The sequence below is a fragment of the Gorilla gorilla genome, chromosome 7 (genome assembly GCF_029281585.2).
Source record: "Gorilla gorilla gorilla isolate KB3781 chromosome 7, NHGRI_mGorGor1-v2.1_pri, whole genome shotgun sequence".
NCBI lineage: Eukaryota > Metazoa > Chordata > Mammalia > Primates > Hominidae > Gorilla > Gorilla gorilla.
The window spans coordinates 52,638,189-53,214,904 of NC_073231.2; the positions used below are offsets into that span (position 1 = coordinate 52,638,189).

General features: G+C 39.8%; 3 protein-coding genes and 4 pseudogenes across 27 annotated transcripts in view; 3 read left to right on the top strand and 4 right to left on the bottom strand.

Annotated features, from left to right (window-relative positions):
• The first annotated feature begins 1,760 nt into the window (after nucleotides 1-1,760).
• CPA6 (carboxypeptidase A6) lies at nucleotides 1,761-322,454 on the top strand. The gene is made up of 11 exons (XM_004047127.5): nucleotides 1,761-2,149; nucleotides 123,418-123,493; nucleotides 229,547-229,671; nucleotides 235,910-236,024; nucleotides 237,946-238,047; nucleotides 240,655-240,756; nucleotides 262,712-262,822; nucleotides 263,653-263,743; nucleotides 310,239-310,441; nucleotides 316,367-316,451; nucleotides 321,829-322,454. The coding sequence occupies exons 1-11, from the start codon at nucleotides 2,034-2,036 to the stop codon at nucleotides 322,014-322,016; spliced, it is 1,314 nt and encodes a 437-aa protein (XP_004047175.2). The 5' UTR covers nucleotides 1,761-2,033; the 3' UTR covers nucleotides 322,017-322,454.
• LOC134759087 (ATP synthase subunit a-like) lies at nucleotides 128,795-159,849 on the top strand (annotated as a pseudogene).
• Nucleotides 177,541-178,206, bottom strand: LOC109027902 (nascent polypeptide-associated complex subunit alpha-like; annotated as a pseudogene).
• A 14,983-nt stretch (nucleotides 322,455-337,437) lies between the features above and the next one.
• LOC101138371 (large ribosomal subunit protein uL22-like) lies at nucleotides 337,438-337,978 on the bottom strand (annotated as a pseudogene).
• Nucleotides 337,979-400,087: 62,109 nt separating this feature from the next.
• Nucleotides 400,088-546,849, top strand: ARFGEF1 (ARF guanine nucleotide exchange factor 1). 4 transcript variants are annotated; one of them, XM_031014013.3, is made up of 40 exons: nucleotides 400,088-400,223; nucleotides 400,397-400,569; nucleotides 439,085-439,115; nucleotides 440,171-440,327; nucleotides 442,202-442,348; nucleotides 444,928-445,107; nucleotides 449,417-449,693; nucleotides 453,455-453,565; nucleotides 464,073-464,248; nucleotides 465,420-465,553; nucleotides 469,618-469,852; nucleotides 474,097-474,196; nucleotides 474,307-474,446; nucleotides 474,554-474,662; nucleotides 475,331-475,532; nucleotides 481,618-481,729; nucleotides 483,235-483,440; nucleotides 483,707-483,791; nucleotides 487,899-488,070; nucleotides 490,063-490,214; nucleotides 501,190-501,318; nucleotides 502,587-502,745; nucleotides 502,987-503,137; nucleotides 508,532-508,622; nucleotides 513,212-513,252; nucleotides 513,347-513,516; nucleotides 513,881-514,032; nucleotides 514,170-514,342; nucleotides 515,287-515,447; nucleotides 516,433-516,563; nucleotides 524,926-525,055; nucleotides 526,328-526,463; nucleotides 526,546-526,684; nucleotides 527,808-527,880; nucleotides 532,885-533,017; nucleotides 539,712-539,851; nucleotides 541,283-541,451; nucleotides 542,921-543,059; nucleotides 544,009-544,126; nucleotides 545,422-546,849. In XM_031014013.3, the coding sequence occupies exons 2-40, from the start codon at nucleotides 400,446-400,448 to the stop codon at nucleotides 545,584-545,586; spliced, it is 5,550 nt and encodes a 1,849-aa protein (XP_030869873.1). In that variant the 5' UTR covers nucleotides 400,088-400,223; nucleotides 400,397-400,445; the 3' UTR covers nucleotides 545,587-546,849. The 4 variants fall into 4 exon arrangements, with proteins under 4 accessions (XP_030869873.1, XP_055205429.1, XP_055205425.1 ...); XM_055349454.2 differs by having other exon boundaries at nucleotides 527,808-527,862; XM_055349450.2 differs by lacking the exon at nucleotides 545,422-546,849 and having other exon boundaries at nucleotides 544,009-545,406.
• Nucleotides 546,850-548,585: 1,736 nt separating this feature from the next.
• Nucleotides 548,586-576,716, bottom strand: part of CSPP1 (centrosome and spindle pole associated protein 1) — a 133,206-nt gene continuing 105,075 nt past the window's right edge. For all 22 annotated transcript variants that reach the window (XM_055349457.2, XM_031014016.3, XM_055349469.2 and 19 more), the window contains 7 exons: nucleotides 571,844-571,983; nucleotides 568,963-569,103; nucleotides 566,680-566,726; nucleotides 564,489-564,552; nucleotides 553,736-553,845; nucleotides 550,907-551,045; nucleotides 548,586-549,129 (listed from right to left, as the gene is read on the bottom strand). In XM_055349457.2, coding sequence (XP_055205432.1) covers nucleotides 548,918-549,129; nucleotides 550,907-551,045; nucleotides 553,736-553,845; nucleotides 564,489-564,552; nucleotides 566,680-566,726; nucleotides 568,963-569,103; nucleotides 571,844-571,983 — 853 coding nt within the window. In that variant the 3' untranslated portion in view covers nucleotides 548,586-548,917. The remainder of the gene's footprint in view (nucleotides 549,130-550,906; nucleotides 551,046-553,735; nucleotides 553,846-564,488; nucleotides 564,553-566,679; nucleotides 566,727-568,962; nucleotides 569,104-571,843; nucleotides 571,984-576,716) is intronic.
• Nucleotides 553,867-564,450, bottom strand: LOC129524287 (nucleophosmin-like; annotated as a pseudogene).

A 576,716-nucleotide genomic window follows, 5' to 3' on the forward strand; every position in this document is an offset into this window, starting at 1 on the left:
TATAAGGAAGTGCACAGGAAGACCAAAAGGATACAGTTCTGTATTCAAGGAGAAAGCAGCCTCATGAGGAAACCAGACAAGAAATTTGATGTGGTAATTCCTACAGTAGAGGACATGCCAGGACTTGTGAGGGACACAGAGGAGGCATTAACCAAACTGATGCTGAGAAAGTTGCAGAAAAATTCAGAGCATCATTTCAAATGAAAACCATTTCAGCTGTTTCATGAACCTGACATTGAATCTGTCAAAGGAGTTTTGGTTCAACTCCCCAGGTAGAGAAGATGGGAAAGATTGGGTGCTCTCTCTTCTAACAGGGACTCTGGCTATAGTATTAGAGGGTACAGGAGTTCTTGGCTATGACTCTCCAGGAAGCCTGAAAAGTTTTGTGAGTGTGATGAAGAAATAGTGGCTCACTCTCTCTTTTAGAGCACAACCAGGACTGGGCATGAAGGATAACAGGAGGCACCCTAGGTGCCTATGCTTATTTAATTGGGCAAGGCACATCCCCTGTAATGGGTTTTGTGGCGTATTGGAATAGGAGCAAGTGGATGCAAATAATAATTTTAAAAAGCTTTCATCATCAACATGGGAAAAAAGAGAAGGAAATGGTTTTCTCCAAGGTTTGCTTGGAAGAAAAAGCAGACCTCATTCTAAAGTGAAGTCTTGCTACTCCAAGTGTGGCTGAAGAGCCAGTGGCATCAGCATCACCTGGAAGCTTCTTTAGAAATGCAGACTCGGCCAGGCGTGGTGGCTCACGCCTGTAATCCCAGCACGTCGCAAGGCCGAGACGAGCAGATTGCCTGAGGTCAGGAGTTCAAGACCAGCCTGACCGACATGGGGAAACCTCGTCTCTACTAAAAATACAAAAATTAGCTGGGCGTGGTGGCAGGCACCTGTAATCCGAGCTACTCAGGAGGCTGAGGCAGGAGAATCGCTTGAACCTGGGAGGCGGAGGTTGCAGTGAGCCGAGATGGGGACTTGGCACTCCATCCAGCCTGGGCAACGAGAGCGAAACTCTGTCTCAAAAAAGAAAAATAAAAACTCTTAGGCCCCTGTTCCAACCTACTACGTCAGAGCTGCAGTTTAATGAGATCCCCAGGTGACTTTTGTGCATGTGGAGCTCTGAGAAGCCCTGCTCCAGACCAGCATGGTGGTTGAATATTGGAATCACCTAAGGAGCTTTTTAAACGACTGATCCCGCCACCACAGTTTCTATTTTCAAGGTCTGGCTCTCTAAATGATTCCAAATGTGCAGCCAAGGTGGCAAAGCACTCGAAGGCCTCCTATTCCCCACGAGAACCTCTGAAACAGCAGCAGGTCTGGGTGCTGCTGATGCAGAATGAGTACCAAGATCTCCCTGAAGCCCAATAAAGCCACTGACCACTCCTGTAAGTCAGGAGCAGGGAACTGAAGCCAGCTGTTCGGATCTGGGTGCTATAGGTACCCCCGTGCACGTTCTCATCATGATTGTTCACTGTGCATTTCATTAGGTGGAATCCGTTTAGGAATCTGTCATGGGAGATCAAAAAAACATTAAGCTTGGAACAATCCATGTCTGCTTGTTTAGCCCATCAGACAAATCATTTGCAATTAGGTAGGATCCTCATGCTGAAGAAGGTAGAGAAAGAAAGCTTGCACAGAAAAGCTAAAGGCCTCAAGTTGGGAAAGCAAACAAACCAAAAGCAGAGAGGAGTCACCCAAACGAAGCAGCACCCAGTGAACCCCTGCCGTGAGTCAGCACGAGGGAGGCCCAGCCCTTTCTAGGGGAGCCTGATTAAAGATCAGGCTCAGCTGCTGCTGCTGCTGCTGCTGCTTGTCCCAAGACCAAGTCGTAATAGCAACTTCCCTTCCTCAGCTGCCTAAACTTTTTTTTTCCCTTGTAGCTGGAGAGAAGTGTCACATTTTGCTCACTCTCAACCTTCCTCGCCCACCCCCTTCCCGGAGAACCTGTGCGGTGTGTAGGGGGTGTTGTGAGCCACCTCCAGCCTCGGGTGGCTGCTTAAGTAACTTTCAACTCCTCTCTTCTTAACACTATGAAGTGTCTCGGGAAGCGCAGGGGCCAGGCAGCTGCTTTCCTGCCTCTTTGCTGGCTCTTTTTGAAGATTCTGCAACCGGGGCACAGCCACCTTTATAACAACCGCTATGCTGGGTAAGTGGAGCGACATTCATGCCCTACACAGCTTTGATTTGGATCTGGGGGCTGGTTTGCTCCGGAGTGTGCCTCACTTTTTCTGATTTGTGGGTCTCTGAGTGAATCTGCACACTTTCACGGTCCTCTATATAAAATGTACTCACAGCTCTCTGCTCTTGGCTTTAGCTCACTGAGAGAATGTGGTGGGCTCCAACCTGGCTTTTTATACTTTTTATCATGTGCCAACCTCAGCTGTGGACCCAGGGTTGAATGGGATTCTGTCTTTGGAGTAGCCATGGTCAGTATTTGCAGTGTTTGCCTTGGTTGATGCTTGGGGATGCTGTTGTCCTACATGATTTATGACCTGAAAACTAAGCCTTTCCTTTACAATTGTATGTAGGAGCGGTGGGTTGAAATTCATCAGTGATTAAGAACTGAGTGTGATATTTTTTTTTGTCTGTGCTTATTAGTCTGTAGAGTGGTTATTAGATTTTTAAATCTGAGCAATGCAAATGATTCAACTCAAAATAAGCAGAATAAAAGTAGTCAACTGTAAAATTATGGATAGTTTTTCTGAAGGAAAAACATATGAGTAAAACAATCAGTTTTGTCCCCCCACCGTAGGTAAGCACGCTTTCTATATGCCTTTCTTCAGGAGGCAGAGGGCTGGAAGCTGTGTGTTACTATGCACATTCTTATTATCCTGAAGGCTTGCTGTGGTATAGACAGCACGTGATTTGCTCACATATGCAGGGGGTCGTTCTTTGAATCTGGAAATTATGGCTTGCCTGCACTTTAGAGATGGAAAAACCTTAAATAGTTCCTCTAGTTCAATTCCTTTTTACAGAGGAGTAAACTCAGTGTCTTACATATTTTTAAATAGGCTACTATCATTCAATAATCACCACCTGAGAAAAGTTTTCATGTAGATCTGGATCATGACAAGGTAGTGTACAGTGTCTTAAAACCAAGTTGTTCTTTTTAGAAATAGTGTAAAAGAGAATTTGTGAGTGTGACCCTGGAAAAGAGAATTGTATTTCTCTTTCTCTCCCAAAGAATCTTGGCACTGCCTTTAGGGTTCCTCTGAATACAGTGCTTACAGAGGAAATTTTCGAAACATGTCCTCAGTTTTAGAGGAGGCAGGATGAGATGGAGGTGCTGGCTGAGGTAGGGGCTATAGATGGCAATATGATCACGGATTTTTCCACCCCAGTATTTCTGGGAGGAACAGAAAGGAGTTAACATCCCGGGGCTGCCTTTTGGCCTGGACATACAAGATCTCAACTTTACCTCCGATAATTTGTGACCCCTTTAGAGATCTGGAAAGAAGAAGCTCATGTTTAAAGACTGATGGTGCAGGCTTGGGTTGTGGGGGACTTAATTCTGACTCTCCTGGCTGATGTCAGGTCAGATGATAAACATAGATCACAGATTTAGACACGCGTGTATGACCTAAGACCTCACTCCTCCACTCAGCTGTGGCTCTGTGCATAATTATTTCAGCGTGTGGCACTCCTCCGTGAAAAGTTACCAGGCCTGCTTCAGCTGAGCAGGTGTGCACCCTTCCCTAAGCACCACTTTGAAGAGGAAATGAGGCCAGTGGTGGCACCCTTTTCATATAGAATTTGTAGCGACTGGAACCCTTCAGGAAAAAGTTTCATTACCTTCTCTGTTTTCAGCAATGGACATGATAATTGCTATTTTCTCTTCAGTTGCTACATAAGTTAATCCCAAGTGTATAAATTACCAGATGTCTAAAAGTAGGAGGGAAGAAAAAGATGAGAGAATGAAAAGAAGGGAGTCTCACTCAACCATTGCAATAGAAGCCTAGAGCTTCTTTAAAAGCAAAAATATTTCTGAGCATATTCACTGTTAAAAATGGGGAATTCTACCTTCATTAGACATGTCATTTTCTCATCGCGAAAGACAGAAATGCTGCTCAGCTTTGGGAAAGTTTTGCTTTGTTTACTCCAAGATTACTTTCGGCAAGTTTAGCCTTCCGGTGAACAAGAATCTGATGGGAAGACATGGTAGAAGAGTATTTAGCAGTTTTTTTGGCTGGTTTCATCCATCCAAAGTTATTCTGAGCCACCTCATTTTTATTCCTTAATAATTTTTCTCATTTGTTTTTTGCTACTAATGAAGGGGCAGCCCTAATTCTTGCATTCATGTAAAAATATTTTTGTAGGTCTTTGTAGAATCTAATAATATGTGATTACCATTTACAGGACCCTGAGCATGAATAAAAAATGGAACACACAGGGCAGACCAGCATGCCTCCTGAGAGTAGCTAATGAGGGCAGTCCTCTTTAGACATAAACTAGTAACAATTGGATAGTGCCAAGTGTGTAATAGATGCTTATTAAATGGTAAAGTTAAGTGTCTCAGAAAAAAAAATTGCCTTGGGATGGGTAGTGGGAGATTGGGGGAGAAATAGGGATGATTAATGGTCATTTAAAAAGGTTAGAAAGAGTAAGACCTATTTGCTTGCACAACAGAGTAACCATAGTCAATAATAATCTAATTGTATATTTTGAAATGACTAACAGTGTAACTGAATTGTTGTAACACAGAGAATAAACGCTTAAGGGGATGGATACCCCATTCTCTACGATGTGCTTATTTCACATTGCATGCCTGTGTCAAAACATCTCAGGTACCCCATAAATATATATTGGGTATATAGTAGTATGTATATACTTCTATATACCCACAAAGATTAAAAACTTAAAAAAAAGTGTAGAAAGACTACAAGAAAAATCTGATGACAAAAGCTAGTGCCTTTTTTGATAACTATATTAAACACTTACAAGACAGATCTTTAAATGCATAGGAAAGGAATGAAGCAAAGTGGAAAATAACGACTTCAATTATATTTATTGGTACTTTATGTCAAGGGCTTCAGGGGTTACAAATGCCAAGCCAAACATTTCAGGGATCAATAAATGTCCGTCAGTAAGTGAGACAAGCAAACATCATTCTGTGTTTCTCTTTTTCTCCCTCATCTCCCTGTTTTCCCAAAAGCAGACCTGATTATTTATTATACTGTGTTATTGAAACCAAAAAAAAATCTTCTGCATCACAGAAAATTAGGGTAGATTTTTAAAATAATGGTAAAAGAGAGATCTCAGACAGTAACAATAAATTCTGGCAAAATTGTAGAACTAACATGGCCATGATTTTTGAAAACTACTTATTGAGTGCCTTCTTCATGTGTCAGCGTAGCATAAGTCTGAAGTTTAACTGCCTGGGTCTCAATTTTTGCTCTCCCACATTTAGTAGCTCTGTTATCTTAGACAAGTTATTTAACTTCTTAAACTGAGGTTTCCTTATCTTGGACAATGGAGGTAATATTAGACCTTCCTCACCAAGTTGCTGGGAGGATTCAAGAATAGCATGGTTCTTGGCACTTAGTAAGAACTTAACAGGATAGTAAAATACTTACCAAGACTTAATATAAACATTTATAAAAACATTAATTCTAAGAACAACCTTATGCATTTTTTATCCTCATTTTACAAATAGGCTAAATGAAATACAGTCCAGATAGCCCAAGTTCAGGGCTAACTAGCTCAAGGACACACTTGAGATTCTCACCCAGCTCTGCCTGACTCCACCACTGTACTTCTCACTCTGCCACTTATTCAGGCATAGAGAAGAATTGCTTTTAAGAAAAACTGGAAGATTTAGTCTTGTTTGGGGAACTGATAGTTTCAGAACAATAAAGGAAAAGAGATTATATAGGTAAAATTGGAGGTTTAATTTTGGTCACCTTCTCTAGGGTGATGATGAGTCACCGATAATGAATCATTATTAGAAAAGCATGCAGGGCCCATAAGGGATAGAAAACAGAAGAAGAAAGAACTTTCTATTGTCACACACACGCACACACACACACACACACAAAACAAAAGTAGAACAGAAAGTAGCTGTGATTTTGTGCCTTTGTTCATGCAAGTATTATTTGGATGCCCATTGTGTGCTGAGAACTTGACCAACAGAGTGAATGCCCTCTGATAGCTTGCTGTACAGTAGAGAAAATTGCCCACACATCAAATTACTATGCAATGTGTAAGTGCTGTGTGGTAGTGGTCCCCAACCTTTTTGGCAACAGGGACTGGTTTTGTGGAAGACAATTTTTCTACGGTTGTGGCGGGGGTGGTTTCAGAATGATTCAAGTGCATTACATTTATTGTGCACTTTGTTTCTATTGTTATTACGTTATAATATGTAATGAAATAATTATAGGACTCACCATAACAAAGAATCAGTGGAAGCCCTGAGCTTGTTTTCCTGCAACTAGTCAGTCCCATCTGGGGATGATGGGAAACAGTGACTATCATCAGAAATCAGATTTTTATAAGGAACATGCAACCTAGATCCCTCGCGTGGGCAGTTCACAATAGGGTTCTTGCTCCTATTGAGAATCTAATGCTACTGATGATCGACAGGAGGCAGAGCTCAGGCGGAAATGCAAGCAATGGGTAGCAGCTGCAAATACAGATGAAGCTTTGCTGGCTAGCCTGCCACTCACCTCCTGCTGTGCGGCCCGGTTTCTAACAGGCCATCAACTGGAACCGGTCTGTGGCCAGGAGTTTTGGGACCCCTGCTGTATGGGATGAACAGATTCCTGAGGGCTGACAGAAGAGCTCAATGAACCAAGAAGGAGAGGTGAACATCTTTGCTATGTCCTTGCCAATTCTGATCATCTAGCCCTGCTGCACATAGGCTGAGTGTGCAGAGAGGACTGGCTTCCCACCATCATGGCTGCTTCTTGGGACTGGAACCAAGTAATATGCTCGTATTAATCTACTTGTACTGGGTCTGCTTGCAAAGTTCCATGGACTCCTTTTTTCTCATGACAGCCCTGCATTTATTGAAGTTGCCTCTCACGTCTTGGGACAGTTTCTTCCCCCTTCTTCTTTGTGTCTCAGGGAAGCCACTTTGATGAATGGCATACCCTTTTTTCCCATGACCATAGGTATGAGCAGGGCTGGGTATCACTCACTATGCACGCAGCTGGTGTGTGCTGGTTAGCCACACCCATGCTGTGCTTATGGCCCCACTTATGGTTATTTGTCCACAAGCCAATAGTCATCCATGGAAACAGGATATGACTATTCACAGAAGTAGACTTGAAGTAAGATTTTTTTTGAAAAGTAGTTTGGGGCCAGGCACGGTGGCTCACATCTGTAATCCCAGCACTTTGGGAGGTCGAGGCAGGCGGATCACCTGAGGTCAGGAGTTCGAGACCATCCTGGCTAACATGGCAAAACCCTGTTTCTACTAAAAATACAAAAATTAGCCAGGCGTGGTAGCATGCACCTATAGTCCCCGCTACTCAGGAGGCTGAGGCAGGAGAATCACTTGAACCTGGGAGGCAGCAGTTGCAGTGAGCCAAGATCATGCCATTGCACTCCAATCTGGGCATCAGAGCAAGACTCAGTCTCAAGAAAAAAATAAAAGTAGTTTGGTCCTTGAAATCCTATTAGCAAAGAGACTACACATTGGATGTGGCATACTGAAGACAAAAGGATTGTGAGAAATAGTGACTCAGTAGAGCAGTTTCAACCCCAGAGACATAATACTCTTTTCTACCTTACCACTCTGGCTATTCCCCCATCTTTGTCTCAGGAGCAGTTTTTGTGTTCTTTTATGTCCTGATGGTGGCTTCCTTTGAATGTTCTCTGAGCTTTTGGAAACCTAGGTCTAGAGCACAAGAAATCAGAGCCAGTCATGTGAATCTGCATTGCCTTCTGCACTGGTAGTCAAGGCTCTTTTCAGATATGATGGGCAAAAGTCCCCCTTTTCCCAGGACTGGCCTGGGGTTGCCAGGGACTGTCCCAGTTTGCACCTGCTGTTCTGGTGTAGTCATCAGCAGTGCCTCCTTCCCAACTGAGAAGGGTCCTGATTTGATGGTAAATTGTTGGTTTGACCTTTTATATTCTTCACTATGTTTGCATCCTTAATGAGTTTTATTCCATATCTTCAAATATGCCTCTTGTGTCACTCCTAAGGAAGAAATGCATCTCTAGTTCCCTCTGTTCCTGTAAAAAGTATCCCATTTGTACTCTCCTCTCCCTTGTAATGACCACCAGCCACATATAAAACTTTTTGTTTTAATCTCAGTCTGGGTTAATGTAGTTCTCTCCTAACTGATCTGCCATTCTCTAGTCCTTTCTCTTATTGATGAGCTTATTAAAATAAGGCTTTTTATCATATCACTCCCTTGCTCAAAGACCTACTTTGGCTCCCTGTTGTCGACTACATCAAAGGCAGAATCCTCTGCATGACTTTCAAGGCCTCTATCATCAAAGTCTTGTTTTCCTGCCTCTTTTTCACTTATCCTACACCCTGAAACCAGATCTAGTCAGATCAGAGAAGTAGAGAGCTTCATTCAGCATTGCACACCTTGAATAAACAAAGCAAGCAGGCGCCATTCATAGTAAGAGCCTAAAGCAGAAAAGGGCCATGTCAGCTCATCAGTGACAGGTTGAAATATGTGCTCTACATTTGGGGGCGTTAGGAACTATAAAGGACATGTCCTTGGTTCTAAGATTGGTTAAGAACATTTCCCCACAAGTTAGTGTGTAGTTAATGGAATAGTTCTCCAGTGCCTTCTGGAACTTCCTTCTAGCTCTTGCCCCTTGTTAATGGTAGAATACTTTTAGTTTTCCTTATGCCCTAGCTCAAAGTACAGCCCCTAAGTGCTGATTGTTTATCAGCTCATTATACCCAAAGCTTTCTTCCTTGCAGTATGTTCTGTGTGTTGGGGCCTCCTGCTTTGCTTGTTAAAGACATGCAATGCTGCAGTCCTCTACCCCTCTGAACCAAACTCACAGGCAGACTGTATGGGGGTCAGCACTTCCTCTGCCCACTGAGCTAGTAGAAGGAGGATTGTTTCAAATGCTTCTGGGCGCCACTCTCCTTGAAGCCCAATCTGATAATGGACCCTTTATTTTATAGCACCAAGGTACTTTCTGGGTAATACCATTAAGCATAATCACTTTCAACCTCTGAAAAGCAGCAAAGGATGTTAATGTTTTATAACTTCACAGCCTATATTGTGCAAGCTACAAAAGCATTATCTTTTTGTCTTTGTAAATGGAATGACTGAACAGAAAATAGAAACGTTTTTGGTGACTTGTTTTAGAGTTTTCATTATGATCAATCAGTAGATAACTGGTTTATTGGATTATAATTTGCTTTGCTAAATTAATGGCTTCTCGATCAGCCTCTAGGCATTACCTTCTTTATGGTACAGTGGAATGCGTAATACAAAGCTTTAGGATCTTGTTCCAGGTAGTGTCGTAAATTTCCTAAAAGATTATTTTATGAAAGGTTGAAGCAAACTTCTAAGTGTTTCTCTTCAACATAATTATAGCCTTTGTTCTTTTTTTTTCCAGTGTACTTTGAAAATAGTAAAACATTTTAGTATCAGTGTTAGTAAGGATACTATTGGGTTGTTTTGTTTTGTTCTGTATTTTTTTGTTTGTTTCTTAGTTTTGCTATGACAAAGAATCCTAAACCTCCATAGCTTAAACAAATCCATTTCTCTCTCATGTAAAACTCCAGAACAGCTATGGCTGGTTAGTGGTAACAGAGAACCAGGCTGCTTTTGTCTTGTAGCTCTGCCATGCTCAACATTCAACTTCCAAAGGAGGAGTCTTCCATTTCTCACAGTCCAGCCAGCAGGAAAGTGGAAAGAAAAGTCACTCTCCTGAAGTGACTAATACCACAGACCAGAACTTCAAACATCACTTCCTGCAGGCCAGAATCAGCTAGACAGTCCTAGCTGCAAGGGAGGCTGTGAAATATAGCCTTTAGCCAGGGGGCCGGATCTGGGAGAACATGTTAGAGATAACTACAGCAGTCTCTCTCTGAGTGGTTACTCTGATATCCAATGACTACCAGCCCATTCTCCCTTTCACTTTTTTTTGAAATAACAATATCTCCAAATGGATGTTTAGAATTTTGGACTTCCAGCTAATTAAAAGTGTGCATTTTTTCTTCTATAAATGACATTTTTTAAAGTCATAGAATGTTGGGACCAGAAGGGACAAAAAATATATCATAGCCCAATCCCTTTTTATAATATAGGAGGAAGCAGAACTCCATAAAGGTAAAAGGATTGGCAGAGCTAGCACTAGAGTTAAGACTAAAACCCAGGCCACCTGAGTTCACAGCATTCTTTATAGTTGACAACACCACTTTTGGTGACTCCAGAAATCTTCTTACCCTTTCCTATTCTCTAGAGTCATTGGGGATGAAGTAAAGTGATTTGGCAAGGCTGAGAATTGTTTAACAAGGGAGGATTTCATTTCATGTCTATAAATATTTGCAGGGTGTCTGGCCCGCTGCTAGTCTAGGACTACAGAGATGAAAGAGCAGCCCATGTGCACAGCATAATGAGTAACTCAGGCAGGTAAACAAGCAGTTCCAACCCTGGGATCCTTGTGCCTCCAGAGAAAACTCTTGATATCAGATATCAAGTGAGTGCAGGAGAGGTTCACCTAACCCAGACTGAAGAATGGACAGAAGGCCAGAGAAGTCATCTTAGATGTGACGATTGCAAAGCGGGAAAAAAAAACACATTTGAGTGGTTTATTAAATATGCAAGATATTTTGACTTTTTCTTTTAAATGGCTGGTATTGAAAGGACATTGTCCTGATCTCAGTCATCAAGAACAACTAGAAATTAGGTTAAGGCTTTCCAGACACAGGGAATATATTGGTGCAAAGAACTACAGGTGAGAGAGCTTGGTCAAGTCTAGAAAATCAGGGCAATTGAGTATGGCTATAACAGAAGGCATCTTTCTCTGAGGGAGTCAGGAGGCGGGAGGGAAGGCTGCAGAGGTAGGTGAGGTCCCATAACACATGGTTCTGATTTCTCCCAAAGGCAACAGCATGCTCATGAACAACTTTAAGCAGGGAATTTAGTTGATTCAATTTTTAAAAGAAAGTTCTCTCTGCCATCATTGAAAAGGGAAGATTGGAGGGCTGAAGACTGGTGTCAAGATGACTGGGATGTTATGGTGACCTTAGTAATACAAGGTAGGGCCTGGTTAATGGCAGTGACATCGGAAGAAAAAAGAGGGAACCAACTAAATATTTAGGAGGTAGAATTTTCACAATTTTTCCACTATTTCACAGAGGGAATAGTGTAAATTGAATCTCAGAATCGGGTAAGTAGACTGCCCTTTGCAGAGAAGATAAGCACTTTTTTGGATATGTATTGTTTGAGCTGCCTATAAAGTGCCCAGTTGGATAGATGGATCTGAAGCTCAAGAGAGACCTCTAGGCTATGAAATAGATTCCAGAAACTGATGTGTCAATAGAATTTCTTGAAACCTTTGGTATAGGATGGAGTACCCTGGAAGAACCCATTACATGAAAAGAGGGCCAAAGACTCAATAGAGCAGAAGGGGAAAGGCAGAGAAGAAAGTAGCAGAAAGGTCTAGAAACAGAGTAAGAAACACAGGAGATGTCAGTTAAAGGAAAATAAGGGATCCAAGAAGGGAGAGGTTAATCATGTCAAGTGCTGCAAAGTCGTATCCACTGGGTAGGCCATTCAGGACATCATTCATGATATCATCAAAGGTGCTTTTGGTGGAGTGGTGAATGGAAACTAGAGCAGGTAGGTTGAGAAGGGAATTGGGATGTCAGAAAATTAGCAGTGAAAAGAGACCATAATTTCAAGAAGCTTGTCCATGAAGTGGGGGTGAGGGCAGTGTGGGGAGCTGATAGAGTTAAAGGAGTGTTTTGCCATTTTGCTTTTACTCCTTAAGATAGGAAAGATATGCTCATATTTTACACCAGGTGGTAGAAATAAGGAAAGGGAGAGACCAGTGATAAAGGAGAGACCACAGGAAAGTGAGATGGAGTCAGGTCTCCACAGAGACTGAAAGCTGGTCGGCCTCTCTTCTCTGCAAAGTAGGAGGTGGGTCCTGGTCCTATGAAGAGAGAGGGGAGATGACTTGGGACCTTCAGAAGGATCACCAGCATCACTGAGGGGCCAGCTGATGGTATGGATGATGGGTCCATAAAGGAACCATAAACCCAGCTCCACAGGTTTTCTCCAGAATCATTTCTGAAGAATGTTACCTGCAATGTGCCCCTGGAGGGAGAGGGGAGGGAAGGCTGCAGAGGTAGGTGAGGTCCGGTAACATATGCTTCTGATTTCTCCCAAAGGTAACAGCATGCTCATGAACAACTTTAAGCCAAGAACTTAGTTGATTCCATTTTTAAGAGAAAGTTCCCTCTGCCATCACTGAGAAAGGAAGAGCAACTTATGGAGCTCTAAAAGGAAAGAGGGCAGAAATGTAATAGCAATGGAAGAAAGAAAAAAAAAAAAAGACTGCCACTAATTTGTATTTCTCTAACATTTAATAAGATGATACAGTACTTTGTAAATCAGAATATAATACAAGGTATTATATTAGGTAAGTTATGCTATTCGTGGGAAAGTCTCTCATGTAGACACATCCTGTCACAAAATTGACAATTTTTTTCATTACCTGCTATCTTCCTAAGGAATTAAGTAAAAGACCGAAAGCATCTTAGTGTCTTCTTAGCCAAATCTATTCTCTTCCTCATTAAGTTATCGGAAAACTGGAGGTGCCATCTCCTCATCCATCTTCCCAGTTCTCTCATCCTTCCTCATTCCACAAACACTTACTGACCCAATACCAGGAGAGTAGCAATTATCACATCCTGACTGTCATTTCTTATCCCCAAGGATGGTTAAGAATCTTCAAAGTAGCTGTGCCAGGCAGTGTCTTGCAGAGGAAATGACAGTCTGTGTCTCCTGAGGGCTTATGTTTTAATCCACAGTCTAAACTGAAAAAGAGCGAGAGATTTAAAAAAATGAACAAGTATTTAAAACCAAATGAAAATGCAAGTGTATTAGGTCAACACACTCTTCCTGCTTTTTTCTACCTTTGTTTTCTTAACACACATGTCATGTATTTTTATAGCATTTCAATCTTAGCAGCTGATAAAAGATGAAAGTTCTAGGGTACCACACTCTTTATCACTAGATGAGGACCCTGGTCTATGTTTGCACTTACAGAAGCTGGAACCATTTGCACATGTGACCTCATTGGTCATATTTTCATTTCCCCTATCTCCCTTTAAGAATGTCTTTATCTTACCAGACTAATTCATGAATCACCAACATGTCAACTAGGTTCCTTTTTCTGATTGTGTGACTGTAATGAAAACACAAGATTTATAATGAGATGATTGGGGTCTTATTATAATCTCTCCATCATGTTTGGGATGATGGGATGATGTGATGGGATGTCTGATGATGTGATAGCAATATATTTGGCAGCAAAACTGCTAAACATAATGAAGGTTGGAGGCATTTGGGATGAGCCTGTATAGCAAAGTATTTGCAGCAGTTAGAAATTTGCTGCAGAAAAAAAATATTCTAAGCCCTCGACTTACAGGGCAGAAAAAAGGATACATATGGGGGAGTCCAGTTCTCCCTAAGTTTTCAGAACTCTTTGTGGAAGCAGAGGAAAATGTAAGTCATTTTAATGTAATATCTGACAGAAATCTTCTTAATGTAATATCTTACATCTTAATGTAATATCTTACATCTTAATGTAATATCTGACAGAAAAATTACTTCAATGTTTTGGAGAGAAATTTAGTCTGCTTTGTTTTTCTCTGCCTAAAATAAGGGTTTTCTTTTCTTTTTTTTTTCCATGGGGCCCTGGTTTGCTGAGGTCATGCACCTTCCACACTACTATTCTAAAAACTCTCCAATTACTTCAAGCACCCACACACACACCTGTACCCTCTCTTCCCCCGCCCCGCCCCAATGCCTGACACCACACCTTTTATATAAAAGCAAATAAATGTATCTTTCTTGATAAGAGAGAGGCTGGTGGCTCACACTTGTAATCTCAGTACTTTGAGAGGCCAAGATGGGAGGATCACTTGAGCCCAGGAGTTGGAGACCCAGCATGGCCAACATGAGAAAACCCTGAATTTACAAAAAAAAAAAATTAAGTTTGCTAGGTGTGGTGGCGCATGCCTGTACTTCCACTACTAGGGACGCTAAGGCAGGAGGATCACTTGAGCCCAGGAGAATGAAGCTGCAGTGAGCCATGATTGCACCACTGCGCTCCAGCCTGTGTGACAGAGGGCACCACTGCGCTCCAACCTGTGTGACAGAGGGCGCCACTGCACTCCAGCCTGGGCAACAGCCTGTCTCAAAAAAAAAAAAAAAAAAAAAAAGACGATACAGCATTTGACCCGAGTTATCTCAGCTTCCATCCTTCCTACCACAAACTCTACAGGTTCCTGATCCCGCCCCCACCGCCCCCCCTCATTTCCAAGGCAATACCTTGTATATTCAGTCAGCACTATTCATTGAGTGCCTACTATGTGCCCATTTTAAGGCCCAGGGATATAGCCCTGTAGGTTCTAGGAATACAGCACTTCTTTAAGTCCTAGTGAATAAAACAAAGTATCTTGTGAACTTTGCATTCTAATGAAATGACAGAAAATTAATATGCCATAGTAGTGAGTTCTGATAAGGACTCTGAGCGGAGATAAAATGTAGAAAGGTGATAGAGTGTCAGGAGAGGAGACGAGAAGAATAAAGTGAGACTCCTGATTATGTGAAGCTCTGAGGGTAGAAACTTCCACGCATGGGAAACAGGAGGTGAGGTGGAAGCCCGTGTGGCATGTCCCTGGACAGCGGGTCTCAGACCAGCAACATCAGCACCACCTGGGCGCTTGTGAGAAACTAAAAATTATCAGGCCACCTCCCCCTCCCACATCAGGAGTTCTGGGGGTGGGGCCCAGCAGTCAGGCTTAACAAGCCCTCCAGGTGATAGACGCTAATTTTTTTTTTTTTTTTTTTTTTTTTTTTTTTTTTTTTTTTGAGATGGAGTCTTGCTCTGTAGCCCAGGCTGGAGTGCAGTGGTGCAATCTCGGCTCACTGCAAGCTCCACCTCCCGGGTTCAAGCCATTCTCCTGCCTCAGCCTCCCGAGTAGCTGGGACTACAGGTGCCCGCCACCACGCCTGGCTAATTTTTTGTATTTTTAGTAGAGACGGGGTTTCACCGTGTTAGCCAGGATGGTCTCGATCTCTTGACCTCATGATCCGCCCGCCTCGGCCTCCCAAAGTGATGGGATTACAGGCGTGAGCCACCGCGCCCGGCAAGAAGCTAAACTTTGAGAACCACTGTTGAGGACAAGCAGCAGGGTGACATGGCTGGAGCCTGTGGGTCGATGGAACAGTCACTCGCCCTTGGTTCCTGCTGCTCTGGTCCAGGCTGTGTTCAATTTCCGTTTGCTTATCACTGTGAAACCTCTCAAAATCACCTACAGCTTTCGTTCTCTGTCCTTTGTCTATTCTGTGCATGTTCCTCCACATCTGCCCACCTTTCTCAAACCAGTTCAAACTCTTACCTCCTCCAGCGCGAGTTCCCAGATCCCACCAATCAGCCGTGACCGCGCCCTCCTCTGAGAGCCCGTGCCACTCTGTAGTTTGTAACACTAACCACGTGCGTCTCGGTATTACAGTTGTATGTGGATGTCCTACCTTTCAGGAAATAAGCAAGTTGAGAGTAAGATGCTGTATCTTCTTATCTATATTCTTACAGTCCCCAAATAGCGTTTGGCATGTTCAGTGAAGATTTTCAAAGGAAAAAGGAGGGAAGAGGAGGAGGAAGGGATGAGAGAGAGCGAGGAAGGAATGGGGGGGCAGGAAACTAACAAACTAGGAATCGAATTGCTGACACCTGCAGGCAGTTTTATCACACTAAATTTCATCAATGACAAGTAGTGAAAAACAGGAACCATTTGCCCTTAGGGCTTTCGGAGGAATGTGGGGATCCCACAGCTGCCACCTGTATGTGCTTAAGGACGATATTCCCACCCTCCTGCTGATTTCTCCCTGTTCAATGTGTTTTGGGTATCACTTGCACTATTATCCAAAGTTGGCCTCAGATATTTTATTTATATAGGCTCCTAAAAGTGACTGGACAGGCATTCTGCTTGGGGGAGGAGATCTCTGAGGCAAAACTGCCATTTCCTGGCTGGCCTAGAATGGGCACCAGCTGGTCAACACTTTTATTAGCCATTACCTTTTACCAAATTTAGAGAAGCGACCCTTGCCTTTTTGTCATTGCTGCTTTATCCTCTAAGGAATAGACAGGAAGTCTTCTGAAATTGTAGCTAACTCCTCATTCATTTTGAGCCTAACATCCTCTCTAGTTTTTGACTAATTTTTACAAACCAAAGAACTTCCAGTGTATCTTTCAGAACTTTGTTGGTCGTATTCTTCCTTTAACTCTTTTTCTATCTCTTTAGATGCCGTGATTCAATAAGAAGAAAGTTTGCTTGCAATTTCTGTACTTGGTTCCCCTACTCAGATGCCCATACAAATTCCAAGTACCACAGAAACAGAATAGTCCTGGAGAGTACAGTCAGGCTTCCTTTAAAATAAGGCAACAGTAAAAATTCAAACACAGAGTTGATCAAATAAAGTTGATCAAATGTGGTTTGAAGAGCCCTCAGAATGGGGGCATTTTCTGAGCCGAGCTCAGCATGCCCAGAGAGCAGTCCAGCCTGAGGGAAAGCTGGAAATATTCAGACAGAGGTGGTGTGAAATCAGTTGGTCCCTGTGAGAAAGGCTTAAAGCCTTAGCCTTGAGTTAAGGAATTGTGGAAGAAGTGAGAGGATGGGCACCAGCTGAGAAATAGCAAAAAGTAAGGGACTCTCCAAGGGTGAAACCACACTGCATAGTTTCTCAAGAAAAAGTATGGCATACCAAAGGACTTGCCACTATCTTGGCCTCTTTTTTTGTGTGTGAAAAAGAATTTGTTTTTTTCCTTCAAATGCAACTTGTATAGACAGCATTTAATTACAGTGTGAATAACTCACCATGGACCCAGCTATTGGTAGCTTGGTTCTTTCTAGGAAAGGATCTTAATAAGAAAAAAGTTAGATGAAATGGTAAAGTAGAATTATCGCCAATTCAAAGATTCAACCAACTATCCCCAAATTAGGTATTCTAAACCAACTAGTGGAAAGATGCAAAATCAGCATGGTCACCCAGTCTCATTTCTATAATAGCAGGATTGCAAATAATGATTTCTTAAGAATGGATAATTTTTATGGTGACTACTTACCAAGAATTTTGTGCCCTTGAATATACAGTATAACTTATAGTTATTATACATGGCTTCTGGTAAACACATTGTATTTTTAAGTATTGATCACTCCAAAGATTCTTCTGTTCATTGTATGGGACAATGGAAAGTCAGTTACTCATTTCACTCAATCTAAAGATATCCACTATGATATTCTTATAGTAGAAACATATATATTTGGTCTTCATCCCATTTTCTGGCAAACAGCTCCTAAAATCCTTGACTCTCCAAAGTGATGTGTCTTTTTGTATGCTAATGAGATGACAGGTGATGGGGGCTTCTGGATAGCCTTAGGATGGGAGCTGGTTGCCAGGGAAACCAACCATGTGATTAGAGGTTTGGGACTTTCAGCCCCATCCCCCAACCTCCAGGGAAGTAAAAGGGACTGCAGTTTGAGCTAATCACCAGTGGTCAATGATTTAATCAATTGTGCCCTCATAACCCTCCATAAAAACCCAAAAAGGACAGGATTCAGAGAGCTTCCAGGTTGCTGAACATATGGAAGTACTGGGAGGTTGGTATCCCCAGAGAGGGTCTGGAAGTTCTGGGACCCCTCCTATATACCTTGCCCTATGCCTCTCTTCCATCTGGCTCTGTATCTGTATCTTTTATAATAAATGGGTAAACATAAGTGTTTTCCTAAGTTCTGTGAGCCATCCTAGCAAATAACCAAACCCAAGGGAGGAGATTATGGGAACCCCTAATTTATAGCTGGTTGGTCAAAATTTCCAGACACCTGAACTTGAGATTGGCATGTGAAGTAGGAGGTAGTTATGTGGGACTGGGCCAGTAACCTATGAGATCTGGGGCAGTTCTGGTTAATGTCAGAATTGAATTATAGGACACCCAGCTGGTGTGAGAGAATTGCTCGTTGGGGCAATCCTCCCCCGCCCTACATCTGCTAGCAGAAATGTTCTGTGTTGAATGCTGAGTGTAGCAGGAGAAAACAGTTCTTTTCCAACATCACATCCACTGATTTCAAAAAACAAAAATGGCCAAATTGGGGCCCGTGAGAATAGCACACCCTAAGTCCTAAGCCGTGTAACTTTCTTTACCTGCTGTCGCCGTTAAGAACAACACAGCTGTTTTGCTTGGGCAGTTCAAGTGGTGATTTACATCTCCTATATTTTATATACCTATAAACTATTTGTTTCATCAGGCTCTGAGCGGCTTACAGGGATATTTATTTAATAATTTGACTAAGCCTTGCATACCCGTCTTTGTTGCCATTAATAGAAACTAGTAACGGTTTTCTTCCAGAAAACAGTTTTCCAGAACATCACTTAACTTCCTCCTGAGCACTCAGAATGCTCTGCAGTAGCACTTAGTATTTTGTACTTTAATTGTTTAATTGTTTATTCTTCCTGACCGAGCTGTACTCTCTTTGGCGGAAGGAACTTCATCTTATTCTTCAAGTCCGATCTCTACAGAGATTAACAGACACATGGAAGTTTTGTTATTGTTACTCCTGTAGCCACTGAAGTTGAACCACAATAAGTTGCCAGTATATGACAGTTTTTAAATCTTAAAATAACAGCAATTTCAAATGGCTAAATTTAATATAAACTTTAACTCTGAAAAATTAGGGCTTTTTTTCTTGCTATAAAAATACGAGCAGCTTATGTGCAGATTTTCCATTAACGTATCATCAAAGCTCTATCAGGTTTACAGAGAATATTGCCAGAGCTAATGAATTTTAATGTGCAAATAAAACACTAGGGGATCTTATTGACAATGCAGATTCAGCTGCAGTCCCAGGTAGAGCCTGGGACTCTGCATTTCTAATGGGCTTCCAGGTGATGCTGACACTATGGTTCAGGCACCATGCTTTCAGGAGCAAGTTACTGAATTGCAGGATAAGGAGTCAGGTGATAAGCTCTAGATCTGCTACTAGCTATCTGTGCTACTTTAATGAAGTCACTTCCTCTTTCTGGGCCTTGCTTTCTATAATGTCCAAGAATTAAATTGGGTGGTCTCTTTCTTCCAAGTCCCAGGTTTATGATCTGCTGGGGTCACCTCTACACATGTGGTTAGAGACTCTATGCAAAATAAAGGTTTGGACCACCAGCTCTATCCTCAGCCTGCCTGGGTTCATGTCCTAGTTCTTCCACTTACTAGTGATGTGATAATTGGAAGGAGTTACTTAATATGCCTGTGCCTCAATTTTCTCATATCTAAAATTGAACTAATATTGAATAAGTTCATATATGTAAAATGCTTAGGCAGAGACTAGGACAAATAAACTCAATAAATGTAAGCTATTTGCAGTATTAATATTCTCTACAGTTTCATTTCTAAAAAGCTTTCCTAAGGGGATTATCTGAAATGTAGGCAAAGATTTAGAGTTCATGGAAAGATGTTTGTTATCAATTTATTTAGTCTATCAAAACTTGGGATGCTACCTATGTGTTCAACAATGAGAAAGGCTCATTATAGTGCAAATTATAGACCCTTTTGTGCCGGCTATAAATGTCTATAAATAATTTTTAATGCTCAAGATTCTATAGAGGTAAAGGAAAATTCTCACTCCCCCTCTGAAGGTTGGCAAATGCTGAAAAAAAAGGTATACAAGTGTATTAATGTGCATAAACACAGGGAAATCACAGGAGAATGATTACCCAATTCCCCAACGAGGTTTAGAAGTTCATATACTCTTCTTCATAGAGGAGAGGTAAGTGGGGAGTATAGGAAATGTCAAGGGGTAGTAAATGACTTTTAGGGGAATTGAATGGGCCCAAAGGACAGATAATAGTTTGTTTTGTTTTGTTTTGTTTTTTGTTGTTGTTTTGTTGGTTTTTGTTTTTTGTTTTTTGTTTTTTGTTTTTTGAGACAGAGTCTCGCTCCGTCACCCAGGCTAGAGTGCTGTAGTGCTATCTCGGCTCACTGCAAGCTCTGCCTCCTGGGTTCACACCATTCTTCTGCCTCAGCCTCCCGAGTAGCTGGGACTACAGGCACTTGCCACCACACCAGGCTAATTTTTTGTGTTTTTAGTAGAGACAAGGTTTCACTGTGTTAGCCAGGATGGTCTTGATCTTCTGACCTCGTGATCCACCTGCCTCAGCCTCCCAAAGTGCTGGGATTACAGGCATGAGCCACTGCGCCTGGCCAGATAATAGTTTTTAAATGATTCTAATGGGATGAAGAACAGAGAATAGTTTGTGGACAAGTCCTGGGAAGGTGAGGGGCATAACTGCCCTGTGAACAAAAGTTGTCTTATTATGCAGATAAAGTCTCCCAGGTAATCTCTCAGAACAGACCTCAAAAGAATAAATGAAAAGTCTGTCTGGGCGTGATGAGAAAGACTTTTAGTCTTTCCTTTTCTCTGGTGATTAATCCTTCCTGGTTAGTTGAGATGCCTGAGGGAGAAGGTTTCAAGACAATTGCACTTCTTTTGGAAGAAATTTTCTGAGTCAGATAAGGGAAGTTCCAGAGGCAGCCTCTCCCTGTGGGGGTTAAGAGGGGCAGTGGGGAACTGCAGACAAGAGAAGGTTAGAAAGTTCTTGATTCTGAGGCAGCGTCTAAGGTCTTCCAATTTCCTTTAATTCAAAAGTGCTCAACATGCCAAAGCACCACACTTTGGGGTATTCTATGAGCCCCAACAATACAATAAAAAATGAGAAAATAGGATACAAAGGTATCAATAGTTTTGGTTTTGCTGTATGATATAGTTAACTATATCTGGGAGGAAAGCTCCAAAATAACAAGTGGTTGTTATGTCCAAGTGACACTGTAACATAGGGTTTTTTTTTTTCTTTCTCCCTATACTTTTTTCTGTATTTACTAATTCTTCTGCATGAAGCATGAACAGCTTTTATAATCAGATTAAAAGTAATTTTAAGCATGTGTAAATTCTCAAAAAGATTTTTTAAAAATCAACCCTATAGCAAGAATTGCAGCTTCTGTGGTGCCTTGTGCCAAAACCATTCTGAAATCATTGCAAATAAGAATCAGAAGTTAGTAAATTTAACAATACAACACTCAGTGCCAAACTAATGACTGAAAAGAAAAACAAGCATGTTCCTCCTTTATTTCTAACTGAAAATGAGATTGTTGAATATTCCAATGAAGCATTAAATGGCCAAAGTGGCTGTCTTGCTGTGTGTCACATAGATACTGGAGAGATGTGAAACAGAGGAGCAGGGCTCGAGGCCTTTCGGCTTAGAATAATGCCAGAACCTCCCTGCATCATGCTGATATATGCATTTAAGTAAATGGATTTTCAAATAGAAATTCTTCAGTGGTCTCAATATCACAGTATGATTAAATCTGTATTTAGATTTTTATTTAAAAGTTAGGAAAAAAGCATTTGAAATGACTGGAGGGAGAATTCATTACACTTTCATATGTATTCCCGTATGACATGTATTTTTCCAAGCCTGAACAAGCCCATTTTAAGAAGACTTTCCAGAAAAAATATTTGCCAGCAGTTTCTTGCACCATCAATTACTTTTTAAAACTACAATAATAGCCATCATTAGAACCTCGACCAGGTTAAACGTTGTCATTTGCCAAAGAAGGCTAGGGGCTATTTTTTCTTGCCTCTGTGAAGCATGGATTGAAAGGAAAGTTTGTCTGCATAAATTTTCTACTGCTACTCCACTGCTTGATAAAATTCCTCTTCCTCAATCTTTTCTGACTTTCCATCACTTTGAACTTCTCACTGTTTGAGTAGACATCACCAGTTATCTATATATTCTTCATTATCTCCCTAACCTGTAACCTGAACCTGAAAACTATAAGAAAAAGAGCTTCTGAATAAAAATTATTTTTCAGTCACTTACAAATCATTTTTCTTGGCCTCTGTCTTGCTCTCATGAGTTCTAGAACCTTGATTAAAGAGGCTTTTGTCTTAAAACTCAGGCTTCTGGTTAAGGAATGTTGAAAAATCTTAAATTTGCAGCTATCTTAAGTGACAGATCATAGTGCAAATCTGGGGTACCCATTGTCATCCAGAAAAAAAAATTATCTCCAAAGTAGGATGGTCCAAAGTAGCATACATATCTAAAATTTATCTCATTCTTAAGTACATTTTAATTTTTTGTGTTTTATAATGTAAATAGCCAAGCATGGTGGCTTATGCATGTTATCCCAGCACTTTGGGAGGCTGAGGCAGGAGGATTGCTGAACCAGGAGGATTGCTTGAGGCCAAGATTGCTTGAGACCAGCCTGAGTGACACAGCAATACCTTGTCTCTACAAAAACAATTTTAAAATAAAACCCAGGCACAGTAGCACAAGTCTGTGGTCCTAGCTATTCTACAGGCAGAGGTGAGAGGATCTCTTGAACCCACGAGTTCAAGGTTGCAGTGAGCTATGGTTGTGCCACTGCACTCCAGCCTGGGTGGCAGAGTGACTCCATCTCTAAAAAAATGAAATGTAAAATACTGGTACATTAAGTAACAATGTAGATGTAAAATGACTTAAAGTCTATGGAGATTGAAGTTGCTCACAATTTTCAGTCATGAAGTTTTGAAAATGGAGGTGGTGATGATTTCAAAGTTCCTTGTTCGCCAACAACAGCATATACTGAGGCCTATATTCATTTATTTGTTAAATTTGTATTGAGCACCTATATGTCCCAAATTGTTTTAGATATTAGGAATATAAAGGGCTAGCACTAAGGCAGAAAAAAAGCACCTGTTTTGTGAAGCCCATAATTTCACGAGGGAAACAAACAATGCACAAGTAAACAGTTATAAACTCTTACAACAGCTATGATAGAAATAAACAAGATACTGTGGTTTTTCTTTACTCATTCAACAAAGGTTTATTGATCATCTAATACATACCTGGAACCATGCTAAGCACTCTACACAAAATGGACATGATCCTTGTTTTCACTGAATTTCCACTCTAGCCCAGGTAGCCGACTATTCTAGCCCAGGTAACTCAGATTAATTACAACTGTGATTAAAGTTATAAAGGACTTCTCCTTTATAACTTGTTAACACAGAATGATAACAACTCAGAAGGAACTGATGACCAAAAATTGGGGGTGAGTCTAAGATGGAAGAGGCCTTCCTGAAGATGTTATCCTTAAGGCAGGGCCTTGAATGATGAGGAATTTGTTGGGCATGGCTGTGAGAGCAGATCAGAGCTGTTGAGAGTCTCCAACTTGGGAAAGGAAGTAAGGGGTACATGATTGCTCCCGTTGCTTACTGATTATTTTTAATTGTGTGGTTTTAAGGGAAACTGGGCCCAATGGCTTACTGTCAGTTGTATGTAGGACATTAGACTTTGCAAAGCACTTTCTCTTGGGTTGTCTCAGTTGTTCCTCATCTATGTGTGTGGTATGCAAGTAGTAGCTTTCAATTCTCATAGATATAAGTGCTACACAGGTGCCTCCTCAAAACTCACTTTCTAAACTCTGCAAGTAGATGTGTCCTTCCATTGTAGGGCACACCTGAAATTGGTGAAGTGGTGCTCAGTGGGGCCTTTTGCTTTGTGTACAGAGCTTTCTGAATATAAGCTTTTGGCTTCAAGAAGCAGTGAGCTGCTGTAAGTTGGCTGCAGAGTTGAAAGGGGAGAGGTGGGGGGCACACGTCAAAAGGACAACTCAGCTGTGATTAGGAGGTATATGAGGTTTACCAAAGGCAACACACCACATGAGGAAATCAGACCCTGGTGCCAAGAGGCCCTACAGCTAGAGAAAAGAGGTGAGTGTGAGAAGGCCATGTAGGAGGAGAGACACCTACTCATTGATGTATCTGATGTAAACAAGCACAGGGTCTACATTTTAAACACAGGGGGCTTCAGAAGTAGTGTGTCAGAGAGGCAAAAAAGTCAGTGAATTTGTATCCTTTGCTCATTTTTGGGTTTTTTTAAATTTTTAATTTCGCATTTACTTGTCAGCTTCTGAGAGAACCATGTATTAGAGATATTAATCCTTTGTGTATCATATCTGTAACACATGCTTCTTTACCAATCTGTCATTTGTCTTTTGACTTTTTCTGTAAGGAAAAGAGCAATAGAAACCATCTTAATGGTTATAATTCAAATCCACCATTAGTTTTTCTTTCTTTGTGGTATTTAGTTTTAGGTTGTTTAAAAATGTCAAATATTGCTCCCACTCAAAACTAAATATTCTAGGATTGTTTTCCTGCTGATTTTACACAATTTTTCTTTTTTACATTTAGATCTTTATATGGAATTATTTTTTTGTACACAGTATAAGGAAGAATATAACTTAATTTTATCCTAGAGGGCCATTTACAGAAAAGAATATGCAAAGAAAAACTAACTTACATAAAAAGGCACATTTCACTCACAAGGAAATGCAAATTAAAACAATTAAGTGTTTTAATTTTTCCCATAGATAGAAAATGCTTAGTGCTGGTGAGGATGAGGAAGCAACTGGAACTGTCATATAGTGCCAGAGAGAAGGTCAAATTGTTATAACCGCTTCGGAAAGTAATCAGCTGAATCTAATAAAAGTTAAGATCCTCCGCAGCGCACGGTGGCTCACGCCTGTAATCCCAACACTTTGGGAGGCCAAAGAGGGTTGATTCCTTGAGCCTAGGAGGTTGAGACAAGTCTAGGCAACATGGTGAGACCCTCGTCTCTATTTAAATAAAAATTTCTATATGTAAAAAAAAAAGTTTTAAGAGTTAAGATCCTCACACCCTTTTGATAAATCCTATTAGAAAATACCTGTCTAAAAATAAAATAATTAGCATGTGTGTTAAAATTGTAGCACTGTATGTGGTGATTTTTCTAAAAGCTGAAAACAAAGTCCATCAGTACGGGAACAATAGAAAAATCATGATATCTCTATAATATGGAATATTATGAGGCTATTACAAAGAATGAGTTATGGCATATATTGAACTAGAGGGGTGTGTGTGATATACTTTAAAAATGAAAATAGAGTTTGAGAGTAATATGTATGATTCTGTTTTGGAAATGTGCTGATTTTTAGAGTGTAGGGGATGTTTTAGTGTATGTTTAGGTTTTTCTTTTGGTGGGGAGGAAATGGTGGTAGTGGTAATTTGTGAGCGTAAATCAACTTCTCCCTTTAACATTAAAATGGTCTGGTATACCAACATGAGAGATTTAATTTTATTACATAGTGATGTATTTCATAAGAACTGAACTAAGTAAGAAGAAACCTGGGTTCCATTTTGATTTACATGTCTTGGACTTGTCATTGTGTTCCTGGCATCTCTTCTTCCCAACACATGATGAGGAAATAAAAAATATCAAGTGCTCCAAATGTCCCTGAAATAAGGGTATCATAGGGCAAAAGGATAATCTTTCCCCTACAGTTTGTAAGCTCTGGTTAAAGGCCAACGTTTCCAAGTTTATAAATTAGTATCTCAGTTTCAGCCCACCAGAGAAGGACCATCATTCTTTTCATTTGAGAGAAGTTCGGTACTGTGATGCTCATACTCAGCATATAGGATATGTAAGCTCAGACCAGGTCACAGCCTAGTTTACTTCACCACACACATCTAGAAGGAAATGAGTGGCTCTCAAAGCTGATTTTTTTTATTAGAATTACCTGCAGATTTAAAAAATGCAACTACAAACACCCTAGGCTTGCCCCAGAGGTACTGAATTGGAGTATCCAGAAATTGGACCCAGGAATTTATTTTTTCAGTGATTACCAGGTGGTTCTGATGCATCTCATCTATAGAATGTTGTTTGGGGACTATTGATGAAATCTAGTAAATGAAGTCAAGCTGCCTGCCGAAGGTCAAATATAGGCAGTGATAGCAATGTTAAAAGAAAAACCTTAGACAAATTTAACAGTGTTTAACTGAGCAAAGAATGATTCCAAAATCAGGCAGTTCCCAAAACAATAGATTCAGAGAGGCTCCAGTGCTACCTTGTAGTCCAAGATTTATAAGCAGAGAAAGGAATATGACATACAAAAAATGTAAGTGAGGTACAGAAACATTCAGATTGGTTACAGCTTGGCATTTGCCTTATTTTTACCCAGTTTGAACAATTGGCTTCCATTGACTGGCCGAAACTCGGTGACTGGCACAAGAGTAGGTTACAGTCCATTTACATCTCTAGTTAAGTTATGGTTCCCTATGTATGGAGAAACCTTTAAGACATGTAAAGAGGCAGCTTTAGGCTAAACATAATGGCAACAAGCATTTTGAAAGCCCTTACCATAAAAAAGTACCTTTTAGTGTTAAGCCTGCCTGTACAGCAGGCAAAATTTGTAAAATTCAAACGTGCAAAATTTCTGGGGTTTTTTTCCCACTTTTGAGAAGCCATTGATCCGTGATAGGGGTTTTTTGTTAAAGTAACATACCAGCCTTGCCATAGAAAGTATAACCCTGCACCTCTATCGTTCATCTGCACCTGACCTTCTCTGTCAGTGTCCTGATACTAGTTATATCGTGGTGTCCAGCCACAATGCATATACTTTGTTTCAAAAACTCAGTCATCTGGGTGACAAGGTACTTCAAAATCTTTGCAAAAGTAAAGCTAGTATACAAATCCTAGTTGTATATTCCCATGCTTCTTCTCTGAGTAGTGGATATGTGACTTATTTAAAAGTCAAAAGAAGATCTGTTAACACCAGACCTTCAATATCAGAAACCCTTAAAGACTATTACCACTAACAGAGAAAGACCAAGTTGAAAGGGAACATTTTAGAAAGACTGAGACAAAGCGAATGGCACGCATGGTATTTCTTTTTAGCCTCTAAGGCAGTAAAGTACCAGATGTCATACAACAAAGTCCGAGAGGACCTTGTAACCTAATGGGCGTAGCCAGAGTACTCAGCTTTAAAAAGCTCTTGGGCTTATAAAAGGAAGCAAGTTGGCACCATTAACTCCATATGTTAGACTCAGGAAATTTTTTTGCCAGCCTGCTTTGATTTATTCAAACATTTGTAATGTTGAACCTTTGTATTAAAATGGAGAGTATAAGTAAATGTTTGTTCAATCCCTAATATGGAGTTTTTCACATAGTGGGTTGCTTAGTAAATATTTGGTAACAGTATTATATGGTGCCTCCTAATTGTGCAGTTGGAAGAGGAGAGATCAACTCGGGTTGATCTTTCTTAGGCTGAATAAACTATGCAAAGTATACATTGACTGCATCTCTAGTGGAGGCAGCCAGGAAGTGATCAACAAGGTGAAGAGACTCTGGAGCAGAACTGTGTCTGAACGCACAGCCCTTCATTCAAAGAAGTTAAAAGTGAGCCATGTTTCAGCGTTCAGGGTACACAATGCGGCTTTATAAAATTACCCAAGGGCCTATCCGTTTTGACAGCTCTTTACTTTTGTTAAATTCTATTTCCTTGAAGCATGTGGACTAATGTAAATAAATGTGGCCCTCACACTTTTCTGACCACTTCTCCTTTTTCTCCGTCACTGGATCCCATCCCCTCCCGCCCATTTCTGATGCTTAGGTGACTGTTCGGAGCTCAGTGTCTGTGAGCGCTGAGTTCTCTGTCTCAGAGACATTGGTCATTTTCATGGCTTAGCTATGGCCTGTGTTCTGATAACTCTCAAACCTGCATTTCCTGCCCTGGCTTCTGTCAGGCCCCTGAGCCCAAGCCAAGCCATTGCATCCCCTGTGACTTGCACGTATCCGCCCAGATGGCCTGAAGTAACTGAAGAATCACAAAAGAAGTGAATATGCCCTGCCCCACCTTAACTGATGACATTCCACCACAAAAGAAGTGTAAATGGCCGGTCCTTGCCTTAACTGATGACATTACCTTGTGAAAGTCCTTTTCCTGGCTCATCCTGGCTCAAAAAGCACCCCCACTGAGCACCTTGCGACCCCCCCACTCCTGCCCACCAGAGAACAAATCCCCTTTGATTGTAATTTTCCTTTACCTACCCAAATCCTATAAAACGGCCCCACCCTTATCTCCCTTCGCTGACTCTCTTTTCTTTTCGGACTCAGCCCACCTGCCCCCAGGTGATTAAAAGCTTTATTGCTCACACAAAGCCTGTTTGGTGGTCTCTTCACACGGACGTGCATGAAAGCTTCTTACCCACAACTCAGTCCCATATGTCCAGTTGGTTGCTGGACACTGACGTGGATGCATGGACGCCAACTTCTCTAAAATAGTTCATCATTTTATTCCACATACAATCTTCCCTGCCCCCTTTCCTTATTCTCATTCAATTTAGAGAAACCCAGCCACGCAGAATCAAAACCTCATTTTTCTTTCTCCCCTACTTCAGTCGCTTACTAAGTCTTGTCGCTCCTGTCACAATTTCTTCCCAGGGCTTCATTTCTCTCATGCTGCCATCATTATTTTATGCCTGCATGACTGTAACAGCCCCTACCTTGCCTCTCTGCTTCCAGTTTCACCCCCTCCAATTGACTGTGCACATCAGTATCAAATTAATCTTCCGAAAGTGCCTTTTTGTTATGTTGCTCTGCTGGTCCGAAACACTTCAGTGGACCATGGCAACTCAAGAATCAAGTCCAAACTCATTTGTTTGACATCCAAGGCCCTCCACAACTTGGCCCACTGCAGCCCTTGCCTTTCCCCTTTAATTTTTTTTTTCCCCGAAATAAATTCTGTTCTGATCAGAGTGGTCCTGCCCATTTCCCCAATCCTGACCACAGCATGCCCACACCCCATTCCCTCCATCTGTATCCACTCGGGATGCTACCCCTCATTCTTTCCTCCTGAGTTGTCCCTGACCTTCAGCCACTCATTTTAAGTTTCATTTCTACAGGGACATCTCTCCCCTGGCATGCTCTTTGTTCCCCCAATTCTAAGCACCTTAAGTATAAAGTCCATGTCTTCAACTACTTTATATGCCTTTCATAGGGCTTCATAAATAGTAAATGCTCCAAAAAGATGTATTGCTTTGACTAGATTTGGAGCCTAGCTTGTTGTCTTGATCATGATTTTCAATTCAACTTGCCCAAAAGAATAAGAGAAAAAAAAATATTGGCAGCCAGACTCAGCTTTTCCCCCTACCTAAGGTTCAAACAGGAAGATAGTTCCATAAATTAAATTTAACACTTGGCCAGGTGCGGTGGCTCATGCCTGTAATCCCAGCACTTCAGGAGGCCGAGGTGGGCAGATCACAAGGTCAGGAGATTGAGACCATCCTAGCCAACATGGTGAAACCCCGTCTCTACTAAAAATACAAAAATTAGCTGGGTGTGGTGACACGTACCTGTAATCCCAGCTACTCAGGAGGCTGAGGGAGGAGAATCACTTGAACCTGGGAGTTGGAGTTTGCAGTGAGCTGAGATCACGCCACTGCACTCCAGCCTGGTGACAGAGCAACACTACGTCTCAAAAAACAAACAAACAAACCTTCAGCTGTCTATGTGCATATAACCCATATCTCCTACAATTGGGAAATCTGTACTTAGGGAAAGGTATCAGTCCAGATTAAGATGTGGAGAAGAGACTCTTGGCAGAGAAACACTTTCTGAGTCACCAAATGAAAAAAATACCTGTGTGGGGATTATCTGACCTGCACATGTACCTTTCATCACAGCCATACATAACCCATGGTCCTAGCCTAGGTGAATGAGGCAACAGGCATAGACGTGAAAGATTTTCATAATATTTTGCAAATTCTGTCCTCCTGACCCTTATCCAGAAGAGTAAGTTCTTATTTTCTCTGGCTATAATTTTCTTAACCCAAATTGGCTTTTAAAACATTAAAAAAAAATACCTCACAATTCTTAAAACCCTTGCATGAGTTTCTGGATAGTTACCTTGTTTTCTTAATTGTGACAACCAGGAGTCATTAGGACTTAAAATATTTTGTTGTGTGAGTTGGGGAGTCTTTAAGAATAAGTTAGGTATTCTAGAAAATGGTAGACCCAGAGAATGAACCAAGGTAGGCTGGCTTAGGAGAGGACAATTATAGTTCTTCTAGGAGGCAAAACATAATGAATGTCACACACACACACACACACACACACACACACACACGTCTGTGTCTTTTAGTGTTATAGACTCAGCCCCAAAGGTGTTTATCTCCCGAAAGCCTGCTTCCACTAACAGTATACCCACTAGACTAGAATCAAGGTGTCAACAGGGCCATATTCCCATTGAACTCTCTCAGGGACAATCAGGCCCTTGCCTCTTCCACCTTCTGGTAACAGCCAGTTTATGGCCAACTCCCTCCTAGCTCTTCCTCCATGGTCCTATTGCCCTCCCTTCTCTTCTGTATCAAATCTCCCTCAGCCTCTCTCTTAAAAGTACACTAGCAATTGCACTGAAGGCCCACTAGGACACTCCAGGGTCATCTCCCATTTCAAAATCCTTAACTTTATCACATCTGCAAGTGTTCTCTCTTTTGCCACATAAGGTAATATTCACAGGTCCCAGGGATATCTTTTGGGAGGCCATTCTCTAGCCTACCACAATGATGAACTATTATTATTTTGTATAGATCAAATACCACATAGTTAAGCTCTTAAATCATAAAGCAGCAAGACGTCAAAGAATATACACCATATGGGTAAGAGTGGTTATCTCTTGGGAGTGCTTAGTGGGGGATTTTCATTTTCAATGTATGTTTTTGAAGAATTTTATAGACAGCATGTGATTGATATGTCTGTATTTGGGGATAAAACAATAAGGATTAAAGCAGAGAAAAGATACTTCTGGCAATTCTAAAGGAAGCCAACAATGTCCCAGTTGGGTACCTCCACTCTGGATGTCATAGCACTTATTTCCAGCTCTCTCTTCCTTCCCTCCCCTGTGCAGCTGTGCTCCTTTCTCTCATCTATGCAATTTGGATTGAAAACACACTTCAGGCAATTACATCCAAACTCGGTGTGCTTGGCTTCAAAGTCCCGGCTATTCCCTCTGTTGCAGGCTATTTTTCCTGATTTCCTCCTTCAAAGACCAAAGAAAGAAGTTTCCAGAAGGAAGGGGATGAGGAGAATAATTAGAAGAAGTAAGAAATTCCTTTTTTTACCCATGCTGTGAGATCTCTTAATTCTGTTATTGTTTTTATTTTTTTCTTCCCTCAACAAGGGCTGCAGTATCCTACTACATAGAAACAAACATACTCCTCTCTCATTTCTAAAACCCTACCATGTGTGGAATGGTATGCTGTTAACTATATATCATTATTCATTTTCTCAACCTGCATTTGTGGAGCAGTTGGCTATTTTTCAGGTACTATGAACAGCTGGCTGAAAATACAGTGATGAATAAGATAAAGGCTGCAAAAGGAAATAAATCTGGGGGCCACAAAATCACTAAGCCAGAAGGAAAAGTCAAGCTGGGAATGGCATCAGGCAAACCTGCCTCCCATTTTATTCCTAAATAAGATAGCTACAAAGATTTAAAAATAAAAGAAGGCTGCACACCTCCCTTTCAATTTGCCTACAAGGAAATTCCTCATGGGCAAAGGACAGACAGAAATCAAAGCCATTCTTCTGTTCATGTTTGACAAATTCATATCTGATTGCTTCCTCTGCCCTATTGTTTCACTAAGACAGACTGAGGCATAAGAGATTATTCCTCTACCTTCCTCTCGCATGTAAATTGTGTATTCAGTGAAAAGCTGATCAGAGACTCAAAAGAATGTAACCATTTGTCTCTTATCTACCTTTGACCTGGAAATCCCCTTCCCTGCCTTTCCAGACCAAACCAGTGTACACCTTACATGTATTGATTGATGTCTCATCTCTCCCTAAAATGCGTAGGACCTGTATCTTATGCGACCTATCTCATTCTGTGACTTAGAACGTCTAACCTCCTGGGAATGCAACCTATTAGGTCTCAGACTCATTTTACCCAGCACTTATTCAAGATGGAGTTGCTTTGGCTCAAGCGCCTCTGACACTTCTTTTTTTTTTTTTTTTTTTTTTTGAGACGGAGGCTCACTCTCTCACCCAGGCTGGAGTACAATGGCGTGATCTCGGCTCACTGCAACCTCCGCCTCCTGGGTTCAAGTGATTCTCCTGCCTCAGCCTTTTGAGTAGCTGGGATTGCAGGTGCCTGCCACCACCCCCAGCTAATTTTTGTATTTTTAGTAGAGATGGGGGTTTCACCACGTTGGTCCAGCTGATCTCGAACTCCTGACCTTAGGTGATCCACCCGCCTCGGCCTCCCAAAGTGTTGGGATTACAGGCCTGAGCCACCACGCCCTGCCCACTGCTATTTCTTTAACATCCAGTTTCTTTACAAGTGCCTTAGAAAGTCTGAAGGATCCATATGTCTGATAACCCAAGTACATATTTTGAATTAGAAATGTTGTTTCCTTCTAAAGGAGATTTTGTTACGTTAATGGCCAAATTTGTAAACCCCATAATTAGTCTATAAATTTATTAAAGAACTATAGTCACTATTATGTTACGACCATTTGGCCATATCAAAAAGGCATTTGTACTTATGAGCAACAGAGGACATTTTCTGCTGTTTTGGAAATAACCGAGTGTTTTTCCTTGTATATGTAATCAGACTTTTAATTAAATCAACTTGGTTTATCACTAGGTGCAATCACAGAGGTAAACACAGCTGGTGTGGGCATGTGGCTGGAATACACTGGAAAATGGAAGTGGAAGATCTGTTAAAAAACTGCCAATAAATCTTCCTTTTATTCACTTCAAACATCGCAGAGAGGGGCTAGTTTTCACTAAATGAAGGCAGCAGTAAAGTGACTTCCTGAGTGGCATGAGCCATCTAGCAAATTATGGAACCTAAGAAGGGGGTCATGGGAACCCCCAGTTTATAGCCAGTTGGTCAGAAATATAGGAGGCCCAGCATTTAGAATTGGCATTGGAAGTAGAGGCAGGCTTGTGAGGCTGGCTGAGCCCTTAACCTGTGGCAGGGTCTGAGCTAACTCTGGGTAGTCAGCATCAGACTGGAATTTAATCATAGGACACCCAGTTGGTAGCAGTTGCATTAGAGAATTGGTTGGTATCGGGGGGAAAAAAAAACAAACCACGTTTGGTGTCAGGAATATTGTGGGTAAAAATGGCTAAGCTGCCAAAGAGTAGTTCTCTTATCGGTGACTTAAGGAGGATCTCATTCCAAGGGAGGTGCCTTTTCTAATACTGGAAGCCTATGATAGCTCCTTGCTTCTTTTAGTTGCTTGGTTTAGTCTGGGCTTTAAAAATGTATATATTTTTAAATTCTCAGATGACACTATAAGCTCAATGAGAGTAGAAAGGGATCCCAACAGTATTGGATGCACATCAAGTTTTTATCATACTTGTCTCTAATTGAGTGTTATGACTCCTGTTTCTACAAAGTCTATTTCCAGTAAGCCCAGTCCATGAGCTGCCACTTTGCCAATAAAACAACTGAGAGAGCTAAGGAAGGCACTTAATCCTGAGCTTTATTTATTTATTTACTCACTTTACTTACTCTGTCTCCCAGGCTGGAGTGCAGTGGTGCTATCGTGGCTGACTGCAGCCCCCGACCTCAGCCTTCCAAGTAGCTGGGACTACAGGTGCACACCACCACACCTGGCTGATTTTTTTTTAACTTTTCTAGAGACAGGGTCTCCCTATGATTGGGCTCAAGCAAACCTCCTGTCTCTGCCTCCCGAAGTGCTAGGATTGCAATTTAAGCTTTAAACATTATGCATGAAGGCAGACTTTAGCTCAGAATTAGGATACTAGGAGATACCCTAAGATCTTTGGGGAATCATCACCACCTGAACACAGTTTTCTCTATCTTCAATCACCACCCTTCTCATGTCTCCTCAGTTGGGGCAAATTCTCCTTTTTAGTCGCTTTCCACTCTGATTTTGAGTATCCCTCATACCCCAGTTTTCATCACTGGAATAATCCTCTATATCTTGAGAGTGGAGACGGGGTGAAGAAATAATGTATAACTTATGTACCCCATAATATATTTGTTTGGGTATAATAAACAGATACATTTATGATCAGAATTCAAACTTATAGATACCTGGAACATTTAAATGCAACCTTCTAAAGACCTCGTTTCCAGGCAAAAATTTTAACCTTGATATTTAAAAAAAAAATTTTAACATGGCAATTATTTTAATTTAGAGTTTACGTAAAACCAGAAGGATTAAAATTCATATATATCTGGCTTTTAACAGTCACCAGAGCACCTGAATTTCAGCTTAGTCCCTGTGCTAAGAAAGAAAAGTGGAAAGTAAATAGCAATTGAATGCAGCTATAAATCAGAAATGTATGCAACAGTTAATTTAAGGTATAAAACTAAAGCAGCACTTCCACTGGCCAGTATATTGTAAAATCTGTCTTCTCTTAGAATTAAAGAAAAACTAAATGAGGCCATTTGGAGGCTGGAAACACTTTAGAAATGCTCACTGTGTCAAATGCTATGATGGAAACTGCAATTATAATCTGAGTGACTCAGAAACAATGGATGAAATATTCCCAGGCCGCCTATAAACTACCCAGGGCATTTACTGTCTACTACTTGTTACACAAAATGTGTGTATTCCAAGTTCTACTAAGCCTAATTGCTAGAGCAGGGAGAGGTTTCTCCTCACTCTTTTTCACTAAAGCAGAGCCATGAACTGATTACATGGAATAAATGGCTTGTTAGGGCCAATGGTAAAACCCGAAACGAAGAAATGACATAGCTAAGTATCCATGCAGACACACTACTTAATCAGGTTCTCTCTATTTAGGCTTCATCCTCTACCAAAACCAAACTCCAGGTATGGTAGTCACCCCCACTTATCCACAGTTTCACTTGTTTGTTACCTGAGATCAACTGGTTTCAGTTTGTTACCTGAGATCGACTGTGGTCTGAAAATATTAAATCCTGATCATTATAATAGACAAAAGGTACAGTAGCCCTCCCTTGTTCATGGGGGATATGTTCCAGAATCCCCAGTGGATGCCTGAAACTGAGGCTAGTACTGACTGAACCCTGTTAATACTTATTTATATATATATATATGTATGTATACACACACACACAGATACACACATGCTTATAAAGTTTAATGTGTACATTAGAAAGTAAGAGATTAATAACTAATAATAAATAGAATAATTTATTATTTTAATCATGACTCTTTGCACTTTGGGGCCATTATTGAGTGAAATAAGGGTTCCTGGAACCCAAGGACTGCAATACAGTGGACCTAATAACCAAGAGGGCGGCTAAGTGACTCACAGGCGGGTCCGTGTACAGTGTGGGGATGCTGGACAAAGGGATGATTCACATCACATGTGCAACAGAGCAGGATGGCATGAAATTTCTTCACACTACTCAGAACAGCATGAAATTTAAAACTTAGGAATGGTTTGTTTCTGGAGTTTTCCATTCATAGCTATTGAAAAATTCGGTGTTCCTAGAGAAGGAGCTAGTTTTTTAAACAAATTTACTTTTATGTGAGAAGGCTTTCTGAGTGTCCCAAATCTCTGTCCCCACATGTGGGCCCCATCTCTGACCTTCTGGAAGGAATTCTCATATCCCTTATGAGGATTCATGCTCTCAGCTTAAACTTTCCCAAAACGGGTTCAGGGATTGCTCTTTGGTGGATCTTTATATTGCTGCTTGTGTGCAAATACTGTCCTACCCCGTGGCAGATCCACAGGCACTTGAAAGAGGTTCCATGTGCCTCTGTACCTTGTAGCAGCCTGGGAAGCTGTGCTGATTCATGTGATTTGCTGATTTTAGTCCCTGATAAAATTCTCTGTTACCACCCCAGTACGGCTAGCAGTTCCCTGAGGCTGCAAACATATATCCACAAATTGATCTGGTGGTTCTCCTGACAGTGCCAGACCCTCCAAGGCATAAGGTTGTAGCTCCAGTGGTCCCGATACACTATTTCTCTCTACCCAATCTGCACCAAGGCCTCCATGGGCTAGAGCTCTGTCCATGCTGTGTCCCGCTTTGGCCATGGAAGATTGCTGTTCCCTGGGGCTGAGCCATCCCTCCTGCACAGGTCGAGCTCGGTGGCACAAGCACACATATCAGTGTGGGTCACTGCAGACTTAGGCCAAATGGACTCTTGAGGGAGATAGCGGGAGGGGGCAGGTAGGAGGGGTAATTCTTCTTATGTGGATCTGGGATCCGTCCCAGTGCAGATCGGCTTGGACCTCAAAGTATTACATGGCTCTGTGGATTTGACCACAGCTCTGTTTCTCCTTGGGGCAACAGTGCCACCAGGGTATTGATTGGTGTAGAACCAGACTGTCTTCTTTCAACTACCGCCTTCCACTTGATGTTTAAAACTTACAATGCTGAATGGCTCGTGATTAGACTCCCTCTTTATCCTGAATTCTCTCACATGGGGTGTAAGGTGCCCCTCCATCTTTCAGACATACGTGTGTGTGTGTGTGTGTGTGTGTGTGTACACAGGCATACATATACCACATGCATACATATACTACACACATATACCACACACATACCACACGCATACATATACACACTGCCCTTGGGGACAGGGTTCAGATCATGCCTGTCTCCCATCCCACCCCAACCAAGAGCCTCCTCAGGCTGTCAATGAGCTCATGCAGATAGACAAGAGCAGGGCTAGTGCCCACTCCACAAACTGGATCTATCTTAATTTCATCACCAGCCCAAATAGGGCCCTGGAAATCAGTACCATGACTTAAAAACAAGCTTGTTTCAAATGCTGTGTGGAAACCCTGATAAATCTGATATTTTCTGTACTTTATACCAAAGATAGTCTGAGTTTTCTAGCAAATTAACATTTGAATTGTGCATTTGTTAAGGGTTTATTGTTTGCATGTAACAAAAACCAGTTCCAGCTACTTTAGACCAAAATAGGTAATTTGTTGTAAGGTTTCAAGCCAGGCTCTGAGGATTTCAAAGTAGGATTGTGGATCTTTCCTTGAGAACCTTGTGCTTAACTGAACTCTTTGCAGTTTATTTGTGTTACAGTTCAAGTCCTAAACTCTGAGCAGAAAGAGTTGGGTGTCTGCTTACCCATGCTCCAGTCAGCTAAGACCAAGAATGCAGTTCCAGGTAACTCAAACCAGGCACTTTGGACCTAGCCCTCTGAGCAAGATGCAAAGATGGGAATCTCTGCGGTCTGGGCTACAAAAAGTATATACTATGGAGAGCATTACTTTGTGTTTTTTTTATTACTAAGACAATGGTCATTACCAAATGACTACAACTCTATCTTATGATTTATATGCGACTATTTTACATTTTTTGAAGAGGAAAGTAATCTTGAAACTAAATCCATTTCTTCTGAACTTGAGAGACCTAAGCCCCTAAAGGTGTACACAAGGGGTTTCTTAACCAAAAATAAAATTCTAAGCCCCCCCAACAGACTAAAGAGACCCCCTTTGGGCCAATGGGACCCTAGAGAAAACTTGAAAAGTTAAATTCCCCTCCAGGACAGGAAGGGAGGTTGAACATTCTTCATTATACCCCCTCCCTTTTGAAGTTTAGGCACAGCTAATCAGCATTAATATTAAAACAGAGATCATACGACTGACAAAACAGACTCTTTTTGGCAATAAGATGCAAATTCCAACCTGACTCTGGTATAACATCACATGCCAGATAGCAGACAGAAAAAAATAAAAATATTTTACCCCAAAATATATTTCTCTGACATATTTTGAAATGGCCCTGCAAAGCCATCTTTCAGGGGGGAAATTTGCACCTGCAGAGAATCTACATTAATGCAGCTGGGGCTTTCCCAGATCTAAGAGAGATTAACTAACAGCCTGACACCTTTTATACTCTGGTAAGAAACATTTACCAATTATTCTCTCCGAAGGTGCTTACCTAGAGGCTTCATCTACATAGCAAGAACTTTGGTTTCCACAACCCCCTTTATCTTAACTTAAGCATTTCTTTCTACTGATTTCAAGTTTTTAGACAAAGCTTAATTCTTTTAACAAATTTCCAATCAGAAAATCGTTTTTTGTTTTTTTTTTTTGAAACCAAGTCTTGCTCTGTCGCCCAGGCTGGAGTGCAGTGGCACGATCTCAGCTCACTGCAACCTCTGCCTCCTGGGTTCAAGTGATTCTTCTTCCTCAGCCTCCTGAGTAGCTGGGATTACAGGCACACACCACCATGCCCAGCTAATGTTTGTATTTTTTTTAGTAGAGACGGGGTTTCACCATGTTGGCCAGGCTGGTCTCAAACTCCTGACCTCAGGTGATCCACCTGCCTCAGCCTCCCAAAGTGCTAGGATTACAGGCGTGAGCCACCACACCGAGCCAGAAAATCTTTTAATCCACCTATGACCTGTATGAGCTCCCCACCCATACTTCAAGATGTCCTGCCCTTTTGGGCTGAACCAATGTATATCTTCCACATATGGATTTATGATTTTTACTTGCAATTCCTGTTTCCCTGGAATGTCTAAAACCAAATTATGACCTGACCACTTCAGGTTCACTTTCTCAAGACATATTCAGACTGTTTCCTGGGCCATGGTCACTCACATTGGCTCAGAATCAAACTCTAAAAATTTTACAGAGTTTGATTTTTTTCATCAACAGGTTTTAAAAATTCAACTGCTCACTAATTCAGAAAGGCCCTCCTTTATTTATCATTGTTAGTAGTGACAAAACCATATGAGTATGCAGCAACTTGATTCTTGCCTCCTCAGAGGAAATAATTCATCCAAGGGACATAAGGCAGAGTGAGAGACTGAGGCAGGTTTTGGAGCAGGAGTAAAAGTTTATTAAAAAGTTTTAGAGCATGAATGAAAGGAGGTAAAGTACATTTGAGAGATCCAAGTGTGCTGTTCAGCCCTTGACTTGGAGTTTTGTACATTGACATGATTCCAGGATCTGTGTTTCTTCTCCCCTGATTCTTCCCTTGGGGTGGCCTGCCCACATGCCCAGCGGCCTGCTAGCATGTGACAAGGGCCGCATATGCAGTGTACTTACTGAGGCTGTGCACGTGCTCATTTGAGGTGTTTTTCCCTTATCAGTTGAGTGTTCCTAGAGGAAGGTTATATACCAGTTAAATGCTACCATTTTGCCTCTTAGCGTGCATGCTTGAGCACACTTTCCCAACTCCCGAGAGCTTATCAGGAAGCTGCTGATCACTAGATTCAGGTGTTTTCTAACTACTGGGAGACTGCCTTTCCCTGGAACCAGCCACAACCAGTTATTATTTTAGAGAGACATTTTAAAAACCACCTGACCATCTCCTGATGTTTCTGGTGTGGGGTTGGGGGCCCTCTCCTGCTCTGCTCATCTTCCTAGCTCCCTACTCTAATATTTCCTCCCTCAGGAGTCCAAGACCCAATTCCTTGGGAATCTGGATGAAGATTAGTCTTCCGTAACTGTTTCTTGCTGGCAGAGGGGCATTGGTGATTGTTCTGTGGGTCCTGGCCTCTTATTAGCTCTCAGGGCAGGGTGGCTCCATGGGTTGGTGAAAGTAGTATCCAGCCAGGTCTAAGGGAGACACAGGCAAGATTTCACCTCTGTTGCATTCCTCTGATGGGCAGTCTATGGGTCTTCTGTAGAAGGGTGACTCTTGAATATTGAGAGGACGGTATCCCTTACTGGGGATCATCTGGAGTTTGATGGCCCATCCCTCTTGTTTCTCCTGAGCTGCAGCCAGAGATCACTAGTTAGTTCAAAGGAATAAGTAGGGTCATTATAAATTGCAGACAGAAACTCGAAAACAACTTTAATAGATTTATTAGAATCTAATAAAAGGTATACAATTGTTCTTGAAACATAATTTTTTTCTCTCCTGCTCTCTTTTTTATTAAAAGCAAAATCATGATAGGACTCATTTGTTTGCAGAATAAACTTTAGCCTTATGAACCTTCACCTGATTATTTGCATAAAGCACAGCAAGAGTAATTATTTGCCTTATAGGCTTCTTTTTAAATTGGCTTTGATGAAACTTTGTTCTGTAAGGAATCTCACATAAGACTTTTTAAAGCCATAAGCTTAGCCATGGGTTTGTGCCATCAAAAACCTGTATGAGTTGGGTAAATTCCTCTCCTCATGAGTTCCCAAGATTAGTTGGGGCTCCTGGGCCTGTCAGAAAGTAACATTCTTTACTTGTCACAGGTCAGAAACCTTGTACAGGGACTGTGTAGACAAGGTATAAGGTCAGTTTTCCCAAGGGTCTTTTATTGGCTCTATAACTCAAATTTGATTTTTTTTTTTTTTTTTTTTTTTTTGAGATGAAGTCTTGCCCTGTAGCCTAGGCTGGAGTACAGTGGTGTGATCTCAGCTCACTGCCACTGCTTCCTCCCAGGTCCCAGTTCAAGCAATTCTCCGGCTTCAGCCACCTGAGTAGCTAGGACTACAGGAACATGCCATAATGCCCAGCTAATTTTTGTATTTTTAAGTAGAGATGGGGTTTCACCATGTTGGCCAGGCTGGTCTTGAACTCCTGACCTCGTGATCCACCTGCCTCAGCCTCCCAAAGTGCTGGGATTACAGGCTTGAGCCACCACACCCAGCCTCAAGTTTGATTTTTTAAAGGAAAGCACATCATTCTAGTCAAAGCCTTGGTAAAATAACCAGTTTCTCTAATTGCATCCTACTGCAAAGAAAACATTTTTATTGCACTTATGCAAATAACTATATTGCCATAAGTTAAGAATACTCACATATAGTTTCTAAATTTTAGAGAAATCAGGTAGAGAGGAATACGCTCAAAATTTTGTTTATAGGAGTATACTTAATTGTTAAAAGCTGTAAATAGCTTAAAAGAAAAGTTTTCTTGGCTTTGAAAAAGAATCAGCAAGGTTTTAAGCAAAAAGTCGTGAAAGGATTATGTCCGTCTTCTCTTAGTTCAGTCCATGCAGTTAACTCCTGTTCTTCTTGGTATTCATGAATGTTTCAGCTCTCCATGAGGGTCCTGAAAGTTTTTTCACCTATTCTAATGTCACAATCACTAAAGTTATCAGAAGTCTGCATTTAAGAGCACCTGTTAGAGTCCTAGATCTGAATATAAAGCCATCTTTTGAAGAGGATCAAAATAAGACAATAATTGTCTGTGGATGACAAAAAGTCTTAGGCAAGCCACAGTCAAAGAACAATTGACAAGGAAATGTGTTACCTCTGAGGCACAAAATAGTTTAACATAACAATGATAATTGTTACTGATAACATATACTAAATTATATCAGAATTGTAAGAATTTTGCATAAATTTGGAACACATACCAATAACACATTTATACAGATACAGTGCAAAGAAAACCAAACTTTACATTTGCATTAGTGTACTATTGATGTCAGACCCAATTCTTAATAAATCCTTATAGACAAATCTATGTAATCTTAATCAGTTTGACTGTAAGGTAAGATTTTCATAAACCTTTTATAACCCTTTACAATTTTTCGTTATAGAGTAGAACGTTCATATAAGAAAACTATGTTGTGCTTCTATTCCAATGTTCAATTTACAGATAAACTGTAAATACTAGGTATACTTAGTAATAATCCTTTAATTTTAGCTAATATGTTCACATAGAATTTGTTTTACAAATTAATTTTTCACAAACCTTCCACAACTTGCTCAAATCTTTAGCTTTACCCTAACTTAAAATGATCCTTTAACCCTCTAGACCAAAAAAAAATCCACATTCCCATTTCTTGTAATCTTTTACCAGAAACGCGTTCTACTTTCTTCACATGCCTTTCATGTGAAACTGTTCTTTCAGTGGTCTTATGTACAAATTACACTGTTAACTCTTAGCGACTTTTACTTTTGGTGAAAAACCTGGTAGCAGATTCTGATTATGTCCTAGATTTAGAGCCTAGGACATCAGACAGAAGTTCAGATAAGGTTTTACTTTTACCAGCACAGCTTGGGGACATGGCAAACTGTGTATGTCCACAGTCCTTACCTAGAATTTAATGGCTTTAAAGCAGGCAAGTTGTACAATTAAAAGTCATAGTAGTTGTTTATGAAGCATTTAGTAGGCCTAATAACCTTTAAAATTGTATAACGTTTTTTCATAAATTCCTTTCATGAATCTTTTTATGACTCAGACCATTACAACATGTTTGGACTTTTTTGGTCCTAAGCATTCCTCTTTGTAAACAACCAGTTATTTTACTTTAGGACAAAAATTTACCATAAAAGATCCTTTTTCATACAAAATCTCCTCTTTATAACTTTTCTTACCAAAAATACCTCTTTACCTTTATAACTTTTGAATTAGACAAAATTCATTTTCCTTCTATTAGGAAGTTATGGTTTGTACTGCATGTTGCCGTGTGAGCCCTGTGAAAGGGGAGCATATAAGGAGGTTATCCACATACTGTAGAAGTTATGCCCACCTCAAGAGATTGCTCAGTTAGATTTTTGCTAGAGCTTGTCTGAATAAATGTGGGCAATTTCTAAACCCCTGAGTTAGGACTGACCAGGTTGAAGTTAATGGATAAAGATTTAGGTAGCTTTCCCAGGAGAAACAGGGCTATTAAAGGGAAAGATGAATTCAGAGATCATGTGAATATTAAGCAGACACCCATCTTGGAAAGTATATTTTTGCACCAAAGAGGTGTGGGATATTTAGACATTCATTACCCAGGGACTGATGGGAGAATGGTAATTGGTCCCTTAAATAATATAAAGGGATGTGAATCTTTTCTTTTGGAGGGAAGTGGTGCCATTTGCCCCCATTACCTGGCAGGATTCGGAGGAGAGTTGTTTAGAAAAGATTAGCACAGAGTAGGCAGCTCTTAAACCCAAAGGGAAATTTATTATTTTACTTGCCACCTCCAGAGTTGCCCTTGGCTTTGTTCTGTTGATGGTGAGGTCTGATTTGGAAGCTGGCCAGAGCGTAGAGCTCCTTCAGCTCAAGGCCATCGGGGGTGGGGATTCTGTCCTAGGCACCCTTCAGCCCTCAAGGCAGCCCCGTTTCCAGTACCCAAGCTTGTGGCAGAGGTGGCAAGTTGTGCGGAACTTTTCCCCACTTATCCCATTGAGGCACATTGCCTTCCAATGGCCTGGCTTCCCACACCAATGGCAGTTACCTGGGAGGGTATTCTGGGGCAACCTGGAGGGGCTGGAGGGCTTGTAAAACAGCCAATAGTTGAGCCTATTTCTTATTTCTGTGTTTCTCCTTTTCTTTAGCCCTGTCCTCCTTATTCTACTCTCACCTATAAAATACTGAAGAGGCTAACTTGAGGATTTCCATCACAGGGGCACTGGTTTCTAAGGCCAACTTTTATAATTTTCTCCCACTTCTTGAGGATGCATCCAAGGAGCATGTTATGTGGTAGGGAGACACGATTACCCATCTGCAAAGAGAGAATAGAGGAGAAAACAAAGGAAAAAAAGATGTTGCCTGTTATCTCCCTATTATCCTTTCCTGAACAGGGTGACCCTCATTCATCCTTAGGGTTCTAGAATGAACCAGTCTTACCGTGTACCGTAACTTTGGTCCCATCTCATCACAATTATCCACTTGAGAACAGAGGAGATACTGGAATGAACAGAAGCTCCCTATTCATCCTTGGGGTTCCAGAATGAACCAGTCTTACCAGGTACCCCTAACCTTGCCTTCATCTCTGTTCTAATGGTAATCTGTCCTTGGACCAGCCTTCATCTCTGTCCTATGGGAACTTTTTATTCTCTTGCACCTGCAGCCTTCAGCTGGCCTATATCCTTGTCCTCATGAACTTACAGTGACTCTCATTCGAGCATTTTAGCACAAAATGATTCTCTTTTCTTATAATTCCATTTCCCATGCTTTTTAAGCAGACAAGAAGCCTGCTTTTCAGCTAACTGCTACAAGGGGCTGGACTTCCCTCCCTTCAAATGTGACATTGAAGGTCTCGACATGTATTGAGAAGGGCACGGAAGTGATTAGAGAAATGGAGGAAAATTTGTATTTGGGGTTCCTTGTCCTCACCAGGGTAACATGCAGAACAAATGCTTGAAAAGACAGGTTAATCCCTCTGCTACCAGAGGAAGTGGGAAGAAGCAAGAGGAATACTCACGGAAAGCCTTCATTTGTTTGCAAAAACAGTAGTCCCTGGATTTGAGAGGGCAATGTTTATTTGCCCACCTGACATAAAGGAGGAACCTCTGGAGGAGGATAAGGGGCCTGGGATAAGGGCTAGCAAATGGCAAGGAAAGAATTTCCCTCCCAAAGTGGGTGGTAACTCAAAACAAAACAAAAACAACAACAACAACAGCAACAAAACAGCAGCATGTAAGTGGGGTCCTTAAAGGGCCACAGAGTTAGGCCCTATGCAGGCAGACAAACTGCTTCAAAAGCAAAAAATCTTGGCCCTGGAGCATAACTGGGATGAAAATAAAAGTGTATGGAAAGTCATAAGGAGCTGGCAGAGCTGGGGTTCTGATTAGTGTTTATCCTAGCAATGAGCCAAGAGACAGGGAAAGAGTTGGAGGTCACCTGAGCTGGTAGAGTAAAAACAAGTATAAATCTCAGGGGATATCTCCAAGGAGTCCATGTCTTTGCTGCCAGACAAATGCAGCAAGAGCCATGGGTGCACAAATAGCAGGGAGTGTATTTAAGGCAGAGAAGGAAGTCATGCAGCATGCAAAGAAGAAGCAGACTTGCCCCCAAGGCAGACGATCTGGCAGGTGCACAAGGCCTTTTCAGAATACCCACAGAGAAAACGAGAGAATAAGTGGTGTGGATTTTGGGGAAAGATCCAATTTTAGTTGAAAAAGCAGAGGAAACCCCAAATATTTCATGGTCTTAGGCTTTAGCCTCACCACTCTTGCTGGCCTCCTGTCCAAGAGGGCCACTAGGGCCTCAGATCTACGCAGTGTGGACTCCAAAGTCCTTTCCACCCCAACAAGCCACCCATCAGGGTGAGCTGAGAGATCAGCTTTGGGGGAGCAGAGCCACTGAGACCAAGACAAATTGTCCTGGGGACTGGTTAATAAGCAGGAAAGTGAAAGTCAAGAAAGAAACTGAGTACAGGGATTGAACACCTCCAGCCAAAGGAGGAGAGGCGTAGAGGTATCTCACCACTGGGGAACATATCCAAGTCACATGGCACCAAAATATGTTAGCAATAGAAAATCTGCACAGATCCTCAGCAACTTGATTCTTGCCTCCTCAGAGGAAAGAATTCATCCAAGGGGCATAAGGCAGAGTGACAGACTGAGGCAGGTTTTGGAGTAGGAGTGAAAGTTTATTAAGAAGTTTTAGAGCAGGAATGAAAGGAAGTAAAGTACACTTGGAAGAGGGCCAAGCAGGCAACTTGGGAGATTCAAGTGCACTGTTCAGCCCTTGACTTGGGGTTTTATACATTGGCATGATTCTGGGATTTGTGTCTCTTCTCCCCTGATTCTTCCTTTGAGGTGGGCTGTCCACATGCACAGTGGCCTGCTAGCACTTGAGAGGGGCCGTATGTGCAGTGTGGTTACTGAAGTTGTATTCTACTCACTTGAGGCGTTTTTCCCTTACCATTCAAGTATTCTTGGAGGAAGGCCATATACCAGTTAAACACCACCATTTTGCCTTAGTGTGCCTGCTTGAGCCCACTCGTCCAACTTCTAAGATCTTATTGGGAAGCTACTGATCACCAGCTTCAAGTGTTTTCTATCTTTTGGGAGACTGCCCTTTTCTGGTGCTGGTAGCAACCAATTATTATTTTACAGAGACATTTTAACCACCACCTGACCATCTCCTGATGATCACCTGACATTCCTGGTGGGGGTGGGAGCCCTCTCCTGCACTGCTCATGTCTGCCTAGCTACCTACTCTAACGTGATAAAGCTACATGGGATCATGAGGACCTTAAGTTTCTTTGCTTTTGACTACAAGGGTATTATCTCCATATAGTAATGCTGGTTTTGTCCTCAATGAGGAATATTCATTCTATATAATTTTCTTGAGTAAATACTTGAGAAATTATTTAAATTTAGCATGGTACAGATAACAAACATGCATGCAGTGTTTTCTATGTCAGTGTGCATGTTTGAGCCCACTCACCCAAGTCCTAAGATCTTACTGGGAAGCTGCTTATCACCAAATTCAGGTGTTTTCTGTCTATTGGGAGACTGTCTTTCCCTGGAGCCAGCTGCAATCAATTATTCTTTTAGAGAGGCAGTTTAACAAACACTTGAGAGTAGGAGAGCCCCTACTCTCCTGAACACTGCACACACAATCTTCCCAAACCTAGGGTTCGTGGGGATGAATACAAAAGGGGTCCTCGGGTGGAAATGAGGATTGGGAGCCACTGAATTGTAAGCGACTGCAGTTAGAGTTCAGCCTCTGCAGTAATCCTAATGCAGAAATAAAAACATTCTGCTCTTTATAGGAAGTTACAGTTCTTCCCAGGAAAAACTTCATAAAGGAGGCTTCTCTTGTTTGCCACCCTGAGGTTGGCTCCAGCCAGTTTCACACATTCCTAAGTTGCAGTTTTGGTCTGTGCATAAAGTAATTCTTCAGTGATTTGCGTTTCTCTTGTAGGACATCTGAATACCCACACAGACCTTTCACTATAGTTCTCTGTTGTGTTGATGAAAGGGATGGCTGTCAGGTTAGATGCAGTTTAGCAAAATAAAATAATCACCAGCCTATAGAACACTTTCATTAAATCATCATGTGGGACGGTTGTGTACTTTTGTTCTCTAAAGATTTTGAAATGTGTTCTTTTATCTGTCACTCAGTTCCACAGTCACGGTGTATCTGTCCCTTCAAAACTAAGAAATAACTGTCTAGTAATAATTCAGATTTAAATATTACCTGTTTATTAGAGTGGAACCAGTCACTTTTTCATATATACTCTTCGTGACACCCTGAGAGATGAGTGATATCACCTTCTTTTACAAATAAGGCAACTGAGGCTTAACAAGATTAACTTGATTCATGAGTGCTCAGTAGCACCCTAAAATTGAAGCTACAAAGTTCCAGGCAGCAAGGATTGTATCTATCAGTTTCTTCCTGTATTCTCAGTACCTAGCCCAAAACAGGCCTATAATAAATATACAAGTAAAGATTAAGTGAATGAATCTGTCTTCAAACTCCATGCTCTTTCCACTATACCATGTTTTCTCTGAGATGGTACTGGGATGTACTTTGCCCCTAAGTGAGGAAACAATTGTATCTATCTGTAGTAATTATATATTATGTATATGATTATGTCTGTAATATTCTAAAGTCATAGAATATATTTATATTCCCAGCCATTGTCATATCTTTATGTGTTTCTGGCATAAAGAAAGTTAGTTGGAGAATATGGAAATAAATCATTAAAAATCAATGATTGAGGATTATTATTTTATGTTTGAATGCTAGCATGTTATTATTGGACTTACCAAAATAGAACTGTGAATGCTGGGATATTTTTCTTCCCTCCTAACAATATATAAAATGCAACTCCCCTGAAGCAAAATTATTTTACATTTTCTTTTGTCAATATGTTTAGTCGTTGATGTTTTAGAGCAGTAAAAATATACTTACTGCAAACTTCAACCAAAGTTGCTGGAAGGAAAGATGAAGACAGATCACCCATGCTACAAAAATTATCCTTAAGGGAAAATTGCTCCAACTTTATACATTTGTTGATTATACTACATTGTTTTAAACCTGGATTCTAGCTCAAATGATTGACTTGTCTCCCCAAAATACCAAAAGAATTACAACATCTATTGACTTACAAGTCCTTTGCAAACCCCCAAATTGCAAAAGACTTTCTTTGTCTGAGGAAATGCCACCAGTAATTACTGGAGAAAATGGCTGTATTGATTTAGAACAATGATTTACATTAGCTTAGCAAATACAGTTTGGGGTCAGTTACCAGATAGTAGTTTTTCTTTCAGAGTTTATAACTCCTTAGTATGTATAAAACTGAAAGAATGTGTGCTATTCAACTTGTAACCATGATTATTGTGTAAGCCACTTCAAGTAAATACATAAACATAAACCATAGACCAGAAGACATCAGAGCTGCAGGCCTGTACATAGTACCTCCCTATTAAAGCTGTCTATTCAAGTGTTTAAAACAGACTAAAACAATGTTGCTTAGAGAAGTATGTTTAAAAAAACACAGTTTTATAAACCTCACGATTGTATGAGGCAAAATAATAGAGTTTGATAAAATCCTTTTGAGTCGTGGATCTCTTTGTGATTCTAGTGAATATTAGGTACCTGTTTCCCCCAAGTGGAAATGCATACAGAATTTTACATACAATTGTAGAGGATTCTCTAATTTCTGAAACTCTTCCATCTCAGTTAAGAATATAAATCATGGCCGGGCGTGGTGGCTCACGCCTGTAATCCTAACGCTCTGGGAGGCTGAGGCAGGTGGATCACCTGAGGTCAGGAGTTTGAGACCAGCCTGGCCAACATGGTGAAACCTCATCTCTACTAAAAATACAAAAAATTAGCTGGGCATGGTGGTGCACACCTGTAATCCCAGCTATTTGGGAGGCTGAGGCAGGAGAATTGCTTGAACCTGGAAGGTGGAGATTGCAGTGAACCCAGATCGTGCCATTGTACTCCAGCCTGGGCAACAAGAGTGAAACTCTGTCTCAAGAAAAAAAAAAAGAAGAAAAAACATAAATCACTTCAATTTTTAGGTCACAAGTTTACTTGGACTTAAAATTGCATGTAAATGTTTGTTTCTTTGTTTATTTATTTATTTATTTATTTATTTGCCTGTTTTTTTAGGTAACATCCCCCCCTCCTGTTTTGTTTTGTTTTGTTTTGAGACAGAGTCTGGCTCTGTCACCCAGACTAGAGTGCAGTGGGGTGATCTGGGCTCACTGCAACCTCCAGCTCAGTGCAACCTCCACCTCCCAGGTTCAGGCCATCCTCCCACCTCAGCCTTCCAAGTAGCTGGGACTATAGGTACATGCCACCACACCCTGATAGTTTTTTTATTTTTGATAGACACGACTTCGCCACGTTGCCCAGGCTGGTCTCAAACTCCTGAGGTCAAGTAATCCACCCATCTCGGCCTCCCAAAGTGCTGGGATTATAGGCGTGAGCCACTGCACCTGGCCTGTAACCCATTTTTCATTATATTTGTTTGGCTCCAAGTGCCCAGAAGTCATAATAATGTAGCATTTGGGAAAGTTATTCTAGCAATGTGGCATTAGAGACCATGCCATTCTTCCAGGCCTTTTTCCTTCCAACTATGTAGTGGATTGCACTGCTTACCTTGTGCAGAGTGGCCTGCCAAGTGCTTCTGGACTTTCCAGTGTATAGTTTCCTCTGGAACCTTATTTGAAGCCACATTCAGGAAACAAGATGGAACTAGACTCAGAATAGTAATAGAACTTCTGGGCACCGTTCTTGCCTTTCTCAGTTAATTTCATTGTGATATCAGTTAGTTAAAATAGTATAGAGGTGTCATTGCCTTTCCCAAGCACTAACAGTGATCAGGTAGGCCCTATGTGACAAAAAGGGTTTAAAAAATACATAACTGTCTCGAGGATCTTATAAATCCAGTTGGGGAGAGGAGACCTCATGAAACAGTCAATAAAATAAGAAAATGCTGTATTATTCAGTATAGACACAGAATCAGAAGACATATCGACTTATATTGATTGATGCTGACAGCAAACAGAAAACTAGAAGATAATTACAGACTGAGTATTTCTTAGAATGTGTTCTCAAACTTTGTTGGTCACAAAGCCTGTTTTATAGCACACAATAATAGCACATTGGAGAATCCCAATTGGAATAATCATAGGAAATTCTCCTGGAAAAAAGAGGGCCTTGAGAAGTAGGATATAAGTTTAGTAAGGTCTAGAATCACCTTCACTAGAATCACCAGGAGTTGTTTAAAAGAAAAAACACCAATTACTGAGCCCTACCCTTGCCCTATGAAATCATCATTTATGGTGTGAGAGCCCTGGAAATCAGCATTTTTATATCAGGTTATTTTTATGCAGTCAGGTATAAGAACCCCCATCTGGACAGACATAAGAGGGAAGGCTCTTCATTACTATCTAGTCAAAGGCTCTTCATTACTACCTAGCCAAATAATTATATAATACAATGCTTTGGGCTCTTTGAGTTTAATCTCAAACCTTGATAAAATTTTTAAAAGTTGTAAGATTTCGCATTGAGTGACAGCTACCAGGTTCTCATTTCCTGGACCTAACAGAATAAACACCTGATAATTCTGATATAGTCATTTAGGATTCCATTGTATAGTTTTTAGCATTTACTTGCTGCCATACAACCATGATTCAAATAATGCAAGATTTTTGTGTGCATAAAAGTTACACACACAGACATATATACTTTTAAATATTTTTATTGACACACGTACAAATGCTCACAGTTTAATACACATATCAGTCTTCATAGAAATAAAGTAAGGGAAGGAAATAATTATAAAATTAGTTTTTTTTTTCCTGTGACTGCAACATCCTGAGTGGAATTTGAGGGCCAGGTAACTCTAATGCTTGCGAGAGTAACTGATGAAAGATTTCTATTTATTTTTCCTCAGTAAAAAACATTTTTTACAAGGCAATCTCATTCTCTCTGGTTATTAAACAGTGGATGAGACTGAGTGCCTTTTCCCTCAAGAGGTAAAGTGGAAGAGAATTTACTTTTACTAAGTATTTCCTAAGGCACAGGTCCTTTATAGCATATATTTCATTTAATACACAAAACAACTCAGTAAGAAAGGTGGTTCATCTTTGAGTCACTTTCAGAGTTTAAGAAACCCAAGCTTAAAGAAGTCAGATGGCCTCCTTAAGGTCTTATGACTATTGAGTGGGAAAGCCAGAAGTTCAACCTCTATCTGCCTTCTTTTTCACATGAGAGCACATTGCCTCTGAGAACAGCAGAAGTCTCTAGACAGCATTTGTAACCCAGGACTCACTCCAGTCTTCCTAGCAACAAACTACTTCTGTGGAGAGCAGCAGCCCCCAGTCGCTTTAGCTCAGTGGAGTCGGCCATCCCTGGAAGTTGCCACTGCCCTCGTGGTGTTCCCAGGGTCCCCCATACCCCCACAAGTACAACAGAGCAGTGATTACCAACATGGACTTGGGTTTGACAGTGGCTGTCTGCTTAACCTTAAGTATATTACCCAATCTCTCTGAGACTATTTCCTCAGGGCAAAATGGGAGTAATGTCCACCTTATAGAATGGTGTGGGAGTCTTTAACAGCTTTAATGAAATATAATTTACATATAATAAAATCACTCAAGTATGCAGTTCAATGAGCTAGACTAATGTATTTAGTTGGGCAGCTGCTTCCAAAGTCTAGTTTTAGGACATTTCCATGACCCCATAAAGTATCACAGGGCCCTTTTCCAGTCAATCCCCTGGCCTATCCTTCTTGATCCCAGTAGTCATTTAATCTTTCTAACAACAGGTTTACCTTTTCCAGGATATGGTGTAAATGGAAACATGTAGTCTTTTCTGTCTACTATCTTTCACTTAGTTTGATGGTTTGTAGTTCATATATTTGTAGCTTGTTCAATCCCTTTATTGCTGAGTGGTATTCCATTGTATGGATATACCACATTTTGTTCATCTCTTCACCGTATGATGGACATTTGTGTTGTTTACATTTTTGGCTATTACAAATAATGCTGCTTGAATATTATGCACACTTCTGTGGACATAGGCTTTCATTTCTCTTGGGTAGATACCTCGAAATAGAATTGCTGGACCATATAGTAAACGTATGTTAAACATAAGATGCCATCAAACTGTCCAAAGAAGCTATACCAGTTTGAATTCCCACAATGCTCCATGACCTTGCAACGCTTGATATTGTCAATCTTTTTAATATTTGCTATGCTAGTGCATGTACTATGGCTTCTCAGTGTGGCTGTAATTTGCATTTCCCTAATGATTAATGATTTTGAACTTCATTGTACATGTATTTATATATTCTTTATGGAGTCCCTGTTCAAATTATCTACATTATGACTGTTTATTCAAATCATACATCTTTTTTGTGGTTTGTTTTATAGCCCAGCATATGGTTATCCTGGTGATATCCCATGTGACTTCAAAAGAATGTCTATTCTTGCCTCTATTGTGGAACAGTAGTCCAATTTCCCCTTGGTGGTCAGGATCCATCACTTCAGCCAAGACTGTAACTCCCTTTTTGGCCTGTTGATTCAGAGGCACCAGGAGCCCAAAGTGGCCAGGTGGCAGTCTTAACTTCCAGTTCAATAGAGTTATTGTTATCTTCTGGTGGGAGCACTCCTCCCTCTGGAACTATCACCTCTAAGCCAGAAGAGCATAAAGCAAGGGGAAGAAGAAGCAAATATTTTAATAGTGGGTCACTAGGCGTAATAGTGAATGCTGCCCCTCCCATCTGTACCCCTTGATTCCTGGACCTGTAAATTCTGGCTATGAGAGAAACAGCACCATATATTGGACACTGATTTAAAACATGTAGAGCCTTCTGGAGAAACTTGCTAGGTATTATCACATAGCTGGCACTGTAACTGAATCTTCAAAATGCCATTTCACCATTTATCAAGACAGCTGCTTCAAGATAGTGGGGAACATGGTAAGACCAATGAATTCCATGAGCGTGAGTCAGTTGCCACACTTATTTTGCTGTGAATTCCTTGATCAGAAGTAATGCTGTGTAGAATACCATGACAGTGGATAAAGCATTCTGTAAGTCCAAGGATGGTAGTTTTGGCAGAAGCATTGTATTCACAGAAGGCGAATTTATATCCAAAGTAAATGTCTGTTTGGGTAATAACAAAATGCTGTCCCTTCCATGATGTAAGAGGTCCAGTTTAATCAACTTGCCACCAGGGAGCTGGCTGGTCATCCCAGGGAATGATGCCATATTGGGGACTCAGTGTTGGTCTCTGCTGCTGGCAGATTGGGCACTCAGTGATGGCTATAGCCAGGCCAGGCTTGGTGAGTGGAAGTCCATGTTACTGAGCCCAGGCCTAGCCTGCATCCCTGCCACTATGGCCCATTTTGTTCATGAGCTTATTGGATGATAATAGGAGTGGCTAGGGAAAGAGGCTGAGTGGCATCTAATGAATGGATGATGGCATCTAATGAATAATCAAGTGGATTCTATCCACTTGATTATTAAAATCCTCCCCTGATGAGGTCACCGTTTGGTAAGCATTCACAAGGGATACCAATATCTTCACATTTTTTTTGCCCATTCAGAGAGGTCTATCCCCATATCTCTTCTCCAAATTTTTTGTTCACCAATTTTCCAATCATGTTCCTTCCAAGCTCCTAACCATCCAGCCAAGCCACTGGGTACAGCTCATGAATCAGTATATAATCACACGTCTGGACATCTGGACATTTCTCTCCAAGCAAAGTGAATAACCAGATGCACTGCTCAAAGTTCTGCCCAGTGGGAAGATTTTCCTTCACTACTGTCTTTCAAGGATGCCCTAGACAGGGGCTGTAGCGCTGCAGCTGTCCACTTTCAGATAGTGCCTGCATATTGTACAGAATCATCTGAAACCAGGCCCTAGTCTTCTCTTCCTCTGTAAACTGATTTTAGAGAACTCCCCATGAGGCCATAGGTGCAGGCTGGGAGAGAGAAGGCAGTGTAACAGGAGTGGAGACCATGGGCATTTAAGCCACTTCTTCATGTAACTTAATTGTGCCTTCAGGGCCTGCTCAGGCCCAATGTTGTATATACCACTTCCATTTGATGATGGAGGGTTGGCTGCGCACACTAAACTTTACGGCTTGGTGGGTCAGATAACACTCAGTTCATGATGGGAAGCTCAGGCCACATGGTAACTTGGTGGCACATGGTCAACGTTCAGTGTCTACTAAGCCCCAGTAGCAGGCCAAGAGGTGTCTCTCAGAAGGAAAGTAGTTATCTGCAGAAAATGGCAAGGCCTTTCTCTAAAATCCTAAAAGCCTATGCTGTGATTTACCTATACAGGCCTGCCAAAGGCTCCAAACAGCATCCCTATCTGCCACTGACACTTCGAGCACCATTGGATCTGCTGCATCACACAGTCCAAGTGGCAGAGCAGTTTGCACAGCTGCCTGGCCTGTTACAGAGCCTTCTCTTGTTCTGGGCCCCACTCAAAACTAGCAGCTTTTTAGATCACGCAGTAAATGGGTCAGAGTAATACACCCAAATGAAGAATATGTTGCTACCAAAATCCAGAGGTCTATTAGGCATTTTGCCTCTTTCTTTGTTGTAGGAGGGGCCAAATGCAATAACTTACCCTTCACTTTAGAAGAGATACCTTGACCTGCTCCACACCACTGGATCCCTAGAAATTTCACTGAGGCAGAAGGCCCCTGAATTTTAGTTGAGTTTATTTCCCACCCTCTGACACACAAACGTCTTACCCGTAAGTCTAGAGTAGTTGCTACTTCTTGGTTCCATCTGAGTCCGTTCAGGCTGCTATAACAAACTATCTTTAAACAACAGAACTGTATCTCTCACAGTTCTGGAGGCTGGAAAGTATAAGAAAGGGCCAGCAGATTTGGGGTCTGGTGAGGACCCACCTCCTTGTTCATAGGTGGCAGTCTTTTACTCTGTCCTCACATGGCAGAAGTGAGGGAGCTCTCAAGGGCCTCTTTCATTAGGGCACTAATCCCATTCGTGGGGGCTCTGCCTTTACAACCTAATCACTTCCCCAAAAGCCCCATTTCCTAATACCATCACATGGGAGTTAGGATTTTAGCATATGAAATTTACAGGGACAAAAACATTCAGTTTATGGCACCATCCATTCCACAAATAATTTTTGATGCTTGCAATGTACCAGCCTCTTCTCCCACATTTCACTAAGTAAATTCCGACTCCAACGTGGTCAACCCGAGTATGTTCCACATCCCGTGAGTGCCCTGTTCTTCCTGGTAGTTTATACACTTAGGGGATTGAAAACAGCCCAATTAAGCTCGTTTGCCTTTCCAAAGACATTTACATGAGGAGAACCCTAGTAATAGCTCTAAGAAGGCTAGCATTTGTTTCCCAAGATAGTGCTACAGAATAAAGAAACAATGGTCCTAGGTCACACAGTCTACTAATGCTGAATGGAAAACAGAAGGAATTTCATTTCGTAGCTATTTTATTTGGAATGAGTCTTTTCACATTTGCCAGTGCTTTGATACTGTGCAGTCATCAGCCTTAATAACTAGTGATGTACAATAGCTACAGATGGCAGTGTTCTGAGTCATCGTTGGAATTTTTATTCAGGTTTCTCTTCCTGCTTTCATGAATAAGTCCCCTGCCAGTGTCCTTTGTGCCTTAGGTCTATGGGTCTATGCTAATGGGTATGACTCGTAGTGAATATATGTCTACATGTATAATTCTGTATATCATCAGCTTAAAATGTTTACACATGAGCTACCTTGGGTATTAATTTGCACTCATTATCTGTGCCCCAATTTGAAGCGAAGAGGTCAACACTTTCACAGAGACCTATGATTTAATGGTGAAGAAATAATACTAACTTCCCACTAATGGGGCCATTTTTGCCGTTGCCACTTCATAAACCCAGCAGTTAAAGGGCAGCACTTCTGTGTGATTCTAGTTGTAATGAAAAATAGTTTATCCTGCACACTTTTGAAATAATATAGCTTAGGAAGACATGATTTACACATAATAGATTATAGCAAGAAAGATAAACTTCACTGTTAAAAATCTTAATTGGGAAAAAAGCTTACTATTGATCATTAAAACATTTTACAGAGAACCTTCAATAAAATAGTAGAGTGGTGAAATGTATTATGTTAGACTCATGGAAAGAAATTATATGTTCAAGCAGCTGCCAGCACATAGTTCACACTTTAGCAAGTGAGATATGCCTTCCTCACACTCAAGTTTTACCAATCTCTTGTTCTTTTTTTTTTTTTTTTTTTTGAGACAGGGTTTCACTCTTGTTGCCCAGGCTGTAGTACAATCTCGGCTCACGGCAACCTCCGCCTCCTGGATTCAAGCGATTCTCCTGCCTCAGCCACCCAAGTAGCTGGGATTACAGGCATGTGCCACCATGCCTGGCTAATTTTGTATTTTTAGTAGAGATGAGGTTTCTCCATGTTGGTCAGGCTGGTCTCAAACTCCCAACCTCAGGTGATCCGCTGGCCTCGGCCTCCCAAAGTGCTGGGATTACAGGCTTGAACCACCGTACCCAGCCCAATCTCTTGTTCTTTAAAATTGCTTTTCATCTCTGCATGGGCAACTGCCAGGACAAAAAGATAACATATTAATTAAACAACTCCAGCATGGCTCATAAGGAACCCAGAAAAGGATCTGGGTTGGAATTAAATGTTTGGAGTTTAGTCTTAATTTATTGATTCATGTTTTGTTCTCAAACAAATAACACTTCCAAGCACTATCCCCCTTCTAAAATGAGCCTGTACTAATATAGTACTTCATTATTTTTACTAAAAGCCAATTCCCTGAAATCTACTCAGCATTTCAAAGTGCTGTGTAGATAAAACATAAGATATATTTTTAACATGTCTGTGAAGAAACTTGGTAAGGTATTTTACAGAGATATTTACATCTTGAATTAAATATCACAAATCAACATAGTCACAGAAATATATGAGGAGCATTAAAAGCATGTTTGTTGCTCCTGACAGTGTGATGGGGGCTGGGCATGCCCTGCTCCCACAGACACTCAGGGATCCAGGCTATTTTGTCTTCCCACCACCTTCTCAGGCCTCAGTCTTGCAGTGGATCCTCTGCACCCATCAGCAAATGAGGAAAGAGAAAGGCAAAAATGATTTCAAGGGCAGTTTTGGGGGCCAGGCCTGAAAGATACATAAATCACTTTCCAGCCACGTGCCAGTGACAAGACTGGTCACCGATGGCCACCTAAATTAAGGGAGCCAAAAAATACAGTCCACAGTGTACCAAGGAAGGAGAAGAACACAAAGATATTGATGGTCACCACCAACCTCGATCACAGGTGTAAAGCTGTGCGCTTACATAAATCCATAGCATGTACTCTACTTGAACAGATGTATGAAGTCAACATGAGTTATTTCTAGAAGGCTAAGAGACAAATATTTGGTTCTTGTGTGAATTTCCTCATTTTCTTTGTTTTTTAAATGTTTCCTTTTGTATTACTAAGTGAATGGGAAAAAGAAAAGTAACAAATGCTTGTAGTTACCAGAATGTAATTTTCAAGTTAATGTACAGAAATTTTTCCTTCAGGGAATGCCTTTTATTTAGGTGTTAGTCACTCATTGTTTATTATTGTGTTTATACAAAAACTGATTTGTACACTAAACTTAGTGTAGATGAATTTGTACCATGCTAACTTGGTAGAAAAGTTATATTTGTTATCTCAAGTTTGTATTCATTGGCATTTCATTGTTGCTTGAAATATATCCCACACTTGAATATGAAGTATGACATATTTCCTGCAATCTAGCCAAAAATTAAATATGTATTGAAGTTGAAAATTTAAAATCTGTTGATTCCCTCTTCCTGACTTGTATTTTTTTAGCTGATAAGACTTTCCTTCTAATGCTTCCTCTTCTAATATTCTTTTCAAATATTTCCTCTTCTAATGTGTCTTACATCAGCTTCTCTGATTGATGTAGCTGTTTATATTGCTTTTCAGAGTTTAATAGGGGTCCAAATTTCAGGAGTTCTGACTCTGAACACTAATATTGCTTCACACAGCATCTATGGTTTAAATAACATACCTTAGAACAAGCACTGATGTGCTGATTTGAATGTGTGACTGAAAATATCACACATCTCAAGTAGATTGCTAGAACCAAATTTCCCAACAAATTTATTTGATGTGCTGAGAAATAGTCATACAGATCTTTAAACTTCTAATTTGTAATAGTAATTAATATTCATTAACTCTAAATTATTTATTTCTGTTGCCATCGACATCTTAAAAATATTAACCTCTGATATATCAAAAATTAATTCTAAAAAATGAGAATTCTATGCAGACCAGTCCACTTAGCTACCAGATCAAATGTTATAGAATTTGATTAACATTAATTGAACCACCTATAAGATACAGAACTGAGTAACACACAGTTCCTCTACATGAGAAGCTTATATCTTCAGAAAAACAAATAACCCTATTAAAAAGTAGGCAAAGGACATACACAGACATTTCTCTAAAGAAGACATAAAAGCAGCCAACAAACATACAAAAAAATTCATTATCATTCATTATCAGAGAAATGTAAATCAAAACCACAATGAGGATACCATCTCACATCAGTCAGAATGGCCATTATGAAAAAGTGAAAAACCAACAGATGTTGGCAAGGCTGTAGAGAAAAGGGAATGCTTATTCACTGTTGGTGGGAATATAAATTAGTTCAGCCAATGTGGAAAGCAGTTTGGAGATTTCTTGAAGAACTTAAAACAGAACTACCATTCAACCCAGTGATCCCATTACTGGGTATATACCCAAAGGAAAAGAAATCATTCTACCAAAAAGACACATGCATTTGTATGTTCATCGCAGCACTATTATCAATAGCAAAGACATATACTCAAGCTTGGTGCCCAGTAACAGTGGATTGGATAAAGAAAATGTGGTACATATATACCATGGAATACTATGCAGCTATATAAAAGAATGAAATCATATCCTCTCCAGCAACATGGATGCAGCTGGAGGCGATTATCCTAAACAAATTAATGCAAGAACAGAAAACCAAATATCACATGTTCTCACTTATAAGTGGGAGCTAAACAATGGGTACTCATGGCCATAAAGATGGGAACAATAGACACTGGGAACCACTGGAGTGTGGAGGTAGAGGTGGGCTGAAAAGCTACCTGTTGGGCACTGTGCTCATTACCTGGGTGATAGAATCATCTATACCCCAAACCTCAGTATCACACAATATACCCATGTAACACACCTGCATGTGTACCCACTGAATCTAAAATAAAAGTGGAATTTTTTTTTGAAGAAGTTTATATCTGAAGTTCTACGTGGGTGTGTATGCTAATATGTACATGTCTATAACTAGAGAACCAGGCATAATGGTAACTTCCAAAACAAAAAGTTATGGGAGTACATTGAGTCATTTGTGGGTTTTAGTAGACTGAATTATGAAATGCTACACAGAGGAGCTGAGGCTGAGGCAGGAGAATTGCTCGAACCCAGGAGGTGGAGGTTAGAGTGAGCCGAGGTTGCTCCACTGCATTCCAGCCTAGGTGACAGAGTGAGACTCCGTCTCAAAAATAATAATAATAATAATAGGATTACAACAACAAATGGGATGGTATATTCAAATCTGAGAAAACTATACTAGTCTATGGGAGCCTTTTAAATACTAGATCTTATCTCTCTAAGTTTTATAAAAATAGAATGAGTAATTTGTTTTTGTCAATGTGCAGCATACTCCCAGAATCATAAGAGCTGCTTCTAGGGATAAGGGAATGGGTGGACAGAAAAAGAAATAAAGAAATGTTAAAATCATTTGTTCTTTTATTCAAATTATTCATTCAAACAAAACACAAACCGAAACTAGGAGAGAAGTGTACAATGTCACGAAAAATGGGGCAGAAAAGAACTTTAAGATTGGGGCATTCTCTGAAGTTGATGTCACAAAAGTGTTGTTTTTGACACAAACCTCAGCATTAATGATATAGCCTGCAATATGATTCCCTTGATAAACATATGCATAGAAAGTCCACAGTAAGGCAGCTAGGATTTTGTGAGGTTGTTTATGTTTCTAAGCTTTCGATTTTGGGTAAATGAGTCCTGTGAGTTGATTACTGAAGTAATAAGGAGCGTTCCCTTTGTATTTGCCCTAAAACTTGTCTTGTTCAAGAATCAAGGGGTGTTCCCTTTCCTTGACCTTCTCAAACATTCATTATTTCCTAAACTTGAATCATCTGGTCATCCTGCATCTCATCTGTCCCCTTGGTCATTTGGGTTAAACTTCTCTAGACTCTATTTAAATCTGTTTTGTCTTTCTTGAAGTGAAACAACCAAAACCACACACAGTATCCTAAATGATGATTTTTTTTTTTTTGGTTTTTGGTTTTTGAGACAGGTTCTCACACTGATGCCCAGGCTGGAGTTCAGTGAAGTTCAGTGATGTGATCTCAGCTCACTGCAGCCTCATGTTCCGGTGATCCTCCCACCTCAGGCTCTCAAGTAGCTGGGACTATAGGCATGTATCACCATGCTGGGCTTTTATATTCTTTGTAGGGATGGGGTTTTTCCATGTTACCCAGGCTCAAGTGATCATTTTTACTAAATGTAACTGCCATTATCTATTTCATACTAGGAGTTCCAGTTCCTTACTTAGGGCTGACTGTAGTATTAAATCTTACAAAACCTTGCATTTGAATCGTGCTTTAGTTTACATTGTTCCTTAAAACTGCATCGTCTCATTGACTATAATCCTTATCCTATAGAGACAGCTGCTATCCTTATCTTCACTTTATAGACAAGGAAACTGAGGCTTAGAGAAGTGAACTGACTTGCCCAGCATCACAACAATAAGTAATGAAAGAGCCAGAAACTGAATCGCTTACCCCGAAACCCACCGTGATGATAATGAGCATCTATTGCAGCTCATTAGATACATGCTTCCTAAATATGAGGCACAGCACTAAGTATATTCCATGTTTCTATATTTAATTCATACAACCAACAACCCCATTAGCAGAGGCTCAGAACAGTTAAATGATTTGCAAAAGGTCACAGGACTGATAAACAGCAAAAATTGCATATGAGTCCATGTCTGCCTGACCCCAAAGCTCTTGCTTTTTAATAGCCCTTCCCCCATCCTGCCCAGATCCTCTCACCACAAGTCCACTGCTTTGCTCTTGGTACATCAGATAATGACTTCACACAATTCAGAAAACAGTCCTGGGTCATATAACTTAAGGCTTATCATCCTGCAACAAGGTATCTCAAGGGAGACCAACCATCCTGGTTGGCTCAAGGCTCAGGACTGAGGCGCTTCCCTGCTCATGGGACTTTCAGTGCTAAAACTGGAAAGTCCTGAGTAAGTATCTGGGTTTTCTTCTGTGAGAGAAAAATGCTGTGAGATTCCTATTATTTATCCCAATTAATTTGCTATTTTATTTCCTGGAAATGCTAACTTATCACTGGAGTTAAGATGTTGCTTCTAAGAAGCCATCAGAAAGGAACTTGAACCCTGACAGGTGCAGGTGGCTTTGAGAAGGCCGGGAGATTCTCTTGGCCTCTGAAGACCTTGAGTAAATACTGCATGTGGGTATCCATTACCTGGCAGAATTTAGTTTAATTGAATTTCATTCTTGAGAATTCTGTTTCTGAACTCTCCCACGCTGAACATATAAAAGTCAGTTCTATGTATTTTTCCCATCCCCTAACCTCTAAAATTTTATGATTTCTTTTATCTCTTTCAGAAGCCACTCCCAACCTCTCCCCTCTTGTATTTAACTTGTGTTCATAAATCTGTTCCTTAGCTGACATGTACCCTAAGAACAACCTCAGCTTGTAAACTGTTCTTTCATACAGTTTGAAATAGCAAAATCCCAGCTTGGAGCACAACCATTAAACATGTAAACACAAAAATTGAATAATGTTCTGTTTTGTTTTACTTGAGGAACCCACATATTAAGGCAAGTAGTTTTCTTTTGCAATATAGAATGGGTTTGCGGTCATCTGGGGCAGAAGCCCTAGGCCCAGAAGTTATAATTTCTGCTATCACCACTGGCCTCCTCCCCAGTTATATGTGGGCAATTCTTACTTCCTTTTTGGCTATGTGTATATATGTACATGTAAATAAAAGAGGTTTTTGTCAATGTTTATGCGGAACCAGGTTTTATATGAAAGTTGAGTAATTTACTGACAGATGGGCAACAGCAGCCCACCAAGGGGAATATATGATGAAAAAATTAAGACCCTAATGGCTTGGTTTTCTGTCATGGTGATGTCTCTCGAACAGATAGTTGAGCTGAGCCAAGGCACTGCTTGATGACAGAGGTCAGCAATTAGGAGGGGGTTATGTAATCCTCTGCTGGCACGAAAGAGATTGTGTGTTATTCAGAACATGAGAGAATTTTGCCTAAACATAAATGACCAAGGAAAATGGGGTTCTGGTCATTCATTTATTTAATCAGTATTTTTTGAGACCTACTATATGCTATGCATTATTCTAGGCACATAGGCCCTATCTATGATGGCAGAAAAGAAGCAAATTATCAAGCGGCAGTGAGTGCTGTAAAGAAACCTAACAGGGTAAGGAGATAGAAATTGAAAGGTAGGATGGATTGCTGTCTTAGAGAATGTGGTTGGGGAAGCCCTCTCCAGTCAAATAGTGACAGATTAGAGATATGAATGAAATAAGAGAGCAAACCATGTCTATAACTGGAAGAACATTCCAGGCAGAAACAGTGGTCAAGTTAAAGACCAACACCTTTGGTGACCTCGTAATAACGTAATAATTCCGGGAGATGATGTGGTATATGCCACAAATGAAGACACATAGCTAAGAGTTGATTATGAGAATGACAACTGTGAATTTTTTACAGGCACGATGAGCTGTTATAACACCACAGTGGTTAGCAATTCTAGTTTTTTTATTTTTTATAAGTCTCACTCTGTCACCCAGGCTGGAACGCAGTGGCGCCATCTCGGCTCACTGCAAGCTCCGCCTCCCGGGCTCACGCCATTCTCCTGTCTCAGCCTCCCTAGTAGCTGGGACTACAGGCGCCCGCCACCATGCCCGGCTAATTTTTTTTGTATTTTTAGTAGAGACGGGGTTTCACCGTGTTAGCCAGGATGGTCTCAATCTCCTGACCTCGTGATCCACCTGCCTCGGCCTCCCAAAGTGCTGGGATTACAGGCATGAGCCACTGCGCCCGGCCAGCAATTCTAGTCTTTAAATGTGTGACACACATACAAAAAGTTAAGATCCACTGGGCTAGCGACATCAGGAGGATGGCTGAGAATCTCAGAAGATAGAGAAAATAATTCTCTTAGAGTTTTAGAAGCTGTTTGATATATCTGGATACTCAGCCAAAAAGCACCCAGCTTCTTGGGTGTCGATAGCTCCTAAGAATGTTAAAGAAAAAATTATTCGATGATACTTGTTGTAGGATGGTAAGAAAAACTTTATTTAGGGCCATTGATATAGAGTATAGGTATAGGGACTATTGCAATGAAGCCTTGCAATGGGGAGAGAGATTGGGCTCAACTTTGAACACAGCATGGGCAAGTTGGGAATGTATAGCCAAGGAGCAGGGCAGGGTAAGTGGGTGGAAAATTACTAAGAGGAAACATCAGAGGGAAGGGAGGATTCTGGCTAAATGGACCTAAAGGGATTCTTGCTGAAGACAGGCCCGGGTGGTCAGACCTCACCTAGGGGATGATAGAGAATAAGAAGACTGATCGGGTGTGGAAGGTGATCAGATACTAAGGATGGCAGGTTCTTTGCTAACACTGGATTTTACAAGGAAATGGACAGATGGGCCTAGGAGAAGGTTCAGGGGCCTGACTAAACTTTGGCCAAGCAGAGAATCTTTGTCAGAAGAGGGTGAGCAAGCCCCGCTTCTCTAGAGTTAAAGCTCGTCGGGGCCTGTACGGAAGCCCAGATTTCCAGGCATCCGGCCAATCTTGAGCTGGAGAGAGGCCGGGTATGCATGCTCTGTTTCATTGTCATTCCTCAGCCTGTGGTGAAACCATTCCACATGTGAGGCTCCTGGGGATTGTTTCTGATGGGGAGATGGCAAGGGAGGTGAGAACTTAAGGGAAGAGGTTCTACACCCCATCACCTCGAAGCTGTGTGGAGCTGGCAGGTTGTCAGGAATAGGAAATTTGTATTTGCATTTTTAGTAAGAGAACATGGACAGGATAGAGAATGACTATGAAATATTTATTAAGCTCCTACAAGACACATGACAGACAATAATCTGTGGCTGATGATGTGTAAGACAAGCTCCTAACATCAAGAGAAATATCATCTGGTGAGGAAAATAAGACTTGCCTAGGAAAAATTAAATTTTAAGAATAAAAAGAGGCCAGGCACAGTGGCTCCTGCCTTTAATCCCAGTACTTTGCAGGGACTGAGGCAGGAGGATCACTTGAGGCCAGGAGTTTGAGACCAGCCTGGGCAACATAGCAAAACCCCATCTCTACAAAAGAATAAATAAATAAAATAAAAATAATATATATATATATATATATATATATATATACATTTTAAAATTAGCCAGACATAACAGCATGTGCCTCTAGTCCCAGCTTCTCAAGCAGCTGAGGTGGGAGGATGGCTTAAGCCCAGAAGTCTTAGGTTACAGTGAGCCATGATGGCACCACAGCACTCCAGCCTGGGCAACAGAGCAAGACCTTGTCCCCTCCCCACAAGATGAAGAATAGAAAGAAGGAAATTGGTAGATAAAACAGTAATTTGGGTAATAAGAGCAAAAACATATAGAAGTGTCATAAACTACAGTGTTATAGGATCTGTAGAGAAAGTAGGACTTAAACTTACTGAAAATGGGGAGAATTTGAATAGGCATAAAGAAGAGGGTTTCTCTTGGGCCAAATAAATATAAGGCAAAGAGACTGCGATAGACAAATAACATTGATGAGTCCTGTTTAGTTCAGCTTAGCTGAACTAATAATGTAAGTTTGTATAGATAAATGGTGGTCAGATTGTAAAGGATCTTGTATGTCAGAGTAGGAGTTTGAATTGCATCCTGTGGCCAAAGGGGAGCCTTCACTGGTTTTGAAGAAAGCCAAGCTGTGTAAAAATTACTGTGACTAAATTAGAGAAGATGAATTGCAAATAGCAGAGCCTGAGGATAGGGAAAATAGATAGAAAAAATTCCAGTAGTTCAAATGTCAAGTGATATGATGAGGCAAATTAAGTAAGTGGTTCAAAGATTGACATAAAAGACTTAAAAAGTTATGGCAACTTCTGCTTCTGACCAAGATGGAGTAGCAGGGATTGGAGACACCCTCCTGCCTAAAACAACTAAGGAAACACATGAAACAATGGTTTCAAATATGGAACATCAGGTACGATAGGACAGTGATCCCACGGGGGGAATAAGCAAACAGCGCTATGATTGCTCCAGCTACTGCTAGAGGGACTGTCCAGGAAGCAGCAGACCGGGGAGAAGCCCGGGTGGACCCAGACATCACCCTGAGTTGAGGAAATGAAGTTGAAAGTCCAAGAACTTACAAGGCAGAGTACAAGAAGACAAAGAATATTCTGCAGATCTGCAGGGGATCACCTAGGTCTTCCGGCTAAGTATCCATCAACAAATACATGTGAAGAAAGAACCCAAACCTGCAGAAAGAATCACCAAAAAGGCTAGAAGGAATACTCTAGGAAATATCCCTTGTAGGGAAGGAGTAGTTTACGTTCCCTAAGGCCAGAGTAGAAAATCCTCATAATTCACAGGTTCTCAGGGAGAGCACTCAGAAGGATCTACCTTCTATGGAACAAAAGCAGCCGTAGAAAACAGGCTGCTCTAATAAATCCTGGAAAGCTTTTAAGCAAGCCTTAAAGAAGTCTAATTGTTTCCAAGTAACTTTTGTTCTGCAAAAAAACTCAGAAATATAAGAATACAAAACAAATGTCCAAGACCCAACAAAGTCAAATTCCCATCAAATATTAGCAGGAATGCAAAAGCGCAGGAAAATATGAGCTATAATAAGAAAGATCAATAGAAACAGTCTCACAGATACCACCAATGATAGAATAAGTAGACAAGAACATTAACCCAGTCATTATAGCAGTACACCAATGTTCAAGAAGATAGAAGAGTAAACATGTAAGTAGAGACACAGAAAATACGAAAAAGACACAAACTGAAATTAAAGAGATAATTATAGTTGTAAAAATGGAAAACTTAGTGAATGGGGTGAATAGCAGATTAGACAAGACAGAATAAAAGACTAGTGAACTTGAAGAAGTCATGGCAATAGAAACTATCTTACCCGAAATACACAGAGAAAAAGAAAGGCCAAATAATTAGGTAATGGCCAGAAACTCTACAAATTAAATCAAAACTTAAAGCCACAGATCTAACAAGTTCAATAAACCTGGAGTACAAGAAGCTTGAAAAAAAACACTAAGGTCCAACATTAGCAAATTACTTAAAACCACAAATAAAGAGAAAATCCTAAAAGAAGCTGGAGGGAAAAAAGTCACGTTATGTACAAAGAAACAAAGTAACAGGTTTTTTCCCCCTGAATTATTGATCTATAGATTCAGTGCAATTCCAGTTAAAATACCAGAAACCATTTTTTCTTTTTTTTTTTAGAAATTGACATGCTAATTTTAAAATTCATATGGAAATGAAAGAGCCTGGAAAAGCCAAACAACTCTGAAAAAAAACAAAGTTGAAGGATTTATTGATACCTGATTTTGAGACTGTTTATAAAGTTGTAGTAACGAAGATGGTGTGTTATTGGCAAAAGATAACGAATACAATAATGATATAGATAATTCAGGAATGGAAACACACGTGTATGGCCAATTGATTCTTCTCTAAGGTGCAAGGACAATGAAGTAAAAAAAGGATAGTTTTTCAACAAATGGTGCTGAATATCTGTATTCCAGGAGAAAGTCCCAAAAGCTTACATGCATACCTTGCACAATTTTGAAAAAAATAAAATAAAATGGATTGTAAGCAAAACTTAAAACTATAGGACTTCTAGACAGCATTAAAGAAAATCTTTGTGACCTTGGGTTAAGCAAAGATTTCTTAGATAGGACACCAAAAGCATGATCTATAAAGGAAAAAGGGAAGATAAATTGACTTCAGAAAATTAAAAACATCTGCTCTTGGACAGACATTGTTAAGTGAATAAAAGGACAAGCCACAAATGAAGAGAATATATTTATGATGCGTATATTTGATAAAAGACTTGTATCCAGAATATATAAAGAACTCTTGAAACTCAAGAAAACATTCAATCCAGCCAAAAAGAAAAGAAAATGAGCAAAGTATTTCAACAGACACTTCACCAAATTAGCATATGAAAGGTATTCAATATAATTAGTCATTAGAGTAATGCAAATTATAACAACAATGAGAATAAAAGGTAATTTCAAGCTTTGGACTTTGGGTAACTGGTGGATTGAGGTCATCTATGATTGCTAAAACCAGAAAGCCAGTCAGGGCTGGAGGTAAAGAACTGAGTATTAGACATGTTCCTTTTGAAGTAATAGACATTCCGAGTGGAAATATCTAGCAGACAGATGAAGATTTAAGGCTAACACTAGGAAGGCAGAGCATGTCTGAATACCTGATTGTTAAAAAGAATCTATACCCAAATGATCTATCTCCTTGATGACAGTTGTTTCTGTGTATGTATGTCTGTGTGTTTTGTGTATGTTCACATGTGTAATCATGAGAAAAGCTTTTTTTTTTTTTTTTTTAATACAGAGGGTCTCACTCCATTGCCCAAGCAGCTGGAGTGCAGTGGCACTTTCATGGCTCGTGGCAGCCTTGACCTCCCACCTCAGCCTCCTAAATAGCTAGGACTACAGACACACGCCACCACACCTGGCTAATTTCTTTATTTTTCTGTAGAAATGGGGTCTCCCAATGTTGCCCCGGCTGTTCTTGAACTCCTGGGCTCAAGCAATCCACGCACCTCAGCCTCCCAAAGTGCTGGAATTACAGACATGACCCACTGAGCCAAGCTGAAAAGCTTATACAGTTACTTCATTGCCTTGGAAGTAATAAGCACTCAATAAATGTTTGTAAATTATTACATTTAGTTTGAATAGGAAACCAATGGCGTTCTCACCTCTAATCTACTCCTCTGTTCAGAGTGACATAAAGATAGGAATCCTGGGGGAAATGCATTTTAAGACTAATCTTCAGAAAGGACAATAAATAACTTTAAGTCCAAGCTACGTACAAGTCAGTTTTTCATGTGTGCCTCATCCTCCATGGCTACCATCAAAAACAATACACAGCTCCTAATACACCATATCTCCAAGTCTATGTCATGATCACCATTAACAATTGTAGCCAGGTAACAACATGCTGCACCACTAACAGAGAAAGTGAGACAATCAAGTCCTAACATCCTTGAATCTAAACCTTAATGTTAGGTTGAACTATGGAAATGCCCTCTAAGTAGCAGACAGGCATTTCCACCAGAACAAACTAAAAGAACTCAATAGCATGCTGTTTAACTTGGTGAGGGTGTTGTGGCCAAGCAGTTCCCCTTGGTTATGGCTTCCTATGCACCTAAAGCATGACAGCTATGGATACCCCTGGGGATGATTATACAGCTTGACTACTTTATGTAGTCAAATAGATTCCCACTCTGGCATCCCAAATATCAAACTGACTAGCATAAGCATTTTGATGATATTTGAGTAGTAACAAGCATAGTAATATTTGAGTCAATTATATGAAATTGAAAACTTGTAGCTTACTACATTATCAATAAAAAGACTTTCAGATGCATTAAAATCCATTCAAAGCAGATGACTAGAAGCATTTTGCCTCAACAGTGTTTTCCAAATGTCAAGTAAGGCTTTTTAACACAAAAGCGTATGTTTTATCTGAGCAAAAATATCCTTTTTTCAAAAACCCGGGTAACACCAAGGACTGTTTAATCCATAAACTGTGATAGATAGAACATATATAAAATGCTTTTTGTTTTCAGAATGTTTGGGGCTTTTGTTTTGTAATGTGAACTTTTTATGGGTATAATATACAAAAGTGCACAAATCGTATGTGTTCTGTTAAATGACTCCTCAGAACGTATACATAACCATGTAATTGATAACCAAACCACAGAACATTACCAGTACCAAGAGGTTTCTTTGGGTCTCCTCCCAGTCATTGCCCCTTCCCCCAAGGTTAACCATATCCTGACTTTTAACACCATACCTTAATTTTAACTCTGTCGGAATTGTTATTTCAACGGAAACAAACTCTTTCTGTCTGAGTTTTTTCACTCAACATTATATTCAGGAGATGTGTCCACATATGCCTATGACTTGTAGTTCATTCATTCTCATATCGCAGTATACCTATTCTAATCTCGGTAGACATTGGGTTATATCCAGTTTGAAGCTATGGCACATATTACTGCTATAAACATTCCTGTACATGTCTACTGGTAATTATATGGATGTATTTCTGTTGGGTATATGGTATGAATTGCTGAGTCATCGGGTAGCTCTACTAGGTGTTACCACCAACAGCTTTCTAAAATGATTGTACCAATTTACACTTCCACCAGCAAGCACTCTAGTTGTTGAACAACTTAACTAATTCATGGTATTATCTGCCTTTCATTTGAGCCTTTCCTCTGAATACATGATGGTGTTGCATTGAGTATTAATTTGCATATCTCTGATAGCTAATGACATTGTGCCATTTTGTTATGTTTAGTGGCCATTTTGTTATCTCTTTTCATGAAATGCCCATTCAAGTTCTTCACTCATATTTTTATTGGGTTATTGTTTCTTGTTGGGCTATAGAAGTCCTTTATATATTTTGGATATCAGGCCTCATTGGATATTTGTTATATAATTGTAATTATAATTTATAACAAATTGTGAATATTCTCTCACTCTATAGCATCTTTTGATGATCAGAATTTCTGAATTTTAATGCAGTTTATTTTATCAGGGTTTGTGTGTGTGTGTGTGTGTGTGACAGAGTTTTACAATTATCACCCAGGCTGTAATGCAATGGTGTGATCTCTGCTTACTGCAACCTCTGCCTCCCAGGTTCAAGTGATTCTCCTCCCTCAGCCTCCCAAGTACCTGGGACTACAGGCACACGCCACCACACTCAGCTAATTTTTGTATTTTTGGTAGAGACAGGGTTTTGGCCAGGCCGGTCCTGAACCCCTAACCTCAGGTGATCTGCCTGCCTCACTCCCAAAGTGCTGGGATTACAAGCATGAGCTCATCAGGGTTTTTTATGGTTAGCTTTTTTGTTGTTCTTTTTAAGAAATCTTTGCCTACCCTGGGGAGTTGAAGATATTCTTTTTTTTTAAGCTTTATTGTTTGACTTTTCCCATTTAGACCTACAAGCTACCTGGAATTTATTTTTGTAGACTGTGTAAAAGAGAGAGTCAATATTTATTTTTCTCTGATAGCCATCCACTCTTGCCTAGATTTTTTACCACCCTAGGTATTTGAAAGATTTGATTATTTCTTTCTAGTGGAGCAAGAATAATAACTCCCAGAAAATAACATCTATATCTTTACACTTATATCTATGTCTCTTTGGATCTATATCAATATCTCATTTATATATGGCACATATCTCACATACACACATATACAGAGAGAGAGAGATGTGCAGACTGTGCTCTAAACATTCATCCAGTTTTGTTATTGATGGCTGATCCCAGGACAGTTTATAAGGGCTCCTTGATAACTACTGTTGTAAGTATACTATACCATATAGGGAAAAATGAAGTCAACTTTCAATTCTGGATCCCAGAACAATATCTTCCCCTTTTCCAGCAGCAGGATAAAAAAAAAAAAGAAGGTGTTTTGAAAATGAATAAAGAGATGGATTTTCAGCAGAAATGACTAGGCAGTGGAGTAGCTGCTGTGGAACAGATAGAAATCACTCATTGATAATTTATGGAAGTCTTCATCTCTTTCCAAATATTCTGAATTGAGAAACAGTATATAAATACCTGCTGTGACACGGCAAGAATTATATTGGCAGATTCCAGGACCTCTGGGTAAACTGCGAAGGTTGTACCCTATGCAACTCCTGAGGGAGGAGTCAGCACTAACAGATGACCTAAACGTGAATGATGTCCCTGGCGTTGTGCAGCACAGTTCGGGGCAGTAATCCTGCTAGCATGCATACACACACAGACACACATGGCATATATGCAAACACAGAGTGTGTGTATATACATATACGTACATACACATATGCACACGTTTTTTCCCAAGTTTTGAGGAAGAATTGTTGCTAGAATTGGAATGTCAAAATTGCGGATATTATATCCATATTAAATAGTTATAAGTAAAGACTTCAGCATTTAAAGGCTTTTATACTGGATACATTTTAAACAGCAGTGCACTTTTATAAATGAATGGGGTTTGTAATATACTATAACTTTTCAATTAACATAAACTTCTTCCTTTTACTATTTCTGGTGGTAAAGTTCAGTCCTCTGAAGGAATGTCCACTAGGCATGTAAAAGCCTGTCTAGAGAAAGAAAAGGAACCTATTACAGTTGGTGCCAGTTATTTCTGTGCAATTAGTCTATAAAAGTTTTATAGTGCAGCTGAGTGTCCAAGTTGAAAGCTAAATGGCAATGCAGTAACCCTCTTCCCAAAACAGAGTGGTCTGACACAAGCTACGCCTTTTGAAGTTACTGCAGAGTTACTATCATCAGCTTAAAACATAAAATAATATCTGACATGTCCAAACAGTCACAGGGAGTAATTAAAACTAAGGGGATTTAAAGAAGATGAAGACTTGCCTGAGCTTGGTACTTTAGTAAATGAGATCTGATTTCTTTTAAGCCCTATTTGAACGTGGGTTAAACCTTACAAATGCAGGCTCTGTTGGATGCCACTTGGTGGGAAGTCAACGCGAAGCTGCCTCTCCATATTTATAAACTGTCCCAAAGATCCATATCTGTGCAGATAAAATAATAAATGTTCTTCCGTCTCCCTGCCAATACTTCCTTAACCCCGCTAAAAAGCAAAAGACCAAGAAAATACTCATCTAGTGATACCATTGATATAGGTATAGTGTGTCACATCCTGACTAAAGTACTGTAATTTAGGAATGTGACTGTTAGCAGAAAAATAAGATTTTGCTGATTTAAAAACGTACAGGTTGATCATGGTAGTGTACATCTGTAATCCCAGCTACATGGGAGGCTGAGACTAGAGGATGGCTTTAGTCCAAGGTTTGGGGCTGTAGTGCACTATGATCACACCTGTGAATAGTCACAGCACTCCAGCCTGTGCTGGGCAATGTAGTGAGACTCCATCTCTTAAAAAATGTGCAGAAAGACCATGAGCTCCTCATTATCCTCCAAAGGAGTAAATGTGTTTCAGATCAACAGTGCCCTGCAGCATGAGGCCTATGAGTAGATAATGCACAGGCAGTGCGATTTGAGGGCTTGCAAAAAGCCCCCTCCACAGTCCACAAATGACTCTCACATCAAATCAGACTGGCCTTTCGTTGTGATAATGTCATTCCAGTGGGTTGAGGGAGTACCCTCTTTTAAAAGGCAAATGCCTAGGAGAAGGGTCCCATGGAAATGCTGAGTGCCTCAGGCAATAGGGGCCTCTCTACTCAAAATTAGTGGGTCACTGAGTCAGTTTTGATGGGCAAGGGGAGGGGTGGAAGGACAAGGTACCAGAGTGGTAAGAAATGAATTAGAAAAATTCAGCTAGGACATAAATTGTGGGGGATTGTGGGATGAGTAAAAAGGGAGTAAAACCATCTCAAGCAGGTGCAGATCCACCAGCACATCTTCCAGAGTTACAGGCAGGCAGCCCCTCGATTGTGAAGACAGGAGGAGAGTCACAGCAGCAACGCCAAGAGCAACCAGCCCAGCAATGGGAGAGGTCTGTGTCTGGTGGGGAAAGGTGCCAAGAGCCAGTGCTGCTATGGTTGTATCTTTGTTTAGGAGATTTTTTTAGAATTTCAACTCTTTATTTAAGATACAGGGAGTACCTGTGCAGGTTTGTTACATGAGTATATTGCATGATGCTGAAGTTTGAAGTTTGGGGTATGGATCCTATCACCCAGGTAGTGAGCATGGTACCTAATAGATACAGGTAATTTTTCAACCCATGCCCCTGCTCCCTCCCTCTAGTAATCTGCAGTGTCTGTTCTTCCCATGTTTATATTCATGTGTACCCAGGGTTTAGCTCCTACTTATAAGTGAGAACATGTGGTATTTGGTTTTCTGTTCTGGTGTAAATTCACTTAGAATTATGGCCTCCAGCTCCATCCATGTTGCTGCAAAAGACATGCTTTTGGGTTTTTTCATGGCTGTGTAGTATTCCGTGGTGTATATGTACCACATTTTCTTTATCTAATCCATCATTGATGGACACCTAGCTTGATTCCATGTCTTTGCCATTGTAAATTACATTGCGACAAACATATGAGTGCATGTGTCTTTTTGGCATAATGATCTATTTTCCTTTAGGTATATGCCCAGTAATGAAATTTCTGGGTCGAAGGATAGCTCTGTTTTGAGTTCTTCCAGAAATCTCCAAGCTGCTTTCCATAGTGACTTTACTAACTTACATTCCCACCAACAGTGTATAAATGTTCCCTTTTCTCTACAGCCTCGCCAGCATCTGTTGTTTGGGAAATTTAATTTTTCAGTAAATCCACAAAAAGAATCAGTCATACAGTTTCTATTCCTATTCAGAAGACTTTAGGTAGTCATATTCCTGCTATGGATATGAAGCTGGACAAGAGTAGTTTTTCAGCTGTGGTCCTTTGACAAATAACCAGCTTGCCTTGTTACAGCTAAGGGGCTTTAGCATTAAAGCAATCTTGGAGTCGTAACATAACTTTGCACCCAAGGCAGGCATTTTTTCTACATCATTCCTCACAAATGCTCAGGTAGTCTCTGCAGTACAGCCTGACTCCTAAGCCTGAGCCCTGAAATCAGACTTCAGTTCAAATCCTGGCTCTGCCACTCACTAGCTATATGACATTAGGCTTACCCTCTCTGTCATGTCATCACAACTGTAGAATGGAGAGAATAGTTCCAGCTATTTCACAACTGTAGAATGGAGAGAATAGTTCCAGCATCATAGGATTGTTCTATGATGGTAACACGGTACATATAAAATGACACAGAATATGGCATATAGTAAATGTTCAACAAATGGTAGCTATGATTGTCATCAACTCAAACAGCCTCCCTTTATTCACCTTTACCTCATAAAGCAACTCTTTCTAGAATGTTCTATAAATAACAATTGTATGAAAGGCTTCTTGAAGGAGAAGCCATTTGTTTGTGTCTTTGTTCAACACCAGGCTCCTGATGCTTTCAGTAGTGTCTGGCGCACAGCAGGCATTTAAAAAATATTTGTTAAATGAATTTCATAGAATTAAGTCTATCACACTCTTTTGAGTACTAAAATGCTATTATATTCTGTGGATAAAAATAATAAAACAAAGCCAGGCGCAGTGGCTCACGCCTGTAATCCCAGCACTTTGGGAGGCCGAGGTGGGTGGATCATGAGGTCAGGAGATCGAGACCATCCTGGCTAACACGGTGAAACCCCGTATCTACTAAAAATACAAAAAAAAAAAAAAAAAAAAAAATTAGCCGTGAGTGGTGGCGGGCACCTGTAGTCCCAGCTACTCGGGAGGCTGAGGCAGGAGAATGGCATGAACCCGGGAGGCGGAGCTTGCAATGAGCCCAGATTGCGCCACTGCACTCCAGCCTGGGTGACAGAGCGAGACTCAGTCTCAAAAAAAATAATAATAATAATAGTAATAATAATAAATTGAAAGAGATTATAAAATAAAAATCATGCAACACTGAATATTGAAATCCAAATTTAAAATCATTGTATATCATAGTATCCAATGTGAATATCCCTATTTTGCCCCTTCAGGATGTAGTTTGAATGAATGCTGCCAAATACAGTCAGAGAAGAGAGGTGAATGTAAGAAAAACAAGATCCAAAGAATTTAGACCTAGCGTGGGACCTCTGTCTCTTTCATTGAGCAAGGAGGTTTTGTCTCCTTTTTTCTTTTCCACAGTTCATCTTTGTATATTTCTCTCTGGGCTACATTTGATTAGCTGCCAAGTGTACCAGTCCTTTCAAATCACAAGTAGTTGCATTGTTTCTTACAGCAGAATTTGCTATTGCCCCCAAGTTTCTATCATCCGTAAGTTTTGAAACTCACATGGCTACATAAAAAACTGATTAAAAAAAAAAAAGTTAGTGAAATAATACCTTCCTCTGTAATGCCTGCATCGTCCTAGAAGCTTAAAGCTAATGAGGCAGTTAGGGCTTATTTGTTCAAGGAAGACTCTGATTTGGCATTTCATCCATTTTAAAAGCAAAACATCATTTTGTGGGACTTAGAATAAAACATCTTGATTGTGTTCCAAGCAGGACTTTAGACCGGTTTGATGCCTAGTTAATGGCATTTCAATTATACTGTTTTCAAAATGAAATATAAATTGTTCCGGGTTTTTGCCCCTGTGTGTTCATATTGGGCCTGAGCTCTCTGAGAAACCTCCTCCCAAGTATTCTGGAAGACCCTAGGGTGCTGGAGAGACATGGTTGGATTTGACTTGACATGGGAGGATGGAGTAAAAGGACTCGATGATGGATTGGCTGAGTGATGAGGAGAAGGACAGGAGGACTTGTAGGTTACTGGCTTGAGGAGTGGGATAGATAGTGGTGCCTTTTAGTGAAACAAGGGGAAAAAATGGGAAGAGGAACTGACTTAGGTTGCACAGGAATATAATGGCCATCTAGAAAGTTTGTACGCATTGGAAGAAAATTTTACACAGGGAGTGGAATGAAAATATGAGTTCAAAGACAAAACTATGATATAAAATATTCCAGTTATATTTAGACTCCTTTGGATACATTGAAAATTGTGATATATTTTTAAATGTTAATATTTACAATATACTGAAATACTTTGTTCCTGCCATTAAACTGATAATGAAAAATATTAGAGCCAACTTAAAAATGCATGAGAAGGCCGGGTGCGGTGGCTCACAGCTGTAATCCCAGCACTTTGGGAGGCTGAGACAGGTGGATCACATGAGGTCAGGAGTTCAAGACCAGCCTGGCCAATATGGTGAAACCCTGTCTCTACTAAAAATACAAAAATTAGCTTGTTGTGGTGGTGCGCACCTGTAATCCCAGCTACTCAGGAGGCTGAGGCAGGAGAATTGTTGAACCTGGGAGACAGAGGTTGCAGTGAGCCAAGATTGCACCACTGCACTCCAACCTGCGCAATAGAGTGAAATCCCTTCTAAAAAACATAAAATACAATAAAATTTAATTTAAAAAATAAAATAATGTGGTTCTCCAAAGTTATTTTGGGAGTACATAAGCAAAAGTGTTTGCAGATCACTGCAAAAGAAAACTTAGGAAACATCCTAGCCTGCACAAAGGAGTTCTAATGTCAAGTGTTTTCTTAGCAATAGGGAAATAAAAGCATTTTTCAGAAGTCTCCTGCTTCTGAAGCAAACTATACATTAGTGTGTTTCAGATTCGAGGACAGCAAGCCCTTTAGTCAAGTGGCAGAGCTGGGCACACAGGTATAGACAGTATAAGGCCAGAATCATATAGAAGCAGTATTTTATCTTGTTTCATGTATTTTTATAGCTTAGGTGTCTCAGCCTGATTCTTAACTATTTCCATTAGCATCACCAATGAACCCTACTGAACACTACAGCAAGGTGATCCTGCTGAACAGGAGCTTGGTGAAGAGCCACTCCTGCTGAGTGGGCTGCAGTGGGGATGGGGGAGGAGTACAATGATAGAAAATAAAAGGATGGCAAAGCCTAGGATAGGGGAGGTGGTACCACAGCTGCAGACAACTGAAAGACAAATGTGGCAGCAGATTTTAATTTCAGCAAATATTTAATGAGCCCCTGATCTGAGATAGACACCATTGTGGGGTATCAGCAAGATTGAGGTGATTGTTCTCAAGGCTGACGACATGACAGAGCATTTTTTAAAACAGCCCTGGGCTCCCTGTCAACTGCAGTCAACCAGCCAGAATAAGAACTCACATCAGTGGATAGAAAAATACTATTTTCCATCACCAAATGAAACTGAAGATACCTCCAGATCTATCATCTTGAATTGTCCAGAGGACAAAGATGGTAGAACATATGTGAGTTTATGTGTTTGTGTCTATAGATGAATTATTAACACTCAGAATCATGACAATGATGCAGAGGAAATGTATATACTAAAATTGGTATTTGATGTTTCATTTCTGGTATCCCCTAGTGGATTTTCTTGCAACTTCCCCTTCCTTTATTTCTGTGTCCTCTGGATTACCTTCCAGCCCGCAAAGCATTTCACATAATTGGAAGAAAATGCTGGGTGAAGACACGTACTTGATGTTGATTTGCATCTTTGTACACACCATTGCTAGTAGGCCCGACTGTTAATAGATACTATAATTTTTACTGGTTTTCTTAGTAATTGTGATAAACTGTTTTTTCTTTTATCCCCTCGGACTATCCCTATTGAGCTCCCAGGTCCTAGAAAACACTGGATATGAGGACAGTAAGGTTTGCCTACACCATTAATAAATGGCTTATCTGTGATATAATCTGTAAATAACCTTCACTTTAAGAGCATTACCTAACGATGCTGCTATGGTTTGGATCTGTGTCCCCGTCCAAATCTCATGGCAAATTGTAAGCCCCCCAGAGTTAGAGGTGATTGGATCACTGGGGCGGATTTTTCCCTCAGTGCTGCTCTCGTGATAGTAAGTGCTCACGAGATCTGGTTGTTTAAAAGTGGGTGGCACCTTCCCCCTGCCGCCTCCTGCTCTGGACAGGTAAGACCTGCCTGCTTCCCCTTCACCTTCCTCCATGATGGAAAGTATCCTGAGGCCTCCCCAGAAGCCATTATGTTTCCTGTACAGCCTGCAGAACCATGAGCCAATTAAACCTCTTTTCTTTATAAATTACACGGTCTCACGTATTTCTTTATAGCAATGTGACAATGGACAAATACGTGTGCTAATAGGCATGTATTCTACATCTTAGATGGGTAATTGGAGAGATTCTTTACACCTCTCAAAGGAGTACTATTCTATATAGACTAGTTTTCCAGAAAGTGAAAACAATATAAATACTTTAATGTTAACTTATTGTAGTAGGAAATCACCCTAAATGTAATTACATTCTAACTGAACACAAGGCTGATATTTAACCTTTTGTGACCTAGAGTGATTATAATCATCATCAGTTGTTATTTACAGATACTGAATTGCTGGGTCCTCTTGATTTTTCCATGTCCCGTGGCTCCCAGATGCTCTGTTTTTGGGGTTTTTTTTTTTTGTCTTTAGATAATTTTTCATATTTCCTTTTGCTCTTAGTTACATGACACATAAGAAGCATCAAATGTCTGTGGTGAACTCCTTACTCCCTTCTGAAGATCTGCCCTTCTAAGTTACTGTAACACAGTGATAGGAAAGTACAGACCTTCATCAGGAAGGGAAGGGGAAAGGTGAAGAAGTTGTTACCTAAGAAACTAGATTACAATACTAGTTAATAGAATGATTTCTGAGTTAAACATAAATAAATTCCCAAAGAATTTTGTTACTTCAGCTTAAATTCTGTAGCATTGCTCTTGGCAACCTGGAAATGCTTTTGTTTACCTCTTGCTGGTGGGATGGGTTATAGAAAGACTCCCCGACTATAGGTGAGCATGTATAATTTGATCAAATCAACCATCAAACCACTTTTAAAACTCACCTCTTACTCTCTTCAGTCCACATGGAAAGAAACTTCTGAAATAATAATCAGTTGCCTGGTATACTGCTCAATGATATTGCCACACATAAGAACAAGCATACAGGTAAGGGACTAGTTACAGTCTCTGGTAATAAAAGCACTCACTTAAGACTGTTGCCATGGGTAGTCAGTTTGAGATTAGCACTGGAGCAAATCAAATGGTAACTCACAGTTATCTTTCCTATGTAATTTTGACAATAGATCTTTGTCTGCCATGGAAGAAACACTAATTGATAACGGTACTGGATTTCTAGGATCTGTCCCAGTCCATCCTTTCATTGACCCGCAAGGGATTCTTCCTACATGCAAGCTGACTATGGATCCTGCCTTACTCAACATTCTCCCATGACTTCCCTCACCTGCAGCTGCCCCTTTCTTTAGCTACCTGTAGGCGAGCATCCACCTCTCATTCAAGCCTTAGCTCAAACTCTGCCTCTTTTAAGAAACTTCCTCCCAGGAAGATTTGGGTGTTCTTCTCTCCTTTGCTGTCATGGTACTCCATGTACATTTGTAATATAGTTGTGAATTTGAACGTCAGTTTCCTCTCTTCATTATGTGCTTCTTGATAGAGGCTTTCATTTTTGCATACCTAATACATAGTATAATGCTAGGGGCCCAGAAGGCATTTAAAAATGCTTTTTAATGGCTGAATATCCAGATTTATTATCATTAAAACTCCAGATGAACCTCTGAAACAAATCAATCCATCACCATCCAACAGTTATCCTTTGTTCCTACTGGAGCACATTTTTTGTGGGGTATGTGCTATATATCATTGAGATATATTAATTTTGAAATAAGTAACTGGAGAGCAGCTATTAAACTATGAAGAAAGAGCTGGCTCTGCTTTTATAAATAATTCTAACTATCATAACTTGGAAAAGTTGCTTAACTCATTCTAACTGAAGTAACTATTTCACACTAGCAAAGCAGTAGAGAACTGCCTGTGTGTGTAACTAACGGACAACAGATGAGCAACAGTGATGTAGAAGCTTTTATTGAGTGCGAATATATTTTGATTCTGACTATATGAACTGTTGAAGTGGGTATAGAAAATATAGATTTTTAATTCATTGGAAGCTATCAAAGTTACTTTGATAAAGTATATTTTACCAGTTTATTGCAACAAAAACAATTTTCTAGCCATAAAAGGAATAATTTTAAATTTCATAATTTGGAGGCAAAGCATGTTGAGCAAAGCCTTTTTAACCAGATTGATGATGTCTTCTTGTGCATATGCACATAAAGTCTTCTGTTCAAACAGGACACTTTTAGTAATATGTGAATATGGCTCTTTTTTAAAACCCATGTGTGTGACCAGCGCCAGCCCAAGTCAAATATTGACGAGCCTCCTGTACACAGAATAGATGTGTGGCCGTGGCTACTGCTGGCTAGACATGTTGGCATTTGAGAAGCTCGCTTTTGCCCAGCAGCCTGGAAGGCTAGAAGCATCCTTGTTCATCTTTCTGTCCCTGGTGCCCTGCACCCCTTGAGCTCTTCCTAAGGGTGAGCAGCCCAGTCTTGGCAGCCACTGGGGCGGGGCACACAGTAATCTCCTATTCCATACTGTGCCACATCCATTAAAGCTAAGACGTATCTTGTATTCAGTTGAGATTAAACTGATTGCAGATTCTCATACTGAAAGAAATCAGGTGGAAAGACAGTGGGTTAGAAATTGAATTTCAGTTTCACTCCTAACGATGAGGTCCCCCCTCAGATGTCACCTAACCTTGCCGATCCTCCCTTTAAATCTGCAAAATGAGAGGAAAGGAGAAGATTGGACCCAAAATCCTCTAAGCTTTAAAATTAACAGCTTTAAATTTTTTTTCTCTAACTTTTAGCGGGGAAGTTGAAAAAAGATTTGGATGATGTTGGCATGGGGGTCTTTCCTGTAGGCTGAGAGTTAGGACATCCAGGCCCTGGTTTTGGCTCTGATATTAGTTCTGTGGCACTGGCCTGCTCAGCCTGTTCTTGGGGAAACCTGGGGGCTAAAGGGCTAAACTGGTGATCTCTGAGGTCCTTTTCAGATCTAAGAGGCAAAGACCCAGTCAGCAAGCGGCCTGTGGCATCGTTAAACATAAAGCCTTCACCCCTAATCTGAAATGACATCGGGCTCCATCAACCTTTTCTTGACATGCTGAACCAATGATTTCTTTCTCAAAGGTCATCAAAGCAGCAATGACTCACCAGCAAGTTTCAATGTTTTAAAATACCTGAGTCTGTGTAGATGCCAGATGATAGGTTTTTTGGTTCCAGGTAATTAAAGAAACATTTATTGAACATCTGTGGGCCAGGTTCTACCCAACACTGCAGACTGTAATAACCACATGCCTATGTGATTTAAGGAGTCCTAACGGAAAAGGAATGCAGATATGTAAACCTTGTGCATAGCAGGTTTTTCCCCAGGCTTGCGATTCTGGACATAGCAATAACTAATATTTCTCAGGCCTAAGGCCCATCTGGTGAAATGCTTAGGGGGCACTCAAGAATGATCGAGAGTGTCAACCATTCTTGTCAACCCATAGATTCCCCCATCCTGTCACCTGGTTTTGGCCCTTCCCTTTCCCCCAATGCCCCAGAGAAGAGAGCTGCATTCTTCAGTGAGGGCCATCGTGTCATGAGCCTATATCACAGTCACACCCCCAAGCAGCCCCTGTTCCCATCAGTGCTGCACGGAGACCCTGATCGCCAGGCACCTTGCCTGGAGCTTTCCTGAGAATTCTTCCAACACCTCCCTGTCACTGGGCTGCTATTCCACATGCTTCCTCCTTCCTGTTCCCATTAGCAAAGAGGAGCCAAGGGGGACTTTCTGTTTGGGTTCCAGGGCTGTAAGTTCCCAGACCATGTCTCTCTCCTGCCCAGCTTTACTGGCTGCTACCAGGGCCCTCCGCTGGTGAGAGTGCCCCCCTCCCCACCCCTCTCTCAGTGAATCCTTGATCCTGAGATCTCCTTGCACCTGTTTTCCCAAAAGGAATGGGTAGCACTGTACACTGGAGAGCTTGCTGCAAGTCTTCTGCCCACTTCTGTGATTCTATTTACCAGGCAAGGCCTCAGGTTACCATCAATTTTGCATCCTTTACATAAGTTCCCACAGCGGGGAAGAATAGTAAAATAGGTGTGGAAGTAGCACCAAGGAGGAAGGGAAAGGGGTCATCACCTGTGTCTCAGCAAGGAGGAGAACTCTTGAAGAGGTCACGTCTCTGCTCAGTTCTTTACAGGTGAGTGAAATCTGCCATCCTACCAGAAGGAACAGTGGATCATGTTCATAAAACTCTTAAGCAGTTCCATAGTTCTGAAATGCAAATGATAAAACTGGAATAGCAAGAGATGAGCCTATAGAGATGGAAGAGAGGCGTGGACTCTAAGAGGACATGTATATTTTGTTAACTACCTATTGAAGGTTTAACATTTGTCAGGAACTGCACTAAACCTTCACCCTTAATTCATCTAATCTGCACCACAACACAGTGTGATAGGCCCATTTTACAGATGAGGAAACTACCGACTAGAGAGGTTAAGTAGCTTGTCAGTGGAAGAACTAGAACTTATTATACCCAGAGCTTTTGGATTCCAAAGCTCATGCTCAAACTTTATTGCCTGCACACTTGAGAATCATTGCCGTAGCAAACAAATCATTGCTGTCCCACTGGAAGGTCTGGGACAAAGGAAATGGTACAATTAAAGCAAAGCCATAAAAAGAAAAATTCCATACATGTGGGAGTCTAGAAAGAAGCAAGAAGATGAGAAAAATTGACATAAAGTTGGACTGCATTCTTTAGCCATGATCAACTTGAAGAGGTTTCCTACTTATTTTTAAAGAATTTTCAGAATAGTTATGCCCCAACAGAGTGTTTCATCTTTTGTTTTCAGTTCTTGTACTTGGAGTTACTTACACTGACAGTTTCCTGAGAGATGTGCTACTGTGCCATTTTCCCATTCTGTTGGTGTCATACTATTCAATTTCAGCACTGAAAATTCAGGTCAGCAAATGGGAAATTACCACTTCATGAAGAAACTCGGTCATGCAAGGTCCTAAAGATCATTGTTGCATATAGATGTACCTACTAAGGAACTCAGAAGACAAACGTAATGGAACAAAAGTTTAGCAGACTTTTAACCTGAATGCTTTTTGGATGTTGTTGGTGTTTTGTTTTGTTTTGTTTTTCCCATGAAGAAATAGAAATCTTGTAGAGCAAAGCTACAAAACAGGCATTGATAGTCTACCTGGCCTTTAAAAGTGAAAACTTTGCCGATTTTTTTTTTCCAGAAGCGTAAGCAGTTTTAACTTCAGAAGTAAGAAGAAAAGTTGCTTGGGATTTTCTGGGTTACTGTAACCATTGCTTTCTGCCTCACCCTTTCCTAGGTAGTACCTAGGTAATTTTGATCTCTTTTGGTTTAGTGTATAAGTAAACTGTCTGAGTATAAGCTTCCTTTTCTATTGCTTAATACATTAAACTTGCCTTGTAATAACATGATACACGATTGCCCAAGTACAACCAGAGTAACAGTTTTTCCTAGTATCACAGCTTAATTCCTGGGTGAGACAGACCTATGCCCTTTGTGTCATGCTCTGCCCTCCTCCACTTGAACCCCATCCTACTCAAAGTGTACCCTCTCCATTGACTGTTTGGGAAATTTGAGGCCCTGAAATCCACACCCAAACAACCTCAAACCCACTTCTAGAGCCCACATGAGCCTTGCAGTCTTAGGCCCAAATGGTTAAAAGAAAAAGAAAAAAAGGCAGGGGGCAGGAGATTTGAGGGACTGTTTCTGGAGCTTGGATATACAAAGTGGGTTATTCATGAGCCAGGTGTGGGAGAAGGCAGCAGGTGTGCAGTGCGCTAGAGGCCAGCCCTCTCTCTGTATTGCTACATTTGGGCACAGTACCCCATGGAATCCAAAAATTCTAAATTTGAACCTGGACTCCCAGGCTGTTAGGAAAGTATGCCTGTCAAAAGAATAGAACATTTTACCATCTTATTGCCTTTATTTGTAACTTTTATAATATTTACACATTTGGCATGAAAGTCTCCAATTACACTCTTGATCCAGCTCCTACAAATGTTAGGGGTAGATCTGGGTGACCCCTGACCCTGAACCATCGAATCAAAGTCTCTCACCTCGCAAGGTGAAATTTAAGAATGGCAGTCTTAGTTTCTGCTGGTCGCTTGAAGAGAAAATGTCTAAACTTAGGAGCTGAGTCCCATCATTTGTGAGACCACCACAATGAATGAATGTCTATAAACTTTAAGATGAGAACTTTAAAACTTTAAAATGAGGACCTTCATTTCTGTTCTGTCCAAGACTTAGTTGCTCAACTTTTCCTCAAATTCTCTAAGATGCCCCTGTATCCTTCCCATAAAGGCCCTCTCCTGCTTCACTATCTTGGAAGCGGTTTCCATTACTTACATCATGTAACCTATGTTTCCACCTAGATAGCAAGAATTAAGGAATTCATTGTTTAGTAGCACAAAACATTATGTTGGAGGCTTTCAATGTTGTCCATAAAATTTGTGCTTGCCTACTCACAATAGCAAAGATGTGGAATCAACCCAAATGCCCATCAATGATAGACTGGACAAAGAAAATGTGGTACATATACACCATGGAATCCTATGCAGCCGTAAAAATGGAATGAGATCATGTCCTTTGCAGGAATATTGATGGAGCTGGAAGCCATTATCCCCAGCCAACTAACGCGGGAAGAGAAAACCAAACACCTCATGTTCTCATTTATAAGTGGAAGCTGAACAATAAGAACACATGGACACAGGGAAGGGAACAACATACAATGGGGCCTGTTGGGGAGTGGGGTGGGGGAGTGAGAGCATTAGGAAAAATAGCTAATGCATGTTGGGCTTAATACCTAGGTGATGAGTTGATAGGTGCAGCAAACCATCGTGGTACATGTTTAACTATGTAACAAACCTGCACATCCTGCACATGTACCCCAGAACTTAAAAATTAAAATAAAAAAAAGTTTGTGCTTGCTACCTCAAGCAGATCAAAGAGTCTAGTTGGGTGATTCTGATAACTGGCTAACAGGCTAAAAGAACTAACCAGGCTTAACCGAATCCATAGTACCTACACATTATAAATTTTAAAAGCTCTTTACTGGTTTTCAGTTGTTATTTGATCTCTGTTTTATATTTGCCTTGAGGTTTAGAGCTGTTTTTCTCTGAGTTAGTTAATGCAGTGCATACATTTAGTTTTTATTCTTCAAGTCCTGAATAGAGAACTCTTCATAGAAAGGGCAGGTAGTAGGTAGGGAATTGCCATGACGTCTTCTGGAGGGTTGTCAGGAAATGGGCTCTGTCACCAACAGTGGCCCGCAGCCTCACTTGCCTGTTTCTTAGAGAAGAGACTTTGACTTTGGTGCACTTCTTCTTTTTCCTCTCACCTGTTTTCTCCTGCTTCTCCTCACCTCAGTGTGATTCAGCTCTAATTGAGGTTGTTAAGAAACTGCTTTGTTCAGAGGGTTAGTAGGGGAGAGGAGAGATCTGCCTCTGTATTCCTGACATCAAATAACTTTCCAAGGTGCTCCTGCAGCGCATTGTATCCTTTTGATACACACATTAAAACAACACAATAATAAAGTGCTTTATCATAAAGACCAAATAAGTGATAAATCATTAATCGCAGGAGTAGTATTCCCTACTTTAGAATATATACGTGTGTATATATTCTATATATACATATACGTGTGTATATATTCTATATATACATATACGTGTGTATGTATTCTATATATACATATACGTGTGTATGTATTCTATATATACATATACGTGTGTATGTATTCTATATATACATATACGTGTGTATGTATTCTATATATACATATATGTGTGTGTATATATGTAGTCTCATTTCTCATTTTCTAGAATAACATCACTCTTTATGACCTTGTTCCACAAAACTGGAAGAACAGGGCTGGTACTCAAGATGGAGACAGAATTGGGATGGACTGTCCTGGGAGACTGTAGGTTTCTTGTCACCTGATGCATTCTTTGTAAATTAACTTCTCCCTCCAAGAAGAAATAGAAGCCATCAGGAGATAACACTCTTGCATGCTACTCTCTCTAACTCTAACCTTATATCCAATGCCATCCATCCTGAATGCCTTCCTTCTTTCCCCTGTTTTCAACTACCTGCCTCCCCCAGAACTTGAACCAAAATCATGGTCTTAGGAGGGGGTGGTGGTGAACGGATGAAGGAACATTCAAGATGGTGTTGCTGGGCTGAAGGAGTAGATTTTCAAAGAGCTTAGGTGTATCCATGCAATGGAATATGACTCAGCCTTAAAAAGGAAGGAAATTCTTACACATGCTACAACATGGATGAACCTTAAAGACATTATGCTACGTGAAGTAAACTAGACACAGAAAGACAAAGATTATATGATTCCACTTACATGAGGTACCCAGAGTACTCAAGTTCATAGAGACAGACAGTAGAATAGTGGTTGCCAGGGCCTGGGAAGAAGGGGAATGAGGAGTTATTGTTTATTCTCTCTATCCCTGCTTGCTCTGTTTAAGATTTCTCATTTCTCAAAAAGTTCTAGAACATATGCTGTGGAACTGACTTGACTCTTCTAGCTTTTACCCCCAATTCTCTTGCACTATAATAAAGCAGTCTCTGAGTTGAGATCGCTTTACAGTGACCCACAGTTTGCATGGGATCCAAAGGGCTCATTGGATACTTGAGCTTTGAGGGAACCTGCTGTGGGGCCAGCCCTGAAGGCAGGCTGCAGAAACTACAGGAGCAAGATGCTTCCTGCTGCCTGAGAAGGCTAGCCTTCCTGAAGTTCCTTTGTTACACTCAGATCACACAGCAGCTTCCTCGGTCCCTTGGATCAAAGCCACAGTCCTTGCAACAGGCTTCCAGGCCTGTCTCCCTCCTGCCTCTGTACCACTCTACCACCCTACTCTACTCCAGCCACAATGGCCACTTCCTCAATCACCAGCTGCATTCCCATGTCTTGGCCTCTGCATTTGCTCTTCTCCCTGCCTGAAACATTCCTCCCCCAGAGGTCCATGTGGCTTTCCTCTGATACCTTCTCAATTACACCTTCCTTGACTGCCATATCTAAAATTAGAAGACCTTCACCTGGCACTCTGTGTTCTCCTCCCCTGCTTTGTTCTTCATCATCTTTCACTCTGTATATTTTACTTATTGTGTGTGAGCATTTCCTTAGAACATTCAGTAAATACTTGAATAAATGACTAAAGGGATGAACTAGTACTTTGCTTTCCAGAAAGGCCAGAAATCATATAGTTACACAAAAAGCTCTGTCCCTTTAGAATGACATTGTAAATGGAAGCCATATAGGTCAATAGTAATCCCAGAATTCTGTGACAACCAGGGGATGTTAATCCAGATTACTGGCAATAGTCCTAAGGCCAAAGTCACTAAACTTTCAAGTGAACTATAACAAAATAAACCTGTCCTTTCCAGAAAATTCACATCCTTTGGAAAACCGATGGAATCAATCACCACATCAACTGTAATTACTCAGTGATATGAATACCAAAGGCTGCTTGGCATTTTCCTTAGCAAACAGGATTAGGGGAAGGTGGAAAGCACCCTTACAATTCGTTAAAACTGTAATACAGGCCAGGCATAGAGGTTCGTGCCTGTAATCCTTCCTAGCCTTGTGGGAGCCTAAGGCAGGCACATCACTTGAGCCCAGGAGTTCAAGACCAGCCTGGGCAACACGGTGAAACCTCATCTCTACAAAAAAAAAAAAACAAAAATGAGCCAGGCATGATGCCGTGTGCCTGCAGTCTCAGCTATTCAGGAGCCTGAGGTGGGAAGATCACTTGAGCCTGGGAGGTCAAGGCTGCAGTGAGCCAAGATTGAGACACTGTGCTCCAGCTTGGGTGACAGAGTGAGACTCTGTCTCAAAAAAAAAAAAAAAAAAAAAAAAAAAAAACCTGCAATAATTAACTTTTACCATGTGCCAAATACTACATTGGTGGATAAGGTCATTTAATTCTCACCACCCTACTAGTAGATATAATAATCTCCAGAGAAACCTGGGGCACAAAAAATCTGCCCAAATTTATGCTGCCATAGTGAATCAGACTTAGGTTTTCTGAATCCAAAATCTAAAGCCTTTCCATTATGCTACACTGCCTCCCTTACATAATAAAATCAGACCACTTGGGATTTGCTTTTGCTGATTCTGAACTAGATTTGAAATTACATGCCTCTATAACTGCTTTCTACCTAGATTATTAAAACACTGACTACAGCAATGAAACTTTTCCATGGTAGAGGGAAATAATATTTTAAAGGTTGCTATCTTATCCAATTCATTTTTTGAAAATCATTTTGCCTTATCACTGGGTAAAATCTCTAAGCAATAAAAGAAATGAAATGAAGGGAATAGGCAACATTTTATAAAATGTGCTTTGCATCTTGATAACAACATGTGATTTATTTATTACTTATGATAAATGTGAAAATATATTGCATTGGTGGAATTCGTGAATAGGACACTTTGGGGAATGTAAAGTTTTGCTTCAAGCATTCAGCTGATTGACTACCTTGTTGAAATGTAGAGTAGGACCTCAGGGCAGTTTTGCAAATGTGATTAGTTTTGTGGTTATTAAAGCATAGATTTGCCTTTCTCCAACATATAATATATTTTCAATAATAATCCAAGTGCCAGGAGACTCTGAAAGAGATTGGAAGAAAGCAATAATATTTTATTGGTGTGCATCAGAGGAGAAAGACTTATCTATCTTAAAGCAGCCAATGTTATAATTAATCTCATTTTTTCCCAAGATAAATTATATCCAAAATTACTCTAGCTAATTTTAACTCAAATAAATAGGTTGGTAAATTCCTTTCCCACTTTACGTGTAGTGCTGAGTTACGCATATATAGCATTGCCTTGTCTCTTAATTAGCAATTTCTGTAGTATGCATGATGACTGGAAGCCATGGTTTAATCAAGTGAATCTCAGCATCCACTGATGACTGGTATAATCTGAATTTGAACTCTATTATGTATCTGCTTCCATTTGGAAGGGAGACTCCAGGCCCTTTATAGAGCGAAAAGAAGCCTGTCTATCTGGAGCATAAAGAGAGCAGTGGGAGGGGAACAAGAAACGCATGGAGAGGAAGGCAGGGCCAGCCAGCATAGGGCTTGCAGCCCATGCTAAGAATTTGAGAAGAGTTTTATATTTCATGAATGGAAACATACTGAAGAAATTTAATCAAAAGAGATAGGGTGCCATTTGTAATTTTTAAAAATACAATTTTCCTGCTTTGTGGAGAGTAGATTGAAAGGGGCAAGATGATATCAGAGAGACCAGTTAGGAAGCTGCTGTGTAGTCCAGACAAAAGAGAATGGGAGAGGAGCAGCAGAGGGGAGAGGAGGAAGAAAGACTCAAGTTCTGTGTGACAAGCAGAATGTCCTAGATTTGGTGATGGATGAGATGTTGGGTTGAAAAAGAAGGAACTTTCAAAGACAGGACCTCACTTTCTGGCTTAGGGGTCTGGATTTTTAGTAACAAAATGGAAAAGTGGGTTTGAGGGGAAGATTAACTTCGTTGTTGGCCATTCTGTTTGAGATGTCTGGGAGACATCAGGAAGAGATGAGCAGTTAGACATACAGTTGAATATGTGAGCAGGAACTAGGAAGAGAGGTTTGATGTGGAGATAAATGATGGGGTGTTATCAACATAAAGAGTGTTGAAGTAATGAGATTAGATCGAAACTCCCTAGGGAGAGAGTCGTGGCATAAAAAGAGAATGAGGCCCTGAGAAATGATGTTTAGAGGTGGGTACGGGGGAGGATCCACAGGGAAGCTGATTTTGTAAATTACATCTGTGCAGCTATTCGTTTAACAAATGTATATGACATACCTTATTATGTACCATTGAAGGTTCTGGGCACACCAAGGTGCATAAGAACTAACCCCTGACCTAAGAAAGTTTGTGCTGCAGCCCGGGAGACAGTCATAAAAAGAAAGCATTACAATCAGCACAATACATGTTGCAGCACTTATGATACACAAAGCAGTGGCAAACCTCAGATGGAGTTAGATAGGAAGAAAGATCAAGAAGCCTTTAAAAAAATTCTGTTAGGTGGGTGTTATAAGATGAATAGGAATTCTTCAGACCAGTAAGGTAGGGGAGAGTATTCGCTGTAGGGGGAACAAAAAAGACAAGAAAGGCTGAGTCAGCACACCACTCCAAGGAAATGAAAAGGACGCCAGTGTGGCTGAAAAACCAGCATGTGGGATGGGTGAGGAAGGCAGGAGAGGAGGTTGGTAACAGGATCTTCAGAACCTAGAGTCATGGCTGGCAGGAGGCGGGAACTCAGGAAATATTTATATAGTGAATACATGATCAAAGGTGCATCTCATAAAGCCTCTCCTGGTGGCTGCAGGGAGAGTGCACTGGCATGAGGAGAAAGTAGAGTAAGGAGCCCACTTGGCAGGTCCTGCAGAACCAGTGGAGTCATTAGAGCTTGCGTGGAGGGAGGACAGAAAGACAGGAGAAAGAGAAGACAAGGTATTGGAAAAGCATTTAGCTATCCTGAGTATCAGTATTCTACCTACAAAAAGTAGTTTAGAACCTTCTAGGTTTAAAGAAACTTTTATTCAACAGACATTTGCTGAAGGCCTATCAGGAAGCAAGAGCTGGGCTGGTTGCTAGAGATACCAGTGAACACACCACATCAGGTGTGGAGAGAGCCTACCCTTAGCAAGGAAGATAGGTTGAACAATTTATCATTGCTATTGACTTATAAAACCTCTTCTTCTGATACTTCTCATCTTTTAGAGAAAGTAAAGGATATTTTTTAAACTGCTAGGTTTATAACGCAGATATTTGTTGGTTTGTGTTTTTACTTCTTTGTCCTAGTTAAGAATTATATAGTTACATTTTCTTTATTCTCCAGCAACATCAGATTATTTTTCAGAGATATGCTATAGTTTATTCCTATTCACAATCACAAGTCTGCTGTAATCACGAAGGACTTCCTATCAAGCATTTTTTAAGTTACCTTTTTAGTATTTTTTATCACTATTTCTTTCTGGATGAAAATGGAAGAAGAGGAAAGAATTTATAATCAAATATTTCCCAGTTTGTATCTTCCTCACCCTAGTTGAGATTTGCAACCATACTCTTCTGAGCCATTGCTCCTGTTCCTGCCAGTCCTGAATCTGGAGACACCATGTGTTTAAGAAAAATAAATTGAGAGATTAAGGGTAGGGAGATGGGAGGTAGAAATAGAACATAGGATCATATTCTTCATTTTTTGATTTTACAATTTGGAGAAAATGGCATCGTACTGCCTCAGCTCCCCCAAGTGAGTCAGGCTTTGATGCCAAATTATTTGGAAATACTTTGCCTAGATCCAAAGGCCTAGCCCCAGTGACACATCCATTTGGCTCCAGCACTCTGTTCTTCTGGACCATTAAGAAACTCCACCAAACTCATAAAGGCCATCCTTAAAATCCCATGGGTTGTAGGCCCATACAGATCCTCATTTTCATATAGCGTATGACTTCTTTACAAGGAGCCTTCATTTCTATTCTCATTGAATCCTTCCAAGGCTCTTTTACAGAGGTGAGTTTACACCCTTTTATAGATAACCAGACATTGGGGAGGTTAAAGACTGAGCCAAGCCTTGAACCCTACATTGATGACATGAACTTGAGAACTCTTTCCACCTCAACATGGTCATAAGGTCAGGCTCACAACCCAGCATCACATGGGGATATCACATCACCAAGAGTCCTCTGAGTTCTTTGTCATGATCTGTGCTCCATGAGCCTTAAATTAGAAGTGACCAAGGTCTGGAGCTAACCAGTCATTGCTGTGCTCATCCATGTTTCCTGCCCTATAACATTTGTGGGAATAGTTGAAGAGAGTAGAATGGGATACTGGAAAAAGAAATGTCTCAAATGGAAACTACTTTAAATCAACGGTGTTTACAGTTATGGGTTTCATGGGAAAGTAGAATGGTTTCTGAACTCAGGGATGTGAGAAAATCAGTTGTGACTTTGGTTGATGAGATTAAATGACCCAGGCCAGGAGAGGACAACCAGCCAGCCGTTTCTTCTCCAGAATTCTTTTCTCACTCTGTTTAGAGTCTGGGCAAAGGAGGCAAAAACATAAACAAAGCAAAAGAAAAACCCCAACTTCTCCAATTGCCTGCCCTTGTTTCCTTCCCTGCTTCCACAGAGACTAGAAGAAGATTACAACACACACCAAAACTCATAAAGCCCATAAGCCTCATGGTGATAGCAACTCCAAGTATTTTATGTCCAGGTAAGGAGATGGGTAAGATGTAACCTTGGAAAAAACAGAGCCAGAGATGAATGAAGGGGAAAATTCTATACAAAGACATTTTCTTTTTAAAATCCTTTTTCAGATACTGTCTTCTATCTTTTGCCTCCTCAGTGTTATGTCTCTCTGCCTTCCAATTCACACAGTGGTGGTAGTTTTAAAATCAGGGATTGCAGAGATTGAACATTCCTTTTTAATGATGCCCTTAGAGTCACACAGGGGCCTCTTTGCTATTTCCAGCTAAGCTCACCCCTCCTCTTTTCCTGGAACTTCTGAAAGGGCCCCAGAATCAGCCTATGTGATCTGCTGCAGCATTAGATTGAGAGGAGGGTTTGCTTTTTCCATAGATCCTGATTAATGCAGGACCAAAGAATTCCACCAGAATAAAATGTTATTTTTTAGCAGTTTTGAGTAAAGACTTTAAATGGTTTTCATGACAAACCATATCAGGGGTTTAGGATTAATCTCAAGAAGGACATAGTTCCTCATCCCTTTCCATCAAAATCCTTTTCTCCTAATTCCTAAGTTTTGTACATCACAGTAGGCATTCTCTCTCCCCAGCTCATTAGAGTACATGAAATCACAGACACTGTGCTAATGGTAGCTGGATCTCTGTTATGAGATTTTACTGCTATTCTATTTATAAAATGACAGCCAAAAGACTTGCATATGCTTTTTTCCCAGTATATAAATTTGTAAAGTAGAAGCATGTTGGTACTGTCTTTTTATTAGAATGATCAAAGTGTGTCAATAAGAATTGTATCAAGGATTCAGTAAGAATCCCTGTTATAACAAAGAAACCCCAGGTGCATTCAAGGACTGCCTGGTTGAAACTCTCCAGACCATTTTACATGTCTGAGAGATTAAATAATTCTCTTTTATTGTGTAACCTTGTAACATTCAAAGAATGCCTGTATGCTAACTAATTTTATTCTACTGATTGTACTGTAATGAAGGGGCAGCATTATCTGTGTCTTATATAAAGAGTACAAAAATTAAATCATTTGCCTCAAGTTTCACAGCGAGCAATAGAAAGCTATACTAAATCCAAAGTACAGAAACAGAAAATTAGACAAATCTGGCCACCTATCATCATCGTAAGCCCTTGAGGCCTGGGGCAGTGTAGAAAAAGAGGAGACCAGTTTAAATATGTTAGAATGATTTCATGATGCCTCAGAACCACATTTTCAGCCTCACTTGGAGAAGGACATTGTCAGAGATTTTACAGATTGGCACCATCCTGTACAAAACTCTCTTCATCGGTTGCCCTAAATTCTGCCCCAACCCATGTCATGTTATAAAAGGAAATGGCAGAGAGAAGAATCAAATAGACACAATAAAAAATGATAAAGGGGATATCACCACCGATCCCACAGAAATACAAACTACCATCGGAGAATACTACAAACACCTCTATGCAAATAAGCTAGAAAATCTAGAAGAAATGGATAAATTCCTCAACACATACACCCTCCCAAGACTAAACCAGGAAGAAGTTGAATCTCTGAATAGACCAATAACAGGCTCTGAAATTGTGGCAATAATCAATAGCTTACCAACAAAAAGAGTCCAGGACCAGACGGATTCACAGCCAAATTCTACCAGAGGTACAAGGAGGAGCTGGTACCATTCCTTCTGAAACCATTCCAATCAATAGAAAAAGAGGGAATCCTCCCTAACTCATTTTATGAGGCCAGCATCATCTTGTGATACCAAAGCCTGGCAGAGACACAACCAAAAAAGAGAATTTTAGACCAGTATCCTTGATGAACATTGATGCAAAAATCCTCAATAAAATACTGGCAAACGGAATCCAGCAGCACATCAAAAAGCTTGTCCACCATGATCAAGTGGGCTTCATCCCTAGGATGCAAGGCTGGTTCAACATATGCAAATCAATAAATATAATCCAGCATATAAACAGAACCAAAGGCAAAAACCACATGATTATCTCAATAGATGCAGAAAAGGCCTTTGACAAAATTCAACAACGCTTCATGCTAAAAACTCTCAATAAATTAGGTATTGATGGGACGTATCTCAAAATAATAAGAGCTATCTATGACAAACCCACAGCCAATATCATACTGAATGGGCAAACCTGGAAGCATTCCCTTTGAAAACTGGCACAAGAAAGGATGCCCTCTCTCACCACTCCTATTCAACATAGTGTTGGAAGTTCTGGCCAGGGCAATTAGGCAGGAGAAGGAAATAAAGGGTATTCAATTAGGAAAAGAGGAAGTCAAATTGTCCATGTTTGCAGATGACATGATTATATATCTAGAAAACCCCATTGTCTCAGCCCAAAATCTCCTTAAGCTGATAAGCAACTTCAGCAAAGTCTCAGGATACAAAATCAATGTACAAAAATCACAAGCATTCTTATATACCAATAACAGACAAACAGAGAGCCAAATCATGAGTGAACTCCCATTCACAATTGCTTCAAAGAGAATAAAATACCTAGGAATCCAACTTACAAGGGACGTGAAGGACCTCTTCAAGGAGAACTACAAACCACTGCTCAATGAAATAAAAGAGGATACAAACAAATGGAAGACCATTCCATGCTCGTGGGTAGGAAGAATCAATATCGTGAAAATGGCCATACTGCCCAAGGTAATTTATAGATTCAATGCCCTCCCCATCAAGCTACCAATGACTTTCTTCACAGAATTGGAAAAAACTACTTTAAAGTTCATATGGAACCAAAAAAGAGCCCACATCGCCAAGTCAATCCTAAGCCAAAAGAACAAAGCTGGAGGCATCAGGCTACCTGACTTCAAACTATACTACAAGGCTACAGTAACCAAAACAGCATGGTACTGGTACCAAAACAGAGATATAGATCAATGGAACAGAACGGAGCCCTCAGAAATAATGCCGCATATCTACAACCATCTGATCTTTGACAAACCTGACAAAAACAAGCAATGGGGAAAGGATTCCTTATTTAATAAATGGTGCTGGGAAAACTGGCTAGCCATATGTAGAAAGCTGAAACTGGATCCCTTCCTTACACCTTATACAAAAATTAATTCAAGATGGATTAAAGACTTAAATGTTAGACCTAAAACCATAAAAACCCTAGAAGAAAACCTAGGCAATATCATTCAGGACATAGGCATGGGCAAGGACTTCATGTCTAAAACACCAAAAGCAATGGCAACAAAAGACAAAATTGACAAACAGGATCTAATTAAACTGAAGAGCTTCTGCACAGCAAAAGAAACTACCATCAGAGTGAACAGGCAGCCTACAAAATGAGAGAAAATTTTCACAACCTACTCATCTGACAAAGGGCTAATATCCAGAATCTACAATGAACTGAAACAAATTTACAAGAAAAAAACAACCCCATCAAAAAGTGGGCAAAGGATATGAACAGACACTTCTCAAAAGAAGACATTTATGCAGGCAAAAGACACGTGAAAAAATGCTCATCATCACTGGCCTTCAGAGAAATGCAAATCAAAACCACAATGAGATACCATCTCACACCAGTTAAAATGGCGATCATTAAAAAGTCAGGAAACAACAGGTGCTGGAGAGGATGTGGAGAAATAGGAACACCTTTACACTGTTGGTGGGACTGTAAACTAGTTCAACCATTGTGGAAGTCAGTGTGGTGATTCCTCAGGGATCTAGAACTAGAAATACCTTGTGACCCAGCCATCCCATTACTGGGTATATACCCAAAGGACTATAAATCATGCTGCTATAAAGACACATGCACACGTATGTTTATTGCGGCACTATTCACAATAGCAAGACTTGGAACCAACCGAAATGTCCAACAACGATAGACTGGATTAAGAAAATGTGGCACATATACACCATGGAATACTATGCAGCCATAAAAAATGATGAGTTCATGTCCTTTGCAGGGACATGGATGAAACTGGAAACCATCATTATCAGCAAACTATCGCCAAGGACAAAAAAACAAACACCACATGTTCTCACTCATAGGTGGGAATTGAACAATGAGAACACATGGACACAGGTAGGGGAACATCACACTCCAGGGACTGTTGCAGGGTGGGGGCAGGGGGGGAGGGATAGCTTTAGGAGATATACCTAATGCTAAATGACGAGTTAATGGGTGCAGCACACCAACATGGCGCATGTATACATATGTAACTAACCTGCACATTGTGCACATGTACCCTAAAACTTAAAGTATCATAATAATAAAATTTAAAAAAAAATAGAATAGCTCTCGCGCTATTCTCTACTAAATCATGGCTGCTTCTCTCAACATGTCGTTTTACAGGAAAATGTTCCTTGAATAGGAAATGTAAGGAAAACTGAAACCAAAATTATATAGCAAAGAGAATACAATGACTGTGTTTCTTGTGAATACATGATTCATGAGGCTAATACTTTGGGAATCAGTTCAAGGAAAACAAACAAAAAATCATGAAGACCTATCATATCTATATAGAAAACAACAATACAAATAAAATATTGAGCATTAAAAAATAAATAAATAAATAAAAGGAAATGGCGTGTGGTGTGAGGCAGAAGAGAAGCCAGTATAGGGGCCGAGGTTTCTGATGTTTGCCATTAGGCAATTCCATGCTGCATAATACAAATAAAGACATTTCTACTCAAAAATCTCTCACTATTCTAGACTTCCAGAATCTCAGAACATTTAAATCAGTGTTTCAGGATTTGGTACTTACACATTAAAAAGTCCTACAACACATAAATTTTATTCATCAAATGAGAAAAATTACCTAGTAAGAAAGCACTAAAAAAATGCAGCCTGAAGGAAAGAAAAGACCTTCATGTAATCACAAAGCCATTAAGTTTCATGTAAATTCCTTATGGGGAGACAAGGAAAAGAAACATATTAGTTTTTACCTTTGAACATAGCTTACAAGAATTCTTTGATTCTTTGGCTTCTCAGTGGTTAATTTTAGACTGCTACTATTAACATCCCCTCACTGATTATTCTTAAACTTACTCCTGAGCTGCTGTTAAATGCCAAAAATCTGCAGCCTCAGAATATTCTTCCAGAAGGCTTTGGCTTGTAGGAGCCTGACAAGATTATTCCCTACTCCCACTCCTGCAGCCCCTGTACATTAAAACCTACCAAGTGGTCCCCTGCTGGCAACCCATCAATCCTCTGTGCAATTTGTGAAAGACAATCGGACAACAGTATAGGCAAGTGCGTGTGGGATCAGGTCTTGATTTTTATATATGAACATCGTAGACAGTCTCCCATCCCTCTTTCCTCATCATGAAGCCGCCATGAATTTTTAAGGTGTATCCCTCCACTACCACCACCTCCCCAGCTGCAGTGCGGAAGTGAGCCTCAATAGACATGAACCAGCCAGCACATGGCATTTCTCTGGCATCATGATTTATTCATGGATGTCCGTGGCACCTTATTTGGTCCAAGTAGAGTGAAGTTCAAGGCTTTTGCTTTTAGTAGTTGGAGTAGTACCTCCTCCTCCTTGACAGTGGGGTGTATGGATGTGAGGCCTAGAACTGCTGCTGCCCTTTTGTGACAATAAGGGAAGCCTGCTTAAATGAACAGATGAACATAGAGCTAAGAGAACTGCAGAGAATGAGCTAGAGTCCTGATCGAACCCCGCTGACCTACTGCTGGCCCTTTCATTTATATACAAATAATTTTCTATTGTAATTTTGTCCAATTTGAGGTGGTTTTCTGTTAATTTGGAACCAAAAGCATGCTGGTTGATATGATTGCACAATCATATTTCTTAACCATTGAAGAAATTGTTCCAGAACTGGTTACATTTATACAGCCAGCAGTCTCACCACCAAAAAAGAAAAGTAAGTTCAATCTTTCCTCCAGGAAAGGGTCTCAAAGCCCTAAATCACATACAGCCCCCATATAAATTTAATACAGGAAATAATAAAGGAAAAAGGAAAGGGCAGATCCAGGTTTTAGAGATTTTCCATGTGGAAATGACAATCTGACTTCCTGAGTCTCAGCCTCACTCTTTAGACTTTACTAATTCTTTGTCCTCGTTTCCCTTCAACTGGTGTCGTTACTTCTCCATGGGCTGCTTGCAATGTTGTCACTTTGCCACTTTCCCTTTCCTTTTCCTTAAGTCTTCATTCACAGCATCCACCACCATTCAAGAAGCATTTTTTTTGGTCAGACTGAGCTTAAATTTCAAGATTGTTTTTGCTTCCTAGAAATTTCCAGATTCAAAAGAACAAGTCACAGGCGGTCATAGCTATACAGTTCTCATGCCAACCATGGCTTATAATGAACAATTTGGTACAAACTACTGACCACCCTTCTAAAACACTGAGTGACCCTTAAAAAAATTCAACCTTAGTTCCCAATGCTCTTGTGTATATACAAATAACCATTGCCTTCATTTACTATTTCTTCAAATCCTTAAAAGTAGAAAGAATCAAATATACTGCCAAAAAATTTAGCCAATTAAAAAAACATAAGAGGACCAAATGAGATAATACATGGAAAGTCTTTAGAAAAAGCTCAAAAATAGTAACAATGAAAAAAACTATTGGGCATCATTGTAGTTTATTATTGTTGGATATCCTGTTGTTAGGATTAAAGTAAAAACATCAAACATTACAAAGAGACAAGTTCCCTGCAGACTCTTTAGTTCAGTCAGTTGTCACTGATAATTTGGATATGCCTAATTATTCTTTACAAAAAACAGATAATTCCAGATTCACATTGCATGCAGATGTTTCCAATATCATTTGAAATAAATTCTAGACATTTTTGTCAACATGCCAAGAATTTTTAAGCAGAGAAAATGTAGGAATTTAGAGATATTAAGGTTTTGTGCAGTTATTTTCGTCTTTCCATGAAAAAAAATATCCAATGCCTTGCACTGCTCTTTTGCCTTCTGTGTGAACTGTGCATCCATCAAGAGGTAAAAAACAATCACCTCCAAAGATGTAAAGATCATTCACATATTGCAATATGTGTGTGTTTACCATTAAAAAAAAAATTCCCTCCCCAAACCAAACTAAAATCATCAAAAAAGAAAATCCCCAAACCGAGGAACACATTTGGCAAGAACATAAACAGAGCCTGGTTTGTTTTCCCGGTTTCATTGATGATATTCCCCAGTTCTATTCTAACAGTCATTTCAACCAACTCTTATTTTTGGTTAACAAATAAAAGGCTAGTTTAGAAATCTGGCTCACAGCTTCCAATGGAACTTTTCCACAGCTTTCTGTAGCTGCTTTATCCCTTTAACACACCAAAAGAAAAACAAAATTCTGCATGAAAAGTTTCAAATAAAAATTCTTAAAATCTCTGGTAGAGTTAAAACCTCATAGAAATTAGTACTCCCATTTTTCTCACCGATGTGGCTGACCCTGTATTGGCTTACTCAGAAACTATTCCAACCTCTTCCTTCTGGGCCTTTCTTGCCAGCAGAGGCTACCAAAACCCAAGCTCCCTTGCAATGAGGGTTCCAGACGTGACTTATGCTCCATTTGCTCAAGTCTTGAATTTGGAGCTGAGTAAGTCTGGAGCTGGCAGTGTGATACAGCACAGCCTTCTGTGTTGGGCCTAAAGGCTTAGCAATGCCGTTCTTTACCCCTTCTCTCTCATTCCTCAAAGGATTTTGACCGAAAATGTAAATCCTAATTTTATACACGGAATGAAGGAATAACTAAGAAAAGAGAAGGTCTAGCAAAAAAAAAAAAAAAAAAGCTATTCTAATCTAGGAAATCTGAATACTATTTCTGATCTTTCATCTATTCTCTAAACAGTCTCTGCGGTACATAGGCAGAGTATAAAACTGAAATGATGAATTATATGTTGATGACTCCTCAATTTATATCTCCAGCCCTAACTTCCTCCTAAGCCCCCTATAGGGGCCAAAGGAACTTCCCCTTTGTCCTCTGAAAGTTCTCTGAAAAAAAATCAACTGACAAAGGCAGATTAATAGGACAAAAAGCATACAAATTCATTAGCATGCACAGGGGAAGATCATAGAGTGATACCCAATATCCCAATGGGATACAGATGCTTCTATACCCTACTTCTTAGGGAAAATGGAGATAGGTGTAGATGATTTTAGGGGGGTAGTAAATGATTTTTAGGGGGATTCAGTGGGCTTGAAGAACATATAATGGCCTGGAACATACTCTGTTGGGCCTATAGAGCAGACAGTGGTTTGTGAAAAAAGTCTGTCCAGGTACATTGACAGACTTCAGCCTTTCTTCCTGTAATGTAAGATCCGTTATTGAAAATTCAGAGAAAGAACCACAGGTAATTGTTTTCTTCTTTGGTGTGTCCAGACTTTAGGCAGATAAGGGAACTTCAGAGAACAATTTCATTACATTCTTTGGGAGACAATTGAGAGACAGGAATCAGGGAAGGTCTAAGAGACCTTGAGGCTGCTTCTTCAGTTCAGCATATCAAAGCATCGTATTTTGTGGCATTGGTTTCTGAGCTGCAACACCTCAAATTAACATATCCAAGATTATCCTGTCAAATCCAGGCATGGTGTTATGCACCTGTAATCCCTGCTACTTGGGAGCCTCAGGCAAGAGAATTGCTTGAATCCAGAAGTTCAAGGCCAGCCTGGGCAACATAGTGAGGCCCTGTCTCTCAATAATTTAAAAAAAAAAAAGAAAGAAAGATTATCCTATCATTGTCTAATAGCATCTCAAACTTAACATACCCAAAAAGGAAAAGGAGCTTGATATTTGCTGTCAAACCTGGCTCCAATGTTCTCAAACTCATTTAAACATACATCCTCTGTAACTCCTCTTTTCCTCCCTCTCCTGTAGTCATGTAAATTCAGCAGTGGACCCTGTTCGTTCTCCCTCTGATAGATCCTAGATCTTGCCTTCTCTTTTACTTCTTTAGATAAGCCATTTTCCTCCTAGGCTGTGTCAATTGTCTCCTAACTGGTCATCCCTACTCTGCCCTTTCTCTTCCCTTTCCCTGTAATCCATTTTCCACATAGCAGCCAGAGTGAGCTTAAAACTATAAATTAGATATCATTCTGATTTAAACTCTCTAAGAGCTTTCATTGTGCTAAGAATAAAAGCCAAACTTCCTATAGGGCCTGCCTCCCTCCTAACACTGCCTCTTTCCAGTCTCAGCTGCAGAAACATAGACTGTCTTCCTGTCCTCAAACAGGGCAAGCCTATTCCATCTCAGGGCCTTTGCGCTTGTGTTTCCTTTGCCTGGAGCCTTCTTCCCTCAAATCTTCCCCTGCAGGCTCCTTACCATCCATGTTTTATTTCAAAAGTTGATTCATGGGATCCTTCCATGGCCACCCAATTTGAGTAAGCACATCTGCCCCACTCCACTTATGATCAAATTACCTCTTATCTTATTCATGACCCTCATCACTACCTAAAATGATGTTATAATTGTTATTCATTATCTCACCTATTAACAGTAATGTCTTTTTTCTCTCCCAAGATCTTCTCCTTGACAACTCCACAGCACCTTCAGAGAGGTTTGCTCCATTGGAGTGTTACCAACAAAGTCGTTCCCCCACCAAAAATGGGGTATTTCCCTGTTCGATCCCATGAAGCCAATAGGCAAAACCAAAAGTGAATGTCTAGCAGTGCAGGCTTTATTTGATGGCCATAGGATTGAGAAGCAGAAGCTTGGTTCAAAAATCAAATTCTCAGCCCATGAAAGCCAGGAAGCTGGAGATACAGGGCATCTTTAATGAAGGGGTTGAGCATTAAAAGGAAGGGGAGGAATCTTCATGTCTTTTCTGAGAGTTGGTAGAGAACTCCTAGAAACTGAAGTGCTGCCTGCCTTTTTGTCTTTTTATGGTTGCTTCCAGTCATTGTCATGGTGATTGTCACCTGTAGTGGTGCTGGTTGCAGTGTTACATAGCAGAGAGATCAGACTATAATGAAGTTAGAGGTTCTTCAGAGATCAAGTGGGCTGTCATCTTGGATCCCACCAGTCTTAGCCATTTTGGTCAGGAGAGAGAACTTTTTATCTCAGGCATTTTCTTTCCTAAAGATAAGCAGAGTTAAGGCCAGGTGGAAATGCACCTAGGTCATGTGGGCATCACACTGGGTAACATGAAGAATTACCATCTTCTCAAAGAAAGAACTGGAAACCAGTACAGACAGCTAAGAAAGTGGTTTCCCAACTTCTCTACTCATGTCCCTCAAGAAGAAATCTGGAAAATAATGTATCCCTGATCTACTTTTGTTTAACTTGATAAGATCAGAAGACCTGGGAAAATTAAAATATTGACATCATTATATTTGTTCCAACACAATGATATTTGACAAAAAGGTATTATGTGCTTTAAAAAATAATTTTTCTCTAAACCTTGAAGCTGCAAATATAGCTTATTTAGGAAACCATGTGCTATATCGTTTAATTGGCAAAGACAAACTTCATTATTATACTAGTCAGCCCAGTCACTTACTTTCTGTCAGGAAAATCAGCCTTCATCTTTCAATTTATACTTTTCTGTTTAATACACAGCCCCTTCACAACCCTTTTCCTTCTTAAATTGAATTCTAGGATATGCCAGTAGATAAGATACAAAGCTCTGTCCTGCATTTGTTGCCTAAATGAAATTCATGCCGTGATCTTCAACATTTTTTTACCGATTCTCTCATTCACTCTTAAGGGACTCACCTTCAGGAGCAATGCATTTTGTTGTTAATAGGTGACAGAAAAAGTGAGGTTGTTAGATATAAATTATCAAGTCCCACTCCTCTCAACATGATATATTTGAATATAGACTTTCCCATCCTATTTTTAATACCATACTTAACCTTACGATCTGATGTGATATATGATACAATATGATGTGATGGCAGAGGAAGACATGAAGTCCTACCTCAGGTTGCGGTGCCTCATTTAATTATCGCTTTTTTTGATACCCCTGAGAATTTTTCACCCTCAGAGCAAGGCACTACAGTAATATATAGGATAGAGGAAAGTTTTGCCTTTATTCTGAAAAGTATTAGGGGTGTGATTGTGAAGGATAAGGGTAGGATCGTAGAAGTAGAGTAACAAAACCTCACCTATAGGTGCATTCTGAGACACATGTGTTTTAGGCAAGAGTACATATGAATGCTAAAGAACTGGAAATTCACTGCCTTGAAAAGATCAGTTTCCTTATTCCCCTCGGAAAGTCTCCACATACCCCAAGGGGTGTGAGTACCACAGCTCAATGACAGCTGGGCCAAGAAGTCTGGTTCCTTTTGGCCCTTGCTGCTGTTAGGGCCATGTGGTATTGCTCCTGACATGTGCAAGCCAAAAAGAGTCTGTCCCCTTCTTCACTGCTCATCAATCTGGGAAAATACTACTCCCAAATCCTAAAAGTCCCCACAGTCTGCAATCCCTCTTCAAGTTCCGGTGCACAGAACTGAATGTATATCTAGCAGCGAGAACATGCTCGTAAGACCTCTGCCTGTACAAAAAGTCTGTAATTTGCCTCTATTCACACAGAACCCAGGACTTCACATGTTAGAGTTACCATACTTTTGGGGTTATGCAAGCTCACACACACCCTGCTATTTTACCCAGGGCATCCCTGCAAGCCAAGACAGCCATAATGGCCGGGCATGGTGGCTCACGCCTGTAATCCCAGCACTTTGGGAAGCCGAGGAGGGCGGATCACGAGGTCAGGAGATCGAGACCATCCTGGCTAACATGGTGAAACCCCGTCTCTACTAAAAATACAAAACATTAGCCAGGCATGGTGGCGGGCACCTGTAGTCCCAGCTGCTCGGGAGGCTGAGGCAGGAGAATGGCGTGAACCCGGGAGGCGGAGCTTGCAGTGAGCCGAAATGGCGCCACTGCACTCCAGCTTGGGTGACAGAGCGAGACTCTGTCTCAAAAAAAAAAAAAAAAGACAGCAATAATGAAATTAGTTTAGAATGGCAACCATGCGGTCTTTAAGGTACTGCCAACCCCCCTCAATCTGCATTGTGATATGAAGAGTGGAAGATGTCTCTTTTCCTCCGTTGCTCAACCAAGTCTCATTTTCTTTCTCAGGATAAGTGTTAATTCTTTCAGTGTAGTAAACCCACGTTGTTATAACAAGCCAGTGTCTATTTTTTTCTATGTGATCTATAGACATCCCTACCTCAGAATCACCTGGGATGCTTATCAGACCTACTGAATTCAAATTTATGGGATGGGGCCTGAGAATCTACATTTTCTACCAGTACTAGGTCAGTCTTTCTCTTTGATGAAATATCATATGTAAATAAGTACATATGAATATATATGCAAGTTTTAACAAATAATTATACAACAAACACCTATATGTCCACCACTCAGCTAAAAATGTGAAACATTGCCAAGGTATTTGAATCCTCCCATGTGTACTTCCTTCTTAATCACATCTCTCTTTCCCTCTCCCCTTCCTTCTGAGGTTACCAGTAGCCTTGTTTTTATTGCTCAGTTGATTTAAAAAAAACTACCGTATATACTTGTATCCCTAAATTCTTATAGTCACTTCTGAACCCCATAAAAATGTAATTACACATTATGTATTCCTCTGTGACTTATTTTAATCATCAGTTGGATGGTTACAAGATTCATCCTTGTTGATATATGATATCTGTGGTTCATCTATTTTCACTGCTATATAGTATTCCATTTTTTGGAGAGGTATAGTTTAGTTTTCTACTGTTGATAGAAGTTTGGGTTGTTTCTAGTTTAGTTTTGTGATTATGACACAAAGCTGCTATTCCTATATGACTCTCCTACCTCTTGGTGCTGTGGAAATTCCATTGAGAAACTGGTAGTGGTGAAATGATGTCTCCTGTGGTTTTAATTTGCATCTTCCTGCTTATTAAGGATGATATGCATCTATTCATATTTTTGTTCATTTGCTTCCTGTTAATTTCATGTTGATATATTTTGTACATTTTTTAGGTAGTGCATCTTTTTCATATTGATACTAATCTTCTGCTTATATGTTTTAAATATCTCCTCTCTTTGGCTTGCCTTTTGACTTTATGGAATATTTTCATGAAAAGTTCCTAATTTTAATATAATTGAATTAATCTTTATGATTTTTCCATCTTGTTTTATAAATACTACCCTATCCCAGGGTCATAAAGATAATTTATGTTTTCTTCTTAATCTTTTAAGGTTTTGCCTTTCAGTTGAATTCTTAATCCATTTTGACTTGGAGTGTGTGTGTGTGTGTGTGTGTGTGTGTGTGTGTGTGTGTGTGTGTTTGTGTGTGATAAAGGCCCAAGTTAATTATTTTCCCACATGGATAAGTAGTTGTTCCAGTTCTATTTATGAAAGAGTTCGTCCTTTCCCTGCTGATCTGCCATACTACCCCTGTCATGGATCATGTTTCTCTATACATAAGGATCTGCTTCTGATATATTGGACTACCCTCATGCCAATTCCACAGTCCTAATTACTATAACTTCATACTAAGTCTTTATATTTGGTAGGACAAGAATTGCTCATCTTCTTCACAAGTGCGTTGCCTGTTTCTTATTCTTTGTTCTTCTATTATGGTTTCGATTCAGCTTGTCCAATTCCACCAAAAAAAGTTGAAATTTTGTTTGGAATTGCATAGAATCTATAGATAAATTTGAGGAAAACTGACATCCTTACAGTATTGTTTTCTAATATGTGAATATGGTGTTTCTCTGTTTACATCCCCTTTAATGTCTTTTAATCAATTTTTTTTTTGAGATGGAGTCATGCTCTGTTGCCCAGGCTGGAGTGCAGTGGCATGATCTCAGCTCACTGCAACCTCTGCCTCCCAGGTTCACTTGATTCTCCTGCCTCAGCCTCCCAAATAGCTGGGATTACAGGCGCCCGCCACCATACCCAGCTAATTCTTGTATTTTTAGTACAGTTGGGGTTTCACCATGTTGGCCAGACTGGTCTCAAGCTCCTGACCTCAGGTGATCTGCCTGCCTCAGCCTCCCAAAGTGCTGGGATTACAGGTGTGAGCCACCATGCCCGACCTAATGTCCTTTAATCAAATTTTATAATTTCCTCCCTAAATAACTTGTATATCTTTTGTTATATGAATTGCTAGGTACCTTACATTTTAGAGAACTGTATATTTGTATGTAATCTCTGTATGTTGCTAATGTATAGAAATTCAAATGATGTAAATTTTAATTACATATTACTTTGCCATGCTAATTCTCTCACTAGTTTTATAACTGTTACTTTTTTTTTTAAGTTTGCTATGTGGTTAATTGTATCATCTATGAAAACTGGCAGTTTTGTTCCTTCTTTCCAGTTCCACTAGTTTTTATGTTTTGTTCTTACTTACACTAATTCTATTGAATACAAATGATGGTCATAGCATCCTTTTCTTATTCTTGACTTTGAAGAAAAGTGTTGAGTACTTTGCTGCTGAACATGATGTTTGCAGATTAGAAACAGAATAGACTCTCTCCAGCTTACACGACACTTCGCTCTTTTTTAGCTTATACCTTTGTTACACTCCGTACTGCACTTTCAATAATTTTTAAAGCTATACTTTCTGGTTCACTAATCCTTGTCTGGGTACATCTAATCTGCTATTTAACCTGTCCATCAAGTTTCTAGTTTTATTTATTACATAATTTAATTCTAGAAATTTAGTCTGGTCATTTTATAGTTCCTTGATTATTAGTAATATTTTGGATCCCCTCCTTCATTTCCTAAGAATATTACATGATATATTTATACTCCACCTCAGGGTGTTTGTTAGCTATGGCCCACAGGCCAAGGCCAGCCCAACCAAATCCAATCCAACCTGTTTTTCAAACAATGTTTTATTAAAACCCAGACAAAGCTGTCTGTTTAATTTTATCTTGGTAGGTTCACTCTGTAGTGGCAGAATTTAGTAGTAGTGATGGCAGCGGCAGGCTATCTGGAGCATCTGCTGCCATCATGCCGGCTGCAGCAGAAAGACATGAGTGGTGGCAGCAGGAGCAGCTGCACAAGCAGCAGTGGCAGCGGTGGGTCCCCTGTACCCCATGTCCCTGAGGCAGCCAACTGCATGACCCGCAGCCTTGCATGGCTGGGCAGGACGTGCTCCCAGGCCCAGAGCCTCTGTCGTTGCCTCAACCTCACTCCCTGCCGCATCCCGGGAGTCCATGAGCACTGTGCTGAAGGCACAGCCAGAATTCACAGGGCTGGCCCCAGGAGTGTCGGGTTCACTCGTCTGGGGTTGGCCAGGGGCTGCCACTGCTGCTGCTGGGGAAAATGCAGAGAGGAGGTAGGGCTGGGACTGCACACTCCACAGAGTGGGCAGGAGCTGGGGACAAGTGGGAGCCCAGGACAAGCTGCAGGGCCGCCCCTTTCAAGTTGGTGGGGCAGGAGCTCCCCAGGCGCAACTATAGCTGCCCAAGCTGAGGCTGAGACCCAGGCACCCCTGCGCTCTTGGGAGCCAGGAACAGGCAGGACCCCTACCCTCCCAGGCACAGCAACAGTCGCCCAACCCACAGGTGCAGACCCAGGCATCTCTACACTCCTGGGGGCCTGCTCCTGCTGTCTGACTTCTCCCCACTGTTAGTTCTTGCTCCAATCATGGAGCAAAGTTGAGGCTGAACCCAGGCAATTTTGAAACCCGGCCAGATGTGTGCACACTCGGGGCAGCGCTAACACGCCAGCTCCCTGCCACCTCGACCCCCTCTGGATTTTGGGCACCAACAAGCACTGGAGGGAGGCCAAAGGGGTACTGAAGGCAGCTGGATGCTGGCCTGCAGGCACCCCTCGGCACAAATAGCCTGGGTGCCATGAATGGCAGCAGGAGGCAGACAGGCTCCTGGGCAGAAGGGGGCAGGTCCCTGGTGAAGCCCCACCTCCAAGCTGGGGGGAGCCAAAGCCTGGGGGCCAGGCTCCCAGTCCCACAGACCAGAGTGGGAACTTGTGGTGCCTTTTCCACATCCACCCATGGCTGCCCATGGACCAACTGGCACATACTTCCTCCCCTCTGAGGCCCATAGAAGCCCCAGACTCAAGGAGATGGATGGGACGACCAGCTACAGAGAGAAGCTACCCACCCCAGGGTCTCCTCTCTGCTGAGAGCTGAAGAGACAGGATGACCGGCTGCAGAGAGTAGCTACCCTCTCTGCTGAGAGCTGAACACTTGTCAGGACACCCTGGCTATAGAAAGGAACTACCCACTATAGGTCTCCTCTGAGCTATTCTATCACTCAATAAAGCTCCTCTTCGTCTTACTCACCCTACACTTGTCTGCCTACCTCATTCTTCCTGGACACAGGACAAGAACTCAGGACCTGCCAAATGGTGGGGCTAAAAGAACTGTAACACAAATAGGGCTGAAACATACCCCTTGCCCACCACGTTGTGGGTGACAAGAAAGGAGAGAAGAGCTGCAGCCCTTCAGGGAGCCCAGACCTAGGGGCTCCCCAAGCCAGGGCTGTGATACCTTCTTTAGGGCTCTGCAGTTCCTGGCATCCCAAGCTTCCGGGCACCACACCATGTTCCCTGGTGTCAGCTGTGGAAGCTGCTTATGGTACACCTTGTCAAGCCACAGCCTTGTAGGGAGCTGGTGCCCATACCAGCATCTGCAGCTGCCTGGCCCACCGCAGTCTGTGTGCCTAGCTGTGTGCAGTAGCTGGACCCCACATTCACGCACATACCCCTTGTAGCTCCATGTCGGGCTCACCCTTGGCAGGCATGGGATCCAGGCCAGTAGCGGGAGCTGAGCACAGCCTGCCAGAGTGAGAGGACAGAAGGAGCCCAGCAGGCCAAAGCAAAACTCAGGCAAAGGCACCATTGGCCACAGAGGTTTCCAGCTGGTGAAGCAACACCCCAAGAATCCCATAACAGTAGCAATAGAGACTGTATAGCCAGCAAACCTAAAATATTTACCATGGGGCTCTTTACAGAAAAACTTTCCAATCCCTGCACTATCTGACAATTTCAACATCAGTTGGCCCTATAGGCCTAATTCTGCTCTTTGTTGTTTCTACTGGCTTTTGCTCTTGTTGGCTTATTTTCTGATGTGCTTTATAACTTTTGATAGTGAGCTCCTATTTGTTGGAACTTTATGGGAGTACTTTGAGACCTGGTTTTAAGATAGATTCCTCCAGAAATGATCTGCATTTGTTTTGGGACCCTAGGGGCAGGGCACATCACAGGCTAAGGTCCCCCAGGAAAGACTCTGAAAAAGAGGCTTGCATGGAGTCACTTTATTAGGGAGTACTCTCACAAACAACATCTGCAAGGAAATGAAAGAAGCTGAGGACAGAGGGAGATTTGAACTGAAATGTCATCTCAACAGTTTTCATGGGAAACTCTAAAGGACCATGGATTGGTCCTTCAGTAATGCCTCAAATTGAGGAAAGGGGACCAGGCCTTTGCACCTCAGCATACGCTGCCCCTAGGGGAGTGGTCTTCCTCTTAGATGAAGCACTTCCCTTCAGCCAAAAGCAATTGCTTAAGAAGAACTCAGCTGTGAGCCATCAGCAGGCAATACTTTGCAGCCAGGACAATGAAGACCTCTGTTCTGCGGGGGTGGTTTGAGCAGCACACCACAGTGAGGACTACAGGGAACTTCTAACCAGATGACTGCTTTAGCACAAATTCTTAGTTTGGAGGTTTTGGACCATATCAATTTAAATTTTACTAGGTTTATTAGGTTGATTTTTTAGGTTGAATTTCATTCCTAATCCTGCTGGAGGGCTAGCTATGGTTTTAAATTCTCACTATTGACTATAGTTTTCCTACCTAGAGCCAAGTTCAAGACAAACAAGTTTTCCTCCTTTCTCCTGTCACAAGGCATTTTTTTCTAGTCATCTTTTCACTAAGGTTTTCTCTTTAAGGCTTTACATGGGAGTCTGTGGTCTGAATTCCCACCTTGCTCAAACTCTAGGGCATCCTTGGGCTACCAAGGTGCTCCTCAGTCAGGATAACCACTGGCCCCAGTGTTAGCTTCACTCATTGTGTTGGGCATCTTAGAATTTCTCTTACTGTATTGCCACTCTTGTATATTAAGTGATATACCACATACACAAACACACATGCATGCATGCACACACACACACACACACAAAATTTCTAGCATTACTAAGGGCTTTCTTCTGGAAGGATATTTCAGGGTATTGAGCCCAACAAATTATGCTGGCAGATAAATTCCTAGGTGAATCTTACATGTGCTCTAATTTCAAAACCACTAAACTAATGTATTGCTGATGGCCATCAATCTACCGAGCCCCCAAATCTTCTTAGGTTTTAAGTATCAAATCTTTTCATATGTTTTTCTCTGATCACTGCAGCTAAACCTTTTTACTACATATTTTCTATGTAGTTTATGAAACAGTTGCCACGTTACCTTATAATAATAAGGTATTATTTGTCTCATGTACCTAACTAGATTATACATCTTTGAAAAATTTTCCCCTATGCTTTGTAACTCCTTTCCCTTTTCCTCACACCAGAAACTTGCATGGAATAATTTGCTACGTGGATAAATATTGAATAAATAGTTTGTTCTCCACTGTGGAAACATTTTTCTCAGACTGAGTCCCATCCCTAAATACAACAAGAAAGAACTAAATTGAAGTGTGATACAATGATTTCACACAATATATAGCAAGTCCTTGAGACATAGTGAAGATAATATCTTATTATAAGAAATTAATTTCATGACATTATTACATGTTATTGCTTTTTCTCCTCTCTGATTTATGCTAATGGGAGAAGAAATTCTCAAAGCATATAATGGAAGCCCATTTCAGGCATTTAAAAGATGATGTGGTTTACAAAAAGCCAATTTCAATTCAACTCAGCAAATATTTATTGATCAACCATTACATATGAGCTACGGTGAGAAAATTTCTGTTATAAAGTGAAGTCCAGCTGTGAGGTTTCTGAAGACTATGTGTTTTTCTTTTCTCTGCTGTTAAATTAACTGCAACAACCACCACCAAAAATAAAGTCATTACTTCTGCCTAACTTTAATCCAAGAGTGAAGTCTAAATCTTCATGTCCTAAGCAAACTGCCACAGGGAGATTCTTCATGTTCCAAGCCCTTTATATTGCAACTATAAACCATAACCAAAGAAGGAAGAATCCATTTAGCTCTCTAGAGCATGTTCTGCCAAGTTGTCTCTTATTTATTGCTTTTTAATGAAATTTTTCATGTGCATCAAAACATAATCTTTCAACAAAGGAAATGCAGCTCTGAGACCCAAGCACTTTATAATAGAGAATCTGCATGTGAACATTAATTTTTCTAGGCGGAATTACCTAATGGATTTCTTTGTGCTCGGGGATGACATTTTTTTTAAGTAAGTGAACATCCTATTATTAACTTTTCCACAGGATACAAGCTTTCATAAAGTTCAGCAAATATTTTAAACTGTCCTATTTTCCTTGAGAATATGAGATGAGCCTTAGTTATGGAGTACCCTAAATCTTTCCTTCTGAAAACACACGGTTTTTTAAGCTGCCATCAAAATTAAAGAGAGGTTTTAGCGAGAGGGACTTGGGGAGTAAATAAAGAGTGCCAATATGTATATTCTCACCTGTGAAGACTGATTTAACAGTGAATTTAATTATTCCATTGGTTTCTCTTATTCCTCTAAAAATATCCAAAGTAAACTTACTGTTTTACAGGGTGCTTTTGGTTACAAGCAAGAAAAAACCTGACTCAAACTGCCCTACATAATTTTAAAATGTATTATACAACAGGAAGTCCAGCAGCAGAACAAGCTTAAAAGTTGGTTGATTCAACAAGATCATTGCAGACACAGATTCATTTTGTCTCTCTACTCAAGAGTCCACAGTGAGCTTGGGGTGAATCTGCCTCATAATTATAGGCTGCCAATGGCATGCAGAATTGCATATTTGCTTGTTTACATTCAACAAGAGAGAGAATCCTTCCACCCCCTTTGAATAATCCTTCCCTTAAATCTGACTGGGCTAATTTATACCACACATCTACCCCCAAACCAACAACAGTTGCTAAGGGATATCCAAGCTCTGAGTGGCTAATCGGGACTCAGTTCTGATATGGGGATAGGGTGAATATCTGAGCAGAATCAAAGTCCTTTTAGGGTTTCAGACAGGAAAATAGATTTGGAGGAGCAGCAAAAAACATCACTGCAGTCATCTACTCTGGTCCCTTGTGAAGGGCAACATTAGAAATCCTTTACTACATCTAGGTAAGTTTGGTCTTTGGAAGTATTGACAAATTGAACATGTGTGGCTTATACCAATAGAGAAATAGAGAAAACATCTCTACAGGACTTTCTCTGACATTATTTTTTTCTTTTTCTTTTGAGTTTCACTCTTTGTTGCCCAGGCTGGAGTGCAGTGGCATGATCTTGGCTCACTGCAACCTCCACCTCCCAGGTTCAAGTGATTCTTCTGCCTCAGCCTCCCAAGTAGCTGGGATTACAGGCATGCACCACCATGCCCAGCTAATTTTGTATTTTTAGTAGAGATGGGGTTTCACCATGTTGGTCAGGCTGGTCTCAAACTCCTGACCTCAGGTGATCCCCCCTCCTTGGCCTCCCAAAGTGCTGGGATTACAGGCATGAGCCACCATGCCCAGCCCCTTTTTCTTTTATATAAAGTGTTCCGTATCCCCAGTTACCATTGTAGAAAATGAGACCATCCAATATGTGAATTTCTCAGATGCCAAAGAGCTGCCTGAGCAGAGAGAAAATAGTAAATCCCAAATTAAGGCGCTGATCAGAGATTAGGTTCAAATATCCATGCAAAGGGCAAGAAAAAATGCCAGCAGCAACAATAAAAAGGTTGAATGTATCTGGAATCAAATTGTGTCATGTTTTTTGTGGTGTTCACAGTGGAGCAAACTTGGAAAAGCATCTTATCAGTGCTTTAAGTTCTAGGCTGGGTGCAATGGCTCATGCCTGTAAACCCAACACTTTAAGAGGCCGAGGTGGAAGGATCAGTTGAGCGCAGGAGTTAGAGAACAGCCTGGGCAACAAAGGAAGACCCTGTCTACAAAATTTTTTTTAAAAAATAGCAGGGCATAGTGGTTCACACCTGTTGTTCTAGCTACCTGGGAGGCTGAGACAGGAGGATGCTTGAGCCTGAGAGGTTGAGGCTGCAGTGAGTCATGATGGTACCACTGTACTCCAGCCTGGGCAACAGAGTGAGACCATTTCTAAAAAAAGAACTAGAAGAATATTTTCCTGTAAAAGTAATGACACTAGCTACTATGTATTGACAGACTATAAATTAGGTATTTCCCAGACGATATCTCACAGGGATTGTGACTATAAACTCATCACCAGCAGGAACTGCTGTCTCCTGGCATCTACCACTGTGCCTGGAACATAATGTAACCTTCATAAATGTGCTGGATGAAATAATTTTCACAAAAAAATATGCAATGGTACATTGGTCCTTCCCCTCAATTTAAGGGTTAGGACTCATTGGCTCTAAGTGTTTAAGCATTTTGGCCAAGGGCACACACCAAGTGGTGGAGCCCAGATTGTAATCTAACCTTACTCTTTCTCCCCGCAAAGTGAAGAAGGAAGTGGATCCTACAAAATAAATCCAGTGTGGCTTACGCCTGTAATCCCAGCACTTCGGGAGGATAAGGCGGGCGGATCACAAGGTCAGGAGATGGAGACCATCCTGGCTAACACGGTGAAACCCCGTCTCCACTAAAAATACAAAAAATTAGCCGGGCGTGGTAGCGGGCGCCTGTAGTCCCAGCTACTCGGGAGGCTGAGGCAGGAGAATGGCGAGAACCCGGGAGGCGGAGCTTGTAGTGAGCCGAGATAGTGCCACTGCACTCCAGCCTGGGCGACAGAGCGAGACTCCGTCTCAAAAATAAATAAATAAATAAATAATAATAAATAATAATAATAATAATAATTAAATCCAGTGACTTGGAGAAAGGAATGAAAAAAATGAAATATCTGAAGTTTAAGTGTTTTTAACACTAGTGGATTAGGAAAAACACCCTAATGATGTCATTTTAATTCAATTCCGTCTTTGAAGACCCTATCTTCAAATGCAGTCACATTCTTGGATTGAGGGAGTTAGGACTTCGACATATGAACTTCAAGGGGAAACAATTCACGTATCCGCACTTAGACACAATATGCAACAAAAATTCCAGATGATTTTAACAAAACATGGAGCAAAGAAGAAGGAAAACATTTGGGGGGAGAAGGATAGAGAAAAAAAGATTCTTAAGGTCTTATCTTGTTCAAGGGGACAAATTACAGAGACATTCTAGACATGAAGAAAACGGTGTCTCAAAGTATGTTTGTAAAATACGAAAAAAATCACTAATACACAGAAGGTGCATAACTTGCAAACCACTAGATAAGAAAAATCTGACGAAGAAAATTGATTTTTTTTTTTTTTTTTTTTTTTTTTGAGACAGAGTCTTGCTCTGTCGCCCAGGCTGGAGTGCAATGGCGCGATCTCTGCTCACTGCAAGCTCTGCCTCCCGGGTTCTCGCCATTCTCCTGCCTCAGCCTCCCGAGTAGCTGGGACTACAGGCGCCCGCCACCACGCCCGGCTAATTTTTTGTATTTTTAATAGAGACGGGGTTTCACCATGTTAGCCATGATGGTCTCGATCTCCTGACCTCCTGATCCACCTGCCTTGGCCTCCCAAAGTGCTGGGATTACAGACGTGAGCCAACGCGCCCGGCCCAGAAAATTGATTAATCCAAGAAAGAGGAAGAAAAGGGCAATAAGAACCTACAACAAACAAAAACTAAAAATTATAAGAATAAAGTCACATATGTTATGTATTACAATTAATGTGAATAAGTGAAATTTCCAGTTAAAAATGCCAGGCAAACAAAAAGAAAGCAGGAGTGGCAATCCTATGGGGAAAAAATGGAATTTAGGATAAAGAGCATAAAATAAAACAAGAGTTTTTCTAAGGAAACTTTATAGGAGTAAAAGTTTTATTCTGTCCAGAAGATGTAGTAGTCTTGAGCTTATATACAGTTACACACATCAAAATATATGAATCAAAAGTTTTTATATTCAAAAGTAAATTGACAAATCCAAAATTATAGTACGTATATTGAGTAAAATTGGCTCAAATTGTCAAATTCAGCAGAAAAATAAGGACAGAGAAAATGAAAATCATATAATCAATATGCTTAATAGGTATATATAGACCTTTTTACATACGAAAGATACTCTTTTCAAATATCTGTGCACTATTTCTAGAACTTGAATACATATTAGGTCATAAATACCAGTGCAATGAAGTCTACAAAGTAGATATCATATGGGCCTTCTCTTACTTCAAAATAATAAAACAGTAACAAAAATAATTCTTCCCACCCAAAATACATCTCAGTGCTTGATATATTTTTTAACATTCTTCAAAATAGCTCTTTAGTAAAGAACAACTAAAAACTCAATTGTCAACTATTAGATCTGAACATCAATGAGAACAACACATATTAAAACATGAGGCTTGGTACAGTGGCTCATACCTATAAGCCCAGCACTTTGGGAAGCCAAGGTAGGAGGATTACTTGAGTCCAGGAGTTCGAGAGTAGCCTGGGCAACATATTGAGATCCCATCTCTACAAAAAAATTTTTTTTAATTAGCTGGGCCTGGTGGCACACACCTGTAGTCCCAGCTACTCAGGAGGCTGAGGTGGGAGGATCTATTGAGTCCAGGAGTTTGAGAGTAGCCTGGGCAACATAGTAAGACCCCATTTCTTTAAAAAAAGTTTTTAATTAGCTGGGCAGGGTAGCGCTCACCTGTAGTCTCAGCTACTTGGAAGGCTGAGGTAGGAGGATCACTTGAGCTCACAAGTTCGAGGTTACAGTGAGCTGTGATCATGCCACTGCACTCCAGCCTGCATGACAGAGCAAGACTGTCTCTGAGAAAACACACACACACAGCATCATTTTTTAAAGGTTTACAAAAAGTTTAAAAAAAATGCTTCCTTATGAATATAGTTATAAAACTCTGAAATAAAATATTAATGTGTCCAGAATTGGTGGGTTCTTGGTCTCACTGACTTCAAGAATGAAGCCACGGACCCTCACAGAGAGTGTTACAGTTCTTAAAGGTGGTGTGTCTGGAGTTGTTCCTTCTGATGTTCGGACATGTTCAGAGGTTCTTCCTTCTGATGGGTTCGTGGTTTCGCTGGCTTCAGGAGTAAAGCTGCAGACCTTCGCGGTGAGTGTTACAGCTCTTAAGGCGGCGCGTCTGGAGTTGTTCATTCCTCCCAGTGGGTTCATGGACTCGCTGGCCACAGGAGTGAAGCTGCAGACCTTCGCAGTGAGTGTTACAGCTCATAAAGGCAGTGGAGACCCAAAGAGTGAGCACCAGCAAGTGTTATTGCAAACAGCAAAAGAACAAAGCTTAGACATGGTGGAAGAGAACCCTAGTGGGTTGCCACTGTTGGCTCGCAGCCTGTTTTTATTCCCTTATCTGGCCCCGCCCACATCCTGCTGATTGGTCCATTTTACAGAGAGCTGATTGGTCCATTTTACAGAGAGCTGATTGGTCCATTTTGACGGTGCTGATTGGTGCATTTATGAACCTTGAGCTAGACACAAAAGTTCTCTAAGTCCCCACTAGATTAGCTAGACACAGAGCACTGATTGGTGCATTTACAAATCTTGAGCTAGACACACGGTGCTGATTGGTGCGTTTACAATCCTTGAGCTAGACACAGAGTGCTGATTGGTGCATTTACAATCCTCTAGCTAGACATAAAAGTCCTCCAAGTCCCCACCAGATTAGCTAGATACAGAGTGCTGATTGGTGCATCCAAAAACCCAGAGGTAGACACAGAGTGCTGATTGGCGCATATGCAATCCTCCAGCTAGACATAAAAGTTCTCCAAGTCCCCACCCAACTCAGGAGCCCAGCTGGCTTTGCCTAGTAGATCCCACGCCGGGGCCGTGGGCGGAGCTGCCCGCCAGTTCTGCACCATGCGCCCGCACTCCTCAGCCCTTGGGTCGTCGATGGGACCAGGCGCTGTGGAGCAGGGGGCCGCGCATGTTGGGGAGGCTTGGGCCACGCAGGAGTAGGGGAGTGGGGCTCAGTCATGGCGGGCTGCAGGTCCCAAGCCCTGCCCCTCGGGGAGGCAGCTGAGGCCTGGCAAGAATTCAAGCATGGCACCAGTGGGCCGGCACTGCTGGGGGACCCGGTGCACCCTCCGCAGCTGCTGGCCCAGGTGGTAAGCCTCTCACTGCCCTGGGCTGGCAGCGCCAGCTGGCTGCTCAAAGTGCAGGGCCGCCGAGCCTGCGGCCACCCGGAACTCGCACTGGCCCACTAGCACCATGTGCAGCCCTGGTTCCTGCCCGTGCCTCTCCCTCCACACATCCCCTCAAGCAGAGGGAGCCAGCTCCGGCCTCGGCCAGCCCAAAGAGTGGCTTCCACAGAGCAGCAGCGGGCTGAAGGGCTCCTCAAGCATGGCCAGAGTGGGTGCTGAGGCGGAGGAGGCACCGAGAGGGAGCAAGGGCTGCCAGCACACTGTCACCTCTCATTAGCATATAAAATCCAGCCATTTCTTTAAAAGGTGGTACAGCAGGTCCTAGAATAACATTGTTTTTCATTCAACATCATTTTGCTATAACTTTGACAATAAAAAAAAAATCAATTCCCACCAGGGCCACTGTCTGTGAGGAGTTGGCCTGTTCTCCCCATGTCTGTGTGGGTTTTCTTTAGGTACTCAGTTTCCCCCCACATCCCAAAGCTGCACCTGTTAGGTTCATCAGCATGTCTACGTGGTCCCAGGCTGAGTGAGCATGGGTGTGTGAGTGCACCCTGCAATGGATGGCATCCTATCCAGAGTCAGTTTCCACTTTGTGTCCTGAGCTGCAGGGACAAGCTCCGGCCACTCATGACCCTGAACTAGAATAAGTGGGTTGGAAAATGAATTAAGGAATGAACACAAATTATTATTATTATTATTATTATTATTATTTTAATTGAGACAGATTCTCACTCTGTCACCCAGACTGGAGTGCGGTGGTGCAATCTCGGCTCACTACAAGTTCTGCCTCCCAGGTTCACACCATTCTCCTGCCTCAGCCTCCCGAGTAGCTGGTGCTATAGACGTCTGCCACTACGCCCAGCTAATTTTTGTATTTTTAGTAGAGACAGAGTTTCACAGTGTTAGCCAAGATGGTCTCGATCTCCTGACCTCGTGATCCACCTGCCTTGGCCTCCCAAAGTACTGGGATTACAGGTGTGAGCCACCACGCCCAGCCAGGAACGAATAGAAAGTATTGTAAAATAAAAACTCATAGGCAAAATCATACAAAGGCATGACAATAAATCATGCAGTACAAAAGCCCTCAGCAAACCCACTATATTTGTTATTGTTTGTTTGAACTGCATGTTGGGAAGAGGTGTTCATATTTTAGCTTTGCAAACATCTATTCCTTGATTTAACCCACCACTACAACAACCACTATCCCTCACAGATTCACCAGAAATTGAGTACATAATCTTACTTGTCTTTATTAATTTTTCTTAAATGTATATATCGTTCACATTTATTTCAATGTTTAATATTAGAAGTACTTTGGGTCTTTTTTTTTTTTTTTTTTTTGAGACAGGGTCTCATTTTGTCACCCAGGCTGGACAAAATGCCTTGATCATAGCTCACTGCAGCCTCCAGCTCCTTAGCCTGAGTGATCCTCCTGCCTCAGCCTCCCAGGTAGCTGGGACTATATGTATGTGCCACAATGCCCAGCTATTTTTTTATTTATTTACTTATTTTTGCGGAGACAGGGTCTCACTATGTTGTCCAGGTTGGTCTCAAACTTCTGGCCTCAAGCTATTCTCCTACCTCAGCCTCCCAAGTCCTGGAATTGCAGGTATGAGTCACCACACCCAGCTATGGGTCTTTATTTAGAAATTTGGTGATTTTTTTGTTTGTTTTTTGGGGTTTTTTTTTTGTTGGTTTGTTTCGAGATGGAGTCTCACTCTGTCGTCAGGCTGGAGTGCAGTGGCATGATCTCGGCTCACTGCAACTTCTGCCTGCCAGGTTCAAGCGATTCTCCTGCCTTAGCCTCCAGAGTAGCTGGGACCACAGGCATGTGTCACCACACCCAGATAATTTTTGTATTTTTAGTAGAGATGGGGTTTTGCCATGTTGGCCAGGATTGTCTCAATCTCTTGATCTTGTGATCCACCTGCCTCGGCCTCCCAAAGTGCTGGTATTACAGGCATGAGCCACTGCACACGGCCTGGTGATTTTTTCATGACCAGAAATATGCCCATAGGAACTTAACTTGCTTCTATCAGTTAGTTTATGGTAAAATCGGTTTTGTTATACACTGTTTCACGTAAAGTCACAATTTCCAAGAACTTATCATTGATGTTAATCAAGAACTTACTATATTTTAAAACCAACATATGAAGTAAAAGATAAAAGCAAATTAGTGTTAATGAATGCTGTAAAACAAACACTGCGTGTATGTGTATTAATGCAGAAAAGAGTTCAGAGTGATACCCAAGAAACTGTTAACAGTGGCTACAAAGGGAAGATAGAAGGCTTGGAGTTGGAAGAGAACTTTATCATTTCATATGCTCTGTAATATTTTAATTTTTACAAGTGTAGGTTCATAAATTCTGTAACGTACAAAGAAGTTTAGGATTTCCTAATGGAATCAGTTGTGAAAGGTCATGCCAGGAGCCACAAGGAAACATCTGAAGCTTCGCATCTCTGTCTTTCAACAGGACTTTCGGGTTGCCTGGAGGACAGAGATACTCTTCCTTAGCTGCTGCACAGTCAAGGCACAGAAGAATGGCAATCAATATGGGAGGTGTCAAACCCAGGCAACACAGTCTTAGAACTTTTTTTTTTTTTTGTAAGACGGAGTCTCGCTCTGTCGCCCAGGCTGGAGTGCAGTGGCTCAATCTCGGCTCACTGCAATCTCCACCTCCCAGGTTCAAGCCATTCTCCTGCCTCAGCCTCCTAAGTAGCTGGGACTACAGGCACATGCCACCACGCCCAGCTAATTTTTGTATTTTTAGTAGAGATGGGTTTTCACCATGTTGGAAGGCAGCTGGGAGATCATCCCTCACTCCTCCAGTGAAGAAACTGAGACCCAGACATAATATAGAGTTGGAGATCGTGTTCCCTTTCTGAATTTTCTGTAGGTGCATACATGCTCAGAAGGCATTCGGTAATACTTTTTGAACTGATTACATTTATTTACTATTGTCTTATTCATGTGGTTGGTACTGTACAGCAGGATTATTAGTCAAACTCACAACCAAACTCAATGTGGGCTTTATAGCTACATAACCTCATTTGTCTTGTAGGGCAAAGGAACAAAATGTAAGCATATCATGGATTAATAAGTGTTAGTAATTCCTGGGAGACTAATCTGGGATGTCCTGCTTCCTCTATAAGACATCCTTAAGCTAAAATTAAAAATGCTTATGCTGTCTTTCTTTGGACAACTTTATATAGGCTAAGTTAGAAATATGTGTGCATACGAGCAGCTGTTTGCCCAGTAGTCTTTCTAACCTCAACCCATATTCAATTCTTTGATTCCCTCATCTTAACCCCAAAGGGTAGCCAAAGGGTCTTAAGTTGATGTTACCACCTAACAGTTAAAAAATAAAAATAAAAAAAAAAAACCTGATAAGTTATAAGGAAAAGCCTCTAAGCTCACCTCCTCTGATAGTTTTGCATGGTTAGTTTTTCTAAGTTCCAGTAGACTACCTGAAACTTCCCTGTTTCTAGCACCAAATTACTCACCACTTCAAAAAACACTAGCTATCAGATTTAGGGAGAGTAAGCTTTTTGTTTGGTGAAACAAACAGGGCATTTGGGGGTCATGTGGTTTTCACATGCTGAGTAAAGAGTTCTTGTTGGGCTTTGGTTACCCGTCATTCCATCAATATAATTTACTGGTTCACAAAAGATTATGACATTTCATGGGTCTTTCTACATTGCCTTCCTTATTCTCTGTCCTTTGATAAGTTATCAAACAGTAATAAATTCATTTCTAAAGTCACACCTGAGAATTTCTAAAGGCTGGGATGAAGTGAACTTTTTGTAACAAAAATGAGAAAACTGGATTTGAGCAATCACTTTCAGGGTTAAATAATCCCAAGGGTAGTTTCTTTGTATCCTGTACTTATTTGCAGAAGAGGAACTGATTGCCAGGTTGAATTATCCATCTTTAAAAAAAAAAAAAGTTATTCTCATGGCTGTAAAACAGCTACAGATTGCTTTTCTTGCACTCTTGAGGAGCTGACAAGGCCCCAGATGGAGGTGTTTTTCAGCAAGCTGTCAAGTGATCCATCCATCAAAAACAGCCATATCATCCAGCCGAGCTTGCTTTCTCTGCCAAGAATTGTATTGGGTCAGATGAGAAAGGCCAGAGTATGATGAATCCAGGAAAAACACAGGTCAGAGAAATGTATATCAGAAAAGAGAAGAGATGTGGTTACATTTAAATTCCAAAGGTTATATTTAGATTTGTTTTACAGTGACCTGATAATTTTTTCCCGGTACTTTCTTTTATTCTTTCCAGAAATATGAACTTTGTGACATTGATACTGAGAGGTGGTTTGTATGATTTTGAGGAAATCAAAGCTGTAAAGTTCTGTTAGAGTAGCAGTCCATAAAACACAGTAATTTATTATCAGCAAGCCAAGGGCCTTTTTATTCATAGGCCTAAAGGAGCTATTACAGGATCATTTGAAATAATAAAGCTATCATGATTGGAAATAAACACAAAGCCCTAAAAAATCATTGCCCAGCAAGTCCAGAAGTATCTCTAGGGATCTGATGCCCTCCATATTAGCCTTACTTCATCTTGGAAACTGCTATCCATCTGTATTAGCCCACTCTCACACCACTATAAAGAAATACCTGAGACTGGGTAATTTATGAAGAAAATAGATTTAATCAACTCACAGTTCCACAGGCTTAACAGAACGCATGCCTGGCAGGCCTCAGGAAACTTACAATCATAGCAGAAGGGGAAGCAGGGACCTCCACATGCTGGCAGGAGAAAGAGGGAGCAAAGAAGGAGGTGACATACACTTTTAAACCATCATATCTTGTGAGAAATCACTCACTATCACGAGAACAACAAGGGGAAAATATGTCCCCATGAACCAATCACCTTCCACCAAGCCCCTCCTCCAATTTGACATGAGATTTGGGTGGGGACACAATCCAAATCATATCATCGTCTAAGAAGTAAAATGACAGAAAATCATGCAAATTCCATTCTTATTCCTGGTGCACCTTTGGGGTTGGAGAGACAAGTTGTAGGTGAGATAGTAGAGTTTTTGTTTTCTGCTTTATATTCTATTAATAATATTCTACCTTATCTTTAATCATTGTAAAATGCCATAGAGAGTTATGAAAAATATTAATTCCTACTGTGCTTTATTTACTTAGTTTTTCCTTTATATTTCATCTGGAAGCCAATTACTCTCAGCAATCTCCTTTATGCCAATCCATTAATATTTAATAAGCATCTACTCTATGCAAAAGACATTGAATAGTTGTGATTATTATGTGCTAGAGCTGTGCTTCCCAACCTGTCGTCATCATGACACACCTAAAAATTGATACACTACTTTTCTGGCACACCTGGGAGACAAGGCCCCCAAAGAGAAACTTTCTGACAGACACAGCAACGCCTTAAGTCATCTTAGGTAATTCAGGACCTTTACAGAAAGAACCTTATATCGTGTTCAAATATAATTTCAACTGTGGTAAAACATTTGTGGTTGTGAAACTGACCCAGTAGTCCTATAGAGATTTTTTTTGATAAACACAGGTGGATTCTTCTGGTCTTAAAGATTGAAACTTATATTTGTTTTATCTGAGTTCCTTCCTCAGAAAGTGACCTTCAGGCCTATCAAAAAGTATCAAAGAACTGAAACTCACCAGATCACATCCTGACAGTGAGATGCAAGACCCCTCATTCATTATGATTGCTTTCTTGCTCCTCCCTAGTTTCTGCTTTGTACACATTGTTACATTTCTTCCCTGCTATACACACCTGTAGTTTTTGTCCATCAGGGAGATGGATTTGAGACTGAGCTCCCATCTCCCTGGCTGCAGCACCTGATTAAAGCCTTCTTTCTTGGTAATAATCATCTTCTCAGTGATTGCTTTATGTGCAGAAAGCAGCAGGACCTAGACCAAACCCCTGGTGTTTTGGTAACAGTTGTAAACATTGATTTTTAATTTGTATCACTAAAAAATTTACAGCCATCAGTGTCTAACGCTGACAGCCCTCTTGTTTGGCCCCACAAGCCAGGTGGGAAGCTCTGTACCAGAGAAATGAGATGCCCCGTAGAGATGGGCTTCTCCTTACTGTTCTCCATGTGGGAAGAATTCAAACCAGAAGCTTTCCCTAGTGTGTGGATTTCACATCCTCTCACTGAAAGTCACATTCCTTTTCAGCATTATGTTTAAAAAAAGAATGACTTTTCTTTCTTCTGTCATCAGAAATTTTCCTTCTTGGTATCTGCTCTGAGCAGCTCATGAAAGTTCCTGTCCCTCGTTGCCACTCTTCTTGTGTTTTTGGCCTTTTTCTGCATTTATAACATTAAATGTGAGTTTGTAATCTTCAAAAGCTGATGAAACACCAAATAGCTTTAAGACAAGAAGAAAAGAACAATGCAATCAGAGAATAAATTGGATAAAATACTTACTGGGCCAGTGAAAAGTTTCACTGTTTTTCTTCTTAAATGCAGAGACAGTTTTTTAAGAGGTAAGAAAGAGATGACTAATATCTTTATTTTCGAAAAGTAATTATCATCTTTCTTTTCTTATCTTGTAGTGATAAAGTGATAAGATTTATTCCCAAAACTGAAGAGGAAGCATATGCACTGAAGAAAATATCCTATCAACTTAAGGTAATAGAGCATCTACACACTTATGGTGGAATTGTGCTTGTGGAGTGTTTACAGGGATTTGCTGACTGGAGTTGAATAATTGGAATTTATTAGCCAAGAAAGTAAAGGCTAAGGAGATAACTTGAAAGAGCTTTTATTTTATTTTATTTTATTTTGTTTTATTTTATTTTATTTTATTTTATTTGAGACAAAGTCTCACTCTGTTGTCCAAGCTGAGGTGCAGTGGTGCGATCTTGGCTCACTGCAGCCTCCACCTCCCGGGTTCAAGCAATTCTCCTGCCTCTTAGTAGAGACGGGGTTTCACTATGCTGGCCAGGCTGGTCTCGAACTCCTGACCTCATGATCCACCCACCTCAGCCTCTCAAAGTGCTGGCATTACAGGCATGAGCCACCGCACCCAGCCGAAAGAGCTTTTAAAGGATATTTAAGGCTACTCAAAAATTTTCTGGCTGTGTGCAGTGGCTCATGCCTGTAGTCTCAGCACTTTGGGAGACTAAGGCAGGCAGATCACTTGAGCCCAGGAGTTCAAGGCCAGCCTGGGCAACATGGTGAAACCCCATCTCTACAAAAAAATATAAAAATTTAACCAGGTGTGGTGTCACATGCCTGTAGTCCCAGCTACTAGAGAGCCTGAGATGGGAGCGTCAGTTAAACCTGGGAAGTTGCAGTGAGGTCTAGTATCTCTTTTTTTGAGACAGGGTCTTGCTCTGTCGCCACTGCTCTCTAGCCTGGGCAAAAGAGCGAAACCCTGTCTCAAGAAAAAAAAAAAAAAGAAAATTTTCTATCTGACACATTATATATTTACTACCCATCTCCAAGGTAGAATGTAAATTTCATGAGAGAGTTTATCTATTTTTTGTTCATTGCTGTATTTCTAGTTAGTGTCTGGAATGTCCTAGAAGTTCAATACATGGTTTTGTTATTTTTCCTTAATGAAAGAATGAATTCAGTTTCCTGTTTTCTAGAGCTTCTCTTTTCCTTCTTGAATCTTCCTACTGATCATCTAGGCACTTTCCTCTTAATTAAAACTTTAAGCAGAAGTGAGTTGAGGAAAAATTAAAGCCAGAAATTCAAGTTAATTAGTTTTGCTATGTTTCAGTGGGTCTGATAAGAGAATTTTCTTGGCAAAGGTTGAAGGCTCTGATTATTCAATCTTTGATAAACTTTATGGATTTTAGAGTTAGAGCATTTCTCTAACTCCGTCAGTGCATATAATTGAGTGTTAGTTTTTACCGAAAAGTTACAATGAGAAGTGTGGTGTGATTGGTTCTTTTCCATGCCTACCAAAATACAAGCAAGCCCAAAAACTATGTGGTGGTTTAGGCTTCATTTTAATGGACAGCAAAGCAGATTACCAAACAGGCCTCATTAATCTTTAATATGAAACAGAAAAATGTTTTTTCCTCCATGACTGAAGTACAGTCCTACCTGAAGGAGTGTTAGGGAATGAGGGAGGAAGGAGACATTGTGGCTTCTGGAGATATTTGTAATTAACAAACTTTTTTTCTTTTATTTATGGTTTGATTTTTCTCTTTGGCATGTTCCCCTTCAAATATCGAATTTATTTGCAAATGATGTCTTGAACATTGAGTTTATTGGTTCCCTGTCTTCTCCTCATTCCCAGCCCCTACACAAATAGTATTGGGTTCAAGCATGGTGTCTCATTACAAGGGCCCAGGGTGAGGATGCAAGAACCCATCCCCAAATTGTGGTTGTTTTATGCAATACCAGAGAGACCATGGTCACTGGGCATTTCCTAAACCTCCTTTTCTTCTCGCAGGAATCTGCTTCTAGGAGGCTATCGTTAACCTCTTCACCCCACGACATCCTTTTCAGCAATTGTAGCTGAACACTTTCTGAATAGTCCACCAGGAACTTATTAATTGCAAAGAAGCAAAGCAAGTTTTGAGTGGAAGTTTCCATCTCCACTGAAATTGTGTTTTCATATACCACCAGAAAAATAGCCACTTTTCATTTTGAAGTCCAGTGTTTTAGGGAACAGATATTCTGAACAAAATATTGGAGCAAAATATTTCTCAAAGGATGTTTCTACCATTCGTGAATCTATTTACATGTTAGGCCTTATAAAGTAATGAACTTGCACTGTTATATTTGTGATAATCACTTACCATTATCAAAAGCAATAAAATTACATCTGTGAGGACTGTAGGGGTTACTTATAAACTCTCAGAAATCATCATAGATGGAATCAAAGCTCTAGACTGTAAATAGGGCTGCTGGCACTGATGACCACACATTTACATTGGGCCCTTTTTGGTAAGCATTTAAAGAAAATCATTCCTGCAGATTGTTTTCATTTAGTTCTCAAAGAAAGGTGACCACCTGGGGGAGGAAATGGTTTGGATGTAAAGGAGCTTAGGGGACAACTCAGAGAATGGAGGGAAAGGATCTGGTGAGAAAGAAGGGAGCAGAGTGAAGGGAAGAAAGAAGCTTAATATTAGGATATCAACTGTGCTCTACACTCCACACAGAGTCACATCCAGCTCCTCTCAGCCACAATGCTACATGCTTCTACAAATTACCTCATTTTAACAATCCTATGAAGTAAGTCTATTGTTATTGCTGTTTTACAGAAGAAGAAAGACAGAGTTAAGTAACTTGCCCAAGCCACAGTATGGGATTGGAACATGGATCTAGTCGGTGTCAAGCCCTCTAGGACCCAAATGAGGCCTGCCTCTTGCCTCTAGTCAGTTTATTCTGATATTCCTCACAATGGAGAGGATTGAAGCCAAGTTTGCAGGGCAGTGGAGCCTAGACTCAGAATGTGATCATTATCATTATCATTTACTTTAACTCTAGAGTCAGGGGTCACCAAGACCATGCCCCCATTCAATGGGTTGCATAAGGACTCACCAAACTCAGCATATAGTCCTACTCACAGCTATGATCGGTCACAGCAAAAGGATACAAAGCAAAATCAGCAAAGGGTAAAGGAGTATTGGGTGAAGTCCAGGAGAAATGAGGCACAAGCTTCTAAGAGGCCTCTCCCAATAGAGTCACACAGGATGTGCTCAATTCCATCAGTAACAACTTGTGACAACAAACATGCAGTGTTGTCTACCAGGGAAATTCATTAAAGACTCAATGCCTGGGGTTTTTATTGGGGTAAAGTTATGTAGATACCCTCTGCCTAGCACATACCCAAATTCCAGACTCCCAGAAGAAAAGTAGGTGTTCAGCATGAACTATATTATTTGCACATTCTAAGCATATTGAATCACTCTCATTAGGTAGGGTGGTGGTAACCCTCCTGATATCCAACTTTCCAAATGCCAGCCAAGGCCAATTTTACAAGCAGGCCTTTCTAAAGATAGTATTTTTCAGACCTGCTCTGTTAAATTTTTTTGTACATTTCTTCATTTCCTTTCACTAAAGAAGTAGTTTTATTGGATTGAAGTTGGAGATATTGAGTTTCGATAAATTTCTATCTAAAAGCATTGCATTACCTTGATGTAATTTTAAATTCGAATGATTTCAACCAAGCAAACCATTTGTACTATGGAAAGCAGCAGTTCTGGCCAGGCAGAGAAGGCAGCCTGCAGAGAAAAAAGAATATGACCGTGTGTCATCTTCCAGCCTGTGGAGCTAATGGGACAGAATTATGGGCATTGCTAACAGCTTCTTTGCATTCCCTGTGCATTGCCTCTAGAAGGGAAGAAGGAGGGTTTGCCAGAAGACCTTTAGTTGCCTTCCTTCCCTAAATCACACTGTGATAGACAGAATTCTAAGATAGCCCCAAGATTTCTATCCCCTCTGGTGTACATGCCCTGAATAATCACTCCCCTGAGGATGAGGAGGGGCCTGTGAATATGATGGGACAGCCATTCCTTTGATGATGCTACATTATATGGCAGAAGGGAAATGACATAGGGCAGACCTGACCTAATCAGATGAGCACTTTAAAAGCAAAAAGTTTCCTCTAGCTGTTCACAGAAGAGGTCAGAGAAGTGCTTCTGCTGGTCTCAAGATAGCAGTTCACAAACTGCTAAGTTGTGAACTATCCATGAGAGTCATGAGCTAAGGAATTCCAATGGCCCCTAGGAAGTGAGAATGGATTTCAGCTGATAGGCAGCAAGGAAATTGAGACATCAGTCCTCCAACCACAAAGAACTGGATTCTGCCACATAAGCCTGGAGGAGGCAGCCCAGCGGACACTGTTATAGGACCACTAGGTTTGATTGCCCATTGTGCAGTAACAGACCAATATACTGAAACAACAAGAGTTGCAGCAGATAAATGGTTTGATAATTGTAGGGCAGCCAAACAAGGAGATGGGAGGAAACCTCAAATCTGGCTCCCCAAGGAGGTTGGGTTGGGGTCTGAACAGGTGATGGGCTGAACAGGAGTTGGGATCACAGATTGATTGAGAAGTGAGGAGTGATGGGACAAGAAGATGAAAAAACTGCATTTCCTACACTTCTTTGCTGAGTTGGTTTATTGGTGGAGGTCTTCAGACTGGTTGGTGTCAGCTATTCTGCTGGAATTCAAGATCTGAAAAACACTTTAAGCAATTCTTGGGCAGAAAGGTCCAGTGCCAGAGATTCCATCTATAGGAACAATGTGGGGAGCAGGTGGTCCGTGCTCCCCACAATGTGGATCTCAGTTAGTTAGCAGCTGCAGGAACTTGGGTAGAAGTACACCAGCACACCCCGGTCAATGCCCAACTATAATTCTGCCTAAAGCCTGACTTGTAATTCTCATAAGGGCTGTTTTAACAGCTTGATTTTAGCCCATTGATACCTGAAGAGAGAATCTAGCCAGCCATGTCGGGACTTCTGACCTGCAGAACTGTGAGATGATAAATAGGTATTGTTTTAAGCTGCTAAGTTTGTGGTAATCTATTCTGCAGGAGGAGAAAACCCACACACACAGTGAACTAACAACCTACATCTTGGCCTTTGGCTCTCAGATTCATATATGAATCATTGTTAATTTTCCTGATTTCACTAGCTGTAACCAAGCATCTTAGGGAAAGTGGAAAGTAATTGGACTACATGCATAGGCTATAAATTCACAATGTCTTCTCTGAAACATGAACAAATGCAAAATGCATGTGCATGTTGAACGGAATCTGAGAAGAGACGGTCAAAGCATAGTTAATTAGACATAGAACTGCTGTTACAAAGCTGGTTACTTTCCTAATTAAATTTTATGGTTTTGCGGAAGAATTAAAACAAGAAAGTTAAACAGAAAACCATGCCCCTAGAGAACTGGATTGAGAAAGCACCAACCAATTAAATTGTTAATTAAGAGCATAACCATGATTTAAATAAAGTTATGATGGAATGGGAACAGTCTGCAGGTAAGTAAATTAAAGTCCCAACACCACATTCTGCCTACGTCTCTTTGCAAATTCTTCGTACTCTGAAGTAATAGAAATGGTTTTATGTAGGATCACAAATTTTCCATTATACAATTGACACACTCTTGTAGAAAGAACAATTAATGGTATTTCTGTTTCCAATTTCCTCATCAGAGAGCTGTAGGATAGGAAACTGTCCTATTTGTCCAAAAGTTTGTCATTTTTTTAAACTGAAACACAACCTCATAAATATTGGTTTGTCAGGTGTCATTAAATGACATGTCAAAAGTCATAAAATCACATGGGGAAAACTGTACTTGCTAGGAGGAAGGCTTCATCTCTCTTCCCTTGCTTTGTACATGAAATGTGCTGCTGCTGTCCCTGGTGTGGCCTCCCTCCCTCACACCCCAGTACTGTGCTGTAGTTGACTGCTGTCTTCTCTAATCCTCCTTGGTGCACTACCAAGTCATACACCAGGACCTACAAGAGCTCTAGAACACCTGTGATTGTGGGAGTTTGTAAACTCAAACATCCAACTGGACAGTTTAATCAATTGGAAAACTTATGAGGAGGAAATGGGTGGTAGAATTCATGCTGTGGAAGATATTTTTTCTCAACTTAATTAGAATCTGATAGTGTGATTGTAGGATCCCTTAATCATGGCTATGGTAGGCAGAATTCTAGGATGGCCCCCAAGACTCTTGGCCCTGGTGCACACACATCTTCTCTCCTGAAATGCTAATCTGGGCACCATTGTAAAAGGATTTTGCAGATGTAATTAGGGTCCCAATCAGTTAACCTCAAAATAGGGAGATTGCCCAGGTGGGTCTGATCTAATCAAGTGAGCCCTTTAAAATCGATGTTTCCTCCAGCTGGTTGCAGAAGAGGCACTCAGACTACTCACTCCTGCTAGCCTGCAAAAACAAACAGCCATGCTGTGAACTGCCTCATGGCAAGAAATTGTGGGTGGCCTCTAGCTGCTGAGAACTATCTAAAGCCTACTAAAAGGAAAATGGGGGCCTCAGTCCTACAGCCACAGGGAAATAAATTTTACCAGCAGTGAGAAGATAAGCCCAAATGAAACTACAGCCCAACTGACACCTTAATTTCAGCCCAGTGACACCCTGAGCAGACAATCCACACCATGTCCAGACTTCTGACCTACAGAAACAACAAAATAATAAAATTGAGCTGCTAACCTTGTGGTAATTTAGCAATAAAAATCTAATACTTTAAATACCCAGTGGCTTGGTATGCTGGCTGAAGATACACAGGAGCATTATGAATGATACTTCATAGAAGGTAAAAGTGAGGAAGAGACCAAGAATTTGGCCTGTCAGTATGTTTGGGGTAGGAAGTTACATTTCTACTTTTTTGTTAAAGGCTTTGTAAAGTAATGAAAGAACACTGACTTTTGCTTTCTGTAGCATGAATTTTGAAAGAGAGAAAAAGCTGCTTATTATCCAGGCAGATGTCCAACTGCAGTCATGGGTTAAATTTCAGGAATATAATTTTCAAGCATGGCTTGCATTTATCTCCATGTGTATATTGGTAATTAATAAACTCAATAACAAATACATATTAAGAGAAACAATACAGTATGTTTAAGAAAGAAATACATTAGAAACATTCTTTCAAAAGGAAAAAACCCTCTACCATGTTATGATGATGATGATCTACCCCAGTGATCCTTTATTTAATTTACTCAACGGAATTGACATGACCTTCGGCTTATGCGGTAGTATTTTAAGCTGATCGTGTTTCTTTTCCATTATAAGAATTTCTAAGTTTTGACATTTAAACAATCTGTTTTGAGACTAATTGTTAAACATTAAAAGGAATTGCTCTTGCCGGATGTAGTATTGGCCATTCCTGAGGACAGCTGAAGGTTGGGTCTAGCACAGTCTTTTATAGAAAGTAATCTCCACTGGGCTCTTTCATGTACCTGCCATCACCTGTCATTGCCTCCTTTGCATGTCTAGCGGTTGGCAGGCTGTAGGCTGGGATGACAGACAACTGGACCATGGGTCTCTCGTTGTCTAGGATAGGCTTATTTACTTGGGAGTCACAGGGTTCTAAGAGTGAGAGAGAACAAACTTACAAAATTCCTTGAACCCAAGCTTAGAGTACTCGGTAAATGTCACTTCTGCCACATTATCCTAGCCAAAGAAAGTCACAGCTCAGATTCAAGAAGTGGAAAAACAGACTCTCATGCTTAGTGAGAGAATGGTAAGATATGTACAAGAGAGTCTGTGGTCATTTTTGTAATCCACCACATCTTCTATTCCCCACGACCCCCACAACACACACACACACACACACACACATTCAATTTGCCACCAAATCCCAGATGGAGGATGACAGTTACCTAACTTCTCCTCTGCAGTCTTAAGGCCACTTCTATGGTTCTGGCCCTGATCATCTTTAGCCTGAACTGCACCAGCCTCCCCAGTGTCTTTTCTGCAGCCCTCACACATGGTTCCTATTTGTTCTCCATACTGTAGTCAGAGTGATCTTTCTGAAATGAAAAACTAACCAAGTCACATCTCTACTTAAAACCTTTTAAGTGTTCACCATAGTCAACAGCAGTAATTCCCAACCCAGGATACACATAGGAAGCTTTTTATAAAAGACTGACGTCTAACCCCACTGCTAGAGATTCTGACTCAGTTGCTCAGGTGAGGCTTGATGGTTAAAATTTCTTTAAGCTCCCTAGGGGATTATGGATGTAGCCAAGGGAGTAAGCCACTGGCCTAGGGTGTAGACTTCAAACTCTTTGGTGTGACCCATAGGGCCAGTCAAAATTGCACCTCCCTGCCTAACACTTCTCAGCATCTGTCACACTCCTTGGCTTAGTGCCCATCACGCGAACCATACTAAACCAGTTGTAGTTTCTCACCTAAGCGCCTTAGCTCAAGCTGTTCTTGTCTGGAATGCTCTCCTCTTCTTTGACCACCTAGTGAACAGCACTTATCTTTGAAACCTAGGCTAAAATACTGGATTCTCCTTGAGTTATTTGACCCTCACTGAATTCTATAGACTGTTAGACCCTAACATCTGTATCCCTTTGTGCTTCCTCCACTCACCCATCCCCAGCAGGCTTTCTTACAGATTTGAAATGTCATTAATTCTCTGAATTGCATATGGTGGATAGGGAGGCACTGATGGAAGAGAAAGGACTAGTGACTCTTCAGCTGGTACTAAAAGGCTTATGTGCACAGGCCACTACCTTCAGGAACACAGCCCAGCAAAGGCTTAAAAAAGACCTTTACTTTTTTGACCCACCCCTCTGATTTTTGTTTCCTTTTTTTAATGTAGGTCACCTTTTTTATTCATCCTTGCAATTTCACCTGAAAATTACAAATATTGGAGGGAATGATTTGTGCTTTGTTAAATGTGAATCTAACCATTTCCACTTTTAAAGGACGTTAACATGTGGTCAAAGATACAGGAATAGACAAAGTTCCTTTTTCAAGGGGCAAGGATGGCACTTCTTGGTGACTGAGAGGTTTTCTATCAAGTGTATAAACCATACTTTGGTGCCATTTCTTAGACCTACAGCTCCAAAGACAAAAGTTTAGTTGAAAATTCTTTTAATTAAAGTTTCCTATTTTCAATCATTTCATTTTTCTAGCTGTATAAATCTGCAGAGATTTCCCCTGCCTTGCTTGGTTTTAGAGGTCAATGTTGCTGAGAAGTGTGGAACCTGGACCCCACAACCCTTTTTAGAGAAGTGCACCGTTGTCCTGATCACTGGTATCAGGGCACAACCATATAAACGAGTATCGATAACCTAAAAGAATTCACTAACACCATTCAAATTTAATTATTAAATATTCAACCATGTGAGGTCTTGCACAGGGCGAATATGGAAAGCAGTTAGCATGGTGCTTAAAAGTAAGACCCCTGGAGACATAATGTCACTGGTCAATTGTGTTCTTTGCCTACTTCACATTGGCTGCAAAGAAAGAACATCCAATTGGGAAGTCAACCAGGTTTTTATTCAGTGGCCAAAGAATGGAGAAGGGGAGCTCATGTTCCAAAGGCACCATCTTCCTGGAGGCATGGGAGTTTTAGAGAGTTGGGCGCAAGCCTGGGGAAGTATGTAGGCATGTACTGGATGGAGTTGCAAACACAGGCATAGTACATGAACATGTTTCTACACACACTGCATGTAGACAAAATGGGGGCAATTTTCTCTTAGGGGAAAGATTTCTAGTATTATAATGATATGTTAATTACTTAAAGGTAACTGGAGGTCACCTGCTCTGGTCTGCACCAGTTTCATGTGGGTCTGAACTTCCTCAGTTATTCAGCAGCGGGTCTCAAGGGGGCTACTTGTGGCATCCAGACCATCTGGTTTCTTTAAACAGCTGTGCCTATAAACAGACTTAAAAGAACAGTTAAAGTTTTCCCACTGTCAGTAGGGGCCATCCTGGTGACAATACTTCTTGGGTTCATATCCAGACTCTTCCATGTACTGATGAAAGGGAGAGTTCCCTGATCCCCCTTGCAGAATGTGTGACAGTGGTGTGTCTCACCTGTTCAGTCACCCCACTGCTCAAACCCCATGTGGGATGGGGAGCATGCAGACAGGCAAGTGCTGAGGCTGGGGTGAGTGCTCTGGGCTCCAGCCCGTGGTAGTGTCTAGGAGTTACAAAGCTCTTTCAGCTTTGCCGTCCACAGCTCAATGGTCCCTCTGCCTTTTCACAAGGGCAGAGGGCCAGTGACAGCTTTCTGTATCTCGAGCTCTTGCCCAGCATCCCAGAAAAATCGGGTCACACACGGGCTTGAAGGATGAATGCAAGGTTTTATTGAGTGGTGGAGGTGGCTATCCCTATCCTGGGATGGATAGGGAGCTGGAATAGGCCCGACTCCTCTCCGACCACCCACCAGCCGAACTCCTCTCAGAGTTCAGATGTTCCTCCTCATCTCTCTCTCTCTGCCGCATCATCCTGCCATCTGTCTGCTGGTCTATTTCTGAAGCCTGGTGTTCAGGGTTTATATGGGTGCAGGATAGGGGGCATAGCAGGCCAAAAGGCAACTTTTTGGGCACAAAAACAGGAATGCCTGGTCTCATTTAGGGCCATGGGTATACAGGCTTGAGGGTGGGGCCTTTGCCCAGGAACTGCCCTCTTCTACGAGGATTTCCCGGTCTCCTGTCCATATCACTAGTTGTGTGAGTGTCAGCAAGTTACCTGATTTCTCAGTGCTTCTATTTCCTGATCTGTAAAGTAGGGAACCACAGAAAGAGTCAATCATTTCCACATTTGTACTAACCTGCAGCTGGCATGTACATATATATCTCTACATACACTGTAGCAATTTGTCCACATACTGTGTCTCCCTTACCAGATTGAGAACTCCCTGAGAGAAAGATGACTTACCATTCTTCTTTGGATAGGACTGATGTCTGACTCATCTTTGTTTCCCTAGTGCCTGGCAATAGTAGGCAGTCAACAAATATTGCTTGAGTGAATGAGCATATGTAGTTCATTCATCCATCTATTTGCCTATAATTATAATACAAACAACACTAACTTGGATTCTCATCAGGAACATATGCATAATTTATTTTCAATCATGATAAAAAAATGGTAGGTGTAAATAAAAACTGTTGTAAAATGATGGAGCAAGCAGGTATCATGAAATAGGCAAGGGTATGAGGTAGGGGAAATTATCCATTTCCTCTATTACTAAGGAAGTTTTATGGAGGAAGTGGGATTTCTGTAATAGCTTGATGATAAACTTCTTAGAGAACTATCTTTGAGATCTGCAATCTTCCATTAGAGCCTCACCTAACCTTAAGATTTTTGCCTTTGGGTGTTGACTAACTCAATGAATACAGCAATGCTGATTATCAGAAACATGTGAATTTGAAAGTCAGAGCTCAGGTGTTCTGCCTTGGAGTCAATTTGTGGTTTTTGTATAATCAAAAATGTCTGTATCTCTTTAAGCCTCTGGCTTACTTGATTAGCAAACCCATTCCTTTCTAATAACCTAAAAACAGCTATTAGGGATGCATATGTGGCAATACTTTGTGCCCTAAAAAAATTCAGAGCAGCTTTTGCATATTCATCAGCCATAACCACAAAGACTTTGCTTGATTAAAGAAGTTTCCTGTTTTCTACCATTTTGTTTTCCTAGTTGTATAAATGTGGAATGATTAAAATTCCCATGGTCCCACAAACACATCTCTTAGATGTTTTGCTGATAATTGGATTTGCTTTGAGGCTATCTGATCATCAGTGTTTCTTCTGCTCTCTCAAATTCCAGTTACATTTTGAATATGGACTATGATCTGGGCTAAGAATCAGCATCATATTGAGAAAGAAGAAAGGAGAAGGTACAGAGAGCATGAAGCATAAGGGAAAAGGCATTGACCCAGTACAGAGATTGTGATCTTTGGGAAGTTGCATCACAAGGCTTGTTGACTCCCTTAGAGAGGTGATATTGGGAGCACAGTCAGAAGATGCCTCTGTGTTATGGGGCCACGCTGAGGCTTTTGATAATATAGACACATAGCCTTTTGAGAATATATGGAAGAAGCAACCTTTGGGCTTTCAGACAAGGAGAGAACAGGTGGGAAGATAAACAATGGAATGGCAGGATATACTTTTCTTTCCTCCTTCCCTTCTTCCATATCCCTCTCTGCCCTAAAACTTCAGCCACCATATCCAGGGCCATACTTAGACAGTCCACTCATTTTGTCCATGAATTTGTATTGTGCAACCAAGATCAGTCAAGGTCCAGTCAGGAGACAGACACACCAATAATTTGAACAGAAAATTTTTGATATAAAGTAATATTAGCTAGTAAATGACAACTAATTACTAAAAGACATAAGATAGAAAATATAAATGCAGAGAACTACTACTCTTTGGCATTAGGAAGATTGTCCAAGGAAGGGAATAAGAACTTGATGGAGCATCTTCCCCTCTATCAGAAGGGTGAGATTCAGGCCTTCTTGGAAACCATGCACCACAAAGTGAGAAATTTGCTGTGCCGCCAGCAGGCTAGGGCTGGCCTCTTGCTTTGGTATGAGCAAAACTCGCCAGAGAGTAAGTGTCACTGGGCCTTCCGCATGGCACCAGTTTCCATGTCATAGGAAAGAAAAAAGCATATGAGAACTAGGAAAAGAATTTCCTTCATTCCCAGTGTCTTGAAAAGCCCTCTCTTGACAAAGCCTAACATTGACCAGCTATCAAAGGAGAAATATTTATGGAGTCTAGCTGGAGTTTCACAAGGCAAGACAAAAAGAGGGTAGATCTGGAATTGAGAGGCAGTCTATTGGTACCTGGAATAACACCTTTGCTGGTCCAGAGATACTGTGATTAACAAGATAAAGTAATGTTCTGGGTAATTAACAAGATAAAATAAGGTTCTCGTTGTCACTAACCTTACCATCTAAAGTGGAATATAGAGAAGTGAAAAGGCGAGGATGGGCGTGGTGTAATCCCTCACACCTATAATCCCAGCATTTTGGGAGGCTGAGGCAGGCAGATCACCTGAGGTCAAGTGTTTGAGACCAGCCTGGCCAACATGGCAAAACCCTGTCTCTACTAAAAATACAAAAAATTAGCCGGGCATGGTGGTGTGTGCTTGTAATCCCAGCTACTAGGGAAGCTGAGGCAGGAGAATCACTTGAACCTGGGAGGTGGAGGTTGCAGTGAGCCGGCATTGCACCACTGCACTCTAACCCAGGCGACAGAGCAATACTCCATCTCAAAAAAAAAGAAGTGAAAAGGCCATGGCCAAGGTAGGTGTTAAGGGATAATATAAAATCCTTCTACCTACCAAAAAAAAAAAAAAGAAGGTACTTATAATAACAATTATATACTACCATGTGCTAAATACTCTGCTAAATGGCAAATACATGTTATTTAATGTAATCCTCATAGTTTAAAGACAGGTTGGCATTATCCCAATTTATAGATTGAAAAAAATTAAACAACTCTGTTTTTCCACTCTGCAGGACACTTTTCCAATTTGAGTTCCTTTCTAACATGACTTAGCAAGAAGTCTCACCTGAAATCTTTATCAAGCTAAAAAAAAAAAGGTTTTTGTTGAGATTATTTGGTGGCCAGCTGATAGTGAGAAAGGACACTGGACATGTGCATGTGCTGAGGAAGGGAGCCTGGATGGGGAAGCTGGAACTTCGCCATAGACAAACACGGTTCCCTTCACAGTGTTATCTGAAAATGGCATGGCCCTGGGAAGTCAGTCATCTCTCCTGTCACCTCCAGCAACCTGCTTAGCTTTCTTATTTCTGCCTTGATTAATAATGTGTTTAAGTAATCTAAGCATGTTCCATCTTAGTATATTTAGATAATTGACAGCAAACATTAAAAAGTCATAGAATAATGTGAATAATTGAGGAGGTGCTGAGAGACTTGGGGGGAAATGGTAACAATGAGTATGGTAATTTTTTTCTCTCTTTTTTTTTTCTCAAAGAGAGAAAGAGTCTCGGCCTGTCACCCAAGCTGTAGTCTGGAATGCAGTGGTGCAATCACAGTTCATTGCAGCCTCTGACTCCTGGGCTCAAGCAGTCCTTCTGAATAGCTGGAACTACAGGGGCATACCACTATGCCCAGATAAATTTCTAAAAAGTTTTTTGTAGAGTCAGAGTCTTTCCATGTTGCCCAGGTTGGTCTCGAGCTTCTGGGCTCAAGCAATCCTCCTGCCTCAGCCTCCTGAAGCACTGGGATTACAGGTGTGAGCCACTGTGACTGGCCTAACTATGGTTTTTTGGTTTTTTGGGGGTTTTTGTTTTGTTTTGTTTTGTTTTGTTTTGTTTTGTTTTGTTTTGTTGAGACGGAGTCTCGCTCTGTCACCCAGGCTGGAATGCAGTGGCACAATGTTGGCTCACTGCAACCTCCACCTCCCAGGTTCAAGCGATTCTCCTGTCACAGCCTCCCAAGTAGGTGGGATTACAGGCACAAGCCACCATGCCCAGCTAAGTTTTGTATTTTTAGTAAAGAAGGGGTTTCTCCATATTGACCATGTTGGTCTCGAATGCCTGGCCTCAAGTGATCCACCTGCCTTGGCCTCCCAAAGTGCTGGGATTACAGGCATGAGCCACCGTGCCCAGCCAGTATTTCTATTTTAACAAATCTAAGACTGACTCTACATATCACAGATCTAATTGTTTATCATATGTATTTGAAAATACTGGGTAGAACAATTGATAGATTATAAATAAAACACAACATTGTTTCTGGAATAGCAAAATCTCTCAGGGTTACCTAATTTCTTTCAGGAACATAAGAGCCCTTATGAATCAGGAGACCACTTGGACAAGGTTGGTCAAGAAAAATGATATATATTCAACGTTGACTTTCACAGGACATAGGATATTGCTTAGCATAATTTATTATTTAATAACTTGTACAAATAAGGTCTATATCACACAACCATAAGTGAATTCAGTTTCAGGTCAGGAATATAAGAAACATGAGCCATAAAAGTTAATTCTCCTACCAGTAATATTTAGCCTCTTTTTCATCATCAAATCCTTGAATAATGTTCTCTACAGGAGGTCCATGAAGTGGGAAGGTGGTATCAATGGATATTAAGTGAGTAGTTATTTGAGGGTGTTGTAATCAGGATTCCAGGTAACTTTAACAAAACAGTAGAAGGTTCAGAAACACAGAAAATAAGTTTATCTCAAGGACAGATGCAAAGTGATGCTTGCAAACATTAGACTACGAGCCTCACAGAAGGGAAGAATCAAAGGACATTGTGCAATGTGAGTCTAGGGTGAACAGATACCATAGAGTGACACATGTACAAGCTGGCATACCCATTGGGATGGGAGGACTCTGGGCTTTCAGAGCTTCTTCAAATGGTCTTTGTATGGCAGACTATAAGAAACTCAACAAAATTCTGTCTTCTCTTCCACATGGGTGCTGTATTTCACAACCTTCCCTACAATTAGTTAAGAGTGGCCATACAACTGATCATGACCAATGGAACTGAGATGGGAGAATTGCCTTGGCCCCTTCATGGGACCCCTCACAAAGGGGGTGGCTCATTTACTCAGCCACCATGTGCTCAAACCGCTTACAGGAAGGAGCGAATGCAGGTGAGCTGGGGTGAGCACTGTTGGGCTCTGGCCCCATGGCAGCATCTAGGGGTATTACAGTGCTCCTTTAGCTTTGCCATCCATGGATGGCTAAGTGTTAACCAACTCAGTGGAGAGTCAGGGTGACGGCTTTTTATACCCCGCCCTCTTGGTACCTGGGTCCTTGCCCAGCATCCAGGAAGAATCAGGTCACACAGACTTGAAGGATGGTGAATGCAGGAATTGAATTGAGTGATGGAGGTGGCTCTCAGCAAGATGGATGGGGAGCTGGAAAGTGAATGGAGTGGGAAGATGATCTTCCCCTGGAGTTTGGCCATCCTGTGGCCAGTCTCCTCTATGACCATTCCCCAGTTGAACTCCTCTCAATGTTCAGATGTTCCTCTTCTTTTCTTCTCTGCCATGTGGCTCTGCTGCTCTTCTGCTCATGGAGCCTGGGGTTTGGGCTTTATATGGACACAGGATAGGGGGACATGGTGGGCCAAAAGGCAACATTTCAGCCTGAAAACAGGAATGCCTGTTCTCATTTAGGGCCGTGGGTCCAGGCTTGAGGGTAGAGCCCTTGCCGGGGACCCTACTCTCCTGCCTCCTGTCTGTATCAGAATGTACACAAAAGTGATGTGGGCTTTTTCTCAGCTGAAACTTTAAAGAATGAAAGTTCTTCCTCCATTCCTTCCTTCCTCTTCTGCAGCCTGGATAACAGTAAAAACAGGACCCAAGAGGATGAAAGAGCCAGACATGGAAAATTTCTGGATCCTCAAATCACTCCATAGAGGAAAGCTGCCCACTCACAAGAAATAACCACCTTTGTCTGTTATGTGACCAAGAAATAAATGTCTCTTATATTTCAGTCATTATATTGTTTTTGAGCATCACCACAACTAGTAGAGAAAATGGTACATTGAAATAGAGTGCTATCTTAACAAATGAAAATAGTGTATAGCCTGAGCTTAGCAATTGGGCAGTAGACAAAGGAACATAGATATCGCAATGTGGAAAGAAAGATACCAGTGTGATGTAGTGACGAAACATTTGATAAAACTATCAGTTGAACTTGGAAGATAAGGCAAGTGTCTATTGACCCTATAGCTCTAAGGAAAGTAGTTGGAAATACCTGGGATGTTAGTGTATCTTGGTCCTTCTCACTTGTAGAAAGGTATTACAATAAATAGCTGAAGTCAAGAAGAAATAGACAGGTTTACAAGCAGAAATAAAAAGGAATCTGGGGTCTGAAAGGACAGGAAAATCAGGCTGATTCTAGATCCCAAACACACACAAAAAAAGACTAAAGATGGTTTCAAGCAAAGAAGACCCGTTAAGATTTCTCAGGTTTGCAAAGTAGCTTAGATTAAGGGAGTTACTTTTCTACCTTTCCACCCTGCCTACTCTTTCAGATGCCCTCAAAGCAGCTTCCATTAAGTTGAAGAGAGGTGGAAAGGCATGGGGGCCAGGAAGCAAAATAATAACAAGAAGGAGAAAGAAGAAAGAAGAAGAAGAAGAAGAGGAGGAGGAGGAGGAGGAAAGAAGAAGAAGAGGAAGAAGAAGAAGAAGACAGATTTGAGAGTTACATCTAGGAAAGAACTTAGAGTGTGGTTACTTAATGAAACTTCCTAGGAGAAAATAAACCAGAAGCCCACATCATTTCTGCAACATGACCCACAATATCACAGACCTGACCAAAATATAAAATAAAATAAAATTTTGCAAGATAGAGCATTATACAACTATCAGGACCTCAAACCTGAACAAACCAGAAGTTGACTGCAAAAGTTGCTTGCCTCCAAGGAGTGCATACTCACCAATATCCACTTCAGATGTGGCCAGGAAGAATAATGGGCAAAGGAGAACCTCCTAGAGAAAACCAGAGAACGGGACAGTTAGTTCCAGAGATATCAGAGAGCAGATGCTGGGTCCAACCAAGGACCTTTCTCCACCGCCAAAGCAGGGAGTCTTTGTCATGCCCGCGGAGACGGGTGTCATCATGACCTAAGTCTGTGATCGCACACCTCTGCATTCCTCCTATTCCGAAAGGGAGATGTTATTGTGGATATCCTGTCTCTGCTGAGCACCATAAATGGTAAAAGGGAGGCTGCAGGGGGCAGGTAATCTGCTTTTTAGTTTGTACGTCTTAGAGCATAAAGAGCCATACCTGGACCTATTGGAGAAAACTGCTTCTGAAGAGACTTTCGGTGGTCCTCTCAGGCAGATATATAGTGAGTAAAAGAGCATAGTGACTAGTCATCAAAAATGGAATTCTTTTTTTTAATTTAATTTTTTTATTATTATACTTTTTAGGGTATATGTTTTAGGGTACATGTGCACAATGTGCAGGTTAGTTACATATGTATACATGTGCCATGCTGATGTGCTGCACCCATTAACTCGTCATTTAGCATTAGGTATATCTCTCAATGCTATCCCTCCCCCCTCCCCCCACCCCAAAACAGTCCCCAGAGTGTGATGTTCCCCTTCCTGTGTCCATGTGTTCTCATTGTTCAATTCCCGCCTATGAGTGAGAACATGCGGTGTTTGGTTTTTTGTCCTTGAAATTGGAAATCATCATTCTCAGTAAACTATCGCAAGGACAAAAATTGAATTCTTCTGGGCCCATATTCCATAGCCTTTTTACAGGTAGGAGTGACCCTGTGTATAACAGACAGCCAGTGGAGAGGAAGCAGAAGTGATGAGTGCCCCCTATGGTCCAAGGCTTTGTAACCCTCCTTCCTATCCATTGGCTGTGCATGACTATGACAAAGCCTTAGGGTATACTGGATCTGTAAACTGAACAAGGCCTGGTCTTCAAATCACCACATGGTGCAAAATCATTCACCAGCAAGGAATATTTGCCTCAGAAACGAGGGAAAACTATTGAGTTTGAGCCGATGTACATTCTGTTCTATCTGTTGCCACAGCTGGTGTTACTTTAATAGAACCAGTATCTCTAAAACTGACCGTTTCTCTTGGGCTTCTAGCCATAAGCCTTGTGGATCCACTGACTATCACAGATCAATAGGTCCCCATATCCATGGGTTCCATATTCACATATTCAAACAACCATGGATGGAAAACATGCACACACACACAAAAAAAGCAATACAATAATACAAAAATACAAATTTTTAAAATATAACAGCTATATAACATTTACATTGTATTAGGCATTATAAGTAATCTAGAGATGTTTTAAGGTATACAGGAGAATGTGTGTATTAGGAATTGTAAGTAATCTAGAGATGTTTTAAGGTATACAGGAGAATGTGTGTAGGTTATATGCAAATACTAGGGCATTTTATATCAGGAACTTGAGCATCTGCAAATTTTGGTATCCATGGGGGCCCTAGAACCAATTAATCCCCATTCAATACCAAGGGATGAATGTAGTTTATATTTTAGAAAATCTAACACAGACTGAGAACTTAACAAGCATACTCATTCCACAAACAGATCTAAATGGAATACTCTGTGTTTGGCATTGGATGAATCACACATGGTATTGTGAGGACACAACCATGAGTAGAAACTGGACTTCAGACAAGGAGCTCAGAGAGAGTTATTAGGTCATCCAGAGCAAAAAAAGAAAAAAAAAAAAAAACGTGTCTGGGCACAGTGGCTCATGGCTGTAATCCCAACAGTTTTGGAGGCCAAGGCATGTGGATCACCTGAGGTCAGGAGATCAAGAGCAGCCTGGCCAACATGGTGAAACCCCATCTCTACTAAAAATACAAAAAAAAATTAGGCATGGTGGCAGGTGCCTGTAATCCCAGCTACTTGGGAGGCTGAGGCAGGAGAATCGCTTGAACCCGGCAGGTGGAGGTTGCAGTGAGCTGAGACCGCACCATTGCACTCCAGCCTGGGCAAAAAGAATGAAACTCAATCTCAAAAAAAAAAACAAATACAAACAAACAAACAAAACGCAAAGTTGATAGAACCTCTACAGGGTTTTCTCTAATCTCCACGTGTCCTATGTTTCCCAGTCTCTGAGCGTTGTATGTACATATGTAGAAACAAATTCCACAAATGTTTATTAAGGGACTCTGTGCCAGGCACTGTTCTAGATGCTGAGGGATACAGCAGGAAACACAACCAACAATCCCTGTCCTCAAGAAACTTCATATTGTGGTGGAGAGAGATTAACAAAAAACAAATAAGTAAAAAATATAGTATATCGGATGGTCATAGTTGTAGGGAAAAGTAAAGCAGGGAAAAATGTAAGGGACACAGAATGTAATTTTAAATGGAATGAATGGTCAGGGAAGAAGACCTCATTAAAAATGTGGCATTTGAGCAAAGGTCTGAAGGAGGCGAGGGTGAGCTGTTATTGCCACATCTTTGGGAATAACCACCGCTTCCTTCTTTACCAGGCAGAAGGGCCAGTCTCGGACACTAGCTCATCAGAAAGCTTTTGCTAACTGCCACAACCAGATGTGTTCCTTCTATTTTTTCGAGTCCTTGAAGATCTTTGTTATTCTCTTACACAATCTGTTCTCAGATTCTGGTTTCCTTACTGAAACACATGTTCTCATTCACTCCAGTGTTTTGAGGAACAACAAACCAATCTGATTAGGATAACCCAAGGTTAATAAGTTGTAGCTCTATTTTACCTTAACCCCACACAACCTCCATCACCAGCTGACATATTTTGAAATTGACAATTGACATTTTCTCAACATCATTTCACCCTTTCCAATCAAATTAGTGTTCACACACCCTTTCCACATACAAATTCTGCCTTTCATGCCTCATATACAGAGGAAACCTTTTTTGAAAAAGATGTAAGCTTTTTAATCAGAAGGACAAAAAGTGTTAATGACACCATAGAGACCTATGAAAGAGAGTGGAGGCAAAAGCAAAGCAAAACCAAACTATTGCAGAACTGCAGTTTTAGTTTGATCTGGGGTTAGCAAAGAGAAGTTTTAGAAATAACCTAGCACTGAGTGATTCAGTGTTTTGGCTCAAAAGGAAGGTAGATGGGAGAAATCTAATTTGCCTGGGTACTTTTTTCAGACTATCTTACGAAATATGGACTACCACAACCCCAGGTGATTGTAAAGGAAAACTTAGTAAACACTGATTATAGATCTGAGGGTTCCCAATACTATTCAAAGAATCCACAGTTAACTGTCTTCAACTTTTTTCAACAAAAATCTATGGACATGCTTTAGGGACTATGAGTTTCACTTAGCCATTTCAAACATATAGATCCTGTCTTCCTTTTAATAACATTCTTCATTCCACTTAGAAAATCATAATCCTGAAAGAAATATAATAAAGTACAGATCTCTTTATAGAATAAATGTGTTTGTAATTTAATGAGAAGTTAAATACATTCCTAAATGTTTCACTACAAAGAATTTTGTAAAAAAAAAAAATTGTTAAAACAGTTTGGGACAAACCCTGCATCCTTCTCCACTTGGGAGGTAAAGAGTACATGTATGTTACTGAAAGCTGAAAGTAACCTCCTGTACTTAATTTGGAAACATTTCAAGAATATAATTCTTGTACTATATAGAAGGATTATTCCTAAAAACAAAATGACCTTTGGAACCAAAAGCATTTTCTTAAAGTAATAGGCCAGATTGAACCTCAAAAATAGGAACTTATTTCTTTTCAGTATAGCCACACAAAAATTATTCTTGTCACACTTAGCTTCTTGCTTATAATGAGACCATTGGCTTTTGGGTTCGTTTTTTGTTTTTTGTTTTTCTTTTTAAGGAAGATAGAGAAAGCACAGAATTATAAAACTCTTCTTATGTAACACTTTTCTATCGAGGGGTTCCAAATTATTTATAAAATGTTAGCTCATTTAATTCTCACAGCTCCCAAGCAGGTTCAGAAATGACATGCGGTATTTATGATGGGCTTTGTCTTAGTTTCTGCTGGGGAACATGAGTCACTGCTACTCTTGCAGCAGAAATGAAGCTATAATTTCCTGACATCCGGTCGAGGCGCTAACCTGACCTCATTCCAACTCTCCAAGTTCAGCAGTTGTGTTCCAATTTTGGTTTTATTTATATTTCTCTAAGATCTGGCAGTGAACTGTCATAAATCATGCCTTCATGCAGGACTTGATGAGATATGAGGGACAGGAAGGAAGGCTTTTAGTAGATATCAGCTTTTGTTTCTATTTTAAGGGAAGTAAACATTTAGAGTGCTTCATTCTCAGCACATCAGTTACTCTGCCAATGAGTAACTCCTTTGTGTCCTGACATATGTAGGGCTCAAATGGACTTATAAAAAGTTGGACATATTTATTTTTGAATAGGTAACAATGCATTGATGTTGAAAATTCAAGATGTTCAAAGGATATACAATTTTTAAGACCCCCTCCTATTCCTCTTCTCCGGTCACCCAATTCCTTTTGCAGAGGCAAGCAGTGTTACTAGCTTCTTACAGAGGTATTCTACCCAAATCCAAGAAGATAACAGATAGACACAAATATGTATCTCTGCATAAATTTGTAGGTATATACATAATACATTAATATGTTAATTATACTTATATATCCCTATATATTAATGTATATCTATAGATATATTTCTCTTCTCCTTTTTTTCATAAATTATAACAAACTATACACACAGTTTTACTACTTGCCTTCTTCACTTAAGATGTCTATGATAATCCATAACAAAATCTAAAAAGCTTCTTCCTTTTTACAACTGCATGTTCTTCTATTGCCATAGATATACCAGATTTCCTTAACCAGTCTTCTACTGATATTAGATTTCAAATCTTATGCTGTTATAAACATTGTTGCAAGGAAGAACATGATAGAAAGTTGTTTCACATATGTACAAGTAGAATAAGTTCTCAGAAATAGAATTTTTTGGCCAAAGAGGATATGTACTTTCTTTTATAGATGTGTTTCAAATTGCCCTCCATAGAGGTTTTGTCAGTTCACACTCCCACCAGAAATGTATGAAAATTCCTATTTCACTACTCCCTTGCCAACATATGGTACAATCAAGCTATTTAACTCAGAGACAAAATAGACTGAATAATGAGTTTTCCAATTCTTGAAAAAGATATGTGATGTATCAAATGATTTATATTTTCACAGATCCTCAAGTTTAAAATAATTTGTACATTATCTTCAAAAAACCCACAATTTTTAGAATGTTACTAACCTTGATTTAAAAGTGCTTAAAAGTATGGATCATTTCCCATTAGCTATGACCATTGCTTTGCCAAAACAATTCTGTGTGGCATATTTCTAAACCTCAGCCAGCTGATAGGTTGTTTCAATAAATACTTGATACTGAATGTTTCCAGTGCTGTCAAAGAACCTGAACAATACTGGAGCTTCTTAGACTGAGATTTGGTCACTATCAAGAAAGTTTGAAAATAAGTATTTTCTATGTTGTTTTTAAAAGTGTGTACCTATAGCAGGGTTAAGCATTTCAAAAGGATGTGTGGGTTGCTGTTTGTGATATTACCGTTGAGCTAGAGAGTTCTGCCAAGTGACAAATTAGCTTTTAAGAGATGTTTAAATGTACGTTGCATGTGCCAGCACAGCTATTCTACTACACATTATTTATGTAGCATTTATAAAGGCATAATCAAGACATCTGATATTACAAATGAGGATTTGTACTCAACTGTAAATTATGTCACAGATGTCTTGTGATAGTTCTTTCCATTTTCAGCAATTACAGGAAATGCTCAAGATTTTATTATATACATGCTTGTACACATATGCCCAGAGCTTTGCTGTTCTCCATAAAGAGTAGTGTTTTGACAAAGTTGTAAAGTATTAGACCTTATTCAGTTATATAAAAATATTTGATTAATATTGCGATCTTAGCTTCTGCATTTATGAAAAAGTATTCATAACCTTCTCTTGTGAACCTTTGTTCTTACAAAATGAGGTTCTTTGAGAAAACAATTTTTGTTCTATTCAACTAGAACTATTAAAAACGTATCTAAATTGGTATCAGCAGACATTCATGTGGTATAAACACTGCCTCTCACTTGTACCCTTTTAACACAAGACACCATTTGATACTATTTGACTTGGCTACTAAGAGAAAATGGCCCTTTTTAAAAATTATTTTTAATTGACAAAAAATTGTACAGAGATCATATACAACAAGATGTTTTGAGAAATGGCTCATTTAAGCTAATTAACATATGTGTTACCTTGCATGCTTATCATTTTTTGTAGTGGGAACACTTAACATCTACTCTCTAAGCAATTTTCAGGAATACAATACCTTGTTATTAACTATAGTCATCACATTGTACAATAGATCTTTTGAACTATTTCTCCTAACTAAATTTTGTATCTTTTGACCAACATCTTTCCATCCACCCACCCCAACCCACCCCCAGCTCCTAGTAACTACCATTCTACTCTGTGCTTTATGAATTCAACTTTTTTAGATTCCACATGTAAGTGAGAGCATGCAGTATTTGTCTTTTTGTGCCTGGCTTATTTCACTTAATATAACATCCTCCAGGAAAATGATTCTTGATGCTCTTAAGAAAAGCGTCCTTTTCATGTGTCTTTTGGCTGCATAAATGTCTTCTTTTGAGAAGTGTCTGCTAAAACTTAAAGTATAATAATAATAAAATTTTAAAAAAAGGAAACATACACCTTGAAAATTAAAAAAAAAGAAATGTGTCCTTAAAAGTATTGCCTTGTGCCATTACTAATTCATTTCAGTTAGGCAGGGTTTGATAACTATTGTTATCAAAATGTGGTTTCAGAAGAAATCTAGTTTCTACCATCTTTCTGAAGTCAGTTCCTTTGTTAAACCTAAGATTAAGAAATATTTTATACTCAACATACTACTGTATTTAGTATTGACTATGAATTATTATTTTCCTCTGGCAGATTTTTGCAGAGGCACTTCCCTCTAGCTGAGCATTACTCCACTATGAGAACCTCCAAAGTATCATCATGGCATTCTTCAGATTGCAGTTTGTTCCTCATGGCAATGGCATCTATTGCTAAATGCTATAAAATAAAATAACATAAACCTTTAAACACTCTTTACTTCAAATGGGACAGTTTTAGAGCTTTCAAATTCTTACCAAATCAGCATTGGCTCATACTTGTTTTGATAGGTTTTATTATTTTTCAGGTAAGGTGAGGCCAACAGATCAGGAGACAGCTGCCATTGAAACAATAGTTGATTACACTTACAGACCTCAAGAGAGGGAGTATCTATTAGGCCATAAGGGGAAGCACATGGGGAATCACCAAGACTCTGGCTAGGCGGGTTTGTATTTGGAAGGCAACCCCAGGGAGGAGGATTCTTCCAGAGGGGAGTTGGGCAACCAGGGAGGCATGAAGCAAAGCTAAGATGATTCAGGCTTTTTACATGGTTGTCCAGAACACAGAACATGTCCAGCATGTGCATGCAAGGTGGAAGTTGAAGCATCAAGTTTACAGAAGCATGGTAAAAACATCAAGTTTACAGAAAGATATAAATGGACTAACGTAGTCAGTTTTAGGTGAACACTACTAGCTCTTTGCTTTGGCTGTTTGATCATTGTGGCATTTATCAGCTACTCTTAGTGCTTTTACATACAATTATTTATGTATGTGTAATTGAAAAAATTACATTTTGACATCATGTCATTCATTCCATAATGAATCCTTAAACCAGGTAGCCTAAAGTACAATGATGTTAAAATACCATGCTAATATCAAGTATTATAATAATTCAGCAAATTCTTTTGAAGAAATTTTTTTACCAGATTTATAAATTGCTCAAATCTGGTTTTTAAATACTATATAATATTTTAAGATGGGCCTAGTATTAAAAAAAACACTTAAAGGAATTACTATGACAATATCTTCTTTTTCTTTATTGGTAATATAGTTATATACATGATAAATGTATAGAAGGGCTTATAAATAGGAGTCTGAAACCTCACTTAGCTCATTATCTAGAGAAAAATGTATTTGTTTAGACATAAAAGTTATTTTTAAGAAAGTAAATGTGTTGCTTTTTTAAGTGCAAAATTCAAGAATCCCAAACATCAAAACATGAAAGAAGTCTTTGTCTATTTTTGATGCCATAACAGGAAGACTAATTTTCATCTACATTTTAATATGCATTTGGCCCCCTAATCAAGCTCAATACAATGTTATTTTAAAACATATGTCAGCAAATTTTATTGCCCTTAAATTAAGTAGCAATTGTTACTTGCTAAATAGGAAAAGTGAAAATTTTGTTTTTCCATATTACCAAAGGCTGAATTTAAAATTAATTTTACAATATATACACTTTAATATTATGACCTAGAATAAACTATTTAACATAGAAAATACTACTTAAGTAATGCAGACTAGGTGATTTGAACCAAAACTCCCATTCAAGACAACTAAAGCTGCATTAAAAATAAATTTCTTTAAAACATCAAAAAGCAAGCAAGGTAATAAGAATTACTGGGTGAAAGTCCAAAAGATGAAAATCCAGAGAGATAAATCCAAAGTTTATAGCTACTTTTGCTCTGGAGGTGTTTGCTGACCTAAAAATGACAGCTAAAATGTGAAGTAGCCATTTCGTCAGCCTCACAGGGATTGCCAGGGTGGAGGATCAGGCCAGTCAGCCTAGGCTTTGGGTTGGGATGCTAAAAGATTGCATTCTAGGAGTGAGGGTGGACCAAAAATAAGTATCCCTGCTTTGAAACATCTCAATGGTCCAGAAAAATCTCACATCCTAAAATTAGTTTAAGGTGATTTCAGATAGCTAGTGGCCCCAGAAAACAAAAGTCTTCTCTGAAAGATACCACCATTGTAGGTCTCAAATTATTTCTACAAATAACTTTTAAAATGTGATGTCCACACATAATTAAAGAGAGCCAAATATATAAGGCAATAAGATAACATGAACAAAAGAACAACAAACCACCTGGTTCCAAAGAGTAGAGTTAGAGACATTGTACAGCATTTAAGCCTACTAAGCTACTGGAGATAAAAAGAATGGCAGCAAGAATAGTTTTCATAACCAAAAACTATACAAAGTGATATTGCGGAATTAAAAACAAAAGTAGAAAACATAGAACTGAAAAACACAATAACTGAAACTAGGAACTCAGTGGATAGGTTTAACAGCACTTTAGACACAGCTAAAGACAGAAATGGTGAAATGAAGGGCAGAAGAAAATACCCAGAGAGAAGCATAAATAAACTGAAAAATAAAAATTAAAAATGCAGGATAAAAGACACAGAGGGGCCAGGTGCAGTGGCTCACCCCTGTAATCCCAGCGCTTTAGGAGGCCGAGGCAGGCGGATCATGAGGTCAAGAGATCGAAACTCTCCTGGTCAACATGGTGAAACCCCATCTCTAAAAATACAAAAATTAGCTGGGTGTGGTTGTTTGCTCTTGTAGTCCCAGCTACTCGGGATGCTGAGGCAGGAGAATTGCTTGAACCTGGGAGGCGGAGATTGCAGTGAGCCGAGATCATGCCACTGCACTCCAGCCTGGGCAACAGAGCGAGACTCCGTCTCAAAAAAAAAAAAAAAAAAAAAAGAGAGACACAGAGGATACAATGAAAAGACATAATTGGAGTTTCAGAAAGGAAGGAAAAAAGAGAAAAAGAAGTATCTGAAGAAGTAATGCATAGTCACAAACTATGCTACCACAATACATTTATTGATTACAAAGGCCAAAATAATAAATTTTAGTGGAGAAATCAGATACCACATAAACCAAGTGATCAAAGTTAACATCACCAATAATAGGATAAGTCAGTACCATGTGCCTCCTGAAATGATGCACTGAGAAGGACATATCACTTTGTAATATTCCTGCCAAAAATGCTTAATCAGCATCTAATCATGAGGAAAATATCAGATAAACCCAAATTTTTTAAAATATTTGGCCTGTATTCTTCCACAATGTCAAGGTCATGAAACACAAAGACTAAGGCACTGTTTAAATTAAAGGAGACCAAAGAGAGATGTCCACTGAATAAAACTATGATTCTGAGTTGAATCCTGGACCAGAAAAAGAACATTAGTGGTATAACTTGCAAAATTTGAATATGATCTATAGATTAGCATGTACTATTGAATAGTTTTTATTCTGATTTTTCTGATTGTACTATCCTTGATTTTGTGAAATACAACTTAAATTATGAGATAATTGGATTTCATGTCTGCAACCTAAAATTTCAAAGTAAAGTAAAAAAAAAAAAAGAAATAAATTCATACCCAAAACTACAAAGAGGCAATGACAGAAAATGTTTAAAGCAGGAAGGGGACAATAGGAATGAAATGGGGAATATAATCTATTTTCATTCACTAAAACAAGCAGATTGACAGCTAATTTCTCAGCAGAAGCAATGGAAGCCGGAAGTCTGTGGAATGGTAGTTTTAATTGCAAAATAATAAGAACAGGTACAACAATAAATGCCAACTTTTAAGCATATATGCCCAGTAAAAATATCTTTCAAGAAGAGAGTGAAATAAAGATATGTTTAGACAAAACTGGGAGAGTTCATCAATAACAGATACTCACTAAAGGAAATGTTAAAGGGTGTTCCTCAGGAGAAGGTATAACTTCCAAACCAATGGAGCGAAAAAACAGAACATAAAAGATCAATTCCCAAAAATTAAAGATTGTTGAGAAAAAGCATCAAAGGGTAGATGATAACGTTTAAAAACACTCAACAATCAACACTGGGGAGAGAAGCCAAGATGGCCAAATAGGAACAGCTCCAGTTTACAGCCCCCAGCGTGAGCGACGCAGAAGATGGGTGATTTCTGCATTTCCATCTGAGGTACCGGGTTCATCTCGCTAGGGAGTGCCAGACAGTGGGCGCAGGACAGTGGGTGCAGCACACTGTGCGCCAGCCGAAGCAGGGCGAGGCATTGCCTCACTCGGGAAGCGCAAGGGGTCAGGGAGTTCCCTGTCCTGGTCAAGGAAAGGGGTGACAGATGGCACCTGGAAAATCGGGCCACTCCCACCCGAATACTGCACTTTTCCAATAGGCTTAGGAAACGGCGCACCAGGAGATTATATCCCACACCTGGCTCGGAGGGTCCTACACCCATGGAGTCTCGCTGATTGCTAGCACAGCAGTCTGAGATCAAACTGCAAGGTGGCAGCAAGGCTTGGGGAGGGGCGCCCGCCATTGCCCAGGCTCGCTCAGGTAAACAAAGCAGCCGGGAAGCTCGAACTGGGTGGAGCCCACCACAGCTCAAGGAGGCCTGCCTGCCTCTGTAGTCTCCACCTCTGGGGGCAGGGCACAGACAAACAAAAAGACAGCAGTAACCTCTGCAGACTTAAATGTCCCTGTCTGACAGCTTTGAGGAGAGCAGTAGTTCTCCCAGCACGCAGCTGGAGATCTGAGAACGGGCAGACTGCCTCCTCAAGTGGGTCCCTGACCCCTGACCCCCGAGCAGCCTAACTGGGAGGCACCCCCCAGTAGGGCCAGACTGACATCTCACACGGCCAGGTACTCCTCTGAGACAAAACTTCTGGAGGAACGATCAGACAGCAGCATTCATGGATCATGAAAATCCGCAGTTCTGCAGACACCACTGCTGATACCCAGGCAAACAGGGTCTGGAGTGGACCTCTAGCAAACTCCAACAGACCTGCAGCTGAGGGTCCTGTCTGTTAGAAGGAAAACTAACAAACAGAAAGGACATCCACACCAAAAACCCATCTGTACATCACCATCATCAAAGACCAAAAGTAGATAAAACCACAAAGATGGGGAAAAAACAGAGCAGAAAAACTGGAAACTCTAAAAAGCAGAGCGCCTCTCCTCCTCCAAAGGAACACAGTTCCTCACCAGCAATGGAGCAAAGCTGGACGGAGAATGACTTTGACGAGTTGAGAGAAGAAGGCTTCAGACGATCAAACTACTCCGAGCTACAGGAGGAAATTCAAACCAAAGGCAAAGAAGTTGAAAACTTTGAAAAAAATTTAGACGAATGTGTAACTAGAATAACCAATATAGAGAAGTGCTTAAAGGAGCTGATGGAGCTGAAAGCCAAGGCTCGAGAACTACATGAAGAATGCAGAAGCCTCAGGAGCCAATGCAATCAACTGGAAGAAACGGTATCAGTCATGGAAGATGAAATAAATGAAGCAAGAAGGGAAGTTTAGAGAAAAAAATAAAAAGAAACAAACAAAGACTCCAAGAAATATGGGACTATGTGAAAAGACCAAATCTGCGTCTGATTGTTGTACCTGAAAGTGATGGGGAGAATGGAACCAAGGTGGAAAACACTCTGCAGGATATTATCCAGGAGAACTTCCCCAATCTAGCAAGGCAGGCCAACATTCAGATTCAGGAAATACAGAGAACGCCACAGAGATACTCCTCGAGAAGAGCAACTCTAAGACACATAATTGTCAGATTCACCAAAGTTGAAATGAAGGAAAAAATGTTAAGGGCAGCCAGAGAGAAAGGTCGGGTTACCCACAATGGGAAGCCCATCAGACTAACAGCGGATCTCTCAGCAGAAACTCTACAAGCCAGAAGAGAGTGGGGGCCAATCTTCAACATTCTTAAAGAAAAGAATTTTCAACCTAGAATTTCATATCCAGCCAAACTAAGCTTCATAAGTGAAGGAGAAATGAAATCCTTTACAGACAAGCAAATGCTGAGAGATTTTGTCACCACCAGGCCTGCCCTACAAGAGCTCCTGAAGGAAGTGCTAAACATGGAAAGGAACAACCGGTACCAGCCACTGCAAAATCATGCCAAAATGTAAAGACCATCGAGACTAGGAAGAAACTGCATTAACTAATGAGCAAAATAACCAGCTAACGTCATAATGACAGGATCAAATTCACACATAACAATATTAACTTTAAATGTAAATGGACTAAATGCTCCAATTAAAAGACACAGATTGGCAAGTTGGATAAAGAGTCAAGACCCATCAGTGTGCTGTATTCAGGAAACCCATCTCATGTGCAGAGACACACATACGCTCAAAATAAAAGGATGGAGGAAGATCTACCAAGCAAATGGAAAACAAAAAAAAGGCAGGGGTTGCAATCCTAGTCTCTGATAAAACAGACTTTAAACCAACAAAGATCAAAAGAGACAAAGAAGGCCATTACATAATGGTAAAGGGATCAATTCAACAAGAAGAGCTAACTATCCTAAATATATATGCACCCAATACAGGAGCACCCAGATTTATAAAGTAAGTCCTGAGTGACCTACAAAGAGACTTAGACTCCCACACACTAATAATGGGAGACTTTAACACCCCACTGTCAACATTAGACAGATCAATGAGACAGAAAGTTAACAAGGATACCCAGGAATTGAACTCAGCTCTGCACCAAGCGGACCTAATAGACATCTACAGAACTCTCCACCCCAAATCAACAGAATATACATTTTTTTCAGCACCACACCACACCTATTCCAAAATTGACCACATACTGGGAAGTAAAGCTCTCCTCAGCAAATGTAAAAGAACAGAAATTATAACAAACTGTCTCTCAGACCACAGTGCAATCAAACTAGAACTCAGGATTAAGAAACTCACTCAAAACCACTCACATACATGGAAACTGAACAACCTGCTCCTGAATGACTACTGGGTACATAATGAAATGAAGGCAGAAATAAAGATGTTCTTTGAAACCAACGAGAACAAAGACACAACATACCAGAATCTCTGGGACACATTCAAAGCAGTGTGTAGAGGGAAATTTATAGCACTAAATGCCCACAAGAGAAAGCAGGAAAGATCCAAAATTGACACCCTAACATCACAATTAAAAGAACTAGAAAAGCAAGAGCAAACACATTCAAAAGCTAGCAAAAGGAAAGAAATAACTAAAATCAGAGCAGAACTGAAGGAAATAGAGACAAAAAAAAACCCTTCAAAAAATTAATGAATCCAGGAGCTAGTTTTTTGAAAGGATTGACAAAATTGATAGACCACTAGCAAGACTAACAAAGAAAAAAGAGAAGAATCAAATAGACACAATAAAAAATGATAAAGGGGATATCACCACCAATCCCACAGAAATACAAACTACCATCAGAGAATACTACAAACACCTCTACGCAAATAAACTAGAAAATCTAGAAGAAATGGATAAATTCCTCGACACATACACTCTCCCAAGACTAAACCAGGAAGAAGTTGAATCTCTGAATAGACCAATAACAGGATCTGAAATTGGGGCAATAATCAATAGCTTACCAACCAAAAAGAGTCCAGGACCAGACGGATTCACAGCCGAATTCTACCAGAGGTACAAGGAGGAACTGGTACCATTCCTTCTGAAACTATTCCAATCAATAGAAAAAGAGGGAATCCTCCCTAACTCATTTTATGAGGCCAGCATCATCCTGATACCAAAGCGTGGCAGAGACACAACCAAAAAAGAGAATTTTAGACCAATATCCTTGACGAACATTGATGCAAAAATCCTCAATAAAATACTGGCAAGCCAAATCCAGCAGCACATCAAAAAGCTTATCCACCATGATCAAGTGGGCTTCATCCCTGGGATGCAAGGCTGGTTCAATATACGCAAATCAGTAAATGTAATCCAGCATATAAACAGAACCAAAAACAAAAAACACATGATTATCTCAATAGATGCAGAAAAGGCCTTTGACAAAATTCAACAACACTTCAAGCTAAAAACTCTCAATAAATTGGGTATTGATGGGACGTATCTCAAAATAATAAGAGCTATCTATGACAAACCCACAGCCAATATCATACTGAATGGGCAAAAACTGGAAGCATTCCCCTTGAAAACTGGCACAAGACAAGGATGCCCTCTCTCACCACTCCTATTCAACATAGTGTTGGAAGTTCTGGCCAGGGCAATTAGGCAGGAGAAGGAAATAAAGGGTATTCAATTAGGAAAAGAGGAAGTCAAATTGTCCCTGTTTGCAGATGACATGATTGTATAACTAGAAAACCCCATTGTCTCAGCCCAAAGTCTCCTTAAGCTGATAAGCAACTTCAGCAAAGTCTCAGGATACAAAATCAATGTACAAAAATCACAAGCATTCTTATATACCAATAACAGACAAACAGAGAGCCAAATCATGAGTGAACTCCCATTCACAATTGCTTCAAAGAGAATAAAATACCTAAGAATCCAACTTACAAGGGATGTGAAGGACCTCTTCAAGGAGAACTACAAACCACTGCTCAATGAAATAAAAGAGGATACAAACAAATGGAAGAACATTCCACGCTCGTGGGTAGGAAGAATCAATATCATGAAAATGGCCATACTGCCCAAGGTAATTTATAGATTCAACGCCCTCCCCATCAAGCTACCAATGACTTTCTTCACAGAATTGGAAAAAACTACTTTAAAGTTCATATGGAACCAAAAAAGAGCCCACATCACCAAGTCAATCCTAAGCCAAAAGAACAAAGCTGGAGGCATCACGCTACCTGACTTCAAACTATACTACAAGGCTACAGTAACCAAAACAGCATGGTACTGGCACCAAAACAGAGATATAGATCAATGGAACAGAACAGAGCCCTCAGAAATAACGGCGCATACGTACAACTATCTGATCTTTGACAAACCTGAGAAAAACAAGCAATGGGGAAAAGATTCCCTATTTCATAAATGGTGCTGGGAAAACTGGCTAGCCATATGTAGAAAGCTGAAACTGGATCCCTTCCTTACACCTTATACAAAAATTAATTCAAGATGGATTAAAGACTTAAATTTTAGACCTAAAACCATAAAAACCCTAGAAGAAAACCTAGGCATTACCATTCAGAACATAGGCATGGGCAAGGACTTCATGTCTAAAACACCAAAAGCAATGGCAACAAAAGCCAAAATTGACAAATGGGATCTAATTAAACTAAAGAGCTTCTGCACAGGAAAAGAAACTCCCATCAGAGTGAACAGGCAGCCTACAAAATGAGAGAAAATTTTCACAACCTACTCATCTGACAAAGGGCTAATATCCAGAATCTACAATGAACTCAAACAAATTTACAAGAAAAAAACAACCCCATCAAAAAGTGGGCAAAGGATATGAACAGACACTTCTCAAAAGAAGACATTTATGCAGCCAAAAGACACGTGAAAAAATGCTCATCATCACTGGCCTTCAGAGAAATGCAAATCAAAACCACAATGAGATACCATCTCACACCAGTTAGAATGGCAATCATTAAAAAGTCAGGAAACAACAGGTGCTGGAGAGGATGTGGAGAAATAGGAACACTTTTACACTGTTGGTGTGACTGTAAACTATTTCAACCATTGTGGAAGTCAGTGTGGCGATTCCTCAGGGATCTAGAACTAGAAATACCATTTGACCCAGCCATCCCATTACTGGGTATACACCCAAAGGACTATAAATCATGCTGCTATAAAGACACATGCACACGTATGTTTATTGCGGCACTATTCACAATAGCAAAGACTTGGAACCAACCCAAATGTCCAACAATGATAGACTGGATTAAGAAAATGTGGCACATATACACCATGGAATACTATGCAGCCATAACAAATGATGAGTTCTTGTCCTTTGTAGGGACATGGATGAAATTGGAAATCATCATTCTCAGTAAACTACGGCAAGGACAAAAAACCAAACACCACATGTTCTCACTCATAGATGGGAATTGAACAATGAGAACACATGGACACAGGAAGGGGAACATCACACTCTTGGGACTGTTGTGGGGTGGGGGGAGTGGGGAGGGATAGCATTAGGAGATATACCTAATGCTAAATGATGAGTTAATGGGTGCAGCACACCAGCATGACACATGTATACATATGTAACTAACCTGCACATTGTGCACAGGTACCCTAAAACTTAAAGTATAATATAATAATAATAATAATAATAAAAACAATCAACACTACACAGAATACACACACAAAAAAGCAATTGCTGTAAAAATCAGGAGAATGATCTTCTTTAGGGATGACAAAGGAGAGTGTGCCTAGGGGGAAGGGCATAGGGAAGCTTTCTAGTGATGTTTTGCTTCTTGACCTAGGTGTGGTTACATGGTTTTTCACTTTATAATAATACTTTCAGTTGTAAACTTGATTTGATGTGATTATTTATAGCAAGGATGTTTATAAAACTTGACAATTCTATATCAGTATCTCCTTACCATACACTACATAAAAATGATGATAAGACCCCTATAACTTCTGAAGGAGCTCACAAAATTAGATATATTTGAGGTTTAGAAGTGGTCTTACCTGTCCCCCAGTAAAGAGCAACCCTGATCATCTAGGCAGCTTCTTTCAGAGGTTCATAAGATCTGATTTCCTGTAAACAAACATTTTACTCTGATATTAAATGTCTGTCTATATTTCCTTCTCCATCCCATAGCCAATAAGCCTTGGAAGATTCTTCCACAAGGTATATTTTCATTTGCCAGTGTATTATTTCATTTGCACAAAGTCCTTTTGAAGAGGGATGCTATGCTGCCTAAAACTATCAAGGTAGTTTTGGTCAAATCCTTTTTAAGAAATAAATTGATTTACAGAAAATTTGAAATAGCCCAATATTATAAAACTACCACATTCTTAGCTACCACCTGAAGGTTTTCTTTCCAAATCTCAATAATTATGGCATTTCAACATCAATCTTTTTTTTTTTTTTTTGAGTCTTGCTCTGTCACCTATGCTGGAGTGCAGTGGCGCAATCTTGGCTCACTGCAACCTCTGCCTCCTGGATTCAGGTGATCCTCCTACCTCAGCCTCTTGAGTTTTCTGGTATTACAGGCATGAACCACCATGCCCAGCTAATTTTTGTATTTTTAATAGAAACAGGGTTTCACCATATTGGCCTGGCTGGTCTCAAACCCCTGGACTCAAGTGAGTGCTGGGATTACACGCATAAGCCACCACCCCTGGCCCCAACATCAATCTTTAATGTAAACCTGGCTTCTAGTCTCCATCACTCGTGATCTTGATAAGCAAATCACACTTTGGGGCTGGGCCCAAATGAAAACAAAATGTAAGAAACACTACATTCTGACTCAGCAAAGTGCTCTCATTTTGTTTGAGAACAGTTTTCTATTACAAGGCATTTGGAGTTGCCCTTTCATTGAGCATTTCTCTTTTTAAAAAAGATATAGCTATTTTTAAAGTATAGTTTATATAAGCCATGGAAGGGCTATAGAATTTCTGCCATGCTTTCAGTGTAGTAATTAGGGATTACATTTATTTTAGCCCTCAGGTGAATTTTCCCTCTCTGTACAAATTGCCCTCTCCTATTCTGTTTGCCTCCTTCCTTCTCTATTGCAAGAGACCCAAAATAACCCAAAAATAATCAAAATGCAAAAACATAAAACCCCTTGAGAATTAAAAGAATGAAAATCTATTCACCTCTTTTATTACCCCAATAATTCTAGGCCTACCTGCAGTAGTATTAATCATTTTATTTCCCACCATACTATTTCCAACCTCCAGTCATCTAATCAGTAACCGACTGACTTCCATTCAACAGTGACTAATTCAACTTGTACTAAAACAAATAATAATAATCCATAATGTTAAACGGCAAACCTGATCCCTTATGCTGATCTCCCTATTTCTCTTCATTGCTTCAACCAATCTCCTCAGGCTTCCACCCCGTTCATTTACACCAACTACCCAGTTATCCATAAATCTAGGACTAGCAATCCCCCTATGAGGTGGCACAGTAGTTACAGGCTTCTGCTTTAAGATGAAAGCTTCCTTAGCTCACTTTTTACCGCAAGCACACCTGTACCACTTATCCCTGTGCTAGTGATCATTGAAACTATTAGCCTATTCATTCAACCAATGGCGCTAGCTATGCGATTAACAGCCAGCATTACAGCTGGACACCTACTAATGCATTTAATTGAAGGAGCCACACTAGTATTATCAACTCAGTCTTCCCACAGCTTCAATCGCTCTCATCATTCTAATCTTACAAACCATCCTCGAATTCGCCATAGCCCTTATTCAGGCCTATGTCTTTACACAATTAGTAAGCCTTTACCTACACAACAACACATAATGACCCACCAAACACATGCCAACCACATAGTTAAACCCAGCCCCAACCACTAACAGGAGCTCTCTCAGCTCTCCTCATAACATCTGGCCTGGCCATGTGATTTCACTTTATTACCCTCTTAACCCTGGGCTTGCTGACCAACACACTAACCATATACCAATGATGACGTGACATTACCTGAGAAAGTACATTTCAAGGCCACCTCACATCAATCGTCCAAAAAAAAAAGGGCCACCTTACATCAATTGTCAATCATTCCTCTGATATGGAATAATTCTATTTATTATCTCAGAGATATTCTTTTTTGCTGGTTTCTTCTGGGCATTCTACTACTCCAGTCTAGCCCCAACTCCAGAATTAGGAGGATACTGATCCCCAACGGGCATTTTTCCCCTCAACCCCTTAGAAGTCCCCCTCCTGAGTATATCTGTATTATTCGCATCAGGAGTGTCAATTACTTGGGCTCACCACAGCCTAATAGAAGGTAGTCGAAAGGAGATACTTCAAGCACTATCCATCACAATTACCTTAGGTATTTACCCTTCTACAAGCCTCAGAATATTTCGAAGCCCCCTTTACTATCTCTGATGGAATCTACAGCTCCACATTCTTTATAGCCACAGGCTTTCAAGGACTTCACATTTCGCTCTAGCAAACATAATACCCATTATCCTCCTAGAATTTGCTGCCTGCGAAGCCGCAGCGGCCCTTGCCATACTAGTTTCAATCTCCAGTACATATGGCCTAGATTACACACAAAATCTAAATTTACTTCAATGCTAAAAATTATTATTCCAACAATCATACTATTACCAATAACATAGTTCTCTAAAAATTCTATAATCTGAATCAACATGGTTACCCACAGCCTACTTATCAGCCTCATCAGCCTACTATTTTTTAACCAACTCAATGATAACTCATCCAACTTCTCATTAACTGTCTCTCCTGACCCACTGACATCACCCCTTCTAATCTTAACAACCTGACTGCTACCTCTTATAATTCTAGCAACAACATCACCTAATGAGTCACTTCCATGAAAAAAGCTCTATATTTCTATGCTGATCTCCCTACAGACTTATTTAATCATAACATTTACAGCCACAGAACTAATTATATTCTATATCCTCTTTGAAGCCATGCTAGTTCCTACCCTAATTATCATTACCCGCTGAGGTAATCAAACAGAACACCTTAACACAGGCTCATACTTCTTATTTTATACACTAGTAGGATCCCTACCTCTACTCGTAGCACTTGTTTATACTTAAAATACTTCAGGTTCACTAAACATAGTAGTAATAATACTTACTACCCAAGAGCTGTTAACCTCCTGATCCAACAATCTTCTATGACTGGCATGTATCATGGCTTTTCTAGTAAAAATACCTCTATATGGACTTCACCTGTGAGTCCCCAAAGCCCACGTAGAAGCCCCTATTGGTGGCTCAGTAGTACTTGCAGCAGAACTCCTAAAGCTAGGCAGTTACAGAATAATATGACTTACTCTCATCCTCAACCCTCTAACAGAACATATAGCCTACCCTTTCCTCACTCTATCCCTATGAGGAATAATCATGACAAGCTCTATTAGTCTACAACAAACCAATTTAAAATCACTTATTGCCTACTCCTCCATAAGCCACATAGCACTTGTTATTATGGCTATTCTCATCCAGATCCCTTGGAGCTTTACAGGTGTGGTCACCCCTATAATTGCTTATGGACTCACTTCATCCCTACTATTCTGCCTAGCAAACTCAAACTATGAGTGAGCCCATAGATGAACCATATTACTTACTGAGGCCTTCAAACACTACTCCCACTAATAGCCTCATGATGACTTCTAGCAAATCAGACTAACCTTGCCTTACCCCCTACCATTAATCTAGTAGAACTCTTTGTGACTGTGGCCTCACTCTCCTCGTCAAATATCACTATTATGCTTATAGGACTTAGTATACTAATTACAGCCCTTTACTCCCTGTGTATGCTAATCACAACGAAGGACACTTACGTATCATATCAACATATCAAACCTTCCTTTACATGAGAAAAACACATTAATACTTATATATCTAGCACCTATCTTCCTACTATCCTTAGACCCTAAAATTATTTTGGGGGTTGCATGCTGTAGCTGTAGTTTAAGCAAAACATTAGATTGTGGATGTAACAATAGAAGCCTTCAATTTCTTATCTACCGAGAATGTATGCAGGAACTGCTAACTCATGCCTCCATGTCTAACAACACGGCTTTCTCAACTTTTAAAGGACGAGAGTCATCCGTTGGCCTTAAGAACCAAAAACACTGGTGCAACTCCAAATAAAAGTAACAAGCATGTATTCTTCCACTGATGCAACAGCCCTAGTCCCCTTAATCCTGCCAATTACTGCTACCTTAACCAACACCTGCAAAAAAGGTTCATACCCAAATTATGTAAAAATATCTATCACATGTGCCTTCATCATTAGCCTCATCCCTGCAACAATGTTTATATGTGCAGACCAAGAAGTCATTATCTCAAACTGACATTGAATGATGATCCAGACCCTCAAACTCTAAGCTTCAAACTAGACTACTTCTCTACAATATTTATCCCAGTAGCACTATTCGTTACCTGATCTATTATAGAATTCTCAATATGATACATAAACTCAGACCCTAACATGAATCAGTTTTCCAAATGTTTACTTATTTTCCTTATCACAATATTCTGGTTACTGCCAACAACCTCTTTCAGCTCTTTATTGGATGAGAAGGCATAGGAACCATCCTTCTTGCTAATCGGCTGATGGTATGGCCGAGCAGATGCTAAAACAGCAGCCCTCCAAGCAGTCCTGTACAACCACATCGGAGATGTTGGCTTTATCTTAGCTATGGCATGGTTCCTCCCATCCTCTAACACATGAGAATTTCAACAAATGTTTATTCTAGATCCTACCCCCAACTCCCTTCCATTGATTAGCCTTCTCTTGGCAGCAGCAGGAAAGTCAGCTCAATTCAGCCTTCATCCCTGACTTGCATCACCATAGAAGATCCAACCCCATTCTCAGCCCTACTCCACTCCAGCACTACAGTCGGAGCAGGAGTTTTCCTGCTCATCTGCTTCTACCCTTTAATAGAAAATAATTTATCAGTCCAAACCCTTACATTATGTCTGGGGGCTGTTACTACCTTATTTCCAGGAATCTGTGCTCTAACACAAGACAATATCAAAAAAAATCATAACATTCTCTGTCAAGTCAGCTAGGCCTTATAATAGTCACAATAGGCATTAATCAGCCACACCTAGCATTCCTTCACATCTGCACCCACGCCTTTTTTAAAGCTATATTATTTATATGTTCAGGGTCCATCATCCACAGCCTCAATGATGAACAAGACATCCAAAGAATAGGAGGGCTATTCAAGACTTTGCCCCTCACTTCCTCCTCCCTTATTATCGGCACACTTGCACTTACAAGTATACCTTTCCTCACAGGTTCCTACTCTAACGACCTCATCGTTGAAACTGCAAACACATCATACACCAACCCCTGAGCCCTTTTTTTGTTTGTTTTTTTCTTTTTGTTTTGAGACCGAGTCTCGCACTGTCTCCTGGGCTAGAGTGCTGTGGTGCGACCTCAGCTCACTACAACCTCTGATTTTCTGGTTCAAGCGATTCTCCTGCCTCAGTCTCCCAAGTAGCTGGGATTACAGGCACATGCCACCATGCCCAGCTAATTTTTTTGTATTTTTAGTAGAGACGGGGTTTCACCATGTTGTCCAGGATGGTCTCGATCTCCTGACCTCATGATCCTCCTGCCTCAGCCTCCCAAAATGCTGGGATTACAGGCATAAGCCACTGTGCCTGGCCATGAGCCCTTTTTATTACCCTATTGCCACCTCCTTGACAGCTGTCTATAGTACCCGTATTATTTTCTTCGTGCACTAATAGGACAACTTCGCTTCACAACTCTAATTACTATTAACAAAAATAACCTCTTCCTAATTAACTCAAGCGCCTAACAATCGGTAGCATCTTCGCCGGATTCCTCATCACCAGCAGTACCATTCCTGTTTCATCCCCACAAACAACCATGCCACTCCACCTGAAATTCACAGCCCTTGGTGTGACCATCTTAGGTTTCTCACTAGCAATGGAACTTAATTTTATAACTAATAATCTTAAACTAAAACACCCCCTACAGACTTTCAACTTCTGCAACATACTAGGATTTTATTCAGCCACAATTCACCATACAATCCCCCACTTAGGCCTCTTCACAAGCCAAAATCCAGCCTCACTTCTACTAGACCCAATTTGACTAGAAAAATCTATACTGAAGACCATCACACAAACCCAAATTTCACCCTCCATTACGGTATCTACTCAGGCCTAATTAAACTCTACTTTGTCTTCTTTTTTATTCCATCCTTTCTAGCCCTACTCCTAATTATCTGTTACTCTAAGTAATTTCAATCGCAACATAAATACTAACAAATAATGATCAACCAGCAACTACCACTAACCAACACCCATAGTTGCACAAGGCAGCTGCACCCACAGAATCTTCACGCAACTACCCAGCCCCCTCACCCTCAAAAATCATCCAACTCTTTACACTATTGAAATCAATCGTGATCCCCACTTCATCGTGCTAAACTATTCACCAAACCAGCATCAACTCCATTAAAAATCCTAATAATAAAGCCACTCAGCTATCAATACTTGATCCTCATGTTTCAGGGTACTTCTCAGCAGCCATCACTGTAGTATAACCAAAAACAACCATCATGCCACCCAAATAAATAAAGACTATCAACCCCACAAAACCCCACCAAAATTCAACACAATACCACAACCTACAGCACCACTGATGATTAGCCCTAGACCTCCATAAATAAGAGAAGGTTTTGAAGAGAAACCTGCAAACCCTATAACCAAAAGGACACTTAATAAAAATGCAGTATATGCCATTATTCCCACATGAACTACAACCATGACTAATGACATGAAAAATCTTCATTGTATTTCAACTATAAGAATGCTAAAGACCAATCCCCGCAAAACACACCTGCTAATAAAAAGTATTAGTCACTCATTCATCGATCTTCCCACACCATCTAAAATTTCTACATGATGAAACTTCAGCTCACTTCTTGGTGCCTGCCTAACCCTCCACATCATTACGGGGCTATTCATAGCCATGCATTACACATCAGATACCTCAACTGCCTTCTCTTCAGTCACTCACATCTGCCGAGATGTAAACTACGGCTGAATAGTCTGCTATTTTCATGCTAACGGCACTTCAATATTTTTCATCTGCCTCTTCTTACACGTTGGCCAGGACTTATACTATGGATTATTTGCATTTCTAGAAACCTGAAACATCGGCATTATCCTCCTACTCACAACTATGGTGACAGCATTCATAGGCTACATGCTCCCATGAGGCCACATATCATTCTGAGGTGCAACAATAATTACAAATCTATCAGCCATCCCATATATATTGGAACTGACCTTGTGCGATGAATCTGAGGTGGGCTCTCAGTAGACAAAGCCACCCTTACATGCTTTTACGCCTTCCATTTCATCTTACCCTTCATCATTACAGTTCTAGCAGCTGTTCACCTTTTATTTCTACATGAAACAGGATCTAATAACCCTTCAGGGGTTTCATCAGACCCTGACAAAATAACTTTCCACCCCCCTACACAACCAAAGATGTTTTAGGTTTAATTTTTCTCCTGCTCCTTCTAATAACTCTAGTACTATTTTTGCTTGACCTCCTGAACAACCCAGATAACTACACTTTAGCCAACCCCCTCAACACCCCACCCCACATTAAACCAGACTGGTACTTTTTGTTTGCTTATGCAATCTTACGATCCTTCCCTAATAAACTAGGAGACATACTGGCCCTTATGTTCTCCATTCTCATTCTGGCAGTTATTCCTGTACTTCACATGTCCAAACAACAAAGCATAATATTTTGACCATTGAGTAAAGGCCTATTCTGAATCTTAGTGGCTGACCTATTTACACTCACATGAGTTGGGGGACAGCCAGTCCAATACCCTTTTATCACCATCAAACAGACAGCATCTATTGCGTACTTCTCTATCATCCTTACCCTTATGCCACTCTCTGGCCTAATTGAAAATAAACTGCTTAAATGAAGATGCTCTTGTAGTATAATTCAATACTCTGGTCTTGTAAACCAGAAATGGAGGATCCTTCCCCAGGACAACTCAGGGAAAAAATATCCTGCTTCACCGTTAACACCCAAAGCTGAAATTCTAATTAAACGATTCCCTGAATTCTTTCTCAGCATATACTTTGACTACCATGTCAGTATTAATCAACTAGCACTATTGTAATAGTGCCTTTATGTACTTTGTACATTACGGCTAGTCCCCATGAATGAATAATATATAGTATATAAATGCTTAACAGTACATAGTACATTCATGTTTAACAATACATTAAAAATCCAGTCCACGTGCATATAAGCATGTACTAATAATCCCTTAATCAACTGTCGCACATCCACTGTCATTAACCGTACATTACCTCACATGGATATTGATCAGTACTGTAAATCTTACATTACTTAATATTACTTAATATTACATAGTACATTTACTCGTTCATTGGACATAGCACATTTCAGTCAAGACATCGCTCGTCAACATGGATATCCCCTACCAATTTTTGGTCTCTTAATCTACCAACCTCCAAGAAATCATCATCCCACTCGGGAGTGCTACTCCCCTCGCTCTGGGCCCATAACACTTGGGGGTGACTATACTGAAACTATACCTGGCATCTGGTTCTTATTTCAGGGCCATAAAACTAAGACCGCCAACACATTCCCCTTAAATAAGACATCTCGATGAACTAATGGCTACCACCCTATTAACCAATCATGGGAGCACTGTCATGCATTTGGTATTTTTTAACTTTGGGGGTGCTGTGACTCAGCATGGTCAGAGCCTGATTCCTGCTAAATCCATTGCAGCTGAACTTACCTTGAATATTCCAGGCTGGCATGGTAACCACAAGGTACTAATTAATTCATGCTTGAAGGACATAACAGTCAATAGATGCCCACACATGCATGTACGTACACTCACTCAATTTCAAGAACTATTTCCAATTAAATCTGCAAGCCCCCATCTCTGACTTTATTATCAACTTAGGTAAACATATTCTTGCCAAACCCCAAAAACAAGAGACTAAAATGCAACCCAGTTTTGATTATTTTTTTCTTACTTTAAAGACATTGAGGCTTCTAAACTAGGAAAACTGGACCCTGAATAATAGTCTGGAAGCATCTCAATAATTCTTTTCATGAGGTTACTGAAAGGCAAAGCTAATGGCAATCAAAGGGTCAGAACTTTCTTCTCACCTAAATGATGCTATCTCAACTTGTGTTGGTAGACGGATTAGGGAAACCACCCTCTCGTACCACTTCCTCCTAAGCATGCTATGAGAAGCACCCCCACAGCTTAACAGCTGCCAGTAGGCTCTAAACTGCTCAGAATCAGTATCACTCGCATTGGAGAAGGGGAAGGGTAGGTGGCCATATGGTGAGAGGGGATCTCTGTTTTTACACCAAAAGAGAGTTTTTCTTCCCTTTGTATTCCCTTCTTTCCTGTCCTCAACCTCTGTTGTTAGTGCTCTGGGTAAGTGGAGGAAGGTGGACAACAAACAACCTTCTGAAAGACACTCTCTGCCTTTGGTCCCAAATTCCTTTCAGGCAAAAGTTTCTGTTGCAATGATCGTTTATTTAGGTTTCTTCTAAATAAAAAAAAGAGGGTTAACAAACTTTCTGTAAAGATACAGAGAGTAAATATTTTCGGTTTGAGGGCCATATGGTCTCTGTGTTAACCACTCAACTCTGATGTTGTAGCCCCAAAGCAGCCATAGCCAATGTGGAAGCGAATGAGCATAACTATGTTCCTATAAACCTTTATGGGTGTTGAAATCATCTTCTTTTACTTTTCTTTCTTAACTATTTAGAACGGCAGAAACCATTCTTAGCTTGAGGCCATAGAAAAACAGGCAGCAGGCCAGATATGGCAGGTCAGTTTGCTGACCCCAACTTAAAAGTCTTTCTACCCTAGAATGTTTAAAACTTAGTGAAGGTAGTTTGACCCATATGATTTGTATTTGGGGGATTAAGTTTAAGTGTAGGTTTTATAATCACTGGAACAATCTATGTGTTTGGTACTTATTATGCTTATAATGTTTAAGAGAATTTGACATGATAATCTGATGGATTAGTTGGGGGATTTCACTTTAAAATATGTGATTATAAACTTAGGTTTTTTCTTTTTTTTGGTGGGGACAGAGTCCCACTCTGTCACCCAGGCTGGAGTGCAGTGGCACAATCTCGGCTCACTGCAACCTCCAACTCCTGGGTTCGAGTGATTCTCTTGCCTCAGCCTCCCGAGCAGCTGGGATTACAGGCACCCACCACCACACCTGGCTAATTTTTTTGTATTTTTAGTAGAGATGGGGTTTGGCCATGTTGGCCAGGCTGGTGTTGAACTCCTGACCTCAGGTGATCCGCCTACTTCGACCTCCTAAAGTGCTGGGATTACAGGCGTGAGCCACCACGCCCAGCCTAAACATATGATTTTTAAGTTGAAAGTTGGAATGCTTAAAAGAACTATTGGGTTTCTATATTTATACATTTAATTTACATTGTTTAAATATATTAAAGGTTTTATTGTTTGGGTGGTAGGCTTGTCTGGTCAGGCATTTGAAGTAAAATTCGTTGAATAAATTTACAAATGTAGTATAAAATGCTTAAGGGAATTTGATAAACTACAGGCTGATTATTTAAGGATGTTTATCCTGTGTTACTTAAATTAATCAAACAGTAATCAAAGAGCAAGGAAAGGTAAAATTCTTATTTTAGATATAGATTTATAAATGGAATTAATAAGATTTATATGCTGAACTTAAGTTAATGAAAATGATGTTTTTAATTATGTAACATGTTTTTTTTCATTATGTAAATGATGTTTTTACTTATTCCTAAGTTGATGTTTCTTGAAAATGCAAGTAACTGGAACCAATCCTTTCTGTGCAAAAGCTTCTTGAACTTCAAAACTCATTATAGTAACAGGGACCCATAAGGAGCACAGTGGCAGGAAGAGGACACCGGATGCAGACAGGGTGGCCAGTCCATCTTGGTAATCAAGGTGCTGCCCACTTGGCTGCCAGGGATCTCGTGCCAAATTGGGTTGTGCCCATGGTGCTGCACTGGTACCATGTCTCTATAAGATACACTATTAATTCAAACCAATAGCCAAGACAAGCCAAATCACCAACAGCCAATCAAAAGTCATGGGTTGGGAAGGTGATTGTGTTGCATTTGAGCACTTTGAGGGAGGAGATCCGTGTCATTCATTTTAGATCTTCAGCATGGTGCCTACCAAACAGCTGATATACAGCTGATATACTGCATTATTTGTAATTTGAGAAATATCTTCTACATAGAAATGCAGAACAGAAAAGTGGTGTCCTTCTAAACCCTCTATCAGCTTAATCCCAAATCTTTTCTCTGCATATTTTAGAACAAAGGTCAGTAAACAACAGTCCGGGGCAAAATCTGACATGCCACCTGTTCTTGTACAGCCTTCAAACTAAAAAATTTTTTATATTTTTTAATAGTTAAAAACATCAAAATAAAAATATTTTGTGACACATGAAAATGTTATGCAATTCAAATTTTAGCCTTCATAAATATTTGAAATATTTACTGTGTTTGGTTCTTTATAGACAATGTTTGCTAAATCCTGCTCTAAGGGAACAATTTTATCATCTCAGGTGAGTTGATGTACTGGGTAGACAATTCGTAGACTGCAACATATTTCTTATCCCACACGACTCGAAATTACTTATCAGCAAGAGGCCTGAGGTCAGGATACAGCCCCTGGGCTGCAAACATTCAGGGTGGTTCTGCCTGACACACAGGTACTCTTCATTCATATTATTTAAATGACATTTATTTCTCCTGAGAGTGAGTTACTCTCTTATGGAATTATTTTTACTGCTTAATTTAGGCAGCAGGTTACAGTTAACTCGTGCTTTCCTTTTGCTTTCAAGAAACGTTAATATCACATCTGATACAAAAGACAATTATTACCTTTTTGGATCCTGAATATTTCTTACACCTGTCACTACTAAAAATACAAAAAATTAGCCATCTTTCTTATGCTTCGAAGAGCGTAAGAAAGATGCCTGTTCTTCAATCAGTATATGGGAGTAGTGAATCTTCCCTATTAGGAACCTCCAGATTACATGCTAGGCAAGCTTTTCAAGCCCAGATGGGGAGATGAATTTACTACAAAGCTAATGAAGCTTAAGCTTTAGGACTCCTCCCTGGACAGGCCCTTCCCATGTGTTCACATGCTCACATATAAAAGTAAAATGTTTTATCTGTTTAGACTGATGTCTCATTCCACTTAGAGTTACCATCTATCACTCATACCCTCATGTCTTTGAAATGGTCATGGTACTGAGGGGATTCAGCTAAAGTGGAATTTGGGATATAATTAGTTTGGGTTAAATGGGATTCAGTTTAAATGACTCAGGCTGGGCTGGGTGACTCACGCCTATAATCCTAGCACTTTGGGAGGCCGAGGCAGGAGGATCACTTGAGGCCAGGAGTTCGAGGTCAGCCTGGCCAACATGGTGAAACCCAGTCTCTACTAAAATTAGCCAGGTGTGGTAGCAGGCGCCTGTAATTCCAGCTACTGGGGAGGCTAAGATAGGAGAATCGCTTGAACCCCGGAGGCGGAAGTTTGCAGTGAGCTGAGATCGTGCCACCGCATTCCAGCCTGGGTAACAGAGCAAGACTGTCTCAAAAAAAAAAAAAAAAAAGTTTCTAAGACTTGAAGTCCCTTGGTCTATAGTTATACTACCTGTTCCTTCCACCCACCGTGCCAACACACAACACAGCGGCTTTATGTTGGGGGAAACATTGTAAAGTGGTAAGAATGCATCCTATAGCACTCAGTACCATAAGCAGAGTTAAAGAAGCAAGGTTTGAAATTTATGAAGCCAGAAGCTATTCTGTAGAATGTTCTTCATATCATCAGATATGTATAATTGTAAGAAAAAGATTTGTTTCTCATCACCATCTTGTCAAAATGAACATTCCCTGCTGTCAGAAATATGCTTGATAGTGGAGCACATATGATTCCAAATGCACCATATATTTTATAGAAATTATGTCAAATTAAATTTCTACATTTTTAGAGCATACACCTATAGCGCTTCTACAAGCAGTGGGATTTATGTCTATGTGAGTGGTCATATGTTTTACACATCCCAATGTATCAAATCAAATCTTAGTGTGCAGCTAGCACATCTTGACCTGATTAAGTCTGGTGGTTCCAGATAAAATTTTTTTTTAATTATATACATATAGATGAATTATAGTTGTATATATTTATGCAGTATAAAGTTATGCTAGGATTTTTTTAATACAATGGAATGGTTAAGTGAAGCTAATAAACTTATCCATCACCTCAAATATTTGAAATGTTTGTGATGAGAACATTTGACATTTATTGTCTTAAGTGATGTTAAAATGTACAGTACTCAGTTACTAGCTGTATTTACCATGCTGTGCAGTAGATCTCAAAAAAATCCAACTTATTCCTACTATGCAACTGAGGCTTTGATTATCATCTCCCCATTCCCCCAAACTTCAGCCTCTGGTAACCACCATTCTACTCTCAGTTCCCATGAATTCAATTGTTTTCAATACCAAAATCAAGTGAGAACATGTATTATTTGTCTTGTGTTATTTGTTTTTTTGTATTTGGTTTATTTCACTTCACATGATTTTTTCCAATTCCATCCATGTTGACAAAATTTCTTCCTTTTTTTTTTTTTTTGGAGACAGAGTCTCACTCTGTTGCCCAGGCTGGAGCAGCTCACTGCAACCTCCACCTCTGGGATTCAAGTGATTCTCCTGCCTCAGCCTCCCAGGTAGCTGGGATTACAGGCACCTGCCAGCATGCCTGGCTAATTTTTTGTATTTTTAGTAGTGACAGGGTTTCACCATGTTGGCCAGGCTGGTCTCGAACTCCTGGCCTCAGGTGATCCTCTCGCCTTGGCCTCCCAAACTGCTGGGATTACAGGCATGAGCCACTGCACCCAGCCCAGAATTTCTTCCTTTTTTAAAGCTGAGTAGGTTAGTATTCCATTGTGTATATATACATTTTCTTTATACATTCATCAGTGATGGACACTTAGGTTGATTCTGTAGCTTGACTATTGTGAATAGGGCTGCAATGAACATAGGAGTGTAGACATGTCTTTGACATACTGACTTTAAATATTTCAGAGAAACACCCATATGTGGCATTGCTGGATCATATGGTAGATCTGTTTTCAGATTTTAAAGGAAGCACCATACAGTTTTCCATAATGGCTGTACTAATTTACATTCCCACCAACGGTGTACAAGAATTCCGTTTTCTCCACACCCTAGCCAACACTTGTTATCTTTCCTCTTTTTGGTAATAGCCATCCTAACAGGTATGAGGTGATATCTCATTGTGGATTTAATTTGCATTTCCCTAATGATTAATAATGTCAAGCATTTTTTTTCATGTATTTGTTAGCCATTCATATGTCTTCTTTTCAGAAGTGTCTATTCAGATTCTTTGCCCATTTTTAAATTGGATTATTTGTTTTCTTTCTATATAGTTGAGGTCCTTACATATTTTAAATATTAATCCCTTATCAGATGTATGGCTTGCAAATATTTTCTCCCAATCTGTAGTCTGTGTCCTCCCTCTCTTAATTGTTTTCTTTGTTGTACAGAAGTTTTTATTTTTATGTAATTCCAGTTGTCTATTTTGGCTTTCATTGCCCATGCCTTTGGAATCAAACCTAAAAAAAAAATCGTAGCCTGGAGAAATGTCATGTAGTTTTTTCCCCTATGTTTTTTTCCAGTGGTTTTCAGGTTTTATGTTTAAATCTATAATCCATTTTTAGTTAAATTTTTGTATATGGGGTGAGATAAGGGTCCAGATTTATTCTTTTGCATATGGATATCCAGTTTTCCTATCACCACTTATTGAACAGACTGTCCTTTTCCCATTGTATATTCTTGGCACCTTTGTCAAGTTAATTGACCATAGATGAACAGATTCATTTCTATGATTTCTGTCCTGTTCCATTGGTGAATGTGTCTATTTTATGCTAGTACCATGCTCTTTTAATTACTATCACTTTGTAGTATAGTTTGAAATCAACTACAGTTGGTGTGATACCTCTAGCTTTGTTCTTTTTGTTCATCATTGCCTTGGTTATTTGGGTTTTTTGTGATTCAATTTGCTTTTTTTTTTTTTTTTTTTTTGAGACAGAGTCTCCACTCTGTTGCCCAGGCTGGAGTGCAGTGGCATGATCTCAGTTCACTGCAACCTCCACCTCCTGGATTCAAGCAATTCTCCTGCCTCAGCCTCTAGAGTAGCTGGGATTACTCTCATGTGCCACCATGCCCAGCTAATTTTTGTATTTTTAGTGGAGATGGGGTTTTACCATATTGCCTAGGCTGATTTTGAACTCCTGACATCAAGTGATCTGCCTGCCTTGGCCTCCCAAAATGCTGAGATCACAGTCATGAACCACCACACCCTGCCAAATTTGCTTTTTCTACAGCTACGAAAAGTGACATTGAGATTTTCACATGAATTGCATTAAATCTGTAGATCGCTTTGGGTAGTATAGATCTTTTAACAGTATTAATTCTTCCAGAACATGAACACACAGAACATGTTTTAATTTATTTGTGTCTTCTTCAGTTTCTTTCCTTGATTTTTTTTTTTTTTTTTTTTTTTTTTTGAGATGGAGTCTTGCTCTGTCACCCAGGCTGGAGTACAGTGGCATGATCTCGGCTCACTGCAAGCTCTGCCTCCCGGGTTCATGCCATTCTCCTGCCTCAGCCTCCCGAGTAGCTGGGACTACAGGTGCCCACCACCGTGCCTGGCTAATTTTTTGTATTTTTAGTAGAGACAGGGTTTCACCATGTTAGCCAGGATGGTCTCAATCTCCTGACCTCGTGATCCGCCCTCCTCGGCCTCCCAAAGTGCTGGGATTACAGGTGTGAACCACCGTGCCCAGCCTCTTTCCTTGATATTTTATAGTTTTTTGTGTACAGTTCTTTCACTTTCTTTGTTAAATTTATTTCTAAGTGTTTCAATTTTTGTAATTGTTGTAAATGGGATTGTTCTCTTGATTTCTCTTTCAGAAAGTTTGTTGTGAATGTAGAGAAATGCCACTGATTTTTGTGTGTTAATTTTATATTCTGCAACTATACTGAATTTGTATATCAGTTCTAACAGATTTTTGGTGGAATCTATAGGATTTTCTATGTATAAGATCATGTTGTCAGCCAACAGTAACAATTTAACTTCTTCTTTCCTGTTTGGACGCTTTTTATTTCTTTCTCTTGACCAAGTGCTCTGGCAAGGACTTTCAATACTAAATTAAATAGAGGTGGCATGAATGAACATCCTTGCCTTGTTCAGGATCTTAGAGGAAAGGTTTCTAATTTTTCACCATTGTGTATAATGTTAACTGTGGGCTTGTTATATATGGCTTTTATTGTGTTGAAGTACATTTTATCTATACCTAATTTGTTGAGTGGTTTTATCATGAAAAGATGTTGAATTTTGTCAAATGCATTTTTTTGCATTTAATGAAATAATCATGCTTTTTCCTTGATTATGTTAATATGGTGTCTCTCATTTATTGATCTGTGAATGTTGAACCATCCTTGCATCCCAGGAATAAATCCCACTTGATGGTGATTGATCCTTCTAATGCACTGTTGAGTTTGCTAGCATTTTGTTGAGGATTTCCACGTCTATATTCGTCAAAGATATTGGTCTGTAGTTTTCTTATTTTGTGATATTTTTGTCCGGCTTTGGTGTCAGGTTATTGCTGCCCTTGCAAAAATAATTTGGAAGTATTCTCTCCTCTTCAGTTTTTTTGGAAGTCTGTAGAGAATTAGTATTAGTTTTTATTTAAACGTTTGGTAGAATTCAGTCATGAAGACTTCAGGTTCTTGATTTTTCTTTAATGGGTGTCTTAGTCCATTTTGTGTCACCATAAAAGAATACCTGAGACTGGGTAATTTATATACAAAAGAGGTTATTTAGCTCACAGTTCTGCAGGCTGAGAAGTTTAAGGTCATGCATGGCCCTGGCCTCTAGAGAGGGCTTTCATGCTGCATCACAACATGGCAGAGAAGATCAAAGGAAAAGCAGACATGAGCACAGAGCCAGGAACTTGAGGGGCATTCTGGCTTTATAATAGCCTCCTCTCATAGGAACTAATCCATTCTTGTGGGAATTAGCCCAGTCTTTCAAAAGCAAGAACTTACTGCTGGGAGAACGGCACCAAGCCATTCATGAGGAATCTGCCTCCATAACCCCAGCACCTGCCACTGAGCCCACCTCCCAACACCACCACATTAGGGATCAAATTTCAGCATGAGTTTTGGTGAGAATAAACAAACCATATTCAAACTATAACAATGGGAGACTTCTTATTGCTGATTCAGTCTCCTCACTCCATTATCAGTCTGTTCAGATTTTCTCCTTCTTGTGATTCAGTCTTAGCAGGTTGTATAAGTTTAGGAATTTATCTATTTCCTCTAAGTTTCTCCATTGCTTGTCCTATAATTTTTCATGATAGTCTCTTATTTTTCTTTGTATTTCTGCGGTGTCAGTTGTAATGTTTCCACTTTCATTTCTGATTTTATCTTAGTCTTTTTTCTTTTTTCTTGGTTAGTCTAGCTAAAGGTTTGTCAATTTTGTTTATCTTTTTAAAAAACCAACTCTTAGTTTCATCAATCTTCCATATTGGTTTTCTAGTCTCTATTTAATTTATTTGTCCTGATCTTTACTCTTTACTTCTGCTAGCATTGGGCTTAGTTTGTTCTTCTTTTTTGTATTTCCTTTAGATGTGATATTAGATTGTTTATTTGCAAACATTCTTCTCTTTTGTTGTAGGCATTATTGCTACAAACTTTCCTCTTACAACTGCTTTTGCTGCATTACACAAGTTTTGGTATGCTATGTTTCCATTTTCATTGGTCTCAAGATATTTTTTAATTTCCTAATTTCTATATTGACCTTCATTGCTAAGCAGTATGTTTTTTGACATTTATTTGTGAATTTTCTGAAATTTCTCCTGTTGTTAGTTTTTAGTTTCATACCATTATGGTTGAAAAAATATTTGATATGATTTCAATCTTCTTAAATTTGCTAAGATTTGTCCTGTGGCCTAACAAATGATCTACCCTAGAGAATGTACTCTGTGTTCTTAAAATTAATGTGTATTCTGTTGCTGTTGGCTGGAATGTTCTGCATATGTCTGTTAGTTCCATATGATCTAAAGAGTTCTTCAAGTCCAATGGTTCCTCAATAACTTTCTGTCTACATGATCTGTTCTATATTGAAAGCACTGTATTGAAGTCCCCTGCTGCTACTGAATGGCAATCTCTCTCTCCCTTCAGATCCATTAATATTTGCTTTATATATTTAGGTGCTCCACTGTGGAGTGCACATGTGTTTATAATTTTTATGTCCTCTTGATGAAGTGACCTCTTTTTCATTATAGAATGTCATTCTTTCTCTCTTTGTATAATTTTCTACTTAAAATCTATTTTGTCTGATACAAGCAAGTATCGCTACCTCTCCTCTCTTTTGGTTTCCTTTTTTGTGAAATATCTTTTTTCATCCCTTCTCTTTCAGTCTATGTGTGTCCTTAAAAATGAAGTGAATCTCTTGTAGATAGCATATAGTTGTCTCTTGTTTCTTTATCCATTCATTCACTCTATGTCTTTGAATTGGGGAATTTAATACATGTACATTCAAGGTAATTAATGCTAGGTAAGAACCTACAAATACCATTTTGTTCATTGTTTTCTGGTTGTTTTATAGATACTTTGTTTCTTACTTCCTCTCTTGATGTCTTCCTTTGTGATTTGATGGTTTTCTGTAGTGGTATGTTCTGAATCTTTTTAAATTTTGTTTTTTCCATCTCTTATTTACTTTTGCTTTTTGGTTATCATGAAGTTTACACAGAATATCTTATAACAGTCTATTTCAAGCTGATAACAGCTTAACTTTTATTGCGTACAACTCTAAACTTTTACTCCCCTCCCACATTTTATGTTTTTGATGTCTGAATTTACATCATTTTGTGATATGTATCCCTTGATAATTTATTTTAGCTCTAGTTGTTATTAACAATTTTGCCCTTTAACCCTCATACTCGGAATATAATTATATATCACTATTACAGTACTAGAGTATTCTGATTATTGCTCTGTATTACCTACACCATTAGGTTTTGTGCTTTCACATGTTTAGCGTTATTATTTAGCAACCTTTTGTTTCAGTTTAAAGAACTCCCTTTAGCAATTCCTATAAAGATAAGTCTAGTGGTGATAAACTTCCTTAGCTTTTATTTGTCTGGGTAAGTTTTATTTCTTCCTCACTTCTGAAAGGCAGCTTTTCTGGATAAAATATTCCTTTTTATCTAACAAGAAACCATAACTTTATTAATGATAGAAAGAGTACAAATTTCAATTCAAGCTGCAGTTACTCTTTTGAAACACCGAAAAAAAAAAGTTCTTGTTTTCAGATGGTTAAATTGCTAATTCCATACTCACGTTAACAATATCATTACTGTTGTTCTTCAGGGCTTGAACTGCCTTTGTTCTTGATACATTTGCTTGCAACATGACCAATTCTGTGTCCTCAATTTTCACACGTTTCATCAAGTTCCTCACCTGTTTCATCAACTTCCTCTTTACTCTCCTCTTGTACAGTTGGAAGTGGCTACATGTTTCCTTGAATGTTTGAGAGAGCTTCACCTTGAAATCTGAATTTCTCAGTAGCCACTAGCTGTGCTTGCTGAGATAAACCTCAATCTCAGCTTCCCTTAAAAACCATGTTGGTATTTGAAGCTGGGATCTTACAGACATCTGGTTTTGTGATGACAGAGTATTCTTAGATTTCCAAATAGTGTCTCTAGTAACCCCTGTAACCTGCTTAAAACCCAGTTTGGATATAACCTTCTGTGCCTTCTTTTCACTCCAATTCTGTTTTGCATTATTGACTGGTCCTTCATCAATTTCAGCTGCTGCTGACAACTGGGCTTGTTGTGTGGTCGTTGCCTGTGTGGAATTTTGTTCCTCAAGCTCTGGTACTGATTCATCACTGTTAGATTCTGTTACAGACCCTGTCTTAGCCTGTGGCTCTGGCTACTTATGCTCCGTAGCAGAGACAGTTTCTGTGTCTTTACTGGGCATTTTCTGGGGGGAACATGGAACCAAGATGGTGGCAGAAAGTAATGAATAAAGTATTCCTCATTGGCAGTCTTCTTTTTCTTCAACACTTTGAATATGTTATCCTACTGTCTCCTGGCCTTCAAGACTTCTGCTGAGAATTCCATCTACAGTCATATTAAGACTTCATTGTATATGATATATTTCTTATCTCTTTCTGCTCTCAAAACTCTGTATTTAATTTTTGACAGTTTGATTATTATATATCTCGGTGAACTCCTCTTTGAGTTGAATTTAGTTGGGACTTCTGTGCTTCCTGTACCTGGATGTTACCTTCTTTCCTCAGATTAGGAAAGTTTTCATTCACTATTTTTTAAAAACACTTTTCCTGCCAGGCACAGTGGCTCACACCTGTAATCCCAGCACTTTGGGAGGCCAAGGCGGGTGGATCACCTGAGGTCAGGAGCTTGAGACCAGCCTGTCCAACATGGTGAAACCCCTTCTCTACTAAAAATACAAAAATTAGCTGGACATGGTGGTGGGTGCCTCTAATCCCAGCCACTAGGGAGGCCGAGGCAGTAGAATCACCTGAACCCGGGAGGCGGAGGTTGCAGTGAGCCGAGATCATGCCACTGCACTCCAACCTGGGCAACAAGAGCAAAACTCTGCCTCTAAATAAATAAATAATTTAAAAAACTCTTCCTGGCCCTTTTTCTCTTTCTTCTGTTTCTTGAATGCCTATTATGCATAGGTTAGGTCTCTTGATGGTGTCACGTAATTCCCATGGGCTTTCTTCATCTTTTTCATTCTTGTTTCTTTTTGCTTCCCTGATTAAGTAGTCTAAAATGTTCTGCCTCTGAGTTCACTGATTCTTCAGCTTGATTGAGCCAGCTGTTGAAGCTTCCTATTACATTTTTCAGTTCAGTCATTGTAATCTTCCTCTCTAGAATTTCTATTTGTTTCTTTGTGTATTGTCTCTATTTATTTGTCAAATTTCTGGTGTTGTTTGTGTATTTTCTGAATTTCATTTAATTTTTTATCTATATATTCTTGAAGTTTACAGAACTTTTAAAAGTAGATTATTCTCCATTTTTTCTGTCATTTCATAGATCTACCTTTCTCTAGGGTCCATTGCTGGAGCTTTCTCATTGTCTTTTTCTTTGTTTGTTTTGGAGGTATCATGATTTCCTAAATCTTTGTAATCCTTATGTCTTTGCATTGGTGTTTATGGCTTTATAGAGAAAGCCAACTTTCCTGGCTTTTACAGGAGTTCTTTCGCAGGGATAGACCTTCACTAGTTAGTCTAGCCTATGATTGTGGATGAGCCAGCTCGTACTGACCCCGGGCAGACAGAGTTTGCTTTCAGGTTATCTAGAAGCCTGAGCTGCTCACTTTGCCCTGAATTCAGGTGAGGCAGCTGGCTAGGCTCCTCTATCCAGCAGGATAGGTACATTCACAAAAATCTGTGTGCTGATCTCTGTGGGCCTCACCTCCTTGCTTTGTTTCTGCCTGACCCCAGGTGGTCTAACTGCACTGTTTCCCCTATGTTCCTCCGTCCCCGTGAGGTGAGGACAGAGTGGGCTTCCTGGGAAGCATCTCAGAATGCTAGGGAAGCTGGCTGTCCACTTCCCTGGTTCTCTTTTCTCACTGTAGTAACTATGAGCCCTGGGGAGTACCCTGTGTGGCACTGTGCCAACTTATAGAAGGCAGAGGGGTGACATAGTCAAAGTGAGACTGATTATCCTGCCCTTTCAATGTAGATTTTTATTCAATTCCATGGAACACACAAGTGGTTCAGGTTTATTCCCATGTTTGGGGTTTTCACCAAGGTGTTTGTTTTTGTCTATGAATAGTTCTAGTTGATTTTCCTGTGGAGGGGAATGAAACCCAAGACTTCCTTTTCCACCATCTTGCTGACCTCCAGGCAAAAAGCATTACAAAACTGCCACTGACCCAGTTAAATGTCCTGAAGAAAGCAATGTTTTGGCGGCAAAACTCCTATGTTTATTCATTGGTAAGTCAATGATTGCCATATAAGAATAATTTGATTACACCATTATGTAGCTCAGTACAAAGTAGCAGCAATTTTTAAATGCATTTGATTGCTTTGGTGCCTGTGTTAAATTTCTATTATTTTTTAAGAGGACATCTCAAAACTGCATGAACTTCAGGTCTCACAAGACCTAAATCTGCCCTGGCCAGGCCCATGTATCTGATATCCCATAAGAGAGAGGAGTTGCACAGGTTTGTCTGTTCTCTTGACCCTAATGTCTGAATAATCATACACATTTAAGAAGAAAGAGGTGAGTAAGGTAGAGGCTCTCCTCTACCATTACTGTAAGTCTACTACTCTCTACCTGCCTGCTCCTCTTTCAGTCTGTCCAAGTGCCAACTGATAAATTTTTTCCATTCTTATAGTCCAGATTGCTAGTGCAGGGTGTTCAACTTGCCTTTTCATGCCAGGTCACAGTTTATGTTACATACTGTGGCCTAAGGAGTGGCCACCTTTCACTCCAAACAATGGCTATTCTTATATAAAGAACAGGCTTCTACTTTCCCACCATTCCTGGGCATATCATTTGATTATCTGCAGTACATGAATATTAAGCATCCTGAAGAGGTTAGAGTTCATGCAGTGGAACCAATCTACACATTCCCTGTGCTTCTCCAGCAGCTCCTGCTCTCTGGGCATAGGGATGGAGAGGGTGAATTGGCATACTGATCTAGGGTTAGGGTTTGGTGGTGAGGGTGCAGCATGCAGCTAGACCATGAGATAGTTGTACATGTTATCAACCAAAATGTCCACTTCGGGTAGAGAAAGAATGAAGACTAACAGGGAATGGAAGTCAGGAGACAGCAGAAGTATCTAGGGACTAGATATCTAAATGATATTAAAAATCCAAAAGGTGAAAACATAGCCAGGAACTTGTGGTCCAAGAGTGAGAAATTCGAATTTAAGGTTTTAGAGGTGACACAAGATATTGTCCTTAAAGTGGATTGATAAAGTAGACTGGAGATTCACTCCATTGGCATTGAGAAGGTGGAGGCTCAGCTGTCAGATATGGACATTGACAGCTTCCTGGACATTACCTGCTGGTGGGACACTGTACACTATGAGGAGATGCCCATCCCAGTGCAAGAGGGAAGGTGACTGCAAGGTCAGAACAGGGCAGCAATGAGTCAGGACCAATAGTGTTATATCCAAACAGCATTATCTTTGGAGGAAGATGTTCTTCTGCAGGAAAACTAATGACTAATACTATTGAAACGACAATGGGAAGAGAGGAGAATGCCAAACAAGAGAACACTGGAGAATTGGCTATTATCTCCTCTGAGATTTGAGCTATTTATCCAGAGGTGAGGATTTGCTTTTGCCTTGGAAGCCCCTTCAGAAACCATTTGAGTGTCTGGCAAAGAAATGAAAATCATGAATCAGCTGTAACCATTTAGGAGTGAAATTCTCTCTGAAAATTTAATTTGGTCTTGGCAACAGAAAGGATGTTTCCCTTGTCATGGTGACCCTTGTTATCCAAGTATTTGCAGGAGGCATTCTCCAAAGTGGCATACGAGGAGCCTGATATTTTTTGAAAACTTTTTCAAAGTGAAGATGAGATCTCAGAGAGATCTCATCTTCCTGAGAGTCAAGGTGCTGAGACAAACTGACATTACAAATAAAACCACATTTCAGAGTAGAAATTGATCCATACCAACTAATGACCTGCTCATTCTATTTCCTCTTGGGAAAAAAACTAAACAGTTTGGCAAGGAACTATCCTTGACTATGCAGTCCTAAAGGTCTTTTTCAAGGTAGTTTATCCTGTAAGAAGTGAAAGAAGTGGTATTTTGTGATGGTGATTTGGCTGCATGTCCATTGCCTGCTCTGTTGTTCTGTGTCTGTAGTGACTTGTGCTAGTCATGCACCTCAGACAGTGCAAGGTGCTTCCTTTGATCTATCATGTCAGCAGTGGGAGAGGTCCTTAGCCTAACAGAGGTCTGACTAAAAGAACAGCTTTCAAAGTGAGTGTCGTTTTCAGAAATAACCATGCTCTGCCAGATCTGTATGGGGTTTTTTAATCGCATGCTGCTGACAGAACGTTTCTTGTCATTTTTGTTTTTCTGCGTCCATTATCCTCTTTTTCTTTCTCCTTTGAAGTATTTACAGAAGGTCTCAAGCTCTACATCTGGGTTTTGAGGAGGATTCTGTGGCAGTTTACAACATACCTAACGACAGAGCAAGATCCTAAAAAAACAACAACAACAACAAAAACAAAACAAAACAAAAACGCTGTGGCATAGTCCCAGTTCTTGCGCTCTCATTGCCTCCCACCTGCTCTCCATTATCCAATGTATTTGTTTTGGGGTCGTGCTGATTTAGATAGCCATCTCTAGCTTTAATTCAGATGGCGTAACTGGTCCGACCACATGTTACATACTAAATGATTTAGAAGACCACGCTGCGGTTCTCAGTTCATCTTTCAGTAAGCATGTTTTGACATTGAGTCAAATAATCCTATGAAAATCCTTTCATAAGGATGATTTGTCATAACGACAGTGTTATCTTTTGTTGTTTGCAGCTGAATGTTTTGATCATTGTTTAATTGGGATAGGCATATTGTCACATTACAGATCATTTTACATAAAAAGAAACCACAGAAATCTATCAGCAATATTAATCCCTAATTAAAATACATTGACATCATACTTAATGTATGAAAAGAGCTGAATTAAGCCTTTTTAAATTAGAAAATTCACTTTGGGCAGAAATAGTGGCTGGAAACATAGACATTTTTCTCTTCTAGTGGACAATGATGAGTATAATTTTACTGGTATGACAGCTACAAGAACATTCTGTGCCTTTGATTCAGCTCTGTACTGCTCTTCCTATGACCTTGAGAACTCACTTGTGTAAGAATTCAGTTTTGTAAAAGGATATATTCTTGAGTCACAAGTAGGAGGCCTGAATTAAATAAGCTAACACCTTAGATGTAGTTCTCTATCTCCAAAACATAAAAAAAAAAAAAAACAAGGAATACTTTTAATCGTCACTGCTCAGCTTGCATCCCAGAGAAAGAAATAGAAGCACAGGCTGCCAAAAAGAAACCCCAAACAAACAAACAAAAAAAGCTTTAGGAGCATCACAGGCAGAGACTAGAGAGAAAAATCTGGGTTTTACCACTATAGACCTCTCCAGGAAATGGCAAACTTTAATCCTAGAACCAGAGACCAGTTGCATAGTGCTTTCTGTTTCCTATTCATGGATTTTGTCTTGCCAACAAGATGATAAACTCTTCTGGGGCAGTGATGTCATTTTTGCAATGCTAAGCACCTATCATGTGGCAGGTGCCCTTCTACATCCTGGATATACAGCTGTGAACAATTTATGCAAAGTCCCTTCCCCAGGACCTCCTAACATCCATTCGTGGAAGTATATTAGGACCAGTATATAGCACTGTGAAATGTTCTTCCATATTGAAACCTTTGAAGAGGCAACTTATCAATGAGCTACACATACCCCAAAATATGGAATAGCCTTGCAGCCTAAGATGACTGCTTCAGTCATGGGAGTGAGGGAAGGTGGATAAATAATTCTAACTGTGACTCATAGAATGTGGTAGAAATCAGTAAAATGAGTATCAAGGACAGCCTTGAAGGACATGGACTAAACATGCAGATTTGCAGATTTAAAGAGAAAGCATGAGAAAAGAAGTTGGAGGGAAGTGGCCTTCCTAGGGGAAAGGAGTGAGATTTTAAGGCTATACAATCTCAGATCTTTTTGTATCAATCACTCGTCCCTGAGCCCCACAGCCTACTTTTGTGTAAAGGTAGTCAGAAGGAGCTGGATGTGAGATTCCTTCTCCCTACCCAAACTCCAGATGGGTTGTTCCAACAGCAGGTTTCCCAGCTGAGGCCTCTTAAAGAATGACCTCCCTGAAAGAATTTCAGAGCTGTGCTTTCCCATGTTCTGTCCAAGATTTTTAGAAAAAAAGGTGATATTTAGCTAACCTTCCTAAGTTGTCACAATTTGCCAGTCACTCATGTTCTTTACATATATGATCTCACTTAATACAAAAACCTCAGGCAGTGAATGATGCTGATAATCCCAGGAAGGTAGAGCTCATAAGAAGCAGAACCATCAGTCAAATGCAACCCAGGCAGCTGTCTCCAGATCTGTGTTCTTGATTAGCATGTTTAATTTACTCAGGAACAGTTACTTTCTGTTTTAGTTAACACCAAAACATACATTTTTATGGTTCCTATTTTAATTAAATAAGTAAAGCATGTTGTCACATCCTATTTGGCCCTGGTTGTGTTTTTTTTCCTCTTCATTCTAATTTTTGACTCAGTTTAGCTCTACAAACATTCATTGAGCAACTACTCCATGCTCATCACAGTGATCATTGCTATGGAGACCCATCATCTGCCCTGGAAGAGCTTATGATCCTTTGGGGGAGACAAAACGTATACAGAGAAAACAGAGGGCCATACCATTGCAATATAGTATATCAGGAAATACCAGAAGGTGTGATATCAACTATCTTAGTCCATTGGGGCTGCTCTAACAAAAATACCAAAGAGTAGGTGGCTTAAATAATAAACATTAATTTCTCACAATTCTGGATTCAGGGTAATCCAAGATCAAGGTGCCAACAGATTCAACATCTATTGAGTGAGGGCTTTTTCCAGATTGAGAGACAGCATCTTTCCACTGTGTCCTTACATGGAAGAAGTTACATGAGAGCTCATTGGGGCCTCTTTTACAAGAGCACTAATCCAATTCATGAGGGCTCCACGGTCTTGACCTAATCACCTCCCAAAAGCGTCACCTCCTAAAAGCCTCACCTCCTAATACCATCACCTTGGGGGTTAGGATTCAACATATGAAGTTGGGACGACACAGTCAGACATAGCACCAACTGTACGTAGAACCACAAAATGAATGTAGAGTAAGGAGCTGCATTGGTAATAGCATCTGCCTTACAACAGCCACCAGGAGGGCTTAGCGCTTTCAACCACCAAATACTGGCTGTGTGCTTGTGTCAGACATTCTGTCAGGGCCAGGAAGGGCGCAAATCTTAACCAAAACTGGAAAAAAATATAGGGCTATGAGTGCCCAAGTACACTGTGAAGGGAGAAAGTGACAGAGACCTAGAGAGTTGATAAAGGTACAGCAAGAGAAAAGAAGACAAAATAAGCCAAAAAGTACATGTTTATGTATTTGAGGTTGGAAAGGCCTAGATGGGGAAAATTGGACTTAAAGCTCATCTAAGGAACTAGCAGCTTCTGGTTCCCCTCATCATATTGACACTGCTCTTCTCTCTGCAGAAGACCACATCTCAGAACAGTCTGTAACTTCCCAGAGATCACCTGAGCTCTAATTTTCTGTTTTAAACCTGTAGAATTCACCATTATAAACTCTCATGGGCTCACATCCTTCCATTCCAACAGCCATTCCTCTACTATCATCTAGGCAATTGCTAATAGTGTCCTAGCTGCTCAGCCTTCTTTCATTATATAGAAGCAGAATAGTAAATGGAAAGCATACCTTTTAATAGCTTCTTATTTTGAAATAAACTTACAGAAAATTTGGAAGTGTAGTATAAAGGAATTTTGTTCTGGACCACTGAAAAGTAAGATGCCCCATCATGCTGAATTCTTTAGAGTACGTTTCCTTTAAACAAGGACATTCTCCTAATAGTCACAATAGGACCCTCAAAATCAGAAATTAACACCAATATATTACTTAATCCTCAGACCCTACTCAACCTTCACCAATTCTCCCAATAATGGCCTTTATAGTAAAAGCATCTAGTACAGAATCACACAATTGGATTAAGTTGTCATATCTCTTTAGTTTCCCTCAGTCTTTCCTTGACTTTCATGACCTTGATACTTTTGAAGATTTCATGCCAGCTCTTTCAAAGTATGTTTCTTGGTTTGGCTTTGTCTGACGTTTCCTCGTGACTAGAATCTTGTTATGCTGCTTTGGCAGGAACACAAGAAAATCATGCTATGTTTTCATCGTATCCAATCAAGTAGCATGATGATACTCACTGTGATGACTTGATTGAAAAGGTGTCTGCCAAGCCAGGGTTCTTTGCTGTTTTTCCTTTAAGTGCTTTATGGGGAGGTACTTTGAAACCATATTTTGTCCCATTCCTCATTTGTATTCTCAGCAATGCCTAGTGGAGTTCCTGGCAACCAGTTTTTTTAACTAAAGTAATGGAGAGCTTCAAATCACCAAGATTAAAATTTTGAAGTTTGTTCTATAAGCAATTTGTAGTAATTATAAATTTGGGGGGTATGGTAGAGACACTGACAGTGGTTGTAATAGAATGATTAATTGGACTGCTCCATGTAAGATGAATTAGAATAGGAATTTTAAATGGAGATTTTGTTGTCTTTATGTAGTTAACTAGATAGAATCATCCACATTTTTGTTTATAATATGATTTCAAATAATCAGGGTTGGGTAGGCCAAGCTCCATTTACTCTCCAAATGATAATTATTTGTTTTAAATGTGGGCAGGGAAAATGGCTTTGGTTATAATGTCCACATAAACAGAAATAGAGATGGGGCTAAGCAGGGGAGAGCGTAAAGATGATGAGTCACAGAACAGGTGGGAAAAGGACTACGAAAGGAAATGGGAGGTGGCCTAGCAACCCATTTCCATTTTGCTCAAGGCCCTAGTGTCAGCTGGTATCCCACAAAGGATGCACATACCCAAGTTTAAAAGGCAGGAACAGTTGAAAAGGCAGCAAATCTCAGCTTCCTCCAATTCAACCCTTTCCCCCCTTTTCCAGCCACTTCTAGAAGGAAGAGAAAAGAATGAGAATGAGCAGTGATTCTACAGCCCCTCACCCTTGTGCCTCTGCTCCCTACCTCCCTTATTTACACAGTTTATTGCATTATACAAAGGTTTTCCCTATCACGGGAACCAGTGCTCTGTGCCTCTGTGAAGATCAAAGGACTTGCAGAAGACTGGTAACTTATTTCCTACCTTTGAAAGCTTTGTATTTCTTCCTTGCTCCTATGTATACTAAAGGATAGGAAGTTTGAGAAGGTGTAGCTTTGTCCCACTGAGGAAGAGTGTATATCAGGTTAACAATGCCCTGTGTCATAAATGATGATAATGTCTAGTGAGCCCTTTGGGAGATGCAGTGTTTCCTTTGTAATTAGGGTATTCTCTCCATTTCCTTGCACTGTGGTTTGCAACCATAGCCCTGCCAAAAGTACATCTGGAATATATATATATATATATATATATATATATATATATATATATCCGGAAATACAAGAAGGTGTGATACCAACTGTCTTAGTCACTGGGGCTGCTCTAACAAAAATACCAAAGAGTAGGTGATGTAAACAATAAACATTTATTTATCACAGTTCTGGATTCAGGGTAATCCAAGATCAAGGTGCCAACAGATTTGACGTCTGTTGAGTGAGGGGTTTTTCCAGATTGAGAGATGGCATCTTCCCACTGTGTCCTTACATGGTAGAAGTTACATGAGAGCTCCTTGGGGCCTCTCTTATAAAAGCACTATATGTGTGTGTGTGTGTGTGTGTGTGTGTGTGTGTGCATACATATATATATTTTGTCCAACTTATTAGCAGTAGAAAGCCCCATTGTATAGAATCCTGTTTATGAGGCTACAGAAAAATTTCCCATCTTGTTGCCTTCTCTGAATGGCTCAGAGAATGATTCCTACAGTTGTGTGCTGTGATATGGAAAGGTTTTATACTAAGGTTCGTCAAAGCCTTAAAAGGACAAACAGAATAGAATAAATAAGAAAGAAAGTTTTCCTGTTTCTTCACACATGCAAAACTTGAGTGGGCTTGGAATATTGGCAATGGACAGTCAGGCCTCCTTTTCCTATAAAATTTTAATGAGAGAACATGGGTAAAAATCTGAAGATTGTATATTGCTAAATCTAAATCCTCTACCCTAGAAAGGAGAGATGGTAGGACATCATGGCCATGGGATAGTGCAGGGGTGTGTGGCAGGCTAGTGTCATTGTCCTGAGGCCGAATTCACAAATAAGACTTGTCTGGGTCTTTTCTTCCACCTAGTCTCCTATGTGTGTGTGTGTTTGTTGGGGAGGAGTAATTAATGCTTTCATTGGTAGAAGTATAAGACCTGGATAATCTATCCCTGGAAAATCATTCCCTGAACAGTCTAGATAAAATTTGATACTGATCTTATTAGGTCACATATATAAAATATTAAATGGTTTAGAAACAAATATTGATGGTATAGTTAAGGTAGAACAAGAGTGGGACAAAGAGAAATTTCAATGGACTCTTATGAAATACAACATCCCAAAAGTTTGAACGTTTTAAATAAGACCTCAAACACTGGTGCCCTGACACTGTAATAGTCAACCCTCTGATTCACATGGGCCCCAAGACGTATTTTGGAAAGCAACATGAGTCAACATTAGACAGGGTGGTAAAATTTGGGAGCCAATATAATTTGACAGGGCTTTGTTAAAAGAAGATTTCACCAATTTCAATGACTCATGCACTTTGCCTTAAATTTTTGCTTATTTGACAAGATTGTACCTTTTTTCTTTTGAGCTAGTACTCAGGGCTTATTTATGGGTACCCTCAGTTTCATGATGGAATGTGACCAGATGGGACGAAGAGCCATAATCCTGCAAGATTTGTGATGTGCATTTGCCTGGTTCAAACACATCAGTGAATGGTTTGCAGCAGCCTTTCTTCAGTCTGACAGACTCTTGTATTGACAGTGTCTTCCATCAAAACTATGCTTAACCCTCTTGCTGCCAAACCCTTTTCCCCAGATGACTTACTGTAATGCATGAATGGTTCATCCAATGAAAACTGTTGCCCACTTGTTCTGAGTAGGCTTAGAACAATGGAAGTTATATATTTAGGTACTCTACATTTCTGGGTTCATTTGTAGAATAAAAGTAATAAATTTACATTGACTTTCACATTTTAGATAGCACTGAAAACTAAATGTATTGTTTGTTCAATAAATACTTAAAGAGGTAGAGTAGAAAATAAGATAGATGCCCTCATGGAGTTTATATTATTCTCCTCACAGAGAAGAAAATCAGCAAATAAAAAAGTAAACAAGATAGCTACAGATGGTGATAAAGGCTACGAAAGAAATAAACGGATTATATAGAAGAAATGCATTTCTTTGGGTGTTCAGAAAAGACCTCTCTAGAAAGGTGATAATGAGCTTATTAGTTGAAGAATAAGAAAGTTAGCCATTCAAAGGTCTCAAGAGAGAACATTCCAGGCAAAAATCATAGCAAGTGCGAAGGCGAATTTGCCAAACTGAGCTTAGCCGTTTGATGGAAATAAACAAAGCTTGTCTGGCTGGAGTGAAGTGAATGGAAGGGGGAAAAGTAAGATATGCAGTCTGAGAGCTACAGCTGGGGCCCGCTCATACAGTGGCTTAGAGAACAGAAGAAAAATGTAGGGCTTTGTTCTAAGGGCAATGGGAAGCCATCAGAACTCTTGTTTTTAAGCAGAGATGTGGTGTGATCTAAACACTCTTGCCTCTAGGGACAGGGAGGGTCTCAGCCATGAAACAAAATCAGTATTGAAAATGATGTACCCCAAGGCTCAATAACTTTGGCTAGAAGCCTAGTTTCTCCTGAAAATTTAGTACAACTAGTGTTTAATGTCTATTCCTTACTTAATGCTGAACTTATGACCAAAGGCAATAGGCTAGGATTATTACAATTTAGAAGTTTGCAGGAAGACTCCTATGGAGCCAGAATTCAGACCTCTGAGGGGGACACTGGCTGATACTGGTGCCCCAGGAGCTCTGAGCAGACACCCTGCAGAACTGAGATCAGACCTCTGAAAATAGGGGGTGGGGGAGGTTTGCTGGCCAGATGGTGCTAATCTCTCTGAAGCTGTACAATGTTGCTGGTTCAGATTGGGTAAGAAAAACTGCAGATTGAATCCAACTGCTGCTACTAGAGCCAACTGATGCAATCACAGGTATGTAAGAGGCAGCAGCAAAGCAAACTTCATTTTCAAGGAGTGAAATGGAAGCTTCATGAATCACTTTCATTCATATCCTGTTGTTCTTACAGGCGTAAACACAACTAACTCTCGGTAAACATGCAACTCAATGGGTGGGAGCAGAGATGCACAGATGTTCAATAGAGAATAACCTGCAGGCTTCACCTTCCACTAGTCAGTTTCCTTTATATTGAGAACATGCAGAGTGTCCATTAGTCTGGCAAATTGATTACATGTGGTACAATTAAATCTGTTCAGGACACTCTCTAACCTCTGGTGGCACTCAAGCCTCATCACTCGGCTCTATTTCCAAAAACAAAGAATCCTATTATATAAACCAAAGATAAAATGTGGCCCACAAAGAGGTACAAAGTTAGAGGGGGTGTTCAGAACCATAAATGCAATTTACTAGGAATAAAAGCTCCTTTTTATTATTGTCTCCCCCAACCATGGCAAAGTCTGGCAGGACCAGGGCAAGAAGACATGGAAAGAGGTGGCTCAGTGAAGCTCAGCCTCAGGCCTTAGGAGGAAAGAGTCCTATTCTCCTCACGGTCCAGGTGCTAATCTCAAGGGCCAAGGTCAGGTAAATTCCTAGATAAAAAGCCTATGCAGCAAACTCTCGGCAGCGCCGCTCTTGTCTGTGTTTTTGGGCTAAAGGAAGCAAGGGGATCTTGACATTCACAAATAGTCCCTCTCAGTTCACCAAAGTCTGAGTCCAGATAGGGGTTTGGGAGCTGAGCTCTAACTGATAATAGAATAGCATTTTTTCCTGGAGTGTGCTCATAGCTGGGGTGCTTTCGTATGTGTCAGTGTAGCTAAGCTGAAAGTAGACTTCCCAGAATTCCCATCCACTTCTGAGTGAGGGTTGGCCCCAGGAGAAATTGCTGGACATTTGGAAGGCAGAGGTAAAGAGGCAGCAAGTCCTCTCTAAGGTCTGAGCTGGGGGCCAAGTACCTGCAGGTCACACACAGACCTCCCAGCTGAGTCTCCTCATTCACCTTCAAGTTCTGTGCAGGAGTGTGTATGGAAGCGCAGGATGTCAGCTTCTTCTGCAGGTAGCCACATGCTGGAGGTGGAGGCAGTGAGACAAGCAGTTCTACTCTGTCCTTCCTCTCCCCTCCTCAAGTCCAGAGGATCTGCAGGGACTCCAGCCCCAAGACCAGTGGCAACACTCTTTCCTAAACTTGTTCCTGAGCTCCTACGAATGCAGAAACCCCATCTCCCATAATAAATCCCTTATTCCATATCACCTGAACCTTAACTAATATAATCCAGGTCATGTTATGAAACCAAGTTATGCCTAGACCTTGACAACAAGGTTTGTTTCTTGCTCATGATTCATCCACGTCTCTGTTCTGCATGGTGTTCACTCTGGGGCCCAGGCTGAAGGAACAGCCTCTGTTTAGAACATTGCCAGTTACCATGGCAGATAGAAGCAAGATGGAACTACACACTGCTTCAGGCTCTGCCTCACAGGGACTCATAGTTCCTTACACACTTCTTGGCAAAAGCAATTCCAACAGAAATGCTTGGATTTCACAGAAAAATGGGTGAATGTAATATAATATGTGTATGGTTTTTCCTGACACCAAATATGTGTGATTTTTCCATGCCAGTTCTGTAATTCTCTAACACCAGCTGCTTGTCCAACAATCCAATTCAATCCTGACACTAACACCCAGAGTTAGCAGAGACCTCACAAGTTAAGGGCTCAGTCCTGCAATTCTGCCCCACTTCAGACACCAGCTACAAATGGGATGCCCAGGCTGCCCATACTTCTGCCTGGCTGACTACAAATTCAGAGGTTTCCTTGAGCCCCTCCTTAGGTTCAATAATTTGCTAGAATGACTCCTAGAACTCAGGAAAGTGCTTTACCTACAATTACCAGTTTAATTTAAAGACTACAACTCAGGAACAGCCAGATGGAGAGATGCATAGGGCAAGGTACGGGGATGAGGGGGCTTCCATGTCCTCTTTGGGTGCAACCTTCCCAGCTCCTCCATATGTTCATCAACTCTAAGCTCCCCACACACCATCATTTAGGGGTCTTTGTAAAGGTTTCATTATGCAGACGTGATTGATTAAATCATTGGCCATCGATGACTGAACTCAATCTCTGGCCCCTCTCCCTTTCTTGGAAGTTAGGGGACAAAGCTAAAAGTTCCAACCTCCAGTTACACGGTTGGTTTTTCTGGTGACCAGCCACCATATTGAAGCTATCTAGGGTCCTCCCCAACTCTAAGAGTTAGCATATATAAGATAATAAATTCCAAGGGTTTAAGGAGCTCTGTGCCAGGAACTGGGGACAAAAACCAAATATTTATTGTGGGTTGATTTGGGGTTGTCAACTTGACCAAATTAAGGGATACTACCCGGTATAGCATTGTTTATTCTCAGTGCTTCCGTAGGCACTGAGCCCAGCCCTCTTCTGCTGATAGCAAAAAACTAAGTGTTTTTGCCTGTGATTCGGACGATTGGACTGCCCCAGGTGTGTCTGTGGGGGTGTTTCTGGAGATTGGCATGTGAGTCAGTGGACTGAGTGGAGAAGATCAACCCTCCATGCAGGCAAGGGCCATCTAGCAGGCTGGGGCCAAATGGAACAAAATGGCAGAGGAAGGATGAATTTGGGCACTCTCTCCCAGAGCCAGGTCACCCCTCTTCTACCTTGGGATGGAATAACTGCAGATTCTTCAGGCTTTGACCTTTGTGACTCACACCAACAGCCCCCAGGCTCTCAGGCCTTGAGCTCAGACTGAGAATTACACCATTGGCTTCCTTGGTTCAGAGGTCTTTGGACTTGGACTGAGTCATGCTAAGGGCTTTCCTGGTTCTCCAGCTTGCAGACAGCCTATCATGGGACTTCTCAGCCTCCCTGATATAGTTTAAATATGTGTCCCAGCCAAATATTATGTTGAATTTTAATCCCCAGTATTGAAGGTGAAACCTAGTAGGAGGTGACTGGACCATGGTGGCGGATTTCTCATGAATGGTTTAGCTGTTTCCTCTTGGTGCTGCACTCATGACAGTGAGTGACTTCTCATGAAGCCTGGTTGTTTAAAAGTGTGTGGCACCTCTCTTATTCTCTCTTGCTCCCATTCTTGCCATGTAAGACACCAGCTCCCCCTTCACCTTCCACCAGAGTAAAAGCTCCCTGAGGCCTCCCTAGAAGCCCAGCAGATGCTGGTCCATGCTTCCTGTACAGCCTGCAGAATCGTGAGCCAATTAAATCTCTTTTCTTTATAAATTACCCAGTCTCAGGTATCTTTATAGCAGTGCAAGAATGACCTATTACACTCCCTAATCAAGAGTGTAATAGACACGTCCTTTTTCATGTATCTCTCTATATGCTGTATCAGTTGTGTCTCTCTGGAGAACCTTTACTAAAATATTTATTTTTCATTATACCACAATATGTCACAGTGTTAAATAGATAAGTAGACAGACACGTAAGCACATATACATATACCCTTCAGGAATAGCACATGGTTTGCAGCAAGCCAAAAATTCAGGTTTGAAAATCACCACTGTCTTTCTCTCTCCATCACAAATAACTAACTATATTGTTCCTTCAGCAATATTTTGGGGACCCAAATTAGGCATAAACATGGTATTTGGTGTTGTTTTAAGACCGGCTCATTCATGTTGTTTATTTTTATTATTTTTTAGTAGTTCTCATTTGATACTAAAGTGCCACATTTTATTTTAGCTACAAGATGAGAAAATATTGGAGAAATGCTTGAGTTAAGTATTAGGTTACTTCTGAATCTTGAGACTCAAGAGGAAAATGATTATTTTTTCCACTCTAATATCTCAAAAGTAGACAAATATTGAAGTGGCTGTGAGGAATTGATATTATAAGCCCTTGAGAAATGAAGGACTGTATGCTCATAAAACTACTTCTAGTTTATAGCTATGGTATAATCCATACCCCTTATGTAATAATATTACCAGTAGGTTTCTCTGTGTATTTCAAACAAACAGAAAGTTAGCTTTAGAACTTATAAGATCATTACTCTTTACCATAAAATTGTTTACCTGTTTTTCTCCTACTAGGCTACAAGCTTGCTGAATTGATGGGCTGCATCGTGTTCATTTCTGTATCCCCAGCAGTTATCATGGTGCTTGGTATAGAATAGATGCTCAACAAATGTTTTACCAATTTTAAGATGCACACATTTTTTATATTTTAACACCTGTCTGAAATTGGGATGCATCTTACAATTGATAGCGGCTTAAGTGACTATCAGCCAGGTGTGAAAATCTTTAATTTATAACTCCTGATAAAAATCAAGAAAGCATTAACTTCACAGCATAGTCAATTTGATAACATATGGGTAATTAATAAATGACTAAAAGGTTAACTTCCTAGAGTTGTTTATTATAATATTGATTCAAACATATTTTAAAAGGGGATGTCATGAGTATGACATTAGCGTTTTGTAATTTCACAGCTTCATAAATTATACAGTTTAAATCAAAATCTACTTATTGTCATCCTTTTCTTTTAACTAATTCAAACAAAAATACAACTGTACAAATGGAACTTACTTTAACCAAATTGATTTCCTTTATTCTTTATGTTACAATGTAATTAAGAAAGAGGCCCTTCTCTTGTTATTTTCTTTTCTTTTTTTTGAGACAGAATCTTGCTCTGTCACCCAGGCTGGAGTGCAGTGGCATGATCTTGGTTCACTGCATGCAAGCTCTGCCTCCCGGGTTCATGCCATTCTGCTGCCTCAGCCTCCCGAGTAGCTGGGACTACAGGCACGTGCCACCACGTCCAGCTAATTTTTTGTATTTTTAGTAGAGGCGGGGTTTCACTGTGTTAGCCAGGATGGTCTTGATCTCCTGATCTTGTGATCCGCCCGCCTTGGCCTCCCAAAGTGCTGGGATTACAGGCATGAGCCACCGTGCCCGGCCATCATTTTTTATAATATGCTCAAAAGTACTAAGATGTGTTTCACATTAATTTGTGTTTTGTATTAACCCCATTGATATATATTGAGCACCTATACTCAGCACATAGTCTGCTAAAAGCCATGAAGGTAAAAGTTATTTTTCTATCCCCATGACTTCTGAGACCCTTAAGCCACAGGCAGAACTTCCACTAGGCAAATAGCATTTTGTGTCCCAAGCTTTGGTAAGTAACCTGCCACTACTCCTATTCCATTTATGAATTTCAATCTACTTAGATGTGTATGCTGCCATTTCTCTGTTTCTTCACTTTTAAGCTTGGTTGTTTTAATAGGTGGGAGGCAAGGGACAGATTTTATTATAAACTCCATGACCATGTTTGTTTAATTTGGAAGGATTTGGAAGAAAGAGAACTAAGAGAATTTTTTAACAGTGTATTTACATATTGTGCATAAAGTATTGAGATAAAAAGGAGAAAAAGTCTGATTTTAAAGCAACAATCCTCTTATTACATCAGATGATCAGAAATGCCAGCTTGAATTCTTCACTGCCCATTTCATCAGCTGCCATCATTATAGGCTTTAATATAATCCCAGTAGTCTGTAAATTTACACCAAGGCAACTCCTCATATCATACATAAAAAGAATATTCAAATGTGCCCACTCTTTTCCAATATTCTAGTAAAAATCAAGAATGCAATCCCATTTCCAATAGCCACGCCAAAAAAATAAAATACCTAGAAATACATCTAACCAAGGAGGTGAAAGTTCTGTGCAAGAGGAACTACAAAACACTGCTAAAAGAAATCATAGATGATATAAACAAATGGAAAAACATTCCATGCTCAAGAATCGGAAGAATCAATATCATTAAAACAGCCACACTGCCCAAAGCAGTGTACAGGTTCCATGTGATTCCTATCAAACAGCCAACGTCATTTTTCACAGAACTAGGAAAAACTATCCTAAAATTTATATAGAACCATAAAAGAGCCTGAATAACCTAAGCAATCTGAAGCAAAAAGAACAAAGCCAGAAGCTTCACATTACCTGATTTCAAACTATACTATAAGGCTACTGTGGCCAAAACAGCATGGTACTAGTACAAAAGAGACACATAGACCAATGGAACACAATAGAGGGCCAAGAAATAAAGCAGCACACATACAGCCATCTCATTTTCAATAAAAAATAAGCAATGGAGAAAGAACTCCCTATTCAATAAATGGTGCTGGGATAGCTGGCTAGCCATGTGCAGAAGAATGAAATTGGACCCCTACTTTTCACCATATTAAAAATTAGCTCAAGATGGATTAAGGATTAAAGATTTCAATGTAAGACCTCAAACTATAAGAATTCTAGAAGAAAACCTAGGAAACACCATTCTAGACATTAGCCTTAGGAAAGAAGTTGTGACTAAGCCCTCAAAAGCAATTGCAACAAAAATAAAAATTGACAAGTGGAACCTAAATAAAGAGCTCCTGCACAGCAAAAGAAACTATCAACAAAGTAAACAGACAACTTACAGAATGGAAGAAAATATTCACAAAATATGCTTTTGACAAAGGTCTAAATATCCAGGCTCTATAAGAAACTTAATTCAACAAGCAAAAAACAAATAACCCCATTAAAAGTGGGCAAAAGACATGAACAGACATTTCTCAAAAGAAGATAAACAAGTGGCCAACAAACATGTGAAAAAATGCTCCACATCACTAATCATCAGAGAAATGCAAATCAAAACCACCAGAGATATCATCTCACACCAATCAGGATGGCTATTATTAAAAAGTCAAAAAGTAACAAGATGCTGCCAAGGCTGAGGAGAAAAAGGAATGCTTATACCCAGCTGGTGGGAATATAAATTAGTGCAGCCACTGTGGAAAGCAGTTCTGAGATTTCTCAGAGAACTCAGGACTACCATTTCACCCAGCAATCCCATTACTGGGTATATATTCAAAAGAAAACAAATTGTTTTACCAAAAAGACACATGCACTCACATATTCATTGTAGCACTATTCACAATAGCAAAGTCATGGAATCAACCTAGATGCCCGTCAGTGGTGGATTGAATAAAGAAAATGTGATACACATATACCATGGAATACTGTGCAACCATAAAAAAGAATGAAATAATGTCCTCTGCAGCAACATAGATGCAGCTGGAGGCCATTATCCTAAGCAAACTAACACAGGAACAGAAAACCAAACCACATGTTCTCACTTATAAGTGGGAGCTAAACATCAAGTACTCATGGACATAAAGATGACAACAGTGGACACTGGGGACTAACAAAAAGGGGAGAAAGGGAGGGGGGAAGGGTTGAAAAACTAACTGTTGGATACTATGCCCAGTACCTGGCTGATGGGATCATTCATACCCTAAACCTCAACATCACACCATATACCCAGGTAACAAATCTGCACATGTAGCCCCAAATCTAAAAAGTTGAAAAAGAAAAAACAATAGAACTATCAAATGATCCAGCAATTTCACTTCTGAGTATTTATCCAATACAATTGAAATCAGGATCTCAAAGAGATATTTGCACTCCTGTATTCATGGCAGCATTATTTACAATAGCCACAACATGGAAGCAACTTAAATGTCCATTGATGGAATAATGGACATAGAAAATGTGGTTTATATACGTACAAGGGAATATTATTCAGCCTTCACAAGGAAGGAAACCTGCCGTTTATGACACCATGGATGAACACTGAGGACATTATGCTAAGTGAAATAAACCAGACACAGAGGAAAAAATACTATATGATACCACTTATGTGAGGAATCTAAAATAGTCAAATTTACCGAAGCAGAGAGTAGAATGGTGGTTTCCAGGGGCTGGAGAGATGGGGGGAAATGGAGATCATTAGTCAAAAGGTACAAATCTTCAACTGTACATGATGAATAAGTCCTAGGGATCTACCATATAGCATAGGGCCTATAGTTAGTGATACTGTATTGTGTACTTAAAATTTTTCTGAGAGGGTAAATTTTATGTTCAGTGTTTTTGTCACAAAAAGAAGAGTGTGGGAGGAAACTTCAGAAGGTTATGAATATGTTTATGGCATAGATTGTGGTGATGGTTTCACAGATGTATACTGTACAGCTTTTGTATGTCAGTCATACCTCAATGTGGTTTAAAAGGAAAATAAATGATTCTACGAGTAAGATTGCCTAGGCTTCATAATCTTTCAAACACTCTTGTTACTTTAGTCTTGCTCCCTCCTCTTCTCCTTATTTTCTTTTACCTCTCAAAAAATTATCTAAATCCTTAGATAAGCAAAATCAGTATATTTCTGATTATTTTTGTAGGCATAAATATGATTGCTCTAATTTTTAAAAGCCTTCTCTTCTTAATTTTCTTATTCATAACATTTTCTTAACATTATGCTCCACTCCATCCTTTTCTTTTGCTTTTTCAAAATTAGTCTCAATATCATTATGTAGATCCTAAACACCACGCAATTTTTTAAATTAAATTTCAGACAGCTGTAAATTCTATTCTGTCTCACAAGGCACTGTGTCCTTTGGACCCCACAGGGATGCACAGTCCCTAGTCCCCTGACACGAGGGTCACAGGACCCAAACCTGCAGGTGACCCTGACTCGACTAATCTCTGGAACTGCAGTATCTGGGACCTCACCTGAGCTGGTGTTTCTGCACAGAGATGCTAACTACACAGTGGATGCAGAGGCAGTGGGAAATCCCTCAAACATTGCCTGCCACCCCTGTTCCTGAGCTGAATTTGCCTCCCCTCCCTGAAGGTAGACATGTGCAATAGCAGCATGGAATTTAATATTTTGTTTGCCCTACAGAACATTTTTCTTACATTAAAAATTCATATTCTGGATATAATTTTAATCACATACCATCTCATAGTTGTTCTTCCTTTGTTTTTTGGTTGTTATCTTTCTTATAAGAAAAAATAATATTCTACTGGGCACAGTGGCTCATGCCTGTAATCCCAGCACTTTGGGAGGCCGAGATGAGCAGATCACCTGAGGAAAAAGACCAGCTTGGCCAACATGGTGAAACCCTGTCTCTACTAAAAATACAAAAGAATATTAGCCAGGCATGGTGGCACGTGCCTGTAGTCCCAGCTGCTCAGGAGGCTGAGGCAGGAGAGGTGTTTGAACCCAGGAGTTGAAGGTTGCAGTGAGCAGAGATCATGCCTCTGTGCTCCAGGCTGGGCAATAGAGTGAGACTCTGTCTCAAGAAAAAAAGAAAAGAAAAGAGAGGAGAGGGGAGGGGAGGAGAGAAGAGGGGAAGGGAGGGGAGGGGAAGGGAGAGGAGAGGAAGGGAAAGGAGGGGAGGGGAAAGGAAGGGAGGGGAGAGGGAAGGAAGGAAAGGGAAGGAAAGGAAGGATGAGAGAGGGAGAGAGAGAGAGAGAGAGGAAGGGAGGGAGGGAAGGAAGGAAAGAGAAAGAGAGAAAGAAAAGAAAAGAAAAAAAAAGGAAAAGAAAAGTTAAGTTCCCTGGTCTAAAACAAGAATCTGGTAACTCTATTGCTAAAGGTTTTCCTGAGCATCACATAGAATATATAATACAAGGAACAGAATGAAACTTTAAAATCCTATTCCTTCCTTCCTTTTAAAACGTGGTCTAAGAGTAGAAGGACTATGTATTATTAATTTGCAAAGTAACATATGATCACCAGTAAATATTGTAAATTAACTATGAATGGAGAATTCTACTTTTAAAGACCATGTATAAGACTATAATTCGTGGGGCCAAGCGTGTTGACTCACACTAGTGATCCCAACACTTTGGGAGGCTGAGGGGGAGGATTGCATGAGCCCAGGAGTTCAAGACCACCCTAGGCAACATGAGGAGACTTTATCTCCACAAAAAATTACAAAATTAGCTGAGCATGGTGGCATTCACCTGTGGGCCCAGCTACTCCAGAGGCTGAGGTGGGAGGTTTGCTTGACCCTGGGAGGTCGCTGCAGTGAGCCATTATCGCACCACTGCACTCCAGCCTGGGGGACAGAGTGAGAACCTGTCTAAAAAAAAAAAAAAAAAAAAAAAAAGACTATAATTCATTACTTGTTAATAGTGTAGAAAGTTAAAATTTTATACTACGTTTATCTTAGTCTTTTTTCACTTTTATATATTTAAGCATCTACCATGTACCAGGAATACGCTTAGAGTGAATCAGATATAGTTCATTTAAAACTTGGCCTTCGGCCGGGCACAGTGGCTCATGCCTATAATCCCAGCACTTTGGGAGGCCGAGGCGGGCAGATCATCAGGTCAGGAGATCGAGACCATCCTGGCTAACACAGTGAAACCCTGTATCTACTAAAAATACAAAAATTTAGCCGGGCGTGGTGGCGGGCGCCTGTAGTCCCAGCTACTCGGGAGGCTGAGGCAGGAGAATGGCGTGAACCCAGGAGGCAGAGCTTACAGTGAGCTGTGATGGCACCACTGCACTCCAGCCTGGGCGACAGAGCGAGACTCCATCTCACACAAAAAAATAAATTAAATAAAAAATAAACTTGGCCTTCAGCATCACCTGGGATTTTGTTAAAAACGTAAATTCAGCTGGGTGCAGTGGCTCACACCTGTAGTTGCAGTGACTTGGAAGGCTGAGGCAGAAGAATTGCTTGTGCCCAGGAGTTGGAGGCCACCGTGAGCTGTGATATGCTACTGCACTCTAGCCTGGACAACAGAGCAAGACTCTGTCTCAGAAAAAGGATAAAGTAAATCCTCAAGCTAAGCATGGTGACACACACCTGTAGTCTCTGCTACTTGGAAGGCTGAGGTGAGAGGATTTCTTGAGCCCAAGTTTGAGGCCAGCCTGGGCAACACAGAGAGACACCCATCTCTAAAAATAAATAAATAAGTGTAAATTCCTACACTCCACCCCTGGTTTACTGAATCAAGAACTCTGGACATGGGGCCCAGCAATCAGTGGTTTAACAAGCTCTTCAAGCTAATCCTGATGTACCTTAAGGTTTAGAACCAGTGGTATACAAGAAACAAAAGCAGTTTCATGCAATGTTGAAAGTGCCATAATAAAGGTGTCTACAAAGACTATGGGAAAAGGAAGAAACAGCAAATAACTGTCTGGGAAAATTAAGGAAGGCTATATAGAAGAGGTAACATTTGAACCAACCTTGAGGGACAGTAGAGTTTTATTCTTTAACAACAAATCTTTAATGAGCACATGCTATCCTAGTCACTCGGCCAGACTGAGAAAGCTTAATAAACAATCATTTCATAAAACTCACTGAGCAATAACTCAGGGGCAGATTTACCAGGAAGCTCACCAAGCTGAAGCTTCAGGTTCCTACAATTGCCTGGGGCCCTTCCAATCCCGTTTATATTTTTGTAATTATAATTGTGTACTCTTTTTCTTACATTAGACCCCACATTGTATAAGCCTCAGGTTCCCACAAAACCTGAAACCACCTCGCTCTTGACATGTTTTGGGGTGGGAGGGATATAGTAAGGAAGCAAGCAAGACCTTCCAGCAAAGAAACCCATCCTGCCAGGGGATGGAGGCAGAGGGGGATGAGTCTGTCTGTGTGACTGGGAGAGGAGATGATGAAAAGGTGCATGACCAGAGAGCTCAGATGTGCTGTCAAGGAGTTTGGACTTTATCTTCTACTTGATGGATGACAGAGATTTTTCAGTAGGTGGCTGCATTTTAAAAAGATAACAGTAGGCCAGGCGAGGTAGTTCATGCCTGTAATCCCAGCACTTTGGGAGGCCGAGGTGGGCAGATCACCTAATGTCAGGAATTCAAGACCAGCCTAACCAACATGGAGAAACCCTGTCTCTACTAAAAATACAAAAATTAGCTGGGCGTGGTGGCACATGCCTGTTCTCCCAGCTACTTGGGAAGCTGAGGCAGAATTGCTTGAACCCAGGAGGTGGAGTGCAGTGAGCTGAGATCACGCCATTGCACTCCAGCCTGTGTAACAAGAGCAAAACTCCATCTCAAAAAAAAAAAAAAAAAGTAACAGTAGCAACTGTGGAAAGAAACAGATTAATGAAAGACTAAAGCCAGGGACATGAGTCAGCAGCATAATGTAAGAGACCAGCAAGAAAACATTCATGGTGTAGGTTCAGGCAATGGGGCTGAATGTGAGGGACATTTCAGAGAGAGAATCTACCTGAGAACCAATTGGAAGGTAGACCAGGAAGTAGCGTTAAAAGTGGCCTTTAGATTTATAGTTTGGGTGCATTATAATGTGGATAACAAATCTCTTGACTCAAAGAAAAATATGGGAGGAGCATTGGGGTTTGTGGAGAAATTAATGAGCTGTATTCTGGATAAGGTGAATTTTTCTGCATTATTCTTCTGTCATTCTGAAAATATACATAAGAAATTCTAATTTAACTACTTTTTGAAAAGAGCTGCTACACATTTGAAAGAAAAATCACTTCTACATAACCTGGTGCTTTATAATTATAAAATATCATTATTCCAAAAATCCTTATACTCTATAGTCATTAATTAAATCAAAATTTGTTTCTAAAAATATAAAATGGAATTTAAGTATATAGGCAAAAGTCTTTCTTGTTGATAAATTATGAATCAAACAGGCTTTAAAATAATTTGGCATACTCTTTGATGGCGCCCCAAAAAAATGGATCTCAAATATCTGCAAATAGCTTCTAGGATGAAAAAGGGCAGAAGACTCCCCATGTATATCATTAAGTGAAAGGCAGCTGCATGGGTAAGGAGGGGGAGTCGCAGTAAGCTCTGCTTGCGTCGTGGTGGAAGTTGGGGATTAAGGGAAGAAAGTTTAAGTTGTACGAAAGATATATATATGGCAGAAGCAGCGAATTACATCTGCAATCCACATCAAGGAACAAGAAACAGATTTGGTGCCTTGATAAAATTATATGAATTAGACATTTAGCAAAGCGTAAAGCAGCATGATGTCTCAAGAAAAAGGTCATCTAAATGTCCCTGAAGGACTGTTCGCTGAGATTATTCAGAAAGACTCAACTCCTCAAGGATATGGGACATCTGTTTTTGGTGCATGAGCTTTTACAGCGCCCATTAGACTTCATGACTTATTCATTGCCATTTAACAGGAAAACGATTGCCAGGGTGCCCCACTCCTAATTTAGTGCTCTGTTTGCTGGGTCATGACACTGCTGTACACAACAGAAAGAAGCAATGGGTGCTCCAGAGTTGCCATGAAAGTCATCAGGTCAGCTTAGCATCCATGGAAGCGTTCCTTCCTGTAACAATGAATTGGTACACCTGGGATTCTGACAGTACACCCTGACCACATTTCTGCTCTTAGGATTAGGTAGGTGTAACCCCCTTTTCCTGGATTTATCTCAAACCTGATTAAAGTTAATTCTCCTGCTTCTCTGAGTTTTTTAATAATCCTGCAAGCTAAAGGCTATTTTAGATATTCATACAGTAATCACCTGCTCAATCAAATGGTCAGGAATTTTAAAAAATAATAGTGGAGGCTGGGTGCCGTGGCTCATATCTATAATCCCAACACTTCGGGGGTCCTAGGCAGGAGGATCATTTGAGACCAGGAGTTCGAGACTAGCCTGGGCAACATGGAAAGACTCTATCTCTACAAGAAAACATTTTTTTAATCAGCCAGGCATGGTGGTGTGCACCTGTAGTCTCAGCTACTCAAGAGGCTGAGTCAGGAGGATCACTTGAGTTTAGGAGTTGGAGGCTGCAGAGAGCTATGATCACACTACTGCACTCCAGCCTGGGCAACACAGCAAGACCCTGTCTCTTAAAAATAATAATAATAATAATAATAAAAATAGTGGAGGGGGAAAAGGGAATTGTTGTTTGATGGGTATAAATGCAAAAGGTCTGGAGATGTGTTTCACAACAATGTGAATATATACATATATAGTACTGAATTCTATACTGAAAATGGTCCATGGTAAAAATAACATTAGGGCAAAAGTTCTCATTATTTATCATGAATTTTGCCACAAGAAACCCCCAGGCCCTTAATGGATGCCTCAGAACCACAAGCTCTCCCAAGGAAATCTGTCTTCCCGTTGCTATTTTTGTGTAGTTTCTGGTCTGATTGTTGAATCTTTAACTGTGTATTTGTCAAACAGAAATTGAGCAGTATGTTCAACCGACAGCATATAATCTGAAGCTATATTAAAAAGAATTATGTGTCTGCTGCTGTAAGAAGCTGTGTAATTCATAAACCAAGCCCCTTGACATCGTGCTGCAAAGCAAGGGTTAGTGATTCCAAAATCAAAGCCAAAAACTGTCTATTCTTCAGCATTCCTCATCACAGAGGAAAACAAAAACATAAGTGACTTGAAATAGCATGAAGATAGACAATCATTTCTATTTTGCTTGAGAATATAAGTGGCTTTGCTGTAATGCAGTATATGCATCCCAGAAAATCTTGTCTTCTATAACATTACACACTAAAAATAGCAGGGCTTTTGAGAAAAACTGGATTAGCCACAGACTACTCAAACCTATGACAGAATACTAACAACAACAAAAAGAAGAAATCCTAATAAAATACTAGCACAGTTTAAAAGGTGTGTCAAGTTCTTAACAAATACTACAAATACTAAATAATTAATATAGATATGGTTAATATAGGTTCTTATTCTAGTAAATAGCAGCAGTTTGATGGAAAGGGGTGATGGAGGGCTGGGGTCACTGAGCTTTGTAGAAACAAGGACAATATTCAGAAAGATCAGGGAAGACCAAGCAAAGGGGACTTCCAAGGCACAGCAGTGGCCAAGCTGAGCCTAGAGTGAGAATATGGGTTAAATAGGGATCAAGAACTGCCTGTCTTCCTCTGTGCCTTGCTTGGCTCTACTGCATCAGTACATCTTATGTTCAGCTGCTGTTATCTGGCAGTGTAAAAGATTAATGTGCTGGGTGGATCATGTATGAACCAATGCAAATTTGATATCCTTTTGATATTACCCTAAATTACCAATCATGGCAAAGCTCCTTTGAATTACAGAAATACATATTCTACCAGAACAGATTGTACCTGCATTTGAACATTTTCTGAAAAAGCATGTGTACAGATTTGACTCACGACAAATTAGGAATCGACTCGGTTCCAATCCCAATCCCTGCATGAGTACCTGTCCACAAATCCTTCTCTGCAGCCAAATAAGTGAATTTTCATCTAAAACTGGTGGAAGACTTAACCTTTCTCAAAGAGCCACTGAAACTGAGTAGCTGGTTTAGCGCTACTAAGAGCATCTGATATACAAAGTAAACAGAAAATTTCAGTGTCTTCAAAACTGTTGTAAAATTTGATGTTAATTTGTCAGTAATGACTACCGGAAAAGAGCAGTCATTAAATGCAGAGGACTTTCATAAAGTGTGGTCCTCAGGCCAATGACTGCAGAGCTGCCTAGTGGACTTGTTAAAAAGGTAGATTCCTGTGGGCCCAACCCAGGGCCCTTGACATCAGGTTAGCTGGCAGTAAGTAGGTAATAGGTGCCGAAATCTTAACTTTGTTGAGATACCCAAATGAGTCTGGTGCTCTCTAAAGTTTGAGAAGAAATATTATACTGGTTTCTTGCCAGATAATACAAATGGACATAGTGGATAATCGTTGTCTCATAAGATGTTTTTCAGATCAAACCGGGCAAGATGCCCAAATAGGAACAGCTCTCGTCCGCAGCTCCCAGTGAGACCAATGCAGAAGGCAGGTGATTTCTGCATTTCCAACTGAGGTACCTGGTTCCTCTCATTGGGACTGGTTAGACAGAGGGTGCAGCCCACAGAGGGCGAGCCAAAGCAGGGTGGGCTGTCGCCTCACCCAGGAGGCACAAGGGATTCAGGAACTCCCTCCCCTAGCCAAGGGAAGCCCTGAGGGATTGTGCCATTGTAGCAGGACAAGCCGCAGACAAAACCCCTCAGACACCGAGTTAAAGAAGGGCTTTATTCAGCCGGGAGCTTCAGCAAGACTCACATCTCCAACAACCGGGCTCCCTGAGTGAGCAATTCCTGTCCCTTCTAAGGGCTCACAACTCTAAGGGGGTCCACAAGAGAGGATCGTGATCGATTGAGCAAGCAGGGGGTATGTGACTGGGGGCTGCATGCACCAGTAATCAGAACGGAACAGAACAGGACAGGTATCTTCACAGTGCTTTTTTTATGCAAACAACCGATTAGATCAGGGGTCGATCTTTAACTACCAGGCCCAGGTTGTGGTGCTGGGCTGTCTGCTTGTGGATTTCATTTCTGCCTTTTACTTTTTACTTCTTTCTTTGGAAGCAGAAATTAGGCATAAGACAATATGAGGGGTAGTCTCCTCCCTTACCATGAGGGACTGTGCCATGAGGGATGGTGCACTCCAGCCCAGATACTGTGCTTTCCCCATGGTCTTCGCAACCCACAGACCAGGAGATTCCCTCAGGTGCCTACATCACCAGGGCCGTGGGTTTCAAGCACAAAACTGGGTGGCCTTTTGGGCAGACACCAAGCTAGCTGCAGGAGTTTTTTTTTTTTTCGTACCCAGTGGTACCTGGAATGCCAGTGAGACAGAAATGTTCCCAATGGTGCCTGGAACACCAGTGAGACAGAAACGTTCGCTCCCCAGAAAAAGGGCTGAAGCCAGGGAGCCAAGTGGTCTAGCTCAGTGGATCCCACCCCCATGGAGCCCAGCAAGCTAAGATCCACTGGCTTGAAATTCTCACTGCCAGCACAGCAGTCTGAAGTCAACCTGGGACACTGGAGCTTGGTCGAGGGAGGGGCGTCCACCATCATTGAGGCCTGAGTAGGTGGTTTTCCCTTCACAGTGTAAACAAAGCTGCCAGGAAGTTCGAACTGGGTGGAGCCCACCACAGCTCTGCAAAGCTGCTGTAGCCAGACTGCCTCTCTAGATTCCTCCTCTCTGGGCAGGTCATCTCTGAAAGAAAGGCTGCAGCCCCAGTAAGGGGCTTATAGATAAAACTCGCATCTCTCTGGGACAGAGCACCTGGAGGAAGGGGCGGCTGGCGCAGCTTGAGCAGACTTAAACGTTCCTGCCTGCCAGCTCTGAAGAGAGAAGCAGATCTCCCAGCACAGCGCTTGAGCTCTGCTAAGGGACAGACTGCTTCCTCAAGTGGGTCCCTGACCCCCGTGCCACCTGACTGGAAGACACCTCCCAGCAGGGTTTGACAGACACCTCATACAGGAGAGCTCTGGCTGGCATCTGGCAGGTGCTCCTCTGGAATGAAGCTTCCAGAGGAAGGAGCAGGTAGCAATCTTTTGCTGTTCTGCAGCCTCCACTGGTGATACCCAGACAAAAAGGGTCTGGAGTGGATCTCCAGCAAACTCCAGCAGACCTGCAGAAGAGGGACCTGACTGTTGGGGAAAAAACTAACAAACAAAAAGCAATAGCATCAACATCAAGAAAAAGGACACCCACGCAAAAAAAACCATCCAAAGGTCACCAACATCAAAGACCAAAGGTAGATAAATCCACGAAAATGAGGAAAAACCAGCACAAAAAAAGCTGAAAATTCCAAAAACCAGAATGCCTCTTCTCCTCCAAAGAATCACAACTCCTCACCAGCAAGGGAACAAAACTGGATGGAGAATGAGTCTGATGAATTGGCAGAAGTAGGCTTCAGAAGGTGGGTAATAACAAACTCCTCCAAGCTTAAGGAGCATGTTCTAACCCAATGCAAGGAAGCTAAGAACCTTGATAAAAAGTTACAGGAACTGCTAACTAGAATAAGCAGTTTAGAGCAGAACATAAATGACCTGATGGAGTTGAAAAACACAGCACAGGAACTTTGTGAAGCATGCAAAACTATCAATAGCTGAATTGATCAAGCAAAAGAAAGGATACCAGAGATTGAAGATCAACTTAATGAAATAAAGCATGAAGACACATTACAGAAAAAAGAATGAAGAAGAATGAACAAAGCCTCCAAGAAATATAGGACTATGTGAAAAGGCCAAACCTACATTTGATTGGCATACCTGAAAGTGACGGGGAGAATTGAACCAAGTTGGAAAACACTCTTCAGGATATTATCCAGGAGAACTTCCCCAACCTAGCAAGATAGGCCAACACTGAAATTCAGAGAACACCACAAAGATACTCCTTGAGAAGAGCTACCCCAAGACACATAATTATCAGATTCCCCAAGGTTGGAATGAAGGAAAAATGTTAAGGGCAGCCAGACAGAAAGATCGAGTTACCCACAAAGGGAAGCCCATCAGACTAACAGCGGATGTCTCTGCAGAAACCCTACAAGCCAAAAGAGACTGGAGGCCAATATTCAACGTTCTTAAAGAAAATAATTTTCAACCCAGGATTTCATATCCAGCCAAACTAAGCTTCATAAGTGAAGGAGAAATAAAATCCTTTGCAGACAAGTAAATTCTGGGGACTTTGTCACCACCAGGCCTACCTTACAAGAGCTCCTGAAAGAAGAACTAAATATGGAAAGGAACAACCAGTACCAGCCACTGAAAAAGCATACCAAAATGTAAAGACCATCGACACTATGAAGAAACTGCATCAACTAATGGGCAAAATAACCAGCTAGCATCATAATGACAGGATCAAATTCACACATAACATTATTAATCATAAATGTAAATGGGTTAAATGCCCCATTAAAAGACACAGACTGGGCCGGGCGTGGTGGCTCATGCCTGTAATCCCAGCACTTGGGGAGGCCAAGGCAGGCAGATCATGAGTTCAGGAGATCAAGACCATCCTGGCTAACATGGTGAAACCCTGTCTCTACTAAAAATACAAAAAATTAGCCGGGCATAGTGGCAGGCACCTGTAGTCCCAGCTACTCGGGAGGCTGAGGCAGGAGAATGGCATGAACCTGAGAGGCGGTGCTTGCAGTGAGCCGAGATCACACCACTGCACTCCAGCCTCGGCAACAGAGCAAGACTCCGTCAAAAAAAAAAAGACACAGACTGACAAATTGGATAAAGACTCAAGACCCATTGGTGTGCTGTATTCAGGCAACCCATTTCACGTGCAAAGATACACACAGGCTCCAAATAAAGGGATGCAGGAATGTTTACCAACCAAATGGAAAGAAAAAAAAAAAAAAAAAGCAGGGGTTGCAATCCTAGTCTCTGATAAAACAGACTTCACACCAATAAAGATCAAAAGAGACAAAGATGGGCATCACGTAATGATAAAGGGATCAATGCAGCAAGAAGAGCTAAATATCCTAAATATATATGCACCCAATACAGGAGCACCCAGATTCATAAAGCAAGTTCTTAGAGACCTACAAAGAAACTTAGACACCCACACATTAATAGTGGGAGACTTTAACACCCCACTGTCAGTATTAGACAGATCAACAAGACAGAAAATTAACAAGGATATTCAGGATTTGAACTCAACTCTGGACAAAGCAGACCTAATAGACATCTACAGAACTCTCCACCATGAATTGACAGAATATACACTCTTCTCAGCACCACATCACATTTATTCTAAAATTGACCACATAATTGGAAGTAAAACATTCCTCAGCAAATGCAAAAGAACAGAAATCATAACAAACAGTCTCTCAGACCACAGTGCAATCAAATTAGAACTCAGGATTAAGAAACTCACTCAAAACTACACAACTCCATGGGAACTAAACAGCCTGCTTCTGAATGACTACGGGTAAATAACGAAATTAAGCAGAAATAAATAAGTTCTTTGAAACCAATGAGAACAAAGACACAACGTACTAGAATCTTTGGGACACCGCTAAAGCAGTGTTAGAGGGAAATTTATAACACTAATGTCCATAAGAGAAAGTGGGAAAGATCTAAATTCAACACCCTAACATCACAATTAAAAGAACTAGAGAAGCAAGGGCAAACAAATTCAAAAGCTAGCAGAAGACAAGGAATAACTAAGATCAGAGCAGAATTGAAGGAGATAGAGATATGAAAAATCCTTCAAAAAATCAATGAATCCAGGAGCTGGTTTTTTGAAAAGATTAACAAAATAGACCACTAGACAGGCTAATAAGAAAAGAGAGAAGAATCAAATAGATGCAATAAAAAATGACAAAGAGGATATCACCACTGATCCCACACAAATACAAACTACCATCAGAGAATACTATAAACACCTCTACTCAAATAAGCTAGAAAATCTACAAGAAATGGATAAATTCTGGACACATACACCCTCCCAAGACTAAACCAGGAAGAAGTCAAATGCCTAAATAGACCAATAACAAGTTCTGAAATTGAGGCAGTAATTAATAGGCTACCAACCAAAGAAACCCCAGGACCAAACAGATTCATGCCAAATTCTACCAGAGGTACAAACAGGAGCTGGTACCATTCCTTCTGAAACTATTCCAAACAATAGAAAAAGAGAGACTCCTCTCTAACTCATTTTATGAGGCCAGCATCAACCTGATACCAACACCTGGCAGAGTCACAACAAAAAAAGAAAATTTCGGGTCAATATCCCTGATGAACATCGATGTGAAAATCCTCAATAAAATACAGGCAAACAGAATCCAGCAGCACATCAAAAAGCTTATGCACCATGATCAAGTCGGCTTCATCCCTGGGATGCAAGTCTGGTTTAACATACACAAATCAGCAAATGTAATCCATCACATAAACAGAAACAATGACAAAAACCACACGATTATCTCAATAAATGCAGAAAACTCCTTCAATAAAATTCAATGCCCCTTCATGCTAAAAACACTCAATAAACTAGGTATTGATGGAGCGTATCTCAAAATAATAAGAGCTATTTATGACAAATCCACAGCCAATATGATACTGAATGGGCAAAAACTGGAAGCATTCCCTTTGAAAACCGGCATGAGACAAGGATGCCCTCTCATCAATCCTATTCAACATAGTATTGGAAGTTCTAGCCAGGGCAACCAGGCAAGAGAAAGAAATAAATGGTATTCAAATAGGAAGAGAGGAAGTCAAATTGTCTCTGTTTGCAGATGACATGATTGTATATTTAGAAAATCCCATCGTCTCAGCCCAAAAACTCCTTAAGCTGATAAGCAACTTCGGCAAAGTCTCAGGACACAAAATCAATGTGCAAAAATCACAAGCATTCCTATACACCAATAATAGACCAACAGAGAGCCAAATCATGAGTGAACTCCCATTCACAATTGCTACAAAGAGAATAAAATACCTAGGAATCCAACTTACAAGGGATGTGAAGGACCTCTTCAAGGAGAACTGAAAACCAATGCTCAAGGAAATAAGAAAGAACACAAACAAATGGAAAAAGATTCCATGCTCATGGATAGGAAGAATCAATATCATGAAAATAGCCATACTTCCAGAAGTAATGTATAGATTCAATGCTATTCCCATCAAGCTACCATTGACTTTCTTCACAGAATTAGATAAAACTACTTTAAATTTCATATGGAACCAAAAATGAGCCCACACAACAAAGACAATCCTAAGCAAAAACAACAAAGCTGGAGGCATCACGCTACCTGACTTCAAACCATACTACAAGGCTACAGTAGTATGGTACTGGTACCAAAACAGATATATAGACCAATGGAACAGTACAGAGGCCTCAGAAATAACACCACACATCTACAACCATCTGATCTTTGGCAAACTGACAAAAACAAGCAATAGGGAAAGGATTCCCTATTTAATAAATGGAGTTGGGAAAACTGCCTAGCCATATGCAGAAAACTGAAACTGGACCCTTTCCTTACACTTTATACAAAAATTAACTCAGGATGGATTAAAGATTTAAATGTAAGACCTAAAACCATAAAAACCCTAGAAGAAAACCTAGGCAATACCATTCAGGACATAGGTGTGGGCAAATACTTCATGACTAAAACACCAAAATTAATTGCAACAAAAGCCAAAATTGACAAATGGGATCTAATTAAACTGAAGAGCTTCTGCACAGCAAAATAAACTATCATCAGAATGAACAGGCAACCTACAGAATGGGAGAAAATTTTTGCAATCTATCCATCTGACAGAGAGCTAATATCCAGAATCTACAAAGAACTTAAAAAAATTTACAAGAAAAAAAACAACCCCATCCAAAAGTGGGCAAAGGATATGAACAGACACTTCTCAATAGAAGACATTTATGCAGCCAACAAACATGAAAAAAGCTCAGCTCATCATCACTGGTCATCAGAGAAATGCAAATCAAAACCACAATGAGATACCATCTCACACCAGTTAGAATGGTGATCATTGAAAAGTCAAGAAACAACAGATGCTGGAGAGGATGTGGAGAAATGGGAACACTTTTACACTATTGGTGGAAGTGTAAATTAGTTCAATCATTGTGAAAGACAGTATGGTGATTCCTCAAGGATCTAGAACCAGGAATACCATTTGACCCAGCAATTCCATTACTGGGTATATACCCAAAGGATTATAAATCATTCTACTATAAAGACACATGCACACGTATGTTTATTGCGGCACTATTCCCAACAGCAACCCAACCAACCCAAATGCCCATCAGTGATAGACTGGATAAAGAAAATGTGGTACATATACACCATGGAATACTATGCAGCCATGAAAAAGAATGAGTTCATGTCCTTTGCAGGGAGATGGATTAAGCGGGAAACCATCATTCTCAGCAGTCTAATGCAGGAACAGAAAACCAAACACCGCATCTTCTCACTCATAAGTGGGAGTTGAATAATGAAAGCATATGGGCACAAGGCGGGGAACATCACACACCAGGGCCTGTCTGGGGGTGGGGGGCAAGGGGAGGGACAGCATTTAGAGAAATACCTAATGTAGATGACAGGTTGATGGGTGCAGGAAACCACCATGGCACGTGTATACCTATGTAACAAACCTGCACGTTCTGCACACGTATCTTAGAACTTACAGTATAATTTAAAAAAAAAAAGATATTTTTCAAAGCATGTGCTACTAATATCTGATACAACCTCATAACGGGCACTGGATAAGGGGAAGGCAGTGCAAGAACAGACTTAGACAAGCACTGTCTGATACTGCCAAAGGATATTACACATGAGACATTAACCTTCAGTGTGCATCTATTCTATGAGTGGACATTCAGGAACGTACAGGTTATTCACATCTTGGATATAGGTAGGTTGATAACCAATTTACAACAGTTGGGAGGTATCAGGAAAAGAACTGTATATGTACTTTAAACCTACATATACCTGTATAGCTAGAACAGTTTCATAAATATTGAACCACTTGCCTACTGGATGGTGATTAGCCACTGGCCCTGCCACCTTGATCCCTTCTCTGAGCTCTCCCACCAAGAGCTAAAAGCCCAGAACACAAGGGGCTTCCACAACTCTATTCCAGGCCATGGCCAGCATGTGCTATGATTGGACAGTATCCGTGACATATTCATTATTTTTTAAAATATCCTCCTTACTCATGAGATCCCTGAAGAATACCTATGTGCAAGGTCCTTGAGCCTGGCAGGACCTTCACTCTGTGCGCATGATGTCATTGGCAGCTTTCCATTCCAAGGGGAACATTGGGGAATCTACAAGCTTCAGCCTCCAGCAGAGAGCATGCTCTGTTCTCTTCTGGTCCCTGTAGCCATCTCTGCCCAGAGAAACCTGAATTCCTTACCATTCAAGAACTGTTTTGTCTTTACCTATTGGCACCTTTCGTCAACCACATCATTTTCCTACTGTGGCTTGCCCTACATAGGATGAGACCTACTTGATGGGGAAAAGACTGATAAACTTCTTTAAGACAGAGTAAAACCCTTCAGGCTTTGGTACCCTGGGCCAGTGCTTCAGAGTAAGAAGGGAAACATTCTACTTAGGAAGGGAGTGAGGAGTTGAGGTTCCCTGGGAAAAATCCCAGAAAGATCAAGGAGCAGAAGAGGGATTTGGGAGAAGAACACTATTGAAAGAGGTTTGTTTGCCATGAAGAATGCAACGTAAATGCCTTCTTTTCTCTTTATAAATCTTTTACTGAATAGTAAAGTCTATATTGCTCACTAATGCTTGTGCAATAAACTTAGTTCTGCAATCAGAGTAGGTACCAGTGAAAAGCAGAGGCTATCTGTGTGGATACTATAGCAACTGGGAGATGATAGGACAGCTGATATCCGAACTATAGTGCCTGAATTCATTTAGAAATTCACTCATTCATTAGTTATTTGTTTATAACTTTCTCATACTATCGGAGATAAAGTCATGCCAATCAGTCTACAGCATCAAGAATGAATGTTCTTTGTTATATAAAAATCTTAATCAGCTGAACATGTGGGAATTTTTAATCTCTTAACAGTTAACAATTATCAATCTAAAATAACTGTACTTGCCTTTGAGTGTGTGCAATCATCCTCATTCTACCCTACGGCCACAGCAATTCAGCCATTTCCTTATCCCAGGCAGATGATGATCTGACTCCAGGATATAGATATGGAGGTGAGATTGTGAGGGCAAAATGTCCCTCTGCTGTCCCATTCCAGATGTGCTAAATTCCATGATTGAGTGGTTTTTCTTCCAGTTAAACTAGAAACAAGAGTAACAAAGGACCATTTTATTACTTCCTAAAGAAAATCTTACCTATACAATGCCTGATTCCTAGTGAGCCTGGAATAAGTCATTGTTTGGCTAGAAAGAGTATTCAAGAGGGCTGGCACTTATATTTACAAGTATACATCTAAAACACCTACGACGTTTATTGTACTTAGCCTCAAAAACTTTCAAATGTCCCATGCCTTGTTCTAATCAATGCCCATCTTTCTTCACTCATGAAATTTATAAATAAAAAGAGCAATAAAAGGTGAATTTTGTGATACCCATTTGGCAACCACCAGATATTGGAAGGGGTGTAGTAAATTATTAATATAATGACAGCCAACTTTGTAGGTTATATTTTGGTAAATTATGTTTTCCTAGGAAATTATTCCTTTCATTTATATTTTTTGCCATTGTTTGTTTGTTTGTTGACACAGGGTCTTGGTCTGTTGCCCAGGCTGGAGTGCTCACTGCAGCCTTGAACTCCCAGAGACAAGCGATCCTCCCACCTCTCAGCCTCCCAAGTAGCTGGGTCTATAGATACTCGCCACCACGCCTGGCTAATTTTTGTATTTTTTGTTTTGTAGAGATAGGGTTTTGCCATGTTTCCCAGGCTGGTCTCAAACTCCTGAGCTCAAGTAGTTGCCTGCCTCAGCCTCCCAAATTGTTGGGACTACAGATGTGAGCCATTGCACCTGGTCATTTAAGTTTTCAATTACACCGGCTTAAGGTCATTTATGGTATTCTCTATTTTTTTATTTGATGAATCTACATTTATGTCACTTTTTTATTGCTAACATCGGTCATTTCAATCTTCATTCTTTTGCCCTTAAGCAGATTTGCTAACAATTTTTCTGTTTTAAATATACTTCAGAAACCAATTTTTTTGTTTGGTTGGTCCATACTAACACTTCTATTTTCTGTTTCATCAATTTATCCTCTCATCTTTATTATGACTTGCCTTCTACTTCTTTGTTTTTATTACTTTTTTGTAGTTGTTCTTTTTCTAATTTCTTGGTTTAGATATACAATTCATCAAGTTTTCATATTTACCCTTTTGCAGCATTTAAGGTCAGGAATGTCTCTCTTTGAAATGTTACATTTAATTGTGATTTGGGTCTAATTTCTCTACACTGACTTCTTTAATCTGCAAGTTATTTAAAAGTCTGTTTTTAATTTCTAAATACAGATTGTTTTGTCATTGATTTCTAAATTTAATTACATTGTAATCAGAGATCATTTGACATCAATTCTCTGACATTTGTTGAAGCTTGTTTTGTAACCTCGTATTGGGTCAATTTTTGTAAGCATTCTATGTATGCTTGGGAAGAAAGTCTGTTTAGACTTTCAGTTACTGAGATGTAATTGAATATTTATCATTTACAATCCTTATGATATTGTCCATTTTGCCATATATATTTTGATGCTGTTGTATCAATGTTGGATGCATTCAGATTATTAGTATTTACATCTTCCTGGTAAATTGAGTGGTTTGTCAGTGTATATAAATGTACAGAGGAGCATACATATGTATATATGTATACATTTATATTCATATATGTTCACTGTATATAGCGATATATACTGCTATATTATTCTTAAAAATGGTTTTGCCCTAACATTTTGCTGCTATTAATATAGCTGCACCAGCTTTTTTCTTTAGTATTTGAATGATTTATATTTTTTCATTATTTAATTTTCAACCATTCTAGTTTTATGTGTCTCTGGTAACCAGCATGTAAGAGGATATTTTTATTCAACATACATGTTATTTTACCTAGAGAATGTAATCCCTGTTTATTTACAGTGCTTACTGATATATCTCCTCATTTCTTTTTGCTGCTTTTTTCTTTTCTGCTTTCTAGATACCTTACATCCCTTTAAGTCCCATTACCCTTCCCCTGTTGATAATATAATTGTCTTCAATATTTTATCTACATACATTGAGAACCACATCAAAATATCTTCAACTATTCCAAGATTTCCTCATTTCCTTTTTGTTTTGGAAACTTCCTCTAGCCATTTTTTAAGATACCATAAAACTAGTATCTGAAAATCTCAGGTTTATAATCCTGCTATGTGTTGAATCTGTTAGCTTTCGCGTATAGTGGCTTGAATGCTCATGTGTTTTGCAATTTTTTATCACAAACTCTTCTTTTGCAAGGTTAGATATAAGAACTATGAGCACCCTGGCTTGAGGGTGTATCTTTCTCTATCTGGAGAGGTTTTGCATTTATTACTACAAAGTGCTTCCTTATCAAATTTTCCTGGTGTGTAGACTTTTTTCCCATCCCCACTCTTTAGCTGAAGCTATTGCCCTTTGAAGGTTCTAGTTTTATGCTAGAATGGCAGTTCCAACTACCAACTTTGGGCCCCAGATCTTGATCCTGTTCCTTGTGTAGTTATAACAGACATCTACAACTTTTAACCAGGACTGCCAGCGTATCACCTCACATGCTTACAGCTCTAGTTGGCGTTTTCTTTATTTCAGACTCCTGGGGGTTTCCTTGTATTTCTGGGCACACCACTCTACTGTCAAAGGGGTGTTTGCTGTATTTTATTCAGCATTTTCTAGCTATATTAGAGCGGGGAGTGTTCCAGTTATCTAGTTCTCTGTACTGCTAGAAACGTAAGTCCCAGGACTAGTTTGTCATTACTCCTCTGAAATCTTATGATGATGTAATTTGGTCTGGGTCTATTTTCATTCACTGTGAACTCAACAACCCCTTTCAATTTGGAAATTCATGTTTTTCAGTTCTGAAAATTTTTCTTGTATTAATTTTCTGATTATATCCTCCCTTCTACTTTTTCTGTTCTATCTGTATGATTTTTTTAATTTATCAGATGTGGGACTGCATGCCTTATTTTTTTTTTCCTGTCTTTTTACCATTTTGTTCTACTCTCTGGGAAATGTCCTCAACTTTGTTTTCCAATTATTGTATGGATTTTAAATTTATGCTCTTTTAAATTTTCTAATTGTTCCTTTATTAAAGCATTCTGCTCTTGTTTCTTGAATATATCCTCTCTTACCTGAGAAACATCAATTGTACTTATTAATTATAGTTTCTTTAAAAATCATCTTCTGCTCTCTGGCATGAATTATGTCTATTTCCACAAAACTCTTTTCTGTTTTCTGGTGCCTCTGTCTCTGGTTGGAAGATTTTGGGGAATATCTGGTGAGTCTTGACTGCCCATTCATAGTAAGAGTTGGGCATTAAAAAGCTGATAGGAAGACTGGCATACATGGCTGGAACTTGTCAAAGAGTGGACTTCTTGGGGTATGACTGGATCATTGGGCCACCCCTGTGACACTATTGAGTTATTTTTCTTCTTTGGGGGGAGGTGTTTTCTCCAATTTCCTACCTGGAGTGTATATCCCTGGCTTTCATGTCCTTGCTTTGGGTGAGAAAAGTAGCCAATCAGTGTGTTCGTTTTCACTTGACCTACTTATTTTCTATCCAATATATCCCAGCCTCTTCTGTGTCCTGTGTCACTACTTAAAAATCCCTCTGTTTTAATTTCTCCAGAAAACATATTTGTCTGGGGATATTGGAGGGCCCATTATCTAAGAGTGGGGTTGGAACATAGAGAATTTAGAGTCCTCACTCAGATTTTCATATTGTCTCTATGTTTTCTTATTACCTTCCATACTCCTCAGTGGTACTGGTTCCTGAGCCTGTGTAGGGCTTCTGTGAAGCTAATCAACTTGCTTTTCTTTGATATCCCACCTCTCATCTCTGCCTGGTTAGGTTTAAATTCTCTGTGATCAGCCAAGTCATTTCTAATTTCCTATTTACTTTTTATCTTTACATTTTATTGCTCAGGTCTACAGCTTGTTTAATCAAAGATAAAGTGAGCATTTCTGTTTTGAGGTCTCCTTGTTATTTTGGAAGCAAGATGGCATTCTCCTTATTCCAACATTTTTTTTTAAATAGGAAGTTCTGTCTGTAGATAAGAACATCAAGTTGGGATCCATTAAGTAGAAGTTGGTTAAAAGAACTTCTGTACTTACAACTCTCCAAATCATGAGCATGCTCTTGTAGGGTCAAATAAAAAACAAATCTGGACTTATGTAAGGTGAGTCTATTGAAAAGGATTATTGCAAGAGAGGGGAATAGTCTTTCTCCACTCTTGCAATAATCCTTTTCAATAGTCTCTCCTTAGACTTTTCAATAGTCTCTCCTGTCCTTGGCTGAACATACCAACATTAAGATCTACATATCTTAAAGATCAAGCGGAAAAGTGACTTTATTAGGGAAGAATAATAAAGCTAGAAAGTGCCAGATGTCGTGAAGTTGGATGAACAAGTGGCGGTGGTTTTGTTGGACAGTGGATCAAAAATGTTTTACCCTGAGGTCAGCTGACACTCAGGATGGGGCATTACAGAGAGGCTGAAATGCCAGCTCAGGCTGAGGATGGGTAAAAATTGAGGGATGTGGAGGAAGGAGAGAAGCTTAACTCAAGTTTGGTCAAGTCATGGTAGTGTTATCCAGACTGGTTTATGAGGCAAAGAATGGGAATCTGGAGGGTCTATGTCTAGACTGGTCATAGGAAAACAAGGCAGGAATCAGCAGTCCTATCTGAGTCCTAGGGGAAATGATGGCCCCCTGCAGAAAGCCATTTCTGGGACACAGTGGAGTAGTGGAATTTATATAACTGCCTTTGTCTTTTAGGATCACAGGGCTCAGGTAAACGCCAACACTCCCAGTCCATTCTCTCTCTCCTCTCTTCTATCCCTGACCCAACCAGCCTCTGCATGGAAGCCTCTGAATGGAGCCTCTCACTCCCACTCCCTTCACATTTGCCTGGCCAACTCCTGCTCATCATTTGGTAATATGCATAGGCAACCCCTCTCCTGGGAAGGTGTCCCAAACTACCTCTCAAATATGTCTGAACAGTAGTGTGTCCTCTCTGTAGGTTAATCACACTGCACGTCATATCTGCTTAGTCCTTGAGGACAGGGCTGTGTCTTGCTCATTGTTGTACCCTCAGCACTTAGCTCAATGGCTGAAATTCTGCAGGCTTTCGGTAAACAGTGAATAAAAGCATGTTGGGGGAGGTGGGGGAGTTACCAAAGCTGTGACTTTTGGAAGTCAGCCTGTTCTCACAGACAGCTGAGAGACAGAACCATCTCCGGATCCTCCGCACATTCACAGAGTGATGATTCAGCGGCTTGACCAACCAGCCCTCCACCCTGGGGATTCTTCACTGGCTTTTCACATCAGCTGACAATTAATGTGAAGGAAAATGGAAGAAAAAACAATGTACTGATTTCCATTTCATCTTCTTAGCTGTTATGAAAAAGTTCTTTCAGTACAGGGGTTGAAATTAACTTTTTAAAAATGGAATAGTTATCTGGTTTAATATAACTGATCACTGAATGATGATACTTGTGCTATATTATTGAGAGCCTTTTTTCTGACCTTCAAAGTAGGGAGAAAAATATGGGTGAACTTGAGAAATATTTTCCAAGGGAAATGTAAACTTTTACACTCAAAAAAGCACATTGAGTCTAGCGTGATTATAAAGTTTAAGGAGTACGTGGGAATCATGTAGTTCAGTTCAACCCCTTTATTTGTAATTAAGAAAATTAAGGCTCTGAGATGTGACATATCAACGTTTATATAGGACCAGGAAGAAACCATGTCTTTCGTTTCCCAAGTTGGGAATCTTTTTTCACTAAACCAAAGATGAGCTTTGTTTGATTTTTTTGGTTAATACACAGAAGAATTCTTAAGCTGACATCTGAAACAGGAAATGCATAACAAAATCTAAAGTAATTCAGGTTTTCATTTCATCAAATATTAGACCCCAGAAAAGGGTCAGAATTTTTAAATGTAAATGCAATATCATACTGTTGTTGAGAACACCAAATGGAATACTTCTTAATGTAGCGATCAAATATCATGGAGAGGTCATCAGTGTTAAAATTATAAGTCATCAAAAGACAGTAGAGGAAAATCTCTATTACTTGGTGAGATACAGCCCAGGGGCTCTTGTCTTCCAATGTACTTCTTAATGGGTCATGCCAGGTGCTCTCTGATTATTTCCATCCATTCTACCTCGGAGCCAGGCTGAAAATGCTAACTCGAATTTCAGCTAGAGGATTATTTTAAGCTAGCAAAACGTAGTGAAATATTTTTTCCCTTATCTAATAGGTTTCTTGGGGGGCTGCTAAGTTCTCAAAACCTCTAACGTAGGAGTCAGAAACCTTTCGTTAGTACTTATAGGTCATCTAATGTTCACTCAGAGGGCAGGAACTAAGGTGGTATTGGCTCTTTTATATGAAAAGGGTAGTGGTGTGTTGATGCTACAGAAAAATGCAGGGTGCCAAAGTCAGGAGTCACTGGGTTCATAATTTCTCCTGGGTGGACCAGCACAGGCCTGCATCTTCCTCTCATAGCCTCTAAATCACCTCCCAACCACCTGGCCTGATAGTGCTGGGAGTTCCCACCCATCCTCTGTCATACCATTAATTGTCACACAACCTCAGGAGAATGGTGGTTACCCTGAAAAAAGGAAGAGCCAGCCTGGCATTAACATCTGAACTTTGGCACTCCTAAGAGGTAGCCCAGCTCCCATAGCAAGACTATAATGTTCCTCTGTTGAACATAAACCATTTCACAGAACACCAAGATTAGACAGGTCCACCCTATGTTCACCATGAAATAAGATAAGAACAAGACCATTGTGATCATGTCTAAACACAGACCACAAAAGAAAAAAAACATGTCTACTTCAGAAAAATCACCAAGCTTATCCCTTTTCTGGCTAATGTCGGTGACCACTGCTTCTTTACCAATTACGGTTTTAGACCCATTTTGTTTCTCCCACCTTCTAGATAAAATTATTAAAATATCAAATGACAGAATTACTCTCCTTCCTCACAGCATTCAGTCCACAGAAAAACCTCAGTTCCTTAAACCCTCCACAAACGTCCTAAAGCAAATCCAAATCCCATAATAAGTCCTTTCTAAGTCTCTCTCACTGAGATTGCCTGTCATTTCCCGTGTTGTGTTGCTCCCACTTGCTGCAACAAGCTAATGGGTGAGGCGAGGGGGAAGGGGGGGTTGCATAAATTTAAGATGTACAATTACAGTTTTGTTACATGGCTATATTGCATTGTGGTGATATCTGGGCTTTCAGTGTCACCATCACCCAAATAATATGCATTGTACCCGTTAAGTAGTTTCTCATGCCTCACCCCACCACCCCTCTGCTTTTGCGGGTCTCCAATGCCTATTATTTCACACTCATGTTCTGTGTACACATTATTTAGCTCCTAGTTATAAGTGAGAACATGCAATATTTAACTTTCTGTTTGAGATGTTTCATTTAAGATAATGACCTGTCTTGACAGTCTTTGATTGATGGGCTTCAACAATCATTTCAGGTTGGTGATGTATCAATTGGTAGTTCAGGGAAATATTAAGAATCCTTTTCTTTTCCAACACATGCACTTTGTTTTGATAAATGAGAGATACTATCCCATTATGGCAATCAGCATTCAGACTTGAAGAAAATTAAGGGGAAAACTTGGACACCAAAATAGAGTTTTACCAGAACTTCTTCCTTTACTAATGCTGTAGTAATAATGCTTGACTTATAACTAGTACTCAGGCTGGTGGCATTAATTTCTATTATACTGAAATTTATATTCTTAAGCAATGCTTTCATTTGGACTGGTCTAATTTTATTTCACTGTTGGGCCCCCACCAATTTTTATTATTATGTCAATGCCTAATTAGTTGTTAGTTGATATATTTTCATTTTTCTTTAATGACAAAACAACTAGAGCTTTAGTTTGCCTAAATTTCCAGGGTCTTTTGTTGGAATTATTGGGACTATGCTTTAGGAAAGTGATAAATTGCAAATTACTTCTGTGGTTGGAAAGAAAGGATGGGCCTATGTAAAATTAGTCCCAGAATTTCAGCAACCTAACCTGAACCTTTGGTTCACAGAAGACCATAATCTTTGGCCAAGTTTCCCTGTCAGCAGCCCACCAATATTTGAAATGTTGGCAAGTCATAAGTAGAGCAAGGACAAATAATACAGTGAAAAATAAGCATTTCTTTAACTGTGTGACTACAGTGGCTGTTACAGTCATCAGAAAATAATATAGTACTGTAACCTATGAAGCAGTATAGTCTAGGATTATACCTAAATGTAATAAAACTTCAAAATTAAGGACATGTAAGTTGAGAAATGGGATGAGTGGACAAAATTCAAGTGGACTACCTTGTCAATTCCATGGTAAGGGGAAATAGGATTCAGAATCTAGAAATGCTCTAGAGAAATCTTGGAGAGAGGATATATTTAAAGAAAATATATCAGTCCCTACTGTCACAGAGAATGGGGGAAACAAATACTAACATTACAATTGTAGTAGGTTGAATGGTGTCCTCAAAAAAGGTATGTCCGAGTCCTAACCACATTCAAGACCTGTGAATGTGACCTGATTTGCAAAAAAAAAAAAAGTTTTTTCAAATGTACTTAAGAATCTGGAGATGAGGTCATCCTGGACAAGTGACAGAAGAGGAGAAGACACAGAAGAGAAGACCATGGGAAGATGGAGGCATAAACTGGAGTGATGTGGCCACATGCCAAGGAATGCCTAGAGCCACCAGAAGCTAGAAACAGCTAGCAAGAAATCTCCCTTAGAGCCTCTGGGAAAGCACAGCCTGGCCAACACCTTGATTTTGGACTTCTGGACTCTAAAACTGTGAGAGAATAGATTTCTATTGTTTTAAACCATCCCAGCTTTTGCAATTTGTTATGGCGGCCCTAGGAAACTCATAACAATTACTGATGCAAATGAGACATAATTAAAAGTTATGGACTGTGAAAAAAAATTCTATGAAAGCAGACAACAAACATACCTTGACCTAAACTTGGAGGGTAGAGAAGCTCTCCAAGAATCCATAGCAAAAGATCCTAAACGAAGATCAAAGAAAGCTAAATGGGTGCAGCCCAAAAAGAATTTTAAGAGTAAATAAGGTACTTTGCAGGATATTAAGATTTTGTGTAAACTAATATTGAATTGATATGATTGTCTAAATTAAACACTAGTCGAAGACAAACTTGATATCAAGTTTTCTTACTCAGAATCCTATGACATGGCACATAAGTGCCCTGCCTAACCCTTTTCCAAACCAACAAAAACTGAGAATAAATATAGAGCAGGAAAGTCTGCTTCTGTGCTATTTTGGGCAGCTAGGAAGCCGGCCATCTGTTACCAAGTTGACAGAGCACCTTACACATCTTCCCACATCCGTGTATAGGACTCACACTGAAGCTGCTGGAGGACACTGAGAGCCCCATCCCATGGTACCTGAACCAGGTGTGTAATTAGCCCTGGGCTAAAAGATAGGCAAGTGCTTCTCAGAAGTAGGCCAGGCCAATAAGTAAGCACAGCACAAGAACCAAGAGCCATGACATTGGTGCTCAGAGGAATTATGACTTCTTTTCATTGCAAAGAATTTTTTTTTGAATTTTGAATTATTTATCATTTAATGAATGCTCCAAGTCACCAGGACTTTTTTTATTGTTTTTGTTTTTGTTTTTTGAGATGGAATCTCGCTCTTTCCCCCAGGCTGGAGTGCAGCGGCACCATCTCAGCTCACTGCAAGCTCTACCTCCTGGGTTCACGCTATTCTCCTGCCTCAGCCTCCCAAGTAGCTGGGACTACAGGTGACCGCCACCATGCCTGGCTAATTTTTTTTGTATTTTTAGTAGAGACAGACTTTCACTGTTTTAGCCAGGATGGTCTCAATCTCCTGACCTCATGATCCGCCCGCCTCTGCCTCCCAAAGTGCTGGGATTATGGGTGTGAGCCACCGCGGCCAGCCCACCAGCACTATTTTAAGTACTTTGTGTGTATGTATTCATTTAAGCCTAACAAATATATTTAAAATATGCTATTTATAGTCCCATTTAATAAATGAGGAAACTGAAGTGCAGAGAGCTAAGTAGATTGCCTGCAGTAAAACAGCCTACAAGTGGCAGAGCTGGGATTCAAACCCAGGTTGCCTGGCTATAGAATTCACACTCCTAATCACTGCATTTTCTATAATTGCTCTAATCTCCATGATAATGGTAACAAAAATAACTACTACTATTATAGGGTTCCTTCGGTACCACTTTGTCAGCCAGAAATCTCTGCAGCCACTGTGACCTCTGCCCAAGGTCTCACTCAGGCCACCAGGCCCACTGCACCCACTCAGCCCAGTAGGTTGCGCTCAGCTTGTGCCCCAGCCTGGATCCCCCACCTGCCCACTGCATCCACCACAGCCTGTGGCTGGACCAGGCATGCTGCAACTTGGGCACCAGCATCTGGATGACAGGAATGCAGTGGCACCCAAAAACTGGGAGATGCCAGCAACAGTGAAGCCCCAGGGATGTTACAGCTCTCACCCAGGGAGTCCCAAGGTCTGAGCCCCCAAGAAGTGTTACAGCTTTCTCTTTTTCTCGCCATTGGTAGCTTGGTGAATGGGAGTGTGTCACAGCTCACTCATTCCCACCGCCTCGCAGCTCAGAGAATGGCAGCATGTCATAGCTTGTTCAGTCCTGCACCTGCAACTCGGTGAACGGGGGCATTTAACACCCAGCAGTTTTTTCTCACTCCTGTAGTTCAGTGAGCAGAAACATGTGTTACAGTTCTTTGGTGGGTTCCAGCTTCTTGTCCCATGACTAAGAGGAATGAGGTACACCGACACTGGAGAGTGAGCAAGGCAGAGAAAAATTTTATTGAGCCACAGGAAACTCTAAACACCAGAGGGGACCTGAAATGGGTAGCCTACTGTGTGAGAGGGGGCCTGAAAGTGGGTAGCCATCTGTGACGCTGAGTCCAGTGTTTTTATGGGCTCAGAATGGGGGACCAATTATGCTGATTGGTCCATGGGCGGGCCTGAAAAAAGCACCATTTAATTTAATTAGCTGAAAGGCATCAAGGAAGTTCTCACTCAGCTCGTGGACTCCACCCAGAACTGACAGCTCGGTTTTCAGGCTTCAGGCTGTATTTGGCATGAAGATCGGGTTTCACCGGGTACCTGTCCCTGTCTGCCTAGGAATTTGTCTGTCTCCTGCCGCTATCACTACTAACATTATTAAATATTGACCAATAAGGAAGATATAATTATCATCTTCAATTTACCAAAGAAGAAAGCAAGGCCCAGAAAGTTAAGGAAACTGCCCAAAATCACACAGAGACTAAATGGGAGCCTAGATCAGATTCGTAGGGAGTCAGACTCCAGGGCCCATGGAATTCACCACCACTATAGTGGCTTCTAATTCAGCCATTTGACTTTGTGCTAGGAAACGTCCCTGCAACTGTTTATATTTTTCGTTTATTTATTGCTTCCTGCCCCCATACCCTTAAAGCCATCTCTAGGTTTTAATCTCTCTGAATAGGGACACAATCTCACCATGTTCTTCATCTTAACCATATGAAGTTGAATTCTGTCCTTATTCCATCCAGCCCTTCTTTTCATATGCTTTTCAAATAGCAATAATAAGAAACAGTGATTATCTTTTGAGCTCCTACTATGTGACCCTCTGCTATTTTGCTTCTATGATTCCAATTAATCCTCCAAGAAAGCCTGTTGGGTATGTTTTTAAGATTATCTTCACAGTACACATGAGGATACTGAGGCTCAGAAATGTTAAAATGTTAACCTCCCCAAAGTCACATAGCCAATGCTGCCAGAGCTAGGATTCCAGCCCATGGCTGTCAGATTGAGCAAGACACTGAAATACCTTGGCCTCTTAAATATGTCTGTATATATGTGACTAGTAATCATGTGAGGAAAGGAACACACGGGAATAGTCACTAGGTTCCTAGGCCAGAAGGCTCTACAAAGGAGTATCCTTTCCTGTGGAGTATCAGGTGGCTGCTTGCAGCAAATACCTGGAATGGTTGGCAAACAGCCTTGGACCATCCTGATAAGGTTCTTGATACTTTTGTTATGTTGTAGCCCAGAATCACACAGCTTTGCAGTTCAGAACTACTAAATATCTCATCTAGATGTGATCAGACCCTAAGGAAACTATTGATAGGAACTTACACACAGGGGGCTGATTGGAACCTTGAAATACCTGCATATGAATTTATGGGACAAATAACCCCACAGGAAAGACCAGAATGTGAGACCTACTGACCAGACCTCCCCAAATACTAGGTCAGGAAGTTGGAAGATGCTTATTTTTCTGGCATATTCTCGGAAGATCCTGAAGACATGAACCGGGTCAGTAAATTACGGACACTGCTGTTAAGCATGTCTTGTATCAGCCATTTTGTACCTGTGCAACCTTGGGAAAGTGACTTAGCCTCTATGAACCTGAATCTTCTCCTTCATTAAATGTATCTACAATTAATTCCTCCTCAAAGTGTTATTGAAAAGATTAGAGATATCTATAAAGTAGATGAAACATTATAAATCTCAGATGGTAATTACTGTCCCGTATGTCTTCTATAGGCACCTGCCTGCCACCACCCTGACTGAAATATCCATGCTGCTTATTCAAATACCCTTTCCTTAAAATATTACTGGAGAAAAACTAATAATTCATTTTCATTTACTTTCCTAATATCACAACAAAATAGAATTCCTGATTTTGCAAATTCTTTTTTATCAGTTGTCCTTTAGACCAACAGCTTTCCGAGCACATTTCTGAGCACACTTTCTGAGAAAGTTTCCCAGGAAGCTTTCTCCAAGCCTTGCTGTAGGGTCCGTTTCATGGAACTTTCCTGTGGAGAAGCTGCTCTCTTCTGTGGGATGAAGATTCTTACTCAGCATGTACCCTAGAAAATAGCACTTATAGACTCATCTCCAGAGTGGTAATTCCTATTATTTTAGCTACCTGTGCCTCTCTATCCTCTAAATACAGCACAATTTCCTCATATCCACTGGCATTAAGGGGTGGCAGCAAACTGTTATCCTTAATATAAAAAATCTGTCTCTGTAATGGGTTTAGAGGCAAGTCCCAAAGATTCGATCTTCTAAAGGATTAGAAAATCTAATATACAAAGAAAAGTGAAAGATACCAACATGCTTTTTCTTATAAAGGCAAGAAACCAGCTATTCCTCACTGAAGAATAGAACACCAAAAAAATAAAAATAAATAAAAAAATAAAAAAAGAAACTATGCTGCAGTAGAAGGGATTAAGAAAAATGCCTGACAATCTTGTTAAATGTGAATGAGTTCATTTAGGATATTGTTGAATCTCCTCTATTTGGAGACGTAAAAGATGTGGTTTAGACACACCTATTGGGGAGAGTTTGGTGCAGTCCTAGATGTGTCCTTGCCCAAGGGCTGACAGATGGATTGAATGACCTCTCAGCATCCCTTCCAGCCTCACACTTCCGTTGTGCGCTGATTGTTGGACTGGCATGTTAGCTGAGTCAGATTTGCCCTTGCAAGCGAGTGGAGGAGTCAGCTGCATGAAAGAAAACAGGTAGACTCTTTGTCCCCAAAGTAAAAGCCTCTCTACCCTGTTCCAGGCTAAATTGTATCATTAGAGGTTTATTTTCCTGAGTCACAAAGTACTTTTGGTCTTCTAGAGTTCCTAACAGAATGCAGGCACTGATACTTAAGTGAAGATAAAGTAACTAAACCTTATCAGATAAGGGCTTAGCAGAGATCAAGGCCCTGCAGCATCCTCCAAGACTGGAGATGCAGGAAGAGGGAAGCCCAGAGCAGTCAGAGGTAGACAGAGGCAGGACTGTGAAGACAAACTGCCTAATTAGAAATGATGCTCCAAACTCCTGCAGAGATAGGGCTCTCCTCCCTTCCATCTGCGTTCCATTGTGCCTTTGATGAAGGCCAAGCTCCTACCAGGTGCAGAGCACTGGCTAAGGCACTGGGGACACTATAGTAAGGAAACAGATGTGGCTTCTGCTTTCCTGAAAAATACTGAACATGTAGTGAATTACTACAAAGGGGGAGGTCTACACTCTTGCAACAAATACTGAGTGGCTAATTTACACAAGGCACTGTTCCAGGATGGGTGGTAACCAAATGGGCAAACCCTTTGCCCTCCCAGAGCTTACATTCTGGCAAGAGGAAGCTACATCAAGAAAGAAGCACCAGGTGCTCTAAGAACTATGACAAGGAGACCTACCCTAGCAGCCAAGTCTTCCTTGAAAAGGGATGTTTATATTGACAAGTGAAGGCTGAGTAGGAATTGGAGAAAGGCATGTGTTGGAGGAAGAGCAGGCACCTAGAGAATGGTCCATCTAGGTGGGGCGCCGTGGCTCACGTATGTAATCCCAGCACTTCAGGAGGCCAAGAAGGGTGGATCAGTTGAGGTCAGGAGTTCAAGACCAGCCTGGCCAATATGGTGAAACCCTGTCTCTACTAAAAAAAAATACAAAAATTAGCTGGACCTGGTGGCATGCACCCGTAATCCCAGCTACTCAGGAAGCTGAGGCAGGAGAATTGCTTAAACCCGGGAGGCAGAGATTGCGGGGAACTGAGATCACGCCACTGCCCTCCAACCTGTGGGACAGAGAAAGACTCTGTCTCAAAAAAAAAAAAAAAGAAAAGAAAAGAAAAAGAAAAAAAAGACCAAGAATGAGAGAATGTTCCATTTGAAATTACCAAATACTCCCCAGCTACCACAGTGTTCTTATGTGGTAGGACGAAGGGTGATTTATATCTTTTTTTCTTACAATTATTCAAGTATTTGCATAGCAAATAATTTTAAAACAGTATCAAAATTATACCTAAAACTATTTTATCTCATTTTTACCTTGTAGCTTTAATATATTGGTCTTCAAACTATTATTTGCAAATTATGATCAAATTCTGTATGGATATGATATAATTTAGAAACTCAAATTCAAGATCAAATAGTTTTACCCTGATGATGCAAGCATTAAGTCTAATTCCAAAATATGTTTGGTGTTACTATATGCAAACAAAAGAATGTGTTTGACATTGTGACACAGATTTTCCCCCCCTACGTTGGATATGAATTATAGGTTGGTTCCTGCACTACAGGTGGACCTGTGGCAGCCCAGCAGTATCTCCTATGTATCAGAGGGAACAGTTACTGATGTCCATATCCCCCAAAATGGTTCCCGAGCCCTGTTAGCCTTCTTACAGGAAGCCAGCATCCAGTACAAGTAAGCATTCCTTTTCACTTGCTATAAAATTTATTGGTACTAAACTGAACCAAATGGTAGTTGTATTTAGGTTATTTATCAAGTACTTACAACAGTGTTTTGGGTACAATTTTTCATATGGGGAAAACTGACATGAATATATTCACCTTGAAGAGCTTATTAGTCCAATGGGGGATGGGAGCAACCATGTGGACCTTTCATTTCACTATTCACTGTTACCACTAAGTGATCAGTGAAAAAACAGACCTTTTTCTGTGAAGAAAGGAGAGCAGCCTAGCAAGGCCTAGAGGGTGGATGAGAAGGCAGGAGTGGAAAAGGCTTTCTGCAGGAGCTATGCCAGCCAGGCAGAGGCAGAGGAGACCACACAAGCAAAGGAAGAAGCAGCATACGAGTGCAGAGTGGTTAGTGTATGAAGTGCAAGTCAGAAGGCAGAAAGAAATGATGCTGGAGAAACAGGGAGTTCAGATTGTGGGAAATCTTATGTGCAGGGGCAGGAGCTCAGACCTAGTCTTGTGGATGGTGCTGCCCCATTGCAAAGGAGGCACATGTCAGTGAGGTGGGGTGAAGGGGATAGGAAACACTAGTCCAGGGAAGAGGGAGTGAGGCTCTGAGTAGGACCAGAATAGTAGGATCACGAGAGCATTAAAAAAATATTTCAGAGCAGACTCTCCTCATGTTGGATAGTAAGTAGTAAAGGAAGAAGTGAAAGGATGACTCCAAGTTTTCTAGCTTGGGTAACTGAGTAGACAAACTAGAACAGATTTAGATATTTTGAGGGTTGGTTTAAAAAAAAATCGTTAGAGCAGTAAGAAAAGAGCAGGTGGGGCTGGGTGCAGTGGCTGACGCCTGTAATCCCAGACTTTGGGAGGCTGAGGTGGTCAGATCACCTGAGGTCAGGAGTTCAAGTCCAGGCTGTTCCACATGGTGAAACCCTGTCTCTACTAAAAATACAAAAATTAGCTGGGTGTAGTGGTAAGTGCCTGTAATCGTAGCTACTCGGGGGGCTGAGGCAGAAGAATCACTTGAACCCCGGAGGCAGAGGTTACAGTGAGCTGAGATCGTGCCACTGCACTCCAGCCTGGGAAACAGAGTGAGACACTGTCTCAAAAAAAAGAAAATAGCAAGTGGAAGATAGTCAGAGGAGTTGAAAAAGAAAAGAAAGACTTTAAAGAAAGAGATGGGTCCAGGGTACCAAGTGCTGCAGTGATATCCAGCAATAAAAGGACCAACCAGTTTCCTTTGGATCTGGCAATAGAAAGAACATTGATGACTCTAAAGGTGGATTAGAATGTTTGCATTAGAAGACACAGATGTGAACAGGAGGTGAGAACACACAGCAGCAGAGTCCATTCCTGTTCTTAGCAGGTAGAATTAGCGAAGCAGAGAATGAGAAGTGACTGGGAGGAGATGCATCACCGATCCCTACCTGGTAGATTTGGGATTTGTTTGTATAGGGGGAAATCTTGGTGTATTTGTAGGCTGAGGGAAGAGCCTGTAGGGAGGGAGACATCGATGATGCCAGAGAGAATGTGCAGAAAGAAGAGTGTCTGAACAGTAGAAAGGATACCTCATTCTCTAAAACTGAAGAGATAAATGTGGTGGATCTACTTAAGACTGTAGAGAGGAAAGTGGACATGTCAAAAAAGATTACAGCCAATGGCTAAATTTTCTGGATGAATGAAGAAGCAAAATTATCTACTGAAAGTAAGGAAGGAGGGGTTAAAGGGTATTACCAAGAGAAAAACTGGGGTATGAACAAAGAGAAGTGGTTGTTGCAGAGAAGAGAGAGTGTGACACTGATACAGAGCTGAGTTTCTGTTGGATAGAACCATGGAAAGGTCAGGGTGGCGAGAAAGTTGAGGTCCTCAGTGAAATAATAGTTCAAGTATTCATCCCTGGGTCTAATATGGATTGGAAGGCAGGAGCATCTAGGATGGATGAGGGGGCCAAGTGGAAGAATCAGGGAAGATATTAAGGTCTTTGTATTGAAAACAATGTAGTGTTACTGAGGAAAACAAATGAGAAGGAAAGAAGTTCTGACAAAATGTGAGTAGTTGGATGCTCAGAGTCCGGGGGTAGAATGTTTATGGCTCGTGACAAGATCCACAGGGTAGCCACAGAGATCATTGAAGGGGAGTGTTGTGTGGATATCTTTGAGGCTGGTGCAGTCAAGAACAGGTGGCCTAAATCACCAGAGAATCATCTTGAATCTCCTTGGCTGATGCCAAGATTAGAGGAGGAGGGAGAAAATGTACTTCTGGGGCAGGAACATCAAGGCAGAGCCAAGAGTTCAAGGAAAGCAGCAAGAAGTGGCATGACGCTGCAGAGAGGATGAGCTTTCCCTGGAAGCGAGAAGATTCATGACATACAGGAGAATACGCTGATCTTCCTCCCTTATGCCCCACGGTAGGCAGGTGGAGAGGGAGATGGGAATAGAAAGCCACAAAAGAATGTGTATCCTTTAAAGGGTCAAATGTCTGATGTGGCAAGAATATGAGAAAAGAGAGTTCCCTGAAAAGGCTAGAGAATGTAGGAAGTTCATTTACAAAGGAAGGGAGACTCCAGTGGACACAAGGAAAAGCAGGTGGAGGAGAGAAGGGGCATCAGTGGAAAATCTAGGAGAAGTGCAGTGTGGTGACTTAATGAGATGAGATAGAGAAGGAGGGAGTGACTTACACTTTGCTGGGAATCCTAAGATTTGGGGGTTGAAAGGCATGCGTGTAAGTGACTACTCCAACTACCCAAACTTTTTAGCAGGTTGTTGTACTGTCAAAACTGGCACAGAGTTTTGGGGTCTGGGAGGGCCTGGGGCCTGGGGTGGGCTGATGGTCTGTGAGTTAATAGTGAGGGCCCAGTCTCTCTAGAGGGCTGAGCCAAGGGATGCCAAATGGCAGTGACATCCCTGGTCCACACAGAGACTGCCCTGCCAGAAGGATATCTACAGCTTTATTAACATACTGATATGCTTTTTACAGAAAGGTATTTTATCTATGCTTCTAGAACAGAATCGCAGCTGTGCATAAAACTATTGTTCCTACTGGACACATTTTAGTCATTGCTGTAGCTTTGAAGGCCTGATCTGATTCTCTGAATGCCTGACAGGAAACAGCTTGGCAATTATATCTATAGGTACTCAGTAACCACTCACATGCTTCATTAATTACTATTCAGTAGAAAAGAATATACCAGTTAGTTTAACAAGTCTCTATTTCCTGTCATTAAATATAGGTCACGTGGAACTGATATAGAATAAAATATCACACTTTATGTCACAGAGAATAAAGTCTAAAAAATGAGTGTTTTAAATCAGTTGCCTCTTCACTGGAGAACAGTCATTTAGAATTATTCATTTCATTGGTCCCAAGATAATAACATATGAGACAATTAAATTCCACGGGCCCAGTAGGTAGAGATCATTTTAATTGACTTTTAGTACTGTAGCTTGGAGTATTTTCAAAAGATTGTCATTTACTCTGTACAAGAATACATAATGTATAGCTATAGTGATTTCTAAAGTGGAGATAATGTGACCTCATGTGTCTGGCCCCTAGGTGATCAATTCCCTTCTATGAAATGATTCATTGTACCATAAAACATTTTGGTTATTCTATAAAGTAAATACCTGTAAAAGTTGGTGATGAAATTTCTATTTTTTGGTCAGGCGTGGTGGCTCACACCTGTAATCCCAGCACTTTGGGAGGCTAAGGCGGGTGGATTAGCTAAGGTCAGAAGTTTAAGATCAGCTTGGCCAACATGGTGAAACCCGGTCTCTACTAAAAATACAAAAATTAGCCAGGCATGTTGGTGCGTGGCTGTAATCCCAGCTACTCGGGAGGCTGAGACATGAGAATCGCTTGAACTTGGAAGATGGAGTTGCAGTGAGCCAAGTTCACACCACTGCACTCCAGCCTGGGTGACAGAGCAAGACTCCTCAAAAAAAAAAACAATTTCTATGCTTTGAGCGTCCCTCCCCACCCTGGAAACTTTGGGGAGGTGGTTTTGTACTGAGTAATGGCATCACTCAGAAAGTTTAGAATAGTTCTAGTCACCATTACAGGAATATACACAACTGGGGTAGGAATCATCACAGGCTGTGAAGAAGTAAGAAACTACAACAGTTTACAAAGACCATTCTGAGACTCCATTTCACAGCCTTGTCATCGATACTCTAGTTTCTAGTCAACCACTTAACAAGGAAAATGGGACTTGACCTCCAGTGTCACAATTATTTTTTAATTTAAGGTTGATCTCCTAGGGCCTGCATTTGGGTGCAATGTAAGTTACCTGGGTTAGTTTGCTGGGGCTGCCATAACAAAGTACCACAGACTTTAACAACTGGAAATTCAGAAGGAGATTCTGGTATAGATTTCTGCCTTTGGCAAATCTGTCTACATTTTTTTTTTCCTTAGTTTCTGGGGATCAAAAAAAGTAGCCAGGAGAAATAATAGATGATTTTGGTGAGGGTAATATACCTGAAGGTTCCCTGCAGTATTGGAATACGTTGACAATTTATAATTACCCCAGCCCTAGTCAAACTCATATCCCTCTTGACCATCCCAGATTCTCTCCTAACACAAGGAAGTTAGAAAATTGACATGGAGTTTCATTTGGCTCAAGACTTACTTTAGCAATATTGTAAAATTCTTTAGCCCATACAAGCCTAATCATCTGTAACTTCCTACTTTGAGGGTAAAAAAGAAAGCACTAATACAGATGGTGTTCAGACTAACAACAACCTCCCACTCACATTTTGAGCCACTGCAAGCAGCCATCGGGGACTTAACCAAGCTTTGAGCCACCTCACCTTACCTCGATTTCTAAAATGTTTTCAGTTTTAAAATCAAAAATTGAAACAAAAAAAGCAGTAAGCCAATGATCAATTCCTGATTAAGTGCTTTGTCCATAGTAGGTGCTCAATAAATAACAAATGAGTAAATGAAAAAGAATGTCCTATACCCAGTATGACCCTAAGTTAATTTACTTTCTTCATAGAATGGAAAATATTTCTTTAGGTGATTCAATATAATTTTTTAAAATAATTTTTAAACATTAATATTAAAGGCTTTAAATAACTTTCAGCCTTGAAAGTTATTTAAAGATGCCATTATATGTTCTTTTAATAGCACTTAAACCATTAAACAACAGGTTCTTTTGGAAAATAAAATATGAAAGCAAAGCTTTTTAGCTACCTGCCAGGCCCAGGAAAATCACTGGGGGGCTTTCTAACATCTTTAAATAATGCAAATGACTGAAGTGCTTTGCTACTGTGTGAAACTCTAGTTAGTGGAGGCTGGTGAGCATTGAGAAGACAGGCCTGTATTTATCTAACTCACATGTCACATCAAGAACATTAATGACTCTGCCTGGAGCTGGTTCCACAAAGCCTGGAATCCCCGCCCTGGCCTCAGCCTTTAATTTCCAAATGCATTCACTATAATTGGCTGAGCTTCTCTTCTCTTGGCATTCTTGATGCTGGCAGGCAGTGAAATCACTTTTTCCAACTCTGGGTATTTCTTCAGTTTCCTCTTGAGGACTGTAGCTTCTTTTCCCCTTTCCCTTTTCTCTCTGTCTTGGGTCAGGGGTGCTGGGTAGTGACGTGAGCATAGTCTCTTGGTGATGGAAGGGATGTGTGCAGGAAGAAGCAGCAGGAAAAAGAAAGTGGTAAGGGCATGGAAGAGAAGCCTAGGCTCAGTTTTCATGAAGTGACCCTGGACTTAGAATCTCAAGATTGGAATTTGGGTTCACCTTCCAAGTTCAAATTCTGGCTTGGCACTGACCAGTAGAGTGATATTGATGAGTTCTTAACCCTTTTGAGACTCAGTTTCCCCATACCAATAACAAGAGAATCTACCACATAGACTATAGGGCTATTAACTAAGATTATGTACATAAAAGACACAGCACAGTGCCTGGCTGCTGGTAGGTAAGTAGTACTCAGTAAATCTAAGTGCTCGTAGTCATCATTCGGTTGTTGCAGCTGCAAATCAGCAGTAGCGATTGTTACTACTACTATCACTTGAGGATATCTGCCTATAATTTTACATGTTAAATTCATTACATCACTTATTTAACAGTTTTCATTTCCTGAAAAATAACATTTTCCCAACATTTGGTATTTTTAGGAATATTGATCACCACAGTCTTTCTTTACATAGATGCATATGATTTTTTCTGGGTGTTGCCTGATTTTTGCAATATCTCAATTTACTTTTCATCATGTCTGTCATTCCAAATCCAGGGTCCTCATAGAAGATCTTCAGAAAGCACTGGAGAAGGGAAGCAGCTTGCACACCCAGAGAAACCGAAGATCCCTCTCTGGATATAATTATGAAGTTTATCACTCCTTAGAAGAAGTATGTAATCAAAAGAGCTTTTTCTGGTTTTTTATAGAGATGTCTTTATCATTTAGGTCTAAGGGAGAAAATGATGTGTTTTATGCTTCTGGGGGAGAAGCATAAAGACAGAGAAGGTACTATGTGAAGAATATATGTAGCTTTTACATGGCCCAGGCACCTTATCTCTTCTATTAAGTCTTTGATGGTATATAAGAAGTATCAAAATAATTTTAATTTCATTTGCTTTACCCATACCACTTTTACATAGGACATAGGAAGCGCAATGGAAGAGTGAGGAAATGTTGCTATAATTGTAGCTATAATGGCCTTCACTAACAAGCCAAGAAACATAAAGCTAACCAGAGTTTGAGGAAATGATGAGTAAAGTGGACCTTACTTGTACCCTCTGCAAAGTTGAGACCCCTCAAAGGCAAAGCTTCATTTGGGGCATCTCTGCACCTTTGAACATGCTTTTTCATCCTACCTGGAGAACTGACAGCCACCTCATCCACACTGTCACATCCTTTACTATTCACCTGGACAGGTTGTTGTTCTGCAAATCTCAGCTTAAGCAAAAAGGTAGCTGTTCCTATTCTCCCAGATTGGATTAAACACCTCCTCCGCCAACACCTAGTGAATTACGTGCCCCCATAGCACGAGGATGTGATACCTATCACAGTTTTTAATTATGTAATTATGTGATTATTTGATTAATGCCTTTCACCTCTAATAAGCTACAAGTTCCATGAGCGCAGGCCACTTCTTTCTTATTCACTGCTATAACTCCAGTGGCAGGCAAACAGAGACCTCCAAATACATAGTTGTTGACAGAGGAATAAATGAATGAATCATACATTTTCCATGCTTCCTCTGAATTGAACAAAGGAATGCCAGACATAAAATAAATGAGATGCTGCTCTAAAGACGGTTTTTGGTTCTCTTGATAACAACTCTCCTTTCAAAATTATCTCCACATATTTCATGTCTAAACATGTTTGGAAGCTTAAAATTAGAAGCAATAGAAAGGTTTTAGATAACTTTGCACACAGAAGTACTGTTAACATGCACTAGAAAACAGTCAAATTTTACAAATATAATATAGATATGCATAATGTATGTGTATATACACACACACACACACACACACACATATATCCTGCTCATTAGATTAAATAAGAATAGAAAGAAAAGAATATATGGGTACTTTCCTGAATATATTTAGCTATTTTTTCAGCACTGATCCTTTTATACCATAAAATGGTAGGACACTTTTGTGTTGTTTTTTTACACCTTATAAGGCTTTTAAGTCAGGAATGAAGCACCTTATTCATTCAAATGTATCTTTTCCTGATGACAGATAAGTGTATATGAATGGATCAATGCAAATGTATCACTATCACTGGAGAAATTATTCAGAGTTTGCCCTCTGATATGTAGCTCAGTAAAAGAACCTTTAAATGAAAAAAGATAATGCCTTTTTCTTAGCATTTTCTTTCAGTGGCAAATTGTAATATATGGGACTTTAAGAAACACTTTCAAGTAGTTTGGACAGTTTTCCTAAAGTCGACTTATTTCTTTACCTCTTAAATACTTGTGGAAAATAGAAATAAATTCTGATTTTCAAAAAAAACTAGAACACATCAATGTTTTATAAAAATCTGTTACCCGTATATTAATGATACATGGTAGTAGAAGGTATGCTTTAATGGAAGAATGATATAAAGACATAAGCTACTATCTGTAAAGGCAGAAAATTAAATGTAACTTTAAGTATCCCAAAGAAAATTAAAAATAGAAAGTAGGTTTTTTGTTCAATTTTATATTCCATGTGCACTCCTTGAATTCAGAGAACTACTGTTGTCTTTCTGTTTCCTTTTGTTCTCTAAAAGCTCCATTATTTTGAGAGAGTCTAACATAGTTTTTATTTATTTGCTCTTAGATTCAAAATTGGATGCATCATCTGAATAAAACTCACTCAGGCCTCATTCACATGTTCTCTATTGGAAGATCATATGAGGGAAGATCTCTTTTTATTTTAAAGGTAAAAATAAGCAATTGCTATGTAAATACATAATGTTTACCAAATATCCATCTTTTTCAACTTTAACTCATGGGGAAAACAAATGAAATGATCTTTTATAGAGTCTCATATTTAACATCATCTGATAATCTCAGAAATACTTTCCCTTAGGTTTCTGAACCATATTTCATTTTTGCCATTGGATATTCCAGAGAATACTTTTGCTAACGTTTTCAGTTATTGATGTGAAGTATTTGTGAGTTGGTGCTGCTTGAGGTGAACCAATGCAAAACTATTTAAATGTGTAAGAAGCTGCTATGGTTTGGCTCTGTGTCCCCACACAAATCTCATGTCAAATTGTAATTTCCAAAGTTGTGGGAGGAACCTGGTGGGAGGTGATTGAATCATGAAGGCAGATTTCCCCCTTGCTGTTCTTGTGATAGTGAGTTCTCATGAGATCTGGTTGTTTAAAAGTGTGTAGCACTTCCCCCTTCGCTCTCTTCCTCCTGCTCCACCATGTAAGCTGTGCCTCCTTCCTCTCCTCCTTCTGCCATGACTCTAAGTTTCCTGAGGCCTCCCCAGCCATGCTTCCTGTACAGCCTACGGAACTGTGAGCCAATTACACCTCTTTTATTTATAACTACCCAGTTTCAGGTAGTTCTTTATAGCGACATGAGAACTAACTAATGCAGAAGCTATATATTATTCTCATTCATCCCTTGACCCTGCATTCTCTTCTGTCTACTGACCTATAGCTCTCCATTCTTTCTCAGCCAAACTTCTAAAAAGACTTACCTCTAATCATCATCTCTACTTCCTCTCCTATCATTCAGACTTTGACTCACCAGCCTTTGCCCCTACAACTCTTCTAAAACTTCTTTCCAAGACCAGCAACCACTCCTAATTGATCCTCCTCCTGTCTCTCTGACCATATGGGTCTCACTCACTGGCTCCTTTCCCCTTATCCTTTCCTTAGGTTCAGGTAATCCCTGCGACTCTATCCTCAGCCTTACTTTCATACCACAGACACTCTCTAGACAGGCACATCTAGCCCATAATTTCAATAGTCATCCCAGACCTCTGTATCCATTGCAGTCCACCCTCTGGAACCTTAAATTCACCCACCATTGCCTGCTTGACACTCTTCCCTGGATATTCAGAAAAGCACCTCAGATTCAGAATGGCATCCCTCTCCTCCCAATTCAGAAACATGGCCATCATCCTAAATTCCTCTCCTTTAACCATTCACTTTAAATTACCACCAAAAGCTGACCATTTTTTCTTCTGAATATTTTAGATCTGCCCCAGTTGCTTCTCTTGTCCTCATAGCTATTGCCCTAACTTCTCTCTGTGTCTGTTCTCCCTGGACTATTGCAGTAGTGGCCTCAGTACTGAGCTTCCTTCGAGCCCCCATTCTTGACCCTGTCATGCTCTAATCCATCCTCCACACTGCTGCCAATATGAGCCCTCAAACATGAGCAAGCAAACAGACACACACACACACACACACACACACAAAGCACCACATAGAATACAGAAGGAAGCCTCATCTCTTTTATTTAGTATCCAGGGAATCCACTTTGAGCTTTATCTGCTGTTCCTTCCTCAAACTGCAGGCACAGTTCCTCCAATATGGTGCGCTCAGATTCTCTTCCAGGATTGAGATGCCTTCCTCCAACTTGTCTGCCAAACAAGCTTTATGTCTTGCTGAAGTACTCAAGTGCTCCTCTTCTGAGAAGCCACATTTTATTACTTAGGAAAATTCAACATAACACTCTTATGTTCCCACAGTAACTTATAGATATTCGCATCATAATGGTTGATTGATTGCTTACATGTTTGCCCTCTCCACTAGTGTATAAATTCCTTGTCTTTTCATGTTTGAATCTCCAGTACTGAGCACGACGTCTGACATTAAAAAGGATTTCCTGAAATATTTGTGAAGTGAATTAATGAATGAATGAAAATTAGATCCCCTGTAATTATAATGTCAGGATCTCCTATTGATTTCTCGGTTAGCAACCAGGTTAAAAGTAATATTGATATGGTAGGATTGTAAAGAAAAATCTGCCACTTGATTCTAGAAATCAAGTTGTTTTATGTTTTCATTTCGTGGTATAATAAAATTTGACTTTATCCACCTATAAAATATAGCTATTATTTAAGAAATATTCCTTGGGATGGAAAGAGAAAGGGGATGAGGGAGGACTTAGCTTTTTACTTAACAGTCACATACTATATTACAATGAAGAAGCAGGCTGAGCCAGCAGGATTGCAAGAGACCAGGAGTTCAAGACCAGCCTTGGCAACATAGCAAGAACTCAGCTCTTAAAAATTAATTAATTAATTAAAATAAAAAAATTTTAAAAATAAAGAAGCAACCTATTTAGGGATTTTCCTTTTCCTTTTGTACTTTCTAGTTCTTTTATTATAATTAGGACAATAAATGTATTGTTTCTGCATAAAGAAGCCTGGACTTTCGAGATAGATAGGAACTCCCTTTGTCCTTTTTATGCATTACCTAATGAACCACACTACAGTGAAGAATTATGCTGAAACCTTATTAAATTATGCTGGTCAGTGAATCTAAAAGCCTGAGTTGGTTACTGTGAATGCTCTTGTTTTCAGCTGGGCAGACGATCACGACTCAAAAGAGCTGTTTGGATAGACTGTGGTATTCATGCAAGAGAATGGATTGGTCCTGCCTTTTGTCAGTGGTTTGTAAAAGAAGTAAGTTAAACCCTTTACACAATGTCCGTTTCAGCTAATCAGTGCTTCCCTGTGTTTTTATTCTGCTTAACAAAGTGGGAATTTGAAACCAATGATACCTGATTGAATAACAGTAACACCTTGATTCCATGGGCTGCTTTCAGGTTTATGAAGTTCTCTTGTAACCCTGGCTCAGCTTATCCTCACCTGTGCCCTTGGAAGTGGGAATTGGCGGCTCTCATTACAGAGAAAGAACCTGAAGTTCAGAACCTTTTTAAATTTGTGACAAATTAGGAACTAACCTAGCAATGCATATATGGCACAGCTAAAAACCCAATCTGTGGTGTTCCAAAATAATTTCTTACAAGATATCCAGCTCAGAAAGTTCTACATCACTTGACTTCCTCCTCAAAATCGTTTCACATATGCTCTAACAATAAAGAGATGAACAAGGGATTGCTTGTGCCCTCCTGCTATAGGTCTGTAATTTAGATACCAGAAGACCTTTAGCATCTGTGGATTTAACATTCTTAGTTTCAGTTATTTTTCAGTAACCCTAATCGTTGATGACTCATGGTGATTTCCCATTTTCTTAATGCTTCATTTGAGTCACAAGCCCTCTGAGCTAGTGTGTTGAGTGGGTCCCTATCCCAAGAGTGGGCCAGCCTTTTGTGCCAACACTTTCGTATGTTCTGATACTTTTCTATTCATTGTCAAGAATGTAATATCTTTCATGGTTTTTTTTTTTTTAACCTTGACTTTTAGTTTTGGCAGTTGAGGGGTGGGAAACATCAAAGAAAACCAACCACTAGTACTGATAATGAAAGTGAAAGTCAAAGGATATGAAGGGTCTTAGCCACAAAATAACTCTACAAATTTGTTAGCCCTGTACTTATAGAAAACCATTAAAGACACAAAGGATATTTAAGTATATCGGTTATATTTTACTGTGTTTTATGGGGAAATTATGTGCTGCAGTGGAATTTGTAACTTTGAAAACTCTCCTAGGTCCTAGAAAACACAGCTCACAAATGTCAAGAATGTACTAAATTTACAAAATATCTCTGCCACTACCAAAACCACAAAAGTATGCTTAGTCTTGTAAGTATTGAGTAATAAAATTTTCTAAACATTCCTACTCAGTTTATTGAGTAATTTGCATTCTCTTGAAACACTATTTCATCCTGCTAGGACAAATGCAAAAGCTAATAAGAAATTAACTGTATTACGTTGCATCAAATACCCAATGTATACATATCAACACATTGTCTGCTATTTCAGGTTAAAAAAAAAGAAATAGTTAAGTACAGAACATCTGTTGTTGATAGGATGTAGTCGTGTATATTATTGAAGAACATGAGAATGTATCTCCCCAGCATTCCAGCTAAAGTTTTCCCTCACCCCCAACATACACAACCTTTTCTTTACAACATCTAAATTTACTTTGTCTATTATATTGTTATCATCTTATTCCTGTATCAACTCCAACAAGAGAAACTCTATCCATCTTGTTCACTGTTAAATCCCAACATGTAGAACAACACTTGGCACTTAATAGGTGTTCAAATAGTTGTTAATGCACTGAAATGATGAGAATTCAGTGGTAATGATGTGGAAAAATTTCTGGATGATGACTTGTCAAATCATCTCATAGGATATGAATGGTTCCATCTGGATTTTTGTAGTACACAATCTGTAGAGCTATATACAGCAGCACTGTAACGTGGGCTAAATTTCCAAGGAAGAGAAGGACAGTGTACCCACAGGTACACAGGAAAAGGAAGAGGCATATGCAATGACTGTCAGCTGAGGGCAGTTGATTTTGGAGCAAGAGCAAGAAGCAACAATTGAGATTAGGCTCCATTTCCACCGATACATCATTGGGAGGAGAGGCTTTCCTCTCCATCCTCCTCCCTCCTGCACAGGGCCATCATGTGTGCAGATGAGTGAGGCCATTCCTGTGCCTCTGCTACCCTCCCCACACCTCTTTCACTCCTCTGGATTATGGCTGCCATTTCCTCCTCCACTTTACCACTCCATTTTCTGTCTGAGCCATAGAAGCAACCAGAAATGGAACAAAGGAGGCCTAGAGGTCATTCACCCCAGTGTCACAGTCAAGGTGTCAGCTGGAGCCCTGGGCATGAGGATGTGTGGCTTCACTGGGGGATGATGTGCTTCCAAGCTCACTCACGTGGCTGTTGGTAAGCCTTAAGTCCTCACTGGCTGTGGGCCAGAGATATCAACTCCTTGCCACATAAGCTTCTTCCTAGGCCAGCTGAAAACATGGCACCTGGCTTCACTCAAAGCAGGTGAGAGAGAAAGCAAGAGAAAACAGGCCCCAGATGGAAATCACGGTTCTTTTGTAACTTAGGCTTGGAAGTGACCTCATATCACTTTTGCCATATTTTCTTCATTAGAAGTGAGTCACTTGGTCCAGCCCATACTCAAGAGGAAGGAATTATGCAGGGCACAAATACTAAGAGCAGGAATTGTTGGATCACATTAAAGTCTGCCTACCATTCCTTGATGAGATTTCCCCATAACCACTTACATCCTTATGCAAATGTGAACTGGAAGAAAACATATCAGCCTTTCTAGGATCCTGATAGAGCCTCAGATTGCATAGGTGTTATGTGCACACAGTTGGAAGTCAGGCAACCCCACACTGATGTCAGGGTAATGTCAGCTCTGCCACTTACTGTCTGTGTTATCTTAATGTCAAGTCACTTAACCTTTCTAAGCCTCAGCAAAATGAGGATAATGATAGTATGTAACACATTGGCTTATTGGGAGGATTAAATAATACAATGCATGTGTTCTCTCATAAGTGGGAGTTGAACAATGAGAACACATGGACACAGGGAGGGGAACATCACACACTGGGGCCTGTCAGGGGATGGGGGAAAAGGGGAGGGAGAGCATTAAAACAAATACTTAATGCATGCGTGGCTTAAAACCTAGATGATCTGTTGATAGGCACAGCAAACCACCGTGGCACATGTAAACCTAGGTAACAAACCTGCACGTTCAGGACATGTATCCCAGAGCTTAAAAAAATAATAATAATAATATAATGCATGCAAAAGACTTAACAGAATGTTTGGCATATAATAAACACTTAATAAAATCAATTATTATTAGTATTATATCAGCAATTTGGTATTTTTAAATAACTAATGGAAAGGAACAATTAAAAAGAAAATCAAGCTGGGCATGGTGGCTCACACCTGTAATCCCAGCACTTTGGGAGGCCGAGGCAGGAGGATCACTTGAGCCCAGGAATTCGAGATCAGCCTGGGCAACATAGTGAGACCCTGTCTCTACAAAAAAAAAAAAAAAATTTAATTAGCTGGGCATAGTGGTGCATGCCTGTAGTCCCAGCTACTCCAGAGGCTGAGGAGGGAGAACCTGTTGAACTCAGGAGGTCAAAGCTGCAGTGAGCTGTGATGATGCCACTGCACTCCAGCCTGGGCAGAACAAGACCCTGTCTCAATAAATAAATAAATAAGACTCTGGGAGGCCTAGGCAGGTGGGCCACTTGAGATCAGGAGTTCAAGACCAGCCTGGCCAACATGTTAAACCCTGTCTCTACTAAAATTACAAAAATTAGCTGGATGTGGTGGCGCATACCTGTAGTCCCAGCTACTCAGGAGGCTGAAGCAGGAGAATTCCTTGAACCAAGGGGGCAGAGGTTGCAGTGAGCCACGATCATGCCACTACACTCCAGCCTGGGCAACAGAGCGAGACTCCATCTCAAAAATAAACAAATAAATAAATAAATAGAAATTAAAAAATCAAGGATATGAAGGAACTCAACAGCACTATCAACCAACAGGATCTAATAGACTGTACCCAACAACAGCAGAACACACTTTTTTTCAAGTGCCTATAGAACATATTCTAAAATATACCATATCCTCTTCCAAAACATAGACCTCAACAAGTGTAAAATAATTGAAATCATAAGGTGTGTTCTGTAACCACAATGAAATCAAACTAGTAATTGATAGCGGAAGGATAACAGGAAAATCTCCAAACACCTGGAAATTAAACACATTTCTAAATGATCCATGGGTCAAAGATAAAATCTGAAGGGAAGTTTTGATAATACTTTGAACTGGTTAAAAGTGAAAATACAACATATCAAAATGTGTGGGGCATAGCTAAAGCAGTGCTGAGAGGGAAATGTATAGCACTAAAGGTATATGTTAGAAAAGAGGAAAAGTCTCAAAACAATAAGCTCTTCCTTCAATGACCTAGAAAAATAGAAAATAAACCCAAAGCATGCAGAAGGAAGGAAATAATAGAAATAAGAGCAAAAATAAATGAAATTGAAAACAAAGTTATTAGAGAAAATCAGTAAAACAATAAGCTGACTGGAGTGCAGTAGAATGATTATGGCTCACTGCAGCCTTGATTTCCCAGGCCCATGCAAATCTCTCACATCAGCCTCCAGAGTAGTTGGGACCACAGGTGTGTGCCACCAATTCAGGCTAATTTTTTTAAATTATTTTTTATAGAGGCAGCGTCTCCCTGTGTTGCCCAAGCTTATCTCGAACTCCTAGGCTCAACTCCCACCTCAGCCTCCCGAAGTGCTGGGATTATAGGCATGAGCCATGCACCTGGCCTGGTTATTTTAAAAGATAGATAAAATTGACAAAGCTCTAGCATGAGGGACAAAGAAAATAAGAAGATGCAAATTACCATTATCAGAAATGAAATGGACTATCACTACAAACTCTGAAGATATAAAAAAGGTTAATAAGGGAATACTGGGAATAATTCTACCCATGTAAATTTGACAACATAGACAAAATGAACCAATTAATTGAAAAACACCAACTACTACAACTTACCTATTAGAAAGTAGAGAATTTGAATATCCCTATAACTATTACAAATATTAATTTATGATTTTTAAATTCCCCAAAAAGGAAATTTCAAGGCCCAGAAGCTTTCACTGGAGAATTCTACCAAATGTTTAAAGAAGAATTAACACCAATTCGACACAGTCTTTTCAGAAAATAGAAGAGGTTGGAACACTTCCAATTCTTTTTATGAAGCCTGATACCAAAACTAGAGGCAGCACATGAAAAAGAAACTCAGACCAATATCCTTCTTGAAAATAGATACAGAAATCCTGAATAAAGTATTAATGGATAGAATTTAGCAATCAAGAAAAATAATTATATACCATAGCTAAGTGAGATTTATTTCAGGGATGCAATCCCAGTTTAATACTCAAAAGTTAATCATTGTAATCCACTGTATTAAAAGCTAAAGAAGAAAAATTATATAATTTTATCAATTGATGCAGAGAAAGCATTTGACAAAATTTAACATACATCCATGATAAAACTCTTAAAGAAAGAGACAGGAAATTTTTCAACAGGATACAAGATAAACATACAAAATCAATTTTATTTCCATATACATAATAGCAATGAACACGTGGACACTGGAATTTTTAAAATACAAGATTATATACAATTACTCAAAAAAGTGAAATACTTTTAGGTGTAAATCCAGCAAAACATGTACAGGACTTACATGCTGAAAACTACAAAATGCTGCTGAAATAAAGAAAATCGAAGTGGAGAGACATACCACATTCATGGATTGGGAGATTTCGAAATAGTAAAGATGGCAATTCTACTCAAATTGATATAGAGATTTAACACAATTCCTATCAAAATTTTAGCAAGATTTTTTTGTAGCCATGGATAAGATTATTATTAAAAGTATATGGAATGGCAAAGGAAGTAGGAGAGCTAAAACTATTTTGAAAAAGAAGAATGAAAAGGGAGGGAGGATTCATTCCATCTAATTTCAAGACATACTATATACCTACAATAATTAAGAGTGTGTGGTATTGGTGAAAGGATAGACATAGATAAATGGACCAGAATAGAAACCCAAAAATAGATCCACACAAATATTCCCAACTGACTTTTGACAAAAATGCAAAACCAATTCAAAGGAGGAAAGACAGCGTTTTCAACAAATGGTGCTGGAGCAATTGGATATTCATTGCAAAAAAAAAAATGAATCTTTTTTTGTATATGGTATGAGTCTAACTCTCATACCATATACAAAAAATTAACTCAAAATTGATCATGAATTTAAATGTAAAATGTAAAACGATAAAACTTTTAGGGGAAAAAAGCATAGAAGAAAATCTTCAGGATCTAAAAGCAAGACAAAGCGTTCTTTGATTTGACACCAAAAACATGCTCCATAAAAGGAAAAGTAGATACATTGTACATTATCAATCAAAATTTTAAACTTTTGCCTATGAAAAACTGTTAAGAGGATGAAAATGATAAGCTGCAGACTGAGAAAAGATATGCAAATCACATATCTAATAAAAGACTCATTTGGAATATATAAACTCAAAACTTGACAGTAAAAAGCAAGCAATCCAATGAGAAAATGGGCAAAAGACATGAAGAGACATTGAACCAAAGTGTATACATACAGATGGCAAATAAGCACACGCAAAAAAGATGTTGTTGGGAAAATTAAAGCCACAGTGAGCTATCACTGCACACCTATCTGAGTGGCTAAAAATAATCAGATAGGTAGATTTATATCTATAGATGTATAGGTAGATCTATACATCTACAGATATATATCACAAATATCACCAAATGCCAGGGAGGATGCAGGAAACTAGAACACTCATATGTTGCAGGTGCAAATGTAAAACGGTAGAGCTATTCTTGAAAACAGTTGGCAGTCTCTTTTCAAACTAGGCATGGAACTACCATATGACCCAGTAATTGCACTCCTGGCATTTATCCCAGAGAAATTAAAACTTATGTTTGCTCAAAAACCCATGCACAAATGTTTATAGCAGCTTTATTTTCAATAGCCCAAAACTGGAAACAACCCAGGTATCCATCAACAGGCAAATGGTTAAACAAACTGTAGTACATCCATACCATGGAAAACTATTCAACAATTAAAAGGAACAGATTATTGATAAATGCAGCAACCTGGATGAATCTCCAGAGAATTATGCTGAATGAAAAAGCCAATCTTAAACAAATGCCTATTGTATTATTTCATTTATATATTGTTCTCTAAATGACAAAATTATGGAAATGGAGAACAGATTAGTGACTGCTCAGGGTTAGGGAAGGGGTGGAGTTGGAAGGAAAGTGGATGTGGCTGTAAAAGGGCAACATGAGGAATGTGTGTGAGGATGGAAATGTTCTGTATCTTGCCCATATCGATGCCAATACCCTAATGGTAATATTATACTACAGTTTGGCAAGATATTACCAATGGGGAAAAATAGGTAAGTGGTATCTGTCTGTATTCCTATAATTACATGTGGACCCTAATTTATCTCCAAATTAGAAGTTTATTATAAAAATAATAGCCAGGCTGCATATCCCTGGTTTCCATTCTTTGGAACCAGGTGCTTCTCTTGCCTAGAGAAACAGTCAATTTCATCTCTGCTCTCTCTTCCCTACTGTGTAATCCTCATCAGCTGGCCCTGACTCTCTCTGCCACGGAAACCAGAAGTATCAAGCGGGGCTCTGGCTCTGTAAGTTCATCTCTTCTTTGGCCAGCATTACCATCCCATGCCATGCCTGGAGAGCCACTTCCACTTCTGCCTCCATTCCAATTTAGTAAAGTGATCTGTGGATGTCTATTTTGAAAACACAAAGCTCAGAAAACAGTGATACAGAAGCAAACTACCAGAATTAAATGACTGGTAAATTGGGCTTCATTATTTTATTATTTTGAAAATCGCAGAAATGAATTCATTATCTCAACAAATAATTGATAGTTCCTAGTTGACAGACATTTTTTAAATGCCAGATATACCACAAAACTTATGGGTTTTAGTCTTTTAAGTTGATAGTCATTTAATTCTCTTGGAAAATGTAGAGCCATCACCTTTCTGTTTGCAGTACATTCTACCTCTCTTTCTTTCCTAATATTCACATAGCACAAATTTTTTTAATCATGTAAGTAGAATTAAGAAAACAAATGGTTGGTACACTTAGATTGCAAAATCTTTCTCTTGTTGAATGCTTGCTTACACCAGGTTAGCAAAACCATTACCAATATCATATGATATTTATGGTGCCATGGGACTTTGAGGGGAGAGGAAAAAGATGAACACAGACATGCTGGACTTACTGTTGAAATGTATACTACAGATGCTCCTTTCATCACAAAATTAAAAAGGAGTTTTAAGAAATATTCCCTTTTGGCGTTAATTTTTTTTTCTTTTTTTTTTTTTTTTGAGATGGAGTCTCGCTCTGTCACCCAGGTTGGAGTGTAGTGGTGTGATCTTGGCTCACTGCAACCCCTGCCTTCCAGGTTCAAGCGATACTCCTGCCTCAGCCTCCTGAGTAGCTGGGATTACAGGTGCGCACCACCACACACTGCTAATTTTTCTATTTTCAGTAGAGATAGGGTTTCACCATGTTGGCCAGGCTGGTCCCGAACTCCTGCCCTCAAGTGATCCACCCGCCTCAGCCTCTCAAAGTGCTGGGATTACAGATGTGAGCCACCATGTCCAACCTAAAGTTTCTTAAATTTGTCATGGGCCAAGAGGGATGACACAGACACTAAGTTCATCAAAGAAAGAAAACTAGAATAAATACATAAGGAGAAATAAGCAGAGATACACATACAGAACTTGGAAGTTATCTTTCTGCAAATGTAAACATATATCTACAGAAGAGCAAAGAGACTTAAACCTGAGAATGGGCAAAGGCCAGGGAACAAAGAGAATAGACAGCAAGGAGATACTTGTAAAGAGGGACACTTACAAAACTTAAAAGTAATGGACTTGAAAATTAAATTTAACAATAGAGGATGGCTCACACCTGAGGCGGATGGATCACTTGAGGCCGGGAGTTCAAGACCAGCCTGGACAACATGGCAAAACCCCTTCTCTACTAAAAATACAAAAATTAGCTGGCCATGGTGGTGCATGCCTGTAATCCCAGCTATTCGAGAGGCTGAGGCAGGAGAATTGCTTGAACCCAGGAGGCAGAGGTTGTGGTGAGCCGAGATCCCACCACTGCACTCCAGCCTGGGCAACAGAGCAAGACTCCATTTCAAAAAAAAGAAAAAGTAGAGGAAACTACCAAGTTAAAATAGGGTTGAAAACAGTATGGCAGTTCTTCCAAAAGTTAAACATAGAGTTACTATGTGACCCCAAAATTCCATTCCTATGTGTGTACCCAAGAGAACTGAAAGCATATCCACACAGAAACTTGTGCATGAATGCTCACAGCAGCATTATTCATCATAGCCAAAAAGTGGCCATCAACTGATGAATAGTTTTTTTATTGGTATAACCATACAACAGGGCATTATTCAGCCATAAAAGGAAGGAAGGTATTAAGATACAGCAGTGATGGACCTTGAAGACATTATGCTAAATGAAATGAGGCAGACACAAAGACTCATATATTGTATCACTCCGTTTATATGAAATGTTCAGAGAATAGGCAAATCCATAAAAACAGGAAGCAGATTAGTAGTTGCAAGGGGATGGAGTAAGAGGGAATTGGAACTAACAACTACCAGGTTCTTTTTGGAGTGGTGGAAATGACCTAGAATTCAATAATGATGATGATTGTACAGCACTGCAAATATACTAAAAACCACTGAATTGTACACTGTAAAATGGTGAATTTTATGTTCTGTGAATCGTATCTCAATAAGAAGTCAATGAAGTGCTGATACATGCTACAACATACATAAATCTTGAAAACATGCTACATGAAAGAAGTTGATCACAAAATATTACATATTACCCGATTCTATACATATGCAATGCCCCAAATCAGCGAATTTCTGGAAAAAGAAAGTAGATTAGTGGTTGCCTATAGTGAGGGAAGAGGATAGGATTATGGGGTGGATACCTAAAGAGTAAGGGCTTCTTTTTTGGATAATGAAAGTATAAGGCCAGGCACCGTGGCTCAAGCCTGTAATCCCAGCACTTTGGGAGGCCAAGGTGGGCAGATCATGAGGTCAGGAGTTCAAAACCAACCTGGCCAACATGGTGAAACCCCATTTCTACTAAAAATACAAAAATTAGCTGGTGGCACATGCCTGTAATCCCAGCTACTGTGGAGGCTGAGGCAGGAGAATCACTTGAACCGGGGAGGCGGAGGTTGCAGTCTGCCAAGATTGTGCCACTGCACTCTAGCCTGGGCAACAGAGAGACACTCCATCTCAAAAAAAAAAAAATATATATATATATATAAAAAACTATATAGTGATGGTTGCACAACTCTGTAAATATACTAAAACACAGTAAATTGCACAATATAAAAGGATGAATTGTAAGGTGTGTGAATTATATCCCAAAAAAGCTGTTATTTTTTAAATTAGGGTTAAATAGCATTCCCTCAGAAGATATTTATATTAATCAGTTCAACAAATTATTGTTGATCACCACATTTTTAGCATTCTGCTTATATTATGGGCATCAACAGAAGTGTAAATCATGGTACCTGCACTCAAGGGGTCTGCATTCTATTTGAAGAGGAATATTTATGTGCAGGAAACAACATAAAATAGTGTGTCTTTGGAGGCCTAAGTGTACTGATTATAGTGCCTGAAGGAATTAAGGAATTAGAAAAATCCATTAAGACTTTAGAAAGACAAGGTTTGGGGAAGCTTTGTGGAGAAAATGATTCTCAAGCCTTGACTGAGAAGTTGGAATTTGATCAGGGAAATGAAAGTATTCCAAGAAAGAGAAAAGATTAATGTTGAGAATGAACATGATATGTGGGTGTTGTAGATTTAGTGAGGCAGCAACGTACAGTCTATGTGAGTAAACTCTAATGCCATATAATGCTGCTTGAAAAATTATAGTAAGCCTTGGAAGCCAGGCAGAGTTTGGTCCAATGAAGCAAAATGAGAAGACACTTGCCAGGTGCAGTGGCTGACACCTATAATTCCAGCATTTTGGGAGGCCAAGGTGGAAGGATCACTTGAGCCCAGGAGGTCAAGGCTGCAATGAGCTGTGATCACACCTCTGCACTCCAGCCTGGGTGACAGAGTGAGACCTTGTCTCAAAAAAAGAAAAAGAAAAAGAAAACACTGATAAGGAGCAAAAAACACGTCCCATTGTCAGAGAGCTTAAAGATGAAAGGCAATGATATATGGATGAAAGGAAGGAGAAAGAACCCAGAGTGAGGGCTACTAACTAGAAATTTATAGGGCAGGAATCTACACATAGACAGGAAGAGTGGATGTAGGAATGGAAAGTGAAAAAACCATATAAAAAAGTTCAAAGCAGATATTCATTCATACTATCAAATGCTTATTGAGCACTTCTTTTTATACGAAGGCAGCATGCTAAGTCCTGTAATGGCACAAGTACTGTCCTACAGTGCACAAAACATTAACCCTTTCCTCAATGCATTTGCAGTTCTACTTGGGAGAAGAGACAGACACAAAAGAAGGCAATGATAAAAAAAGTCTTTAGGAATTGATGATTGGCTTGATATGGGAATGGAAGAGAAGGATGGATCAAAGATAAGATGCCCAAGAGATTCGTGGTGTCATTGAAGTTGGGGGAGCATCAGCTGAAGCATTGGCAGGACCATTAGTCTGAAGGGAAGTACCCAACACAACACTACACTAAGCTGGTGAAATGATTAATTTATTCAGCAAGTTAATTATCAAGTGTTTACTACTATGCACCAGGCCAGGCCCTGTTAAGACACTGTGGATACTGGATAATGGGGAGGGAAAATCAAAAACTCTGCTGTTATCCAACTCATGGATTCTCATGGACCAAAAGAATGAATGCTGTTTGATAAGAGGGAAAGATCAAGCAAGCTGCCAAAATGAATGAATATCTGATTCACAGGCCTAATTTGGGCAGCAGACAACCAAGAATAAATTCCAGTGATTTTGTCTGCTGTAACAAAGTTGTGTGTAAGTACTTTTCTTGTCTGTATTACATAAGTTGATAAGAAGAGACAAGCAAAGGGATGGAAGATAGTAGAAGTACACCATTGAGGTCCTGGTACAGATTTAGGGCAAGTAATATCTATATTTAGGATTGCCTAGTAATTTTCAGAGGCAGCTCATTTTTACATCTTTTTGTTTTTTTAATTGTGGAAAGGCCACTTTAATTCTTTGTTGCCAGTGCAGATGGAATAGCATTTGCTCCATTTTTCAGAATAACCTCCAACTGAATGAGGCAATTTGGGCTTTGTTCGCTTTTGCTAGTTTGAGATTGTTGACCTCCCAGATTGAGTATCTCAAGCTATGGCTGGTGCTTGCTGGCCCAGAGTTATGCATAGCACTCCAGTTTTTTTCCTCAAATAATTCTACATCGCTGGGATGAATTTGACCAGAGTCATTATTTGTATAATATTAAGAAAGTAACTCAGGGAAATATTTGTTTGATTTCCAAGTAAAGAAGACATTTCCAAGCATAAAAGCAAAGAAAGAGGCGTAAAGGAATGACTGATAGCCCTGACTACATAAAAATATTTTAGTATAGTATTTAATGATGAAGAAAACCCTTCATGACATGTTGCTATGTTTAAAAAAAAAACCAGCATGGACAATATAATTCAATTTTGCAAAATCTGTGTCTGAGAGTTATATAGATATATACCTGAAAAAATGCCAAATGTTAAAAGAGGATAGGATCATGGGTAATTTTTGTTTTCTTCTTTATGCTTTTCTGAATTTCCCAAAATTTTCTACATAAAACATGTCAAAAATGACTATGTTTTTAAAACTAAACTCAGTTACACTTGAGTCATATATTTCTACAGGTTTTTAGAATCAGCAGTTGAATTCTATTTAATTCAGTGGCAGACCAAAGATAAAGCAAGGGCTTGTGAAAAAAATGTCTGGGACTAAAATGGCCTGAAATGGAAAGTTCTCCTAGACATTGAAGATGTGTAATATACAGGTGGATCTAATTTGATCCTGTTACAGAAAGGCAGCAGTACAAAAAAAAAGAAAGAAAGAAAAGAAAAGCAATAAAACATCCTTAGTTCTCCAAGTGAGCCACAATGTTCGTCTGCTGTCTATGTAATGTGAAACCTCACCCTTCCAGGCCCAGTTTGATTATTGGAAAACCATCTCCATTGCACATTCCCACCCATCTACACTCAGCACTGCAGTGATGGCTAATCCTAGTGCCAACATCTGGCATGAGATTCAGATGTACTATGCAGATGATTCAAATAAAAATAAGAATAGGAGACTTTCAGGGAAGCAGGTTATTTTCCAGGCAGAGCAAGTAGTAATATGTGAGGGCTACGGTGGGTTGTCTGTTTAGGACAGAGCTCTAAGAATGACTTAGAGCTGTGGTTGTAGGAGAAGTCCTCCAACTGGGAAGTCTTTCCAGAAGGGGAAGGCTCTTCTCCCAGGATCCAAAAGCTCTCCAGGGAATAGTCCTTTTGGATAATCATTTCTTTCAGTCTCGTTATCTCTTGCTGCTCATTAAAGGTAAAATATAAGCCCTCAGATATTGGCATGAAACACCAAGGTCTTGGTTAAGAAATAGATCACTAAAAATAAACATTTTTAAGAAGAGAACTTAAATTGCATGTATGTGCCAAAAAACAGGGAATAAATAATTGAGACAGCTGCTAAGCCCAGATCAAGTATCTAATGAGTTCAGCTGAGTAAGCAAACACGTCTTTGTTCTTAATTACCTAATGGAAAACAGCTCATCATATGAAAATGATCTTCACTTTTTAAATTGTCTGACTTTGGTTCACTGCCTTTCTGAGTAATTCTGATATTTTGGTTTGCTTTTTCCTGGCCTTCAGTACCGTTAGTTCCCTGTGTTCTCCCATGCTCACTCTCCCCAATCTCCTTCATTCTTCACATCCTCCAACCTATCTCTTTCTCCCTTCTATCCAATTTATAATGCCTTGAACCTATGTTCAGAGTTTTGATTCAATATTTGTTTAGTTTCAGTTTGACTAAACTGAAATCCATTGCATTAGTTGTACTCCGCTACCTAATAATAGTGAGTGTTCTGGCCATTGTGTGGACAGACAATGCTTGCTTTCCACCAGTAGCACCAGACTATAAAAGTGGCGACGCAAGCTGAAGCAGGACAGAGCAATCTTCACAATCAATGAGAGAAATTGTTTGTTCCATGATCCTAAGAGCTTTTGTCAAAATATTAAAAACTCTCTTACTTTGTTATACATGTATTGGGAAATGATTTTAAGTAGTAAAACTAATATTTAGTATGCTACATTTTAAATCATGAGAAATACTGTGAATTAAAATGTCTTATTTCTTTGTTAAAAAAAACCTTATAAAGGGTAGTTTGGATTGTGCTCATTGTCTTCTCTCTGTATAGCTTACAATATGAAATAAGCATCTTTCATAAAAAATTTGCCTTGGCAGATTGTCATACTCCTCTCTTCACTGAATCAGCTTCCAATATTTTTTTTTCCTTTGTACTTTCAATGTCACTAAATATCTTACTTTAATGTGAAGTGTTGCCAGGTCACTTCTTCTGGAATATCATCATCCTTTTCATCCCAACCACTTGCCTCATCTGTATTGGTAAGTTGGTCCTCACTGTATTCCTGTGGCTGCATATTTAGAGCTGAATGGTGCAGTGTCAACATTCCTAGTCAGCTATTTGTTCTAAGCTCCATTTATATTTGGTTCAGATCTCACCTCCAGCATTAGGACTTTTCATTTCTTTGCCACACTTTCACCTTAGTTGGACAATTTCCTCTTTCCACCATCCATTATTGTAAATTACCTTGTAGATTTATCACCGGGAAACAAGGACACAACACAACTACACACTTTGCTGTCTGTGTGTAAACTGATTATGACATGCGCAGTAGTGACCAATCAACCACTGACAGACTTTCAAAGAAATAGTAGAATCGATCACAGATCTTGATGCTCATTTTTATTTATATAGTGATTTGTAGCAGTGGTAACCAAAATTCACACTTCTGTGGGAGGACTGGTGTTATTTAACTAAAGTGCAGTAACAAATTTGTGTATATAAGAGCCATGCAAAGTGAAGACATCTGTACTTTCTTTTTTGTTGGGTAAAATATCCTTACAGATTAGATCTTCACAATACCAAAGTTGTCCTGGCTTCTTCTCATGAGCAAATACAACCAATGAATCACTGTTGTTAGGCTATCTCTGTGTGAAGTGTGAAGTGGCATTACTTAGGAAAAAGAATACACATGTATCTAGTAGTATATTCTTCCTGGTGACACAAAACATTTCAAATATTTATGTCTCTTATTAGAAAATGTAGATTAATTGACAACATTTTCTAGTCTTCACCTGCCCTGTTAGATTAGTCACTCTGGGTGGTTCTAAGTATAACTAAGTATAAAAATAACTAGAATATACAAGATGAGGAGATCATTTTCAGTTTTTCACCCTTCATTTATGAAGCCTTTTCTTCTCGTTACTTTCAAACTGTTATTTGATTGACCATTTTGTATTTAATGAGCATCTTGTAGTGTGATGTCAGCTATCTTTATAGATTAAGCTCCCCTTTGAAAAAAAAAAAAACAAAACAAAAACTTCCCTGTAAACTCTCCCCGACTCCAATTGATTCTTCTGGTATTGAATTTAAAATACCTCCTTTGTGTTGAGATGCACCCATTTTGGTGCCGCAGTGTTTACCTGTCCTAAGTGATACTCCTGTCCAGTCCAGTTGAGGCTGGTCTTCAGCTTGATGGTGACTGTGCCCCTTTCTTTGGCCTTAGCTGTAACAGGCTTCGTTCTGCCAGTGTGTCCTGCATTGGATGTGTGGTTATTTTTAGGTCCTCTGCAGTGATTCTAAAGTAAAAATAGAAGAAAGTTTTAAAGCTACCTTTTTAAAAGCCATTAACACCAATCCTCAAAAAAGTGATCTCCATATTCCATGCTGTCGTGAACTCTAAGAAAGCAACATCCAACCAAGTAAATCCGAAAGCATTGAAAAGGAGGGAAACCCTTTACCTCACTTTGTCATGCCACACAAAGGCATTAGTCATGGCAAAATTTGTCTTTGATTTTAACCAAAGTTTATTTGGTGAATTCTGATCTATAACATGTACATAAGTATGTAGAGGCCAAAATAGTCTTGGCAGATGGTGAATACCAAATAGATTCATTCTATGTCTTTCTTAATTAACTTCAGAAATGCCCCAATCAGTTCCAAACTTATCATTTGCCTGGCAGAAGATAATACTAAAAACTTTCCTTAATATCTTTTAATTGAAAAAATTGCTTTGGTGAAGCCTCTTTAAAATAAATTTAAGTGAGGTGATGCAGTACCTAGGGACCGCCACACTGAGGCGTGTGGTGCATTGTTTTGCAACTGGCTTTCAGATCCCGACTGCTTAAGTCTTCCTCATAAGCAACAATAGTAATAAAGAAATTAAACTTTGTAGGTCCAGATGCAACTTGATTATTGGGCATCTCCTTTTCAATGTGTGTGGAGGATATGTATCGATTGCTAAAAATAGTTCTACACATTAGAAGAAAAACACACCCCTGTGTTCTTCATGGTTATCATATGTTAGAATAACAGGAAATAGAAAGACACATGGTTACGTTTCTTTTAGAAACCCCTATCTAAACCATAAAAGACAAATGATCTGTGTCCTATTATTTAAGGCACTCAAGCAAGGAATTCTCCTAAATGTCCTGTTCAGTATTTAACAGTCATCACGTCGTGATGATTCTTGCTTTGTGTGACCAGATGGAGAATAGCTGAAATTCTTAGAAAGTTACAAAAATCACAAATATAGCATATGCAATACAATGACACCCTGCTTGTTTGTCGGAGGAAGAACACGTTCTGACAAGTCTTGGAAATTAAACTGTTTCCAGAATAGAATACTAGAGAACAGCTTCTTTGATTAATATATTATTTATAAATAAAAAAATTTTAAATGATGTTAATGGCCTCAAAATATATAAAACAAAAATTGACAGCATGTAAGAGAAACCAATAAGGCCAAAATAACAATATGAGGTTTTAACACAATTCTCAGTGGTTAAAATAGCAGACAAATTTTTAGTAAGAATATAGGTAATACAAACAATAATAACATAATCCAATGAACACATATAGTATATTTACCCAATAATTAGAGAATGTATATTTTTTTCAAGCACAATTGGAACATTCACAACAATTGATTATATTCTAGTCCACAAAGCAAGTATCAACAAATACCAAATAATCTGTTAAAAATATCACATTCTCTAACTGTAATACAGTGTCAGAAATCATTTATTTTTAAAAAATGATTAACACATATTTAGAAAAAAACATTTATAAGTAAAATTTAAATCAAGGAAATTCAGTATTTAGAACTGAATGGTAACAAAACTACTATGTATCATAGGTGATTTCATCTTGATAGACATATAGAATGCAACTAAGGTAGTATTAAAGGGAAATTTATAATTTTAAATCAATATATGAGAAACGAATAAAGTCTCCAAGTTAGTGAGCCAATCTTTCCACTCACAAGAAATTAGAAAAGGAAGAGAAATGTAAATGACAGGTCAGATCTGGTAGCTCATGCCTGTAATCCCAGCATTTTAGGAAGCTAAGAAGGAGGATTGCTTGAGCCCAGGAGTCTGAGACCAGCCTGGGCAACACAGGGAGACCCTGTCTCTACAAAAAAAAGAAAAAAAGAAAAAAAACACTCCTATTCAACATAGTGTTGGAAGTTCTGGCCAGGGCAATCATGCAAGAGAAAGAAATAAATGGTATTCAATTAGGAAATGAGGAAGTCAAATTGTCCCTATTTGCAGATGACATGATTGTATATTTAGAAAACCCCATCGTCTCAGCCCAAAATCTCCTTAAGCTGATAAGCAATTTCTGCGAAGTCTCAGGATACAAAATCAATGTGAAAAAATCACAAGCATTCCTATACACCAATAACAGACAAACAGAGAGCCAAATCATGAGTGAACTCCCATTCACAATTGCTACAAAGAGAATAAAATACCTAGGAATAAAACTCACAAGGGATGTGAAGGACCTCTTCAAGGAGAACTACAAACCACCGCTCAATGAAATAAAGGAGGACACAAACAAATGGAAGAACATTCCATGCTCATGGATAGGAAGAATCAATATCATGAAAATGGCCATACTGCCCAAAGTAATTTATAGATTCAATGCCCTCCCCATCAAGCTACCAATGACTTTCTTCACAGAATTGGAAAAAACTACTTTGAAGTTCATATGGAACCAAAAAAGAGCCCATTGCCAAGACAATCCTAAGCCAAAAGAACAAAGCTGGAGGCATCATGCTACCTGACTTCGAACTGTACTACAAGGCTACAGTAACCACAACAGCATGGGACTGGTACCAAAACAGAGATAGAGACCAATGGAACAGAACAGAGGCCTCAGAAATAACACCACACATCTACAACCATCTGATCTTTGACAAACCTGACAAAAACAAGCAATGGGGAAAGGATTCCCTGTTTAATAAATGGTGCTGGGAAAACTGGCTAGCCATATGTAGAAAGCTGAAACTGGATCCCCTCCTTACACCTTATACAAAAATTAATTCAAGATGGATTAAAGACTTAAATGTTAAACCTAAAACCATAAAAACCCTAGAAGAAAACCTAGGCAATACCATTCAGGACATAGGCATGGGCAAGGACTTCATGACTAAAACACCAAAAGCAAAGGCAACAAAAGCCAAAATAGACAAATGGGATCTAATTAAACTAAAGGGCTTCTGCACGGCAAAAGAAACTACCATCAGAGTGAACAGGCAACCTACAGAATGGGAGAAAAATTTTGCAATCTACCCATCTGACAAAGGGCTAATTGCCAATCTACAAAGAACTTAAACAGATTTACAAGAAAAAAACAATCCCATCAACAAGTGGGCGAAGGATATGAACAGACACTTCTCAAAAGAAGATATTTATGCAGCCAAAAGACACATGAAAAAATGCTCATCATCACTGGTCATCAGAGAAACGCAAATCAAAACCACAGTGAGATATCATCTCACACCAGTTACAATGGCGATCATTAAAAAGTCAGGAAACAACAGATGCTGGAGAGGATGTGGAGAAATAGGAACACTTTTATTTACACTGTTGGTAGGAGTGTAAACTAGTTCAACCATTGTGGAAGACAATGTGGCGATTCCTCAAGGATCTAGAACTAGAAATACCATTTGACCCAGTGATCCCATTACTGGGTATATACCCAAAGGATTATAAATCATGCTACTATAAAGACACATGCACACATTATGTTTATTGTGGCACTATTCACAATAGCAAAGACTTGGAACCAACCCAAATGTCCATCAATGATAGACTGGATTAAGAAAACATGGCACATATGCGCCATGGAATACTATGCAGCCATAAAAAAGGATGAGTTCATGTCCTTTGCAGGGACATGGATGAAGCTGGAAACCATCATTCTGAGAAAACTATCACAAGGGCAGAAAGCCAAACACCACATGTTCTCACTCATAGGTGGGAATTGAACAATGAGAGCACTTGGACACAGGGTGGGGAACATCACACACTGGGACCTTTCTTGAGGTGGGGGTCAGGGGAAGGGATAACATTAGGAGAAACACCTAATTTAAATGACGAGTTAATGGGTGCAGCAAACCAACATGGCACATGTATACCTATGTAACAAACCTGCACGTTGTGCACATGTACCCTAGAATTTAAAGTATAATTAAAAATATATATATATATTCAGAAAAAAAATTTAAATATTTAGCCAAGTGGCTCCTGCCTGAAGTCCCAGCTACTTGGGAGGCTGAGGCAGGAGGATCACTTGAGCCCAGCAGTTTGAGGCTGCAGGGAGCTATGATTGCACCACTGCACTCCAGCCTGGGTGACAAAGCAAGATGTCTCCAAAAAAAAAAAAATTGTGAAGTCAACAACAACAAAATATTAAAGAGCAGAAGTCAATAAAATAGAAAACAAGGATATATCTTTCTTAGTGTATCTTTGTTTTATATTTCATTAACTTCTGCTCTAGGCCTAAATGATCTCAGAGCTGAGTTCTACCATTCAGGGAACTAATAATTCAAATATATTAAAAAATATTCTACAAATATAATTTTTAGATACCCCCAAATCACAATAGGGTAATACAACCCTTGTAGCAAAACCAGACAAGGACAAAATACGAAAGAAAATCATACACTTAGCTCATGTGGAAATGTGGATATTAATACAGTCATGCATTGCTTGACAACGAGGCTGTGTTCTGGGAAATGTGTCATTAAGCGATTTCATCATTGTGTGAACATCATAGAGTGTATTTAGGCAGACCTAGATGGTATTTTATTTATGTATATTTTTTCATGTGGAAAACTAAATGCCCCAGCATCACTGCTGAATTTCAGCCATTTTCCCTATTGATCTGCAATGCAAATATCAAGTGTCACATAGCAGATTTCTCTACATGTTCCATTATAATCTTGTGGAACCACAGTGGCATATGCAATCCATTGTTGACCAAAACATAGTTATATAGTGTATGACTGCATTAGCAACCTGAATCCAACCAACATATTAAAAATACACATCATAACCAAATGGGCTTATCCCAGGAATACAAGGATGGTTTAACAACAGAAAATTATTTGACACATCACAACCACCAAATGATTATGACAATACAGGAAGAAAAATCATTTGCTAAAATTCAACAAACATTAGTGACAAAAACAACCTAAGTATAAAACAGAACCTCCTTAATGTGTTCAACCTTGATTTCAAAATTTATGTGAACAGGGAAGGGTCAAAAATAGTCAAGATAATTTTAAGCTCAAAAAACATGGGGAGACACATCCTACCAGACTCATCAGATTCTATATAAACCATGGTGTGAGTTTGGTGAATTGTTATAGACCAGAGTGCATTAATGCAATTCCATCCACAAATGGAAACTTGTTCTTTGGCATAGGTAGCCTGTGCACTCACTGCAGATAGGAGTGTTTACTGATTTAATAAAATATGGCAACATTTAGCATAATTAAAAACATGAAAATCCATGACCCAACAAATCCATTCCTGGCTATATGTTATAAACAAATTCTCATATGTCTAGGAGAAATGTGCAAGCAAATTTATTGCAATATTGTAACAGTGAAATACCAAACTCGATCTAACTGTCCATCAACAAAATAACTTGTGTATTTACCTATAATGGAATACCATTTAGCAGTTAAAATGAATAAATCCTCAACTTAATAAACATCAAAAATATATTGGGAAGAAAGCAGATCACAAATTAACATATCTCACTTACATATAATGTTAACGCATACACACAATATCATACATTGTTCTCATGCTACATATATATGTAGCAATACATACAATCATGCATGGAAAGGATAATGTCAAACTTAGGATAGGGATTACCTTGGTGGAGGGAAAGAAAATGGGATCAGGGAGTAATAAAAAGGGAGTTTTTGTTCATAATATCATAATATCATAAACTTTTTATAGAAAAGTAAGGAGAAAAGAATAGAGTCTCAATGCAGTAGGTTCCAAGGTTTGAGGCTGCTACTAATTAGACAATTAAGTGACATGCAGCTGGTCTGTGCTATGATCTATCGTGTAAAGCTATCAAATAGATTTAGGCAGTTATTTTGTCCACAATTGAATGGAACTAAAAACAGGTGGTTATACAAATCCTATCTATGTTGTTGCTTCCTTAATCAGCCTAAAACTGTAGCCAGATCTTAATTACGATTAAGAGGCTGCCCAATTGATCTCTTTTAACAGCTCTGCTAAAAGATTATTGATAATAAAGAGTTTAATTCAGACAGAAGTCTTAACAGAGAATTTACAATGTCGAAGAGTAAACTTCATGTTAGTTTATGACTTTTTAAACCACAGTATTTGGTATTTCTCATGGATAGAAAGGATATCTCACTCTTTTTTCCTCTTTTGGGGACCAATTTAAAAGAAAAATCTCACCTTTGTCTTTTAGGCTCTTCTAACATATAAGAGTGACCCAACCATGAGAAAAATGTTGAATCATCTATATTTCTATATCATGCCTGTGTTTAACGTCGATGGATACCATTTTAGTTGGACCAATGTAAGTCACTTTGCCTAGCCAGTTGAAAAGAGGACTAAATAAATCATAGAAAACAGAGTCACAAACTTCCAGGACAGGAAGGAAGCTGGACAGGCAGTCAGCTGAGTGATTCCAGAGATGCAAAAGAGGCCTTCACTCTTTCCCCAATCAGAGCACCAACAATTAGATTTCATTTTCACATCTAGATTTTGTAGAGATTTCACATAAATAAAGATTCCTTCTTCCAAATAAATTGTGAAAAATCACTAGTCTAGTCCAGCCCATTCAATTTTGCCTATAAAGAAATGGGGCCAAGAGAAGGCAAAAAGGCCGGGCGCGGTGGCTCACGCCTGTAATCCCAGCACTTTGGGAAGCCGAGACGGGCAGATTACAAGGTCAGGAGATCGAGACCATCCTGGCTAACACCGTGAAACCCCGTCTCTACTAAAAATACAAAAAAAAATTAGCCGGGCGCGGTGGCGGGCGCCTGTAGTCCCAGCTACTCGGGAGGTTGAGGCAGGAGAATGGCGTGAACCCGGGAGGCGGAACTTGCAGTGGGCCGAGATCGTGCCACTGCACTCCAGCCAGGGCGATAGAGCGAGACTCCGTCTCAAAAAAAAAAAAAAAAAAAGAGAGAGAAGGCAAAATACAGGAAGTTTGTAGCAGAAATTGGAGCATGAACCTGGGTCTCCACTACTAATCCAGTGCTCTTTTTCACTCCCTGGGCTTGTCTATTCACAGGAGAACTCTCCCCTCAGTGGTATGACTCGTTCATTCATTGAGCTATTAAAATGCTTGCGAATAACCTTTTAAGTATTCTTCTCAGCACCTGTTTTCTTAATTATGTCTAGGATCGATTTTGGAGAAAAACAAGGTCAAGGAACTCAAGGTTTCGCTGCCGTGGAGTGGATGCCAATAGAAACTGGAAAGTGAAGTGGTGTGGTAAGTTTGGGACCAACTGGGATCCAGATCCAAAGGTTTCTGCAGGTTTTACTCTGCAAAATATGAGTCCAGAGGACTCTCATGGGAGACTCATGTTTTTCTGTATGTGAAAACCTGGTAGAGAAAGGTACAGATACATACATGATAGCTGTAATTGGCAAAAGAAAATGAAAGGTTTCTTTTTTAATATATAAAAATCAAGGATTTTAAATATGTCAATTCGGTCCTGAAAACTGAAAATTTAAATACATATGTAAAAGCAGCAAACTGAGGAATATTTGTCATTCCCCAAATTAAAACATGAACCGTGGTGTAGTATAATTCTGGTTAAATCTTTTTATCCTTTTCATACAAGCACCACTGATGCTGCATTCGTCTGTCTGTCGTGGTCAGAGCTGTCACGACCTTGTCTATATTCTACCACTCTGCTGGTCATACGTGGATTGACCATGCACATTGGGAATGTATTTCTGCTGCATTCCATGTTTCATTAATAATCACCTTTAAAATAAAAGGAAGATGTCATTTTAAGGAAGGAAACCCTTTTACTGAAGAAAGAAGGAGGCAAGTGTCAGGGAGAAATGAGAAAATTAGTCATGGCTAGTTTACTTGCAGCAGAAAAAGGAAAGGATGGAAAATTATTATCAAAATGCAGTTGTTAGGAGCTGCCTTTGTATTGAGTCATTCTGTAGGTCCCTCAAAATATAGACCCTTGTGTAATGCAAATCCTTCCTTTAGTCCCTTAGAAATGAGGCCTATTCCACATTCACTCATTCTACAATGAGGGTTAGGTTCTATGTGAGATGCCAATCCTCCCATCCCACTAGCATCAGCTAGAATAACTGGGCGTGGGCTTTGATTCCTTCCACACATCCCTCCAAGCAAGAGGCTTCAGTCAATTAGAATTGGCAAATGAGAACATGACATAGCTAAAAGAATATGGCTCTAAAATAAGACAAATGTAGTCTGATTCTACCATTACTAGCTCAGTAATTTGGGCAATTTTATTTAATCTATGAAAGTATAATGCCAACCACCTCATGAGGTTCTTATAGGGACTAAAGGAATTTATATATGTGAAATGTCTAATTTAGTTCCTAGCTCCAAACTGGGACCTAAGTATCGGTAACCTATCCCTTGTTCCCTGACCCTCAGAAGAGTCAGTTCACCTCTAAGCCTCAGATCAGTTGGTGAAACAGCCTCTTTTCTTCACGGGAATGTTGTGATGATGAGCAATAATGTATACTTAAAAGTACTTGCATTTATGAAGGGAAAAAAACCATTGTATAAATACTATGATGTGGTATTATAGATGACTATTTCTATTTAGAAATTGTTTTCTCCAACCTATACCGAGACAACAAGCACATTAACTCCTGAAATCCACTAACTTAAAAAAAAACTTTTCACTTTCCCTTCTCTCTGATGGGGCCATTTTCCATACTCATAAACACAGGGATGTTTCGCTTGTTAGTGGAGACTCGCATCCACATATATGTCATATGCATGCCTACAGGCATCTGCATGAGTGCTCTGGATGGGTAATTGAGCTGAGTAACTCTAGCAGCAGCCAGCTCTGCCTGTGTAAACTTAGACTCCTGTTTATATCAGGTTGCGAGTAAGGTCTTGCTTCCCTTTGTTGTTCTTCCTTTACCCAGCTTGCTTCCTTCATACACACGCCTTCTTTGGTTTTTCAGTTTCAGCTGCAGACCCAACTAGAATTCCTTTGATTCTTCCCAGTTTTGAATCGTTCTGATTTTTTCTGTGAGCCAACACTCAAGATATACAAGGGATTATGTCAAATGCAGTTGCAAAATGATCTTGATAGACTGTTGGAAGTGATGGGGAAGTGCAGGCAGCCTGGCTGGTACTGTGTCAGCTGCAAGGTCTCCAGAGTGGATTCAGCTGATCCGATAGGCAGGCAGCCAAGTGTGACCTGCCTCCCTCCCAGGGTCAGGTCCATCCCCCCGCAGTTATGTGCTGCATGAAGGGGACAGGGAACTACAATGTGGGAATCACTCTGAGGTCAGGGGTATTGAGGTAAGTATGAAATTCCCTAAAGTGAACCTCCAAATAAACATCCATAGCATAAACGACATAGAAATGCCCAGACCATTGAAAACACTGTAGGGTCAGCATGGAAGTGAAAAAAACAGCTGTTTCTTTCTCTTAAGTCAGTGATTCTTGAAATTAAAGAGCAGAACATGAAACTGCTTTTTACCGTGAAGAATCTGTGGATCCCTGTGTGACAGTGGTTATGCTTTAGTGCATGCATGTGGAATAGTCCAGCATGCAAGTACAGACAGGCATACTTTTTGAATACTTCATAGATCCCCTGAGGGTGTTTCACCCATAAGATGAATATCACTGGTCTGAAAGTCCCCCAGAAGGACTCGACAAGTCAGAGTAGTGGTAGGAACCAGGAATAAATGCATAAATTTCTTTCATTCATTTGCCAAAGTTAATCGAGCACATTCTCTCTGTGAAGCACTGTGCTTTTTTCTTTCCTCTGTGCACTCTTTTTAAAATATGCTGTAAGCACTGATTTTCCAAATTGGAACAAATCAAGGAGAAAGGTAAAGGGTTTGGATAATATCCATACTTAATCTTTAACTTCTGAATAATTCAAGTGTCGCCTAAATACAAATTAATATTTAGAAAAACCTATGGAACATAAAACAATTTTGCAAATCATATATCTACTAACAGACTTCTATTGAAAACATAGAAAGAATTCTCTCAACAATAAAAACACAAGTAACCCAATTTAAAAGTGCACAAATGATTTCAACAGATACTCTCCAAAAAAGATATATAAAAGAGAATAAGCACATGAAAATACACTCAACGTCATTAGCCAACAGAGAAATGTACATCAAAACCGCAATAGGAATAGGTACCACTTCACATCTACTAAGATGGCTATAATAAAAAGACAATAACATGTGTTGGTGAGGGTGTAAAAAAACTGGGACATCCATACTTGCTGGTGAGAATGTAAAATGCTGCAGCCACTTTGGAAAACAGTTTGGCATTTCCCTAAAAAGTTAAAAACATATGACCCAGCAACTCCACTCTTAGATATATATATATATACCCAAGAGAAATGAAAACATTTATTCCCATAATGACTTGTACATGAATGTTCATAGTAGTATTATTCATAATAGCCAAAAAGTGGAAACAACCCAAATGTCTATCAACTGATGAATAGATAAAATGTGGTATATTTATAGAATGGAATATTATTTGGGCATAACAAGAATGAAGTACTGATACATTCTGCAGCATAGATACTTAAAAATATTATGCTAAGTGAAAAAAGTCAGTCACAAAAGAGCAAATGAAATGTCCAGAATAGGCAAATCTATAGAGATAGAGAGTAGATTAGTGGTTGCCAGGGGCTGAGGAGAGGGGAAAATTAGGGAGTAACTGCTGAGGGGTAAAGGGTTTCTTTTGGGGGTGATGAAAACATTCTAGAATGAGATGTGACAATTGTGAATATACTGAAAGCCATTGAATTGTACATTTTAAAAGGGTGAATTTCATAATATGTGAATTATAGCTGATTATAAAGCAATAAAGCTATTATAAAAATATTTTTGTTTCTATTTAGGAGCAAGTTAGGCACTTATTGAAACATAATTAACTCTTTAGAACACTCAGTTACCTAATATTATAAATTAGATATAATACGGAGAAAACTATACGATTTTTTTAGCAGCCCAACCACATGTGCCCCTCTCTATATATGCCCTTTTCCCACCACCACCCTCCCATTCTATCCAAAAAAAAAAAAAAAGTGGAGCCGGGGGCTGTTCTGCTTGACCAATCATTTGGGTAGATCATCTGGAGTGAAGAGAGAAACCATTACAAATTGGGGGTTTTCAGCCAATCCCTATGAAATAACAATAGATGGCCACTGGCCTGCTTTCTAAAACGATGAGTTCCTCCAGCTGAGTGGCTTTTGTTTGGAGAGAGCTATACTAGCTGGGACCTAAACTGAATTGTTCTGAAAATATAGAGAATTTCAGAGCCTAAATTTGGGGCAAAGAGAGCAATAAAAAGAGGTAATGTTGCTAGACTGTATGGAAAGAGACTTTAGTACTCAAAAATGCCTATAGCGGATTGCAATTAAACTTTGCTGTGAAGTATGCAAATTCTCCAGCATTTCACAACCACCACCACAGGTAATATTCAGTACAATCTACTTCACTAAGTGTAGGGCCAAGGGAAAACTCTCCCTTTGCCCTCTGAAGTTTTGCTGAAAATCAACTGACAAAAGGCAGATTCATAGGATGAAAGCCATACAAATTTTAACATGCATAGCATGAGGGAATCACAGAAGGATGATTACCCAATAATACAATGGGGTACAGAGGTTTATAAACCCTTCTTTATAGGGGTAGGGAGAAATGTGGCAATTTGAGGCATGGTGAAAGATTTTTAGGGGAATTCAATGGACTTGAAGAATATACAGCAGACAATAGTTGATGACAAATGCCTGTCCAGGTGTGTTGACAAACCTCAGTCTCTACCTGCGATATGAGTTAAATTAATGAAAATTCAGAGAAAGGACTACAGGTAACTGTTTTCTTCTTTGGTGGGTCTGGACTCGAGCTGGGTAAGGAAATATCAGCATAAAGCTTCTTCCAGGATCTGCTGTTCTTCAAGGGCCATTAATTGAAAATAATTAGCATGCTAGGGTGCTATATTGGGGGTGTCGATTTCTTTCTTTCTTTTCTTTTCTTTTAGACAGAGTCTTGCTCTGTCGCCCAGGCTAGAGTGCAGTGACGTGATCTCAGTTTACTGCAAACTCTGCCTCCCGGGTTCAAGCGATTGTCCTGCCTCAGCCTCCCAGACTGGGATTACAGGCACCCACCACCAAGCCTGGCTAATTTTTGTATTTTTAGTAGAGATGTTGGCCAGGCTGGTCTCGAACTCCTAACCTCAAGTGATCCACCTGCCTCGGCCTCCCAAAGTGCTGGGATTACAGGCATAAGCCACCATGCCCAGCCAGGGGTGTCAATTTCTAAGCCCCAACATAAGGATTTGTGGAATTGGATCTGCCCTCTGGGTAAGGAATGATCAGAAAAACCCAAAGTGTTTTTTACTTTTCTTAGTACAACACTTCTGACACCAGATGTTTGAGGTTTTCTTGCTAAACCCCAAGCAACTCTGCAGTGGACACCAGCTGCGTGTCTTATAATTCAATTCAATTCTGACTCTATCTACCTAAAGTGAGTGTCTGATTCCTCAGGTTAAAGGCTCAGTCCCACAAGATTGCCCCCAACCTCAAATGTCAGTTACAAATGCCAGCTTGTGACCTGTACTTCTGACTGACTGGCTATAAATCAGGGTTCCCAAGACCCCCTCTTTCAATTCGATCTGCTACAATGATTCACAGAAACACTTTATATATGTTTATCAGTTTATTATAAAGGATACAGATAAACAGCCAGATGAAAGAGATGCATATAGCAAGGTATGTGGGAAGGGCATGAAAGCTCCGTGCCCTTTCCATGGGCACCACCCTCCATGAACCTCCATGTGTCCAGCTATCCAGAACTCTCTGAATCCAGTTCTTTTGGGTTTTTACAGAGGCTTGATCATGTGGGCATGCTTGATTAAATCACTGGCCATTGGTGATTGGCTTAACCTTAAGCCTTCCCAAGAGGTTGGGGAGGTGGCACTGAAAGTCCCAACCCTCTCATCATGCCTTGGTCTTTCAGTGACCTGTCCCCATTCTGAAGCTCCCTAGGGACCCCCAGCCACCAGTCATCCTATTAGCATACAAAGACACTTATCACTCCAGAGAGTCTAAAGATTTTAGGAGCTGTATGTATTCCAGGAAACAGGATGAAGACCAAATATATATTTCACAATATCACCCTGGGGATGTGATGAAGTGCTGAGTCTGGCTTCAAGGTAAGCTCAGGGAAAGAACTAATCCACATTAAATTTCAGAGGCATGGAACTCACAGCAAGAATGCACTGCCTTAGAAGAGTGAATTTCTGTCACTGGAGATTAATAGACTAGCTCTGATCCAGGTAACTTCTGGCTGAGAATGACGTGTTGATGCGGATTAAACATCAACTAACTGGTCAAACTAGGCCCTTAAGACTCCTGCCAGCTCTGTTAGCGATGACTCTAACATACATTAATCCACTTTTATATCCAAACGAGTGTATTGAGCCCCTTCTATATTGCAAAGAGCTAGAAATTATATAAGAAAGTCTTGAAAGATTTAATGAGTTCACATCCCACTCCTAAGAAATTATTTGGGATCCTGGAGAAATACAAAGTGAAAAGATATGTTGGCTTATAGTATTCTTTGCTTAACAACCAATTTAATATGAAAAGATATAAATTACCTAATATCTAACAAAGTTGGTAGAAAATTTTAAAACTAGAAGATGAATGAGCTAAACTGTAATGCTTAGTTATGCTTTTTTTTTCTTTTTTTTTTTTTTTTTTTTTTTTTTTGAGATGGAGTCTCGCTCTGTCACCCAGGCTGGAGTGCAGTGGCGCAATCTCAGCTCACTGCAAGCTCCACCTCCCGGGTTCAGCCATTCTCCTGCCTCAGCCTCCTGAGTAGCTGGGACTACAGGCACCCACCACCACTCCCAACTAATTTTTTTGTATTTTTAGTAGAGATGGGGTTTCACCGTGTTAGCCAGGATGGTCTCGATCTCCTGACCTCATGATCCACCTGCCTCGGCCTCTCAAAGTGCTGGGATTACAGACGTGAGCCACCGCACCTGGCCTTAGTTATGCTTTTTATAAAGGAAGTTAAGGACCTAGAATCCTGGATATGTAGAAATTTAGATCATAAGGATTTGCTCACCATTGTTGATACATGGCTGGCATTTCTTAAGGATTCATTATGTGCCAAGTAAGTGCTAAATGCTCAACACGAACTTCTCATTGGTAGATGCTGCTATTATCCCTATTTGGCTGATGAAGAAACTAAGAGAGAAGTGAGGGAACTTGCTCAAGATTATGAATTGAGCTCAAATGAAAAGTCAAATCTGACTGACTTCAGTGTCTGTTTCTAACCATAGTCTGACTCCTTAGGGATCAAGTTGCCATGAATGATTACTTTTACTCATTTGATTAAAGAGTTAAACAATGTGTAACTGCAGAAGAGCAGTTTAGGTATCAGAATAACCATATGAATTGAACTGTTTTATCCAAAATGAAATAGACCAAAAAAAAAAAAAGAGAGAGAGAGAGATTGGGAATGTATGGTAAGAGGGAAGTAGCGGAAGATCCCCCAGGTACTATTTCTATTTCTGATCTTGGACCACCACATACCATGCAAATAGTTTGAATTTATAAACCCATGAGATGTCAGGCATATGGTTATGAATTCTCCAGGAAGATCTTTTTCTTTCCTAGCCAGAGTTTGGCATCTTCCCATGAAGGCAGATTTTTGTAGCCCACATTTTCATGGAAAGTGTCCTACTTTGGGGCGGGCATGTTGGCTCACACCTGTAATCCCAGCACTTTGGGAGGCCGAGGTGGGCAGATCACTTGAGGCCAGGAGTTTGAGACCAGCCTGGCTAACATGGTGAAACCCCATCTCTACTAAAAATATGAAAATTAGCCAGGTGTGGTGACACATGTCTATAATCCCAGCTACTTGGGAGGCTGAGGCACAGGAATGGCTTGAACGGTTGCCGTGAGCCGAGATTGCACCACTGCACTCCAACCTGGGCAACAGAGCAAGACTCTGTATGAAACAAAGGAAGAAAGGAAGGAAAGAAGGAAGGAAGGGGAGAGAAAGAGAGAGAGAGAAAGAGAAAGAAAGAAAGACAAAGAAAGAAAGGAAAGAAAGAAAGAAAGAAAGAAAGAAAAAAAGAAAGAAGGAAAGAAAGAAAAAAAGAGAAGGGAAGGAAGGGAAGAAAGGAAAGAAAAGAAAGAGTCCTGTTCTGAGACTGCCAGGTGTGTGTCTGGGTCTTGCTCCCTTTTCCTGCAAACTGAGAACCCAAATACTGATCCCCTGCCTCCACCACATGTGGCCATTGAAACAAGCCTCCAGGTCAGAGACCAGCAAACATCCCGAGCAAGCCTGCAGCTTTTGCTTCAGCTTCAGCTGTTATTCCAGCTCCCTCTTCACTCTTGTACCCTCAGGAACATTTTTGAGAACTGTGCCATGTATTTACATTGTTTTCTTGATCATTTTAGATGTGTTTGTAGCAGGAGCTTTTATCACAGTATGTGTCACAATTCCGTCATATTGCTAGAAAACCCAGCTATCATTTTAGACATTAACACAATTAGAATTAGTGCTGGCCTGACTTCTTGATGATGGTTTTAGGGCCTTTTATCCTCATCATAGTGTATCTAAAACAATCTTATCTGCACTTGATTCTCCAGAACTTACCAATGCCAGACAACTTACTATCTTCTTTGCTGCCTCCTGCAAGTAACAATGTCACAACAATAGTATCACAGTTTCCAAATAAAAGTGTAACTTGAAGGTATTTCTCACTCTTATTTTAAATGTTGTCTTTCAAATCCTTTATAACAGTCCTTTTGATACTTAGGGAGAGCTAACAATGAATGCTGAAACTTAGGAAAAACTGGTTTTTTGGGTTTTTTTGTTTTTGTTTTTGAGATAGGATCTAGCTCTGTTGCCCAGGTTGGAGTGCAGTGGTGTAATCATGGCTCACTGCAGCCTCTACTAAAAGCCTCAACATCTTGGGTTTAATCAATCCTTCCACCTCAGCCTTCTGAGTGTAGCTGGGATTACCAGTGTGAGCCATCATACCTGACTAATTTATTTTTTATTTTTCATAGAGATAGAGTCTCACTATATTGCCCAGGCTGGTCTCAAGTTCATGGGCTTAAACGATCCTTCCAACTCAGCCTCCCAAAGTGCTGGGATTACAGATGTGAGCCACCATGTCCGACCAGAAGAACTGGTTCTTAATTATGTTTCTGATTTTGTTGTTTTAGGTGTTCTCCTTTCAGTTTCTCTAAGAATGAAGTCAGTAGTGTGCATTATGGGCATAGGCACTCTCCATCCATTCCAAACTCTTTCTAAGTGCCTTCCTGTACTGCTGAGGCCAAAAAGATAAAAGCTGCGGCCGGCGGCTGTGGCTCACGTCTGTAATCCCAGCACTTTGGGAAGCCGAGGTGGGTGGATCACGAGGTCAGGAATTTGAGACCAGCCTGGCCAATATGGTGAAACCCCATCTCTACTAAAAATACAAAAAATTAGCCGGGCGTGGTGGCCCATTCCTGTAGTCGCAGCTATTCAGGAGGCTAAGGCAGGAGAATCGCTTGAACCCGGGAGGTGGAGGTGGCAGTGAGCCAAGATCGCACCACTGCACTCAAGTCTGGACGACAGAGCAAGACTCTGTCTCAAAAAAAATAAAAAATAAAAATAAATAAAAGCTGAATTTCTAGAACTCCTTAAGCTAGGGATCTGGGTGTGACTTAGGTTCTACCTCTTTGGTGCGCTCACCTCGGCTTTTAAAGCATGAAAGAAAGATGGAAGTTGCTTTTCTATGGCTTCCATGGTCCTACTGCCCGCTACCATTATGGAAGTGTGTGGTTCATTCAAAGTAGCTCACCTTCTTGGCTGTCCTCTGAATGTGCTCCTTCCTCGTCTTGGAAGAGACAGTAGCCTTCCTGGTCAAGTCTTCCAAGAAGGCTCTGAAAAATGTTTTATACTTTTTTTTTTTTTTATCTCCTCTGCTACCAGTCATGGTGGCTCAAGCCCGTAATCCCAGCACTTTGGGAGGCCTAGGCAGGCAGATCACTTGAGCCCGGGATTTCGAGACCAGCCTGGGCAACAACGGTGAAACCCCATCTCTACAAAAAAATACAAAAATTAGCCAGGCATGGTGGCACGTGCCTGTAATCCCAGTTATTCAGGAGGTTGAGGCAGAAGGATTGCCTGAGCCTGGGAGGCGGAGGTTGCAGTCAGCCAAGATCAAACTACTATACTCCAGCCTGGGTGACAGAATGAGACCTTGTCTCAAAAAATAAAAATAAAAATAAAATCCCCTTAAAACTAGCCATAGTGGATTCTGTGCCTTTTCATGAAACTCTGACCAGTACAGTCTTTTATAAATATTTCATTTCCTACTTTGTATCTATTACTTTGACCAAGAATTCTTTCATAAGCTTTGTCTAACATTCAGCTCAATTTTTCTTTTTCCTTGTATTCATTACTGCTACTATCTTACCTTTTCATATTTCATTGCCATCTACCATGCTAATTTGTCCTTTTAAAATAATGTATCTACTAGAAATATTAGTCAGCTATTATCTCCCTCCTTAGCACTACTCAACTGGGGACTATATTAATCCCTTTCAGCACTCCTCTCTCTCATCAACCTTAAACATATTTTTGCAAACTTCATTCTTTCTAGGATAGAAGATCACAGGCTAACTGGAAATCTTTTGTTTCTAAGATTTAAAGAAAATACAAAAAGCTTTCCTTTTCTTCTCTTCCTATTCAGAGCTATTTTCCAGCTAATACACTGCTAAAAAGAGCTATTCTATCTTTTGTTAAGTTGCTCTTAAGTTGTTCTTTTCCTAATCTAGACACTGATTATATGCAAAAATCATTTCCTCTCCCTGTTTTATATTTCATGATCCTTACGCAGAACATGCCCAGAAGCTTTTTTAAATGAATTTTTTGTAACAACAGATTATAAATAATGCTTGAGACTCATTTTGTGTGTATACACAAAACACTATATTGTTGTTTTATTTCTCTGATTATTCTTGTGAGTAAATATGTGAGAATTTGCATTTGAAGGACAATATCTAGTTTATTTATAACATCTATTGCAACATCATGAATAAATAAATATATTTGCTGAAGTTTTTGATAATGACGTTACAAACAAAGTTTAAAAACCTTTTACAAGCCAGGCGCAATGGTTCATGCCTGTACTCCCAGCATTTGGGGAGGCCAAGGCAAGTGGATCACTTGAGCTCAGGAGTTTGAGACCAGCCTGGGCAACATGACAAAACCCTGTCTGTACCAAAAAAATACAAAAATTAGTTGGGCAGGTGACGTATGCCTGTAGTCCGAGCTACTCGGAAGTCTGAGGTGGTTAGGATGTCTTGAGCCCAGGAGGCGGAGGTTACACTGAGCTCAGGCTGTGCCACTGCACTCCGGCCTGGGTGACAGAGCCAGACCCTGTCTCAATAAAATAAAACAGAATAAAATAAAATAAAATAAAATAAAAATCTTTTACAAATAACTTAGTTTTTAAAGTCAATGAGTAAGCAGCACATAAAAATGCTATTTTTGAAGTGAGACATGGGGGAGGTAGCAGAATCACTCCCTTGGCTCTTGGGACACTAAGCTACTGATTTTTTATTTGGTACTGATTTTTAAGCCCAATAATTTTATTGTCCCTGTTTCAGCAGGTAACACTCCCATGCTGCTCAGTCTTTAGGAGGCCTCCAGTCTTTCTGTCAGCATATGAGTAAGGTTTTTAAAAAGCTCTTACCTACTAATTCCTTTTCCACTATACTGGCCACTTTTCAGTGTTTTTGCATTTCTGATTTCACTGATAACAAAATACATCTCTCTGATAATTTTCCTCCAGCTGTATCATTTGCATTTGAGAAGTCATGCTATTTTTTATTTTCGTAAATTTCATGCCTATATAAGTGCTTTGATTTTTTGGGTCCTTGTTACCATTTTTATCGTCTCATAAGCATTATAGCATTATATTCCTCCTGGGTCACTAATGTTATTAAATATTTTCCTTATTTTCAGATTCCCAATTCTCTTTTAATTTATATTCTTGTTTTTAATCCAAACTCCTTATGAAGTAACTTTTCTGTTATTAAAACCATCTCTTTTGAATGCTATTCTCAAACACAGATGTAGGTAAATGATAATATTCTTTTTATCTACCACCTTTTATATTTGTTTGAAAAGCTGAGGTATGCTGAATAATGACAAGAGACAGATGGGCAGTCACCTTGCCTTTATTCTGTCTTGCAGAACAGCATTTCTCAAACTCCACAAAACCCTAGTGAACTATAGAACACAGAAGGTGCCAAAAAACAAAACAAACAAAAAAAAAACAACACTAATGTTAGGAGTGTTTTTAATATGTAAGAGAAAGGGATTTTTTTACAATTAAAAAAATACCAAATGCATTTTATATAGTTGTCACCTCAGAGGTTATCAGATGCATCCTTGAATTTAGTCATTCATGTATTCAACTAGCTGATTATTGGGGAAAACAGCAATGAAGAAAACAAAGAAAGTCAGGTTGTTACACATGCTAGACAGTGCAGCGGTGAGGGTTGGTGAGCTATTTTAGGTGGCCTGGGGAAGCCCACCCTGAAGACGCTTGGGAGGGGAGGAAGTCTAGGGAAAGACAGTGCACACAGAAGGAACAGTCATGTAAAGGCCCGCGTTGGGAGAATCTTTGGTGGGTTTCAGGAAGAGCCAGGAGAGTGTCTGGCTAGAGCTGAGGGAGGAAGAGAGAGAGGAGTAGGAGAAGAGGCAGAAGTGGTCAGAGGCAAGATAATGGAGGTTCTGTGTCGAAGGAAGGACTTTGGATTTTATTCTGCATAGGTTGGGAGAGCACTGGAGAGTTTTGAACCAAGGAACAACATGACCTTGCTTTTTAAGAGACTCCTGGCTACTGCATACTAAAAGGATCATCGAGGGCAGATATTTGGATTCTAATTATACCTTCCCATTTGAATGCATTGCTTTCAAAATATAATAAAAGCCTAATCTAAGAATATTATTATCTGCATCTTTAGAGAACCATGGCATATACCACATTGAATTGTATATATAAATATACCTTTATTATGTGAAGAATTGTTATTTTAAAAGGTACCAAAATGGAGATAAGCAACCACGTGAAAAGAAAGTATTTGCAGCAAATACAGCAGAGAATGTTTTATTATCGTTTTTATATAAACACTTCAGAATCAAACATTACATAAAAATAATGTTAATAGTCCACACAAAATGTGAAGAAAATCTCCAAGACTCTGGTAGGTTAAAGAAATTTAAAAAGCATAGAGTCTCAATTCATGAAAATAAACAAACATGAGAGAACGAGCAGCCTCCTCATAATCAAAAATAATATTAAAATAAAACAGTGTAACATTTATCTATTAGGTTATTGCCCAAAATGTTTAATGTGATCATCTAAGCTGGACGCTGTAACTGGGATGGCATATATCTCTCGGGGCGTAAGAAAGCAATTTGGTGAGGCACATCAGAAACATGATCCAAGGCCGGGGGTGGTGGCTCACACTTGTAATCCCAGCACTTCGGGAGGCTGAGGTGGGTGGATCACTTGAGGTCAGGAGTTTGAAACCAGCCTGACCAATATGGGGAAACCCTGTCTCTACTAAAAGTACAAAAATTAGCTGGGCATGATGGTGCATGCCTGTAATCCCAGCTACTTGGGAGGCTGAGGTGGGAGAATTGCTTGAACCTGTTGGGAGTGGACATTGCAGTGAGCCAAGATCATGCTCCAGCCTGGGTGACAGAGTGAGACTCTGCCTCAGAAAAAAAAAAGAAAAAAAAAAAAGGAAACATGATCCATTCCTCCATTTATTCAAAAATATGAAATGAATGCCTTCTATCTGCCACATTGTGAGCTAGGTACTTGGGAAGCAGAGACAGATGCCACAGATTCCCTGTCTTCATGGGGTTTCAAATCACTGAGATTAGAATGAGTGAAGGGAAGGGAAAAAAAAGAGAGAGAAAGAGGGAGTGGAGAAGGGAAAAGAGACAAACAGAACCAATTGGATGTATAGAGAGAGACAGTGTGTTTAAGGCATTGGTTCACACAATTACAGAGGTTGGCAAGTCCAAAATCTACAGGGTAGGCCAGCAGGCTGGAAACCCAGGGATGTGCCCATGTTGCAGTTCAAGTCTGAAGGCAGAATTCACTCTTGCTAAAGAGAAGAGCAGGAGGGGTGAGGGTGGTCATTTCTTTTTTTTCTTTTTTTTGAGACAGTCTCACTCTGTCACCCAGGCTGGAGTGCAGTGGTGCAATCTCACCTCATTGCAACCTCTGCCTCCTGGGTTCAAGTGCTTCTCCTGCCTCAGCCTCCCAAGTAGCTGGGATTACAGGCATGCACCACCACGTCCAGCTAATTTTCGTATTTTTAGTAGAGACGGGGTTTCACCATGTTGACCAGGCTGGTCTCAAACTCCTGACCTCAGGTGATCTCCCTGCCTCAGCTTCCCACAGTGCTGGGATTACAGGCATGAGCAACCATGCCCAGCCTCTTTTTGTTCTATTCAGAGCTTTAACTGATTGGATGAGGCCCACCCACTTTATGGAGGGTAATCTGCCTTACCCAAAGCCCACTGATTTAAATGTTAATCTCATCCAGAAATACCCTCACAAAACATTAAGAGTAATGTTTGACCAAATATTATATAGGTGCTGTGGCCTAGCCAAATTGACACATAAAATTAACCATCACAGAAACTATAATAGAAATAGATATATATAAATACGCACACATGTATTCACACTTGGTAAAGTCAGAAAAGTCTTCATAGAGGAGAGAAGGGCAGATTTGAAAATTAAGAATGTATTTGACACCAGGGTAGACTAAACTGTAGGGCAGAAGGTGAGTAAAGCAAAGGATGCAGGGTCAAGAGGGCATTCTAGCTAAGGGACACAGGTGGAGACCTGAGGAAAATATGTGGCCATGTCAACAGGATGGAATGTGGTGAGGACAGCAAGAGGCCCTGTATGGCTCTGATGAAGGATGACAGGAAGCAGTAGTGAGAAGTTGAGGACCCAGAGATACAGTACATGCTGAGGTTCCATGCCACGCTGAGCTGTGCAGATTTTATTCTAGAAGCTATGTTATTCAAACTGGTGTGTTTGCAAGTGGGGTTACGTCACAGAGAAAGTCATAAAAGGTTATTGCCCACTTACAGGGCACATGAATTTCTTTTTCTTCTTATTATTATTATTATTTTATTTTATTTTTGAGACAGAGTCTCGCTCTTGTCGCCCAGGTGCAATGATGCGATCTTGGCTCACTGCAACTTCCACCTCCCAGGTTCAAGCGATTCTCCTGCCTCAGCCTCCCGAGTAGCTGGGATTACAGGCCCCTGCCACCACACCCACTGGTATTTTTTAGTATTTTTAGTAGAGATAGGGTTTCTCCATATTGGCCAGGCTGGTCTCGAACTCCTGACCTCAGGTGATCTACCCACTTCAGACTCCCAAAGTGCTGGGATTACAGGTGTGCCCAGCCAGAGCACATCAATTTCACTGAAAGATTTTGGAAGCAGAATTATTTTATGTGAAGATAAACCCAAACATATAATCAAATAAACCTTACAGTTCACGTGAATTTTTAAGATAAAACAACGATTTCAAAGGTGTTCTTAACTAACAGTCTGTGTTGGCATTGCCTGTTAGGGGTATTTTAGTGGAAATGTTTGACAAACACAAGATAATTGGGAGCCCTTACAGATTGTTTTTTGGGGTTATTTGTTTGTTTGTTTGAGATGGTATCTCGTTCTGTCACCCAGGCTGGAGTGCAGTGGCATGATCTTGGCTCACTGCAACCTCCACCTCCCGGGTTCAAGCGATTCTCCTGCCTCAGCCTCCCAAGTAGCTGGGATTACAGGAGACTGCCACCACACCTGGCTAATTTTTTTTTTTTTTTTTTTTTTTTAGATGGAGTTTCGCTCTTGTCGCCCAGGCTTAATTTTTGTATTTTTAATAGAGATGGGTTTTCACCCTGTTGGCCAGGCTGGTCTCGAATTCTTGACCTCGAGTGATTTGCCCCCCTCGGCCTCCAGAAGTCCTGGTATTACAGGCATGAGCCGCCATGCCCGGTCGCCCTTACAGGTTTTAAAGCTGGAAGAAAACAACTGATCCTTGAGTATCTTGATCAACAGTGTCAACCAAAGGACTGGTTAGGAAACTACAGCAGGACCATAAGCCATGATGCAATAAAGCAGATGAAGAGAAACCGCAAGGAATGTGGAAGCAGCACTTATTAAGACACCAGCAAGACAGAGAAGCAGAGGGAAAGGGAGGTATCCAGGATGACTCTGTTTCTGGTTAGAGTACCTGGTGGATACAAGCACTACTTACCAAGATTTGGCAGCTAGTAGGAGGTCAGAATCCGGTGAAAAACATGAGTCCAATTGTGAGCAGTGGATTTGAGGTGCTTGTGGGAATGGAGGGGAAGACAGACAATGGTAAATATATATAGATCTGGAGTATTATAAAAGGTCTAGCCTAAACATATAGACTTGTGGGTCCTCAGCACAAAGGGAGTGATTGAAGCTTTGCAGGCAGATTGGATTGCCCAGGTACACGTCAACAGTGAACAGAGAAGAGACTCGAGGCAGAACCTTGAGCCTGTTTGTACCCTTTGTTCTAAACATTCTGTTTTGAAAATACATTATAAAGAAACAGAAAAAGATGCTGACCATAATGTCATTTATAGTGAGAAGAGTGACCCAAATGTTGAACAAGGCAATGTTTAAATAAATTAATATATATTCAGCTGGTAAAGTTTTAGGAAGCCACAAAAATTGATAAAAAGTTTATATTAAAATAATAAAAGAATGTATATTATTGAGCCTAATGCTGGCAATGTAATTATTTTTTCACTGGTTTTAATTCTGTAAAATACGTAATGATGAATCTATATTTATATGTGACAGATATGTGTGTATGATACATACACATTACTATAAACATAGGGAGTGAAAAGAATGAGGAAACATATACTAAAATGCCAGAATTCGAGGACTAGTGTTGTTTTTCCTTCTTTCAAATGTTTTCTCAACCACACAGTCACATGGAAATTAACCAACTTGTTCTTGAATGATTTTGGGGTAAACAACAAAATTAACACAGAAATCACAAAATTCTTTAAAATAAAACAGGAATAGAACATACAAAATCTCTGGGATGCAGCAAAGGCAGTGTTAAGAGGAAAGTTTATAGTGCTAAATGCCTACCTTAAAAAGTTAGAAAGCCCAAATTAATGATCTAACATAACACCTACAGCAACTAGAAAAACAAGACAAAACTAACTTCAAAGCTATCAGACAAAATTAAAAATCTAAAATTAGAGCAGAACTCAATGAAATTGAGACCCAAAAATTCATACAAACAACAAGCAAAACAAAAAATTGATTACTTGATAGGATAAACCATATCGATAGACTGCTAGCTAGATTAACAAAGAAGCAAACAAAAGATGATCCAAATAAGTACAATCAGAAACAACAGAAGTGACATTACAAGTGATCTCACAGAAATACAAAAGATCCTCAGAGACTATAATGAGCCCCTCTATGCACACAAACTAGAAAATCTAGAGGAAGTGGATAAAGTCCTAGAAATACACAATCTCCGAAGATTGAATCAGTAAGAAACTGAAACCCTGAACAGACCAATATGGAATTCCAAACTTGAAGCAGTAATTAAAAACCTACCAAAAAAAAAAAAAACAAGCCTCAGACCAGATGAATCCACAGCTACATTCTGCCAGAAGAAGAGCTGGTACCAATTCTACTGAAACTATTCCAAAAAATTAAGGAGGTAGGATTCCTCCCTAACTTACTCTACGAAGCCAGCATCACCCTGATACCAAATTCTGGCAGAGACACAATGAAAAAAGAAAACTACAGGCCAATATCCCTGATGAACATAGATGCAAAAATCCTTAACAAAATACTAGCAAACAAAACCCAGCCGCACATTAAAAAGTTAATTCATCATCATCAAGCAGGCTTCATTCGTGGGATGCAAGTTTGGTTCAACATATACAAATCAATAAATGTGATTCACCACATAAACAGAATTAAAACCATATGTGTATCTCAATAGACATGGGAAAAGCTTTTAATAAAATCCAGCATCCCCTCATAATAAAAATCCTCCAGAAACTAGCCATCTATGACAAACCCAGGGCCAACATCATACTGAACGGGAAAAACTAGAAGCATTCCGCTTGTGAACTGGAACAAGACAGGAATGCCCATCCCACCACTCCTATTCAACATAGTACTGGAAGTGCTAGCCAGAGCAAGCAGGCGAGAGAAAGAAATAAAAGGCATCCAAATAGAAAAAGAAGTTAAACTAGCTCTCTTTACAAATAATGTGATTCTATACCTAGAAAACTCTAAAGACTCCACCAAAAGCGTCCTGGAACTGATAAACGACTTCAGTTAAGTTTCAAGATAGAAAATTGATGCACAAAAATCGGTAGCATTTCTATACACCAATAACATTCAAGCTGAGAGCCAAATCAAGCAATTCCATTTACAATAGACAAAATAAAATAAAACTACAGAATACATCAAGAAAGTGAAAGATCTCTGCAAGGAGAACTACAAAACACTGCTAAAAGAAATCTTACATGACACAAACAAATGGAAAAATATTCCATGCTCATGGATTAGAAAAATTAATAATATTAAAATGGCCATACTGCCCAAAGCTGTCTACAGATTCCATGCTATTCCTATCAAAATACCAACATCATTTTTCACAGATTTAGAAAAAACTATTCTAAAATTCATATGGAACCCAAAAGGAGCCTGATTAGCCACAGCAATCCTAAGCAAAAAGAACAAAGCTGGAGCCTTCACATTACCTGACTTCAAACTATACTATGAGGCTACAGTAACCAAAACAGCAGGGTACTGGTACAAAAACAGATGTATCAACCAATGGAACAAAATAGAGAACCCAGAATAAAGCCACACACCTACAGCCATCTGATCTTCAACAAAGTCGACAGAAATAAGCAATGGGGATAGGATTCCGTATTCAATAAATGGTGCTGAGATAGCTGGCTAGCCATATGCAGAAGAATGAAACTGGACCTCTACCTGTCACCATATACAAAAATTAAGTTGGATTAAGTATTTAAATGTAAGGCCTCAAACTATAAAAATTCTAGAAGAAAACCTAGGAAACACCATTCTGGACACGGGCTGTGGGATGGAATTTGTGACTAAGTCCTCAAAAGCAATTGCAACAAAAACAAAAATTGACAATTGGGACCTGATTAAAGAGCTTTTGCACAGCAAAAGAAACTATCAATACAGTAAACAGACAATCTACAAAGTGAGAGAAAATATTCACAAACTATGTATCTGACAAAGGTCTAATATCTAGAATCTAAAAGGAACTTAACTCGACAAGCAAAAACCAAATAACCTCATTTAAAAATGGGCAAAAGATATGAACAGACATTTCTACATTTCTCAAAAGAAAATATATAAGCAGCCAACAAACATATGAAAAAATGCTCCATATCACTAATCATCAGAGTAATGTAAATCAAAACTACAATGAGATACGATCTCACACCAATCAAAATGGCTATTAAAAAATAATAATATAAATAACAGATGCTGGCAAGGCTGCAGTGTAAAAGGAATGCTAATACACTGGTGGTGGGAATGTAAATTAGTTCAGCCACTGTGGAAAGCAGTTCTGAGATTTCTCAAAGAACTTAGAACTAGCATTTGACCCAGCAATCCCATTATTGGATATAGAGCCAAAAGAAAACAAATGGTTTTACCCAAAAGACACATGCGCTCGCGTGTTCATTGAGGCACTATTCACGATACCAAGGAATCAACCTAGATGCCCATCAACAGTGAACTGGATTTTTAAAATGTGGTACATATATACCATGGAATATTATGCAGTCATAAAAAAGAATGAAATCATGTCCTTTGCAGCAACATGGATTAGGTTGGAGGCCATTATCCTAAGCAAATTAATGCAGGAACAGAAACTCAAATACCACATGTTCTCACTTATAAGTGGGAGCTAAATATTGCATACTCAGAGACATAAAGATTGCAACAATAAAAATTGAAACAACTAGAGGTGGGAGGGAAGGAGAGGGACAAGAGTTGAAAAACTAACTGTTGGGTCCTTTGCTCAGGGGATGGTATCATTCATACCCCAAACCTCAGAATGATGCAACATACTCAGGTAGCAAACCTGCACATATATCTCCATATTTAAAATAAAAGTTGCGGAAGAAAAGTTTTTTAAACTTAGTTTTAGAATTCTTCTTTTTTTTTTATTTTTTTGTTTTTTATTTTTTTGAGAGAGTGAGTTTCACTCTGTCACCCAGACTGGAGTGCAGTGGCGCAATCTCAGCTCACTGCAACCTCTGCCTTCTGGGTTCAAGAAATCCTCCTGCCTCAGCCTCCCAAGAAGCTAGGATTACAAGTGTGCACCACCACACCTGGCTAATGTTTTTATTTTTAGTGGAGACAGAGTTTCACCATGTTGGCCAGGCTGGTCTCGAACTCCTGACCTCGAGTGATCAGCCCGCCTCGACCTTCCAAAGTGCTGGGATTACAGGCTTGAGCCATGGTGCCTGGCCAGAATTCTTCTTTAAAGAACAAATTTGCCTTTAATAGTATGTTTTCTGCATTTATTTTTCCAATACAACCTACAAGTGGTTAGCCAAATAACGAATTAAGCTAAATAATTCTTAAAAGATGCATATATTAAAATGAATCCCAGAGATAAGTATAATTTAAATGTAAAATCTTGTTACCACTATGAGGCTTTAAGTTAGGTCATTTGACTATACCTCTCCAAGAATTTATCAAAAGTCAATAGAGCCACAGGAGTCATTCTACAAATATTTACTGAGCACCATCTATATGCAGGCACTCTGCTTGAATGCTACTTTGGAATATTTCTTCAGGCAGTATTGAGATCAAGGAAACAGATTCTAATTTTCTTCACTGTATTTTTCTCTACCTATCTATATGCAAATGATACTTAAAAACACCTTTTCTTACAAGCTAACTTGGACGTATTGATACTCTTATAGTTTTCTGATACAGCACAGCTCTACGTGTTAAAAGAGAAAGAGAGAGACAAGAGAATTGGAAAGATGTGGAAAACAGGCAATATTACACATTGCTTTTGAGTGTGAATGGGTATTTGGCAATGTCCATCCAAAAAGAAATACATGTGCCTTTTGACTAATTAAGTGATTCTTTTAGGAGTATATCCTACTACTATACTCACATATGTGGGAAATAATATATGTACAAGGATATTCATTGCAATCCTCTGCATAATAGCAAGAGATTAGAAGCATTCCAAATGCTCAACAGAGGACTAGTTAAGTAAATTAGGCTCCAATTATATAGTAAAATACTATATTTAGCCAGAATGAGACTGCTATTTTATGCACTGACATGGAAAATCTCCAGGATCGCATACACACACACAGTTGAACAAAGCAAGGTAAGATCAATAGATGTAAAAAAATACTGCTATTTGTGTAGAAAAGATTTTTTTTCACAGATGGATATAATAAAACTAGCTTTTTGCTTAAAAACACAGAATATCCCTGGATTTATACCCAAAAAAGCAGTGAACATGGTTGCTTCTGGGGAAAAAAAATAGATGGCTAGACAGACGAAGGAGAAAGCAATCTGTGTGGCATCCCATGTATGTCCATTGGCCATTCAAAAAAATATTTTAAACAGTAAAAATAAGTCAGTGTTCTTTAAAAAAAAAACCTAAAAATTTTAACTAAAGCCTCTAGAATGCACAACCACTGTTCAAAACCCTTCTCCTTGCTTATTAGCTTTTGTTATTCAGCTTAATTTGTTTGTGTTAGTAAAACAGGGAAGAAGCAAAAAGAGGCCTCATGGGCCCATAAAGAAATCGAATTATGCTCCTTCCACCACCATTCCTCACACCTCCGCTCACTAGCCCCACCAAATGGAAAAGGGGTGGGGAAGAGCAAAGCAGAGTTCCACAGAGTTATATTTAATCTAGTCTAATCAACACCACGTCACTGCTTCCCGTGGCTGTGGCCTCTCCCATCTTCTCTCCTGGTACTTCCCTAGAGATGCTGACTGTGAAACAGATTGAGAGAAAGTGAACAGTTTTACACTGATTCAAAACATTTCACAAAAATATATTCTTTTATTATATAGATAAATAGAACAAGTATATCAGCAAAAACAATTTCTTTAATGTGATATATTTTATTATAATGCAATAAATTTGTTTTATTTTACTGGAATCTATTTAAAATGAGGTTTTGGCATCTCATTCTAGCCTGCATAATTCTGAGAGAAAGATTCCAGAATGGCCTTCCAGCAAATTCCACAATTAAGAAATAAGCTAGCACTAATTCATCTCATTCACTACTCCTAGATTGGGAATGTAGATTGGTAACAACAAAAGACAAAGTAATAATATGATTCAAAACTATTGATTTCCTTTCCTTATTATTAATTCATATTTGCTGGTATCTCTACCTTTATTTGCACATATTTTCAGGTTATGCCATAATGGTAGAAAACAGCATCATTGTTCAGGCTCTTATGCAATCTCTTACCTCTTATTATAACCTTGTATTATAATAACTGACCTTAAAATGTAAAACACAAATGGAATTTTTATGTGATAGCCTAAGAGGGACCTTGCTGTGGGGCAGATTGATTCATTCAATAAACATCTATTGATCCTCTGCTATGAGCAAAGCACAATGCTGGGCCAGTACAAATAATACTTGGTTCTTGTTCTTAGGAACTAATAGTCTAGTGAGGTTGACAAGCCAGCTGCATTTCAAGGCTGAGTATTAATAAAAGCCAAGAAATAGAGGCACCCAGGTCATGCTCCCAGAGGAAGGAGAAATTCTGACTGGGTGAGAGTGGGAAAGCTGTAGACAAGTGCCTTTTTTCCCCCCAAGACTTTACTTCTTTAGAGCAGTTTTTGGTTCACAGCAAAATTAAGAGGAAGTATGGAGATTTTCCATGTACCTACTGCCCCTACACATGCATAGCCTCCCCCATTGTCAACAGCCCCCAGCAGGATGGTACGTGTATTACAATGGATAAAAACCTATACTGACACATCATTACCCAAAGTTCATAGTTTACATTGGAATTCATGCATGCAATGAATACTTTGGAATTGGACTGTATTACACTGGAATGTTGGAACATATGTAAACATGGTTTACACTGGAATTCATTCTATGGGTTTGGTCAAATGTGTAATGACATGTATCCCTCAATATAGTATCTTACAGAGTATCTTCATTGCCCTAAAAACCTTCTGTGCTCTGCCTACTCATCCCTCCCTCCACCCAACCCCATGACAACCATGAATCCTTTTACTTCCCTCACGGTTTTGCCTTTTCCAGAATGTCATCTAGTTGGAACCACAGCAGGTAACCTTTTTGGATTGGCTTCTTTCACTTAGTAACACACGTTTACATTTCCTCCATGTCTCTTTATTGCTCGATAGCTCATTCCTTTTTAGTGCTGAATAATACTCCATTCCCTGCATGTACCACAGTTCATTCATCTGTTCATCTACTAAAGGACATCTTGGTTGCTTACAAATTTTGTCAATTATAAAGAAAGCTGTTAGCTGGGCATGGTGGCACACACCTATAATCCCAGCACTTTGGGAGGCCAAAGCAGGCAAATAGCTGGAGCCCAGGAGTTTGAGACCAGCCTGAACAACGTGGCAAAACCCCATCTCTACTAAAAATACAAAAATTACCCAGTCTTATAACCGGGTATCAAAGTAAATAAATAAATAGATAAAAATTTTAAAATAATTTTTTTAAAAAAGGAAAGCTGTTGTAAACATCCATGTGTCCATGTGCATGCTTGTGTGGGTATGTTTTCAACTCCTTTAAATAAATTGCAAGGAGCATAATTGCTGGATCATATGGCAAGAGTATATTTAGTTTTGTATACAATTGCCAAACTCTCTTTCAAAGTGGCTGCACAATTTTGTATTACCACAATCAATGAATGAAAGTTCCTGTTGCTCCATGTCTTCACCACCATTTGCTGTTGTCAGTGTTCTAGATTTTGACCGCTCAAATTGGTGCGTAGTGGCATCTTGTTGTTTTAATTGGAATTTCCCTGATGACATATGATGTGGGGCATCTTTTCATTTGCTTATTTGCATCTGTGTGCTTTCTTTGGTGATCTGTCTGTTAAGGTCTTTAGCCCATTTTTAAATTGTTTTCTTATTTCTGAGTTTTAAGAGCTCTTTATATATTTTTGATACTAATGCTTTAAAAGATGTGTCTTTTGCAAATGTTCTCTCCCATTCTGTGACCTGTCTTCTCATTCTCTTGACACTGTCTTTCGCAGAACAGAAGTTTTTAATTTTAAAGTCCCACTTATCAATTATTTCTTTCATGGATTGTGCCTTTGGTGTTGTATTTTAAAAGTGATTGCTGGCCAGGCACGATGGCTCACTCCTGTAATCCCAGCGCTTTGGGAGGCCAAGGCCGGTGGATCACCTGAGCTGAGGAGTTGAAGACCAGCCTGGCCAACATGGTGAAACCCCGTCTCTACTAAAAATACAAAAAATAGCCGGGGGTGGTGGTGAGCACCTGTAATTCCAGCTACTCAGGGAGGGTGAGGCACGAGAATCACTTGAACCCGGGAGGTGGAGGTTGCAGTGAGCCGAGATTGCACCACTGCACTCCAACCTGGGCAACAGAGTGAGCCTCCATCTCAAACAAAATAAATAAATAAAAGTGATCGCCATAGCTAACAAACACTGTCTAGATTTTCTGCTATGTTATTTTCTATGAGTTTTAGAGTTTTTCTTTTTACATTTAGGTCTATGATCCATTTTGAGTTATTTTTGCGAAGGGTGTAGGCTCTGTGTCTAGATTCACTTTTTTGTATGTGGATGTTCAGTTGTTCCAGCACCATTTGTAAAAAAGACTACCTTTGCTCCATTGTATTGCCTGACAAGTAGCTTTTGAGCTGACCCGTCCCAGCATGGAAAGATTTCAATAGGTTTCAAGAGAGGAAATGAACAGCCTGAGCTGAAGGAAGAACAGGAACAAAGGCAAAGAGATGGGGAGGGAATGACAGAGCAGGAATTGGCAAGTGAGGGATGTGGCTGTGGCTGTTTGTGGGGTCTACAGAAGAGAATACGAGCCTAGAAATGTTCGATCAGTAGGGGCTTGGACACCATGCTGAGGAACTGACACTGATGTTGCCCACAAGGAGCCAATGAGCATTTTTTTTTCTGGGGTTGGGGGAATAACATGATCTATTTTGGTTATAGAAAAGTGCTCTGACAGCAAGATGAAGGATGGATTAAAGTGTGAGGGGAACCAGTTTAGAGGCCACGGTGCTATCCAGGTGAGAGGTGATGAAACCAGGACAGAGGCAGAGAGGATGGAAAGAAGAAGGCACTGGAAAGGTAGAATGATGGAACCCAGTGACTGACTGGAGGAAAGAGGAAGGGATCAGATTGCTGTGGAGCTGAAGACTCCAAGATCTTCAGCCAAAAAAATAAGTCCCCCATATATCCAGTTAAAGGGCTTTGACCAAAAACCAAAGAATCTTAATAGACAGGAAAAAAATGAGAATTTTGGAGGGCATCCTCTAGTCTGAATCACATTAATAAATTCATTCATTTACTTAATAAATTTTTAAGAGCAGTATGCTAGGCACAGGAGATACAAACATGAAAAGCACATAATTCCTGCCCTCAAGATTGACAGCTTAGTAAAAATGTTACGCTGTGCTAAATGCTGTGTAGGGGTAAATAAAGGGAGCTTGTGAAAGCTTATTTGTGCCCCATTGCTGCTGTAACAAATTACAAACTTGGTGACCTAAAACATGTCAAATGTGTTCTTTTACAGTTCTGGAGGCCAGAGTCCAAAGTGGGTTTTGCCAGGCTGAAGGCATGGCAAGGCCACACTCCCTCAGGCAGCTCTTGGGAGAATCTGTTTCCTTCCCTTTTCCAGCTCCTAGAGGCTGCTATATTCCTTGCCCTGAGAGCTCTTCCTCCACAGTCAAAGCCTATGGCGTGCCATCTTGTCTCTCTGAATCTGTCCACTCTTCTGCTGTCTCATAGCCTTCTCTTCTGCCGGTATTCAAATCTCCCTCTTATAAGGGCACCTGTAATTACATATAGGACCTATTCAGATAATCCAGAATAATCTCCTCATCTCAAGATCCTTAATGTATCACATCTACAGAGGCCCTTTTCCATTTACGATAACATTCACAGTTTCCATGGATTAGGACCTGGTGATTTTGGGGGGCCATTATTTCACCTACCACAAGGGGTATAGAGCAAAGACCCTTCATCTAGCCCCTTTATCTTGAAGGCTGTGGTGAGCCATTATAAAGTTTAAGCAAAGGAATTACATGGTAAGATTTGCATTTTAGCAAAATTAACTTGGGACTTCTGAAGATATAGACTGAAGAAGAGCCTGGGGTCATGGGACCCCTACAATAATTCAAAAAAGGTTTGACTGCTCATAGGAGTTAGGTTGAGTGTATTGAAAGGAAATTGAGACAATGTACCAACTGCTCTTTGCAAATTGTTGGACGCAGTAGATGATTTCTGGTTTGGGCAATCAGGTGCCATACACGACAATTTGTAACAAAAGAGAAGCCAATTTGAGAGGGATTTGGGAGACCTTGAGCAGGGAAGAAAGTTTTATCCAAGGAAAACTGCATTCTGAGAATTTAACGTTTGCTAACTACATTTTAGAATGCAATCCATCTTCAGATACTGCCTCTAACAACAAAACCAGAAATCAATTAAGTTACACAACTGTTATTACTAAATTTTGTCCTCAGATCTTTAGGACAGAATCTAAGCATGCTGAGGAAAATAAGTATGTAATTACATTAAAATTTTTGTTTCACCTGCACTGGAACCATAAACTATCAATGCTGTAAAGAATCTTAGGGCTGAGCACAGTCATAATGGCTCATGCTTGTAATCCTAGCACTTTGGGAAGCTGAGGCAAGAGGATCACCTGAGGCCAGGAGGTCAAGATCAACTCAGATAATATGGCAAGACCCCATCTTTACAAAAAATTCCAAAATTAGCTGAGCATTCTAGTGCATGCCTATAGTCCCAGCTACTCAAGAGACTGAGGTGGGAGGATCACCTAAGCCCAGGAGTTGGTGTCTGCAGATTACACCACTGCACTCCAGCCTGGGCAACAACATGAGACCCTATCTTTTAAAAAACAAAAAACAAACAAAAAAAACAGTCTTGGCAATCATTTTCTTTCTTTTTTTTTTTTTTTTTTTTTGCTTTTGTAGAGAAGGTGCCCCACTATGTTTTCCAGGCTGGTCTCAAACTCCTGGCCTCCTTAGCACTCATTTTCTGATCCAACAATTTTCAACCTTTTTTTTTCTATGCTACACACCCTATTGATGATGAAAGCATAGTCCTGTGGTCAATTCCAAGCACACCCATACTAATTTCACCTTTTTTATCTTCTTCTTTACAAAAGTATATTAGAGTAAAGTAAGAGTTATTTATCTGGATAACCAAACCCATTTTTTTAGTTAAGTAATTTTATAATATGTAACAAACTACTGTGAGACATCCCCCACTACTGAGAGCAACACGTTTTCCCAATACCACAATGAGAACCACGGATTTGGTTCTCAAGTCCACCCAGGACAAATGCAACCAGAGCAGTGGAATGCCTGTCACTGAGCTGATTCGTGATGCAGTTGTAACTGGAGCACAGCCTCATGATTTTTAGCCCATTGCAGCTTCTGGTACCCCTCCATTCTTCATTTCTCCTGTAAAGCCTAGTTTACATCTTATTATATCATCCAGAAAAGCTAGGGTTCACAGAATCAACAAAAGCTTTTCTTTGTTGTCCTTTATTTTTTAAGTAAAATCATATTTTTTTGAGCTCCCTCGATCTTGAGCTCCATTGCGTCTCTTTTTTGCCATTGTAGTTACCCCAGGACTCCTAATCTTCCCTGCTCTCTCCCCTCCTCTGTGCTCCATGCACTTAGAGTCTGCACTACACACTTTACGATTATATCCCGCATTGTCTTGTTCTCTAATTTTCTCATGTGTGCATGTCTTGTCCCCTTTCTAGATTTATGAGGTCCTTGTAGAGTTTTACATCTCAATACTTAAAAACTAAAAAGGTGATGTATGGTATGGAAGTTAAATCGCTGAAGTGTTCAGAACAGAGATGTATGCTGTTTCATTAGACAAGACTAAAATTTCCTCTCCACTCTGCACTGCAGAGATCTGTTATATATTCCGCAGTTGTTCTGCATGTGAAGATGAGAAAGAGAATTTTGTCTCTTTCAGAAACAATATATTGGTTCCCGTAAACTAAGGGAAAACTAATAACTTTTACATTCTCATACTCCTAAAACATTAAGAATGATGGGTTTGATGCTGCTTGCTCCTTTCCCCTAGAAGAAGTCTATTTTATCACATTTTTTGTTGTTGTTTTTTGCTTGTTCCCTTGAAATGCTGTGTCCTGATGCTGTAGCCTTCTGCTCTCTTGATCTTTCATAGTACTGCAGACATTTTCTCATCAGAATCTACATAACTAAGGCCAGATCTGGACAGGACTCTTAAAATAATGTATCCATCCAACACAGCTACATAAAATCCAGAAGGGATTTTGTATTCAACAGTATTTGTGAGCTGTTTCTTTGCATTTTAGTAAAACCTAGATAGTGCCCCAAACAGGCTATAAATAAAAATAGATGGTTTTAGTGATCTTCTTTCCACCCGAATTAATTTATTTCCATGTTAGAGACACAGCCATTCAGGATTCTGATTTTATTTTGTAAAGACAGGGTTGGTATAGAAGATGAGTAAGGCAACATTTCAGAAATAAACACTGGCAAAAAGAATTCTGGATGTGATAGCCCATTCTGCTGCTGAATCAATACTTAATCTGCAGTAAATAACACTGGCAGGATGCCAATCCATAAAATCAACCATAAAATGCTGTAGAATATTCCGGTGTCTAATGTGCTTCTCAGGCAAACAGCATCAACTCAAGGCACAGTACTTCTGAGTATTACAAGTTTAGCTCATGTATGATAATAATGAAATAAAATGCTTCCTCATTTTATTATGTCTCTAATATTAGTCAAATGCTAGGCCCAATCAAGTAGAGAAATGGGTATATACACAATTTTAATGCAGGATACTAAGTTTTTGACAAATGCAGTTAAAGGGCATTATAAGCACATATGGGAGAAGCACCTAACCCAGCCCCGGGGTGTTAGAGAAGACGCCAAATCTATTTTGTTGGTCCTCTTTTTTCCCTACACTCTTAATGTTGGACTGCCCAGAGTTCAGCCTTTGTCTTTTTCTCTTCTCTATCTACATTCATTCCCTTAGACATGTCATCATTCTCTACTGTGTGCCTATGACCCCCAAATCTCAAGATGTTAAACTCTCTCCCAAGCTCCATATATCATATCTATTAGCATCTTCACTGGGGGTATCTAATAGACATCTCAACTCAAAATATCCAGAAATGAACTCCTGACCTTCACTCTGCCAAATCGGCTCTTCCTGTAGCCATTCTCAGCTCAGTTGATGGCAACTCCATCCTTCCAGTTGCTCAGGCCTTAAACCCATGGATCAGTCTTTAACATTGCTCTTTCTCTTACACCATACATCCAACCATTTATGAAATCCCTTTGATTTTACCTTAAGAATCGCTCCAGATTCCAACCCTTTCTGACCACTTCTGTTACTACCATCCCAGTCTAAGTTACCATCATCTCTCATGTGGATTACTGCAGGAGCCTTCTAACTACTCTCACAGCTGCTACCTTTGCCCCCCTGCCGCCCACACAGACATACAAACACACACTCTATCCTCAGCCACCACGAACCTTTTAAAATATAAGTCAGACGATGTTAACTGCTGAAAATGCTGCAGTGGCTCCCCATTTTACTTGCCTAAGGGACTTAATATAGCCTATAAACTTCACATAATCTGGTCCCCCATCGATTGATCTCATCTATTTCTATCCTCATTCCCCACTTGGCTTCAGCTACATTGGCCTCAGGGTCTTTGCACTGGCTGTTTCCTCTGCTTAAAACTCTTCCCTGGATGCCATAGCCAACCCCTTGAGTTCTACAAGTCTGCTCAAAAGCCAGCATCTGGGAACAACGTCGTCACCATCTCTATCATTGCAACCCAACTCCCCAGTACTCCTGATCTTTCTCACACTGTCCTTTTTCTTGTTTCCATGGCACTTTTCTCCTACACAGTAGAATTCTCGCTTTCACTGTGTCTAGTGTCTATTGTCTCGCCACCACCACTGGAATGGAAGCTCTCTATAAGGCAAAAACCTTTGGTTCATGATGTATCCCAGTGCGTGAGGCATGGTGTGTGCATAGTAAAGACGTGTTGAATACATGAAAGTATCTACATGTAAGTAATAGTTGAGGCTGCCATGTTCAATGAAGAGAGTGACCACTGAAGAACATGGCTAAGAGCAGAACAATTGGATTCCCCTTCATTTAAGGGACTAATAGAAGAAGAAAACTCCATAAAGGGGGTTGAGAAGGAAAGAACAGAGAGACTGGAAGAAAAGTTTGAGGGAACAGTGTGTTAAAAGCCAAGGGAGGAGAATATTTCAACTAGGAGGTCAAGTCCTATGAAAAGCCAGGTAAAATAGGTCCTCTGGCCCTCTTGAAGTCATTGCCCTGTTTCCCTGCTCCATATCCCAGCCTGTCCTTTTTGTGGCCCTGCCCATCTTTCACACAATTCTGCTCCCTCTGCATGTTCCTTAAAACCTTCCTGTTGTAAATGACCCTCTCCAATTGCACATCTCCCTCCATTGATTCTTTGGAGGAAAGCTCATCGGCACACAATTACAGTTTTTATACAGTCTGGGAGGAAATTTAATGGTCCTATTTTTCTCTATGAAAATGCTTAGTCATGAAGTTATCACTCTGTATTTTCTTGATAATAAGCATTGATTTGTACCCATGTACACAAACAACTTGGGACTTATTGCCCATATACAAAGATTGTTTAAGTATCTCATTTTCTTTTGGAAACATTTTTTAAAGTACCTACAACTTAGGAAAAACTCAGCGTTTCAGATTTTAAGTTATTCAAGAAATATTTAGGTGATGATAATATTCTCATGGACCAACAGGCTTACCTGAAAATATTTTGTGGTGGTGGTGGTGGTGATATCCATGGTGTGTCCTTAGCCTTCCATAAAGATGAACTGGAGTTTAGTTGTCTAATCAAAGCCTAAATGTTAATTAAATAGTCTAAGGCAACAGTCCCCAACCTTTGTGGCACCAGGGACCAGTTTCATGGAAGACAATTTTTCCACAGACCGGAGAGTGGGGAGGGGATGGTTTCAGGATGATTCAAGCACATTACATTTATTGTGCACTTTATTTATATTATTACTACATTGCGATATATAATGAAAGAATTATACAACTCACCATAATGTAGAGTCAGTGGGAGCCCTGAGCTTGTTTCCTGAAACTAGACAGTCCCATCTGGGGTGATGGGAGACAGTGACAGATCATCAGGCATTAGATTCTCATAAGGAGCACACAACCTAGATCCCCTGCATGCGCAGTTCACAATAAGGTTCGCACTCCTATGAGAATCTAATGTTGCCACTGATCTGACAGGAGGCAGAGCTCACCTAGTAATGTGGGCAACGGGAAGCAGCTATAAATACAGATGAAGCTTTGCTTGCTCACATGCCACTCACCTTCTGCTGTGTGACCCAGTTCCTAATAAGCCATGGACTGGTACCGGTTCATGGCCCAGGGGTTAGGGACCCCTGGTCTAAGGTACAAGCACCTTCCCTGAGCAGGGTCAGCTCCACTTATTCATTTAACTAACATTTAAAGGGTAGTGAGGGTGTCTGTTTTGCTAAGTCACGGGAAACTGTAGTCCAGGACCTCTGTCCTCAAGGAGCTCACCCTCTAAAGGAGAGGAGAGTCTATATAAATAAATAGCTTCAGTGCAACATAAGTGCTATCACTTTTACAGCCTTCTGCAGCCAAACACAGCTACTTCTAAGATTAGTCTATATTCTCTACTCTGCCACTCTTCGCACATCATGTTGGGTCTGTACCGCACCACCTGAGCTAGTATGGGATGTTATAAAGACCCCAAGCTTACCTAAAGAAAGTTGGTGTTGGTTGGATCTAGCGAGGATTCTATGGATAAAGCAAGTAGCCTCAGGTCAAGAGGAGTGCTCCACTGTGGCTATACGGCCAATAGATACGAGGCAAGATTGTCACCACTCACGTCTTCACCTGTAGCCTGATTGCCTTCCACTCCAGAAAGGAACAATAGCACTGGTCCTGTTTTCAGTACAAAATAGTTACCCTTTTTCTTACTCAATCTTGAAGGAGAAAATCAATGTTTGGTTTTTCTCTCCTTAAAAAGGATAAAAGATAGCAATTCCTACCCTTCGTTCATTGGCATAAGTCTCTAGACTTCAGGAGTGGCTTAGAAATAGTTAAAAATCTACAGAGAGGATGGAAATTAGATTACTCCATCTTTGTCTTCTTCTTTGAACTTTGAACAAAGCAAGTAATTTATCTTTAGTAACTTAGAATGTTTAGTTATCTATAAGAGGGTCTGATTTTCTAAGGAAACGTCAATAGAGAGCCATTACTTGTTATTCCAAATATGAAGTAAGCATATTACCTATAAGTAAAGTTATCAGGAATTTTTGTAACTCTCAAAACACTATGTTTATGTAGTACATTGACCATAAAAATTTATTGAATGGGTTATATTTTTATTTTGATATCACATAAGCCTCCAAAATGAAATTTAAAGAGATGGCTTGGGTGGCCGGGCGCGGTGGTTCATGCCTGTAATCCCAGCACTTTGGGAGGCTGAGGTGGTTGGATCACCTGAGGTCAGGAGTTCGAGACCAGCCTGGCCAATGTGGCAAAACCCCGTCTCTACTAAAAATACAAAAATTATCTGGGCGTGGTGGTGTGCACCTGTAATCCCAACTACTAGGGAGACTGAGGCATGAGAATCGCTTGAACCCGGGAGGTGGAGGTTGCAGTGAGCTCAGATGGCGCCACTGCACTCCATCCAGCCTGGGGGATGGAGCAAGACTCTGTCTCCAAAAAAAAAAAAAAAAAAAGGAGAGATGGCTTGGGTGACTGATTCCCCAGATTGCATTTGATGGAGGTGGAGGTGGATGACAGGAAGGGAGAACATGAGAGGAAAATTGATGGCATCGTGAAGTGGCTTCTACCTCACCATTCTGAGAAGACCATCTGAAAAACGGCTGTCTATCCACAATAATGACAACAGCAACAGCAATCAAGAATCTGAACAAATGGAACGGCATAAAACTGTCGTTGGATAGGATGACTCAATGTAATAAAATCCTCCCCAAATCAGTACAAATTGAATGCAATTCCAGTTAGAATCTCAGTGAAGGTTTTTTTAATTTTGTATTCTGCTTTTAGGAATTGGATAAAATGATCATAAAGTTTATATGGAAAAATAAGTAGACAAAAAAGCTGGTAAAACTGTAAAAAGAGTAGCAAGGGAACTGTCTCTTGCCTGTATCAGAGCATACTTTAATGCTGCTGTAGATTGTTAGGGTAACAACATGAGAATAGACACACAGAACAGCAGAACAGAACAGAGAGTCCAAGAATTGATCCACACGTGCATTACACTTTTGTTTTGCTTTTTTGAGACAGTCTCGCTGTGTCACCCAGGCTGGAGTGCGGTGGCATGATCTTGGCTCATTGCAACCTCTGCCTCCCTGTTTCAAGCAATTCTCATGCCTCAGCCTCTTGAGTAGCTGGTATTACAAGCATGCACCACCACACCTGGCTAATTTTTGTATTTGTGGTAGAGATGGAGTTTTACCTTTTTGGCCAGGCTGGTCTTGAATTCCTGGCCTCAAGTGATCCTCCCTCTTCAGCCTCCCAAAGTGCTGGGATTACAAGCATAAGCCACCATCCCTGGCTGCATTACACTTTAATATATAACCAAAGTAATGTTTTAATTTGGTAGGAAAATTACAGGATATTTAATAAATTATGCTGACAGAGTTGGCTATTCCTCTAGAAAAACTGAAGGGATGATTGATAACATTATATATGTACAAAAATAAATCAAGAAGGATTAAAGACTTCCATGGAAAAAAATAAAGTGATAAAATTCTTAGAAGAAAATCTAGAAAGTACCTATAATCTTTACAGATAGGGAAAACTTTCTTTTTTTCTTTTTCTTTCTTTCTTTTTTTTCTTTTTCTTTCTTTTTTTTTTTTTTTTTTTTTTTTCCTTTTTTGAGATAGGGTCTCACTCTGTCACCCAGGCTGGAATGCAGTGGCACAATCATAGCTCACAGCAACCTCGACTTTCTGGGCTGAGGTGATACTCCCACCTCAGCCTACCAAGTAGCTGGGACCACAGGCACACACCACCACAACCAGCTAATTTTTTGTATTTTTAGCAGAGACGTGGTTTTGCCATGTTGCCCAGGCTGGTCTCAAACTCCTAAATGGAAGTGATCTGCCCACCTCGGCCTCCCAAGGGAAAACTTTCTTAACCAAGACCACAAAAACAAAAGCCATTTTTTACAAAGACATAGTGATTATATGAAATTTAAAATGTCTAAAATGATAAAGTTGCCATAAATGATTGAATAAACAAATTATAGATTTGAGGATAAAATGCAATGCAAATGACAGTCTTTACAAAGCACTTTCTACTTGGGTAAGGAAAAGATTAATAGCCCAACAAAAAACAAAATGAGCTAAGAACATGATTAAGCAATTCAAAGAGTCCGGTCTAAAGTATGAACACAAGCACACTTCCAGTAAGGAAGGCCAATTGGCCAGGCACAGTGGCTCACACCTGTAATCCCAGCACTTTGGGAGGCTGAGGCGGGTGGATCACCTGAGGTTGGGAGTTCGAGACCAGCCTGGCCAACAGGGTGAAACCCTGCCTCTACTAAAAATACCAAAATTAGCCTGGCGTGGTGGCACACGTCTATAATCCCAGCTACTCCGGAGGCTGAAGCAGGAGAATTGCTTGAACCCGGGTGGTAGTGGTTGCAGTGAGCTGAGATGGTGCCACTGCACTCCAGCCTGGGTGACAGAGCAAGACTCTGTCTCAAAAGAAAAAAGAAAAAAAAGGAAGTAAAATTAAATGTTTGCCATCAAACTGGCAAAAATCAAAAGGTGATACACTTGTAGAATATTGCTAGTAGGGATGAAGGAGAGATGGTACTCTTACACACTACTTGTGGAAATATAAATAGTAACAATCTTAGCAAGCAATCTGGCAAAAAATCTATGAAAATTAAAAATATCCTTTTATAACTTTAAATTTTTGAATCATGTGAATTTATCATCTATTTAAACTGTGTATGTGTGTGTGTGTGTGTGTGTGTATACACACATATCTCCTTCAGCCCAGGGCCCTATTCCTATAAGTCTGTCCCATAGAAATAAAAGCACTCAGATGTAAGGATACATATACTTTGATGCTTATTGCATTATTGTTTCTTTCAGGTCAGTAGTCATGTCTCCACTTTCTTTATTGTAGTATTGTTTCATCATGGTAAAGAGAGAGAAATAAGCATAATTCCCAACAATAGGCAGGCAGGAGACGAAATTATGTTACAATAGAATGAATTTAAAAGAATGAATTCAAATCTGAATGGAAGGAGTTCCACAAAATATCATTGAAGAAAAAAGCAAGAGGCAAAAAAAATTGTACGATTATGATCTTGTTTTGTGAGTAAAAATAGCTCTTTTGTGTATATATATATGTGTGTGTGTGTATATATACGTGTATATATATGTGTGTATAAATATGTGTGTATATATGTGTGTGTGTGTATATATATATATATGAATGTGTAATTTATACTTATATAGCTATATCAAGATACATATATGCATGGTGTGTGAGTACATATGTGCACACCAGTGTGTGTATTTGTAAACTATGTTAACTACGCTCAGTTTTTAACATGGGTCATTCCGGGATAATTTGACAGTGGGAGATGCAAGTAAAAAAGAAATCTTTTAAAAGATGACAATTTTTAAATTAGCATTGTGATTCCATTTATGAGAAATTTAAAAGCTATAAATGAAAAACATTGAAAGTGATAATATAACAATGAAAACACGTCACAATAACCATGATTTCCCAATACTGCTTACTAGAGGATTCAACTGCAACTGTCAAGTCAATTTCCACAGGGACCAGTTGCTGTCAAACATAAAATAAAACCAAATATTTCTGCTGCTTTTCTGTTTTTACTTATTTTCCTTTAAAAACTTTTAAATTTTTTAAAAATATATTTCAGATCTCGATTGTTCTTTTCTAATTTTTTTTACTTAAAATTGAGATAATATGACAGAAATAAAACATTGAAAAAAATAATTAGGCTAGGCATGATGACTCATACCTGTAACCCCAGTTCTTTGGAAGGCCGAGGACCAGCCTGGACGAGATATCGAGACTCTATCTCTATTAAAAAAAAAAGAAAAAGAAATAAATAATACCATATTGCCAGCCTAGCAAATGACTATTTTTTTTTTTTTTTTTTTTTTTTTTAAGATGGAGTCTCGCTCTGTCTCCCAGGCTGGAGTGCAGTGGCGCATCTCCACTCACTGCAAGCTCCGCCTCCCGGGTTCAAGCCATTCTCCTGCCTCAGCCTCCGGAGTAGCTGGGACTACAGGAGCCTGCCACCACGCCCGGCTAATTTTTTGTATTTTTTTAGTAGAGACAGGGTTTCACGGTGTTAGCCAGGATGGTCTCGATCTCCTGACCTCGTGATCCGCCCGCCCCGGCCTCCCAAAGTGCTGGGATTACAGGCGTGAGCCACCGCCCCCGGCCGCAAATGACTATTAATCTTTACTTCATTTTATCTTTTTCCTTTGTTTTTAACCATCTCATTTATACAATTGCATGTTCTTTTTTCCATTAAATATTAATTATAATTATTTTTCCATGTATTTTTTGAATTCACTCTCCAGTGTTTATTTTTAGAGAAATAAAAAGGTGTTTTGAATGTCCAGAGAGACAACAGATTGCAATACACATACTTTTCCATACAAATGTCAGTTAGGAGATCAACCAAGAACTTTATGTTCTCACATTCTTTTATATCATCATTTATATCATAAATTCATTGAAGAAAAACAACATGTAGACACTGCTAAGTTATTTAAGTTAGATTTCATCTATCTTTCTCATCCTTATTTTAAAAGAATTAATGCCTTTCTACACAATTAATTTAAAAATTAAAAATATTTTAATTATAGTTTAATTCATCTCTAAACATTCTAAATATTATTTTGGTATGTTTTATATAATATTAGCCTACAAACAAGAGACACATATATAAACTAAAAATATATATCAGGGATATGCAAAAAGTTTCTTACTGGTGGGATGAGGAATCAAAGACATTTGAAGAAAACAGGAAATCAGAAGTCCCATCTACTATTCAAGGCCTGTCACTCCACCTGGTTGCTGATTCCACCCATTCACATCTTTTCTAGAACTTTCTCATATCAAATCCCTCTTTTTCTTTTTTCATCTATACTTTTCCCCTATTCTTTCTTTAGATATGCTTGTCCTCCCTAAAAAAATCTTAAATCTGCCTCTTATCCCCAAGGTTACCTCTAGCCATCATTTTATATATTTTCTTCCCTTGTAGACCAAGCTTCCCAAAACAGATAGTCTATACTTACTATCTCCTTCTCCTTTCTTCCCATTCATTCCTCTAAGCGCATATAACATCTGGCTTTTGCCCCTACCACTCCACTAATTTTTCTAAAGCAAAAGTCCCCAGTTACTTTGTTACTATAAAATTAAATGAAATTCTTTTCTGCATTTTACAGGCTAACCACACTCTCCTTGAAACATCAAGTCCCTGGATTCTCTGACATCAGCATCTTGTGGTCCTCCTACTTTCCTGACAATTCCTTCCTAGTGTGAATGACAGAGTCCTGTTATACTCCTTGCCTCTTTTAAATACTGATATTCCCCCACAGTTTGAAGCTTTGTATTCATTTTGAGTGATTTTACTTTTTTTTTTTTTTTTTTGAGACAGAGTCTCGCTCTGTTGCCCAGAGTGGGGTGCAGTGGCTCACTGCAACCTCCGTCTCCCGGGTTCAAGTGATTCTTCTGCCTCAGCCTCCCGAGTAGCTGGGATTGCAGGCACCCGCCACAACACCCAGCTAATTTTTGTATTTTTACTAGAGACAGGGTTTTACCATGTTGGTCAGACTGATCTCGAACTCCTGATCTCAAGTGATCCGCCCACCTTGGCCTCCCACAGTGCTGGGATTACAGGCATGAGCCACTGCACTCAGCCGATTTTACTTTCACAAAATGATAATGACCCCCACATCTTTTTCTCTAGCCTAGTATTTCCTTGGAGCTTCATATTTATCTTTAGTACCCCATTCGAAATCTCTATTGGCAGCCAAACTTAACATGTCCAAAATGAAATAGACATCTTCCTTTTCTCCCTATATGTCCACATCCCTTCTCATTTATTCAATGTTTCATTCAAAACAACTACTGTCGTCCGGGCGCGGTGGCTCACGCCTGTAATCCCAGCACTTTGGGAGGCCGAGGCAGGCAGATCACGAGGTCGGAAGATCGAGACCATCCTGGCTAACACGGTGAAACCCTGTCTCTACTAAAAAATACAAAAAGCCAGGCGTGGTGGCGGGCGCCTGTAATCCCAGCTATTCCGGAGGCTGAGGCAGGAGAATGGCGTGAACCTGGGAGGCGGAGCTTGCAGTGAGCCGAGCGCCACTGCACTCCAGCCTGGGCGACAGAGCGAGACTCCATCTCAGAAAAAAAAAAAAACTACAGATGTCTAAGTTGGCCAAGCCAAAGAGGTAAGATGTTATCAAACCCCGCCTCATTGCCTTACATATTCAACCAGTCACCAAGTCCAATTAGTTAATCTTCCAAATATTTCTTTGATGCACCCCCTTGGTACCGTTCGTAATACCACTGTCCTACCTCCAGCTGTCAATATCTCTGGCCCAGATTGTTGTAATTGTGTCTTGATTTGGTCTCCCTGATTATAGACTTGCCTCTTACAAATCTATCCTATAAACTTTTACAAGATCAGTCTAACATAAAAATTTGACCATGCGTTAAAATCCTTCATGGTTAAGAGACTGAGGGGAAGAAGAAATGTGAATTGACTGCTAAAAAGTATGGGGTTTCTTTTTGGAAATGAATGTTATAAAATTAGATAATGGTGATGGTTGCACAGCTCGGTAAATACACTAAAAACTACTGAATTATCCACTTTAAAGTCGTATGTAAATTATATCTCAATAAAGTGGTGATTAAAAAAAAAACTTCACAGTTATGGTAGCTCAAGACCTCCAGGAAGCAGGCATCAACTTAGGATTAGATGACAAGAGATGTATTCGAAGGAAACACCTTTGAAGAATAAAGAAGAGGAAGCAAGAATAGGCAGGACAGGGCCCGGGAGCAGTGGCTCATGCCTGTAATCCCAGAACTTTGCGAGGCTGAGGCGGGTGGATCACTTGATGTCAGGAGTTGGAGACCAGCCTGGCCAGCATGGTGAAACTCCGTCTCTACTAAAAATACAAAATTAGCCGGGCATGGTGGTGCGCACCTAATCTCAGCTACTTGGGAGGCTGAGGCAGGAGAATCACTTGAACACAGGAGGTGGAGGTTGCAGTGAGCTAAGATCGTGCCACCACACTCCATCCTGGGTGACAAAGCAAGACTCTGTCTCAAAAAAAAAAAAAAAAAAAAAAGAATAGGCTAGGACAGCTTTTTTGCCATGATGCAGGTCAGAAACCTATGAAAAGAGAGCGAAAAGAAGGATGGGGCTGGAAGAGTCTCAGACTAATAGGCACCTCTAAGAAAGGCTTTGGCAGGTCTATGGGGATGCATCAAGCCAAAGTTGCCTTGTAAAGGATACCTGCATCTGGCAAGAATGGGCCTGCACTAGTGCCTCTACTATGATCAGTCATTGGCGAGGCGCAACTGTGGGGAAATGTGGGCTTGATGAGAATGCAGTGATGGATCCAGAGGGTAGCAAGTGGAGCTGTCAGTCAACTATGCTCACTGTACCAAGAGGTCTCAATAGTGTATTTTATGGGCACCACAGAGGTTCTTCACTGCCTAGAGAACACTGCAAGCTCCTTTGCGTCATAAATAAGATGTTCCATGAACTAGTTCCTAATTACCACTCTAGGCGCATCCACCAAAATTCTCTGACTCACGTTTTATGTTGAACCTTACTACCAAATGTCTCTTGCCTTTATGCTTTTGTTGATATTGTTCTTACTATCTGAAATTATCTTCTAACTCATATCTATCCCTCTAGATTTGTCTCTTCCAGGGGACTTTATCTCCTCTAAGAAGATTTTCCTGAACACTCATACAGGATGATTGCCTCTTTGCCCTGTCTTCTAAATATATCATAGCATTTACCACATTATATTGATTTTTTCTGTTACCTTTATGTCTTCCAGCATAATCTTTATGTTCCTCAACTCAGGGTCTGTGGCTTCTTCATATTTGATCCCCAATGCATAACATAGCATCTAGAACAGAAGTATTCAAAAATTTTTGTTAAGTTGAATTCAACATCAGCTTGTAATTTTAAAATATAAGCCCTTTATATTATTACATTATTACACATAGTCTGACTTATGTTGTCATATATATTTGTGTTTCTTTATATTTCCTTGCTCTTTTTGGTGAAATTGTGATTATAATACTAAAAACTTCTTAATTCATTCTACATTCATTATATATGACCAAACATACATAAGGTCCTTTTCCCCCACTGTTCACCCTGCATTTATTCTTGTGAAAAAATTTAGTTATTAAAGAGCAGCTCTTTTATATACCCATCCCCACGCTCTGTAAGTCCATCTAGAAGGATGATATGAGGGAAAAGGGTTAGAGAAAGCCCCTAACAACAACCAAACCCTTATATTTTTTTCTTCCTTACCATGTCTTGTTTTTGTTATCTAAATCATTAAACCATTTAGAATTCACTTTTGTATATTTATGTGCTAAGGATCCAACTCTGGTTTCTCCATATTATGTACTAGTTTCTCAACATCATTTACTAAACAATCATTTTCTTGGTGATTCTGTTCCATTGGTCTACTAGTTTATTTCTGACTTTATATCATATTGTTTCTATGATTATACCTATGTATGTTTTAATACCTGGTAGGATAAGCCCTTCTCTGCTCTTCCTTCCCAAGATTTTCTTAGCTATTTACGCTTCCGTAGAACTTTCAGAGTTCTTTAGTTGAATTTTCTCCCAAAATCCTGGGGCTGGTATTTTTGTCAAAATTGAATTGAACAAAATAACTAAATAAATAGGGAAGAATGAATATCTTTACACTACCAAGTCATCATATTCATGCACATGGTATAGTTCTCTAATTCAATTCTGAAATTACAGATCTTTTAGTAGAGTTTTAACATTTTCTTTCAAATAGTCAGGCATTCTTTCATAGCTTAATTCCTAGATATTGTGAATAATATCTTATTTTCTACTGCACATCCTTATAAGTAATATTGCCAAGAGTAGAATTACACTATTGAATTTTTTAAGTTGATCTTTTATCCAGGTGTCTTGGAGACTCCTCTACTTCTTGCAAGATAAACAGTGTCTCAGAGAAAGTATCCTATACAGGATCTAGTTTTCCCACAATAGGATAATTCCTCAAAACTGTGGTGGGATTGTGTTCCCCCCAAATTCATATCCACTGAAACCTTGGAATATGGCCTTATTTGGAAAAAGGTTATTTGTGGAAGTAATTAGTTAAATTCAGTGAGTTGTCCTTATAATAAGAAGAGAGGACACACAGAGAAACACACAGGGAAGAAAGCCATGTGAACATACAAGAAGAGACTGGAGTACAGTCATGCACCACATGACAATGTTTTAGTCAACAGTGATTGTATATATGTCAGAGGTCCCATAAGATTATAATACTGTATTTTTACTCTACCTTTTCCATGTTTAGATACACAAATATTTATCATCTTGTTATAATTACCTATAGTATTTAGTAGAATGATATACTGTATAGGTTTATAGCCTAGAGCAATGGGCTACACCATCCACATTTGCATAAGTACATTCTATGATGTTTGCTCACTGATGAAATTGTCTAATGATGTATTTCTCAGAACATGTTATTTTTTATTATTTTTTTTGAGATAGGGTCTTTCTCTGCCACCCAGGCTGGAGTACAGTGGCACGATCTTGGCTCACTTCAAACTCCACCCTCTGGGTTCAAGCGATTCTCACACCTCAGCCTCCTGAGTAGCTGGGATTACAGGTGTGTGTCACCACGCCCTGCCAATTTTTGTATTTTTAGTAGAGACAGAGTTTTACCACGTTGGCCAGGCTGGTCTCAAACTCCTGACCTCAAGTGATCCGCCCGCTTCAGCCTCCCAAAGTGTTGGGATTACAGGCGTGAGTCACCATACCTGGCCTCAGAACATATGTCTTTCTTTAAGTGATACATGGCTGGAATGCATCCACAAACCAAGAAATGCCAAGGATTGCAAAGAACTACCCAAAGCTAGGAAGAGGCAAGGAAGGATTCTTCCCTAGAGCATTCAGAAGGTGGATGGCCCTGCTGACACCTTGATTTCAGACTTTTAGCCTCAAGAACTGTAAGAGAATAAATTTCTGTTATTTTAAGTGGCTTAGTTTGTAGTAATGTGTTACGGCAGCCTTAGGAAACTAATACAAATAGCAAGGCTGCCACAATACTAAAAGTAGACATCTGGAATATCTACTTACACCACACTTTTTTCTATGGATCTTCTTTATTTTTCTATATGAAAACATCAGGCCAGGCACTATGGCTTATGCCCGTAATCTCAATATTTTGGGAATCCAAGGTGGAAGGATTGCTTGAGCTCAGGAATTCAACACCAGCCTGGGCAACATAGCAAGACCTCATCTCTATTAAAAATAATTTTTTTAATCATTTCCTGCAGGATTCAAGATAAAAAATAAATAAATAAAATAAAATCAGTCATTTGATCAATTAGTTTCACCTATTAGCATTCTTCATGATCACTGTTACTTTAAGACTTATTTCTGCCGTCTTAATTCCTGTATTCCTGTTCTCTGTTTTCCAGTGTTTCTTTTCTTTCTTTCTTTTTTTTTTTTTTTTTTTTTTTGAGACAGAGTCTTGCTCTTGTTGCCCAGGCTGGAGTGCAATGGCGTGATCTCAGCTCACTCCAACCTCTGCCTCCTGGGTTCAAGTGATTCTCCTGCCTCAGCCTCCCAAGTAGCTGGGATTAAAGGCTTGCACCACCATACCTGGCTAATTTTTTTGTATTTTTAGTAGAAACAGGGTTTCACCATGTTGGCCAGGCAGGTCTCAAACTCCTTACCTCAAGTGATCCACCTGCCTTGGCTCCCAAAGTGCTGGGATTACAGGCATGAGCCACCATGCCCAGCCTCTTTTCTTTTAAGAAAGAGGGTATTGCTCTGTCACCCAGACTAGAGTGCAATGGCACCATCACAACTCACTGTAACCTCAATCTCCCAGGCTCAGGCGATCCTGCCTCTGCCTTTCAAGTAGCTAGGACTACAGGTGTGTGCCACCATACCTGGCTAATTTTTTAAAATTTTTGTAGAGATGGGATCTCACTATGTTGGCCAGGCTGGTCTCAAACTCCTGGCCTCAAGCAATCCTCCATGCTCAGCCTCCCAAAGTGCTGGGATTATAGGTGTAAGCCACTGCAGCTGGCCCTGTTTCTTCTTTTTTCTTTTTTCCTTCTTTACTACTTTCTATTAAATGGTTCAAAGTTACTTCCATTAGTTGTGAATTTTGTGTTCTATTTTTCTTATTCTGGTGGTTATTCCTAACTTAAGACCCATACTTAAGTTTTTTTTTTCCATCAATTTCTAAATTTAATCAATATCTATATCTCCTTTTCAAAATAGACCAACAATTTAGCATGCTTTTGCCTTCCCTGCCCACCTCCCTCTTTATTTTTCCATCAATTTGTTGTCTCCTAGGGTTTGATACCTGGATCATTATAATTCACCCCCCAACTTTGGATATTGCTTATTTAGATAGCAGATGTTACTAAGTTGCTTACTAACCTGCAATTCTCATATCACTGTAGATATGAGATATGTAGAGTAGGCTCTCTGGAGTTACTCATTATTTTGTTGGAATACTTTCTTCAGGGGTGTTTGCAAAGTATGTCAGTGTATGGTATATTCTTTTGAGACCTTTTAGGTGCTAGAGAACATTGTTATTTCACTCACATTGCAATGAGAATTCAGCTAGATATAGAAGCCTAGATTCAAAATTCCTTTTTAATAAAGACATTGGATATAGTACTCATGTTGCTGTTGAAAAGTCAAATGTGAATGGAATTCTTGTTCCTTTCTAAATGACCTGCTTTTTCTCTCTAGAATTGTTTTCTTTTCTTAAATTTCACTATAATTTGTCAAAGTGTTGATATTTTCCTCTTTATCTCTTTTGTTTGGTGCACAATAAGTCTATTCGATCTTTCCTTAATTGTGGAGACATTTTTAGCCGGGCATGGTGGCCCATGCTTGTAATCCCAGCACTTTCGGAGGCCAAGGCGGGCAGATCACTTGAGGTCAGGAGTTCAAGACAAGCCTGGCAAACATGGTGAAACCCTGTCTCTACTAAAAATACAAAAACTAGCCAGGTGTGGTGGCAGGGTGCCTGTAATCTCAGGTACTCGGGAGGCTGAGGCAGGAGAATCACTTGAACCCAAGGAGGCAGAGGTTGCAGTGAGCTGAGATTGCACCACTGCACTCCAGCCTGTGAGCGACTGAGCGAGACTTCATCACCCCCACCCCCCCCAAAAAAAAGAATTGTGGAGAAATTTTAATTAGCAGTTCTTCAAATATTTAACTTTAGTTTTTTCTTTCCTTCTAGGGCTCCCATTTATCACATATTGATATTTATTTTATTTTTCATGCCCTTTCATTTTTCTGTCATTTTTCCTATTCTTTACTCTTCCCCATGCCTTCTAGGAATGTTTCAAACCACTCTCCATCTTATTAATTCATTCATCAACTGTATTCATTCAACCCTGAATTAAATTGTTTGTTTCTACTATAACTGGTTGGTCCTTTTTTATAACTCCTTGTCCCTATTTGTTTCCAGTGCCCTCCTACATGCCCTTGAGAATATTTATTAGGATTATTGTAAATTCTTGTTTTCTCTGGCTCATCAGTTCTGCTCCCTCCAGAATTAGTTGTTTAGTTTGTGATCCTGCCTTTTCAGTGCTTTAGGTCTGTATTCCACAGATCTCTCTTTATTTTTTCCATTCCCTCCAGAGTATCAGCTATAGTTTTTTTTGTTTTGTTTTATTTTGTTTTGTTTTGAGACAGAGTCTCGCTCTGTCGCCCAGGCTGGAGTGCAGTGGCGCAAGCTCCGCTCGCTACAAGCTCCGCCTCCCGGGTTCATGCCATTCTCCTGCCTCAGCTTACCGAGTAGCTGGGACTACAGGCCCCCGCCACCACACCCGGCTAATTTTTTGTATTTTTAGTAGACACGGGGTTTCACTGTGTTAGCCAGGATGGTCTCGATCTCCTGACCTCGTGATCCGCCCGCCTCGTCCTCCCAAAGTGCTGGGATTACAAGCATAAGCCACCATGCCTGGCCCAGCTATAGTTTTTATATTACATTCTGAGTTCCATCTATAGCCCACTTGCTTCTGAGGCATCTCCAGGATGAGATTCAAAGAAGGGAAACCCCAATTGCTGTAAGTTCCCCACTCGACTCTTGACTTCCCTACAGCATGAACTACACTTAACGGTCCTTAAGATTTAGCCCAATTTGACTGGGCTGTCTTTTCATGTTCAGTAGAATTAGGCTACATCACAGAACCACCAAATATTTTCTACTAGTTTATGGAGAGAATTATCATTTTCTAGAGTTAGGGAAGAGACATTAGTGGCCTCATATGGCAAATAACTATGGAAAATCTAATTATTTCCACATTTTCTTAGAACCATAATACTTTGTGATTGTTATAGTGATTCTTATTTTCCTTCCTTCCTTCCTCACACCTCTTAAATATACCGTATATAGTTTGATTTTTAATTCAAAAGTTATTAAAATTTTGTTTTGAAGATTTCATAACTAAACTCTAACCGATCCCCAAGATAACTAGAAAAGCCTCCTGGTTTTACAAAACAAGTTTGGATAGTGCTGTTCCAAAAGCATAATAGAAATTGGTAAAATTATTTCTGGCCTGCCTTTATGTTCTTGCTATATCAATATTTGTATCTTATCAGATACCTTTACATATGTCTAGCCTTTTCTTTCTATCTGACATTAACTTATTCAACAAATACTTGTTGAACACTTGCTGTACTATTGTTCAAGCTGCTAGGTGAAGCTAGAAGTGACAGCTGATAGAGCAATTTCTTTAGAGTGGTTTGTGCATGTTCAGTTGAAAAATCAGTACCTGGTTTCTATTCAGGCCCTCCTGTTGTGCATGGGAACTTCAATCACCTTGGAACTTTTGTAGTGATTTCCATAAATGAGAAGTTAGATGAATTGCTTAATAATACCATATGTTTGGAGAAATAAAAGAAAAATCACAGCTTAACAGTGCTGATTTGTGTTTCTTGTTTCTTCCCTGCCCACTTCCTTACCCCATTTTCTTTTCTGACTTGCAGATGAAGGAGCTTCTATGCACCCTTGTGATGACACATACTGTGGCCCTTTTCCAGAATCTGAGCCAGAAGTGAAGGCTGTAGCTAACTTCCTTCGAAAACACAGAAAGCACATTAGGGCTTATCTCTCCTTTCATGCATATGCTCAGATGTTACTGTATCCCTATTCTTACAAATATGCAACAATTCCCAATTTTAGCTGTGTGGTAAGTATTTGACCCCGTGCATGTATATTAGGCTTCATGCTGTTTTTCTGAAGCTAAGATGGTTCTAAGTACTAATGATAATGGCAAACACATGTTTGTGTTTATCCTAATAAGTATTTTACATGTATTAATTCATTTATTCTTCATTAACAATCATATGAGGCAGCTTTTATTATCCCCACTTTACAGGTAAAGAAGCTAGAAGCTGAGAGATTAAGTAATCAGATAGAGAACACACAACTACTAAGTCTCATAGCCAGGATTCAGCCTCAAGTCTAGTTCCCTAGCTGTTGCTTTTAACCATAGTGCTGCTTCTCAAATACAATCATTTCAAACCTATTTACATTCTTACCACAGGTTACACAGAAAAGGTTGGGGTGGATTTGATTAGTATCATAGTTTTGGTCATGTATGCAAGGCTGTAATTAATTTTATTGAGTAAATGATTGCTCATAAATTATAGATTGATTCTCATTAATTAAAAGCAGGTTTTAATTTATAAGTGCTATTTGCTTAATGCTACTAAGTCTTTGGGTATGTATCTGACAAGTTAGTACTAAGAATGAACAGACGTTCAGGCATAAGATTACTTAAAAATGAAAAAGCAGAGTTTCTTTCTCTCCTTATGTCAGAAACCCAACAAGCTATTCACTATAGGGCATCAGTCATCATGAAGTGAGTCATTTCAGAGCCTATAGCATCTAAAAGCCTATAAAGTTCAAAAACCAAGAAAAACTAACATACAGTGCTAGAAGTCAGGTGGTACTTACCTCTGGGGAAAAGGAGGGGGTGCAGTGATTGGGAGGAAATTGGGTTGCTGCTGAAGTTCTATTCCTTGACCTGGATGGTGGTTACATGAATGTATTCAATTTGTGATCATTTGTTGAGCAATCAACTCAAAAACGGTGTACTCTTCTACGTGTATATTTTAGGGCTTTTTTGGCCTCTTGACACCAAATGTGTGATGTCTTTTTCCAGTACCACCTCTCCAACACCACTTGGGTGTCCAACAATTCAATTCCATTTGGTCACTGACTACCCAGAGTTAGCATCAGACTCCACAGGTTTAAGGACTCAGTCCCACATGACTGCCCTCACTTCAGACACCAGTAGCAAGTAGGGGGTTCCCAAGTTAACCACATTCCTCTCTGACTTGGCTGCAGAGTCGCAGGTTCCTACCAGCCCACCTCTGGTTTGATAATTCACTAGAATGACTCACAGAGCTCAGGAAAGAGCTTTGCATACTATCACCTGTTTATTTAAGATACACAATTGGCTGGATACAGTGGCTTGCTCCTGTAATCCAAGTATTTTGGGAGGCCCAGACAGGTGGATCATTTGAGTCCAGACATTTGAGACCAGACTGCACAACATGGTGAGATGCCCATCTCTACAAAAAAATTAAAAATTAGCCAGGTGTGGTGGTGGCACACACCTGTGATCCCAGCTACTCAGGAGGCTGGAACAGGAGGATCACTTGAGCTCATGAGGTCAGGGCTGCAATGAGGCATGTTCATGCCACTGCCCTGCAGCCAGGAAGACAGAGTGAGACCCTGTCTTAACAATCAATCAATCAATCACACAACTCAGGAACCGCCAAATGGAAGAGAAGCATAAGGCAATGTATGGGGGAAGGGGCGCAGGGCTTCCGTGCCTTCTCTGGGTGCATCAACCTCCCAGCACATCCAGTGCTCATTAACCCAAACGCTCTCCAAACCCTGCTGTTTAGGGGTATTCATGACGATTTCATTACATAGGTCTAATTGATTAAATCATTAGCCATTGGAGTTTGGACTCAATCTCTGGCCTGTCTCTCCTCCTCAGAGGGTGAAGGATGGAGCTAAAAGTTCCAACTCTCTAATCACAAAGTTTGGTCTTTCTGGCAGCATCCTGCATCCTGAAGCTACTTAGGGGCCTCCAGCCCCAAGTCATCTCATTACCATCCAAAAGACACCCTTAGCACTCTGGAGATGCCAGGAGTTTTTAGAAACTGTGTGCTAAGAACCAGGACAAGGACCAAATATTTATTTTTTATTATACCACAATGTTATACTTGAATTTAAAAGTTTATTAAAGAGAATCATTCCCTTTCTCCCTACACCTTAAACTCCAAATCCTGCACCAATTGCTTGGGGCTTTAGGAATTTCTGATCTAGATGTCTAAGACTTGTGGAGGGCCTGGGGAAGACTTTTATTCTGTCCAAAAAGAGAATTTTGTTCTTGGCATTCCAAGAATTCTGAGCAAATTCCGCCCCTTTAGAACTATTGTAAAAGTGATAATTATATTCTATACTGCTATTCTTTAGCTGCTCTGCGGGTCAAATATACTTTGTTTTTGTTGCTGCTGCTGCTATAGCTGTTGTTTTTGTTGACCCGGCACCCTAACAATTTGTATCACAGTATTCCTTTAGGCAAATGTTCAGACTTTTTTTTACGTGGGCACTGTGTCTGTTTATATTCATACAACAGATGATGTGGACTATATAATATATAAAAATTATTGTATGAGGGCTGGGCACAGTGGCTGACGCCTGTAATCCCAGCACTTTGGGAGGCCAAGCTGACAGGAGTTCGAGAGCAGCCTGAGCAACATGGTTTAACCCCATCTCTAAAATAAAAAATACAAAAATTAGCCGGGCCTGGTGGCAGACACCTGTAGTCCCAGCTACTTGGGAGGCTGAGGCAGGAGAATCACTTGAACCTGGGAGGTGGAGGTTTGCAGTGAGCCAAGATGGCATCACTGCATTCCAGCCTGGGCAACAGAGTGAGACTGCATCTGAAAAAAAAAAAAAAAAAAATTATCATATGAGAATGTTCTTCGTATTTTATCTTCCCACCTTAAGTTAAGCCTATTTTCCTTTGTCTTGGATTGGAACATGTGGCATAAAATGGATCATTAGTGCCTATAATCCCAGCACTTTGGGAGGCCCAGGCTGGAGGATTGCTTGGGCCCAGGAGTTCAAGACCAGCCTAGGTAATATAGTGGGATCTCATCTCTACAAAATATTTTTAAAAATTAGCCAGGCATAGTGGTGCATACCTGTAGTCCCAGCAACTCAGGAGGCAGAGGTGAGAGGATTGCTTGAGTCCAGGAGGCAGAGGTTACAGTAAGCTAAGGTTATGCTACTGCACTCCGACCTGGGTGACAGAGTGAGAACCTGTCTCAAAGAAAGGAAAAAAAAAAAAAAAAGATGAATTTGCCTCCCCATGGACATCTGGCAATGTCTAGAGACATTTTTGATTGGCACAACAGGGTGAGGGGTTGCTACTGGCATCTAGCAGGTATAGGCCAAGGATGGTGCTAAACACCCTACAGTGCACAGGACAGAACCCACAGCAAAGAATTATTCCGTCTAAGATGTCAACAATGCCATTGTTGAGAAATCCTGGAGAGTGTTAATCATAAGCTTGGTCACTAAAATCATGATTATAATTCTCAGGAACTAGACAATCCCTGAATGTTAAGCAGAAACCATTAAATTTGATGAAAATTGTTTAAAAACATTCCATCAATATGTAAGATTCGGTATTTCTGGCAATGTTTTTTAAGTCATTAAGTTGCTTTAAATATGGAAATATTTAAATAAAAATATATACCATTTTGGGAGGCCAAGGCAGGCAGATCAGATCACCTGAGGTCAGGAGTTTGAGACCAGCCTGGCCAACATGGTGAAACCCCATCTCTACTAAAAATACAAAAATTAGCCAGGCGTGGTCGCGGGTGCCTGTAATCCCAGCTACTTGGGAGGCTAAGGCAGGAGAATCACTTGAACCTGGTAGGCAGAGTTTGCAGTAAGCCGAGGTCACGCCGTTGCACTCCAGCCTGGGCGACAAAAGCAAAACTCTGTCTAAAAAAATAAAAAAAAAATAAAAAAAAAATACACACACACACACACACACACACGCACACACACACACACACACACATATATATATACCATTTACTTAGCTGAACACCAATAACTGATGCCTAGGTACTTTTTGACAATTGGAGACAGGATACGGTAGAAAAAAGAGGGATCACTTAAATCAGTCCTTTCAAATAGGTGTCTAGCTGTGGCCCCCTGGAAAATAATTCTTGGAAAAAATGATGAAGTTTTTATTTTTGTGGAGAGATCACATCTAAACCCTAGTCAACACACACCAGTACGCAAGTGGCAGAGGTGCAGTGAGCTCAAAAGGCTAAAACTGTGCATCTCCTTTGTGTAAATAGGCAAAGTGATTATCTTTTTTTTCTTAGATTTTTTTGCCCTTGGGTTTAGTCAGCCTGAATAATGAGAAGCAAAGTTCCCTTACTAGCAGAATGAAATAATCTTCTAAATGTAGAAATATCTGCCCTTGCCATGGAATATTGCTGAGACCGTTGGAGAAGATGTTAAAATCTTAGAACAATCGCCATAAAGGTATTTAATTGTGGTGTTTATATTCCTTTTCTGTTGGCTCCCATGAGAAGAATGTCATGATCAGTGAGATCAATAGTAAACAGTCTGCCAGTTTCTGGAGCCTGGTCCCTGAATATCCACAAATGGTGGCATTTGCTGCAAATACTGCCTCATGCATTTCTGAGCTGAATGAGGACAGCAACCTGAAACTCAGTCCAGCACACACCACCATGTTGTCCGGAGTGCTCCAATTTAAGTATTAAATTATTCATAAGCAAGCTGAAATGGGAGAGTTGTATTCTGGTTTCAACATACTTCTTTTCCTCTCATTTGTCATATAATACTTCTCTAACTCCTTGTTGAAACCAGTGTTTTTATACCATATTTAAAGGATAGTGAGTATCATTCTAGTTCATGTTAGAATATCCATCTTTTAGTATTTCGATTGTGTTGAATATTTTTCCTAATTTTTGCCATTCTTAGGAAAAGTTCCACCTTAGACTTTCTACCTCTTAGCAGTACCTGTGTAAGATCTGTGGGAGGCATATGTAAACTTAGAAGTCATGAGCATTCTGAAGTTGTTTCCATTCCCAGTGAGGATAAGCACATAGCATTAAGAGAAGTCATTCCTACTGAATTAAGGGGTTTCTTAATTGATTCAGATGTGTTCTAAATACTTTGTACATACCCAGTGAAATATATACTTAAGAATCAATGTGATTATCTTAATACTCTTTCAGATTTATGCTTATTCAACATTCATGTAAGAAATATTGGTCAAGCATCTGTTGTATACAGGCACATTGCTAAGTACTGGTTGTGAGCTATGACTGAGACTGACATGGTCCCTGCCCGGCCAAGTATTTTGTAACTTATAGAAATAGGTATCCCTGGCCAGGTGCGGTGACTCATGTCTGTAGTACCAGCACTTTGGGAGGCCGAGGTAGGCTGATCACAAGGCCAGGAGATCGAGACCATCCTGGCTAACACGGTGAAACCCCATGTATACTAAGAATACAAAAAATTAGCCAGGCGTGGTGGCACGCGCTTGTAGTCCCAGCTACTCAGAAGGCTGAGGCAGGAGAATCGCTTGAACCCAGGAGGCGGAGGTTGCAGTGAGCTGAAATTGCGCCACTGCACTCCAGCCTGAGCGACAGAGCGAGACTCCTTCCAAAAAAAAAAGAAAGAAATTGTTGCCTTGAACTAAAGTCAAGGAACAGAACACTAAGTCAGCCTCAGAAAATATGAGTACTTAGCTCAACCACTCTGCATACCCATTTAACCTTGCTGAGCCTTCCTTCTCTCATCTATAAAAGAAAAATATTATTGATCACTGGTTTGTTGTGAGACCAATGAAATGATGTGTTCTAAAACATGTTGCAAAATGTAGCGTGTGACATAAGAGTAATATAATATTATTAATGAATATAGATCTTAACCAATGAAGCCATCTGTTGATGATCGATGAGGCTCAAACAACATAGCAGTGTATCTAAAAGTTTCAGTGCAACAATATATAAAATTTCCCCATTTTCCCTCATAGGAATCTGCAGCTTATAAAGCTGTGAATGCACTTCAGTCAGTATACGGGGTACGATACAGATATGGACCAGCCTCCACAACGTTGTGTAAGTTTCCTGCGTACATTGTGTTAGAATCCTCTCTCTTGGACCAATATCCCGTATCATGACTTCCTTTTAGAAGGGAGAAAGTGTGTTCTCCCTAAAGTGAAAATTTTGGCTATCAAATTAGCTGAGGAAAATAGAAGGAGTTTATATCTGATTCGTTTTACACAGCTTGACAGAAATCACTGTACCCATTTAAACAAATTCAAAGCAGAGAATATGCTAAGTGTGCAGTAATGACTACAAGCTCATTTAAGAGCTTATGAGAGTAGAACATACCAAAATGGGCTCCTTAAGCAATTCTAACTACTACAAGGATGGAAACGGGCTTTGGGAAGATAATGAGGTAAATGTTTCAGCCCTACAACTGCTTCCCTTTTACTCCTTTCTGCCACCGTTCTTGTTATGAAATGCTGTTTCTTATGTAGCACCTTCCATTGAATTATCCCTTAAAAGATGATGTAAAAGTATTTCTTTTTTTTACATGGAGAAAAATGTATAGCAGAGCCAGAGATCACTTCCAACCCCCCTTCACCTCCCATCTTTCACTCCAAGTAGGTTCTTCAGCTGGATCTGGAAACCACATTGACACCAGGCAGGTTAAACAAGAGAAAAGTGTACAAATTTTATTAATTCTATGTGTACAGGATCTTCATAACAGAGTGAAGTCCAAAGAAGTGGCCAAAGCAAGATGATTTTATACTTTTTGGACAAGGAACGATAAATTTGAGAATAAATAACAGGACAAAAAAATCTGGCTAAGGGCAGTAAATTTTCTAGGGGAGTCACTAGGAAATAAATAGGGGGTACGTAAAACCAATGGAAGATAAGGGTTGCTTTGTTGTTAGATCCACTGCAGCCTTGAATTCCAAGTCTGTGGTGATAAATGGCTATTTTCTCACCCTTCTTATAGTGAGAATACCTCTCCTCGAGGAATCTTTACTGTTTGCTGCATGCAGGAAGAAACAAGTCAGCTCACCCTTTCTGAAACTACAATCTCCGATGTTTTCAACAATTAACATATCAATCTGGCTTATTTGGGGATGGCATGTCCTTCCAAGTGGGTATATGGCAGGAACTTAGACAAAGAATCATAGTATGTGCATTGTAGTCCTAATTCTGCCAGGTCTGTCAACCAGGCCAAAATATTTCTTAATCCTGGGCCTCAGTTTCCACAACTGTAACAAGAATTGGATTCAGAGCCTTTTAAACTCTAAAATTTATTCACTATATGACTTGGAAAATCTAGTGAGAAATCATGTATGTATGAATGTCGGTGTGTGCAAATGAAGGTAAACACACACATGTTGTATGTATATGTGTAGGTAGTGACATCTGATTATGCTTCTGATTAAGGTAGCAAAGTTCTCCTTGACTTCTTTAATCTACCTATCATTGTATTCCTAATGTTTTACCACTCACTTTCTTCAGCCTTCAGAACAAACACTTGGTTTGTCAATTAACATTGACAAATAAGTTTATTCTAATAATGAGAATGTCAGGAGTATCAATAGTTTTGTTTATTTTTTCAAAGTCCATGATCATTGGTCTCATGTTGACCTTTTTAGAACTGTTTCTCAGTGGCCACCTTGAAAGGGAAAAAAAAAAAACTGTATCTAAAAAATCATATTACCAATTAATGCCAACATAATATATATAAACATTTTTAAACATTAACGTTTTTTAATCTTACTAACCATTTACCTTTTCAACTTCGTATAGAGTCACAGTCAGAGTATTATATTTACTGAGAACAGTCTATTACCATAGAAATGAGGCTGTTGGCCAGGTGCGGCGGCTCACGCCTGCAATCCTAGCAGTTTGCGAGGCCAAAGCGGGTGGATCATCTGAGGTCAGGAGTTCTAGACCAGCCGGGACAACATGGCAAAACCCCTTATCTACTAAAAAGACAAAAATTAGCTGGGCATAGTGGCATGCGCTTGTAATCCCAGCTACTCAGTTGGCTGAGGCAGGAGAATCGCTTGAATCAGGGACGCAGAGGTAGGGGGTGCCTGTAATCACAGCTAATCAGGAGGCTGAGGCAGGAGAATCTCTTGAACCCCAGGAGCAGAGATTGCAGTGAGCCGAGATGGTGCCATTGCACTCCAGCCTGGGTGACAGAGCGAGACTCTGTTTCAAAAAAAAAAAAAAGAAAAGAAAAAGAAAAAGAAATGAGGCTGTCACATCACCGTGATGTAACTGTTGGCACATATTGTCTCTGACTTGGCTACTATGACTACTATTTGTAGTTCCAATGTACCCTAACCAGAGGGACACTGAAGCCACAGCCTATTTTCTGTCCTTAACTGAAGCAAAGGGAATCTGAGAAACAGCAGAGTCATTTTAATTGTCATCTTTACATAATTATTCCATCTCTGGCCTGGCACGGTGGCTCACACCTATAATCCCAGCACTTTGGAAGGCCGAGGTGGGTGGATCACCTGAGCAGGAGTTCGAGACCAGCCTGGCCAACATGGTGAAACCCATCTCTACTAAAAATACAAAAAATTAGCTGGGCATGGCGGTGTGCGCCTGTAATCCCAGCTACTCATTTGACTGAGGCAGGAGAATCTCTTGAACCAGGGGGACAGAGGTTGCAGTGAGTCAAGATCGCTCCACTGCACTCCAGCCTGGGTGACAGAGGGAGACTCCATCTCAAGAAAAAATAACAATAATAATAATAATTCCATCCTAACTTGTCCTAGGAAAAATAGCATAAAAGCGTTATTTTTTGAGTAAATGACCATGCTTTGAAAATTTAATAATAATAATAATAATAATAGGATTATCTCAAGCTGGATTATATAAATTTCAGGAAAAATGTATACAAAGATTTTTCCATGAAACATTTATTCATTTAATGAATGATTATTAAAAGCCTGTTAGACTAAAAACTACATATGCACTTGAGGGTATAAAGAGGCAAAATAATAAGTCAATATATCTTGAGTACTTTCCAGTGATTTATTACTTTATTTAATTTTCCCAACAACCCTATGTTATGCAGGTACTGTATTATCGGTCTCTTTTTCAAAAAGGGAGACTGAGGCACAGAGAAGTTACCCACTATGTGGTAGGATCAGATACAGCCCAGTCTGCAGGCTACCTCTAGTTCCCAGCTTTCAACTCTGCTGAAAAGCTAGAGAGTGTGAGGTCACAGGAGCCAGAAGGAGAGAGTAGCCAGAGGGCTTGTCAGCTGTGTTAAAGGCTGTGGAGACATTGAAAGTGGGATCTGAGGGGAAAACAAAAAACAGAAAAAGAGGCTAGGCCTGAGGTCATTGGTAATCTTCAAAAAGAAGGTTTAATACACGGGTAGAGGCAATAGCCAGATTGAAAGTGGTTGAGGATGTAGACACAGCATATATAGGTTCTCCCTCAGGTTCTAAAGCAAAAGAAAGAGGAAAAAGAAGACGGTAACCAAGGGCATATGGTAGGATAATGTGAAGGAAGTGCTATAGGAAAGGGGTCCTTGAGTACTTTGGCCAATGCAGATGCATAATTAATAACACAAAGTCATGGAGAAGGGCCTTTTACTACCAGAGACAACAATAACCAACAGTATCAAGAGGTGACGCATGTAAAAGACAGGGAGCATTTCTTCCTCTGAGCTCAACGGGGGAAAGTCAGAGGGCTCTAATGTCAGTAGAGGAGGCAATGGGGCAATCATCTACAGCAGCATTCCCCAACCTTTTTGGCACCAGGGACCAGTTTCATGGAAGACAATTATTCCACGGACAGGGGTGGGGTGGGGGAGGGATGGTTTTAGGATGATTCAAATGCATTACATTCGTTGTGCACTTTATTTGCATTATTATTACACTGTAATATATAATGAAATAATTATATAATTCACCATAATGTAGAATCATTGGGAGCCCTGAGTTTGTTTTCCTGCAATTAGACAGTCCCATCTAGGGGTGATGGGAGACAGTGACGGATCATCAGGCATAAGATTCTTAGAAGGAATGCACAACCTAGATCCCTCGCATGTGCTGTTCATAATAGGGTTCATGTTCCTATGAGAATCTAATGCTGCCACTGATCTGACAGGAGGCAGAGCTCAGGCAGTAATGCAAGCGATAGCGAGTGACTGTAAATACAGGTGAAGCTTCACTGGCTCACCCACCACTCACTTCCCACTGTGCAGCCCAAGTCCTAACAGGCCTTGGACCAGTACCAGTGCATGGAACTTGTAAATCATACCAGTACCAGTCTGTGGCCTGGGGGTTGGGGACCCCTGATCTAGAGTAGTGGGGATAGTGTAACATGAAGATGAGAAGAGAATGGGAAAGTTTCAGTAAGTAGAGAACTAGAAAAGGAACCTACAGCAACATGGGGGCAGAAAAAGACTTCAGTAATGAGGTAGTGTGACTTTATAGTATCTCTACTCAGCAAAGACTTTCTCTAGCTCCCTCACCTAGTGGAAGCAGAGAAACTGGGCCAGGGGTTGAGGATGAGCCAAACAAAAGCAGGAAAAGGACAGGAATGAGGCATGTTGAGGGTCTGGAGAAAAATTCAGTGAAATAATTGGCCATGGCCAACTAGAGAATCAAATGAAACTACCAGAAAATGGAGGAATCTGGAAAATACCAATCTAAGTAAAGGCACAGAATAGGTTAAGCCGGAGTGGAAACACAGGAAGGTGGAAGAAATAAGGAGGTTTTCTGGGGCCAGGCACAGTGGCTCACGCCTGTAATCCCAGCACTTTGGGAGGCCAAGGCGGGAGGATCAGTTGAGCCCAGGAGTTCAAGGCCAATGTGGTCAACATGGTAAAACCCTGTCTCTACTACAAATACAAAAATTAGCTGGGCATGGTGGCACGGGCCTGTAATCCCAGCTACTCAGGAGGCTGAGGCAGGAGAATCACTTGAACCCAGGAGGCGGAGATTGCAGTGAGCCAAGATTGTGACACTGCACTCCAGCCTGGGTGACAGAGTGAGACTCCGTCTCAAAAAAAAAAAAAAAAAAAAAAAAAAAAAAGACGTTTCTGGGAACACAATTTCAATATTCTAGACACTGAAGTGGAGAAGAACTGAGCGATAACTAAAAACAAAAAGAGTTCTCAGTATAGGTTGTTTATAGGTGAATAAAGTGGGGATGAACATAAACGTTTTTGGAATTGAGGTTGAGAAATTTTAGTCTTCGTGCTGGTAAGGCATTCACACGTAGACTGGATCCTTAAAGATGGTTGAGGGGATGATTTATAAGTTCCATGCACCAGATGCCAAGGAACTCCTGTTAAATCATTCTTATTGAAACAGCATTTAACTGGAAGGATTTAGTAAAGCTTAATAAGCAGATACTTTATAGTATATACATTTAGAAAATTATACTGACTCTTTAGTGAGGCTGATCTCTTTTTTTTTGTTTTAACTTTTAGATGTGAGCTCTGGTAGCTCAATGGATTGGGCCTACAAAAATGGAATACCTTATGCATTTGCTTTCGAACTACGTGACACTGGATATTTTGGATTTTTACTCCCAGAGATGCTCATCAAACCCACGTGTACAGAAACTATGCTGGCTGTGAAAAATATCACAATGCACCTGCTAAAGAAATGTCCCTGAGACAGCCCAAGGCTCAGGTCAACTGCCGTAGGATTCTGAGCAAGGCCTACTTGGCCCTGGATAGAAATTGTTTTCAAAGAGAAGGGCAGCTGCTTAGAGTGAACATGTCTACGGACTTTAAAAAGACCCTACGCAATTTGACTTTGTGGCAATAGAAAACAGTAAAAAACAGGGCATAGCCTAGTTTGTTATAAGAAAAAGCATCCATTTTCTATCCTTTTAGAGTCTTATTTGATTATGGTGGGAGGGAATGTTTTCAAATTTCCCATTTCTCAAGAAATGTTCATATTAATTGAGGATTTCCTTTCAATAAATCTCATGTCCTCAATTAAGATCTAGGCTAGTAATGATGTTTAATTACTTGGTTCTCATTGGAAATGGAAAATTATGAAATGGAAAAAAAACTATGCTTCTTAATGTAATAAACATAGGCCGGGCGCGGTGGCTCACACCTGTAATTCCAGCAATTTGGGCTGAGGCGGGCAGATGATGAGGTCAAGAGTTCAAGACCATCCTGGCCAACATGGTGAAACCCTGTCTCTACTACAAATACAAAAATTAGCTGGGCGTGGTGGCGCATACCTGTAGTCCCAGCTACTCAGGAAACTGAGGCAGGAGAATCGCTTGAACCCAGGAGGCAGAGGTTGCAGTGAGCTGAGATCGCATGACAGAGCGATACTCCGTCTCACATATATATAATATAAAATTTATTAGAACGTTAGATTATTCACATCTTCACTTCCTGGTATTAGGTGTGCCGTATATGAGTAAAAATACAGCAAGATAGAGCAACATATGTTTAGACTCTGAGAATGCCATTTTTAAAAAAAATAAGTAAACATTAATTGAAGTACAGGCACAGAATTAAGAGCTTTACACTAATCATCTCACTTATTCCCCACAATACTACAATACTATGAGGTATAAACTATCCTCATTTTTCAAATGAGGAAGTTGAGGCTTAGAAATATATTTAAAATCATAGACTTCCATTTCTAAGGCAATGACAAGATAGGTATCTGGACTGCTGGAAATAACTAAAACTTCTAGACAAAATATCATATCTTAGGCCAGGCACAGTGATCCCAATCACAATTATACCTGTGATCCCAATATTTTGGGAGGCCAAGGTGGGAAGATCACTTGAGCCCAGGAGTTCAAGATCAGCCTGGGCAACATGGTGAAACCCCATCACTACATGATATAGAAGAAAAAAAATTAGTCAGGTATGCACATTCCTGCAGTCCCAGCTACCTGGGAGGCTGAGGTGGGAGGATCACTTGAGCCTGGAGAGGTTGAGGCTCCAGTGAGCCATGACTGCACCACTGCACTCCAGCCTGGGCAACAGAGTGAGACCCTGTCTCAAAAAAAAAAAAAACAGGAAGAAAAAATATATATAATTTTTAGAAAATCATCTTAAAGTTATCAGACCAAAAAAGGAAATCCAGGCCAGCCAGGTATTGATTGAAGAAATCTAGAAAGGCAAATGGACCACTGTTATACTGACAGTGTTTGTCTAACCAGCTGAGTGTGGGCATTTTGAGGAATGGGGCCAGAGAGCCAAGCCCAGGGCTACTGCAAGTTGGGAAGTCTAATAGATTCTACTTCTACCAGAATTCTGGGATTCCAAAGAATGATACCTTCAGTGTAAGGGTAAATTAGAAATAAGCCTCCATAGTACTTATAATGGGCCACAAGAAAAATTGACCATTTCAAATTTTGGCAAGAGTGGAGAAGAGAGAAATTGCCACTGAGAATTTGGAACCATGAGGCAGCCTCACACAAGTTTATGGTCCAAAATCAGACTATCTAAATGGTCTGATAACCCTCTAGCCAAGAATTTAATTCAGTTTAATCCCAGACTGGCTATACCCCCCAAGCATTTGGTACAAGCAAATACAAATCCTCTTAGAGGTTTTGCCTGACCAGAGCATATCATGAACACCAGGATAAAGAGATGAGCCTAAAAACTTCTGGGGTGTTGGAGGGTGGGGGACACTGACAACAGAATGAGGACTAGAGTAGCCTGTAGCTGCTCAACAACACCATTACAGCCAAAAGGCAATGGAGAAACGCCGTCAGAGTTTTTGAGGAAAAATTATACCAAAAAAAAAAAAATCTAAACCTAGAAAAATTGTCATTGAAATGTAAGGGTAGAATCTCAACATTTTCATAGAAGTGAGGCCCTAAATTACTTACCTTTCTCAGGAAAACCCTGGAGAATGTGCTCTACCAAAATGAGGGAGTATAGCAAGGAAAGACAAAGGATTTAGGAACACAGGGAAACCAACAAAAACATCTGAAGATCGTGGTGAACGGAAAAGTCCCAGGTAGTAGCTATATGTCAAACTTACAGAACAACTAACTTGGGGTAGGAGGAGGAGAACTGAAGACTTCAGATGAAATTCCCCAAGATAAATATGCAACAGATAGAACACTTACACATGTTCAAAAGCTATTTTTACTTACATTAGAGAACCATGGTATGAATTAGTAATAAAAGCACACAAAACCAAGCAAATAAAAAAATGTATTTATTAACTAGTGGAAACAGTTATACAAGAGAAGAAATAGAATCATGATATACTCTGTGACTTAGCTATAAATAATACTTATATATTCAAAATAATATTAGCCCTAGATACAGATTTAACCAAAAATTATGATATAAATATATCAGAAGGATAGGAGGAAGGGAAATGTATGCAAGAATGCAAGAAGAGGAGGTATAGGAGAGTAAATCCTCATCTTCCATAGAAGGAAGTCAATGGACAAAAAAAAAAAAAAGAAGGAAGTCAATGGACAAAAAGACTAAAAAATCAGGAAGTATCTATATATGTATGTTATTTAGAAATAAGAAAGAAAATACTAGAAGAAATAACTAAAAACATTAAAAATTACCAGACAATGAGAGGGAATAGGTAAGGAATAAATAATTGTAATTAGTAAGATGAGGTGAAACAAAATACTTGTTTTTAGTATTAGCCTTACCATAATATTTAACTGGTTTTATTTTTTAATATTGAAATATACATACCAAAGAGTATATTCCTTTTAAAGGAAAATAATTTTTAAAAACCAGCTCCCAACTACTCACCACTCAATCTTTCTGATGTTTATAAAATATATCAAAATTAAATTTAAAAGAAATATTAAGTGATATTATATGTGGGGTGCTTAGCACAGAAACTAGAATATTATAGTCAGTATATCTTGGTTTGTCTATGTTTTATCAATCTTAGTCATCTTTTTATTTTGTAGTCCCAGTTATATACCTGCAGGAATGGATCTCAGGCAGTTTTAAGCCTTGGTCCTGCTAAGGAGTACTACACCTGGGAATTTAAACTTCCATTCATTCCATCTGTGGAATTCATCCATCCATCTCAAATGATCTGGGGTGGGGGGTTGTATTATACTAGTTATTTCTACCAGTGTAATAGGCAAAAACCAAAACGTCCAGAAAATCCCAAGGGCTGGAGGCTTGTGAAGACCTTGAAGAATGGAAAGGTGCTGCTTCTCAATGGACCTGACAAGATGCACAGCAATCAGCTAGTGCCCGGTGGCTTTCCAGGACGCCTGATGCCAGGAGACTTTCCCCTCTGGTTGGGAGCGTGCTGCCATAGTCTCTGCTCTGAGAGCTGCCTGCGTCCAGATCCTTTGCAGGTATCCACTAATGTCTTTCCATCAAATGTCATCACTCTTGTGACAACAAAACAATAGTCAACTCGGGTATTCAGGGGAAACAAAAATCAAAGAATTTACAAATGACCCCCCCAAATTCATTTTTCTCGTTTTTGTTTTTTTGTTTGTTTGTTTGTTTTGTTTTGTTTTGTTTTGTTTTTGAGACAGTCTTGCTCTGTTGCCCAGGCTGGAATGCAGTGGCACGATCTTGGCTCACTGCGACCTCCACCTCCCGGGTTCAAGCTATTCTCCTGCCTCAGCCTCCCAAGTAGCTGTGACTACAGGCATGCGTCACCATGCCTGGCTAATTTTTGTATTTTTTTTTTAGTAGAGACAGGGTTTTGCCATGTCAGCCAGGCTGGTCTCAAACTCCTGGCCTCAAGTGATCCACCTGCCTCAGCCTCCCAAAGTGCTGGGATTACAGGCATGAGCCACTGGGCCCAGCCCCAAATTTCTTTTTCATTATATTTTTAATTTTCATCCTTACCAAATCTGTGTAATAAGGTCTGTTAGCAAGTTAATGCCAAAAACTAAAATGTATATTCTTTTATTTGGCCCTGCACATCACATAGTATTTGTCCTAAGAGTATTTTTTTCAAAGCCAAAATAAGGCAACAGAAAATATAGAATCTGAATAATCCACAAACTGCAGGGTATATAGTTTCTTTATTATTCATATATACATTCAAGATGAAATTTTGCCTTGATGAACCTCGTGCAAATTCTTTTCAATGATTACTCTCATGTTTCAGTAGTTCTGTATATCTTTTATGGCTCATATTCTATAAGAGTATTTTAATATTTATGGGCTATTTTCATTTTTAATCTTTTTAAATGAAGCCACAAAATATACTGTGGAATGATTTATGTTTAAGGTACTCTGCTAGCTGCTGTGTCTGAGGAACAAAAGTGTTATATTTATGTCAATACTTAAGAATAAAAAAGTTTACTTCAACTAAAAACAGCACATGCACTTTTAAAAATAGTTCAGCAAGATACTTTTTTCCTCACTAGTATAAAAAAGTAATTTCATAAATTCTGGTTACATTGAGTTTCAATTCTCAACTTCTTCAGTTTTAGCAAGTATTTTAGTTTCTTAGGGCCACTGTAACCAAGGACCACAAATTGGATTGCTTAAAACAACACAAATTTGGCTAAGCGTGGTGGCTCACACCTGTAATTCCAGCACTTTGAGGGGCTGAGGCAGGAGGATTGCTTGAGGCCAGGAGTTTGAGACTAGCCTGGGCAACATAGTGAGACCCTGTGTCTACAAAAACTAAAAATAAAAAAATTAGCCAGGTGTGGTGGCATGCACCTGTAGTCCTAGCTAGTCAGGAGGCTGAAGCAGAAGGATTGCTTGACACGAGGAATTCGAGGCTGCAGTGAGCTATTATTATGACACTATACTCCAGCCTGGGTAAGAGAGTGGGACCCTGTCTCTAAAACCAAACCAAACCAAACAAATACACATTTTGTCTCTCACAGTTCTGGAGTCTGGAAGTCCAAAATCAAGATGTCAGTGGGGCCGTGTTTGCTGTGAAACCTGTAGGAGAACTCCTCCCTTGCCTCTCCCTAGCTTCTGGTTGGTTACCAGAAGCCCTTAGCGTTCCTTGGCTTGCAGCTACAAAACACTGATCTCTGCCTTGGACTTACATGTCCTTCTCTTTGTGTGTTTCTGCCTTAACATTCATCTTAGAAAGACAACAGTCATATTGTTGTCCCACCTTATGGGATCATGGTCCCACCTTATTCCAATATGACCTCATTCCTAACTACATCTGCAATGACCCTGCATTCAGAGGTACTGGAAGTTAAAACTTCAACGTATCTCTTTGTGGGGAAGGGGGAGATAAAATTTAACCTATAACATTGAGAAACATCATGAGATATTGATGTTAAGAAGACTATTTACACAGCCAGAAAGCAGTGACTCTTGCTTGAGTTTAATCTTTAAAAAATAAAACAAATTTTTTAAGTTCTAACACTCCCAACGAGATTTTTTTTAATAGGCTATTAGTGGAAACGGAATGATCTACTCTTTATAGTTTACTTTTGTAAATAATAAAATTATAGTTCAAATTATGATGCGCTCTTTTCAACATAGGAAATGTGTTAGTTTTAGAGTTGTATATTACCCTAGGTCTCAATAATTATTTTGGGCTGCTGCATCATAAAAAGTATTTACAGCTAAGTTGCACTAGATCAAATCTAATTGATTAAATCAGAATTCTGTGCAGTGTTAATTAAAGTATGCTGTAGATTAAGCACAGTAATTACATGAGCGATTGTATTTAATGCAATATTTTCATGAATCAGAATCAGAATATTGCATAATAAACCTGGAAACAGCTGCACTGAATGCCTAATATATTTCACAAAACACATTGCACCAGGAACTGCTCAGACGTCTGAATAATGCACATGAAAATAAGGCAGCTTGAAGATCTTCTAAGGCAGATCCTAATTAAGTCCTCATTTTCCGCCCCCTGACTCTGTTTCTGCAGTTATGACTTCTAGGACTATTTCCTCTTTCCCCAGTGGATGCCCAATGGGAGTCTCTGCCCAGGGCATCCATCCTTGTTTTACCAGCCCAGGCTAGGCAAGGCAAGCACATCCAATTACAACTTAGGATGTTATAGCGTATACACTGAGTACTATTAACCTTATAATTTAGTTGTGAGTTAAACTAAGAGGCTAGCTTCATGATCTATCCATATGACATTGAAACAGTAAGTTCTAAGTTTCAAACTGACTCAGTAGTAAATGCTTCCCCATTTGGGAAGAATTGAAAGATAGCAGCAATACCTAGCCCTTCCATGAATGTGAGCCAGCAGTCCAGTGGATGAAATAATTTGCAATAACCAAATTACTGGTGTTCAGATTCAGTTCTTGCATTTCTATGATAGCTATCCTTTTGGCAGAGACAAAATCCCTGCTATCCTAGATGGAATTCTTCAGTAATTTGGAGCTGTATTCAGTATTCTAAGGGAAGCAATCTGATATCTGCTAAGCAGAAATGGTGTTGCTGGATGTGTTTTGATCCAGCTGTCTATCTCAAGCAATGCTGATCAGAAATATTGTGTAAAGTTTTCATTTGGTGGAGCAGTAAATGTGAGTAGACAGTTTAATAGCTTTGTGTCAGGGTCAACAAAATTTCATAAAAGAATGAATATTTGAAGTGTCATTGCGCTTGTCACAAACTATCAAGGAAGACACATGAGAATATCCTAAAGAGGTAGCACTGAGCTCACTAGGAGCATCCGAGAATCACCTAACTATCTGTGACAATAATTTATAGTAACTCTTAGTAGAATTTACTGCTAAAGAATTAGTTCTGTACTGGAAACCTGAAATCAAATTAATGTTCTTTTTAGACTCATAAATGTGAACACTAGTCTTTATCTTTCCTTTAAAATACCTGTGAGTCTGCTCCTTTTTATTTATTATCTTTAGTCAAGCTGCTTTCCTATAGAAGACACTTGGAACTACAATCAACATTTCAACCCCAGATCTGACAGCATTCTGCATCTTTTAAGACCAGTCAATTATTCCAAGTAGTGCTTAAGTATCACTAATAAAAGTGTCCATCCTATGACTAGTTACAAGCTTTTAGTGTACCAGTGCCTCTCCCTTTCCCATCCCTTCCCTTAAAGAGAATTCTAGTTTTGCTGGCCTTAATCTCTTTCCTCTGCCTCCCTCCAAGGCAGCTTCTGTCTTACTAGACCAGTTCTTGAGCTTTTGCAATGGGAAATTGAAAGGAGGGCTGAGGAAAGCAGGAGGGAAGGAAGAGGGTCTTTAGACAAGGAATGGGAGCTTTCCCAGGGGCTTTGAGGAGAGGAGGCACAGGCAGCTGCAGTTTGTAGGATACTGCATAGGAGTGTAAAGAAAAGGGAATTTTTAGGAATCATTGCTGAAGATTATATATTGCTTTTACAGTGTTCAAACCAATAATTTGAAATTTTGAAATTACTAGGCATTGTTATTTTGGGATGAACCATTTGGATTCTAGTCTTGTCAACATTAAAAACTATAGTGGACATTTGCAATAATTTCTGTGTGGCTAGCACCTTTGAATGCTTTTGTCATGTATAAGAATGTGAAGCTTTAAGAATCCTGCCTTGCCAAGATAGAACTCAAAAAATGTAGTTCTGCAATCTCTTTTACAAAATACAGGCAGATGACTTAGGCTCTCCCAGTAAGAATCTGTTCTAGAGTGATGGTTGCTACTCAATGGGTCAAATTTTCAATTATGCAAGATGAATAAGTTCTAGAGCTCCACTGTACAATATCATGCCTATAGTTAATAATACTGGATTGTGCACTTAAAAATACTTAAGAGAATAGATCTCATGTTAAATGTTCTTACCACAATAAAAAGAAATCAATATAGGATTTTAAAAAAATTAGTATAGGAAATTTCAGGGAAACAAAGTGGAGCAACTTGAGGAAGGAAATGACATACAGAATCTCTGTGATGGCAAAAATGGCCAAGTTGCTGCTGCAGAAATGGCAGTGTTGGGTGGGGACACCAGCAGTGTCCCTCAGTGCTTGTAGGACAGTTGTGGGGGCCATGGTTAAACACATCAGGCCAGTTCTGCAGCCTGTAGTTGGACGTTATTCCTAAACTCTAAGGCTTGAGCTGGTTCTCTCCTAAATATCCACATAATAAACTCCTTTTCTGCCTAATCGGCTAGCACCAACTTTTGGTACAGGTTGAGCATCCCTCATCTGAAAATTCAAAATCCAAAATGCCCCAAAATTTGAAACTTTGTGAGCACTGACATGACACCACAAGTGGAAAATTCCACATCTGACCTCATGTGACAAGTTGCAGTCAAAACACAGTCAAAACTTTGTTTCATGCATAAAAGTATTTAAAATATTGTATAGGATTAACTTCGGGATCGATATATAAGGTATGTAAGAAATACATGTAAATTTTCCATTTAGACTTTTGTCTCATCCTCCAAGATATCTTATTATATATATACAAACATCCCAAAATCCAAGAAAATCCAAAATCTGGAACACTTCTGCATCCCCAGCATTTTGGATAAGGGATACTCAACCTGTATCATTATATATATATATATATATATATATATATATATATATACACACACACACACACATACACATATATATATTTTTTTTTTTTAGATGGAGTCTCACTCTGTCACCCAGGCTAGAGTGTAGTGATGCCATCTAGGCTCACTGCAACCTCCACCTCCAGGTTCGAGCAATTCTCCTGCCTTAGCCACCTGAGTAGCTGGGATTACAGGCATGCACCACTACACCCAGCTAATTTTTAATTTTTGTATTTTTAGTAGAGATGGGTTTTCACCATGTTGGCCAGGTTGGTCTCAAAGTCCTGACCTCAAGCCATCCATCCGCCTCAGTCTTTCAAAGTGCTGAAATTACAGTCATGAGCCACCTTGTCCGGCCCCTGTATGTGTATGTGTGTGTGTGTGTGTGTGTGTGTGTGTATATGTGTATGTATATATATATATATATATATATATATTTTTTTTTTTTTTGAGACAGAGTTTTGCTCTTGTTGCCCAGGCTGCAGTGCAATGGCATGATCTCGGCTCCCTGCAGCCTCCGCCTCCCAGGTTCAAGTGATTCTCCTGCCTCAGCCTCCCGAGTAGCTGGGATTACAGGCACCTGCCACCATGCCCAGCTAATTTTTGTATTTTTAGTAGAGACGGGGTTTCACCATGTTGGCCAGGTTGGTGTCGAACTCCTGACTTTGTGATCCGCCCACCTCAGCCTCCCAAAGTGCTGAGATTACAGGTGTGAGCCACCACACCAGGCCCATTCAATATATTTTACTAAAACAGTTAGCGGTTGAATATGAACATAATGGCTCAGTTTTCCATACTATCTAATTTTAGCCCAGTCATTCTTTGCAGGATCACATAGATTTTAATCTGCCCCTTTAGTTCTAGAACACTAAGTGGAAAAAAAAAGTAAGATTTTGTTTCCAAAAGATCAATGAAAATGGCTAGAGTAAATCATGGAACAGACGTTTTCAAAATTCCAAATGTAATTCCTCGTGTAAAAGTAGAGCAGAATAAGACAAGTGTATGTTTGGCTTTTCATGTAGAAAAAAGAAAAGGTTCTGATTATCAGGCCTGGGTCTCTAACTTGCACTCCAGAGGAGGCCTCCTTTGGTTTTGATCGGCAAAATGGGGATAACAAAACCTATATCACAGATGTATTATAAGGATTAAAGGAGGTAACATGGAAAACAGCAGCAAAGAACCTGAGCTCACATTGTCCATACTATGCAAGGTTTTCTAAATTTTACAAATACGTAAGAATATAAGGTAGAGAATGCAAGAAAGCCCTGTCACTGGAGGAAAAAATATTAGTCTAGTAAAAGTATGCAGATCAGATGAGACACCACTGAGTTAGAAAATGTTTTTCTAATATGCAGAGATCTTCAGTGATTACGATCTTTATTGACGATGGGGAAATCATTAGGTTTCCAACTTGATCTACTTTTCTAACACTCAAACTACCAGACACACAAGCTACTTGGCTGATTAGGAAGTTCATTTTTTTTCTATAGCCCACTATTGACAAATTTGTCAACTTGGAGAAAAACTGTTTCAATAAATATCTCCTCTAAAAGGAGGAGAAAGTCATTTAAATACAGGCTTTCATGGGAAGAAATATCCCTATTTGGCACTCTGGAATAATAAAAGTTTTATTCTTATAAGTCTGAAATATCAAAACTAGGGCTGGGTGTGGTGGCTCATGCCTGTAATCTCAGCACTTTGGGAGGCCGAGGCAAGAGGATCACTTGAGCCCGGGAGGTAGAGACCGCAGTTAGCTATGATCACACCACTGCACTGGGCAACAGAGCAAGACCCTGTCTCAAATATAAACAAAGTAACAAAACTAAAATAGTTTATGGATATACTTACCAGTCTGAGTATGTAACAATCTGCCAGAGAAAAATTCATGTCCCAAGGGAATTTGTGTATTTATTCAATAAATGTTTATTACTCAATAAACTACAGTGTGATTGATACTGCCTCCTGTCAAGGTAATCTACAGGCAAAATTGTAAAGAAGGTAAGTTTTGCATCAATATTTAGCAACTTCTCTCTTAGCAACTTCTCTGTCACCTCTGGATAACTAGCACCCTCTCTTGCCTCCCACTGCTCAGAAAACTCCCCCACCTCCATCACCATCCCCAGCTGAAGCCCTCCCATCCTGCCTGCCATTCCAGGTAGGTCTCAAATTCTGGATTTGTCTCCACTCTTCCTTCTAAAACTAACCCTTCTAGCATGCTGTCATCTGTGGAAAGGGACAGGTAGCTCAGACATGCCACATCATAAAAGAATTTTAAGGCCGGGGCGCAGTGGCTCACACCTGTAATCCCCGCACTTTGGGAGGCCGAGGCAGGCAGATCACGAGGTCAGGAGATCGAGACCATCCTGGCTAACACGGTGAAACCTCGTCTCTACTAAAAACACAAAAAATTAGCCGGGTGTGGTGGCGGGCGCCTGTAGTCCCAGCTACTTGGGAGCTGAGGCAGGAGAATAATGTGAACCCGGGAGGCAGAACTTACAGTGAGCAGAGATCAGAGATCGCGCCACTGCACTCCAGCCTGGGCGACAGAGCGAGACTCCGTCTCAAAAAAAAAAAAAAAAAAAAAAAGAATTTTAACCCTCTGCACCGAAGGCACCTTCGAGCAGGGGATAATTGCTTAACAACCACAGGAAACAATTTCTAACTATTCAGGAGGATTAGTACACCCTACATTTATCATTTCATACCTGTGTCTAGCCCTTCTCTACTGATGTGCAAGGTATATCTCATCCTTGTTTGCAGTCGTTTTGCTTTTCCTGCTTCTTCAGCACCAGTCAGAGACATGCAGTCTACCTGTCCACTGAAGGCCAGGCATGTGATCATGCACTCATTTTCCAGGCCCTCAGGCAGCAGGTCATTTCCAGACCTAAACCATACCCATAGCTTCAAGCCTATAAATAGGAAAGGGGATGTCATGTTTCCTATTCTGGCAGTGTGCCACACAGCCATGCCTGGACTGTAGTCCAAAATTTTTAAATCATTTATGCTTGTGCGCACGTACAGCAACAGACATGCAAGCTTGCATATTTTTACCCTTTAAGTTTTTCCTTTGATATTTACCTGTCTTTTGGGGAACTGACCACAAAAAAAGTCCAAATTAAATAATATAATGTTATTTACACAGTAATATAACCATGTAGTAGATACAGATGGTGTTTAGAAATCTTAAAGGTTGCTTTGCTTTTTCCTCGGAAGCATAAAAGGAGCCAAGATGTGTAACATACTATTTTTTTTTCTGTCCTATTCTCAACGTAGGAGTCTGAGCAGCTGCTATCTCAACAAATACCTAACCTAAATAACTACTTTTAAACATGAAAAAAATGAAGCTTTCAGGAACCTTCATTTACTGATGATCTGTGCTCCAAGCATTTGTACTCAAAGAATTTCAACAATGGGTCTCGTGATAATAATACATAAATTTAATTTATTAATAAGTTTAAATTTTTTTAAGTACATTAACTTTTCAGTTATCTAACAACATGCCTGGGAATTTAGGTAGTAATATCAGAATGCTCCGTACACAGTAAGCCGAGCTCAATAACTGTGCTGATTGAATAATTGCTATACGATCATTTATAAAAATTGACACGCAGTATATCTGTGTGATTCGAGTATGGTTTCTTGTCCCATTAGTGACAGCGGTAAGAATACATGCCGAGCCTTATACTTTTTTTAACTTACTGAAATTTTCAAATATATACAAAAGTAGTATATCATAATAAACCCCATCACCCAGTTTCAACAATTATTAACATTTTGTTTTGCCAAACTTATTTCATCTTTCCTCTTTCAACTTTTTGCTTGTTTCAGTATTTTACTTTTTATTTTATTTTTTCTCTTTTCTTTTTTTTTTTTTTTTTTTTTCCAACTTCCCTACTAGCTGGGACCAGAGGCCTGTGGTACCACACCTGGCTAATTTTTTATTTTTTGTAGGAACGGGGTTTTGCCATGTTGCCCAGGCTGGCTTGTTCATTTTTTGGTATAGGGTCTTGCTCTGTTACTCAGGCTAGTCTTCAGTGACATGATCATAGCTCACTGTAACCTCCAACTCCTGGGCTCAAGGGATTCTCCCACCTCAGCCTCCTGAGTAGCCAGGATTACAGGCACGCACTACCATGTCCAGCTAATTAAAAAAAAAAAAAAAAATTTAGAGACAGAGTCTCGCTATGTTGCCCCAGCTAGTCTCAAATTCCTGGGCTTAAAGTAATCCTCCCACCTGGCCTCCCAAAGCCCTGGGATTACAGGCATGAGCCACTGTGCCCAGCTGCATGTTGCAGTATTTTAAAGCAAATCACAGATGTCTCATTTCATCCATAAATTATTCAGTATACATATATCTCTTAAAGTAGTCCTATGTGTATTTGTGGCCAATGATCTCCAAACAGTGGCCAAAGGACTCAGACACTCAGCAAAATTTCTAGTACTTTATTTTATTCTTTTCCAATATATGTCTCTCCTGTGTATCCTTCTCCCTCAAAAGAGAAAATCCAAATCAGTAGGCCAAGAAATAGAAAAGTGAAAACAAAGAAAAAATGTCCAGGCGCGGTAACCCACGCCTGTAATCCCAGCACTTTGGGAGGCCGAGGCAGGCGGATCACGAGGTCAGGAGATCCAGACCATACTGGCTAACACAGTGAAACCCGTCTCTACTAAAAATACAAAAAATTAGCTGGGCGTGGTGGCGGGCGCCTGTAGTCCCAGCTACTTGGGAGGCTGAGGCAGGAGAATTGCTTGAACCCAGGAGGCGGAGGTTGCAGTGAGCCGAGATCATACCACTGTACTCCAGCCTGGTGACAGAGTGAGATCCCGTCTCCAAAAACAAGAAAAAATAAGTGCGATGGTGGAAATAGGAAATGTCAGCTTCAAAGTTATTTAGAACACTTCAGTATTTTTCAGTTCTATGGATAGCACAAACAAATGCCTCTTATATCTTTCTCCAAGAAGACTAGGTCCCTGGAGAAGTCATGGTGTAGAAACTCCATCCTGGGTACTCCAAAAATCCTGAGGTTGTATAATCTCTCTGTGTATAAATAATATGTTGTGGAAATTGTGGTGTTTAATAAAATATAAATAAAATTCCTGAGTGTCACACCTTGTTAAATATTTATTTGGTATATAATTTAACAAAGGTTCTCTGATATTACTATTTTATGGATTTATCGAAGTTTGGGTTCTATTCTAATTTTAACATGGAATTTTAATTTCACACTCATTAAAAGGAAATCCATTCACTACAGAGGCAAATAGCTTCCCTATAGAGTGGCCATAAAGTCTGGAAACATAGGCAACTATGCATAATAAATGGTTTATTGATATTACATTACAATATATTATATGTTTGATGTGTTGTCCCTCATTAGCAATGCATAGTTTAATGTGCTAGGCCGAATCACAATGAACAGGATACATTAACATGGCATTTCTAGCAATCCCTGCACATGCATCTGTAATGCATCACCTTAGATCAGTAGTTCTCAGATATGACTCCTGGAATCAGCAGGATCAGCAATGCCTGGGAATGTTAAGAAATGCAAATTTTCAGCGCCTCACCCCAGACCTACTGAATCAGAAACTCTGACTAATAATCTGGGTTTTAACAAGCTCTGCATGTGATTCTGATGCAAGCTAAAGTTTGAAAACCACTGAGTCAGATTTTGTCTCTGATTTTCATGGTGGGTGGCGAGGAGGAACCTGCCTTTTTAGTGTACCTCATGCTTATCAGACTTCGCACGTAAAAATACAGGGGGACACTCAATTACACTTATTTTTTTTTTATTTATTTTTCTTTTCTTCTTTTTTTTTTTGGAAATAGAGTTTCGCTCTTGTTGCCCAGGCTGGAGTGCGGTGGTGTGATCTGAGCTCACTGCAGCCTCCACCTCCCAGATTCAAGAAAAGCTTCTGCCTCAGTCTCCCAAGTAGCTGGGATTACAAGCACCCGCCACCATGCCCAGCCCAGCTAATTTTTGATGTTTTTAGTAGAGACACGGTTTTGCCATGTTGGCCAGGCTGGTCTCAAACTCTAGCCTCGGGTGATCCACCCGCCTCAGCCTCCCAAAGTGCTGGGGTTACATGCATGAGCCACCGTACCCAGTCTCAATTAAATTTAAATTTCAGATAAAAACCAGATATATTTTTAGTATAATTATGTCCCTTGCAAGTATGTCCATGCATATACATCCTATATATGCAAGGGATATATAAGTATCCCTTGCATACTTATACAAAAAAATTATTTGTTGCTTATCCAGTATTCAAATACAACTTTTCATTCCATGTCCTAATTTTTTCTGGCTTACCCCATACCCAAGGGTGTTCTGGCCATCACTCAGCATACTCCACAGGGCTATGTCATCCAATCCAATTTTAGGAATGATCATCCTACCAGTTCCTCACCACCCTGGGGTCATGTGGTGGTGCTCTCCAGGTTACCTTGCCTCCTGTGTTAAGTGCAGACAGTAATTGGTGGTCACTTAACATAGTGAGACAGGGCAAAGAGCCACCTATATTTCTAAACTTAGTGGCCACTCTGTAGGTAGAAACATTGGGGGTCAGCTACTGACAAAAGCTACAGAAATGTGTACTGAATCTCATTTAGCTAACTTTTTTTTTTAACTTTGTCTTTATTTGTGCTGAATTTATTCCCGTGCCGTAAGTTTTTGCCTCTTCAGTTTATACTGGGATATCTTTTTTTTTCTGTGCAACATCCTCTTCTGGTTTAGGAACAGTGTGTTCCTTTTCAGCAAGGATCATCTCAATGTGGCAGGGAGAGTTCATGATGGGTTGATCTGACCGTGAGCTCTGTAAGTCCGATGGCGCATCTTAGGTGCTTTGTTCACCTGGCTATGCTTAATGACCAGAGAATCTACATCGGATAAAACCTTAAGTTCAGCATTACTCTCTGCATTTTTAAGCATGTGCAGCAAAAATTCAAGACTCTTTTTGGGCCACCAACTGTGTGTCCAGCCGCACTGTTTGGCCTGGGAGTACTTACCAACTCCACAATTGTAAAATCAGAATGGTACACAGTTTCTGTAAAGTGACATCTTTCACATACTTGGTGGCTTTCCGTATAGGCATACCCTTCATGGCCCTGGCAGTTTCACAAGTGTTCTTAAAGTGAACATGAAGATTTGAACCTCTTGATTTTCATGATTTCGCGGGGTTTTCTGGGTCAAGTGAATAGCAAACCGTTTTCACAGATCACCTTAGGCCACTTAGGGGAAAAGGAAGAGAGGTGACTTCTAGCTAACTTCTAAACTTATGAAATATGCAAACATTTTTCCTCTATTTAAAGAGCTTTACTTCATGCAAAGTTCTGTATTTCTAATAAGAAATAATTGCCTATGGATAAAAGTGTTGTTATATCCCTCAGCAGAGCTACATGCTGATGGTGGGCCCTTTCCTATAAATGGCCCTAATAAAGTCAGAAAATTAAAACCAAACCATTTTGAAATCTAAATGTTTGCTGAATTATTCTCACATGGACATTTCTCTTTCATTTTTGAACTATTTGTCATCCTGGTTTATCTGTTTAAATGTACATAAAATAAATGCATAGTTTAAATATATAGTTCAATAAATTTTGACAAACATATACCCCCACTCCCATCAAGAACATTTCCTTCATTCTAGAAAAGATCCTTGTGCCTCTTTCCAGTCAATACTCCCTCCAGAGGCAACCACTATTCTGATAGTTATCATCACAGAGAAATTTTGTTCGGTCTAGAACTTCATGTAAATGGAATTGCTTTCATTTTTTACATATTCAAACCATATATTGCTATATGGCAGGAAATTTAAACCACATATTGTTTTCCTCTGAAATCACCTATAAAGTGCTAAAGAGAGTGATAGTCCTTTCAATTTCAAGGAGAAAGGAGGGTATTTGACTATAATCTGGCCTGAGGGGAGGCATCAAAACCTGAGGAAGTGACTAGAGGAAGGGGAAAAGAGAGTTTTGGGTCAGGGATCCCTGGACTGCCTTCAAAGAGGAGTCCCCAAGTCGGGGTGTACTTGAGCCAGGGGACCCAGGAAAGTATGTCTGTGAGGAGCTGCACCGGATGGGGATACTTCCAGCACCTCAGCAGGGTCTGCAGAGCAACTGCTCAGTTGCCTGGGTAGCAACACCCATCACTAAGCCTCTGGTTTTCAGAAACTGGAATCACACCATCCCCCATGTCCTCCAAGATATCTGTAATAAGGACAGGTATCTATAGCATCTCAGGACCATTAGCAGGGGGAAGGAGCTTCTGTATCTGTATTTTGTGGGCAGACTGGATCATAGTAGTACACCTTATAGTAAGGACAGAAGAATATAGTTACCCTCATTCCAGCTAAGTTAAACATTCATCAAGTTATTTAATATTTTAATGCTTTATAAAGTACCCACTGGAGTAGCATCTAATTATATTTTTTAAAGTCTACTGCCCAGACAGAACATACAATTTTAAATGCCCGCAGTATGGAATCTGATATTATCCTCAATGGAAAAAGTATTTCTGTGATGTTCCCTTTTGCTCACATTCCTGGGAGATCCCATGGATAAAAGAGCACATAAATCCAAACAGCCATATTACTAATATAATTTATATAACCATATACAAATGTTATCACTTGACACAAATTTAGAAAAATACATATAAAAAATAAAACCTTTTTTTTTTTTTTTTCCGAGATGGAGTCTCACTCTGTCACCCAGCCTGGAGTGCAATGGTGCGATCTCGGCTCACTACAACTTTTGTCTCCCAGGTTCAAGCAATTATCCTGCCTCAGCCTCCGAAGTAGCTGAGATTATAGGAGCGTGCCACCACACCCAGCTAATTTAATAAAAAGCATTTTAAATATACCCCCAAAATGTTTATCCTCTTCAAAAATCCTCACTCCCCCCGAGTTCTCTGAATTCCAAAATCTCTCAACTTACATGTTGCAAACTTATGTGTAAATCCTTCAGTGAGGACTCCAAAGTTGCTCTTGCTCCCCAAAAGTATAGTCCATCCCTCTCAGGCCACAAGAGCCCTCACCTTCTTTGTGTTTTAGGAGATACTTGGTAATATTATCACCCATGATACAAAGCCTTCTTGTTTCATTGCTATGGGACGTAGGGTTCTCTGGGAGTAGGTTCCAACAGTTTGAGTCAAGATGTTTATCAAGAATCAACACCTGCAAAGGGGAGGAAGCCAAAGCAGGACTGGACTGAGGAAGTAATTGAACTGTGTTGCAGACCCAGCAAACTCAGCCGGGAGCTCTGGGTTGACTATTGCCCAGCAGAATGTCCCCCACAAGGAGAGTATTCACAAACTATGCATCCAACAAAGGACTAATAACCAGAATCTACAAGGAACTCAAAGAAATCAGCAAGAAACAAACAATCCCATCAAAAAGTGGGCAAAGGACATGAATAGGCAATTCTCAAAACAAGATATACAAATGGCCAACAAACATGAAAAAATGCTCAACATCACTAATTATCAGGGAAATACAAATCAAAACCACAATGCAATACCACCTTACTCCTGCAAGAATGGTCACAATTAAAAAATCAAAAAATAATAGATGGATGTTGGCATGCATGTGGTGAAAAGGAAACACTTTTACACTGCTGGTGGGAATGTAAACAAATACAACCACAGTGGAAAACAGTATGGAGATTCCTTAAAGAACTAAAAGTAGATTTACCATTTGATACAGCAATCTCACTACTAGGTAACTACCCAGAGGAAAAGAAGTCATTATATGAGAAGAACACTTGCACACACATGTTTATTGCAGCACATTCACAATTGCAAAATATGGAACCAGCCTAAATGACCATCAGCCAATGAGTGGATAAAGAAAATGTGGTATATATATATATATTATATGTAATATATATTATATATTGTGTAATATAATATATATTGAGTAATATTCCATGGTGTATGTAATATATATTATACATTATATAATATAATATATTATATATTGAGTAATATTCCATGGTGTATATAATATATATTATATATATGTACAAATATATATTATGTATTATATTATATATGTACATATATAATATATAATATATGTACATAATATATATTATATATTATATATGTACATATATATTATATACATATTATATATAATATGTATATATGTGTATATGTATATATACATATACATATACATGTATATATACATATACACATATATGTATATACACATATACATATACATGTATATATACATATACACATATATGTATATACACATATACATGTATATATACATATACACATATATGTATATACACATATACATGTATATATACATATACACATATATGTATATACACATATACATGTATATATACATATACACATATACATGTATATATACATATACACATATACATGTATATATACATATACACATATACATGTATATATACATATACACATATACATGTATATATACATATACGTGTATACACACATATACATATACGTGTATACACACGTATACATATATGTGTATATACACATATACATATACATATATGTGTATATACACATATATGTACATATATAATATATAATATATATGTACATAATATATATTATATATTATATATGTACATAATATATATTATATAATGTATATATGTACATAATATATATTATATATGATATATTTTATATATATTATATAATATTTTACATATTATATAATATATATTATGTACATAATATATATGTACATTATATATTATATATAATATATATGTACATAATATATATTATATATTATATATATGTGCACACTATATATTATATATTATATATATGTGCATACTCTATATTATATTATATATATGTGCATACTCTATATTATATATTATATATGTGCATAATATATATTATATGTAATATATATGTACATATATAATATAATATATGTACATAATATAGATTATATATGTACATAATATATATTATATATGTACATAATATATAATATATATGTACATAATATATATACACAATATATAATATATATGTACATAATATATATATACACCATGGAATATTACTCAACCATGAAAAGGAACAAAATAATGGCATTCGCAACAACCTGGATGGAATTGGAGACCATTATTCTAAGTGAAGTAACTCAGGAATGGAAAACCAAATATCATAGATCCTCACTTAAAAGTGGGAGCTAAGCTATGAGGTTGCAAAGGCATAAGAATGATATAATGGACTTTTGGGACTCGGGGAAAGGGCTGGGAATGGGGTGAGGGATAAAAGACTATATATTGGGTACAGCGTACACTGCTCAAGTGACAGGTGCACAAAATCTCAGAAATTACCACTAAAGGCCAGGCGCAGTGGCTCACACCTATAATCCCAGCACTTTGGGAGGTTGAGGCAGGCAGATCACCTGAGGTCAGGAGTTCGAGACCAGCCTGACCAACATGGTGAAACCCCGTCTCTACTAAAAATACAAAAATTGCCAGTGACGCACACCTGTAATCCTAGCTACTGGGGAGGCTGAGACAGGAGAATCGCTTGAACCCAGGAGGCAGAGGTTGCAGTGAGCCAAGATCGTGCCATTGCACTCCAGCCTGGGAGACAAGAGCAAAACTCCGTCTCAAAAAAAAAAAAAAAAAAAGAAAAAGAAATTACCACTAAAGAACTTATCCATGTAACCGAAAACCACCTGTTGCCCAAAAACTACTGAAAGAAAAAAATGGAAATACAGTATGTTAACCAATTTTTCTTCTTAAATGTTAGTATACTATTAAATATATTAACAGTTAAAATTTTTTAAAAAGAGCCAGGCGCAGTGGCTCACGCCTGTAATCCCAGCACTTTGGGAGGCCGAGGCAGGCGGATCACAAGGTCAGGAGATCGAGACCATCCTGGCTAACACGGTGAAACCCCGTCTCTACTAAAAATACAAAAAATTAGCTGGGCGTGGTGGCGGGCGCCTGTAGTCCCAGCTACTCGGGAGGCTGAGGCAGGAGAATGGCTGAACCCAGGAGGCGGAGCTTGCAATAAGCCGAGATCACGCCACTGCACTCCAGCCTGGGCGACAGAGCGATACTCCATCTCAAAAAAAAAAAAAATTTTTTTTTAAAAAGAATGTCCCCCACAAGGCCAGACAGCTGGGACTCCATATCCCAGTCTTGCTCTGTCACCAGATGCAGGCTGCTCCAGAAAGGGTGTGACCTTGGTCAAGGCAGCTCTCAGGAGCTGAGACTGACCTGAAAGAGCTGAGACTGACCTGAAAGAGCTGACAGCTGTAGACTGTCTGTTGACCATGCGCTCCACAGCTGGACATCAAGTCTTTCCTTGAAGGTAAAGTACCTACCTCAGCTATTTTCCTCCAACTCTTTCTGCAAGAGCCATATGGTTTTCTCACGATCCCCCCAAAGCACCACATTCACCCTTATCTTGGAGTGGGTTTGTATGCCTGGAATATTTTCTCCACCCTCTTCTCCAGGATAACTGCTTCCCATTCTTCAGGTCTCATTCTTAAGAAGGCCTTCTCTCACCCACTTCTCTGTAACACTCATCTCTCTTATAATTTGCTTAATGCCTTTATTACCTGCTTCAACGCCCTCCATGAGAACGGGAAGGATGCCTAACTTGTTTGTGCTGAATCTTCAGCATTGAACAATGTGCCAACAACAGAATAAATATTCAGTGTATATTTGATGAATGGATTAATTAGCTAGATATGCTTAGTGTTTTAGTTTGGGTTCCCCAGGAAGCAGATTCCAAAGCAAGGATTCTAGTACAAGCACTTTCTTTGAGAGGTGATCCCAGAAACACCAGCGGAAAAGCAGGGAAGTGAGGCAGGAAAGGAAGGGCAGCCAATTCATTGCCCAGTGCCACTGTGGGCAACTGGAGCTTAATCATGCTGGGGAAATCAGACAATCAGCTTGAACTTGTGTCTTGATGATATCCATCTAAGAAATGAGGAACCACATGTTGTATGATTCCATTTTTTGTGTTAGTCCGTTTGCAGTACTATGAAGGAACACCTGAGACTGGGTAGTTTATAAAGAAAAGAGGTTTGATTGGATCACTGTTCTACAGGGTGTACAGGAAACGTGGTGTTGGCATCTGCTTCTGGTGAGGGCCTCAGAAGTTTTCAATTGTGGAAACTGAAGTTTTCAGTGGTGAAAAGTGAAGGGGGAGCAGGTGCATCACATGGCAACAGCAGGAGCAAGAAAGATAGGTGGGGTGGGGAGTTGGGAAACAGACTGGTTTTGTTTTGTTTTGTTTTGTTATTTTTTGGAGACAGGGTCTCACTCTGTCATCCAGGCTGGAGTGCAGTGATGCGATCTCGACTCACTGCAACCTCCACCTCCCAGATTCAAGAGGTTCTCATGCCTCAGCCTCCGGAGTAGCTGGGATTACAGGTGCCCACCTGTAAGCTGGACCACACCTGGCTAATTTTTGTATTTTTAGTAGAGGTGGGGTTTCACTGTGTTGGCCAGGCTGAACTCCTGACCTCCAGTGATCTGCCCACCTCAGCCTCCCAAAGTGCTGGGATTACAGGCATGAGCCACCATGCCTGGCTGGGAACCAGACTTTTAAACAACTGGATTTCACATGAACTGAGCAAGAACTCACTTATCATTAAGGGGATGGTGCTAAGCCATTCATGAGGGCTCTGGCCGTGCTCTATTCACCTCCTACCAGGTGCCACCTCCAACATTGGGAATCATATTTCAACATGAGATCTGGAGGGGACAAGCATCAAAACTATATCACATTTCTATGAAGCATCCAGGATAGGCCAATTCATAGAGACAGAAAGTAGGGACAAAGGATGGTACTAACAGGTGTGGGCTTCTTTGGAGGGATAGAAACATTCTGGAAGTAGGTAGTAGTGAAGGTTGTACAACATTGTGAATATATTAAAAACCACTGAACAGTATCCTTTAATATGATGTGTTTTTGTGTTTGTTTTTTTGTTTTGAGACGGAGTCTCACTCTGTTACCCAGGCTGGAGTGCAAAGGCACAATCTCGGCTCACTGCAACCTCTGCCTCCTGGGTTCAATGATTCTCCTGCCTCAGCCTCCCAAGTAGCTGGGACTACAGGCACCCACCATCACACCTGGATAATTTTTTTTGTATTTTTAGTAGGGACAGGGTTTCACTTTTGTTGGCCAGGCTGGTCTTGAACTCCTGACCTCATGATCTGCCTACCTCGGCCTCCCAAAGTGCTGGGATTACAGGCGTGAGCCACCATGCCCAGCCTAACATGATGAGTTTTATGTTATGTGAATTATATCTCAATAAAACAAGTGGCAAAAATGAAATGAGGAGGGCTGGGATATTTCTACACTACTTCATTCATGATTGAAGGCTACTGGGGTATATGGGTATTAATTCCCATAGAATTTCCAGTCTTTTCTAAGCTCAGATGGGACAGGCTCCAGAGACTAGGGTAAACCTTGAGCAAAAAGATGCAGATACCAGCCGTTTGCAGTGTGAAGGCGTGATACACTAAAGTGAGAAGGCTGAGGCATCCAGGTAGGGCAGAGACAGGGGTTGCAAGTGAGAGATGGAGATAGTGAACCTGCCTGGCGTATTCAAGGATGAGTCATTCTGTGGGGAAGAAGGATTCCCTCAGAAGCCTACAGCTCCAAGAACTTATTATTCTAAACTTATTCTAAAACAGATCAATACATGGATGACATGTCTAGGGAGCCCAATTATCTCAGCTGTAACCCCAAATCAAGTAACGCTGTAGAAAGAAAAAAAAGCACTAATTTAAGTAGGAGGAGGAATTGTGGTAGGCTGGATAATGAAGCCCCATTGCATATGTCTTTCTTCTAATCCTCAGAACCTGTGAATGTTCCCCTCTAAGCAAAAGAGAATTTGCAGGTGTGATTAGTTAAGGGTCTTGAAGTTGGGAGATTATTCAGGATTATCTAAGTGGGCCTGTTGTAATAATATGATCTTTAGAAGAGGAGTGAAGAAAGAGCCAGAGTCAGAGAAAGAGATGCGATGAAGGAAAGAGGCTGGAATGATGCTCTTTGAAGATTGAGAAAGAGAGCTGCGTGCAGTGGCTCACATCTGTAATCTCAACACTTTGGGAGGCCAAAGCAGGTGATCACTTGAAATCAGGAGTTTGAGAACAGCCTGGCCAACATAGGGAAACCGCCCCCCTCTAAAATTACAAAAATTAGCTGGGAGTGGTGGCAGTGCCTGTAATCCCTGCTACTCAGGAGGCTGAGGCAGGAGAATCACTTGAACCCAGGAGGCAGAGGTTGCAGTGAGCTGAGATTGCACCACTGCACTCCTGCCTGGGTGACAGAGCAAGACTCCATCTCAAAAAAAAAAAAAAAGAAAAAAAGATTGAGAAAGAGGCCACAGGCTAAGGAATACAGGCAGCCACTAGCAGCTAAAAAAGGCAAGGACACAGATCCTTCCCCTCAGGGCTTCCAAAAGGAAACAGTCCTGCCAACATTTTGAATTTTGCCCAGTGAAAATGATTGCAGACTTCTGCCCTCCAAAATGTAAATGTGTGTTGTTTTCCGCCAGGCACAGTGGCTCACGCCTGTAATCTCAGCACTTTTGGAGGCTGAGGCGGGCAGATCACATGAGGTCAGGAGTTCAAGACCAGCCTGGCCAACATGGTGAAACTATATCTCTACTAAAACACAAAAATTAGCTGGGCATGGTGGCACACACCTGTAATCCCAGCTACTCAGGAGGATGAGGCAGGAGAATTGCTTGAACCTGGGAGGCAGAGGTTGCAGTGAGCCGAGATGGCGCTACTGCACTCCAGCCTGGGCTACAAGCATGAAACTCTGCCTCAAAAAAAAAAAAAAAAAAAAGAGGCCAGGCGTGGTGGCTCACGCCTGTAATCCCAGCACTTTGGGAGGCTGAGGCAGGTGGATCACGAGGTCAAGAGATGGAGACCATCCTGGCCAACATGGTGAAACCCCGTCTCTACTAAAAATACAAAAATTAGCTGGGCATGGGGGCACGCGCCTGTAATCCCAGCTACTCGGGAGGCTGAGGCAGGAGAATTGCTTGAACCAGGGAGGCAGAGGTTGCAGTCAACCAAGATCGCACGACTGCACTGCAGCCCGGTGACAGAGCAAGACTCAGTCTCAAAAAAAAAAAAAAGATTGTGTTGTTTTAAACCACTAAATGGGCTTTAAAAATCATCGCTTCTGTCCCAGAATACATTGCAAACTTTGGAAGGGTCTTGAAATCATAAAGAAAATAAATATTTTGTATTTTGACTTTGTTATGTTCAATGTAGTCAATTTCTATCTTTTAATCTCTTAAAATATCGTACTCATACTTGTCTTCATACAATTCCTTTTTAGAATAAACAAATACTATTTGGAATAGAGTGTGTGTGTGTTTATTTTAATAAATTGAGTGTTACAATTTACCTCTTAGACTTGAATTTATAAATTATATTATGCCAAGTAAAAATTCTTACTAGAATATTGGCATAAGGAAAAAAAAAGTAGATAAATTCTCAGAAAATAACATGCTTACAACTCTAAAAATACTGAGAAATTCAGTAAATTAAATAGAAATATTCCTACTCTATATCAGTTCATATCAGCATATTCAATGTGGGTTGAAGGGAGAGGGCTGCCAGGCATGAAGGTGAGTGTGTGAGGTCCTTGAAGGTGAAAATGAGACGCAGGGTAGGATAAGGTAGTGAAGTCTTAGAAAAATAGAAAAAGAATGCAAAGGGTTTAAAAAACACTTAAAAAGCAAGGTGTTCCAAGGACACTCGGTAAAAGGCCCACAGAGCTTATCTCTGATTAGCTATTATCCAGTCTCTTCTCTACACTATATCACCAGATAATAGCAAATAAAATTCAGGCCGGGCACGGTGGCTCACACCTATAATCCAAGCACTTTGGGAGGCCGAGGCAGGCAGATCATTTGAGGCCAGGAGTTCAAGAGCAGCCTGGCCAACACGGTGAAACCCCCCTCTCTACTAAAAATACAAAAATTAGCTAGGCTTGGTGGTGGGCACCTGTAATCCAGCTACTCATGAGGCTGAGGCAGGAGAATCCCGTGAACCCAGGAGGCAGAGGTTGCAGTGAGCTGAGATCACACCACTGGCTCTCCAGCCTGGGCAACAAGAACAAAACTCCATCTCAAAAAGATAAATAAAAATGATAAAAATAAAATAAAATTCAATCATGTCATTCCTCTGCTTAAAATATTCTGAAATTTGTTGGGTCAAAATAAAACAAAAAGCCATACACCATAATCTCAATGGCATGCAAAGCCCTTGATGAATGGTTGCCAGCCTGCTTGTTTAACCTTATGATTATCATCCCAATCATGCCAGACAGTCCATTGTTCCCTGAGACAGCTCAGTGTCCTTCATGCCTCAGGGCCTTTGCAAATCCTATTTCCTCTGACTGGAATGAGTCCTCCTTGCTCTCATCAAGTATCTATTCATCCCATCCTATGTGTCTTCTCAGTGATGTGTTTGCTGGAAGAAGCAATCCCTTGTGAGCTTTGAGCATCCATCCCTGCAGGTTCTTGCCAGGTATGCCAAGAACACAAGGCCCTGACTGCTCTTTACCAGGGCTGTTTTTCAGCTCCATGGGACTAGGGGGATGGGGGTGGGGAATGGGGACCTGGCACCAATGTCATGTTCATGCTGCTCACGGTGCTATCAGTCATAAAGTCATTTGTCCCTGACCTAGAGTTCTTATGTCTTCTGCCAGCATCCATTAAAAATTACCAGGTGTATTAGTCTGTTCTCACACTGCTATAAAGAAATACCCAAGTCAGGCCCAGTGGCTCATGCCTGTAATGCACTTTGGGAGGCTGAAGCAGGTGGATCCCCTGAGGTCAGGAGTTCGAGGCCAGCCTGGCCAACATGGCAAAACCTCATCTCTACCAAAACTACAAAAATTAGCCAGGTGTGGTGGCACACGCCTGTAGTCCCACCTACTGGGGAGGTGAGGCAGGAGAATCACTTGAACCCGGGAAGCGGAGGTTGCAGTGAGCCGAGACCACACCACTGCACTCCAGCCTGAGTGACAGAGTGAGACTCCGTCTCAAAAAATAAAAGAAAATACCCAAGACCAGCTAATTTATAAAGGAAAGAAGTTTAATTGATTCACAGTTCTGCATGGCTGGGGTGACCTCAGGAAACTTACAATCATGGCGGAAGGGGAAGAGGCACATCTTACATGGACGCAGGCAAGACAGAGTGGCACAAAAAGGGGGAAGAGCCCCTTATAAAACCATCAGATCTTGTGAGAACTCACTCATCATCATGAGGACAGCAAGGGTGAAACCACCCCAATGATCCAATCACCTCCCACCAGGTCTCTCCCTAGACATGTGGGGATTATGGGGATTACAATTTAAGATGAGATTTGGGTAGGGACACAAAGCCTAACCATATCACCAGGCTAGCTGGTTAGCTTGCAAGTAGGGTAAAATCCCAGATTCTTCACAGTCCTTGACAGTTCTCTATCTCTCCACACAGGATTTGTGGCCTTTTCTATCTGTGATCCCACAATATTTGCTCAAATAAAGTAAGTTATGTTATTATAATAGGGCATAGGATATGGCCCACAAGAGATTTATGGAAAAATGTTTGTCAAAGAAATAAAGAAAATATTTCCAGTTCAATAAAGGTCTCTGCTCTGTTAGCTGTGTCATTTGTCCCTAATTAAAACTCAGCCCATTTAAATGGAACAGACAAGATGAGAATACCCTTTTATTGTCAGAAGAGATCCAAAAATGACTAATGCTCTGAAGACCTTGGAGAATCTAAAAGTGACAGTATTAGGCTCTTACAGTCTCTCTTCATGTCAATTAAATTTGGCTGGCATGATCCTCTTAACAATTCCTAGACTTGTGAAAAAAACCCATTTTTAAAGCATTCTTTCTGTAGTCCAGAGAATACTATGTTTCCTGTCCTTAAGAGTTGAAGGTTATATCTACATTCTGAGATTTTTTAATGAGATTTTTTTTTCTGAATGTTGTAAACTGAGGGAGAAAAACTCTTATTAATTATTGAATTCTTTTCCCAGTGATTTTATCATATTTTTGCAGCCAGGAGGCATGGCAGTATATTAATAAGCTGAAAAAAAAGAATAAATAGAATCTCACTTGGTTATGAGATTGTGAAGAGAAATTGGGAAAATGCAAAATAACAAACAGAAGCAGCTGTTAGAAAACCCCAGAAATGAGGATATTATAAAATAACAAACATCTCTCTAGCCAAGGGCAACAGTTTGGCTTAAAAGATGGAAGCCAGAGTTACCCCACTAATGAGCTATACAAAAAACTCATACTTCCTCTTGTCCAAGTGGTAGGGAAAGAAGGAATAACATTTTACTCAATTCAAAATTAGTAAAACAGCTGTATTTAAATTAAGAACTAAACTCAAAGCCTCTGATAATTGAAATCAGATTTATATTGATGAAATGTGTATTTTGTTTTTCAGATATCTTATGGGAGGGACTGAGTTACTGCTGAAAATGGACCCTGGCTAAATGGAGGAGGCTGATCCAGCCTCTCCAACCCTGCTGGCACAGTTACCTGCAAGGACACACCAAGGTTATGGTAACTGAGGCTTATGCTCCAAGCAGTGCCATAGACTGCACATCCTGCCTCCAGGGTTGGATCTGTGCAGAAAGTTAAAAAGCCAGTTAGATGTTTTGCCAAAACCTTCCAATATTTGGAATGGCTTGAGAGAACACTGCACATTTCATTCAATCTTAATCTACTTTCCTTAATTTTATCCTACATTTGAAGGTGCGAAACTGACCCTATGGAAACATCATTAATCAAAGCAACATGGGTAGAGGAGAGATGAGTCTCCTAACATTCAGAGAAAAGGATTCTACATAGCCTCATAATTTTGTCAGCTGTGCCGAACTGCCCTTATTGTGGCTCAAGTCAGAATGCTTAGGCTGTATCTTGGGGCTCTAAGAGGAGGTTAGATAATTCCCACTAGCTTTACCCAGGCATTCAATACTTTATGAATACAACTGACACAGAAGAGGGGGAAAAGCAGAAATGATCAAGACCCAGTCCTTACTTCAGCCATTGCCAATGCACACCAATAGCCCTCACCCACCTTTTCACTGCAAAGCCAGAAAACCACAGTGCCTTCTACTTTAAAGTTCCATGTGCCAGCTATTTCTCTCTTCAGCAACACCTTCATTATCGATCAGGGGCTGGGAAAAGTGAAATTGTGTTTCACCATTATTCTTTGATAATTAAATAGTTCATTTGGAGAACTCTGGGTTCAGTAGTGGATGAAGTAGGGGGAAATGCTGTGGAAAACAAAACAGCTTGGGAAAAGGAAAGAAAATTTGCTAGTCTCAACACCCCTTCTCCTCCATTTGCCTTCCCTCTCCTGCGAGGGAGAGTCCTTTATCTCAGACTCCAAACTCCTCTCACCCTGTAGATTCCCACTGGCAGCTCCTGCAGGGAATGCAACTAAGGTTCCAGACTACCAAGGATGTGGATTTTTGTTGTTGCTTTTGTTTTTAGAGACAGGGTCTCACTCTGTCACTCAGACTGCAGTGCAGTGGTGCAGTCATAGTTCACTGAAGCGTTGACTTCCTGGGCTCAGGTGATCCTCCCACCTCAGCCTTCCTAGTAGCTAGGATGACAGGCGTATGCTACCATGCCCAGCTATTTTTTTTTCTTTTTCTTATCTGTTTTTTTAGAGGCAAGGTCTTGCTATGTTGCCCAGGCTAGTCTCAAACTCCTGACCTCAAGCAACCCTCCCGCCTCAGGCTTCCAAAACGCTGGAATTACAGGCATGAGCCACCGCACCTGGCTGAATGACGTGTGTTTCTATATGTTCTGTGTTGCAAACTGATCTAGTAATATGAATGCCAATGAAACCATCTCCTGTACCATTTTGGGTACCTGGGTAATAAGATGAGCACCAGTGACAAAGACATCATCAGGGGCACCCCAAGGAAATTTGGAGCTCCTGGTTCTGGTTTACAAATCATGAGAAAAGCCTTTTTGACCCAATCACTCAAATTTGTGCTTGGGTTCACTAAATTGTGGGTTTGGGTTACTCTGGTGGTTTTGTTTCCGTTTTTTCAAACTGGGGAAATAACTAACAAGTAAAAGTTGTTTTTCACTTCCTCATTTGTAGTAAGAGAAATAATAGAGCTCAAAATTAGAGTCGCCTAGTTACAACTCTACTTAAAGGTTGCCTACAACCTGCTAGAGGCTAGTACTTTTCTGCGTTTTTTGTACTGCAGGGATCTGCACATGCCCCAACCCCAGGGTGGAAAGGTGGGGCCCACCGAAACAGCCTACAGACATGTTTCTCCAGAGAAATGAGCTTACTGGAATCCCTGGACTGGCAAGTAGTTTAGAGCCAGTAACCTATCAGCAGCATCTCAGTTCCCAGAAGTGTAGCCCCCAGAATACTCCTTCTTCTTAAGGCCTATATCTGTTGGGAATGTTCTTATATTAACGGATTCCACAAAAATGGTAAGTAAATCAGTTTTTCAAAAACAAAATTGCATTTAAAGGCAATTATAGGCTGGGTGTGGCTCACACCTGTAATTCCAGCACGTTGAGAGGCCGAGGAGGGTGGATCACCTGAGGTCAGGAGTTCTAGAACAACCTGATCAACATGGTGAAACCCATCTCTACTAAAAATAGAAAAAATTAGCCAGGCGTGGTGGCATGTGCCTGTAATCCCAGCTACTTGGGAGGTTGAAGCATGAGGATCACTTGAACCTGGGAGGTGGAGGTTACAGTGAGCCAAGATCGTGCCACTGTACTCCAACCTGGGCAAGAAGAGTGAAACTCCATCTCAAAAAAATAAATTAATTAAATAAAGGCAATTATATATGGAACACTATAAACAAAAAGTCAAAATACACCGAACTGCTATATTGGGCAATATCCTCTTTCCCCAGCACTTTATTAGAACCGTAAGAATATTCTAAAAGACGTCACTAATCTTGGCTAATTTATAGCTACCATTTAAAACTCAATTACCCTGAGCCACATTTCTCATATAATCCCAAATAGCTGTTATTCCTGATTATCCTGTTTCTTGTAATGGCACCAGTATTTTTCCATTCAACCAGGCATAAAATGTCAGATCCATCTTTCACTCCTTTTCATGACACCCCTTCCCCATATGATCAATTGCCAAATCCCATATTTCCTTAACAAAGTGGCCCCTAATCTCCCTTTCTACTGAAACCCTAGTTCTGGTCCTCATTCTGACTTTAAATGGCCACATCAGCTCCCAGCATCTCCATTCTTCAACCCATTTTGCACATGGCATTTTGATTAATCTGCTCATATCATCGCTTTGGTTTTAGGATCCACCCATTAAAACATCTTTCAGGACTCTATTGCTTACAGCAATGGTTTTCATCTGGTAAGACACAGCACTTTGTGTCTTACCTTGTGTCATACCTTGCATACTTTGCAAACATCCTACCACCTTTTGATCAATAGGTAGAATGCATTCAAAGTTTTTTTTTTTTTTTTTTTTTGAGATGGAGTTTTGCTCTTGTTGCCCAGGCTGGATCACAATGGCGCAGTCTCGGCTCACTGCAACCTCCACCTCCAGGGTTCAAGCGATTCCCCTGCCTCAGCCTCCCGAGTAGCTGGGATTACAGGTACCTATCACCATGTCCAACTAGTATTTTTACTAGAGACAGGGTTTTGCCATGTTGGCCAGGCTGGTCTCGAACTCCTGACCTCAGTTGATCCACCTGCCTCCAAAGTACGGGGATTACAGGCGTGAGCCACCGCACTCGGCCAGCATTCAAACTTTTAAGAGCAATTTCTGTCAAACAACGATGATCTGAGAAACTTGTGGAGTATTAAACAGAGTACAACTTGCTATAAGTAAGAGGAAAGAGGCTTACAGTAATATCAAGTTTATGCCAAGGGAATGATCTGGTGCTTACTGGAACTTGTGAGAACATCGCCTCCGAGTATTCAAAAGTGCACACTGTCTGGGAATAAACAGCTCTGCTCCAAAAGAAACATAGTGCTGAAGGTCAACCAAGTGAATAGTACAGTAACTATGGATGCTTTTATAGACACTGTGAGACCATAGCTACACTATACTATGGTTTGTGCTGTAATTGCTGCTGGCTTGTTTAGTGTATCCAGAATTTTTTTTTTTTTTTTTAAGAGAGGGTCTTGCTCTGTCACCAAGGCTGGGGTGCAGTGGCACAATCATAAGTCACTGCAGCCTTGAACTCCTGGGCTCAAGCAATCCTCCTGCCTCAGCCTCCCTGGTAGCTGGGACTACAGGTACATGCCATCAAGCCTGGCTAAAGTTTCTGGACTTTTAATCCTTTCCACTATCCTGCCAAAAATTCTAGCATTTAAAATATTGAAAATCACAAGCTGAAAAGACTTAAGTCCAACACAACGTTCCTTAGCACAATGCATGAGGCCCTTCTCATTTTGACCCCGACCTCTCTTTACAGCCTTAATTCCCAATACTTTCCCCTTTGAGTCACATTGGATCACAAATTGTTCTTTGATTAAGCCAGCTCTTCCATGTCTCTGGGGCTTCGTATGCAGAAGAAACATCATGTTCTTGTTTTTTCTGCACTTATTTATCAAGACCCAATTGCAATAGCATTTCCTCTCTGATGTCTTTTCTAACTCTTCCAGCGAGAGGTAATTGCTCCCCCAGTCCTTTGTACGTATCTTCATTATAGCACGTACCCTCAGATTTTGTAATCATTGTTCTACACTTATCTCTAAGACATCAGGAAGAGTACATCTGAGTTGCCAAGGGCAGAGGCTTCATTTTATTCATCTGTGAATTCTCAACTCCTGGGCTATTATAAGCCCTCAATAAATGTTGGTAGAATTGTTTGGGGTTTTTTTCTAAGGTTCGGGCCACCTATGACCTGTTGCTAATTAATCCTTCAAAAATGATCTCCCACAACTCTGCTTTATGTTCCTTATACTCAAACCAAGTCAGAATATTTGCTGTTGCTATGCTCATATGATTCAAAGGATTCTTTTATTTGGAACATTTACCCTGTCTCCATGATAGCCACCCGCAATAAACCTACCCATTCCTGATGACCCAGTTCAAATTCATGTTTTCCAAAAAAGTCATCCCTCATACTGAAGCTAAGCATTTTCTCTAAACTCTTTCATATTTTAGTTATATAGCTCTCAGGACACTGAGTCACTTTAGCATATTTTACTTCCCTTACAAGGTTATGATCTCCTTGAGGCAGGAATGATGCTTTAATAGTCTGTTTCCTCATTGGTACCTACACAATATGGTGTGCATGAAAATTTCCAAATGCATGAACGAATAAAATGATACATGTGTCTAGTATATCATTTATTCACAGCAGTCTGTTTACACACGCTATCATACAATTAAATTAAAGAATGGCTTAATTAATAGGGTAGTTTCAGCACTTCCTTGGTACATTATGCAACTGTTATTCCATGTTGCAAATTCTTGTATCACACTCTCAATGCTATTGCAGGCCTATTTGCTTAATGAGATAAATTTTTTAAAGTGTGTATATGTGTATATATACATATATAAATTTTTAGACAGAGTCTCGCTCTGTCACCCAGGCTGGAGTGCAGTGGTGTGATCTCTCCTCATTGCAACCTCTGTCTCCCGGGTTCAAGCGATTCTCCTGCCTCAGCCTCCTGAGTAGCTGGGACTACAGGCGCTCGCCACCACACCCAGCTAATTTTTTTGTATTTTTAGTAGAGACGGGGTTTTACCATGTTAGCCAGGATGGTCTCCATCTCCTGACCTCATGATCTGCCCACCTTGGCCTCCCAAAGTGCTGGGATTACAGGCGTGAGGCAAGGTGCCCGGCCAAGATAAATTTTTAAAACCTTATATAGATGTTTCCCTCTTATATTGGAATGTGAAAATTCTAATTTATAAAATAGAGTAATAATAAGTCCTAATATAAGTGAATTCCTTTTATTTTCTTCTGGGCAAAGTTAGTTTCTCCTCTTTGCTTCAGTTCACATATCCATTATGGCAATTATTTCTATTGCTTTGTAATTATATGTTTTCACTTTTATCTCCCCTCCTAGATTTTGAACTTCTGAAGGCTAAGAATCATGTCTTATATATCTATCTATATCTATCTCCCTACTGATTGATCTATAGTAATTAGTTTACATAAGTAAATATATGTATAGATATTATATTGAATTTATACTTATACATAAACATGTATTTAATATGTTATTTAATATATTAGTTCTATTCTCCCATTGCTGTAAAGAAATACCTGAGACTGGGTAATTTATAAAGAAAAGAGGTTTAATTGGCTTATGGTTCCACAAGCTTCACAGGAAGCATGGCAGCATCTGCTTCTAGGGAGGCTTCAGGGAGCTTTTTACTCATGGCAAAAGGCAGCAAGAGCAGGTGTCTTACATGGCAGGAGCAGGAGGAGGAGGGAGGAGTGGAGGTGCCACACACTTTTTTTTTTCTTGAGATGGAGTCTCGCTCTGTCACCCAGGCTGGAGTCCAGCGGTGTGATCTCACCTCACTGCAACCTCTGCCTCCTGGGTTCAAGCGATTCTCCCGCCTCGGCCTCCCGAGTAGCTGGGGTTACAGGCGTCTGCCACCTCGCCTGGCTAATTTTTATATTTTTATTAGAGATGAGGTTTCACCATGTTGGCCAGGCTGGTCTTGAACACTGACCTCAAGTGATCTGGCCTCCCAAAGTGCTGGGATTGCAGGTTTGAGCCACCGTATCTGGCCACTTAGCACTTTTAAAAGGAGTGATAAGAGTGCAGCATTCTAGATGTGAACCTGTGTTTCTTCCACTGTGTATCGCTTCTCTCTGTTCTGTCCTCTTCCACTTCTTAACTCACCCTTTCTACTTTCTTTACCCCCTGGTTTGTCTATTCTTCTCTCTTCCACCTTTCTGATTTCTTCTCTTTTTGTCTTCTCTCTTTGAACTGGACATTAGATAAAATTGAAGTATAGTTCCAAATTATTTTAGACATGCTCTTTACTTTTGATTGATTCTGTAAGGAGTACTAACCATGAATAGGAAAAAAAAAAGAAAAAAAAAAAAGAATGCTTTCCTATCCCTGGTGGCATGATGAGATGCAAAGCATCTAACATCAAGGGTGAGTGGCTTAAGTTCTGATCCCAGTTTCCCAATTTCCACAAGTGCCAATCTGGGAAGACTGAGTTGTTTTAATTATATACGAAACAAAACCAAATCCCTTACTTCCATTTTTTCCATGCAGCAAAGTTTAGTGGAAATGGCTGAAATCTCTACTTATTTGTTACAGAACAAAATGTTTTCACTTAAGACAGGCCTGCTGTCTTCAAACCAATAGTGGTTTCTGCACTTCTACAGGTCATTTAGGCTCAGTGGCAGACAAAAAAGCTCCCTTAGACAGAGATCTGCAAATTCCCAGAAACATTGTTCCTTTCTCCATCTCTCCACAGACTACAAAGAAATGGGGGTGAGGCCGGAGTGTCTGGGCATCCTCCAAGCCCTAGTCCTCTGAAAGGAGAAATGCTTTCTGGTTGAATTGACTGGAGAGCAGTCTACTAAAAAAGCAAAGTGCGACTGCAGTGAAATAGGGTTGATTATCCTGTGATGCAAAATAGGATCTAGACGTCATTTCTAAAATATTTCGCACATCAGCCCCATCAGTGGAATGAAAACACAACTTCCTAAGCAGATATCTTTGAAAGACAATGCTGGTAATTTCTTTTTTTTTTTTTTTTTTTTGGAGACAGAGTCTCACTCTGTCGCCCAGGCTGGAGTGCAGTGGCACGACCTCGGCTCACTGCAAGCTCTGCCTCCAGGGTTTACGCCATTCTCCTGCCTCAGCCTCCCGAGTAGCTGGGACTACAGGCGCCCGCCACCACACCTGGCTAATTTTTGTATTTTTAGTAGAGACGGGGTTTCACCGCGTTAGCCAGGATGGTCTCGATCTGCTGACCTCGTGATCCACCCGCCTCGGCCTCCCAAAGTACTGGGATTACCAGCGTGAAGCCACCGAACCCAGCCAACAATGCTGGTAATTTCTTTTTTAAAAAGATTCTTCTTGATAGGACTTAGATCAAATGCCACTTCTTTTTAAAGCTTTCCTTGATCTTTCTTATCAAAATTCATTGTTCTCTCATTTTTACTTCCATAACTATACTTCTATTAAAGAATAAGCCTCTGGAAATTGGCAGTTAATTTTAATCATATTTGTATACCTGAAGTTCTGTGCTGGTGCCTACAAATAGCAGGGGTTCCATGCCTGCTTGTTGATTGGACTAAAAATCTGCTAACTTGTTTATTTTGGCCATTAACAATTACAGTACAAGGGTTGTGAGTCTATGTCACATGGTCATTAAAACTAGCTGTGTTTGCTGAAAAGTTAAGCTTTCAAAACATGATACATAACCACTTGCTTTTTTTTTTTACACATCTACCACCTAAGATTTTAGGACATCTTTGGAAACCACAGAATGTTACATAATTGCTAGTGTTACTGTCAGGCTCAGAGATGAACAGAAGATATAGTGTTTCTGTGGCTATGCAGTCTAGAAACGTATTTTTATTAAACGTGGTTATTTAAAATAAAATGTAGTGTAATAAAACTTTATTGCTATGTTTAATACATCCTCTACTAAAATCAGAATTCATCGTTAGGATTAACTGTTTGGTATGCTGAGGCGGACAGATCACTTGGGCCCAGGAGTTCAAGACTAGCCTGGGCAACATGGTGAAACCCTGCCTCTACAAAAAAAAAAAGAAAAAAAGAAAAAAAAACCTAGACGAGCATGGTGGCATGTGTCTGTGATCCTAATTACTCGGGAGGCTGAGGTGGGAGGTTTGCTTGAGCCTGGGAGGCAGAGGTTACGGTGAGCCAAGATTGTGCCACTGCATTCCAGCCTGGGTGATAGAACAAGATCCTGTCTCAAAAAAAAAAAAAAGAAAGAAAGAAAAAGAAAAAAATTATATGAACTGAAGTGTATGCTTGCTCTACCAATAGAAAATTGTTTTGCTAAAAAGAAATAAAGAAATAAAAAAGAGGAAGAAGAACAAGAAAGCCAGCTGTCTTGAAAGAATTTTATAGGTTTCAAATACAAATAATAACATAGCAATGACTGTGTTGTAAAAAACTGTGTTCCCAAAGTAGGTGTCAATGATTTTTTTTTTTTTTTTTTTTTTTTTTTTTTTGAGACAGAGTCTCGCTCTGTCACCTAGGCTGGAGTGCATTGGTGTGATCTCAGCTCACTGCAACCTCCATCTCCCGGGTTCAAGCAATTCTCCTGCCTCAGCCTCCAGAGTAGCTGGGACCATGCCCGGCCAGTGATTTCTTGCCAACACCTTGGCCCAATAAAGGGGTATCTCTATGGCTACTGTATCTGAAAGTATTAAAGCTGCCCAGTTGTAAAAATACCCTTTTTTTTGAGATGGAATCTCGCTCTGTGGCCCAGGCTGGAGTGCAGTGGTGCGACCTCAGCTCATTACAACCTCCACCTCCCTGGTTCAAGCAATTCTCCTGCCTCAGCCTCCTGAGTAGCTGGAATTATAGGCACCTGCCACCATGCCTGGCTAATTTTTTTGTATTTTTAGTAGAGACAGAGTTTCACCATGTTGGTAAAGCTAGTCTCAAACTCCTGACTTCAAGTGGTCTGCCCACCTTGGCCTCCCAAAGTGCTGGGATTACAGGTGTGAGCCACTGCACCTGGCCTAAAAACAGCTTTTTTTTTTTTTTTTTTTGAGACAGTCTTGCCCTGTCACCCAGGCTGGAGTGCAGTGGTGCGATCTCGGCTTACTGCAAGCTCCGCCTTGTATTTTTAGTGGAGACGGGGTTTCACCGTGTTAGCCAGGATGGTCTTGATCTCCTGACCTTGTCATCCACCCACCTCGGCCTCCCAAAGTGCTGGCTTTTTATTCACACTTTTCCTTTAGCATAATTAGTAAGGTATATATTTTCTACACAGTTTATTTAAAATTATTTTGAACATGGATCATCAGAGGACCTAGGAAATCTAAGCTATTTTATACAATAGTGACAGAAAATCATTTCGAAAAAAAGACAGTAATAAACAAGGGAAAAAATCTTCAGTTTTTGCAAGCATACAAGTAAAAAGACTGATTACATTTACAGCAATCTACTGTCGTAAAACATGACAGGAAATTTAAAATTCAAAGGATTCCTTTAAATTAAAAAAGGAAGTTCAGAAAGATCAAGATTTCAGGGAACTTAAAACCCGCACTGCTACAGTCAGAAAATCACAAATACTGGTCCATCGGCATTTGATCAGATATGCTATTGTTATTGAAAAGCTAATATTTGAGGGACTTAACACTTCACCCAATGGTGAAAGCCTTGAACTAAGTATAAATCTAGAATTGTGCAATGCTTTCAGAGTACAAATAGAGGAACAATGACCATAAAAAGATATCTGGAGCTCAGATATATTCCATTGAATCTTAGTTCCCATTCTTCAAGTTGTTTTCATTGGAACTTTTAAGTGAAATGATCAGAAAATGAATTTTCCAATCCTAATTCAATAAAGTGAGGCAAGGTAACACGGTCAGAAGTACTCCCCAAGTGGGCACTCAAGAGGGAGAGAATCTCACACTGAGTCTGAGAAAATGTTTGATTAAAGACATTGATACATTCAGGGAAAAGAGAAATACTGTGAACTTTGTTTTAAGGAATACTATTTAAGTGATCACACTTTTGGTTTTTCATTACAAATTTTATGGAATAACATTTGAAATGTGCTGCAAAGTATTCATGTTTTGAAGTAAGCAATAGGTATAACTCTTGGTAAATGAAATGCCACATTTCTGTATTTAAATGTTTTCTCAGTCAGCCCATATTCTAATCTTATGTCTGGTGAACTTATTTTTACATGCCTTTTTTATTATTCAACTAGAGAAACTAAAAAAAAGTCAGTAAGCAAAAAAGGAGGAAAAAAGTCTATATTGCTACCACCCAGAGATAGACAATATAAACATTTTAGTTTGTATACTTTAAGACTTTTTTGAAAAGAACAACACAGACATTATGTTGTAACTTGACTCTCACTCCTCTCCCTCAAATTACTTGTTGACCTAAAAGGAAAAAGCTGAGGCAAAATTAATATAGGTAGAAAGATTATGGCTGGGCACAGTGGCTCACACCTGTAATCCCAACACTTTGGGAGGCTGAGGTGGGAGGATCACCTGAGGTCAGGGGTTTGAGACCAGCCGGGCCAACATGGTGAAACCCCATTTCTACTAAAAATACAAAAAATTAGCCAGGCGTAGCGGTGGGCGCCTGCAATCCCAGCTACTCAGGAGGCTGAGGCAGAAGAATCACTCGAACCCAGGAGGCAGAGGTTGCAGTGAGCTGAGATCGTGCCACTGCACTCCAGCCTGGGCAAGAAGAGCTAAATTCCATCAAAAAAAAAAAAGCGATTATTTGGGGTGAACTTGAGGATTGCAACCCAATATCATAAATTCAAGTAGCTCTGAATGTACATTCCAATTAGCAGCAGTTACAAGTGAATTTATTTATTTTATTTATTTTTTCTTTTTTAGATAGCATCTCCCTCTGTCACCCAGGCTGGAGTGCACTGGAGCAATACAAGTGGATTTTTTTTTTTTTTTTTTTTTGAGACAGAATCTTACTATGTCACCCAGGCTGGAGTGCAGTGGTGCAATCTCGGCTCACTGCAAGCTCCGCCTCCCGGGTTCACGCCATTCTCCTGCCTCAGCCTCCCGAGCAGCTGGGACTACAGGCACCCACCACCACGCCCAGCTAACTTCTGTATTTTTAGTAGAGACAGGGTTTCACCATGTTGGCTAGGCTGGTCTTGAACTCCTGACCTCAGCCTCCTAAAGTGCTGGGATTACAGGCGTAAGCCACCGCGCCCAGCCTACAAGTGGATTTTTAAAGGCAAAAAAGGGGGGCAGCAAGTCGAGTGACAAAGTTGATTGTCAGAAATTCTCATTGGTTTACAGAAATAGCATTGATTAGTTATTGGCTATATATTGATAACCTATAGGGTGTGGTTATAGTGCCCAGTGTGGCATAATTAGGTAAACTTATTATAGCTTGTGGCAATAGCAAGCAGTTTCATGGGATGAATACATAGCTCAAAGTGGGGAGAAGGATGTGATTGATGTCTCATTTTAATGTCTCTTTGGGCCTGATAATTAAAAGGGCTTGCATTCAGATAAAATTTTTTTTTCCTCTTACTATAATGTGGACATCTGACCATGCCAACATATATTCATCTCACCATTTTTTTTTTTTTTTTTTTGAGACAGTCTTGCTCTGTCACCCAGACTGGAGTTCAGTGGCACGATCTCGGCTCACTACAAGCTCTGCCTCCCAGGTTCACACCATTCTCCTGCCTCAGCCTCCCCAGTAGCTGGGACTACAGACGCCCGCCACTACGCCCAGCTAATTTTTGTATTTTTAGTAGAGGTGGGGTTTCACCGTTTTAGCCAAGATAGTCTCCGTCTTCTGACCTCGTGATCCACTCGCCTTGGCCTCCCAAAGTGCTGAGATTACATCTCACCATTTTTAATGGCTTCATGGTAATTTCATTGCATGAAAATATAGCATAATTTACTTAACCAATTCTGCATCTGTAGGTGTTTAAGTTGTTTATTATACAACACTGGAATGTGTATGCAATCTATTCTCTATTCTGCACCTACAATAAACTTTTAAAACATAAATCAAGTAAGTCACTTCCCTATTGGTGCCCTAACTCCTCACCATGGCCTATAAGACTCTACCTAAAAAGGGTCCTGGCTCCACACCAAGAACCTCTCACCCCTCTTTCTCTCACTTACTTGCTGAAACCCCACTTGCCTCTTTCTGTGGTCAGACAAACCAGCAACATTTTTTCTGTCTCAGGGCTTTTGAACATACCTTTCCATTGGAAGGGAATGTTCCTCTTTAGCAAGCTCCTCACCATCCCTTCCTCCACTCAGGAGCCCCTTCTTTGGCAAGACCTTCCCTGACCACCCATCCTGCCACCCTCCACACCCTTCCAGATAGTATTGAGAAATTTTCCTTTGTGGCATGTACCACACTTGTAAATAAATTATTTGCCTCTGAGCACAGTGGCTCACGCCTGTAATCCCAGCATTTTGGGAGGCCGAGGTGGGAGGATCACTTAAGGCCAGGAGTTTGGAACAAGCATGGCCAACGTGGCAAAACCCCGATTCTACCAAATATACAAAAATTAGCCAGGTGTGGTGGTGCACCTCTGTGGTCTCAGCTACTCAGGGGCTGAGGCATGAGAATAGCTTGAACCTGGGAGGGGGAGGTTGCAGTAAGCCGACATCACACCACTGCACTCCAGCCTGGGCCACAAAGCGAGACTCTGTCTCTAAACAAACAAACAAACAAATAAATAAATAAATAAATAATTTGCATCATTATTTGTTTAAAACATTTCTCCTCCAAGAGACAGAAACTCCATGAGGGCCAAGATTGTGTCTAATTCCCCACTGTGTTCTCAGCTCCAGCAATAATGTCTGACATAAAATAAACACACCAAAAAATATTTGTCAAATAAAATAAATACTAGTTTTCTCTAGGCAGAAAACACTGGAGTTTAAAAATAAATTTTACAGGGTTGAAATTTTTATTATGTTAACAGCTGGCACCAGAACTCTTCTTAGGAAGGGAACAGTGCCTGGGGTAATACCTTGATAAGCCATCTGGGGAAAGGCGTGCCCTGCCCCAGGACTATGGCAAAGAAAGAAAAGACAGGTCAGTTCTGCATGACAAAACAAGAGGAACGTGTTTGGCCTTGCAGAGGAAGGAGGGGCACCAGGTGAGGTAGAGAGAGACTGAGTGAAAATTACTTTGGTGAAGTTGCCACTTTCACGTGTTAGCAATGGCAAATCCATATGGGTCTACAGCAACCTCATTCCTTGCCTCCTCAGAAGAAAAATTCCACTAAGGGGCATAAGGCAGAGTGAGAGACCCAGGCAAGTTTTAGAACAGGAGTGAAAGTTTATTAAAAAGTATTAGAGCAGGAATCAAAGGAAGTAAAGTACACTTGGAAGAGGGCCAAGCAGGTGACTTGAGAGATTCAAGTGCATGGTTTGACCTTTGACTTGGGGTCTTCTATGTTGGCATGCTTCCAGGGTTGCATTACTTCTCCCCCCATTCTTCCCTTGGGGTGGGCTGACCCCACATGCAGTGGCCTGTCGGTACGGGGGAGGGGCTGCATGCACAGTGTGTTTACTGGAGTTGTACACATGCTCACTTGAGGCGTTCTTCCCTTACCAGTGGAGTGTTCCTAGAAGGTCATATACCAGTTAAACTCCACCATTTTGCCTCTTAATGTGCATACTGGAGCCCACTCACCTAACTGCTAAGATCTTACCGGGAAGCTGCTGATCACCAGTTTCATGTGTTTTCTATTTATTGGGAGACTGCCTTTTCCTGGCACTGGCTATGACCAATTATTATTTTAGAGAGACAGTTAACAACCGCCTGACTATCACCTGATGGTCGCCTGACGTTTCTGGTGAGTAGGGGGCCCTCTCCTGCCCTATTAATGTCTGCCTGACTACCTACTGTAACACGTCTGTCTCTCAAATCGTCAGTAAAGTCCACTTACCACACAAACGGCCTCCTGGGAGGTGTGTGTGTGTGTGTGTGTGTGTGTGCGTGTGTGCATGCACACAGACTGGGAAAGAGCCTGAATATGGTCAATGAATTGCTGAGCAGAAGAAGCAGGCCGGACACGGTGGAATCCCAGCACTTTGGGAGGCCGAGGCAGACAGATCACTTTTGTGAGCTCAGGAGTTCGAGACCAGCCACAGCAACATGGCGAAACCCCGTCTCTACAAAATATACAAAAATCAGCCAGGCGTTGGTGGCTCCCACCTGTAATCCCAGCTGCTGGGGAAGCTGAGGTGGGAGGATCATTTGAGCCAGGTTGCAGGGAACCGAGATCACGCCACCGCCCTCCAGCCTGGGAGACAGAACAAGACTCTGTCTTAAAAAAAAAAAAAAAGAAGAGGAGGAACAAGGAGAAGGAAGAAGGAGAAAAAGGAAGAAGAAGAAGGAGAAGGAGAAGAAAGAGAAAGAGGGGGATGGGGAGGGGAAGGAGGAAGGGGAGGAGGAGAAGAAAGAAGAAAGAAGATGAAAAGACACTGAAATAATCCATAAACTGAGGAAACAAAAGTTTGGAGCCAGAGGTGAGTTTGAGAATGTAAACTACTTAGGAATTTCTAGAAATCAGCCACAAGCCTTGAAGCGGGGGGCAATGGGGTATTGATTTCACTTTATCTAGACCTCAAGGGACAGAGAGACCTCAGATCAAACCTGGATTAAAACATCAATGAGTTTTTGCCTCTGAAAGAATCTATATTTGGGAGCAAATGACACATTTAACTCCTCACCCCATCTGGCCTTAACTGCTGCCCATCCTTTCGCCAGTTTAAAACGTTGGGTCTAAAGAGATGAGAAAAACGGAGAAGGAAAATGGGGGAAAGTTGGACCGAAAGACTCTTCTCCCTTATCACCAGACAAGATACACTTTACCAAAATGTCTCTTCCTACCTATCTTTTTATTTTATTTATTTATTTATTTATTTATTTATTTATTTATTTATTTATTTTTGAGATGGAGTCTCACTGTGTCACCCAGGCTGGAGTGCAGTGGCACGATCTCGGCTCACTGCAAGCTCTGCCTCCTGGGTTCACACCATTCTCCTGCCTCAGCCTCCCAAGTAGCTGGGACTACAGGCACCTGCCACCATGCCTGGCCAGTTTTTTGTATTTTTATTAGAGATGGGGTTTCACCGTGTTAGCCAGGATGGTCTCGATCTCCTGACCTCGTGATCCGCTCACCTTGGCCTCCCAAAGTTCTGAGATTACAGGCATGAGCCACCGCGCCCGGCCTCTTCCCACCTATCTTTTAAGATAACATAGTAATTAAGTGATTTGGAGTCTTTCAGGCCAGGCATGGCCTGGCTGTGGGAGGCCAAGACAGGCAAATCACTTGAGCCAAGGAGTTCGACGCCAGCCTGGGCAACACGGCAAAAACCCATCTCTACAAAAAATAACAAATTAGCCAGGTGCAGTGGCATGTGCCTTTGGTCCCAGGTACTCAGGAGGCTGAGGTAGGAGGATCCCTTGAGCCCAGGAGGTCAAATCTGCAATGAGCCATAATCATGCCACTGGACTCCAGCCAGAGAGAGACCTTGTCTCAAACAAAAAAAATTATTTTGGGGAAAGGTACTCTATAAATAAACAGCATATCCCTTTGCAATTATAATTGCAAATGGTTTTCTTGATTTTTATTTGACCGACTCGAACAGATTTTACCATTTTGAAATATCTTCTGGCATGAATTGCTTTACTATTTGAAACTCCCTACTTAGAGAATAGCCTGTGAGAACAATTCTATTAAAAAAAATTTGATGATGACTCATGAATGTCCTGCTAGGAGAAAAAAATATCTGATATCAAATGTCCTATTTGTCACATGCGTCCGTGTGAAGAGAGTCCACCAACAGGCTTTGTGTGAGCAACGAGGCTGTTTACTTCACCTGGATGCAGGCAGACTGAGTCCAAAAAGAGAGTCAGCAAAGGGTGGTGGGATTATCATTAGTTCTTACAGGTTTTGGGATAGGCGGTGGAGTTAAGAGCAATGGTTTGCAGGTGGGGGTGGATCTCACAAAGTACATTCTCAAGGGTGGGGAGAATTACAAAGAACCTTCTTAAGGGTGGGGGAGATTACAAAGTACATTGATCAGTTAGAGTGGGGCAGAAACAAATCACAATGGTGGAATGTCATCAGTTAAGGCTATTTGCACTTCTTTTGTGGATCTTCAGTTGCTTCAGGCCATCTGGATGTATACGTGCAGGTCACGGGTTATATGATGGCTTAGTTTGGGCTCAGAGGCCTGACGCTATTCTTTGGGTTTGTGTAATCTTAGAACACTGAAGAAGGAACGAAGGAGTTGCCAGGTCAGACACAAATTATTAGACTATATGTATAAAACAAGTTCTCTTTTTCACAGAACTCAGTAGGCTGAAGCATGATTAATACAAGTGTGAACACCTCCAGGTTCCATTACTGCCAGTGGCTCCTGTTTTCATTGGAACACCCTCTGATTCCTCCCATAAACAAAGCTTTCACTTTCTGGCCAAATTTGGTCAACTCATGAATCAACACACACTAATACATTTACTCCACTTCCACAGGCAATTTGAATGGGAAAAAGAGGAACCTTCACTGGCTTTTAAGTAGCCATTATTATACTCAAAGTAACCTTGTTGATTATTAGCTGATCTAAAAGTAGAGCATGTCTTGCAGGTCTATAGTTACACAGAAAATTCCATTCCCTACATGCATATTATCCCACTTTAAAGTGGAGGAACAGCCTATTACATGTACAGCCACGTGCCAAATAACAACATTTTGGTCAACGACACATAAGTAATCCCATCAGATTATAACGGAGCTGAAAAATTCCTATCACCTAGTGACATCATAGCCATCATAGCCATCACAGCCAGTGATGTAGCATAAGGCATTACTCACCTGCTTGTGGTGATGGTGTAAACAAACCTACTGCACTGCCAATTGTATAAAAGTATAACACATACAATTATGCACAGTACTTCATACTTGCTAGTGATAATAAATGACTGTTATTGGTTTACATATTTCAGATCCTTTAGGTGGTATGCTGAAAGAAGGCATTGTTATCATAGGAGAGGACAGCTCCATGCGTGTTATTGCCCCTGAAAACCTTCCAGTAGGACAAGATGTGGAGGTGGAAGACAGTGATATTGATGATCCTGACCCAGTGTAGTCCTAGGCTAATGTGTGTGCTTGTGTTTTAGTTTTTAACAAAAAAGCCTAAAAAGTAAAAATTAAAATAAAAAATTTTAAAAACAGATAAAGGTGTATTATAGATTAAAGATGTAAAGAAAAAATATTTTGTATAGCTGTACAATGTGTGTTTTAAGCTAAGTTTTATTACAAATGAGTCAAAAAGTTTTTCAAAATTTAAAAGTTTATAAGGCAAAAAAGTTATAGTAGGTAAAAAGTTGCCTAACAGTACACTTCTCAGAATGTATCCCAATAGTTTATTATTGAAGAAAGACAAATATATTTTTAATAAATTGAGTGTAGCCTAGGTGTACAGTGTTGATGAAGTCTACAGTAGTGTGCAGTAATGTCCTAGGCCTTCACATTCACTCACCACTCACTCACTGACTAACCCAGAGCAACTTCCAGTCCTGCAGGCTCCATTCATGGTATGTGCCCTATATAAGAGAACATCTGAAAAATCTTTTATATCGTATTTTTACTGTACCTTTTCTATGTTTAGATATATTTAGATACATAAATTCTAACCATTGTGCTACAATTGCCTACAGTTTTCAGTACAGTAACATGTTGTGCAGGTGTGTAGCTATACTAACTAGCCTAGGTGTGTAAGGCTATACCGTCTAGGTTTAGGTAAGTACACTCTATGATGTTCACACAGTGACAAAACTGCCTAATGGTGCATTTTTCAGAATGTAACCCTATGGTTAAGAGACACATGACTGCATTACATATTTGCATATATGTGAACCTTAAAAAGAACAGAAAGTCACATAATAAAATGTTTGTGGTTACTATTTCTGAATACAGGAATTATTAGTGCCAACGATGCCCCAAAGATGTTTGTGTCCTAATCCCTAGAATCTGTGAATTTGTTACTTCACATGGCAAAGAAGAATTAAGATTACCCATGCTAATCAGCAAACTGATAATCCTAGATTATCCTGGATCATTCATGTTGGCCCAATGTAATCGCAAGGGTCCTTAAAAGTGAAAGAGGGAGGCAGAAGAAAGTCAGAGGAAGATGTGACTAATGATCAAAGAGACACAAAGTTGCTAGCTTTGAAGATGAATGAAGGGGCCACAAGCTAAAGAATGTGGGTAGGCTGGGCACGGTGGCTCACGCCTGTAATCCCAACACTTTGGGAGGGCAAGGTGGGCAGATTGCTTGAGCCTAGGAGTTAGAGTCCAGTCTGGGCAACATGGCAAAACCCCGTCTCTACCAAAAAAAAAAAAAAAATTAGCCAGGAGTGGTGACAGACACCTGCGGTTCCAGCTACCCAGGAGGCTGAGGCAGAAGGATCACCTGAGCCCAGGAAGTTGAGGCTGTAATGACGTAATCGCACTCCAGCCTGGGCAACAGAACAAGACCCTGTCTCAAAAAAAAAAAAAAAAAAGAAGAGTGGAGGCAGCCCCCATGAGCTGGAAAAGGCAAAGAAACACATGCTCCAGTAGAGTCTCCAGAATGAACACAGCCCCGCTGATGCCTTGATTTTAGCCCAGTAAGACCTAGGTCAGACTTCTGACCTCCAGAACTGTAAGATGAATTTATGTTTGTTTTAAGCCATTAAATCTGTGGTAATTTGCGGCAGCAGCAGTAGGAAACGACTGCAATAGCTGATTCTGGTTGTTGTTTTTCTGGGGAACTTAAAAGCAAGATAGTTGGATATGTTCCAAATTTTACATAATGTATATGCGTTATCTTTATAACTGGGGAAATCTCATGCTTATTTTTGAACATAATACTAAAATGGTAGTGAGGGCCGCGGTAGAAAGTATTGAGCTTTTAGGCTCACATTTGACAATACCACAGTTGCTCCTTGATGTCTATCCATTTATTGAGAAATTGGACTTATTATAATCAATAACTCACAAACAGTTAAGACCCAATTTAACAGAAAGTTATTGAGGACCTGCAGAGTACCAGGCACCATCTGGATCTGTCCACTGACATGAATCTTTTCCATGGAATTCCTTAGTTGGCAGAGGGTGGAATTCCCTAGTGGGACAGTGTGCAGCCATTTCCTAGCACACCTTCCCTGTGCAAGCTTGCTCTGCCATGCTGGGTGGCTGTGGTGTCGTTCTGGCAGTAGGGGCTGCTGCTGGTCCAGATTGAAGAGGCGGAGCTGAAGGGTTGAGGGGGGTGATGTCGGACAGAGTGGAAGTGGAGTTAATACTGTGGGGATTGGTGGAAGAGGTGGTGGTGCTGATAGGAGAGGGGTCTGGGTGAGCAGAGGTGATGAACTGTTTCACAATTAGTCACAATTAGGACACTGCAGTGCTACAAAGATGTCCTTGTTGTTGCAACACGTTGATTTCCTTATCCTCCTTTGGTTATCTCTGATCAGTTCAGGTGGACCAGAGACAAGGTGGTGGTGATGTGTCTGAATGCGGAGATTGAATAACCACCTTTTTCTTTTCTTCATTTCCTCCCAGCTCCGCAGCCTGTTACACAAAGCTCTTGGTGCTTTGTCTAGCATAGCTTTCAGACTCCTGTTTTCTCTCTCCAGGCACTGTTTGCTAGCACCCCATCAACTCTTCATTCCCCACCTTACTCCCGAGACTCAAACTGTCAACTCTGTCTCTACCTTGTTTCCTCAGCCTGGAACACCCTTCTCCTCACTTAAATTCTTTTATCCTTCAGAGTTCAAATCAAATGCTAACTCCTTCTTACAACAATAAGTGAAGCCATCTGCCAGGACTTTCGTATATATTATATTATCTAATCCATTCCATTTTGAGTCTTAAGCTTTCTCATCTTCCTGTTGTGTGTGCGTTTGAACCTGGAATCTGTATGGTACTTGGTGCTGCTATATAAAACCTCCCATCAGTCAGAACCCACCACACGTCACTCTTGCCTCTTTGTTATCACTTATTTCATCCTGCTTCACAATTAGTTACTGTTTTTTGTGTTTGCTTCTTCCTTCTGCCTCTGCTGTCAGCTTTTTGAGGACTGGTACCTTGTCTTAGCCTCTGTGAGATGCATCTCTGTGGCATGTAGGATGTCGTGCTTTATAACACGCAGGTAGGCAGGCCAATATGTACACATAAAATATACACATATATTAAGTTGCAGATCAAGGATTTCTTCTCCAGCTTCTTCTCCCACACAGGCATTTTTATAGAGTCCCAAAGTTTCGAAAAGGTTAGAATTTTCCACCCTACCACTTCCTCTTAATGTGGAAAGTTCATGGGCGTGTCACAGACTGGAGTTAGGAAGTGTTGCTAAAACTGTCACTTGCTACTGCTATTTTTTTTTTTTAAAGACTTTAGCTAGCAGGACCTGTTGCTTAATGAAGTGGAGTAATGAACCTTGTAGAAATGGCTCTAGGATTTCAAGATGGGGTGGATAATGTCACTGGAAAGGAAGTATGAGACAATAATTAACTCCAACACACAAGAGACCACCCCTTCTCCTCCCAGCTGAAGTCACCTTCGACTTATAAACATGTTTTTGGGTAGAGGTGGGAGGTGGGGAGACAGGCTATGGAAGACTGGTTTGACTTGTTGGTTCTAATGCTCTGACCAATTAGGCAAGGGTAGTTGAAGCCAGATTTGAGACTCTTTCCAGTTTCTAACCCATTAAAAGAAGCATGGATATAAATAAAGACTACATAAATTTCACAGAAATGTTTGGAAGAGCAAGTGGGTTTGAATAAATCTTTTTTTTTTTTTTTTTTTTTTGAGACGGAATCTCGCTCTGTCATCCAGGCTGGAATGCAGTGGCGCACTCTTGGCTCACTGCAGCCTCTGCCTCCCGGGTTCAAGCGATTCTCTTGCCTCAGCCTCCTGAGTAGCTGGGATTACAGGCGTGTGCCACCACACCTGGCTAATTTTTGTACTTTTAGTAGAAACGGGGTTTCTCTATGTTGGTCAGGCTGGTCTCGAACTCCTGACCTCGTGATCTGCCCGCCTCGGCCACCTAAAGTGCTGGGATTACAGGCGTGAGCCACTGCTCCTGATCTTTTTTTTTTTTTTTTTTTTTTTTCTTACAGATGGAGTCTTGCTCTGTCGCCCAGGCTGGAGTGCAGTGGCACGATCTCAGCTCACTGCACTCCGCCTCCCTTGTTCAAGCAATTCTCCTGCCTCGGCTTCAGCTTCAAGCAATTCTCCTGCCTCAGCTTGTAGCTGGGACTACAGGCGTGCGCCACCACACCCAGCTAATTTTTGTATTTTTTAGTAAAGACGGGGTTTCACTATACGTTGGCCAAGCTTGTCTTGAACTCCTGACCTCAGGTGACCCACCTGCCTGGGCCTACTAAAGTGCTGTGATTACAAGCGTGAGCCACTGCACACGGCCCTGAATAATTCTTAAAGGAAATAAATGTTTGATGCCCTTCAGCAATGGCATCTCTTCAAAATACACTGTTAGTTTGCCCCTAAGTGAGACAAGACTAGTGTGTGCTTACAAAATAATCCTAATGTGAGAAATACAAAGATATACCTCTCTTGCCAAAATCTACATATTTCCAAGCTTCAGGATTATTTTTATGTCTCTATGCTTTGAAAGAATACTGTGTGTATGCATATGTGTAAATATTTTTTCATTTATTTCACTATATCATGTGTTTTACAAAATGACATAAACATTTAATAAAGAAAAACAAGAGAATATATTTCCCCAAAATAAAGCTTTCCTCATACCTTTTCTGTTTTTTTCTAAAACAAGTGTTTCCAGAAACAAAGACTTCTTTTTGTGGAATGTGTTTTTCCGTTTACAAATGAGATGAAGGGATGAATTAAAAGAGCCATAACTGTTTGGCACTGCCTAGAGTAGAAAGCAGTAGAACACTTCAGTTGTTTTTCCTCCCCTCTCTCCTAATGACCTTCTCTTCCCCATCCAGGGAGTGAATGATTATCCACTTCCCCAACACACCTCCTCCTATTCTCTGGGAATAAGAAGAGGCTGGGCCAGGCGCAGTGGCTCATGCCTGTAATGCCAGCACTTTGGGAGGCTGAGGTGGGCGGATCACTTGAGGTCAGGAGTTTGAGACCAGCCTGGCCAACATGGTGAAACCCCTTCTCTACTAAAAATACAAAAAGTAGCTGGGTGTGGTGGCACATGCCACCAGCTACTCGGGAGGCTGAGGCAGGAGAATCACTTGAACCCTGGAGGTTGCAGTGAGTTGAGATCGTGCCACTGCCCTCAGCCTGGGCAACAAAGTGAGGCTCTGTCAAAAACAAAAAAAAAGGAAGAGGCTGACAAAAGTCTGGGTTACATATTCTGGAACGAAATACAATCTTCAACTATCAAAGTAGAAAGGAAAAGCAATAATTTATAAATTCCATCATTTTTCTTACCCAGACTTTCTCTCTGAAACATACATCTGGTTACAAAAAATGTTAGCCAAAGGGCATATTTTAGGATATATAAGAATTTCTAAAGGGGGAAGAGCCTTGGATTCTACTCACCCTTTCCAATGGCCAATGTTGTCACTGAAGTTTAGCAATAGTGTTACAGTTTCAAAGATAAATGGTGATTTCTAAGACTATTAGCGACCCAGGATCCTTCTAGTTCTCTTTTCAGAGAAAATACAGTGGGGGAAAAAAAAGCAGGGAAAGGGAGTGGAACAGGAGTAGGAAATTTTGCAGACATATTCTTCAGGTTAATGTTTATTGACATAACCAGGCTTCAAGTCACAGTTAACAACTATCAAAGTCCTAATTATATTACACAGAACAAATCTAACCTCCTCTAGCAGTGGTTCTCAAAGTTTAGTGCATCCAAATTACCATAAAGGCTTGCTGAGACAGATTGTTGGCCCCACCCACAAAACGTCAGATTCAGTAGACAAATTGGGGTGTGGGGGAAAGCATTTGCTTTTTTTTTTTTTTTTTTTTTTTTTTGAGACGGTGTCTGGCTCTGTCACCCAGGCTGGAGTGCAGTGGCATGATCTGGGCTCACTGCAACCTTCACCTCCCAGATTCAAGCCATTCTCCTGCCTCAGCCTCCCGACTAGTTGGGATTACAGGCACATGCCACCATGCCCAACTAATTTTTGTATTTTTAGTAGAGATGGGATTTCACCATGTTGGCCAGGCTGGTCTTCAACTCCTGACTTCAGGTAATCCGCCCGCCTCAGCCTCCCAAAATGGTGGGATTACAGGCGTGAGCTACAGCACCAGGCCAAGTATTTGCATTTCTAAGAAGTTCCCAGGTGATAACGATGCTGTTAGCCTATAATCCCCACTTTGAGGGCTGCTGTCCTATAGCAGTTATTCTCAATTCTGATTCTGCATCAGAAGACTCTTCTTGTGAGGTTTTTAATAAAATCTTAATACCTCGGCACCACCCCAGACCCACCAAGACAGAACCTCTGGGGTTGGTCTTGCCAAAGATAAAAAAAAAAAGCTGGTCACTAGTTAAATTGGATAGTTAGCAGAGAGTTAAAAGGTGGGTAAAGTCTATGCACTGTAACTACTGCAGTAGGAAAGAGGGGGCAGTGTGAAGCTTCACTGGGACACAAGGCAGATTTTTTTTTTTTTTTTTTTTGAGACGGAGTCTCTCTGTCACCCAGGCTGGAGTGCAATGGCACGATCTCAGTTCACTGCAACCTCCGCCTCCCAGGTTCAAGCAATTGTCCTGCCTCAGCCTCCCCAGTAGCTGGGACTATAGGCGTGCACCACCATGCCTGGCTAATTTTTTGTATTTTTAGTAGAGATGGGGTTTCGTCATTTTAACCAGGATGGTCTCGATCTCCTGACCTCGTGATCCACCCACCTCGGCCTCCCAGGGGCGCTGGGATTACAGGTGTGAGGCACTGCGTCCGGCCAGGCAGGAGACTTTTTAAAGGCTGGTGGTGCTGAAGGCAAAGTGCTGAAGGGTGTGAAGGGGGCACTGGTGCATGTGACCAAGCCATCTGGTGGTTTGTTAATTGGCACTACCTGGAGGAGAAACAAATCTCTGGTAGCTTCATGATAGAAGAGGCAGTGGCATAAGTTAGAATACAGCATCTACCAAGGTTAGGCCCTTCCCCACCACAGGGAGAAGATCAAGAGTGAGGCTGGGCGCAGTGGCTCACACCTGTAATCCCAAAACTTTGGGAGGCCGAGGTGGGCGGATCACGAGGTCACGAGATAGAGACCATCCTCGCCAACATGGTGAAACCCCATCTCTGCTAAAAATACAAAAATTAGCTAGGCGTGGTGGCGCGTGCCTGTAGTCCCAGCTACTCAGGAGGCTAAGGCAGGAGAATCACTTGAACCCAGGAGGCAGAGGTTGCAGTGAGCCGAGATCGCACCACTGCACTCCAGCCTGGCGACAGAGTGAGACTCCGTCTCAAAAAAATAAAAAATAAATTAAAAAAAATAAGAGTGAGAATTATCTCCTTAAAGGTTTGCATTTCAAAGAGATGGCTCTCAGGCCCTTGAGAAGACAGTTCTGGGTGGTAGATTTACATTTCAAAGGGTCAGAGAAAGGATTTATAATTGCAGGCTTTCTAAAGTAACTGCTCTAAGAGGGGGGACCTATATGCCTGTCACCATGTTTTGGCTGGAACAAACAGTAATTCTCCTTGCAGCATGGAGCTTTCTCTTAGGCAGGAACTTAAGGGGGCTGGAGTTGTCATGCTAAGGATGTGGACTTGAGCTGTTAGAAACTATGCTACTGTCTGTTCCAGTCTCTTAGTATATGTGTGGTGGGGGTGGGGGGTGAATAGGGAGTGGACAAAATCATTTGTACACAGAGTCAGCAGTTTCTACAGGCCAAGCTTGTGGTTCAGTTAAGAAGAGGGTTCAGAGGAACCTGGCAAGAGTTTAGGTAAGGAGAGAGTTTTTGTCCATCTGGTTACCTGTGTGTTGAAACAAGTCTATGGATGATTCTAGTAGTAACTGCCCAATGGGTTCACCTTGCCCATTGCCTAGAGAGAGCTGATTTATCAAGATAAGGAAATTGCAATAGAGAAAGTAATTCATGTAGAGCTGGCTGTGCGGGAGACCAGAGGTTTATTGTTACTCAAATCAGTCTCCCCAGGCATTTGGGGAGCAGAGTTTTCAAAAACAACTTAGTGGGTCGGGGGAAGCCAGTGAGCCAGGAGTGCTGATAGGTCAGGGATGAAATCATAGGAAGTCAAAGCTGTCTTCTTGTGCTGAGTGGGGGCCGCAAGATCATATGAGCCACTTAAGCGATCCAGGTGGTGCCAGCTAATCCATCAAGTGCAGGGTTTGCAAATATCTCAAGCACTGATTTTAGAAGCAGTTTAGGGAGGGTCAGAATCTTATAGCCTCCAGCTTCATGACTCCTAAACCATAATTTCTAATCTTGTGGCCAATTTCTTTTTTTTTTTTTTTTTTTTTTTGAAATGGAGTCTCGCTCTGTTGCCAGGCTAAAGTGCAGTGGCACGATCTTGGCTCACTTCAAGCGATTCTCCTGCCTCAGCCTCCCAAGTAGCTGAGACTACAGGCGCGTGCCAACGCACCAGCTAATTTTTGTATTTTTAGTAGAGACGGGGTTTCACCACATTGGCCAGGATGGTCTCGATCTCTTGACCTCGTGATCCACCTGCCTCAGCCTCCCAAAGTGCTGGGATTACAGGCGTGAGCCACCGCGCCCGGCTTACTTGAAGCTAATTTCTTAGCCCTACAAAGGCAGCCTAGTCCCCAGGCAAGGAGGTTTGTTTTGGGAAAGGGCTGTTATTGTCTTTGTTTGTTTGTTTGTTTTTGAGATAGAGTCTCACCCTGTCGCCCAGGCTGGAGTGCAGTGGTGAGATCTCGGCTCACTGCAACCTCCACCTCCTGGGTTCGAGTGATTCTCGTGCCTCAGCCTCCTGAGTAGCTGGGATTACAGGGAGGCGCCATCATGCCCAGCTAATTTTTGTATTTTTAGTAAACACAGGGTTTCGCCATGTTGGCCAGGCTGGTCTCAAACTCCTGACCTCAAGTGATGTACCCGCCTCAGCCTCCCAAAGTGCTGGGATTGTAGGTGTGAGCCACTGTGCCCAGCCATCTTTGTTTTAAACTATAAACTATAAACTAAGTTATTCCCAAAGTTAGTTCAGCCATTACATCCAGTAATGAACAAGGACAGGTTGGAGGTTAGAAGCAAAATAGAGTGGTTAGGTTAGATCTCTTTCACTGTCTCAGTCATAGTTTTGCAAAGGCGGTTTCATAGTGATCAGGGTTGAAAACTAATTCCTATACAGTACTAGTACAGGGGTAAAGTTTGCTAAAATGCATTTATTTTATAAGTTGTTCCTGATACTTACACAACTGTAGATGCAATTAGCAAACAGGAAGGTTTTCTACACTACAATATGGTGTGGACATGTATGGAGAGTTTCAAAGCAGCTACAGTTACCTTGTATTTTATAAAGTGGCATTTCATTCAAGTTCCAAATCAAGGAAGATAAGGGACTGAGCAGTAATTGCAACAAACACCCTGAATTCGGTTTTTTCCCCTCAATATTTAAAAATATATATTCAGGAACATCTAACTATTGACAATGAGAGACCTACTGCAAGCCTCCAGACCACCCCCCACCAAAAAAAAAAAAACCCACAGATATCCCCAGGGCAAATAATATCAAATGATAAACCCCTCGTTTAAGCAATTTTTGTTCAGGGAAAATTATATTAAAATAAACACCAAATAGAGCCTTGAAAGAGATAAAAACTAAAAAAGAAAATGCCTGAGGGGAGAATTTCTTTAACGATGATAGGGCTGAGCTGGTTATGAGATCTGCTATGACCTGAACTGTGTCCCCTGCAATCCCAAATTCGTATGTTGAAACCCTACCCTGCAATGTGATGGTATTTGGAGACAGAGCTTTTAGGAGATAATTAAGATTAAATGTGATCATGTTACTGGAAAGGGGTCCCAATCCAGACCCCAACAGAGGGCTCCTGGATCTCCTGCAAGAAAGAATTCAAAGCAAGTCCATAGAGTAAAGTGAAAGCAAGTTTATTAAGGAAGTAAAGGAATAACGAACGGCTAATCCATAGGCAGAGCAGCAGCATGGGCCGCTGGTTGCCCATTTTTATGGTTATTTCTTGATTGTATGCTAAACAAGCGGGTGGATTATTCATCAGTTTTCTGGGAAAGGGGTGGGCAACTCCTGGAACTGAGAGTTTCTCCCCCTTTTAGACCATATAGGGTAACTTCCTGACGTTGCCATGGCATTTGTAAACTGTCATGGCACTGGCGGGAGTGTCTCTTAGCACGCTAATGTATTATAATTAGTGTATAATGAGCAGTGAGGATGACTGGAGGTCACTTTTGTCACCATCTTGGTTTTGGTGGGTTTTGGTCAGCTTCTTTTTTTATTTTTTTAGATGGTGTCTTGCTCTGTCACCCAGGCTGGAGTGCAGTGGAGCAATCTTGGCTCACTGCAACCTCTGCCTCCCAGGTTCAAGCGATTCTCCTGCCTCAGCCTTCCAAGTAGCTGGGACTACAGGTCTGTGCCACCACACCCGGCTTTTTTTTTTTTTTTTTTACATTTTTCGTAGAGACAGGGTTTCATCATGTTGGCCAGGCTGGTCTCAAACTCCTGACCTCAAGTGATCTGCCCACCTCGGCCACACAAAGTGCTGGATTACAGGGGTGAGCCACTGCACCCGTTGGCCGGCTTCTTTACTGCAACCTGTTTTATCAGCAAGGTCCTTATGACCTGTATCTTGTGCTGACTTCCTATCTCCTCCTGTGACTCAGAATGCCTTAACCTCCTAAGATGCAGCCCAGAAGGTCTCAGCCTTATTTTACCCAGCCCCTATTCAAGATGGAGTCCCTCTGGTTTAAATGCCTCTGACAGTCATACATGTGGGATCCTAATGCAACGGGATTGGTGGCCTTATAAGAAGAGGAAGACAGAGAAATCTCTTTCTCCATTGAGCATGACTGAGAAAAGGTCACGTGAGGACACAGTGAGAAGGCATCTGCAAGCCAGCAAGACAGCCCTCACCAGAAACCGAGTCAGCCAGCATTTGATCTTGAACTTCTCAAACTCCAGATCTGTAAGAAATACATTTCTATCATTTAAGCTACCCAGTCTATGGTACTTTGACATGGCATCCTTCACAAATTAAGACAGGATAATTTCTTCATTCATTAACTATCTTCATTCATTAACTTCATTCATTAACTATCCCTCTTTTAGGCACTACAGATATGGCAATGACCAAAATAAAGCTCCAGCCTTTGAGGAGCTTATATTCTACTAGGAAAAAAAAAAAAACAAGCAAGTTGACAAATAAAATAGTATTGTGTGAGAAATGATAAGTGATTGGGGAGAAATAAAGCAGGGTAAGGAGGATGGAGGGGTGGGGAGCAGCTATTTTATGTAGAGTGGTCAAGGAAGGCCTCGCTTATCAGATGATGCTTAAGCAGAGACCTGAAGGATATGAGCTTTGGGTTATCTGGAGGAACAGGATCCTGGGCAGAGGGAACAAGTGCAAAGGTCTGGAAGCAGAGCATGCTAAGTTCAGGGAATAGCAAGGAGGCCAGTGTGTCTGGACCTGAGCAAGCCAGGGGAGAGTACTAGCAGTTGAGTGACCACGGCAGGAGATGTGTTGTGTAGAGCCTTATAGGTCTGTGTTAGGGCTCTGGCTCTAATTCTGAGTAAAATGAGAAGCCATTTGTCTTAATCCATTTTGTGTTGTCATAACAGAATACCACAGACTAGCTAACTTATAAAGAAAATAAATGTATTTCTTATAGTTCTGGAGGCTGAGAAATCCAAGAGCATGTTGCCAGCACCTAGCGAGGGCCTTCTTGCTGCATCACCCCATGGCAGAAGACATACAGCAAGAGAGCCCTGTGTGAGAGAGAGCAAAAGAGCAAGGGGGCCTGAACTTTTCTTTTCTTTTCTTTTTGAGACAAAGTCTTGTTCTTTCACCCAGGCTGGAGTGCAGTGGCGTGATCTCGGCTCACTGCAGCCTCTGCCTCCTGGGTTCAAGCGATTCTCGTGCCTCAGCCTCCAGAGTAGCTGGGACTACAGGCACGTGTCACCACCCCGGGGGAATTTTTGTATTTTTAGTAGAGACAGGGTTTCACCATGTTGGCCAGGCTGGTCTCAAACTCCTGACCTCAAGTGATCTGCTTGCCTTGGCCTCACAAAGGGCTAGGATTATAGGCATGAGCCACTGCACCTGGCCTTGAATTCACTTTTATAACAAGTCTACTCCCATGATAACTAATTTACTCTTGCAATAACGACATTAATCCACTCCTGACCTAATCACCTCTTATTAGGCCCCACTCCCAATACTGCTGCAGTGGGGATTAAGCTTCCAACACGTGAATTTTGAGAGATATATTCAAATCACAGCACCACTGAAGGGTGTAGAAGTCATGAGTGACATGATTTGACTTCCATTTCAGAAGACACATTCTTATTGTTGGATAAATGGTGGTGGGTTGGGGGGAAAAGTAGAAGCGGAGAGACTTGACTGAAAGTGGATAGATGGCTATCGAGAGTTTTAGTCTATTTTGGTTTGATTTTTGAGACAGCCAATGGTTTTATCTTTTTGCAGGCCTAGAACAATGATTTTTTTCATATTACTGGGTTATTTAAAAATTAAATAGAAAATATATTACATTTTTATTTACACTCAGGAGCTATGATTTCTCTTTGACTTTAGGTTCTAGGGTATTTATAAGATTTCCATCAGTTCTCAACTTCATGGAAGTCTGCTCAGTGCCCTTTTGCTCTCTATCCTGAAAAACCATCAATTTGCCTAATATCCTAGGGCTACTGGCATTGTCTTTATCCAACTCCATCCTGCCTGTTGCAGCAGTACTTTAAAGTGCATGTAAATCCTCTGGCAGAACCTTGTTAAAGTGCTGATTCTTGATTCTATAGGTGTAGGGTGGGGCACAATGATTCTGCATTTCTAGCCAGCTCCTAATGCTATTGATCCTTGGACAACACTTTGAGTAGCAGTATCAGAGTATTGGAAGGATCCTACACCCTTTAGGCATTCTTTTAGTGAAGAAAAAAAATCAGACAAATGTATACAATGAGAAATTTATTATTCTGTGCATTTCTACTGAGAATGCTGGACCCCAAGAAGAAAATGGACTTATTGTTTCTTTTTTTCCCAGGCAATTAATTTTTTTAAATGTAGACACTCTTTGTTGAACAAATAGAAATTAATTTTCATTTGTTTTTGTAATAGGTAAAGCATTCACAGGGTTCAATATGTAAAATATATAAAATGGCCACCAGTGATATATCCCAACTGTAACCCCTGAATCATGTAATTACCCATTCTTCTGTTCCTTTGTATTCTTTAAGGTTTTTTTTTTTTTTCCTGAGAGACGGAGTCTTGCTCTGTTGCCCAGGCTGGCATGCTGAAGGGCAGTGGCACAATCATGGCTCACTGCAGCCTCAAACTCCTGGCTCAAGCAATCCTCCCACCTCAGCCTCCAGAGTAGCTGGGACTACAGGCACACGCCACCATGCCTGGTTAATTTTTTCACTTTTTTTGTATACACAAGGTCTTGCTATGTTGCCCAGGCTGGCCTGGAACTCCAGGCTTCAAGATATCCTCCCACCTTAGCCTCCCAAAATGCTGGGATTACAGGTGTGAGCCACCTTGCCCAGATGATAGTCTTTTTTTTTTTTGAGACGGAGTTTTGCTCTTGTTGCCCAGGCTGGACTGCAATGGTGTGATCTCGGCTCACTGTAACCTCTGCCTCCCGGGTTCAAGCAATTCTCCTGCCTCAGCCCCCCGAGTAGCTGGGATTATAGGCGTGCGCCACCATGCCCGGCTAATTTTTTGTATTTTTAGTAGAAACGGGCTTTCACCATGCTGGTCTGGAACTCCTGACCTCAGGTGATCCACCAACCTCGGCCTCCCAAAGTGCTGGGATTACAGGCGTGAGCCACTGCACCTGACCGATAGTCTAAGTCTTATAAGTAAATACACATGTATGTATCTATGTGTGTATGTATAAGTATAAAATTTTCCCATTTTGCATAAATAATAGCATGTTTTGCCTACTATTCTCATTTGCTTTATACACCTAATATATTAAGATATCTGAGATCATTCCATACCAGTACATTAAAAGCATCTTCATTCTTTATTACAGCTACATAGTATTCCATTAGATGGATGTACCATAATTTATTTCACTAGTCTCAAAATATAGTTTTAAATTAATATAATTGCAATCGAGAACTCTAAAAACAAATTATAATCCAGTTGTCCAACCATAGAGGAAACATATTTATAAACAAGATGAATACTAAATTATTATTCTTATAATGAATTTAATATTTTCTTAAATATTTCAAAAACTTAAGACTTAGCTCCTCATCAGTGGTGACATTTTAAAAAAGAAAACAATACTGACTTATTTCAGTATGTAAGGGATTCCGTTGAAGTTACGAACGGTATGTTAGGAAATTTCAGAAACTCTTTAGGTTGAAACAATGATAAATCACCAAAAAGAGCTTTGAATGTATGTGTTAGTAGAGTTCCAAAAAATGTAACTTATTGCAGTGGAATCATTTATGTGCCTCAAGAGCCTTACTTGCTTATAGGTGAGTGGAAATGTGTATAATTATCCAGAAAATTCAGTGCATGTCGTAGCTGGATAATTTAGCCTCTTTACTAACCAGACCCTCCTCCCCTCAATACTGCTTACATTTTTCTACTACTTGGCATAGCAAACCTGTGTTTCTTTTAAATTATAAAATGAAAACATCTAGAATTAATCATCTCTCTCTGCCTTATATTCAGTGGGTTCTGATTTAGCAGTCCCATAGAAATAAAAGTGATATTTAGTGGTACTGAAAGTAAAGTTTAAAAATATATTATCATAGAGTAAAACTGATGTATTTTTGTGAACAAGTCTATGAATTTACACACACAGATGTATGGATTTCTACACCATCACAACCAGAATAGAGAATATGTTGCTGGGCGTGGTGTTTCACGCCCGTAATCCCAGCACTTCTGGAGGCCAAGGCGGGCAGATCATAAGGTCAGGAGTTTGAGACCAGCCTGGACAACATAGTGAAACCCCATCTCTACTAAAAATACAAAAAACTTTTGCCAGGTGTGGTGGTGGGCGCCTGTAGTCCCAGCTACTGGGGAGGCCGAGGCAGAAGAATCACTTGAACCCAGGAGGCAGAGGTAGCAGTGAGCTGAGATTGCGCCACTGTACTCCAGCCTAGGCGACAGAGCGAGACTCCATCTCAAAAAAAAAAAAAAAAAAAAAGAAAAAAAGAGAATATCCTCACCACCCCAGTCCCCTAAATTACATTACATCTCTTTATAGACACCTCCTACCTCCACATATGATAGGTGATAACCACTGATGTTTTCATCTCTATAGTTTGGCCTTTTTCAGAATGTCATAGAAATGAATAATATAGTATAAAACCTTTTGAAATTATCTTCTTTCACTCAGCAAAATGCTTTTGAGATTCATCCAAGTTGTTGCATGTATCAATAATTTGTCCTTTTATATTGCTCAGTACTAGAACATTGTATAAATATGCCAGTGTTTGTTTATCCATTTACCCAAAGAAAGACAATATTTGAATTGTTCCCAGTTTTTAGTGAGTATGAACAGAGTTACACATATGTGTACATGTTTTTGGGTGAACATAAGTTTTAATTTCCCTAGATTATGTAAATATCTATCGTTAGGAATGCTGGGTCACAGGTTAAGTGTTAGTTTAACTTTATAAGCAAGTACCAAAATTGTTTTCCCAACTTGTTGTACCATTCTGCATTTCTGCCAGCAATGTGTGAGAGTTCAGATTGATCTACATCCCCTCTGGCACTTGATATTGCAGCATTTTTTATTTCAGCCATTTTAATAGGTGTATAGTAGTAACTCATTGTGGTTTTATTTTGCATTTCCTTAACAGGTAATGATGATGACATTTTTTCTTATGCTTGTTTACCATTCTACATCCTCTTTACTGAAGTGTCCAACTATTCTACCCATTTTTAAGTTGGGTTGCTTGATGTTTTTACTGTTGATTTTTGAGAATTTTTAAAAATATGTACTCCAAATACAAGCCATTTGTCAAATATGAGATTTTCAAAATTTTCTCCCATTTTATAGCCTTTTTTTTGCTCTTAATACTTTACAGAGCAAAAGTTATAAATTTTGTGAAGTCCAGTGTATCAATTTTTTTCTTTTATAGATCATGCTTTGGTGTTATCCCCAATAACTTTTTGCCTAACACCAACTCATGAAGATTTTCTCCTATGTTTATTTATCAGAGTTTTATAGCTTTACATTTTACATTTAGCTCTATGATCTACTTTTTTGTATAAAATGTGATATTTAGATTGAGGCCCTTTCTTTCACATATAGATATCTAATGGTTTCATTATCATTTCTTGAGAAGATTATCCTGTCTTCACAGAATTGACTTTGAACCTTTGTCAAAAATCAACTGACTATACACACACACACACACACACACACACACACACACACAGACACACACACACACATATATATATTTTTGAGAGAGGGTCTCACTCCCATCACCCACGCTGGAGTGCAGTGGTGCAATCATGGCTCACTGCAGCCTCGACTTCCCAGGCTCAGGTGATCCTCCCACCTCAGCCTCTCAAGTAGCTGGACTACAGGTACTCACCACTGTGCCTGGCTAATTTTTTGTATTTTTTATAGAGAGGGGGTTTTGCCATGTTGCCCAGCCTGGTCTCAAACTCCTGGGCTCAGGTGATCCCGACTGCCTTGGCCTCCCAAAGTGCTGGGATTACCAGCATGAGCCACTGCACCTGGCCACAACTGGCTATGTTTCTGTGGGTCTGTATCTGGACTCCCTATTCTGTGATCAATGTGTCTATCCCCCAGCCAATACTCTAGTGTCTTATTGAAACTTTATGTTGTCTCAACATTGGGTATTGTCATTCCTCCAATTTTGTTCTTTTTAAAAATTGTATGACTTTTCTAGTTACACTGCCTTTCCATGTACATTTTAGAATCAGCTTGTGTATAACCACATAATTGGAATTCTGCTAAACCTACAGACCAATTGACATCTTCCAATCCATGAATATATGTCTCCCTGTTTATTTAAGCTTTTATTCTCTTCATCAGCATATTTTGAAAATAATTATTTTAATTTTTGTGGGTACATAGTAGGTGTAAATATTTATGTGGTACATGAGACGTTTTGATACAGGGATGCAATGCGTGATAATCACATCATGTAAAATAGGGTATCCATTCCCTCAAGCATTTATCTTTTGTGTTACAAACAATCCAATTATACTATTTTAGTTATTTTTAAATGTGCAATTAAATTATTAGACTATAGTCACCCTATTATCGAATACTAGGTAGCATTTTGTTTTCGGCATATGGATTGTATATATGTTTTGTTAGATTTATAACCAAGTATTTCATTTTTTGGCTTTAGTGTAAATAGAGTTTTTTAAAAAAAATTTTAGTTTCCAGTTGTACATGACAATATATAAAAACAGAATTGAGGCCAGGTGCAGTGGCTCACACCTGTAATCCCAGCACTTTGGGAGGCCGAGGCGGGCGCATCACAAGGTCAGGAATTTGAGACCAGCCTGGCCAACATGGTGAAACCCTTTCTCTACTAAAAAAAAAATACAAAATATTAGCTGGGCATAGTGGCGGGTGCCTGTAATCCCAGCTACTTGGGAGGCTGAGGCAGGAGAATCGCATGAACCCTGGAGGCGGAGGTTGCAGTGAGCCAAGATTGCACCACTGCACTCCAGCCTGGGTGACAGAGCAAGATTCCATCTCAAAAAAAAAACAAAAAACAGGACTTCACCAAGATGGCCGAATAGGAACAGCTCTGGTCTGCAGCTCCCAGTGTGACCAACACAGAAGATGGGTGATTTCTGCATTTCCAACTGAGGTACCTGGTTCATCTCACTGGGACTGGCTGGACTGTGGGTGCAGCCCATGGAGGCCGATCTGAAGCAGGGCGGGGCATCGCCTCAGCTGGGAAGCACAAGGGGTTGGGGGATTTCCCTTTCCTAGCCAAGGGAAGCCGGGACAGACTACCTGGAAAAACGGGGCACTCCTGCCCAAATACTGCACTTTTCCCAAGGTCTTAGCAACCGGCAGACAAGGTGATTCTCTCCTGTGCCTGGCTTGGTGGGTCCCACACTCACGGAGCCTTGCTCACTGCTAGCACAGCAGTATGAGATCGATCTGTGAGATGGCAGCCTGGCTGGGGGAGGGGCATCCGCCATTGCTGAGGCTTGAGTAGGTAAAGAAAGCAGCCGGGAAGCTCTAACTGGGCAGAGCCCACCGCAGCTCAACAAGGCCTACTGCCTCTAGACTCCACCTCTGTGGGCAGGGCATAGCTGAACAAAAGGAGCAGACAACTTCTGCAGACTTGTCCGACAGCTCTGAAGAGAGTAGCAGTTCTCCCAGCATGGCTTTTGAGCTCTGAGAATGGACAGACTGCCTCCTCAAGTGGGTCCCTGACCCCCGTGTAGCCTAACTGGGAGACACTTCCCAATAGGGGCCGACAGACACCTCATATAGGCAGCTGCCCCTTTGGGGCGAAGCTTCCAGAGGAAGGATCAGGCAGCAATATTTGCTGTTCTGTAGCCTCCGCTGGTGATACACAGGCAAACAGGGTCTGGAGTGGAACTCCAGCAAACTCCAACAGACCTGCAGCTGAGGGACCTGACTGTTAGAAGGAAAACTAACAAACTGAAAGGAATAGCATCAACATCAACAAAAAGGTCATCTACACCAAAACCCCATCTGTAGGTCACCATCATCAAAGACCAAAGGTAGATAAAACCACAAAGATGGGAAGAAACCAGAGCAGAAAAGCTGAAAATTCTAAAAATCAGAGAGCCTCTTTTCCTCCAAAGGATCATAGCTCCTCGCCAGCAATGGAACAAAGCTGGACGGAGAATGACTTTGACGAGTTGACAGAAGTAGGCTTCAGAAGGTTGGTAATAACAAACTTCTCCAAGCTAAAGGAGGATGTTTGAACCCACTGCAAGGAAGCTAAAAACCTTGAAAAAAGATTAGATGAATGGCTAACTAGAATAAACAGCGTAGAAAAGATCTTAAATGACCTGATGGAGCTGAAAACCATGTCATGAGAACTTCATGATGCATGCACAAGCTTCAGTAGCAGATTCGATCAAGTGGAAGAAAGGGTATCAGTGACTGAAGATCAAATTAATGAAATAAAGCAAGAAGACAAGGTTAGAGAAAAAAGAGTAAAAAGAAATTAACAAAGCCTCCAAGAAATATGGGACTATGTGAAAAGACCAAATCTAAGTCTGATTGGTGTACCTGAAAGTGATGGGGAGAATGGAACCAAGTTGGAAAACACTCTGCAGGGTATTATCCAGGAGAACTTCCCTAAACTAGCAAGGCAGGCCAACATTCAAATTCAGGAAATACAGAGAACACCACAAAGATACTCCTTGAGAAGAGCAACCCCAAGACACATAATTGTCACATTCACCAAAGTTGAAATGAAGGAAAAAGTGTAAAGGGCAGCCAGACAGAAAGGTCGAGTTACCCACAAAGGGAAGCCCAGCAGACTAACAGTGGATCTCTTGGCAGAAACCCTACAAGCCAGAAGAGAGTGGGGGCCAATATTCAACATTCTTAAAGAAAAGAATTTTCAACCCAGAATTTCATATCCAGCCAAACTAAGCTTCATAAGTGAAGGAGAAATAAAATCCTTTACAGACAAGCAAATGCTGAGAGATTTTGTAACCACCAGGCCTGCCTTACAAGAGTTCCTAAAGGAAGCACTAAACATGGAAAGGAAAAACCAGTACCAGCCACTGCAAAAACATGTCAAATTGTAAAGACCATTGATGCTATGAAGAAACTGCATCAATTAACAGGCAAAATAACCAGCTAACATCATAATGAAAGGATCAAATTCACACATAACAATATTAACATTAAATGTAAATGGGCTAAATCCCCCAATTAAAAGACACAGACTGCCAAATTGGATAGAGTCAAGACACATTAGTGTGCTGTATTCAAGAGACCCATCTCACATGCAAAGATGCACACAGGCTCAAAATAAAGGGATAGAGGAAGATCTACTAAGTAAATGGAAAGCAAAAAAAAAAGCAGGGGTTGCAATCCTAGTCTCTGATAAAACAGACTTTAAACCAACAAAGATCAAAAGAGACAAAGAAGGCCATTACATAATGGTAAAGGGATCAATTCAGCAAGAAGAGTTAACTATCCTAAATATATATGCACCCAATACAGGAGCACCCAGATTCATAAAGCAAGCCCTTAGAGACCTAAAAAGATTAGTTTCTAATCAAAAAGAGACTTGGACTCCCACACAATAATAATGGGAGACTTTAACACCCCACTGTCAATATTAGACAGATCAATGGGACAGAAGGTTAACAAGGATATCCAGGACGTAAACTCAGCTCTGCAACAAGCAGACCTAATAGACATCTACAGAACTCTCCACCCCAAATCAACAGAATATACATTCTTCTCAGCACCACATCACACTTATTCTAAAATTGATCACATAATTGGAAGTAAAGCACTCCTCAGCAAATGTAAAAGAACAGAAATCACAACAAACTGTCTCTCAGACCACAGTGCAATCAAATTAGAACTCAGGATTAAGAAAGTCACTCAAAACTGCACAACTACATGGAAACTGAACACCTTGCTCCTGAATGACTACTGGGTAAATAACGAAATGAAGGCAGAAATAAAGATGTCCTTTGAAACCAACAAGAACAAAGACACAACATACCAGAATCTCTGGGACACATTCAAAGCAGTGTGTAGAGGGAAATTTATAGCACTAAATGCCTACAAGAGAAAGCAGGAAAGATTTAAAATCGACACCCCGACATCACAATTAGAAGAACTAGAGAAGCAAGAGCAAACAAATTCAAAAGCTAGCAGAAGGCAAGAAATAACTAAGATCAGAGCAGAACTGAAAGAGATAGAGACACAAAAAACCCTTCAAAAAAATCAATGAATCCAGGAGCTGGTTTTTTGAAAAGCTCAACAAAATTGATAGACCACTAGCAAGACTAATAAAGAAGAAAAGAGAGAAGAATCAAATAGACACAATAAAAAATGATAAAGGGTATATCACCACCGATCCCACAGAAATACAAACTACCATCAGAGAACACTACAAACACCACTATGCAAATAAACTAGAAAATCCAGAAGAAACGGATAAATTCCTGGACACATACACCCTCCCAAGACTAAACCAGGAAGAAGTTTAATCTCTGAATAGACCAAGAAGAGACTCTGAAATTGAGGCAATAATTAATAGCCTAGCAACCAAAAAAATCCAGGACCAGACAGATTCACAGCCAAATTCTACCAGAGGTACAAAGAGGAGCTAGTACCATTCCTTCTCAAACTATTCCAATCAATAGAAAAAGAGGGAATCCTCCCTAACTCATTTTATGAGGCCAACATCATCCTAATACCAAAGCCTGGCAAAGACACAACAAAAAAAGAGAATTTTAGACCAATATCCCTAATGAACATCGATGCGAAAATCCTCAACAAAATACTGGCAAACTGAATCCAGCAGCACATCAAAAAGCTTATCCACCATGATCAAATCAGTGTCATCCCTGGGATGCAAGGCTGGTTCAACACCCGCAAATCAATAAACGTAATCCATCACATGAACAGAACAAATGACAAAAACCACACGATTATCTCAATAGATGCAGAAAAGGCCTTCAACAAAATTCAACAGCGCTTCATGCTAAAAACTCTCAATAAATTAGGTATCAATGGAACGTATCTGAAAATAATAAGAGCTATTTATGACAAACCCACAGCCAATATCATACTGAATGGGCAAAAACTGGAAGCATTCCCTTTAAAAACCAGCACAAGACAAGGATGCCCTCTCTCACCACTCCTATTCAACATAGTGTTGGAAGTTCTGTCCCAGGCAATCATGCAAGAGAAAGAAATAAAGGGTATTCAATTAGGAAATGAGGAAGTCAAAATACCCCTGTTTGCAGATGACATGATTGTATATTTAGAAAACCCCATTGTCTCAGCCCAAAATCTCCTTAAGCTGATAAGCAACTTCAGCAAAGTCTCAGGATACAAAATCAATGTGCAAAAATCACCAGCGTTCCTATACACCATTAATAGACAAACAGAGAGCCAAATCATGAGTGAACTCCCATTCACAATTGCGACAAAGAGAATAAAATACTTAGGAATCTAACTTACAAGGGATGTGAAGGACCTCTTCAAGGAGAACTACAAACCACTGCTCAATGAAATAAAAGAGGACACAAACAAATGGAAGAACATTCCATGCTCATGGATAGGAAGAATCAATATCATGAAAACGGCCAAACTGCCCAAAGTAATTTATAGATTCAATGCCATCCCCATCAAGCTACCAATGACTTTCTTCACAGAATTGGAAAAAACTACTTTAAAGTTCATATGAAACCAAAAAAGAGCCCGCATTGCCAAGACAATCCTAAGCAAAAACAACAAAGCTGGAGGCATCATGCTACCTGACTTCAAACTATACTACAAGGCTACAGTAACCAAAACAGCATGGTACTGGCACCAAAACAGAGATATAGACCAATGGAACAGAACAGAGGCCTCAGAAATAACACCAGACATCTGCAACCATCTGATCTTTGACAAACCTGACAGAAACAATAAATGGGGAAAGGATTCCCTATTTAATAAATGGTGCTGGGAAAACTGGCTAGCCATATGTAGAAAGCTGAAACTGGATCCCTTCCTTACATCATATACAAAAATTAATTCAAGATGGATTAAAGACTTAAATGTTAGACCTAAAACCATAAAAACCCTAGAAGAAAACCTGGGCAATACCATTCAGGACATAGGCATGGGCAAGGACTTCATGACTAAAACACCAAAAGCAATGGCAACAAAAGCCAAAATTGACAAATGGGATCTAATTAAACTAAAGAGCTTCTGCACGGCAAAAGAAACTACCATCAGAGTGAACAGGCAACCTACAGAATGGGAGAAAATTTTTGCAATCTACCCATCTGCCAAAGGGCTAATATCCAGAATCTACAAAGACCTCAAACAAATTTACAAGAAAAAAAACAAACAACCCCATCAAAAAGTGGGCAAAGGATATAATAGACACTTCTCAAAAGAAGACATCTATGCAGCCCACAGACACATGAAAAAGTGCTCATCATCACTGGTCATCAGAGAAATGCAAATCAAAACCACAATGAGATACCATCTCACGTCAGTTAGAATTGCAATCATTAAACAGTCAGGAAACAACAGATGCTGGAGAGGATGTGAAGAAATAGGAACACTTTTACACTGTTGGTGGGAGTGTAAACTAGTTCAACCATTGTGGAAGACAGTGTGGCAATTCCTCAGGGATCTAGAACTAGAAATACCATTTGACCCAGCCATCCCATTACTGGGTATATACCCAAAGGATTATAAATCATGCTACAATAAAGACACATGCACATGTATGTTTATTGCGGCACTGTTCACAATAGCAAAGACTTGGAACCAACCTAAATGTCTATCAATGATAAACTGGATTAAGCAAATGTGGCACATATGTACCATGGAATACTATGCGGCCATAAAAAAGGATGAGTTCATATCCTTTGCAGGGACTAGGATGAAGCTGGAAACCATCATTCTGAGCAAACTATCACAAGGACAGAAATCCAAACACCGTATGTTCTCACTCACAGGTGGGAATTGAACAATGAGATCACTTGGATACAGGGCGGGGAACATCACACACCAGGGGCTGTCGGGGGTGGGGGCTGGGGGAGGGATAGCACTAGAAGAAATACCTAATGTAAATGATGAGTTGATGGGTGCAGCAAACCAACATGGCACATGTATACCTATGTATCAAACCTGCACGTTGTGCACATGTACCATAGAACTTAAAGTATAAATAAAAATTTAAAAAAACAGAATTCATTATCATTCACTGACTTCATATCCTGTGAAGTTGTTAAACTCAATTTTAAGTTCTAGGAGGTTTTTTTGCAGGTTCCTACATATACAATTATGCTGACTGAATAAGGACAGTTTGTTTCTTCCATTCCAGCCTGTGTGCCTTTTCTTTTCCTTGCCTGATTATACTGGTTAGGACTTTCAGTATACTGTTGAATAGGAATCTTGAGAGTAAACATCCTTGCCTTCTTTCCATTCACGGCTTTCAAGTTTTTGCCATTAAGTATGTTGCCTGTAGTTGGTCTTTTTGAAGATATTCTTTATCAGGTTGCGTATGTTTACTGAGAGTTTTCAGCATAAATGGATGCTGAATTTTATCAAATGCTTATTCTGCATCAAATGACGTCATCAGGTAGTTTTTCTTTTTCTTTTTCTTTTTTTTTTTTTTTTTGAGACAGAGTCTCACTCTGTCGCCCAGGCTGGAGTGCAGTGGCGTGATCTCAGCTCACTGCAATCTCCCGTTCCTGGATTCAAGTGATTCTCCTGCCTCAGCCTCCTGAGTAGCTGGGACTGTAGGCACACGCCACCATGCCCAGCTAATTTTGGTCTTTTTGGTAGAGACGGAGTTTCACCATGTTGGTCAGGCTGGTCTCGAACTCCTGACCTCGTGATCTGCCCACCTTGGCTTCCCAAAGTGCTGGGATTACAGGCTGAGCCACCGCGCCAGGGCCAGGTAGTTTTTCTTTTAGTCTGCTAGTGTAGTCAATAACCTTTCTTGCTTTTCCTTTTTCTTTTCTTTTTTTTTTTTTTTTTTTTTTGAGACGGAGACTTGCTCTGTCACCAGGCTGGAGTGCAGTGGCGTGATCTCGGCTCACTGCAACCTCTGCCTCCTGGGTTCAAGTGATTCTCCTGCCTCAGCCTCCCGAGTAGCTGGGACTACAGGTGCGTGCCACCACGCCCAGCTAATTTTTGTGTTTTTAGTAGAGACGGGGTTTCACCATGTTGATGGTCTCGATCTCTTTACCTCGTGATCCACCTGCCTCAGCTGGCATTACAGGCATGAGCCACTGCTCCAGGCCCCTTACTTGCTTTTCTAACAGTGCCCCAGCTAGCATTCCCAGCATGAACCTCCTGTTGGTTGTGGTGTATTATTCTTTTAACAGTTTGCTGATTTTGATTTGCTAATATTTTGTTGAGGACCTTTGCATCTATGTTCAGGAAGGATATGAATCTGTAGTTCTGTCCTGTTTTCATTTAATTTTGCTGGCCTCATACAATAAGCTGAAAAGTGTTCTCTCCTCTTTTCTCTGAAAGAGATGGTGTTATTTCTTCTCTAAATGTTTGATAGAATTCAGTAATGAAACCATTTGGGCCTGAAAATTTCTTTTTCCAAAAGTTTTAAAGTAAACTAAAAATTCAATTTCTTTAAAAGGCAGGCTTTTAATAAAAAATTCCCATTAAAAAATTTTTGGAAAACCTGACCTCATTAGAAAGATTAATGTCCACTTATTCATTAACACTTAAAATTCTTTTCAGTGTACTAACTGTTGAGGGTAGTTTCAAAAGAAAGAGACAATGTGGTCCTGCCTTAAAATAATTATGGCACAATACTGGTGAGAAGTCATCTCAAACGGATATTTAGAAATATGTGACTAAGAAAGAAATAGGATGAAACAATAGTTAAGAGCATCCATGGATTATGGCAAATGACGAACTTAGATTTGTATTTGGTTGTGCCACACTGTAACCTTGGGCAATTAACTTGTTGAACTTTTTTCCTTCTCAACTATAAAAAAGAAATAATAATATATGTATCACTGAGTTGTGGATTAAGGATTAAGTGACTTAATGCTTGCCAAGAGCTTCATACAAAGTAAATATCCAATAAGTAGTAGCTATCATTGGTGTGACTTTCCGGGAAAAATTACAACTGTGTAGAGAAAAGTAGAGTACAGTGCTATAGATTAAAAGTAAGTACCTTTCGTCATGCTAGAGAATTGTGAAACCAAACATAGTAGGAAAATTTAAGAGTTTATGCTTTCAATTTTGTTATTCTGTAAAAGATTAGCATTGGATGGTTTTAAATTCACAGAAAGCCATATGGCTCTAGATTTGTATTTATTTATTTATTTTTTTGCAAGCACATTCTAACTTTTTGGAATGTTCTCTTTATCAAATACCACCTTATAGTCTCTTTTTCAATAAAAATTTGCTTTCTTTTCTTCCTAAATCAAATTCTTTAATACACAATGCTCTCCCTCTGTCTGCCCTGTCCAATGTCTTGATACCTTGCCTGCAGGACAACAAGTAGAACCGCCCAGTTTAAAGATACACTATATCCTTTTTTATTTTTTTGGAGACTGAGTTTCACTCTTGTCACCCAGGCTGGAATGCAGTGGTGCAAATTTCAGCTCATTGAACCTTCGCCTCCCAGGTTCAAGCGATTCTCCTGCCTCAGCCTTCCAAGTGGCTGGGATTACAGGCATGTGCCATCACGCCCTGCTAATTTTTTTTTTTTTTTTTTTTAGTAGAGACCAGGTGTCACCATGTTGGCCAGGTCGGTCTCAAACTCCTGAACTCAGGTGATCTGCTTGCCTCGGCCTCCCAAAGTGCTGCGATTATGGGAATGAGCCACTGCGCCTGGCTAAAGATACACTATATCCATTTACTGTCTTAATAAATGAGGTAAAAACAAGCAGACTAGTGAAAGTGGAATATCAAATTAGCTTACATGAAAAGCAAGAAAGCAGACAATTTATTTTGGAGATGGCCTTTCTTCTATTAGTCATGCCATTATTGTGGTTTCAGCAAAACTGATTGTTTCTGTTTAATCAATGTTTCTCATCTTTTGCTAAGTTGGCTGCCTCATCTTTTTGTGTATGCCTAGTCTTCAAAAACTTAAAAGTAGAGAATTCAACACTACTGGGGACAGTTAGGCATAAAGTGTAGACACAGAAGGGAGAGAATAGTGTTACTGCAGGTAGAAGAAAGAACTTTTAGGAGAGGATGGAATTTCAAAGAGACTTTGAAGGTTGGGAAGCCTTTGGGGAGAACAAATAAAAGAAAGGTGGCAGTGAGCACTCTGGATCATTTGAAAGACGAACAAAGGCACACAGGTGTGAATGAACTTGGTGTTTATATGAGTACGTTGCATGAGGATAAAAGGTAGAGGGTGATTTGGAGAAGGGAATGCACTGGAACACGAGTGCCTACATGTGTACAACTGAGGAAGAAGGACTGGGGCATTACCATAAAAGACAAACTAAACTGTTAGAGGCGGCATAGTTTAGTTATTTAGAATATGGGCTCTGGAGCTAGACTTGCCAAATTGTAATCCTGGCTTTGTAAAGGTGTCTCCTCCCTGCCTACTCCCACACCCCCACCCCTTTACCAGGAAAGACAAAAGTTAATCACTGGAGACAACTCTGGACCCTTAGGATTCAATAATACATAACAAATTTTATTACCTAGCTTTCATCTTCTGCTAGTTCTCTCAAATTTACTTCCCAAATTTGCTACGCTAGAAACTCAAAGTCCTTTCCTTTGTAGGATTTTTCTAAAAATTTATTGTTATTTTGTTACAATGCTATGGAAGAACAAGTTCTAACCACCACACTTTTGAGTTATTCATCACTGAGTACTCCCATAACTGTACCACGCACAGGTTAATACATCTTTGCTTTTATTAATCTGTCTTTTGTCCATCTAATTTGCAGAGCCCCAGCCAATGAACTAACAACACGGGTAGAGGGAAAATAATTTTTTTTCCTCCTCTACCAATGTCAGGAGTCAGATTATGGAATGTTTAAATTCTGAGATTATGTGAGAAAGACTACCGGAGGCATCACATAGTTTTTTTTAGTCAAGTAAACATGATGTTATTTTTTATGTTAACTAATATTGGCTTTTAACATCAACCAAATACGCTCCACATTAATTACAATTTTATTCAGATTTTAATCTTTGTGTTACACTCAATGTATATCTATATTTAAAAGGACTATGATAAAGCACAGCAATAAAGATGCTAAAACCCAGATCAAAGTCTTTTATTGCTTGATATTATTTGACTCTTTGGAAACAAGTGGGAAAATTATCCAAGAAGTAAAGCCAAAGCAGCTAGTACGCAGCAAACTAACAGATGGAAGGGGAAATGATGAGGGGGAATTAGGTGATAGGAAGGTGAGACTGCAAACTGAGAGGCAAAATGGACTCAGGAAAGCAATTATGTATAAGAAAAATATATAGCTGGGCTTAGTGGTGGGTGCCTGTAATCCCAGCTACTCAGGAGGCTGAGGCAAGATAACTGCTTGAACTCGGGAGGCAGAGGTTGCAGTGAGCCGAGATCGCTCCACTGCACTCCAACCCGGGCAACAAAGTGAGACTCCGTCTCAAAAAATAATAATAACAAAAAACAAAAAATAAAACAAAACAAAAATGGAAAAATATATTTCAAAATTTAGAGGATAGATATTTTAGAAATTCAGAAATAGAATTTGGATGTTTTGAAAACTGCAAGGAGCCAAGTGCAAGTGAATATTGAGATTGGATTTATTTACATAGCTGTATATTAGCACCAAACAACATTAATAATAAAAAGTAAATATATATATATACAGGGGAATGTACTCATAATTTCTTTTCTTTTTTTTTTTAATTGAGATCGAGTCTCACTCTGTTGCTCCGGCTGGAGTGCAGCAGCATGATCTTGGCTCACTGCAACCTCCCCCTCCTGGGTTTAAGCGATTCTCCTATCTCAGCCTCCTGAGTATCTGGGATTACAGGCACCCGCCACCACGCCCACCTAATTTTGTATTTTTAGTAGAAACGGGGTTTCACCATGTTGGCCAGGCTGGTCTTGAACTCCTGACCTCAGGTGATCCACCTGCCTCAGCCTCCCAAAGTGCTGGGTTTACAGGAATGAGCCACTGTGCCTGGTCTGTACTCATAATTTCATGTAAAAATCTCCTTTGCCACTCCCTGTGTACCTGTCAATAAAAGATTGAAAATATCCAAGAGCATCAGCTTTATTCTAGAGTCTTACTCTATTTTTGCTACAGGTCTGAGTTAGTATCTTGAGTTTCAAGTGGATAGGAGTGCCCATCTCGTAAGACTACTCCTACCCCCCTCCACCCTCAAGCACCACCACCTTTTGGGTAAACCCAGCAAGGGAAGAGGATGAGTTGTCCTCTCAAAGGAAGATGCAAATCATTCCTTCTGGGAGGGTTAGGTCATATCTCAGAGGAGTTTATTCTTCTGAAACTGACAACTACACTCTTTACCCTCAAATCTTCCATCTAGCCTATCTCTACAAATGGCATTTCCAACTGTTCACTGGTTCCCAGCAGAAACCTGGTATTCATTTGTGACCTCTTTCTCTCTCTAACCTGCACTCCAGTTAATTAAGTCCGGTTTATTCTGCCACCAAAGTATATCCCAATCTGTCTACTTTGCTCCATCTCCATGCTACCACTGTCATTTCTGGGCTAACCTTTATGCAAATTAGAGAAAGAAGCCTCTTCTTTTGGGCAGACAGTGGGGCTGGATTTCAGCCACACTTACTCCCTTGTGCCACGATCTCCACAACCTTGCTTGGTGGCCCTGGACCTGACCAAGCCATCCTGCGCTGTTGTAATAAATTTCTTAAAATGTTTTGCCACATCCTCACTTCTCCCCCTCCAATCCATTCTCCATGTAACAGAGGGATTATTTTAAAATCACCAATTTGATCACTTTATCCCCCACTTTTAAAACCTTTCAATGAATTTCCATTGTTATTACGATGAAATTGCAACCCCCTAACATGGCCTACGAGATTCTGAATGATCTGGTTCCTAGCTCCCACTTCATCCTGACTGGCACCATTCTCCTTGATCCTTTCAGCCACACTGCCTTGTTTTGTTTCCTGAAACTTGCCAAGCTTCCCCCTACCCCAAGAGACTTTGCCTGGAAAGTTCTTCATGACTTAGTTTGGCTAATGTCTACTCTTCTTTAAGGTCTCAATTTAATTTACTTCTCCCTTCTCTCACAGCACTCTATTCTTTAATCACACTTAACAGATTTGTAATTGTATATTCACTACTGACTTAATATCTTTTCCCTACTCTATACTGTAAGGTCCAAAAGGGCAGGTATCATGCTTGTCTTAGCCTGGTGCCTTTCATTTATCCAAGTTTCTGTAAGTTTATAGCAAAGGCCTTCTCTATGCCAGCAATATAATAGATGATGGGCACATAGAAGTGAATAGACAGAGATACGAGGTCCCTGCACTTATGAGAGAAACATGCAACCAATCAACAAGCAAAGCAAGCAGATGAGATGATTATGAATGCTGTGGCACTATCATATCATAGTTCACTGCAGCCTCGAACTCCTGAGCTCAAGCGATCCTTCCTCCTCAGTCTCCTGAGCAGCTGCAACTACAGGTAGATGCCACCGTGCCTGGCTAATTTTTCTTTATTTTTTGTAAAGACAGTGTCTTGCTATGTTGCCCAGTTTCATCTGCAAATCCCGGCCTCAAGCCATTCTCCCGCCTTGGCCTCCCAAAGTGCTGGGACTACAGGTGCCAGCTTGTCTTGTTCATCAATGAATCCCAAGTATGTTTTACGATAAAGCTGACAGCTAAACGTAACCGAAGAGTCTGCTTCGTTCATGTAAAGTCCAAAATAGTTATTCTAGATGGTTCTTCTCCAAGAGTTCCAATTCAGAAACTAAGACTCCTAACTTGTGGTTCTGCCATCTTCAGCATGTGGCCATAGAAGGGAAAAGAGAGACTGGGCATGGTGGCTTATGCCTGTAATCTCAGCACTGGGAGGCTGAGGCAGGAGGATCGCTTGAGGCCACGAGTTCAACATGGTGAGATGCCATCTCTACCAAAAGAAAAAAAAAAAAAAAGGGAAACAGCATGAAAGATTGCTTGTGGGAATTTCTTGTTGGTTTTTTAACAATAGGTTAAGCCTGGATGGCTACACCTAACTTCAAGGGAAGCTGGACAATGCAATTCTATACTAAGAAAGAAGAGTAAATGGGTTTGGTGATCAGCTAGTACCCTCAACAGTACCTGGCACAACACTCCATTATGAAGAAACAAAGATGAATTAGAAATGGATCAACACCTGTGAAAGAAGGGAAGAAAAAAATAAAAGAAATGGAACTTGTTCTAAAAAAGTTTATTAACGTATACACAGAAATCAGTATTATATCTGATCTAAGAGTATAATGAATCCTTCATTTCCAGGAATCCAGAGATAGTCTCTAAAATAAAATTAATGAATTTATAGATTTGTTTCTCAGCACAATAAAGTTTAAAAAAAATTAATCTATTTTTCCACTTTAATTTGTCACCTTCAAGTTTTCCATTTTATTTCCTCTGGGTTTTAGCCTTCCTAAATCTGGTCACTTCACTAAGTTCACAGAGTCACTTAAGTTTCTCCTTCCTTAGGTTTGGATGGTTACATTAGGACAAGCCTATAGTTAAGGCAATCTAATAGAACAGAACAGTGACAGATGTATAGTAAACATTAGGGAACCTGTGTGCGTGGAGCCACAGAAGCTTAGAACTTGGAGACGTGACCCTAGATCACCATATAAAATGTTTGCAAACATTTTTATGGTATTCTTTTTCTGCTCAGAAGGAAACTGTAGAAATTAAATACTGCAGAAATTTGAGTTCTACACTCAGACTAAAGCAAACACATGGTCACGTGTGTTAATCTGTTTGTACTTAAAGCTTTTCCATTCTAAACTGGTTTTCATGTCATGGACTAAATCTTAGTATTAAAGGCACAGAAACACAGAACTCTAAGGGACCTCATTCACAACCATTCACCTTAACTGAGTCAATTCAGAAGGGACCTGAAATCTAGAGTTGACAGATTTATCCGACAGAGAGAGAAAAAAGTGAAACATTTTTGAACCCTTATCAATAGGTTTTGGCTTACTTTTCCCAAAACAGAATCCTCCCTGAGGTAGTCGGAGAGCACAGTCCTGGACAGCAGTTCCGTGCACTAGGGAAGGAAATTTTAGAGTCGAGTGATGCAGGCGGAGACCCAGTGCGGCTGAGAACGGGCGATGCGGGTGTTGCTGTGACCCCTGGAATGCAAAGGACTGCATCCCCATCAGAAAGTTAGAAAGCCGGTGCAGAGTAGCCAGGAGTCCTGTTCACTAGGCAGGAGCAGGGGTGCCGAGTGGGGGGATCTCTGGTCCCGCAGCTCGGCCGCCACCAAGAGCCCGAAGTGCTGGGCGCGGTGCCACCAGAGGCCCGCCACGCCCCACGCCGCCCTGCAGGCGAACGCTGGAGGCCCCGCCGGGCCGCCGTAGCGCTGCGGCTCGGGCCGCTCCTCCTGCGCCGCCCTCCGCCCCCAGCCTCCCGGCGCCGCGGCAGCTCTGGGCAGGGAGCGCCGCCGCCGCCGCCGCCGCTTCCTCCTCTGCAGCCGTTCGGCCGCTGCGTGACGCGTCGTTTCCTCCCAACATGGCGGCCGGGGCAGGTCGGCGGTGATGGGGGCCAGTTCGCGGCCGCGGCGGGTGCTAATCCCCACAGTAGCCAGGGTAGCCCTCCTCTCGCGGTGCCTCTGAGAGCCGCCGCCACCTCGTCCCTCAGTTCCCGGCAGACAGCCGCCCGGGCCGGGCTCCCTCACCGCCACCAGGGCCGGAGGGACGAGTGAGAGGGGCGGCCGGGACGCGACCCCCGGGCCGGGAGAAGCGGAGGCCCGACGGGCGCGGCCCTCGAGGTACGGCTTCTTGGGGGCGGCGAGGACCTCGACGCCCCTCGCCGACACCGCGGCTGGTCCCGCTCGCCCGCCCCTTCCTGATCCTGCCGCTGCCCTCCACGCCTCCACTCCCCCACCTCCACCCCCTCTCCTTTCTCTCTTCTCTTCCTTCCTCTCCTCCTCCTCCCCTCCAGCCGCTGGGAGCCGCGGGTCGGACGAGCCGCCGCCTCCTTCTCTGCGTCCATGTATGAGGGGAAGAAGACGAAGAACATGTTCCTGACCCGGGCTCTGGAGAAGATATTGGCCGACAAGGAAGTGAAGAAGGCGCATCACTCCCAGCTGCGCAAAGCTTGCGAGGTGGCGTTAGGTGAGCGGGGAGGACGCCCGGGGGATGGGGTGCTTGTTGTGGGGCGGGGGGAGGGGGGCGCCTGTGGGGGGGTGGGATCGCCGGGGGCTTTCCCGAGGCCCGCGCCTCTGACCTCGGGAAGCCCTCGCGGAGCCCTCTGCTCCGTGTCTGGAGTTGACAGGAACTCGGCTGGATGTGGGGCAGAGGCGGGGTAGAGGAGGAAGGGCAGTGAGCTGGGCTCGGGAAACCGGCAGGGCTTAGGATCGCGGGGCACCTGGGTTCGAGGGATCGACTGGAGAGTGAGAGGATTTTGTTGGTGGTCCGTGAGGTGCGGACTGGATACCACCCTTTGTGATGAAGCAGAAGATGAGCTGTTGTTTATTAGCTTGGAAATTGAGGTGGGGCTGGTATGTCAAGATTGGGTGTGGGAAAGGTTCCGTATCATAATTAACAATAACTTTTTCGTTTGGCGAGGTACTTTGGGGAGATAGGCTGCTGAAGTTGTTTCCTTGTTGACAGTGTTGAGAAGGGGTTTGCAAGAGGTGCAGCCCGTTCTGACATCTCTCCGCCTCCGCCACAGGAAAAACATAGAGTAATATTGTATTTGACTGGGCTGACCTGGAAGAACAAGACCGGTGGTTAAGGGGTGAGGGTGGGGGTGGCGGCATGAAAGCAGGGAAGCAAAGAACCTTTAGATAAAATGGCTTTAGGTGACAAGGGAAGGGAGGGTTTGAAATGAGGAAAATGAAAAAGACAATGACACCCACCAGCCACATGTCTGGACAGTGGCAGCTGGTTTCAAGCTTGAATTGTGATTTATAGTTCAGATGGAAGAGATCTAGTGTAATGAAGCCCGCAGCAGGGAAAATCCAAACAATACCTCCTGCCTATGAGGTTAGGCAGATGAGGAATTGTTAAAGGGGGAACATTGTTAGATCTATTGCATCCATCAAAGATGAAATCGTTTGAGAGACCAGAACATTTAACACAAAGATACATTCCTAATGTTTACACTTTATGGCACTGGAAATACACTAGGTCAAATTGGCAAGAAAAGGAAGCTTGTTAAATGGGCTTTAGAAAAAAGCATTCTTGAAAGGGGAAAAATCCACAATAACTTAAAGTATGCTAGAGTTAGGGAGTCTAGATAACTTAAAATTAGCTTTTAATTATTAAATAGAAGACTACATTTAATTTGCTGTAATATACTGTAGTTTTTTTTCCTAGATCGTTAAAATTGGTAATATGAAAAACGTCGAAGAAATTTCATCTTAAAAAATTTGAATGTGTAGTATAAGGGGCTTAAGATTATTTTTTCACCTTACTCATCGACCAGAAGTTTGCATTTTGTTATTTTTGTAGCTAACAAAAGACTGTTCCCGGTGTATGAGAAGACAGTTGTCTAGTGGCAAAAGCTGTATTTATATCTAGATCCTGAAAGGAATAATATTAAATTGGAGTGAGACTGGGGAGAAAGTGATTTCAGGATTTTTAAAAGAATTGTTATATGTAGGTTTGTAAATTACTTGAAGGTTGAAGAACTTTAGAGAGATTCAAATTAAAGTTTTAAATTTTTGTTTGTTTTTTGAGACAGGGGCTTGCTCTGTCACCCAGACTGAAGCGCAGTGGCACAATCAGTGCTCACTGCCGCCTCAAACTCCCAGGATCAGGCATTCCTCCTGCCTCAGCCTCCCAAGTAATTGGGACTTCAGGCACACCACCACACCTGGCTAATTTTTGTTTGTTTGTTTGTTTTGTTTTTTGGTGGAGATGGCGGTCTCTCTATATTACCCAGGCTGGTCTCCAAATCTGGGCTCAAGAGAGCCTCCCACCTTGGCCTCCCAAAGTGCTGGGTTTATAGGCATGAGCTACCTCTCCTGGCCTTAATTTTTTATAATTCAGATTTTTCATGTTACAACATATTTTTAATACATTAAATTGTAAGTATCAAACTGAAGAAATGGAGTGTGTTGTGTGTATGTATATATTTTCCTTCTCCAAAGTGGTAACATAAGTAAGCATATTTTAGTGGAGAGCCTACTGGAATGAGAGTCTGAGATCCTAGGTTTAAATCCCAGTTCTGTTACGTTGTAGTATTAGGCAAGTCCCTGGGCCTTAAGTTCTCTGTAAAATTAGGGTATTGAACTTAATGATTGTATGGTCACATCTCGTCTAATGTGCCATAAATGTGATTGCACTGTCCTGTTAACTCGTGCATTGGGTATTCCCTACCACTCATGAGCATCATCTTTAGAGGGCCTATAGCGCTCTAAATGGTCTTTGCCATTTCTGGAGGTCGGGATTACTTGATATGTGTGCCGACTGTACCAGGGTTGTCTATTCCAGATTTTGCCAGTTTTTACTTTTTTGTCCCTTCTGTATACTCAGTAGAAGCTTGTTACGAGGAATGTGACTATCCAGGGAAGTAGGGCTAGGCACCACAGTACTTTATTTACTTGAGATGTATGAGGCATTTTTTCCCACATTTCGTAAAGTTAAATTTAGCCTCCAACAAAGCAAAATCTCAGTAATCTCATGGTAGCTAATCCCTGGTGAACTTTGTTTCTTCCCTTGCAGTCTATCTACATCACCACCCAAACATAAATTGATAAGCATAACTCATTTTGTCTTTGCAGAAAGTATATTTTGCAGGAAGATGGTATTCCCACAAATGTATTGTCCTTGAAGACCGTTAGAGACTTATCTTCTCCACTTCACTATTGAGACCTGGGCCAGCCCGCTCTGGTCTGTTGGTAATCTGTGTGGCCATCAAGCAGGATGGGAAAGCAAACTGAAAAGGCCTGATTTAGTCCTCTCGGGTCTATAGATTGTGAGTGGGTAGGTGTTGGATGGTGAAGATACAGAGATCATTTTGTGGGTGGTGTTATAACCCTTCTAAATACCCACCTGTCTGTCTTCATTCTTTCCCCAAATATTTATTGAGCATACAGCTGAAGGGAGATGGACAGTTAACAGGAAAATACATAGTATGTCAGACATTTAATCCTTTTTTGTTTGAAAATCATTGTATTGGCATGTGAGTAGATTTCTGAGTATTGCCATTCAAAATTAATTCAGCAACCTTTTAACATATGGCCAATTATAGATGGATTTTCTGTAAACTATACTCATGAAATTACGGCTTATTGTGTATTCTTAAAACTTTTTTTTTTTTTTGGTCAAAAAGTATAACTTATGAAACAGCATCTAGATTTGGGGAAATTTTACTTCATTAAAACAATCCATTCTCAGAGACTTCTCAAGGAACTTTTATTTTCACACAAAGAAAAATAAACCTTTAAAGGGATGCAGAGTTAATGTAAAACGTTTTTCAAATTTTCTTATGTCAGACTTCATTTTGAAGTAAAGAATGGTTAAAAAAGAAAGAATCCCCCCCCCCCCCCCGTCCCCCCCCCCCCCCACACACACACTGTTACACTGTTACAACTGATAAGAAGCCCACAGGCACAGGAACAGCTCCAGGTTGCCCTCTTTTGGTACCTGCCCTACTACAGCTCTCTGCAGAGAGAGGGAGTCTAGGCTGCCCTAGCTTAGCCTGATCCATTCCTGCTCTCGAGAATCCTGACTTAAAAATAGTCTGGCCATCTGCTGGCAGATGAGACAACAGCTGAGCTATTTTTAGTTTCAAAGAATTTAGGATTGTTGTGGGATTGGGCTTGAAGGTAGCATTGTTTATCTGCTAGGGAGGGTGCAGTTGGGACTTATTCCAGTAAGGCCTCTAAGTTTCAGGAGTTTCTTTTATGTTAGGGCTGTGACTAGTTCAGCTTATGCTTTCTGACATCGAATGAAGAGTATCTATGAAGATACTCTGCAAATGTTAGGATGAAAGAGTTCAAGGTTGGAAACTGGCACTGATACACAATAAGAGTGAAAAAGGTGAAGAGGTGACCAGAAGAAGGTTTTAAAGGGAAGGGAGGCATATACTGGCAGTGATACGGGTGGGTTCCCAGGAGGTATATGGGAAAATAATGGAGACAAAATTGTTAGGGAAGTAATTTTTGCATCACACAGGGTATGAATTTATATTGTTCATCATATTACAAAGTGATCCTGCTGACTTAGTTTTCTTATATAAGAGTCTATTACCTATAATTATAGTTTCATCCAGAAATACAATATTGAGACTCAAACTTTTCAGAACTTGCTTCCTTCTGCCCCTTTAATCCCACCCTTATTTTTGTTGGTGGTGTTATAAAAAAGATATGTCAGTGGAGGGGAAATTACTTGAATGCTTTGGGCCCTGGTTTTATGCTACTTTTGGTAACTATTAATTTTCATCACTCTTCACCATTTATGAAAAAATGATTTATCCCCAAACAATAGCCTGCCATCAGTGAACACCTTAATTATAATTTAAATCCATTAACAAATCTCCGTTTAAGTCTTCTTTGATATCTAAAGTAAAAGGTGTTTTCAGTAAGCCAGGCTACCTGAATTTTTGAGATGGGTAGAAGAGAAGAGTATAATTAATGACATAACCGAAAGATTGATCCTATTTGTATTTGTTCTTTTCTTTCACATTTCAGATTTGTTTTTAGGACACTTGCTCTAGAATAGTGTTGACTAAAATAAATGTTGTAGAGTACAAGTTCTTAGAGAAGCTCTTTGAAGAAAATAAGTTTGGGTTGAAAAAATAAGTTTGGATTACAGTGTGTAATCTGTTTCCATTTGGGAAATTTATAATGCACATGAACATAGTTAAGATTCTGAAAAGTCCTCCAAGAAAGACACCTGCTCAATTTTGTTTAATGAAGTTTTTCCTGAATTTATGTGATCCTTTTTCATTGTTTGCTAACTCAGTTAACTCCCCTGGGATATGTTGTTCCTTGGAACTTACTTTGGGACACTGGGGAAAGAAAGGCAAGTACAATAACCCTGACTACTGGTGAGACCATCTTCTAGAAGAGGTTTGGGGAAACCAGTGCACAAACCTGTGTTTCTCTAAACACAGGTTTGGGGAAAGTAGTAGATGTGTTGATGGTGTGGGAAGGAGAAGAAAGTCCGAAATAAGGAGCAGTAGAAATATCGAGATCAGAGGACTGTTTGCTGACTAGCTTTCTTTCCCACCCCATCTAGGGGCAGATAACTCATTTGTGTCTCTTGGTAAGGTTTAACTTAGAGAGAAAATTGTGAATGGGAAATAATTTGGGGAAATATTTGTCATAATATTCCTCACATAATGGAGGAAGGAAGATATTTGAAAAGGAAAAATACATGAGTAAGTTATTATTGTCATTCCGAACTAGGTATATATTTCAATCAGATATTTGTTAAACTCCTCATATGTTCCAGATACTACTTCATTGCTGGGTATATAGCAGTGAACCAAACATGCTTTCATAGAACACACATTCTAGTGGGGTGAGGGTGATAGTAACAACCTTGTATCATCAGAAGAAGGAGTTCAGAAGGTTAAAGGGAAAAGGGTGGGAGTACTGATTTAGTTAGAGTTGTCGGGAAAGTCCTATCTGTGAGATGACATTTGAGCAAAGAAGTGACATAAGTGAGGGATTTAGTCTTTCAGATACTTGGATGAAATAGAAACAGGAAATAGCAAGATGGATGTGTGCTTGGTGTGTTTCAGGATGCAAGGAGGCTTGTGTGGCTGGGAGAGAGACAGAGGGAAAGATGGGAGGGGGAGGGCAGATTTGGGATTTTAGTGACAGCATGTTTATATTTTTAAAGGCTCACTGTGGCGAGAGACCATGGGGACTTAGGCTAAGTTGGTGGTGGTGGAAAGGGTGATAATTGTGTGCATTTGGAATATATTTTGGAATCCACAGGATTTGCTGATGGGTTGGTTAACAGAGGGGATGGCATCCAGTCTTGTAGCCAGAGGTTCAGGGTAGAGGAAGATGGCATTCACCTCAATGGGGGACACTAGGATAGAAAAAGCCTTTGGGAAATAGATTTTTAGACAGTAAAACATTTTCATCCTGCCTTCTATATGTATTTTAGAATGTTTTAATGATAGAATTTTCAGATGATATAATAGGATATTTTCTACTGAGAATAACACAAAATAATTTCAATTTGTTTTGTCTGTTTTTTTTTTTTTTAAGACGGCGTCACGCTCTGTCACCCAGGCTGGAGTGTAGTGGCGCGATCCTGGCTCACTACAAGCTCCGCCTCCCGAGTTCACACCATTCTCCTGCCTCAGCCTCTCGAGTAGCTAATCTCGTGTAGCGCTACCGCGCCTGGCTGATATTTTTTGTATTTTTATTAGAGATGGGGTTTCACCGTGTTAGCCAGGATGGTCTCGATCTCCTGACCTTGTGATCCGCCTGCCTCGGCCTCCCAAGGTGCTGGGATTACAGGCGTGAGCCACTGCGCCCGGCCTGCCTTGTCAGGTTTTTTGCAGGGAGGTTTTTTTATCAAAGAAATGAGCCTTTCACTTGTCTGGTTCTTTTCCTGGAATAGGAACTTGGTGGATGTAATTAGTGAAAGATCTCAAGGTGAAGTTGAGATCCTCAACTTAGAGCCTTTAGGTGGGCCCTAAATCCAGTGAATGGTGTCCTTGTAAGGAAGAGGAAGGGACACAGTCACATACAAAGGAAAAAGTCCATGTGAAAATGGAGACGAGATCAGTTACTGCTGCCACAAGCTATGGAATGCCAGAAGCCACCAGAAGTAGGAAGAGGCAAGGAGGGATTCTTCCCTTTGGATGTAGCATAGCTCTGCTGTGACCTTGATTTTAGATTTTGGGCCACCAGAACTATGAGAGGAAATTTCTGTTGTTTTAAGCCACCAAATTTATGGTAATTTGTTAAGGCAGCCTTAGGAAATGAATGCAAGTTCCCTTTTATCCTAACTTTTCAGACCCATTTTGATTTCTTTATTCAAGTTTCCACTTACAGAGTCTACTGTACATATGTTTACACAATCAGATCCTGTCTTTGGCTCATCTCTGATTGTTTCATGAATCTAGAAAGCAGTTATTCTGAGGCTTTAGTGTGTTATAAGTAGAGGCTCTTGAAAAGCTTAAAAGGTCTGGGCTCAAGTATTTAAGAATATTTAAAAAGTTTTGTGTTCTGCTTTTGATATTTTGTTTTGCTTAGACTTAGACTTGATATAACTAAATTTGTTTATATAACCTATGTTATCTTTTCATTCAGAAAAGTCTTTGAAAATCTTTAAAATGGCCGGGCGTGGTGGCTCCCGCCTGTAATCCCAGCACTTTGGGAGGCCGAGGCGGGTGGATCATGAGGTCAGGCATTCGAGACCAGCCTGGCCAGCATAGTGAAACTCCATCTCTACTAAAAATACAAAAAGTTAGCCGGGCGTGGTGGCAGTGGGCGCCTGTAATCCCAGCTATTTAGGAGGCTGAGGCAGGAGAATCGCTTGAACCTGGAAGGCGGAGGTTGCAGTGAGCCAAGATTGTGCCACTGCACTCCAGCCCGAGAGACAGTGCGAGAGTCCGTCTCAAAAAAAAAAAAAAAACGAAAATCTTTAAAATATTTCGTATTACCACTGGCAGTGTCTTTAGGAAACTCCATGTGAGGCTATTAATTTTTCTTAACAAAAATGTGTACATTGAGACTTCATTTAATCAGCTGTTTAACAATCCTCATCTGTCAGAACTTTGCTAAGAAATAATAAAAATATAAGCAGTCAAAGTACATATCTTGAAGGCCAAGCACTTTCTATAGAAGAGAATCTCTATGGCTTTTACTCAGTCTGTATGCTTTTATAATTCCAGTAAGTTTGGTAATTTGATGTTTTTTATAAACAAATCCTTCAAATCATTTTCAAAAATGTAACTACAACAATAAAATTTACCGTGATACGGGGCCCGGCGTGGTGGCTGGCGCCTGTGATCCCAGCACTTTGGGAGGCTGAGGCGGGCAGATCATGAGGTGAGGAAATCGAGACCATCCGGGCTAACACAGTGAAACCCCGTCTCTACTAAAAATACAAAAAATTAGCCAGTCGTAGTGGCGGGCGCCTGTAGTCCTAGCTACTCGGGAGGCTGAGGCAGGAGAATGGTGTGAGCCCAGGAGGCGGAGCTTGCAGTGAGCCGAGATTGCGCCACTGCACTCCAGCCTGGGCGACAGAGTGAGACTCTGTCTCAAAAAAAAAAAAAAAAAAAAAAAAATTTACCGTGATACTCTTAGCTGAAGATAAATAACTACTGTTAACTTTTTGAAAAACAACTTTCTGATAAATGATTTACATACTATAGTATTTACTTTTTTTGAGTGTAATGATTTTTGGTAAATTTACTGAATTATGCAGCCATCAGCATAAATCCAGTTTTAGAACATTTCTATTACCTCAATAAGATCTGTAGTGCCCTTGTTGTCATCCCTAGCTTCTGGCATTCACTAATCTATTTTCTGTCTTTAGAGTTGCCTTTTCTGGACATTTCATGAAATGCAGTTATACACAGGTGGTCGTTAGTGTCTGCTTTCTTTCAGTATGTTTTTGAGGTTCATTCATGAAGTTTGTATCCACACTTCATTTCCTTTTATTGATGAATAGCATTCCATTGTTTAGATACCCTATATTTTGTTTATCCATTTACCAGTTGATGGATATTTGGGTTGAATGAATAATACTGCCATGAATATTTGTGTGTAAGTCTTTGTGTGGACGTAAACTGTTATTTGTCCTAGGTAGACAAACTGGGAAGGGAATTGGTGGGCCACTTGACAAATTTATGTTTAACTTTTTAAGAAACTGCTGAATTCTTTTCCAGCTTACATACCCACCAGCAGTGTATGAGGCTTCCCGTTTCTTCAAATTCTCATCAATATTTGTTACTGCCTTTTTATTTTTAGCCATCCTAGTTGTTATGATGAAGCGTTACTTCATTGAAACACTGTTAACTTTTTGAAGTACAGATTAAATGTCCCTTATCAGAAATGCTTGGGATCAGAAATGTTTTCAATTTTGGTTTGTTTTTTTTTTTGGACTTTGGAATATTTGCATATACATAATGAAATATCTTGGGGATGAGATTGAAGTCTAAACACAAAATTCACTAATGTTTCACATCCACCTTATACACAATCCAAAGGTAATTTTATGCACTATTCTTTTTTTTTTTTTTGAGACGGAGTTTAGCTGTTGTTGCTCAGGCTGGAGTGCAGTGGTGCGATCTCAGCTCACTGTAACTTCTGCTTCCCAGGTTCAAGTGATTCTCCTGTCTCAGCCTTCCAAGTAGCTGGGATTACAGGCATGCGCCACCATGCTCAGCTAATTTTGTATTTTTAGTAGTGACGGGGTTTTGCCATGTTGGCCAGGCTGGTTTCAAACTCTGACCTCAGGTGATCCGCCGACCTTGGCCTCCCAAAGTGCTGGGATTACAGGCATGAGCCACTGCACCTGGTCTTATGCACTGTTGTTAATTTTGTGCATGAAACAAAATTTTGACTGTGTTTTGACTGTGACCCATCACATGAGATGAGATTCGGAATTTTTCACTTCTGGCTTCATGTCAGTTCTCAAAAAGTTTCAGATTTTGGAACATTTCAGTTTAGGAATGCTCAAACTGTATTTTTCCAAAACTTCATTCTACACACACATACATGGGAGCATGGACATGCACAGGCATATTCTTCAAAAAATTTAACAGCCAGATGTGGTGGCTCACACCTGAAATCCCAGCACTTAAAGAGGCCAAGACAGGGAGATCCCTTGATCCCAGGAGTTCAGTACCAACCTGGGTAACATGGCTAAACCGTGTGTCTACAAAAAATACTAAAAAAAAAAAAAAAATTACTGGGTGTGGTGGTGTGCACAAGCTACTTGGGAGGATGAGGTGGCCCAGAAGGTTGAGGCTGCAGTGAGCTGTGATCACACCAATGGACTCCAGCCTGGGTGACAGAGTGAAACCCTGTCTCAAAAAAAAAAAAAAAATGGCCAGGCGTGGTGGCTCATGCTTGTAATCTCAGCACTTTGGGAGGCCGAGGTAGGCGGATCACAAGGTCAGGAAATCGAGACCATCCTGGCCAACATGGTGAAACCATGTCTCTACCAAAAATACAAAAATTAGCTGGCCGTGGTGGTGCATGCCTGTAGTCCAGCTGCTCGGGCGGCTGAGGCAGGAGAATCGCTTGATCCCGGGAGGTGGAGATTGCAGTAAGCTGAGATCGCGCCACTGCACTCCAGCCTGGCAACAGAGTGAGACTCTTGTCAAAAAAAAAAAAAAAAAAGGTATTTAATTTTTAAGGCAATAATAGGAGGAAAAAGAATAGCTAACATTTATTGTTTACTGTATGCCAGGTTCCGTGCCAATTAAATACTTCATTGACTTTATCTCAGTTAGTCCTCAGAACAACCCTATATGCTTAGGTTCTGTTATTACCTGCATTTTGCAAATGAAGAAAATGAGTTTGTGTTTGGCAGAATTCGAATATGACCTTAGAGCCTACATAGTCATCTTGGGAGTTGTGTCACACTCTGCTTTTTGGCCTAATGTGTCAGTCCTGTGCTGCACCTTTAATCACAGTACTACATGTTTGTAAGTAGCAATACAAAAAGGAAAAGAAGGGCAACTGTAGAAAGAAAGGCACTGTCAAAAAAGAGAAAAAGGGCCATATACTGAACAGACATAGAAATAACAGCAATATAGGAAAATATTGCCATGTACATTTCAGTGAATCTCCAGGGTAAATATTCATGTGTTCATCATGGGATCCCCAAATCTGTCGTGTACAATATAATTTTAATTCTCTTTTCTGCTTAAGAAGTCAGGCAGATTCGTGTGTATGTATCTTCTAAGATTTAATTTTGAAGTAAAGTGTCAGTAATTTAAGCCATTTGGAAATTTAATGTGCCCTGTAACACCTCCCAGGGATTCAGGATAGGCTAGCTTTTATTGTGCTTCTATGCCTAACCCTTTAAAACTACTCTCATTTGCTTTTTATATTAATATTTTGTAACATTTCAAATCATTTTAAGAATTGATACAAGAACAAAATCTTATTAAAATGTTATGTTATGTGAAATTACCAATAAGACTTTATCTTAAAATAACTAGTTGTAAATCTCAGTGACTTCACATGTAAGTATATAAAAGTATTTATTGTGTAATTGTCATGATTTTCTGTTCTCTCATCAATATTTCATGTGCATTTTCTATATATCTATGTTGCCTTCCTACCTAGCATTTTAACAGTGTGTCATTTGTTTAAATATTTTTGAGTTTGGGGACATGTTACATTTAAGTTTTGCTGCACAGATTTTTTTTTTAATTAATCCCTTGCAGAATTTTTTTAGTGTTTGTTATATATGCAGAACTGTTTAAAATAAACTCTTAAGATTTTGATTGTTGGATTAGAGTGTGGTCATTCATGACTGTTCCTTAAGGCAAGGTTGCCATACATAGTATACCTGTGCTAGATTCAAATAAACAACAGAGCACTGAGGAGGACAAGACAGAGAATTTGCTGTCTTTAGATTTATTGGTTTTGATCAGTGTTTTATCACTTCATCTTTCCTTTGCATTTTTTTTTTCTGTTCTAAGAGTGAAAAACAAAGACATAAAAATTCCTTTTTATAGTTAGGATATCTGTACTTTCATTTTCTATGAATTTGATATTTTTCATCCTTTTTTTCTTGAGGGTTATTAGAGTATATCTTAGTCTGTTTAAGCTACTATAACAGAATACTGTAAACTGGGTGGCTTATGGACAACAGAAATTTATTTCTCACAGTTCTTTATTTCTCACTGGGAATTCAAAGATCAAGGTGCTGACAGATTCCGTATCTGGTGATGGCTGGTTCCTTATAGACAGCACCTTCTAGTTGTGTTGTCACATGGTAGAAGAGTGAAATACACCTCTTTTATAAGGGCACTAATTCCATTCATGAGCGCTCCACCCGTATGACCTAGTCACCTCCTGAAGGCCCCACCTCTTAATTCCATCACACTGGGAATCAAGTTTCAACATGTGATTTTTTTGGGAGGACACAAACATACAGACCATAGCAGGGTATATAATAAGTATGTATTTTAAAAGTTCATTTTGTTTCTCTGAATTGATGGGTGTTTTAATAGCAGTTACTAAGTAATTTTAAAACATCACATCATATTCCATCAGTCATTTTCAATTTGTATTAGTATAGTACTTAATGTGGTATCTGGTAAGATTGACTAGTCTTCGTTGTTTCTTAATTTTTTTTTAATAGTATTACTTCTTTTTCCAAATAACTTAAGGATTTTCTTTTAAGTTTTCTAATGCTCATTCTTAACATCTTATTAACATGTTACTTAATCAGATTTTCTTGCCTTCTCTTCTTATACATTAGATAAAAAGTGTTATAGTTGGGAAGTAGTTGATTATTTTGTTTCATCCAATTTGTTGGGTCCCCATGCTTCCATTCCCTAAGTTTTACTTCTTACCTGATAATTGAGAATGTGTTTGTTTAATGCAGTATCAGAAAGCAACAATGTTTAATGCAGTGACAAGCAAAGCTTATGTGTAATTTCTGATGTGCTTTGATCTTTAGAAATAAGAATGGAACCATATGCATCTTCTGCAAAGATGAAGAGTAAAAATAAGGTGTAGGTTGTTTGATACTAGTTAATAGTCAGTAGTTAAGATTTTATAATATACACCAGTGTCCAAAAATGAGTTTTTACAATTATTAGAGAAAAAATTTTTTATAGTAAATAACAGCTCTGTGTCTATAGTTATCTTGCTAGAAGATACAAAGACAGAAATAAAGTTATATTATTAGAATGTGTTTTTTTACTAACTGCAATGATGAATCTGTGTGTTTGAATAAATGAAGTGAAGGTATTTTGTTCTTTTTGTTTCTACCCTCAATCCCCATTTTTATGACTGTTATAGAAGATTCCTTGAGTGGTAAAGTAGAAGGAAAGGTTCTTTAGTTTGTAATATGTAAACATTCTTTCCTTAAAAAGTCAATGAGTATGCCAACATATACTCTCTTAAACTTGTATATATGGCTACCTTTATTGAATTGTTTTCCTTATGAAATAGTTAAATATTTCTCAATTCTTAATTTTCTTTTACATTTCAAAAAGCACCCTTTAGTAGGTAATTAATACGCAAAATTATGGTTTCTCTAAGAAAATGTTAGGTTCTCAAAATTGTCACTATTATAGTTCTTTTTGTTTGATTGCTTTTTCTTGGTTTGAATGAAAAATATCTTTAAGAAAGATTTGCTAATCTTTTTCTGTTTTATCACTAAGTTAAAATTATATTTATTTTTACTAAGTAGTTTTCAGTTTTGTGTTATTAAATTGAGTAGCCTTTGTTTTTTTTTTATTTTTAGCACTCCCCTAAGTGGTTTCTACCAATTCAGTCTCATTGAAGCTTTCTATCCTTAACATTTGTAAAAATAATATAATCTTTCATTAATAGCAAATAAGCTTTGTTTGGTTTTGCTGCTCATGCATGCCTAATGCTGTTCTGTGTAAGATATATCTCACCAGTTGGCTTGACTAAAACTTCTTAATGTAAAGGTTTTATTGATTTAGTAAATTAATGGCCCTAAATATTTTGTCTAAGATAGTCACTGTTAATAATTTGGCTTTTCAGAAAGTGTATAAGAAAACAAAAATTTTTTTTTTGAGTTTGGAAATTAAATGTTCTTAAGAATATTTGCTTTTTTTCTAGCTCTTTCCATTTTTTTTAAATTCTTATTTATTTATTTATTTATTTATTTATTTTGAGATAGAGTCTTACTCTGTCGCCCAGGCTGGAGTGCAGTGGCACAATCTCGGCTCACTGCAAGCTCCGCCTCCCGGGTTCCCGCCATTCTCCTGCCTCAGCCTGCCGAGTAGCTGAGACTACAGGCACCTGCCACCACGCCTGACTAATTTTTTGTATTTTTAATAGAGACAGGGTTTCACCGTGTTAGCCAGGATGGTTGCCTGCCTCAGCCTCCCAAAGTGCTAGGATTACAGGCGTGAGCCACTGTGCCCGGCCTAAATTCTTATTTTTATCCTGAATTGTTTGTTTTTTTGTTTTGTTTTTTGTTTTGTTTTTAAAGACGCCCAGGCTGGAGTGCGGTGGTGCCATGTCGGCTCACGGCAACCTCCGCCTCTCGAGTTCAAGTGATTCTCCTGCCTCAGCCTCCCAGGTAGCTGGGATTACAGGCGCATGCCACCATGCCTGGCTAATTTTTGTATTTTTAGTAGAGACGGGGTTTCACCATGTTGGCCAGGCTGGTCTTGAACTCCTGATCTCGTGATCCGCCCGCCTCAACCTTCCAAAGTCCAGCGATTATACAGGCGTAAGCTACTGGGCCTGGCCCTGAATTTTTTATTTTAAAAAATTACCACAGTATTTCCATTCCTTTTTTTGACCCATTTACATTAATTTCCTACCGGATTCTCCTTCTTTCTCCTTCTTTTCAAACCCTCAGAATCTCTGTCAGCATTGATTTATGAAAACATTCTTGATTTATAAAGACATATTTTAACTCAATTCAAACAGTTTAAAAATAATCAGAGGGTAACCTGAAATACAAATGCACATTTAGTTTACAACCCTTGATGTATCCTCACAAATGACCACTACGTTGCAGAAATGAGGGAAAATTCACTACATGGTAGAACAGTAGATAGGTGGAAGTTTATTGCTAGATCCCAGGAGGAATGAAAAGCTAAAAGGATGAGAGAGAAGAGCTAGATATGGAGGACAGGGAACATAAAGCTTTGTAACATATGGATAACTCATTTTCTGAAGCATAAAACAAAAACTAGAAATTGCTGGCAAAACAATAATCAGAGAGATGCTGGAGAAAACTTCTGCACTAAAAAATACTTGTGTGTGCAAACTGCTATATTCTAGGAAGAAAAATACTCGATGTAAAAAGACTTACAAATCTCAGTCTAGCAATATTTTTTAATATTAAAGATAAAAAATTAATCTTGTAAATATCCAGGCAGAGAAAATAAGCTTCCAGAAGAATAGTTCAGTTTGTTAAGACTGTAAAGAATTAGCACCCATGGCTATTTAAGGAAAAAAAAATTATAAGAGTTTCAGCCTAGGTACCTTTAATAGGAATTTGCTGAAAATGATAAAACAGCAACTCTGCTAATAAACATAGGCATTCTCTTTTATATCTTTTTTTTAAAAAAGGTCTTATCTCACCTCTCTGTCATCTTTTTCCCTTGTTCCCTTCTTTATCTCCCTCATCTCTCCACCCCTTTCTTTCACCCCCTCTATTTCAAATTCTTCTAGAATATTGTTAGAAAACAATGAGAAATGTGTTACAAAGATATATGTACAAGTGTATTCATCATTTTGCTGTTTATAATTACTAAAATATGAAAATAACTCAAGTAGTCAACAATATAGGATTGATTAAATGATGTGTTAATACAGGGGAATGTTACAAAGTACTATGTAGTGATGTGCTTGAAATATACTTACAGAAATGGGAAGATGAATGATTGGAAAAAGCAGATTATATAGTACTTTTCTTAGAACAAATATGTGTAGGTATACAGGGAAAAAGTGTTGCAAATACAAGGAAATTTTGACAAATATAATCATACCAAGTAACACGTTTTACTGTCTTGTGGTAGAACTACTATAAAATATTCATGGTGTGGTTAGAAGTATGTCATTGGGCCAGGTGCGTTGGCTCACGCCTGTAATCCCAGCAATTTGGGAGGCTGAGGTGGGTGGATCACCTGAAGTCAGGAGTTTGAGACCAGCCTGGCCAACGTGGTGAAACCCCATCTATAGTAAAAATCCAAAAAATTAGCCAAGCTGTGGTGGCAGGTGCCTGTAATCCCAGCTACTTGGGTGGCTGAGGCAGGATGATAGCTTGAACCTGGGAGGCGAAGGTTGCAGTGAGCCGAGATCGCACCATTGCACTCCAGCCTGGGCAACAGCGAAACTCTGTCTCAAAAAAAAAAAAAAAAAAAAAAAGACGTATGTAATCGAGGAGTCTGTATGCTTCTGAAGAACTTCTACAAATGCAAAAATATTACCTATTTATCTTCTTCCTCAAGCATGTGGTATTTAAATGTAGAGTAAGAGGAAAAAGAAAACATACACACAAGTATAAGTAGTGGGCTTATTGAAGTAGAAAAATAAAATCAAGGAAGAAGGTTGCTGACATCAAATATAGATAATTGAATAATAGTCATTTATTTACGAGCAAGTCAACCTCATAGTGAACACAGGGATAATTTAAATGTTTTTGATATTGCTTGGAGTATGCCTAACTAGGGTATTAGATACTGATTGTACTTTGGGCTTTATTACCCTAAGTAGCTTGTAATAATAGGAAGGAAATTGTTTTGTTCTTCAAGTCAAGACCTTTCTCACTTTGATTTCTCAAAATGAAAGAATAACTGGCCTCACATAGGATTTTGACTAGGAAATATTTATACAGTAAATCCTGACTTAATGTCATTGATATAGGTTCTTGGAAACTGTGACTTTAAGTGAAATGACATACAGCAGGTCCTTAAATAACATTGGTTAGTTAAACATCATGTCATTATAAGGTTGATTAGAAAAAATTGATTTTGTTATACATAATTTTGCTTAAAATCACAGTTTCCAAGAACAACAATGTTAAGTGAGGACTTACTGTAATTTATGTCTTTGGTAATCTTAAGTATTATATAAGAAATAAAAAGTATTTTTGAGAGAAGCTAATTGGTTGCTGTTATTTTCTAAAACACAAGCCTTAGCTTCATCACAAAAAAGAAACCTAAGTTAAGAAAGGTGTGTAAGGTTTCAGATCTCATTTTCATGTATGTATCCATTTAGGCCTTCTCAACACATCCAGAAAAGGTATGGAAAGCTAATTCAAGAGTATAGGTTGTTTTAATGTCTGTAGAAAGCCCGGTGTTAACCAGTATAGATTTACTCTTGCAGGTACTTCGGTTTACATCCTTTCTAGAGATGGATACCAAGTTCTTTTCAATTATATGGAAACTGCCATTTATCAGTTATTTTCCTGTATTTCATATTTGAGTCACAAAACAGTACTGTGAGTCATAGATGTTCTTTTTCTTTTATTTCTTTTTTTATTTTTTGAGATGGAGTTTCACTCTGTCGAGCAGGCTAGAGTGCAGTGGCACAATCTCAGCTCACTGCACCCTCCATCTCCAGGTTCAAGTGATTCTCCTACCTCAGCCTTCTAAGTAGCTGGGACTACATGTGCATGCCACCATGCCTGGCTAATTTTTATATTTTTAGTAGAGAAGGGGTTTTACCATGTTGGCCAAGCTGGTCTTGAACTCCTGATCTCAAGTGATCTGCCCGCCTCGGCCTGTAATCCCACCACTTTGGGATTCCAAAGTGGTGGGATTACAGGCATGAGCCACTGTGCCCAGCCTTTTTCTCATATTTCATATTCATAAGTGCTTTCCTGAAATCAGCTAAAATTTGTGCTTATTCCATTATAACTTGTTTAAAACTTTTTTAGTCCTGAGTAGATGCACTTCTGTCTTCCTTCCCTTCTTTGCCCATTGGGAAATTTCTCAAAAGTCTTCCTTCATAATAATTCAATATTTATTTATGTTTGTTACTAGTATTTATTTGCAGATAACCTTTGGGAATATTAGACGTATTAGTTATTCATATGTTGGTACTGTCCTTAGATTTTTGGAGAGTGCTTTCTTGCCTTCAACATCTAGCTGAGTTTTGTCCCACTGAGAGAATGGGAAACTTGACTGAAATGATGGGAGAGAATGGATTAATTTTGGAACATGGGGCATTACGGGACATGGTAGGACTGGGACAGGCCTGATAGAGGCTCCTTTATGTAATATAAGCATAGCATGAGGTTGTAAGGAGACAATAGATAGGAAGGTGCAGACTGGTGAGATGAGAAAGTATTAAAAACAACCTTTGAAGTGATGAGATGAGAAAGCATTAAAAACAACCTTTGCTTTGCCCATAGGAATAATGTGTATTATTTAAAAGGTGTAAGCACTCATTATAATTTGTTGATGATAGTTTAAGTATATGGGGTATGCCCATTAGCCATTTTCTGTTAAAAAAAAAAAGTGGATTTTTCGGCCGGGTGTGGTGGCTCACGCCTGAAATCCCAGTACTTTGGGAGGCTGAGGTGGGTGGATCACCTGAGGTCAGGAGTTCAAGACCAGCCTGACCATCATGGAGAAACCCCGTATCTACTAAAAATACAAAATTAGCCGGGCATGGTGGTGCATACCTATAATCCCAGCTGCTCGGGAGGCTGAGGCAGGAGAATTGCTTGAACGCAGGAGGCAGAGGTTGCAATGAGCCAAGATAGCGCCGTTACATTCCAGCCTGGGCAATAATAGTGAAACTCTGTCTCAAAAAAAAAAAAAAAAAAAAAAAAAAGTGGATTTTTTTCTCTGTGGCTCTTTGGGTTAACCTAATGTTTTGTATTTTAAATTATGTTACTGTGAACTCCAGTTTTACCATGGGATTAAAAGCTAATATAAATACTTTTTAGTCTTGACTATTTTATTTAACAAACATTTATTGAACATCATAAGTGTGTCTTAAAATTGTATTAGGCACTAGGGAAACTAGGGAACACATATGTGGTTCCTACCTTCAACAGCTTGTAATCTCTTGGGGGAAGGCAGATTTGCAGTAAATAGATGTTAGAATTGATAAATAGGCGCTATGGTAGACATATATGAAATTGATGGAAACCCAAAGGAAGAATAATTGATAAGTTCTTTTCAGGAGTACTAGGGTGGGGTCATGGGTCAGGAACAGCTTTATAGAGGAATCACTCTGGACTTCAGGCTTGGAAGATCACTAGATGAGTTTGCCATAGAATTATAGGAACATGCTGTGGCAGAACTAATTGCATGAGCATAGAGAGGTATAGGGAAGCATGTCTGCACTTAGGGAACTGCAGGGAGTTCAGTATGACTGTGGGAATACAGTTTGGCAAAGAAAGCAAGGATGAGATCATTGAAGACCTTTTTTTGTTTTGTTTTGTTTTCTTTGAGACAGAGTCTCACTCTGTTGCCAAGCTAGAGTGCAGTGGCGCGATCCTGCCTCACTGCAAACTCTGCCTCCCATGTTCAAGCGCCCCACCTTCTGTTGTAGACAGTAGAATGCCAAGCAAAGGAGTGAAATTGATGTTGCATTTCAGAGAAATCATTCTACTCTGATTGGCATATTGAAAAGTAGGTTGTGGCTGGGTGCGGTGGCTCACGCCTCTAATGCCAGCACTTTGGGAGGCCGAGGCGGGCGGATCACGAGGTCAGGAGATTGAGACCATCCTGGCTAACATGGTGAAACCCCGTCTCTAGTAAAAATACAAAAAAATCAGCCAGGCGTAGTGGCAGGCGCCTGTAGTCTCAGCTACTTGGGAGGCTGAGGCAGGAGAATGGCATGAACCCAAGGGGCGGAGCTTGCAGTAAGCGGTGATGGCACCACTGCACTTCAGCCTGGGCAACAGAGCAAGACTGTCTCAAAAAAAAAAAAAAAAAAAGATTTCTGGGATTCAGAACTGCAGGCAGTGAGACTGTTAATAAACTGTTGCCTTAGCACAGGTTTGAAGAAGTAAGGATTTGAACCTGAGGCACTGAATATGGAAAGCTTAGATCTCAGTAAATTAACAGGACTTCATAAATGTTTGGGTGTGAGGAATGAGAGAAAGAAAGGCATTTAGGATGATTCTGAGGTTTCTAATGACATGATTTTGAGAAGTTGGATCTGTTCACCAAAAATGGCAGTATGAGAAAATAAGCACATTCAACATAAATGGGTTGAGGAAAAATGGACTTATGGTTATATTGAGTTTGAGTGCATATGGGACACCAGAGTAAAGATGTTTGGTTGATAGTAGTTTATAACATGACACAAGCCTAGGGGAGAGATCTGAGTTGTAGATCAACTTTTAAGTTATCAGGTTAAGTTTAAGGTTTAGGTGTTACCAACATATGTTACCCAGTTAGGTCTTTTGGAGAAAAAGAGATGTATATTAAGTTACCTGGTAAATTTACTCTCTCATTTATTGCTTTGTTGTTGTTGTTGTTGTTGTTGTTGTTGAGATGGAGTCTTGCTGTGTCACTCAGGCTGGAGTGCAGTGGCGCGATGTCTGCTCACTGCAACCTCCACCTGGATTCAAGCAATTCTCCTGCCTCAGCCTCTCGAGTAGCTGGGATTACAGGCTTCTGCCACCACGCCTGGCTAATTTTTGTATTTTTAGTAGAGACGGGGTTTCACCATGTTGGCCAGGCTGGTCTCAAACTCTTGACCTCAGGTTATCCACCCCCTCTCAAAGTAATCTGGGATTACAGGCGTGAGCCACCATGCCTGGCATTTATTGCTTTCTTTGGAAAACATTTAAGTATATATTTGTTCCCGATTTTATTCTAAGCCTGATGAATGTAAAGATGTGGTATAAAATGTGGTCTTTGCTGTTAAGGAGCAGATTGAAGGAGATAAATACATAAAAATAATTTCAATATGCTAAGGTAAGTAGTGATAGTAATAACTGGAGGAAGCTATGGGAATAGAGAAGTGTAATTATCTTAGCCTAGAAGTGCAGGAGAAGACTTTTTGGTAAAGACAGGCTTTTGTTTTTGTTTTTAAGAGACAGGGTCTCACTTTGTTGCCCAGGCTAGAGAGCAGCAGTGCAGTCATAACTTACAGCATCCTCGAACTCCTGGGCTGAAGTGATTCTGCTACCTTAGCCTGCCTCCCTAGTAGCTAGGACTATAGTCACATGCCATCCTGCCTGGCTAATTTTTTCTTTAACTTTTTGTAGCGATGGGGTCTCTCTATATTGCCCAGGCTGATTTTGAACTCCTGGCCTCAAACAACCATCCCCACTGGGCCTCCCAAAGTGTTGGGATTATAGGCATGAGCCAACATGCCTGGCTGATAACAGCTATTTATTCTAGAAGGATGAATGGATTTTAGCCAGGAAAAGATGGGTGGAAAAAGTATTCTGGGGAAGAAGGAGCATCATTAGCTAAGGCATGAATAGCCGAATAAACCCAAAGTGTGAGAGAGTTACCTAGAAGGTTGGCATTTTAAGAGACTTAAGTGTACAGCAGGAATGGTAGGAGATGAGGCTCATGGAAAGTGTTATAGGTAAGGATGGTTGGAAAACCACTGAAAAGGGTTTTAGTTGGGAGTGACAGAGAACATATGACTGAGGCAACCTTGAAAGGTACCTGTTGGACATAGTGGTGGTGGGATGGAATTCAGGCAGAGGACACCATTTGAGCGAAAGCCTAGAGGTATGAAATGGCAGATCTTTACAGGGGATTTACAGTGTTCCTTTACAATTGGAGTGTGGAATGCAAGGAAGGCATGCAGAGAGATGAGAGTGGTAGGCAGGAGCCAAATGATGGAGGCTTTTGTGTGCCATGCTGAAGAGCTTGAGCTTTATCTTGTCATGATCACTCTGGCACTATGTAGAAGATGGATTAGAGCCAGTAGGCCTGATGAGAGATGAAGCCCTGACCTGAAGTTAAAGTGGCAGAAAGGATGGAGAAATTAAAATTAAGGCATTAAAACAGAAGTTCTCGGCCGGGTGTGGTGGCTCATGCCTGTAATCCCAGCACTTTGGGAGACCGAGGCGGGCGGATCATGAAGTCAGGAGATCGAGACCATCTTGGCTAACACGGTGAAACCCCGTCTCTATTAAAAATAAAAAAAATTAGCCGGGCGTGGTGGCGGGTGCCTGTACTCCCAGCTACTCGGGAGGCTGAGGCAGGAGAATAGTGTGAACCCGGGAGGTGGAGCTTTCAGTGAGCCGAGATTGCACCACTGCACTCCAGCCTGGGCGACAGAGCGAGACTCCATCTCAAAAAAAAAAAAACAAAACAAAAAAACAGAAGTTCTCATCCTTGGCTATACAAATACACCAAGATCACCCGTGGAGCTTCTTAAAAATACAACCAACTACGTCACATTACTGGAGATCCTGCTTCACTAAGTTGGAGTATGGATGTAGGCAACCTATTTTGCTTTGTATTTTTGTTTTTTACGTTAACATACAGTAAATTTGACTTTCTTTTTTACTGTACAATTCCATGAATTTTTATACACATGAAGATTTGTGTAACTTCTATCACAGTTGGGATACAGAATAGTTTTAGCACCCCCCAAAACCCCCCCATACTTATAGTCACACCATTTCTCACATACCTAACCCCTGGCAACCACTGATCTGTTCTCTGTCATTTTAAGAATGTTATAAATGTGGAATGATACAGAATGGAGGCTTTTGAGACTGGCTTCTTTCACTCAGCATGCATTTAGGGTTTATCCAAGTTGTTGCATGTATTAGTAGTCTTGCTTCTTTTTTTGTTTGATTTTTTTTTTTTGAGATGGAATCTCACTGTATTGCCCAGGCTGAAGTGCGGTGGTGCGATCTGCTTATTGCAGCCTCTTCCTGGGTTCAAGCAATTCTCCTGCCTCAGCCTCCCGAGTAGCTGGATTACAGGCGCCTGCCACCACGCCTGGCTAATTTTTGTATTTTTAGTAGAGACAGGGTTTCACCATGTTGGCCAGGCTGACCTGGCCTCGAGCTCCTGACCTCAGGTAATCCACCTGCCTCAGCCTCCCAAAGTGCTGGGATTACAGGCGTGAGCCACCACGCCTCACTGTCTGTTTCTTTTTTACTGCTGAGTGTATGGATGTCGTATAGTTTGTTTAACACTCATTGAAGGGCATTTGAGTTGTTTCCAGTTTTGGCAGTATGGTTAGAGCTGCTATAAATATTCATGTACAGATTTTTACATAAACTTAAGTTTTCATGTTTGTCTAGGGTAGATACCCAGGAGTGGGATTGCTGGGTCATATGGTAAGTATATGTTTAACTTCATGAGAAACTTACAAACTGTTTTCTAAAGCGGCTATGCTATTGTGCATTTCTACCAACAGTGTATTTGCGTTCTTGTTGCTCCATATCCTTACCAACTCTTGGGAGTGTCAGTATTTTTAAAATTTTACCATGTTAATAGGTGTGTAGCATTAAATCATTATGGTTTTTCATTTGCATTTTCTTAATGGCTAATTATGTTGAGCACCTTTTTTTTTTTTTTGAGATAGCGTTTTGCTCTTTCACCCAGTCTGGAGTGCAGTGGTGCGATCTCGGCTCACTGCAACCTCCGCCACCCCAGGTTCAAGCAATTCTCTTGCCTCAACCTCCCAAGTAGCTGGGATTATAGGCACCCGCCACACCAGGCCCAGCTAATTTTTGTATTTTTAGTAGAGACGGGGTTTCACTCTGTTGGCCAGGCTGGTCTCTAAATACTGACCTCAGGTGATCCACCCGCCTTGGCCTCCCAAAGTGCTAGGATTACAGGTGTGAGCCACTGTGCCCGGTCTGAGCATCTTTTTTTATGTTTATTTTCCATGTGCATATCCTCTTTGGTGAATGTCTAAGTCTTTTGCCCATTAAAAAATTTGGTTATTTGTTTTTTTACTGTTGAGTTTTAAGAGTTTTTAAAGTATATATTCTAGATACAAGTCTTTGCCAGATAAACAATTTGCAAATATTTTCTGTAGCTTACCTTTTATTCTCTTAACATTGTCTTTCACAGAGCAATCATTTTAATCTTGATAAATCCATTTTATTTTTTTCTTTTATGTCACATGCTTTTGGTATTTTATCTAAGAACTCTGCCGAATCCAAACTCACAGAGAGTTTCTCCTATGTTTTCTGAAAGTTTGATAGTTTTTTGTTTTACATTTAGATCTGTCATCCATTTAAGTTAATTTTTGTATAAGGTGGGAGTTTTAGGTCAAGAGTTTTTTTTTTTTTTTTTTTTTGCAAATGGGTGTCTAATTCCAACACTATTTGTTGGAAAGATTATCCTTTCTCCATTGAATTGCGCTTGTACTTTTGTCAAAAATTAATCATCTATACTTCTGTGGGTCTGTGTCTGGACTCTATTCCATTGATCTGTGTTTCTGTCTTTAACACTTCATTGTTTTGATTATTATAATTTAAAATTCTTAAAATTGGAGATAGGGATTTCTCCCAAGTTATTCTTCTTTATTAGAATTGTTTTGTCTATCCTAGTTACATTGCCTTTCCTAACAAATGTTAGAATCTGTTTATGTGCAGAAAATCCTGCTAGAATTTTGATTGGCAGTGGATTAAATCTGTAGATAATTTTGGGGAAATCTTTATTGTTTTTATACTTTCAGTCGATGAACATGATATATTTATTGTTTTTTAGTTCTTTGATCTTTTTATCAGCATTTCTTTCAGTATATATTTTATATGTGTTTTGTTAAGTTCATACTTAAGAATTTTATTTTGTGGTGAGCTATTGTGAATTTTTTATTGTTTTTGTTCTGTTTTGAGACAGGATCTCGTTCTGTTGCCCAGGCAGTGGCATGAGCCTAGCTCACTGCAGCTATCACCCTGTGAGCTCAAGTGATCCTCCTGCCTTGGCCTCCCAAGTAGCTGGGACTACATGCATGCACCACCCTGCCTAATTTTTAAACTTTTTTGTAGAGATGGCGGTCTCACTGTATTGCTCAAGCTGGTCTTGAATTCCTGCACTCAAGCCATCTTTTTGCCTCAGCTTCCCAAAGTGCTGGGATTACAGGTGAACCATTGCACCTGGCTGTAGATAGTATTTTTTTTTAATTTTGGGTTTCCAGTTGTTCATTGCTAGTATATAGAAATGTGACTTTTGCATGTTGCAGCCTTGCTAAATTCATTTATGAGTTCTTAGAGTTTTTTTCTTCTTCAAGATTTCTTGGGATTTTTTACTTAAATAATCATGTAATCTGTGAATAAGAACTGTTGTATTTCTCTCTAACCTATATACCTTTATTTACTTATTTACACTGTCTGGGATGTTCAGTACAAAGTTGAGTAGAAATGATGAGAGGGTTTCCACACCCAACCAGCTCTTGGTTTTGTGTAGCTACTATTTATCATTCTCCTCTATTGCTAGATTACTGAGTTTTTAAAATCATGAATGGATGCTGAATTTTGTCAAATGATTTTTCTGTATCAATTGAAATGATCATGTGATTTTTTTCTTCTTTAGCCTATTTTTTTTTTTTTCTTGAGACGGAGTCTGGCTCTGCTGCCTAGGCTGGAGTGCAGTGGCACCATCTCGGCTCACTGCAAGCTGTGGCTCCCGGGTTCACGCCATTCTCCTGCCTCAGCCTCCCGAGTAGCTGGGACTATAGGCGCCCGCCACCACGCGGGGCTAATTTTTTGTATTTTTAGTAGAGATGGGGTTTCACCGTGTTAGCCAGGATGGTCTCGATCTCCTGACCTTGTGATCCACCCACCTCAGCCTCCCAAAGTGCTGGGATTACAGGTGTGAGCCACCGCGCCTGGCCTGTTTAGCCTATTTCTATGGTAGATTACAGGGGTTGACTTTTTTTTTTTTTTTTTTTTTTTTGAGAGAGTCTCGCTCTGTCACCCAGGCTGGAGTACAGTGGCACAATCGCAGTTCACTGCAAGCTCTGTTTCCCTGGTTCAAGCAATTCTTGTGCCTCAGCCTCCCAAGTAGCTGGGACTACAGGCAAGTGCCACCATGCCTGGCTAATTTTTATATTTTTAATAGTTTCACCATGTTGGGCTGGTCTCGAACTCCCGACCTCAGGTGATCCACCACCTGCTTCAGCCTCCCAAAGTGCTGGGATTACAGGTGTAAGCCACTGCTCCCGACCTTTTTTTTTTTTTTTAAATATTAGTTTTATGTCTTTAGAATAAACCCCAGTGGGTCATGGTATTTAATTCTTTTTATACCTTGCTGGATTCTAGTTAGTATTTGATGATTTTTGCGTCTATATTCATGAGTGATATTTGTCTGCATTTTTCTGTACTGCCTTTGTTCAGTGCAGTTCTGATGCTAACTACATCATAATTTGGTTCTGGAGTTGAGTCGTATTTCACAGGTTAAAGGCATAGTCCTTGGCAAAACTGTTTTCACTTCAGATACCAGCTAATGCTTGAGAGTTTCCAGACCACATGCACTTCTGACCAACTGGCTACAAATCCAGGGGTTCCTGTTATCTCCTCCGGTTACGTAGAGCAACTCACAGAACTCAGGAAAGTGCTATTTCAGGATTGTGGTTTTGTTATAAAGGATACAAATTAGGATGATTCAAAAGAAGAGAACTATAGGATGAGTTTGGAAGGGCCTCAGACACAAAGCTTTTGTGTCCTCAGAATGCTTTACCCTCCCAGCTCATTGATGTGTATCACTAACCAGGAAAGCTCACCCAAGCTTTGGGTGTCCAGAGTTTTTGTTGGGGTGTTATTACACAGGAATTATTGAGTGAGTCATTGGTCACATGATTGAATCTGAACTGCAGCCCCCTCCCCTGTTTGGAGGTGGGGCTGAGATCATGTGGTTCAAAGCCCAAACTTTACTCACATAGTTGGTCTTTCACTAATCCCTATCCTGAAACTGTCCAAGGGGTTCACCATGAATAATAAAGATGCCCCTGTCAGGAAGTGTCAAGGGTTTAGAGGCTCCCTCCCTGAACCAGGGACAAAGACCAACCAGATTCTTAATTATACAACAGTTCAGGCTGGGGATGGTGGCCCATGCCTGTAATCGCAGCATTTTAGGAGGTCGAGGAGGGCAGATGACTTGAGCCCAGGAGTTCAAGACCAGCCTGAGCAACATGGCAAAACCCTGTCTCTACAAAAAATACAAAAATTAGCTGGGTATGGTGGCACATACCTGTGTCCTAGCTACTTGGGAGGCTGAGGTGGGAGGATCATGGAGCCTGGGGAGGTTTAGGCTGCAGTGAGCTGTGATTGCGCCACTGCACTCCAGCCTGGGCAACAGAGTGAGACCCCGTCTCAGAAAAAAAAAAATACAACAGTCCAGTTTTGTTATCAAGATAATATTGGCCTCTTGAAAGCAACTGAGATGTGTTTTATCCCCTAATATTTTCTAGAGGAGATTGTACAGGATTGTTATAAATTCTTTTATAAACGTGGTAGAATTCTCAGGTGAAACCATCTGGTCCAAGATATTTCATTTTTGGTAGTTTTTAAACTATGAATTCAATGTCTTTAATAGTTATAGGACTATTCAAATGATCTATTTCATATTGGAAGAATTGTGGTAGCTTGTGCTTCTTGAGGAATTGGTCTATTCATCTCAGTTCTCAGGTCTTTGTATGTAGAATTGTTTGCACCTAGTCCCTCTTAATGTCTGCTGTGTTTGTAGTGATACCCTGCTTTATTTTTTCCTTCCTCTTGTTGGAGTTTCAATTTTATTGATCTTATCAAACAATCAGCTTTTTAAATTGATTTTTCCTATTTTTCTGTTTTCAGTTTTGTTGATTTCTGCTCTTGTATTTATTATTTTTCCTTTTTTTTCTGCTTGTTTTGGGTTTATTCTGTGCTGCTTTTCCTAGTTTCTTAAGGTGGGAGCTTAGATTTGCGACTTTTTTCTAATGAAGTATTAAGTGCTGTAAGTCTCCCTTTAAGCTGTATCCCATACAATTTTAGCTGTATCCCATAAAATTTGTTATATTTTTATTTTTATTGAGTTCCATGTATTTTTTAAAAATTTCCCTTAAGACTTCCTCTAACCCATGGATTATTTAGAAGTGTGTTGTTTAATTTCCAAGTGTTTGGAAATATTAGTTTTTCTCCATGATTCCTATTTTTATTCATTTTGGTAGAGAACACACTCTGGGCTGCTCTGCCTGTGGAGTAACCATTCTTTTATTCCTTACTTTCTTAATAAACTTGCTTTCACTTTACTCGGAAAAAAAGAACACACTCTGTATGATCTCAATTCTTCTAACTTTGTTGAGATTTGTTTTATGGCCCAAAATATGGACTGTCTTGGTGAATGTTCCATGGACATTTTAAAATAATGTGTGTCTGTTACTGAGTGGAGTATTCTATAAATTTATACCCTGCCGATTGATGGTGGTGTTCAGTTCTGTATCCTTAGTGATTTTTTTTTTGTCTAGTAGTTGTATTGTTGTAAGAGGGATGTTTAATTCTTCAGCTAAAATAGCAGATTTGTCTGTTTCTCCTTTTAGTTCTATCCATTTCAATTTCATGTTATTTTGAAGCTGTTTGTTATATACACATTTAGGATTACTATGTATTCTTGATGTATTTGACCCTTCTGTCATTGTGTAATGTCTTTTGTTCTGGTCATTTTTTGTTTTCAGTTCTACTTTATCTGATATTAAAACAGCCACGCCTGCTTTCTTTTGATATCTTTTTCCATCTGTTTACTTTCATCCTACTATATCATATAGGTGTGTGGGTATGTGTGTTTTCTTTTTCTTAAGAGACAGGGTCTTGCTCTGTCACCTAGGTTGGAGTGCAGTGGTGTGATCACAGCTTGCTCAAGGAGTCCTCCTGATTCAGCTTCCTGAGTAGCTGACACTACAGGCACATGCCACCATGCCCACCCAGCTAATTTTTAAATTTTTTTATAGAGTTGGGGTCCTGCTACATTGCCCCAACTGCTTTTGAACTCCTGGGCTCAAAGATTTTGGGATCATGGAGGACAGGAGGCCGGATTAGATTGCAGCTCCGGACAGAGCAGCATGTGGAGGCTTGCATTGTGAGTTTTAGCTCCAGATCGACTGCAAGAACAAACCAGCAATCCTGAGAGGACCCACAGACCCTCTGAAGGAAGTGGACTGCTTCTGCAGGACCCGGGAGATTTCTGCCCACCCTGGCCCCCAAATACTGTGAGTGCCCCAACTGCAGAAGTGGGAAAGGGAGACCCTCCTCTCCCAAACACACACCCCCACTGGAGAAGCTGAAGATCTGTTTGTGGGAGAAGTTTCTGACTTTACCTGGAGCTGAGTCAAGTTAGTTGAGCCAAGCGAAATACAGGGGTAGAGGAAGCAGCAGAAAGGCCCTGGGACCTTGCTGGGTCCCCAAGCAGCCCATTCCTGCCTGGCATCACAGGGATCCATCAGGAGGTTGGCTAGAGGAGCAGGGGGGTAAAACTCCACAGGGAGAAGGAATTCTCTAGCTGAATTCTGTAGCAATTTGAATGAGAAGCCTCCTAGTCAGAACTCAGGGGAGGACTTGAATCCATCTGCGGCTTGTAGACTTCACAGTCAGGGGAAGAACTAAAGTCCTTTTCTTTCACAGCTGGGAGGCGGAAAGCCTCAGGCAAGTTTTCAAGCTCCTTTTGCGCTTCACGTGGAAACAGACTTGGGGCTGTTGCAGGGGGCAAGGTGGGAGTGAGACTGACCCTTCAGTTTTTGTGGGAGCTGGGTGAGACCTGTGACTGCTGGCTTTCCCCCACTTCGCTGACAACCTGGATGACTCAGCAGAGGCAGCCATAATCCTCCTAGATACACAACTCCAGTGACCTGGGAATCTCACTCCTGTCCCCCACAGCAGCCACAGCAAGACCCACCCAAGAAGAGTCTGAGCTCAGACCCGCTTAGCCCTGCCTCCACCTGATGGTCCTTCCCTACCCACCCTGATAGTGTAAAACAAAGGGTGAGGTATATAATCTTGGGAGTTCTAGGGCCCTGTCTACTGCAGGTCCCTCTCCACACTACTACAGCTGATGCTTTCTGGAAAGCACCACTCCTGGCAGGAGGCCAACCAGCACAAAAATAGAGCGTTAAACCATCAAAGCTAAGAATTTCACGGAGTCCATTGCACCCTCCGCCACCTCTACCAGAACTGGCACTGGTATCCATGGCTGATCGCAGGACTCTGTTCAGACAAGCCCCAGTACCAAGCCTGGAGCTGGGTAGACTCGCTGGGTGGCTGGACGCAGAAGAGAGACAACAATCACTGCAGTTTGGCTCACAGGAAGCCACATCCATGGGAAAAGGGGGAGAGTACTGCATCAAGGGAACACCCTGTGGGACAGAAAAATCTGAACAGCCTTCAGCCCTAGACCTTTCTTCTTACCGAGCCTACCCAAATGAGAAGGAACCAGAAAACCAACCCTGGTAATATGACAAAACTAGGCCTGTCAGCATCCCGCAAAAATCACACTAGTTTACCAGCAGTGGATCCAAACCAAGAAGAAATCCCTGATTTACCTGAAAAAGAGTTCAGGAGGTTAATTCTTAAGCTAATCAGGGAAGGACCAGATAAAGGTGAAGCCCAATGCAAGGAAATCCAAAAAATGAACTCCTGGGCTCAAGTGATCTTCCTGGCTCAGCCTCCCAAGTAGCTGGGATTCCAGGTGCACACTATCACACCCAGCTAAATGTCTTCTAATTGTTGTGCTTGGACCTTTTATATTTAATGTAATATTTGTATATAAGGGCATAAGTCTGCTACTTTACTTTTGCTTTCTGTTGTTCCCTCTGTTTTTCGTTGTCCATTTTCATGCATTTATGTGGACCTCTTGAAAAATTTTTAGAATTCCATTTTGATTGTTCTGCTGGAGTTTTGAGTGTATCTCTTTATATTTGATTTTTGGTGGTTGTACTAGGCATTACATTATTCATACATAGCTTTTCACAGTATACTGATGTCAGCATTTTACCAGTTTGAGTAACCTGTAGAAAAACCTTAGCTCCATTTAGGTCCTTTTATCTTCCCTCTCTGTAGTATTGTCTTAAATAGTTTTTCTGCATACATTAGCAACCACATAAGACAGTGTTTTATTTTTTGTGTTAAATGTGTAACATAATTTTTAAAACTCAAGAGGAGAATAGTGTTATATGTTTCCATATTTTTACACTTCCCATTCTTCACAGTGTTTCAAAACTTATGATTTCCTTCGTGTTTGAAGAACTTTAGTTATTCTTTTAGGATAGATCTTGTGGTGACAGGTTTGTTTGTTTTTTTTGTTATCCTTCATCTGAGAAGATCTTGATTTTACCTTTATTCCTTTAGGATTTTTCACAGATTATCTATATAACTCTGGGTGACAGATCTTTTCTTTCACCTCTTGGAAATGTTGTGCCACAGCCCCCATTGGCTTCCATGGTGTCCAATAAGAAGTCCACTGTCACTGTAATCATTTTTCTTCTATCGATATTATGTCATTTCTTTCTACCTACTTTCAAGATTGTTTTGTCTTTAGTTTTCTGGGGTTTGATTCTGGTGTGTCTTAACTTGGATTTCTATCCTGTTTGGGTTTGCTCAGCTGAATCTATAGGTTTGTGTATAATACCAAAGTATTTTGTATTAGTGGTTACAACCCAAAGTTGGATCGTGAAGTCAATTTTGTGGCTTATGGCTAGTATTATGATTGGTTTTTAATAGAATAGAAAATGAAAATATATCCCAGAATAACAAGGATAATAATTAATTTTTTATTTTCATAACATATATGTAGGTGTTTTCTGGGATCCAGGATAGTGGTTTGCAGTCAGAAACATTGGAAAACTATTGATTAAGACCATTCACAAGATTTTGTTTTGTTTGAAAAAAGAGGCTAGTTAACACCCATGTATCTGAGACTCTGATGCTGATGAGCAAAAAGTATTTTTTTCTCCAAATCACCTGGGCTTCATAGTTTGTTTCTTCTAACCAGTTAAATTGTTTAAAAACTTATGAATCTAAGTAGAGGTTACACTTTGTATAAACTCAAAACAGATGGCTTTAGGAACAGTGTCACTTTCTGCCCCTGATGTTATATGTAATAATCATAAGTAGGGAAGGTATGCGAAGGAAAAGGAAAGAAAATAGCAAAGAAGAACAAGATGGTATTTTTTCTTTCTCTTTTAGTTCTCCAGAATATGGTAGCATTTATTAAATGTCTGCGTACTATGTAACTCACACTGTGCTGGATGCTAGGAATGCAAAGAAGAATGAAAAATGTCCCTGTTCTATGTAACAGATCACTAAAGCGTATTCTTCTGGTCTAGCTGAAATTTTGTATCCTTTGATCGCTATCTCTCTTTTCCCCATTTATGTACCTCCTCTAACTTCTGGTAACCCTCATTCTACTCTACTTCTATGAGTTTGACTTTTTTAGATTCCACATACAAGTAAAATCATGTATCTTTCTGTGCCTGACTTTTTTCACTTAGCGTAGTATCTTCCATTTTTTCACTTAGTGTAATATCTTGCCTATGTTGTCGCAAATGACAGGATTTCCTTCTTTTTAAGGCAGAATGGTATTCCATTGTGTATATTTTATTAGATTGTCTTTATCCATTCATCTGATGATGGATACCTAGGTTGCCTCCATATCTTAGCTACTGTGACTGTAATAAGTAATAATGCATTATATATTTCAGAATTACTAAAGGTAGATTTTAAATGTTTTTACAATTAAAAAAAGTATGTGAGTTGGATTTGTTAATTAGCTTGGTCATTCCATATAGTAAAAACATACCAAAACACCTCATTGTACCCCATAAATATATAATATATACAATTAATATGTGTCCATTAAAATAATAAAATTAAAAAATAAAAAAAATTTCCTTGCATTCAAGTAGCTCAGAATCAAAGGTAAGCAAATAATCTCAGTGCTTTATAAATAAGTGCCTTATAAAAATAGGTCCTTGTTTCTATGGGAGCACATAAGCAGGGATGATGAGTAAGAATGGCAAATGGGCAAGAGGCTGAGGCTGTGGAATAGTTCACCTGAGAGGTGAAGTTCAGCCTCCATCTTGAGGGGAGGAGTCAGGGATTGCCAGGCATATTACAAAGGAATTGATTTAGGGGACAGAGCCCTAGCTGCATTTTATTAAGCTCTATATCTGTTAACCATGTGGTTTCCTCATCTAGATTTTCACAACGCATTAAAAGAGCTTTCCATGATCCTGGCAATCCTTTTGTACCTCTAGGTAGCTGTCTCTCCCATTTGCCAAGAAGTTATTTCAAACCCCATTCTCTCTAAGCCTCTTTAACTTTTCCTATTCCAGGTATCCATCGCTGTATAATAAACCACCCAAGACTTAGTGGTGTAATGCAGTGATCATTTTATTATGCTTACAGGTTCTGTGTGTCAGGAATTCAGATGGGGCATGCTGCTGCTCCACAGTGTCTGGGGCCTCAGCTGGGCAAACCGAAATGACTGAGGGAGATGTGAATGGCCAGGAACTGGAATCCTCTGGAGCCATCTTTACTTACATGTCTGGTGCCTGGATGGTGATGACTTTGAAAGCTGGGCTCAGCTGGGACTGGTGACGGAACTATTTTTTGTAGCCTCCAAGTGGCTTGGGCTTCTCACAACAGGGCCAATGGGCTCCAAGAGCGGGTGCCTGGAAAGCCAGTATTCTATTCTAAGAGAATCAGGCAGGAGCTGCTTGGCCTTTCTGACCTAACCTCAGCTGTTGTTCACTGTCACTTCCACTGCATTTTGTTGGTTATAAATGAATCTCTAAAGCCAGCCCAGATTTAAGGGGAGGGGAATTAGAATATCTCCTGGTGGCAAGGTCACTATGTAGAAGAACAACACGTGGTATGGCAGATACCATAGTGGTCGTTTTGGGAAATATAGTCAGCCACACTCTCTCCCAGTTTTCAAATTCATAAATCTTGATTCTTGCTGAATATTGCCACTTGAATATCCCACAGTTACTTAAAATGAAACATGACCGTTAACTCTTCTTCACTCCTACCCCTCCAACTCTACCCCTGCACATTGAGAAAATGGCATTGTGGCTAAATACGTCTATTATCCAGTTATGCAAGCCAGAACCCCTTTTCTTCCTAACACGTCCCTGCCTTACTAGGTTAATGAGATTGTTCCATTCTTCTTCCTTGTCCATGGAATTTACATTTACTCATCCCTGTTGTCACCAGCTTTTCTTAGAACAGTGCTTGCACACACACAGTTTGAGACAGATCACAGAAATACTGAACTTTTGTTTTGCAGTCACATTCCATTCTTCAGACTTGGCTCAAAGCTACTTGTGATTAATTGGTGGCTGGTTTGATTCTCTTTCTAGATGATTTTCCTTTGTGAGTTTATTCATTTAAAAGGAGGAGGCAAGCAGGAAAGAAGCACAAAAAGATGAATTCCATAAGTATTTTTGAATACTGGCAGCATTATGGTAATTGATATATAGACTCCCAGAGTTACTGCTTTGAAGGAGACAATGCTTTGGATGTGTAGGTTCTCATGTGTTTATTACAAACTATCCATTTGTGGCTGGGCGTAGTGGCTCACGCCTGTAATCCCAGCACTTTGGGAGGCCAGGGCAGGTGGATCACCTGTGGTCAGGAGTTCGAGACCAGCCTGGCCAACATGGTGAAACCTCGTCTCTACTAAAAATACAAAAATTAGCTGTGCTTGGTGGTGGGCACCCCGTAGTCCCAGCTACTCAGGAGGCTGAGGCAGGAGAATTGCTTGAACCCAGGAAGAGGAGGTTGCAGCAAGCTGAGATCTCACCACTGCACTTCAGCCTGGGCGACTCCGTCTGAAAAAAAGGAAAGCAAAACAAACAAAACTATCCATTTGCTTTTGAGAGCTTTCCTTAAATTACCACTTCAGTTTGCATTGAGTAGCTGCTGTTACTTTGTAAACTATACTATATATAAGACAAAACTGATGTAATGAGAGGTAAATACAAATAATTCATAGTGTATAGATAATAGAATTTGTTGAATCCACATAAATATTATTTTGCGGGTTGTATTTGTACTGTCAAAGTGGAAAAAGCAGCTAAACAAGTTGATAGTAAAAATAATATTATGAGGGGAGATGTTTAATATACTTAGGAGATCAGGTATAACTCGCATATACTCAGTTTAAAAAGAAAAGTCTTTCCTGTTTATTAAATGTGTCCTGTGCCTTATAAACAGTGTTGATTTGGCTAGAAAATATTACATAGAAATTCCATAAATAAGCAATTGTTAAGTTTTAAGTTGTACGCCATTCTTAGTAGCATGATGAAATCTTGCCCTGTCCCACCCAGGATATGAATCTTTGTCCAGTGTCTCCATGCTCTATAAGCTACCTTCCCATTTAGTCACTTAGTAGCCATCTCAGTTATCACAACTGACTGTTGTAGTAGGGCATGCTTGTGTTCAAGTCACTCTTATTTTACTTAATACCCCCAAAGCACAAGAGTGGTGATGCTGGCAATTCAGATACGCCAAAGAGAAGCTTGTGAAGTGCTTCCTTTAGGTGAAAAGGTGAAAGTTCTCAACTTAAGAAAAAACAATCATATGCTGAGGTTACTAAGATTTGTGGTAAGAAAGAATCTTCTGTCTGTGAAATTATGAAGAAGGAAAAAGAAATTCTTGCTAGTTTTGCTGTCGAACTTCAAACTGAAATTTACGGCCATAGTATATGATAAGTACTTAGTTAAGATGAAAAAGGCATTAAGTTTGTCACGAAAGACATGAACAGAAACATGTTCTAGTTGACAGAAATCAAGTTTGATTTAATCTGAGGTTTCAGGCATCCACTGAGGTCTTGGAATATATCCCCTGCAGATAAGGGGGGAATGTAATCCTGATAATTGTAGAATGATATTTTTCAGTTCATTTGCACCAGTTATTACAAGTTTGCTTAAATATAGCACAATGTAGTGGGTAATACACTAGTTTAAGACTAGAAAAACAAGGCCGGGCGCGGTGGCTCACACCTGTAATCCCAGCACTTTGGGAGGCTGAGGCGGGCTGATCACCTAAGGTCAGGAGTTCAAGACCAGCCTGACCAACATGGAGAAACCCCGTCTCTACTAAAAATAAAAAAATTAACTAGGTGTGGTGGCGCATGCCTGTAATCCCAGCTACTCAGGAGGATGAGGCAGGAGAATCGCTTGAACCCGAGCAACAAGAGCGAAGCTCTATCTCACAAAAACAAACTAGAGAAACAAGTTTCTGGATCACCGCCTATCAGTTATCTGACCTTAGAACTGGCCATTATTTATTCTGATCCTTAGTTTCCCTATCAAGTTGATTGCAGATGTTCAGCTGTAAAAACTATTCTTCCACTCGTGGGCTGCACAAAAACTTATGGTAGGCTTTTGTTCACCCATGTTTTAGAATATAAGGAACCTTTATTATCTAGTAGTTAGTGAAGTTAGAGTTGTTTCTCATGCTCACAGTTATTTAGTGATATTTGGTATGAAAACATAGTGCTCTTTAGAATGTTTCATTTCCTCTGATATTCCTAGTTAGCGTATAATTTACTTAACTAGAATATCCTATTCTGTAATTATTTTACAAATGGGAATTCACCTTATAACAAAAACTGCCAGCTCCTCTTCTTCCCCTGCCTTGCCTTTTTTCCTGCCTTACTGGTTTGTAGTAGTATCTCAGCCTCTTAAATAATGATAATTTTTTTAAATGAAGAATACTTAAATTATTTTATGATGATTTAGGTCAGTCAACACAGCATTTCCTCCTTATCCATACATTTATTTTATTTTATTTATTTTTGACACAGAGTCTCATTCTGTCACCCAGGCTGGAGCGCAGTGGTGCAATCTCAGCTCACTGCAGCTTCCGCTTCCTGGGTTCAAGCGATTCCTGTGCCTCAGCCTCCCAAGTAGCTGGGACTACAGGCATGCACCACCATGCCTGGCTAATATTTGTATTTCGTGGGGTTTCACCATGTTGGCCAGGCTGGTCTCGAATTCCTGACCTCAAGTGATCGATGTGCCTCGGCTTCCCAAGTGCTGGGATTATAGGTGTGAGCCACTGCGCCCAGCCCACACATGTATTTTAAAGTGATAAAGATTATTTTTGATTGTATCTGTTGGTGAACCGTGCAATTTTAGTAACTGATATACAGATCTTAAATATCATTGTGAACCTTTATTAAAGTGGTATTTTAAATAGCTGCAGATAATATTTTTATACTATCTGCCTTCTAGTTCTACCAGTAATAAAATGGAAAGGGGTTTGGTTCACAGAAAACTAAACTGAAATACTGAACATCAGATGCCTGGCACACAGTAGGCAATGAGTAAATTTGTATGTATTGTATGAATAAGTTGTATGGATTGTGCGAATGAATTGTAGAAATTGTATAGCAAGGTGATTTGTCAAAGTCGCTTTTTAAAGGGTTTAATACAGTATCTGGTACGTGAAAGATGCTCAGTTAGTGATAATGTTAAATAATAATGTATAGGCCAGTAGTTGTTTATCATACCCCAATTTAGCACAGTTTGTTCAGTTTCTCAGATACACCTATATGGTAGAACGGTTAATAAACCAGAATCTGTAGTTAGATTACCTAATATTGAAACCTGATTAGCCATACGTCCAAGCCATGCAGCCTTTGGACAAGTTGTTCAACCTCTCTTCCTCAATTTTCCAGTCTTTAAAATGAAGATATAATAGTACACACCTCATAGGATTGTTGTCAAACATAAATACATTAGTTGCAATGTAAAGTGTAATAGTCTATGTAAAATTTAGTATATGTAAAGTGTAGTAGTACTTGGCACACATTTGAATACCTTTTTTCCAAATTTCAGGCAGATTTAGTCAATTAGCCAGATCCCCCAATATATTAATTAATTAATTTTTTTTTTTTTTTAAGAGATGGTGTCTCACTCTGTCGCTGAGGCTGGAGGGTAGTGGTGTGATTTCGGCTCACTGCAACCTCCGCCTCCCAGGTTCAAGTGATTCTCTTGCCTCAGCCATCCGAGTAGCTGTGGTTATAGGTGCGCACCACCAGCACGCCTGGCTAATTTTTGTGTTTTTAGTAGAGACGATGTTTCACCACGTTGGCCAGACTGGTCTGGAAGTCCTGACCTCAGGTGATCCGCCCACCTTGGCCTCCCCAAGTGCTGGGATTACAGGCATGAGCCACTGTGCTCAGCCAATTAAATTTAAGGGTCTTCTATTACAGGCAGGATTTGTCTAATTTATCTGATACCTTATAGTATAAATAGTGAAAGGGAAAATTTCCCATTAAATTGAGCATGTGTATTTTATAGGGCCTTGTATAGTCATAAATAGAAAAATGAGTTAAATATCAATGCACAAACGTATTTAAGAAGTTATAGTTCTGGTCTGATAATCTCCCTGGGGTAATCACAAGGTTGGTGCATTGAGGTGTTTTTCCTCCTGTCCCCAAACATCTGCCATATATTTTGTGACTTCAGTATAGCATACACATTATTCTGTTGTGATTTTTTTTTTGGTGGGAGGACAGAGTCTTGTCTTGTTCTTGTGCCCAGGCTGGGTTGTAGTGGAGTCTAGTGGTTATAGCTCACTGTAACCTTTAACTCTTGGGCTCAAGGGACCCTCCCACCTCAACCCCCTGCCCCACATAGCTAGGACTGCAGGCATACACCACCATGCCCAGCTGATTTAATTTTTTTTTTTTTTTTTTTTTTTTGTAGAGATGGGGTCTTTGTTGCCCAGGCTGATCTCAGACTCTTTGCCTCAAGTGATCCTCCTGCGTTGGCCTCCCAAAGCACTAGGATTACAGGCGTGAGCCACTGAACTTGGCCCTGTTCTTAATATTAATGCTTCTGCTTAATGTAACTAGTTACTTGACAAAAAAGGAAATGCTTTGAGAAAAGGAAATGCGTTGGGAATTAACAATCTGTAACTTCACCTATCCTTATGTTTGTTAATGTACCTATTCATATAGTTTTATATTATTTGTGTAAATTAAAAAATTTAGATGAAACAATTTTAGCACCTAATTTTTATTAAATTTGCATTCTTTCCAACTTTTTGTAGACGTTCCAAATGAGTTTATAAAACTTAAGAAATTACTCAGTCTTTCTGCTGTCCAGTTTTCTAATGTATGCTTCTTTTTTTTTCCCCTCAGAGGAAATAAAAGCGGAAACTGAAAAACAGAGGTTTGTGGGATTTCTTTTCTTTAGTAAAAATAATTTTCAAACTTGTCAGTCTTGGTCAAAATAATATAGTCATCTGTATTTTAGTGTGGCAAATTTTCTGCATGTGAGTTTTATAGTAAAATCAACTTTAAAAATAGGTTTTAAGAAATACAATTATATAAAAACAATAAATACAATTATATTTCTTAAAACCTATTTTTATATATATTTATAAAAATGTATGCATATATTTTTTTGGAGACAGGGTCTCGCTCTGTTGTCCAGGCTGGAGTGCGATGGTGTGATCACAGCTCACTGCACCTTCTGCTTCCCAGGCTCAAGTGGTCCTTCCACCTCAGCCTGCCGAGTACCTGGGACTACAGGCAAGCACCATCATGCCTGTCTAATTTTTTGTAGAGATGGGATTTTGCCATATTTCCCAGGCTGGTCTCGAACTCCTGGACTCAAGTGACCCACGCACCTCGGCTTCCCAAAGTGCTGGGATTACAGGCATGAGCCACCAGACTCTGCTCTAAGCATACTTAAAAATACAAAAAGATTCTCATATAAATAAGTATATAAAGATACTTCCGAAATACCATAAGATAGGCTTCAGAGTCTTTTCTTAAAGACTTTGATTCATATTTGGAAAAATTACTAGGTTTTTTGATAGTGTTGGCCTTTTTAGGACAATATTGAATAACTAAAAAAACTCACTTTGACTTAAGGACAAATAGAAAGGCCATTGCTTTTTAAGGTATTATGATACCAAATTTGTTAAGTGACAATAAAATATTTCTGTAATAGAAGCACCTTGAATTTTACAGTTTTTGTAGACCAGTTTTGCAGACAAGATTTCAGTGTCTTGTGGTTAGTCACAGCTCTGGCCACTAGCTTTTGACCATGTGGCAAACCACTTCACTTCTCTGGGCTTGGGTTTCCTCTCGAAATATGGGAAGATAGAGGACTGGTTTAGCAAGATTCCTTTTAGAACTGAAATTCTGTGTTTCTACATGGGTTTATCATCAATATTATAAATGTGATACGCTATAATCAGACTTTTCTTTCTCATTTAGTCCTCCTCATGGAGAAGCAAAAGCTGGATCAAGTACCCTTCCACCAGTGAAATCAAAGACAAATTTTATTGAAGCAGACAAGTACTTCTTGCCTTTTGAGTTGGCATGCCAGTCCAAATGTCCTCGCATAGTTAGTACATCTCTAGATTGTTTACAGGTATGTCTAAAATGGCACTTTCTAAAAACTGTGTACTTTGAATGTGTTTCTAAAACATTACTCACATTGATGATTCAGACATTTCCATGAAAGCTTTGAATACTCTTTTTTGTGGTAAAAAATCCAAGTGATTTTTTATATTTAAGACAGATAATAATAGTTGCAAAAAGATATTTCTAGTTTAATAATAACAATCATTAACTTAGTGGGATATAAAATCTTTACTAAGTTTATCAATAATGAAAAGTGTTGATTTGGTCTCTTCTCATCAGTGAAATGCAAGACCTGTAATACTTTTAACCTGCTGCCGACTTTACATACATCACCATTTGCAAATAATTTTTCTAAGTGTCTGTTTTTTTTTTTAATTTTTTGAGACGAAGTCTTGCTCTGTTGCCTGGGCTGGAGTGCAGTGGCATAATCTTGGCTCACTGTGACCTCTGCCCCCTGTGTTCAAGCAATTCTCCTGCCCCAGACTTCTGAGTAGCTGGGAATACAGGTGTGTGTAACCATGCCCAGCTAATTTTTGTATTTTTTTTTTTTTTTTTTTTTTTTTTTGAAGAGACAGAGTTTCACCATGTTGGCCAGGCTGGTCTTGAACTCCTGACCTCAAGTGATCTGCCTGCCCGTCTTGGCCTCCCAGAGTACTGGGATTACAAGCGTGAGCCACTGTGCCTGGCCAGTGTCTGCTGTTTTATATGAAGCAATAGGTTAATATTGGCAGCTTAATATAATTTAATATTTAACTGCTATACTTTAGTGATGGCAGTCATTTATGTCAGAAAAATTTCTGAACTCTGTTACCCTGTTTGACACATATACAGAGGATCTTCATAGATATTATATTTGTAAGACAAGTTTCTAAGTAGAGGAATACTTCTCTTTTCAGATGTTCTCACTATTTGGGAATTATATGTATTCAACTATAATTAAGTGGCTAGGAAAAGACCATATTATTTGTCCTTAAGGATAGGTTAAAGATAAGTTCATCTGAATTGTGATCTTGTTTTCACTGGAAAATTAGAATGATAATATGTAAAGCCTTCCTTCCAGGGTATACTGATAATGATGAATGAACAAATCTATGATTTATCTCAGCTAGTATATGGAAACTGGGTTTTTTATACATATTGATGTTGATGAATCATTTGGAAAGAGATTGGGGGTCATATAAAAGCATGAAGATAATTTTCACAAAAGCAGTATCAATAAAACCTTGTTTATGTGGAAAGCAGCAAGCAATTTTTTTTTGTTTTTTTTGTGACAAGGTCTCACTGTCACCTACGTTGGAGTGCAGTGGCGCAGTCTTGGCTTACTGCAACCTCCACCTCCCAAGGCTCAAGCAGTCCTCTCACCTCAGCCTCCTGAGTAGCTGGGACTATAGGCATGTACCACTACACCCAGCTAATTTTTTATTTTTTGTAGAGATGTGCTTTCCCCGTGTTGCCCAGCTGGCCTCGAACTCCTAAGCTCAAGCAGTCCACCCAATGTGGACTGACAATGTGGGAGGCAAGCAGGCCTCCCAAAGTGCTGGGATTACAGGCGTGAGCCACTGCGCCCAGCCACAGTAAGCAATTCTAACTCATCAGAGACAGGTTCTCCAAGGCCTGACTTCCTCAAAATATTACCTGATGGTTTTATTGTGGTTATTGTTCCATTTTTGTGATTATTACAAGTATAAATAACTTTGCATATTTGAATAAAGTTTCTACAGAAAAAGTTGGTATAGCTTTGGCTTTGATAATACCTTTATGTTTTTGTGTAAAAATTTTTATGTATATTCAATTGTATACTGTAATTTTAATGTATATTGCATTAGTATGTATAATATTTGTTACCTTACTTAGGATCTTTGTTTTCTTTCTCCATTTTAGAAACTTATTGCTTATGGGCACTTGACTGGCAATGCTCCAGATAGTACAACACCAGGCAAAAAATTAATTGATAGAATTATTGAAACAATATGTGGCTGCTTTCAGGGCCCTCAGACAGATGAAGGAGTTCAGCTGCAGATAATAAAGGTAATTATTATATAAAGTAAAATTGTTATTAATAATCTGTATCTTCAAAATTCAGATGCCTTTCACCTTAAAACATTAGGAAAGATCATTTTATATGCATTCCAGCTGTAATACAGGTTATTTGAGGCCGGGCTCAGTGGCTCATGCCTGTAATCCCAGCACTTTGGGAGGCCAAGTTGGGCGGATCACTTGAGGTCAGGAGTTTGAGAGCAGCCTGGCCAACATGGTGAAACCCCCATCTCTACTAAAAATACCAAAAAAATTAGCTGGGCATGATGGTGGGCACCTGTAGTTCCAGCCACTCAGGAGGCTGAGGCAGGAGAATCGCTTGAACCTGGGAGGCGGAGGTTGCAGTGAGCCGAGACCATGCCACTGTGCTCCAGCCTGGGTGACAGAGTGAAACTCAGTCTCAAGAAAAAAAAGAAGAGGTCATTTGGATGCTTTCTAGACTCCATATTAGGGGATTTTAATGTTGTATGCCAAGAGTTTGTTAGAGGAAAACTATGTTCTCATATCTCTTCTTTTGAAGGTCTCAGTTTAGACTTAGTCCCTAGAGTCTTCCAAAGTTTTTCTGTTTCTGGCATGTTTTTCATATGTATATATACATTCCATCCATCAAACTTTAGGGTAGTTCTTAAAGCTGTGACCCCTCTAGTTTCTTCTGTACTGTTGGACCTTTCATAGCCTGTCCTCTCAACTCACAAATTACCAGGTGGACACTACTGGTCCGCCAATTCTCCTGATATCGTTGCACCCATCCATCTATTGAACTTGCTCAGCAAAACCCTGTTCTGAGTTCGTGCTGTAATGTACTTGTTTGATTGAATTCCTTTGGAGAAAAATTAGTAATATTTTCATTCTGTTACAGATACTGAGTTCTTAATGTTATTGCTAATGGTAGTGGTGGTATATTTTTATAGCAGTAAAATTTTCATGTGCTATATATAGTACAGTACTTTTGAAATTGTTTTTACATGTATATATGAAGTGTTCTTTCATGTGTGAATACAGCCCTTTTGGAGCCTTTCAGTTTTATAGTTGTGTTTACTTCAGAAGCCATACAATATCTTTATTCTAAAAAAAAAAAATACTGGGCATGGTAGCTCCTGCCTGTAATCCCAGCACTTTGGGAGGCCAAGGCAAGAAGGTTGCTTGATCCCAGAAGTTCGAGACCAGCCTGGGCAACACAGCAAGACCCTGTCTCTACAAAAAATAATTTAAAAATTAGCCAAATGTGGTGATGTGTGCCTGTGGTCCCAGCTACTCAGGAGGCTGAGGTGGGAGGATTACTTGAGCCCAGGAATTGAGGCTGCAGTGAGCCATGTTCACTGCACTGCACTTCAGGCTTGGCAACAGAGTGAGATCCTGTCTCAAAAAAAAAAAAAAAAACAGGTTGATCATTTTGACCTATCATGTATAGTTTCATGTCATTTATGGTTTAAGATAATGCCCATTAATGCTGACCCTGCATAGCATTGTACAACATAAAGAAGACAAAAGATAAGAGTCTTTGCTCTTGAGAAATTGGAAGTAACCCAATATGTGAAAATTCACATAGGTTAAATTTGTTCATTTTATTGAAGTATTTGCCTTAGGAATTTGTTTTTTAATTTGGGACAGTCTCACTCTGTTGCCCAGGCTAAGTGCTGTGGCATGATCACAGCTCACTGTAGTCTTGACCTCCCTGACTCAAATGATCCTCCCACCTCAGCCTTCCAAGTAGCTGGGGCCACAGGTATATGGCACTTACGCCCAGCTACTTTAGGATTATTTTAAATGCTTTATTCTAAAACATTTATAAACCTCTTCAACAATAACAACAACAGCACAGTTATTGAGTTCAGTGTGTTAAAAAAGATCTCAGAAAAATTTAGAGGCAAATAAGACACAATGTGTATCTTCCCAAGTTGATGGTCTAGTTCAACAGATATCTCATGTAACGTATCTGTGCTCTGCTGTAACAGCTTTCATGCTGTGCATTTTAGTAAGTTAAATAGTATTTTCATTAAAATGAAACCTTGGTTGAAACAAATCAGTTAAATGGTTTTCAGATTATGTGGAAATTACTGCCACAGTGAGGAAAACATCAAATATTTTAACAGTTGATGATATATTCAAGGCCAGTAGAAATTCTGTGTATACTACCCGCAAGTGGTAATTGTTTCTGAAAGTTTTAATTGTAATATGAAAATGCTTAATTTTTGTGCTGAAACTCTAGATGCAGAAAATCACTTTAAGGCTGGGTGTGGTGGCTCATGCCTGTAACCCCCGCAATTTGGGAGGCTGAGGTGGGAGGCTTGCATGAAGCCAGGAGTGAGACCAGTCTGGGCAACAAAGAGAGACTGCATCTCTACAGAAAAATAAAACAAAATTAGCCGGGTGTGGTGGTGCTCACCTGTAGTCCCAGCTACTCAGGAGGCTGCTGTGAGAGGATCACTTAAGCCCAGGAGTTCAAGGCTGCAGTGAACTATGATCACACTACTGCACTCCAGCCTGGGTGACAGAGCAAGAAAGACTGTCTCCAAAAAAAAGAAGAAAAAGAAAATCTCTCTAACTTTTTCCTTTTTTTTTTCTTAAAGGCTTTACTTACTGCAGTAACATCACAACACATAGAAATTCATGAAGGGACTGTACTGCAAGCTGTGAGAACATGTTACAATATCTACTTAGCAAGCAAAAATCTCATCAATCAGACAACAGCCAAAGCTACTCTCACTCAGATGCTAAATGTTATCTTTGCACGCATGGAAAACCAAGCAGTAAGTATTTTAAGAAGAGAGAGATTGTATAGAACACAACAGGCATTAAATATAGAAAGGAGTTTATAGTAATTAGAGTGAAATCTTTGTACCTGTAGAAAAGAATGTCTTTTATTTACATTTCCACTTACTGGAGATTTGTGGGATTGTGTTTTATTTTGTTTTGTTTTAAGGTTTACCGACTTAACTTTGGACAAAGTATTTTTAGTTTTCACAAATAGAATGTGAAATATGCTGATTGCCATCTTCCTTGTGGAAGTACTTATGAATTAATACTTTTATTGCATTCAAACTTAGTAGAGTGTAATGTAGCTATAAAATACTTAATCTAATCTGAAATAAAATTATTCATTAAGCCTTAAAAAAGTATATTTCCGTATTGATGAAATACATTTTTCCCCCATATGATAAAGGGGCATGATATTCCTTATACTTTCCACTGCTTCAGGTTGATTGTTAAGAGATCAGCAACTAGAGAATTGTTTTTAAATGCATAGGTCTTCACTATTAAAAATCAACATCAAGCTTCTTATTTTGAACTCTTTTTAAATGTAGAGAAAAGTTGCAAAAATTTTTCAGAGCAATCCCTTTTACCCTTCACCCTGCTTCCCTTAATGCAGTTAACTTACATACCTACATAGTACAATTATCAAAAGCAGAATTAACACTGGTACAATACTGTTAACTAAACCACAGACCCTGCTTGAATTTCACCAATTTTCCCACTAATGTTTTAAGATTTGACCCAGGATCCCACATTGTGTTTAGTATGCATTTAGTTCTTATGTCTTAGTCTTCTCCAGTCTGTGACAGTTCCTCAACTTTTCCTTATCTTTTTCATGATCTTGCTATTTTTAAAAGGATACTAATAATTTATTTTGTTGAATTTTCCTCAGTTTACTTTTTGTGATGTTTTCTCGTGATTAGAATGAGGTTGTGCATTTTTTGCCAGAATATCTCTGAAACAATGTTGTGTCCTTTTCAGTGCATTTTGTCAGGACTTCATGATGTTGATATACCTTAATGTTGGTGATGTTAACCTTGATCACTTGGTTAAGGTAGTTATCTGTCAGGTTCCTCCACTATGAAGTTAGTAGTTTTTCTTTTGCAATTAATAAATATCTTTGGGGAGATATTTTAAGACGGTGCAAATACTGTTTCTCTTCAGATCCTCCCCTCACTTCCTCAGTTTTAATATCTATCAGTGGATCTTGTTGGCAACAGTTAATTATTGTGGCGTTTCCCTAATGATTTTCCTGTTTCTCTCTTCTGTGTTTATTAATTGAATTTCTCCTCCCTTAATTTATTTAATTATTTATATCAATCTGTAATCACAGATATTTATTTTATTTTATGGTTGTAATGTGTGCTACAGTTACTTATTTTGTTGCCCAAATTATTACAGTTTTGGCCCTGTGTCCTTGTGACCAGCTCCCATCCTTTTTTGAGTACTTCCATGCTTTCTGGATTCTCAAGATTTTCCAGGCTCATTTTGAATTTTCCAAGCTTCAGCCTTGGAATCAACCACTTCAATAAGGAGCTGTAGCTCTTTTGATTGGAGAATGGTATTTAGAAACCAAAATCTGAGTGCTAGTTGTATTCATTGTCACTCTGTGTTATTGCTTCTAGGCCTCTCAGCAGATAGAGTTAGGAAATATATGTTTATATGCTATCCCTTCCGTCCCACTCAATTCCTACACCTGTATGTGACTTTCCATATGTAGGTAATAAAACCATGTGTTCATACTGATATTTCCGATTCCAGTGCAACAATACAGGGTTCATTTCAGTCTTCTCCCTTTATTTGTAAACTTCTTTCTCTAAGCAATGAGAAATACGGCTTTTGTATTCTAAATACATTGATTGTTCAATCCTATTATACCCATTAGTTTTAGAATTGCTAATCATTACCAGTGTGAGAAACAAATTTACTAAGTAGATTATAGCATTTATATTCAGGTTTTTTTGTCTTTAGCCTTATCCATTCAAAATATTATTTTCTAGTTACTTAGATTAGTTCCTTTCTTCCCCACACTCTGCAATAGGGTAATGCTGTTCCTTTGTGATAATAGTTAGACTCATTTGTTACTCTCTGCTTTTCATTTTTGGTATTCGTCACATCCTGGTTAGTTTTAATTACAGTCATCCCTCAGTATTCATGGGGGATTTGTTCCAGGGCCCTCCCATGGATACCAAAATCTGTGGATACTCAAGTCTGTTTTATAAAATGGTGTAATATTTGCATATAAGCTACACACATCCTCTGTATACTTTAAATCATCTCTAGATTACTTATAATACCTAATACTTTGTAAATAGTTGTTATACTGTATTGTTTAGGGAATAACGACCAAAAAAAAAAAGTTGTCTGTACATGTTTGTTCAGTACAGACACAGCCATTCTTTCCCCCCGCCATCAGTATTTTCAATCCCTGTTTGGTTGAATCCACTGATGTAGAACCCATGGATACACAGAGGGCGAACTGTACTTATTTATTTTTTAGGTATGTAAAACATTACTGTGATTTAAGAGTCAGAGCTGTACAAAAGGTCTACTCAGAAAAGTACCGATTCCTACTAATTCCTACCACTGCATTCCTCTTCTTCCCTTCTTTCCACCCCTTGAATGTAAGACGGAAGCCACATGTCTACCTTATAATCAGAAGCGGTCACATTGTGGAAAGGGACTACACAAGGGAGTGAAAATTGAGAGGTGGACATCATTGGTGACCATCTTGAAGACTAGCTACCACACATGCTATACATTCTCTTTTGTATTTTGCTCTTATCATTGAGCAGTATGTCCTAGAAAGCATTTCATATCAGTCCTTAAAGACCTTCCTCATTCTTTTTTATAGATGATGGTACTTTAGGGTATAGCCTATTATCTATTAAGTCACTCTCCTCTGTAGTGGCATTAATTTATTTCTAATATTTTGCAGCTACAAACAGTGGTTTTGCTGCTTTTTTTTGAGGACATAAAATATTTTTGTCACTTTTTAATAACAAAGTTTTATTGGTTTGATTTGATTAACAGACTTTTTATTAAGTTCCTTATATGTTCCTGGCACTGTGCTAGGCCTCACTTATACAGTGACGAGCAAAACCGACTTGACTATTACCTTTGAAGATCTTAGGAACATTTGAGGCAAAGAGTTTCCCTTAAACAACTGTAGAACTGAGTTATGATAAAGGCTATGAACATGTATTGTGTTACAAAGGGTATTTAGTTCTGTGCTATGGATAATTATAGAAAAGGTGGAAAAGAGGGAGAGAAAATAAGGGGAAATGGGATACAGATGACTTAACTTCCACATTTGCTAAAATCTTCTAAGCCAGATGTTGAATTCTTTGGTATTAGCTACTGGTAACCTTAATTTTCCCCTTCCCCCACAAAATAAAACTCCTTACAAAGCAAATCTTGTCAGACTTTATTATTAAAATCCTTTAATTCAAGCTTATTTTATAAATTCGTGTAATTCTGGCATTTCCACCTAACCTGGAATATTACTGGAGAATATGAAATGTTCATATTTAGTACTGTATAAGATTTATCTTGGTGGAAATTAATTCTGTGAGACTCATTCTTATCAGGTCTTGAGGACCAAAAGAGATGTGTGAGAGCAATAAAGTGCTAAAAAATGAAATCTTGTGATCTCAGTTAATGTTTCTAACATTTTGTGAGCCAGTTTTACAGACAGTATTATATACATAATAATGACAGTTTTTTCTAAAATAAAATTCAGACATTTGTAGATACAGTTTTTTTCATAATTATTAGATGGCTAGGCAGAGTGATTTAAGCCTTCATTGTAATTCTATTAAATGTAATTTTAATTTTTTTATTAAAAGATATTTGACAAGGTGACATAAGAACATGCTCCAGAAGGATAAACACTGAAAAGTTGCCTCCCACTCTTGTTTTCCATTTTATTTCCTAATCTCTACCCTCTATAGGTAATTGTTAGTACTAGCTTCTTATGTATTTTTATAGACTTTCATTCTGTATGTATAAGCAAAAGTGAATGTGTGTGTGTGTGTGTTTCATTCACACAAACACCAAATACAGTGAAAATGCTATATAGTGAAAGTCTTTCATCTCTGTTCTTATGTGCCAATTTCCAGCCACCTAAGAAGTAAACATTGTTCATTGTTTTTAGTATAGTTTATGTTCTCCATTTCTGATAAACTTTAATTTCCAAGCATAGAGAGAATGGCACCTTATAGAGAGGATTGTTGGAGGTAACATTATCCTTCCAAATTTTAAACAACTTATTTTACTAATATTGGAAATTTTATTTATTTCCAGTTACAGGAAGCAAAACAAATGGAAAAAGAAAGGCATCGGCAGCATCATCATCTGTTACAGTCTCCAGTAAGCCATCACGAGCCTGAATCACCTCAACTTAGATATTTGCCACCTCAGACTGTTGATCATATATCCCAAGAACACGAAGGGGACCTTGACCTCCATACAAATGATGTAGATAAAAGTCTTCAGGATGACACAGAGCCTGAAAATGGATCTGATATTTCCAGTGCAGAAAATGAACAGACTGAAGCTGATCAGGCAACTGCAGCTGAAAGTAATCTTCTTGAAAAGGGGGTTTGGCGTGTGTGTTAAGGGAAATGTGTAGGAATGAGAGTTTTGATGAAGAAATGTTGAAAGGATAATATGATTTAATAAGTGTGTCAGACACATTGTGGTAATTGTGGACTTTCCTCATTGTAGGTGGTAAAATTAATTTGACTCTAACCTACGAGATATCTATGAATGATAACTTTGCATTTATTAGCATCTCATGAGCAGTATGATTTATAGATTTCCTTTGGAGCTCAGATATATTTCTAAAGAGGGTCATAAATGTCCGTTAAATGTTATATAGGAATTTCAGTTTTCTTAAGATTGGTTTCATAGCAAACAAGTGACCTAGTAAGGTTTTCTGGAATATGACTGAAAATTTTAAAAAATCATTACCAGTTTTAAAAATATGATTATGGTAAAATAAAAAGTACTGAAATTAAATATAAAAACAAAGTTTTTGAGTAACCAGCTGATAGAAATTTTCATTTTTTAAAATCATGATGCATAGTAATCACTAAAATTGAGATGTTCTCTGATTTTTTAAGTGTATATTATAAGAAAACGCTTATAAGATTATAAAAATTATATTTATTTTACAAATTTGTTTCTCTGTAAAAATAATCCCATGAAGTTATTTTTTTCCTAAATGTTATTTTCAGCTTTAGCTGTTCTGTGAAACTACCAGGGAGTTTGTGTTGTTTTCCCTTTGCCCTTCCTTAGCTTGATGTCATTTTTAAATGATGAGAATTCTGTTGCCTCTCCAGTGTGGTTGTCTAGAACTAGCACGTTAGGAGTCAGTTACAGTTCATCTGAAGTCTGTGTTTTTACTTCACTTTGAGGAAGGACTTCTGTAATATGTTTTCAGCTCTTGATTTTTTTTTTTTTAAACCATGCCTTTTCCAAAACTTAGTAGTGGCATGAATACGTGCCTTTTTACGTTTTCCCCCCAGCTTTCTGAGAGGCATGCTTTTAAAAATAATACTTTACTATTTGTTTTAAAAAGGATGACTTCGATAAGCTAAGCATTCATAGTACTGAAGCTAATAGTGAATCCATACCACTTAAATGATTTACATTTGTCTAGCCTGCCCTTGCCAAAATTTCCCCCACTTTCACTGTGAGCTTATAATGGGCAGATTCAAAGGGCTAATCTCTAATAAAGCTGGGACTTTATTTATTTTTTTGTTTATATATCTATGCATTTAGCAAACCTTCATTGAGCATACTATGTCTTAGGCACCATGCTAGGACTTGAGGTTAAAAAGATAATGGACATACAGCCACTGCTTTTAGTGTGATCTTAGCATACCTGGAAGTCAAGCATAAATAAGGTATAATATGTGATAGGTGTCCTAAAAATGCCATGCGCAAAGTAATTCTGCTGAGAAGAGTTAGGAAATTTCTTTGTAGAGAAAGGTGATATTTTAGTTGAATCTTGATAGATAGGGGTAGGAAATTTTCCAATCAAGGAAACAACATGGACTAAGACCCAAGAAATGGGAGTGTCTGCTGTGTGTGAGGTACCTTAGGGGTAGGAAATTTTCCAACCAAGGAAACAACATGGACTAAGACCCAAGGAATGGAAGCATCTGCCGTGTGTGAGGTACCGCTGTAGAAGCCTTGTAGAATATAGAGTTAGAAAGACATAGTTTCCTGTGGGATTGTGATGATTATTTTGGCTCTAAAGATGTTTTTCTCCCAATAGCTGATATAAATGAAAATTCTGCTTGACAGCCATTGGTTCAGAGTGCATTTTTGGAGCACACCTCTGTCACTTACCAGCTGCGTGACTTTGGACATAATAGTTAACTTCTCTAAGCACTTTCTACATGTAATAAATATTAGTCATTGTTATTCTGTTCTGTTTCTTTCAGGTACTTATGTGAAAATTGACCCTTCACTAGTCATTTTGTACACTTTTAGATAGTGGTTATGTATATTAAGTTACTTTGAAACTCTAGTTTTCAGACTTGAGGTAATTTTAGCCAACTAGAGCATGGAAATAAAACAAGAATGGCAGAAAAATTATCTTTCAAGACATTTATGTTTTTATTCACAGAAGACTCTAAATGCTATTTTTATTTGGATATTTTATAAAATAAGGTTGCTCATTTATATGCATATTTATCTGGTTTTCTCTTGTGGCATTCAGTATTTTTGGGATACTACAGACAGTAAATTAGTAAAAGTGAAATTATAGGGAGGACAGGCACCTAGAAGCCACTATTATAAGTAGTGGTCCCTTTTTTGTCCTTTTTTCCTTTTTTTTTTTTTTTTTTGGATGCAGTCTTGCTCTGACACCCTGACTAGAGTGCAATTACACAATCATGGGTCATTGCCTGCCTCCCAGGCGCAAGCAATCCTTCCATCTTAGCCTCCCAAGTAACTAAGACTATAGGCAGGTGTCACCATACCCAGCTAATATTTAAATTTTTTGTAGCAACTGGGTCTCACTGTGTTGCCCAGGCTGGTCTTGAACTCCTGGGCTCAAGTGATCCTCCCACCCAGCTTCCCAAAGTGCTGGGATTACAGGTGTGACCCCCCCCCCCCCCCCCCGTGCTCAGCTGTAGTGGTCCTTTATAGTAGTGGGAAGGTTCAAGGAGTTGAAACTGCAGCACCATCAGCTAATATGCTGTCTGATGCCCTTTGGTGTAGAACGGTAGCTCAAGACAGCGTTTTGAATCCCAAGGCATTCTAAAGTGATAGTTGAGCTGCTTTGACATATTTTCAACATTTTAAAAAGCCCAGTGGAATTCCTATTTTTCTCTGCAATAGACTATGCAAGCTATCCAGAACATCAGGTTTCATCAGTTTCTCTTAGGCTATTCAGAAGTTCGATTGGCAGTTATCTGTTGTTGGTGATTTTGTTTTTTTTTTGTTTTTTTTTTTGTTTTTTTACGTTAAATTGGACAATGAATTCTTTTTTAGCTTCTTAAATTTAGTTTTACATTAGATATGTAGATTCTGTTGGTGAAAAAATAGGAAGGGCCAGAAAGTACTGGGGAAGGCCCAGATGCTTCTTCAGGGACCTCACCATAGAGTACAATGTTGATCTTACTATTGATGAGCCTAAGTAATCGAAACAAGCTTTAATTACTTTTTTTTTCTGAGACGTCGTCTTGCTCTGTCACCCAGGCTGGAGTGCGGTGGTGCAGTCTCAGCTCATTGCAACCTCTACCTCCTGAGTTCAAGCAGTTCTCCTGCCTCAGCCTCCTGAGTAGCTGGGATTACAGGCGTGTGCCACCACGCCTGGCTAATTTTTGTATTTTTAGTAGAGATGGGGTTTCACCATGTTGGCCAGGCTGGTCTCCAACTCCCCACCTTGGCCTCCCAAGTTGCTGAAATTACAGGCATGAGCCACTGCACCCAGCCTAATTACATTCAGTATATTTGATAAGGGATAGTGTAATGTGTGTACTAAGTATAAGTAAGCATCTGTAGGACATGTTAGAAATGTTTCATTTAAAATAGTTTTTGAAGTTTTGGTTCTTAAAGGACTAATCTAGAAAATTCAGTTAAGTGTAATAATGTAATAGCTTGTCAAAGGAATCATTATTGAAATTGACTTGAATTTGGAAAATATTTAAGTTTTGGTATACATTTTAAAGGTTTAGCATATAATTGCTTCTAATTTCATGTTATCTATTTGATTTTTTTTTTCTTTTATTCCTCATGGTTTAGGAGTTTTTTCATCATAAATGTTTAGTAAAAAGCTTCCAAAAAGTTAAAATAATGTTCTGTTGAATTTTTCTTCTTTTAAAGCATTATCTAAAAATGACGTGTTATATGATGGAGAAAACCATGATTGTGAGGAAAAGCCACAAGACATTGTACAGAACATTGTAGAAGAAATGGTGAACATTGTTGTTGGAGGTAGTATACTTCATTCAAAATTATTTTACTCTGTCTGTGGGATTTCATCTGACTGTGGAGACTTTGTAATGTCTGGAATAGAAAGGGCAAAATTAAAACGTTTGGAGCCAACCAATGGAAAGTTACAAATTCCACATTTAGGATTTTGGCCTTGATTCTAGAACAAATGGGTTAATATGGAAGATTTTAGCACTGAGAAATGAAATGACCAGAACTATGCTTTAAGAAGCTAAGTCTGGAAATAGGAACTCCCAGTAGGATACCAGCACAGTATTCAAAGCCTGGATAGGACAGAAACCGTCTAAATGGAGACAAAAATATGGATAAGTGATATAATGTATATTGAATCAAGAAGACTTTGTAACTGATTAAGTAGGTAAGGAAAAGAAAATAAAGTGTGTCGGAGGCCCTCAAGATTACCCCAAGGTTTGGTGATTTCACTGGAAGCCGTCACAGGACCCAGCATATAGTTGTACTCACTGCATGATTTATTAGTGAAAAAGTACAAAGCAGAATCATCAGTAGGAAGAGGTATATGGGGTGAAGCCTGGAGAAAATCAGGTACATGCTCCAAATGTCTTCTCTCAGTGAAGTCATACAGATTCTCTTAATTCAACTTGTGAAGTGTTGTCTACCAGGGAAGCTCATTAGAGACTCAGGGCCCAAGGTTTTTATTGGGGGCTGTTATGTAGGCACCTAGCATGTACGAAAATTCCAGGCTACCAGAAGGAAGGTTGGTGTTCAGCATAAATTACACTCTTTGTACAGTTTAGACACAGTGAGTCACTTTTATCAGTTCTGGGAATAGTGGGATCCCTCCCAAAATATAAGTTCCCAGGTGCCAGCCAAAGTCCAGTCTTGCAAGTAGGCCTTTCTAAGGATAGGCAGTCTCTGGCGTGCTATGTTACCTCTTTCCTGCACAGGTAGTGTTTCAGTTTTTGAGCCTAAATGGATAGGTGGATGGTGGTGCTATTGGTAGAGTTGAATCATCTTGGAAGATAAGTCACTTGGGAAAAAAGGCACTTATTTACTTTCGGTGTACTGAATTTGACCTTCAAGTTGGCCATCCGTGTGGAAATGATTATGAAATACGTAATGGAAAATAAAACTCTGGCTCAAGAGTTGCCAAGGCAGGTGCTGTAGATGGGAGTCATCCTGTTAAAATTAATAGTGAAGCCATGAGATTACCAAGTGGGAAATGGTAGAGACTGAAGAACAGACCATGATTTGAAGAGTATGAATTTAAAATATATATTAAAAAAATAAAAAATAGAGAAGAAAAAATAGCAGTACATGCCCATGCATTCTTTAAACATATAATAGTATAGTTAAGGAGTTGGCACATTATGACCTGTGGGCCAGATTCAACCCGCTACCTATTTTTGTATGTAAAATAATACTGTGACACAGCCATGCTTATTTGTTTTTATACTGCCTACAAAGGTCTCCTGTTGTACTTCATAGGTAAAGTTGAATAGTTCCAGTAGAGATTGTACGACCTCTAAAGCCTAAAATGTTTATCATCTGACCCTTTATAAAAAAAATTCACCAGCACCTAACAATACAGAGTCTCAAGTGAAAGTTTTCATTTTTCTGCAACTTTTTACTTAGGAAAAACATCAAACCTAGAGAAAAGTTCAAAAAAAGGAACAGTGAACACCTGTGTGTCCTTTATCTGGATTCACTAATGGTTAACGATTTTGCTATGTTTACTTTATGTATCTTTAAATACCATGCACATAATGTATGTGTCTTTGCTGAACCATTTGAAAATCGGTTGTATACATCATGACATTTCACCCGTAAATACCTCACAACATATATCTTCTCCAATAAGAGCATTCTCATACATAAGCACAATTCCATTTTCATACCTAGGGAAATTAACACGATTTCAAGAATATCTAATATACATATATTTTTCAGTGTTCCCAGTTTTCCCAAAATGTGTCTTATATCCTTTTTTTTCTTTTCTAAATCCAGAACTCAACCTGGGTGCACTCGTATTTGCTTATCTGTCTCTTTGGTTTAGAACAAGTCCTCTTGATTTTTCCCCCCAACTTTCATGACATTTGCATTTTTGAAGAATCTTTTGCCTTGTAGAATATTTCCAATTTTGGATTTATTGGATGGTTTCTTTACCATCCTATATGAGTAGATTGAGATTGTCATCTACATGATTAGTTTAGATTAAACATATTTAGCAAAAATACTGCATGGTGATATTAGTACTTAATATTACATCATATAAATTGGTACATAATGACAGGTTACCCCCGTTGGTGGTAGGGTTGGATCATTTGGTTAAGATGGTGATTATCAGCTCTCTGTAAGGGAACATTTTTCCCTTTGTGATTAATAGCTAATCTGAGGTGATACTTTGATACTTGGAGATGATATGAAAATTTATTCACCCACTGTTTTTTTTTTTGTTTTCACCCCAAGATAAGGTCTTGCTCTGTCACCCAGGCTGGGGTATAGTGGTACAGTCTTGGCTTACTGCACCCTCGATCTCTTGGGCTCAAGCAGTCCTCCTGCTTAGTCTCCTGAGTATCTGAGTCTACAGTTACACACCACCACGCCCGGCTAGTTTTTGTATTTTTTTGTAGAGATGGGGTCTTGCTTGTGTTGTCCAGGCTGGGCTTGAACTCCTGGCCTCAAGTGATCCTCCCACCTCAGCCTCCCTAATTGCTGGGATTACAGATGTGAACCACACACCTGGCCCACTCAATGGTTTTAGCACCCATTGATGATCCTTGCCTTACTCAGATATTGGATTGCAATATAGCAATTTTCTAATTCTTAACATTCATTGACATTTTTCTATAGAGAAGAGCTCTCCCACCCTGCCCCACCCCCCCTTTAAAAAATAATACCATGGGCTTAATGAATTATTATTTGATGTGTTATAATCCTGTATCATCATTATTTTTATTTTTTTGTCTGCCAGTAGGAATCCCTTCAAGCTAACACCCACGTTCTTTTGATGTGATTCTGTTAGTCTTTGAGCTTTTCCTTTATGTTTGGAACAGAAAGATGTTCCAGGTTCACCTTCAACTTCCCTTTTCCTCAGCCCTGGAATCAGCTAGTTCTCCGAAGAGTCTTTGTCCTTTTTAGTGGGCAGTTGTTCTTAGAAACCAAGAATTGGTTACAAGATGCTCTTGTTGCTAGCTGCTGAGATGTCCTTACTTGCAGGCCCTTCCAGTGGATAGAGAGGGAAACATACAATTAGTCTTAAGTTCCTATTTGTAGTTCTACTTCACGTCCAATACCACAAGGTTGCTCCTCATCTTTCTGTACTTTCTATTTGTATCTTCCGTTTCCTACACTGAAAACCCAGATTCCCAACAAAATGCCATTACCAACAGCAAACCTATAAAGTTCAAGATTTCTCTGTAATTATATGTATCCTTAAATATATCCTACTAAAGATGAGTGAGAGTACTGTTGTGAAAAACTTACTTGTATTATTTTATTGGTTTGTTTTTTAAATATGAAGAATATTTACATGATTCAAAGTCAAAATTACATAAAATGCTTACTTGGAGAACTCCATCAGCTCCTTCCTTCTCTGATCCTCCTTCTATAGGTAATCAGTTTCACTAGCTTTTAGTTTATCTCTGGGGGTTAGGGGGTTGTGTGTACATGTCTGCTTGTACATAAGAGATGTAAGCAAAGGCGTATTTTTTATTTCCCCTTCTCACATTTTTTGTTAGAGTACTGCATGTATGTGTGTGTTGCATTTTTTCACCTAACATATATTAGAAATCATTCTATTTCAGTTGATAGAGATTTTCTTCTTTTCTCTCATGGTTTTCTGCATAATACTACCTTATGCAGATATATCATAGTTTATTCAGCCAGCCCCCTGTTGTACTTACGTTGTTTCCAGTGTTTTGCTGTTACAAATAATGCTGCAGTGAATAACTTTGTACATCTGTATTGTTTCATATTTATGGAAGTTTATTTTGAGGGCAAATTCCTAGAAATGAGATTATTGGGTCAAGTGGTAAATGAATATGAATATCTGTTAGCTATTGCTAAATTCCTCTTTATAGGTGTTGTGCCATTTTGCACTCTTACCATTAATGTATGAGAGTGCCTTTCTCTCCACAGCTGGTAGTACTAAAAGATTTTGAGTTTTTACCAACCTGATAGGTGAGAAATTATCTCAGTTTGGTTTTAATGTGCATTTCTCTATGAGTGAAATTAAACATCTTTTCATATCTGTAGGATCATTAGTATATCTTTTAGTGAGTCATTTATTCATGTCTTCTGTTCATTTTTCCATCAGATTTTTATCCTTTTCCCCTTAAGAATCCTTTATGTGTTAGGATTCTGTGATATATTTTACAGATACTTTCTCTCAGTTTATTATTCGCCCAAGTCTTTTGATCTCATTATGGTGTGTTTTGCTGTACATAATTTTTTAAATAATTTTTTTCACACATGCCTGCATATATATTACATATGTTTAAGATAAATGGGAATATATTGTACTTACAGTTTGATAATCTGCCTTTTTTACATATTAAACTATATCCATTCACATCCATTTGAATTTCATTATATCACTGGGCCATAATTTATTTAAATAATCTCCTATTAATACTAGCATTTAGATTAGTTCCAGGTTTTTGCTTTTTATAAACATTGCTGTGATATACATTCTTACTATAGACATCTTTTTGCACTTATCTTTTGGATAAATTATAAAGAAGGAATAGCTTGATCAAGGTGTATGAATATTAAAAAATTTGTATACAGTGCTATAATGTCACTGTAATGATGGTATTTATTGTATTGTTTTAATTTGCATTTGGCTATTTCCAGGGTCAAAATATAGGCAATTATTTTTATAGGTCAAACATTGGCCATTTTGTATATTCCAACTGAATATCATTGGACTACTTATCTTTTTTTGAATTACTATTCTTGTCTTTTGCCTATTTTTTCCTTTTCTTTTGTTCTTATTTTCAGGAGTTCTTCATACTAAGAAATTATTCCTTGTTCAGTGTATTGTAAATATTTTTTCTACTCAGTCTTTGTTTTGTTTGAACCTTTGCTTATATTATTTTCTTTTTCTTTCTTTCTTTCTTTCTTTTTTTTTTTTTTTTTTTTTGAGATGGAGTCTTGCTCTATCGTCCAGGCTGGAGTGCAGTGGCAGGATCTCGGCTCACTGCAACCTCTGCCTATTGGGTTCAAGCAGTTCTTCTTCTTCAGCCTCCCGAGTAGCTGGGATTACAGGTGCACACCACCATGCCCAGCTAATTTTTGTATTTTTTTTAGTAGAGACGGCGTTTTACCATGTTGGCCAGGCTGGTCTTGAACTCCTGACTTTGTGATCCACCCACCTTGGCCTCCCAAAGTGCTGGGATTACAGGCGTGAGCCACCGCGCCTGGCCTATATTTTTATTTCCGAGCACGTACTTGACCACAAAAAAAAATTTTAAAGATTATCTTTTTATTTGTGGTTTCTGTTTTTGTCTTGCTGAAAATGGATTTTACCACCCTAAGATTATAAAATACACTAAGATACCTTTTTCTAATATTTTGTTTTTATTTTTTGACTTTAGCTCTTTAATTCATCTCAGATTTATTTTTCTGTGTGGTGTGAAATTGTATAGCTAATTATAACCTATAGAAATAATCATTTCTCAGTTAATTTGAAATGAAAACTTTATCCTAAATGGTTCTGTTTTTTTGAGTTTTCTGTACAGTTGTAATGAGCTATTTGTCTATTCCTAACCAGTGTTGAATTATGTAAAATATTTTGGCTTTATGGTACATTTTGATTTTCATAGTGCAAAGCCTCCCTCTTCAATTTTTTTAGTTTTTAATTTTTGTATTCTATAGTATCAATTTTTAAAATATCTATTAAATGTATTTTGTTAGGTGAACTTTGGAACCACTTTATTAAGTTCAAAAATTAAAGCTTACTTAGTAATTGAAATTGTAATGTGCTTATAAATTAACTTGGGAAGATAATATCTTCTTTGCAACAGTATCGAGTCTTCTCCTCCAGAAACATAAAAAGTTCATTTAGTCAAGTCTTTTATGTCATTCAGCAAAGTTTGATTGTTTTCTTCCTTTGGCTCATGCACATTTTTTGTTAAATTATTTCTATATTTTTGGTTTAGTTTTGATAATATTTTGGTTGAGTCCTTTCTTCTCTATTCCCTAATTTAATTGGAATATAGAAAAATTCTTGTTTTTCCATATTTATCTCCTATTTGGTCACCTTCTGAACTCATATTATTTCTAAAAGTTTTTCATTTGGCTATTTTTTCTAAGTGAATAATGATATTTTTATCTTTGTCTCTTCCTTTACAGCATTTATACCTTATTTTTGTTTGTTTCTTTTTGTTACATTACATTGGCTAGAAGCTCCAGAAAATGTTGAATAGTGTTAATGATGGCAAGGATATTCATTTTTTAAAACATTATTGCTATATTTCACCATTAAATTTGATGATTGCTTTTGTTTTTGGAGGATACTCTTTATCAAATTAAGTAAGTTTTCTTGTTTGATTAAAAGATACTTTTTTGTATATACGTGACTGTGTGTGCATGGGTATGAATTTTACTTTTTTAAATCAGGAGTAGCAGTTGATTTTTTTATGACTTTTCATCATTTTAGAAAGTTTTTTTGTTGTTATTGTTAATTCTTCTTCATCCTTTCTGTTCTTTTCCACATATCACACTATACAGATGTTGAATATTCTAGATCATGTTCTTGATTGCTATTGCAGTCTTCTCTAATTTCCATCATTTTGTCTTAGGGTTTTACATTCAACGAGAATGTTACAAGGGTTTTTCCATTTTGCAAATATTTTTTAGTAATATCCATTCTACTGCTTTTTCCAATGTAGTTTTTGTTTCAGTAATGTTTTTGTCCCCAAGAACCCCATTTTTCTCTGAGCTTTTTTTTTTTAATAGCACTTTGCTCTTGTGTATTATTGCAACATTCCTTCACTTATCACTGACTATACTAACTGGAACTATCCCAGCTGTGAAATCTAATTCCCCATTTGCTCAGATTGCTGTCTTTTGTCTTCACTTATGAGCTGTAAACTTTATGTTTTTGCCTATTTGTAGAAAGAGAGACTAGATTTGATCAATCTACTCTCAGTAATTGTGTATATGTTTTTTCTATTTCTTGTGAGGCCTTCCTTTCCAAAATTCATGAGGTGACTGTGGTCCAAGGGCAGACCTCATTTCTAAGCTGAGATCAAAGAAGCAGGTACCTCCCTTGAGCAGGGTATGGCTCTAGTGGCCCTTGGGCTGTGTAGGCCCTTATCATTCACCATGTTGTCAACACAAACCAAAGTCAAGTGAAGCTTGGGATGAATGCTGTACACTTTTTATATATTCTACACTGAGGAAGATCTTCACACTTGTTGATTTGTTCTCGCTCTCCTAACCCTTGCCAGGGAATCTTAAGCTCGCATCATTGAGTAATGGCTTTAATTGGAAACAATTAAGTAGAAACAGAGTAGGAGCCTAGAACCTTAGTTGGTTTTCCTTCTGTGTTTATTGCAGCATTCCCAGTTAGCTGAGATACTGCTCTCTCCTTTCCTGGCCTATTTGTTATGTTAGGAGACCTACTAAACAAATAATCTACTTTAATTAGCAGGCAGTGATCAAATACAGTCTAGATGATCATGGCTGTGGTCAGCTCTATTGATAGACATTGGCATGGTTCCCCAAGCTCTTTGATTTGCATCTTCCCTCTTACCTCATAGCACCTTGCCATTCTAGGCTTTGAAGTCTTTTAGAACCCAAGTGGTAAAACAATCATATCTCTCAGGTTGGCCTATTCTTTGCATGTGTTCCGTCATAAGCAATAAATTAAATAGGTTTTCCTTTGATTTCAACCTACTTTCTAGGAATTCCTCAAAGTTTATAATACAGTGATATGCTCCTTAGTTTATCAGCGTCATTAAAAGTACATCTCTTGTTTATTTTTTTTTGTAATTTCAGTGGGATTTGTCAAAGGAGAAAGTAAATTGGTAGGCTCAATTCCCCACCTTGAAAGTAGAAGTTTGCATCTATGTTTAAAGGATAATCAGAGGAAAAAACATGAGACAGTTAATAATACTAACTGTATTAAGTGCTTCCTGTATATCCCAAATGATTTTATGTGCTTGTATTTATTCATTTACTCTTCCCTGAAACACTGGGATGTTTAGGTACTATTACTATCCCCTCTTTACAAATAAGAAAACTGAAATAATGAGAGATTATTCCTTTTGAAGAAGTGATAAAGTGAAGATTTCAAGCCACGGGGGTGTGGCTTCAAAGTCTAAAAAGAAAATCAGGAAATGTTTTCAGTTTCTTTGATAAATTTCTTGAGATGGAAAGGAGGAAAGTAATATCAAAGAATATTGAGTATTCATTTGAGAGATTTAATAAAAAGAGGGAAGAAAATGAACACGAGCTGAGGTGTAGCAAGAGGTGAAGGAAGATTTTGTGTGTGTGTGTGTGAAAATATTTGAATGTTTATTGGATAATGGGGAAGATCCAGTTGTGTGCACAAAATTGAAAAAGGAATGTTAAAATACTTAGTGGAGGAAGATACTGTTGAAGGCAGGAAGAGATGTATTTTTGTGGTGCTGCAAGAGACAGGAAGCCTATGTTAAATTACCTGATTTTTAGCTAAGTAGTAGGTGGAAGTCATTTGTTAAGGGGAGGTGGGGAGAGAATCATAGGAAGAGATGTAATTGGGTGCAGAGAGAAAACGTTTTGGAATAAGTACTCTGGGGAATGAGATAGGAACTCAGTTTCTAATAATCATTGTTAGTTTTTTTCTGAGTCTTTCCACAATCTTTACATATGTAAATTCTTTTTTTAAAAAAAATTTTTTGTAGCGATGGTGTCTCACTATGTTGCCCAGGCTGGTCTTGAGCTCCTGACCTCAAGTGATCCTCCCACCTTGGCCTGCCAGAGTGCTGGAATTATAGGCATGAGCCACCGTGCCTGGCCTATGCATTTTCTATATATGTAATATATAAAAGCTATAGTGGTATTTAGCACATCAAACATTAGCATATTAAAGCTCCAAAAGTCCTCTTAAGAAAGCATCTGTTTTGTGTAACAGTTTTCATAGTGTATTTTATTACTGAATATATTTTTCATGTTATACTTATTAATGCAAAACTTGCTTCGGAATTATCCAGTTTTTTTAACCTCCCAGGTTCAAGTGATTCTCCTGCCTCAGCCTCCCTAGTAGCTGGGATTATAGGCACCTGCCACCGTGCCCAGCTTATTTTTGTATTTTTAGTAGAGGCGAGGTGTCACCATGTTGGCCAGGCTAGTCTCGAACTCCTGACCTCGTGATCCACCCACCTTGGCCTCCCAAAGTGCTGGGATTACAGGTGTGAGCCACTGCACCCAGCCTATCCAGTTTAATCTGTTCCAGGGTGCTCTAATTTGGAGAGGAGAAGGCAACTTCTGGGTAGGGGAACCAGAAGCTGCTACTCCTTTCATATTACTCAAGTCACTCAAAAGTTGGAGACATGTTATCAATTAGTAACAAAATTAGTAATAACTACCACTTATTGAGTACCAGTTTTATTCTTTATGTCTTGTATGTGTGTTTTGGTGGTTCCTCATAGACCTCATTATTTCTGTTACTTATGAAGAAACCCAGGCAAAGAAAGATGAAATAATTTACCCCATTAACTGGTGAAGACATGATTGAAACACAGGTCTTTAATATTTCAGAATCTATGTTCCTTATAGTACAGCATGTGTCTCTCGTACTATCTTATAGTTTTCTTTCAATTGGTAGCATGGAAGAGTTTCATTATACCTAGAGTAGTTCTGGAACTTGGTATTATTTTCATTATCTCTGTTTGTTCTACCAGAAGTCACTTGTTTCTGTTTATATTAATTACAAGTGTGATTACTTAAAGTGACCTAGTGAAAAATTTTCAGCGGTGTAGGTCATTATTTCCCTGGCTGTGTTCCAAAGAACATAAATTGTTAGAGATATTCATAGGAATTCTAAAAACGGGAAGGAGGCTTATGGTACAATAAATTTTGGAAACACAACATACTGTATATCCTTGGAGAGTTTTGTACATATTAGCAACTTAAAGGCTACAATAAAGAAACCTATTTCCCAGCATTTCCTGAACTAATTTGACAATGAGATATTTTTTCGAGGAATTTGTCTTCATATCTCAAGTCATTAGCATTCATCAAAACCCAGTTCAGTAAATGCTAATATAGACTAAAAGTAAGCTTCTGTTTTGGCACATCCTGGTTAGCCTTTCATCAGCTAAGTGTGTTTCATTGCCAGAGCAACTTAAGGATTGTATTTGGAAGTATGCCAGATGCATACTTATTTAGTAGTAAGTATGCTAACCTTTAAATGGTGCCAATACATATTTTACTTCACATTGCTTTCCTGCCACTGTTTCATTTTAAATACTCTATGCTTTTTAAATACACTTCGGTTAAGTCAGATATATTTGCATGGTTTTTATTCTTATCATTTTAGATATGGGAGAAGGGACTACTATAAATGCAAGTGCAGATGGCAACATTGGAACTATAGAGGATGGTAGTGACAGTGAAAATATTCAAGCAAATGGAATTCCAGGAACACCAATTTCTGTTGCATATACACCATCCTTACCTGATGATAGATTGTCAGTCTCTTCCAATGATACTCAGGTATAAATGGAGGGGTGGGGAGGGGGAGGAATCCTGTTAATCTTACAAATTTATAGGCTACCACCACCTTGTCATGAGTATTTTCAGCTGATGATGCTGCCTGATTTTTATTTAGTTTGGGGAAATAAGAAACTTGGGAGTTTTTTTCCTTCATTTATATAAATTACAGCGATTTTTTCCCCTTCATATTTTGATAGTTACATTTCCAACTTTAAGGTATGTCTCATCTATGTTTACATCTTCTCCACACCCATCTACCAATTGAATTAACATTTAATGAGAACATTCTTATTACATATTCACAAGATAATTCTGGTATGGGCTGAATATTTCTGATCTGAAATTCAAAATGCTCCAAATCCAAAACTTTTTGAGTGCCAAGATGACGCTCAAAGGTCATACACAAAGGAAATGCTCATTGGAGAATTCCACATTTTAGATTTTGGGATTAGGATGCTCATTCGGTATAATGCAGACAGTCCAAAATCCAAAAAAATCTGAAACCCGAAACACTTCTGGTCCCAAGCATTTCAGGTAACTCAACCTGTGTTGTAGGGTGAGAAAACTTTTAGAAATTTAGGGAGCTTCACCTTAACCTTTGTTCAGGGCTGCAAAGAAGTCAGTACCATGGTAATGACAGGTTCTTTTCCTCCTTCCTACCCTATATTTTGTGTGTAAAAGATCTGCCTTTTTAGGTAAAGGAGTCCTCCACTAAGTGTCCCATATTTAGGAGTACATTTTTTTTGGCTTGGTTGACCTTCAGTTTATATTTGCCCAGAGTGAGACAAAAAATAAAATAGGATAAAAGCATAAAATAAAACAGTCAGTGACAGGTAGTAGGGAGTATAATTTAGGTCTTTGGATAGGATCTTGTCAGGCATGATATATCAGTTTTTTGTCAGTAATAGTATGAGCTGGGTAAATTTTAAGAGTTTATTTGGTTTATTAATAAGGAATATTTTTAAAGTGCATTTTTAAAGGTATTTATTGTTGGGTGTGGTCCGTGGAGTATAAAAGAAAAACAACGTGGCAGATTGCCTCATCTGGTTCCCCTTCCAACAGTGGGGGAATCTCCACCTGTTAGTGAATTGAATGAAATACAGTAGAAGGCTGAAGTGATTTTACACTGGCAAATATCTCTAAAATTTTCATGGTATGTTAACTTGTTTAGGAATCTGGAAATTCTTCAGGACCTTCACCTGGTGCTAAGTTTTCCCACATTTTACAAAAGGATGCCTTTCTAGTATTCAGGTCATTGTGTAAACTGTCAATGAAACCACTGTCAGATGGACCACCAGATCCAAAGTAAGTTATTAACTGTTTTGCCTGACAAATAGAGGTTTTTAGGCTTGAAACTTACTGTTAAGGTAATGTTTGGATTTTCTTTTGTTCTTTTTGTCCTATAGAACCATAAAAAAAAATTGGGTGGAGGGGAGGTATTTTACGTTTAAGAAAAAAGTATTGAAAAACAATTCAAAACTGCTGGAGTAGATAACTTACACTATTTCCTAAAGGGTATGTGACTTATACTATTTTCTAAAAACAAAAAGTTTCAGCATTGCTGGAATAGATAACTTATGCTATTTCCTAAAGGGTATGACAGCATTCTAGAATAGTGTCTGGTGCATAGGAGGGGCTCAATAAGTATTACCAAATGAATGAATTAATGAATTCTTATTTCCATATAAGTAACTTTGGAGCTAATGTAACCCTGTATCCCAGCCCTAGGTTTCTAAAAACTGCCAGTCAAAAGGTACTAAAACCTAAAAGAAATCTTAAAAGTTGTAATGAAGGATAATGCGTATTCATTAAGGTCTGACAAAATGCCCTAGGATGATATCTTTGTCTGTTGGGATCAGGAAGAACTTTGAGTTAGGAGCCACTTGTCTAATTTTCATGAAATATATTAGATTAAACCCTAGGAAAGTGCCATTTTTGTAAGTCATAAATGGTCAAGTATCTCTCATGATTCAGATGTAACTAATTACTCTTGAGATTGAGTTTGCAAGTTATATGAGTCGCCCACCTCTCTAATATTGCAGCATGATGTATTGCAATATGACAATTTTAGAACTTTCTGGAGAAAGAAACCTTGGAGCAGATCATAACTTTAAGAAAGGGATATTGAAATAGAGATGTAAGGAAACAGTACTTCAATTTAAAAAAATTCTATAGAGTGTTTCAGTTTCTGAGTGCCAGTTGAGCAGACCAGAGACAGTTGCTGTGAAAACTTCATACATATGTGGAAACTACATTTGTTATATTTGTTTAATTTTGTCAGATTGTACCAGTTCAGGGAGAAACATCCTTTAGACCCAGAAGCCTAAAATCATAAAATCTTTTTAGACCCAAACCCTAAGTCAGAAATCAACATTCAAAAATCTCATTAAAAAATCGACAGTTTTGAATTTTCAAAAGTCTCATTCAAAAATCACCAGTTTTAACATCTCATTCTGAATCAATGAAGACCTACTTTGAGAAAGAGATAAGAATTTGGTATTATTGCTGAAGGGCATTTTTGCCATGCTTAAAAAATGTTATTGACCATTAAAGCCTCAGATGCTTTTTTCCAAATCAAATGTAAAAATTGTGATTTGAAAGAATGCTAGAAACAGAAAAGAAGAAATTCTTTAAAATGCTGAGAATGAAAAGGACACAAAGGAAAATAATATGAATTTTGAGGAGTGCTTAGTAGGGAAGAGTATGTTCATTTATTCCTGAAAAAAAGAGTGATCTGGTTTTGAAAAGATGCTGTCTTTAATGTTACAAAGGATTTTTATGAGGAATGATGTAAATTAACAAGCCTTATACTTAGTGGGTTTAAACCAAATATTAGGAAATTTTGTTTGAAGACCTTCTTGACTTGACTATCAGGGTCATTAAACAATGGAATTGAATACTGAATACACCCTTAGAAGCTATTCTTTTTCCAAAAGAATATGTAGTTTTCTGTCTTTAATGATTTTTTTTTTTTTTTTGCCAAAAGTCAAGCTTTTGTAGTTACATAATTTTCTTTTTTTTGTCTTTGCTTCCCCTTATATTTTCTGATCTTGCTAAAATGATGATCCAGGAAATGTTCTTGAAGCCTAAATCATAATTTGAAACTACCCCATGAAAAACTGCAGACCTGAAATTTCCAGCCTCTTTTGCCTATCAAAAGTATAACTTATTGTGTCATAAGACAGTTGTCTAATCATTTCTTCATTCATTATTGCCTTGTACACAGTAGGTATTTAATAAATGGATGAATACAAGAATAAGTCCATTAATTTTTTTTTACCATGTACAGTGTACAAGATATTTTGTTAAATGTTGGGAATACAAATATAAAACATACTTAGAACAAACACTCATCGTTATAGAATGGTAAGCTGCAGGATTTAATTACAATAGGAATTGAGCATAATAGGTGATAAATGTGAGCTAGAGTAGGAAGTAGTGTGTAAGCCTTGGAAGACTAGAACAGGAGGGGAGGTGGTGGGTTAATTTGTAGTTCCCTGTAGCTATTTGAAGTCTTAGTTCTCGCTGTCTCTACTTGATTTATCTAAGCATTTTTTTGGTAATTATCTATTTGCTGCATATATTCTTAGATTCAAAGGAAGACTCAGCACAATGGCCATCTTAGAAACATGACTGTGTAATAACGAGCCATAATATTATTGGCTCCAGTTTTATTTCAGAGAAAGTAGTATTTTTTTGTGATACCCATTTACGTGAAATTAACAATTCCTTATTAGATTTACGTAGCTTCTTGAATTACTTGACACTTATAACCATAAAATTTTTCAGGTGGAAATCAAGGGCAATTAAGTTTACTATATAGTGTAAATGTGACTGAAAGCAGCATTTGGGCTACTTTTTTTTTTTTTTTTTTTCAAAAAAAAAAAAAAAAAAAGAACCAACTGCTAGAGTATTTTGGTGTGTTCTGCATTTGAAATGTTGCCTGGGTTCAATGTCCTTGGTCTGTTGGGCTTAAGAGATCAGTTTCAATGGGAGGAAAATTGTGTTTGCAAAATCAAATAATTAAAACACTAGATAGTGATCAGAAGCATGCCATAGTATATTGATTGGGAAAAAATTTAAAAATTTTAAGCCAAAAACTACTTTTTCAGCTTTTCATTACAAAATTATTTAGAATAAGTTGCTAAGCTATTTAAGTTTGTATTTTTATTTTATTTTATTATTATTATTTTTTGGACACGGAGTCTCACTCTGTCACCCAGGCTGGAGTGCAGTGGTGCAATCTCAGCTCACTGCAACCTCCACCTCCCAGGTTCAAGTGATTCTCCTGCCTCAGCCTCCCGAGTAGCTGGGGTTACAGGTGCCCACCACCACACTCGGGTAATTTTGTATTTTTAGTACAGACAGGGTTTCACCATGTTGGCCAGGCTGGTCTCAAATTCCTGACCTCAAGTGATCGACCTGCCTCAGCCTCTCAAAGTGCTGGGATTACAGGCATGAGCCACCACGCCTGGCCTTAAAAGTTTTTAATTGTTCTGAATACCTCTATATTTATTTCAAAAGAAAAAAAAAATCTTTAAATGGTTACTGAAAAAGTAAGCTTGAATTAGTGCTGTCACTTGTTAATGCAACCAAAACTTTTTTATTATTGTTTAGGATTTTTGAGTAGCATAACCAGAAAAAAGTCCGTTGGAACTGTTGTGTATTGATACTAAATATGGCATTTAATCTGAGAAGTTGATGATGATTTGTAAGAAGTATGGTTGTGAAAGAAAGGAACACAGCATATATCTTCACATTATTTTTTTCTTTTCCAGTGAAACAATAGGTTGATGTTAAATATTTGTGAATTTTTTTTTTTCTTTTTAAAAAGTTTGTGGGCCAGGCGCAGTGGCTCATGCCTGTAATCCCAGCACTTTGGGAGGCCGAGGTGGGTGGATCACGAGGTCAGCAGATCAAGACCATCTTGACTAACACCGTGAAACCCCATCTCTACTAAAAATACAAAAAATTAGCTGGGCGTGGTGGCGGGTGCCTGTAGTCCCAGCTACTTGGGAGGCTGAGACAGGAGAATCGCTTGAACCCGGGAGGCGGAGGTTTCAGTGAGCTGAGATCGCTGCACTCCAGCCTTGGTGACAGAGCGAGACTCTGTCTCAAAATAATAAATTTAAAAAGTTTGTGAAATTATAAATATATGGTTCAGGGGAACATCAGTGAAAGCACCTGTTGTTAGTGGCTAAGTTGTTCAAGTACTATACTTTTTTTATGTTATAGAATTTTCTCTTCCTCTCCATTTACAAAGTTTGTGAAATTATGATTATGTGTATCTGGAAATATTTTTGGAACAACCTATTATTACTATAATGCCAACCTTGTTCATATACTGTGCCTTCTTTTTTACATTTTAGGTCTCATGAACTACGATCCAAGATTCTTTCATTGCAGTTACTTCTATCCATTCTGCAGAATGCAGGACCTATTTTCAGGACAAATGAGATGTTTATTAATGCTATTAAGCAGTATCTTTGTGTTGCACTCTCAAAAAATGGAGTCTCATCTGTTCCAGAGGTTTTTGAGCTTTCTCTTTCTATATTTCTTACTTTGTTGTCAAATTTCAAGACACATCTGAAGATGCAAATTGAGGTACGTTTTGCATTTAGGCATTGAAATATAATGTTACTATTGGATATTTCATTTGTTTCATGTTAAATTATATTTGAATACACTGCAAAGTTCTCCAGAATGAAATAATATTTGTATATTGCCATGCACTTATTTTTTTTCATTCACCTGTTCAACTAATATGTGCCAACGAAGTACTAGGCACTGGATAAACACTAAGAATGCAAAATGAAATAAGATGGAGCCACTGTCCTCAAGGAACTTATACTAGTTGAATAAATGGTTCTTGCTCTCTTGAATTAATTTGGTCCTCATAATAGCTTTGCCATTGTCTATGTGGTATATTCTAATACATTTGTTTATCTTGAAAGAAAGTTCCAAATATATATTGCATCTCCATTATTTTAAACCATTTGAAAGTATTAGGCATTTTAAAAGATGTGATTGAGGGGCATTATATTTTGGGGTTCTATTTTGGATATTTGAAAAAAATTAATATTTGCTTTGTACTTTTTTTTTAATGTATATATTCCTAAAGTTTTCTCCCAGGATCTTTGGAAATAGAATAGCAATCATGTGGTCCTAAAATATTATCAGAGATTTAGTAGAACTAAATTAGGGATTTTTTCAATCGTGTCTGTATGTGCTGTGCAAGTGTACCAGTTTCTTTTTTTTTCTTTTTTTTTTTTTTTGAGATGGAGTTTCCCTCTTATTGCCCAGGCTGGAGTGTAATGGTGCGATTCCGACTCACCACAACCTCCGCCTGCCGGGTTCAAGCGAGTCTCCTGTCTTAGCTTCCCGAGTAGCTGGGATTATAGGCGTGTGCCACCACACCTGGCTAATTTTGTATTTTTAGTAGAGACGGGGTTTCTCCATGTTGGTCAGGTTGGTCTCAAACTCCCGACCTCAGGTGATCTGTCCGTGTCCGCCGCCCAAAGTGCTGGGATCATAGGTGTGAGCCACTGCGCCCAGCCTTATGTGGTTGTTTTTTTTTTTTTTTTTAAGGTGTACCAGTTTCTGATTTTTTGTTTTCATCTTCAAATAAAACTTAAAAATAGTACTTTATGTTTTACCAATTTAATGAATGCTTTTTTCAATTTGTTATTTGTTGAAATGTTGTTTTGGTTGTGATGTTGTATGGTTTAAACATACTCATTTTTATGTTGTCAGTTTTTACCTTCATATTATGTTTGATATACAGGTTATATTTTAATTTTTGTTAATTTTATATTTAATCCTAACTCAAGACTCATAATTCACTAGCTTGTTAGAAAGGATAAATTGTTTTTCCAGAATTTCGAAATGGCTAAAATAGTCATATTATCCTTTAATGTTAATGTTCTGTAATAGCTATCAAGATTGATTTAGAGCATTGTTATGAGAATGAAACAGAATTAGGCCTTGGTATTTTAAGTGAAAAGCTTTTTAATTTGGGCCATATTTTTGGACAGGAAACCATTTTTGGTGCCTATATGATGTATGATGTCAAGTTTTAAGAGTTTGCCATATGTCTGTTAAGATAACACAAGGCGTTTAACTAGGAAGAGTTGCCGTTTTTAGATAGTTTTTCCCCATTATCTGTAGGAACTATAAATAAAAGACAGTTAAAAAAACTTTTGGAACTTTTGCTTTTGTAAAAAACCAGAAGTCTTTCATCTGATGATGAGACATTTAAGTTGTCATTAGAAAATTTTGTAATACTTTATGTAGCCAATTACAGATTTTTTTGGACACTGAGATTCTGCTTCTGTAGGTACTGTTTACAGACTGTAAAATATAAATTCTTAGATCTAGATATCAAAAATTATTTAAGTTGAGATTACTATTTTTGCACAGCAAATTCAACTTTGCAAAAATGAATTTGAAAGGAAAAACTTTGAGAAATTTCTTGTCAATTTGTTAGATGTCAGATTCTCATTACAAAATTATTATAATATTCCAATTTTTTAAAATTAGGTTTATTTCACTCCTTATTGTCCCTCAGGGGGTGATAATGAGGATAAAATGAGATAAATATAGATATACTTTCAAAAATGTTATACACACTCAAATTATAAATGAGTTGAGCACCGGGCACAGTGGCTCACGCCTGTAATCCCAGCACTTTGGGAGGCCGAGGCGGGTGGATCACCTGAGGTCAGGAGTTCGAGACTAGCCTGACCAACATGGAGAAACCCCATCTCTACTAAAAATACAAAATTAGCCGGGTGTGGTGGTGCATGCCTGTAATCCCAGCTACTTGGGAGCAGAGGCAGGACAATCGCTTGAACCTGGGAGGCCAAGGTTGCAGTGAGCTAAGATCGCGCCATTGCACTCCAGCCTGGTCAACAAGAGCGAAACTCCATCTCAAAAAAAAAAAAGCTGAACGTGGAGAAAGCCCAGCTATGAAAACCTAAATTTGCAAAACAAAATTAAGATTGTTTTTACATGAAGATTCATTTTATGAGAATATTCACTTCAGAGTTTCTGTGATGTGATTTTTTCATGGGTCTTAAATTATATATCTATTCCAGAAGATACAGTTTATGTACAACTTTTCAGGAGAACATATGTGAAGACAGCATACTTAAGATATAGCTGTTGTTCCACATACATACATTACAGGTCCTCGATAAATTATTAAAAGGTTGATTTTTTTAGAGCCCCTATTATGATAGGCATAATATCTTATATTACAGCAATAGACTTTTGCTTATTAGTGCAATTTGATAAACCATTGATAATAGCTAAAATTTTTTCTTCCCTCTCTCTTCCAGTCTATGTTATTTATTTTGTCAATCAGAGGATCCCAAAAGTTTTTGATTCACGAGTCTGACTTTTCATGAAAGTTGCACTTTGGCCAGAGGAATACCTCCAGTTCTATGTTCTATTAAGCAGGCAGGGCCAAACAACTTAATGGATATTTGTCTTCACAGCCTACTATGTATTTCAAAGACAATAGTATGCATAAAGTAAAAGAAAAATAATTTTTTTATTTTATTCTTTACCACAATTACTTACCACTGGGATGTGTGTGCCTATTAGAAACTGCACACAGCTTCTTAGATCTTGAGATTGAATGCTGTCCCCCTCATTCCTGTACTTCACTGATTTTCATTCAGTACTTGGTTTTTTATCATAGCAACTACCAAAACCCAGCTTTGCAGAGATAATTATGTCATTGAAGGGAATGTAGTGTGATCTATTTGAAACCATGAGCAATCTTTTGAGGTATCCAACAGATGTATTTCCCTCTGAATTTTGCCTCAGAATTTTTTCAGGGCACCCTCATGAGTTTCCTACAGCATTCTGGGGTACTTTGATGCAGTTTTTGGGAATTGTGGCCATGTTGCCATAAGTATTTATTGAACACCTACTATGTGCCCTGCAATATGGACATGATCTTTATCAAGAAAGACCTGGTCATTACTGTCTTCAAGCTTACAGTCTATAGGAGATACTGATATTAAACAAGTAAATAGAAATATGCTGAATTTTGTGAAAGAAAATCACATTACAGGGGTACCTAATCCAGTTAGGGGGAGATACTATAAATGTGATTTTCTGGGTTCATAATGCATATGTTTCATAAATGTTAATATGTTGGTTGTTTCAGTCATTCCTTCTTAAAGTCACTTTTATAGAATACATTTAAATCTGAAAATTCTTATCTGTTAAATTGAAATTTGTCTCATTAGGTTGATTAACTCACTGCTTGATTATTTGGTGTAAAGAGTAGTGAGAAATAGTTCATATGTAGTTTTCAAACAGTAGAGATTTTCACTTTTGTGAGTAATTAGAAAAATAAAACCGTATGAGACTTAGATTGTTTTTATTGTGTTGATTAGAGTATCAGTTACATTTAAATCTACGAACAGTTAGGCCTCTCAGTACTAGAACGTCTCTGAAAAATATAACTGATGAACAGAAGTATAAATTACGCTTTTGGAGGGGGATTAAAAAAGCGTAAGTTATATTCTGTAAAAATGTTGAAGAAATTATCACCTAGAGGAACTCTAAATCTTTTGCATATTTCTTTTGTAGCAGCTGTGTTGAGAACAAAACACATCAATGTGAATTGCAGTACTGATAACTAGAAGGGCAAGTTTAAGTCACTTACCCAAGATATTTTAGTCCTGAGGTTTCAGAGATGGAACTCAAAAGAAGTTGAACTCCATAAGAGCCTGGGTCCTAATATCTGCTGTATAGCTTTGGGATGTTTAAAAAGTGATCACACATATGAATTCTAAACAATATTTTAAACAGAAGTTTTCTCCTAATCACAGGTGTTCTTTAAAGAAATTTTCTTATACATTTTGGAAACTTCTACCAGCTCATTTGATCACAAATGGATGGTTATTCAGACACTGACGAGGATTTGTGCAGGTATTTTAAATTATCCTTTTTATTATCTTTCTTATTATTAGATATTTAAAAGGCCAAATGTACTCATATCCTAGATGTACTTTGTTGAAATTAATGTTATATTGTTACAGATGCTCAGAGTGTAGTGGATATTTATGTAAACTATGACTGTGACTTAAATGCAGCCAATATATTTGAAAGACTAGTAAATGATCTATCAAAAATTGCTCAAGGAAGGGGCAGTCAAGAACTTGGTATGAGTAATGTTCAGGTAAGAACTTTAAAAACATTTTCAAATTTAAACTTTACCAGGAAAGAGTCATGTGTTTTCCTTAAAAGACCTTTAAAAAAAAATTGTGTTTTTGAATTACTTTGTAGGAATTGAGCCTGAGGAAAAAAGGTTTAGAATGCTTAGTGTCGATTTTGAAGTGTATGGTTGAATGGAGTAAGGATCAGTATGTGAATCCCAACTCTCAGACAACTCTTGGTAAGGTGATATTTTGAGCTGTAATTCTTTGTCATTTTAAGTGAATAATACTTTGGAGGATAGTTGCAGCTGCTGTTAAACCAATTTCATGACATATTTATTCATTTAACTGATGAGGAAACATTTTCTGTGAGTTAAATATCTAGCTTTAAAATTGTGAGATTTTTAACTTAGTTATCCAAACTATTTTTTTCTAAATCTTCTTAGAAATATTTTGATTATGTAAAATGAAGCATATTTATGCAACTTTCTTGTATTATAATTATAGAGGAAACATATAAAAGGCAGTATGTTTTAAGAAGGTTGAATTGTTCATCTGTGTTTGATGTTTACCCTCACTCAGAGAAAAACTCATAGCTGCAGGGCTACACTGGTGTTATCGAAAACAATTCCTCATGAGGAATGAGCTGAGAGCAGAAATCAGTGGATACTCAGCACTGCAACTGCAAAAAGAACTCCTCCTAATGGTGCAGACTATACACATACAAATTACAGTGTGTTTTAATATCAAAGTATGTTGTTTTATTATGTTACCTAATAGTTATTTTGTATTAAATAGATATCTAAGCAACATTGAAACGCCTTGCCTTATTCAAGAATTTGTTTGCCCTTACACTTTTTTTTTTCTTTGATAGAATAATGTACTCTATCAATTTTTCTTCTTTCAGGTCAGGAAAAACCCTCAGAGCAAGAGATGAGTGAAATCAAACACCCTGAGACAATAAACAGATACGGAAGTTTAAATTCCCTGGAGTCAACATCATCATCAGGAATAGGCAGCTACAGTACACAGATGTCTGGCACTGATAATCCAGAACAATTTGAAGTCCTAAAGCAACAAAAAGAAATAATAGAACAAGGGATAGATTTGTAAGTGTCACAGCTTAAGGAGAAATGTTATTGAATATCTCTCTGCCAGTATAGTGCCATCCCTGCCGTGGGTTTATCACCTTATAATGAGTAAAATGGAGGATGGTTCTCATGGATCTAATTCACGAGGCTCCTATTCAGCCCCCCTTGTTCATTGCAGTCTAGCCCAACTAGATTCCTGTAATGCCCAACCACTCTTGTCATATAAATTAATTTGTCACCATATTATAAGTGCTGTTGATGAGTATCATCTGTGCAATTTTGCACTGTTTAGCTCATGACATCCCCCCATTATATTTTCTAATCATGTGACAACTCAAAACATTTAAAATATGAAACTTCTAATAGCTATCAGTACTCCTTTATAGGTTTTACATTTTTTCCAGCTGGGTTACAAATGTACTATTCTTGTTATTGATTTCATTTTTATATGTTGATAAGGTGATCACCTCTCTTCCAGCCTGGCTAGTGTACCGGATCCTAATCTTGTGAAGTCAGTTTTCCCACTAAGCTTTGTGATACCTGCCTGCTCCTGGACTATTTCCTTTGTGAATATCACCATGCTGCCTTGATTTCTCTTGTTGCCCATCTCTTTTTTCAAAGAGATGCCATAAGGAAAAATGAAATTGTTTGCCGTCTCCATGAATCTAACTATTATAAACTTAAAAATTCCCCTGTGTGCTTACTTGGTTTGCTACTTCTGTAAAGCATTTCTTCTTGATACTTAAGCAGTGCCTTTTAGTGAATGTTCAGGTGTCTTTTTTCTCCAGTGTTAATATGAAAAACAGTTCAACAAAAATGTACACATATTCTATTTTAAAATTACAAAATCTTACTAAATTGCCTCAGGAAATAGCTGTCACTACTGCATTAATTCTAATTGTTCAGTCAATATTTATTAAAGTCTCATCTTTCCAGATCTTATGCAAGATCCTGGGGAAACTAGATACATGGAAAAGCCCTTCCTTCTGAGAGGCTCTTGGTCTAGTATGTGTAAACAAATATGCATATTAAAATTCTGCTGGTCACCCAGTAAACACATATTTGGTACTTGGGACTATTGCCAAGCACCATGAAGGCACTGGTCCTTGTATTCAAGATTGCATTCTAAACATGAGCAATTTTTAAAAATAGTACTGTGTAAATGTTTATAAAAGAGTGTCGTACAGAGTAAGTACTGCCAAGGTACTTATTTTGAAGTACTTGAGAAATGAGAAGGAGTAGTCAGAGGGCTTTGAAGTGGAAGTCTCCCAGTCCTTCTCTCAGCAGCTAGACTTGCTTTCTACTTAATACAGCCATTGATGAGAATGCTTTCATGGAACTGTGTTCCTAGTATACTTGTCTACAACTGTTTCATGACACCAGTCTATCCTGTTTCTCTCCTACCTTTTTGACTATGCCGTCTCAGTCTTGTGGGCTGTTTTTTCTTTCTTCCTGCATGCATCTTAGCATTGCCAGCGTTCTGTTCCTCAGTCCTTTTCCAACATCAACCCCTTAGTTCTCCTACCCAAAACAAAAGACAAATAGAGAAGCCTGTTATTTTTGTATTTCTTATTTATGGTAGTAACCCCAGCATGCTACTAAATTTATAAGCTAAAATCCTGGGAGTTAGCTTAGATTTTCCCCTCAAAGGATTAGATTGTCGAATCTAATCTGTCACTAAGACTTGTTGATTATACTTCCTAATATCCCTGCAATCTGTTCTCTTTTCTCGATCTCCCACCACTATTCTTGCAAATCAAATCATGATTATTTATTTCCTCAACTAGTATAATCTTTCAATTGGCCTACCTTTTTCTTTGGTTTTGTTCATTCTTCAGTCTTTTCCCATGCTTAACTAGAGTAACCTTTCTTGAATGAAAGTCTATTTTTTCCCTCTCTTAGAGAATAAAACCAAAGCTGCTTTGAAGGTATGATAATACCTTCATGATTTGGATCTGCTGGACTCTAAGCTTCATTTCTTGCCACTTTTCTATCTCACCTCACTTTCCAACAATGCAGAACTATTTATTATATAATACTGTCTTGTGCTTTTGTGTTTTAGTATGGCTTCTTCCTCTCTTGCATGTTTTTTCTTATTGTTTGTTCTTCAAAATAGTTCCAGAGTCACCTTTCCCAGGAAATATATTATGACCATCTAAGTTAGTTACTTCTACTGTGTTATTTTCTTACCTTGTGAATACATCTATTTGTCACAGTTTTACTATTACAATTCTTTAAAATTGTGTTTCTTCCATTACAGTGAGAGCTTCTAGGGGTAGGGGGATTATGTTTAGCTTAGTGAAAAAGTGTTTCATTTTATGAATGTTAAGTGGTTATGGTTGGATGAGAACTTGACAAGGGAACCTTTAGGAAGAGCATCCCAGACTAAGAGAATGGCATGTGCAGCAGCAGAGGAAAGGGAGGACATCTGAGCACTTGTTCAGCATGGCAGGCTAGAGTGGAGGGGGAATAACAGGAGGTAAGATTAGAGCATTGAGTTGGATCTAAATTACAGAAGGCCTTATTCTCCATGTAAAGGACTTTTTGTTGTCTTGTTCCTCTTGGCGCTAGCGTGCTAGTGAAGGACTTTAAGCGGAGGAGTAGCATCATCAGATTTCTGTTTTGTAATAGGACTTTGCTGGCAGCCTGAAGGGTGCATTAGAATATGGGCAACATGAGCTAGGGAGACCATTTAAGAACTCTTGCAATAGCCCAAATGACAGGTGTTGGAGCACCAAAGTAACAAAAGTAGGAAGTAAATGATCTGTAAACAAAGAGGTAACATTTGAATTGGATCTTTAAGCCTGAGGGAGACTCCCCTGTGAATGGAGCAGGTAAAAGACATGCAGAGGAAATAGGCTCTAAAAATAGATTTAGGGAATGGGATATGATATATGGGAGCAGAGGAAGGAGAAGGGAGTGAGAGAGAATCTGGAGCTGTATTGAGAAAGGTTTTGTGTGGTCTAATTAATTTGGACAAATGAGCCAAGATTACTTGAAGATTAAGTAGAATGTATATTCGGAGTACCTTAGGGATATTGTGGGTTCAGTTCCATACCACAGCAGTGAAGTAAATATTGCAATATAGTGAGTCACACCATTTTTTTTATTTCTCAGTGCATTAAAGTTATGTTTATACTGTACCATAGTCTATTAACCTATAACCCCCTTATGTCTAAAAAAAATGTACACACATTAATTTAAAAATACTTTATTGCTGAAAAATACTAGTAACCATCTGAGTTTTCAATGAGTTGTAATCTTTTTGCTGTAGAGTGTCTTACCTGAGTGTTGATGGCTGCTGACTGATCAGGGTGGTGGTTGCTGAAAGCTGGAGTAGCTGTGGTGATTTCTTAAAATAAGACAGCAGTAAACTTTTTTGCCTTGATTGTCTCTTCCATTCACGAAAGATTTCTCTGTAGCATGTAATGCTGTTTGATAGTATTTACCTACAGTAATATGTCTTTCAAAATTGGAGTCTATCCTCTCAAACTTTGCTGCAATTTTATAAACTAAATTTATGGAATATTCTAAATCTCTTATTTTCTTTCCACCAGTGTTCACAGCATCTTAACCAGTAATAGATTGCATCTCAAGAAACCACTGTTTTCACTTGTCTATAAGAAGCAGCTACTCATATGTTAAAGTTTGGTCATGAGGTTACAGCAATTCAGTGTCATCTTCACACTTTACTTCTAATTCTAAGTCTCTTGTTACTTTTACCACATCTGCAGTTACTTCCTCCCCTGATGTCTTGGACTCCTGAAAATCGTCCATAAGGGTTAGAATCAGCTTCTTCCCAACTCCTATTGATGTTGGTATTTTTACCCCTCCCATGAGTCACAAATGTTCTTAATGGCATCTAGAACAGTGAATCCTTTCCAGAAGGTTTTCAACTTACTTTGCCCAGATTCAACAGAAGTATCTCTCTACATGGCAGCTATAAGGCAGCTCTCTACATGGCAGCTTTTAAGTAGTATCTCTTTTAAGTAGTATCTCTACATGGCAGCTTTTAAGTAGTATCTCTCTACATGGCAGCTTTTAAGACTTGAAAGTTAGCCTGGCATGGTAGCTTATGCCTGTAATCCCAGCTACTCATGAGGCTTGAGGCCAGGAGTTCAAGATCAGCGTCGGCAATGTAGCAATACCCCATTTCTTAAAAAAAAAAAAAAAAAAAAAAAAGACTTGAAGTTCAGAGTTACTCCTGAGGAAAGGGCACGGTGGCTCATGCCTGTAATCCCAGCTTTGGGAAGCCAAGGTGGGAGGGTCATTTGAGCCCAGGAGTTTGAGATCAACCTGGACAGCATAGCGAGACTGCATTTCTGCAAAAACAAAATCACTCTTTCATCCAAGGGCTGCAGAATGGATATTGTGTTAGCAGGCATGAAAACAACATTAATCTCATCGCACATCTCCATCAGAGCTCTAAGGTGATCAGGTGCATTGTCAATGAGCAGTAATCTTTTGAAAGGAATCTTCTCTTTGAAGCAGTAGATCTCAACAGTGGGCTTCAAATATTCAGTCATCTATGTTGTAAACAGCTGGTGCTGTCATCCAGGCTTTGTTGTTCCATTTCTAGAGTGCAGGCAGAGTAGATTTAGCATGTAATTCTTAAGGACCCTGGGATCTTTGGAATGGTAAATGAGCATTGGCTTCAAGTTAATATCATCAGCTACATTAGCCCCTAAGAGAGCCAGTCTGTCCTTTGAAGCTTTGAAGCCAGGCATTAACTTCTCCTCCCTTGCTATGAAAGTCCTAGATGGCATCTTCTTCCAGTAGAAGAAAGACTGTTTTATCTACATGGAAAATCTGTTGTTTAGTATAACCACCTTCATAAATGATCGTAGCTAGATCTTCTGGATAACTTGCTGCAGCTTCTCCATCAGCACTTGCCATCAGACCTTGCACTTTTATGTTATGGAGACTGCTTCTTTCCTTAAATCTCATGATCCAACCTCTGCTAGCTTCCAGATTTTCTTCTGCAGCTTCATTACCTTTCTTAGCCTCATAGACTTGAAGAGAGTTGGGGCCTTTTTTGGGATTAGGCTTTGCCTTAGGGTAATGTTGTGACTGGTTTGATCTTCTTTTCACACGTGAAAACCTTCTCCATATCAGCAGTTAGGCTGTTTTGCTTTCCTGCTGGTGTGTTCACTGGAGTGGCACTTTTAACTTCCTTCAAGAACTTTTCCTTTGCATTCACAACTTGGTTTGGCTCAAGAGACCTAGCTTTCAGCCTGTCTTGGCTTTTGACATGCCTTCCTCACTAAGCTCAATCATTTCTAGTTTTTTATTTAAAGTGAGAGATGTGCGACTCTTCCTTCCACTTGAACACTTATTGTAGGGTTCTTAATTGGCCTAATTTCAGTATTTTTTTGTCTCAGAATAGGGAAGCCCAAGGAAAGGAAGAGAGATGAGGAACAGCCAGTCAGTGGAGCAGTTAGAACACGCACAATTATTGATTAAGTTTACCATCTTATATGGACGTGGTTTGTGTCACCCCAAAACAATTACAATAGCAACATCAAAGGTCACTGATCACAGGTCACAGTATCAGATATAATAGTGAAAAAGTGTGAACTATTGTGAGAATTACCAAAATGTGACACAGATACAAAGAGAGCATATGGTTTTGGAAAAATGGTACTGATAGACCCTCAATGCAGGGTTGCCACAAACCATCAACCTGTAAAAAACACGTATCTGTGAAATGCAATAAAATGAAGTATGCCTGTATGAAATATTTAGTATTACTCAAAGTTCATCTACTACATGGCATTCTCTCTAATAGTCTCTCATAGTCTAATTTCCCACTGTGGATATGGATAAAAAAAATACTTCATACTGTAAAAAAGTAAGTAAACAAGTCAGTGAAATGATAGTAATAAAGATGGCCTTCCATATGAGACTTATTTCTAAAAAGAAAAGAATAAAGAAAACTTGGCACAATGTCATTATTTTGTACATTCATGTACTGATGTGTATTAAATAAGCTACTATTTTCTGGGTGCTATTAGAAAATTAATTTACTGTGGTTTAAGATCTTTTCAGGGACTACGAATGGTTTTCTATTTTTAATGTTCTTATTAACTTTAACATCATCTAGATTTAATAAGAAACCAAAGAGAGGAATACAGTACCTCCAAGAACAAGGGATGCTTGGCACCACACCTGAAGATATTGCCCAATTCTTACATCAAGAGGAAAGATTAGACTCTGTAAGAATACCATTTTCATTCTAACCTTTTCTGTAAAATTCTTGGGATTTTTTTTTCTTTTTATTAGAGACAGGGTCTCGCTATATTGCCCAGGCTAGTTTTGAAATCCTGGGCTCAGGCAATCCTCCTGCCTCAGCCTTCCAAAGTGCTGGGATTACAGGCATGAGCCACCACGCCTGGCCCCTTTTCTGTAAAATGCTTTTTTAAGTTAATAATACATATTGTGACTCCTTTAAAATGCTTTCCTAAATATAGAGGTAAGTAAAACATAAAGAATAACCTTGGTTGGCCGGGCACAGTGGCTCACATGTGTAATTCCAGCACTTTGGGAGGCTGAGGCGGGTAGATCACCTGAGGTCAGGAGTTCGAGACCAGCGTGGACAACGTGGCAAAACCTCGTCTCTAATAAAAATACAAAAATTTAGCTGGGCGTGGTGGTGGGCTCCTGTAATCCCAGCTACTCAGGAGGCTGAGGCAGGAGAACCACTTGAACCCAGGAGGTAGAGGTTGCAGTGAGCCAAGATTGCACCACTGCACTCCAGCGTGGGCTACAGAGTGAGAGTCTGTCTCAAAAACAAACAAAAAGATGTCTTGGTTATAATATAATCATCTGTAATTGGTCCTCCGTAGCCATGAGTTCTGTATCCATGGATTCTACATCTGTGGATTCAACCAACCACAAATTGAAAATATTCAGGGGAAATAATGGGTGATTGCATCTGTACTGAACATGTACGAACTTTTTTTTCTTGTAGTTATTTCCTAAGCAATACAGAAAACCTATTTACATTGTATTACATATTATAAGTAATCTAGATATGGGAGTAGAGTATGTGGGAGGACGTGTGTAGGTTATATGGAAATACTGTGCCATTTTTTATAAGGAACTTGAGCATCCATGGATTTTGGTGTCCGTGCGGGGTCCTGGAACCAATCCCCCACTGATACTGAGTGATGACTGGTGTGTGTGTGTGTGTGTATGTAAAATCTGCTTTTTAAATTTTCTAAACTGAAAAGAATATCCTGATATATTTATGAAGGCATTTAGTGTGTTTAACTTTTAGCTTTGTGTTTGAAATTGTTAACTCTATAATCAAAAGTCTGTGGATCTTAACAAAATTTTCTGCTTTTTAAGTGGCTGTGTGGCGAATGTAAACATCTCATGAAAATCTCGATTTCTGGCCGGGCACAGTGGCTCATGCCTGTAATCCCAGCACTTTGGGAGGCTGAGGCGGGTAGATTACCTGAGGTCAGGAGACCAGCCTGGCCAAGATGGTGAAACCCTGTCTCTATTGAAAATACAAAAAAAATTAGCTGGGCGCGGTAGCAGGCGCCTTTAATCCCAGCTGCTCGGGAGGCCGAGGCAGGAAAATCGCTTGAACCTGGGGGCAGAGGTTGCAGTGAGCCGAGATCGTGCCACTGCACCCCAGCCTGGGGAGCAAGACTCTGTCTCAAAAAAAAAAAAAGAAAGAAAATATCAATTTCTATCTCTGTTTTTACTTTAGACTCAAGTGGGTGAGTTCCTGGGAGATAATGATAAATTTAACAAAGAAGTCATGTATGCATATGTGGACCAACATGACTTTTCAGGAAAAGACTTCGTTTCAGCCCTTCGTATGTTTCTAGAAGGATTTCGTCTTCCAGGGGAAGCTCAGAAAATCGATCGATTAATGGAAAAATTTGCTGCAAGATACCTAGAATGCAACCAAGGGTAAATAAGGTTCAAATGCTCATTGATTGTCTGTTATATCCAAACCACTGTGCTAGGTAGCATCCAGGGATTTAGAGATAATAGGACGTCATCCCGTTTAGAGAATTTAGATTGTCTACAATCTGGAAGTCGTAAAACAAATCCATAAAAAATTGTAATGTGAGATACTTAGAGAAATAAAAGTGCTATGGGATTTGAGGTGACTTATTTAAATGAAACTATATAAAACAGTAGAAGTTTATAACATGATACATTTATTTTTCCAGACAAACTCTCTTTGCTAGTGCGGATACAGCTTATGTTTTGGCTTATTCAATTATCATGTTGACCACAGACCTTCACAGTCCACAGGTATGTTTTCTTTTAAGTCAGTTTTACAATAAGCGGTACAAAATAAGTAAATTATTCTGAATTCAGTAAGTAATAGTTGAAATTTTTGTTTTATTCAGTTAAACCAGTCACCATATTTGGGTATTTAATTTGGGATGGTGAACATTTTACAAAGGCAACTTCTGGTAGTAATTAAAATTAGACTTTTAGGTATCTATAAAATGTTTCTGTATTTGTCATTCATGATTGACAACTGTATAAAGCTTAAGATAAATTTTAATCTAACAAGACATTTATAGGTCTTATGTCAGTTTGTCACAACATGGAAAAACACTGTGTATAAACCATCCTTCTAAAAAATATAATGTTTCAGGCCAGACATGGTACCTAACACCTGTAATCCCAGCACTTTTGAGTGGCCGAGACAGGCGGATCACATGAGTCCAGGAGTTAAGACCAGCCTGGGCAACATGATGAAACCCTGTCTCTACAAAATATGCATAAATTAGCTGGGCATGGTGGCATGTGCCTGTGGTCCCAACTACTTGGAGGGCTAAGGTGGGAGGATCACTTGAGCCTGGGAGGCACAAGTCGTACAGTGAGCTGAGATCGTGTCACTGCACTCCATCCTGGGTGACAGAGGGCAGACCCCGTCTCAAAAAAAAAAAAATGTTTCAAACTTCACCAGTAGAGGGATTAGCGTAATGAACTCTAATGTACCCATTACCTGCCTTCCACAGTTATCAACTTATGGCCGGTCTTGTTCTATCTATATCTCTTCCCTCCCCTAGATAATTTTGAAGCAGATCTCAAATATCATACCATTTCATCTGCATTTATCTCAGTATGTTTCTCTAAAAGAGAAGGACTCTAATTAAACATAACCATACCACCATACCTAAAAAGTTAACAATAATTTAAAAATACCTGATATCTAGAAATGTTCATTTCTTTTGCCTCATGAAATTCATATTTACTTCTTAAATATTAAAGAACTGTCACTTGATTTCTGATATCTACTTAAAAAGTTTGATTTAAAGTTTTAGTATTTTTTGCTTAGTTTCTAAAAACACACATTGACATCCTTGAGTAAAATTACATTTATAAATTATTTGCAAGGATTTCTTAGTACTTCTAGGGGTAGGTATCTGATGATATTTGTTATGCTTAGGTTGTAAAATAAACTACCTACTTTCTAATCTGAGATGTATTGGAAAAATTAAAATTCATTTGAATTTTGAGATTAACCTTTGCAGTATAGGGATTTTTTGTGTCTGTTTTGAGATGTTTAAAGCAGAGTAGATAAGGAAAGTGTATACCAAACCTAAAGTAAGAATATATACGATTATATACATATGTATATACATATGATTATATGTGAAGTTACTCCTGTTTTAAACACAGTATTGAGCAACTATGCATTTACCACAAATTTACTTGATTTTATATAGGACTTTAAAAATTTATTAAAGATTTTAATAATTCAAGATTTGCCTCTGGCATATTTTTGGCAGTTTAGTCAAAGCAGCTCACCTTCAGGGCTTTTATTATCGAGCATGATGACTTCTATTCTACGGCTTTATAAGGTAGTTCACAGTTGGGATTTGTTTAGATATTTTTACACCAGAATTTTCAGTCTAATTTTTTCATTTGATTTTTCAATCTACACTAGAGTATTTTAACCTGGGTTTACATATGTTTGGTTTTAAAAAGCTATGCTTTAAAAGACATTTGGTTCTCTAAATGAATAAGCAATATTATATGCACCTGTGCAATGTCTTCCTATACATATGTACATACTCATGTTATTTTGAAGAAATATTAAAAATTCCTTTTATGTCTTTTCATAAGTACCCAGACTGTGAAAAGTTTCTAAGGACATACCAGTTAGGGAGTATTACCTTCACAACAGTGTCCCGTCTTTAGCATAACAGTGCCTGTTTGCAGAACATGTGCTTGGAGTCCTATTCTAGCGGTGGCAACTGCTTGTTGTCCAACTGTTCCTTATCAGCTTGCTACCTGGTGTCATGTGCTGCTATGCAGCCTGCAGCTGTAGAACAGCTTGTGAGTTTCTATGAAGCTAAGTAATCTGTTAGAAAATTGTACTCGTGATCTTGGCCTCAGTTGATTTAGATAACTATAACAAATGACAACATTTTAAAATACAAATAACTTTAAAGGAATTTCTTAAAACTAATTCTCATTCTTAGTTCTTTTCAAACTTAAAAAATAGGTGGATTTTAACAAGCTGTTTATGTTCCCTTTTCACCCAGAATATTTATAGTTAGGCTACTTTTTATGTAGTGTGTGGTGAGTCTGATTAAAAAAAAATTGTAGGCATATTTAGAACACAATTTTTGTGTATACAATAATCATCAGTAGTAACAACTGGCTTTAAGTGATTTAAACACTAAATAAGGCACAGCTTAATACAAGCACACGAGGATAAAAGTCAAGAGTAGAATGTTCCATAAAAGATGGCAGGAGAAGAAAAGTAGGATTTTGTTTTATACAGCTTCAGAATCCCACTATGGCAGAAGTGTTCTGTGTGAAGCAGTGCACTTTATTTTGGGGACCTCAAAGCAAAGTATTCTGTATGCCCACATATGGGATCCCTAACCCAGATCCACAGGCAATTAACTGCTACTTCAGATTTTCTGTCAAGACTTTTCTCTGCCTCTGATTGGCATAATGCTAAAACATTTTGCCATGCTTAAAATTTCCGGGTGATTTTAATCTTCCTTTACTTCTTATTGGCAGCAGTGTGTAGTCTTTTATTTTGTTATTCCTGGTGTGTTTTTTAAGCATTCACCTGAACTTTAGGTAAAAAAGCTTCTTTCTTTCAATTTTTTTTTTTAGTGCCATGACCTGAGTTTTTAAAGTTATAAGATAGTAGGGTTTTATTCCATTAAATGATACGTTAAACACTTGAAAACTTTCATGGTAATATTTTTACATATTTGTAGGAAAAGCACTCCTGCCTCCCTTTCTGACATGTTAGAAAAATCTGTTTGCAGAATAATCTGCAGTAAATAAGTGTATATATCCCAGTTACATTTTCTGAAAGTTTTGGTTCCTCTGTACTTTTGTTTTTGTTTGAGACAGGATTTTGCTATGTTGCCTAGGCTGGACTTGAATTCCTGGTCTTGTGCCATCCTCCTTCCCCAGCCTCCTTGGGACTACGGGCACATAACACCACACTCTCTATAGTTTTTGCAAGCTTCTGATGACTTGCTTGATTGTTTTTCTGTGTACTTTCATGTAAATTTACAGGAATTATATCTTAAGAGTTACCTTAAGTTCTTTATGGAAGGTGGTAGAAATATATTTAATTAAATAAATATCTCTTCAGAGACATCATATAAGACGTAGAAATATATTTAATTAAATAAATGTCTCTTCAGAGACATCACATAAGACTTCTGGGTTTTATCTATCTAGGTTTCTGGAGGTAAAGTGTAAACGTTTTGGCTATGCTAGTTCCCAAGTTTGGTAATGGGGTTACCGTCTTACAGACTCCAAACTTGTATTCCACAGCTTTATCAAGGTGCAAAAGGCATTTCTGTTTAGGGTACTCTTATACAAGACAAAACATTCCAAGGATACTTTGTACAGATCACCTGACATAATTCAGTTGCCACAGTGACTCAGTCAGAGAGATTGTTAACTGGTTTTAAATAAATCTCAAGTATTGTTACTCTTATACCCACTGTATATAAAGTCAGCTTTAAATTCATTAACAGCACGTTTATGTTCTTCTAAACTAAGATTTGAATGTTTTTGATATCTTTATTTCCAATAATTGTCATGGCCCTTTTGAGAGATTGCAAAAGCTCTTAAACCTTGAGCAAAAACAAATATTTTCATTGTTCAACTTCCCTCCTTTCTGGTTGCACATTACTCATGTCCACCTCAGAGCATGAATTAGTTTATGCCAGAATGGATCTTTTCTGTATTGCCTTCATTTTCTGTGATTTTTTTCATTTTTATCTATATTTTGTTGAATACTTTCCAGTTTCTGTCCTCAAAAGTATTTACAAAATCTCTTATGTAAATATTCATATCCTTAAAATACAAGTGTAACCTTTATGTTAATTTTTAGGAATTATAATGGTTTTTCATATCTAGGTGAAAAATAAAATGACAAAGGAACAATACATTAAGATGAATAGAGGTATCAATGACAGTAAAGACCTTCCTGAAGAGTATCTATCAGCCATCTATAATGAAATAGCTGGGAAAAAGATATCAATGAAAGAAACAAAAGAACTAACAATCCCTACAAAATCAAGTAAACAGAGTAAGTATCTAAATTAATTGAATTCTGATTGTTCAAGGGGAAAAATATGGGTTCCTAAGAGTTTTTCACTTATGGTCAGGTGTGGTGGTTTGCATTTATAGTCCCCAGCTACTCAGGGAGGCTGAAGCGGAAGGATCACTTGAACCCAGGAGTTCGAGACCAGCATACGCAATATAGCAAGCTTCTTGTCTCTAAAAAAGAAAAAACTTTTTAATTTAAAAGAGAGTTTTTCACTTGATTTAGAATAAAGTAACCTTAGAAATATTGTTTAGAACCATGTTTTGATGAGAAATATTATAATAGAGTTTTTTCCCCAGATTCTGAAGAAAGATAACACTGACCAGTGATTAATGGAAAATGGTATACATTATATGCATGTGTCAGTGTGCATTTAATATATGCTGATCCATTTAGTAGTTAACCTCAGCAAGGATTTGGAGGTCATAAAGAGTAGTTAGACCCAATAGTCAGGCTTCAACCCTTGTCATTTTTTCTTCTTCCTCATCATCTTCAAGCAACATATTTCCATTTGTTCATCTTTTGTTACACATAAATGGAAGCTGGAAGTAGGGATGATTGGAGGAGGTGGGGAGGCTTAGGATCAGGTGAGAGCTCATAGAGTTAGAAATTTCTACCTCAAACAGACCACAAGTTATATCACTGTAGAGTCTCTAGGTCTAACTAGCACCAGGAGGCAACTGTGAACCCAGCCCCCTTCTAGACACTCTATACCTGTGGACAGTGGTAATTAAATTTGAACTGAAATCTGACTACAGGAATGAGATGAGGGTAATGGCTCAAGAATATAACAGTAATATAGAAAGAGGATTCCTGCATTTCTGAGCCCTTCCACTTGGAACTAAAATCTCAAGTTTAAACAGAGTACAGTAGTAAAATCCAAACGGCAGGAGAAAAGAATATTATATATTGTATCATCCTCATATCCCTCTTTTTCTGTCCTATTTTATATATGGTGGTAGGAAATAAGAGAAGCTGGAAATGGAAAGGAGATGGTGGTGTGCCGAAAACACCAAAATTACCCTGGAGCGTTATGGCCAGTTGTTTTCTTGTTAACTCAGGAGCTGTCATTCAAGCCTGTGTGGTACAAAGATACCATTGCCTCTTTTTTTTTTTTTTTTTTTTTTTTTTTTTTTTTGAGATGGAGTTTTGTTGCCCAGGCTGGAGTGCAATGGCGCGATCTTGGCTTGGCGCCACCTTGGCTCACCACAACCTCCGTCTCCTGGGTTCAAGTAACTCTCCTGCCTCAGCCTCCCTAGTAGCTGGGATTACAGGCGTGCACCACCACACCTGACTAATTTTTTTGTATTTTTAGTAGAGACGGGGTTTCTCCATGTTGGTCAGGCTGGTCTTGAACTACTGACCTCAGGTGATCCGCCTGCCTCGGCTTCCCAAAGTGCTGGGATTACAGGTGTGAGCCACCACGCCCAGCCAGATGCCATTGCATTTTACCTCTCTTCTGCTCTTCTCCCATTCCATATTTGGGTTGTTTCCCTGATAATTGTATTCTGAAAGTTGTACCTACTCGTTTCCCTTTTCATAGGTTTTCCACTTATTCCTGACTCCCAGTCTAGGAATTTTTTTTTTTGAGGTGAAATTCATAGAACATAAAATTAGCCATTTAAAAATGAACAATTCAGTGGCATTTAGTACATTCACAGCGTTGTGCAACTACCACCTCTAATTCCAAAAGATTTCATTATCCCAAAATGAAACTCCAAACCCATCAAGCAATTACTCCTTATTCTGTCTCCCCCCAGCCCCTGGAAAATACCAGTCTACTTTCTATTTCTATGGATTTTACCTATTCTGGATTTTTCATATAAGTGTAATCATATAATATGGGATCTCTTGTGTCTTGCTTCTTAGGATTACTTTTAATTACTGGTGGTGTTTATTATTTGATAGTAAAATATCAAAATAGAATTCTTAAATGTTTTATATTTAAAATGCTGATAGTGTTTATTGTTTCAGATGTAGCCAGTGAAAAACAAAGAAGACTTCTGTATAACTTAGAAATGGAGCAGATGGCCAAGACAGCTAAAGCACTCATGGAGGCCGTGAGCCATGTTCAGGCACCCTTTACAAGTGCAACACATTTGGAGCATGTGAGGCCCATGTTTAAGGTTAGAATTTTCAAGTAATGTTTGATTGCAGTGTACATTTATATATAACTACATTTATAATATTTTTAAGTTAAGGAAGCGATACAGTGATATAGCACATTAGTGTAGACATATTGAGGTGAAATTCATAGAACATGTTATTTAGGACATAGTAGATACAAATTTTCTTACTTAAAGAGAACAAGAGGAGTTACTCACTATAAGGAATTAATAGTTGTGTAATCTTAGGAATTAAGCATAGAAAAGTTTTGGAGAATGATCATTAATCCTTGGCCTGATTTTCTCTAAATGAGTTATGCTTAAGCCTTTGGAGTTAACTCACATTTCAAATGATCATGAGGCTCTTGTTTTCTTTAAGTGTTTTGGGCCCAGGAACTTATATCAGGCTTCTGAATATGCCTGGGGCCCAGAAAGTAGGGTAAGGAACAGAAGAAAATATTATTTGTGTTTGTGGGTTGATTTAGTGAGAATGATACTTATTCTTTAAAATTTGATTTCCCATTCCTTCTTCATTCTCTATCCTTTCTCCAAATTCCAGAATGAGTAAGCAGTGCATTACTACAAGGGTTGTAGCAAAGTGGAGTAGTGTCTAGTTAAGTTTGAAAAGAGGAAGTGGGTAAAGTATATTCCTGTTCATGAGACCATATGGCAAGGTGGTCTGTGGAGGCTAAAGATCATAATCCAATGCTCACTCTGATTCTAACTACACGTATGTGTGGGTAGTAAAAGATGACTACAGGATTCTTGTGCTTCCTTTTAGCTCCAAAATTTTGTAATTACTTCTACCTCTTCTTCAAGGTCCATGTGATACACTATTTCTAAACGTTGATGAAGAATCACGAGATGAGAGTGAGCTTTTATGATCTGTTCTCTGGATTTGTTGTAGTTTATTTAAACATCCTCCAAACTAGAATTAAGAATCTTTTCCGTCAGTGCCATTTCTGCTACCATTAAGCTACTGCAGACACCCTCATTTCTCCCTCAGATTACTGCGGCATTCTCCTAACAGGCATCTTCATGTCTACTTTTTCACTCCTCTTACCCATTTATAGAGACCAGAGTGATCTTTTTAAAATTCCAAATGAAATGCCAGCTTCTTACTTAAAGCTTTTTATTGGCTTTGCATGATACCATGAAACCTGGCACACCCATAGTGTCTGTAGACTTTCTGTGACCTGGCTCCACCTGCCTCTCCGATTCCATCACTAGATCTCTTCGGTTTCTTACTATGCTGCAGTCACACCAGCATTCTTTTGGTTTCTAGAACATCTTAAATTATTTTCTCTTCAGGGCATTCATATGAGGTATGTCCTTTGTCTAGAATGTTCTTTCCTCCTTTGCCTGAGTAGTTTCCAGTTTAAATATCACCCTCTCAGCCAGGCACGGTGGCTTACGCCTGTATTCCCAGCACTTTGGGAGGCCGAGGTGGGTGGATTGCTTCAGGTCAGGAGTTCAAGACCAGGCTGACCAACAGGGTGAAACCCCATCTCTACTAAAAGTACAAAAATTAGCCAGGCTTGGTGGCATGCACCTGTAGTCCCAGGTACTTGAATGCTGAGGCAGGAGAATTGCTTGAACCTGGGAGGCGGAGGTTGCAGTGAGCCAAGATCAGGCCACTGCACTCCAGCCTGGGCGACAGAGTGAGACTCTGTCTGAAAAATAAAAATAAAAATAAATATCATCCTCTCTGAGAGTTCTGCACTGTCCCCTCTAATCTAAACTAGGTCCCTAATTCATAATATTCTATGCCTTTCCTTCAGTATATCTATAGATTTATCTATCCGTCTGTCTATCTGTATATCTGCCTATCTGTGTGCAGACTTGTATGCTCCTCGGCTTACGATGGGATTATGTCTCAATAAACCCATTGTTTAAGTGGAAAATGTATTTAATACACCTAACCTACAGAACGTTATAGCTTAGCCTTGCCTGCCTTGAACATGCCCAGGATACTTACCTTAGCCTACAGGTGGGCAAAATCATCTAACACAAAGCCTGTTTTATGCTACAGTACTGAATATCTCGTGTAATTTATTGAATACTATACTGAAAATGAAAAACAATAGTTGTATGAATATATTGTAAAGTCAAAAAATGGTAAGTTGAACCATTGTAAGTTGGGAACTGTCTGTATATACATTATTTATATACATGTACGAGATAAGGAACTACATCTCTTCACTTGTCCCAACATCGACCATAGTTCCTGGCTTGTGTTAAGTACTCAATGAATAAACATTGGCTGGGTGGAAGGAATGAATGATATATTCCTGGAATGCAATGTATAATATTAAGGGATATAAACTTTTTAAGATAAAGCAAAGACAAAAAAAAGTTTATCTTATTAGAAACAAGATACAGTGTCACTTATAGTCTTCAAACATTATTGCACTGTCATAATTTGACAAAGCATTCATGAAACAATCTGTAGACTAGTTTCAACAGACAAATAACACCTGTAAGCAGGCATGACTGTCCTAAATTGTTTACTAGGTATGAATTTTACAAACATTATTTATAGTAATGGTAATGGTGGAGCTGGAGAGTATTGCACCTTCTCTGAGCTGCACAATGAGAACCACTATTCTGTGGGATGTTTCTTCACTTTGTTGATTGTTTCCTTTGCAGAAGCTTTTTAACTTAATGTGTCCATTTGTCCATTTTTACTTTGGTTACCTGTGATTGTGGGGTATTCTCAAGAAATCTTTGCCCAGCTTAATGTCCTAGAGAGTATCCTCAATGTTTTCTTATGGTAGTTTCATAGTTTGAGGTCTTAGATGTAAGTTTTTAATCCATTTTGATCTGATTTTTGTATATGGCAAGATAAAGGAGTCTAGTTTCATTCTTTTGTATGTGGATATCCAGTTTTCCCAGCACTGTTTATTGAAGAGACTGTCCTTTCTCCCAATGTATGTTCTTGGCTGCTTTGTCAAAAATGAATTCACTAGATGTATGGATTCATTTTTGGGTTCTCTATTCTGTTCCAGTGATCTACATATCTCTTTTGATGCCAGTACTGTGCCATTTTGGCTACTATAGCTCTGTAGTATAACTTGAAGGCAGGTAATGTGATTTCTTCAGTTTTGTACTTTTTGCTCAGGATAGCTTTGGCTATTCTGGGTCTTTTTTGATTCCATATAAATTGTAGGATTTTTTTTTCTATTTCTATGAAGAATGTCATGGTATTCTATAGATTGCTTTGGGTAATATGGACATTTTAGCAATATTGATTCTTCTAATCCATAAACATAAAATATCTTTCAATTTTTGTGGTGCCCTCTTCAGTTTCTTTCATCACTGTTCTGTAGTTTTCATTGTAGGGATCTTTCACGTCTTTGGTTAATTTTTAAAATTTCTTTCTCAGATTGTTCACTGTTGTCAAATAGAAATGCTACTGAATTTTGTATGTTGATTTTTGTATCCTGCAGCTTTACTGAATTTATCAGTTCTAATAGTTCTTTGGTAGAGCGTTCAGGCTTTTCCAAATATAAGATTGTATCACCTGCAAATAGATAATTTGACTTCTTCCTTTCAAGTTCGGATGTCTTTTATTTCTTTCTCTTTTCTGATTCCTCCAGCTAGTTCTTTCAGTACTTTGTTGAATAACAGTGGTGAAAGTAGGCATCCTTGTTGTGTTTCAGACCTTACAGGAAGGGCTTTCTGTTTTTCCCTTTTCAGTACAATACTAGCTGTGGTCTGTTGTATATGGCTTTCATTATGTTGAGGAATATTCCTTCTATACCTACTTCTTTGAGAGTTTTTATCAAATGCTTTTTTAATCAATTGAAATGATCATATGGTATTGTCTTTCATTCTGTTGATATGGTGTATCACATTGATTAATTTGTGTATGTTGAACCATCCTTGCATCCCTGGGATAAATCCCACTTGGTCATGATGAATAATCTTTTAAATGTGTTGTTCAATTTGGTTTGCTGGTATTTTGTTGAAGATTTTTGCATCAATATTCATCAGTGATATTGGCCTGCAATTTTTTTTTTTAATGTGTCTTTGTCTGGTTGTGGTATCAGGGTAATACTGGCCTTGTAGAATGAATTTGGAAATATTCCTTCCTACTCTGTTTCTCAGAATAGTTTGAATAGGATTGGTATTAGTTCTTTAAATGTTTGGTAGAATTTAGCAGTGAAGCCATCAGATCCCACGCTTTCTTTTGCTGAGAGACTTTTTATTATGGCTTTGATCTCATTGCTTGTTATTGGTCTGTTCAGGTTTTGAATTTCTTCTTGGTTCAATCTTCATAGATTTTATGTGTCTAGGAATTTATCCATTTCCTTTAGATTTTCCAGTTTACCGGCATGTAGTTGTTCAGAGTAGCCACTAAGAATCCTTTGAATTTCTGTGGTGTCAGTTGTAATGTCTCCTTTTTCATCTCTAATTTTATTTATTTGTGTCTTCGGTCTTTTTTTCTTAGTCTTGGTTAAGGTTTGTCAAGTTTATCTATCATTTCAGAAAACCAACTTTTTGTTTTGTTGGTGTTTTGTATTTTTAAAATTTCAGTTTCATTCATTTGTGCTCTGATCTTTATTTTCTTCTAATTTTGGGTTTGATTTGCTCTTGCTTTTCTAGTTCTTTAAGAAACATCATTAGGTTGTTTATTTGGAGTTTTTCTTCTTTTTTGATGTAGACACTAACAGCTATAAAATTTGCTCTTAGGACTACTTTCACTATATTCCATAGGTTTGGGTACGTTGTGTCTTCATTATCATTTGTTTCAATAAATTTTTCAATTTCCTTCTTAATTTCTTCATTGACCCACTGGTCATTCAGGAGCATATTCTTTAATTTTCATGTGTTTGTATTGTTTCTAAAATTATTCTTGTTACTGATTTCTAGTTTTATTCTATTGTACCAGAAAGAGGCTTCAGATTCACTTTTTTAAAGTGTTTTCAGATTTGTTTTGAGTCCTAACATATGGTCTATCCTCTAGAATGATCCATGTGCTGAGGAAAAGAATGTGTATGCTACTGCCATTGGATGAAATATTCTGTAAATATCTATTAGATCCATTTGTTCTATAGTGCAGATTAAATCTGATGTTTCTTTGTTGATCTGCTGGAAGGTCTGTCCAATATGGAAAATGAGGTGTTGAAGTCTCCAGCTGTTACTGTATTGGGGTCTATCTCTGTCTTTAGCTCTAATAATATTTGCTTTACATATTTGGGTGCAGTGCTGGGTGTGCATATCTATATATATACACACACACACATCCACACACAATTGCTGTATCCTCTTGCTGGATTGACCTCTTTATCACTGCATATTGGCTTTGTCTCTTCCTAGTTTTTGTCTTGAAATATATTTTTTCTGATACAAGTATAGCTACTCCTGCTCTTTTTTGCTTTCCATTTGCATGGAATATCTTTTTCCATCCCTTTATTTTCAGTCGGTGTGTATCATTATAGGTGAAGTGTGTCTCATGTACACAACAGATCATTGGGGCTTGTGTTTTTGTTCATTCAGCCACTATGTATCTTTTTATTGAAGAGTTTAGCCTATGTATATTCAGTGTGACTATTGATAAAGACTTACTCTTCCCATTTTGTTATTTTCTCGTTGTTTTGTGGTCTTTTCTTTTTTCTTTCCTTCTTTCCTGTCTTCCTTTTAGTGAAGGTTATTGTCTCTGATGGTTTGATTTAATTTCTTACTTTTTATTTTTTGTTTATTCATTATAGGTTTTTTTGGTTTGAGGTTACCATGAGGCTTGCAAGTACTATCTTATAACCCATTATTTTAAGCTGATAACACTGCTTGCATAAACAAATAAACAAGCAAAAATAAAACTAATAACTCTACACTTTAACTTTGTTCCCCTGCTTTTTAACCTTTTGTTGTTTTTGTTTATACCTTATTGTACTGCCTGTGTCTTGAAAAGCTGTGGGTCATCTTTCTGTCTTTCTACTTAAGAGTATTTTACATGTCCACAGTTACACAGTGTTATAATACTATATTTTTCTGTGTACTTTTTATAACCAGTGAGTTGTGTACTTTTAGATGATTTCTTCTTACTCATTAATGTCCTTTTTCTGATTGAAGTACTCCCTTTAGCATTTCATGCAGGACATGTCTGGTGTTGATGAAATCCCTCAGCTTTCATTTGTCTGGGAAATTATTTTTCTTTCATGTTTAAAGGATAGTTTCACCAGATATGTACTATTTTCAGGTAAAAGTTTTTTTCCATAAGCACTTTAAATATGTCATACCACTGTATCCTGGCCTGTGTGGTTTCCACTGAATAGTCTGCTGCCAGACATATTGGAGCTTCATTGTATGTTATTTGTTTCTTTTCTCTTGTTGCTTTTAGGATCCTTTATCTTTGACCCTTGTGAGTTTAATTATTAAAAAGCCTTGAGGTAATTGTCTTTGGGTTACATTTGTTTGATGTTCTATAACCTTGTACTGGATACTGTTATTTTTATCTAGGTTTGGGGAGTTCTCTGTTGTTATCCCTTTGAATAAACTTTCTACCTCTATCTCTTTCTCTGCCTCTTTGAAGACCAATAACTTTTAGAATTGCCCTTTTAAAGCTATTTTCCAGATTTTATAGGTGTGCTTCATTCTTTTTTCTTTTGTCTCCTCTGACTGTATTTTTTTCAGATAGCCTGTCTTCACGCTTACTAATTCTTTCTTCTGCTTGATCAGTTCTGCTATTAAGAGACTTATGGGGCTGGGAACCGTGGTTTATGCCTGTAATCCCAACACTTTAGGAGGCTGAAGTGGGCAGATCACTTGAGCCCAGGAGTTTGAGACCAGTCTAGGCAACATGGCGAAGCCCCGTCTCTACAAAAATTAGCCAGGTATAGTGGCTTGTGCCTGTGGTTCCAGCTACTAGGAAAGCTGAGGTGGGAGGATTGCTTGAGCCTGGGAGGTGGAGGTTGCGGTGAGCTGCGATGTCACTTCACTCCAGCTTGAGTAACAGAGTGAGATCCTCAAAACAACAACAACAACAACAGAGAGAGCGAGACAAGAGACTCAGTACATCGATTGCTTTTTTTTTTTTTTTTTTTTTTTTTTTGAGGTGGAGTCTCACTTTGTCGCCCAGGCTGGAGTGCAGTGGCATGATCCCGGCTCATTGCAACCTCCGCCTCCCAGGTTCAAGGAATTCTCTCTGCCTCAGCCTCCTGAGTAGCTTGGATTCCAGGCACCTGCCACCATGTCTGGCTGATTTTTGTATTTTTAGTAGAGACAGGGTTTTGTCATGTTGGCCAGGCTGGTCTCAAAACTCCTGATCTCAGATGATCCACCCACCTTGGCCTCCCAAAGTGCTGGGATTACAGGCGTGAGCCACCACGCCTGGCCTGCATTTTTCAACTGTGGAATTTTGTTTTTTTATTATTATTTTAATCCTTTTAAAAATTTATCTGATGAAATTCTGAATTTCTTCTGTGTTACCTTGAATTTATTTGAGTTTCCTCAAAACAGCTCTTTTGAATTCTCTGTCAGAAAGGTCACATATATCTCTTTCTCCAGGATTGGTCCCTGGTATTTAGTTCGTTTGGTGAGGTCATGTTTTCCTGGATAGTCTTGATACTTACAGATGTTCATTGATGTCTGGGCTTTGAGTAATTAGGTGTTTGTTGTAGTCTTCTCAGTCTGGGCTTGTTTGTACCCATCCTTCTTGGGAAGGCTTTCTAGGTATTCAAAAGGACTTGATGATATGGTTTGGCTATATCCTTACCTATCTTGAATTGTAGCTCCCATAATTCCCATGTGTCATGAGAGAGACCCAGTGGGAGGTAATTGAATCATGGGGGCAGGTCTTTTCCCGTGCTGTTCTTGTGATAGTGAATGAGTCTCATGAGAGCCGATGGTTTTATAAAGGGGAGTTCCCCCACACAAGCTCTCTCTTGCCTGCTGCTGTGTAAGACATGACTTTGCTCCTCCTTGCCTTCCACTATGATTGTGAGGCCTCTCAGCCACATGGAACTGAGTCCATTAAGCCTGTTTTTCTTTATAAATTACGCAGTGTTGGGTATGTCTTTATTAGCAGCTTGAGAATGGACTAATATACTTGAGTATTGTGATCCATGCCATATCTGCTTTAGGGGATACCCCAAGTCCAGTAACGGTGGGTTACTTGCAGACTCTGTGGTTCTTGCAGACTCATAGAGGTATCACCTTAGTGGTCTTCAATAACATTCAGAAGAATTCTCTGGATTACCCCCCAGGTTCCAGGCAGGTCCAGAGATACTATCTTGGAGCCAGGGACATGAGTCAGAAACCTTAGGAATCTACCTGGTGTTCAATTCTGCTGCAGCTGAGCTGGCACTCAAACTACAAGACACAGTCCTTCCCACTCTTCCCTCCCCTTTTCACAGGCAGAGGAGCCTTAGCCCGTGGCCGTCACCACCACAGGCCCACGGGGAGTACTGCCAAGCTACTGCTGATGTTCACAAGGGCCAAGGGCTCTCTCGTGAGCTTGTCTTGAATGCTGCCAGGCCGGGACTCACCCTTCAGGGCGGTGGGCTTCCCTCTGGCCCAGGGCAGGTACAGAAATGCCATCCCAGAGCCAAGGCCTGGAATAAGGTCTCCAAGAGCCCACTCGTTGCTCTACCCTTCTGTGGCCAAGCTGGTACCTAAAGTGCAAGACAAAGTCCCTTTACTTTTTCCTCTGCAAGAAGGAGTCCCTCCCCATAGCCACCACAGCTGGGAATGCACTGAGTCTCACCCGAGTCCCACAGTGTACTATCTGGATATCACTCTGGCTATTCAGGGCCCAGGGGCTCTTTAGTCAGCAAATAAGGGTTCCTGTGAGGACTGGGCCATTCCCTTCAAGGCAGTGGGTTCCCTTCTGGCCTAGGATGTGTCTAGAAATCAGAGCTAGGGCCTGGAAAGGAGGCCTCACACCTGCCTGGTGCCCTGTCCTACTGTGGCTGAGCTGGTTTTAGAGATGCAAGACAAAGTCCTCTTTATTCTTCCCTCTCCTTTCCTTAAGTATAAGAAGGGAGTCTGTTTTGGAGCTACAAGCTATGCTTGGGGGAGGGGTGATGCCAGCACTCCCTTAGCCACTCTAGCTGGTGTCTCAGTAGGTTGTGTATCCCCCACGTCCACTGCCTCCAAGCCCAGCACAGCTAGGCCTTGCCTAGGAGTTGCAGTCCTTGTGGCCTAGACTGACTTTTCAGGTTTATTTAGGGCCCCAGAACACTTTAGTCCATGCTGGTGTGGCTTGCTGGAACTCAGGTTCCTACTGCTAGGATGGGTGATGCCTGTCTGGCTGTGGCTCGTCTGAATGCTTCCTCTGTGGGTGGGCATCAGCTCAGTTCAGCTCAGTTTTGCTTTCTACTGTGACAGGGTGGCACTGAGTTCAATGTAAAGTCTCACAGTTGCTGCACTGTCCCTCTCCCAAGTACACAGATTTTCTCTCTGCAGCACAGGGCCGCTGATGGGAGACGGGGGAGGGATGGCGTTGGGATTTAAGACTGTCTTTCCTACCCTCTTCAGTGTCCCTTTCAGTGATATCAAGTTAAAACCAGCTACTGTGAGTGCTCACCTGTTTCTTGGTTCTTATGAAGGTGTTTTTTGTGTGTGTAGATAGTTGTTAAATTTGGTGTTCCTGCATGGGGGATGATTGGTGGAGGTCTCTTTTTGGCCCTCTTGTTCCTGCGTATTATCCGTTTTTAAGAACTTTTTAATGTATTGCCAAACTGTGTTCCACAAAGGTTCGTACAGTTATGAGTGCACAGTTTAACTATTGCCTGGATATTATTTAGTTGTAATTTGATAGGAGGAATCATTGTCTTTGATTCCTAAAGGAGTTAAACATTTTTTTTTTTCACTGCCTTAAGAACCATTTGTATCTCTTCTTGTATAAAATATAACACAGGCTTCCAAATAGATACACTGTTTCTCCACAGAATGTGTAAGTTATTGCTGTCATATGGTACTTTGTAGTTTAGAAGTACGGCACTTATGTTTCTCTCAGCTTCTCTCTGTAGTGGCAGTTCAAATATAATAGATGAAGAAAAGTGAGGTTCAGAGAGATTAAATAAGTGGCAGAGCTGAGACTAGAACCTAGGTTCTATGACTTATGTTTTTTTTGTTTAGAGATTATAAATGTTTACTTCTCAACTTTCTGAAGTTTAGAAACAAAGCTCTGGGTAATTGTTTTCCTTAGTAATGCTAAATGCTTTATAGATCTTTTAGAAATTCGATTGTAATTTCTATAGCGCACTGATAGAAACATTCTTCATCTTTATGGCTATATGGCTATATAGTTTTTCTTTATGATGACCACTTAAAAGCAGTTGAATACTTTTACATGAGACATTTCAAGGTTATGTATTTTATTAGAATTTTCAGTGGCCAAAAAGTAGCGTCTTTTTTGCTTTATATTGTAACTTCATTCAGAATTCAAAGTTTTGATAGTAAAATTTCAGTAAGTATTTGTTGTCTTCCATAGTGTATAATGAGGAAGTATTTTATTGAACTACTTTTTAAATATTGTCCAACTGGAAACCAGAAATATCACTGATGTCTCAATGTAAAATATTTAACTGTTTTTTAAAAATTAGGCTAAATGATGTTCAGGGAATGGGCTTAAAGAAAAGATAACAATGTTGTTTGTTGCAAGTAGGAAAATGATTAACAGGATCTTACTGGAAATAGTGTGAAATATTGCAAGAGACAAAGCTTACAAAGAGAGAGGAGTTCTGAAGTCGGGTAAAACTAATATTTTTATGAATATTGATTATTTCCATTTTTTAATTGATGTGAATAATTTATAGGTACAGTTCTTAAAATATGCCTAAGGTCCTCTATTGAATGTATTATTTTGCTCTCCCATTTATTCAAGCCCAGGCAGCATTATATAGTTTTCCCCCTTTGTATAAGAAAGCTTTCTAGATAACTGCCAAGAATTTCATTTCTTTTTTTCAGAACTTGTATTGTCTAAAAGCTTTGAGAAATATTAATGTGTTATCATAATCTTTAATTAAAATACAATTTTTAATTTTTGTAGTTGGCTTGGACGCCTTTTCTGGCTGCATTCAGTGTGGGTCTACAAGATTGTGATGATACTGAAGTAGCCTCTCTTTGCCTGGAAGGTATAAGATGTGCAATCAGAATTGCATGCATTTTCAGCATTCAGGTAACAGAGAATTTTGTCTTTGTAGCCAGTTTGGAACATTAATTACTTATGCCATTACAATAGTTTAAATTACAATAATTGTTTATGTGTGACATTAAAAACTAATTTCAAGTTTATGATGGAATTTAAATGAATCTTAATGTTTAAGCTTCTGAGAAGCTGTTATAGAAGGGGTAGTTCTGTACTGCTCTGTCTTAAGTTTATCATTATAACTTTGGTTACAGTTTTTTTTCTCTATTGAAGACTATAGAGAAAGTTTTCAAGACTTTGAATTCCTATGTTAATTTGAACATCTTGTTTAAATGAATAAAATATCTTGTTGAATCATAGTTTATATACAAGGTTGTATATATTTTATATGATTTCATAACTTAAGCCTAAGAACAGGTTATCTTTAAGACATGTAAATATTGAATACATAATTTTCATGAAAGAAGTCCTTTCTAGTAATTTATATGCTTTGAGGAACTTTTTAAAAAAGAAAAATTCATTCAACATTTAATTATAAATGCTAATGGCTTGCAAAAAGTATAGCGTAGCTGTGGAGAAAATGAGCAAATGTATAAATCATGTTTTTGCTAATCTACCTAGTAATCAAAACAAAAGTGCTTAATGAATTTTTTTTTTTACTGTATGAATTCATTGGTTATCACTAAAAATCTCAATTTGACACCACCACTGCCTTTGGATTTTAGAAATGTATGTTGTTTCTGCTTCATGCATCATCTTAAAATGAATGAAAATAAAAAACTTTTGTGGAATTATATGTAATTCATGACAAGTAAAACTTACTAAACTTACAACTTACTGAACTTACGAGTTTAGGAGTGGAGGTTTAATAGGCAAAAGAAAGGGAAAGGAGGGCCAGGCAAGGTGGCTCACGCCTGTAATCCCAGCACTTTGGGAGGTCGAGGCGGGCAGATCACGAGATCAGGAGTTCGAGACCAGCCTGGCCAACATGGTGAAACCCCGTCTCTACTAAAGATACAAAAAATTAGCTTGGCATGGTAGTGGGCGCCTGTAATCCCAGCTACTCGGGAGGCTGAGGCAGAAGAATCGTGTGAACCTGGGAGGCGGAGGTCGCAGTGAGCCGAGATTGCGCCATTGAACTCCAGCCTGGGCGACAGGGTGAGACTCTGTCTCAAAAATTAATAAATAAATTTAAAAAAAAAAAATCTTACTGAACAAGTAAACAGAGTTTGTTGGTGGGGAATTAATCAATCTGCTCTATTTAGAACTGTGTAAATATACTTTTCTCTTTTTTATAGCTGGAGAGAGATGCATATGTCCAGGCACTAGCAAGATTTACCTTACTCACAGTGAGTTCCGGTATTACTGAAATGAAACAGAAGAACATTGACACAATAAAAACACTTATCACAGTGGCTCATACAGATGGAAATTATTTAGGAAATTCATGGCATGAGGTATAAGCACTTTATTTTCAACTTTGCAATTTGGTTTATAAAATGAGCTAATGCTAAATAGTCCATCATTGACATGCCTAAATGTTAGGGGAGAAAATTAGTACATTTCGAATAAGTACGTTTAGCTTTTTAAAATAATCTGTAATGTAGTCTGTGTTTAAATCCTAGCTGCATATATTTAAATCTTTTTGAAGATATTTTTAACATGGAATTTAACATTTTTTTCCTTTTTGTAATTAAGATTCTGAAGTGCATCAGTCAGTTGGAGCTGGCACAGCTTATAGGAACTGGAGTGAAACCTCGATACATTTCTGGAACAGTGCGAGGCAGAGAAGGATCTCTTACTGGAACAAAAGATCAGGCTCCTGATGAATTTGTGGGTTTAGGGCTAGGTGAGAATTTTTACAAAGTATCAAAAATTGTTTTTAACTTCCTCATTATAAGTCACTTTATTGTAGTAATGAAATATAATTAGAAGGAGAAAATAAAATGCCTTTTGTCTAACCTTATGAGAAAAAGCAAGATGACTAAGGAACTAAATCTTTTTTGCCTGGTCTGGTTTGCAACATTAAATGACCCTTAGTTTCAGGCTTCTCTCTGGTTGTTGGAGAAGGATACAGTGTGTAGAGTTTTTAAATTACCTGCTTTTAAAAATAAGCAGGTAACTTGAATGTGTGAAAGCTGGTATCAGGTAATAGTTGGGGCAACTGGAGAAAGCATTCACATTCAGAATTGTTAAAGCAATGAGAGGCCTAACCAGCCTTTCTGCCAGTATGAAACCTCTCCCCATGGCTCCCCATGCGCTCAATATGACCAGGAACTTCCACATTTAACCCAGTAGAACAAAAGAAAACATTAGCAAAAATGGATAGAGAAGAATGAAAAGCAATACATTTTTTAGTCATAAATGGAAGGAGTTCCACCAGGGAAGAAACAGAGCTTATTAGACTTTGACCTTAAGTATTTCTGAGTTTGAATTCTTCTGTATTTTTTCCTTATTATGTGTAAGTTACTTTAGTTCGCTGAGATTCGATTTCTGCTTTTGCAAACAAAGTAATATCTAATCATAGGATTGTTAGGATTAAATAAGAATATATATGACTGGACTTAGCATAATGGCTGGTATATTAGAAGTTTCTAGATATTCTCTGTCCATCCCTCCCCAACCCCCCACCTCCAACCAATCTGGACGCATTACTTAGAGCAGGAATCTTCTATCTTTTAGTGATTCCTCTGTTGCTGCTAGCAGTGAAAATTCTTAGAAACCCCAAAAGAATTTCAAACTTTATAAAGGATCCATAGGAAAAGAATTAAAAACCAGGACCACGATATGGCTTCAAGTTGGACTGGGGAAAACTAATTCCCAGTGGTAATCAACTGAAACAGCTAGCAATGCAGTCTGTCCCTCCATGATAGCATAGATGCTATAGTATTGTAAGGTCTGGGAGGTGCAGGTGTAGACTTGATACCTTGGTGATCTAGCAGCAAGATTTATAACTACCTGAGCACCTGCACAATGATTAGAAGCCCAACTTTATACATTAGAACTGTAATTACTCCATGGGGTAACATGAGATACAGATGAAAACTATTTTCAGGCAAGGGAAGTGAATGTGCACTGATTGGTTCAGTAACTTTGAAAAGGCCTAGAGAGTGTGGGAATGCCAAAATAATGACAGGTGTTAATTGCTGGGCCTGAGTTTTGGCAAGTAGGACTACAGAATTAGGTTACACTAAAAATAAAACACCAGTGGGATATCTTCTAGAAGTTTTAGTCAAACGAGAAATAATGATACTTGCTGATAATATTTACTGGTATACTTGAAAATGAATTAAAATTAATTCATGTACTGTGCTACTTAGGTTGCAAGGATATGAGATGAACTGTCTTCTCCCTTCAGAAAAAGGGAATTTACAGAAAGATACACACATTGAGGCCTAGAAATGAAAAACAGTTCAGGCTTCCAGACCACTCTCAAGACCAGTAACACTTATTTTATGCCTTATTTAGGTTTTCTCTGTTATGTACTTCTCTTTTTGGTCTGCACCATTCTCTACTCAGTCCTGACTCCATGCTCCATTTTGAATCCACATCCTAGAAGGAGCTAGTCTGTTGACTTGGCCCCTGTTGGGCAGAGCCCTCCCGTTGGGCCGTCTCGTTGGTTACCAGCCAACCCATGTGTCAAATGGCTACCCTTGTCCCCCTGTGCCTACCAAGGTCAGACAGCAGATGCTTTCTGGAGCAGAATGTTGTCATCAGAATTTAAGCTAGAAGAAGATGTGGTACAGTCAAGCCAGTTTAGTCTGCATATACAGTGGATACATATATATATATATATACATATTTTTTTTTAACTAATATCTTTTTTTTTTTTTTTTTTTTTTTTTTGAGTCACAGTCTCACTCTGTCACCCAGGCTGGAGTGCGGTGGTGCGATCTCAGCTCAATGCAACCTCTGCTTCCTGGGTTCAAGTGATTCTCCTGCCTCAGCCTTTTGAGTAGCTGGGATTACAGGCGTGTGCCACCACACCTAGCTAATTTTTTTTGTTGTTTGTTTGTTTGTTTGTTTGTTTGTTTGTTTTAGTAGAGACAGGGTTTCACCATGTTGGCCAGGTTGGTCTTGAACTCCTGACCTCATGTGATCTGCCCGCCTTGGCCTCCCAAAGTGCTGGGATTACAGGTGTGAGCTACTGCGCTCGCCCATATCCTCTTTTATTAATGGTATCTCTGCCGTGAGTATTCCATGTAACCAAGTTGACCGGGTTGAGTATATATTTATCATACTTTCTGACTGATAGAAAAAAAGTCTGTACTTTCACTTTTTGGAAATACGAAACTTTCAGTTATTAAGAATACATAGTAGATAATTATTAGATTTGAATTATATGCATTCTTTTTTTTCTATTTTTTTAAAGACAAGGTCTCACTCTGTTGTTGAGGCTGGAGTGCAGTAGCATGGTCATAGGTCACTGCAGTCTTGAACTCTTGGGCTCAACTTTTTTTTAAATTAAAGTTACTAAAGTAAAAGCCTGTCCCAGGCTTTCACTATGTTTTTTTCCTATTTCAGTATGTTGCCCAGGCTGGTTTCAAACTCCTGGCTTCAGGTGATCCTCTCACCTCGGCCTCCCAAAATGCTAGGACTAGAGGCACGAGCCATGGCACCTGGACTGCATGCTGGTCTTTCAAGAGATATCTTAACATTTAAAAATTCAATGGCTTTGTCACATAAATGTTCAGAGAGTATTCATGACACATAGTTTAAAAAATCTTATTTAACCTAAATATGCCGTCTCTATTGTGATTGCTTTTCTTTCTGCTTTCTTTTCTACATAACCATCCTTCTAGGTCTAGGTTGAATTAGTATTTCATCGTACGTGAAGCCTTTCTTGAGCTAACACGCCTATTCTCTTGTGTTGTGTGCTTTTGAGTAAATTTGTTTGACAGAACTGGAACTCTCATTAAGGGATTTCACATATTTGTGAAATGGGTTCTTTGGATTCCTAGACATTTTTTATATTCTTTGATTCCTTTAAATATTTTATTATTAATGATTTTAAATTATATTTAAATATAAAGGACATATTTGGACACGTGTGTGTGTATATATATATACACACACATATATACACAGACACACACACACATACACACATATATATACACACATACACATATTTTTTCCCCACAGAACATATATATATTTCCTCTGTGGAAAGGATATCCTGTTGATACACAAAGGAAGTTATCTTATGATTGGCATTGTTTTTTTCTCATAGGTTTTTCTTTGTAAAATTCCTGTAACATGCTGTGCCTGTCAAGTTTGCCTTGACACTATTTCCCTACCACCCCAATACTGTGTCACTTACTTCAGGCTTTCATTCTTGTTCACTTGTATTATAGCAGTAGACTTTTAATTTATCTCTCTGATTTCAATATTTTTTCCTATTTCAGTATGTTCTCCAGATATTATCAGTGTTGTCTTTTGGAAAATAGATTAGATCATATCAATCTTCTAAAAGACCTAACGGATCCCTGTTTTCGAAAGTAGTACATTAAACCTAAGGGTCAAGGCTCTTCACATTCTTTTTTCTAGTCTGTCTTTTCAGCTTTATCTCCTACTACTGTTCTTTTCCCTTCTTCCTGGTGTCTGCCAATCCTTCATTATGGCTATACTACCAAGTATGTGAAAACATGATGTACAGTTATATGTTTCCATTACTTTATATAGCTGCCCCTCTGTCTCAATTGCTTTTCTTTCTCCTTCCTTTTCTACATAGTTATCCTTCTAGGTCCAGGTTGAATTAATATTTCATCATATGTGAAGCCTTTCTATGAGATAACACCCTGTTCTTGTCCCTATTGAAATTAGTTCTATTTAGCAAACTTTTATTCTATGTAGTTAGTTCATTTCAGCCATGAAGTAATCATTACATTGCATTGAAGTTCATTATAAACATATCTGTCTCTCCTGGTGTAAATTATTAACTCTGTGAGGACAGGGGTTACATCTTTTTCACATCATTCAGTTCCTGGAATAGAATTTGAGTTCAGCAGGTTTAAATGATATCATCTGTTATGTTTGCATTCAGAAGGGCATTTATTGAGTGTTTGGTCACTCAGGTCAAGTGTTTGTAGAGCACCTGCTTTGGACTTAATTTTGAGTAAGGTAGGAAAGTACAAAAATGAATATTACTTGATTCCTAACCTTAGGAAACTTTTTATCTGGTTGTGAAGACAACATTAACACACCTGAAATAATTTATATGCAACTGTATGAAAGTAATTCTGATTTGAGTAGTACTTAGCTAAGTAAATGCTTAGTTCAAAGGCAGATGAGAACAATGGAGAGGAACTTTTCATTGAGAACCCAAATTGAGTCTTGGTAGGTAAGTTTTAGATAGTTGAGGGATGGCACATTTTGGCTAGACTGTTGAAGGGAAGTGCTTTAAATGCTAGGGTAAAGAGTTTATATTTTATCTTGTAAGTAACAGTAAGCAGAATGAAGGAGACGATTTAGGAAATAATCTGGCAGGGGGATGAAAGAGAGATTGAAGAGGGAAATAATTAATGGCAGGGAAATCAGTCATGAAATGGTTTCAGTAATCTAGGACTGAGATTATGAGGGCCAGAACTAGGTAGGAATGGAAATGAACAGGTGATATGAAAAACAGATCAGAAGAAAAATTTAGTGACTAGTTGAATATTGATAGTGGAAGAGGGGAAGGATATCAAAGGTGATTCTGAAGTTAAGAATTTGAAGACTGGGAATATTGTTATTCTCCTCTCCAACACGTGGAACCAGTTTCAAGGGAAAAGATGAATGATTCTTTTCAATAAAAGGGTGTTAGAAAATACAGGTAGAATTTTCAACTGACCTTTGTAAATAGGGGACTAGAGATTAAATGACAAGGGAAGTCTAAATTTTTGGAGTTGGGATCATCCTCAGAAGGTATCATTGGAACTGAGATTAGTGCTGCATTTCTTTAAACATTAAGGGAAATTATATCTAATATCTATAATTTTGTGATATAAATTCACAGTGCCCCTACTTTGTGTGATCTTTACAAACATAGTTTGTGTCTTATAACCATGTGTTGTATACTACTTAGTAAAGTTCATTTGCACATTTGGCCTTGTTAATGTCACTGATGCCAAAAGAATTGTTCACCTGAAGCATTCTGTTATTAGGAAAGCAGTTGATTTCAGAAGTATGTTTTAGAACTGTTAAGTGTATTCTTCTACTGAATTATTTTCAAACTGAAATGACTCTTTTTTATGTGTGGTAGTTGGAGGAAATGTGGACTGGAAACAGATAGCAAGTATTCAGGAATCCATTGGAGAAACCAGTTCTCAGAGTGTTGTTGTTGCTGTAGATAGGTAAGGTATTCATTTTATTCCCTTTTCAGATGATTACTATTTCAGTTCTGTAGCATTTAGGTGTTGGTAAAAAGAAAAATATTATTGCCAAAATCATTTTTCTAAAGTAATATAAAATTATATTGTGATATGCTGTGATTTAGATGACGAAGTACCTATAATTTTGCTTTTTGGATCATAGAATATAAGAAGATGGTAAACAGTATGAAAATTTAAGTTACAATAGATACTAATGGGCATTAAGGAAATGGTAACCTTGATGGAAAAGAATACAAATGTTTTATTTTCTTGTAGAAAACTTATTCCCCTTATTATCCCTATTTGAAAATGTTGTGTAGTTTATTTTTCTGGGTCCACAATAAAGACTGCATTATGGATGAAATGAAAGGTTTTATTGGCAATTCTCATTATAAACTTTTTTGGAAAGGACTTCAGAATTTATATATTGTACACATCACCACATATTCCCCATTTTTAGTTTGTTTTCTAAAAGAAAACCCATGGTATGCTTTATTTACTACAGAATATTTCCAATTTTAAAATGTCTAGCACGTAGAACAATATCTCCTATTGTTACTTGAAGTTTAGCTTTTTCTAGATAAATGCCCCCAAAAGTGAAACATTTTACAATAATGTTTTTTCTTTTTCTTCCTCCCACCCCCTACTTGTGATGGAAACTTTCAAAAACATAATTTGTACACATCTTTCCGTGATAGTCTGGAAACTCATGCCGATCCGTTATTTTACTTTGCTTCAGATAAAACTTTTTGCTCTAAGTACAGGTAGAACTAGAATGTTCAGTGGCCACTGACCCTGGAAGTACTCCATGGAACTTTTTCCTTGAATTCTTAATGTCTACTTGCTGTTGTTTTTTGTGTTTTGTTTTGTTTTTTTAAGAGGAGAGTCATTTGCCTATTTTTTTGTGAAGACTGAAGAAAGATTATCTCATACCTACTGTATAACAAACATGAAGGCTTGCCACAGATGAGGCACTTGCAAAACGCTTTACATTTAATCCTTTCAGTAGCCTCATGAGATGGGTATTCTTGTCCTCAGTTTACAATGAGGAAACTGAGACAGAAAAAGATTAAATAACTTGCTCATTCCCACAACTAGGCTTGTGTAATAAGCATGCATGCTTAACCTCTCCACCTTTCAGCCTGCATGTACTACTGCAGAGCTGTGTAATAGCCCTTCTGCTACAGGGCTAGCTTTCTTGTCAATGATTTTCTTGCCTTCCAGAAAAATCATCTTCACTGTCATTTTGAGAATCTATTCAGGCATGATTTAACATTTTACCTACTGTTTCTGCTTTTATAATGTACTTTATATGACCACATCCAGTTCTAATTTATCTTCCTATCCACTGTTTGTTACAGAGGGACATGTTACTCATTTGAAATTACCTCTCTGTTTTAAGAATTTATGCTATTTCAGAGGAGATTTAGCATAAATTTTGTTAGTACTGTGTCATCACAATCTTGTCATCGCCAGATACTTCTAAAAACATAAATCCATTATCAAATTTTATACAAAACCTCAGTATTGCAAGTTTTTGCTTATAGTGAAAACACCGAAATTATATATTTGATCTCTTATAATGTTATATAATTCTTAAGTGGTACATTTCACTTTCCCATTAAATGTTTTTTGAATATCTGAGTTTATTTTCATATCGTTATGTTCAAACTTTGGTCCATTACCCAACTCAGTGGTAGTCAAGACAGTAGTGAAAATAGTGTCAGGCATCGTTCTGGGGAGTTCTGTACTTACCCAGCAGACAGTCATTTTCCTGTCCTTAGGCCTATTTTTCTGCATAACCTGTTATTACAAGTACAGGAACTAAAGAAAAAAATTTTTGTATGTTTAGTTCTTTATAGCTTCTGGTTTCTTAACCAACAGAGAAAAGAATAAGATTTTATTACAGACTTTAAGGTGATAAAATTTTCTAATTATGTACTTTTGTATTAGGAATCTTATATTATTAGAATATAGGAGAAGAATATTGGACCCTTCAATCTGGGAATAACTGATCCTCTAGCATTTGCTAGGATAGAATTTTTTATGCGTTGTTAAATTAGACCAATTTCATAATGAATATTACTAAACTATGCAGGACATAGACTTTATCCATGAATGGTTTATTTTTAATAGCTAAAAAACGATTATTTAGCATCATAGTTTTTCTCTTTATGGTTTTTTTATACATACCAGATCTAGCTATAAACTGGCTCACCTCAGACTTTGGAATATTTCACCTATCAGAAAATACATACAGCTCATCCCAACTTCCTTTGCTCATAAATACTTTTCATTTAGGCCTAAGAAATAAATGTTACCTCTGATATATTCATTGTGAAAAAACCTTTTACAGGTATAATAATATAGGCTGCTTGTGTATTGCATACAGTTTAAAAATTGATTTGATCCAGAATCTGCAAAAGTTTTGCAAACCATTTTTTGTTTTTGCATCTGTATTATAATGTGATTAAGCAGTAATCTTACCAATGTTTTTTTCTAATGCTTTTTAAAAAGCACATGATTTTTAATATTCACAAACAAGGTTCTTGTGCTTCTGTCCTTTGCTTTTTCTATGGAAAATGTAGAAACCATTTCATAGGCTGATTTTATGAAACACAGCTCTGTTCTCTTGCCTTAATATTAAGGCTCGACTTTAAATGCCCCCACAGACTGCTGTGCTCTACCATACGGCTTACCTTTAGTGGAGCATTACTAGAAATAGAGTGGCCCCCTCAGAGACTATGGCAGTGAGTAGGAATTGGGATGCCCTTTCTCAGAATGGATGCTCCCCCAACCTGCCACCATCACGACAGTCCACAGGACCTGTCTTATTGCTGATGATAGTTCTCTCTCCTGTTGCCTTTGTTCTCCGTTATGTCAGCACCTTCAGAATCTATTGCTTCCCTTCCCTGTGGTTCCATCTCTGCTTTTGTTCTTTCTTTACCCCTCTACTGTTTGCCATTTGCTTTCTTCTCAGTTAAAAACTCTTTTTTTCTTTGTTTTTGTTTGTGTGCCTTTTCTTGTTCTCCTATACTATTTACTTTTGACTATATTCATGGTGTGGCTTGTTTACAGCCATTGCCTTCCATGAGAATACCTCTAGTTTGAGAAATCAGCTGACCAAATTCGTAGTCTGGCAGTTTTCATTTTTGTTTTGCGAGAGCTCTGTAGACTTTGTATATCTTTAATTTCTGGGTCCAGTCTAATCCCTGGATTAAGAGGGGCCATATTACTTTTGATTTTTCCCTCAGATTGTTTTTTCTGCCAGATTTTGGAATTACTGCTTCATTCTGCTGACGAACAATATAGAAAATCTTAAGACATTTCTTTAGCAGGACTTCACATTCTGAGTCATCATGTTACCAGTTTCTGAACTGTTTTTCCTATATTGTTTTTTACTCATTGTCAGGACACATAGACATGCAAGGACACTAGGGTTAAAAAATCATGATATACTCAGAACATTTAGATTGTGATAGTAGGGAAAAAGGGTTGAATATACCTTTTGCTCAGGTAAGTGTGAGGCAGTATAGAAAAGTGGTTAATAGGATAGACTGTAATCACCCTGTCCTGGTTTGAATCTTGGCTCTAGCACTTACTAGTTCTGTGACTTAGAGGAAGTTATTAAATATCTTTGTGCCTCAGTTTCTGTGTTTATAAAATTGGGGGTTTAATAGTACATGCTTCATAAGGAATTTGTGATTATCAAATGAGTGAATATTGATATTACACTAGAAAAGAACCCATCTTGTGATTGGTAGCTATTACGGTTACTACTATGACTGCTGTGACCTGCTCCTGCCTTTAAAATTTTCCTTTTTATCATGCAAATCCTATTTTGTGCATTCTAAGTTGAGGAATGTCATCCTTCTTGAAAGTGACGTCAAACTCTTGGTTGCAAACCCAGAATATGGGTTAAAATGCAGACTTTAAAAAAGGAGGACTAATGTGTTTATGCTGAAATCTTTTATGAAACTTTGAAACAAAAAGCTCAGCAAAGAAGAATGGGCAAAGCTGGGCAGTGTTAGCTTAACTCCAAACATCTGAATGCCCTAAGGAAAGTGGTTTGGCCAATTCTTGGGTAAACTGAGACTATTTGCAAGGTTATATTAAGTCACTTTTAGTGTAAATGAACTTTCTAATCAAATATACTTTACTGGTAAAAATACGTCAAATTTTTCTTTTTAAGAACTTGCTTAATGCTAGACAATAATCAGGAAAGAATCTGTAGTGTGCCAATTATTAGTTTTACAAATTAATATTTTTCTTATTCTTAGAATCTCATATCTATCTGGGGTTTGTAAATCTAATAAAATTACAGCAGTATATGCTTACCCTAATAACAATATTGAATGTAAACTGGTTCACATGGAGTAGAGGTGGAGGGGAGGGAGAAACATCCAGACTACACTTGTTACTAAACTAAATGATGAAAAATACTCATTAGAGTACCCAATTTTTTGTTCCCTTAAAACATAAAAATAGCTAGTACCCCATGCCACATACTTTTCAATTGGAAAAAGAACAGTAACTTATAAATTTTTTAAATTGTGTTTTATTTTCCCTAGAATATTCACAGGATCTACAAGGCTAGATGGAAATGCTATTGGTAAGCATGGGCATTTATTCTACTTTGGAACTGGCTTGGGACTAAAATAACTTTAATGTTGAGCTAAAAAAATATAAATGTATTTATATTACAGTGGATTTTGTCCGTTGGCTCTGTGCTGTGTCTATGGATGAATTACTTTCCACGACACACCCAAGAATGTTTAGTCTACAAAAAATAGTAGAAATATCATATTACAACATGGGAAGAATAAGATTGCAGTGGTCTCGAATTTGGGAAGTTATTGGAGATCATTTTAATAAGGTATTTGAATAACTGTGGTGTTTGTTTACATTTGTAGTATATTTTTTGTTTAGAATGTCCTTGTAATCAAATTGAGCCTTTTTCCCTTCCAAGCAATTATTTATTACTTTTTAATATTAAATTAGAAAACCCTGTGAACGGTGTTTTTCTTTTTAGAAATGATTGCTCTGGGCTTTAAGAATTTGATTTAAAATGTCTGTTTTTCTTGTTGAGAAATATTTTTAGCATACTTAATGCCTTTATGGAAAATCTTAGGATTTACCTATCTATGCTATTCTATACTTTTTCTAAGACAAAAAATAAAGAATTGTAGATTTTTACTGCTGATATTAATTAGCATCTTTTATTTCTGTCGCCATTACAGGTTGGGTGTAATCCTAATGAAGATGTAGCTATTTTTGCAGTAGACTCCTTGAGGCAGTTGTCAATGAAGTTCTTAGAGAAAGGGGAGCTTGCTAATTTCAGATTCCAGAAGGATTTCTTAAGACCTTTTGAACATATAATGAAGCGGAACAGGTACTATATTTGTTGAATTGCTTAATAGAAGGAAAATCTTGTTGTTTTCCACAGCAGGGAGAAAAACAGAAGAAAGGGGGAAAAACTGATGAGTTTTATCTGTTTGCATATCCAAGCAATTATATTAATATTTTTAGGTCTCCAACAATTCGAGATATGGTTGTACGGTGTATAGCACAGATGGTTAATTCTCAAGCTGCTAACATTCGATCTGGATGGAAGAACATTTTCTCTGTATTTCATCTAGCTGCATCTGATCAAGATGAAAGCATAGTGGAACTTGCATTCCAAACAACCGGGCACATTGTCAGTGAGTATTCTCTTAGCTGTGTTCAAGTAAAAGGGAAAAAAAAGCAACCTTAACGTGTTCAGAAGATGATTCAAGTAACAATAAGATTATGGCCTTTAAGTTTACCAAGCTTTGTCTACAGAACCAGAGTAAATAAAAATAATTAAATTATTATTACAGTTAACATTTATTGAGTATTTACCATATGGCAAATACTGTGTGCACTTTTCACGTAATTTCTTTAATCTTCACAGTTAAACATCTTTATTATCCATCCCTTTTTTCAAAATAGATTAGGAAACTCAGCCCCAGAAAGGTTAAGCAGTTTATGTAAGGTCACAGAACTAGTGATGGAGATGGTCTTGAGACCCATGGAGTATTAAAGCAAAGCCTTTATTTTTGACCAGTAAGTACATTGCACAGCCTTCTTCAAGGAGGAGTCCCCTTAAGTTCAAGGGGGACTGACTGAAATACTAAGTTAAGCCTATATGGAAGATGACAATGATGACCATCAACATCAAGAATCATGGCATCGTCATAGGTATCATTTATTGCGTGCTTGCTTAAGTATTACACTAAGCACTTCACTTATATTATTTTACGTAGTGCTTACAGCTATCTGTGTATATTATTATTATTTCCATTTTATATCAAGAAACCGAGATACAGAGAGGTTAAGTAATTTTGTATATTCATTCAACCAAAGTTGAATCAGTACCTACTGTGTACCAGTCACTGTATTAGGTGCTATGTTTATAATGTAAACAAAACAGACAAGTTTTACTATTCTCACCACTCAGGGCAGTCAGGTAAGTGGTAAAGATAGTCTTGAACTTCATATCTGTTGGATGTCGGAACCTGTAACAACCTTTAAGGAAGTGCATTACATCTAGATGTTGGTGTATTTTTGGTACAGCTAAGAATAATTGAAAAATTGTAGTAATATATATTTTTCTCTATTTTAGCCCTTGTATTTGAAAAACACTTTCCAGCGACCATTGATTCTTTCCAGGATGCAGTGAAGTGTTTGTCTGAATTTGCGTGCAATGCAGCTTTCCCAGACACAAGTATGGAAGCAATTCGACTTATTCGCCATTGTGCAAAATATGTGTCTGATAGACCTCAGGTATAGCGTCATTTAGTAAACAAAATTTTGCAGAGTATTCTTTCCATTTTGAAATCTTAAGTTTGTTTGGGAATTGAGGGTATATGAAGCATTTATTTTTCAGTAATTTGAAAAATAATCTGAGCAGCCTGATTCCAAGTTAGGATGGTTAGTGATTATAACTAACCATTATTGAAAGTGTCAGGTATTTTTCTGAGTGTTTTTCATTAACTTGTATTAACTTGTTTAATCTTCTGATGGCTTTATGGGGTAGATAGTGTTATAGCCCCATACAGACAAAGAAACTGAGGCATAGAGAAATTTTAAAATGTACCCATAGTTTCAGGGCTAGTAAAGTAGAACTAGGGTTTGAGCCCCAGCCTGTGTTTCTAACCATTCCCTGCTGTGCATCTTGTCTGTCTGTGCTGTGTAATACTGAAGCTGATTGACTATGGATGAGAATAGGCTTAAGCTCTAAAGTAAAAGGTTGAATTGAAAATCTAGCTGCCATATTTAACTTGTATATTTGAATCTATCTTTGTAACTATCATAAGAGAAAGTGATGTATCGTAGATTTGGTAATACGATTTTATTCCGTACTACCATGGACCGATCAGGTGCTTGGTACTTTTTAGATACGTCAACTCATTTCACCTTCATACTTCACCAGTGTGGTTAATGTGGCTGTCTGGTATCATAACCATTTAAGTGATAAAAATGGAAACCTGAATTAACCTGGCTAATAATGCAGAAAGCTGGTGACAGTTGAAAGTGAAGCTAACTTTTGGATTCTAGTCCAGAGCTCTTTATAGGCAGTTATGTTTTGCCTATTTCAGTGGCACATATACTAAAATTGTAGGCAGTTATAGTGTCCATTTTTTATAAATTATTGTTTATTAAATTGCTCACTGGTTATTTGTGAAGCATTTAAATTATTTTTTGAGAAGTTAGTATACTGAATGGGTGTTATGTTTTGCCTTTAATAACCCTACCTTTTTTCTTGAAGGCTTTCAAGGAATACACAAGCGATGATATGAACGTAGCACCTGAAGACAGGGTGTGGGTGAGAGGATGGTTCCCAATTCTCTTTGAGTTATCCTGTATCATCAATAGATGCAAATTAGATGTAAGAACCAGGTAACAATCTATATTTGTAATTAAAATTTTGGATTTATTTTGACTTTAATTTGACTTTAATCAAATTAACTCTTCTTTATAAACACAATCTCACAGTTAAAGACCATAAAATCAAGTGTTTTGTCAAATACATTAATTATTAGGTATATTTTAAAATATGTTAATATTATTTAAAAATATGAACTAGAGCAAAATAAAAATGGAAATACTACATTATTTTTTTTTTTTTTTTTTATTGATCATTCTTGGGTGTTTCTCGCAGAGGGGGATTTGGTAGGGTTACAGGACAATAGTGGAGGGAAGGTCAGCAGATAAGCAAGTGAACAAAGTTCTCTGGTTTCCCTAGGCAGAGGACCCTGCGGCCTTCCGCAGTGTTTGTGTCCCTGGGTACTTGAGATTAGGGAGTGGTGATGGCTCTTAACGAGCATGCTGCCTTCAAGCATCTGTTTAACAAAGCACATCTTGCACCGCCCTTAATCCATTCAACCCTGAGTGGATACAGCACATGTTTCAGAGAGCACAGGGTTGGGGGTAGGGTCACAGATCAACAGGATCCCAAGGCAGAAGAATTTTTTCTTAGTACAGAACAAAATGAAAAGTCTCCCATGTCTACCTCTTTCTACACAGACACGGCAACCATCCGATTTCTCAATCTTTTCCCCACCTTTCCCCCCTTTCCATTCCACAAAACCGCCATTGTCATCATGACCCGTTCTCAATGAGCTGTTGGGTACACCTCCAAGCCGGGGTGGTGGCCGGGCAGAGGGGCTCCTCACTTCCCAGTAGGGGCGGCCGGGCAGAGGTGCCCCTCACCTCCCGGACGGGGTGGCTGGCCGGGCAGGGGGCTGACCCCCCCCCCCACCTCCCTCCTGGTCGGGGCGGCTGGCCGGGCAGAGGGGCTCCTCACTTCCCAGTAGGGGCGGCCGGGCAGAGGCGCCCCTCACCTCCCGGATGGGGCGGCTGGTCAGGCGGGGGGCCGAACCCCCACCTCCCTCCCGGACAGGGCGGCAGGCTGGGCAGTGGGCTGACCCCCCCACCTCCCTCCCGGACGGGGCGGCTGGCCAGGCGGGGGGCTGACCCCCCACCTCCCTCCCGGACAGGGTGGCAGGCTGGGCGGTGGGCTGACCCCCCCTCCTCCCTCCCGGACGGGGCGGCTGGCCGGGCTGAGGGGCTCCTCACTTCCCAGTAGGGGCGGCCGGGCAGAGGTGCCCCTCACCTCCCAGACGGGGCGGCTGGCCAGGCGGGGGGTTGACCCCCCCACCTCCCTTCCGGACGGGGTGGCTGGCCAGGCGGGGGGCTGACCCCCCCACCTCCCTCCCGGACAGAGCGGCTGGCCGGGCAGAGGGGCTCCTCACTTCCCAGTAGGGGCGGCCGGGCAGAGGCGCCCCTCACCTCTCGGACCGGGTGGCCGGCCAGGCGGGGGGCCGAACCCCCACCTCCCTCCCGGACAGGGCGGCAGGCTGGGCGGTGGGCTAACCCCCCCACCTCCCTTCCGGACGGGGCGGCTCGCCGGGCGGGGGGCTGGCCCCCCCACCTCCCCCGCAGACGGGGCGGCTGGCCGGGCGGGGGACTGACCCCCCCCCCACCTCCCTCCTGGACGGGTTGGCTGGCCGGGCGGGGGGCTGACCCCCCCACCTCCCTCCCGGACAGGGTGGCAGGCTGGGCGGTGGGCTGACCCCCCCACCTCCCTCCCGGACGGGGCGGCTGGCCGGGCTGAGGGGCTCCTCACTTCCCAGTAGGGGCGGCCAGGCAGAGGCGCCCCTCACCTCCCGGACGGGGCGGCTTGCTTGGCGGGGGGCTGACCCCCCCACCTCCCTCCTGGACGGGGCGGCTGGCCGGACGGGGGGGGCTCCTCACTTCCCAGTAGGGGCGGCCGGGCAGAGGTGCCCCTCACCTCCCGGACGGGGCGGCTGGCCAGGCGGGGGGTTGACCCCCCCACCTCCCTTCCGGACGGGGTGGCTGGCCGGGCGGGGGGCTGACCCCCCCACCTCCCTCCCGGACAGAGCGGCTGGCCGGGCAGAGGGGCTCCTCACTTCCCAGTAGGGGCGGCCGGGCAGAGGCGCCCCTCACCTCTCGGACCGGGTGGCCGGCCAGGCGGGGGGCCGAACCCCCACCTCCCTCCTGGACAGGGCGGCAGGCTGGGCGGTGGGCTAACCCCCCCCACCTCCCTTCCGGACGGGGCGGCTCGCCGGGCGGGGGGCTGGCCCCCCCCACCTCCCTCCTGGACGGGTTGGCTGGCCGGGCGGGGGGCTGACCCCCCCACCTCCCTCCCGGACGGAGCGGCTGGCCGGGCAGAGGGGCTCCTCACTTCCCATTAGGAGTGGCCGGGCAGAGGCGCCCCTCACCTCCCGGACAGGGTGGCTGGCCGGGCGGGGGGCTGATCCCTCCACCTCCCTCCCGGACGGGGTGGCTGGCCGGGTGGGGGGCTGACCCCCCCACCTCCCTCCCGGACGAGGTGGCTGCCGGGCGGAGACGCTCCTCACTTCCCAGACGGGGTGGCTGCTGGGCGGAGGGGCTCCTCACTTCTCAGACGGGGCGGTTGCCAGGCAGAGGGTCTCCTCACTTCTCAGACGGGGCGGCCGGGCAGAGACGCTCCTCACATCCCGGACTGGGCAGCAGGGCAGAGGTGCTCCCCACATCTCAGACCATGGGCGGCCGGGCAGAGAGGCTCCTCACTTCCCAGATGTGATGGCGGCTGGGAAGAGGCGCTCCTTGTTTCCTAGATGGGATGGCGGCCGGGCAGAGACGCTCCTCACTTTCCAGACTGGGCAGCCAGGCAGAGGGGCTCCTCACATCCCGGACGATGGGCGGCCAGGCGGAGACGCTCCTCACTTCCCAGACGGGGCGGCAGCCGGGCAGAGGCTGCAATCTCGGCACTTTGGGAGGCCAAGGCAGGCGGCTGGGAGGTGGTTGTAGCGGGCCAAGATCACGCCACTGCACTCCAGCCTGGGCACCATTGAGCACTCAATACTACATTATTTTTAAAATATTTGATTATAGCCTCCATTTGATTTTAGCTTCTAAGTTAATTTAATCCTTTAAACATTCCGTCTTTTCATATATTTGTTTCCAATAATAAGTTGAAGTTAGTGGCAAAATTTATTTTATTTCCTGATGAATGATAGAAGAATTTTTAACTGCACATCCTTGGTGGGTTTTAGGTGAAGAACCATTTCTTTTTTTTTTTTTTTTTTTGAGACGGAGTCTCGCTCTGTTGCCCAGGCTGGACTGCAGTGGCGCGATCTCGGCTCACTGCAAGCTCCGCCTCCTGGGTTCACGCCATTCTCCTGCCTCAGCCTCCCAGTAGCTGGGATTACAGGCGCCCGCCACCACACCCAGCTAATTTTTTGTGTTTTTGGTAGAGACGGGGTTTCACCGTGTTAGCCAGGATGGTCTTGATCTCCTGACCTCGTGATCCACCCGCCTCGGCCTCCCAAAGTGCTGGGATTACAGGCGTGAGCCACCGCGCCCGGCCAGAACCATTTCTTTTTGAAACCTGGTCAGTAACATAGTTTGGAATAATATAGAGCTATTCAAATAGAACTCTTTCAAAAGTATATTGCCAATAAAAGATCATTATGAACATATAGTCAATCTGTAAAGGAACTATTATGGATATTATGTAACTGGCCAAATGCTAACACACTGTTCTTAGGTCACGGCTCACATGATTCCCATAGTAGTTTTTTTACCCTGTACTTTGCCACATTGAAATGGCCAGCTTGTGTGTCCTAATATCTGTCAACCTCTAAACCCACCGTGAGTTCAATTTTATGGTAAACAAAATCTTTTAGGAATCTTTCCGTCTTATTTGGAAGAATCTTCTGTTATTTGGATGTGTAACTTTATCGAATTTTTTGAATTTCTAAAGGTAGCACAGAATGAATCTCTCCTTTCTCACCTTATGCCAGAACCACCCCCATCCCCCACCAAGGTTAAATTTGACTTATATCCCAAGAAATTTTTCATTTTTATAGTATTATTTGTTACAACAGAAATTCGTATGAAATAGATAATCCAAAATACGACTTAACGCTTAGGGATTTTAATTGTGAGAGCACTATAGAAAAACATTTTATTTTATATTTAGACATGGTGGATTGTTTATCAGTGGACCTGTTAGGAACTTGTTAAAATTCAAGATAGCCCCATTTCAGTGGAGCGTCAGTGGAGCGGCTAGACATATCATGACTAGCAGGTCATGAAAACTCAGCACCCTCTCCCCTCACCCTTTATTTATTTGTAGAAGTCTGTTTGATGGAGGATCCACCTGCTTTCTTAGCCTTCTGTTGCTTGGCACTGTGATACCTTATTTCTCACCATATTCCATGTTCAGATTATGGGTAGATTCCAATGGTTAAAGAGGTTGTGTGTGTTCTAGTTAGTAAAGGAGAGAGAAAAGATCAGTAAACTTTGTTCAGTGATGGCCTTTGATTTTCCTACCTCATCCCAGGATATGTATGGGCTGCTATTTAGCTTCCATCTTAAAATGTGGGCCGGATGCCATGGCTCACATCTGTAATCCCAGCACTTTGGGATGTCAAGGTGGGAGGATTGTTTGAAACCAACCTAGGCAACATAGTGAGACCCCATCTCTTTGAACAAAAAGTTAACTAGTCATGGTGGTCATGCCTCCAGTTCCTGCTGCTCATGAGACTGAGGCGGGATTGCCTAAGCACAGGAGGTTGGGGCTATGGTGAGCCCTGATCACACCACTGTACTGCAGCCTAGGCAACAAATTGAGACTCTCTGTCTTTAACAACAACAAATAGTGCAGCACTATAATTGGTATAACACTGTGTAGAAAGAATTTCTTGTGTGCATTCTTACTTAATTCTTCCAAAATTCTCTAGATTTGGGGATAAATACCGAAAATTAAAGTCCCAGATATAGTCAGGCATCATTTAATGACAGGAGTATGTTCTCTACAATGTATTACTAGGCAATTTCAGCATTGTGTGAACATCATAGCATGTACTTACACAAATCTAGATGGCATAGCCTATTGCTCCTTGGGTACAACCTGCACAGCATGTTACTGTACTGTAGGCAGCTGTTAATACAGTGGTGTTTGTGTATCTAAACATATTTAAACAGGCTGGGTGCAGTGGCTCACGCCTGTAATCTCAGCATTTTGGGAGGCCAAGGTGGGCAGATCACCTGATGTCAGGAGTTCGAGACCAGCCTGGCCAACCTGGTGAAACCCCATCTCTACTAAAAATACAAAAATTTGGCCAGGCATGGTGGCCATACCTGTAATCCCAGCACTTTGGGAGGCCCAGGTGGGCGGATCATCAGAGGTCAGGAGTTCAAGACCATCCTGGACAACGTGGTGAAACCCCTTCTCTACTAAAAATACAAAAATTAGCGAGGCGTGGTGGTGCGCACCTGTAATCGCAGCTACTTAGGAGGCTGAGGCAGGAGAATCGCTTGAACCTGGGAGGTAGAGGTTGCAGTGAGCTGAGAGTGCCACTCTACTCCAGCCCAGGCAACAGAGTGAGACTCTGTCTCAAAATAAAAATAAAAATTAAAAAATACAAATACAAAAATTAGCCGGGTGTGGTGGTGCACGCCTGTAATCCCAGCTACTTGGGAAGGTGAGGCATGAGAATTGTTTGAACCCAGGAGGCGGAGGTTGCAGTGAGCCAAGATGGCACCACTGCACTCCAGCCAGGGTGGAGTATGAGACTCTGTCTCAAAAAAAAAAAAAAACATACATACATACATACATACATACATACATATATATATATATATATATATATGCATGGAAAAGGTACAGTAAAAACAAGGCATAAAAGATAAAAGATAAAACCTGTAGGCTGGGCATGCATGGTGGCTCACGCCTGTAATCCCAGCACTTTGGGAGGCCAAGGCGGGCAGATCACGAGGAAAGGAGATCGAGACCATCCTGGCTAACACAGTGAAACCCCGTCTCTACTAAAAATACCAAAAATTAGCCGGGCGTGGTGGTGGGTAGTCCCAGCTACTTGGGAGGCTGAGGCAGGAAAATGGCTTGAACCTGGGAGGTGGAGCTTGCAGTGAGCAGAGATCACGCCGCTGCACTCCAGCCTGGGCGACAGAGCAAGACTCTGTCTCAAAAAAAAAAAAAAAAAAAAGCAACAACAAAAACCCGTATAGGGCACTTACCATGACTGGAACTCGCCGGACTGGAAATTGTTCTGGGTGACTCAGTGAGTGAGTGGTGAGTGAATGCAAAGGAGGCAAACACTGTAAACTTAGGCTACTTTAAATTTATGAGAAGATATTTTTCTGCAATAAAAAATTAACCATAGCCTACTGTAACTTTTTTGCTTTATAATTTTTAAAATTTTAAAAAACTTGACTCTTATATTAACGCTTAGCTTAAAACACATTGTACAGCTATATAAAAGTATTTTCTTTATATCCTTATTCTATAAGCTTTTTTCTATTTCTATTTTTATTTTTTACTTTTTAGACTTTTTTGTTAAAAACTAAGACATAGACACACACATTAACCTAGGCCTACACAGGGTCAGGATCATCAGTGTCACTGTCTTCCATCCCCACATCTTACGCCATTGGAAGGTCTTCAGGGGAAGTAACACATATGGAGCCGCCATCTCCTATGATAACAATGACTTCTTCCTGAATACCTACTGAAGGACCTGCTTGAGGCTGTTTTCCAATTAACTTTTTAAAAATTTGTAAGTACAAGGAGTACACTAGCAAATAATGATGAGAGGTGCAGTATAGTAAATACATTAATTGTTAACATAATTGTTTATCATTATACGACTGGCAGTGCAATAGGTTTGTTTACACCAGTATCACCATAAACATGTGAGTAAAGTGTTGCCCTACAATCAGTGAAAGCCTCAACTACAATGTCACAAGACAATTGGAACTTTATAGCTCTATTATAATCTTAGGGGACCACTGTCTTATATGCAGTTCATTGTTGACTGAAATGTCCTTACGTGGCACATGACTGTATTATTTTTCCCTATACCAACTACTTAAGTATGGCTTTAAAAAAAAAAAAGAAAAGAAAAAAAGACATTTTCCACAGTAAAAATCCTTGGAAACGATTGATCTCTGTGTTTACTTTGGGCCCTGGAAGAAACAGGATTGCCCATATCCACTTACTCCCAGCCATGAGAGGCAGCATCCAGTTACTTGGAGTGGAAGGGAATAGATACGGAGCTCAGCAGATGGAGGACGAGGGAGCCTTGTTCCATTGCAAGGAGGGAACTATGGGTTTAGCATCAGTGGTGGAACTCTGACAGGCGTCTCCTGTGGAAGACTTTCTTTCCCGGGAGTTTCTTTACTATGGTTTCTTTACCACTGCTAGTATTACACATTAGGTATCTTAGGGATCAAATAGACCAATGTGGACTTACTGTTGGCCTGAAGTATTGTAATGTTATTTTACACAATCCTTTAACAAAATCTTGTTGAGAACCTGCTATGTATGAGCCATCTACTAGGTTTGGGGATAGCATAGCAGCAAATGAGTTGAGCTCTGTTCCAGTCCTTATGAGAGCCTTTCAAAGAAAATTTTGTTCTGTTTTACTCTCAAACTTTTGGAAATATAAGCCATTTCTAAACTGGAGGATGCCTGTATTTTCCCAGAAAAAGCAACAAATAGAGAAAAGATTAAAGTGTCTAATGGTTACATAAAAGTATTATTTCAAGAAACAGTAAGGAATGAAGACGGAAGTTTTGAGCTTCAGTTTTAACACTTACTCAAAAGCTAGTCCATCTGATACTAAGCAATTTATTCAGCAAATATTTATTGCTTGCCTCCCAGGCAATGAGCACTGCTGTGTGCCTGGGATATAGCAAGAAATGAAACACAGACCCCTCCCCTCATGGAGCTTATGCCTTAGTGGATTTTTTTTGTAAATCCTTTTGTTTGGGGATGTTGCATGAATAAGGCTTCTAGTATTGGGTAAAAATCCCCATTTGAAAAAGATTTTCCAAAATCTAACTTTTGTTTTGTTCTTAGACTGCTGTATATGTATTTTCTTTTTTGGTTACAGTGCCACAAAATTAATATTCACTCAAACGGTTATCCTTTTCAATTTGTAATTCTATTTACAGTTTTTAAATGCTGCATTGGTGAGGTAAGAGTAAAGGAAAAGTAAAATAAAAAAGTTTACAGCCAAGACCTTTGGAGATTTTTTTTCCCGAATGATGTATCCTAAAGGAACCTGTTGTTCTTACAACTTAAATTTTTTAAAACCCAGTGTCATGTGTTAATTTCAGACTAGTTTTAAGCTTTCTGTTTTTAACTGCTTTGTGAACTCTAAAAACTATTTTAGGAGGAGTATGCTTTTTTGTATTACAGCTTTCTAATTGTGTTTTGTCATTTTAGGGGTTTAACAGTAATGTTTGAAATAATGAAAACATATGGCCACACTTATGAGAAACACTGGTGGCAGGATTTATTTAGAATTGTTTTCAGAATCTTTGACAATATGAAATTGCCAGAACAACAGACAGAGGTAAGAGGATACACAATTTTCATTTAGCTTAGTCAAGTTAAAAGATTCTCAGTATTATCATCAATACATTTTAGTGTTTCAAATTAAGTACAGAAAAGAATTCCTAGAAAATTTTTCTTTAAGGCATGAGAATATAATACTATGTCTTTATAAATAACAACACTGGCCGGGCGCAGTGGCTCACGCCTGTAATCCCAGCACTTTGGGAGGCCAAGGCGGGTGGATCATCTCAGGTCAGGAGTTTGAGACCAGCCTGGCCAACATGGTGAAACCCCATCTCTACTAAAAATACAAAAATTATCCGGGTGTGGTGGCAGGTGCCTGTAGTCCCAGCTACTCGGGAGGCTGAGGCAGGAGAATTGTTTGAACCCAGGAGGTGGAGGTTGCTGTGAGCTGAGATCGCGCCACTGCACTGCAGCCTGGGCGACGAGCAAAACTCCATCTCAAAAAATAAAGAACACTATGTGGGGGATAGAACTGAATTGATGAATTGATTTTTTTGTTCTGTTTTGTTTTCAGTGTTTTTCTGACTTTTTCGTTTCTTTTCCTCATTTTGATAGTTACAACTATAAAACATCAGTAACTTTCTTTAGTATTATATAGTGACTTTTTTATATTGAGTAAAGAATACAAAGTAAATTTTATTTATTTCAACATATTTTACTATGAACCAGTTACAATATACATTTTAGGAAATGTGTCAAGAGAGCTTCATATTTTCCCCTTTTGTTCCATACAGCAGTATTAAATGCAGACTTCTGCAATTATTTTTTATGGGCTTGAAAAAAATAAATTACACTTATGTTGTATAGCCCTTTTTTTATGGTGTTTTCAGATAACCATACTTCAGGAAAGTCATTTTTATTTTAAACCTATGCTAATCCCATTTGGACAAATTCTTACCTCTTTATTTCCCTTTCATGTTCTGTCATATTCTAGAGCACGGCCGGCGTTGCTATTCATGCACTTTGAAAAATCATAATGTTAGTATCAAGATGATACGGTGATGGTTTTTTTTAATAATCAAAACAAATAGTGCCAAAAATGGTTAAATTATTGTATACATAGGTGGTTATGGGATAATAAGGAGCAATAGATATCAGATTTTAAGTTGAGGTGAATATAACATTCTAGAGGGAATTCAGGGGTCTAAAAGGAACACTGACAGCCTTCCATTTTTAATATGAAAACATTTATATATATATATATATATTTTTTTAATCATAGTAGTTGATTAATGGCGTGATGTTCATTAATGACTTTTTTCCCCAGAAAGCTGAATGGATGACAACAACTTGCAATCATGCACTTTATGCAATCTGTGATGTATTCACTCAGTATTTAGAAGTACTCAGTGATGTACTTTTGGATGACATTTTTGCTCAGCTCTACTGGTGTGTGCAGCAAGGTAGGTCTGTACCAGATATGTGACACAAAGTGTTAAATGTGACCCTGGTAATATATAAATGAATTGCTCTTTTCTTTCCTAGACAATGAGCAGTTAGCGCGATCTGGTACAAACTGTTTAGAGAATGTTGTTATTCTGAATGGTGAAAAATTTACCCTAGAAATCTGGGATAAAACTTGCAACTGCACACTGGATATCTTCAAAACCACAATCCCACATGCGTAAGAAGATTTTATACAACTTTACATTTATATTTGTATATTGAATGAGTTGGAGAGTGACTAGTGATTAAAAGTTTGATAGTGACTACTGATTTCTCATAACAGAAATCCTTTTAAGCTTGTCTTACTCTTACATGGATTTAGATTTATTACAAACCAAACTGCTATAAACTATAACAAATACATAAATTAAACTATTTATAAACCAAAACCTTTAGTCTGGTTACCAAAATTTGGGACATAATGAAGTGATTCTGCTGACTTTTATAAGATTTTATTTATTCAGATCAAACCAAGCAGTGGTTTTGAATTGGAAAAAAAAAATCTCAGCCTGTTTCTGTTACTGATCTTTTAATAATCTAAGGAAAATGTATTTACACATACTATATTTCGTATTTCGTAACAGCTTGTCATCTTTCTCTAAGGGATGAGTGTGAAATGGAATTATAGTGAGGTAGGTTTTTTTTTTTTTTTTTTGAGATGGAGTTTCGTTCATGTTTACCAGGCTGGAGTGCATTGGCACAATCTCGGCTCACCACAACCTCCACCTCTTGGGTTCAAGTGATTATCCTGCCTTAGCCTCCCAAGTAGCTAGGATTACAGGCATGCACCACCATGCCTGGCTAATTTTGTATTTTTAGTTGAGTTGGGGTTTCTCCACGTTGGTCAGGCTGGTCTCAAACTCCCAACCTCGGGTGATCTGCCCACCTTGGCCTCCCAAAGTGCTGGGATTACGGGCGTGAGCCACTGCGCCTGGCCAATTTTATGAATGTTTTTTTTTTTTTTTTGAGAAGCCTCTTACTTTGGAAAATATTTGATATTAATACTTAGGGAAAGGAGGTTTGAAATCTTTAAAACTTATCAGAAACTGTTCTTTTAATGCAAAACTGGTGACCATATTACCCTTTTAATTATATTAAATGCCACTTAATTTTTTTCTAAAAGTACATATTTTAAACTTTTTACTAGATGTTTTTTAGGAAATTGCTAAAATTAGCAGTGGTCAAAGATGGACTGTTTAGTTGGTATGTTCTTGTTACTTTCTTGGGCCCATTTCAAAATATGCTGGATGCGACATGTGGCACAGCCCCCTAGTGATTGATGTGGTTTTGATATCTTAAAGGCTGTTGACCTGGCGACCCAATTCTGGAGAAACTGCCCCCCCACCTCCATCTCCTGTAAGTGAAAAGCCATTGGTAAGTTTTAATCAGTAAAGTATATTGAGATTAGTTATTTGTGATGAGTAGTTTTATTATGGGTCAAATTCTTACATGTAAGTGTCTTAATCCATTCCTGCTATTAAAAAAATATCTGAGACTGGATTACTTATAAATAGAAATTTATTTTTTTACAATTACGAAGGCTGGGAATTGTATGATCAAGTGTCTGGTGAGAGCTGCTCTCTGCTTCCAAGATGGCACCATGTTGCTGCATTCTCACGTGGTGGAAGGAGGAGGGACAGAAAGGGGCCTAGCTAGTTCCCTCTAGTCCTTTTTTAAGGCACTAATTCTCATGGCCTACTCACCTCCTAAAATCTCTACCTCTTGATACTGTTGCATTGGGGATTAAGTTTCATTATGAATTTAGGAGGGAATGCAAACATTCATATCATTGCAGTGCGTTTGACTCTTTTAAGAAGATGGTATAAATTTGCTGTCCAGAATTGTGAAGTTAATTCTTTGGTCAATGTCACAGACAATTAATATGTGTCTTTGTTAAGTGCCATGAAGGGAGTATTTTAAATTATTTTTAAATATAGGACATAGAACAAAATGATTTTTTGAGGGTTGTGAGAGAAAGGTACCAGATTACGTAGCTGTCTCCATGCAAAGCTGAAGATATTGTTGGATAGCATTTAAACTTTTTATTTTTATATAATTTCACCTTATAGAAAAGTAACACAAAACAGTACAAAGAATTCTAATATTCACTTCACCCAGTGTATTGGTTTCCTAGTTCTACCATAAAAAATTACCACAAACTTGGTGGCTTAAAACTATAGAAACCTACTATCTCATGGTTCTAAAGACCATGGGTCCTAAATCAAGGAGTTAGCAGGGCCACATTCCCTCCAAAGGCTCTAAGGGAAAATCCTTACTAGCTTCGTCCAGCTTCTGGTGGCTGTTGACAACCTTTGGCATTATTTGGCTTGTTCACATATCACTCCAATCTCTGCCACCATCTATCCATAGTCTCCCTCACTGTGTGTGAATTAAATCTCTCCCTCTCCTTTTTGTTTTATGAAGACATTAGTCATTGGATTTAGGGTTTACCTGAAATCCAGGATGATCTCATCTCAAGATCGTTAATTACATCTGAAAGGACCTTATTTCCAAGTAAGGTAACATTTGCAGGTATCAGGGGTCAGGACTTGAACATACTTTTTAGGGGCCAATATTCATCCCACTATGGTCTACCCACTGACACCTAAAAATTCATGTCCATCCCATCGGCAAAAGATGGTCACCCCATTCTAAGTCTAAACTTAAGTTTAGCAAAAGACTTTTAAGTTCCGCAAAAGTCTAAACTCATTACAGCATCAACACTATGTCCAAAATCCCTTATAAATATAATCAAAAGTCCCTAATCTGATCATCTGCATCTGCATTAAGGATGGATGACACTCTTGAGTATGCTCTATTCTGGGGCAGAATTCGTCTCCATCTGTGGACCTGTGAACCTAGAAAACAGGTTTGTAACTTTTAAAATACAGTAGTGGGACAAGCATAAGATATACGATCTCATTGCAAAAAGGAGAAATTGGAAGGAACAAAGGATCACCAGTCCTAAGCAAGGTTGAAACTTAGCAGGGACAATTCCGTTGAGTTTTAAGGCCTGAGAATAATGCTGTGTGGCTTGATATTCTGCCCTCTGGGGCCATGGCTTGCTTCTTCGGGCCTGAGCCCTACACTCTCAGTTGTTCTTCTTTTTCTTAAAGGTTAGCACGTTTGTAGCTCTGTTGACCCATTTTCTGCCTGTAGAATCCTAGAATTCAGCCTCCCTTCCTCTTATTGTTTCTGTCCCTTTCATTCTAGGCTGGCCATATGTCTGCTGGTATATCATTCTCAAAATCCTTGTGGGTCTTCTGTATGTGTTAAGAGAAACCATGCCATTAAACAAGAGGGTGATCCACACATCTTTCTGGATAGTCCTGTTATGTTCCTGGCTTCTGCTGAGATGATCGATTGGCTCCACTAGATATATACCTAATCTCTTTGGCAAAAAGTCATCCAGCTATTATAGCCTTGGCCTTCTCTCCAAAGCATGCTTTCCTAACAATTCATTTCCTAATTGTAGCATCGTTTTCAATCTGGATAGGCACAAGATCCTCTCACATCATCAAGTGGCAGTTTCTTTTTGCTTAACAGTTCTTTCATCAATATATCTTCTTCTTGCATTGTACTATAAACAGCAAGGATAAACCAGGCCACACCTTCAGGACTTTGCTTGGAAATCTCAACTACGTATCATCACTTAGAATTCTGCTTTCCACCCAACAATTCAGCCAAGCTTTCTGCCACTTTACAACAAGGATCACCTATCAGTATCTAATACCATGTTCTTGATTTCCTTCTAAGACCTCACCAGAAGCACCTTTTAACATTCATATTTGTACCAATGATCTGTTTCATGGCCATACATGTCTTCTCTAAGATGGTAGAAGCTTTCTCTCACACATTGCACTTCCTTGTGGATCCTCACCAGAACCACATTTGACATCCATATTTCTACCAACAGTCTCTTCAGGGCAATGTAGATGTTTCCTATCATGTGTCTCAGAACTCTTCCAGCTTCTACCATTGCCCAGTTCCAAAGCCACTTCTACATTTTTAGGTGTTTGTTACAGCCACATTCCATTTCATGGTATCAAAATCTTTATCAGGGCCAGCAAAACAAAACCAGCAGGAGAGATTTATATAGATAGATTTAAGGAACTGGCTTACGTGATTGTGGAGGCTGGCAGGTTTGAAATTTTGTAGGACAGGCAGGCAGGTTGGAAAGCCTTGGGCTGGTGCTGAAGCTGCAGTTCACAGGCGGGATTTCTTCCCCAGGAAAACCTGTTTTGCTTGGTTTTGAAGGCTTTCAACTGATTGGATAAGGACCATCTAGATTATTGAAGATAATTTCCTTAAAGTGAGCTGACTATAGATGTTAACCACATGTATAAAATACCTTCAGCTGAACACCTGGAATAGTGTTTAATTGAATTAATTGTTACTCTTTCGACTTAAGTATCTGGCTTAAGTACATAGGATATTGGTATTGTGTCCTAGCCAAATTGACACAAAAGTAATCATTACACCAGGTTTCTCCAAATGTTGTCATTTTACATTTGTTTTTACCAACCCCAGCTGTCCTCCCTCTTTTTATCTCGCTACCCTGCCTCCCACACACACAATTTTCTGAATTCTTTGAAAGTAATTTGTAAATATAATGCCCACTTATCCCTAACAATCAAAAAATTATCCTTGAAACAATACTCTTATTTAATCTACAGGTCTTTTCAAATTTGTACTGTTCTCCCAATAATACCTTTAAATTTTAAAGCCAGGAGGCTGTAAAGTAGCAAACTAATGCCCACTGACCAGATTTGTTCCCCACAACTTTTAACTTTCTTAACAAATTGTCAACGGTTAAAACTTAGATTTCACAGAAAACTATCATGCTGAATTGCCCTTGAGAACTGTGACATCTATGCTGGGCCCGTGTTGCTCCATGACTCCGTTGTGCTGACGTCCATTCAGAACAGAACCCACTATTACTTAGGACATCCCAAAAATTATCCTCATTTACATTGGTTAGTGAGAAAAATTGAGAAAACAATATACCTAACATCCAAAAATTCCTCTAATACAGAGCAAGGTTTTTAAATCCCTAATTTTTTGACCTAGTTTTTGTGTAGGTTTAGTTTTCTGGAGAGAACATTTTTAGAAATCATCAGACTGTTCAAGAGGGCCCGTGACCAAAAATATTTAAAAACCAGTGCTTTCATTTATCTTCAGTAAGATAATACGCTTTTAATTCTGAGAACCGAGTAATTTCTTCCTTAAAATACACTTAAGTCCAAGCTAACGTATTGTTTTGATTATTACTATTTCTGGTAACACAGGCCCATCTTCCTTTCACACAGCAGGTAAGGTTGCTCAGGCTGGGACTGTTATGTCAGAATAACAAAAGCTAAGCACTCCTCCTGAAACCAGGTTCTCTCATCTCTTGAGTGTGCTGTGCCTTTATAATGAAAGAGCTCGAGGAGGGAGTAGGGTCAGCTGCCATTTATTGCCCAACACTGTGCTGCTAGTGTTTTGGATTTATTATATCTAGTTCTTAACAACCTGCAAGGAAAGTATATCATTTGTTTTTAGATCAGAAAACCTCACCTCAGGAAATTAATCATTTTTTGAAGGTTACACTCTTAATAATACTGGAACCTGTGGCTGGGCGTGGTGGCTCACGCCTGTAATCCCAGCACTTTGGGAGGCCGAGGCAGGCAGATCACCTAAGGTCGGGAATTGGAGACCAGCATGACCAACACGGTGAAAACCCCCTCTCTACTAAAAATACAAAATGAGCCAGGCATGGTAGTGCATGCCTATAATCCCAGCTGCTGGGGAGGCTGAGGCAGGAGAATCGCTTGAACCCAGGAGATAGAGGTCACGGTGAGCCGAGATCGCGCCATTGCACTCCAGCCTGGGCAACAAGAGCAAAACTCCATCTCAAAAAAGTAAATAAATAAATAATACTGGAGCCTAATTCTTGTGTAGGTCTGTTGGACTCCAGGGTCCAGCATCTCTTCATGATACGACACTCCTAGATAGTCACCTTCACATTGACCTTTCTAGTCCCTGGGTCCATGGGTGACAGAAGATCCTTTTCTAAATTTACCCCTGCAAAAGGTGTCTGTTTAGATTTCATGAACACTTGTGGGTATTGCTGACCAGTTTCTCTACACTTTGAAGTTTCGCATTTTTATCTGTTGCTGTTGGATGGTTTCAGACCTGAGCCCAATGAGGGTCAGAAAGTCAACTTTTCTCTATGTACAGGTAATTTTAAATAATTTTCTGATTGTGTTATAACTGTAATGTGTAAAACATCATTTTCATAGGGACATAATATAATTTTTTAAAATAGCGTTTTAGAAAATATTTTCACCCATAAACTTTATTAACCATACTTACAGTGATTTTTTTTTTATTTATTAGGATACAATATCACAGAAGTCTGTAGATATTCATGATTCTATTCAACCAAGGTCTGTGGATAACAGACCACAAGCACCACTGGTTTCTGCGTCTGCTGTTAATGAAGAAGTCAGCAAAATTAAATCTACAGCAAGTGAGTTATTTCTCTAAATAAAAATAAATTTGTGTTTTATGTAGGAAAGGGTTAACATTTTTGGTTTTACTTTTATTATTAACAAGCATATACTATAATTGATTGTGTCATCACTTCTTTTTTTTTTTTTTTTTTTTTTTTTTTTTTTGAGACGGAGTTTCACTCTGTCGCCCAGTCTGGAGTGCGGTGACGCCATCGTAGCTCACTGCAACCTCCACATCCCGGGTTCAAGCGATTCTTCTGCCTCAGCCTCCCAGGTAGCTGGGACTACAAGTGTGCACCACCACGCCTGGCTAATTTTTGTATTTTTAGTCGAGACGGGGTTTCACCATATTGGCCAGGCTGGTCTTGAACTCCTGACCTTGTGATCTGCCCGCCTCAGCCTCTCAAAGTGCTGGGATTACAGGTGTGAAACACTATGCCCGGCCACGTTTTTGTTTTTTTTTTTTGAGACGGCATCTCACCCTGTCGCCTAGGCTGGAGTGCAGTGATGCTCACTGCAACCTCCGCCTTCCAGGTTCAAATGATTCTCCTGCCTCAGCCTCCCGAGTAGCTGGGATTACAGGTGTCCGCCATCACCTCCAGCTGATTTTTGTAGTTTTAGTAGAGACAGGGTTTCACCATGTTGGCCAGGCTGGTCTCAAACTCCTGACCTTATGATCCGCCCGCCTCAGCCTCCCAAAGTGCTGGGATTACAGGCGTGAGCCACTGCACCTGGCCGTGTCAATACTTCTTTACTGTGTTTATCCTAATTTGGACATCCTCTGGTAAATAGATGCCCTCTTGCAGAAGGTCAAGAACTCTGCTGATCCTGAAATGTCAGCTTTTTCCGCCAACGAGCACCTGAGTCTTCTCTCTCCACCCCCTTCTGCATGCCAACCAACCCCATGTTCTGTCTGCAAAAGTAGGGCCTAGCATGCCTTCCTCTACTCATCTGCAACGGGAAGTAGTGAAGGACCGTTGCTTTCTAAGCAGGAGCACCCCACTTGTTCTTGTTTTTGTTTTTGTTTTTGTTTTGAGACAGAGTCTCACTCTGTCACCCAGGCTGGAGTGTGATCTCGGCTCACTGCAGCCTCAACCTCCTAGGCTCAAGCGATCTTCCCACCTTAGCCTCCCGAGTAGCTGGGACTACAGGCACACCTCATCACGCCCAGCTAATTTTTTATATTTTTTTGTAGGGACAGGGTTTTGCCATGTTGCCCAGGCTGATCTTGAACTCCTGAGCTCAGGCCATCCGCCCACCTCAGCTTCCCAACATGCTTGGATTACAGGCTTGTGCCACGACGTCTGTCCAGGAGCACCCTACTTTTTTTCTTTTCTTTTTTTTTTTTGAGACAGAGTCTTGCTCTGTTGCCCAGGCTGGAGTGTAGTGGTGTGATCTTGGCTCACGGCAAGCTCCACCTCCCGGGTTCACGCCATTCTCCTGCCTCAGCCTCCCGAGTAGCTGGGACTACAGGTGCCTGCCACCATACCCAACTAATTTTTTTTTTTATTCTTTAGTAGAGACCGGGTTTCACCACGGTAGTCAGGGTGGTCTCGATCTCCTGACCTCGTGATCCACCTGCCTTGGCCTCCCAAAGTGCTGGGGTTACAGGCATGAGCCACCGCGCCCGGCAGGAGCACCCTACTTTTTAAGGAGCAACCCTTTTCTGCACACTGCACCCCAACCTTAGTCAGCCTGTGCCCATTTCCCTCACTGCTGCCCACACCCCTGTCTCCATACAGGGATCCACAGGTCACCTGTATTCCTCCCCTCACCTTTTCACAAAAAAGAGGAACCCTTTACTTTTTTACTGGATCAATTCAGTTCCATTTGCTGAAGGAAAATTACAACACCTAGAAAAGACCACAGCCTCCTTAGAGGAGAACAGGACAGCTTTGAGAACTTTTTAAAACCTGAGGTGAAATTTACATAACAGAAATAACAATATGCAAGTGAATAATAATTCAGTGGCATTTAGTACATTCACAGCCACCACCTCTATCTAGATCCAAAGCATTTTCATCACTCCTAAAGGGAGCCCCCCAGCCCCATAACTGTTATACAGCCACTTCTCCTCTTCCCCAGCCCCTGGCAGCCACTAATTAGCTGTGTTTGTGAATTGCCTGTTCTGCATATTTCATATAAATGGAATCATACGAAATACAACCTTTTGTGTCTGTCTTCTCTCACAGTGTTTTCAAGACGCATCATGTTGTAGCATGAATCAGTAATTCATTCCTTTTTATTACTAAGTAATAGTCCACTGAATGTATAGACCACATTTTTTTTATCCATTTGTCTGATGATGGATGTTTGTATTTGTTTCACCTGTAGTTGTCATGAATAGTGCTGCTACAAACTGTTGTGTACAAATATCATTTGAATACCTGTTTTCAGTTCTTTTGCATTATCTACCTAGGAGTGGAATTGCTAGCTCATAGGGTAATTCTATGTTTAACTTCTTGAGGAACCACCAAGCAATTTTCTATAGCCAGTGGCTGCACCATTTTACATTCCCACCAGCAATTCCAGTTTTTCCACATCTTTGCCAACGCCTTTTTTGTTGTTGTTAACTGATAACCATTCTAGTGGGTGAGAAGTTTACCTCATTGTGGTTTTGACTGGCACTTCCGTAATGATTAGTGTTGTTAACCATCTTTTCATATGCTTGTTGACCATTTGTGTATCTTATTTGGAGAAATTTGTGTTCATGTCCTTTGCCTGTTTTTAAATTTTGATGAAGTCCAATTTTTCTGTTTTCTTTTGTTAGTCATGCCTTTGGTGTCATTGTCAAAATCCAAGGTCATGAGCATTTCCCCCAGTGTTGTCTTCTATGAAGTGTTTTTTTTTGTTGGTTTTTTTTTTTTTTTTTTAAGATGGAGTCTCACTCTGTCGCTCAGGCTGGAGTGCAGTGGTGCAATCTCGGCTCACTGCAACTTCCACCTCCTGGGTTCAAGCGATTCTCCTGCCTCAGCCTCCTGAGTGGCTGGGATTACAGGCACATGCCACTACACCTGGCTAATTTTTGGATTTTTAGTAGAGACGGGGTTTCGCCATGTTGGCCAGGCTCGTCTCAAACTCTGGGCCTCAAGTGATCCACCTGCCTGGCCTCCCAAAGTGCTGGGATTAAAGGCGTGAGCCACTGTGCCTGGCCTATGAAGTTTTATTCTTCTAGCTCTTTGATTTAGGTCGTTGATCCATTTTGATTTAATTTTTTTCGGGGAATTTTTAAATCCTAGATGCTTACAGTTCTTCAGAGAAGACAGGCTTTATTATCATATCCTACTTGAAAGGACCTTCTATCTTCAGTCACTGTATTTTGCTAATTTCTTAAAGAGGAAATAGGTGGTAGTGAGTGGCCGAGTTTCATTTTTCATTTCTGTTCTCCAAAGAACAGAATGGTTCATGTAGGAATCCTTTGCAGCTTCAGTCTGCACCAAGAAAGGCCAAGAGGAAAGAATAGCGAGTGGCTTTTCTCACTCTCAGCCTCAAGACTGAATTTAAACGCACTCAGCTTTGTGAGGGCAGGACTTGGTCTTCACATAGTGGAAAGTGTGCACTTGGCTACTCTGGGACTATCCTTTTTCCTGGGGCAAGGGTTCTGCTTTCCTGCCACTGTGAGCTGTGGGGTCAGACTGCATCCTTAAGCCAGACATTCCACTCTCGCTCCCCTGGAAGACTTTTAGGCGAGGTTCATCCTGGAACTGCTGACTCAGAACAGGTAGAGCTGGAGGAAGAACAAGCGGCCACCCTGCTCCCATGAGCCCTCTTCCTTGGTGGATAGGTTGTGGTTGTCCTGTTTGATGGGGAGGCCGCTGCATCTGACTCTCCAACTCAGTGAAAAGAATCACAGCACAGACCAGCCTCATTCTTTCTGCACCACTGCTCTGTCAAGTTGATTCAGTACCTGTAGTCCCACATAGTTAAAATCTGCTTAGCTTTGCTCTCTGTTGTGTGGACAATGAAATGGTTGACTAATATAACCCTGGCAGTGTCAGACCTTGTCATGACTGAAATTTGTCCAAATAGATATTGTCATCAAATGTACTCCTGGTCCTTGCTAGTGAGACTGTAGTTAGGATCCCTGTCCAGGTCTCAAAGGGCACGAGAAACTATGAAGAGGCTTGGCATCCCTGTTCAGAGTACAGCCTCATCTGCCAAATTCTTGGGGTCACTAGAACTGTTTGGGTCCCTGCTGGAAGCTCTTAACACCCCTGAGCAACTCACATTGGAACTGATGAAAATAGGTCTCCTAAGACCTCCATCTACTGCTAAGTCCATTCTGGAGTCCAGGTGCTACTAGGAGTCTTTTGCCCCTGGGACTGAGATGTTTTTCTGACTTGAATGAGGGAGTGAATGGATGACGGCCCATGCCGCTGTCACTGTAATAAAGGACTAAGAAGACAAGATTTAAGAGGAAGAGATAACCGTAGGACTTACAGGTTTCTTTGTTTTGTTTTTTTAACTTATGATCTAGTACTAAGAACTAAACGTTAAATAGAATAGCATTTATGAACAGTATCTGGAAAGGAGCCTTCATTAATGATCTCAATAAGAATAAATTTAAGTAAGTTATTTTTCTGCCCCCCAAAATCCCTGAAACATGAATTTGTCTTCCACACATTAGTGCCAGAAAAGGGAATTTGTAGTAAAATGTTTTTCATAGTAGAAAGAAACAGGGATTGTAAGTCGCCCAGCATTGAAGCCATTGCCCCAAGACTGTCTAGTAGGCAGCTCCCTTTGGGCAGTTGTCTGCCTCCTGGAAAGCTTCCTGCCAAAGCTGCCCCTGAGAATCTGGGATGGAGGCGTGGCCGTGTGGTCTGGGTCCCCTGGGCTGCGTGGCAGCAGCATCTCAGGAGTTGAGTCCTCTTTTCCAACCTTGTGCTGCTGCATTGGCTTAGCTACTTAGCTGGCATGGTCAGACAAGGGGAGCACGCCCATGAGTGTGTCCACATGGGCCGGCGGACTATCAGAAACGCCCTGTTGAACAAATGTGTTCAGGATAGAGGGATGTGACTATGTATAGCTGATGAGGGGAACACGGGTGGCACTTTTGTTACTTTGCAGTTTGGTTACTTTTGAAGTAATGTGTTCAGCTTAACTTTTTTTTTTTTTTTTTTTTTTTTTAAGATAAAATCTGGCTCTGTTGCCCAGGCTGGAGTGCAGTGGTGTCATCTCAGCTCACTGCAACCTCCGCCTCCCGGGTTCAAGCCATTCTTCTGCCTCAGCCTCCTGAGTAGCTGGGACTACAGGCGCCCGCCACCACACCCGGCTAATTTTTGTATTTTTGGTAGAGATGGGGTTTCACCATGTTGGCCAACCTGGTCTCGAACTCCTGACCTCAGGCAATCCACCTGCCTTGGCCTCCCAAAGTGCTGGGATTCCAGGCATGAGCCATTGCACCCGGCCCCGGCTTAACTTTTTATAGACTTCTTTGCTGATGGATGTCTTTGAAAGTAAGAGGTAATTTCAGTCACAGCTACGAATCTGGATCCAAATAAAACATGTGCTGTGGCCAAACCACAGTATTGCATAGGTTAATCCGGAGTCTTGGCTGCCCTCACTTCCTGTCTCACATGGATCTGTTCTGTTATTTTCTTATGTCATAGGTTTTCATATAACCTATTTTTTATTTTAATTTTATTTATTTATTTATTTTTTTTTTTTGAGACGAAGTCTCTCTCTCTTGCCCAGGCTGGAGTGCAGTGGTGTGATCTTGGTTCACTGTAACCTCTGCCTCCTGGGTTCCAGCAATTCTCTTGCTTCAGCCTCCAGAGTAGCTGAGATTACAAGTGTGCACAACTATGCCTGGCACATTTTTTTGTAGCTTTGTAAAGATGGGGTTTCATCATGTTGAGCAGGCTGGTCTTGAACTCCTGACCTCAGGTGATTCAACTGCCTCGGCTTCCCAGAGTGCTGGGATTACAGGCATGAGCCACCGTGCCCAGCCCCTTTATTCCCTATTTTCAGAGGTCAGACTTGGGTTTACAGTTGATATTTCAGTTTTAGGTTTTTATCCATTTGTTACATTTTCATTAAAAATAACTTGAATTAAAAAATTTGTAGCAGGAACATCTTGAATATATTATTGTTCTAAATCAGGGGTGTCCAGTCTTTTGGCTTCCCTGAGCCACATTGGAAGAAGAATTGTCTTGGACCACTCATAAAATACACTAACATGTATGGTCCCAGGGGACCCAGACCACATGGCCACACCTCCATCCCAAATTCTCAGGGCAGCTTTGGCAGGAAGCTTTCCAGGAGGCAGACAATTGCCCAAAGGGAGCTGCCTACTAGGCAGTCTTGGGGCAATGGCTCCAATGCTGGGCGACTTACAATCCCTGTTTCTTTCTACTATGAAAAATGGTAGTGAGCTAAGAAAAAAAAAATCTCATAATGTTTTAAGAAAGTTTATGAATTTGTGTTGGGCTGCATTCAAAGCTGTCCTGGGCCACATACAGGCTGTGGGTTGGACAAGCTTGTTCTAAATTATGTAGGGCACTTTTATTTTAAAAATTACTTTTCCAAGGCTTTTCTAAATATCAGTTAAACTTTTACTGAGTAGTGCCTGTGTGCAAGAGCAGTATGTCCTTCTCAGTGTGATATGTGAATACATAGTAATGTTTCCTTAGCATTGTAATATCATGGAAATTATAAAGGATTCAAAATAATTTTTTGTTTGCATGTGCATTGGGGGGGGTTTCCTCACAGAATTTCCAGAACAAAAATTGTTTGCTGCCCTGTTGATTAAATGTGTTGTGCAGCTGGAACTCATCCAGACTATCGACAACATTGTCTTCTTCCCAGCCACAAGTAAGAAAGAAGATGCAGAAAACTTAGCTGCAGCACAGGTAAGGAGATAGGAGGACAGCTGCTTTTTTTGTGTAAGTAGGAAGTTAGGTATAGCAGTCTGGGCTGTAGAGTTAGGCTAGAGAATTAGTTTGTGGGGCCTTCATCATACAGATGTCCTTTTAAACCATGAGACTGGATCCCATCACAAGGTAATAAGGTTAGCTAGAGCAGGGAGGAGGGTCAGCAACTGATTACTAGGGACCTCATCCTCTACAGCTCCTGGAGATGAGGCAGCTAGCAGAGACTGAAGACGAGAATCCATGAGGCATGGGGAGGCACGGGGAAGCAGGTGTCAGTTGTCCAGGAAGTCAGATGAAGAAAATGTTTTAAGAAGAAGCATGTGATCAGTCGCTTGTTAAATGCTCTGGATAGGTCAAGTGATATTACACCTGAGAATTGCCCTCTAACTGTTTGGACGACTTTGGAACCTTAACAGTGTGTTAAATGTTAAATTGAGGACAAAAGCATAATTATAATGGGGAGAGAGAGAGAGAAGAGAGAATGTGGACTCAGCCAGTACTCTGTTAAGAAATTTTGCTGTAAAGGCACAGAGAAATGTGATAGCTGGATTGTGAGGGGTTCAAGAGAGGGGTTTGCTATGTTTTGTTCTCCAGATTGGTGATATGGCAGCGTGTTCACTGGTAAGAGCTTTCCAGTAGGGAGAGAAAAACTGACTGTAGGCAAGAGAGGAGCAATTTCTAGGGCCATGTTTTTGAGTGAGTGGAGATAGTACCTCATACAGAGTGGGAATCACCTGGGGTAGAAGCCCAGACAGTTCCCATGTGGCGGCAGGGGGAGGGCTGGGGGATGGGTTATGGATGCAGGAAGTCTGGTACATTTGGGGTGGGAGCTTGTGAGAGACCTCCTCTGCCAGCTTCTGGTTTCTCACTGAGATGGGAAGAAAAGTCATCTACCATGCGAGATTTGGAAGAATGTTTTAGCTACTTGAGAAGTGAAAACTTGAGCTGGTTGGCCAGGAATGTGGCCTAGGCCAAGGTCTGCCAAGGGCTGGGCTAGCACCGAGCCCACTGGTTTAGAGAGAAACCAGTCTGCTTTCTCCAGTCACACATGATGACATGGCCATTTTGCCAGCCAGTTACTAAAAAGAAGAGGAGGGGTTGTGAAAGAGAATAATTAAAATCATGATGCATGGACTCCATAGCAGTTGCGAAGAGAAGGGAGGACTTGAGGGGCTGAGGAACGCAGGGCCAGGGAGTTGGGAGTCCAGGAGGGTCTGGACTAATGGGAGGCGGTGCTTGAGGACGAGGATGCGTACTGGAAGGTGGACCTTCCCTTACTTTCTGTTAGGTTAGATCAAGCTGAGTATCTGTGGCTTTCTTGTAAAACTGGTCTTTGGGGAGCATTGAGTTGTAAATTAACTGAAATTATTGTGACTGTGTGTATATGCTGGGGTGGTTTGTTTTCCAAAGAGAGATGCGGTGGACTTTGATGTTCGCGTTGATACTCAAGACCAAGGAATGTACCGCTTTTTAACATCACAACAACTTTTTAAGCTACTGGACTGCTTATTAGAGTCACATAGATTTGCAAAAGCGTTTAATTCCAACAACGAACAGAGGACTGCCCTGTGGAAAGCAGGTAAGCTACACACGCCTCACATTTAATGTTTACTGTTGATGGATGTGGGACAGGTACATACAGGTCTCAGAACTCATTGACTGTCTGCTATAGGTCTGTGCATGTCACTATATGTACTCTGACCTTAACAGTAATAAAGTAATCTCACAACCAGGCCCTTTTCTGGTCTACAGTAAGCCAGATAACTACTTGGGTGGATTTTTTCCCCCTTGGTCTATTATTTGACTTATATTGTTCTTTCATCTTGTTTACCCAACCTGGACCTTCTTGTTGATACTCATTGGCATGACAAAAGCTGTCTTTTCATTAGGAAATAAATATGTGTAAAAGTCGCACACACAAAACCTGGCATGTGTATTTGAATGGCTTCTCTGTTTACTGGGAGTGGCCAGAGCTCAGAGTGAAGGTGAATTTATTGGGATGTGAGGTATATTTGTTCTAGAACGAGTTAGACATTTTAAACAAAAAATAAGCTTTTATTATAAACCAAAGTGACATTGTTAATTTTTTAATTTAAAAAATAGAGCCAGCTGCGGTGACTCACACCTGTAGTTCCAGCTACTTGGGTGGCTGAGGCAGGATGATTGCTTGGGGCCAGAAGTTCGAGACCACCCTGGCCAACATAGCTAGACCCTGTCTCTACAAGAAATTAAAAATTAGCGGGGCATGGTGTCGCATACCTGTAATCCCAGCTACTCGGGAGGCTGAAGTGGGAGGATCACTTGAGCCCAGGAGTTTGAGGCTGCAGTGAGCCATGATCACACTACTCCCCTCCAGCCTGGGCAACACAGTGAGACCCCATCTCTTAAAAAAAGAAAAGAAAAAATAAATATAATTATGAGTTGCAAAACAGTGCTGGGAGGATGAGGGGCTGCAGAATAAGGCAGAGAAAAAGAAGGGGGCTGATACTTATCAAACATCAAACTGTATCAAAAGGGTTTGGTGCTTACGTTTGCTTATTTGAAACAGCTGTGCCATTCTCTTTCCTTTACAACCTAACTTCTGGAAAGAGTAGTTTCCCCTTTTTTTCTACCCAAGTTTTTGCCACCATTCCACTGGGCCTCTTCCTGCTGAGCTGATAGAGCCTCCTTGTGTCCACACACACACCGGACCCATCAGACCTCTGACAGAGCAGTTCTCACCTCCTGGGGGTTGCCCCTGTTTATCTGAGGCCCCTGGCGCAGGCAGAGCACATGGCCCCGTCCACAGCTTTGGGGATTCAAGTGCAGTTTCATGTGAAGGGTTCCACCTTCCCAGGCCACAAGTTTTTTTATATCTTATATCCCCAACTTGAATAGGGAGGGAATTCTGGACATGGAAATCACTTCACATCAGGCTGCTGTGGCTCCGATTTGTAAGCAGCAGATGCTGATGGCTGAGCACAAACAAAATGTGCCTCCATACGGGCTGTTTCACCTTTACATAAGATGCCTTCCCAAACTAATCCCAGAAACTTCCCTTTTCTGCAGGATTCAAAGGCAAATCCAAGCCCAACCTTCTGAAGCAGGAGACCAGCAGCCTGGCCTGTGGGCTGCGCATTCTCTTCCGGATGTACATGGATGAGAGCCGCGTTAGTGCCTGGGAGGAGGTCCAGCAGAGGCTTTTGAAGTAAGACTTTTGACTGATTTCCATCTCTGACCAGGTAGCCACGTGGTGCCGGGCAGGAAAGAGGCACCGGCGGGACCATGCTGACAGCTGAGCCTTTGGGGCCTGGATGCCCCTATTCCACAGAGCAGTTGTAAAAATTAAATTCAGTCTTAGAGATGAATGTGCTTTAGTGACATGTGGCCAAATCATGTCTAACATGCAGGACAAAGGAGGTTTTCTGTTTTAAAACTGTGAACTATGATATCATTTATAGGCCTTTTTAATGTCATAAGATAGTCCCATTTTTACAGATCATTTGTGAAAGTGAAAACTTGCCTGCCTGCATTTACTTTGAAAAAAATATTTGGAGTTTTTCTTAGCGTTACTTTTTTTACTCTTTTACTTTAAGCCAACTAACGTGTAAACTCAGGCTAAGAATGAAACATGCCATTCAGAAAGAATACGGCCATCTGCATTGTATTATCATATCTACTTAAGGAATAGATGTTCTGAGGCCAATTAAATACATTTTAGAATTTTAAGGGATCACCTAGTCTCTGTTATCCCATTTGATTGACAAGACTGATTAAGGCCCCACAGGGCCTTGTGATCTAGGGCCTCACAAGGGTCAGTGAAGAGAGGAGTCGCCTCAGATTCCAGTCCAGGTCTCTTGAAACTAAGCTTTGCATGTGCCACCTGCCACATGGCAGCTTTGCGTTGAAAGAAACTTAGAAAATTAGGAAAATGTGGGTTTCCTGGTAAGTTACAATGGCTTCTTTTAACATGTTTGGTTTTCTTCCCAATTTGAAAAGCATGTTTATGTTGACACTCCAGCTAATGTAAACAGATGGGATCTAACATGTTCTTGAATAGTTCATATTCACTACTATGTTCATGATTGCTCTTTCTCAGTGAATATGGGGACCAGTAGATACGCAAGTAACATTAAAGGAAACCGTTTCTTTTGCAGTGTCTGCAGTGAAGCACTAAGTTACTTCCTCACTCTAACATCAGAAAGTCATCGAGAAGCCTGGACTAACTTACTGCTTTTGTTTCTAACTAAAGTTCTAAAGATAAGCGATAATAGGGTAAGTATGAGGCTTCGAATCCAGCCCCACATTTCTAGCCCAATTCGGATTGGGATGTGGGGTCCCAGAGCCGCCATGCAAGAGCTCTCAGAGATGAATCAAGCAGTGCCCAGGCTGCACTGCTGCTTGTGCAAAGCCACCAGTGGCCTTGCTGTATCTTCCTCAGTCCTTGCTTTTCTCCCCCCTTACCCAGCTTTGTTCACTAATTAGCAGTTCTCTAGGGGATTCAGTAGGTGAGGGATCAGAATCCCTTGGGATACCTTGACAAGTTCCCATTATGACCCCAGGAGTCTCCCCCTTTGCCCCATTTTGAAAACTGCTGTCCAACCACCTCATGACCTTGTACTCTGCCTACTACTCAAGACTACATCTGGTTCCTGGGCCTGTGCTCTGGGCTGCAGCTGTTCCTTTGGCATATTTAGTGGTTCCGGGTAACCCAGAGTCCCTAGTGAATGGGCCTCATCTAAGAATTTTAAACCAGTAGAAATAAAGATAAAATACACATATATGACTGTAAATATAAGTGCATATTTAAGGTTTTCAAAAATGTACACTCTATTCTTAGAAAAAAAAATAGCAACTTACAGCTCACACATACAGGTTGCTTTGCTGTGACCCTAGAATAGGTTTAAAAATGCCTAGTGATGTGGCCCACTACTTGAAAGGCCAAGGGCTCTAAATCCCAGCCGCTGTTACTCCACAGCTGGCTTTTTTTTTTTTTTGGTCATAATACCTCTCACTGCTTCCCTGGATCTGGAGGGGCACAGAGGGATAGGAAAGGAGGCTGCAGACTAGAGTTCAGAGATAAAGGAACTACTGTGAAGATACAGCCAAAGTATAGCAATTGAACTGTACATGTGAAACGTATGTAGCTTTGCCTGAAGAACTGTTTAGATTTTATATTGCAGTGTTAGGTAGGATTTTCCCCAAAACTTAAAATTTTTATGTAACAAAAGATAAAATTTCAGTAACCCATAGCTTATAAAAACTCAACTCTAGTTTGTACTCACTTGCCTGCTTATTACCCAGGAAAAACGGTGCTAAATTACTAAAAGTTTGTCAAAGATATACAGGCAAATGTTTTTCAAAATAAGGATATGTAAGTAAATAGTGTTTGTATGAAGTGAGTTTTTCTAACGCTTCTGTCTCTCAGTTCCACAACCCACAGTCACTGCCTGCTGTGGACCCTGCTTTCCTGGCTCCTGTGATGGAGCCCCAGAGTAGTTTGACTCTAGGCAGTTTAAGGCTCTGCAGTTTGCAATCACTACTAATGGAGAAATTCATTTTCCCTGCAGTTTAAAGCTCATGCATCATTCTACTACCCTCTCTTATGTGAAATTATGCAATTTGACTTGATTCCTGAACTTCGTGCTGTTCTTAGAAGATTTTTTCTGCGAATCGGAGTAGTTTTTCAGATATCACAACCACCTGAACAGGAACTTGGAATAAACAAGCAATGATGGGAACTTAATATTTTTGTTGGCATTTACATCCCTCCGCTCTTTAAAAGGACGCTGGAGCTGAGGTTTCCTACCTGAAAAATGATTTCTCTGGATTGCAGTGTCTGAGAGTTACTGGTAAAGATGCTTAGAAGTCTTACTCAAACTTGCAACACTCCAGTCCCTTTTAGTGCTGGCGGATTTTGTGTGTTATATTGGCCTCATGTTGAGCAGAAAGCCTGTTTAAACAGTGTCAGCTCATGCTCACGGGTCCTTCCCTGTCTTCCACGGCAGGAAAAGCCCCACGTTTTTGGCAGGTGTGGAAGTGAAACTTACCCAAAGAACTATAGATGTAAAGATTGAACTTCTACAAGAAGTACAACTCAGGAGAGCTGTATTTTGAAGGATAAAATGTTTATAATTGGGGAGTGGGAAGAGAAGAAGAAATTATTGTTCATGGTAAAAGATATTTAGCAACTATGGTATTCTTATTCTGAAGATTTTTGCACACTCAGGCTATCTGAGATACTGGTAATCATCCTGTGAAAAATGTACAGAGATGCAGGTCTGTAATATAAAAATCTTAAAACATTATATAGTTCTTCCTGCACTGTTTTCTTTATTTTCTTATTCATTTGCTAAATACCCATAATATTTTATCAAATGCACTAAACATTTGGGTGGAACTTTCTTTTTTATTTTATAGGGATTTTTAGTTTTGCCCTTTTTGGTAGGTGGTGATTTTGAGGCTTTAACATGCCCAGAAGCTGTTGTGGCCAACACTTCAACAATAGGGAAAAAAAGGTAGAAAATATCCCTACTGACAGTAACTACCTGTCACATATTTCTCTTAGGACTTTTAAAGATGAGCCATTAAAATAGAATGATCCTTTATGGACCAAAACTTGAATCACTGCAAAATGAATCCAGATTGCTGTCATTTTCTTTTCTTTTGGGTGGTGGGGCTTGATGTAGATTTTACTCTATGTACAGAATTTAATGTTGAATATATTAAAATAACAAATCTGGCATGGTTTGCGGAGGTTAGATTTACTGGAAATGTATTCATACTGTGAATTGTGCTCTGATGGTTAAAAGACAAGATTGTCAAGCATTCCGTATTAACAGTGGATGTAGAAAATTTTTTCAGATGGATAAAATGTATATGGTACAGATGTAAAGTTTTCTATGTAAAAAATTCTGTACAACTTTCTGTACAATATTGATTCCCATCTGGCATATTCTAATCAGGTTATAGGTCAATAAAGTTTTTGAATTATTTCATCAGTGCAATCAAAACCTGTATAACCCACCCCCATGTTTCATTGATTCTGTTCTATTAAGGCTGAACAACTATGGAAAAGACATTTTCAGCCAGAACTACAAATTCAATATTGTTTGGTTCTGGTATTTTCTTTCCAGCTTCTAGCATTAGATCCTCCCTTACACTGTACTTACCATAGGATACTCATTTTTAAGGCAATTTTTAAAATTTTTATTTATCTTTTAGAGACTGGATCTCACTCTGTTGTCCAGGCTGGAGTGCAGTGGTATGAGCACAGCTCACTGTAGCCTCAAACTGGGCTCACGATTCTCACACTCCACCCTCCCCAGTAGTGAGGACTGTAGGCACACACCACTACACTTGCCTAATTAAAAAAAAATTTTTTTTGTTTTTTTAGAGATGGGATCTCACTATATTGCCCAGGCTGGTCTCAAACTCTTGGACCTGAAGTGATCCTCCCAACTCAGCCTCGCAAAGTGCTGGGATTATAGGCATGAGCCACCATATCCAGCCCAAAAATCTTTTAATATTTTTTGCATATTAATAACGTAGCATCAGGCTACACTACTTGAATGCTGAAAAGAGCTAAAGTTCTCTTCAGCACAGTTTGCAATATTGTGTGTTCGAGGAGTCAGTTGAAGTTGTGTGGTACATGGCATTAAACAAAAAGGGAACGTGTCAATATCATCTAACATGGTTGTGTTAAAGAGGAAAAGTAGTCAGTCTTTGCTTTCACACCTCTCTTAGATAATGAACAGTTACTGAACAATGCATTTGTAAGTAAGTGTGCTGTATTTGTTACACCCAAGACAGCTCTAGCTCTGTTCAAGCCCAGCTGGATGCTAGAACTGCGAGCCACTGTGACCTTGCCGTGTGAGGGTAAGTGCTCCACACAACCTGGCAGTTGATTATTTAATGTTGTAGTATCAGGACTCTTCCCCTAGAAGAGTCAGAGGCTTTCTTCTTACTTTCAGATGACAACAGAACAAATTTTTATGAGTAAAGCAAACAATGGTCCGATTAGAAAATCATATAAAAATTTACAAGTAGCCAAAACTCAAAATATCAGTAATTTAATTGTGGCAAATTTGTCTGATATTGTCTACCAACCATTAATTACATCAGAGGAAGTATTAGAGAGAGAAGCAGTGCCTGGGGATGTTCTCAGCTGTCATGGTTCTGAGATTCTAATCTGAGTCAGAATGTCACAATTATTTGAATGACTCTTTCCTTTTTTAGAAGTATCACTTACTGAGTGATTAGAAAACTCACATGGACTCACTTATCCAAGGTTCCATGGTGGAACAAGAAGACTCCAGTCTCTCTGTCCTTGACTCCCGGGTGTCCCCACCTCTATTCAACCTCTAGAAAACTAGTCTAGAAAGCTCCATAGTAGTTAAAAAGAAGATTTTAGTAATTAAAATAAAAATTTATTTATATCAAGAAGTAGTTACATCATGTAATTAGTAACAAGACAAATGCCTTCACTGGCATAAAAATAGAAGCAGAAAGATGATGTAACATTTAACGTATGGCTTACAAAAATACAAGCAATTACAGTTCCCTTCATTTCTGCTGTATCAGTAGCTACAAATGACATGAAATAATAATAGGACATTTGATTGCATCACACAGAAACTGGAATAATCACAGCTACAATAGATGTACCTACTAAATGAATTCTTTTGCATCGAGGTAACAATGGAAAATGTGCATGTAACAAAGGGGAGTCTGGTTTTACAGGATGTTTAAGACACTTTTATTCACCTTATCTTAATGACAAGCAGAATTCAATATAATGTACATATAGTAGTTCAATCCAGTTCATTACCACCCTAATTTATGACAAAACTGTGCAAAAATAATCTATACAATTCTATTATATAAATCAATAATCATGGCCATTTATGTACACAATATACATCATGATAAAAATAATTTTATATACAGATGATGGAAAAAAAGTAACTTTCAGGTAGGGGCCAAAAGTAGGACATATTATTAAAGGTACAGATTTACCATTCCTTTCACCTTAAAAGGCACTACTGGGTCCAATACAGGTTTATTTTAACCATGTGCAGTCGACAGGCCCTGCCAAGTGAAAGTGCCTGGTTTTCCAGGAATCTGCTGCCGCTCCTGGTTCAGCTGCTCTGCCATGAAACGTTTCAGCGTTTCTGAAGTGCCAGGGCGGAGCCAGGGCTCAGTTGCTACAGAGTTTGATCCGTCATCCCCTATGTGTTTCATGATGTCATCAGGGTCAACCAGTGAACTCTCATCATCTACAGGAGGCAAGGGACACGTGGCTCAGGTAACACAGGTGGCAGGCAGGAGACATAAGCGCAGGTCTCTTGTAGTCCAACTCATTACAACTCAGCATTTCCCCACAATCTCATATCCTGAACTCTACTGTTTGTTTGTTGGTTTGTTTTGGTTAGACTCACCCCACCCCACCCTATTTTAGAGGGAGGAGAGTGGGCCCACAAAGGCGCCAATTTTGTAAAACAAAAAATGATCAACTGAGTAAGCTGACTCCATGGCACTAGCAACCAGAGGGATTCTAAGTATATCAAAGGCACCTCTCCACAAAACAAAGTCAACAGGAGGAATGTAGGTAGTCTTATTTTGTAACTGTTACCTCAGGAGAAGCCTAATGGCTACACATAAAATTTCTTTCTTTTTTCTTTTTATTTTTTTTAAAGCAAGGTTTGGGGAATACTCTTCAACCTACAACACTGCTATAAGGAAATTAAGTTATTTTGGGAAAACACTAGTTGGCATGAGATTACTTCCATTCTTAAAACACCTAATCTAACAAGGCCGTGTCCAGTCAATGAAGAGGTAGCGCTTGCTTCATTCTCTAATTGAATTATTTGACTGTACTCAACTTCTATCTGTATTTTACTTTTATTATTAGGTATAATAATAGGAAAATCTGTCTTCCTACCCTGTGATATCATTTTTTTTTTTTAATTCTCCTGGTCTGTGAAGGATTGGTATGTGCAGTCAATCCACATAATAACAAAAAGCTCCTGTTTGAAAGGACAATGTTAAAAAACAGTGTAGACATTAAAAACCTTCTGAAAAAGATTCTTAAAATGCTATCTTCCCTCAAATATATTCCTGTTGTTAAATATTTATTAATTCAGTTTGTTGGGTCTAAAAGAAAATGCCTTATAGCTGGAAAGACATCCTTTCCTACTGTCCCATCAATTAACCATGTCTGCTTGTGTTTGGTGTGGAATTACCACCATTAGAACACACCACACCTTGACTGCTAGATAGATAGTATATGAGTACAGTTTTAAATTAACACAGTATTAAAGGTAGGATCTAAAAAAATCTTAACAGATTATTGTAATGTAGATTAACAGACTAAAGAGTATTTCCCAAATACACCACTCCAGTATTTGCTAAAACTATTATTATTACCAATATGAAAGTGTCCCATTATCCCAGTGACTAATAGCACTGGTATAAAAAAGGGTGGTATAGGGCTGGCAGGGTAGCTTGTTAGGTGTCTAAGGAACCATCCTGCCTTGTGCTCTATGACTAGCTTTAACCTGCAAGTCATAAAAATGCACTCATAATGAGGAGACTAGCTTTATTTGACTTCTGAGACTTTGTTTGTCCATGGTGTGGAAAGCCAGAGAAGAAGGTAAAAATTTTCTTTGTAGTACTGCAAATTTACAGCATAAGTGTTAAAGAACTCAAAGTCTTTAGGCTAATTTCTAATAATGTTTTACTTTAGTAAAGTGATTACTATTATATAGCATTTTCTCTGCTGAAAGCAAAGCCTGGATATGTTTAATAAGCAAAAACTATTTTACCTGTTTAGACTCCACTCTAAAATGGGCACCCTCTCTGATAGAGAAAATCTGATGCAAACTGAATCCTGAGGTCTGGTTTTGCTCAATAGTTACTATGTCTTGGGCCATACAGCTCAAAGGACTTCAAACTCATTCCATCTATCCCTCAGACGTTAGTGAAAGCCTTGAGTAAGAAAGTTTAAAAGTCCATACAGGATTCTACTATAGGCCATTACACTTGGTCATTTACCTGTATTAATAGGTTTATTGTGAAATTCATTCAGTCTTCGCGTTCGTTCCTCATTTCTCACTCTAAGCTCATCAACATTTACACTGGATATAGATTTTAGAGAGAGACCATCTGGTGCTACATTAGGACGACTGCTATCCTGTAGTTAGAAAACAGAACTTCAGAAAGTCATTAACACAAAATATGTTCACAAATCAGTGAATCAGGGCCAGACATGGTGCCTATCGCCTGTAATCCCAGCACTTTGGGAAGCCGAGGTGGGCAGATCACCTGAAGTCAGGAGTTCAAGACCAGCCTGGCAAACATGGTGAAACCCCATCTCTACTAAAAATACAAATTAGCTGGGCATGGTGGCAGGCGCCTGTAGTCCCCAGCTACTTGGGAGGCTGAGGCAGGAGGCGGAGGCTGCAGTTTGCTGAGATTGTGCCACTGGACTCCAGCCTGGGAGACAGAGACTCTGTCTCAGAAAAAAACCAGCAAATCAAAACATCCTCTTGCCCTCAAATGTACATTGTGATGAACAAAATAAAACAAATGAAAATATAGAGCATGTATATTATGGCTCCTATGCTTATCCATGCAAGCTCAGATGACTCAGTCAAGGATAAGGAGTAACATTTGTGATGACAGAAATGCTGCCAGTCGGGATAAAGCTTGAGAATTATAGGACACAAAAGGAAAAAACTGAAGCAGCAGGGGCTGAGACTCAGTCCAGCTATAATCAAGACAGTGTGGTACTGACATAAGAAAAGACATGTAGATCAATGGAAGATTAAGAAGAATATAGAAATAAATCCTTATGTTTATGGACAGAGTTAACAAAATGCAATGGGAGAACAGTCTTTAAACAAATGCTGCTAGAACAACTGGATGGCCACATGCAAAAGAATGGACTTGGACCCCTGCACCTCACACCCTATGCAAAAATTAAAGTGTATCATGGACCTACAATTAAGAACAAACTGAAAGAAAACAAGTAAATCTTCATGATCTTGTGCTAGGCAATGGTTTCTTAATTAAGACACCAAAAGCCCAAGAAAGAGTGATGAGTTGGACCTCATCAAAATTAAAAACTTCCGTGCTTCAAAGAACACCATCAAGAAAGTTAAAAAGATACAGAATGGGAAAAAAGATCTGAAAATCACACATTGATAACTAGACTTGTAGTGAGAATGTAAAAGAACTCTTACAACTCAATAAAAAGACAATTCAATTTGAAAATGGACAAAGGGCTGGGTGCGGTGGCTCATGCCTGTAATCCTAGCACTCTGGGAGGCCGAGGCAGGTGGATCACCCGAGGTTAGGAGTTCAAGACCAGCCTGGCCAACATGGCGAAACCCCAACTCTACTAAAAATACAAAACTTAGCCAGGCGTGTTGGCATGCACCTGTAATCCCAGCTACTTGGGAGGCTGAGGCAGGAGAATCCCTTGAACCCTATTGGGGCAGAGGGTGCAGTGCACTGAGATCACACCACCGCAATCCAGCCTAGGTGACAGAGCAGGACTCTGTATCAAAAAACAAATCAGCAAAGGATTTGAATAGACATATCTCCTAAGAAAATATACAACTGGCTAATAAACCATGAAAAGATGTTCAATATCATTACAGAAATGCAACTCAAAACCACCATGACACCACTTTACACTCAATAGATGGCTAAAATCAAAAGACACTAAGTGATGGCCAGGATATACAGAAATTACAACCTTCATACACTGATGATGGGAAGGTAAAACGGTACAGCCACTCTGGAAAACAGTCTGGTACTTCCTCAAAATGCTAAATACAAAGTGTCCATATAACCCAACAATTTCCTCCTAGGTATATATATTCAAGAGTAATAAAAACATCAAAAACTTCTACATGAACATTAATAGTATCCATAATAGCTAGAAAGTGAAAACAACCCAAATATCTATTGTTAAATGGATAAACAAAATGTGGGATACTAATACAGTGGAAAATTATTCAACACTAAAGAGGCTTCAGTACTGGCACATGCTACAGCATGAATGACCTTCAAAAGAAAGACAAATCCAGTCACAAATAATCATACAGTGTATGATCTCATTTATACAAGATGTCCAGAAAAGGCACATCTATAGAAACCAAAGTAGATTGGTGGTTGCCTAAGGCAAAAAGCAAAGCTATTTTCACCTGGTAATGCTGTACGTATAATAACGCTAATAGCAACATCTGTTACTTGGTGAGGTCTCTGCATACTTGGCTCAGTGCTAAATGCTTCACATATAACTGCATCTTCACGTCATATATAAGGAAACACACACAGAGTTTAAGAAATTGCCCAAGCTTCCTGCTCAACAAGGAGGTGACATTGTTGGGACATAAACTCCAAAGCCTCTACTTTTTACTGGCTATACTGTAAAGCTGGGGAGCAGAGTGAGGAGAACATGGGTTTGAATCTCAGCCTTGCCCATGTGACCTTGGCAAGTCATTTGACCGAAACGAAGATGATGCCTATATCACAGAATTCGGTTATTATGAAGCTTTTAAATAAATGACATCAGTTCCTTCTTGTGCCTCTCTGAAATCCATATATTCTGCAGGAGAAGAAGGAAGGTTGGGATGCAGAGCTACTTACAGCCACCCCAGGAGACAAGAAAATACTATTATTATCTGGAAGAAGCCAAAGCAGCAGAATTCAATAGCTACCCAAGGTCATCCAGTCAAGGCAGAGCCTAGATTCAGACCCATGTCTCAATTTCAAGCAAGTGCTCTTTATTGGGCCACACAGATTTAGCACAGGTCAGAAACCAGACCTCTCATTCTTCTGAGTTGAAAAGGGGGAGAAAAGTTTCATACATACAATGTCTAGTCCTTTCCATTTGTTCCTCCTGCGCTCCCGTGCAGAGGGCAACTGTGATGGTGGAGGGAAGACGTCATCTTCAATGGCAGGATATGTCTCACCGTAAGCCCCTAAGAGGACCCCAAAAAGCAGAAGGAGTCTTAATACTGCTTCAAATCTTACCCAGAGCTAAACCAAGAGCCTTTTAATTACTAAGATTTTGCTTACAATACCATGAAACACACTCAATGTATGTACATACACAGTTTGGTGATTTTTTTAGTAAATTTACAGAGTTGTACAATCATCACTTTAAAGTAGAACATTTTCATCACCTTAAATAGCTCCTTTGTGCGCAGTGGCAATCACTCCCCACTCCTACCTGCTGGCCCCGGGCAAACACGGCTCTGTTTCAACAGATTTACCTTACCTAACACCAAACATAAATGGAATTCTACAACTTAATCTTTTGTCTTTTCACTTAGCAGTAAGGTGTTTGAGATTCATCTATGCTGTGCCATGTTTAAGTTGTTTATTACATTTTACTGCTGAATAATACTCCATCATATGGATACGTCATATTTTGTCTATGCATTTACCAGTAGATGGACATTTGCTAGTTGCTAGCAATTATGAATAACACTGCTATGAACATTCACATTCAAGTTTTTGTGTGGACATATCTTCTCATTTCTTTGGGTTATAGAACCAGAAATGAAATTGCTGGGTATTATGGTTAACTCTGTTCTGCATTTTGAGGAACTACCAACCTGTTTACATTTTACATTGTTAAGAGGGTTCCAATTTCCCCACATCCTCGTCAACACTTGGTATTATTGGTCGTTTTGCTTATAATCATTCTAGTGGATCGGTAGCTAATCTGACATGGACAAACAGCCTACAACATCTACGGTAACCTCCGCAACTCCTTTGAAAAAAAAATACCTAAAGAAAAGTTAGAATAATACAAATACTTAGAATCACCATTAGTTACTTTGCCAATTTCTATATATATTTGGGGGGATGATGTTATTGCCAAGCCTCTTTGCTACACCAATAAGTTGGCGACATCATGGCATTTTGTCTCTAAATATTTCAGTGTGTATCCTCTTAAGAACAAGGACTGGTTCCTACACTGCAAAAATCTAATTATAACATTCAGAAAATTTAACATTTATACAACACTATCATTGTTTAACATATAATTGATATTCAGATTTTCCAAATGTATACTGTATGGGTTTTTAAAAATAGGAATAACTTCTATTGAATAAGATATGGGGCTTTCTATAATTCTAAAATAAGTTTTGGGTCCTTCCATGCCTTTTCATGGTTTAATAGCTCATTTTGTTTTAGCGCTGAAAAATATTGCATTGTCTGGATGTACCACACTTTATCCATTCACCTACTGAAAGACATCTTGGCTGCTTCCAAGTTTTAGCAATTATGCATAAACGTGCTATAAGTATCTGTGTGCCAGTTTCTTTATGGACAAGTTTTCGGCTCCCTTAGGCAAATACCAAGGAGTGTATACGCTGAACTGTATGGTAAGAATATGCTTATTTTTGTAAGAAGCTGCCACACTGTCTTCCAAAATTGACTACAATTTTGCATGCCACCAGCAATGAATGAGAGTTCCTATTGCTCCATAACCTTGCCAGCATTTGGTGTCAGTGTTTTGAATGCTGGCCATTCTAGCAGGTATGTGGTGGTATCTCATTTTAATTTACATTCTCTAATGTGTTACCAGGCGGGTCCTTGTTCTTAGAACTCCCAAGATGGTGGAGGGCCGCTTCCAAGATGGCGGCAAGCCTCTTGTTCTCTGACCTGGGGTTCTTGGCCTCACAGATTCCAAGGAATGGAATCTTGGGCCATGCAGTGAATGTTAAAGCTCTACTAGAAGCCGTGGGTCACAGAAGAGAACCGTGGAACCCAGCGACTAGTGTTCAGCTCGATTAGGACAAACCCGGGCACTTAGCCGTGCAGGAACAATGGCAAGCCTTTAGCCTGATTGGGAGCAGCAGTGGGCGCCACCCCGCTGGATCAGAAGTGTAGAGGACACCCTGCCAGATCCGGAGGGGTGGAAGTCAGTGGCAGGTCTGCGACGGCGGCAAACAGCACTCGTGGACAGCAAGCGAAAGCTCAGCTCGAGCCGTAACAAACATGGACCAGAAGAGCATGCAGTTCCAAGATTTAATAGAATGAAAATAGAGTTCCCATACAATGGGAGGGGACCCAAAACGGGTTGCCACTCCTGGCTCGAATGCCTGGGGTTTATATCCCGATCATTGTCCCTCCCCCTGTGCTCTCAGGCGATACATGATTTGACTATTTCTTTACCTCCTGCTTTAGCCTAATTTGTATTTTAGTGAGCCCTCTTTACTACCTGATTGGTTGGGTGTGAGCTGAGTTACAAGCCCTGTGTTTAAAGGTGGGAGCAGTCACCTTCCCAGCTAGGCTTAGGAATTCTTAGTTGGCCTAGATTTGAAATCCAGCTAGTCCTGTCTCTCAGTAGCATCCTTTCATAGTCTTGTTATCTGTATGGTGATGTATGGTGCAAGTCTTGCTCAATCTTTTAATCAGGTTTTTTTTCTTATTGTTGAGTTTTAAGATTTCTTTGTGTATTTTGGATAACAGTCCTTTATCTGACATGTCTTTTGCAAATATTTTCTTACAGTCTCTGTCCTGTCTTCTCATTCTCTTAATTAACAGTGTCTTGTATAGAGCAGAGCAGGTTTTAAATTTTTACAAAGTCTGGCTTATCAATTATTTCTTTTATGAATTGTGCCTTTGGTTTTGTATCTAAAAGTCATCACCATACCCAAGGTCATCTAGATTTTCTGTTGTTATCATCTATGAGTTTTACAATTTAGCATTTTACATTTAGATGTAAGATCGACTTTGAGTTAATTTTTGTGAAGGGCGTAAGACCTATGTTTATTTTTTCACATGCAGATGTCCTGTTGTCCCAGCATTATTTGTAGAGAAGACTATCTTTTCTCCATCATAATACTGCCTTTGGTCCTTTGTCAGTACTGCCTTTGGTCCTCTGTCAGAGATCAGCTGACTGTATTTGCATGAGTCTATTTCTTTCTTTTTTTGAGACAAGGTCTTTCTTTGTTGCCCAGGCTGGAGTTTAGTGGCGTGATCATAGCTCACGGCAGCCTTGAACTTCCAGGCTCAAGTAATCCTCCCACCTCAGCCTCCCAAATAGCTAGGACTTCAGGTGTGTGCCATCACATCAGCTAATTTAAAATATTTTTTTTGTAGAGACCAAGTGTTGTTTTGCTGCCCAGGCTGGTCTCAAACTCCTGGCCTCAAGTAGCCTCCCAAAGTTCCAGAACTACAGGTGTGAGCCACTGTGCCCAGGCTGCATGAGTCTATTTCTGGGCTCCATATTCCATTCAACTGGTCTATTTGTCTGTTCTTTCACCAGTGCCACACTGTCTTGTTTATTATAGCTTTATCATAACTCTTGAAGTCAGCTGTGAGAGTCCTCCAACTCTGTTCTCTTTAAACATTGTGCTGGCTATTCTGGATCTTTTGCCTTTCCAAATGAACTTTAGAATCAGTTTGTTGTTATCCACATAATAACTTGCTGGGATTTTTATTGGGATTGTACTGAATCTATAGATCAAGTTGAGAAGACCTGACATCTTGACAATACTGAGTCATCCTGTGCATGGTCATGAAATATATCTCCATTTATTTAGTAGTCCTTCAATTTCATCAGTTTTGTAGTTTTCCTCAGGCAGTTCTAGATTAGATAGATAGATAGATAGATAGATAGATAGATAGATAGATAGATAGATAGATAGATTTATACCTCAGTATGTCTTGGGGGAATGCTAATGTAAGTGGTATTGTGTTTTTAATTTTTAATTTCAAATTTCACTTGTACATTGCTGGCATATTGTAAAGTGACTGACTTTTATATATTCATCTTGTATCCCGCAACTTGATTATAACTGCTTACTAGTTCCAGGCATTTTTTAGTTGATTCCTTCAGATTTTCTATAGACAATCATGTCATCTGTGAAGAAAAACAATTCTATTTCTCCCTTTCCAATCACACCTTTTATTTCCTTTTCTGCCTTACTGCTAATATTAGCTAGGACTTCCAGTATGATGTTAATCAGTGGTGAGAAAGGACATCCTGATCTTAGCAGGAAAGCTTCTAGTTTCTCATCATTATGATGTTAGCTGTAGGACTTTTGTAGATGTTCTTTATCAAGTTGCAGAAGTTCCCCCTCTATTCCAAGTTTGCTGAGTTACCATAAATGGGTGGTAGACTTTAGGTTATCAGATTTGTGGGCATAGAGTTGTTCATGGTATTCTTGGACTATTTTTTTTTTTAATTTAAAACAGTGAGGTTTATTTCACATGTATATTTTTGTCTCCCCACCATTTCCATGTCTGACCACCACTACTACTATGGCCTATCATAACATTCCATACATACTTAAAACCAAGCAAAGGGTGGAGTTGCATCTTTAAAAACTAAACAGGTATTTTGGACAACACATTCTTGGCAATGGAACCTGGACAACATTTATCAAACACAGTAGGGAAAGTTCTCACTCTGCATTATAAAAAGGACAGCCAGATATCAACTGTTACAGAAATGAAATAAGATGGAAAATTTTTAACAAATTGTTTAAACTATTTTCTTAAAGAGACTTCCTCCACTGCCAGAGATCTTGAATAGCCTCCTGATCAATCATCCAGAAGCAATTCTTCACATAATTAATGAACTTGGCTTCTACTTTGGGAAGAGAACCACCTTTTCCTATACTTGCTTGCATTTTTGCTTTAAGTGCAAAGGACCTACAGAACTAGGTCCTTTTGGTGTTTTAGGAGTTTTTTCCTGTTTTTTTGAAGGATTCTTGTCCTTTTGATCTTGGTGTTGATGATGCTTTTGAGTCTTCCATTCTGATTTGACTTTTGTGCATTTCTGGCTGGAGTATCTTGTATAGATTTCTTCACTGGTGCTTTTTCTTCAGCTTCCTCATCATCAAACTCATCATCATCTTCTTCATCATCTTCAGCAGCAGCAAGTTTTACTTTTTTCTTTGGAACCTTGCTACCACCTCCAGGGGTAGACTGCTTTCCAGATATACTTCAAGAGTTTCACATCCTCCTCTTCATCTTCTGACTGTGCATCTTCCTCCACAGCTACTAAGTGCTGTCCACTAATATGCACCGGCCCTGAAGCACACATCAACCGACAGACCACTGGTGATGTTATTTCAAAGCCCCCAAGGGAAACCATTGGCTGTACAGACATTTTCAAAGTTGCCAGTGTTACTTTAATTGGACTGCCTTCGTAATTCATTGCCTCTGCTTCAATAATGTGCAATTCATCCTTTGCACCAGCACCAGCCCCTAAACTGAACGTTCTTTAAGATAACTGGTGCTCATTTTCATCATTATCCATCTTAAAGTGATAATCTTTGTCGGCCTTTAGTTCACAACCGAAAAGATAGTTCTGGGGCCTCAGGGCTCATCAAATCTTCCATCAGCTGGTGGCATGCACTTAGGTGGGAAAGAAGGTGAACGGAGATAAACAACCACTTCTCAACAGCCGTGCAGAACGGAATCACACCAGGCTCTTGGACTATGTTGTGTTTTTTTTTTTTTTGAGACGGAGTCTTGCTCTGTCGCCCAGGCTGGAGTGCAGTGGTACGATCTCAGCTCACTGCAAGCTCCGCCTCCCGGGTTCACGCCATTCTCCTACCTCAGCCTCCCGAATAGCTGAGACTTACAGGTGCCCGCCACCTATTTTTTTTTTATTTTTTATTTTTGTATTTTTAATAGAGACGTGATTTCACCGTGTTAGCCAGGATGGTCTCAATCTCCTGACCTTGTGATCCGCCCTCCTTGGCCTCCCAAAGTGCTGGGATTACAGGTTTGAGCCACCATGCCCGGCCGACTGTTTTTAACGTTCATGGGACCTGTAGTGATATGCCCCCCAACCTTTATTATTATTATTATTATATTTTTTATTTTTTTTTTTTAGACAGAATCTCACTCTGTCGTGCAGGCTGGAGTGCAGTGGCATGATTTCAGCTGACTGTAACCTCCACCTCCTGGTTCAAGTGATTCTCCTGCCTCAGCCTCCCAGATAGCTGGGACTACAGGCACACATCACCATGCCCAGCTAATCTTTGTATTTTTAGTAGAGATGTTGACCAGGCTGGTCTTGAACTCCTGACTTCAGGTGATCCGCCCACCTCAGCCTCCCAAAGTACTGGGATTACAGGTATGAGCCACTATGCCCAGCTAGATATGCCCTGTTTCTGGTATTAGTAATTTGTGTCTTCTCTTTTATTAGCTTGGCTAGAGGCTTACTGATCTTCTCAGAAATAACTCTTGGTTTCATTGATTTTCTCTATTGATTTCCTGTTTTCAATTTCATTGATTTCTGCTCCAATTTTTATTTCTCTTCTTCTGCTTACTTTGGATTTAATTATTTTCTAATTTTCTTATGTGGAAGCTTAGAATACTGATTTTAGATCTTTCTACTTTCTTCATGTATGCACAGTCAATGCTATAAATTTAAGCACCTAAAAAATTTACCAATTTTTGGCCGGGCGCGGTGGCTCACGCCTATAATCCCAGCACTTTGGGAGGCCAAGGCCGGTGGATCACCTGAGGTCAGGAGTTTGAGACCAGCCTGGCCAACACGGTGAAACCCCATCTCTACTAAAAATACAAAAATTAGCCAGGCGTGGTGGCAGGCGCCTGTAATCCCAACTACTTGGGAGACTGAGTCAGGAGAATCGCTTGAACCCGGGAGGCGGAGGTTGCAGTGAGCCAAGATCACGCCATCACGCTCCAGCCTGGGGACAACAGCAAGACTTTGTCTAAAAAAAATTCCCAATTTTTTACACTTTTACATAGTCTGGCTTATCAATTATTTCTTTCATAAATTGTGGCTTTGGTTTTGTATCTAAAGGTCATCTAGATTTTCTGTTGTTATCTTCTGTGAGTTTTAGAGTTTGGCATTTTACATTTAACTGAATGCATACATTAGGAAAGTAGAAAGACAAGCATTATTTCTGCTACCTCCTACAAATTGAGAAGTTGTATTTTCATTTTCATTTAGATCAAAGTATTTTAAAATGTATTTTCATATTTTTTCTCTGACCCATGCATTATTTAGAAATGTGGCATTTAATCTCCAAAGTATTTGGAGATTTTTCCAGCTATCTTTCTGTCATTGATTTCTAGTTTATTTCCATTGTGGTCTGCGGACAGATATTGTGTGATTTATCTTCTTTTACATCTGTTAAGGTTTGTTTTCTTGCCCAGATTGTAATCTGTCCTGGTGAATGTTCCATGTGACCCTGAGAAGAATATGGGTTCTGCTGTTGTTAATGAAGTTGTCTTTCGACATCCATTATATCCAGTTGGTTGATGGTGTTGCTGAACTCAACTATGTCCTTACTGATTTTCTTTTTCTGTCCATTTCTGATAGGTGTCAAAAATCTCCAACCATAACAGTGGATTCATCTATTTCTCCTTGCCATTCTTTTGCTTTCTGACATGTATTTTGACACTCTGTGGTTAGGCATCTAAACGTTAAGAGCTAAACCTATAGATAAAACTCTTAGAAGCAAGCATATGAGGAAAGCTTCATGGTATTGGATTTGGCAACGATGTCTTAGATGTGACACCAAAAGCACAGGCAACAAAAGAAAAGATAAATTGGACTGTATCAAAATTAAAAGCTCCTATGTATCAAAGGACACAATCAACACAGTGAAAAGGCAACCCACTATGTAGAAAACATTTGCAAATCATGTATCTGATAAGGGGTAATATCCAGAATAGATAATAAAGAACTCCCACAACTCAATAACAACAAAAAAACTCTGATTTTAAAAATTAGCAAAGGTCTTAAATAGGTATTTCTTCAAAAATGATGTACAATTAGTCAATAAGCACATGTAAAGATGTCCAACATCACTAATCATTACAGAAATGTAAGTCAAAACCACAATGAGATGCCACGTCACACCTGTAAGGATTGCTACTATTCAAAAAACAAAGTAACAAGTGTTAACAAGGATGTAGAGAAATCGGAACTTTTGTGCACTGCTGGTAGGAATGTAAAATGGTACAGCTGCTGTGGAAAACAATGTGGTGAGTCTTCAAATAATTAAAAATAGAATTACTATATGATCTAGCAAATGCTATCTCTTAGTGTATACCCAAAAGAACTGAAAGCAGTGACTCCAACAGATAATTGTACACCTATTCATAGGAGCATTATTCACAACAGCCAAAAGGTGGAAGCAACTCCAGTGTCTACTGACAGATGACTGGATAAACAAAACGTGGTACACACATACAATGGAATATTATTCACAGCATAAAAAAAAAAAGGGAAATCTGGCTGGGTGTGGTAGCTCACACCTGTAATCTCAGCACTTTGGGAGGCCGCGGGAGGATCACTTAAGCTCAAGAGTTCGCGACCAACCTGGGCAACATGGTGAAACCCTGTCTCTACAAAAAATACAAAAATTATTCGGGCATGGTAGTGTGTGCCTGTAGTCTCAGCTACTTGGGAGGCTGAGGTAGGAGAATCATCTGAGCACAGGGAGGTCAAGGCTGCAGTGAGCCATGATCACACCCCTGCACTCCAGCCTGGGTGGCAAGGGTGACCCTGTCTCTAAGGGGTAAAAAAAGAAAATCTGACACATGCTATAACGTGGATAAACCTCAAAGACGTTATGTGAAGTGAAATAAGCCAGTCATCAAAGGATAAATACTGTATGATTCCACTTACATGAGGTCCTAGAGTAGTCAAATTTATGGAGATGGAAAGTACAGTGTTGGCTGCCAGGGGCTGGAGGGAGAGGGCAATGGGGAATTACTGTTTCATATGAAGAGTTTCTATTTTCAAGATGAATTCTGGAGATGGATGATAGTGGTGGTTGCACAATAGAAATACTTAATGCCAGTCAATGTACACTTTAAAATGGTTAAAATGGTAAATGTTATGTTTATGTGTATTTTACAATTTAAAAAACCCTATTTCTTAAAATAATGCACTGAAACCATCAGCTTTACACTCCTTAGAGCAGTGGTTAACACAGCCATGACTTATGCAGCATTTGCAGTGACTGTTAACTATAAATACTGCTGTATCTTTGCTCTAGTGTCATGCAATACTCCAACACACCATCTTGAGTGGCCCAGACCATCTTCACTGTTAGGAAGGAAGGTCTCATTTCCCTGCAAGCAATCTTCCCATCCCTGTCTCCTGCTGGTTTTATCTTTCCTTCTCTCCGCAGTGCATCTTCCTTGGAAAGGAAAAATTCATTAAAAAAAAAAAACAAAACAAAAATGGCCAGGCACAGTGGCTCATGCCTGTAATCCCAGCACTTTGGGAGGCTGAGGCAGGAGGATCCCTTGAGTCCAGGTGTTTGAGACCAGCCTGGGCAACATAGGGAGACCTCATCTCTACAAAAAAATAAAAAAGATAACCGGGTATCGTGGTGCATGCTGTAGTCCCAACTACTGGGGAGGCTGAGATGGGAGGAGCACTTGAGTCCAGGAATTTGAGGCTGTAGTGAGCAATGATTGTGCTGCTGCACTCCAGCCTGGGTGACAGAGCAAGACCCTCTCTCAAAAACAGCAACAACAACAAAAAAAAACATTAAGAGAAAAATATAAGTTAATTTGGAATTTTATCACATGAAAATCTAAAGTAATTGGCCTGAAATACAACTAATATGTAGACTAGATCACTCCCTGATGGCCCTAGGATAGCAGAAACACTCATGATCAGAGTACATAATCGTAAGTGTATACTACTTTAAAAAAAAAAAAAAGATCCCATGGTACGTTTACTTATCCTCTGAAGACTAAATAAAAGTCTTATGACTTTTTTGACTGAAATATTAAGAGAACTATAAATAGATTAAAATAATTAAGGTACACACACAGGTATAAGAAATAGTAGAGATTCCTTATACACTTTGTCCAGTTTCCCCCAGTGGTAACATTTTGCAAAACTCAAGTATAATCTCACAACCAGGATATCGATACTGATACAATCCACAGATCTTATTCAAATTTACCATCTTACCAATACTCATTTGTGTGTTTTTATGTGTGTATTAAGATCTATTATTATTATTTTATTTCCCATTTACATGTATGTATCTACCCCTGCAAACAAGTGGTTAAAACAGTTCCCAAACCACAAGGATCCCTCTTCTTGTCCTTTTATAACTATATACACCTCTCCCTATCCCTCAACCCCTGGCAACCACTAATCTGTTCTCAATTTCTTAATTTTGTAATTTCAAAAATGTTATGTAAATGGAATCACACAGTAGTATGTAACTTATTGGGATTGTCTTTTTTGCTCAGACTACTTCCCTGAAGAGTCATCCAAGTTTCAAAACTTTGTTCCTTTTTATTGCTAAGTGGTATTCCATGGCATGGATGTACCAGAGTTTTTTTAACCATTCATCTACTGAAGGACATCTGGGCTGATTCCAGCATTTGGCATTAGAAATGAGGCTGTTACGAACATTCATGTACAGGTTTGTCAACTATTCCTAAGACTTTTAAAGTTCATTTCATTAATTCTGATTTTGAAAACTTTCCAAGGCATATCTGATTAAAACAGAAAAAAGAATATTCCTTTTTTTTTTTTTTACTACCTTGTACAACAAAGAATACAGTACTGGTTTTTAAGTGTGGAGAAAGGTTTAATATTTAAACAATATAGCCTTAATAAAATAAATATACTCACCAATAAAAGCACTATCAGATTCCAATAATGAGTTTTTCAAGAAATCACTAGTGTCATCTCTGGGCTAAAAGAAACATGTTTCAATGACTATTTTTATTAGTTTTGTGTACAAAAACAACAAATTTATACTAAGAAGAGGCACAAGTTTCCACACTGTTCTCCCTAAAAGCAGAAGAGGATGGGGAGAGGTAGGACTGACTACATTCCAATGCTCAGAAAATACTGGAAAGCCTTAACACACACAATTCCTACGAAGACGGTGATAGCAACAGAAGACAGTCTCTCTCCAGGCTACAGATTCTACAAGCTAACACATTTACTCCCTAACTCCACTCCTTCCTGCCCCTTTATGGTTGAAGTCAAATAAAAGGATCACATTATGACTGATGGAAAATATAATACAGTATGAAGCAAAGACCTCAATTAAACATTAAGTCTTTAAGCCACTGCCAAGATTCATTCATCCGAATTTCCATAAACCTGTATAGCCCACTTACTATTTCTTTCATGCTAGGAACTGGGGATACAAAGATGAATGAAGAGTTTCTGCTCTGGAGTAGATCACAGTGTCATGGGAGAGAGAGGGGTATACTGTCAGATTAGGACAGCCCTATGTGACAGCAATTGCCACAATGATGCAGCACAGATATAGTGGAGCATATAGTATAGTAATGAAAAAAAATGCTAAGATTGGGCTTATTATAATGAGCTCCCAAATTAGAGAAAACTTAAATTTACATATAGAGAATTTTGCAGTACAGAATAATAACCAACATGTCAGAAGGAACCTAAAGTCATCCAACTCCACCTCCCTTCTTACCAGATATCTGGGCTTTAGTAGGACACTCCAGCAAAGAGCTGTCCATTAATTTTTAAGGCAATGAATTACAATGATGCACTGCATTCTTTAATCAGAAAGTGAGCTTGTCTCTTGCCTAAATTACAATAGCCTCCTGTCCCACTCAGTCTAAATGCACAGCAGTCAGTGGATCAAGTAAAAACCTCAAGCAGATCATGTCACTCCTCCACTTAAAGACCTTGGCAGCTTCCCATCACATGCACAAGTGTCAAAGGCAAAGCCCCAGAATGGCCCCCAAGGCCCTGCTGCCTCCCCTTGTCACCCCCTGCCCCATGTGCCCAACTGGCCCTTGCTCATGGCTCTCCCACTGCTCCTTACATGCACTAGGCCAACTTCCACTGGGGCCTCTTCCTGGAATGTTCTTCCTCCAGAAGTTCCCCCACATTTCCCATAGACACCTCCCTGATGTCCTTACTCAAATGTTGCCTACCCAGTGAGCCCCCATGCCCACTGTATTTCCAACTATAAACCCTCCCACCCAGGATCCTCCAGCTGCCTTCTCTGCTGTTGTCTTCTCCACAGCACCATGATTCAACAAACTATTGATTTATTTGATTACTGTCTCTCCCTACTTCTGGAATGTAACCTGTCAGAGGACAGGGATTTTTGTCCCTTTTGTTTACTCCTATACCCCGGCACCTAGAACAGTTTCTTGTCCATAGGAAATAATAAATATTTGTTGATTGAAAAGAGCTCATCCTGTCCCTTTATTCAGTCTTGCACAAAAAGTACCCCCCTCAGGATACAGGTGGGTGTTATCATTCTCTGTTCTCTTCCTTTGCTTATTTTCTTTGTAGACCTCAACACTACTTCCATAACAGACTCCTACTCCCACTACTGCTCATGGTAATGACAGCAAACACTCACACTGCACTCATCATGGGCCAGGACTGCTGTAAGGGCTTTTAATATATTATCTCAGTTCTCACAACAGCACTTGAGCTATTTTTATTTATTTAATAAACACTTATATAAAACTTATATGCCAGGCCTGTCTCTAAGTACCTTGCAAATATTAATTTATGTACTATTATCCTCATTTTAGAGATTAGGAAGCTGAGGCATAAAGAGATTAAATAACTTGCCCTAAGTCACGCAGCTAAAAATAGACTCACTGGAACAGCCTAGTGCTAGAATCTTGTTCTTAGCCATTACAATGTTTTCTATATATATTACGCTAACATTTCTCAAGCTATCCACTTTACTGATAAGACTTACGTTCTTAATTCAATATTCCTGAATAATTCAAAATTTGAATTACTTGATCATCATATGCCTATAGATTTTTAATCCCCCAAAAACTAACTTGAAAAATTGTAACTGGTTGCTTACCATTCTTTGCTCTCGTACTTTAGCACTTGGGATGGCATCTAAGTCAACTGTAGTCAATGGAGAACAAAAGCAAATTAAAAGGTCAGAAAATGCTTACTATATAAATTAAATTTTAGAATATCTTTTTTGACTAGCTCTCTACTGGAAATTACTTTTCAACTATCACACTTCAGAGTATTTTAAAGATATCACTTCTTAAAAAACATAGCCCTGCATCCATTCTAGCTGCATAAAATTCTCCCATTCACATGAATGAACATAAGAAGTAAAATCATTGCAAATGTAAAACTAATGCCAACAGAAAAAGAAAATGATCAATGCAGGATCCTTCACCATCTTGTCAGATTTCTACAATCTGTAGAAAGTTGTTGCATGGAGTTAAACGGGCTCCCTCACATGGAACTGAAATAAGCTCAATTCCAGGCACTTAGTTCCGGAGGCAAAGATCTTGGATCAGGTATCCCAAAGCCTCTCCAATATGACCAGCCTTCCTATGTGTTCCTGTGAATAGTACATTTTGCCCTTTTTAGATACTGCCTTTGAAAATAAACAAGCTGCGAATGATAGCCTGTATTCCTTCTCAGATATTTTAATAGACATGTTTGTGATTGTTTATAGTGAGGCCATATTCTTTTTTTTTTTTTTTTTTGAGACTAAGTCTCACTCTGTTGCCCAAGCTGAAGTGCAGTGGCACGATCTCGGCTCTCTGCAACCTCCACCTCCTGGGTTCAAGCAATTCTCCTGACTCAGGCTCCGGAGTAGCTGGGACTACAGGCACACGCCTCCATGCCCAGCTAATTTCTGTATTTTCAGTAGAGACGGGGGTTTCACTATGTTGGCCAGACTGGTCTTGAACTCCTGACCTCATGATCCACCCACTTCAGCCTCCCAAAGCGCTGGGATTACAGGCGTGAGCCACCACGCCTGGCCAGTGAGGTCATATTCCTATGAATTAGGTCTTCATAGTGTCTACTGGAAGTTGGGGAGTGGCTGCTGTGGGAGATAGATACCTTCAGTGCTAAAATGTACCTGTATCCACCTGGGGACTACTTGTGGGCTAATCAGTCTAAGCTGCCAAAATCCCACAAGATCAGATCTTCATTTTGAGACTAAAGAAAAATGCCACCAGACTGGGTACAAAGGTTGAAGAATGCACTTGCTTCTCTCCTCTCTCCAGATGATATACCTACTGCTTATCCTAGAATTAGGCTTATTCTGTCACAGGGCTATGAGGCTGTTATTAAAAATTCTGTACCAGATGAAGGGACGACAATCCCTATACAAATGTTTATTGAAGTCTTGACCTATGATCTGGGCCTAAACTGCTGCATCACTTACTCCTGTGATGCTATCTCATGAAGCCAAAAAATCTTCCTCAGATTCTGCAAGCCAGACCAGCCTCCCAAGACAGGGTCTTAACTTTTCTTAAAAATAACTGGCAGGAGCATCCCTTCCACTCTTGTTATCTGATTGTTGGGTTTTCATTACTCATTTTCCATGGTTAACCTCGATGGCCTGAAGGCTGGTGAAATACAGATGGGAAGGCCATGCCGTACACCTGGCTATCGTCAGGGCCCATCAGTGCTCTCTGAGACAACTAGCCCCACTCTGCTTCTAGGTGCCCACCCACCCCAACCCAACAGCATCCTAGATTTCTTCTGTGCGATATTCATCACAGTTGTACTTCTTTAGCATCACACTTCTCCAACAAAATATAACCTCCTCAAGAGCAGCAGCATATGTCACTCATCACCATATCCCCTGGATATAGGCCAGTACCTGCGCTCCTAGTAACCACTAAGTATCTTTCAATTAGTTGATTATACGAAAACATATTCATAGTCCAGTCTGATGCTTTACAGATTTTACGCCACATCAAAACTTAAACACACTCACACCACAGTAGACAAATGCCTGACATGGCACAGTAGGCAAATGCCCGACACATCATGACAGGGCACTGATATGTCTGCCTGACACTCCTTCCTTTGGTTCCTAGTTCCTGATGCAGATGTCACCTGGCCTGGTCAAAGTATTCAGTCCTCCTGGCTACAGTGAATGACTGGGCCCCTCTCATGTATGAATACACCACCCTAGTGGAGCCACTCAGAGCCCTCTCTCATACTTGTTATTTTCTGGTACTACAGACCAAACGGACCCTGTGAGCATGGGGCTGCCAGTGAAAGGAGGATGCCTGGGAATGAAATCAATAGAAGAGATGCAGAAAGCCTATGGAAAAACAGCGTGCTGATACTATTTGACACAGCAATGATTATTTCTTACCTTTGGCACCTTCCTGCATTTTTATTCTGTTCAGCCTCTTCTGCTGCTCTCTTAGCAGGGCTTGCTGCTGAATCTCTAAGGTGTGATGATCTCTTGGAGGATCCGGGTACATAAATTTCAGATCAACTCGTGTTTCTGAATCTGGTATAAAAAATATGTTATATAACTAAGTTAAATGTTGTTTTCAAATGGGATTTTGTAAAACTTCACTGTAAGTAACATGAGTAACCTAATTTCAAAATCAAGGAAATGACAGAAATAGTGAAACATCACTAAAGTCAAAGGACAGTAAAATAGCCACAAAACTAAAGAATATGAAATTAATATTCTTTAATAAGTGTCTTTTCACAAACTTACCAACATAAGGAATACCCCAGAACAAGCAGTGGATGCTGCATTCTCCATCTCTACCTATCCTAGCCCTGCCAGGATGCCACCCAGAACACAAACTACGTGCAGGTATATCCAAGCAGATGGTCATATGGCTATGACTAAGGCAGCCATGAGACACTGTAATCACAGCTGATCTCTAAAATATACTGGAAACGTGAAAAAATAATGTTACTGGCCAATTAATATTTTAGTCCTTACAAATATCATGCAGAAAGCAAGATAAATGTAGACTGGCTGGAACTTGAGGGGGAATGCCATTTCTTTTTTTTTTTTTTCTGGAGACAGAGTCTTGCTCTGTCGCCCAGGCTGGAGTGCAGTGGCACGGTCTTGGCTCACTGCCAGCTCTGCCTCCTGGGTTCACGCCATTCTCCTGCCTCAGTCTCCCAAGAAGCTGGGACTACAAGCACCCACCACTACGCCCGGCTAATTTTTTTTGTAGTTTTTAGTAGAGACGAGGTTTCACTATGTTGGCCAGGCTGGTCTTGAACTCCTGACCTCGTGATCCACCCGCCTCGGCCTCTCAAAGTGCTGGGATTACAGGCATTAGCCACTGTGCCTGGCCAAGAATAAAAATTTTTTAATCTTGAGAAGAAACATACAGTTCATACATATAAAAAGCCTTGAAAATATTATTCCCTTTGACTCACTAATTACACTGCTGGAATATAAAGAAATGATCCTAAATATATATGTAGTTTTATGGTCCTAAATATGTATAAAGATTTATGATCAGAAATTATCAAAAGAACAAAATAGTGAAAATGGTTAACAGCCATTTTCAGAAGTTAACAGAAGTCTCTGGACACATAAACTTGGATTGGTCCCTGGCTTCACTGCTTCCAAACTCATTAAAAAAAAATACCAACCACCAAGTCATGGGTGAATGAGGGCAAGATGTAGTAACACAGGGAAATGAACAGCCCAATTCTATGGCTTAAACCTTTTTGGTCTCAAGATCTTTTTTACACTCTTAAAAATTGAGGACCCCAAAGAGCTTTACTTATGTATGTCACACACACACATGCCATATTAGAAATTAAAACTAAGAGATTCTTAAAACACAAGAATACACAAGGACACATTTTGCTAGCTTCAAAGAGATGAAATCATCACATGTCATGTAGTCTCTGGCCAATCTATATACACATGAGAGAATGAGAATGAAAAAGACAAATAATGTCTTAGTTTATAATACAAACAGTTTTGACTTCAGACCAAACTCCTCATGAGACCCACTGGGTTAACACAATGCCTGGCAGATAGCAAGTAATCAATATTTGATAGCATAAAAAATAACATAGTATACGTAATTGATAATACATGTAAATCTAGGTGAAAAACTATAGAGAAAATTAAATAAATAACACAATTTATCTTTTTTTTTCTTTTAATTACGCTCAGAAAGACTAGAAAACATCCAAAATGATAATGGTACTTACATATAGGTAGTTTGACTAAAGTGATTTTTCCTTCTTACTATCTTTCTGTATTTTGAAAATTTGCTATAATAAACAGATAGTATTTTCAAAAGGATAAAAAGCTTAAATTCCAGTTTTCTGGCCTAGGTCATACGACCACACATCCCATAACCTGCCCCTTCTGCTCCAACACCTGCTCTGCTGAATATGCCTAAAGGAAAATTACACAACACACATTTGGTTCCTCCACACATTCTCCATCTCCCAGGCCTCGTGTACCCTGGAAATCTCGTTTCCTTACTAAACTTTCTCTTCCATTAGCCCTAAGTGGCTACATCAAAGCTTCCCCTAACTCTTCCCTCAAATCCCCTAGATTTCACTTCAACAATCACTCTCCCTCTCCTAGAGCCTGAACCTCTTTCTCCTGCATAGCTCCTCACGTTCACATTCTAAGGACTCTTCCAGCTCCTGATCCCTCTCCTTCCCTTCCCTTTCCCAGCCAAGGGTCTTCTAAAAGTCTTATGCCTATTGTCTCCAACATCTTGCCTCCTAGTCAATCCGCATTCCAAAGTTAATCGGCGATCATTCCACTTAAAAAGCTCTAGCTGAGGTCACCAATGACCTCATCCAACTGACATTTTCCGGTATTCATCTTACATGATCCTGTCTCCTTGATACTCCTTCCCCTCAGGTTTCAGGATCCTACATTCTCCTGCTTCTCCTCCAGTCTCTCTGGCTTCTCCTCAGTATTTTTCATGAGCTCATCTTTGTCTGTCCATCCTCCATTAAATGCCAAGTTCCATTCTTCATACTAGTCTATGCGATCTCATCCATTCCAGACTTTAACACTGTATGCTCTCCAAAAGAAAGCAGTTAGTCAAACTAAAGCTTCATCTACCAGACTGGTTAACTGAAGACCTAGAGAATACGCAAGTTTCATTTCATTTTAACTAAAATACATATCATAGATAAAATTCCACTTTAGAAAAAGGGTGCAAAGATCTTTATAGATATTTAAATATGGGTAGAACACTTCTGCTACATCTTTAAAAGAGCAGCGATCTACTCACCTCTATCTTTCAGCTCATTGAAATCATGAATATTCTGAAAAGTGGCAGCGTCTAAGCCCTTAGGGGACTGTCTTCTGACAGGAGCTTGCAACCGATGTCTAGCCATATCAAATATATCCATGGGATTCCTTTCCTTTTTCCTATAAATGACAAATCATAATATGTGCTTCACAGGAAAAATAGGTGAGTTCACATCTAATTCACTGTAAAAGAAATTTGGTCTTTTTCACCACATCATATTATTAAAAAATTACTCTAGGACAGGTGCTGTGGCTCACACTTGTAATCCCAGCACTTTGGGAGGCAGACAGGAGGACTGCTTGAAATCAGGAGTTCAATACCAGCCTGGCCTACAAAGCAAGACCCCCTTGCTACAAAAAAAAAAAAAAAAAATGAGGCCAGGCATGGTGTCTCATGCCTATAATCCCAGCACTTTGGGAGGCCAAGACAGGTGGATCACCTGAGGTCAGGAGTTCGAGACCAGAGTGGGCCAACGTGGAGAAACCCCATGTCTACTAAAAATACAAAAATTAGCTGGATGTGATGACGCACACCTGTAGTCCCAGCTACTCGGGAGGCTGAGGCAGCAGAATCACTTGAACCTAAGAGGTGGAGGTTGCAGTGAGCTGAGATCACACCACTGCACTCCGGCCTGGGTGACAGAGCAAGACTCCGTCTCAAAAAAGAAAAAAAAGTTGGCCAGGCATGGTGGCTCACACCTGTAATCCCAGCACTTTGGGAGGCCAAGGCAGGCAAATCACCTGAGGTCAGGAGTTTGAGGCCAGCCTGGCCAAAATGGTGAAACCCTGTCTCTACTAAAAATACAAAAATTAGTTGGGCCTGGTGGTGTGTGCCTGTAGTACCACCTACTCGGGAGGCTGAGGCATGAGAATTGCTTGAACCCGGGAGGAGGAGGCTGTGGTGAGCCAAGATCACGCCACTGCACTCCAGCTTGGGTGACAGAGCAAGATTCCATCTCAACAACAAAAAAAAATTAGTCAAGCATGATGGTGTGTGCCTGTAGTCCTGGCTGCTGCTGAGATGAGAGGATTGACTGAGCCCAGGAGGCCAAGGCTACAATAAGCTGTGATCATGCCACTGCACTCCAGCCTGGACAACAGAGGGAGACCCTGTCTCTCTTTTTTTTTGAGGTGGAGTCTCGCTCTCTCGCCAGGCTGGAGTGCAGTGGCGTGATCTCAGCTCACTGCAGCCTCCTCCTCCCGGGTTCAAGCAATTCTCCTGCCTCAGCCTCCTGAGTAGCTGGGACTACAGGCGTGCACCACTAGGCCCAGCTGATTTTTTTGTATTTTTAGTAAAGATGGGGTTTCACCATGTTGGCCAGGACGGTCTCTATCTCTTGACCTCGTGATCTGCTCACCTCGGCCTCCCAAAGTGCTGGGATTACAGGCGTGCATGAGCCACTGCACCCGGCCCCCTGTCTCTTAAAAAAAAAAAAAAATTGGCCGGGCGCAGTAGCTCACGCCTGTAATCCCAGCACTTTGGAAGGCCGAGGCAGGCGGATCATGAGGCCAGGAGATTAAGACCATCCTGGCTAACACGGTGAAACCCCATCTCTACTAAAAATACAAAAAATTAGCCGGGTGGCGTGGCACATGCCTGTAGTCCCAGCTACTCAGGAGGCTGAGGCAGGAGAACGGCGTGAACCCAGGAGGTGGAGCTTGCAGCGAGCCAAGATAGTGCAACTGCACTCCAGCCTGGGTGACAGAGCAAGACGCCGTCTCAAAAATAAATAAATAAATAAATAAATTATTCGAATAGCTCTATTAGTTCCATCCTTTACCTTAAAATATAGCATGCTTATAACGTTATTGAAATTTTTCAAAATCCTCAGATGCAAGACACCTTATTACAAGAATAGAATGATTCAGCCTTACTTTAAAATGTTCATGGAAAAAATAAAATAAAATGTTCATGGAGTATGAAGATCACAGTCTTTGAGGTCAGAGAAACTGAGATTCAAAGACCAGCTCTGTTATTTATTAGCAGTTTGACCTCGATTCCATCATCTGTAAAATGCAGATGTCTACCCCTTACAGTCTTACGGTGAACAACAGAATTAAGATTAAAAAAAATTTTTTTTTGAAAGAATCTTGCTCTGTTGCCCAGGCTGGAATGCAGTGGCACAATCTCAGCTCACTGCAACCTCCACTTCCCGGTTCAAGCAATTCTCCTGCCTCAGCCTCCCAAGTAGCTGGGACTACAGGCACGCACCACCACACTCGGCTAGTTTTTTTTTTTTTTTTTTTTTTTTTGTATTTTTAGTAGAGACCGGATTTTGCCACGTTGGTCAGGCTGGTCTCGAACTCCTGACCTCAGGTGATCCATCCGCCTCAGTCTCCCAAAGTGCTGGGATTACAGGGGTGAGCCACCATATCCGGTCAGAATTGAGATAAATGCTATACTGTTAAGTACCTAGTATAGTACCTGACATGCATTAGATAATCAATAAATTACCTTCCCCTCAGCCTAAGACACAAATCACACATAGAAATACGGTAATAGGCAGGGCCCTGTGGCTCACACCTATAATCCCAGCACTTTGGGAAGCAGACGTATTGCTTGAGCTCAGGAGTTCGAGACCAGCCTGGGCAATATGGAAAAACCCCGTCTCTACTAAAAAATGCAAAAATTAGCAGGTGTGGTAGCCTGCACCTGTAGTCCCACCTACTTGGGAGGCTGAGGCACTAGAATCACTTGAATCAGGAGGCGGAGGTTGCTGTGAGCCAAGATCATGCCACTGCACTCCAGCCTACGTGACAGAAAGAGACTCTGTCTCCAAAAATATAAAAAGAAATATGGTACTGGCCGGGCACGGTGGCTCACACCTGTAATCCCAGCACTTTGGGAGGCCGAGGCGGGTGGATCACCTGAGGTCAAGAATTCGAGACCAGCCTGATCAACATGGTGAAACCCTGTCTCTACTAAAAATACAAAAATTAGCCGGGCGTGGGGGTGGGCACTTGTAATCCCAGCTACTCAGGAGGCTGAGGCAGGAGAAACACTTGAACCCGGGAGGCAGAGGTTGCAGTGAGCCGAAGATCATGCCTCCAGCCTTGGTGACAGAGCGAGACTCCGTCTCAAAAAAATAAAAATAAAAACAGAAATATGGTACTAATACGTAGTTCAATATGGGCATTATTCAGAGGACCCAACATTAACTTTACAATGGACTTTACAAGGAACTTGATAACCTAACTAGTTAACTGATTCCTGTGGTACCTAAGAAATTAATAGATAGCAGGTAGTAAGGGTGTTTTCTGCCAGGGCTTTGAGGGAGTGATGATAAGAGAGGGATGGTGTTTCTAGTCCTGAAAATAAAATAAAATAAAATACCTACTGCTGCTTCAATCAGCACTAGGTCTCCTCTATTTTTGAAAATGGAGCTCTAAGCTATGGTCATGAGGCTTAGTCAGACTCCTCCCATCATTTCTTTATCATTAAATCTTCCCTAAGCACCAAGACAAGATAGCTGGGATCCCCACAGACAATGCCCCTGCTCTAATGGAGTTTCCTTTTTGCAGGGGAGCATTCACTGGGGCCACAAAATGACTCTGGTCAAGGCTGACAGAGACCTCTAATACCTAAGGTGAAAGGAACTCTATGGAGATTTACTATAATGCAAAATACTAAAAAGACATCTAAGAGACCATTAACTTGGACTGCTGTCTAGTTTCCATTAATGCTAATAGTTAAATACACTGATAAGTTAGGAAGTAGGTCTACTAAATGTGATGTGAGCCACATCACATTTGTTTCGAGCCTAGCACATAATAGGATTTGAATATGGCAAATTATTTAGTGAATACAAGATTCCTTTTGTACAAATATTCATGAAATTGCAATAAAGAACCAACTCTGAGATGTCTTTAATCAGAATATGTATTAAAATTATTCCAAAGTAAATGTATTTAACCAATTCTTGCTAAATGATGATAAATGTAACATGTTTTATAACTTAAGTTAGAACTTAAGAGTCACAAATACATATATTTATTTATTTCAAATACATACATTTATTTATTCTTCATTAGATTCTCAAAGGGTAGAAATTATCATGTATAATTTTCAAGCGAGAAAATTGAGGCGCTGCTCGAGTACTCTTTCTTAAATCATATTGGCTTGCCAAAAGAATTTATTAATGAAAAGAAAAATTAATGTCAAAAAACCGTTAGGTCTCCCTCTCCCTCTCCCCCTCCCCCTCTCCCGTCTCCCCCACGGTCTCCCTCTCCCTCTCTTTCCACGGTCTCCCTCTGATGCCGAGCCGAAGCTGGACTGTACTGCTGCCATCTCGGCTCACTGCAACCTCCCTGCCTGATTCTCCTGCCTCAGCCTGCCGAGTGCCTGCGATTGCAGGCGCGCGCCACCACGCCTGACTAGTTTTCATACTTTTTTGGTGGAGACGGGGTTTCGCTGTGTTGGCCAGGCTGGTCTCCAGCTCCTAACCGCGAGTGATGTGCCAGCCTCGGCCTCCCGAGGTGCCGGGATTGCAGACGGAGTCTCGTTCACTCAGTGCTCAATGTTGCCCAGGCTGGAGTGCAGTGGCATGATCTCGGCTAGCTACAACCTCCACCTCCCAGCCGCCTGCCTTGGCCTCCCAAAGTGCCGAGATTGCAGCCTCTGCCCAGCCGCCACCCCGTCTGGGAAGTGAGGAGCATCTCTGCCTGGCCGCCCATCGTCTGGGATGTGAGGAGCCCCTCTGCCTGGCTGCCCAGTCTGGGAAGTGAGGAGCACCTCTTCCCGGCTGCCATCCCATCTAGGAAGTGAGGAGCGCCTCTGCCCCGCCGCCCCGTCTGGGATGTGAGGAGCGCCTCTGCCCGGCTGCGACCCCGTCTGGGAGGTGAGGAGCGTCTCT

What these genes read in the sequence shown, in the direction of transcription:
- CPA6 (XM_004047127.5), top strand. Translation starts at nt 2,034, where the DNA reads ATGAAGTGTCTCGGGAAGCGCAGGGGCCAGGCAGCTGCTTTCCTGCCT. An exon ending in TATAACAACCGCTATGCTGG is followed by an intron (nt 2,150 to 123,417) that starts GTAAGTGGAGCG and finishes CTTATCTTGTAG; the next exon opens with TGATAAAGTGATAAGATTTA. An exon ending in ACCATTTTAGTTGGACCAAT is followed by an intron (nt 262,823 to 263,652) that starts GTAAGTCACTTT and finishes AATTATGTCTAG; the next exon opens with GATCGATTTTGGAGAAAAAC.
- ARFGEF1 (XM_055349450.2), top strand. Translation starts at nt 400,446, where the DNA reads ATGTATGAGGGGAAGAAGACGAAGAACATGTTCCTGACCCGGGCTCTG. An exon ending in ATCTGAAGATGCAAATTGAG is followed by an intron (nt 469,853 to 474,096) that starts GTACGTTTTGCA and finishes TCCTAATCACAG; the next exon opens with GTGTTCTTTAAAGAAATTTT. An exon ending in ACTGACGAGGATTTGTGCAG is followed by an intron (nt 474,197 to 474,306) that starts GTATTTTAAATT and finishes ATATTGTTACAG; the next exon opens with ATGCTCAGAGTGTAGTGGAT.